Source organism: Schistocerca gregaria, chromosome 5, assembly GCF_023897955.1.
Source record: "Schistocerca gregaria isolate iqSchGreg1 chromosome 5, iqSchGreg1.2, whole genome shotgun sequence".
Taxonomy (NCBI): domain Eukaryota; kingdom Metazoa; phylum Arthropoda; class Insecta; order Orthoptera; family Acrididae; genus Schistocerca; species Schistocerca gregaria.
In genome coordinates, this window is record NC_064924.1 from 345,430,768 (window position 1) to 346,007,483 (window position 576,716).

Sequence of the window (576,716 nt, forward strand, 5' to 3'; positions counted from 1 at the left end):
GTACCACATATTAATTTCTTCAACATTTTTCTGATAAAATGTTACCAAGTAATGGACTTTCAAAAATTCAAAAAATGACAAATTTCTGACTCGGGGAACAATGTTGTTTTCTTTATAACTTGTGTTCTAATTAAGCTAGAACTATAAAATTTACTTCATTACAAAGCTCTTTTAAAGAGCTTTTATATGATACCAAACATCATAAGTTTAATATATATATATATATATATATATATATATATATATATATATATATATATATATATATTGTTTATAAGAACAACATTGTAGAATTTATCAAATTTTGAAAAACTGTATTTTTAAAATTCTCTAAAAAATATATGTGAATGATACACTTTACATCCACATATTCTGAAAGTTTCAACTTGGGATGAGCATGGGATCACTATCAAAAGCAATTTTATGTTTACCACGATTCTCCAATTTCGCAGTCAGATAGGTGAATTTCTATTATTTTGGTACACATGAAAATATTACAGTGTTAGATTTTGTTACATGGTCCACAACTTGTACTTCTGAAACGAATACCTGCTTATTAAACTTTAGTGCTATTTATTAATAGCTGTAAAACCACTGGAAAAAAAGAAAAAAGGAAGCTATTTCTCATTTTAAAGATTATATATAAAATGATTCTTTGATAATACTATCTGCAATCTATTCAGTATTTTATCTCTGGTTAATATTTTCAGCAATTTTCACCTATTGTTGAAGATGACCCACACATTCTTTTGTTGTGAGGCAGCTGTAGTGAAATTACGTGATTAACTCTGAAATGTGTTTTGAATCTAGCTTAAAGGTACTTTTGTACAAATGCCACAAGAATCTGTAAGTTTGTATGCCTACAACCAGTTAATGTTTGCGCATACTATTAACACAATGAAATTTTTTTACAGGAATTAAAAGAATAGAGAAAATGATATTTTGTAGTATTGAATATAGAAAGCTGGGGCATTCAACTTCAAAAACATTTTTTTTAAAATTACTTTGTTCACTTGAGAAATATAAAATGCATAAAATTTCAGCTTCGTGGTGTAATCCATTTAATGAAAAGGGCCACAATAACCACAAGAAAAACTTATAGCCTGTTTCACAATGGATGATAGCAAGAAAACCTTTCTTAACTTTAAATCAAGAAGTGTGTGACAACTGCCATAAAAAAATTGCACGAATAGAAATTTGTGATGCGTCTAGCACAGAAAATGATGATGATCTACTGTATTCTGTGGTGAGACAAGATAATGAAAAGGTTTTATGTGATAGTGACGTTCAAGACATTGGAGCAAGTGAGGCCTTAGAAAGGTTGAATGCTTCTTTGCACTCCATTGGTGAATCGGCAATTAAGAAGAAACTACTGTGTGAAGCAAAATATCCTAAGGAAAAACTAATTAAATTAACTTAAACAATTCAAACAAAGGTATTATTGCTTCCTTCCGAAAAAGAAGAAGAGGCACATGATCATTCAGAATCTGAGATGATCAGTTAGCTAAAATATAAATTTCATACATGTACATCCTGAAGTAAACAGATGGAAATTCTTAGCATTTTACGTAAAAGCTGGTGTGTTAAGAGGCTTCAAGATGAATTTAACGTAACAAATTACATGGCTTGAAGAGTAAAAGATTTGGTGAAGGCCAAGGGAATTTTGTCTTCACCAAACTCAAAACCCGGCAAGACTCTTGATCAAACAACTGCTGATTTTGTTAGAAACTTTTATTGTTCTGATGAGATAAGAAGGGCAATGCCTGCGAAAAAGATTTTGTGCTTGTGAGAGATAACGGAGAAAAAATGCAAGTACAAAAACGGCTACTTAAAACTAAGTAGTTTGAAAGAAATTTACGTGAACTTTAATCACAACCATCCAGAGCTCCACATTGGATTTTCGAAGTTTGCAGACCTACGTCCCAAAAACTGTGTTTTAGGTGGACATAGTGGTACACATAGTGTCTGTGTGCGTACTACCCATCAAAACTTCAAACTCATGCTGACTGGATGTAACATTCCTCAGCTGACAAAGGATGAAGACAATCCAATAAAAACTTACAAAGACTGCATTGCAAGAGTTGTATGAAATCCGTCATTACCTGCTTGTCATTTTGGTGAATGTAAATTCTGTCCTGGCCCGGAAACATTTAAGACGTATTTACAAGATTTGTTGAATGCTAATGATATTGATAATATAACTTATCAGCAATCGGTTTCCGTTGATCACACATCGTTAGAAACATTCATAAAATCCTCTGACAACTTTATTGATTTTTTTGATACATTAAAATCACTTACACGACATTCATTTGTTGCTAGTCAACAATCAACCTTCCAAAAGAGACTGAAAAATGAACATAAAGAAGTGGAGGTCTTAGCGATCTGTGACTTTTCTGAGAATTAATCCTTTGTCATCCAGGACAAAGTTCAAGGCTATCACTGGACAAACATGCAAGCAAAGATTCATCCCATTGTTGCTTATTACAAGGATGGGAACAAACTCGAGCACACAATTATTTTAATTATATCAGAACGCCTAACACATGACACTGTTGCTGTGCATTTGTTCCAATCGTACTTCATGGATTTCCTGACTGTTAAATGAGGTAGAAAACCAAGAAAAATATATCATTTCTCTGAGCAGCAGCTCATTATAAAAATAGGAAGAACTTCATCAACCTGTGCCATCATGAAGAAGATTTCCAAACTGAAGCTGAATGGCATTTTTCAACCACCTCGCATGGGAAGGGAGCGAGTGTTGGTGTTGGTGGAACAGTTAAACGACTTGCAGCTCGAGCAAGTCTGCAACGGCCATACAGTGATCAAATAATGACACCAAAACAACTTGATATGTTAGCCAAGGATAACATAGAAGGAATGAACTTCAAGTATACTACTAAAGAAGAACACAAAAATGAAGAAATGAAACTTATGGAGATATTTGAGAAATGCTGCTAAATTGTAGGGACACATAAACTTCACACTTTTATTCTTTTTAGCAATGACAAAATAATAACAAAAGTGTATTCAAACTCTGTAGATAGCAAAATTGAACTGGTGACAGTTTCTGACAGTGATACAATACCGTTCAAAGACATAAAAGGATATGTTGCTTGTGATTATAATGGACACTGCTGGTTAACCTGCGTACTTGCAAAAAATCAGGAAAAGGATGAAATCACAGTTAGTTTCTTACATCCACATGGACCGTCACCATCTTTTACATTTCTGATCCATCCAGACATTCTTTCCATAAGCAGTAGGGAAGTAGTGACAATCGTGAACCCTCAAACTGCTACAGGGCGAACATATAAGTTACCCAGTGCAGAAATGTTGATGTTCAACAGACTGATTAGTTCGAGTATGAAGAAGTGCACTAATAGGACGGCTATTTGTAAATAACAGTAATTACTAACTGAATTTAGGTCTGATCTCAGGTATTTTTTTTATTTTTTTCAGTTTTCATTTTGTATTTATTAATTACAGAAGCATAAAACATATGTTATTTTGTCAATTATAAGTTATTTTTAATTTCCACATTTTACAACAACATACAGCTGGTGAGAAGTAGGCCCAATATCTAAAATAAATTAGTTTTTACGAATTTTTAAAGCAATACCCTTAACGTAAAATTGCTTTTGATAGTGATCCCATGCTCATCCCAAGTTGAAACTTTCAGAATATGTAGATGTAAAGTGTATCTTTCATATATATTTTCTTGAGAATTTTAAAAATACAGTTTTTCAAAATTCGGTGAATTCAACAATGTTGTTTTTTTAAACAATGTGTATATATATATATATAACTAATGATGTTTGGTATCATATAAAACTCTTTAAAAGAGTTTTCCAATGAAGTAAATTTTATTGTTCTAGCTTAATTAGAACACGAGTTGTAAAGAAAACAACATTGTCCCGCGAGTCAAAAATTTGTCATCTTTTCAATTTTCGAAGGTCCATTACTCCATAAATTTTTGTCAGAAAAATGTGAAAAAATTAATTTGTGTCATGATTTATGAGTAATATATGCAAACTTTATTTCAAAAAAATCTGAGATGGTCAGATTGTAGCACTTGTTGATTTGACATGGAATTGCCCCTTCGTCTTAGCGACAAAAAAAAAAAAAAAAAAAAAAATTAGCTACAAAAATTATTTAGCGACTTATCTGGCGACTTTTGGAGTACTGCCGACTTTTGAAGTACAAATCAAAACTATTTTGGGCCAGTATTTTCATTAACAAAACTAAGATTTTAACTATTGAATGGGTATTACACTGACTTTGTTCTAGATTTATTAAGTTAAATGAAGTTCTTAGCAGATCATGTAGGATTGTTCAGCATTTAGTAAACCTGAATGTGGGAATTGCCTACAGAATAAGAAAACCTTGACTATAGAACAATTCATTATTCATTACACACTAGCCTGTTATCGTCGATAGCGTATCGATCTATAATTCTTCAACTTTTGAACTCCCTTTATTTTTCGAATTGACAAAAAAAACATGCGTAATACACTCCTGGAAATTGAAATAAGAACACCGTGAATTCATTGTCCCAGGAAGGGGAAACTTAATTGACACATTCCTGGGGTCACATAGATCACATGATCACACTGACAGAACCACAGGCACATAGACACAGGCAACAGAGCATGCACAATGTCGGCACTAGTACAGTGTATATCCACCTTTCGCAGCAATGCAGGCTGCTATTCTCCCATGGAGACGATCGTAGAGATGCTGGATGTAGTCCTGTGGAACGGCTTGCCATGCCATTTCCACCTGGCGCCTCAGTTGGACCAGCGTTCGTGCTGGACGTGCAGACCGCGTGAGACGACGCTTCATCCAGTCGCAAACATGCTCAATGGGGGACAGATCCGGAGATCTTGCTGGCCAGGGTAGTTGACTTACACCTTCTAGAGCACGTTGGGTGGCACGGGATACATGCGGACGTGCATTGTCCTGTTGGAACAGCAAGTTCCCTTGCCGGTCTAGGAATGGTAGAACGATGGGTTCGATGACGGTTTGGATGTACCGTGCACTATTCAGTGTCCCCTCGACGATCACCAGAGGTGTACGGCCAGTGTAGGAGATCGCTCCCCACACCATGATGCCGGGTGTTGGCCCTGTGTGCCTCGGTCGTATGCAGTCCTGATTGTGGCGCTCACCTGCACGGCTCCAAACACGCATACGACCATCATTGGCACCAAGGCAGAAGCGACTCTCATCGCTGAAGACGACACGTCTCCATTCGTCCCTCCATTCACGCCTGTCGCGACACCACTGGAGGCGGGCTGCACGATGTTGGGGCGTGAGCGGAAGACGGCATAACGGTGTGCGGGACCGTAGCCCAGCTTCATGGAGATGGTTGCGAATGGTCCTCGCCGATACCCCAGGAGCAACAGTGTCCCTAATTTGCTGGGAAGTGGCGGTGCGGTCCCCTACGGCACTGCGTAGGATCCTACGGTCTTGGCGTGCATCCGTGCGTCGCTGCGGTCCGGTCCCAGGTCGACGGGCACGTGCACCTTCCGCCGACCACTGGCGACAACACCGATGTACTGTGGAGACCTCACGCCCCACGTGTTGAGCAATTCGGCGGTACGTCCACCCGGCCTCCCGCATGCCCACTATACGCCCTCGCTCAAAGTCCGTCAACTGCACATACGGTTCACGTCCACGCTGTCGCGGCATGCTACCAGTGTTAAAGACTGCTATGGAGCTCCGTATGCCACGGCAAACTGGCTGACACTGACGGCGGCGGTGCACAAATGCTGCGCAGCTAGCGCCATTGGACGGCCAACACCGCGGTTCCTGGTGTGTCCGCTGTGCCGTGCGTGTGATCATTGCTTGTACAGCTCTCTCGCAGTGTCCGGAGCAAGTATGGTGGGTCTGACGCACCGGTGTCAATGGGTTCTTTTTTCCATTTCCAGGAGTGTATTAAGTATAATAAAATATATTTCTGTCCGCAACCTCTAATTTTTCGAAATATTAACTCGCAGTCAAATTATAACCACATGCACAGTGGAAACGCAAGAACAATTCGGTGGACGTATCTCAGACATTATTACGTTTTAAACAATGAACAGTAGGACTGATATCGAGTTACCGAGTGAGTAGATTGTTTCATGACCTCTAGTTCGCCTGAGTTTTAATGTAATTTCGATGATTATAAATTGGTGAAACTTATGTTGTGGTGGCTTACATTATGGATTTACCGCAGAAGAAGAAGGAGTACGCTCAAAAATATCGGGATGCGTGGGAAGCAGAACTTGAATTCAATGGGTGGCTGAAACCAGTCGTTGGAGACTTATCCAAGGCAAGATGTCAAGTATGTGCAACAGAGTTTTATGCTAAATTGTGTGATATTAGAAAGCATTCGAAAAATATTGAGCATAAACAAAAAATTGACTTAAAAAAAACTAAACCACCTTACCTGTGAAAATTGTTCCGAGAACTACAGTTAGAATAGCAAGCAGAGCGGAAGGCGCCCATTCTTTATTTATTGCTGGACATTGTTCTATTTTAGATGTAGATCATTTAGGAATACTGTGCAAGAAGGTGTTTTCCGGTGATGAGGGAGCTAAAAACATGCAATTATATCGTACAAAGTGCACTAACATTATAACTGAATTTTTGGCTCCGTATTTTACACAATCATTGGTTGAAGATATAGGTAACCAAAAATACAGTGTACTAATAGATGAATCCACAGATGTACCAATATCTAAAATGCTAGGTATCGTTATACGGTACTATAGAGTAAACAAACAAAACATTAGATCAGCATTTCTCAAACTCTCTGTAGTAGAAAGTGAATTCTTTGAAAGTTCTCAAACTTCCGATCGCTAATATGGTAGGAATTGGCACAGATAATGCTTCTGCAATGGTTGGAATAAACAAAGGGCTTTTCGAACAACTCAAGAGAGAATATGGTTTGAAGCATTTGGTATTGATCCGATGCGTCATTTAATTAAGACAATATAGCAGTTACGTATGAGGCAATTTTTATTAATATTTGTCACTCTCTTCAGCTTGCATTTTCGCACGCCTCAGTGAATACCATACCTAGGAACATAGAGGTTTTTGTACTTGAAACCTACAACTGGTTCTCCATTTCATCCAAAAGACAAGAGAAATATAAAAAGTTTTATGAGACACTAAATTGTGGAAAACAGCCACTAAAAATTTTCAAGGGCTGTGCAACAGTTTGGCTTTCAATTGAACCAGCAATACGAAGAATTCTGGATCAGTGGGAAGGACTAAAGCTACATTTTTCACTTGCCATGGTTCAAGACAATTGTTACACTGCCGATCTTTTGTACAAGATGTATTGTGACGACTCAAATCATCTTTTTACCTTAAACATGCTTTAAAAGACGTACAAATACCAATAAAAGCTTTTGAAGGAGAAGACAGTGACCCCACTAAATTACTAGATATACTTGTATTTCTCATGCAGTCACTAGGACAAAACATAGTTTTTCCAACTGTTGATTTGTTGACAACACCAGTTCCAAGCGAATGTATGTACGCAAATCCGAACCTTGGCTTTATGTTTGAACAAAAATTGTCTGAGTCAAGTTTGCCTGAAGAAAATAAAGTTTATTTGAAGAAGAGATGCATTCAGTTTACTCTGAAACTCTTAAAAGAAATTCAACAAAGACTGCCAAGTAACGTTATGAACCTGAAAAAAGTGTCAATGCTGAATGTTGAAAAAAACACTAAAAGTGAATAAAAATAATACTGTAGCGGATGTAACCAAAGAATTGGATTTTAGTGGCGATTTCATAGACGGTATACTGCAAGAATGGCATAATATCAACTTCATTAGGTGGAATAACATTACTAAGACTGTTCAATTTTGGAATGAGGTTTGGCAGTATAAAAATGACGCAGGGGAGAATCCTTTTTCTTTGATTTCACAGCTAGCAATGACTGTTCTATGCCTACCGCATTCGAATGCAGAAGTGGAAAGAATATTCAGTTCTATGAACATTATAAAAACTAAGTAACGTAACAGATTATCGTTAAAGACAAGTAATGCTTTGATCATATTGAGAGATCAGCTGAAGAAACAAAATAAAGATTGTGCATCTTTTGACATACCGTCAGACGTATTAGAGTTTATTGGAACGAACAAAAGTTACTCTTTTGCGACAAAACCAGTCGAACTGCAAAATCATCTTTTGAGCGACATTCAACCCTCTACATCAACTACAGTTCTGTCGGAGCATGAAACAGAAGAGTTATTCGATCTCCTGAATGACGACGATGAATAGCTCACATACCGGTATGGAAATATTTGGTAAGCTAATTTGAGTTCTTGCTTTCTTTTGTTACAAATATAGTTGTATATTTCTAGTATATTTGACTACTGTGATTGAAACAACAATTTATGTGTTGCGTCAACATGTTTAATTGAACGTTAGCGTATTTTATATGTATGTTGTTACAAGCGATGCGTCATTTAATTAAGACAATATAGCAATTACGTATGAGACAATTTTTATTAATATTTTATAACCCCCCCCCCCTCCCCCTGCTAGCTTATTGCACCATTCATAGCATGAAATTTTCAGTACACCCCTAGTAAAATCAGTTTTAGCGACTTTCTAGCGGCTTTTGATATTGAATATAGCGGCTCGGTTTTTTAGAGTTGGCAACACTGTTGTGTCGAAGCTACTCAGTCTTGTTCGTGCATCGGCCGGAGTGCCATTGTGCGGAGTTTGTTGTTTTCCTTTTGGCGGCGGTGTTTCCTGCCCGCGCCATGGTGTCTGCTGAGTCTCCTAAATCTGTTCCTCGTCAAGCTACTGTTTTTTTCAGTTTTGACAAGAGTGCGCTTAGTGTTCAACCTGGCTCCTTAGAAATTCACGATTGGTTGGCTGATGTTATCCGTGTTACACCTGATCAGGCAGATACTGCTTACTTTGATTCTCATTTGTGAATTTTATGATCCAGTTCAAGTAGATCGACTTCTCTCACGGGTTGGTTCTGAAGTGTTGTTTACACATCGCGATGATTTCGTTAGTAAAGTCCGCCTTGAAAATGCGGCACTCGAGTATACTCCGGTTAGAATTTATAACCTTCCTCCTGAAGTGGACGACTCATTTCTTTAACAGCGTTGCTTTCGGCATATCCGATGGGAACGCTGGTCAGCACAACATCGCTTCCAGTGTTATAATGGTATCCGGACTGTGGACATGTGCGTTAAAAAGAATATTTCTTCCCACTTAATTGTTTGTGGTTACCGGCTCTATGTTACGTATGCAGGGCAAAAAGGAACATGTTTTCTCTGTAAGGAAAGCGGTCATATCAGATCTGATTGTCCGCGCCGTACTACTGTTCCGACGTCGTCTTATCAAAAACGTCTTCCTTTAACCTTGACAGACATTGTTCAAATGGCTCTGAGCACTATGGGACTTAACTTCTAAGGTCATCAGTCCCTCTAGAACTTAGAACTACTTAAACCTAACTAACCTAAGGACATCACACACATCCATGCCCGAGGCAGGATTCGAACTTGCGACCGTAGCGGGCGCACGGTTCCAGACTGTAGCGCCTAGAACCGCTCGGTCACCCCGGCCAGCGCAGACATAGTACCTTCGTAGTCAGCTGTCAGTCATTTTCCAGCTTTAAGAGATGTAGAGGCAACATTACCCCCTACTCCTCGCGAATTTCCACCGTTACAGGCGAGTACCAGTGCGGCTCTGTCCACGAGGGGACGACGGCTCCTGCAGCGCAAGTCAAACGCCGGCGGACTGAGGACGGTTACAGATTTCGAGGTCGCCCCACTCCAGTCTCGTTCTTCTGATACGGCGTTGACCGAGGGTGCACCTTCTCGCGGTAATAAGTTGTCTGCTGATGCTAATTGTGATTCCAGTATTACCAGAGAGGATGTAGCTGCTTCTGCTGATGTTGAAATGTGCGTTCAATCTGCGTCCCCCACTTCACCCGTCGACGTGACGGTTCCTGTGAGTTCCGATGTTCCCGCAGAGACGTCGCCTGCTGGCCAGTCTTTACAGCGTTCTAGAGCAGTACCATCCCTCCTCCACGCAGAGACGGTGGAGCAACAGGATTCTACAGATTCTCTTCTTGATGACCAGGAGAGGACACCGGCACTGCATTACCTATCTCTTCTGTACGTGATGTTGCTGTTGGTCGTTCTGAGTTGTGTTCCCCGATTTCCGATAACTGCAGTGACGATGGCTCCTCTGTCAAATCGGAGCTTGACGTGCCCCCTGTCCCTCTACATCAAGAGTGAATGTTTTCACGGAGTGGTGTGAGACAGCGTTTCCAACCTGCCCGTGCCGCGGCGGGTCGTAAAAAGAAAAACGAGCTTCCTCGGCGTCCGGTGGGGAGGATTAGAAATATGCTTTCTTTCCACCGCCTCTGGACGTTGGAGAGAGACGGACGTGATAGTGCTTTTTCCTTAGTGTTGTTTTATTGACCTTACATGTGTTAACGGATGCAGGCGTATACATTTCTAACCCTCAATGTTAATAGGATACGTTCCCAATTACGGCTTGCTGCGTTACGCCAATTTACTTACGATTTCCAAGTTGATGTCGTGTGTTTACAAGAGGTATTATTTGATGTGTTTTGTCTTCTTGGATACTCTGTTTTTCAGAATCGCACCTGAAAAGTCTGCCGGTATGGCTTTTCTTTATCGAGATGGAATCCTGCTGACGGACTTAAAAACGCTAGTTAATGGTCGTGGTATAGGCTGTAGTTTGTATGAGCTCACCTTAATTTTTCTTAACTCTCCGTCTGTATCCGGTCGTTCATCCCATCACGCGCGGTTTTATAAGGAAGAAGTTGTTTATTTACTCAAACGCAACCTATGCAAGATTTTTTTACGAGCGATTTTAACTGCTTTTTATGCCGTGTAGATCAGACCCCTAATCATACATTTTGTCGTGAACTTAATGATATGGTGACGTCCTTGCATCCCCAGGATGCTTGGGTTTGCAGATATCCCGCATTGGTGTGGTTTACGTTTTTTACAGCTACTTCAAGTACCTGGCTGGACCGCTTTTATTTATCTGCCCCCATATGTGGTCTGCTCCTATCGATTGATGTAATTCCTACCGGTTTCATTGATCACTGAGCTGTTTCAGTAACTTTTAACCACGTCCTGCTGCGGGTCCATCTTTCGCGCCCTTTATGGAAGCTTAAAATTCTACATCTCACAGACCCCTCTCTCGAAGGTATCGCAGACGTATGGTGGCGGTCAGTCCATTCCCAGACGCATTATTCCTCACTTCTAGAATGGTGGGTTACCTTTGCTAAACACCGAATTCGAAATACTCACAAACATTTTAGGGCTGAAAAAGCGGCTGAAATAAGGCGCACTAGGGCATTTTATTATGCTGTCCTTCGCGATCTTTACTATAATGCTCCTGATGCCCCCTTGAGACTCGTCGACGTCCACCGTGTGAAGGCGAAACTTCAACACAAACGTAGGCAAATTGATGGTGTCCGATTGCGTTCTTAGCCTCGTTCAATTGTACAGGATGAGTTGACCTCTCTCTGTCATCTTCTCCGGCTCCACAAGCGACCTCAAAGGACGTGTCTTTCTACCATTCGTTCTCTAGATGGGCGTGAGTGATCCTCCCAATCTGATATCATGCGTGAACTTTACCAGTACTATTCCGAACTCTATACTGAAGTGGATTCAGACGATCCACCGCCTATTGATTTCACCTCCCTCCTTGATAGTGCTGTTACGCCAGCTCTCCAGGAAGCGTTTTTCTCTGTATTCCATCTCGATGATTCACTTGATATTGTAGCTCGTTCTCCCTCTCACAAATCGCCTGGCTCCGATGGCCTTCCCATAGAATTTTATATTCGATTTTGGCCGCTAATGGGAGATACGATAACTTCCACGGTGAATGAAGTGTACCACGGAGGTCTTCTCCCACCATTATCGCGAGCCATCATAGTTGTCTTTCGGGTCGTACTCTCCTGACTCCCGTTGCTGAATGTTGAGATTTAATTTCGATTGCTTCCACCATATCCGTGCCAAGCGCTGTGCTTTGCATTGATTTCCACCAAGCGTTCGACCGCGTTAATCATGGATTCCTTATGCGAGTATTGACGACTGTTGGTTTTAACAATGCTTCACGACGGCTGTTTAGCTCTCTAATCACTGATATTCGGGCGTCTATTGACGATATTCCTTTGCATACGTTTTTCCGATTTAACCTCTTTTTTGTTGTCAAAATGACTTCTTTTGTTTTATTTTAACTGATTGCCTTCAATAACTGCTTTGGAAAAAAAGTGAATATTTTCGGTTTTTGAAGGAACACACTGTCATTTGAGTGAAAAAAACAAAACAGAAAACTAGCTCAGAGGCAACGCGGTTGCCTACAAAAAAATAAAAATAAAAAATGGTTAGACGACCGCTTACAATAAGCTGTAAATTGGGGTTCAAGTCCCGGTCCGTCACAAATTTTCACTACAGTCATTCCACTGTACAGCTGATGGCTGTTCACATTAGCAGTTGCGAATACAGTTACTGTATTTAATTTAATTAATTTCATAATCGCTAGTGTAAATAAGCACAACATTAAGAGGATGAACCTTTCTATGATGCGCTGCAACAAAACTCGGCTGATCGTTGCAGCGCGATGGTGTTAGCAGTGAGTGAAATGATCTCACAGCTATTCCATTGTCAACAATGGGTTGTAAGTGGGCATCGGCGTATGAGTGTGGTTTTATTACAATTTTGTGAACTGTGTGGTGTAAAAGTATAGCGAACAGAGTGAAAAAAAAACGATATTCGTTAAGTTTCTTGTACCTCATAGGCTAAACGAATAAAACTCGAAAACTAAAGTGAAGGGATCTAAAAACGTATTACCTGCGATGAAGTATCACAAGAAACGAGTGGCTCAGACTCAAATGTCGCTAAAAAAAAATGGCGGTAATTTTACCGATGAAGAAAATATACCTCTACCCAGTCTCTCTGCTGGCTTCAAGTGCTCTGATGAAAAGGATGATAATCTCCTGGTAGGTATTTCTGATGTCAGAAATTATGATTCGAGAAAGGAGACTGACGGTACCCTTAGCTATAAGATTGTGTTAAGTCCAGGTCAAGCTGATAGAAATTCTACAAATAACGAAATGGTGGGAAAACGTGAATTCTGCCCCCCCCCCCTCCCCTTTGCGGGTCCAGGGATAAGGATAGGCCCGCGGTATTTCTGCCTATTGTAAGACGCGACTAAACGTTTTGGCCTTAATGTGATGGTCCCCTACAGGGTTTGGCCACTACATTTCAAAATTTTCTGTTAGTGCGTACCATTTGGGGAAAGACGCCTTACGTGGTGCATCATAAATCCATCTTGCCCTAAGAACTGGCACATTCGTTATTGTCATGAAGTTGCACTTACACTGGGCTTCCGGCCACATCGGCTGCAGTGTGTTCCGGGTAGCATACATTCCCTCCATTGTGCACTTCCATCTTCACCCCCGATATAGGTACATGGATATTCGACACCCAACATCCAGCACGGTAACCAGTCCGTAGTGGTAGGGTCGTCATGTTCCCTCTTGGTGGTAGCCCCTGACTACACAGGGATCACACTGCTGGTGTCTGAGCTGCTACCTCCCCACGTATGCTGAGGAGTAGATGGCTATCTCTCTGGGGCATCAGGAATCCCAGCAAAGGCCATCCTGTCAGGTGGTCTTTGCTGTGGCAGGGTGGCGTCTATGGGGAGAGCCCCTAGTCGGAATGGGTGGCATCAGGGCGGATGACCCGTAATGAGGCGTGGTACATCATCTCTCGCTGGTGGGCCTCCACCAGCAGTCTCGATGCGATCGACGTCTAACCTCGATGGCAAGAAATACAATGCGACAAGTTGGGGTATGTTTCAGTTACCATCATGCCCCATAAGAGTTTAAACATGGTCCAGAGTATTATATTCCACAGCGCTCTTCTTCTGCAGTCAGACAATGAACTGCATACCAATCTAGAACGACGAGGTGTTCACTTCGTCCTGCTCGTCCATCGGGGTCCGAGGGATAATCAGGTAGCCATTGGTGCCTTCATCTTGGCCTTTGAGGCCGATGCATTACCTGAAAAGGTCAAGGTGATGGTTTACCGCTGAGATGTGAATCCCTAAATCCCTCCTCCGATGCAGTGTTTTAAATGCTGGTAGTTTGGGAATATGTCATCCTGCTGTACTTCCAGTGCCATGTGTCGTGATTGTGGACGTCCTTCACATACCAGTACTCCATGTGCACCACCTCTCATCTGTGTTAACTACGGAGAACACCATTGCCCCTGCTCTCCAGACTGTGGGATTTTCCAGAAAGAAGATAAGTAAATATAAGAGCCTGGACCGCCTGACTTACACTGAGGCTAAGTGGAAATATGAAGACTCTATCCTGTGTCAATGACATCCATCTATGCCGCCACTGTGACAACGGTTCTACCATCTCCCACTTCTTTGTGTACCATTAGCTCTGTGATCCGTCAGGATCCACCTGCCCCCTTGATGGTGGGGGGCACTTCACTCCCTGTCGCTCCAGCTCCGTCTACTTCAGGAGCAACACCCCAACAACCATCAGGAACATCAGTTCCCACTTCCCAGATGGAGAAGTATAAGACTTATTTGGCTACTCTCCCCAGGAAGGGGTCACTTGGGGCCCTCCCTTCCCAAGTTCTGACCAGTGGAAAAGCGGACACCTGCCAGTTGCTGAAGCAACAACAGGTCGCTGGACATAGGGCTTCACGGTCCTCATTTGTCTCTGAGACGGAGCCAGTCAAGCAGTCCCAGCCAGAACTACCGAAGGCACAGTGTGCAAAGCAGAAAAAGAAAAAAGGCTCCCAAGAATCCAGCCGTATAAGTGGCACCCATCCCACCGCTTCCTACAAGCTCAGCGTCTGAAGATAAGGTAGAGATTCTGGCGTTCGCTGTGGACCTAGTTCTCGCCGGACCCTCGGACGCAATGGGGGTACTCAATCGGTGGCAGCAGGTGACCCAGCGGCGTAATCTGCCTCCCCAGTCCCTTCACGCCTTTCTCAGCCATGGACAACGGCATCTTCCAGTGGAACTGCAGCGGTTTCTTCCAACATCTTGCTGATCTCTGACAACTTCTCAGCCTTCACCCTTTCCTCTGCATTGCTCTTCAAGAAACTTGGTTTTCGTCAATGCAAACCCCGTGGCTATCAGGCTTATTATAGGAACAGGGCAGCTTATGAAAAGGTATCTGGTGGTGTCTGCATCAACGTCCTTCACTCCCTTCACAGCGAGTGTGTCGCTCTACAAACACCTTTAGAGGCTGTCGCTGTTTGAGTATGGACGCCTCAGGCTGTTACTGTCTGCAGTCTGTATCTTCCACTGGGTGCCGATGTCCTACAGCATGTCTTGGCTGCGCTGATAGCCCAATTGTAGCCCCCTTTTCTGTTACTGGGCGACTTCAATGCCCATAACCCTCAGTGGGGTGGATCAGCGGCAACAGGCTGGGCGCCACCGTTCAGCATGTATTGGCACACCTCGACCTTTCCCTTTTGAATAATGGTGCCTTCACACTTTTCAATGTGGCGCATGGCACGTACTAAGCCATTGACCTTTCGATCTGCAGCCCTAGCCTCTTACCGTCTGTCCAATGGAGTGTGAACGACGACTTGTGTGGTACTGACCACTTTCCGATCTTTCTGTCACTGCCATGGCGTCACTCTTCTGGGCGCACCTGCAGATGGGCTGTGAATAAGGCTGACTGGGGCTTGTTCTCCTCCATTGCCACTATTGAGCCTCCTTCGAATGATGCCATTAATGCGGTGGTTCCCTCGGTCACCACTGTCGCAGAATCTGCCATTCCCTGTTCTTCTAGGTCCCCTCGGCGGAGGACTGTGCCTTGGTGGTCGCCTGGAATCGCTGAGGTGATTAAAGATCGCCGGCGGGCGCTCCAGCATCACAAGCGACGTCCTTCATTCGAACATCTCATCGCCTTTAAACAGCTCCATGCGCGGGCCCGTCGTCCCATTCGCTAACACAAGCAGGAATGCTGGGAGAGGTATGTCTCCACCATTGGCCTCCATATCTCTCCATCGCAGGTTTGGGCCAAGATTAAGTGCCTCTATGGCTATTGGACCCCTGTCAGCATCCCTGCGCTCTCACTGAATGGAGCAGTTTGTATTGACTCTGACATAATTGCAAACCGCTTAGCAGAGCCTTTTGCTCTGAGTTCCAGTTCTGCAAATTACCCACTCGCCTTCCGCTCCCTGAAACAGGAGGGGGGGGGGGGGGCATTGGAGCCTTTCATTTTACATGCGCCACCCTGAATCTTACAATGTTCTGTTCAGTGAGTGAGAATTCCAAAGTGCCCTAGCTGCTTGCCCTGATACGGCTCATGGGCCAGATCGTATCCACTATCATATGCTCAAACACCTCTCGGCGAACTGCCAGCGAAGCCTCCCAGACCTTTACGACTGTATCTGGGTCGAGGGTGAGTTCCCGTGGCAATGGCGGGAAAGCATCGTAATCCCCGTTTTATAACCTGACAAGAACCCACTGGAGGTGGACAGCTGCCGCCCTATTAGCCTCACCAACGTTCTCTGCAAGCTACTTGAACGAATGGTGAGCCAGAGGTTGTGTTGGCTCCTGGAGTCTTGGGGCCTTCTGGCTCCATCCCAGAGTGGTTTCCGCCGAGGCCGCCCAACGACAGATAATTTGGTGTGCCTTGAGGCTGCCGTCCGAACGGCATTTTCCAGGCGCCAACATCTGGTCGCCTTCTGTTTTGATTTACAGAAGGCCTACGACACGACCTGGCGCCACCACATCCTTTCCACACTGCATGATTGGGGCCTCCGTGGCTCGCTCCCGGTCTTTATACGGAACTTTCTCTCCCTACGTACATTCCGTGTTCAAGTAGGAGGCTCCTTTAGCTCCTCCAATATCCAAGACAATGGGGTCCCACAGGGTTCTGTATTGAGCGTTCCAATGTTTTTAGTGGCTATAAATAGCCTAGCAGCAGCTGTAAGGTCGTCAGTGACGCTCTCCTTATACTCTGACGATTTCGTCCTTTATTTCAGTTCCTCAACCATTGGTGTTGCTGAACGCCGACTCCAGGGAGCTATTCAGAAAGCGCAATCATGGGCTCTCGACGATGGGTTTCACTTTCTGCCGACAAGGCGTGTGTTTTGCACTTCTGTCGGAGACGGACAGTCCACCCTGACCCTGCCCTTTTCCTTGATGGAAATCACTACGAGTAGCCGAAACGTATTGCTTTTTAGGACTGGTTTTCGATGCCCGACTAACATGGCTCCCCCACATTCATCAGCTTAAGCGAAAGTGCTGGCGCCATCTTAACGCCCTCCATTGCCTGAGCAACTCCACTTGGGGAGGGGGGGGGGGGGGCAGTTCGCTCTACATTGCTGCGGCTCTACAAAGCCCTAGTTCAGTCGCGACTTGACTATGGGAGTGTAGTGTATGGTTCGTCAGTGCCCTCAGCATTGAAGCTGTTTCATCCTGTGCACCACTGCGGGGTCCGTCTAGAGAAAGGCACTTTTCGAACGAGTCCAGTGGCTACTCTACTAGTGGAGGCTGGAGACCCTCCATTGCACATCAGAAGCCGCCAACTGCTCGCCCACTATGCAGCGCACGTCCATAGCTCTCCTCAGCATCCAAATTGCCGTCTTTTGTTCCAGAGCACTGTGGTTCATCTCCCGGAATGGCGGCCTCAGTCACGGATAGCAATCGCTCTACGTGCGGGACCATACACATATGTCTCCGTGGTGTATGCCTAGGCCGAAACTACGGCTGGACCTATCGCGTTTTCATAAGGAGTCTGTTCCTCCTGAGGCACTCCGCAGTCACTTCTTATCGATCCTTGAGGAATCCCAGGGTTCTGAAGTCATCTATACTGACGGCTCACTGGTTGACCCACTCACTTGGCCCATATCGAACAGCGCTCCTTGCTGGATGGCCGCAGTGTCTTCACTGCCGAGCTGGTGGCCATCTCTCGTGCCCTTGAGCGTATTCGTTCCTGCCCCAGTGTGTCCTACATGGTATGCAGTGATTCGCTGAGTGGTTTACAGGCCATTGATCAGTGCTACCCACGCCATCCTCTGGTGGCTTCTGTCCAGGAGTCAGTTTATGCTCTCGAACGATCTGGTCGACCAGTAGTCTTTGTATGGGCCCCGGGATATGTCGGAATGCCGGGAAATGAGCTCGTTGGCAGACTGGCCAAACAGGCCACTCGCAAGACGCTTCTGGAGATTGGACTACCTGAACCTGACGTCCGATCGGTGTTACGCCGCAAAGTTCTCGGGATTTGCGATGCTGAATGGAGCAGCTTGGTTACTCCCAATGAACTCCGCGCCATCAAGGAGAGCACCAATAACTGGAAGTCTTCTCTGCGGGCTTCCCGCAGGGACTCTGTGGTCCTCTGCCGCCTGCGCATCGGTCACACTTTGCTAACGCATGGCTATCTTCTCTGGCATGAGGCCCCATCGTGTTGTCGCTGCGGTGGACTGTCCGCATCTCGCCGCTCTAAGACGGAATTTTAATTTCCCTGACTCCCTTCCTTCTATTTTAGGAGACGATGCCTCCACGGCTAGCTTGGTTTTACATTTTCTACGTGACGCTGGTTTTTATTCTTTGGTTTAAGTTTTATTTCCTGTCTTTTGTCTCCCAGTGCTTTCTACTCTAGTCCTTTTAGGTTAGAGATTTTGTGTTGCAGAGTGGCTGGCTCATCCTTTTTTATCCTCGTGATCAGCCAGCCCAGGTCATCCGCTCTACTGTTTTATGTTCTTCTGCATGTTTCTTGTATGTCTGTGTTTTTCTTGTCTTCTGTTGTCCCTGGTGTGTTCAGCTTTGTGTTTTTTTCTTTTTGTCTCTCTCGAACTCCTGTGGTGTCGTTTGTAAGTTTTCCTTTTATCCCATGGCCTTAGTTCAATGGAACAAGGGACCGCTGACCACGTAGTTTGGTCCCTTTAAACTTCACACTAACCAACCATTCGGGTATTGTTTAGTACTGTCGGGCGCCTTCAGTCACGTCTGCACGTAAACAAGGTTTAGTTCCGCGTTCTGCGATAGGAAATTGTAAAATAAACAGGTAATAAGTAGTTTGTAAATCCAATGAATCAAGTTATAATAAAAATCACATTCTAATCTTAAATTTTTAAAATTAATTCGAATAAACAAACAAACTCACCAGAAAGCAACGTTTGTGTCTGGCTTTGACGGCAGAAAACTCGTTGATCATATCTTTATAGTTCAGACGGTTATCAGTTAGCAGGTCAACTTCGATGTGAAGAATGGACGAGGCAGTCAATATCTCCTCGGACGACGTAGAACGTAGGTACAATTTCAGTCTTTTAAGAGCCGAAAACGAGCGTTCTGCTGAACAATTTGTAGGTGCCATACATCGAAATATTCTAAGAGCAATCTCAACATTCGCAAACACCGACTGTAACCTCTCTTTTCCTAAAAAAATTCCTCATTTCGACTTAAAAATAAAATTGTGTTCTGCTTTACGGCAGGTCTTGTCATGGAGGAAGCCTCGTCAGGGTGGTCCACCGCTGGTATAACACTAACCTCAGAAGATTTCAAATTTCCGCCAAATGCACACATTCACTGGTCAAGGAAGGAGTTTTGCTGCACGCTCAGCAATATCGTCAGGTGAACTGTTCTTAAGGTTACAGAAAACTGTGAAGGAGACCAACAAAGTTATATAGCCTTCCTTCCTCCTCACTAATTCGACGTACAAGTTGTCGAGTACTGAGAGAAATGTTTCGACTCTAAATTTTTCCCTTCCAGTCAGAAAAATTTCTTCAGAGTCTCCTTCTTCGTCATCATGAAGTGTGCGTTTTCGTGATCTTTTATAGGTGCATTCATAGTCTGTATCAGTCACAATCTCCACGGATTTATTTTCATAATAGCCGAACATACCACGAATAGATGCAATAAATCCTACAAGTGATTCATATAATTCATTCACTATTTTAGTATCAATATTTACACTTTGCAATTTCAGATTTACACTATTAAATCTCTTGGGTATGTCCTCTCAAACTGTCATCATGAATACTGCCTCTAGTGTGTAGAGTTGATTCAATAAAGCTGAAGTCTCATTTCGCACAAGTGATTTTTGAAACTATTATTGGCAATACGTGTGAGGGCATCAAATGCCCCCTCTCTTGGTGATCAACGTATTGTTGATACACTTTTTACCGTTTTCCTTCCTGGTTTCATGAATGAAAGAAGTTTTTCCCAGCGCTGTGTAGAAGCAGAGAAAAAATTATAAAGATTTTGCACTACATTGAAAAATGAACATGCTTCCGGACAACAGTTTGCAGCATTAGTGCCGACTAGATTCAAAGAATTTACTGCACAAGGCACAGAATACGCTTTCGGATTTCGTTCTTTAATGCGTGCCTGCAAACCAGTGTAGACATATTGCTTATGCCTCTACAGTCAGTAATATCAATGGAATTTGCAGACAGGACTTTTAGTACAGCCCCAGCTAAGTTTTCGGACTTGCGTCCCGGGTTTGGTAAAAACAAAAGGAAACGTTCAACAGGTTAACCATTCTCGTTCACATATCTTCATATGATCAATAATTGATCAATATGTGAAATGTCCGCAGTAGAATCTACTATTATAGAGAAATATTTGGCCTGTTTTATTTCACTTGTGATAATTCTTTTTATTCGTTCAGAAAGAAGATACATTATTTCATCACAGATTGTTGAAGAAAAATAACTTGTATGTCCCTGCCTTGGATTTTCATATTGTTCAACGTGCTCTGCGAGGAAAGGATCAAACTCGGCTATAAGTTCAAGAGACATCAGAAATTGACCGTTATATAATGAATGGAATCTTTCAACGGGTCCATGTAGGGAAGTCCACGACTGGTTAGCTTCTTGCTGTGCATTCTCATGTTTTGGTGGCGTAAAGACTGTCAGCTTCTTCAATACTGCAAACACCCTTTTCAACACACTACGGCGGTACATTTTTTCTGTCTCAACATATGACTCGAAATAGTTATCTGTTTTTCCAAGCGACTTTTTTCTTGTTAATAATGATAACTCAGAATTTTTGTGAACTGAATTCCCATGATGAGATAAAATATTAGATATATTTTTCCAGTCAGTAATACCATTAGTAGCAATAGAGTCCTTATCTCTGAACAATTTACATGGCGCACAGAAAGCAGTGCCGATGCTACAGGAATATACAAGAAAATCACACTAATTCGATTCACCATTTAAAATTTAATGGTAAAATACATTTTTGTTCAAATATCTGGTTTTATCGCCTATTGATCTTCTTGTATTAGAACAATCACCGTTACAATTTTTATTAATGCCACGTTGCAAGAGAATGTCTATTGTTGATTCACTGACACACCGTTCTGCAGGATCATCACTAACGAGGTTATTTCTTTTTGTAATGTCTGACTCGACACTTAGTTTTTCGTGAAACTCAAAAAAATTGCTATTCTTCATTTTTAACTTTTATTTCGTCTGTATTTACTTCTTTTACAACAGCTGGAATGCCAGAAAGATCATTCGTACTACTTGAACTCGAAGTCGAAACAGCAACAATTTTGCGAAAAATTTATCTTCTCTGCCAAGCGTTTTTAGAACATTGGTTTCTCGTTCTCGCCTTTCCTTCGATAAATTCCGAAATACCGCCCCACTTAATTTTGAACGTTTGCTTTTTTCAATGTTATTCATGTTATGGCACTTACAAAATTGTCAACCAACAGTAAAAATAAAAGAAAAAAATTGTAAAAGGAAAGAGAGAGAGAGAGAGAGAGAGAGAGAGAGAGAGAGACTGTATCCAGTTCCAATCTTACTACACCGCACATGAGCACAAAGGTTCAAATGGCTCTGAGCACTATGGGACTTAACTGCTGTGGTCATTAGTCCCCTAGAACTTAGAACTACTTAAACCTAACTAACCTAAGGACATCACAAACATCCATGCCCGAGGCAGGATTCGAACCTGCGACCGTAGCAGTCACGCGGTTCCGGACTGAGCGCCTAGAACCGCTAGACCACCACGGCCGGCTGAGCACAAAGCTTTTTACTTTAAACATGACACACGAGCACAAACATTTTTCCTTTAAACACGGAGCGATGAACTGACCAACTTGGATTACTCAACGTAATTGTGCGATGAAAGAAAGACAATTAGAGTAATTTAATTTCCTTGTTGCCTGTTTCTCCGTTGTCAGTGAACAGTAGAAGTCTCTTTTATGGCTTCTGTTTCCTGCGTCACCGGAATTTAAATTGGGACGCAAATATGTTCTGGATATTCTTGACACTGGCCTTCTAATGTAAAAAGGAAATAATTTATTCTAATAACATTTGTCCTACTTATTCTTATAACATTTTAGCGGTTTATGTGGGCAGATAAGACAGACTACAAAGTTTCAATAGTCTTGTTGGCAGTTGATGTGGTGTGTTGTCATTTGTGTGAACACTGCTGTTATGTCTACACGCAAATGCACCTTTTGTTCCAACATAAAATAAAAGTAACCTTTCCTCGAAGAAAAAAAGCATAGCTAAGAAATTTAACATAAAATTTGCACAGAGAGGGAACGGGGTAGGGTTAAGTGGATGCCGACAACATTCTCGGAATAATAACGTTTCGAACATTTTATTGTAGATTGCTGTCCTGACAGATTACTTCAAACTATTTTGAACAATCATGAAGTTAATACTAGACTGAAACCCAATGTTAAATTACCATTCAATCACCAACTAATCTATGTATATTTCCAAGCTTGTATTGTCGAATTTCGTTCTTAAGGCTTATTTGAGCTAGCAAGTTGCTTAACAACATTTAAAAAATTGTCGTTTGTAAGCACAGTTATTTTGAAATGCAAAAGGTTAAAATGAGTACAGAGCAAAAACTGCCGCCCCCCTTAAGGTGCCGCCCCTAGGTCCGTGCCTGGTGGGCCTGCATGTAAATCCGCCACTGGATGGACCCACGTTTCGTCTACAGTAACGACGTACTGCAAAAATCCAGCTGCAGACACAGAGGCGGGCCCCACTTGGTAGTTGAGGTGCGTGGCGGTGAGTGTTGCTAATGTAGCAAGAACGAATAGTGTAGTTGCAAATTTTTTGAATGTCACAGAATATACACTTGTGCTACAAAAAAAAGGTGAATCCTTGTTCTTCGACTACTGCAGATAATGAATGCCATGACGATTCGAACCACCGCCTCATCCACGACCCTCCCACAAAGCGCGACGCTAACCGCTTGACCACACTAACTTTTTACGACCGGCACCTTCGCACAGATACATCAGTTACATAATACACGCTTATACCTTTTCTTGCATTTTCTTGTAATTGCTAGAGTAGTGCACCTTACAAATTGCATATTATTTTGTTTTAATGGCCTGCTGAAGGTGTATAAAGCTTGAAGTACATCCCTGATCCACACATAGGGACCTCCCCTTGTAAATCGCTTTCTCCCATCACTCATGCTAACAATTTTTTATCCAAGAACTGAAACAAAAAGGATTAGACTGGGAGTTTTAGGCCTCGTAGATAATTTAGCAGTATACTTCGTGCAGACTTCAGACACTGAATAATTACCGAACATTAGAACAAGCAATTTGTTTAAGTATGATATAACGTAAAAATCGAAATTTCTTTGTATAGCTTGCGAAACAGCTATATATCAAGTAAAATTGCGTCTTATTTATTCAATAGAGATGACTTACTGTAATATACGCACATCAAACAAAGTTTTGCATCAACCCTGTTCCCAGGACTCCTGAAGATAGACGTTGACTATGGATATTGTATCACAGACACAGTCCCTCTGACTGTTCAGTGATGTCACTACACGCACCCAAAGATGTAGACAACCATGCATGAGCAGCGCCTATTAGACACAGGGGGTCCGACAACCGATCGGTCATAACTTCACAACTATACCCATTCAACGAGGAAGGAGGTGCACAGCTCGTGTTGTCTGTAGTTCAACCGTGCCTAGGCGATCAATACCGCTGTTCGATCGTGTACGCATTGTTACTTTGTACCAGGAAGGGATCTCTACAAGGGAAGTGTCCAGGCGTCTCGGAATGAACCAAAGCGATACTGTTTCGACATGGAAGAGATACAGAGAGGGGAACTGTCGATGACATGACTCGCTCAGGCCGCCCAACGGCTACTATTGCAATGGATGACCGCTACCTAAGGATTTAGGCTCAGAGGAACCCTGACAGCAACGGCACCATGTTTTCGTGCAGCCACAGGACGTCGTATTACGACTCAAACTGTGCACAGAAGACTGCATGATGCGGAATTTCACTCCCGACGTCCATGGCGAGGTCCATCTTTGTAACCACGACACCATGCAGCGCGGTACAGATGGGCCCAACAATATATCGAATGGACCGCTCTGGATTGGCAACACGTTCTCTTCAACGACCAGTGTCGCATATGCCTTCAACCAGACAATCGTCGGAGACGTGTTTGGAGGCAACCAGTCACACTGAACGCCTTAGACACACTGTCAAGCGAGTATAGCAAGGTGGAGGTTCCCTGAAGTTTTGGGGTCATGAACCCTATCGAATATGCCTGGGATGGACTGAAAAGGGCTTTTTATGGACGGTGAACCCACCAGCCACTCTGAGGGATCTACTCCGAATCGCCGTTGAGGAGTGGGACTATCTGGACCAACAGTGCCTTGATGAACTTGTGAATAGTATGCCACAACGAATACAGGCATGCATCAATGCAAAAGAACGTGTTACTGGATATTAGAGGTACCAGTGTGTACAGCAATCTGGACCACCACTTCTGAAGGTCTCGCTGTATGGTGGTACAACATGCAGTGTGTGGTTTCTATGAGCAATAAATCGTTTGGAAATGATGTTTATGTTAATCTCTATTCCAGTTTTATGTACAAGTTTCGGAAGCGAGGTGATACAGAACTTTTTTTGATGTGTGTATTATGATTACTTACCTACTGTATATACGCACAGGTGATGTTATGTTATGAAATTATTCACACAATCGACGAAACAGTTTCAAAAAGTACATCACACAACCAGAAAAAGAAAAGAAATATTCATGCCAGAGTAATATTCAGTATACATACTTGACGATTGCGCTTGTGTTGGCGCAAGCAGAGAAAATCTGCATTTGTTGAAAGCTATTCATTTGTCCCCGAACACTGTCAATGTTAAGCTGCCCGTAGACAAGAAGTTGCACTGCACACATTATTAAGGATAATGGTGTTACCAGTGTTGCAAAGCAGCACACGCCGCTTCCCCTTACCACTCCTCTCCCCCCGTCAGCTTTAATGCAGGGGCAAGGCCGTACCCAGCAGCCACATTGCGAATCGCCAAGTTATCGTGGCCAGATAGTATTAGGAATTGCAGGACTCAATGAAAGACGGCAGCTTTTTTATTTATTTTAAAGTAAATACGCCGCTGTGTATCTGTCTCTCTCGCACTCATTGCTGCCACGCGGGGTATGCCCACAACGACACGACCCCGCTTCGGTTACCGCAGCGACCGCACCGCGTTCGTGCGTTCAATTTGGCCAGACACACGTAGCGACCGATCATTCACTCGTTTCCGCGCCACAGCTAAACATGACTACGCAAGTTGTGGAAAAATTTATCCAAGTGGCGAAACATATTACATGCTGAACTGTGTGTGTGTTGGCCTAGTAACATCTAGGTACATAAATATGAATCGTATTAATTTCCATTAAAAAAATAAAAAAATTCGGCACCAAATTTGCCGCCAGTAAAATATGTCGCCCTAGGCTCCAGCCTACTCAGCCTGTTGGTGAATCCGTCACAGTTTGATTCATAAGTCACCACAAAATATGATGCAGAACTTGTGTGATAGCAAGAAAATGACGTCGCAAGCCACTAGAATAAAAGCCATCTCTACTGAAGCTGGTTGTGGCCAGGTGCTGATCCAAGTGCAGGTCATCGAGGTCATGACGCCTCGCTCTCAAAACCATTTTGGTAAAACCGTTTATATGTCGACGTACATCAGTATCTAACATTCACAGCAAACTTTCGGATAATAAAATTGCATGAAAATTAAGAATCTCGAAAATATCAAGGGGTTCAGGACATTACTAGTTACGCGTACCACAGGATAAATTTCAGTTACTTAGGTGATGGCCTGCGCATGTGGATGCGTTTACGTCCTGAACGGCAGCTTTCTAGCCAGGTAAACATGCACATATGCATGCACTGTTCCTGATTCAATAACAAATCTGACACACTTCGTCAGTCCACAGGAAGAAATGACGAATGACTGAGGGGAGACAGAAAGGGAAAATGCCTTAAAGCGAGAGAGAGAGAGACGGAAAGTTGACTTACAGACATAGGTGTTAATGAGGAATGTAAACTTCGATTTTATGTGGTGTAATTTCTGATGAGTAAATGTAATTTGTTGCTGTCATACTCCTTAAATTAACTGCATAGTACAGGCGTTTCTCAAAATTTAAAACGTTTGCTTTTCAGATGCTATCTTTCTGGTAACTGCAATTTCTTGAACGTCATGCTGAATTGATGCATAAACACTGATATAAATAAATTATTATATTAAATTATTTTATGTATTTTTTTGTAATTATTAAAACCATAGATGTGTGGACATTAAAACCGGGGATCGCAGCATATGATATTTGGGATGGAAGGGAGGGGGGTAGGAGAGACAGTGAGCCTGACCGCTACAACCCTTTTCTCTCCTCCCCCCTCCCCCCCCCCCCCCCCCCCCGCGAACTGGTGAAAACCGTGAATCTGCACCTAGTTAATATGTGAGTCTGGACACACTATCAGTAGGTGTATCAAGCAGACAGGTTGCATTCGTGACACTCTCAACGTACTTGGAACTGACGTCGAAATGAAGTGTGAGTGTGCAGCTGCACATTTTGAGTAAGCCGACCACGGCACTGACACCTACTTCTCCCATGGACGCTCAGAAATAGAAACCTGTTTCCTGAAAGAAAAAAAAGCTAAGTATTTGTAGCAAGGGAGAAGGTAAACTTTATTCGTGATCTTTTCACTCACAGAAATTTAAACGAAGCACTTAGACCCCTGCCCAACCACATCCATGGAAATCGCGAAATATTTGGGAGAAAACGGCTAAACATTTATGACAAGCAAGAATACAAATTTCATTTCTGGTCATTTTAGTCGCACCTATTTCATCTTTCGTTTTTCAACTACACGTAAGTCAGGAAATCGAAGAAACTTATTCTTGAGACAGCGTGCTATTGTATGTGAATAATATCTGATATTGCACAAAATATTTGCATTATGTTAATAAGAAAATCCAAGAATTTGTGTACAGCCGCTAAAATGAAAAAAAAGCAGGATTTAGAGGAACGGAGACTTGCTTCCCTCCATACTGTAACTCGACGTATCTAACCACAAGACCACAATGTCTTGGAGGCTTTTTACTGCTGATGCATTAGTAACTGACGTTTAATTACGACAAACGCAATTACACCAAGAGTGATGTGTTGGTGATAAATATTCAATGCGTCATTGCCTTGTAACGGCATACTGCCGTAAAAATAAGTTAGGATGCAAAAACAACGAGATGAGATGAATTCAATATGGCCTCTCCAAAGATGTCGACTGACTGTCGAGTGACGTCGCTTCCCAGCAGCTGAGCATGTCACGAACGGGACCCCAAGCAGACACTCTGGAAGCTGCAGAAGTGCGTATTTTTCAAAATTGCGCTGTGATGTCCTGCGTGAAGGAGCAACCCAAGGTTCGTTGAAGCAGCTGCCAGCATGCTTATATGCAGTCGCTGAGCTGAAGTTGCGGTTAAGCAGCGCTTTATTCCGATTGCGGCTACATGGAGTGTGGCTGTCAGTTATTTCAGCAGCAAGTAGCAACGCGCACCCGGAATTTGCCCCAATAAATTTTGAAATTTTTCTGGTATTGCCTATTTTCAAGATTCGCACATGCACATAGCTGTCTGGGGGTAGTTTCAACGTGACCCATGTTACTTTTAGTGATTTTGCTATTTTTTTGTTTTGTTTTTTAGCTACTTGTGCACCTCTCAGATCACTGAAAATGAAACAGGTTTCTGTGGCCAGAAGCTATCAGGTGAATTAAAATATATTAAGGCAATTGTGGAAGACTAAAATAACAAGTTCTTAGTTTGTTTGATTTCCACATCATTAGCAGATCAAGTATTAATCGTCTTGCAGAACATTAAGTGATTTTTGTCAGCTTGCTAATTATTAATGAACTACAATGAACTGTTCTTTTCTGCTGAGACAGTCAATTTATTTAAAATAAAGTGTTTCATTCTACACTGTTTGCTAGTTTCAACTGTTAGCTCAGTTTCAAGTGTATATTTTCATTTCCTCATATCTATGGCAGAAGCATTTCACATACACAATAAACCAACCAAACATGAGAGAATACTTCAAGGAAATTGACATCCGTAAAACGACTCTGAATAGCTTAATATCGGGTACTTCGGTGTGAATCTGGACTACGAATGTGCACTTGAAGCCAAACTATTGTTTTTAGTGTCGTTTATGAAATTCCAATCCTCTTGGAGTATTTGCTGATTCTTGACTCTTTTATGACATAATAATGTAAGACCTCTTACTGCCATATGTGTGAACATATGTAAACGATCGCTTAAAGGTGACTAAGCAGGCGAATTTGGTCACTGTATAGAGTAAAATATATTGTTTCAAATACATTAACAGCTTTAGCAAAATAAATGGTTTCTTTTAGAAATCTGTCTTCTGAAAAACACAATGTTTTTCGATCAAAAGACATGTCGACACATGTCTGGTACCATCTTTAGGCTTCACATCATTTCTTAATTTGTACTATTTACGTGTTAGATTTACAGAATTTCATTCTTTGGTAAATTATAGACTGGCACCGTTCTATTATCATTGTAATTTATTTTCCTTGGTTGATAGGTGTGATAAATTTTTTATACCCTTATACACCTCACACTACGTCTTTTCCCTTGGTTTCGTTAGTAAACACAAATAAAAGAACGAAAATAACTCCAGACTTGGTCACTGTTGGTGCTTTTTATAATTGAATGACACTATATAGGAATGTCGAAAATTTAATAAGCCAACAAATTAATCTGACCTTGATATTTCGTAGAACCGTTTTCCTGAACTATAATATTTAGGAAGAAGATTTACGAGTGATTTAGTGTATAACACAACATGACACCAGAGACTGACACTGTACTGTATATGGTTTAATAGCATAATACATGCCGTGGCTGTTCTCTCCACCTAGCTCAGACATTGTCACTCAGAAAACAACAACGAAAAGCAGGAGGCCAACAGGTATAGGTAGAATATCTCTTTTTCCAGTATTCGCCTATTTCATATCTTAACAGTGTCTGCATACTGAGATTATCTAAGTCCATTGGGAGTAACAACAAAAATAAATGCTCACGTTCAAAGTACATGACAGAAAATGAATCATTATGTTCAGACAACAGAAACATTGTCTTTATAAAAAAAATAGCTGTTTTCATAAAACTATTCAAATATAAAACTTGCCAACGCAAATAAAATTCATGCAACACATTTCCGCTCTTCTAGAACGGTGTACTTGTACATGCTTTCTGGAGGAATTTTATGACTATATATAAATGTAAGCATAGCATTCGTGATGTACAAGACTAAAAAAAAATTTTCATTCGGTGCTGTTAACAGAGATGTATGGAGATAACACGTTTATATAAGGACATCGAATTTCTTATTTTCACTGCAACAACTTACACACAAATGTCATCCTTTTGACAGATATTTGAAGCATTAGTTTATCTAGGTATGGCATTTTCTTAATATGCATAATATAATACGAAAACTTCCAAATAAGGCATTTTAGTTTTGGAGCGATGGAATCCAAAATGTAAGAATAAATTTAGGGTTGACAACTATCGCTACAGGTGATGGAGGAACAAATCAGACAGGACATGCGTTCAAGCAGTGATAAAAATTCCTGCAACTAGAAAAATGTAGAATGCTATGCATGTGCAGTAACTCCAGTTTTCTGACGGTTTAAGTAGCTTTCTGGCAGCTGCTTCAACGAACCTACTGATGCAGTGGCTCTCAATAATGCTGACGTTTTTATTTTGAGAGACAAACGAACAAACTTCACTCCAAGTTTTTTGCATGTTATTTATGAAGCCAGGTCATCTCAGTGACAAAACGTACCCGTGGACCTGCAGTTACCGAAAACCAAATACTACAGGATAAATATATCCATGGGAGTCATGGATCTGAAAATCTGCTGTTCGAAGGATCACCTCTCGTAAACTAAACGATGAACTGTAGATAAACACCAACTAAGGTCTCAGAATCTGGAGTAAACATTCACGTGAAATTTAGTTTCTATTGTTTGTTGCAGAAGCAAAACTCTTTTATGTACAAAACCATTGAACAATAAGAAAAACGAAATGTATTTAGTTACAGGGTTTCTGTGTCGATATATGATACGTGAAAGATGTTGCCAACGGTCTTCATCATGGGATGCTGTCGGGCACAACCTCCATACACACAGTTCACTGGCCAATAATTTATGAGATTGATTTAAACATCCGGTGCCGCGACCTCCGGAAATCTACCAATGACGTATCAAATCTGTGCTCAGCAGACAGCTGCTGGTGGACCAATATGCCAATCAGAAGGTGGTCATTATGTTCTGGCTCATCGGTGTACAAGAAGTATGAAAACAAATTATTTGCCTCAAAATGTGTTTTCATGTTTTATTTACAATGTAACAAGAATTCTCGATTTTGGATAAATTTCATCACATTCGGAATGTAAGTTTTAAGTTGCGATTTCCTGCTTTTACTTGATTTATGAAAACCGGCAGAAGTAATGAGAAAGCCAAAAGTACATTTTCGAATTTATAATATATGCCTAAATTTTATCAAGCAATTATGAAATATTCTGTTGGAATTTCCTTAAAGTTTCTATACAGTCTCGTCAGCGCTAACTGTTTGAGGCTTTCTTTGATGTCCAGAAACAAAAACATTATTACTTTCAACTTATGTTGAATGATTACCAAGTAGTAGTAATTTCTATATTTTACTGAGATCCTCTGTTATTGCTGCATCAGGCTTGTAACAGTTCTGTTACAGTACTACTGTAAGTTAGACATTTCCCTTCCTGCCGTATTTGCGATTGTAAGACAGATTCACTTACTTGACTACAGTAGAGAGAGATGTTTCTTCTTATTTATAACATAGTATTTTAACAATTTAAGGTTTGAAGTCAGTTTTACTGAACCTCTTCATAGCATTCCTTCTTATATTCCTTCAGCAATATTCACCAAGTGTACAATCGTAACAACGCTGAATGTTCTTACTGAAAATAATGAAACAAGTTTACAGTGTACTGCAGGTTACTCAGTTTCATAACTTCCTGTGTCTTACAATAGTATTGTAGCCCTTCATTTAACTTTTGGATTTTTCTCTAAAAATAGATTTTTAATTTATATTGGGTGAATATTATACAAAGGAGAAATAGTTGATGGGATTTTGTACAGAAATCAGTACAGAGGTTACAAATAAATAATTTATTGTCTCCGGGTATGGCTGATTTATCCTCGCAATGACTGGCAGCATGAGTGCGAGCTGCATTGGATACTATAATTCCTATGTAGCACCAACAGTTTTAACACATTTTCATTTACAAACAGTAACTTTACACAGAGCTATCATACTATACAGCTACTATGTTGAAGGTTATCCACAAAATATAAAAAGTCAAAAAGATTCAAAGCTTACAGTCAAAGGTGTGTTTTTTCAATTCATATATTTTTCAACTCATATAAACCTTTGGCAAGGGGATAATGTTACATTAACAAGAGGGCAGCATTTACACAATCTAGAACAAATATACGCCACACATGCACAACGACATATATAACCTACAAAACATCTCATTCTACAGATACAATATTCATTCCTTTTAAAACAAATCTCTATTATAATAGCTTCAATTTCATTCATTCACATGTAATAATCCTCACAGTCAACTGTTTCAAGATAAGTGTACACATATAAGTTTATGTCAAATAATATGGAAAAATTTACTATATTCTACACAGATAGATCTGAGATATCACCCTCAATGCAGTCAAATGAACTTAAAAATTCATTGTTGAATTTAGGTATAGGTCATAGATGTATATCGTCATATTTTTCTCTTGTTATTTTTATGAGTCTTTGAGGAATATGCTTTTGATAAGGCATTAATGTAAATAATGTGAAATACTTGCAAGAGAGATTATTTTTGTGTCTAGAAACAACATAAATTTATAATAACAATACAAGGTAAAAATATTTAGTTACATTTAATGACATCATGAACTGTTTGTAATGGAAGACAACTGCTTGTAGGCAGTGTGATTTAAGATAACATCTGATCAACAACAGTGACAGAGGTTAACTACCTACACAATCAAAAAAATGAATTAATTTCATTACTAAGGTTTTATGAATCAGGTAATTTGTGTAAAACTTATCAGGCATAGTAGACATAAAATCATTTATGATTTGCTGATTTGTTAAGTGGAATTATAAATTTTTATGCCACTGTTTTGTGTTTATGTTCTTTTCAACACAGAAGAATTTCTAATTATCCTATTGCCCTTGGCACCGAATTCAGCCTTAAAACCAGATTTGTATGCTGTAAATTTTGAATATTATACTTGGTGAACATTCACCTTCTAAGATACACTGGCTTTAAGATCTGTCAGATGTATATAAGAAATAAAAGAAAGACTTTTTTTTGAGTTTACATTTAGAACTAATTTTTGTTTGCCTTATGCTTGTAATGATCACTGCTGTTTTTAGTGCTCACATTTCAGATGATTTTTCACATATTTTAAGTCTGAGATTCTAGAATGGACTATGACATACACTTTTACTCATAGCTCCTCAATCAATCATAGATAGTGTTGACTTAAAGAATCTGGCAGTCACGTATTTTCCTCTTCAAATTACAACAGAAACGCGATGGGAGTGAAAACTCAAATATGCTCTTTTATGTTTCTGATAGCTCTATTTAACCGGCATTTTGGCCAGTGATCTGCACCTCTACTGCTTCCTTGCGTTTTCTACCAGTTATTTCCGCTAACTATAGCATTATATACTGTGTAGACATAAAAGGATACTTGTTAATTTGTTGCACTGAGAGAGAAAAGTGGTTGAGAATTGGATTAGCCAATATGGAGTGCATGTTGAAAAACTAAAGAGAATAAAGAGATCTCTATCTCCTTGTCACTCCTGCAATGTAGTATTTCCATTTGTGATAACAGCTATCTTAAAAAAAGACAAAAAACCTTCTGAAGATAGTTGTGAAATTGTGTGACACTTGCTTAATCATTAAGAGGCTTCTAAATCATTCTTTTCTGGAGAAAAAATATGTGCTGGTGTGCTGTGGTAAAACCTTTTCCTTTATCAGTCTTGCATAGTTTAAAAATTTTCTTCAGTAGCATTGATTACAGTTGTGAAAATTTCACTCATACTGTATCAGATCTACTAACATTCATTACTGCAGAAAATTCGGTAGCTTAGGCTAAAGATCGTTCATCTCAGAGACATTTAATATACTTGTGCTGCAACAGTAAAGTGCCTGTAATTTAGAGTTACTAGTGCTTAATCTCCTGTACATATTCACTGGCCTCATTATAACAATTTTTCATTTGATCTGTTAAGACAATATAAAATTGTTAAATTGTAATAAATGAAACTTCCACACTAGCATATTGTCCACAAGAGATTCATTTTCATTCAGTTTTCAATGTGCCCAAATAATGTCACTTAAGTATTGAAATTTTCGTTTCAGTGAGTTCTCCCCTCCCTCCTAGGTACATAAAGAGTTATAAAACAAAACCAGGAATGTTTTACTTATATATATACAGTGCAAAGGCACAAGTATGCTTTGTGTTTCCAAATATAAGTTCATGGCCCAAGAGATTATTGTCACTGTAAATGGTAGCTTGCAGGAATATCTCAAAAAATGCTTTGAAATAACGAACATTAAAACTGAGTGTTATTTTGGCATACCAAATACAGTTAAATTTATCATTGGCAGAAGAGCAGTATCATTGGAATAGAGTATTTATCATCGTAAAACCAACTGGTGTCATTATAGAAGGAATTATGTTATGGATATGGTGTATGAAGAGGATTGTTGAAACTAACAAGAGCTGTGGATTGCTTTTATAATGCAGGTAGATGATAAATTAGGTCTGCTTCGGCTGTAACTGAACTTACTGTAGATGTTAAGTTTCACTGTGATTTATATTTGGCCATATCTTAATATTGTGGGAAGTATGATAATTGCTTTGTTTTACTGGCAGAAGCAAAATTGAGAGTAAGTGAGGCACTACTGTCCCACTCGAAGGAACATTCTCTCATTTTAGAGATTGATTTGGTATTATTCTCTGTACTATCATATCTGACAATGTTAATTGTTTCCCAGTTAATTTGTAAGACAAAAGCCAGTTCCCAACATGAATGTGTAAATAAGAGATAAAACTTTCAAGGTGTATTTTACTTCCCATAAATACGTTTTCTTGCTTCTGAAAATCATTTCATTTGTTATGGGAAGTCTGAGAGGTTTATGTTTTGATGGGAGCTGTTCTTGAATCGGCAAGACACCACCTTATACCATAAGTTTCACAGCAGTGATAAACTTTATATGTATATTAACAATCTCACTTTTATTATTATGGATTCCATGAGTAAGAGAGAGAGTCTCTATTTTCTTACCTAGTGTGAGAGGAATTTGTTTCTTGACATTAAATGTTGTCATGCTGCTATGAGGGGAATATTCCCAGTTAAAATACATTATTGGTTACTTTGTTCTAAACCACTATAACAGAGAGATTCAAGTACTGTATGAATCTAAGGATCTAAAAAAAATCCATGTTTCATATTGAAACATGAGGGGGCAAATTTTCATTTATGCACAGTACATACATATGTCCTCATCCGAAATTGTTTCACCAATATCTGCCAGTGATGCAGACTTGTGTAACTTTAATTTTACATTCTGTTTATTCTGTATTTCATTTATATCACAGAACTTCACATCTTAATAGTATTAACAAGAGCATAAATCTATCACGGAGCCGGCAAGTTCTAAACTCGAAAGTTAACTGAAGGAAGACGTTATGAAAATTATGCTTCACCTAAAGAGAATAAAAATTAAAAGAGCGCTCGCTGAGATATTTTTTAGTTGCCTTGTGCACGTGTATCAGATTTGACTAATGAGAATATTTTAAAAAATTATTTGTACTAAACAATATATATATATATATATATGTATGCAAAACATTTAACGTACGACAATATTTCTCACACGTGTCAGAACCCTGTCTGTCTGTACGGCACCACAGTCACCGGCAGTTAAAATAGTTTACTACAGAACATGTACACGAACACGATTTTCAACAACGACGTAAATCTACATGTGTCATCACAATGTGACAAATCCATACAACTTCCGAATAAATAATTACACGAGAATTGTTACGAGGACGACGTAACAGGTGATTTGGATGAGATTTCGCGACCTCCCTACAGAACGGACGCCTCCGTCGTCCTGTTGTTGGCGGAGTTCTCGGCCGCGTGGCTGGAGCAGTAGTACTTCTTGTGCGCGATGAAGGTGGAGAGGTACTGGAAGGAGATGTCGCACGACTTGCAGTACTTGGGCCTGGCCAGGTTGACCTCGGCGGCGGCGCCGTGCTCCTCGGCCGACGCGCCGGCGGCGTCCTCGGCGGCGGCGTCGTCGGCGCCGGGCTCCGTCTTGACGGCGGACACGGCGCCCTCGCCCTCTGCGGGCTCGCGCTTCACCACCGACGCGTCGGCGTCGGCGCCCGCCCTCGGCGTCGCGGCGGCCGCCGCCACCGTCGTGGCAGCCACGGCCGCGTCTGCCGTCGCGCCGCCGGACTTGCGGTCCGCCGCGGAGGAGCAGGACGACGACGACGACGAAGACGACGACGAGGCGGCGTCGTCGGCAGTCGCGACGCCGACGCCTGCCCGGCCGCTGTGCACCAGCTTGCAGTGGCGCACCACGTTGCCCTTGTAGGAGGAGTTGTAGCTGCAAGCGTCGCAGAAGTGCAGTTTGTCGATGCGGCCCGAGTCGCCGCCGTCGCTGGGTGACTCGGGGTACGCGTCCGTGGCAGAGGCGGGCGCGGGGGCGGGCGCCGAAGCGGGGGTGGGAGCTGGCGCCGGCGCCGCCCCCGGCTGCGGTTGCTGCGGCTGGTGCACCGCGTCCTCTCCAGTGATGCACGTGATGTAATTCTCCTCCTGCGTCAAACAGTACAGCCAGTCGGTTAAGCGGAGCCGGAGGTGATAAAAACATTTTTCTTTTTTACTGCTAAAAATTAATTTGAACATCGTTTTCAAGGTATTACATTACATTACACTAAAGCTTGATCTAAAGATCATGAATACGACATTGCATAATGCTGTAGAACGTATCAGTTTAACATAAGATTTCTGTACACGATTTTCAACAATTACTACTTCGTATCTAAAAATTCATATACTGAGTAGGAGGAGCTGTTATTCAAAACTTCTTTTAATTTCTTTTTAAATGCTGATTAGCAATCTATCAGACTTTTTATTCCATTTGATAAATGACGAAAGACTTTTGTGGCAGCATAGTTTACTCCTTCCTGTGCCAAAGCCGGATTTAGCACAGAATAGTGAAGATCTTCTTTTCTACTAGGGCTGTAGCTACGGGAAAAAAGTGGAAATGAAGTCCCATGCTTCTTTGCAGAGCGTAGGGGAACGAAGCGGGAGATCCGCACCGCCTCACTCGGGAAGGTCCTAGTGAAGGTGGTTTGTCGTTCCCTTCCTCCGGTCGTAATGGGGATATGTGATGACGATGAAGACGACACAAGAACAGCCAGTCATCACGAGGCAGGAAAAATCCCTGACCCCGCCGGAAATCGAACCCTGGACCCCCTGCGCAGCAAGCGAGAACGCTACCGCAAGACCACGAGCTGCGGACGCTATGGCTTATACACTTTGGTATTATTTCTGAATGATGATGGGTTATTAATAAAAAATTTTATAAGTGAATATATGGATTGTCAAGGTGGTTAAGCTACTTAAACAAATGCCTGCAAGGTGGGTTTGTGAAGGCCCCAGCTACTATTCAGAATACACGCTTTTCAGCAATGAATACTTTTTCTCTTGATAATTAATTATCGCAAAATGTGATGACATATGAAACCAGTGAATGAAACAGGGGTAGTAGGCTAATTTACTGATAACATTTATCACCAAAATTTCCGGTAACCCGAATAGCGTAAGTAGCTGAACTCAAACGTTTCGCCAAAACATCAATGTGTTCAATTTATAAACAATTGCACCCTAGCAACAGACTTCCGTTCAAAGTTTAAACGTCGGCCGGAGTGGCCGAGCCGTTCTAGGCGCTACAGTCCGGAACCGCGCGACCGCTACGGTCTCAGGTACGAATCCTGCCTCGGGCGTGGATGTGTGTGATGTCCTTAGGTTAGTTAGGTTTAAGTAGTTCTAAGTTCTAGGGGACTGATGACCTCAGATGTTAAGTCCCATTGTGCTCAGAGCCATCTGAACCAATTTTTCTCAAAGGTTAAACGATTTTTACCAATGTCAACAGAAACTGTTTTTAAGGAATCCAAGCTGTAAACCGTGTCCATTGTCAAAATCATATTAGGGAAACGCAGGGATGATTCCTTTGAAAATGATGCATCCGTTAACCTTCCTCATTGCGAGCTTATGCTCTGTGGTCGACTGGACGTTACACCGTAAAGCTCCACCTGTCATCACGTATTTCCTCCAGGTAGCCTCGAACAGTGATACTGAATGAACCTGAAACCTCGTCATGCGAGAATAATGTCAATATGCCTTTGTGACCCTACTTTAATTTGAAATATTTAATTTTGATTACTTCCACCATGCATCGAATATTACAACTGCAATTCTTGCGCGCCCTGTGTTAGTGAAGAGAGAAATTAAAATGACCAGTCACTAATTACATTTAAAAAACTCTTTAGTATTTATTTCTAACAGATTCCAGTGCTTCTGCATCAGTTTTTAGGTAGTTCTTTAGATTGCCATGCACATAGAAAAAGCAACTTTTCACTCTATCGGCTCTTCAGTTCCTTATCGTGTATTGGATTAGTCACAACTTTTACGTTACACAGCTGAAATAGCTCTACATTTATATGCTTACTTTACCCCGACAATAACAGTTGCCTACAAGCGAACGTACATTTTCGGATTATTTTTTGTCTTAACAATATTTATCTGTTCATTTCATGTTTTACGAGTCTATTATCAATAAAATATGAAATATAACATGATGTTTGCTTACATGAATAGTGGACTGTTCGAAATTAGCTTGGTATTCATCTCCTTTAAATGTACTACCGGTGACTCGTTTTTAGTATTGAACATTACGTGAGTTGTTTTGTTGTTATTTCATCTTAAACCAAGTGTGCATATGTTGCTTTCCGATAATCAAAGGTTATAATGACCTTCTTTATGGTATATTTCACTTGTGCATTTTTCTCTGAAGCCACTTGAAAAATCCCTTGTAGGTTCTAAACAGTTCCGGTTCAGTAAAACACGTGGAGCCGAGCCGGAATTTTGCGTAACGTAAACGAAAAATTTAGATACATTTTTAGTTCCTGAACACATTTGAGATTAACTTTACCATATTGATATTCGACACAGAGAGGGGGGGGGGGACATAAAGTGAAGGGAACAAAGATGTCATGGCGCAGAGAGTACAGGAAGGGGCGAGATGGAACAGCTTAAGCTGGATACTGTATTTAGTCTGTCCCCCCGCAGCTGCTATAGGCAGGTAGTTCGACACACAGAAGTGGTTGTTGAATGACGCAATCAGTCACAAATACTTTTAAAAAAATATTTTAATGTCATCACTGCTTTCAGGCATGAAGCCCATCTTCAGAAAGCTAACTTTACCAATTACAGTAATTTATTTGTCAGCAGCATACAGTCCGCCCCAGCACTGTACAAGAATATTTTAATATTTAGCACCACTTCATACGTCTTGTGGATAACAAAAACATGCTAATGTGCCTGTCTTTGGTAAGATATAAAGTGAAACTTTAATATCTACACTACTGGCCATTAGAATTGCTGCAGCACGAAGATGACGCGCTAGAGACGCGAGATTTAACCGACAGGAAGAAGATGCTGTGATATGCAAATGATTAGCTTTTCAGAGCATTCACACAAGGTTGGCGTCGGCGGCGACACCTACAACGTGCTGACATGAGGAAAGTTTCCAACCGATTTCTCATACACAAACTGCAGTAAACCGGCGTTGCCTCGTGAAACGTTGTTGTGATGCCTCGTGTAAGGAGGAGAAATCCGTACCATCACGTTTCAGACTTTCATAAAGGTCGGGTTGTAGCCTATCGCGATTGCGGTTTGTCGTATCGCGACATTTGCTGCTCGAGTTGGCCGAGATCCAATGACTGTTAGCAGAATATACAATCGGTGGGTTCAGGAGGGTAATACGGAACGCCGTGTTGGATCCCAACGGTCTCGTATCACCAGCAGTCGAGATGACAGCCATCTTACCCGCATGACTGTAACGGATCGTGCAGCCGCGTCTCGATCCCTGAGTCAACACATGGGGACGTTTGCAAGACAACAACCATCTGCACGAACAGTAAGACAACGTTTGCAGCATCACGGGCTATCAGCTTGGAGACCATTGCTGCGGTTACCCTTGACGCTGCATCACAGACTGGAGCACCTGCGATGGTGTACACAACCTGGGTGCACGAATGGCAAAACGTCATTTTTTCGGATGAGTCCAGCTTCTGTTTACAGCATCATGATAGTCGCATCCGTGTCTGGATACATAGCGGTGAACGCACATTGGAAGCGTGTATTCGACATCGCCACACTGGCGTATCACCCGACGTGATGGTATGGGTTACTCGTCTCGGTCACCTCTTGTTCGCATTGACGGCACTTTGAACAGTGGACGTCACATTTCAGATGTGTTACGACCCGTGGCTCTACCCTTCATTCTATCCCTGCGAAACCCTACATTTCAGCAGGATAATGCACGACCGCATGTTGCAGGTCCTGTACGGGCCTTTCTGGATACACAAAATGTTCGACTGCTGCCTTGGCCAGCACATTCTCCAGATCTGTCACAAACTGAAAACGTCTGGTCAATGGTGGCCGAGCAACTGGCTCGTCACAATACGCCAGTCACTACTCTTCATGAACTGTGGTATCGTGTTGAAGCTGCATGGGTAGCTGTACCTATACACGTCATAGAAGTTCCGTTTGACTCAATGCCCAGGCGCATCAACGCCGTTATTACGGCCAGAGGTGGTAGTTCTGGGTACTGATTTCTCAGGCTCAATACACCCAAATTGCGTGAAAATGTTATCACATGTCAGTTCTAGTTTAATATATTTGTCCAATGAATACCCGTCTGTCACCTGCATTTCTTCTTGGTGTAGCAATTTTAATGACCAGTAGTGTACTTACGTACGTCCCAGAGGTATGCGTGTCGTCTTACTTTAGTCATCATGCCTAAGGCAGACAAACACTTCATAATATTGCTCGTGTCAGATGCAATCTCAGATCTGGGTTTTAAATTCGATGTTTCTGTTTACAATGCAGAGACCATCCACTAAGCAAAGATATCACTCATTTCCCATTTAGCAAAGATCTCAGTTGTCGAAACCTGTAATGGTATTAAAACAGAAGCTTTTGAAAAGTACTTCTGGCCGGTTGTTCAGTTCAGCAGCAGACGTACCTGCAGGTCGGCGGTTCTCTTCTCGAAGTGCATGCGGATGTGGGTGCGCATGCCGCGCAGGGTGTTGCCCTTGTAGCGGCAGATGGTGCAGCGGAAGGCGCGCACGCCGCTGTGCGTGTCCATGTGGCGCTGGGCGGCGCTCGCCGTCGGGCTCACCACCTCGCAGCAGGGGCACTTCCAGCCCGCGCCGGCGCCGCCCCCGCCGCCCGCGCCGGCCGCCCCCGCTCCGCTGCCGGAGCACTGGTGCGTCCCCACCTGCTCTGCCGGCACCAGCACCTGTGCCAACACCACCGACGCTTTCTGACTGGACGCGAGCTAGTGAGCTGCAGACGTTGCGAAGGAGCTGTTCTGCAGCGCGAAGAGGTTTCTCTCGAAATTCCGAGAATGCAGTCATACGCCGAAGTGCCAAAGAAACTAGTATAGGCATGCGGATTCAAATACAGAAATATGTAAATAGGCGGAAGACGGGCTGCGGTCGGCGACATCTATATAAGACAACAAGTGTCTGGCGCAAATGTTAGATCTGTTACTACAAAGGTACGTTATCAAGATTTAAGTGAGTAGAACGTGGTGTTATAATCGGCGCACGAGCGATGGGACACAGCATCTCCCAGGTGGCAATGAAGTGGGGATTTTCCTGTACGACCAATTCACGCTTGTAGCGTGAATATCAGCAGTCCGGTAAAATATCAAATCTCCGACATCCCTGCAGCCGGAAAAAGATGCTGCAATAATGGAACCAACGACGACTGAAGAGTATCGTTCAATGTGACGGAAGTGTAACCCCTCCCAAACTGCTGCAGACTTCAATGCTGGGCCGTCAACAAGTGTCAGCGTGCCAAACATGCAATGAAACATCATCGACATGGGCTTTCGGAGCCGAAGTCCCACTCGTGTATTCTTGATGACTGCACGACACAGAGCTGTACGCCTCGCCGGGGCCCATCAAAACCGACAGTGGAGTGTTGATGACTGGAAATATGTTGCCTGGTCGGACGAGTCTGGTTTCAAATTGTATCTAGCGGATGGACGTGAATAGGTATGAAGACAACTTCATAAATCCATGGACCCTGCATATCAACAGGGAACTGTTCAAGCTGATGGAGGCTCTGTAATGTTGTATGGCATGTGCAGTTGGGAGTGATACGGGGCCCTGACACGTGTAGATAAGACTCTTATATATGACACGTACGTAAGCATTTTGTGTGATCACCTGCATCCAGCCGGCCGGGGTGGGCGAGCGGTTCTAGGGGCTACAGTCTGGAACCGCGCGACCACTATGGTCGCAGGTTCGAATCCTGCCTCGGGCATGGGTGTGTGTAATGTCCTTAGGTTAGTTAGGTTTAAGTATTTCTAAGTTCTAGGGGACTGATGACCTCAGAAGTTAAGTCCCATAGTGCTCACAGCCATTTGCACCATTTGAACCTGCATCCATTCAAGTCCACTGTGCATTACGACCGACGTGGGCAATGTCAGCGCCCAGCATTGCTACAGAGTGATTGCAGGAACACTCTTCTGAGTTAAAACACTCCGCTGGCCACCAAACTATCCAGACAGGAACATTATTGAGCATGTTTGGGATGCCTTGCAATGTGCTGTTCAGAAGAGATCTCCATCCCCTCGCACTCTTACGGATTTATTGGACAGGCCTGCAGGATTCGTGGTGTCAGTTCTCTCCAGCACTACTTCTTCAGACATTAGTCGAGACCATGGCAAATCCTGCTGCGGCACTTGTGCGTGTTCGCTGGGGTCCTACACGATATTAGGCAGATGTACCAGTTTCTTTGGCTCTTCACTGTAGGCCAGTCACAGAGCAATCAGGCAGACATCTCGTTACATCACGAAGACCGGAAAATCCGAGAAATCAGATGCCCCGGTGAGGCTTATTTATCCGTGCATCATATTAGAAAGGAACAGGTAAAGGAAATGATAGTGACACACGAAGTACCTTTCATCACACACCATAAATTGTTTGCAGTGTATAGATATCCCATTTTGCTGCAGGTGTCTTTTTATCGTAATAACATACTGCTTCATTAAGGACGAAATTGGAGTGTGTAGAACTAGTGGGAGAACGTATCAGAAGGTTGCGCGTTCAAATCAAGTCGGGTCACCAGTCAAGCCGAAACGCATGTTGCGCTACCACACCTAAATTGACTGCCACGGTTGTCGTGCCCGAAGCTACCTGAATGAAAGCAGCTTGCCCCAGTTAGTGGGCGATATAAACAGGCCATCGTATCTCGTGTTATTATTCTGCCCAGTATCAGACCGTGGGAAGGCAAGGACTGCGACGCTACTTGCAGGGAGCCACTGATTTGAATGTATACTGGGGAAACACACATAACATATTTAGAAACCAGCACAAACAGATATATTCTGAAATTAACACAGGACAACGGATCCTTGACTGAGGGCAGCCTCCACTGACATAGACACTTTTACAGAACGACTTATAGAAACAGCATTCACTTATAGCTACTAAAATTCAGCTGAGAACACTTCAGAGAGAGAATACTGAACCGTGAGTATTAGGTTTCGGCAACAAAGGGGGGGGGGGGGGGGGGGGAGAGGGGGCAGAATTCGGTGAACTTCACTCTGCTGCTCTCTCGTAGCGTAGTGAAATACTCGAGATCACCAAACGACCTAAACAGCGATCGAATCCGAGCATCATACGAACCGTTAAGCTGTACCGTCGCATTGCGGAGCATAGCTATGGACAATAGGCGGTCAGGGCCGAGACGGCAGCCAGGGAACCTCCTAAGAAGACGCTGCAGAATGGGGCTACATCGGCGATGCTCAAGGTTTTTGTTAGTTGGTCGGCACCTCACACTTGTGTGTCCACGGCTGAAAACAGTAGTTTCGTTGCCAACCTGCTGGATGGTCAAGAGGCTATCTGTCAGTTGCAGGGCCATAGATCTGGCCGTTTCCGCTTTGTCCCAGAAGTTTCCTAACATGGTGCAGCGTCGACCGTTGGGACGGCATTATGTCCTGTGTTCCTGGGCACCTCAAGACTTGAAGCTTTTTAACGGCCGCCGCCATTTTGAACAATTCATTAATTCCCCGATCCTTTTAGAGATCTCGCTTCCTCTGTATGTAGGAAATTATTATTACCAGGTTTCTTTCATTTCTGTAAATATTTAGTTGTTTTAATTCGCGGTTGAATCTCTAGATACGTGATCACTTTTCGACTTGTCCTTTGTTTCCTGCCTTGCGCGGCCGCCAAAGCGCTCGTCACTGCACCTGGCTTTCTTGGGAGGGTTCGTAACAATATGTGTTACGATGTCAGTCGTGCAGTGATAGGCTTTACTGCCACAGTCACACACAATGCTCAGGGAAGAGGCTACAGTGACAGGAATTGATAAAGTGCATGCTTGCATAGACACACTTATTTTAACACGAAAGAGTAAAGGAACACTCGACAAATGAAATGTCTGCAATGTCCATTAACTGGCCATCGCGGTAATGGTATTTCCATTACAGTCCTACTCGAACAGTGTCCTGGAGAGTACACACTCCTCAGCGACAAGCGAGTCGGCCCATAGCGTGACCGCGAGAGAACAGTGGACGCGTGTCCGGAACGAAGCGAGCTTTCTTCGAGAGCGCGATGCGCCGTGCACTTCACGGACGCTTCGAAACGAAAGCGAAAACGAACGAGGAGGGCCAAAGAACGTCAGTGCGCGACGGTGGGCAGCTCGCGTTGGGCTCGACTCACGTGGTCCGAGGTTTGCAGGAGCCGACTCTGGAAAACGAGTCTGCACTCTTCGGTGGCTCAGTTCGCTCTGCTGCGTTATTTGCTGATCTGCGCCGAGAGCGCCACACGCGCAGCTAAAGTTTAGCGGTGGACAAGTGCGCGTGACGGCGGGTAGCTGACGCAGCTAGCTTCTGCCAGCTGTGAGCATCTCTGGTCTGTTTAAGCATTTATGCAGTGCGGTTGTTCCACAACCCCTCTGATGTCATCCGCACATCTTCTTCCTCTCTTTTATGGCCTATAGTTTGACCTTCAAGATGCTAGATCTGAGAGACGCGAAATAACATGCGTATCTCTTTAAAAAATCTTAATAGGCACACATTTTGCAAATTTATCGGGCAAGATACGTGACATCATTCCTTCTTACATTTCTGAAAGAAGGGTTCCGACAGTGTAAGACAGATTTGCCACCAGGCCTTTGTGGAAGGCAGGAAGGAAGTTTAAAATTTAGCGCCCCATCCATGAGGTTATTAGAGATGGAGCACAAATTCGGATTTAAGAATGAATTGGCTGTGTTCTTTTCAATGGAACCGTCCTGGAATGTGCCTTTAGCGATTTAGGGAAACCACGAAGAGTCTAAATCTGGATTTATGGAATGGACTTCAACAACTGTTCTCCCGAAAGCGAGTACAGTGCCTTAACCGGTGCGCAACTTCGCTTGGCGTGCTCTGTGCCAATGGGAATGATACAAATTTTGTTTCTGGCTTCTGTTCTCCTTGTCATATGATAAAATCATCGTATTCTGCAGGCGCTCTTTATGTTAACAGGATTCTCATTGCTGATAGCATTATCAACTACTTAAAATCTAAGGGAGATTAGCCGGATTTCTGAAGAAGAAGAACTATTTAGGAAGGGGAGAATCCTGCCTCGGGCATGGCTCTGTGTGATGTCCTTGGGTTAGTTAGGTTTGAGTAGTTCTAAGTTCTAGGGGACGATGACCACAGATGTTAAGCCCCATAGTGCTCAGAGCCATTTTAACCATTTTTGAAGGGGAGAAAAGGAAGGAGACTTGTGGCACATACTACTAAATCAACCGTAGTGTTACATCTCGGTGAAAAGTTACTTCTCAAACAAACTTTTTTAATTGTTGCATAAGATATGGCACTAAAAGAGATCACATACAAAGGAAGAAATGTTATGTTTTTAGGATGCAATAGAATGGAGTTGGCTTAGTTACAGGAGGATGGGAATGAAATCGGCCATGAACTCGTTTGGCGAAACTAGACGAATTGTTGTGTAATGTGCCCAACAGGACCATTAGCTCCCGTGAAAGCATCGGCCTAAAATTACTTCAAGAAATCACGTAACACCCACATTGGTATGTTGGTTCTAAGGTCTAAACAACTGCGCAATAGAAGAGGACGCACTATGGTGAATCACTTTCTGTTTGCTTCAACGGGGAATGGTTGGTGCCGACCGCGGTGGCCGAGCGGTTCTACACGCTATAGTCCGGAACCGCGCGGCCACTACGGTCGCAGATACGAATCCTGACTCGGGCTTGGATTTGTGTGATGTCCTTAGGTTAGTTAGGTTTAATTAGTTCGAAGTTCTAGGGGACTGATGACGTCAGATGTTAAGTCCCATAGAGCTCAGAGCCATTTGAACCATTTTTTTGAATGGTTGGTTGATTTGGAGGAAGAGACCAAACAGCGAGGTTATCGGAACAGAGGAGGATGAGGAAGGAAGTCGGCCGTGCCCCTTTAAAAGGAACTACCCTGGGATTTGCCTGAAGCGACTTAGGGAAATCACAGAAAACCTAAATCAGGATGGCAGGACGTGGGTTTGAACCGTCGTCCACCCGAATGAGAGTCCAGTGTGCTAACCACCGCGCCAACTTGCTCGGTGGGGAATAATTAGGCTTAATAATTAGGTGTGTAGCACAAAAAACTGTCTCATTAACTATAGTGAGGGCACAACGATGAAGACTTTACTTACACTATATAGTAGATGATAATAAGAATATTGTAGCTTTAAAAGTGAGTTTCACTCTAGAAGTATCATTCAAATGGCTCTGAGCACTATGGGACTTAACTTCTGAGGTCATCAGTCCCCTTAAACCTAAGGACATCACACACATCCATGCCCAAGACAGGATTCAAACCTGCGACCGTAGCGGTCGCGCGGTTCCAGACTGTAGCTCCTAGAACCGCTTGGACACTTCGGCCGGTCTCTAGAGGTATGGCACGGCAGCACGTCCAAATGCTGAATAAAGATCCAACAAAGTCTGCCACCGCCACAGCGCGTACTGTGCTGCTTACGCGGCGAAGAGCAAGTAGATGTCCAGAAATATGTCATTAAAGGGTATCTTGAAAGATACTTTACTTCTCCAGCACATCACTCAAGTCATCTGCTCAGACACAAAAAACTCTGCAGTGTATGTAAGAAACTCTTACTACGTTACACATTGATGCGTGGACACGCGTTATTCAGAACTGGCTTCGTATCCCGCAGATTCATTGGGTCTACATGAATGTTGTTAAATAAATATTGTGATATTACCTGTAATTACTTAGATACATTATTGTAAATACATAATTATCAGACAACAAAACAATGTGCTATTTTCATCTGCACGGAAGCAACGACTAGCTATTAAGAGGTTACACCCGAAGGTAAGAAAATAATTGTGCTAATAATAGGGGGCGAGGGGGACTTAAACGGTCACAAGAGCCGATGTTAGCCGTTCTCCAGCGACTTTCTTTCAGTGAGCGATACACTATTTTTTTCAGAGTTTTGAAGAGTTCAAAAATGGTTCAAATGTCTCTGAGCACTATGCGACTTAACTTCTGAGGTCATCAGTCGCCTAGAACTTAGAACTAATTAAACCTAACTAACCTAAGGACGTCACACACATCCATGCCCGAGGCAGGATTCGAACCTGCGACCGTAGCGGTCGCTCGCTTTCAGACTGTAGCGCCTAGAACCGCTCGGCCACTCTGGCCGGCTTCTGAAGAGTAGAGTTCCTTATGTTACCTTGTAGTTTATAGTTTGCTATGACAGATACTAGGTGAGTCAGTTCTAGTTGAAGCCGTTATAAATTAAACTGTAATATTAAAACGATTTGCGTACTGATACTGACTCTTCACGAAACATTAAAAATCTTGCCTCAAATACGAGCAGCAATCAAATGAGATTTGCTTGCTTGTGTGAATGATTGCGTATGTGTGTTTCCTTTTCTGAATAAGGCTTTGGTCGAAAGCTAAATGTGTAACAGTCTTTTCGTTGAGCCTGACTGAAACTTAACATGTGATCTTTATCGTCAGTAGCAATCAATCTTTTTCCTTATTTTGTTAATAATAATGTCTATCTGCTTCAGAGCACTAGGACAGCCTCTTTACTCCGTAACTGTTGTTTATGATGAAGACGGATGCCGTACCTTAACGACTACAGTTGAATGGCTTATTTTAATACCGGTAAAAGTCCATTTTTGTTCATTCTGAGATACAGAGTCCTAGATAAAACTAGCGGTGTCTGTCAAGACCAGCAAGTTTATTTTCTTTAGACGTGTCAGTGGTGATAATTTTGAAGTTAATGAATTATGTTTTGGTTTCTATAATACTATATTTGTTGGATCTACCGTTTTAACAGATGTTCTCACTCGTTTTTTTTTTCTAGCTATCAAGTCATGCAAATGTACTACTGCTGACAGAGCGGCAAATATCACCGGCAATATTTCACCGTTGGAAGCAAAAATCAGAGATCTGTATGTTTACTTTTTGGCCTATTCTTTGAACCATGAAGCTCAAGAGGTAGCGCAGAATGAAACCATGACGAAAGACTTAAATGTAAGAGAAATAACCAGTTTTTTCGCAGATCCCCCAAACGACTAGAAAAATTTGAGCGTATACGCGCTGCTCAAGGCGCCAGCTTTATCCATCCTGTATCTCTTTGGCCGTTTTGTGGAATAAGTTCCTTGAAAGCCATTTTCTAGAATTACGAACAGGAACTCGAGTTCGAAAAATTCGATGTCCGTTCTACAGCTCGAGGTTTATTGAATTTTCATGAAAGGCAGATGAAAATTTTCACGAGCTGCTGGAAAGCAATGAGAGGCAGAGGAAAAAGTTACCTTCCCTCGAAAAATGTGTGATAAACCTATACCGCAGCCAATTTCGGAGGATTCCAGAAAGTCCGACCCGTTATCTCCAGGCTGGACGAAAGATCCTGCCTCTCACATACTGGAAACTGATTCTGGCGCCCACAATGGCGAACAGGATGAGCCCACAGGGGCGGCTTAGAATAATATGTTGCGTAACAGCAACCGACTTCCGGCTTTTTTCACGCAGGCGTGCAGGTATCAGCTGAGCAGAAGACGAGCGCCTACTCACCTTGCACTTGGGGCACTTGCGGCCCAGCTTGTCTTCGGGCGGCTTGGCGGCCGGCAGCTCTGCGCGCTTGGGGCAGTAGTAGGCCTGGTGCGCGTTCAGGTTGTCGAGGGAGGTGAACTTGATGCCGCAGGCTCCGCAGATGAACTGCAGCAGCGTCTTGTGGGGCAGCGGCTGCTGTGCGGCGCCGCGGGGGCTGCCGGGCCCGCCGCCGGTGGGGGAGCCGCCCCCGGGAGGGGACTGCGCCGAAGAGGGGCCGGCCGCCCCCGGCACGCCCGCCTCCTCGCCGGAGCCCGCCGCCGCCGCCGACGCGCCCGCGCCGCCGCCCTCGAGGCGCGCCGAGCAGTAGTGGCGCTTGTGCGCCACGTAGTTCTCGTGCTTGCAGAAGACGATGTTGCACTCGCGGCACTTGGAGACGCCCTGCTTGACGAGCACGTGCGGCGGCAGCGCGGGCAGCTCGGCCGCCATGAGCAGCGGCAGCAGCGCCGCGGCCGCCGCCGCAGCCCCCGCGGGGCCGCCCAGCAGCTCGCCAGCCCGCTGCGCCGCCAGCAGCGCCGACGCCGCCCCCGGCGCGCCGCCCGCCACCGCCGGCGCCAGCAACGGCAGCGACCCGGCGGGCGGCGTCAGCACAGGCGGCAGCTTCGCCACGGCCGTCACCGGCTGCGGCGGCGGAGTCGCCAACGACGGAGAGGCCGACGAGGAGGGCGCGAGGCCGCGCCGCGTCGCGATCACCGGCGAAGGGTAGGAGAGCGGCGGCGGCGGCGCCACTTCGTCGGCCGACTGCCCGTCCGAGCCGAGGGAGCGCGTGGGAGACACGATGACGCGCTTCTGGTTGGCCACCAGCACTTCCGGCTTCACGGTGACGACGCCGTTGGGGGTGCGCCTGGGCGACTTGGGGGAGGGCGCGTGCGGCGGCTGCTTGGGGCTGGCGACGGCGCCGGGGCTGTCCCCGCGGCGCGCCGGGCTGGCGGCCGACGGCGCGGGCGACGGCGTCGTCGACGCGGAGGACGCGGACAGCAGGTAGGGCCCGCAGCCCGCGCCGCCCGCGCCGCCCGCGCCGCCCGCGCCACCCGCCTCCTCGCGGCCGTCGCAGTCGCCGTCCGCCGCGTCGCCGTCGCTCGTCCCCACCGGCTGGTCGGCGCCGCCGTACAACGCCCTCCGCACGCTCAGATCTAGTGGACCGCTCGCTTCGGAGCCTTCTCTCTGCAACGACAGTTAAAAGCTCACTTAGCTGAGTTCGCGACTTGTCGATTGCGGCTCCAGCTGATCCGCTTCACGTACTACCTCGTAGAGCCCTTACTTTGTTGCAGCCCCCGTAACAGACTGAGCCAGAAGCAAGTTCTTCAAAACCAAACAGATTAATACTCGACAACACGAAAAGGTCCTCACCCGACTACCTGGATGTAATATTAAGTTAGAAATTGTGGTATGTTCCTATGAAAGCAATCTGCTGAGGTCTTCGGTCCCAAGACTTACACACTACTTAACCTAACTTAAACGAACTTACACTAAGGACAACATACACAACCATGCCCGACAGAGGACTCGAACCTCCGACGGGGGAAGCCGCGCAGTAATGTGCCATTGCGCCTCAGACCGCACGGCTATTCCGCGCATCTAATATTAAGTGATATCAGCGAGGTGATAATATTCACCAGAGAAATAGACAGTAAATGTCTACATTTCATTTTGGATTTATTACGTCTCCCTGAGGATCGGCTTTCATCATTCAAACTTGAATCTACAACTAATTAATTCAATTATCATTGGTACTCTGACTGCAGTCTCTGAGTTAGTAACGAATTATGTTGTGTCACGTTTCCCTGCCATATCTTACAACGACATAGTTTACCGTCGATGACTACAAACATACGTCTACTTCTTTAGCCGTTTCTTTCCGAAATGTGAGAGCCTGAGACAGTACGTATGTCCCTTCACTCTCGTAAAAGGTAAAGGTGCTCTGGCTAGTAATCGGCCTACTCCTGAGGCGCTAGTTCAAACTTCGATAATAGTGGACACCGGTTCTCTCGGAATTGATGCGCTCGGATCATTAGAGCACAGAGCGGAGGTTTTGTTATGATGTGGTGCATAAAAGGAGTTACTTTGGGTACCAACCGAGGCTTCGCCATTTCCGAAGAGTTTGCGACATTTGAGAACTACGCACCATTCCGTACAACAATACGAAGTTTTTCTCCTGCAGCGTGGTGAACAAGTGATTTGGACAGTCATAATCCTCTTGCGTCTAGGAGACAGCTGGTGCGCTTTTATACTTATCGTCATCACAGCACCTCCGTGAGTACCTGGCCTACCCCGCTTTAAGTCTCAGTTAGCATAGTGCACCTGAACCCCTCTGATAAAACTCCTAGACATAGTATAGTGGCGGCTGTGAAAGAGAATCCAAAATAGAAAATGAGGTAATTCATAGCGTGGAAGTCTGCTCGAATACTTTCATTTTAGTGTTCCAGCCAGGTTGTAGCTTCCACGTCACTCATCATTTCCATTAATGACCGAGTCATCGTCGACGACGTATGGCTGAAGTCCAGTGGAGTTCTTGAAGTTCCAATAAATTATCTATTGGCGCATGACCATTTTGAGATGTAAATAAAACTACCAACGTTTCGGTTGCTTTCACGAGCAGTTTTCCTCGGGGTCACAACTTGCGGTATGCGTTTGAAGAGTAAGAGTGCTACTGATCGTCAGTTGTCAAACTGACAGTGGCGTCTTGCTATTCTGTGTGATGATTGGATGAAAGGAGGACGGAGGCCAAGGGACCGGCATCGCGTGCCGTAGCAAATACTGGACAAGTGGGAGTACAGGCGATGCTAGGCATCTTCTTTTGGATTCGCCGGCCCTGCGACGACGAGATTGCACGGAACTAGCAGGCGCCTACCAACCAGATGTGCTCGCCTTTCATGCTACCTATTCCAGTAAATTAGTACAGTGATTCTCAGCAATAAAACAATGGGAATGAGGATCTCAGAAGGGAGAAAGATACCTTAGACGCGAATCACGAACTTAAATTTTGTTCGGCCTACACCGTTTCACTCGAAGCAGATGACTGGATGATACGCAACACGCATTGTATACGTACCGTACGTCGCAGAATGCCTACTCTCTGCCGCCTCTCAGGGCCATGCTCAGTTATAAAGGACGCCTAGTCCAACATCGCCAGAAAGCTTTAGCAAACATTTTATCCCTAACAAACCCTCTCACCCCTAGACATCAGTTGCAGACCTTGAAACACTCTGTAGATAGCTGCATCATCAGCAAAAAATCTGAGATTACTATTAATATTGTCTGCGATATCAGTAATACAACATGAACAGCAAGTTTAACAATACACTTCCCTGTGGCACACCCAAAGTTACTTCTACACCTGTATATGACTCTTCATCCAAGATAACGTTCTACGTCCTCCCTACCAAGGAATCCACAGTGCAGTCACAAATTTCTCTTCATAACCCTTACTACTGTCTTTTGATGATCATAATAGGTGCTGTACAGAGCCAAAAGATTTTCGGAAATAATGCATCTACCTGACTGCCTTGATCTATGACTTTCAGAATGTCATATAAGAAAAGTGAGACTTGGGTTTCACTCGATAGATGTTTTCGGAATCCGTGCTGGATGACAGGGAGATCACTCTTGTTCGAGATATCTCATTACTCTTGAGTTCAGAGTAATTGTGTTGTGAGATTCTACAACAAATGGATGGCAAGGATATTGGAGAGTGGTTTTTGGACCACTTCTACAGCTCTTCATGTCGGCGGGAACGGTTTTTTGTTCTATGGATCTACGGTAGATTAAGCTTAAAACAGAGCCTAACTCCCATGAGAATTCGGTATAGAAATTGACAGTTATTCCATAGTCCCCAGCAGCTTTGCTCAGTTTCAGTTATTTTTCCTGTTTTTTGGCCTACTGAAACTAACGTCTATATCACTCATCTTTAGAGTGGTGCGAGAATTGAACTGGCGCACTAGCTCTGGTTTTCCGTTTGTAAAGAAATATTTGAAAACGCACTTCAGCATCTCTGTTTTGCTTTGCTACCGTCTATTTAAATCATGAGTGCCTGGACACTAGCTTTGCAGCGCTGATAATATTTACCTTCGTTCAGTACGCGAATGCAACTGGATGGGAAGTATTTTCATTCGTGAATGGAATTTGATATAAACTCGGTAATAATGGTACGAAGTTACCTCGGCCGTGCACTAGACACTAGCTTGTTGATTATATATGAGTGAGGGGACTTCAAAAAGTAAGCTGCAGATACCGCCGCACCCTAAGACCACTCCGCAACAAGAGTGCCGCACTGTCAGAAGAGGGTAAATGCTCTGGGTTTCCTACAGCCACAGTTCTGCTGAGGTACGATTGACAGGTGCATCACGGTGTGGAAGTGGGCTGGTGTAGCGACTGGAACCGTACTCCAAAACTGAAGTACGGGAGACAATAAAACTCTTGTGCGCAATATATTTAAATTACACTCAAATTCACTGTGAAATGGTGGATACATATGGACGAAATTCAACGTGGCGTCCAGGCATCGCGCAATGGTATCAGTAATTCGCCCAAGGTCGCACAGACGTGGGTGGTGCTGACAGGGAAGGAAGGCCGTCGACATGGAACCCAGACGACAAAATGCAGACTATCGAGGAACTGATTCGCAGTAATCGCAGATATTCCAACGAGGATGGCATCCACGCAGCGGTTCTCGAACTACTCCATGGCCGAGGAGGATTGACAGAGTGGTAAAAAGTTTCGACCACTGTTTACAGAGACTTGGTTACTCTGTTGAAAAACAGTGTGATGTAACTGTGTCAGTTTGAAGTGCAGTGCAGCATTCACTAAAACTTACTTTACTTGCCAGAATAATGTGTAACTTACTTTTTGAAGTCTGCTCGTAAATGTCGAATTTTTTTGAAACAGATGCCAACTCTGAAAGCCTGCACCCAAAAAGGGAGGGATTGGCATTTTCGAGCTTCAAGTTCCTACTCAACCTCGAGAGGACAGCATTGAATGAATAACAGTTTAACTGAAACTATAAACTTAGCACGGACTTCAATACGACATGCTTTTAATAGTTTCCGCAAAAAAACACTTGTCTCGAAATCTGACAGAAAATTCGAAGAGATTATGGTCGTATGTAAAGTACATCATCAGCAAGACACGATCAATACCTTCACCGCGTGGCAGCAAAGGTAATGTCGCCGATGGCAGTGCCACTGAGACTGGGATACTAAACACGGTGTTCTGAAATTCTTTCCTCAAATAATCAGGAACAGTTGATTGACTGAGAAATAGATGTAGTCGGTGTAACGAAGCAGCTTATATCACTTAATAAACAGAAGTCCCCCGAGTCAGACTATGTACCAATTATTTTCTTGTCCGAGTATACTGATATAATAAATGGTTCAAATGGCTCTGAGCACTATGGGACTCAACTGCTGTGGTCATCAGTCCCCTAGAACTTAGAACTACTTAAACCTAACTAACGTAAGGACAACACACACATCCATGCCCGAGGCAGGATTCGAACCTGCGACCGTAGCAGCCGCACGGTTCCGGACTGCGCGCCTAGAACCGCGAGACCACCGCTGCCGGCTACTGATATAATAGCTCCGTACTCAGCACTTATATACATTCATATAATCTTGATGGCCGGCTGCGGTGGTCGTGCGGTTCTAGGCGATGCAGTCCGGAACCGCAGGACTGCTACGGTCGCAGGGTCAAATCCTGCCTCGGGCATGGATGTGTGTGATGTCCTTAGGTTAGTTAGGTTTAAGTAGTTCTAAGTTCTAGGGGACTGATGACCTAAGATGTTAGGTCCCATAGGGCTCAGAGCCATTTGAACCATATAATCTTGATGAAAGATCCGCACCTAAAGACTGGAAAGTTGTACAAGTCACACCAATACCCAGGAAAGGAAACAGGAGTAATCCGCTGAATTCCAGACCCATATCACTGACGTCAATTTGCAGAAGGACTTTGAAATTTATACTGTGTTCTATCATTATGAATTACCTCGAAGTAAACGATCTATTGACACATGGGAAGCACAGCTTCAGAAAATATCGTTCTTCTGAAACACAATAAAATCTTTATTCACACGAAGCAACGAGTGCTACGAAGTGGTATGTCAGATTGATTCCACATTTCTAGATTTCAAGTAAGCTTTTGCCACCGTCAGTCACGAGCGAGTAGCGACTGTATCCTTGGTGCGGCTACAGACAGCGTCTGACTCATATTGGGAGAGTGAGTTTAGGATGGACAGCCTACTGCCTTTGTGGAAACTAAGGGGATACTATCACATTAATTTCGCAGGTGGTAAATGGTACGTCTTTCCATGTGACAGAGTACAAAGCTAAAGCTTCCCCTCTGGTGGATCTCCTAAATAGCAACACAATGAGAGGGAACATACATGAAAGGAGGAAGAGGAGAGTGACAGAAGGAAAGCTAAAGGTTGGAACACATCCCCATACTGCTGCCGGAAAGCTAGAAAATGCAAATCAGGAGATGAGAAGGGACAGGTTAAGCGCGCTTGGCATGTGTAAACTGAGATTGGGGGGAGAGGGTAGGGGAAATCGAGACTGGTGAAAACGGAACAGGAATAGTGATAGATTAAAAATTGAAAAATAAGATAATGAAGGTGCAATGTATCGATGGAAGGCCGATGATGATACATGAGCAGGGAACTTCGAAACATGTGATATTAATACAGCTTTACATGCCAAACAGCCAACATAAATATGAGAAGGTGGAAGAATATTATGAAAAGATTCAAGGACTTATCGAGAAACAAAATACAAATGCCCGCATTACTATTATGGGACTCTGGAATGCAACTGGGAACGAAAGAAGAGACAAAGATACAGCAGGACAATTTCCATTAGGAATAAGAAATGAGAGATGCGAACGACTAATTTAAGATCATAACCTCACAGTGGGAGGAATATTAGGTTAGAAGGAGAAGGTGTGAAGAGGTTTAAACTTGCAGACACTTAAGGAGGTGGGTAAGGTGTAAGAATTAGAAGATATGTTTATGGAAAAGAGGCAGAGTTGAAGACTGTGTAAACGACAAATGGATAAAAATGAAAGACCAACTCATGGACTCTGTCAAAGAAGTACTAAGAATTAGAGAAAACAAAAGTATCAGGAAATAGTGGATACCGGGAAGCATGTTGCAGAAGATGGAAAGTCGGAGAAAAAGAAAAAAAATCTGGAAAATGAAGAAGGCAGAAAAAAGTATAGGAAACTAAATAATGAATTAAGAAGAGAGAGTGAAAAGCAAGAGAAAATGAGTGAAAGAGAAATACGAGGAAATAGAGAGAATTGAAAGACAGGAAAGTGCGAAATTATATGAAGATTGGCTAGTCAGACAGTTTTACAAAAGAAACTTGTCGACGACTTGTGGTTTGAAGCGTGACTGAGTTGAAGGTGATCATTTCAGACGTCACGCTTTTGCACCTTTAAAGAGCAACGTTGTAGCGCATAGAACCGAAATTTCACACTTTTGCGTTGCAGTGGGAGAAAGTGGCGGGGTTTCAAACAAGTGACCTTTAATTCTTTTGTGCAGTGTATAATGCACAGAGTATATGCAGGTAGTGGTTAACGCAGTAGGCTGCAGCATTAAAAATATAAGCTGTGAAGTGGTGGCTGGTACCTGGTGATGCCTGGGAGGCGTGGAGGTGGCGGGTTCGCCGCCCGTGGTGGGGTCCTCCCTGTGCGTGGGCTGTGACGTCGCTGCGTGGCCGGCGGGAGCCGCGGCCGGAGAAGAGGCCGGAACCTGCGGGGGCGGCTGGGGGTGGGGGTGGGGGTGCTGCGAGAGGATGCCCTGCGCCAGTGGCTGCAACGTGCCGTCGGCGAGCAGCACGCAGGGGCTGTCGTGGTGCGCCATGGCCAGCGCCGCCGGGCCCGTGAGCAGGCTGGCGCCTTGGAACAGCGAGTAGGGCACCAGCAGGATGGGGTTGGTGGGCAGCGCCAGGATGGGCTGTGGCGGCGCCGGCGCCGGAACACCCACCGGCACCACGGCGGGCGACGCCGCCCCCGGGGAGGCTGGCAGCGCGGGGCCCGGCGGCGGCGAGGCGCCGTCCGCCGGCGACGCGGGGGCGGACTCGCCCGTCGACGAGGAGGCGGCGGTGGCGGGCGCGGGCGCCGCCGCCTTGGCCGCCGGGCCCAGGTGCGTGGGGCCCTTGACGACGTGGCGCGTGCTGCAGTAGTGCATCTTGTGCGCGCGGAACGTCTTCACCGACGAGAAGCGGATGTCGCAGTCCTGGCAGTAGCGGTCCACCAGCTGCGGCGCGCCGACCACGCCGGCGTCCGAACCCGCGCCCCCGGGCTGCACCTCCCCGTTGACGGCGGCGGCGGCGGCGGCGGCGGCGGGCGCGGGCGACGCCGAATGCATGCGCATGTGCCGGTTGAGGCTGACCTTCTTGTCGGCGCTGTACGAGCAGTGCGGGCAGGCGTACTGCTTGCCGGTGCGCGCCGCCTTGGCCGCCGGACCCTGGGGCGGCGCGGCGCCGCCCTCGTGGCTGGCGTCGGAAGCCACGCTCTCGTCGCCCTGCAGCGCGCCACCCTCACACGAGCTCGGCGCCGCGCGGCCCTCCTCGCTGTCGCTGTCTGATCGGCCTGCAAGACGCACCACACCTCTAGCATCCACACTGAACAGCGCCAGAAAACACCTATACAAGTACACCGTGCTTGACAGTAACTGCGGGGGGGGGGTGTTCTATATTGTGCCGTACTCTTTGTTAAGTTGGTTTTTTGAGACGTCAAAAGATCTTGTGAACATTTGGATTCGTCTACAAATGACCACCTTATACATTCGTTAGTAAAAATAAGATACATTATGTACTATCGAGAGCTAAGACGTGTCATTTCTTCATCGCTGCAAACCACCTGAAAATCTCACTCACGCTGACTGATGTACCAGCCCACAGACACTGATCCGCTGCGCGAATTACATCAAGGTCTGGTTCACCTCTCTGTCTCGCAACCTAATGCGCTGTGCGTTACGGTTCAAATAGCTCTGAGCACTATGGGACTTAACTCCTGCGGTCATCAGTCCTCTAGAACTTATAACTACTTGAACCTAACTAACCTAAGGACATTACACACATCCATGCCCGAGGCAGGATTCGAACCTGCGACCGTAGCGATCGCGCGGTTCCAGACTGTAGCGCCTAGAACCGTTCGGACACTCCGGCCGGCTCTGCGTTAGGCTGTACGAGTAGATCACGTGACATCTCTAGCAACACTCAAATACATAGTAATAAATTAACGTCGCCGTTAGCGACCTGCATACGTTTAGGAAATGCTCCACGAGATTACTCACGACTTTCTTATATTCTCTGCCGTTATTTTTGGGCTCCCAAATATCCAAGATGGTAGTATTCTCTGTGAAACTCATATTGCAAAACTGAATCACGTGTGTGATATTGATCATTATGCTAGAAACTCCTATCATCAGATGTCTTCATTATTCACTGTATCAGTAACGTGGAGGAGGATTACAGAGACATGCCCGCCGTTTTAACTGGTGCCCATTTTACAGTGCATGCCTCTATCACATCTCTCAAATACGTTGCCACAGCACCGACTCTCTCTGACCAACCTTGCTACGAAGGCATGTAATGGCGTTCTTACATTGGTCATGATCATTTATACATAGCCTATAAATCTATGTTCATGTTAATCTCAGTATGCTCTGCCGTCCGCGGTGGCCGAGCGGTTCTAGGCCCTTCAGTCCGTTACCGCTCGACTGCCTCGGGTATGGATGTGTGTGATGTCCTTAGGTTAGTTAGGTTTAAGTACTTCTAAGTTCTTGGGGACTGATGACCTCAGATGTTAAGTCCCATAGTGCCCGGAGCCATTTTTTAATGAGTATGCTCTAAACATAACGGAATGTGACATATTTTTCATTTACTCAGCCCCCACCCACAAAAGTGTCCACACTCAAAGGAGGTTCATCAGAAAATACCACCTTGGTACTCTGACTGTTACTCTGATTCCAGTTATTATGTTAAGCCATTTGCCATGGTGGTGCGTGCAGGTGAGCGGTATGAGCTTACGATCAGAAGATCCGACACTGTGCCTAGTCCTGATGTGGTTCCACGAGAAACATTTGTGTTCGAGCACCAACAAGTTCTGCGAAAATTTTCAAATCATTAGATCGTCCGCTGCTTTTCGCCAAAACTTCTAAAGGAGCAAAAACAATATAAATATAGTATTTTTAGCATTTCGCTGAAACTGAACCTAGATAACGGTGTTAAACTGAGAGGTGGAGGAGAAAATGATACGGTACCTTTGAGATTCTTGAGCCTGTGCGAGCAGTAGTAGGTCTGGTGTGCCTCCAGGGTGCTGGAAGAGCTGAAGCGGATGCCACACGGCGAGCACATGAACACAGGCACTGCAACAAACAGCCGCATTCTCTGCGTCATACACTGCCTACCTTTGGGATGCCATCTTCACCTGCTCCTTGCTTAAACAGCGAACGTTCGTAACAATACTATGTACTGACAAAATATTTTCGCATTTTTAACCTTTTAACGTCATCGGCAATACGAAAAGTTTCAACAATTTCCCGTCTTCTAGCGAATTTACAGTAGAAAGCTTGCGGAAAAACTGCAGCACATAGATGATGTTTCTGAGCTAATAATAAGACATTACTGTGAGTGGAATTCCTCCTGAGAGCTTGCGTTGGCATATACACACATAAAAAAAAAGTTTTGCATCACGCCGGTTCCCAGAACTCCTGAAGACAGACATTGACTGTGGATATTGTATCACAGACACAATTCCTTTGACTGTTCACAGATGCCCCTAAACCAACCCAAGGATGTAAACAACCATGCATGAGCAGCGTCTATTAGACGGAGGGGGTCCGACAGCCGATCAGTTCCAGTCATTCCACCAGGAAGGAGGTACACGGCTCGTGTTGTCTGTAGTTCAACCGTGCCTAGACGGTCAATACTGCGTTTCGATCGCGTCCGTATTGTTACTTTGTGCCAGGAAGGGCTCTCAATAAGGGAAATGTTCAGACGTCTCGGAGTGAACCACAACGATGTTGTTCGGACATGGAGGAGATACAGAGAGACAAGATCTGTCGATGACATGCCTCGCTCAACCCGCCCAAGGACTGCCACTGCAGTGGATGACCGCTGCCTACGGATTATGGCTCTGGGGAATCCTGACAGCAACGCCACCATGTTCAGTAACGTCTTTCGTGTAGCCACAGGACGCCGTGTTACGATTCAAACTATGCGCATAGGGTGCATGATGCGCAACTTCACTCCCGACGTCCTTGGCGAGGGCCACCATGAAGCGCGGTACAGGTGGGCCCAATAACTTGCCGAACGGACCGCTCAGGATTGTCATTATGTTCTCTTCACCGATGAGTGTCGCATATGCCTTCAACCAGACAATCGTCGGAGACGTGTTTCGAGGTAACCCGGTCAGGCTGAACGAATTAGACACACTGACCGGCGAGTGCAGCAACGTGGAGGTTCCCTGACTTTTTGGGGTGGCATGTGGGGCCGACGTCCGCCGCTGGTCATGGAAGACACCGTAACGGCTGTACGATATGTGAATTCCATCCTGCGACCAATAGCGCAACCATATCGTCAGCATATTGGCGAGGCATTCGCCTTCATGGGCGACAATTCGCGCCCCTATCGTGTATATCTTGTGAATGACTTCCTTCAAGATAACGAAATCTCTCGACTGGAGTGACCAGTTTATTCTCCAGACATGAACCCTATCGAACAAGGGTCGTATAGATTGAAAAGGGCTATTTATGGACGACGTGACCCACCAACCACAATGAGAGATCTACGCCGAATCGCCATTGAGAAGTGGGACAATCTGGACCAACAGTGTCTTGATGAACTTGTGGATAGTATGCCACGGCGAATACAGGAATGCATCTATGCAATAGGACTTGCTACCTCGTATTAGAGGTACCGGTGTGTACAGCAGTTTGGACCACGAGCTCTGATGGTCTCGCTTTATGGTGGTACAACATGCAATGTGTGGGTTTCATGAGTAATAAAATGGGCAGAAACGATGTTTATTTTGATCTATATTCCAATTTTCTGTGCAGGTTCCGGAACTCTCGAAACTGAGGTGATGCAAAACTTTTTTTGATGCCTGTAATACATCTTTGTTCTGAAAATGTATGATATTTGCTCAACAACTCTAATGTAGTTACCAGAAATAACTTGTGGGAAGGTTATTTTCTTAGCACAGAGTAAAATCTGGTGCGTATTCTTCTGATGTCAATGAAAGATAACGTGCAGAGAAACTGAGTATAAACTAACCGATGGCTAAGAGCAATAAAATCATCAAATGTTGCAACCTGTTGTAGATAATTTGCTTTGTCCCATTTCGTCTTTTAGCCAGCTTAAACAGAGCATAACGTATGCTATGCAAAATTTATGCAGAAATTTTGTGCGGTATATTAACAAAAAACACACACACACACACACATCGCTATAAGATAAATAAGCAAGATTGTGCCGTGCATATGCAGATAAAACATTACCTTTCTTATGCACATCTGTGTACCTGTTTCTTCCAATGTGCTCGACAAACAATGACATGAGGGAACAGCTGGACTATAATTGAAAAAGAATCTCCAGATTGTTAAGGAAATCTTATACGCGAGGTTGGATCACGTGTGGCTCAGATGATGACTTTTGGAACAAAAATACGATCTGTGTCTGAACTGAGTTTCCACAGACTAGTGCTGTCAAAGGATGAAAAAATTCAACATAAACTAGCATTCAGCATCACAAGGACTGGACTCATACACTGATTGTAAAGCTGGATGTGTTTAGTATGGACAGTCTGCAAGCTGTGAACCAGAAACTGATGTCCCCTAATACATTATTTATTTCATTATTTGGAAACAGCGAACCTGCCGATTCTACACGCATTGATTCATGCGCCAATAGAAGGCGGATCCAACCACTCGTCGAAAACCAACATACAAAAGATGCGCTCCGCAACAATAACTGAAGTAATTCTCACGAGATTACATGCGTTTTCTTCGCCAACTCGCAAATAAGCTGTCACTTGCTGACCTTACATAGACCTTGGAGTACGCTACAGATTAGTCTCTTAAAACCTACATTCCAAAATACAATATATTATGAAAATAAATATTGTCTCTCGTTTCTTTCGTCTCTTTGTATGCATAACACATCACATAGTTACTTTGCAAACCAAAGCTGAGCCCGGAATGGGTTTGTTGAGGCCAGTCTTGTGAGCAACGAAACACTCAACCAGCGGGTGGCTAGCGAGCAGAGCAGAGCGCCTGGACAGCGGGGCAGCTGGGCTCACCTTGCCGCGGGGCCGGCGGCGCGTCGTGTGCGGTGGCGACCGCCGCTGCCGCCGTGTCCACCTTGGCCCGTGACGTCAGCAGCTGTGGCGACGGCGAGGGCGGCGGCGCGTCCTGCAGCGGCGGAGGCGGCAGGCAGAAGTAGGGGCTCGACGCTATCGCTGCAACATGCGCCGCTTCCGTCACTCCTCTGCTACGCTCGCGTATTGAGCTGTGCGCTACAGTTACAGGCGTCGTCCTCGGTGAATAACTTAGCCAGCAGAGTGTACTCTTCCGTCGGGCTACATGAAATGCTGTGAGTGTGGAACCAATGCACCAAACGGTGCAAAGTATAGACGTAACACGGCCGTTGAACGCTTTTTAACAATTATGTAATAATTATGCACGATTGTGGTTCTTTAGGCCTTACATACACTGTGTGATCAAAAGGTCCGGACACCCGTTTGTAATGCGGCACTACCCACTAGATGTCACGAGAGTCGTCCCCGGCAGTATGCAAGAGAATGGGGAGTGCTGTTTTGTCGGCAGAGAAGCAGTAACAGCAGAATGGGCCGGTCAGGACAGCCCGCGGAGGGCTGCAAATGGTCTCCAAGTGGCTGAATATCCAGAATACCCTGTCCGCTCCATGTAAAGAGATCCAACACCATTTAGCCACCACCAGCTTGCACATTGCCCTTTTGACAACTTGGGTCCATGGTTTCACAGGACCTGCGCCACACTCGAACCCTACCATCAGTGCTTACCAACTGAAACGGGAATCGTCTAACTAGGCCACGGCTTTGCAGTCGTCTAGGATGATCACGAGACCATGAAAGGCCCAGCAGGCGATGTCGTAGTGTTAGCAAAAACACACGCGTAGGTCGTCTGCTGCCATAGGCCATTAACGCCACATTTCGCCGCGCTGCCCTAAAGGATACGTTCGTCGTACTTCTCAAATTAATTTCTGCGATTATTTCAAGCAGTGTTGCTTGTCTGTTAGCAGGGATAAATCTACGCAAACACCGCTGCTCTCGATCATTAAGTGAACGCCGTAGCTCACTGCGGCGTTGTCCGTGGAGAGAGGTACTGCCTGAAATTTGGTATTCTCAGCCCGGTCTTGACACAGTGGATCTGGGAATACTGAATTCCCTAGCCATGTTCGAAACGTAATGTCCCATACGTCTAGCTCCAAGTACCATTCCGCGTTCAAAAGCTGTTAAAATTCCTATGGTGCTGCCATATTCAGGTCGGAAACCTTTTCACATGAATCACCCGCGTTCCACTAGTACACTACCATTTTATACTTGCGTATTCAATACTACCGCCATACCTGCATGTGCATATCGCCATCACATGAATTGTGTCACTTTGTTGTATACAGATAAACACATACATATGCACGTATGTACGTTTTTATAATTTGTAAGCATGTTTGAAAAGTTCATTTACAAAACTTCAGGCAGTGTAGTGTAGAGTTACGTGGTGTACCTAAGTTGAGGTTGGAGTGTTTAGTATGGCTGAACAAAAGGGTTCTGCAAATATGCACTGTGTCCGCGGCACGGAGGTGGCCCTTACCGCTGTGGTAGGCTGCGGCGGCGGCGGCGGCGGAGGGCGGCAGCGCGGCGAGCAGCTGGACCTCTGCGGGCGAGGGCCGGTGCAGCGCGGGGTCCGTGGCCAGGCTGGGGTTCAGCCGCAGCCGCGCCTGCACCTGCCCGCTGCCCGACGGCGGCGCCGTGGGGGCCGGCCCGGAGGCGGAGGCGGCCGCCGGGGCCGCGTCCTCGCCGCCGCTGTCCGATCCCTGCGGCAGTCACCACTTCACTCCTACCGATCCGTGTCCACTGCGGCTACCGTGTATTCCTTCTGCATAAGCATGCCAGATAAGTTAAGCACCCTCCACTGACATCACAATAATGCCGTACAACACCGTCTCTAACCTTGCGAATGTGCTCTGTTGGGTAAGAAAGAGCCTCTGTCAGTTTCTTGACGTTTGCAATATCCAGCCGAAGCCACCCGTTGAAATTTGGAAATTTTTGGGAAGCTCTTATGGGATCAAACTGGTGAGGCTATCGGTCCCTAAGCCTACACACTACTTAATCTAACTTAAACTAACTTTCACTATGGACAAGACACACACTCATGCCCGAGGGAGGACGCGAACCTCCGACGTGGGAGCCGCACGGACCGTGACAAGGCGCCCCAGACCGCGGGATACCCCGGGCGGACATCCGTTGATGGTTAGATTCTGTACAACTACCAGATTGCGGAGATGCTGGTTGCTACGTTTCATACGGTGTTGCAAACAGTCCCAGACATTTCCTGCGGCATTAAGATGGGGTTTATTCAGAGGGGCAGTCCAACTAAAAAGGGTGGGTAAGCGATTATCGAGCCAGAAATGTATGCTCGCAGCGCTGTGAATGTAGTTATTATCACATTAGGTGATGATACTGTTCACAACATACTCGTCTTAAATGCTGAAGAAATATCAACATTTACTGCCCGAGCGTATTAAAATAAATATCCTGATTTGTGATTTCGTTAGTAGTACGGAGTGGGCGTAAGTGACGGTACGAAGAACGTCCCCAAAACATGTCAGTACCACGTCTTGGCTGAACTACACCATGCACACATTGCGGCTTCGGCGCCACGTTGAGTCGTCGGCTTGCACAGTTTGTAAAGATACAAAATAGGGGCTACTGGGATCTTTCTACACAGCTCCGCTTCAGTCCGGAACTGCGCTGCAGCTGCGGTCGCAGGTTCGAACCCTGCCTCGGGCATGGATGTTTGTGATGTTCTTAGGTCAGTCAGGTTTAAGTAGTTCTAAGTCTAGGGGACTTATGACATCATACGTTAAGTCCCATAGTGCTCAGAGCCATTTGAACCATTTTGAACACAGCCCCAGTCAGCTATTTTCCAATTTCTGTGTAGTGTGGTCCAACTGCAGATGTATAGATTTGTTGTCGATGTCAGAGGTGGCTTTTCGTGATGTTCTCTACTCCAAACGTCGACTGCATGCAGTTCCCTTCGCAATGCTCCCTCGGGAAGTCGATGAGATGAACCTACCTTTACCGTCTAGCAGAAACTCCGGTCGGGGTTGAAACCGACTCTCAACGACACAGCGTCACACTCGTCAACGATCCCTGTCTGTTACTATCTTTTTATGATCACTGTTCTTCCGCCGTGTTAGACTGTGGCGAGTGATACGCCACTGCTTGTAGACAAGTTAACGCACCAACAAATCGGACAACTTCATTCACCCTGTGGTCATGGCTACGTTCAGCGTAGTTCCTTTCTCTCACGAGAAGACTGTGTCAGGCAGCAGATTACTAACGCTCTACTGCAACATTGTCTGTTGTTTTTTCTACTCAACTGCATTTTTATACATTTAGAGTCAACGTTTGCCCATGTATGGCGATGCCGCGAGCACCAGAGAGGTCACAGCCGGCATCTACCGTATATAAGGGCGCACCAGTAGCCCAATGGCAGTCACACCACTTACCATATCGTGTAATTTAAATCGCTTGACGCGGCTGGAAAGCCGAGAACATTTTATTCGGTGTGGTTGTGGTCCACGTCATTTCGTCGGACATCGTACCTTGCTGATAACCTTCTTGCACACTCATTCTAAACTTGAAATCGCTCTTCGAGGCATGTTGACAGAGCAAACAGTGTACACAGGCAACATTGTCTTGTTGACAATTGGTGACACAGTGCGCTCTATTGAACTGCACTGACAATGCACTTCTGTTATAAGGTGACCGTATCTGCGCTAACCTCCGATGTTTCCTTCCATTTAATTCACTGACACACAATTAAGCTTTCTACATGTCAAGTAACATGTTAATGAACTCTCAACCCAAACGCTTGAGTGTACAAGGTGTTACAATTAAAGCTCCAGAAAGTGAACTACTACTCAGAAAGACGTCAGATTTGAACAGCATCTTATTATACAGGGGTAAATACCATGGAAGAAAAAAATTAACGAAAATCTGACCAGTAGAGGGCACTCTAAGCACCAGAATATGCAGACGAACAGATGCGTGGCACACAGCAGTTCCTCAGTTCGCTTTCGAGACGTCCATCTTGACTTTCTCAGTGAAGGCTCACGCGTTACCGGTGAAGCTCTTTTGTAAGAACGCATATTGTGCGCCAGTATCTCTGCAGAAGTTCCGAACACTCAGAGGTTTATGAAAAAGACGTATTGTTCCAATGTTTGCTAAGGGTTTGGAGAAAATGATTACAAAATTCGGAAACACAGGCTCTTCTGAAGAGCAATGCGTCAGAGGGAAGAAAGCATTTGATCTGACGTCTGTCTATCTCCAAGCACATGTCAGATGTCATTACGCAGAATTGCGGAATATGGGCAACGGAAAATCCGCAGCACATCAACCACATCAACCGGCACCACTTCATTCAGCAAAAGTGACTCTGTGCTGGGGGTTAATGGAATCGTTTAACACAAGGCCGCCTTGCGGATTCTGTTACCTGGTAAACGCTTCTTCTTCTTTTTTTTTTTTTTTTTCTTTGGTCATCAGTTTACTGACTGGTTTGATGCGGCCCGCCACGAATTCCTTTCCTGTGCTAACCTCTTCATCTCAGAGTAGCACCTGCAACCTACATCCTCAATTATTTGCTTGACGTATTCCAATCTCTGTCTTCCTCTACAGTTTTTGCCCTCTACATCTCCCTCTAGTACCATGGAAGTCATTCCCCCATGTCTTAGCAGATGTCCTATCATCCTGTCCCTTCTCCTTATCAGTGTTTTCCACATATTCCTTTCCTCTCCGATTCTGCGTAGAACCTCCTCATTCCTTACCTTATCAGTCCACCTAATTTTCAACATTCGTCTATAGCACCACATCTCAAATGCTTCGATTCTTTTCTGTTCCAGTTTTCCCACAGTCCATGTTTCACTACCATACAATGATGTACTCCAGACGTACATCCTCAGAAATTTATTCCTCAAATTAAGACCGGTATTTGATATTAGTAGACTTCTCTTGGCCAGAAATGCCTTTTTTGCCATAGCGAGTCTGCTTTTGATGTCCTTCTTGCTCCGTCCGTCATTGGTTATTTTACTGCCTAGGTAGCAGAATTCCTTAACTTCATTGACTTCGTGACCATCAATCCTGATGTTAAGTTTCTCGCTGTTCTCATTTCTACTACTTCTCATTACCTTCGTCTTTCTCCGATTTACTCTCAAACCATACTGTGTACTCATTAGACTGTTCATTCCGTTCAACAGATCATTTAATTCTTCTTCACTTTCACTTAGTATAGCAATGTCATCAGCGAATCGTATCATTGATATCCTTTCACCTTGTATTTTAATTCCACTCCTGAACCTTTCTTTTATTTCTATCATTGCTTCCTCGATGTACAGATTGAAGAGTAGGGGCGAAAGGCTACAGCCTTGTCTTACACCCTTCTTAATACGAGCACTTCGTTCTTGATCGTCCACTCTTATTATTCCCTCTTGGTTGTTGTACATATTGTATATGAGCCGTCTCTCCCTATAGCTTACCCCTACTTTTTTCAGAATCTCGAACAGCTTGCACCATTTTATATTGTCGAACGCTTTTTCCAGGTCGACAAATCCTACGAACGTGTCTTGATTTTTCTTTAGCCTTGCTTCCATTATTAACCGTAACGTCAGAATTGCCTCTCTCGTGCCTTTACTTTTCCTAAAGCCAAACTGATCGTCACCTAGCACATTCTCAATTTTCTTTTCCATTCTTCTGTATATTATTCTTGTAAGCAGCTTCGATGCATGAGCTGTTTAGCTGATTGTGCGATAATTCTCGCACTTGTCAGCTCTTGTGTGGATAATGCTTTTCCAAAAGTCAGATGGCATGTCGCCAGACTCATATATTCTACACACCAACGTGAATAGTCGTTTTGTTGCCACTTCCCCTAATGATTTTAGAAATTCTGATGGAATGTTATCTATCCCTTCTGTCTTATCTGACCGTAAGTCCTCCAAAGCTCTTTTAAATTCCGATTCTAATACTGGATCCCCTATCTCTTCTAAATCGACTCCTGTTTCTTCTTCTATCACCTCAGACAAATCTTCACCGTCATAGAGGCTTTCAATGTATTCTTTCCACCTATCTGCTCTCTCCTCTGCACTTAACAGTGAAATTCCCGTTGCACTCTTAATGCTATCACCGTTGCTTTTAATGTCACCAAAGGTTGTTTTGACTTTCCTGTATGCTGAGTCTGTCCTTCCGACAATCATATCTTTTTCGATGTCTTCACATTTTTCCTGCAGCCATTTCGTCTTAGCTTCCCTGCACTTCCTATTTATTTCATTCCTCAGCGACTTGTATTTCTGTATTCCTGATTTTCCCGGAACATGATTGTACTTCCTCCTTTCATCAATCAACTGAAGCATTTCTTCTGTTACCCATGGTTTCTTCGCAGCTACCTTCTTTGTACCTATGTTTTCCTTCCCAACTTCTGTGATGGCCCTTTTTAGAGATGTCCATTCCTCTTCAACTGAGCTGCCTACTGCACTATTCCTTATTGTTGTATCTATAGCGTTAGAGAACTTCAAACGTATCTCGTCATTCCTTAGAACTTCCATATCCCACTTCTTTGCGTATTGAATCTTCCTGACTAATGTCTTGAACTTCAGCCTACTCTTCATCACTACTATATTGTGATCTGAGTCTATATCTGCTCCTGGGTACGCCTTACAATCCAGTATCTGATTTCGGAATCTCTGTCTGACCATGATGTAATCTAATTGAAATCTTCCTGTATCTCCCGGCCTTTTCTAAGTATACCTCCTCCTCTTGTGATTCTTGAACAGGGTATTCACTATTACCAGCTGAAACTTGTTACAGAACTCAATTAGTCTTTCTCCTCTTTCATTCCTTGTTATTAGATTTTCGTCCCCCTTTACATACTGCATTAACCTTTCAATATTCTCATACACTTTCTCTATCTGTTCATCTTCAGCTTGCGACGTCGGCATGTATACCTGAACTATCGTTGTCGGTGTTGGTCTGCTGTCGATTCTGATTAGAACAACCCGGTCACTGAACTGTTCACAGTAACACACCCTCCGCCCTACCTTCCTATTCATAACGAATCCTACACCTGTTATACCATTTTCTGCTGCTGTTGATATTACCCGATACTCATCTGACCAGAAATCCTTGTCTTCCTTCCACTTCACTTCACTGACCACTGCTATATCTAGATTGAGCCTTTGCATTTCTCTTTTCAGATTTTCTAGTTTCCCTACCACGTTCAAGCTTCTGACATTCCACGCCCCGACTCGTAGAACATTATCCTTCCGTTGATTATTCAATCTTTTTCTCATGGTAACCCCCCCTTGGCAGTCCCCTATCGGAGATCCGAATGGGGGACTATTCCGCAATCTTTTGCCAATTGAGAGATCATGACACTTCTTCAACTACAGGCCACATGTCCTGCGGATACACGTTACGTGTCTTTAATGCAGTGGTTTCCATTGCCTTCTGCATCCTCATGTCGTTGATCATTGCTGATTCTTCCGCCTTTAGGGGCAATTTCCCACCCCTAGGACAAGAGAGTGCCCTGAACCTCTATCCGCTCCTCCGCCCTCTTTGACAAGGCCGTTGGTAGAACGAGGCTGACTTCTTATGCCGGAAGCCTTCGGCAGCCAATGCTGATTATTTATCAAAATTTAGACAGTGGCGGGGATCGAACCCGGGACCGAAGACGTTGTGATTATGGATCAAAGACGCTACCCCTGGACCACGGGTAAACGCTATAAGAGTCATTTCAACCCTTCAACATAGGTATGTGTGGGTAGGATCATTTTTATGCAATATTGCGCTCTTCCATACACTGCACAGCCGGTGAAGTGGGTGCTGAAGAGGCATTTCGGAAATACTAGAATTAACAGCCGTTATTTCGCTACAGCCTGGCGGTCCAGATCACCTGAACTTATTTCGTGTGACTTCTGGCTGTGCGGTTATCTGACAAACATAGTGTTCAGTGCTGCAATTAAGACGTAGCTGACCGGAGGGCGCGCTTTGCACAACGCACTCTGAACGTGATTCCCGAGACACTCTGACCTGTTGTCGAATACATAGTGAAAGGGTCCTGTAGCTACCTTTCATTAGTCCGGCAGCCCATTTTCACTATCATTTCTCTTTCTTTTCCTTGTTTCTCTTTTCTCATAACTCTCATTGTGGTGTGATTGAATGAACGTGGTTGTGTGTCACGTTTCTAGACGGTGGCGTAGTCTGTTGCAGAAAGTCTGCGATAGTCATACAGATTCAGCAGCAGTTGTACAGAATAGCGAACTCTCGTAGTGGTCAAGTAGGCAAAGAGATTTGCGCTACTTGTGAGAAGGTTGGTGGTGGAAATGGCATCTTTGGGTTTTCTGGGCCACGAGCAGCGTGGAAGAGGCTGGAGAAGAAAAAGGGGCAGCCTGCCGCCGGTACGGGAAGCGTCCACTTCTGTGCTCCAATCGAAGAAGGGTGAGTTAGGCTGACCGCGTGGCGCGTCGTTACTTGGCGAGAGTAGAGCTGTTAGCTTTTGGTCTAGCTTTTCAGCTCTGAAAGATTGCTTTGCCTTGTCGTAGCAAGGAATGCAAAACTTTGGCAGACTTTTCTTTTAGAAAATTTCTGCAGCAGACTTGGATCCGCTGGAAGAGCGCCACAAAAAGCTGTCGATAAGAAGGGAGCACTCGCTCCTGTATGAATTTATGTTTGCCTTCAGCCGTGCCTGTATAAGCTTTTATTTTCCTAAATATCAATAGCTTTGCCTTCTCGTAAATTTTCCTTGCTTTATGTATCTTTCGCCCGTGGTGAGTCAACCACGTGGTTGAACATTAGAGTTTGTTGGGCTACCGTCATCACTAACTGTCCCATCTCATGTTTGTTTTAAAGAATGTTAACTGTTCATGATTGTGTGATGCGATATTGTTGCAACTTGGCCACGATACCTAGAAATTGCGTCTCCACAAACCACGTGGTCACGCGGGTGTACTGTGAAACGTGTATCGTTTTATGAGTTATTGCGAACAGTTATCAGGCAACAGCAGTTGTATGAATGTTTCACACCAATGATTTTAGGTGTAGATTATAACGGTGAATGTATCGATTTTTTTAATGTTTTAGGAATTAATGTTATCAGGAATTGTGTACATGCCTCACATCCATGTCTTAGGAATAAATGATTTTATCTACAATTTTCTCTTGTGTTCCGAAGTTACGTTTTTGCACCTAAGCCACTCACCTCGTAGCTTTCCCGTTAGCACATCCAACGCGTTTCCTTACGCAGAGGTTAAGTGATTAGTTTCCCCTTTTATTTTAAAACAAATGTTTGAGATTAAGTCTTATTTTCAGGTGTGTTGCTGGGAGCTGATCTTATGCACAGTGTTGATACATTTTCTATTTTATTTTAAATGTCTGATTCTTGTGAACAGTGCACGGACAATACTGTTAATTACATCGCATCCTCTATGAGCGATATCACGACGTGTGCATTTTATGAGTTTTTGGTCTGTGATCAAATTAATTTATTTTCGGATTCGGCCAAACCTTTGATTAGTTGTATGGTTAGAGTCGGTGGCGACCCTAATCTTAACGTAATATCCCTTAGAAACAGGTTAGTTGCAATAGTTTCTCGACTTTAACTTGTGGCAGAAACTGGTGGACAGAATGTCTTACACCAATCTCACGACAATTAGAAACCGATGACATTTCTTTACGCGGATTTTGTCCCCAGGAAAATTAAAAACTGCAGTCGTTTTGCTTTTTATGAGGTTTTTGGCCTCAGGGCAATTAAAAGCCGATTTTTCCCATCCTATGTTGTACGAACTTGCCATTGTGAATGGGCTTCCCTAACTAACAGCGCCACAACTGTTGACTGCCGAACTTGTGCAGTTAAGCACATTGAACAGTACGGATGGTTTAATGAGCAACTCAACCATATTCGATGTACTGCGTTTTATCTTTCATTTGCAGCCGCCCCCACTTACGTTAAGACGCTCACAGGACCATCTATGGGTAAATTTTTTTGCTAATTTTTCTTATTCCATGACGTTTCCCTCTGTGTCGATAATTTTCTGTTCAAAAAAAAAAAAAAAAAAAAAAAAAAAAAAAAAAAAAAAAAAAAAAGGTTCAAATGGCTCTGAGCACTATGGGACTTAACATCTGAGGTCATCAGTCCCCTAGACTTAGAACTACTTAAACCTAACTAACATAAGGACATCACACACATCCATGCCCGAGGCAGGAAGGATTTGAACCTGCGACCGTAGCGGTCAGGCGGTTCCAGACTGAAGCGCCTAGAACCGCACGGCCACACCGGCCGGCCAATTTTCTGTTCAAATTTGACATCATTCTGAGCAGTGTTTCTCTTTCTACGGCATTTTCGAACTAGAACTTTAATTATTGACACAGTATGAATCAGTTTGATTACAAGAAAGCAGCACTCAGAAAAAGAAATTACTAAACAACAATTTATTCTTTGTTAAATAATGTGAAGCCATATTTTGTAATAGGTGGGAATTATCACAAATGACCTTGGGGCGCTACCCAGTAACGCCAGCCGAGAAGATGTACACCTGGCGAGCGACACGAAGTCAGCCATGGACTGAAAGCAAGTAGATCAGAGAGAACGTTGGGAGCGGACCTTTACAGTGGACTAACTAGTGCTACACTTGGTCGTGAGTGACAGTTCCGCGTGAGGACGAATTATGTGAAAAAGTAGATAATTAACTGTTCTAAGGCAGAATACTGAGGGCGGAAGATAGTGCTGAATATTGAATATAAAAGTGCTCGAACAATTTTGTTTTTGATGGAGTGCAAAATGGTGAAAACACGTGCTTGTCTTAATATAACAATGAAAAACGTTAATAATAATGCAAAAGAAATAAGTGTAGGTCTCTTTTGTTTCAAAAAACTGTTTGCCTACAAGATTACCTAAACAAAAGCTCAACACGGTACAAATAAATGATTTGTGTTGTAGGAGCCGCAGCGTGACTTGTAAGACGAAGAAGATGCCTTTTCTCGACTGGGGAACATCAGTGGGGTTTGCATCTCGCAGAAGCCCAAAATTAGTTTCCTTGTAGTGAGATTCCATTCATAAACGCAGCTGCGCATAAACATGAACATTTAACAGACAGATAACAATAGACTTCTTTAGCACCCTCGTTACGCTATCAGCAGCTGTACAGACCAATTTCCTGCAGTCTACAGACTATTGAGAAAGAAGTTTCCAATATAAAAAAAAACACATACACACACAAACTGAGCAAGCCACAATGATGGTGAAAAACCTTTTTCAGAGCTCTTTATTGGGTGGTGCTTCGCTTTGTGTAAATCACAAAGAATCGTGTGAGGTTGTCTTTCACATAGATAGAATTGTGTCTTTGGTCTGTACTTCTTAACGCTTCCATCGGGTGTTTTCTGTATGGTGTCATCTTTAAAATGCCCAACTACTTTCCCCTCTTAAGAGTATAAAATACACTTTCTCGATCACTCAGTGTCAGATTTCTTTTTCTTTTTTTTAAAACTATTTCCTTCTTCCACTGTTGACACAAAAAAATTATTGTTTGTTCATTTCCAATAGTTGTTCATTTTGACGATTGTACCCGGCTGAATTCTCATAAACTATTGGAACAGTGTATCGCCGGGGAAAGGTTAGAGCTGACAAGATTTAAGGGTGCAATAGTTTTGAATAGGACGTGAGCGTCGGATGCAAGACTTACGTGCGAGACTGCGGGGGGCGGCGGCTCAGGAGGCGGCTGTCCAGGCGAGGCGTCGGGGACGGCGGCGGGCGGAGACTCGCGGGGGCCGCTGGCGGCGGGGGAGGCCTGGTCGCCGGCTGCGGGCGGCGGCGGGGGCGGCGACGGGGGCGGCGACGGGCGCTCCGCCTCCGCGTCGCTCGTCCAGTCCTCGTCCTCTCCTGCAACGTCACCAGGGCCGTCTCTCACCAGCGTCCGAAAGCCAAGGCTTGAGCCGAGCTTCTATCGAAGTGCAAGCTCTTGGGAGTAACAACTTGAGAGTTGACGTCACAAGTGGACATGTTCACGTGGAACACTTGTTGCAAGAAGAAAGGTAGGTAGGCAGGTTTGACGTTAACGTCCGGTCGACAGTGAGGTCATTGTAGAGAGAACGTAAGCTCGGATTAGGGAAGGATAGCAGCAGGTAACTGCCAGAGCTTTTTTCACAGGAACGATCCCAGCATTTGCCTTAAGCGATTTAGAAAAATCACGGAGAACGTAATCTGGATGGCCGGACGGGGCAGTGAACCGTCGTCCTACCAAATGCTAGTCCAATGCACCATCTCCGTCGGTACATGCCGCAAGAGCTCTAACGTCATTCATCTGTCCTCGTAACACAGCAGGTAGCAAGTGTGAAATGTTCCTTCTCGTATATAGTCTCGGAGTTCGGTAGCGTTGGGCGGAGGCCGATTCGCTGCCATAGTACTCGCACTCTTAAAGCTGTTCGATACGTGAGACAAATTACGCGACGCATGGCTGCGTTGACGTTTTCGGAAATGTTTGTTGGCGGATCAGGATTATCACCAAGGACTTCTATACGTAAACTATCAGTCTAAATCTGTGTATCCAGGATTGGATTTGACCAGCGAGACAGAGCTAAAATAAGCACTGCTTCTACGGCCACTACTCAATGCTCTGTAGCAGTGCATCTGCTTTCAAAAGACTGTCAGCTCCAACAAAAAAGACTCTCAAATCCGAAAAAGAGCACCGTAAATAGTCGCCAACCGGTTTCTACCATCTCGTCTGTACTCAGGACAGCACCACAACCTAAAGTAATAAAACTAACATGACACACACACACACACACACACACACACACACACACACACACACACACAAAGTTTCAAATTTCCACTTGGGCGAAACGAATAATTTATTATCTTCTAATAATCACTGCCAAATCCTCTTCGTTTGTTAAAGAAACGCCTTCAGCCAGGTGATGGTACCACGCTCTGTTGTGAAGCCTCCTGATGTACTCCCAGTAGACAGCAACGCTCTCCTCAAAACTTCCAAAGTTCACTCAACCACTCCACCTCTGCCCCAGATGGCACAAATATCGCCTCATAAGCCCCACGAAGCTGCCGGCCAACTCACCGATCCCGTGAGATCCAGTTCGCTTCGCGAAATTATTTAACTTTTCGGCCTTTCACTCAATCAGAATTATGAGCACAATGTAGACTTTTCATCCTCCATTTTGAGCTCCCACTTTTAATGCTTCTATAAGGCGCTGCCTCCTGCTAGGTCTTTTAGAAGTATTTTAAAACACGATAAAAATAACCCTTCATAATTGTTATCGACACAATGATGTGATACGTATCATAACATCACATACAATTTTTAAGACTCCTGAACAAAAAAAAAAAAAAAAAAAAAAAAAAAACTGCATTTTGTGCGAAGCGACAAGCAGACCGACAATGCGATCGTCTCCGCATAGATAAGAACTTCGTGTGGGGAATGCGTTGTAAGGGACCTTTGCATGGGGTCCCAGTTGTGTCATCCGCGCGTTTCCGATGCTGCCTTTTAACAAGGTGTAATAATATTTATTAAAAATTGCCGAATATGCTTGTAAAATGATTGAAACAATGTTTCACAAAAGATGCCCCGCAATTCTCTCTTTTAATATCGCTTAAAAATACTAAAAGTGGGTGGGAGCTAAATGCCTCCAGGCACCACAACATTTCATTTTGCTCTACTCAACCTATTAATGGGAGAAGAGCAATCTCTGACTTGTTCCGTCTAAAGTCTGATGCAATGTTATTTCTCTGACTAGGCGTAAACACCTGCGCTTGAGTCATATGTTTTTCTCGCTGTTGCTGAGAATCTAGACGATAAAACAGCGTCTTAAAACAGAAATAAGATAGAAATAACTCTACTGTTCCTCAAATGTAAAATTTTGTTTGCTACTGAATGTGGTTGTCGGCGGCAGATTTAAGCGGCGCATTTTGCTAATCTGTGGTACAGGCGAAGAGGACATTTCTGGTCAAAAGAAGTCTGTTGGTGTCAAATATCGACCTTAAACTGAGGAAGAAATTTCTCAGATTGTACGTCTGGAGCACAGCATTGTATGTAAATGAATAACTGACTGTGGGGAAAACCGGCAAAGAAAAGAATCAAAGCGTTTGAAATGTGGTGCTATAGAAGGATGTCGAAAATTAGCTGGACTGGTAAGAAATGAGTAGGTTCTCTGGATAATTGGCGAAGAAAAGAAAATATGGGGAACACTGGCAAGAAGAAGGAACAGGATGACGGGACATGTTTTGAGGCATCAGGGAGTAACTTCCATTGTGCGAGAGAGAGCTGTAGAGAGTAGAAGTTCGCTCCACAATACATAAATGACTTAGTAAATGGTAAGATAAGCGGTAGTATTTGTAGCATTGGTAGCAAAAATAAAGTAAATGATTATGTAAGGGAGCAACTGGGAGCCAACAATCAGTGTTAGTCCATTATGTGTTTTATATCCTTACAGAATATAAATTACATTTCAAAAGGAATAAAAATTAGTTGATCGCGTAATTCTTCGCTTTTATGTAACCAAAGAAATTAATTTTAATGCGAGTACAGTTTATATGCACAGAAAATAGACGTAATTATAATCATTATTTAGTAATCAATAGAACGTTCTTTATCACGATCAAAGGCAAAAGTTTCCTGTTAATATTGACAAATGCGAAAGTTGTTTACGATTAACAGAAATATGTTTTGTACAGGGGGTTTCACACTTTACATTTCACTTTTCTAGAGTTGTAAAGGGCACTTAGTAGATCAAGTTTCACATACAAACTCACGTCCAGAAACGTCATCGAATGACGCTACAGAGAGTTATAGGCTCCGGCACCTGTAAATGTATGTATATATAGAGCGATGATAAGGTTGCGTGATAATGCTGCAAACTTTCAGGAGTGATAGAGAAGGATGAATGTATTGATTTGAGGTAAGGGTCCTTGGCTCGGAAACCGTTTTGATACCTCTGACGGTGGAATACTTGTACCAGCACTGTTGTTGCTAATAATGTAGAGTAGGAAACTTTCAGACGAACGTATCAAGAAAAAATGTCTAAAATGCATATATTAAGAGCTATGAACACTTGTTCAATACATGAGATGTGTTCCACACTAGCGAGGATATGCAAGTGGCCATAGCTCCTCAGGTATGCATTCTAGAGCCAATATTTACTGGACATTTTTCTTGTCTTGGACCATACTATCACCTCTGAAAGATGGATTTCCTACTTTCTCAGCAACAACAGTACCGGTACATGTATTCCTCTGTCAGAGGTATCAAAATGATTTTCGCTAGTAACTTACGATTCGTTCCTTTCCGAACCAGGGACCCTTACCTCAAATTGGTACATTTATCCGTCTCATCCATCCTTCATTTTTAACATCATCACGGAGTGACCCCGTATGTATATACAAATAAAACTGGCCCAGAGAACTGAGTTCCAGGGTACAAAGAAAAAAAGCAAAGGAAATACAGTAGTGACCTGAATGAAGCAGATGTTGAAAGTGATCTCCACTAATCTCTTGGCACCTTTGGGCCCTGGTCTGCAAGTTGCTGAAGGGGGATCGAAGCTGGACTGCTGGAATTGCTGCAATCTCATCTGACGTTTTTTGCTGCAGTTATTTAAGACTATGAGAGTTGTTGCGATACACTTCAGACTTGAGACTCTCCGCACAAAGCAATTGCCCACTGACAGATCAGGTGACCTTGGTGAGCACCCAGGGAGGCGACCACAATGACCATTGGTAACAACTTCCTCAGGCGTGAACACAGTGTGAATGTGCTCCAAGGTTCGGCCAGCTGTATGGGCAGTTCCTCCATCCTGTTGGACGTAACGGTAGCTCTTTAGATCCACCGTTAACGCTGCCTCAAATTCAGTTGCAATCTTATCTACTCGTTTGGGCCACTTTGATTTGTCCTATCCTGCACATCTATAGGCGCCGGCGCCTATAATTTTGACGCTCTGCAGTGGCGTTGGATGACGTCTCCAGACATGGGCTCCTATGTAAAACTTTATCAGCTACGTCCTTTCTACAAACTCTAGAAGTGTGTAACATTAATTGTGAAGCACCCTGAACACGTTCAGTGACGTACTGAAGCGATGTTTGATATATTTCTGTGTTCCCGTGTTATTTTACCTATTTGTTGCGAAAATTGCGTTTTATAGCACTATATGATAAATCTTTGCTGTTTTCTTTATTTTTACTACAATACCCTTCCGTTTTACATTACGAATTGACAGTTTTCGAATAAAACGTGTATAAATAGTGACAATTTCAATTTTGCTATAAATACTGTTTACTTTTAAATTACAGAGTGGAGGATAACTATGGAGAACTAAAACGGTCGGTAGGTTACCCGGTCCTTTCTGAAAGATTCATTGCTTACTGTTTTTAGAGGAATGTAGTAAGTTATTTATCGCCTACATAAAGAACGCTATCGTTATGAGGTAAACCCCGACACGTATGCAACACACGTACCATTCAGGTAATACGGCTACTGACCAAAGCTACTAGCGAAACTAGCGTACTCTGCGCTTGCTTACGATAGCCTACGGTAGATTTGCTAGTAGACAGTGAAAACTAAAGGGGAACACGGCGCCTGGAACACATCCTACAAATATCTTAGGATGTAAAGTGCAAGGGCTACTCTGAGATAAGACACAGGAGAGGAAGTCGTGTCAGGTCGCATCAAACGAGGCAGACGATTGATGACTTAAACACAAATGCCAGGATATTAGGTAGGTATTCGTGTTCACTTGGTGAAGGTGCAGTGAACAGGTATCCAACAGCTCGGGAAATCGCGGATGTGGTGTGAGAAGGTTCCGTACACACAGGAGCAATGGAGGAAGGAGCGGGAGGAATTCCGGCACGGAAGAGCGGAGGGCGCCGGGGGCGGCGGAGACGGCGGAAGGCGCGAGCCGCGGCCCAGGTGTGCGCGTAGCCATTCAGCTGTCAGCCGGCGCCTCATTAGCGCAATTATGTCGGCGATTAGGCGCGTGCTAATTGAGCGGCCATTGTGTCGCGGCCGGCGCCAGGAATGCCGCTGCCGCCTCCGCCGCAGAAAAGCTACCGACTGCAGAGGCAGCTCCTGGTCTCCGCTGCCAATTAACACGCCTACCCTCCCACCAGTTCCACAATTCGCGTCCAATGCTAACGTTCACTGTGATCGCTTATCGCCGCGTCGTAACATTCCTCGGACACAAAATACGGAAGTGAGCTGATAAGCTAGCGCCGGTGCTGAGGGAGTCACCTTCAGGAACTTGCGGCCCTTTCTATTGGCAGCACGAAGGGGAGAACGAGCGACCAGAGTTCACTGTTGGCTACTGTGGCTGTCACGTAGACTGCCCAAAAAGTATGCAGCCACGTATGCGCCTGCTCTGGAACGTGTACGAGAGGAGGGCGGTTCACATCTCTGTTCTGTTATCCAGATCTATGTTTCCCGTGGCTGAATGATTTCGCCATCCTTCTGCGGATGCGCTACTTATTTGATTAGTTAGTTAGTTAACTGATTACATGTTCATAGATCATTTGAACTATTCATGTGGTACAAATCAGTTTGCAGGATACATATAGATGATTCGTAATTTTTTAAATCCTTCTCATGCACATATGCTTAAAAACAAGTTGTTTTTTTTATTTTTTACCGACTACCACTTTTTAAATAAAAATTCGTCAGTGGAATAGAAGGAATTGTCCAGCAGAAAAGATTGCTTTGCTCTCTATCACGCATTTTGTGGTATTGAGCAAATTCTCAGAAACTTCTGTTGCTGCATATCGAACTCCTTTCTGAGCTAGTGACAGCTTTAATAATGGTTAATAAAGATCATTTTCTCCTCTATTGTTGTAGGTATTGTTGTCGCTATTCTTCCCAAACTGTGACTGATTATTTATGACGCCTTCATTAGGGAACATATGTATTGTGATGCAACAGTTAAAATACCTAACTCACTGAACAGGTGCCTATATGACGATGCGGGTGAACACCGCGTATTATCCTTAAGGTTCGCAGGAGAGCTTATGTAAATTTTGGAAGGTAGGAGGCAAGGTATTGGCAGAAGTAAAGCTGTGAGGACGGGGAGTGAGTCGTGCTTTGGTAGCTCACATGATAGAGCACTTGCCCGCGAAAGGCAAACGTCCCGAGTTCGAGTCTCGGTCCGGCACACAGTTTTAATCTGCCAGTAAGTTTCATTATCCTTATTGCTCTCTTTTTTACGGTCACTACTTTTTTTCTAAATGATGAGTTACCCGAGCAAATTGTTTCAAAAGACATTATTCAGTGGAAATATGCAAAATATATCAGGAGTTTTTTTCTTTTGTTTCCAAGACTTGCAGTTATATGACGAACAAAAATAGCAGAAGTCAATTCTTTGGCGTAAGTAACATGCTTCTTCCAGTTCAAGTTTTCATCAACAGGTACACACCAAACTTTGGGGCATGCTACCCTGTTTACTGAGAACTGTTCATGTGATGCATCACTTCTGATGACTCTGCTAGTTGTACAGAATTGAATATGGTGTGGTTTTCTCAAAATGTATGAAGAGTCCATTTTCAGAGAACTACTCAATAATTTTTTGAAAAACATCGTTGGCAATCTCTTTTGTCGTTTTCTCTCTAATGGGATTTATTATAACACTATCGTCGTCTGCAAGAAGTACCAAGACGCTTTCAACTAGCGACCCACCTACTTCTTTCTGTGACGGCGCTTGTTGTATACCTGAGGTGCTGTACGACGATTATATCACAGCCCTTTTTCTATAGACACGTGCACACCATTTATTCCGAAAGAACGATTCTGAAGATATTTTAAACGACGTCCAATTTTCCTTTCCCTGGATAATGCCAGATTTTAAGAGCCTTTGACTCACACCAAAGTAACATTATAATTTAATAGGTACCGACCTGTGAACAATATGATTTAGTGGTTATCGGGAAGATGTGATATTTGGATCTCTTTTTGCTCAGGCCTCCGCTGAAATTAAAACTGATCCTCATTCTTTTCTAAAACTCGTCCACATTACTCTTAGGAAAGGATCTATATCAGCGATTCCTGCTAAATAAGTTCCGAGTGTTATTATTTACTTGCTACTACTGTAGTTAACAATGTCTAAAGGAACAGAAAATAGATATTATTACGCTTAAAACCAAGTTTACTTACACGGCCTTAGTATAGAGCGTGTTAGGGGCATAGTTGCAGCTACAGTGATTATTGGTACCTTGACATGTAACTAATTCAGTGTGATAGTTGTTTTTCCCCATATCTAACAGTCTTACCCCAAATATATCACATAATATACTACCTCGAGCTTTCTGCATAGTCTTAAGTGCGCCTCGAAGTGCACTACGTATGTCAGTAAAGGCTATCCGTTTTGCGCTCACACATTTTCACTTCAATACCTGACATGCTACCCAGGAGTTAATAACGTTGATGACTTATTTGTGCCACACATTCTTGGAGATATTAACCAAACTAAAAACATGCTACTCGTAATAGCTACAATTAATCATCTCCAAACGAAGTAAATACTGATATAATGCTACTAAGCACACTATCCTCAGTTGCCAACAGAAATATTTGCACGTACACTCCTTAGACTCTGTATTTATGGATGAACTGACAGTATATAGTTGTTGGTAGCGATGAGTAATATTAAGCCAAATAGAAACAGTTTGTGTTTCTTTTTATTTACACAGCAAGTAACAAAACAAAGAAGAACATTAAATGAAATTTAAAGACAAAACTAAGAGCTATTTACCTAATAAACAGAATTGAATTAATCCTTATTTTTGTCTATGATAGAACGTAAGCTTCTGCTGTAAATGATCAATTGCCACTTAGTTCTGTTAATGTTAAGTGCGTCACATTTTTGGTAAAACACTTCACCAAACAACTTTCAATAAATTAATTGTGCTAAAAGTCACTTTTGCATCAACTCAGTCAAAGAATGGTTGCTAAAAATATGGACATGTGCGTATCGTTAAGACTTCCATGTAAATGTAGATCCTTTATATCTACTTGCAGAATTAAAACAGTTTTAAATTTAAAAAGCGTATTGTTTTACTTTCCATAGCTCAAAGACTTTATCGTTATCAGTTGTTCCCTTTCATTTACAAAATATTTATACCTGTGCTAGTAAGAGTGATGCTCGTCTCTTGGCTGAGGGGACTTTCAACGGGTAATACAGCAGTAGTCATTACAGTACATTAACCTTACATTTTGTGACGCGCACCCCATTCGGAAACACTCCGTACGTTAAAACCGTAATGGACACCACAGTAGTGGGGCCGAAACGTCGAGTATCCTACAACAATGAAGATAAATCTGACGCGTCGTTGAACGAGAAGCGTTCAATAAGGAATGCAATACATTTAGGACTGCAATGCACCATATTAGTCCCTCTCTCTTTTGGATACGAAACTCTGTTTTTCAACTCCCCGTTCAACGCGAAGGCCTCACGCCACCCAGCCTTTATGCCGGCATGACCCCTACTGGTCCTCGCCGGAACCAACTTGTTGCTGCATCAGTAACCTCCCCGTCGTCCATGTACTGCTTCCCTTCGTTAGGGCAAACAGTTGGTGTGAGATACGGGTTGCAGGGTGGATGAGACGGAAGAACAGTCTAAAGAAGTTTTTGTGAGTTCCTCTCGGGTGCACAAACTTGTGCGAGACCTAGTGCTGTCACGAAAAAGGAGAAGTTTGTTTGCATTTTTGTGGCGACAAACACGCTGAAGTCGTTTCTACAATTTCCTGAGGGTAGCACAATGAAGTTCAGTTGAACGTTGCACCATGATAGAGAAAATCAAAGAGAATGACCCCTTCAGAGTCCCAGGAGACCGTCGCCAAGACTTTACCGGCTGAGAATGCGGCTTCGAACTTTTTCTTCGGGGGAGAGGTGGTGTGGCGCCATTCTATGGATTGCCCATTCGAGGTGATAAGCCCACGTTTCATCGCCTGTGATAATATTCGACAAAACATTGTCACGGTCATCCTCGTAACGCGCTAAGAGTACCGCACAGATGGTCCTTGGTTGCTCTTCATTCTCTTTTGTTAGGCGGCGAGGAACCCATGGTGGAGTGTGTCAGTACAATCAACAGGGACTTCCAGCTGAGCAGCAAGATGTTCGAGTGTGATCCGTCGATTAGCTCGAATGAGATTTCTCGCACTTTCCAACACTGCAGAGTCAAAGCAGTGTGCGGCCAGACGGTAAGCGGGAAATCGGACAGTTTTCCACGATCTTGTTGCTATGATGACAAACACCTCGCCCAACGACTCGCCGTGGTTTTGTTTACTGCCAAGTCTCCTTAGCCATTTTCTGGAAGCCTCACCCAACGACTCATTGTGCTTTTGTTCACTGCCAGGTCTCCGCAGCCATTCTCCAAGCGCCTATACATAATTGCGATGCTCTTGTTTCCTGCTAAAAGAAACTCAATGACTGCTCTCTCCTTGGAACGCGGCTCCGTTACAGACACCATTTTGAAGGCTACGTATAGCGCAGCCACCCGTCGCAACTTCATGAGACTATAGGAGCTGAAGCAAGAATATTCTACGCTGTTCCACAACAAATCATACATTTTTTCAACTGAAACTGGCCGAGAGAAAATGTGGTGCATTACTTATTGAAAGCCCAGTCGTAGCTGCTGTCGTGTAACCATTTAGAGCCAATAGACGGCTTTTGAGTGACAGGCTGGTGGTGCCAGCGCCCTCGAAGAAGGATTTCTTCGAAAGCTCGAGATTTTACCCGGATAAGACGCGCCAAGTAAGCCTAGAGTGTTTTATAGATTGCTTATGCACTAGTGATTACCCAAAGCATCAAACGCTAAATAAAAAATAAATTCCTGATAAACAGCTGTGAGGCCGCGATTCATACAAATTTTAGGGTGCAGACAGTTGTCATATCAGATCTGAAATGACACGAAAGTGCCATTTACAAATGCTAGAGAGTAGGACAGGACTTAGAAGAAACAACAAATTCCGTCCTTACACTATGTCCTGCTGAAACAAGAAACGGAATAATATTCGATTATTTATTTAAGAAACAGAAGGGGATGCTAAGTTTTAGTATGTGAGTGTGTGCTTAAGAAGATGTTTTCAGTTATGCGTATATCTTCTTATTTAAGTAAGCAAATAAGTTTTGATAACATTTGGTTAATTCGTTATCTTCAGCGAAACGAAGCATCACATTCGAGTCAAGAAAAATTCTGGGTCAAGCGCCTGGTAAAACCAGTGTCAGCATACAAGTCATTCAGTGATGGAGGTAAAATAACGCTGACATTTTTGGACTGTATACATCAAAACACCGTCTCCTGATAATCGTCGATTACTAGTAAATGTTAATTAGTGAGTCACTCAAACTTTTCAGAAGTTATAGTTCCAGTAATGGATCAGATTAGTGAAGGGAAATTTAACGGAGGGAAGCTGTTGTCATAATTCAGCGGAAATTTTACCGCGGAACATAGGCGTGCGATCATCTCTTATTTTGAAGCGACACAGCAGTGGTGCCAATGAATTCGTTGTTTATTGACACAGCGCGACAGAGGCAGCTGACGCAGTAAATAATTTGGCAGGCGCACAGACAGTAATTGCGTTTTTCGCGGCGACGCGTCCGCTGGCGCCAGAATTTACAGCTTGCCATTACTGTCGCGATCGCTGTGTTGTGTGTATGTATGAATGTGTGTGTGTGTGTGTGTGTGTGTGTCGGGAAGCCGTTCTGCTGTCGAAACAGGGGCGCGCCTTATCTGTCGCCAACCAACTATCGCTCGCGAATAATGAGCGCGAATGATATTAAAACGTTATCGAGAATTAATAAATTATCGATTATGAATTCCGTGGCGTGTGGAGGGGCCGATAGTAATTTTTGGTTGCTGACAGATTGGAGTGACAAGTGTCCAGATTTATGGATGTGCGACAGTTGATGGGCAGATGCTACTGCTGGCGATGAGCTTCTCTTGACATCGCAATTTCCAGCGCTTACTATCTCCACGCGTGCAGTCTGCATGTTCGACAGCAGTACTGGCAGCTTTTCAAACGTACTGCGTTACTACTGCAGCAACTATCGTTACAACAGTAAGCTCTTGGGCGCTTGCATACCTCCTGAATTTTATTCCAGAAAGGTTTCGAGATCTTTAGAAAAGGAGTTCTGACTGGGGAAGAGCAGTGCAGGGGTTGTTTAACACTTATCTGTGTACGGCCCTTTTTAGTATGAAGCCTTCCAGGAACTAATGTGAACATGTCTTAAATTGTGATGAATGCTATATCTAGCAATGTAACGTACAGTCGCGCACATGTGATTTACAGGTACATTTATGTGTCAAATTCGTGTTGCTCAAGTTTTAAGCAATGGTGCGAAAACATTATACGTATTTTACGTAAATAAATGCAAAAGAATATGAGTAATTAGGAAGAAGCACTAATTCAAAAGTGAAGGCTTATTTCAGGGTTAGTGACAACCGGTATTTGTTCTGTAGAAATTACGTTGAGCTCTGGTAGTCAGCTCTTAGTCAGCAAAAGTTTACTTCTGTAAGAGTTTCTATCAGATAAAGTACTCTTCCTTCTATGAACGATTTATTGTGCATTAGTAGCATAAGGTTACATAGAACGTTAATGTGTCGTAATGAAACTAAGGAAAATCACTTGTACTTCGTCCAGTTCCCAGAATATTATTCTAAAAAGGAAAAATAGAAAAAAAACTATACTTGATAATAATAACCACTGAGGTATAGCAACAAGGACTATGGTGAAACTGCTAGTCACCAGCTGCAAGTCCACTGAGTGATTAAGGATGTATACTAGATCAGCACTGGAATTCATATATCTAGATTTGCGAAGGAAGGAAGATTAGGGTTTGACGTCCCATCGAAAGCGAAGTCATTTCGGGTGAAGCAAAGCTCTGAGTGTTTCAAGGGAAGGAAATCGGCCGTGCGCTTTCAAAGGACCTAGCCTGGAATTTGTCTGGTCCGATTTAGGGAAACCACGTAAAACCTAAAACAGGATAGCCGGACGCAGATTTCAACCATCGTCCTCCCGAATGCGACTCCACTACGCTAACCGCTGAGCCACCTCGCTCGGTCTAGATTTACGGGCAACGCTCACTCCTCGCGTGGATCTGGGAGCTTGGCATTCCTCGACAAGTCAACTGGCACACACAGTTAAAAAATTCCATCAAAGGTCATTTTAGCAAACACTCTATTGAAGAGGGAATGACTTCCTTTTCTTTTTTATTTAGGAAAAAGAAAGAATAGCGATTGTAGTCTTCCTTTGAGAATTGCGTCCAAAACATGTTGCCTCGAGTCTGAAATGTCGGTTGGCTGTTAACCCTTTCACCGCCATTGGCACGTATGTGCCCGACGATATATTATCAGAGAGAACCAATGGGAATTTTTGCATGTTATTGCTACGTGTCAATGTCCCAGTGGTAAAGGGGAATCTGCTAATGGTTTGCGGAATTATTATAATTACAGCTTGCATCAGTAGGTTAACCTATGCTCCACCCCGCTCCGTATTGTCTCACTGAATTATTTCGCGTCTACAGACAGGTTACTCAGTAAACAGATTTGCGAAGCGGACTGCTTCGGACCATTCCGGACAACTCGTGTCAATGCAATGCACGCACGTATTTTCGCGTCACAAACGCTGCCCATACTGAAGAGAAGATGTGCTCTGTCCACTGATGTGAGTCTTTTTTCTGTACGTCTTTTAGTTTCTGTGCAATCCGGTTCTGAAACCTTGAAGGTGTTTATGAATAACCCTGCAATGATCAGCCCCTCCCTGCAACGGAAAAGGAAAAGAAGGGAAATATTTTTTTCATATTGTTACTTCCGACTACAGAATTAACGAAAATAACCGTACATTAATGTCCTTCACTCCGAAAAACAGTTGGTAGTCAAAGGGTTAAGGTTCTCACATTGGAACCAAAATTACAGAACTGCGTTCAGCGTTGACTGCACTGCACAGGGTATGCCTTTAAACTCACTGCAAGGCAATGTAGTTAAGTGTAATAGCGGTTTTGGTTCCGAAATAACGACTAGAACACGATGTAGGATATAGGGACGTTAAACAATTGTAGGTCGCTGAGGTAATTAATCGATTCATATCTGATTAGTAAGTAAAATGAATCCAGTTTTCAAATACGAATAAGAGTTATTCTCATTTATAAGATAACTATCGTAAAGCATAATCGCTGGACGGTAACCGCCGAGATCAGTAGTTCTGGCTGAGTGTTGGTCAAAGAATCAAGTGCCAAGTTACGTTGGCCATCTCACGATGAGTTTCGCCCGGTATAGTAAAAGCTGGCAGAATTTTACTGTTCGCAAAATACGTAAGGATGGTTCAAATGGCTCTAAGCACTATGGGATTTAACATCTGAGGTCAACAGTCCCCTAGAACTTAGAACTACTTGAACCTAACTAACCTAAGGACAACACACACATCCATGCCCGAGCCAGGATTCGAACCTGCGACCGTAGCGGTCTCGCGGTTCCAGACTGTAGCGCCTAAAACCGCTCGGCCACTCCAGCCGGCCGAGACGTAAGGATGACTGGTGAATTTAATGAAGATCGAGCCGTAGTGTGTTCTTGCTGTTCATCCCTAGTTATCGGTCCTGTAGCAGAGAACTATTTACGTACGATGTCGTAACTCGCAAAGGGGAGCTCGTGGTGAGAGTGGCGTATCGCCGTGCGGTGGGCGGGCCAGCGATTGGAGGCCGTCCTTGGTCCTCTGCTAGCTGGCGGCACGCCTTTCCGGCAGATATGCAAATGGCCGGCGTTTCCTTTGGGCCGCTATCTGCGGCCGCGGCCGCCGGATTATTTTGCAAATGGCTCCGTTCCCGCGGACAGGAAGGACCGCCGTGCGAGAACCTCGCCTCGCCTCGCCTCGCGCCGTCCTACTCCGCGCCGCTGCAGAGTCGCACAGTAGCGTGCTGCGCCACGCAGTGCTGTGCTCGTGCTATACCAGTGTAACACCGAGTTCCGTCGGCCGTAGCTCAAAACCAGTGTCTGCAGGAAACAGTTGTTCAGCTCCAACTACGTACCTTTTCTGCTTCCGTTAATTGGATGAAAATCGCGACTGCAGTTCAAACTCACAAATCTCAACATCGATCCGTGAAAATAGCAAGACTCTGACAATTAATTTGATGTTACTGGATGGAAATACTGAAGGTACAGGCTGTCAACACAACTTTATCCTAACAATTAATGTCAGATACCAAAACTGTAGCCGCCTCATTCTTTTCCAACAACTCCTCAGTCTACAGGAAGCTGAGCTGATTCTGTTCCGCAACTCCTAAAAGGCAAAATTCCAACCTGTATCCTCTGTACGATAACAACTAAATAAACTAGCCTGTATTATGAACAATTCAGTATAGTTTTTTATGTGGCCGTACCTCGAAACAGAAAGAGGAAGATATTAGATCTGAAGTTTTCCCGGCGTATTTCCAACTTGAACAGTTCTCGGGTATCCCACCGGGTAGCGTCGTAATTTCTCCACAGTATTTCAGCAGATGTAAACGCTGCCATCTTCAGGTGGTTCCTGACGAATGAACCACCTGAAGTTGGCAGCGTGTACGTCTGCCGAAATATTGTGGAGAAATTACGACGCTACCCGAAATGGCTCAAATGGCTCTGAGAACTATGGGACTTAACATCTGTGGTGATCAGTCCCCTAGAACTTAGAACTACGTATACCTAACTAACATAAGGACATCACACACATCCATGCCCGAGGCAGGATTCGAACCTGCGACCGTAGCAGTCGCGCGGTTCCGGACTGAACGCCTAGAACCGCTAGACCACCGCGGCCGGCGACGCTACTCGGTCGGATACCCGAGAGCTGTTCAAATAGGAAGATATTAGCTTTACAACGTAACAGCCTGCGAATCAGTAAAATATTTCTGGAAACATTTTGGAGCATGGCATTTGTGGCTGTCCAAAACCGATTAAAAATGGTTGAAATGGCTCTGAGCACTATGGGACTTAACATCTGAGGTCATCAGTCCCCTAGACTTAGAATTACTTAAACCTAACTAACCTAAGGACAGCACACACATCCATGCTCGAGGCAGGATTCGAACCTGCAACCGTAGCAGCAGCGCGGTTCCAGACTGAAGCACCTAGAACCGCTTGGCCACAACGGCCGGCTCCCAAACCGTCCCCGCACCCTACTCTCTCTATTTCGAACCTCAGCGCCGGAATATGACCACTGTGTATTTTGCCACAGTACGGATATGTTTACTGAATTCCTTAAAGGGCGCCACAGGACTTTAACGGAGCTAAATGCCACGGACAGGGTTTGAGACGCACCCGTACCCAACTCTCTCTCTTTTCATCCTTAGCACAGGAATATGACGGCTGTGCATTTTGTGACAGCACAGATAGGTTTACAGAGTTTCTTAAATTGTGCCAACCGGCCACGGCCAAGGGCAGGGGCAGGGTTTGAGTCGTGTCGTGTTAATTCGAGACACGCACGAGGCGCCCGTGGTGGGGAGGACGTTCATCCGTGGCTTGGCCCGTTACTGATGAATATTCACGCGGGCGGCTGCGACTGCGACTGCCGGGGCTTCCGGGAAGCAGGCGCGCGCTTTGACTTGCCGCCTCTCTGCAGAGCCGCACGAACCTCCTCTAACGGGCAGAAAGGCCTCGGCTTTTGCGCTCCGACTGGCGACCGTGTCAGGCGAGGGGGCGCATAAACAAACCGCGTTTGAAAATATGGCGGGCCTAACTGCCGCCTTGGAAACACATGGACTCATAGTCGACCAGTAGGGGCTAGGAACTCAGTCAACGCCGCCCGATCGGCCCAGTGAACAAGCAGGCCCCGTACTGCGCAGTGCCGCGGCTGCTGAAGTAATTTACGACGATCCGACCCTCCAGAGAGTCTAGATTCTATAGCGATATCATTGCCGTCTTGACAGGAAGCTGTTCGTTCTTAACGATCTACCTGCTAAATCCCATGCACGGTAACTTACCACCACAGGCTGTCCGGCATAGCGAGCGAACAAACAATCTGACCTAGCGGTTCCTCTCCTTCTGAGAACGATATCTCCGCATCTAGGACGAACAAATTCCGAGACATCCACGAAAGAGTTTTCACTTGACTTGTTGATCTATAAAGACAGTTGAGACACAGAAAATCAATCAGATGCTAGAAAATCTGTTCGAGACTCGTCAACTAAATTTTATTTGAGTGCAGATTTCTATATCAAAGGTATTCACGCCATCGTTATCGACCTCACTAGCAGTGAGTGAAATGAAGGCCAATAAAGCCGAACGACTACAAGATCAACTGGTGCTGCAATAATGCAGCGCTATTGAAGAATGATGGAAAGAAATCACTGTGTTCTATCAGACGTGGCACACCATGGATATTATGACATAATAAAGTGTGGGTAGATGGCCCTGTAGTGCAGCTATTGGACCATCATTAACACTTAAAAAAACAAAAAAGCCAAGTTCCTTGAGGCACTGCGAAGCAATACCAGAAAAAGTCGTCAAATCAGTGAGGTCCACCAGCCGGGTAACAAATATAGGGGAAGGGAGGGGGGGGGGGGGGGTGTCATTAAAGAGCGCAGATAAATTTTCAGTACAGCATGCAACGTCTGTCTAGCGACTGGCATTTCTAGGGCAGTACTGTTCTGCCCTCTCTCTCAGGAGCTAAAGTGCAGAGAATAAACGCAACAGAACAACTACGAAAGTGAAGCTGTTGGCAGCTTCAAGAGTAGCGAGAAGTATCGACATGATGCCATTCAGTTGCTCCTGTACTTGTTCAGTAACACCCTCGTGTTGATGTACGCCGTTTGTGAGACCTTTATTAGCCTATTCGAAACTGATGGGAGGACGACGGCAGTAGACAGATAGATGGATAGAGAGAGAGAGAGAGAGAGAGAGAGAGAGAGAGAGAGAGAGAGAGACAGGCATAGGCAAGAGGAGGAATGGGGTTATCACTTCGTGTCTATAAATAGTTACTTTCCTAGGTTTTTTTCACATTGCGAACGTTCATGCATTTTGCGCTGTGGCGCATAAGCCAGCCAACCTGACAGTAAGCAAGATTAATGTAGGAAATTGCCTGGAAAGGCACCAAGCCTATATACCTGTCGGTAACTTGACATGAAAATGCAAAGAGGTCTCTTTCGTTGTTTTATAAGCTATACGTCTATACGTTAGGTTATTAGAGGATATGAGCAATCCCGTAACAGCGAAGAAGATTTTAAGAACATAGTGATTTTCATAAAATCCATATCTCAGTACAAGACATATACTTTCAGGACTATATCTAATTCGATGCCCTTAGACGCATATTACGGAAAAAGAGATGTTCAGCCTCTTCTGAAGACACTTTTATTTGGGCCACTCCTAGGTAGTAGAAGAAGTGTATCATTTTCTGCAACCATTTTCATAATTTCAAAATTTATAAAATGCTGTTCTCCACAAAACTTCGCCATTTTCCAAATTTTGCGCTAAACAGGCGGTGCATTCCATTTTTAAGTGCTCCTTACATTCGCCAAGAATGGCTACGCTGTCGGCGAGCGTACGGCGCGGATAAGCGAGATGACTATTAAGATTACGTTTGCCGTCAAACAGTTGCCAGCGACTCCCTGGCTCGGCGCACTCGCCACAGACGCCGAGGCCGGCGGCAGCCGCGGGGGAAGGCACGGAGCGCCGAACAATAGCAGGAATGCTGTCCTCCGGGAGACCGAAGACAGCGATCGCCAGATACAGGAGACGCCGCGCCGCGCAGGGAACCGTTACAGCCCGGGCGGGCCACGGCTGCAGCAGGAAAAACACGACGAGACGTCGCAGAGCAGCGCGGTTTTGTCCCACGCCGCTAATGAGGCAGGCCTGTCGCCGGTGGCCGCTTTATCGATGAAAGCAGTGCGCCAGCCACCGGCCCGTCACCAGTCCGGGGCGGGCGCCGTCTCGGCATCGAGGCCACGCCGCACCTGCTCGGGACCATCGCCACGCATACCCACGTTCTGCGCTCAGTCCGACGGTACCGATTTACATTTACCACCATTTTACAAAACTGCGTCAACCAGATGCCTGCGATCTGGTTTTACTGCTCGTAAAGGCCACTAATTTCGTTCTAGGGTGATACTGGATTAAAAACTTTCGAACGCTACTGAAAGAATAGTGTTGAATTTTATTTTGTTACTTTTCACGTGAATAACGTATCATTTCTTGGCCGTCCTACTCGCTTTTGTAACCATCTTGGTCAGTCAGCATTTGTGTGTGTGTGTGTGGGGGGGGGGGGGGGGGGGGGGAACCTGAGGGGCGGGGAACGTAGAGAGTGTTTTTGTTCGACCGGAAGACGGTGAACAGGTCTTTCCCTAATCCTTCTAAATAGGTGATGCTCGGAACCGCCTAGGCGATTAATTACCCCATGACGGTCGATGTTTTCCAGCATCAGCGGTACAGAAACTTTTAAAAGTCCTGCTGGAAGCAGCACGTTACAGAAGCGCTATAAGTGGCAGCAGAAAGTGGCCAGCGAAAATGTCTACATTCTGCTCCTCATTCTGATGGGCAGAAAAGACGGAATGTTAAATAATTTCCCGCAGCGGTTTGCAGCCCGCGAAATCGAGGAGTTAGCCGGCAGCGCTCGTGGGGTGTGAAAGTCGGGTGGCCTCTGGGGTCCTTTTAACAGATCGCGGAACCAGTGGCTAGCTGGACGAGACAGACCTGGTGAGGTTTAGCTGAAGCCAATGAACTCCGTGGAAATACGACAATGAAGGGACTCTTTCTCCACTGATTCTGAACTGTAATCACATGCGGTTGTTGTTGGTAGCCAGTTGCAGGTGGCGTACTGATCGTATTCCGGTCTCCACACGTCAGATCAGAGAATCTTTCCTGGAAGTAGTCAGACAGCTACACAATTTTTGGGTATTTGTCCACTGTGGAGTTGTGAGACGTATAATTCTGTCTCGCGGGTCAAAATGAGCTTGGCGCCACTTATTTAGACATTTTACAGTGTAGCCAAGCAAGCAATTAATTCGAAGCCGCCATTATATGTTTCTGAGTACGCAGCCGCGAGTGTGATTTTACGAGTCGCCACGGAAGCTCCGAGGTACGAACGAACGGTGCATTTCATTTATTCCCTTCCTATGCAGCTCTTTGAACCCCTTCTGGCTCCAAAAACTTCTGGAATGTGTTAATTCTTTGAAGTAATCTTCTGGTTTATTCAAAACGACCGTACCTTTAATCACTTCCGTTAAACATGGTGTTTAGTTAAGTCAGTCTTTCCAACTTGGTCTGTTAAGATCCATTCTTTACATGTGCGAATGAAAAGACCCAGCGTGCAGTATTTCCGTATTTATCGCGCAGTTACTTGAGGTCATTTTAATAACAGAGACGAAAGCGGTAAATTTTTACGCGCCTAGAAATGTAAGTCAAACTTACCTGTTGTACAGCAACACTAACCACCTAGGCTTTTTATTAATATCGCTCTACAGAAGGTCACCACATAACGAGTATTATGAGTGTGAAATTATATCAGTGTACGTCAAGTCTCCGGATAAACTGACGTTCGTCCAGTCCGTTATTACACAGGCTTACAGTCCTACGAGTCCAGTAGGGGAAGAACCGTTAAAAAAAGCTTCAAGTACAGTGCTCAGAACGAAAAGATAAGTTTCTTCGCGTTCTGTGGATAAACGGATGAGAGTTCATAAGTCGGGTGACCTCTGAATGTAAAGATTGTACGTAAGCCGAAAATATGGAAACGAGGAAGAAAATAAAATTAACAAGTTAACCAACAATCGATGTTGAGGATATCAGAGCTCGTATCGGGCAAGGGGTTGAAGGTGATTCGCCGAAACATCATAAAACATCGCTAACGTCCTAAAATTCACATACGTGTTTTTTCTGAAGCACAATGAGATAAAGTTTTATCCCAATAAAAACGCAGCTTCAACTCCTTTCTCCACGCTTTTCCAATCTGTGTGTGATGAATTCAGTGTGGACAATTCGATTAACTTGACGTTTCATTCTCGCTATTTGAATAATAAATTTATAACTGACAGCAAGCGGATGGCAGATTTTCAGGATTCGCAACAACTGCTGTTATTCCCATACTTTTGTTACTGTGCACAATGTTCCATGACTCTCAGTGCGTCTACATTTTTAGAGGGCTAAAGTGGTCACTGGTTCAGTTGCAGGTGGCCTATCTAACGGTTTGTAGGGGCGACAAAAATTTGGTTTTGAGCGTTTCGCATAGCTACTAAACGAATTTAAAAAATTAAAATGCTGTCACGATCAACTTATGAAGAGCTATAATCTTACGTTGGCGCTTTCACACATAAGACAAGCATTAAAGTTAGAAACTGTGTATGTGTCTTGGAGCAGCATAACTCAAGGCGCGCAAATTAAGCGGACTACATTTATCTAGTGTTTGAGAATGGGAGCACTTAGCGATTGCAACAAACTTTACACGTAATTTCTAACCTTTTGAAACTTTACTTTTCAACCAGTATTGTTCAGTAATGGTAGGGGTTTTTGTGAGAACTAGATTCAGCGGTGAGGAAATTTTTCACACACTGTTTGCATCATTCTTTGGGTGCGGATATTTCTTCGAGTGAACGATTGTATATGATTGTTAAGTATGGAGCTATTGGATCAGCATACTCTGAAGGGAACCTAATTGGTATACGTACAGTCTGGACCAGAAGACTTGCTTTTATTAAGTGATTTAAGTTGCTTCACTACTCCGAGGATATTTACGTCTATATTAATCATGTCGGCCGCTGTTGTTGATACGAATTCTGGAATATTTACTTCTTCTTCCATTGTGAAGGAATTTTGGAAGGCTGTGTTTAGTAACTCTGCTTTGTGAGCACTGTCTTCTATAGTATATCCATTGCTATCGCGCAGAGAAGGCACTGACTGTGTCTTGCTGCTAGCATACTTCACATACGACCAGAATCTCTTTGGATTTTCTGCCAGAATTCGAGACAAAGTTTCTTTGTGGAAACTGTTATAAGCATCTCGCATTGAAGTACGCGCTAAATTTCGAGCTTCTGTAAAAGATCGCCAATCTTGGGGATTTAGCGTTTGTTTAAATGTGGCATGTTTGTTTCGTCGTTTCTGCAACAGTGTTGTGATCCGTCTTGTGTACCAAGACACGACACGACACTTTATGGCGACCGGGAGGGGCCAGGCCACGACAGGCGCTGAGACGCGACGCGACGGCGAAAAATGTTTATGCCAGAACCAATCGATTTCGTTCGTGATATGAGGGCATACTTATTTAAAAGTTTCTGTAGGAACAATACCAGACATTTCGGCGTGCTTGTTATCGTAACCATTGATAAAGTGGTATTAACTAAATGCTGAAGGACAAAGTCGGTTGCCTGTCTTAAAACAACGTTTCATTGTGTATTATCTATTGACGAAGTGCGCTGCAAAACAGAGCTTCCTCGTGAGGGTTTCGTCTCACTACTGATGGAACATAACTGGAAAAGTAACATAAGTAAAAATAAGTTGTGTCATTTAAACTTAGGACAATAAAAATTTTATGCAATAGATAACGTCGTTTGAATTCAACGTACAAAGAAAAAAACTGCAGGTTTAGCGTGTATTAGAAAATTAGGGGAGGAGAATGCCATAGTCAAGCCAGCAGCACATTGTTCACTTGCTTAAATATTCATTGTGTGTATGCTGCCACAGCGTGGACGTTACGGCAGAATACCGCAGCGTAGAGCTGGAGATTTGAAATATCCACTGTCATAAAGAAGGGTCTTACTTTTAAGATGATCGAAGGAAACCGTAATTTAACATTCACATTTGAGCACTGTTCACGGACTTCACTGATGCAGCACGAACGTTGCAGATAGTGGAAACTGGCAATATAATACTTGGAGCTACTGGCATCTGTTTAACTGTGGCACGGTATTCTAAGAGTGCAGTGTCGCCAGGTGCCGAGATATAATTTCCCTGTACTTTTATTAGACTTAGGCCTTAACATTCTAGATCATAAAACGTCGCCGTTTACTGTTTGGAGTCGGAGCAGATACTACGCGTCTCCGGTGCAGCGATGGCGCGGAGAAGGGCAAGTGTCTGGGCGCCCGCTTCCCGGTTGGCAGTTGACGGGACGGTGGATAAGAGGGCGGGCAGGCCAGCGAAATAAAGATCTCCATCTTTAATTAGGGAGCGGGGCTATTAGGAATGTGGAAGGCGAGTGTGGTGGGTGCGGCCGCGGCCCGCGGCCCGCGGCCCGCGGCCCGGTGAGCAGTTGCGATAAGGATCGCGGCTGTGCGGCCCAGCGCAATGCAATACCGTGGCGTGGCGATGCTATCGCGGATGCCAACTTTTATTAATTACCGGCGCGCCACTGGACACGACACTTTATGGCGACCGGGCGGGGCCAGGCCACGGGCGGCGCTGCGACGCGACGCGACGCGACGGCGTAAATCAGGCGCCCGCGAGATGCTGCGCCGATAGCGGCTCGCAAGCGGTCCGCGAGTGTTCCGGGACGGCGGCAGCGCGCTGACGCCGGCACTCGAGCGACGCGGCCGAAGCGTTGACGGCTCTCTTAAGGGATCCGCAGCGGGAGGCGCGTAGGTGCAAGCTAAGTACCGTAGTTTCTTCCGTCGAGTAGGCTCTCCGCCATATTTCAGCGGCTTCCGTCGCACTTACCTGTACTCGGTTCACGCGACTGTCTTGCGACATTTCATTTCATGCCTGCGTCGGTGGGCTGCATCCCTGGCTGCTGTCCACAACAGAATCGGTTCCCAGAGCCGGAGGGGGGGGGGGGGGCGGGGAGGGAATGGGGGGGGAGGGAGGTGATCTTTAATCCAGCTGAAGGTGACAAACTGGTCTTTCCGTGATTCTTCTAGGAGAATAAGATTTTCATTCTGCAGCGGAGTGTGCGCTGATATTAAACTTCGTGGCAGATTAAAACTGTGTGATGGACCGAGACTCGAACTCGGGACCTTTGCCTTTCGTGAGCAAGTGCTCTACCAACTTTTTTTTCATTTTGTTCATTGATGATCGTTGTGTTTGGTCGTTGCTCCTTCCACTCAGTTTTTTATTACAGAGGCCAACCAGCTTTCTGACCGAACATGCTGAGCTACCGTGCTGGCAACTGAGCTACCCAAGCACGAGTCATGCCCCGTCCTCACAGCTTTACTTCTGCCAGTACCTCGTCTCCTACCTTCCAAACTTTACAGAAGCTCCCCTGCGAACCTTGCAGAACTAGCACTCCTCATAGAAAGGATATTGTGGAGACATGGCTTAGCCACAGCCTGGGGGAAGTTTCCAGAATGAGATTTTCATTCTGCAGCGGAGTGTGCGCTGACATGAAACTGCCTGGCAGATTAAAACTGTGTGCCGGGCCGAGACTCAAACTCGGGACCATTCTTCTACGATGGCTGTTAGGAAAGTAAAGTCCGTTTGGGCGCAAGATGGAAACCACAGTCAAAATCTGATGAAGGTTTTGCATAGATGTGTTGGACACCTTATATAGAATGCTCTTCGATCGCGCCACTTCGCTCTTTCCAGTTCTGAGCGCAAATTAAGCACATAAAGATACCGAGAAAATAGTGTCTCCCTCCACGCATAAGGGCCTGTTAAGTGATTTCGCCTAATGTCATGCAACCCACATAACATATCTGTCAGGCGTTTCCTTCTGCATGACAGTTCGCCGCCGCACTCTGCAGGGGCAATGAAGATGCTCCTGCAGCGTTTTCGATGGGAAGTTTTTGATCACCAACAATACAGCCCGTATTTGACTCCCCCTGAGTTCCATCTCTGCTCACATGAACCGCTGGCAATGAAGACAACTTTTTGGCACAGACAACCAGCTATAGACCAGAGTAGAAAATACGGAGAAAGCGCATGCGGCTGCTTTCTGTGACGAGGGTATTGGAAAGTTGGCACAACGCTACGAATGTGCGGAAGTAGCTGGAAGGTTTAGCTAACCGCTGCAAGTAAAACGTTTTTGATTTTCACGGTGGTTTCCATTTCGTGACCTATCTGCCCTGACTTTCCGAATAGCCCTCGTAAAGAGACTGTGGTATTGGTTTGGTAGTCTGACTTGAAAGCACGCGCAAGTGTTTTCCAGCACCCACTGAAAATCGTGGCAGGAGACTGCAATTCTATCAGTGGGAGCAAAAAATGGCCGACAGATACGTGTGCACTTGACTTCTCCAGCTGATTAGTAAAAACGCCTGAATGTTGTGAGAATTCCGTGGAATCGTTTTGGAGCTCCCAAAATCAGTAGTGAGCCGCGTTTGGGAGGAAAGTCGTTGTCCCCATGCGGCGGAGTTGAAGTCTGGAGGCGTTTAACAAACTGAAGCAGAGAGATTGTGATCTTTGCTGGTAAACAAAGTTATTTTTCAAATATATCCGCACTACAAGAACAGAAGTGCTTTCCTACGGGCAAATGTGATCATTTTCCTATTTTCTAAATGAGATTTGTGGTTTTAGTGATAGTGCAAGTGGCTCCATAGACTGAGGCATCATAGCAGAGTTTCGAGACGTTACCTACCTCGTGACGGTGATTACTGAAAAAGACGTACAAGGTGCGGTTTCCGTAATTAATTTCCACTCTACAGCAGAGTGTGTGCTGACCTGAAAGTGTGTGCAGGACGGTAATCGAACCCGGAGCCTATGCCGCTCGTGGTCAAGTGCTCTATCAACGCATCAATCGAAGCACGACTCACGATCCGGCTTTTCAATTTTACTTCCGGCAGAACGTCATCTTTACGTTCCAAACTTCCGAGGTATTATCGTACCTACCTACCTTGTGAGACCAATACTCTTCGAAGAAAGGGTATTGTGGGCAAATGGTTTATCCAAGATCCCAGATTCGAATCTTTGCCGGACACATAGTTTTAAGCTGCCAGGAAGGTGTAAATCAACGCTTACTCCACTGCAAGGTGAAAACTCATTCTGGAAACGATCCCCGAAGCTTTGGGTAAGCCACGTCTCCGCAATATTCTTTCACCAGGAGTGCTAGTCCCGCAAGGTACACAGGAAGAACTTTCGTGAAATTTGGACGTAAAGAGACGAAGTGTGGCGGAAGTACGAGTGTGTGGGCGGGTCGTGAGTCATGCCTGGACAGCTTAGTTGATAAAGCACTTTCCCGCGAAAGTGAAAGGTGTTGGGTTCGAGTTCGAGTCCGACTCACAGTTTTGGTGCGATTCAACCAAAGCCATTAAACTATATGTGTTTTCGCGGAAGCTTCGAGTGTAGACGTTTGCTTAGAGATCGTTTTTTTTCTTTTTTTTCCTTCTGACTTTCAACTGTTACTGCCTTTCTGTTTTAGTGTAGAATAATGGCAGAAGTTGCTAGTAGCCAACTCCAGGCAGTGTATGAACTGTTGGCCGTGTACATACTCCACGCCAGTGGTTGGATTCTTCAGAAAGTCGCTGCAGCACAACGAAAGCGTTTATTGGCGCCAAAGAGCAGAGACGACTTGAACCGTGTACCGTGGGTCAAAGCTGGACACTCGACCGACACAATAGTTTAGTGGTGGAGAGAACTAAGCTGGGTACGCAAATAGATGGTCCCGAGTGCATGTGCGGAGCAATCCGCTGCGTAATGTGCCTCGGGCGCAGCACATTGTTGACAGTGAGTTCCTTCTGGCCGCAGACACAAGTGAGACTTGGCGTGTCGCTTCGGGAGCTGCGAGGACGGCCGCAAGGAGCGACTAGTGTGCTGACGTGCGCCTCACACGCTGCGCTCTTCCTGCCGGCTGCAGTCGCGTCACTGCTGTCTCTTCGCCAGTCCGCAAGAGAGCTCTCTCTGCACGTCATGGGCGCATTTGCCGCCTCCGGCACATCTTGTGGCCAAGGTGTTAACTAATTGTTAATGAGCCAATAAAGATACCCAGATGTTGGGGGCAGTTCTGCTTAAGGTTTGTGTTTTACTCGTAGTTCCGTCTGTTCACAGTGTCAGTATTTCTTCGTTATTTAGATGACGTTTCATCAAGGAATAAAACCATGCAACGTTTTTCTTCCAGAACATTATCCAAAAACTGGTTTGCTGCAGCTCTCCTTTGCAAGTCTCTTAGCCTATGAGTAACTTCTGTGCAGTCCTGAAGCATCGACTGCACACTGGCCTCAGCAGCGCCTAGCCACGGCATCGAGAAGGTGCAGAGCCGCGGGCCAGTGCAAAGAGCGAGCAGCGCCACACCTCCGGGCAGAGAGAGTTCAGCGCCCCCTGTCAACGCTGTCTCAACAAGCCGTCCATCACGGATCGGCCCAGTTCGGTCGCTATCACCGAGAGCATCAGTACTGAGTAATAGGAAAACGGTACTTAGTCTACGTTCTGCGAGTAATAATAGTGTGTAAAGCAATTGCATAAAGGAGGCAGGAAGCATATCAAGCCACTTCATGACAAGAAATTATATTTCTTTCCTTTTTAGAAATGAAGAGTTCTGTTAATATGCAAGTGTACGCACAAATCATTTTGGATTTGTCCCAGCGGCCATCGCAACTTCTCTCCTTCGGTACTCGTGTCGGTGCTGATTCCCACAGTAGCCGACACATCAACTTCAGAAGCCTACATCAGATTTGAAACGCTTCTATTCTTTTGTATGTAATCTTTATCGCTCACATTTCGCTTCCTTATAATGCTACGCTCCAGACAAAAATCTTCAGAAATGACTTCTTTACATTTACATTTATATTCCACGTTAACTAACGTCTCGTTTTTAAGAACGCTTTTTTTGCTACTGCCAGTTTGCCTTTTACATCCTCTCTGCTTCAGCCACCTTCACTTAGTTTTCTGCCCAAGCAGAAAAAAGTCGTCTACTATGTTTAGCGTTTCGTTTCCTCCTCTTATTCCATTAGTATTACCTAATTTAAATCGACAAATACGCATTTCTAGATTTATTCGGAGCCTAAACTAGTTATCCCCCGAGATGGCTTCTAAAAGTCGTTCAGTCCGTCTGTAGCTAATTCGTGGTAATATTTTCCAAGCATCAGTTATGAAACAGACGGTTGAGTAATGTAGCTACTAGTACCTGCCTTATTGATATTTGGGTTGATACATTCTTCTTGAAGACTCAGGGTATTTCGCCTGGTTAGTTCTCCCAATTATTTTAACATTTCAAAAAGAATGTCGTCTGCTCCGAGTGTTTTGTCACAACTTAGATCTTCCAGTCGATTTCTCCTCCGAGTATCGTATCCGTATCCCATTTTCATCCATTCCCTTTACCATAGTATTCTACAGTACATTAAATGTTCAGACATCAATATAAAGTGTAGTTAATTACTCAACCATGATCTGATTTACTCTTTATCTGTGAGAAACACGTCATATTTCCTCTTGAAGGACTGAATTTATTGGTTGCACGTCATTGCCTACGTTGTTGTTTAACAACTGACCCTCTAAGTAATGATGCATATAGTATTCCCTGTGAGTCATAAACAAAGTATAGGAGTATCTATGAGAAGCCACAAACCACCAACGCCTGCTAATTTAAACAGTTTATTTCTTCAAATATTTCTTTGTGCAATGTAAGCGCTGATAACGCATTTACTTTCACGTATGATGGGTCGAATGACACTGAACTGCGGAAGAAGCAAACCTTGCGTCACACAGATGCATCGTTAAACACAGAAAACGAAGGAACATGTGTACTTCGTACACTAGTGTCTCTCGGAAGTAACTTTACGATTTCCCAACACCACGAGACGCCATACATGGACAGCTTCAATTGAGCAATGGTTTAGTCGCATTCGCATATTTTACTGCGGGGGTAGGAGCGAAGCAGGAAAATGTTGCCCTCCTATGCATTAACACACGCCGCAGTCATAAAATAAACACGTCTGTACGTGACGGGTCATCTGGGGAAACCAGAGAAAATCTGAATTTTGGATGCTCGAACGCAGATTTGAACCCAGTTCCTCTCTGCTGTCCCCACCACTGCGCCATATGGCTCTTTTGCATGACTTAAGGAGGTCGTGGAAATCTTGAAGGAGACGACGCACAACATTTGTGAAAAGGCCTTTTTTGCTCTCCTGTTTCACACAATATTGTTTCCCATCGGTGACATCCATCGCTCACAGGAAAATGCTGCGTTATTTACTAAACGACAAGCCAGCCCTGGGCGTCAAAATGCAGAGTGTAGTAATGACGCAGGCACAGTGGTTATTTGGCGGAAGTTCGCTGTCCCAACAGGAGGGCGGCCAGCTGACGCGATGCTATCTGGATAACGAGGCAGTTTCCACGCCGCTGCAGCTCGGCAGTCGAACGCAGGCCTCCCCCGCCGGCGACAAATTAAGCGGAGCCGCTGGTGGAATGCGCTGCGTCGCCGGCCGCGATAAGGGGGCGTGCCCGGCAGGACGCGCTCATTAGGCCGCGCGCGCCACCAGGGGAGACAGTCGGGCAAGTAAAGAACCATAAGAAGCGGCAGGTGGCGAACACCGGAACACTGCCTCCGCAACTTTTTACTCGGCCGCAAAAATCGGACTGTGGCTCCCGCGGGGGTAATTTGCTACCGAACAGTATCTCGAATGCTGAGCGGTAACCAGATATGCCACAGTGTTATTTATTACTGAGCTACAATCAGCTTCTTGTTTCAGACTTAACGCGCAGATAACGATTTCTTCAGAGGCTGAGGGTTCGCTTAGCAGTCCTGCATTGAGGGAAGACACCGTCTGCGGAGATATGTCAGCCGTCAGTCATTCAATCATATTGGTGGGCGCACAACACACTCCACGCACCTCATCGGTGAGACCGCCCGTTCTAGAAACCATATTCTAGATACCGAATCTGCGAAGTGCTCTTGAAATAGTCCGAGGAAAGTGTCACTGTGGCTAGGGCACTGGATTCAGCACTTACGTTTTGCCAAACGACCTAAGGAGACTCCAAAGAAATAATGCCTCGCAATCTGTGTAAAACACTGGAACGGCGATAAGATATAACATTTACATACATGAGTTAAAATTATCCATGCAGCTAAAAATCGATGTAATAAACTTGGTACAAGACCAATCGCTTGGCTTTATCTCGGCTATTCGCAAATACAGTTTGTGTGCAATCTAGTTTGGCAACTAATATGCACCCTAGTGCAACATACATTGCGTAACACAATTAAGTTAATTGTCTCCCACTACAACGAGTAACTTTGAAATTTGGTACAAAGATGCCTACAACATACCTCTGTAACGACGCAAAAGCGTGGTCGCCTGTCACTTCACCCTCGACCTCCTACAAACAGCAAGGTGACGACACACTCTCAAAAAAGCCGAAGCTGAATAGTACATATCTGAGGTGTAAGGTGGGTTAATTGTGTCATATTGGCTCTAAATTTTGCCACGCTTCTGCTCAGTGTCACCGTGGACGGTTCACACGATGAGAAGGCTGTTACGCCTCCTCTTAACAATATTTCACCGCTTCTCTTGACACCTCTGCGATGGAAATCAGAACGGCCTTCCCCATTATTGAAATCTCGCGGTTTTCTTACAGGTGGCCGAGGAAAACATTTCAGACACGCAGCCGCTCAGAATGGACACGAAAAGGCCTCAAATGGTTGCGTAAAGGAAGTCAATGAAACTAACCTTCCATTGGGGTGTTTATTCCCACACATTTCGCAGTCTAAACGGCAGCCCCCAGTGCGATGTGCAAGAGCACAGAATCCTTTTCAACAGTGCTTCCATCCCCCTCTCTACGGATGATTTAACCCTGTTTTAAGAACATTGTGAGCCCACAATCTCACTGAACGCGATCACACCCATTTGGAGTAGAGTGGGACCATTAGGCATCGTTCAAAACAATTCGACGAAATCTGAACGTGCTCTGAAGCAGCAAAGGATCCTCATGCTTTTTCAGTGCTCCGGGTTTCGCTCCATCCTGTGGCATGATCACAGAGGGGCACGACATTGACTCTAGAGTGAATAAAATGTCCATACGGTTTCTTCCAAGGCTCCCAGTTTGGCAATGCCCCCCGGTGTCACCTGTGCACTTAGTAGTCATTTCAAGAATGTTGCTATACAGAGACAGCCATTCACTGATTCCCAAGCGCCGCCGTGACAGGAATTCCTTTTAACACCCCTTAGATTTCGCACGCGACCAGCAAGCCCTAGTTCACTGGCGCAACGGTACTCAGCTGAGGTGTGCTGAAACGGTTGCCTGTCACACGAGCGCCTAGGAATCACAAGATGACTATCTCTCTACAGGGACATTTTTAAAATTGCCAGCAAAGGCGTACAGGTGGCACTGACGATGTTGGCCAAGTGGCGGATTTAGAAGGACTCCTCGCTGTTTTATTCACGCATGTGTCAATGCGCATTGCCGCGATGTCATGGCGCAGGAGGAAGCGAGACAGGAGGGCTGAAAAAGCAGAAACATCCCTTGCTACTTCGGATGATGTTTATATTTCGTAGGAAGTCCAACACAGCAAAAACTGGGGCCGTGATACACTCCGAAGTCTGTGATCAGTTTCAGTGCGGTTTCAGGTCCACGATGTCCTTGGAGAACAGTTGACTCTTCCACTGGGTATAATCGGAGTCCTAGGTTGTCAAGAATGTAGTTCTGTTGTTCATCTCATTGCGAACTGTCGATTTCACAATGAAATGTGTGAGAATCAACGCCCCAAGGAAAGAAGTAGTTTCATGGCCGTATTTTATGCCACCTCTCGAAGTCTTTTTCGTGTCGATTCTGAGCGGGGCGTCGCAGATATGACCTCCATCGCAGAGGCGTCAAAAGAGCGCGTGAAATGTGGGTGAGATGTGCTGAGACGCTCTCTCCACCGTGTGACGCGCCCACAGTGGCCTTGGACGTTGTGCTATGTGGTGAGACAAAGTGTGAAACGTCCCCTTAGAAAAATTAATGACTTGCTGTGCTCAAAAACTCTTACGTTATTTGATTTTCAAACAGCTGAGCAGAACTGAACATAATCAGACATTTAGCTCTTTGCTTATTCTGATCAACACTAAACTGACACAATATTTTTACAATCTAACTTGCAATAATCCCTACGAACGAATGGCCCTGACTAACAATAACCTATACCTTTCATGAATCACTTACCTCACAAAAATCTTCGTTACTTGAACTACTGCAATACAGCAAGCGCCACTACTGCCAGCTAAATAAAAGATTCTAACTACTAAAGGCACTAACTACTGATAGGCATAGTTAGCAAATGAAAGATTTTGATAGAGAACAAACAATGTATTTACCTTAATAGTGTTCAAAAGTTATAATATATATAGCACTTCATGACATCCAGTCTCACAAATTTACTGTCTCTAATGCACACACGTCCAGATCATCCGCTCTCAAAACTCCACCATTTCTCTCCCCACATCCACCACTGCTGGCGGCTCACCTCCATCTGCGAAACGCTACGCGCTGTCAACAGCCAACAGCCCAACACTACAATAGGAAATTCCAACAATGCAAACCAGCCACAGACTGCACACAGCACAGTCAGTGATTTTCATACAGAGCGCTACATGGCGTTACCAAAATAAAAACCTAAACAGCCTACTTACAAGTGTCTTAGTCTCTCTTCGGGTCAGGATCTTACGATATCTCATGCGCAGCTTAAGGACAGAAAACTGCCAGGAGCCTACACATTGACAATAAGGAAGGAAGGAAAGGAGGATGGAAGAATGAAACAAAGATGATAAACGTTTCAAGTCCCGTCGACGACAGGCTATTAGAGTTGGGGAAATATGAGATAGAAAACAGCATTAGAAGGAACCATTCCGGCATTCATGTCAAGCTGTTTAGGAAAATCGCGGATGATCTGGTGGGCATTTGATCAGCCGTCCTTGCAAACACGAATCCATCGTCATATCGATCCTCCGCCTCATACGGTACACTGGAAACAGAGCACCCTATGCCTGGTCACGCTTAAGGAATGGCCGAAAGTCTAAACGTCTGTTGGGTCCTCTCAGTGCCGCTATGTCTATGTCGATTTGTTCAGTGCTGAGGGCCTTTGGGTCTGTCTTTCTTTTTTTTCCGTTGTAGAACGTGAAACAAATTCATATCTTGGTTGTGGACTGTAACGTCTCAACCGGCTGATAATCTTTGCCAGAATCATTTCGTACTGTGATTAGAGTAATTTTAGGAACAAGGCGGGGAGACTAAAACGGGATTCGAACGCCAGTCCGCCATTTTAGTGCTGCACCATCTCGCTAATTTGTGTAGTGTTGGGGCTATATTGTAAGGGGATACGTACATTTTTTTCTCACCTTCTTTACGAAATGTACCTCCTAAGAATAAGAGTATTTTTTTAGTAATAACGAATGGATTACAGTGGACATTTTTGTAATTTCAACGAATCTGAAAATGCTCGTTATAACAACATTAACTGTGATACAAAAAACGTGGAAGACGCATGAGGAAAGACTTTTTTTCTGAGGTTTTATTTCGTTCATAAAATACTATAAGGCATCACGAAGTTAATACAGAATACTAAAATGTAATTCAAAATCACATCTGTCTGTTAGGTTCGTCTTCATGTAAAAAGAGTATAGAATGTTTGCGGTTTGCAGGTGAAGTACTTAAAAGTACACTTAGTAATTTCTATCATCGTAACTCAGTTACAGGGTGAAAAAATATTTTTAGTGAGTTTCTTATTTCAAACAGTGCTGTCAAAGGTGAAAATCTGAAATGTTTGTACAAAAGTTGGGGGCGAGATCAGAAGTAACTATAGGTTCCATGGCACACAGTGTCAGTTTATAAAATTATGTAGAGTATTTTATAATTCCATGGGCATTCTGCTTTTAATGACGTAAGAAATATGTTACGTAAATCGTCTTTCATCACATTCATATACTCGCAGAGTATGTTGCAGACTGGCTAGTTCATATCTGCGAATAGTTTCTCGGATAATGAGATACGTACGACAATTCGGCATGTAACAAACTTTGGCATATCAATAGTCACATTAATGGTTGCTGGGGGCATGTCAACTCCCACGTCATTATTCATAAAAATGTCAGATGAAGCTAGGTATCGTTTCCGTACGTAGAAACAGTTGGGGAGAAAGTTTGTATTGAATCAGGAAGTCCCAAGGCAGGGTGCCACCACATTTCTGCTGCATCATCATAACAATTTCGCTAATCGGTAAAGTCGAAGACGACGAGAGGATGAAGACTCGTTAGACCCCCAGACATTACGCCGACAAATTTTGTTTTTATCTTGTGAGATGAATCGAATAATGAAGTGCATTGTAACAAGTCACGTTTTATTGCTCAGCTGTTAAGAAACGCGAGGTGACGCTGCACCGAAATCGTGTATCGGAGTGTTTATCCGTTCACAATAGAATCGCCAAAAATGTGGAAAGCAATGGTACACAAACTGAACTTCTGCTGCAAATCAGAAATCAGTGTGAAACAACCAGAAATGAACACAACGCCTCTTGAAGTTATTTATATTTGTTATTTATCTGTACCATTCTCATCAAACGTCGATCAGTTTATAATAGTCATTGGTGATGACTATTATGATAATCATAACAACGGCGAGAGGAGAAAGGGGGTGAAATCTTTTGTCGGGACTAACCTACTCCTCTCCAATAACACGATAAGTGGCCGACGAAGTTGAACGTCTTCATCTGTCAACGAAGACGCGTATGCCTTCGTCATGAAATAGATCCTTCTACTGCGGAAAGGAAGTGTGTGTTTGCTGTCTGCCAAATTACACTGGCAGAAACCAAGGGAGCACCTAATCTGCTGGACGTAGCTAGCTACTGGTGCTCCTGTTGCAGCCCGCTTGCGAGTAAGCTGGTTGCAGCCCGCCCGGTTAGCCGTGGGGTCTAACGCACTGCTTTCCGGGCGCGTAAGAGTGCCGGTCCCCGCCACGAATCCGCCCGCCGAACTAGTGTCGAGGTCCGGTGTGCCGGCCAGTCTTTGGGAGGTTTTCAAGGCGGTTTTCCATCTGCCTCGGCGAATGCGGGCTGGTTCCCCATATTCCGCCTCAGTTACACTATGGTTCAAATGGCGCTGAGCACTATGGGACTTAACATCTCAGGTCATCAGTCCCCTAGAACTTAGAACTACTTAAACCTAAGGACATCACACACATACATGCTCGAAGCAGGATTCGAACCTGCGTCCGTAGCGGTCGCGCGGTTCCGGACTGAAGCGCCTAGAACCGCTCGGCCACTCTGGCCGGTAGTTACACTATGCCGGCGATTGCTGCGCAAACACTTTCTCCACGTACGCGTACACCATAATTACTCTACCACGTAAACATAGGGGTTACACTCGTCTGGTGTGAGATGTTCCTGGGGCGGGTCTACTGGGGACCGAACCGCACAATAACGCTGGGTTCGGTGTGGGGCGGCGGTGGGGCGGGTGGACTGCTGTAGCCTGTTGTTGGGTTGTGAACCACTGAGGGCAACGGCGATGAAGCCTCTCCGTCGTTTCTAGGTCCCAATTCCATACAATGCAATACAAGCTGGTTTCATCACAAGACGACTGAACATAACATTTGCTGTAGCATCTGCCATCGGGTGCAAGTATACAGCATTTCTGCCAAGCGTCAATCGGATGGATGGAAGCCTCTCGACAGTTCTTTGCGATAATGTAGCTTCAAAGAGCGCACACAGGTATTTAAATGCAAAAATAATCACACATGATATTATACTGACGACATCGGTCTGGCGTGTTGTTTGTGAGGGAATTTGTTCCAAGGGAACTTTTGCAGTTAGAGAAGATCCCACACCTGACTTAATCATCACAGTCAATGTCACTTGCTGCAAATATGGTGCCCCTAATCAGCATGTTCTTACTGCAGCTTCATTTGAAAATGATGCTTGTATTACGTAGCTGACAAATCTTTGTAAGCAATTTGAACAGCTATTGTCGCCATTGAACTTGGTTGTAGAGGCCACTGAACTTGGTTGTAGAGGTATTGCAGACGACAGCTGGAGGCCAGTGCCGGAAAAATTGAGATTGCCTAATTACTGAATGAAATTTACCGAAAGAAGATGAGTAGGGAAGTTGTTAGGTATTTAAAAATGAATTGATATCGGTATGACGATTCTGTGATTAACAACTTATTTTAAACAATTTTCCATAAAGTGTTAAAGCAGCAAGTGTTCATTATAATACGCTACAGCCACGTTTATTAGCCTACTAGTCAAGAACTGTGCTGTAACGAGTAACGAACCTGGTGTCCACAGTATCCGCCCTACAGACGACTGTAGGCGAACCCCCGGCTGTCGCAATCGACAGCGAGCATATGGGATGCAATCCATCAAGACGGGCGCGTGTCCGGCCGGGCCAGATAAAGGGGACCGAGCGCACAGGGTGGCCGCTCGTGACATACGGCGACCCGCGGCCCACCAGCCGCGATAACGCCGGCCCCGCAATATTTGCGCGCCAATTTGCCGTTTGCCACTTAGCGGGTTACGCCTCTGCCGGTGCGTGCTGCCGTCACGTAGTCTGCCTGAGGCATCTCCTACACGCAGATCAACGTGCTGCTTACTAGAAGTCCTTGCCGCGCAACAGAATATCAAAGGATCTCTTTTTTTGAAGCCCCGTAGCTGCCTCGCATTGTACCTTCAGAAATTTCGACGACAAATCCGCCTGGCGGCTGCCCTAGCGCCTGAGCGTTAGGCAACACGTTCGACTCTTTTTGGGGTTTACAGACCTTCAGGCGCTAGGCTGAGTTGGTGTCAAAGTTCCTGACAGGTACATTTGTAATGTGCTCAACAAAGCTGATGGGGTGATACGGAGGGTATTGCCAAACTGGGGGTCTTAGAGGGTCTCTTTGGCAATTTATTCACACACGTGTTAGTGTTGCATTCCCGCGTGATCACGCCACAGGAGGGCAAAAACAGGATGGCTGGAAAAGCATAAGTACCATTTGCTGCTTTGGGTCTTGTTCAGATTTCGGTGAATGGTTTTGATCAATCGCTAGTGGTTGCAACCTGTACAACAGAGTGAAAACTGTGGTAGCGCTGCGCTCGGCACGGGGGCGATGTGGGTGTCGCGATACTGACCTCCAGCGCAGAGACATCAAAAGAAGGGATAAAATTTGAGTAAGAGATCCTGTGAAGACCTTCTCATCGTGTAGTAAATCCACGGTGGCGTTCGGTAGAAGCGTGACGATATTTGGTGCCAATGCGACAAAATTAATCCACCTTACAGTTTACATGAACTTTCGAGCTGTGGCCTTTTTTTTTCACACTTGTCGACACCGCGCTGTTTGCAGCGTCTCCGAGCCCGAGGGTGGCGTCAGGAAGGGGGCCATGCTTTTGCACCATGATAGAGGAAGGTTGTACGCACCTTTGAGTCCAATTTCACACTTATGCTTCCCAATGGGAGACAATTACGAAGTTTCGAAAAAGTGTAAAAAGTGTAATAAGCCGCGGATCGTAAGCAAACAGCGTATTCTCATTCTAGTTCTCCCCTTGCGCCAGAAATGATGGGATGAAGCCAAAACAGCGATGTGCACATACAGGTTCCTCCAGGAAATGAGATAAAAGCTGAGAATTGGATACATGAACCCCATCAAGAGTAATTATTGCCATCGAACTGGGAGAAATTAAGTCTTAGATTGTGCCTGTTGTGGAGGAGGTCCAACGAACACACGATTTGTGTTAGCGTTGTGCAGGTGTTGTTTCTGCTTTTCGGCATTAATAAAATTGGCATTGGGGATCTGGCATCATGAAGATACTGTTTTGAGACAACATGGCAAGTCCAAGTAATATCACTGACGCTATTATAAGAAAAGTTAATGTTGCGCAACATCTGATCGATCGATCACCGGCAATTCCGCCATTTTCTAGCTCCTCTAGAGACGTGCATGTTAACTATGGCGCGGGAATTTCAGTCTGTACCAAGACTGCAGTTCTTTACCTGCAGATAAACAAAACAATTAATTGCGTAACTTTATTTTTTCGAGGTGATAACTAAACTTTGATGACCATTCCTCTTAGAAGTCACGCTTCATATTCCGACCCGGCCACTTATTGTTACAGAGGAATATTACGAGAAGAAAGAGAAGAATAAATTCATAGCTGTATTTTTTATTGGTTTCAGACAAAGCTTATTTCACCAGAGGCATTTAAGTCACATAATGATACAAAGAAAACATTTGTTTGACTTCAATACAAAATTGAAAACACTATGTATTACAAAAGTGAATGTATGAAGATAAGCAAGAAACTGTACTTGACAAACAGTCTACAAAGTACACTAGTATGACTGTACTGTTACAGTAAAAGCCACATGTATGGAAGCATACGTAATGAAACATAAGAGAAGCTGTTAAAAATTTTTAACTCATTTTTTGCAAAGACGGATGGAATCGAAAGTACATTTAGCAACGGTCATAGTCTTGGAAGTGAGAACTACTATAAGACAAAAATAATTCCTAATTTTTAACACATTGTACAATATAATTGTTCTTGGATGACAGTATTTATTACAGAGTTGAGGCTCTGCTGCGCAATGTCTGATGGAAGCGACTGTATACGAGAATTGCCTCTACGGTCGCCCTCAGCAGCCACAGCGAAGAGTGTCAATTTAGTTCGCGGATACAGTGTCCCACTGTACTAGTGTATTACATGGTCCTCTTCGGTGAGCTAGGAATCATACCTTGGAGGTGGTACTAATTTTTAAACAATGTATCGTTTTATAAGTTTTCATGTGACATGCTCTTAATCTGTTCACAGGAATAATTTCTTTTCTCGAGAACGCCGAGTTGAGAAACCAAGCATGGCGTCGAATATGTAGCTGAACTGATGAGTATCATGTACCTTTGATGTTACAGTCCCTGTCCATTAAAACTGACGGTTCCGTTTTTGTATGCGTGGTGAGTGTATTTATCAAAATCACTGAATGGCAGGGTTACGTCGGTGGGAAATAGATGCTGCAACATTTGCGCCAGTTGGTCTGCAAGTTCGTTGTCTCTAACACCAGGATGTCCCGGTATCCATTGTAGATGCAACACTTGCCGCAGCTCTATTTGCTCTGTCGAGACTTATAAGTATCAACAAAGATAAAAGAGTCAGTGTCAGCTGCACAAGAAAACATTTAGCTGGTTCACTTTACCGGTTTCGAGAGTTTAAACTGTCATATTCACGAGTGAAATAGTGTCAAATCATTGATAAGCCAATGTCAAAATAAGAATAGGACGTTAATGTCCTTTACTACAGAATCAATAAAATAGAGCAAACAATTAACTATCAGATTGCTGAAGATAGCGGATATCGTTCATTTTTAGCGATGTCGCTCTTCTTACTGATTCTGCAGTAAAGGACACTACCGTATGATTCTTATTTTGACGGGGTTGGCGTATCAAAGATTTCAGCCTATTTCACTCCTGAAGAAGACAGTTTAGTCTGTCGAAAACGGTAAAGTGAACCAAATAAATGTTTTCCTGTGCAGCTGACGACTGACTCTTTTATCTTTGTTGAAATTTTCTGAACAACTATGAAAACAATAATTTATTAGTGTATTGGGTAGGGGATTTACAGTTTTTATTTCGGCTGTCATCATAAGAAAGAGTGGGGTACTCGGCGAGTGAGTACAGACGCTGTTGACAAGCCGTTTGTAAAGAAAAGTTTTATGAATGGCACACAGGTCCGCAATTGATACCGACGTTTCTTTAGGTAACAAAAAGGATAATCCCTGCGATGTTTAGTCGTCAAAAAATCCGACTGCTGCAGGGACCTACGTTTTGGATCAATGTGTGTACAACATTCCAGTTACGACAGTTGACAGTGCAGATGTGCTCATTAGATATGTTTTGAGGCACACATATTTCTTCGTCGTTCAACAGAGAATCTCTAAAGTTAGTAGTGTACGCCAGCGGCAGTGGGATGAAGGCAGCGGCATCTAGTTCCTGCCCTGCGACTGCAGCGCAGCCAGGTAGCAGGTAGCTGGTGGCGGGTGGCGGGTGGCGGGTCGGTAGGTGGCTAGGCCGCCACCCGCCGGCGACGCAGATTTATCGCCGCTTTTAATATTCCCTAAATCATCGTCAGGATTCCTCGCACCCACAAAAATGGACGAGAGGGAGAAGGCGGCAGCGTTGGCGGCGTCGGCGGTGGCTGCGGCGGCGGCGGCAGCAGCAGAGACGTAATGGTTTTACATTATCGTAGGCCGAGTACCGGAGCCCCATTAGGAGGCGTATCGCCTTGTAATGGGCGATTATCGCGGCGACGCTATCTGCCGCCCATCTCGGCACACGCCGCGCCGGCCAGGCCCGGGCTCGGAAATAAATTACCGTCGCCTCAGCTCGCCGCGCAGGGCACAGGCTGGGCTCGGCTCGCGGGGACACGCGCCTCGCCGCTCTCTCCCTGCCTTTGTCTCGCCGGCTTCCGCCAACCAGCGGCAGCCCTCGCGTCTCACCACGTGACTTCCGTCGCTGAAACCGCCGTCGGGCGCTCGCCGAAACCCACCCGCCGCTCCGGAACGGCAGACGCCATGTGCGTCACGACCTGACTGGATATTTAGTGTAGCACTCTACCATCTGGTGGACAAAATGCACGAGACAGGCGAAATACCCTCAGACTTCAAGAAGAATATAATAATTCCAATCCCAAAGAAAGCAGGTGTTGACAGATGTGAAAATTACCGAACTACCAGTTTAATAAGTCACAGCTGCAAAATACTAATACGAATTATTTACAGACGAAAGGAAAAACTGTTAGAAGTCGACCTCAGGGAAGATCATTTTGGATTCAGTAGAAATGTTGGAACACGTGACGCAATACTGACCGTACGACTTATCTTAGAAGAAAGATTAAGGAAAGGCAAACCTACGTTTATTTATAGACTTAGAGAAAGCTTTTGACAATGTTGACTGGAATACTCTCTTTCAAATTCTGAAGGTGGCAGGGGTAAAATACAGGCAGCAAAAGGCTATTTACAATTTGTACAGAAACCAGATGGCAATTATAAGAGTCGAGGGGCATGAAAGGGAAGCAGTGGTTGGGAAGGGAGTGAGACAGGGTTGTAACCTATCCCCGATGTTATTCAATATGTATTTTGAGCAAGCAGTAAAGGAAACAAAAGAAAAATTTGGAGTAGGAATTAAAATCCATGGAGAAGAAATTAAAACTTTGAGGTTCGCCGATGACATTGTAATTCTGTCAGAGACAGCAAAGGACTTGGAAGAGCAGTTGAACGGAATGGACAGTGTCTTGAAAGGAGGGTATAAGATGAACATCAACAAAAGCAAAGCGATGATAATGGAATGTAGTCGAATTAAGTCGGGTGATGCTGAGGGTATTAGGTTAGGTAATGAGACACTTAAAGTAGTAAAGAAGTTTTGCTATTTGAGTAGCAAAATAACTGATCATGGTCGAAGTAGAGAGGATATAAAATATACACTGGCAATGGCAAGGAAAGCGTTTCTGAAGAATAAAAATTTGTTAACATCGACTATAGATTTCAGTGTCAGGAAGTCGTTTCTGAAAGTATTAGTACGGAGTGTAGCCTTGTATGGAAGTGAAACGTGGACGATAAATAGTTTAGAAAAGAAGAGAATAGAAGCTTTCGAAATGTGGTGCTACAGAAGAATGCTGAAGATTAGATGGGTAGTTCACATAACTAATGAGGAGGTATTGAATACAATTTGGGAGAAGAGAAATTTGTGGCACAACTTGTCTAGAAGAAGGGATCGGTTGGTAGGACGTGTTCTGAGACATCGAGGGATCATCAGTTTAGTACTGGAGGGCAGCATGGAGGGAAAAAAATCGTAGAGGGAGACCAAGAGATGAATACGCTAAGCAGGTTCAGAAGGATGTAGGCTGCAGTAGGTACTGGGAGATGAAGAAGCTTGCACAGGATAGAGTAGCATGGAGAACTGCATCAAACCAGTCTCAGGGCTGAAGACCACAACAACAACAGTATAGCACGCTTAATACACTGCATATGCTGCTGGTTCTTTAAAAGGCGATCATCTGTGAGCGTATCAAACGCTCACAACCACATGACATACTAGCCATAATTTTAAAAATGAGATAAAATAAAAGGGTTGCAAATACCATCCTGGACCCATGAAGCAACGTTCGTATTGTTAGCTGACGATGTTGCAGGGAACGGTCATGGACGTAGTGGTTACAAAACTGCAGCACATGAGGAAACGCTACTAAATCCCTGTTTGATATACTCTGAAGCGGCTAAGAAACTGGTACAATTGCCTAATATCGTGCAAGGCCCCCGCGAGCAAGCAAGAAATGCCGTAGAACGACGTGGAATGGACTCTACTAATGTCTGAAGTAGTGCTAAAGCGAAGAGACACCATGAATCCTGCAGGGCTGTCCAGAAGTCCATAAGAGTACGAGGGGATGGAGATCTCTTCTGAACAGCACGTTGCAAGGCATCACATATATGCCCAATAATGTTCATGTCTGGGAAGTTTGGTGGCCGGCAGAAGTGTTTAAACTCAGAAGAACGCTCCTGGAGCCACTCTGTAGCAATTCTGGACGTGTGGGATGTCGCATTGCCCTGCTGGAATTGCCCAAGTCCGTAGTAATGCACAATGACCGTGAATGGATGAAGGTGATCAGACAGGATGCTTTATTACGTGTCACCTGTCAGAGTCGTATCTGGACGTGTCAGGGGTCTCATATTCCTCCAACTCCAAACGCCCCACACATGTCCAATAAACGTCGGTTCTAAATTGGATTCTGAGGAGCTATGACCATTCGTTCATCTTCGCTAATGTGAAATACATCCCTCTACTGAGCAAGTGTTCATAGCTGTTAAATTACGCACTTTAGATCCCACGTTTATTGGACATTTTTTCTCTTTTTTATCCACACTACTACCAATGAAAGTTACCAACCATACACTCTTCGCAACACAAGAACCGGTACATGTGTTCAACTGTCAGAAGTATCTGAACGGTTTTCGATTATAACTTTCGACTCGTTCATTTCCAGTACAGGTTTCCTTACTGAAATTAATACATGTATCGTTCTCCACTATCCTAAAATGTCTGTAACATCATCACGGAATCACCCAGTGTATACGTACATTTACGGACGCACGCGCCTATAACTTTGACGCTCTGTAGCCTCGTTGGATGACGTTTCTGGACAAGGGTTCCTACTCAAAATACGACGTCCTCACTCCCCTCTACAAGTCTGTAACGGGAATTTCCGATCACCCTGTATATGCAGGAACAATAACCTGCTCGTGAGCTGTCGAAAATATGAGAGGAATTCTTTTAGATGTACCAGGCCGGCTTTTGTGAGTATACGTTAGTAAAACTCATAAAGAATTAAGACTGATAAACTATTACTCCTATAAAAGTAAGACTGCGAACTTCAAACAGCTGTGGTTTCTGGAACAGACGGACAGCTGTTTGTAACAAATTTTCTGACAGATTTTGTTGGGCGTGCAACGTAATACATCAGTTCCTGGCCGGGCGTCTGAGCGTATAACTGTGAGAACTGCGTCTGCTGATGCGTGTTTCTTGTATCAGGAGAGGAAGGCTTTTTCCAACTCGGAGGTGACGGGCTCGTCTTCCCCTGACCCTACTAATGGCTTGTGTTGTTGGCCTACGTCGTCGGCTCAAGGGCGAAAGATTTTCCCTAGGATTGCAGCTGTTTCCAAATATTTGTGGAAAGTAAACTTTTGAAAAGCACTGACAGGGAGCAGTATTTTGCAGTGGGGAGATCAGTGCGAGCGGAAAATGACAAATTAAAGTGGGGACTAAGACTGATTGGCCGAAAGGGCTGCATGTGAAATCATTTCGTGGAGCGGTTTGGAGTTGCCGGTAGAAGTTCTCGTATATCGGGTTGCAGTGCTAGTAGGTTTGAAGTAAGAAGTCAAGGGAGCTCTGGGACCAGATGATGTTTTAAAGCGCACAGTGATCCATCGTCATCGACGAGCATGCTTTCCCATTAAGGCCTAGAAAGCATTAAATATTTAAGAAGCAATAGCAACATAAAACGGAAAGAAAGCACAGAAATACCGGTTGTAAAAAGCGTTAAAAGGAGGAAGCAGCTAGAGATACACACGAACGTAAATATGTTTCTATTACATTTTGTTAAAGATACAGCTAACTTCAATTTGAGAGTACCAGCGCAGCAAGACACAGGGGGTAACGCTACATGTTGCTCGCGAAGGATCACGATAGCAGCTTCCGTACGTTATAGCCATTCGAAGCAAAGTACTATCTTTAGAGCCAGGGAACGGAGAGGAAAAACCGACGCAGCTTATGGGAGTTGTTTGCGGCTTAGCGACGGCGAAGTTTGTAATCTGTAAACTTGGAAGGCGTCCCCACCGCCGCCAACCGGGCGTCAAAGTGCGCCGATAACGCGACAACTCCTCTTGAGGACCATGCTTTGATGCTTGCTGCTTTGGCTGTCGATAATAACTACCATAAATCTAGTGTTGTAATGCGTCTCATAATTATTATAACGGATAATACTTCTACAAAGGTACGAATGTGGTCAAACATTGATTCTCTCATTCCCCGCAATGTCGGGGAGTCGCGAAAAACCTCAGGCGCATACTTGATCAGACTTCATGTCGGCTTGACGATGTGCGGCGCGCGTGACACACATTTTGTGACATAGTATACCACATATTAACAAAGGAAATTCTACATTCAGAGCAAGATCTATTCTTAGTACTGCTAGACCCGTGAAAAAGTCTTATTAGCAATCGCTGGCTTTGGTTTCACGAGCAAAACTAGTTTAAAATATTAGTCACTCCTCTACCAGCGATATACATTGGGCGATATGAACATATACAGATGGCGGTAGTATCGTTTACGCAGGTTACAAAAGGGCAGTGTACTACCGGATCTGTCATTTCTACTCGGGTGAGCCAAGTGATAAGGTTTCCGATGTGATTATGGCTGCACCACAGGAATTAATAGACTCTGAACACGGAATGGTAGATAAAGCTAGAAGCATGTGACATTCCATTTCGAAAATGTGCCAAGAGTACTAAATTTCAGGCATTATCTCTCACCCCGAACAAAGCAGTGACCGACGGTCTTCACTTAACGACCGAGAGCAGCGGCGATTGCATAGAGTTATCAGTACTAACAGACAAGAAATACGGCGTGAAATAACCGTAGAAGTCAATGTGGAACTACAAGAACGTATCCGGGCGGCGAAATTCGTCGTTAATGGACTATGGCAGGAGATGACCGACGAGAGTGCTTCTTTTGCTAACAGCACGATAACACCTGCAGCGCCTGTGCTGAGCTCGTGACCATATCGGTAGGACCCTAGACGGCTGGAAAGCGCTGACGGTAGGGTTCTACTGTGGCGCAGACCCCACCAAGCCATTGCGTCAATTTGTCAACAAGATACTGTGCAAGCTGGTGATTGCTCCATGATGCTGTGGGTTGTGTGTTAATGGAATGGACTGGGTCTTCTCGTGTAACTAAACGGATCATCGACTGGAAATAGTTATGTTCGGCTACTTGGATACCATCTCAAGCCATTCATGGACTCCATGTTCCCAAACAACTACGGAATTTTTTCAGATGATTATGCACCATGTCACTGGGCCACAATTGTTCGCGATTAGTTTGAAAAATCATTCTGGACAATGCGAGCGAATGATTCGGCTACTCTGATCGCCCGTCATGAACACCATCGGACATTTATGGGACATAATCGAGAGGTTCGTTTGTGCAGATAATCCTGCAACGGCAACACTTTCGCAATTATGCACGTCTATAGAGAGAATTTGGCGCAGTACTCCTGTAGGAATCTTCCAACGACTTGTTGAGCACACGTCACGTCGAGTCAGTGTACAACGCCGGGCACAAGGAGGTCCGACACGATATACGAGGTGTGGCATGACTTTTGTCATTTCAGTGTAAGCCAAGTAGCAACCTAACTGCCTCAAAAATGTTCCGAGATAATAAGACCATTGTACTGGATACGTACACCGGTAACACTCAATGCACCACCACCGACGGATTTCTTGTATCGTCCATGTAAATGACCTTGAAGATGAGACCCTAAAACAATCAAAAGCAACGTAGGCGAAACGTCACACCAAATCAGAGCACGTCATATCTCCACGGAAAGAAGTATAATTTACTTAATTTAACGATAAATTCACCAAATCCTTCTCTACTGGCCACATCACCTTCCGCCTACCAGTCACGTGTGCAAGCACTAACAACCAACACTCGTCCCTAAATGCGGGAAAAAGCCCTGAGCAGCACCTAAATCCGCGGAAACGTAAATCCTTGCGAGGTTCACGACTCATCTCCTACTTCCAGAAAGACCGCCAGCCAACGTCCAGATTTCACGAGTATGAGGCAACGGGTGAAATTTTTTAAGCGTTGTTGCTTCCAGGCAGTCAGCCCATAGTTTAAAATTATTTGCTTTTTGACACAAAGACGGGCATTCACATTGGTCAGATCGTTTCTCTTGTTAATACTACTTCTCTGGAAAGTGTTGCCTCCTGACAAAATCTAGTTGTTTCTTATTTTAACTTCGCTTTATTTGGAGAACATCTGACATCGCCTGGAAGCATCTGACCCTTAAGCAAATCTAGCACATTCCAATCACTACATTCGGAAAGAAATGTGAATCGCCCCGAAGACCTATTTTGGATGAATTACGGAAGCCTGTCATACTAGCTCCTGGTTGCAGATAACAGGGAGCGTCCCCAGACCATCCGACAGACTCCGGAGTACGTCTCGCTCACAGCTAAGATTATGTCCCAGGTTGAGGTAGTCTACCGACTCAGACTCAAATGAGCATAAAATCACTCTACTAATTGATCAACAACCTGCAGAAATATTCCTCCCGCCACTTGTCTCTAAAGTCTCGAGAATGACATGCCTCAACGGGATAATAGCGAATTCCAAAAATTTAGATGTAGTTTATTGATAATGACAGCTTCGATTTCAAAAAGTTGGTTTATCGAATGGAACAAGCCAAACGTGCGTGACCGACTGGAGTTAGAAATCGGATCCCTATCTTCTGCAATCACTGTTATACCAATTGTGACAACTTCTTAAAATATTTTTATTTGCACAACATTAATGACAATTTACAGTGTTTATTTGAAGCCTGCGTAAACTGATGATAAAATATTAAACTTTTATTTTCACGGAACATCTGAAAATTTCATTTAGTTACTCATTTCCCTTCATGCCTTCCAAGCGTCTCAGTGCCAGATCATCACTGAGGGTATCGTTGCCGCATTTTGGTGTGATGCAGTTTGGGCGCTTTTTTCGATATCTTCGTTGGACGGTTGTGTAATTGTTCCTACATCATTTTCCCAGTACTACATCCTGCAATAATGGCCGCGACTAAAAAGTGAAGGTGAATATTCGATACGATACTACCAGCTACTCACGCTAGCGAACGGCACAAAAATAATCAGATTGTCTGAGTGCTCCAAGAAAGACAACTGATAACACATAAAGAGAAAAGTATAAACATCTGAAAGACATATATCTGCTGATCTTGAACAGACAAAATTTTCGCCACCTGGATAGTAAAAAATTCCATTTTCTTTCCTCCTGCCTCTCATTTTTTTTACTTGTGAGTGAAAAACGAATGTCTTTTGTCATTGGTCTAAATCTTGCTTGATTGGATCTGGCTAAAACAACGCGTTTGCCACTGTAGACTTTCAATAAATTTTTGGTATTATTCGATGAAGCCGACTTAAGAGAGAGTAAAATGAAATGTGTTGTCTTACAGTTATCAGATACGGTATTAATTCTCCATAAACTGATTCATACCGTAATACAGGTAATCGTGAAACTGTTGCAGCGTTTTACCATTGCAAGTGGACATAAAAAACACACTCTCGTATGTGATGAGACTCTGTAAGTTATGCCAAACGAGACCTTACCTGTCATCCAACGTGATCTACGAAAAAAATAAAAAAATTAAAAATTAAAAAAGAAGTGTTTCGATTGGCGGGAGTGAATTATCGTCTTACCTACACGCTCATCCGACTTAAAGCCCATGTGTTCGTTCTTCTGTTTACTACACGAAGCCATGGCAAAACAAAACACAAGAGTTTTTTTTTGTTAAAAGTGCTCCTGTCTGTTCTGAGCGCGTTAGTCATTAACCAATCAGCTGTTTGTGTCACTAGCGGATTTGTGTGCATGAACGACAGTATGGGTGGCATCTCTGCAACAAAGGAGGGCATGTCATAATGTAGATTATATACAATCTCGGAAACATTAATTTACTAGTCCATAGCTCAAAACCTATATATTTTGATGATTTGTGTCCTATAAGAAGTATATTCTTTTCATGTTTCTATCACTCTGGAAATACTGCTAAGGAATTTGTTACAGCTTCTTAAGCTGAACTTAAACTGAATTAGTTTATGGAACAGAGTATAGTGACAGTCCTTTTTCAGCGGCAGGTGACGAAGATCGAGAAACTTCAGCCACACGCAGCGGAGTGTGGGCCACCACACTGCCTATGACCTGACACATAAAAGAGAAAGTGTTTCTTCGCATCAGAGCTCTCTCGTCTCTGAGGCTAAAGAGATCTTGATTTTGACTGCCGCCAGCTATGTACAGCAGTCGTCAGCATTACACGGCCATTCAGCTCTCCAGCGTGACTGATCAGCGCGCGATGGCGCGTTTCCGAACGGAGAGCTGCGTTTCGGTGGGCCGCAGCGGGAGTCCCAGTGACACGGGGTCGTCGGCGCGGCGCTGATAACGGCGTGACGCCCTCCGCAGCTCGTAATTACAACGGAGAGGCCCGAGTTATTAAATCACGACAAGTGCCGAGTCATGCAGACTGCAGAGAGCTCGCTCAGATGCTATCGCGCCTTTCGTTGTATTAACAACGAGGCGAGGCGAGGCGAGAGCCCACCGGCACCCCACGACTGCGGCTCCGCCCAACGATCTTGCTCGACGCTTCACCGGACATCACCGGCGGCCGCAACACCTACTGCTTAGTCGGGCTCACTTGCGCTGCTGCTTTACCACAAGCTTTTCTGTCTCCCCAGACACATGATGTAATGGCGTCCGCGAAGTTACACTGCAAGTGCTGGGAAAGAGTAATTAAACCTCAATCAGCTCTATGCAAAGTGCACTGACCACACTGAGACTTACAAGTATTTACAGCTCAGCGAGGGCTGTCCCAGAACAACAAGAAGTGACAAAGAGAATAGCTAAATCTTCTGCAGACAAGATCGCTTGGTATTTTTATTTTATATTTCAAACGTGTTCCTATCACCGTATTTGTGGAATTTCTTACTAACAATACACATCAACAATACAATGACAAAACTTTTCACTTATAGGAATCGACACCACGTCAGCCTGTCAGACAGACGAAAAATAACATATGAAATATTCATTGCACCAACTGTGTGCCCAGCATTGGGGGTGAACACATAGAAAGTGAAATCGTGGCCCAAGCACATCACAGGAAAAACTCACTTCACTGCTTCCTCGCTTTAGTCTGCATATATATAAATCATAAATGTTTGAGACTTGAAAGAGAACTCTGGAAAATATAGTTTTATTTGATGTTTTCATGATCTAATTGCAAATCACAAAACCATAGACCCTAAATCAAATGAAAAATTGGTCCCAATCTGACTGTTCTCATTTTCATTTAAAGCATGCAGCACCCACACACCAGATTTTTTTAGTCTTGCTCGTGTAATCAGTAGTCGCGTTATGGCTAATTTTCCGCTACTCGTCGCCACATGGCTATTTCTCAGACTGACTGACATGGGTCATAATGTATTAAACTATTCATAACTCGCCATCGATGCTAAGATGGGTTTCCGGAACTTGGCCCCTAGGCATGTACATGATATAAATATTTTGAGCCACTTGTCCTGCTACATGTCCTCCAGAAAACAGGAGTGCAGAGGAGTTCGTTTCTTTTTCCTCTATCATCTGTCCACCATTTCTGCCCCGGTGGGAGTGACGTAGAACTCCGTCCCTTAATAACCGCCACGTCGCCGACAGCGTTGATCATTAGCGAAGTGTGACAGACAGGATTCGAGACCAGTCAATGAGTGAAGCTAACCGAACACTCACGATTAGAATTTGCCAAACTGCTTATTGGAATATAAAAGCTGTTAATGGATACAGATAATCAGCTTGAAAAAGTGAGATGTTGAGACGAATTTATGACCGCGTATTAATCCTGAATTAAATTTTGAGTTTATTGCTAAGTACGCAACGCAGACAAGCATATTCGTTTTAGACACAAATACGAGACAATCAGATCTTCTTCTTATGGTATGACAACGGTCAACCACAACAGAGGCCAAAAAGGGAAAACAATTGTTATAAGCAATCATGATAATACATACATATCCAACACTGCAAACCAGCTCAACATTTCAACCCAATAATGGCCTCCGTGGCAGATTCGAAAACTACCGCAACTTTCAGCTAGATACTGTTTACAGAAATCTTTCTTGTATTCACCCTTAACAGGGAATACACTTTATCACCAATTATTACAATTATGGCTACTTGTTGAGGGTCTGCCCGTGACGAGGTCGAGACGTTAAACCGCTACTTTGACCACGGCCACTGACTTCTACTCTGCGACTCCTACAACCTCGATCTTACTGATACAGCGCTCTCGGCGCTTCGTTATTGACAACGAACTCACTACCTCTGGGAATATAGAAATAATAAGGCTGAGTAAAGAATCTTCGATCCCTTACACGATGCATAATCCACTTGTCTCCGGTATCATATTGCTTAACGTCTAGATTCGACGGACGGGTCACTCTACGAGCCATTGGGCAGAGGTTTAGCATTGAATGGCGGTGCACCGTCTAATGAGAACTCTTCGCTTGGAACGCGCTTCTCTCAAATGCCAGTGTCGAATATTTGATCCACTATAAGGACTCGAACCAAGTAGCTCCGTATCGAGCGCCGCGTTAGGGACTTGCGCTATGCAGGTTAGCTGCACCGACGTAATAATGGGCGAAAGACGTTTAACAGTGGCGTCAGATGTTGACGGGTTGGGAGTCGGGGTAAGAATGGCGAGAATAGAGGCTGCGGCTGGCAGGTTGTGACACAGAGCGCCGCGGGCCGGCAGGTGGCGGCTGGCCGGGGAGCGCCGCAGGTGTCGGCCGTGATGTGACGTTTCTCGCCTCCGATCGGCGCTTTTCACTTAGCGGCGCGGCGCGGCCGCAATCGGCCGCCCGCATCTGGCAGCCACAAAGGCCGCCGAAGCGCCAGTCATCGCCACAGCGCTGGCCACCCGGCGCGCGGCAGCCGCAGCCGCAGCTGAGCGCCTGTTCCCTCACCACGGCCCGCGCCGCACTGCTGGCACGGCGCAAGTGCCGAGCTGGGACCAACAGAACACTGTGGCGCTCTTGCGACTTCCTGCGTGCAAACTGAAGTCGTAGGAAGGGGGTAGAGGGAGGGAGGAAGGCAGAGAGGGGGGGATGGAGGGAAGGAGAGAGAGAGAGAGAGAGAGAGGAAAGGAAAGGAAAGGGAGCGAAACATTAATGTCATCTGCATGGGGACTTAATGCGGAATCAACGGCAACGAGTGAAGTAGTGTGCCAATTCGGGACTCGAACCCCGGATCTCCAGCTTACTAGGCACTTGTGTTAACCAGTGCGGCACCCTGGCACATGTGTGGACTGTCTCGGCACTCTCCCCGGCCGATATACATTCCCACCTGGCGCCACCACTTATCCACACTCCCTGAATCTGCAGAAAGTCATGATGCAAGTATCATCAGTTCCGTTCCTTTCCTTTCCTTTGTACCCATTCACCTTCAACGTACATAATATGAATTCCGAGTGGTGTCTATGGTTTCGGACATTTCCGACAGAACAGACACCACGCATTCATATTCTTGAAAATTGAAAAACTAGATTTATCTGCACTCATTAAAAGGGTAGTCTCTAATGATATCGATTTCTGTCGCGCATTTATTCCTCTATTTCTCTTTTTTTCATTTACAGGCGTGATTTTCGTTTTCAAGTCACCATGTAGCGGCCGCCGTGTAGTACTGGTCGCTGTCGGTTTGGTTTCTCAGTTTCTGGAGAAGGGGACTGTTCTGCTGCTTGGGCCCGCCTCCCCTTAATACGGCTAATTTGTGATCTAAACCTATCAAGCTGTTATCAAAGACGGGTGCTTTCCAATACCTGATTAACAGGAAGCAGCACTACAATGAGCGTAACCAGGAAATTGGTGACTGAATTGCCAAAATTTTGTTCTGGAGGCCGAGTGGCCGGAAGATCTGCACCTTAAAATAATATCGTGGAATGGTATTGCTGAGTAGGCAAATCATCGCTCTCGTCAGGATAGGGCGGGAGTAATCCGTCATGTGAGACGGAGCTGAGGCGTTAAGAGTTTTGCGTGCAGAAAGTCGGAAGTCATTCTACCTCACTGGTCCCTATACTTGTTTTCCGGTTTTCGTGAGAAAAGGGAGCGACTAACCAAGCGAGCATTTGGCTGGTGTACAAAGGTCTCATATTAGCACGTGGAGACGTCAGCTAGATGCAGGTAGTGTTTGATAACAGCGAGACAGACTTGTGATATTTTGTACTCTGTCCAGCCATATTAATGTGACCTGTCAAAATCCTGAACCATCTTCTTCAGAGGATAGTCAGTTGATAGTTGTTGAGATTGTGGAAGGTACCAACAGGGATATCGAGCCATGCCGACCCCAGCGCCGTGACCAGCTGCGCTATGTTTCAAGATCCATGGCGCGAACTGCCGATCGAGGTGGTCTCGACTGGGTTCAGATCCGCAGAATTTGTTGGCAGGAGCCTACGGTAAATTCACCCTGATCCTCTTCGAACCGTGCATACACTGCGAGCAAAGCGTACATTGCATTGTCCTGTTGGTAGATGCTACCGTGCTTACGAAAAAAAGTGGGTCGTCGGTCGACGTTATGGAAGCTCCAAGACGACAAACGAGAAGACACGTTCTTTCAGTCTTTTCAAATTTGTTCTCTTCCGTATTAGTACTAATTTTTCTCATTTATAACTTGCTACATCTATACCTACAGGCGTATACTGCAATCCCACATAGTGTCGAAGGCCGATGATACCTTGTACTAGTGTTAGTAATCCCCTTTTCTGTTCCACTTGCAAATGGAACGAGGCAAAATTAACTTTTTTTTAATGTGTGTGAAATCTTACAGGACTTAACTGCTATGGTCATCAGTCCCTAAGCTTACACACTACTTAATCTAAATTATCTTGAGTACAAACATACACACACCCATGCCCGACGGAGGACTCCAACCTCCGCCGGAGACACAAAATTAACTGTCTATATGAGTTCGTACGAGCTCTGATTTCTCTTATCTTGTCTTAATGGTTTTTAAGTGAAATGCAGTCTTCGCAAATGACGATTCTCTAAACTTTCTCAGAAGTGTTTCGGAAAAGAACATTGGAACTAAATTAAACCGTCCATACATCCACTGGGCACGTAAGATGCTAGTTCATGTTTATCTGTTCTTTTTAGCCTTCTGGATGGATTTATTAATTTTAGTAATTATAGTGGCTACGATGAGATCGTGACGGCTGCCTACGGAGGAGGTCTCGGAATGTGGCACTGAGCCCGACATTCCTGTAGCGAATAGACTGAGCCGCTTTGGAGAATGTTGTCTGGAGTCGCGAACAAAATTTGAGGGAATAATTTCGTGACCGACAATGTGCTAGGTCCGGATCCCTCCGTGGTTGAGTGGTCAGCGTGGTTGACAATTATGCGGAGAACCCGGCTTCGGTTCCCGGAACTGACAGGGGTTGAGGGATTTTTCTATGGTGGAAGGTCTGGAACGGAGTGGACTCAACCTCACGAGCCCAACTGAGGAGCTACTCGAACGACTGGTAGCGGTTCCGACGTCATAAAACCCAAGGAGTGGGAGAGCTGTGTGCTGTCCACATACCCCTCCATACCGCAACCAATAGCGCTAGTGGCAGAGGATAACACGGCGGTCGGTCGGGCCCGCTTGGTCCATCTAGTGTCAGAACGCGAAACAACCATGATCTTTATACGCCACTAAATGATGTGTAGCGAAATCTTAGGGGTAAGTTAATACACTCAATTGATACCACCACGAGAGCGACTCAGTACCAGTGTAGTTGGATCGAGACGGCCGGATACGGCAGCGGCGACGGCGCGGCGCAGCGCGGTGACAGACAGGGAGAAAGGGGAAGGGCCGTGACGTGACGCGGATCCATTACGTCTGCAGCCCGGCTGTCAGCCGGCGGACAAATTAGGGCGCGCGGGTTGGCAACGGCCATCCGTCAGCGCGCGCCGGCCTTCGCCTGTCAGGGCGGCCCGCGGTCAGCAGAGCGGACAGCTCGTCGCTGACGGCCAGCAGATGCTGGCAGAGACACACCGGCGTGCTGCTGCCTTTTTACTCGCCCCTGCACTTGTTGTACCTGTCGAGAACGGAGCGTCCGGGTCCGGTCTTACAGCTATCCTCCCATCCTACCTGTAGTCCTGTGCAGAAGGGAACACAACGCTGAACACACAATACACTGAAGCGCCAAAGAAACTGGTACAGGCACATGCATTCAAATACAGACATATGTAAACAGCCAGAATATGGCGCTGCTGACGGTAACGCCTATATAAGACAACAACTGTCTGGCGCAGTTGTTAGATCGGTTACTGCTGCTACAATAGCATGTTATCAAGATTTAAGTGAGTTTGAAGTGGTGTTATAATCGGCCCACGAGCATCTTCGAGGTAGCGATGAAGTGGTGATTTTCCCGTACAACCATTTACGAATTCGGTAAAACCACAAATCTCCGACATCGCTGCGGCTGGAAAAAGATCCTGCAAGAACGAGACCAGCGACGACTGAAAACAATCGTTCACTGTGATACAAGTGCAACCATTCCGCAAACTGCTGCACTTTTCAACGCTGGGCCATCAACAAGTGTCAGCTTGCGAACCATTCAACGAAACATCATCGATGTTGAGTTTCCTAACCGAAGGCCAGCTCTTGTACCATTTATGACTGCACGACACAGAGCTGTACGCCTCGCCTGGTCCCGTCAACACCGACACTGGACTGTTGGTGACTGGAAACGTGTTGTCTGGTCGGACGAGTCTCGTTTCCAATTGCATCGAGCGGAAGGACGTGTAGGGTATGGAGACAGCCTCATGAATCCATGGACCCTGCATGTCAGATGGAGACTGTTAAAACTGTTCGATGCTCTGGAATGGTGTGGGCTGTGTGCAGTTGGAGTAATACGGGACTCGTGATACGTCTAGATACGACTCTGACAGGTGACACGTACGTAAGCATCATGTCTGATCACCTTCATCCATTCATGTCCATTGTGCATTCCAATGGACTTGGGCAATCCCAGTAGGACAATGCGACAACCCACACGCCCAGAATTGCTACAGAATGGCTCCAGGAACATTCTTCCGAATTTAAACGTTTCCGCTGGCCACCTAACTCTGCAGACTTGAACATTATTGAGCGTATCTGTGATGTCTTGCAACGTGCTGTTCAGAGAGATCTCCGACACGTTGTACTCTTACGGATTTCTGGACACTCCTGCAGAGTTGATGGTGTCAATTCCCTCCAACAATATTTTAGACATCTGTCGAATCCATGCCAGGTCGTGCTGCGGCACTTCTGCGTGCTCACGGTGGCTCTTCACGATATTAGGCTGGTGTACCAGTTTCTTTGGCTCTTCAGTGTATTACACAGTATGGTAGCAGAGGTGGTAGAAGTAATCATATTCTTCTGTACACACTCCTTCTATGGAAGTCACGGCACAGTATTTCCAGCTACCAACAGTAATGACAAATGCCGTGGCAGCGGTACAACAAAATGAATAACTCTAGTTTGCAGCTGTTTCGTGAGGTGCTCAGAAAAAGAGAAAGGTAGAAAACGAGAAACTGAAGAATGGAGATTCAAGTAACAGAAAGGCCCACAAAGTTAGAGGAAACTGTAGGAGCAAAGAAATGTCCAGTAATGTACAGAAGCCTCCGTTACGCTGCTGGGCAGGAAGATAAACTGAAAGGGAAGGTATATTAATGGAAATAGGAGATGAAATCAAGAAATCATAATCTGCAACCAGTCACTGTTAACACAAATTTTGCACTTCAGTTATTTTTAAGAAAATTGCTTGTGTATCTCAGCTGGAATTGATAAAAGTCGCATTTAGGTATCATGTTCGAATTTTAAAATAATAATAACTCAAGCATCGTCACTGCCATATGGATAAGCAGTAATGGGAGTCTATTTTTCCCGGATGAGACATTCGACATTGCCGCCACAAGAAAGAACCACCATTCCAGGATGATAATTACTGACATTTGATACTAGATAATCAATATTTGCTAAAGACAGCGACTGAGTAAACCTAAAACTGTAACGGTGCCCAACAATGAATGGTTTATAAGTACGTCAAACAAAAAGACTCAAAACATATTAGTGACAAATGCGCACTATAAGTTTTATGTGCCTGCTGGGGCAAGCAGTTCTGTGCCGGTATGCTCTCGCCGGTACGCGAACATCTAAAAATGACAATGCCACTCTTTGCGAAGTTTCCTTCAGGGTTGTGTCATTCACACTTCGAGGTTAGGGCACAGCTACAGGTTTTTATGCGTCACGCATGTAACGCCCGATATACACAAATTGCATATTACAAGTGCAATACCAGTAAGCACAGTCATTAAGAAATTTTATTTATTGTGCGTGTAGGCTATTATACGAAGAATATCCGATGAATTACTTAGGTGAATTGGGGGAGACATTTAATACATAGGGTGGCAGCAACTAAATCTCTAAATCGGCTGGGCGTCGAGTCGAATTGAGCTTGGTAGATCATTGCATGCTGCTTCAACTTTGTGCGAGATCTCACGGACGGTCGTGGCTGGCATGCCAAGTCCCTTGGCAGCTGATTACCACTGATTTTCATGGGTGAGACGTATGGACGACGTGTTGACCAGGGCAACAGTCTGCATCGAGACAGATGACGGCAGCAAAGGCAACATACGGTCTTGCGTTATCTTGGTGATAAATAATGTCATGCACACTTCGAGGTTAGGGCACAGCCACAGTTTTTAATGCATCACACATGTAACAAATAACCGGCTATATGAAAAGGAAGCGATGGTGTTGTGTACTTAATAGCACCCCACACTATCACACCAGCTGGAGATACGTCAATCATTCTGCTGTTTGCAGAACTGGGTCAAATCTGAAAAGAGAAGGTGGTACACGCCTGATGTCGTTGGGCGCACCGCTGTCGGGACGCCTCTCTCTGCTGCTGCGTCAAGAAGAGCCTCAACAAAGCTCTTCACACCGACAGGGGTAGTCCCACAGTCCGTGTGTCTTTATGCAAACAAACCCGTTTCTGTCTGAAGGTTCAAATGGTTCACATGGCTCTGAGCACTATGGGACTTAACATCTGAGTTCATCAGTTCCCTAGAACTTAGAACTACCTAAACCTAACTAACCTAAGGACATCACACACATCCATGCCCGAGGCAGGATTCGAACCTGCGACCGTAGCGGTCGCGCGGTTCCAGACTGTAGCACCTAGAACCGCTGGGCCACCCCGGCCGGCTCCGTGTGAAGGCATGTGGCTGCACAGTCCTGCACGATCGATCGCTAATCGCCAGGGCACTTGAGATCCTGCACGGTATCCCAATTCTACATGGCAGGCGGTGAGTTCCGACAGACGAGAGCAGCAATATCGCGGAAGGACAAAGCGCATTCTCTATAGGCCACCGAGATACCGCTGTAGAATTTCGACACACGCTGGTAGACGTTACTATTTCTTACACAATGGGTAACCCGAGCTCTTCCCAAGTAAAGAACTTTCAAATGTGGCTTATGAATGAGAAACCCATTGCTTAATTTCTCCTTATATGCAGAATGTACACAGCGTTATTCCTACCTACAAAGGACGTTCAATAAGTAATGCAAGACATTTTTTTCTCGACCAGCTTCGATTGAGAAAATTTTGAAATTGTTGTGGAACATTGCGAATATTCCCCATTCAGCTCCTGTAGCTTCATGAAGTTCCGACAGGTGGGGGTGCTATAGGTAGCCTTCATAATAGTGTCAGTAATGGAAGTACGTTCTAAGCAGAGAGCTATCATTGAAATTCTTTTAGCGGAAAACCAGAGGATCGGTAATATGCATAGGCGCTTGCACAATGTCTACAGAGGCGTGGTAGGGAAGAAAAGCACGGTGAGTCGTTGGGCGAGGCGTCTGCCATCGCCGCGACAGCGTCGCCCAAACCTGTCTGATGTCCCGCGTGCCGGCCGGCCACACACAGCTGCGACTCCTGCAATGCTGGAACGTACGGACACTCTCACTCGAGGTGTTTACGTATCACAATCAAACACCTCACTGCTCAAGTCTGCGCATCCAATAGGAGCTAAAAGAGAGACGACTACTATGGTGTATTGGAATCCGGAACAAAACAAACCTAGTTTCGAGAAAAAAATGTGTTGCATTACTTACGGAACGCCTCTCGCACTTTCTGTGGGTGACTGCTATGCTAGTCATATGCATATCTAAGCACTTGGTACACTTTAAGCCAATTTGATGTCCGTTGCATGTCACCATCGCGGTGTTGCGATTTTAATGGCTAACAGTGTAGATCGTGGTGAGCAAGAGACTACAAGGAGTCGGGTGGGCTGGTCGCTATATTTTCTTGGTTTGGCGTGATACGCATCTTGGGACGCGGAGTAGGAGGGCAGGAGTGGCGCAGAAGGCCTGGAGTGTCCGACGGGGCCCGGGCCGGCGCAGCCAGGGCGCCAATTACGCGACGTCTTCATCGTCGGCTGCGTGGCCGGGCTGGGCCGCCGCTGGCTGGTGGGCAATTAGCCGGCGTGGCCGTTTCTACGGGCCGGGAGGAGGCAGCGGGCAGCGGCAGCGGCAGATCGCATCGGGTGTCAGCCGGCGGCCGCCTCATTAGCGCCGCGTCGTGGCCACCCCGCCCCCGTGTACCGGCCGCCTCGCCTACATCTCGTTCCCAGCGCACCAGCTCTCTCTTATCGGCGCCGTCTCCGCACTCCGACCACTACTTGAGGCGGCTTCGACGTGGGACTTCAACTCCCGTGCCCGGACAGAATATCGCAGCCAACGGCTATCGCCGGTCCCACACTCCTACAGTCGTCAGGTGTCAGCCGGGTAGGATGCGGTGGTGAGATAGTAGCTAAACACAAGAGTGCCAAGAAAATATCATAGACAATAACACATTTCTTAGGCGTAATGCAGAATTGTCTTTCGAAGTCTCGTGCCACAGCCAGGAGTAGCGCCTCGTCAGCGGCAGAAGGCAAGCCTAGACTCATCTCGCAGTATCGATAGTACAGGTAAGTGTCGATTGATGGCCGTTACGTCACGGACGGCCGTCGACCGCGGAATCCGGCAGCCTCTAGCTCTGCATACCGATCTGCAAAGTATTCTCGTGGATGGCGAACATTTTCACTCAGGAGTCTCGCCCCAGCCCCACCTGAAGTAGCCGCTGGCTCACAGGGGTCGGTTCTCAACACCATGCAGGAAACAGGAGCCAGCAGCATCAGTGCCTGCCACAGGAACGGGATGAGCAACAGCGGCGTCCACTCACTCGAAGGTAGATGACGGACAGTGCCCAGGTCACGCCGGCCAGGCCTCCAAAAGCCCTGCTAAGTGGTGATGGCCTCTACACCCTATCAGTGAGGCCTCGCAAATTGTCAGTGCAGCTGCCGGCAGCAGCAGCAGCAACATCCTTCCAATCCGACTCGTGGTTCAGTAGACGATCGGAGACAGCTAGGTGTCCTGAAGGTCGACCTCCACAGTCTCCACTACATTGCAGCTGACATAGGGGCTGAGACTGGCGGTCAGCAGTCAGCACTAAGCAATCAGACATTTGTTACGAAGGGTGGGGTATTTTGTTGGCGCTTCCCTTGCGCTCTGGACAATGGGCTTGGCTATGTCATCATGTGTACTGGTTTCTCCTCGCTGTCAGCTCTCCTTGTGACTTGAGGCTTTCGCAACTTCATCCTTCAAAGACTATTTCGTGCTGGCTCGACACCTCAGTACTTATTTTTACGTTATACCTGGCCTTCCTTACGAAACGCTGCTTTGTCACTAGTATCACGGTATTTCTCAGTTTCCATGATGTCCTTATAATTCACTTGCAGACGTGGATGCTCAGTCGTTGCCCCATGCTGATACAACTTTCGGTGTTTGCCGCAACTCGCTCAGCATTTCCCTCTAGATGGCAGTCTACTGGTCACTGATACAGGCGGTTCGGCTTCTGGGACTGCCAAAGTAGAGCTTGAACGAATTATATGTGTCTGCTGGATGTAATATGTTGGGGCATAAAAGCCGGCAATGCGTAAAACTGTTCTTACCGTCCTGAGAAAGGGCTCAATAAAAGTGTTAAGCTGCGGAGTATCTAACTTGTTTTCTGTCTACACATACACGAGGACTGTAAATAAAGTAGTGGCAACGTAGCCCAGACGCTCAAGGAGATAGGGCATGCGCAAACAGGATATGCGAGCGGTCAGGTAGGGCTGTTGTCGACACATAGTGTGCATATGAGGCGCAGCCAGTTGGGAGTATTGCTGTTGTGTGGCATCAAAGTGAAGAGTGTTCCCCAACTCGTTAAATGGCAGTTGGATACCTGACAAAGGGAATGGGAGTTAAGCGTTAAGGGCTCTAGGGTATATCAGTTCTTCCCAGACATCAGGGAACATCTTAGACGGAGCCATGTCAATCCTAGCTGCGGTATGGTTTACTTTCTGACAGGTCACGGCCCTTTCAGACCAGGTTGGCTAAGAGAGGGTAACATTCCTCTCTCTCTCTCTCTCTCTCTCTCTCTCTCTCTCTCTCCAAGTCTTTCCTATCGTCTATCATCATATCTTCCTAAAATTTGAATATATTTCTGTTTTTTTCTTTCCATTTCTAATGTATTTTTAATTCATTAATATTTCCATTTTAATTGCTGAAAACAAGAATTGCTCTTTGCAATCTACATGAAAAACTCTAAAATGAAAGACCTGTTATAAAATGTAAGGCAATAGGTCTGTAAATGAGCAATAAATCAAATCATAAATTAATCATTGATCAACCTTCGTGGAATAAAATCGAGTTTGCCCGTGGCAGGAATGCATCAGAATGTTATCGAGGTTACGTGAACCCTGTGGCGAAAATGCGTTACCGCATGGGACGATTACAGCGGGTCAAGGCGTTTCTTGCGGGTCGGAGTGGGACAGTAGATTTGCACCGCTCAGGTCCGCCGTCCATTCCTCAAGACCAGACTGGCATCGTGAGTGGTCTCTTTTCCATAGACCATCGATGGACTGTCCGGGAATTACCTGTAGAAGTAGGTCTCATTCACCAAACGGTGCGGCACATACTGACGAGATGTCTCGGCATGAGGAAAATTGTGTCCCGTTGGGTGCTACATCGACACGCCGATGTACAGAAATGGCACCATTATGCACTGGCTGGGATCTACCTGGACAGATACCGCAACGAAGGAGACGCCCCCAGCGTATTGTCACCATTGCTGAGACATGAGCACCAGTCTACGAGCCTGAATGAAGGCGTCTGTCGAAGGAATGGCGCCACAGAAACTTCGACAGGAGCCCAGTGGGGTGAAGCTTATGCCGATTGTGGCATAACACGTCGAAGTATGTTATTCTTGCACATGCTGTGCCTGAAGGAAAACAGTCAAAGTGACCACTACTGCCTATTTCTGGATCAACATCAGTGTACACTGTGCGGCGCAGAAGTCCACGTTCATTGCGAGACGGTCGCCCTATGGTGTTGCATGACAACGAACGTAGTCATGTAGCAAACAGTGTCAAGCTCTTACTGCTACAGTGGCACAGGGAGGTCTTCCACCATCCTCCGTAATCACAAGCCATGGGTCCTTGTGACCTCGAGATGTTTTGGGAGTTTAAGAAATCCCCTCGAGGACGTGGTACCTATACGCCATCGCTTTTATCAACACAGAACGCCTTGCCAACGGTCGCCAACGACTCCCCAACATTTGACAAAAGGTAATAGACTTTGGGGATGAGTACAATAAACGCACCTAATGCAACTGTACTTGTTACTTCGTTAGATATTGCGTTCCATCATTGTTGCCACTACTTTATTTATAGGCTTCATATAAATTAAAGTCACCCACAACTGTTTCTGTCTAATCTCAGGAACTACTGTAGGGATTTTCATATGGTGTTCACTAACATATACTTTCATTTATGGGGAAAGTTTGTGTATATGATACGTAAATATTTAGTGTAAATTGATGAACTGTGGTGAGTTAGTCCTCCAACGCCATGGAAATGATGCCATTGCCATCTACCAGTGGATGGCAGAAATCCTCGGCATCACGAAAGTATTATTGTTGCGTGGCAGAGGAAGTTTCGTAGTGATGTTACCGCGGGAAATGCAGGAAAAGACCGCACAAAGAACGAAGCTCTTCCGGGGTGTTGCTGGAGTCGAACGGCCGGCTGGAGGCCGTTACTCGCACTCAACTTCGGTATGGTTGCGCAAACCGTGTAGCACAGACGCTGCAGTCGAGTGCTCGCAAGAGGCCTTAGTTTGTGCCGAACCGGCGCTGCAGCGCGGTAGCTAGCAGCTCCCACCACCGCCACGAATTGTCACTCCAAACGCGCAATTAAATGCGGAACACAACGTTCGTGTCTCCTGAGAATTTTCCTGGCGTGCACTGTCTAAATCGCTTAAGTTCTATGAAACTGATGACATCCAGTTACGTACTGTTGTTCTCAGAATTTTAATATGCAGTGGCCCATTAACAAACTTCCCACTACGCCACCCAAGTCGTGTGGCCGTAGATGTTTAATAGTACCTTTGCCTCGCTGGGATGGTCTTAGTCTTCTCTAAAAAAAGCAAAAAAACAAAAACAAAAAAAATCTTCGTGGCTTCCCCAATGAGAGATTTCGTGATACTCAGCTCGCTCTGTTCGCGCACGCCAGCCGCTGTGGCCGAGCGGTTCTAGGCGCTTCAGTCCGGAACCGCGCGACTCCTACGGTCACAGGTTCGAATCCTGCCTCGGGCATGGATGTGTATCATGTCCTTAGGTTAGTTAGGTTTAAATAGTTCTAAGTCTAGGGGACTGATGACCTCAGATGTTAAGTCCCATAGTGCTCAGAGCCATTTTTTGTTCGTCCACCATATCTGGAGTGCCGTAGACATCGGCGTCTATGTTGATGCTGTGTATTCCACTTCAGTACTACAGTTGACAGAATTCTACACTGCCATTTAGTGAAAACAATGCAAGATTAATGTGTATTTGACCAGATTTGCGCCTAGATTCAGACCTTTCTTTCAAACAGACCTTCACACGTGGCTTTTAACGGAATAAAATCGAGAGATATAAAGGTAATTTCAAGAGTACCCCAAAGAGAAGTGGTAGGACTGTTAACGTTTACATTTGCCGTCATTTACTTTATAATCAAACACTTGATACGTATGACATACTTCACGCACTTCGCACCCAACTGTAGTACGATTTAAATGGTTTTCTGCGGCGTAGATGATTGAGCGCTTCAACAAACCCGTTTTTTTTAATCAATATTTTCTGTTACCTATAATGTCAACGCTAAATTAGTCGCGCTAAGGCGCTTTCCTTTGACAGCTATTTACGCCAACTCCCTTACCTGATCTCAACGTACAGACGCCTCTGCATTGTCACTGAAATTTCCCTCACTTTACTTACTCTCATAAGGCGGCCTTAGGTACTCTACCCTCTCCCATTTCCTCCTTGTTGTATCCGCCTGGTAATCGTTTCCTTCGCACACCAGGCACGCTATGCGCGAAGCTGCCCCGCCAGGATGACGTTCGAAAACGGCACTTTTCAAAGCAGACATATTTTCCTTGCATGGCCTGGGCCATTTACCACGGAGCTACAAGTCGCCCACAGGCAGTGATTGCCGTCGGCAGGGCACTATTTTGCTGCACTAGGTCACGTGCCCTCGCAGCGCCACTTGGATACCGACCTGCTCCCCACCATTTAGGCCACCGCCGGATCGGATACGCTTCAAGTCGGCTGTACCAGCAGCTCCATATGGTCTCACCATCAGTTCAGTTCCAGCACTACCTGTTGTCAGTACCAGAAATTTTGTCTGAGCACTCCACGCCCGAAGCGTATGAACCATCATTTGCTGGCTGCATCGGCCCACTAACGTCCTGTTTCACGCCGCTACCTACCACGACTCTAGGGTTTGTCATATACGCACATCACAGACAATGTCCCAGAAGAGAGATTTTTGTTTATGTAGCTGTATGGATACTCATCCAAGGACATTATAACTGAGTTTCGTTTTGTTAATAAAGTTATTGTTTTAAAAGTGTCTTGCGTCACTCCTCTGTACGAGGATACTCTACTTCCTGGTCACAGAACTTGTGGCTGAGGGTTGTTCCACGAATCCCCCAGAGGAGTACGGACAACTTTTCAAAAAGATCATCTTAAAGATTTCCGAGCGCTGTTGAGAACAAAAAAGTTTTGATGAATTTTGTTTGTGGCGCCCATATCTAAGGGTTTAAGCATTGTAGTCTTGTAGTAGCAAGATTTCAGTTTCGATTCTTGATAGATGCTAACTATTGTTTTTCTCTTACTTGCATTCTATGCTTATTTTCAAACTGAGGTTTTAACCAACAGATATTGAATCATAATTTATAATAGTAGCAATTTCTTTAATTTACTATTTTTAATCGCATGAAAGTTGGAGTATTAACAACAAAATTTTAAACATCAACCAGAAAATAAAATATTTTTTTATTTCTACAGATAACGAATAAATACAAACAATGTTTCTGTAAAAGTGTTATTTTTATGAAAAATTATGATTCAATGTCTTTATTAATACTTTAATTTGGTAAGAAATACAGAATGCAAATAAAAGTAAAGAAAGGGCTTCTTCTAGTGACACATGGTGCTACAAAATTTTATTACTTATCAGCGCTCGGAGGTCTTAAAAATCAATTTTCTCCGAATACTTGCGAGAAGTGCATCGTACTGATTTAGAAAACTGATGTTCGTGCACGGACCACAGGACCACAATAGTTCGTGGGCTCTTCTTGTCAGAGTTCCCAGTTACAGCGTGCATACCAAAAAACAATAGTTCCAAAAGGTCTATATGCTTTTTAAAGGACATGCCGGGTTTTGTGGTCGAATGCCACGCGCGACAGTACAAATCAATTTTGTGCAGCGCGCCCTCGCTCTGTTACATTGACAGTAGCTGCTGCAAACAGAAACAAGCCGCGGGGCCTCGCTCCTAGCGAGTGCTGGGCGGCCACCTCAGCGCGAGACGAGACCCGCGCAGCAGGTCACCCGCGGGCGGCAGCCGGCAGCCAGGCCGACGTGGCCCGGCCGACGCCGTATATCAGACGCGACCACTCAGAACGGTGTTCCCAGAACAAGAGAAAGCGAGTTGTGCAGCCTCCTTTTGGAATGAGGATAAACGGGCCAGCCGCCGCGAGCTGCGGCTTCCTTTAAAGGCAACTGATTGCCGATCGTAAAAGTTGCGGCACTACTGCCCAAGTCTGGGACGCCGAGTATTTACGGCCAGGAATAAAACTCGCTGTACAAGGGAAACGTTTCCCTCAAATTCAGTTTCTGTCAGACCCAAACGGAAAATGCCTTACTCCTTTTAAGATGATAAGTTTTTACTCTTTGACGGAGAACCACCTCTGTTGAACGCCTGCGAGAAGCTAACACTGTGCATCAGCGGCCCTCGAAGCAGTAAAGCCTTCTCCGTTAAACCATCTGTGTACGAGTCACTGAGCTACTGCCAGCTTCAGCTTCATACTAGTCTGTCTCCACACCTTGGAACCTCGGCAAAGTGTGACGACCTCAGAAACCCACGGTTGACTGGGTATTTGTTTATTCCGATCGTCTGTTAGTCCTTCTCCTCCTCCCTCCTCTCTCTATCCAATCGTCCATTTAATCACATGCTGCACACTAGTAGCATAAAAGCAAACTTTTTCTATAACGTTTATCTCTATTTTCCGAAATCTGAGCCGACCGGTGTGGCCGTGAAGTTCTAGGCGCTTCAGTCTGGAACCGCACAACCGCTACGGTCGCAGGTTCGAATGCTGCCTCGGGCATGGATGCGTGTGACGTACTTAGGTTAGTTAGGTTTAATTAGTTCTAAGTTCTGGGGAATGATGACCTCAGATGTTAAGTCCCATAGTGCTCTGAGCCATTTAAACCATTTTGAACCGACATCTGAGGACTACGCTTATCTCTTTTTATTGGATATATCTTTTGTGTAATAAATGGTGTACAAAACCACACGAAGACTGCTCCTAATCTGAATCGTGAAGAACATGTCTCGTCATTCTAAATGTCACACAATAGATCGTCTGGGATTAGGGTATTACAGTGACCGTTGAAATGCAACCTGTGTCAATTGCTCTTCAGCTGTGATCAAGGATAATTTAATTTATCGCTGTGACTGCTGAAAATTAACAGTTGGACGTTATTTTATAGTTAATTGACACAGTATGTTCCACTGTCCTACGCCACGCCCATTTGTTGTGACAACATAAAGCGTCGTGGGGCTTCGTTCGCTTTGCCTCACTGTCGTTGCGGTGTTGTCTCTCTGTGGTATTCCATGACTTTGGTGCCTGCTCTGAAAACAAAGAAAATGAGCATCAAAGGATGCATCGGGCGCCGAGAGTCGAAACAGCGGCGCGATGCCGCTAATATTTCGCAATGTGGTTGGTTGCAGGCAGTGCAGACAGCCCGCAGCACCAGAAAAGCGGTGCTAGGTCGGTCGTCGAAACACTGAAATGGAATGAGCAACTCGGCTGAGCACCCGGAAGCAGACCGTTAACCGATCACGCCGAGGAACCTGGGAGAGATCATCGATCGACAATCATTACGCCATCATTTGCCCACTGACTGCGGTAAGTCTTTGACATTGCGGACCTACGTGCTGTGTCGTCCGAGCAACACACAGCCAGGGCAAAGGCACCGCAGGCGCACAGGTGCGAGCTGGTGCCACTGCCACAGAGACTCTCCACCTGCGCGAGTTCCACCGGCGCCACGGGCGGCGCTCAGCACCAAGATATCGACTGCGCCTCGGCAAATTGCTGGCCGAGTACAGGCCATCACGACCGGGCGACAGTGGACGGAAGCATACTCGGAAGACAGAAGAGCAGCTCTCGCCCACTTGATTACAGATCATCGTCCAGGGCTGACTTATCCCGGGAACATCGTTTAATGAACTCTTACAAGTTAACAGACAGTTGTTGTAAACTGCGTTTCACTGTTAAGTTTACCTACGATTATTTGCACTTAGCCACTGGGGGCCTTTTTTGTGTTATACTACAAGGGGTGTTGCAGAGTTAATTATTCAAAAAGTCATAAAGATAAGTAAATATTTTTAACTCATTTGTGCGGCTTTGTTACTAATTTTTTGGAGTGTTGAGAACCTTCGTTTTCCTGTCCTATCTGGCCATGGCGCATATCTGTGTAATAGTAGCAGGGAGAAATTGTCTTAGCGGTGTACTGCACCAAAAGCCGATTCACGAACTAATAAATTCGGATGACGGAGGTTCGAGTCCTTCCTCGGGCATGGTCGTGTGTGTTTGTCCTCAAGATAATTTAGGTTAAGTAGTATGTAAGCTTTGGGACTGATGAACTTAGCAGTTCACTCCCAAGTAGTATGTAAGCTTTGGGACTGATGAACTTAGCAGTTCACTCCCATAAGATTTAACACAAATTTGAACAATATAAATTCGGCCTACCATAAACAACAGTGGCAACTCTGCCTCCACAGCAGTAGGGACGAGGTCTTTGCAAAACTGGTGACGAGGATTTACAAAACTATGGATGCAAGATACGGCTATTAGTGTGAATCCTATCAGTTTCGTATAAAAACGCACTGCATGCGGTATGCGAAATCTCGGAGCGACATGGTAGCACAGGAAGACTCACCAGGAGCGGCGCCTCGTAGACGCGCGAGGTGGGGCTCAGTACCGGCGTCCGACTGCTTCCATTTCCGACAGCTGGCCGACTGGTTGGCTGGCTGGCTGGCTGAATGACTGCCTGCCTGCCTGACTGACTGACAGTGGGACGCTGTGCCGCTCCTTTTATCGGCACCCTCTAAATCTGGTCCACCGTAACAACCGGAGGAGGGGGTATGGCGACGCTGGCTACAAGGCACGCCTTATCTGCCCGGAACGCGTGCACGCGCCCGTACGCGTACGCCACACACACACACACACACAACACGCGCAGGCGTCATGTACACATTCGCCTGTGTATCGAAGGGATAGCTGGGCGGGGGAACAGGGTGTGTCAATCAGACCGGGGAGTCTGCACGCTGCCTCCCCTCGGCAGATAACAGGTTAGAGCGGAGCTGTGGCCCGGCCGATAGGAGGTGACAAAGTGAGTCACACAAATGCACATTTTGCATTTCTTTTCTATGTAAGGAATGGCACCATCGTCGCCAGGATTCCCACAGATATCGCATTTACTACACATGTAATTCGTGACTTTCTGCAAAATGTGTCCTCTTATTTCCGAATTGGAGTGTGCGGTGTTTTGAAATCATTTTGGCAGATAAAACTGTGTACCGGGTAGGTATTCGAACCCGGAACCTTGCCTACCGCTGACAGTGTTCTTCCTGACTGAGATGTTGGCAAAACTCACGATCCATCCTCACAGCAAACTCTGCATTTTAGATTAGTTGTACTCTTTCTTTCTTTGTTTTTTTCTACAATTACTATTTCGTTAGCAAATTTCTTGTTCTTTCCATGCAATTTAAATCGTACAACTCTTTACACAAACTCCTGATACTACAGCTTTCTTCCTGTTCTCCGCAACTGCTGAAGACTTGTCCGTTACGCAACTTTCTACTGCCAAGGTTTCACACCTGGTCAATGACATAGTTAGAAGAGAAATATTAGTTCTTCTGGATAAGGATCTGCGAGATCCCACACTTCTAGATTTCCAGAAAGCTTTTGACACTGTTCCTCACAAGCAGCTTCTAATCAAATTGTGCTGATGGAATATCGTCACAGTTGTGCGACTGGATTCGTGATTTCCTGCCAGAAAGGTCACAGTTCGTATTAACTGTCGGAGGCCATCGAGCAAAACAGAAGTGATGTTTAGCGTTCTACAAAGAAATCTTGTAGGCTGTCTGCTGTTCATGATCTATAAAAACGATTTAGGAGAGAATCTAAGCAGTCCTCTTGGGTTTTTGCAGGTGATGCTGTTGTTTACCGTCAAGCAAATCATCACAAGATCAAAACCAATTGCAAATTGATATAGTTGAGATATCCATATGGTGCGAAAAGTGGCAATTGACTCTAAACAATAAAAAGTGTGACGTGATCCATGTGACTACTAAAAGGGATCCATCTAATTTCGCTTTCACAAACATTTAAAGGCTGTCAATTCAACTAAATACTAGGGATTTCAACTGCGAAGAACTTAAACTGGAACGATCACATATTGAGTGATGTGGGGAAGGCGAACCACAGACTGAGTTTCATTGGCACAACGCTTAGGAGATGCAACGAATCTGCTAAAGTGAGTGATTAAATCACGTTTATCCGTACTCTCCTGATGTTCTGCTGCGCGGGATGGGATCCTTACCAGATATGATTCACATAGGAGATCGAAAATGTTCAAAGAAGCACAGCTCGTTTTATATTATCACAAAATAGGGGAGGCAGTGTCACGGATATGCGAGCTGGCGTGGCAATACTTACAACAAAGGCGTTTCTCGTTATGGCGGGACCTTTCCACGAAATCTCAATAATCAACTTTCTCCTCCGAAGGACAAAATATTTTGTTGAACCCTCACCTACATTGGGAGAAACGATCATCATAATACTGTAACAGTTGACCCGGAAAGATTCGTGTGTTCGTTTTTCATAAGTGCTGTTCTACAGTGAGACGGTAGGGAAGCAGTCTGAAAGTGATTCGATGAATCCTCTGCCAAGCCCTTAAGTGCGAACTGAAGAGTAGTCATGTAGATGTTGATGAGAAAAGCATGGTTTTACCGTACGAACTCCCGCGGCATTCGCTTGCTGTGATTTAAAAATGTCAGATAAATCATAAATCAGAGTGTTGTACCAATGTTAGAACTCACAGAATTCAAAATGAAGGTCGTTTGTCTCTTCATCTGCGATCGTTACACTTGTCACAACTTTGTGTTGTGTAAAGGAAATAAATTCTTGGAGATATCGCAACAGGGAATTTCTTACTGGTAGATATTTCGTTATCGGTCGCTTCTTTATGTGTGGAAAACGGGAGCAGACTTTTCTTGACAGTCACTCGTGGCCCAGGACAGATTACAAAACTTCTGAGTTCGCATGCTAAATGAAAACGCACATTTAAGTTGTTCCCGTGAAACCAGAGACACTTTATATTTATTTTAAAATTCTATTCCATTTACTTCCAGCTCAGATTGTCGTCCACAGAGCGAATACGGAGAGTGTTCAGCTTTCTTCTTAGCGTCATAATCTGACCTAAGCCGGTAATTTTCAGATTAAGAGTTTCACGTCGTACTTATTGCACTAATTTGACTGTTTTACTTGCTGCTACCTTGGCAGCTGAAAAATGTTCTTAGCCTGTCACAATTTAAGCGACTTACCAGTTCTTCAAAATACGAAATTTATAACCTTTAAGCGCAGCACGCAGCTGTGCTACTGTAGTTTGTAAATCGCAGATTGTCTGGGATTTATATATAGTGTACGAAATATGGTAAAATTTTGGAATGAGAATAAAAAGTGATATTTCATATTTGATCTACACGAGCTAGTAAACAGACTTGATGCGGTTATGAAGCTTTTGAATGCAGCAGTGATTTATTAAGTACAATCCTATTGGATTCGATGTGTCCTGCTTTCCCTCACTTGAATAGTTATGCACTTAGCAACAGGTGCGTGTTTAATTCAACGAGAAAGTCGAATCACGGAGCAGCTTGTTATTTTTCAAATATAGGATCCACTGTCAACTACGAAGGTCACATAAAGAGCCAGAAAAAAAATCTCAAAGTTTGCCTGGAAACTAATTGTGAATTTTCGACGTAATGCCAAACATTTGTTCAGCAAACCAAGAAGGCACTAACATTCTTTACGCCGAATTGAAATTTAAGGTAAATGTGCGTTTGAAATTGATTCTGGTTGACGGTGAACAAGCATTAAAAAGCGAGAGATGAGGCCGAAGTTAGTATCTATGGCGTGGAATGACCTCTGATCGGCTGCTTTCTCCACAGATGAGAAATAAATCTAAAACAAGAACTGTCAACAGCAAACTCAAATGCATAACTGAGGATGCAGTACGCAGCGGTGATCAAAAGTACACGTCATATTTTGGCTTCTAAACAGGCGACCACACTGAGTCGCAGTTTTTCGCAGCAAAAGCGGTAAAATGAGAGATAAACATAATCGCTGATGTTAATCTGCCTGTAATTTACGACCTGTCAGAAGATATCTGCGATGTGAAGTAATATTACGAGACAGACGTAAACGCGTATCACAGCTTCACTTATCTCTCTAATCAAGGGAGCCTGATAGCGCAGACAAATCAGATATTAGCAAGAGATTACAGCAATTTGGTTTCCTTCTTTTTCTCCTCTCCAACGCCATCCTCTCCCCAATTGGAACACACTGCCGAGATTTTCTCTGTGAGTAGTATGACCGTCAATTTTATATAAAAGATGCGCTCATATGGCAGATATTTTCTTATCTTCTTTCTTGTCACACCTTTTGCAACGTTCCATCGGCTTGGAGAGCATGACAATTCAGTGCCTCGACCGTAATCAAAGAGCCATTCTAGGAATTATTTCAAGTTCTTTACCATAACCAATAATAGCTTAAGGGGGTAGACCACTGTGGCACTCAATTTTGTTACCTATGTTTATGATTTTTTTCTGTAAAATCAATTACAAATTTAACTTTACATCTTTATTGTAGACCCTTGAGATTGCGTTACGTATTTTTTAAAGTCAAAAAGTTACACCCGTAGGACACTACACGACGTCGACGAAAGGGATTCGCAGAGTGCGACGACGGTTGGTGGCAGCACTCAACACCACAAGTTTCAGTCTAAAACAAAATTTCAAAAACTGCTTTTAAACGGATGATGCTGTCTAATGTACTACGTAGGGATATTTAAAATATGGTTTTAACAAAATTGCGGGAATCTGAATTAACAGTCAATTTTGTAGACGAAGAAGATGTTATAAAAATGTGCAACAAAAATCGGAATTAAAATATATCGCAAAACTCCTACTTACTACAGCAGAAAAAATGCCAGCTCACAAATTACAAAAAGATATAACGTAACTGTATGTACATATGTTTTATGAGTTGTAACCCCCACTAACTTTAAAAATGTTTTAAAAAAACAAGAGTTTAAAGTTTCAAACTTGTGTTTTTTAATACTGAAATCGAACAAACCTTTAATCTGCAATGCAGAACCGCAGGGTTGTTTTTTTTCGATGACGTTGAAATACACTGATTTTGACGAAATTATGGCGATTAACTGGCTTCTGCTTACAAATCGAAGCGTTTTTTGCGCTGCTGGGATTACTTTTCGAACTTCTATATCTATAAAAATATGTTTGTTTGTCATTTTCAAGAACTCGAATTTTACTTCGTATAAAAATAATGCGAAATGACAAGTGCGAGTTATGTATTTCGCAAGACGAAAAGACGTAGCATCTTATGATTAGAAGATCAATGAGCGACAGCTGAAATCAGACAACTCATACAAATACCAGGGTATAACAATACGTAGGGATCTGAAACGGAATGATCGCATAACTTTTGTTATTCATAAAGCAAGCAGCAAACTTCATTTGTACGATACTTGGACAAAGCAGTTCTCAAAGGAGATTATTTGCAATAGACTCGTGCGATCCATCCTAGTATGTTTAACAAGTGTATGGGAGCGGGTGCGAGACAATAATGTGTTTACAGACTATTTACCATAAATTAATCATGTTACGAAGAGAAATCTTGTTGAGAATACAATTTTAGTTAATACTAATGCCCCCTGTGACACTATCCGAAAGTAACATAACACTTATTCCGTCGTTAACCATTATAATGTTATATCGGTTGCATTCGAGCGCTAGGATGCGCTAGACCCCATGCAGTAAGTCGTCGTTTTAACATATTTTAACATTTATGACACGCTTTATATGAATGAACCTTAAAAATAGATTCCAGTATTTTAAGCCAATAGAAATTAGGCTAAAAAGTTTTCTACCGTGGTCCACCCCCTTAATATATAATGCTATTATTATGACGATACTTAATTACAAAATTAATGGACAGATCGATATTTTATAGTGCTATAAACCGTATGTAAACGGTAAATGTAAACCTGTCCGCACAGATTTGCTATTTTGCTTTTCATGTTTTATTACAGTTGGGATTGTTTTATTCCTTGTTTCATCCTGTAGTTTCTTAAATTTCATATTTTGTGTTGTTTTTATTTATTGTGTGGTATCTTCTACATTGTGTCTTTTCTAAAAACAGAAATAAAACTCTATGCATTGAGAGCACTCTTACCACTGCTGGCCACAATTACAAACTATTTTAAGCTCTGAATTACTTTTAGTATTTAACGCACCTGCTTGGGAAGTCAGCGTGACGACTGCTTAACAGGGGTAAGGCGCTGCGTATACATTTTAAGGGGGCCTGCGCAGAGTAAAAATATTTTATAAATGTCGCTCGCATTATAATCAGGTACTGACATTTTTGGATCACAGAATGGCCAGAGGGTGGTACTATGTACCGAAACTGGCAGCCAGTAGGAAAAATGAAAAATTGTGACTGCAAACTGAAACGTATATTTTTCTATATATGTGCGGTGTCCACTCTTTCGGATATGTACAACCACCACACATACACATATATAATTAAGGCGAGGACGGCCAACGATCTTCCAGTGCAGAGGCACACTAGGATCGAACTCTTACGGAAATAGGCGACATGTCGCGAGTAGTTCCGATAATGGGCAAGGGGCACTACATTCACAGTGTGTGAATTTGTTGAGAATCTGGCACTGACGGGAGGTACGCTAGGGTAGTCCGTGCGGTTGCGATGACCACTGCGCCCATATCGCCAAGTGGACAAGAACCCAAAGTAGCAATAATATTTCTCGAACTTTCTCCAGAGCGCCTTCCACAACCCCCTTCGCAGCTGGATCTCCATTCTTCCATTTTTCAGTTTCGATCCCCTTAACAGTTATTCATACACACTTCCGAGAAAACGTGCAGCGATGATCTACTAGTGTGTCACCGGCACGCGGGATTTTCTTTCCCTCTGGTGTCGGCGGCGGTCGTCAGTCTTTGCGCAGAAGTGCTGGTGCGACGGAGATGGATTCACTCGTAATAAAGAAAACAATAAATAATTAAATAAATAAGTAAATAAATATTATTAAAAAAGGCACCTTCCTTGTATCCAGCTTTCCTGTTTCCTTTTTTAGATAGAGTTTATTGGGGTCTTTCTTGATAGGGATCAACGTCTGAAGTTATGGAACTTTTCTTTTCAGGTCGCTTCTTAAAAGTTTGGGGTAAAACTGGCGGTGGCATAAACTTCCCTTTTTTTGTAGTTTTAGGTAATTTCAAGAATGCGAGGATAAAATAACAAAAACAAGTTGTCAGAGGATCTGCCTAGTGAGCAGGTTGCCCGGGTTAGAATCTCGATATGGCATAAAAAAATGGTTCAAATGGTTCTGAGCACTCTGGGACTTAGCTTCTGAGGCTATCAGTCCCCTAGAACTTAGAACTACTCAAATTTAACTAAGCTAAGGACATCACACACATCTATGAGCGAGGTATGATTCGAACCTGTGATCGTAGTGGTCGCGCGGTTCCAGACTGTAGCGCCTAGAACCGCTCGGCCACCTCGGCCGGCGATCTGGCACAAATTCTCCACTTTCACCATTGCTTTAATTCAATGCCCACTCGCAGCCAATGTCTGCAATTCCTTCGTGTATAATTTTCTATTGTCCTTTTGCTAGCTGCTAGTGTATAAAGAGAACTAGTAACAGAGAAACCGCACCTTGAGGCAAGGGAGGGAGAGATGGGATTCACCTTATGCTAATGGAGCACATACACTGCCGAATCAGAGATTACGTTAGCATTCTTCTTCTACTGACCGGCCAAATACTGAAGCTTTATCTTGTTTTTGTTTCTCTACTACCAGACGACTATTTGGCTCGGGATGCAGCAACACCACAGTAGTGTATGTTAGCGGCCTCGCCTTTGGAGGTCAGCACGTGTCGAGTCGCCAGCGACACAGACGGAACCAACATCTCAACAACTCGTCATCTTCACACTCGTAGTTGATGTGGAGGGTTCCGGGGCTGTGCTCGGTAACCGATAGTTTGGCTAAGAAGAAACGTAGTGGGGAGTGTGAATCGATGAGCCTGCGCCCCCGAAGTGGCTTCAGTGTGAGTGTGAGTGTGTGTGGGGGCTGTGGTGAGTGGCGTGTGTGCGCCCGGTGGCCGGCCTTGACTCTGAGCGATGGCAGATAGCCGCTCCGCCGCCGCCGCCGCCGCCGCCGCCGCCGCACGGTCAGATAAGGCCCGCAGATAGCCGCCCATTGTCCCGCGCCCGCGTCTGTTTCTTTCTCCGGGACCCACAGATACGGGCGCGCCGCTCAAACTTTTGCGCGGGGATCCTCCTAGCTCGTTACGGCGCCACGAGATAATTCGGAGAATATGTAAATAAATCGGACACAGATAAGAGTGCGCGGGCGGGTGGGTGAGGCGGGGGCGGAGGAGGCCGATAGCATCGGCGTCCCCGCGCTCGGCCGAGGCGGTCGGCCTGGGTGGCCGGACGAGTCCCACCTCACCGTTACCAGCCTGGCGGAGAGGAGCCTCGCACGGCCACGCACCCGGCTGCTCGTCTTCCTCCAGTTCACTTTTGTTGTGTGCGGTAGCAGAGTTGCAGCCGCGAAAGTAATAATGACTTGTCTGAGAACACCACTGTTCTCTTGGAGTGGGGAGATGGGAACACTGAATTAAAGTAAGCATGTTGTTACTGCCTTCCATATCACTGTCCAGAATAACTGGTGGTACTGGAAGAAGGAGAAAGGGAAGAACAGAAAAACATGAAAAATTAATGTGTGAGACAATCTTGTGGTGTCACCGCCAGACACCACACTTGCTAGGTGGTAGCCTTTAAATCGGCCGCGGTCCGTTAGTATACGTCGGACCCGCGTGTCACCACTATCAGTGATTGCAGACCGAGCGCCGCCACACGGCAGGTCTAGTCTAGAGAGACTCCCTAGCACTCGCCCCAGTTGTACAGCCGACTTTGCTAGCGATGGTTCACTGACTACATACGCTCTCATTTGCAGAGACGACAATTTAGCATAGCCTTCAGCTTTTTCAGTTGCTACAACCTAGCAAGGCGCCATATTCTTCAAGAATGTATTCTGAACTGATATTTTGAATCATGTACCGTCATGAGCGACGTTCATCATAAGTGGATTAAAGATAAGGATCAAACTAATTACGTCCGCTTTCTGAATTATAATTCCTTGTCATGTTCCAGATCTCACGTCAGTATAGTTCTTCCCTCCTCACTCCAGCCTGCGTGAGCTAAAACGCGTGCATTTCGGCCTCCATTAGTAACATGGTGTTGGCTCTTCTGCCAACACAACAAATCTTAATGTCGAAACGAGTCACCAGTGGATGGAAGAGGGCTATTGTGCAGAATGGGGAGGAAACGAAATGAAACTCCACAGGTTGCTATGTTATTACAATGATTTCAAAGTTACAAAAATCTGGTATGTATGCACCCACTTATTAGTGTGACGTCGCACTCCCTCTGACTTGGATGAACGCACTTATCCTGTTGGGAAGGATGTCATAAAACTGCGCCGGCCGTGGTGGCCGTGCGGTTCTAGGCGCTGTAGTCCGGAACCGCGGGACTGTTACGGTCGCAGGTTCGAATCCTGCCTCGAGCATTGATTTGTGCGATGTCCTTCGGTTGGTTAGGTTTAAGTAGGTCTAAGTTCTAGGGGACTGATGACCTAAAATGTTAAGTCCCATAGTACTCAGAGACATTTGAACCATTTCATAAAACTGTTGCCCCCTCGCCTGATGCAAGCTCACTCACTTGGTATGGATACTGACGCTGGGACGGTGTTGACGTCCGAGGTGGTCTACACATACTCTCTGAGAGACGTGTAGGAGAATCTTCGTGGCCACGGGAGTTCCTCAACATCCACATTATACTCCACAAGTCCTCTAGTGGTGGGAGGGTAGTTTCGGTAGCATTATCTCATCCCACTAACTCTGTTCCACTCGCGAATAGTGTGGTGAGAAGACTGATTGTCGGTAAGCCTCTGTATTGGCTCTAATTTATCGAATTTTCTCCTCGTGGTCAAAACGCGAGATGTATGTAGGGGGAAGTAATATGTTGTCCGACTCTTCTTGAAAAGTGCTGTCCCTAAATTTCTATAGTGACTCTCTCCGTGATGCATAACATCTCTCTTCTAACGCCTGCCAGTGAAGTTTGTTTATCATCTCCGTAACGCTCTCTCGCCGGCTAAACGGTCCCGTGACGAAACGCGCCGCTCTTCATTGGATCTTCTCTATCTCCTATATCAGTCGTATCTGATAGGGATCCCAGGTACACGAACAATATTCAAGAATCGGGCGAACAAGCGCCTTATAAGTCACTTCTTTCGAGGATGAGTTACATTTCCTTAAAATTCTTCCGATGAAACTGAATCTGGTGTCTGCTTTACCCACTATCTGTTTTATATGGTCATTCCACTTAAGGTCGCTCTGAATAGTTACGCCTAGATATTTTACGGCAGACACTTCCAGCTGTTTGTCGTCAATAGTGTAGCTGTAGGGTAGTGGATTTCTTTTCCTATATGTGCGCAATATCTTACATTTATTTACGTTCATGGTCAAACTGCCAGAGCCTGCCCCATTCATCAATTCTCTGCAGGACGTTCTGCAAAATTCATACTATCTTCTGGAGTTGCTACTTTGATATAGACAACTGCATCATCTTCGAATGCCCTTAAAAAGTATCTGACTCTTTCTACTAGATCATTTATTTATGTTGTAAACAGCAACGGTCCTATCACACTTCACTGTGGTAGTCCGGATATTACCATTACATCTGTCGATTTGGTTCCGTTAAGAGCGACTTATTGATTTCTATCTGCAACAAAGTCTTCAATCCAATGGCAAGTTTGCTCCGATACTCCGTAAGCTCGTTTTTTTTCATTAAATGGCAATGTGGGATGGTGTCAAATGCCTTACTGAAATCAAGGAACACGGCATCAGCCTGAGCACCGCTGTGCAGTGCGCTGTGGATCTCATGAAGGAATAGAGCGAGCTGAGTTTCGCAGGATCTCTGTTTGCGGAATCTATGCTGATTTTTTATAGAGGAGGTGATCATTTTCCGTAAAAGTCATAATTCTTGAGCATAAAACATGTTTCATAATTCTTCATCGAGCAGACAGTTCACAGAGACATGTGCCAAGTACGGATGAGCATTGTCCTGTTGAGCAACGGCAGCACAACGTGAGAGGTAACACATGAAGAAGCAGGATATACGTGGCGCACCGCTGTGCCATCAGAATTCCTCAGTCATTACCCGTCGTGACCTGGAGCCATACACGATGGCTCCCCACACGATGACTCCTGGTGTAACATCACTGTGCCTCTCCAAAGCACTGAATGACAAATAGTTCTCCCGAGGTCGCCGCCATACTCGCCAACGATGATCATACTGCGTACTGCGGAAGTCCGACGCATTTCATGCTTCCCAGTCACGGCAGCCGTTTGTGTTGTGGTCTTAACGGAAGCTTACTCAAGGACGGCAATTACCCAGTACAGCTGCTTCTAGTCTCCGACCAATGGCGCGGGATGAGACAGAATGTTGCAGGCACTCCATTACTGGTTCTCGGACGGAAGGAACAGGTGGTAAGGGCTTACAATGTGATTAGAGCACCATAAGACGATTCTCCCTTGGGATAGTCAGATATGGATGACCGCAGCCCTGATGACCAGTATACCTGCCCTCACGTTCACATGTAGTCCAACATCGGGCCACTGTCACATCTGAATGCGCCACAAATCTGGAACGAAGACCGCAATGTGGTCCATTCAACGCTGTCAGGTGCTCATAACGCTGTCTCATTCAGTACGCAGCAGCTCCGTGTCTTTTACAGTGCTCGTTCGATATCCGACGCTGTCAACATGCCTTATATATCCTTCCATTCCTAGTAACAACACTAAACAAGAATAACGCTCTTCATTTGTGGGGCCACGTTGTCTTGTAGTTGCTTTTAGAATCCTTGGGGCTTGTTCTGTTATTACAACTACAATGCGTGGTTTTATTCACCGGACGCGTTTCGCTTTATTGAGGTAAAGCGTCACCTGTAGTCTCTAATTAAGTTATTTACATTTTGATTTCCTTTAAGGGCGAGAAACAGTTCGTTATGAATATACTGATTTGTACTTACGTGATTTTCGCTTGATTTCTCGCTTACATCGAGAAATGCCGTCTGTTTGCACATCGTTGTTTTTCTGCATGTCTAATTTTGGTCTAATTTTTAGTTGTTCTGCAGCGCACAGAAAACAGTGGTGTGCTGGAAAGTGTGCTGTGAAAAACATAAGAAATTCATAGTGCTACAGAAAACTAAAAATTAGACCAAAATTATCAGTGTCTAAAACAGAAAAACAACGATGCGCCAGCACACGGCATTTCCCAATGTAAGCCAGAAATCAAGCGAAAATCACCATAAGTACAAATCAAGATATTCTTAACGAACTGTTTTTCGCCCTTAAAGCAAATCAAAATGTAAATAACTTAATTACAGACAGCTAATGATGCGCTACCTCAAGAAAGCTTGAGAGGGTACAAGTTACTCTCTCACGTATTTTTCGCATACGGAAAATTATTAAAGCTTTTATTACAACCTAACGCAACTTGAGCGAGACTCTATAAAGTTAATGGTCTGAGCAGACATTGATGGAGCCTGGTAGGGCGCTAAAATCATCAGGTGTTTTTATCTTAGTTCATAGAAATGGCTAGTTGGGAGATGAAACCAATTGGCAGCAAGACCATCCCTTAGTAAATCTTGGCAGACAGGCCCACAGCCATACAGGGCAAACAGGGCAGCCTGCCGTCGAGACAGAGCTCCAGCATAACAATGCTGCAATACCTGCCATGGTGCCAACAGAAACCTGGGCAGGGGCAACAGTCTAAAGGAACGTGTCTATCCAGTGGAGTCTAAACCAAGCATTGTATGCAGAGCCACGTGTGATAAAAATTTACATGTTTTCATGTTCGCCAATAGTGCAAGTAGGCCGGTGAACCCCTTCCCTCGGCTGCTTCTGTTGTATAAGAAAACTCCGACATCTGAGAAACGTTTAGATATAGAATCTTTGTTACACCTCATAGCTAGAACTAACAAGCTCCAAGGCACAGGCGATTTAGATAAAGATCTTTGACATTGAATCTGTTGTTTATTTTTGTTTTTGTTGTTGTTTTATTTTCTTTTTTCTTTAGAGAGACACAGGTTTCTTAACTCTTGCTGTGGTTCGACATGAGTTTGTGCTGTCGTTTGGGAAGGGAGATTTAGCGCCTTTACAGCCTTGTGATTGGCTCACGACTGGATGAAGGCAGTGCCGTTCTTGCATTTTGCAGAAAACGGAATTTTTTTCTGGAGAGGTGTGAAGCATTGGGGTACCGGACTTTGGTCTGGTAGGGGACTACTGGTAGAAGCTCTTGCATGTGTGGTTGGCACTGAGACTGACTTCACTTGTCAGTAGACTGGAGAGCCTGTGGTGAAGTTCTTATTGTACCAATAGTGTGACTTCAAATGTCTCGCACTACTCGTTTGCTGAGGGCACATTAATTAATTTTTGGTTTACCAGTCTTGACATTTGGTATCCTTTTCTGCTCTGTCATATAAGTGAACAAAATTGGCCCTTGGTATGACCAGCCAACGGGTGTGTCACACACTGAAATCTACCGTGATTTCAGGACTCTGGTAGAGAGTAAATTGCTATCCGTCTGCCTGATCGCTAGACTGTGAGATTTTTGTATTTCTTTTGTGGCAGGCGCCGCCTCCATGTCCTACCTCCTACACCACACACATCTCGCCAGCTGCAGCAAATCACATCGCCGCATTAAGCAAACAGGGTAACATAGAGATTGATATCAAGGACCGATTGTGGCTGAGGCCACAACGGCATACAGGATGCCAAATAGAAAATCCCCGTGCAAGAGGCGAAGGGATGTGGAGGAGGCAGCAAAGTTTAAACAATTAGTCACAGAAGGCAAATTACGAAGAATGGAAATGGTGGACGCGTGCGTCCAGACGGACCCTCGGGAACAAGTAGCCACTACCTCTCCCGGGAGACATAGATTGCCAGAAAATCGGGCAACACAAGACAGGCATCATGTTGTGGTGGGCCGATAGGTGTTTTGTGCAAGAGAACTCTGCACCATAACAACCAGCACATGTCAGCGCAGTTAGTAGTACAAATACTGGACCAATTCCGGGTCAACCACCAGTCACACGAGTAGAGGTTGGCCCTGTGAAAATCTACCCAAACCTCGAACATTCCATGCAGTTGTCGCGCCTGGAGGAGCTGGCTGTCCTGGCCACAGCACTACGACACGTGGTGCGTGTAGGACACAACTGTGGGCGTAAAGTCACCTTCTCGGCCATGGAGGCTGTTGATGGATTACAGTTGAAGACTATGAATCTCCCCACTGACGTTGGCGCCCTGCGTGACGTTGTGAAGAAGGTTTCTGAAAGACAAAACGAAACATTCTATCTAGAAGAAATTTACAGTCAGTCCCTCCTATCTAACGGAAGAATAGCTTTCGACTGCAGAAAGACCTTTCTGGAATCATATGTCCATACTTATTTCCCATGACAACAGCAATAAAGATAGGACAGTTAAAATGCACATTATAGTAGGCTGGTCATGCAGGAGCTTCGGAGGGTGGTGGAGGAGACGAGCCTTGACGTGCTCTGTCTGCAGGAACCATACTCTCTTGCGTGAAAGATAGCATTTGCCACTGTAAACTGGCAAGTAGTAAGCTTTGGGGATGATCCGGAGGCCACCATTCTGGTAGTTAACAAAGTGTTAAGAATCACAGTGCTTTCACATCTTTCTGATGATCACCGTAATGTCGTAGAGCTTCAGTCGCCAGTAGGCATCATATACCTGGTGAATATGTATTTCCAGTACGGAACCAATATAGAAGTATACCTTGGCCAAATCGTGCAGGTACCAATGGCGCAGAGAGGGTGCAAGATTGTAGTGGTGGCAGACGTGAATGCTAAATCCCCCCTATGACACAGTGGCACTCGGAATGAAAGAGGCGGAAAAATGGAGGAGACCATCATGTCCTTACAGTTTCTTATAGCTAATAGACCAGGACACCCCCCCCCCCCCCCCCCACCACCACCACCTATACTGACTGGTGGTGGGGGTGAGGGCACAAACATCGACATCACGTTAACGTCAGCAAATATTGGATCAGAAGAGGACTTCATAGAAGCCACACCTCGAACTATGAACCAAAATCTGGACGTAGGTGTGCAACCAATTGCTTCTAGTCTCGCATGAAACATGTATTTCTGTATATTATATCACATAGACCACTTGCATGTATAATAAATATTTTATTCACTAGTTCATTATTTTAAATATGTTTGTATAGATATTCCTTTGCAATGTAATAACAATTTTTGTAAGTATGCTGCCGACATACGATAAACAAATAAATGTGTTGACCATGTATCTGTCAGGTTATATAAAACGTCTGATTATAAAATAAAGTAACAAAAACTAATCAACAGAGACATCCGTAGAATGAAAAAAATAAAATGAAGGTTTCAAAATTAAATTCCGGAAAGCAGGGTTGCACCTATCACCGTGGCAGCACTGGCGCCTTCGCCTTCCGCTCTCAACCTTCGTAGCGTAATTACAATACCCATCCTGTCCTGAGCGGCCAGCCGGCCCGCAGGAGGTCTTTGTGCGGCGCTGTTATCACTATTTGCGCGCCTTATCAAGTTAAACAGGACGCAGGTAAACGTTATCTTTACCTCACCTCCCAGTGTGCCTTACCTTATCAGGATAACTCGGGGAATAGTCGATGTGGGGAAGAAGGGATGGAAAAGGTGGTTTCAGCTATCTTCCCTGAGTGTTCCCCACATAACTCAGCAAGTGAGAGATTTCTCAATCCAGTACCTGTTGATTTCGGTAAACTAATTGCAGATGGTGTTTCTGTTTTTATGAATTCATCAGTACTGCTCCCTCTAATTATGGCGACATTACCCACATCAAACGCGGTTAAAATAATTATTCTACGCTGAGAAAACATAGACATAACATTATTTTTCCTGCATTTATGTATTTGGGAAGCTTTTCGGTTCATTAATTCCTCTTCGGGAAGCAAATGACTACTTCAGAAAGCCATTACTGTGCATATGAATAATATCCAACATTACTGAGAATACGCATCTTTGATGCAGGTAACGTCATCTCGAGAGCAATAAGTATTTACTCAAGCGTCGAGCCATGTTACAATTAGGTTATAACTAATTAGTGTTTAATGATATACGGTCTGTTAAGTATGATCGTGGTCGAGTTAATCAGTAGAAAAGCGCATTTGATAACAAACTAAAACGAATACTGTACATAAATCATATATGAAAGAAAGAGCCCGCATCTCGCGGTCGTGCGGTAGCGTTCTCGCTTCCCACGCCCGAGTTCCCGGGTTCGATTCCCGGCGGGGTCAGGGGTTTTCTCTGTCTCGTGATGGCTGGGTGTTGTGTGATGTCCTTAGGTTTAATTAGTTTTAAGTTCTAGGGGACTGATGACCGTAGATGTTAAGTCCTTTAGTGCTCAGAGCCATTTTTTTTAAAAAAAAGAAAAATACAGCTACACTGCAGTGTCGATGATTGCTTGGCATCTCCGAGGCATGCTCGAAACCAAGTTGTCTGCGTATTCACATGGAAGTGACCTCCATATGTGTCGACGACTTTGCGTTGACAGCTGTTTCAAAGTGAATTTTGCTTGTTCTTATAGCAATATTAAGAACGGGTTTCCCGAAAAAAGGATATACAAACATTTTTCCACTTTTGGAGTCAATTTATCCACTGAGCCATGTTCTCCAAGTCATATCCCGCTTACCAATTTAGAGTGTGGCACCCACTTTTGTACGAATGACTGATTTTCCCATATATTTAGACACCGCAACGTAAGTCATTTTCGAATCCTTAGCGTGGCTACGGAGAAAAACAGCCTCAAAACGCGATGAATAAGCTGCACTCAGATCTCTTCTTGTATATCTCAGTAAAGGATTCAGAGTAAACTAGTGCTTTATGAACATTGCGTGAAGACCAAAGGTGCCCTCTATCGGGCTGTGAAAGAACTAAGGCGATATTATTTACCATCTGTGCGTAATGCCAACCACACTCTTACCCAACATTCTGTACTTAGAATAGGGTGGCAGAAATATACAAAACATGCGGAAGTTAAGAGCTGATAGCTATTAAATCGCAGTAAAATTAATAGTCACTGTACGCCAAACACGTGAATACGCAACTGAAATAAATAGACCTCCATTTCTCGCATAAAGTATGTACAGACACAAATTTTTAGTACAAGGAATACGTGGATAACTGTAATTAAGTGTTGTGCGTTGTTTTCGAAGTGTTGCGAACGGACATCATACTGTCGCCGGGTATGCTTTTTCTATCTCTTGCGAACAGAAACCAGACTGTCGCCGTGTTTTTTAATTGTCTGTCAACTATTTTCCCGGTCTGCTCCCTGTGTATTTTGTTATCATCGCCCACCATTTGTTTTTATGTTTTAAAATTCCGCAGTTTTACGATTTACGTCACCGTTTTTGTTTGTTTCGTATTGTTTCTTATCTTCTTATATTTCAAAAATTCTGTAGGCTCAAGAGCAGCGTACTAAGCTGCTGCCAGCCCGCCCCATTCGGGGGGGGGGGGGGGGGGGGAATCGAAACCAACAAAGGAAAAAAAAATGGATAACTTGTAGGTGCAATGCAAGTAAAAATTAACATTAATTTCTGATTCATATCAGGAATGGTAGAATTTAGAACAGGCATAGTTTTGTAGTACACCGAATCTATGGTCACCATGTTATTGTAAAAAAAAAAAAAATATTGCACCCAGTTTAAGAAACAAGACTAAACTATTTATTTTCTGTATACAGAGTGAATGGGGGTTTTAACTGCAGAATAAATAATTCGTGGAAAAGTTCTATAAAAATTTACTAGAGAAGAAAGAATGCAAAAGGAACAAAAATTATATAAGAAGATATTTGCTCATCAGCTCTTCATTGAACTCAAAATGGTTTTCCAGCATCGGATATCTTTAAATGGAATGGCAGTGAGACATCATAAAAGTCAGATCTGGCAAATAGGATGAGTGTACCGATAATTCGTGCGATATGTCCCACAATATTTCCTCAGTCAAAATATTTTTTGTAGTCAATTACATTATCCTGATGAAAGAGATTTTCTCTCCCCCCTGCCCCCCCCCCCCCCCCTTTCATTACGGTTCAGGCCACTTGTCGTATTTTTTCATCAGTCTGGTTCAGTAGTCACGCGTAGTTTTGGAAAGTTACTGCTTTAATCTTTAGAAGTTGGTCAAGAAGAAGAACCCACAGGGCAATGATGGACATACCCTTTCTCGCAGTTGAAATAGACTTAGCTTTTCTTGGTGTAGCGCACTGGCTTATAATTCATCACTGCTTCTCTTCGGGCTTGAAGTGGTGGACTCACGTGTCATCCGTAACAACAAATCAGCCGATTCCTTTTAAAAACCATACGATTTTCCTGATAATCAGCAAAATAAAAATGATGTACCCATCGCCCACAAGTTTTTTTTTCCTATTTAATTCTTAATGAATGATGTACTTTAGCCTTTCTTCGGATACGACTAGCGCATTACGTACTTCATAGACCTTTAACAGCCGATCTTCCAGTCCCAAACAATGCATTTCTCAAGATTTTCGTCTACAAGTTATGGTCTTCACCAAGAAAGGAGCTCCTAGGTCTGAATTCAGCCACCCTTTTGTTAATCACTGAAAATAAATGAGGAGTGACCGTTAAAACTAGAAAGAGTCATCTAACCGTGTATCTGGAAACAAATGCTTGTTAAGGTGTGGGGCATTCTGTCTTACGAAAGCACCAAACGAGGTGGCTCAGTGGTTAGCACACTGGAGGACGGCGCTTCAAACACGTGTCCAGCCAGCCTGATTTAGGTTTTCCGTGATTTCCGAAAATTGTTTCAGGCAAATGCCGGGATGATTCCTTCGAAAGGACATGGCCGACTTCCTTCCCCATCCTTCCCTAAGTCAATGGGACCGATGACCTCGCTGTTTGGACCCCTCCCCTGAATTAAACCAACCAACCAATATTACGATAGACCAGCAAGGGAGAAACGTTTCTGTGACGTGGGTCCACTGTGGTATATAGAAATGCCTTTAAATATCCTCATGCCCAGAAATTCGTGAGATGAAGGCCACACGAATGTGGTTCAATGGCACAGGACCTCCTCGACCAATTCCTCGGTCGTTAAACGTTAGTGTTAGGTACCGTTGTACAAGGCGCAGAAAATGGGTTGTTATCCCGTCGTGTACAAACCGCGTTCGGTGTTGTTCTGTAAGAGTACGTTCTTCCATAGGGCAGGCAATCTGTCACGCAGAAATTGGTAATAAACAGTTCTTTTAAACTGGTCTGGTAAAGTGTTCTGTCCTATAAGTATCATTTACCCACAGTGTAAGTAGGCTGTTTAGGTTTTTATGCTGGCAACGCCACGTAGCGCTCTATATGAAAATCACTGGCTGTGCTGAGTGCAGTCTGTGGCTGGTTTGCACTGTTGGAATTTGCTATTGTAGTGTTCGGCAGTTGTCTGTTAACAGCGCGTACCGTTGCGCAGTTGGAGGTGAGTCGCCAGCAGTGGTGGACGTGGCGAGAGAGATGGCGGACTTTTGAGAGCCGATGATCTGGACGTGTGTCCATCAGAGACAGTAAATTTGTAAGACTGGATGTCATGAAATGATATATATATTATGACTTTTGAAGACTATTAAGGTAAATACATTGTTTGTTCTCTATCAAAATCTTTCATTTGCTAAGTATGCCTATCAGTAGTTAGTGCCTTAAGTAGTTAGAATCTTTTATTTAGCTGGCAGTAGTGGCGCTCGCTGTATTGCAGTAGTTCGAGTAACGAAGATTTTTGTGAGGTAAGTGATTCATGAAAGGTATAGGTTATTGTTAGTCAGGGCCATTCTTCTGTAGGGATTATTGAAAGTCAGATTGCGTTGCGCTAAAAATATTTTGTGTCAGTTTAGTGATGATCAGAATAAGTAAAGAGAGAAATGTCTGAGTACGTTCAGTTTTGCTCAGCTGTTTGAAAATCAAATAACGTAAGGGGTTTACCAGCACAGTGATTCATAAATTTTTCTAAGAGGACGTTTCAACAGTTACTACCCACGCATTAGGACTACAGCTAATCTGTTGTCTTGCTACATGATCGTTCGAAGATTTGCATCTGCCCACACATGGTTTATGTGCTAATTTATTATTCCATTCTGTGCGTATTTCGCCTCACCCGTAAACTGTGAGTCTACAGCGCTCCGTCTTAGAATCTACTGGGAGAACTGGTGTGGGATTCTTATAGCCTGAGTACTTCCCACGCTGTACGTGATACGGGTAAAGTAACTGTTGGTTAAGAAGTGACCACGGAAGACCACGGTTTATGCCGAAAGCAGCTCAGATTCTTCGCATGCGTATTTCACTATCTCCTTCTGCTCGTCGCAAGACTGATTTCTCCATTTCCAACGTGTCAACTGTGTAAGGTCTAACGCTATCATTCACCCAGTTGCGAATGATTCGATGTCTGTAGTTCGGTTTAGCATTCTGGTGGACTTTTTTTCAGATCGAATGCGGCGTTCTGAATGTCGTCATGCATATCCGTTACGAGTATGTCGCTTAACATCCTTGGCTAAACCATAGCCGAATAGCGCGTCCGTCATTTTACGCGTTAAACAACTGGACTCTATTCCATTATTTACATTGTTTGCACTTTACGAAGTAGTTCTGACGTCAGCACAACCTCTAAACGAAAAGTACGGAATGGTTGATGTTGGACACAGTTTTAAATGCTATGCCCGGGAACAACATCAGTCAGAGAAGACAAGCACAGCCAACAAGAAATGAACAAAGAACCTCAACAGTAGGACAGCCTGCACAACTGATTCATTGACCATTCACAGAAAGTAAAATGGCCCATATCTCAATAAGTATTTGTTTCTGGACCTATTAACATGTTCCGGTTAGGGTTACACTGGTGCACCTACTTGAAAAATCTGGTGACCTTTCGTCTAAGCCCAGTTCTCTCTCATCTTAGCGCTATGGGTGTTTTCCGGTTCCTGTCACGTCACTCAATAATCTGATATGCATTCTGTACTGATTTGTGTTGTAAATGTCGTTGTGGACAATTTGTAGTTGCTGTTAGCCGGCCGGCCGCGGTGGTCTCGCGGTTCTAGGCGCGCAGTCCGGTCGCAGGTTCGAATACTGCCTCGCGCAAGGATGTTTGTGATGTCCTTAGGTTAGTTAGGTTTAAGTAGTTCTAAGTTCTAGGGGACTGATGACCACAGCAGTTGAGTCCCATAGTGCTCAGAGCCATTTGAACCATTTTGCTGTTTAGCCATGAACCATTTGACGTCAATCGTTTTCCCTCTATTGACAGCGCTGAAAGTTCTATAAGTGAGTGTCCATCCTGACTAGATGACCACAGAAGATTAGTCTCCTCTTTCACTAGATGTTGGGAGAGGTCCTTGCTGTACCTGGTTCTGAGTACACCACGTTCTTTTACGGAGTCCCGGATGGCCAGTGTTTATCGAACTCAAGGATCTCACCTGGAGTGTCCCAGAGAGGTGTGACAGGATCGGTCTTGTTGTCTATGTATTAAACAATCTGACGACTGTTTGTTAATAACGCTGTAGTGTCTGGAATAGTGTCGTCCCGGAGTGACTGCAGGATATTACGGGATGCCTTGGACAGAATTTCTATTTTCTAAAATATAGAGGCCGCTGCTGCCGCAATTTAATATCTTTGCATTCGTAATAGCATTGGAATCTCTATGGCCTTTTTCAAGTTATTACTTAACTACAGTTGTGTGCTTCAACTGTTTTGTCATGTTTTCAAGATATTTAGGTTATGGATGGGCGGTTGGGTATTATTATTATATAATTATGGTACATATAGAATCCCAAACAACGAACGCAAGAGTCCGAAACTAACAAGGGAACCTCCCCAACGCACCCCCCTCAGATTTAGTCATAAGTTGGCACAGTGGATAGGCCTTGAAAAACTGAACACAGATCAATCGAGAAAGTAGGAAGAAGTTGTGTGGAACGATGAAAAAATAAGCAAAATGTACAAACTGAGTAGTCCATGTGCAAGACATACAACATCAAGGATAATGAGAGGTTAGGAGCTCAGTGGTCCCGTGGTTAGCATGAGCATCTGCGGGACGAGATGTCCTCGGTTCAAATCTTACCTCAATTAAAAAAGTTTAATTTCTTTTATTTTTATACAATTATCAAAGTCCAGGCACTAACACATTATCAACTTCGCTCTCCAAAATTCCAGGACATGTTCAGATTTGCTTGGACATATGCAGGATTTGACGGTCTACACACGGAAAAATTTGAAAACATTAAAAACATATGTTTTGACACGGCACAGGGACAACTGTGCGACTGGGAAACTGTTGCATTCATTTGTTGCAGTTTATGTGACAAACTCTCATGTTTTCATCACTTTTTTGGGAGTGATTATCACATCCACAAGAAAACCTAAATCGAGCATGGTAGAAGAATCTTTTTACCCATTCGCTAAGTGTACAAGATAGGTGGATCGACAACATATTCACATGCCGTCACCAGTGTCGTATAGAATATATCAGACGTGTTTTCCTGTGGAGGAATCGGTTGACCTATGACCTTGCGATCAAATGTTTTCGGTTCCCATTGGAGAGGCACGTCCTTTCGTCTACTAATCGCGCGGTTTTGCGGCACGGTATCAAAACACAGACGCTAAACTCATTACAGTGAACAGAGACGTCAATGAACGAACGGACAGATCATAACTTTGCGAAAATAAAGAAAATAAAATTTTCACTCGAGGGAAGACTTGAACCAAGGACCTCTCATTCCGCAGTTGCTCACGCTAACCCGGGACCATGGCGCTCCTGAGATCGGATTATTCTTGATGTTGCATATCTTGCTCATGGACTACTCAGTTTGTATATATTGCTTATTTTTTTCATAGTTCCACACAACTTCTTCCTGTTTTCTCGATCGATCTGTGATCAGTTTTTCAAGGCCTATCCACTGTGCCAACTCATAACTAAATCTGAGGGGGGTGCGATGGGGAGGTTCCCTTGTAAGCCTCCCTTAGGTAATACAATACATGTATCCATTTTGAGACTGAACGCTGATTTTATCTTTCCTACAGCATTATTGGGGTCTAAGGGACCCCCTATGTTTTATATAACGTTTTTTTTTTTACAAAACTCTAGAGGCAGCTACTGTCGCAATTTAATATTCTAAATGTGGAAAAATGTAAGTGCATGTAGATAGTAGGAAAAACAATTCTGTAATGTTCGAATACAGTACTAGTGGTGCGCTACTCCACACAGTGACGTTAATTAAATACCTGGGAGTAACGTCGAAAAGCAACCTGAAATGGAACGAGAACAAAACGTCGGTCGTAGTTAAGGGGAATGGTCAATACCATTTGTTGGGAGAATTTTGGGGAAGTATAGCTCTGTGATCGATACTGCGTACAGAACAATTGCGTGACCTATTCTTGAGTACTGAATAACGGACTCGTACTCAAATCTCTCCTCAGTTATACGATTCGCAAACATTTAGAAAACTTTCGCTCACTTTCACTTGAATAACACTGCACGCAAACAATTGGGATACACGCAACCCGTGCCGGGTGGTCTTCGGATGGTGACAGGAATGACACGGAACCACTCCTTAAACTAAACGTGCCAAATCCATAAATGACCACGCCACCCCTCTGCCGATGATGGATAATGGTACAAGAAAAAGAAGAACAGTAATAAACTTTCACAACTTTGACCTCGCCGTAATGTAGACAGTATAAAACCACAGTCTGCCCTCACTATTATCGGTTTTTCACTAACAATGGAACATCCCCATCGCACCCCCCTCAGATTTAGTCATAAGTTGGCACAGTGAATAGGCCTTGAAAAACTGAACACAGATCAATTGAGAAAACAGGAAGAAGTTGTTTGGAACTATGAAAACAATAAGCAAAATTCACAAACTGAGTAGCCCATGCGCAAGATAGGCAGCAGCAAGGATACTGTGAGCTCAAGAGCGCCATGGTCCTGTGGTTAGCGTGAGCAGCTGTGGAACAAGAGGTCCTTGGTTCAAGTCTTCCCTCGAGTGAAAAGTTTAATTTTTTATTACAGTGAACAGAGACGTCAATGAGCGAACGGACAGATCATAACTTTGCGAAAATAAAGAAAGTAAACTTTTCACTCGAGGGAAGACTTGAACCAAGGACCTCTCGTTCCGCAGCTGCTCACGCTAACCACAGGACCATGGCTCTCCTGAGCTCAAACTATCCTTGATGTTGCATATCTTGCTCATGGACTACTCAGTTTGTATATTTTGTTTAATTTTTCATAGTTCCACACAACTTCTTCCTGTTTTCTCGATTAATCTGTGTTCAGTTTCACACTATCCTTGATGCATCATATCTTGCGCTTGGACTACTTAGTTTGTATATTTTGTTTATTTTTTCATAGTTCCACACAACTTCTTCCTGTTTTCTCAATTGATCTGTGTTCAGTTTTTCAAGGCCTATTCACTGTGCCAACTTATAACTAAATCTGAGGGGGGTGCGATGGAGAGGTTCCCTTATAAGAACTACGGTAGTGAACATAGATCTGCAGACTACGGTTATGCTTCTAAGCAGATCTGAGGGAAATTCTGTTTCTTTCAGTCGTTGGCACCTGCGTCTGGGAAAATAAGTACTTTTTGACTTTTTCTGTGAATAGCGCCATTTTTTCCTTCCTGTCTTGCCTTGGTCGACGGCTTGTGGTTTGACAGTTCTACCTGTGGATCCTCGAACTGTGTCACATTTGTTGCTGACAGCAGCTACGGTCAGCCTATGAGTGTCCGCCTTGCTTTGGCTGAAATGTTCTCTGCAGGCGGTCAAGCCTGCAAGCCCATGCACGTGGACGTACCTTCACTTTAGCGACTGGTAAGTTTCCTGTGTTAAGTGTAAGGATATGGGCAGTTGTTTTGGGCACGGTGTATAACCATTGACAACAAACGATCCAAAATTTGGATTTCTGTGACGGCAGTGTATTCGGCATCCTAGTAAAAAGAAAAGTACACGACTATTCTAAAAGCGTATACAGACAGAGCTAGTTTGTCGATTGCGTTGCATCCTGACTTACGGGTAATATGGAGCATGTACTAACATATAGAGAGGAAGATTTCACTGGCATGATCGCAGCTCCCAGCGATAAACACGGGGCCAGGCCGGTGCGTGCCGCGGCCGGTGTGCGCAGTAACTCGCGTTACGCGACTCTGCAGGAGAGGACAGGGGACAGGGGACAGAGGATAGAGGAAAGAGCAGAGCACGGGGCGTGGGCCTGCCTTGCAGCCAGCTCAGCGCCGACGTCAGCGCCCCGTGTTTGCGTCTTGGAGGCGCCCGTTATGCTAAGGAGCGGGGCCCAAGGCGCCGGGGTCCCCATCCGCAATGGCCGGCGCTGGTAGGGTGCGAAGTGATAACCGAAGCTGCAGCTATCGCTCTTCCTATCCACGCAGCCACATCCCCAACACAGCTGACTACTGTGTACACAGTTCGCAGCTGTTAAATAAGCACGCTTAGACAAAAAGTTGTTACCCTGGGAGACTTCACACTAATACCGCCTAACACCACCTCTAGCTATGCTAATGGTCTCAGTTAGGCGAGTAATAGATTACACAAGAGTCATCGGGTATTTCTTTCATTAACGTCGTAAGAGACCGAGAATACACTAGTTTCATCAGGTATTACTTCATTCATCAACCTTACAGAGAGACCCAAGGTCTTGGCTTCTGCGGTGGGTTTTACTCTATATATAGTGACAAACTGCAGCCCACCTTCGCCTCTTAGCCGTCGCAGGCATTCAAAAGTTTGGAATATTGCCCCTCAGCTATACCACATTCATCTAAAATCACTTGATGATGAGATATGGTGACCCGCCCGGATAGCGGCGCGCGGTAGCATGACATGGGTTTAGGCTATGAGAAAGAAGAAGAAGGTTCTCGGATATTGCTCATTAGTGTGCGATCCGGACGGGACAGAATTCGTGGAGGAAATAGAAAAGACCCGAAAAAGAGCAGCACGTTTCGTTAACGGGTTCATTTGGTAAGTGCGAAAGCGTCGCGGAGGAGATCAGCCAGCTCTGATGGCATACCAAGAAATTGCGCCCTCCTACGCATATCTCGTGAAAAGGCCACGAAGACAAAATTAGAGAGATTCCAATCCCCCTTTCATACACAAAAAACAAGGAGACATAGTGTTCTCAAATGGTTGAAATGGCTCTGAACACTCCGGGACTTAACATCTGAGGTCATCAGTCCCCGAGAACTTAGAACTACTTAAACCTAATTAACCTAAGGACATCACACACAACCATGCCCAAGGTAGGATTCGAACCTGCGACCGTAGCGGTCGCGCGGTTCCGGACTGAAGCGCCTAGGACCGCTCGGTCACAGTGGCCGGCTAGTTTTCTCAACAGAAGACGAGGATCACCCACGTTATTTTGCTGCTGCGAGAAGAACACAGCCCAATAAGAGCGGTTGACATGAGGCCTCCCTTTGAGCTATTTTGGTTTGACACTGGAGTATGAAAACATATAGGAGACGCAACGACCACTGTAATGTGAGTTTGGAACCCATCCACCAATTCGCCAAACAGGTGCTCGAACGCAGGCTAATTTCCAAGTAGGCGCTAGTCTTCATTATGTGCATAAGCAAAAACCCAAAAACCCAGACTAACACATCCGGCGGCCACAATGTTTGCAGCGCTTTACACGATCGCTGTAGAAATCTGTGGATGGTTTAAATGGTAAAATGAGGTAAATAGATCAAGTTTAAGGAGAAATGTAGTACTGCCAAGAACTGCAGCATAAAATGGAGGAGGGGCATGGGCGTTATACATCGAAGGGGTCAGTACTGCGAGTAGTTTGGCGGTACGGTTCGCGAAGATTAGAATTTTTCTGAGGCAGAGGAGGAAATGTATAATAACAAATCTGACACACCGTTCGATGTGTTTCCCTAAGGCAGTATGTGTAGTGACAGCCCGGGTAGCTGTACATATTAAAGCGCCGCTTCCTGGACGAGCTAGCACACTGGACTCGCATTCAGGAGGACGACGGTTCAATCCCGTGTCCGGCCATTCTGATTTAGGTTTTCTGTGATTTCCCTAAATCGCTCCAGGCAAATTCCGGGATGGTTTCTTTGAAAGGGCACGGCCAACTTCGTTCCCCGTCCATCCTTAACCCGATGAGACCGATGACCTCGCCGTTTGGTCTCTTCCCCCAAAACAATCCAACTTAACCCGGGACGAGCAGGTCCGCCGGTCGCGGATCGGATCCACCTGGCAGGTTAACGACGAAGGTTTGTGTGCCGACCATCCTGGATGCGGTTTTTAGGTGGTTTCCCGCATCCAGAGCAACCTGTAGTAGAATGATCACATGAAACAAATAGTAAGGAAAGCAGATGGCAGACTGAGATTCTTAGGAAGAAACTTCAGGAAATTTAACTGATGCACGAAAAGTAGCTTATAAGCCGCTTGTTCGGCCTGTACTTGGATACTGTTTATTAATATGGAATGCTTTCCAGTTAGGACTGATAGAAGAGATAGAGAAGATCCAACGAACAGCGGCGCATTTAGTCGCGGGATCGTTTAGTCGGTGCGAGAGCGTAACGAGATGCTCAATAAGCTCCAGTGGTAGACATTACAGGAGAGGCATTGTACATCACGGAGAGGTTTACTATTAGAGCTAGCACAGAGGCTTAGCGACAATCATCATCCCATGCACAATTCGCGATTGGAATAGGGAAGGAGGGGACCAGTTAGTGGTGCTCTCTGCCACACACCATTAAGTGGCTTGCGGAGTACAATGTAGGTGCAGATGTAGAATACCGGTCCTTGCCCAAGTCCGGTCTCAGTGACGCGACATTTAGAGAACTTTCGCTGACTTTCACACGAATAACACTACACGCATCCGGACTTTTCTCTCTGTTCTTGGACAGTTTGGGGGCTCAGACATTATCTACACTAATGGCTCACTGGTGGAAGGTCTTGTTGGCTTTGCTTACGCTCACGTTCACCATACAACGCTCCTTGCTGGTTGGCTGCAGCGTATTCACTGCAGAGCTGGTTGCCATCTATCGCGCTCTTGAACATCTCCGCTCCTGTTCTGGTGAGTCCTACGTAATTTGTAGTGACCTCTTAAGAAGCCTACAAGCCCTCGACCAGAGCTTGCCTAGGCATCCTTTGGTATTTTTAATCCAGGAGTCTCTTTCTGCCCTCTGCAGGAGTGGACGCTCAGTGACCTTCATTTGGACCCGAGGACATGTTGGGATACGGGGCAATGAACATGTTGACCGCCTGGCCAAACAGGTCACCAGTAAACCATCTCTGGACACTGGCCTCCCGGAGACTGATTTGCGAGCAGTCTTCCGCCGCAAAGTGTTCGCGGTTTGAGACGCTGAATGGCGCAACCTGTCCACAGTCCATGCTATCAAGGAGACGATGAATGTGTGGCGGTCATCCATGCGAGGCACTCGCAGGGAATCAGTCGTCCTTTGTCGGCTACTCATTGGCCGCGCACGGTTGACACACAGCTATTTACTGCACCGTGAAGACCCGCCTCTATGTCGCTGCGGGTCGGCTTTGACGACGCTCCACATTTTGCTGGCCTGTCTCCTTTTAACTGTGCTACAGCAGACGTTTGCGCTGCCTGATATGCTCCCTGCCCTTTTAACAGATGACACTGCCGTGTCAGGCTTAATCTTGCATTTTATGAGGGCAAGGGGCTTGTGCCACTTGATCTAAGTGCTTGTCATTCTTTGTGCTGAGTCTGGTCTTTGGCCTACGATTTTAGACTGGTTTTTTTAGTGTGTTTCTATGTGGTTGGCTTTTCCTTTTTTGTCTCTATGGTCGGCCAACCACTGTGACACTCTGTGTGCTTTAAATTCCTTTTGTCTGGTCTCTGTCTGAGTCTTTCTTGTCCTGTGTCGTCTCTTGTCATCTCCATTGTTCGTTTTTATTCTTTGTGGGTGTTTGAAGTTTTTGGAAAAATGGACCGATGGCCCTAGCAGTCTGGTCCCTTCCATCCCACAAACCAACCAACCAACTACACGCACACAGTTGGGGTGCACATACTCCGTCCCGAGAATAACGGGGTAGCGACAGGAAGAACGGCCTACCACGCGTTAAGTTAACCATTCCAAATCAGTTTATAACAATGTCGACCCTGCGCTGATGCACGAGGAGGACGCGAGAAAAAGAAGGAGGAGAAGAAGAAGAAAAAAAGAAGGGGGAGGAGGAGGAGTATGCCTAGTGTGGATGAACAGTGAAGATAAATTCTGTACTGGACTTTCATCAAGCTGTAGAAAATGTTTCAGATAACACTCATCGGAAAAGAAGTTGTGAGACGGGGAAGCAAACGAGCGACTGGTAGGCTGTCCGCGGGAAGGTGTTGGGAGGGGGCCGTGTCCCCCGTTTCTGGCCCGGCAGCAGGACCCGTGTCCAATTAAGACGGCACGGCACGGCACGGCAGGGCAGGGTGGGTGCGATGCGGATCGGCAGCGCGCTGTCCGGGCCGGCGCGACACGCCGCCGCTGACGGCTACACGGCGACCCGTCCGCGACCGCGGCTACACGTCAGCAGCCGGCAGCCGGCAGCCAGCAGCCAGCTCGCCGGGTCGCTACCGTGCTGCCGGCTGCAGCGCCTCACAACCGCCGGCGATCCGTGCCCAGCAGGCTGTGTTGTGTGCACAATCTGAACCTGCATAGTACCCGTCCGTAGTTCTGGTATTGAAGTACCTCGTTATTTCAATACTTCATAGCACTACCTAACGCCACCTGTTTTAAAAACACGTCCTTTCTGTAACTAAGCTATAGCGAGAATTACACTGCTGGCCGTTAAAACTGTAACACCAGAAAGGATAGCAAATAACGAAATTTTGCTTATTCTGTGTATACAGCCGGGCGCTGTGGACGAGCGGTTCTTGGCGCTTGTCCAGAACCGCGTTGGTGCTGCGGTCGCAGGTTCGAATCCTGCCTCAGGCATGGATGTGTGTGATGTCCTTAGGTTAGTTAGGTTTAATTAGTTCTAAGTCTAGGGGACTGATGACTCCATAGTACTTAGAGCCATCTGAACCATCTGTGTATACAATAAAGTGTGAACACTGCACAATTAAATTTCTTGACTGTTAACGGGTATGGAGGGTGTGAAATTTAGTGCTCAGAGTTGCTACTTATCGCAGTAACGATAGCTGTAAACTGCCTGGGCATCGGGTCGAACTCGTGACAGTCGCGGGTACGTCATTCCATGCTGCTTCAACTCTGTGCCACAATTTATCAGCTGGCGTTCCAGTCTCTTAGCAAGCGTGACGAGGAGTAGGAAAGACACCCGGAGAACGTGCTGACCACAGAATAATTCGAACACTGTATTTATCGAGGTAGGTCAGGGCAGCACGGCCAACAACTGGCCTAGTGCTCTCTTGTCCAGCGTGTCCATTGTTGCCACCACTGTCGGCGCGCTTCTCTCTGTTGGTGTGTCAAGGTAGCCGCAGCAACGACACTATGCTGGTTTCCCATTTATCAACTCTTTTCGGTGCGAGCGTTATTGTTCAAATAAGGGACTTAACATCTGAGGTCATCAGTCCCCTAGAACGTGGAACTACTTAAACCTAACTAACCTAAGGACATCACACACATCCATGTTCGAGGCAGGATTCGAACCTGTGACCGTAGCAGTCGGCGGTTCCGGACTAAAGCGCCTAGGACCGCTCGGCCACCGCGGCCGGCAGCGTTGTTGTGTTGCAGGGCACTTTTGGTATCGGTGCACAATCTCCAGATATTACCACCAAACGCCTTCGAATATACGCGGTGTTTAGACCCTTATTCCACTGAAACCACGTCATCCAGCACTAACCTTGACGATCACTCTACATCTTCCCCGCTTCCATAATTATGGCTGACGGGAAAATGGGCTGTAACTCCTAGCTATTGTCCTGCCGTCTAATGTAATAACGAGTCAAATGGTGCGCCGTGAATGGTGGGAGAAAATAAAGTGTAAATAAAAATGGAGCGCACCTCTTACAGAGACTATGGAGAGTAATATTATAGCTAAACAAAGAGCAACGCACCAAGAGACAGCTTTAAAGCATACGAAGCACAAATCACACCTTAGCAGCAGTGGGATGGCAGAAGACTGGATGATGTAGTGAGACGCTCAGGCAGCAACTGGTACGGGAAGTCTGTGAGAGCTCGCTCTGTCCAGTTGACATTGGAGCCTTGCCACGTACCTGCCGAAGAGTCGTGTTGTCCTGCACAAGAACTACTCCTCGCGGTGCCTTCCGCTCCGTGACACACCGAGACGGCGACGCGAGATTCCGCGAATGACCTGCCGGCGTAACGTCGACGGCACTCGGGTCGCGCCCTCGTGTGGCAGGCAGCTGCCTGTGGCGGCGACTGAGCGGTGGCGGTGTCAGCGTCCGGCCGAGCCCGGAGCGTAATTAGTGAGAGCAGAGGAGGCTGCAGCTGCAGCTGCGGCTGGCAGCGCCCAGTACGGCGGCCGCTATCAGATGTGGCGAGGCGCGCTCTGCCGACGGACGGGATGGTCGCGCTTGATAACACTCCCAAATCGTGCCGGCCATCTCCGCTCACAGCCACCAAGGCTGGTTCGAGGTCGAAGCTCCGGTCTAAGACGGAAACCAAAAGAACAATGCCCACCACACTACGTCACCGAACGAAACGGGAAGGCTCACGCAATATATTTTTGTCATTCTGAAACTCCACTGGGCCGTGCCTGTCCGACTGCCACTTGCGCTCGTGGTCTAGGAAAGCAGCTCTCAATCATTTCCTGAGACAGGCCACACTTAGAATCCTGATTCTTTCATGGAATGCCTTGTATATTTTGGGGGTTAATTATGCTAATAAAATGTTAAAAAACGAGAAAAATAGTTTTAAGTTTCCTTTAATTTATGTCTATGGTCACAAACGTTTTGTTAACAGATTTCTGGTTTCGGTCTGTAATGGCCATCATCAGATCTGCAGCAAAAATGGGAAAAACATAAATACACTCGCAATACAGCTTAAGAACAATACATAGACCATAATGAAAAGTCGTACTGACAAAATTTACATTTGTGCGCTTTAAATATGAAGAGGCATACCTGTTTCATAAAAACAAAGTCATAATATAGGCTTACTGCAGCCGTAGTGGCATTGCCAATGTTAAATGCGGAATCAGCGCCATTGGCCTGGTGAATCTAATAAAACAGGCAGTAACAGCTGGCGCCAGAGTAGGGGACTGCAAATTGTAATTAGCTGCCACCCACTTCCCCACTCCTTTGAACAGAGGGATAAGCAGAATGAGAGCACCAACCTTTGTTTGTAGTTTTAACTGCGTGATGGTTCCATGTAAAATCGATATGAATTTCAAGGGCTAAATACGTTTACGAAATCGTCAAGGTAAATTTCTGCCTCCTATTTACGAGTAGAGCTGACGGTCGGGGAATTCGTATTTTTAATTTTGTCATGAAATATAGTGCTTATATTTGATCTGGCTCTCTTAACTGCCCAGATATTGTGCCAATGCCTAATTTTGCTCAGTTAATACTGTAGTTTTCTATGAATAAATAGAAGAGTGCAACAGCTTTTCTAGATCGCCATCATAGGCGGAGAATGCATTTTCACGGGGGGGCCTGGTTTTATATGTCGTGCGTATAAACTTTGTACAGAACGGGTCCTAACATTGAACCTTGTCGTACTCCTGTCTCAATCGGTCGTACTTCTCTGGAATGAGAAACATTTCTTACAAAGAACTGCCGTTTTGTAGCGATCGAGTCGATGATTCACATAATGTGCTAAGGGTACCCACGTTGGCGTACTATGTAGAACAGGCCATCGGTCAAAAGCTTCCTTCATGTCAAGAAATGCTGCTCTTGAAGCCTCTCTCCTTGCCCTTGCCATACACATGGGGTCAAACGAGGCTCGGGTTGTTGCAAAGTAGATCGCTCGGCGCTCCGGCATCAGATTGTTCATGTGCGGGCGGAATGTTCAGTGAGGGAAAAAAAATACTACTTCGAGGCTTTTAGTAAGTTCTGTTAGCAAGACAATAGGACGATAGTTTTGCAGGAGAAGTAGGTTTTTCTGAGAAGGCTAGTCGTGCTAAAACTATGTGAATTGGTCAATCAGGACGAGTCAGTCCCTCATCTACTTCTTTATTTCTGAAACTTTGACTACTTCAGTTGCCGTTACAATCAACAAAACATCATTTTTAACGTATCCTCGGAATCCGCATATATCAGTCAGAAATAGAAATAAAAGTGTGAACAGCTCACTTTTTCGATTCGAACATATTCAGCACATGGCAAAAATCTTATGAAAAACCCTACAAACGCGCAGATGACCCAAGGGCAGCAACGCGAACCGTTTCTTTGTTCAAATCTTGGCGTCTTCGGAGCGCGGGTTGTTCAAATGGCTCTGAGCACTATGGGAATCAACTTCTGAGGTCACCAGTCCCCTAGAACTCAGAACTACTTAAACCTAACTAACCTAAGGACATCACATACATCCATGCCCGAGGCAGGATTCGAACCTGCGACGGTAGCGGTCTCGCGGTTCCAGACTGTAGCGCCTAGAACCGCTCGGCCACTCCGGTCGTCGGAGCGCGGGGAGGGACAGGCCAACGGTCAGACTTCCCAGCTTGAGCCCGTTCTCCTTTGGCCGTGGACGTGCAAGGCTGGCAGAAGAAATAACACCCCCAGCAGCTGGCATCCGGCATTCTGAAGCAGTGCCTTTGGCCTGATGAAAACTGTACAAAAACCGTACATTCCGCGTGTCGCAGGTGACAAAGCTTCCATTGGTGAAACGTGCCATCACGGTTCCTCGGAACACAATCTAAGGGGACGCGACGTCAGAACCTATCTATCACTCCTCGCACCCTTTCTTCACACGTATCTGCAACATTATCGGAACCACTCGTTCCTCGATCCACCAAACATGCTTGCTAATGGAAAATCACGCTTCATCGCTGAAAATACCACGCGCTAGTCAAGAGTCCGTCTCACTGGCCCAGTTATCTGTCTGTGTCCGTGTCTTATCGCCAGTCTCGTCATCGAGCTGCGATACTATGCATCGCCTTATACCAGTTACCGGGGCAGCGTCAGTGACGGCCTGGTGTGATGCAGAGTACAAAGCTGCATTTCCGTTAAAGTATTAGGAACGGGATGAGCAATAACAAACTTGTGACATCATATAAGGAGAAAACTTTTAACTTAAGAGTTCATTCATCGTTTACAACAAAAGTTTAAAGTAGCATATCTGTTACATCTTCCTACGTAATATGCCTTTGTCTGCTTGTAGTCCTTGAAAATGGACAAATTAATACGAAAAACAGGGTTCTTCAACCTCCGTTTTTATTCTTTAGTTCTGACTATTCATAATGAGCAATTAGTGGTATGGTCCTCGAGTACAACATTACTTCTGAGCAGAGCTTCAAAAAATTAGAATAACTAGGAGAATACTGGTGATTTTTTGTAGTGTTCAACCAATCATCACTTTTCGCGAAAAGCTGTAAACGATGGACAGACTAAGTTTTCTTTTATTTGCGTGTTTAATTTAGTTATTTGATTCTACGTACCTTGAAGCTGAGGGAGTAAAAAATAATAGGAACAAAAACCAAAAATCGGTTATTTCAGGAACCGGTTATTTTGCGTGACGTTCAAAAAACTGATACAGCCGAAAACCAATTGTTTCAGCGATAAACTAATACAGACGAAAATCAGTTGTCTCAGCGATAGCCGTCATCCCTAATACAAAATGAAGAGCACCGTATCCTTCTTAAAAGAAACCAACAGCGTTTATTTTGAAAGTGGCTGATGCCATGGGTAAGTGAGAAGAGGGAGTATGATAAATTTTAACAAATAACTGTAGGAGAGCTTGTGCAGGACGAGTTCAGCATTTATTGATGCTGATCAACAATTCAACGTGAGAACGAATTTCTCATTAACGTTTCGGCCGTTTTATTGGCAATCAATTTGGTTGTGAGCGCAGATTTGTTTCTGTGGATGAGACGTGCGACTACCACCTCACACCAGTGGCATTACAGGAAGCAGATGGCGCTGCAGACGCGGTCTCACGGGCCCTACACTGATGGCTAGCGCCGTCTACAGGGAAATTCCTGTTTCATACTTCTACACCTGGTATATCTTTCTCCAGATGTTGCCTACTTTTCAAGTAATGAAACAATAAAGAGGATTCTTCGTTGTGCTCCTCTTGGAAGCTGCTTCACGATGACTGAACTTTACGGGTTCATCACTGACACGGTCTAGAATACCAAAAACATAATACCATAGCTGTCTCGCATAAAATGTTGCATTAATTGTTAACTCAGGTAGAGGAATGTTCAACATGTAATCGAAAGATACAACTGTCACTAACCCCTGTCGAGCTTCTGCTTGAAGCGTATTTTTATCTCATAAAAGACTTCCGCTTTTCTTAAGTGAACTTCGTTTTGATGAATCGAGCCAGTTTAGTCACGGGCGCTATCAGTTGATATGTGCATCTCCAAAGCGTCGGAAGTGGAACAAGTGTCAGACCGAGGCTATGATACACTGAAGGTACTGAACACTTCCCAGCAGAGATGTAGGGCACATTAGCTTGATATTCGTCCAGAAAAACTTCGTGCATCTTCTTCATAGTTAGAGTTTTAGGCAGATGCCTTTTGGACAAATTCTTGGGGATTGAGTTATGAGAAATCCTTGGTTTAAATAAAGACATATGATGTTCAAAAAGGTCTCTGAGTGCCAGAGAAACTGCTCCAGGCCTGTTATTGTACTTAGCTCTCCTATTATTTGTAGAGCAGTTGTTTGAGATTAGATGCTATTGCACGGTGCGTAGTCGAATTCGAGAGATTGCGCCAAAAGCCATAAATGCCTCTCTATAAACAGACACCTCTGTTGTAGTAGCATTAGCAGTCACTCGAACTTTACAAGAAAAAGAAATGTTATGTCAAAAGAGGTACTGCACAGTGAGCCGGTGCCATCACCATCATTTGCTCCATCTCCACGCACTACTTCGCTTGACTTTCTTTGTTTCACATTATCGACAGCGGTGACACCAGCCAAACAGGAGTCTGGTGGATTTTTTGACTCCATTCTGTTGCCTCTGTTCAGCTGCTGTCATTGGAAAGCAGCGCAGCCTTTTGCATCTGAAAGCAAAGGCTCAAAATGGTTCAAATGGCTCTGAGCACTATGGGACTTAACATCTGTGGTCATCAGTCCCCTAGAACTTAAAACTAATTAAACCTAACTAACCTAAGGCCATCACACACATCCATGCCCGAGGCAGGATTCGAACCGTAGCAGTCACGCGGTTCCAGACGGAAGCGCCTAGAACCGCTCGGCCACACCGGCCGGCTGAAAGCAAAGGGAGCCTAGGTCAGACCACCTACATGTCTATCCGTCAAGAAGAGCAGATGGAAAAATTTACTAGTGAAAAAAAAAAGAATGTAAACAGTGTTTGCCTGTAATCACCTTCAACATGTTTAGAGGGTACGCTTTTGTCGATGTAATTCGTGTGTTCCTCGCCCATCATCTTCTTCTTCTTATTCCATTTTCCTTCCGTTCCAAATGTTTCTGTTTTTTAGGCCAATGGACACTGTTACCGGAATTCATTACAGAACCATGGACACCGAACAGTCACTTGCCAAAGAGTCGACTGAAATAATGCAACAACTACCACAAAGGCGACACTGAACACAAAGGTTGCAGTATCACCCGCTTTCACACAAAAATAGTCCTTGTCAAATAACAAAGGCTGTTTTTGTCAGAAATTAAAGGCACTTTTGTAGAACCATCAAATGGCTGTAGTGCTGTAACTCAGGACAAGGCAAGTTTCTGTCATATGTGATTCCAACAAATCTTTAGTCTCAGGTATGGCCACAAGAACGCGCTGGAATAGCGAAAATGTAAAAAAATTAAGAAGAGCTGTTTTTGTTACTGACGCATTACGGCTGTCTCAGTTTGTTGAAACACTGTTCAGTCACTTTTCCAAGGAAACGTCTTTACAATATCAGCTGACGATTACTGTTCGTAGAACAAGTCTGTCCTCCGCGTTCCTGATATTGTCTCTGTTTCCACTTCCGCCTTAACAGCAGCTTTCCTGTCATTCTAACCAGAAACAAACTCAACGCTATCGGAGCTTACACTGAACTAGCGTTGTCAAAGAAAGGGAGTGAGGTATACTTGTCGAAAATCGACAGCTAAGCTGTAAACCTAGTACCGTATCTGTTAAGAAAGTAGTTTTCTTGTCAGACAACGGCGAAATACGCAACCATTAGCAAAGAAAGATTAGTTAATAGACAAGGTAACTTCGTGTTGTTTCTGAAAATACACAGTTCAAAACTTCAAGCGCTCTACGAGCACCTGGCATCATACGGAGATTCTAAGTGGGTCGCTTAACTAAATGCTGCTGGAGAGCTGCGTTCAAATAACACATGGTTATGAAAATAATTTAAAAATTTAATTTCTTGATTCGTCAGATTGAAAATGCTAATTACATGATGTAAAAACCTAAGATAAGTACACAACGTGCGAGATGAAACTTTTACCAAATCGCTTCTTCTCTCCTGCGAAGTCGCGAAAACACGAATGTGTTGTAGCTCAAGTGCTCCACTTGTTTGCGACGTGGATAGTTCCGCTACATTATGTAATTCGATCACTGCTTGGCAAGGAACTGTTGTTCGGCGAACGCAGGTTGGCTCTATGCCCCACTACGTTAGAGTTTTTTAATAAGTGTCACCAGTCTCGCTGCAACGCGCGAGACGAGGTTAAAAAGTAACAACTCCAACACAGCTGATCATTGGCCTGTGCAAATCAGTTTGGAAGGCGATAAATTCAGATATTCGACCACCAGAATGGAAACATACAACGCCATATCCGTTTAATCTCTAACAGGCTCTTTGTAACGTCTTTGATAATCCCAGTACAAAACGAATTTGAAGTAACAGCTCAAAGATGTGAGAATGTCGTTCCAAAATGAAACACTCCAGTTTCCCCACAAACAATTTTATTCTCATTTAAAGAAACCTCACCAAATCAATTTGTTCGATCCGTACCCCCTCCAGATAAGTATTAGCTCCCTGATCGAATACATAAAAATCACCTAATAATAACTTCAGCTTGGGGTAAATCACTGTTCATTCGTGTGTGACAGCCACAACTATCGATCCGCTATTGCTGCAACGAAGGCACTGCCGTTAAATCGTGTTTCAAAATCTTTTCATGAAACGTGTCGGGGTGGTAGATCATGTCATGGGGAGTAACTTCAGTTAGAGACAGAATGATCGCAGATGTTTCCCAGCGGCGTTAGACGCCTTTTTGTATAGGTTGTGCCTCGAGAGGCGACAATATGTAGGCACTCTGCAGAGTGAGTATGCCTCGTGTGTTGCCTATAATCCAGTCGTTTGCTCCGTATGTACGAGGCCTGTCCAGAAAGTAAGTACCGATTGCTCGCGAAATGGAAACCACAGTGAATATCAGAAATGTTTTATTTGTAGCAGTTAGCTACGCCTTTCAGCTACTTCTCTACGTAGTTGCCGTTCTGACTAAGACATTTGTCGTAGCGTTGTACCAAATTTTCAATACCCTCATAACAGAAGGCAGCCGCCAGTGCTTTCCGCCAAGTCTCCACGCTGGCCTATAACTCGTTGTCTGTGCCGAAATGTTGTATTCATAGACAGTGGTTCATGTGACCAGATATGAAACTCTGAGGGAGACAATTACGAGCTGTATTGTGGGTAATCAAGCATTTCGAATTGAAAACGATGCAGGAGCATATTCATTGCCCCTGCAGAATACGGCTGAGAATTATCTTGAAGAAGAAACAGCACGACAGTTATGTAATGTTGGCTGTATTGCTTCAGGCGACATTTCTCATCAGGCCCTCGTACTTGGCGGGAGACACTATTTTCTAGACATCTTTACCCGCTCGCTGTAAGCTCAGAAATGAGAAGAGGGACGCGATGGTATCTGGGGTCATACTAGAGACATTGCCCAACACATCTGTGCAAAGCTTTATCGGATTTTCGTAGTCGTTTCCATTTCGCAACCGATCGGAACCTACTTTCTGGACGCCCCTCGTACTAGGGTAGTCAGCATGCAGATCCGGCACATCTGGTTAGTAGATAGTTCGGTGAATACTAAAGGACAAATAGCTAGCATCGTTAGGAAGCGTCAGACAACGTTTAGACTCTTAACATGAAATGATGTGTCGCCGCGGGACGTTTGATGTACTGTGAATTAATGAACTTTAAATTAAGCTGGACTCCTTCCCCCAACGGTACCGACCGACCGCCGTGTCATTCTCAGCCGGTAGCCGTCACTGGGCGCAGATACGGAGGGTCAGCACACCGCTCTCCCGACCGTTGTCAGTTTTCGTGACCAGAGGCGCTACTCCTCGATCAAGTAGCTTCCCAACAGGCTTCACAAGGGATTAGTGCAGTGCGCTTGCCAACGGCGCTCGGCAACCCCATCCAAGCCTGGCTGCGCTTAAGGCCAGGTTCTTATTCAAAATGGTCTAAAATTCAATTTTTTATTGCATTCATTGAAAGGTATACGTGCCTAGAATATTGGCACGAAAAGGTTTTTTAATCCGTGCATTACAAAAGTTACTACAGCCTATTGTTCGAAGCAGTGTCACGGCCGCCGTGGGACGCTCTCTGCCGGAGACACCTGGGTGAGGCAGAAAACTTGTCGTGCGGTGGCGCACGTTCGCAAAACGATACACACAAACATATAAGCCGAAAAAGTTGATGAACAATGTTTGTAAGTTGCCGAACATAGCATATGCAACTCAGCCAGATCGGCGTTTCTCGTTAAGAAGAACGAGGGAATTACTCTCCAGGAACAATTCGAGTAAGGGTCGATATACAGTCCTGAAACTGCAGACTAAACGTAACGCCATCACGGGTTCGGGCGACAAGCGGAATGAAAATAAAGACGTATCAAATATCACTTCAGTACATTGTGGAGCTTATATAAAACATGATTCTGTCAACGATAAACAAAATAGTTCAAACGGCTCTGAGCACTATGGGTGGTGGTGGTGGTGGTGGTTAGTGTTTAACGTCCCGTCGACAACAAGGTCATTAGAGACGGAGCGCAAGCTCGGGTTAGGGAAGGATTGGGAAGGAAAATCGGGCGTGCCCTTTCAAAGGAACCATCCCGGTATTTGCTTGAAACGATTTAAGGAAATCACGGAAAACCTAAATCAGGATGGCCGGAGACGGGATTGAACCGTCGTCCTCCCGAATGCGAGTCCAGTGCGCTAACCACTGTGCCACCACTATGGGACTCAACTGTTGTGGTCATCAGTGCCCTAGAACTTAGAACTACTTAAACCTGACTAACCTAAGGACATCAAACACATCCATGCCCGAGGCAGGATTCGAACCTGCGACCGAAGCGGTCGCGCGGTTCCAGGCTGTAGCGCCTGAGATGAAGATTGTCCCAATGCCAACTGCACGAGGTCTCTCGGCTGAGAATCCATTGGCGAGAATAGCCCGGTCGAGGTGGTCCCACAGACTCCCGAGTGAGTTTAAAACCTGTGAAGTTGGTGGCCAGGATAGTACGGTAGAATCGTTCTGGTGCTCTTCGGACCACGCGCATTCACTGAGCCGTGTGACATGGTACATTGTCCTGTTGGTATGTGCCATCGTGCCAAGGAAAAGGAAAGTGCATGTAGGGCTGGACACAGTCCCCAAGAATAGATGCTTATTTGTGTTGATCCATTGTGCCTTTCAGAATGGCAAGTTCATCCAAAGATTGCCCTCCGGCCTCTACCCTTCCGACAACAGTTGTCGGGTGTTTGCATTCTGACGTTTCACGTCGTACATGCCAACGTCCATCTGTCTGATGGATCATAAAACGTGATTCATTTGAAAAGACCACTTGTCACGACTCAGCGGACGTCCAGTTCCGGCAGTGGCGTGCAAATTACAGCCATCGTCGCCGATGAATAGTAGTCAATGGGTGTATGAACCAGGCGCCTGTTGCGGAAGCCCATACGAAGCAATGTTTGATGAACGGTGGTTGAGGTGAACACGGTTAATGTGGGCGGTCAGCTAATCAATAGTTGCACGTCTCTTCTCCCGTGTACATCTCGCCCCCGGCCCGTTTTACATACCCTCCACCACTAGTATTGTCACCTGCCGTCTGTGAGTGGTCATTGCACGTTAACATCGAACTTAGGAGGACGGTCACGTGACCGTGACTGGACCATGTATATAATATATGAGCAGTCTTACTGATTACTACTCCCTAAGTGTACATTCTGGCATATATTTCACTGTTATGGTGGACAAAACATTTTGTCGCGTAAGGGGTTAATTACATCATCAACAACAACAAGATGTTAGATCCAAACAAACCAAAGATTGGACGCATACTGTGCAGCTCTGGCAGGAGTGCCCTAAGCTCTCTAACTGAGAGACCAAAACGCCTGGGAGGAGCGACCTGCACCCAGGCACTCCCCGTCTCCCGTATCTGCGCCGATCGAGAAACAATAAAGGCAGATAGGCGCAGGCAGCGAGCGTGTGTGGGCCTTTGTGTCCGGGCCGTAAGCACGCGGCCGTCCGCCGACGATAATTTAAGAGAAACAATCATCTGGCGTGAGATAGTGCGCGCCGGACACGCCTCGCAGTGGCTGGGGCAGGCCGGCCGCCGCGTGGCGACGCAGACGCAGACGTCGACGCCGGAGCAGGTGTCCGCCTCGCCTCGCCCCGCATTCATTACTGGCGTTCCTATCCCTGCAAATATCTGCTGAATTTAGCCGCGCTTTAATTAAAGCGCTCTTTTATTTTATGGCTGTTGACTTTACCGTCCTTATCTTCCCAGTTAATTTCAAATATAAGGTTCAGTATGTAACCGGAGCCATAAATTTCGTGAACCGAAGTAATCTTTTCGGGATGCAGACCGGCGGCTGCGCCATCTTTCACAGCGGGATCCTAAACGTGGCAAAGGTAGAGATTTGTGCCTCAGAGATCCTGCGACTACACACTACGCAGTCCACTTTACAGCGTATCGACAAGGGCGCTTAGTGCCAACAGTAGCCCCTCTGTGAGGAGAAAAATGTTGATACGCTTTCGTATGTGCGCTGATATCATGTTATTCTCTTGATTCATATTACGTAGTTTATAAAACGCAAGTTCCACAGTAATTTAAGTATTGCTTATCAGTTTCGGACTCTTGTCAAGTTTGGTTAATGGAAGGGAAAAATACGTAACCAAGGGAGGCGCAGGATCGTTTTGTAAGTGCGAGAACTTAAGGGAGACGCCCAATGAACCCCAGTAGCGGGTCCAACAAGAGTCCTGTTGTGCATCACGGACAGGTTTATTGTTCAAATTCCGAGAGCGTTCATGCCGAGAAGTTTCGGGAGGCTTATCGCCTGTCGTTATTCCAAGCTATCGTTCTCGAATGGAACAGGAAAGGATTTTTGTACCGGAAGAACTTTCCGTTATACTCTGTAAGCTATCTTGCGGAGTACAGATGTGCAAGATGGTCGAATGCTCGTAAGGGTGATACACGATAGGTTGTACTGGGAAATAACTGTTAAGAAAGGAATTCCATACGTTGCGCCGTTTCCTAATTAATTAATTTTGAAGTTAGCCATTCACGCCTTTGTCCGTGCAAAATTCAAGTGGTCCACTAGAGACGGCGTCGCCAAACTTGTTTTGCATGTGGTTTCCTAGCACCGAACGAGAGAGTGGTACAAAAATTGGATATGAGGCAAAGGCTGAGCAGCCTCGTGCACTACCACCTACTCTATGTGAACAAATGCTTCAAATGGCTCTGAGCACTATGGGACTTAACATCTGAGGTCATCAGTCCCCTAGACATAAAACTACTTAAACCAAACTAACCTAAGGACATCACACACATCCATGCCCGAGGCAGGATTCGAACCTGCGACCGCAGCAGCATCGCGGTTCCGGACTGAAGCGCCTACAACCGCTCTGTCATAGCGGCCGGCTCTGTGAGAACCACTGACACTAATTTTATACGGCGGGCCGCTTGAATTTTCAAGCACAGCAGCCTGATTCGCTAAGTTCATTGCTAATTAACTCGGAAACGGCGCAACGCATCAGTTTATTTCTGAACAATTATTTCTTAGCACAGCCTTCCCTACAACACCCTTACGAGATTTTCAAGCTTCTTCTAATTACCTTGTTGATGGACTTGTTGAAGATGTATTGCACAATCTTCGTCAAATATGTGTCACCTACAGCGTTTGGAGTCACCACTGTAAAACAAATATATGTGGATGAACAGGAATTGAATGCCAAATAGTATGAGATAGCAGATGGGACGGGGCTGTGTTGCAATTATTGATGCCACCACCTTGAATGCAACTCTTAATTTTGATCCGACTTGCGCAATTGCAAGCACGAGAAAAACAATCCAGCCTTTCATTTAAGCATTTTTTCGAGTTATGACTAATGGTTCTTCCTTACAGATGACGTGAAAGTTGATAGTGTCAATACAAGCTGAACGCTTTGCCATCGTCGAGATATCAGGAGAGAGTACCAGCTGTGTTAATCGCAGAGGATTTCAACCAACGTCACCCAGACAGACCATCCACTATTTGCAGTGCAGTAGTGAAACGCTTGGCGAAATTCCTTAAATCTGGCTCTATCGCAGAAATACCGAAACTTGGACCATCGAAAACGGCTACGGATGAAGCAAAATCAGATACTGTTGTAGGATAGTTCAGCAAGAGTCCCAACCACATTACTCGCCGCATCTCGAAAGAGACTGGGGCCAGCCGTGTATGAACGGTGAGAGGCTTGGTCACAAACAGATAATACACTTACAAAATACAAATGCTGCAACATCTCACCGAAGACGACCCATATCGTTGGGTTCAGTTTGCAAAATGGGCGGCACACAACTCAGTCGTTTCCCTTATGATGTACTCTTCACTGTATACAGATGAAACTAATTTCTGTGCGAACGTAGATGTAAAGAGTCGCATATACTGCTCATATGTCAAAAACCTCACTGGATGGATGCATCGAAGGTAGTTTGCGAATCGAAAGTGATGGTTTAGTGTGAAATATGGTGTTTTAGTATTGTTGGGTCCATCTTCATTGAAGGTACGCTAACAGCATCCCGTTATCTGGGGTTGTTAAGAAGATGTGCCGCCGTCGCTGGTGTCTGAAGACGGGAGATCTCCAACTTTCTTGCAGCATGCTGCTGCCCCATCTCATTATGGGATGGCTTTCCAGGCATATCCAGATATGCAGTTTACCCAGAAATGGATAGGACGTAGAGGGCAGGTGGAGTGGCCACCATGTTCCCCGGATTTAAGTCCATTAGATTTCTCTCTGTGGGGTTATGTGCAGACTGCTGCGTACGCGGTGATGATAAGAAACCTTGCACACCTCAGCGAGCGGATAGCTGATATCTTTGCTCGCGGTTTGGCATACGTGTTCGTTAAAGTCCACGAGGACTGTGAGGATTGGGTGAAGCGATTAATAACCACCTTACAGCGTATTGCACAGCGCTGAGCACAGCTTGTAGTCTGTATGTGTTATCACGAGCATTTGCTTTGTCCTACACAAAACGCGACATAACTCGAGAATGAATTAAGGTATGCTCAAATGAAATACACCACCGCTGTTCTCTTGGAATTCCTTATCTGTTTGATGTGGACAAGAGCCCCTTTCCATTTGAAAATTAAGAGTAGCATTCAAAATTGTGGCTTCCAAAATGGCTGCCATGTTGAAAATACAGACTCACAGGTTTTCCTCTCTCTCTCTCTCTCTCTCTCTGATTATTATTTGATTTTGAATTTATATTCAGGCATCTGTTTTTGTTTTAGAAAGGTGATTCAAAACCCATGGATCATCCTTTATTTAGCCGGTAGAGCACCTCGGGAACAACAATGAGCTATAACGACCTGCCACGAACCTCACAACGTCTCTTCCATTCCTTCAGTGTCTTCTGTCACCTTTGGTGAGGTGTCTATGCAATGCTTCACTTCTGTAGAATGCTTCGCTCTAGAGCACTGTACGCAGTGTTCTCAAGCGCACTCCATTTTTCCTGCCACTGAATGAGACGGAGACCCTATGTTCGTTTCCGGAAGGAATGGGTTTCAAACTCCGTCCCACCATCCTGGTTTACATTTTCCATAGTTTCTGTATATCGCTTACGACAAAAGCCGGGGAGGTTCATTCGGGAGGACGACGGTTCAATCCCATCTCCGGCCATCCTGATTTAGGTTTTCCGTGATTTCCCTAAATCGCTCCAGGCAAATGCCGGGATGGTTCCTTTGAAAGGGCACGGCCGATTTCCTTCCCCATCCTTCCCTCACCCGAGCTTGCGCTCCGTCTCTAATGACCTCGTTGTCGACGGGATGTTAAACTCTAATCTCCTCCTCCGGGGAGGTTCATTTCAAAAGGGTGATGCTGATTTCCTCCCCTGTACGTAGTCTCTAAAAAAGTTGTCACTAGATCATAATTTCCGTTCCATCCTCCTACCGCAGGTCTCAAGAACTCTCGATAAATATAAGCTTTTGCGACTTATGATTTCACATGTTCGTCCCATTTCAAACCAATTCGTCGTGTTACCTTTTCATATAAAAACCATGTGGCAGGCAGAAGGCTTCCAAATAATGCTCTATTCACATGCTACCTGGTTCTCTCCCGTGACTGCATGTAATCGAAAATCCTCCTAGGAACGAGTGGTCCTTAGAACCATCGGAGGACGATATGTTTCTGTGTACAGAATCATCGTGAACGATTCCTTTTTTTAATATATCATTCCGTCTGACAGTGCTATTACTCTGAGAAATCGTGTATGTAGACTCTACTGTAAACATAGCTGTCGTATTCGCTTCCTTGAAGCATATCTGAAGTTACATTCGTTTCTGTTGATCACGCACTATCCAGTATAACGTACTGAGATCTATAATTTTTTTGCTTGTAGTCACATTTTCGCGAAGAGAACTCATGTAATTGCACCTTCGTTATTAAAAGAGAGTAAGATATGGTGTAGAACGTGTCACAGAAATCTAGGTAGACAAAATCGACCTGTCCCCACGCGTCCAGTATTAGTATGGTATCTCGTGTGACAAAGAGCAAGCTGTGATTCACAAGCGTGGTGTTTCCTGAAGCGGCCGGTTCGTTCACATGGGAGCTCCTGCTTACCGCTTCCGCTTCAATCTGAGGTGGCGTGCAGTAGGACTGCAGTAGCACCAACAGTGCTTGACATCTTGGCAAGAGATTCGGTACAAACAGAATTTCCGCTGGTAATTCCTTGCTAGATGCAAATTTCCGAAAGTATCACAACCTCCGTTCTCGTGATGGCTACACGTAAAGTTTCTTATTTCTAACGTGTCAGGTGTTTGCTATGATTAACGGCCCCAGAAGCAAGCGGTGAATATGACCGCAACGGTGCAATGAAGAAGTAGGGTCAGCTCTTCACAGTGTGCACCTTGGAGACGAGATCAGTTTTGCAGGAGAGGTCTCTCTAGCAGGTCTTGACAGAAGTAATCATTTACAGTAGTGCACTGGCAGCATGGCGTCACGTTACTTGATTTATGGAAAGAGTATAATCTTTGCCGCTTTTGTTCATCATGAGTATATCGAACAACTATTCAATTCTACAGTCGCTCACTGTAATAAAAAAAAAAGAATACCCTTCTGACCAGAATGTCAGGGCAAATTGCTGCAATTAAACAACAGTAAATAGAATGTTCGAAACATTGTCTCTTCGGATTGGACTCTTACAATCGTCAGTCGTTTAACCCATCTCTCAAGGAACAAACACAGATCATCACTGATTATTGTCCAGAAAGTTGCCTCAACGTTGTTGAAGTTTGTGAACTAAGCTATTTCGATTTGTGTCACTTCTTATGTTAAAATTCCAGCAGCAGTAGAATGTCACAGCTTCGGCAGTGTTAGCACAATTGTATTTCTTTAAATTAATTTTCTTATAGAAGCTAAATAATACATTTACCTTCATTAATATGCCATTTTCATACAACAGTTTGCCGGCCGCGGTGGTCTCGCGGTTCTAGGCGCTCAGTCCGGAACTGCGTGACTGCTACGGTCGCAGGTTCGAATCCTGTCTCGGGCATGGATGTGTGTGATGTCCTTAGGTTAGTTAGGTTTAAGTAGTTCTAAGTTCTAGGGGACTGATGACCACAGATGTTAAGTCCCATAGTGCTCAGAGCCATTTGAACCATACAACAGTTACCGCCGATGTCGTAGATATTCTGTCACTAGAGCCATCTGTTGGTAAAATTGTTTACGAACTTCCAGCATGCTGGAGTAAATGCAGGTCAGCAACTTCTGTTAATCAGTACAGCAAAAAAAGCAGGTAAAGTTGAAAATTTCGCTTTTTTTATTTACTCAGTGACTAGTTTTGGTCCGGGGTCCATTTTCAGATCATAGTAACATATAGTCAAAATGGTATTTCCGAAAATCCAAGAACCTTGTTAAAAATATGCACGTGTTAAGAAGTGCAAATGAACAGTTACAGTTACAGTGCTGTAAATGTTCATTTGCATTTCGTAATATGTATTTATTTTGACATTGTTTTTGTATTTTCGGACTGGAACTATTCATCGAGTATATAAAAAAAATGAATTTTTGCAACTTCGGTTGGTTTTCCAGTGTACTGAAAATTGTTTATTGTACTCTGTCTGAGTCAGCTGGGCACTAATGGTGCTACGGTATGTAGCAGGTAACGATAAGATACTCTGTATTGGTTTTAATAGGAACGTTTTTCGGTGTCATTGCGTTGTTGCAATGTATTCCTATTCTTGTGTAGTTATACATCATATGCTTCTTGTCACAGATCTGATGTGGCATTCTCACGAAACGATAAATAATATTACTTTCGCGATTAGGACAAATGTTTTATCATTTAGAAACATAACTTGTAATGCATAACATCTCACAAACATTTAGCTCCAGACCGTTGAAGTGACAATTGTAAAAATACAGGGTGATCATAAATAATGTAAATAGCTTTTCATGGTTTTGCAGGGTAGTTTATGCTGTGAAATAACTGTTAAGAAAAAAATTCGATATGTTGTGCCGTTTCCGAGTTGATTAGCTTTGAAGTTAACCCATCAGACTGTAGCTCGCGCAGATTCCAACGGCCCGCCAGAGACGGTTTCGCGAAATGTGTCCTTCGTTTGGTTTCCTAAAGCAGAAGAAGAGAGCGATACACGAGTTGGACATTGGACGGTAGTAAGGATGAAACCCGAGACAGAGGCTGAGCAGTCTCGCGCGGTATCATCTACATAAAGAGAACAGCTGGCACTAACAATACCTGGCAGACGGGTCGCTCGATAACTTTAGTGCTAATTAACTAGTAAACGGTGCAACGTATCGGATTTTTTGCTTAACAGTTATTTCACAGCATAAACTCCCCTACAACACTCTTACAAGTTTTTCAGAATGTTTCTGACCAGCTTTTATATACCCCTCGTAAACAACTGGGATTAGCATGCATCATTTTTTTCTCCCTATTCACTGGTATAAATATTTACCACCCAATATCTCATGGTACACTTAAACATACATAAGAAATCGAGCAGGTTTGTTCATTGCTATTCCCAAAGAGTACTGACATGTGTTTCGTTGCTTTGCTGGAAAAATTCCTTTGACACTAAAGGATTAAATGACAGCAAGAACTAAATCTTTGCCGAAGGCATAAAAACGTTCGAACTCTTAGTGCTCTAATTTTTTGTACATTCGTATTGTGTCCAAACCATTTACTTGCGTAGAAAGTTGACCGATTTCACAGTGAACCTGAGACTCATTCAAAAAAAGACCCTTTTGCAGAAAAATAAGGAGCATAGCGGGTAAAGTTATTGCGACTGAGAGCCCCATGCAAAAAAAAAAAAAAAAGTTTACCGACGTGCCCGCCTATGACTTGATCACAGGCCAAAATTAATTAAAAGTGTTCTTCGATTTCCGTGACCGATATCACGCAATACTAATTTGTCGATACCGCTTTTCTGAACTGGCGCATTTCTACTAAAAAGGAAAAGCCAAGCAGATGCAAAAAATAATTACCTTGCTAGGTAAAATCGCTACACGCTTTCCGTAAACAGGTCCTCCCCTCTCGGATAACCCTGCCGCTCCGACGGCGTCTCAGATAAGGTCCGAAATATTAACAAGCTTTCGCTGGGTGGTGTCTTCTGCAAAAAATAAAATTCCGAAAGCTCGTAAGTCTTCTTTTTTACGGAACTCTCTATCCGTGTGGGGCGACGTGTGTAACCACGATGTCGCGGCCGGCCTCGCGACCTCCCTCCCCCTCCCCATGTCCCTCCCCATAGCCCCCATGGGCACCATGCCCCCCCCCCCCCCCCCGTCCTCTGCCCCCCACCCCTCACGTCCACCGCGGACCACACGGCCGCAGCCGCCAAGGCCCGTCGTTAATTACGTCGGCGGGCTAGATGCGCGCTGATAGCTTATCTGGGAGAGCGCCATTCCACGGCGCGGGCCGCTCGCAGCTTAATTGCCCTGTAGCGCCGAAATAAGAGGCACGCTCCATTTTCAATCAGCGAACGGACGTTGGTGATAAAGTTCCAACTGGGTACTTGTAGTCAGAATGTGGCTGCACACGCGATATCACAGGGGTGACATAAATCTGAGATAATCGTCCAGTTAGATTTTAATCTGCTGTCCGAGAATGGGTGAATTCGAAGAAAAAGTATTGCTGTACTGCAAAACATAACAACGAGCCGGCCGTGGGCGGGGAGAGACCAATATAACATGGGCATACTAAGTAACACGTTCGTAAGAGACCCTTCTCTCAAGATAACAGTGTAAAAAGGGAAATTGAAAAGTGGCGTCCGGCAGAATATATGACTATTAAAGTGGTCTCGAACACTGTACAGTATCATGATATCGACTGCAAAATTTTCATATTAAGCCAATATCCACCGAAATTGTATTAAGACCACGCAAGAAGTAATTTTGGTAGCCGAACGGGTAACTGAACCTGCTCATCCTCAATATGAGGATGTCAGAGAATTATTGCCGGACATGATGTATTTTCGGTGTTGTGAAAGAAAGTTTCGTTGTTAATATTGCACCGACGTAGAGTTATAACAGACACACAGAGGCGCGCGAGCGTGCACACACACACACACACACACACAGGGGGGGGGGGGGGGGGGGGGGGGACGACACTAGCTCAGATGGACCAAGAAAGAAAGGGAACGAGGTCGTGTTATTGTTGAAGAAATCACTCTAGCATTCTTCTCAAGCGATTTAGAGAGGAAAAAAACTAAGCCAGCGTGAACATCAGGGTTTAGACCCTCTGTTCCTTTAGAATTGAGTGTTCGATGTTTCAGGTGGGCGACAGTTCTATTAATCGTTGGCGGAATTTCGCCAAAATTGTTTATATCTATTGCTGTATCAGGAGTTATGGATTTTTCGCTAATTTGAATCATCTGAGTAAGTGCCACAATGAGAAATGTGGCTGTTTACCTACAACAGCATCTCACTTATGCGATTAACCTCTTGTAGTAGCATGAGACTTCGACTGTTGTGATTTTGAGGTAAAATCTATGGGCCGACAAGGCTCAGGAATGTCCCGATAATTTACGTCTTGACGAAACAACCGGTATAGGAAATTAATACTTTCGTCTCCAGACGTCATTGCTGTTATAAATAGGATAAAAACGAAACATTCTTTCGGCTCCTCCAGGGAAAGATAATTGCGTCGCTTTTCGCGGTCGCAGCCAGAATCCACGAACTCTTAGCGGTGAGCGGCGCGTTGCACAAATTACGCGACGTATTCCGCCACAGATTCGCAAGGAAATGTTTGTAGGTTCGCCAGCTTTGTTGGACCCAGCAGACAGGGTTAAAATAGTGACTGTTTCGATACCAATGAAAAAATTTCCTGTTGTAATCTAATCGCCTTCTGAAAGATTCCGAGATTTTACCGTTGAATAGGAAAACGGAAATTTCAAGTCCCGTAGATCACCTGTACGAAGAAAGGATAATAGGTACCATTTAAGATGTTGAACCCATTCACCAAACGTTGTACGCCGAGATTGTTTGATCATAAAAGGCTGCACTCGTTAATGAAAACTTTTATTCATGGCAGTCGCATTGTTCCACATCCACACAGCGACATGAAACGGAACGAGGGCGTGAAATCTGTTGTAGGGAAGGCGAATTGTCGACTCCGGGTCACTGGGGGAACTATATGAAAGTGTAGCTTAACCATAAAAAAGAGAGCGTACAGAACTGTCCTTGGGGTCCTCATCAGGTCGAGTTGAACGAAGACAACAAAGTAGTTCAGAAGCGTGCTGCCATATCTGTTCGATCAGTACGTTGGTATCGCGGAAATTCTCGGTGAACTTAAACAGGATTTCAGAAATGGTTCAAATGACTCTAAGCGCTATGGGACTTAATATCTGAGGTCATCAGTCCCCTAGACTTAGAACTACTTAAACCTAACTAACCTAAGGACATCACACACATCCATGCCAGAGGCAGGATTCGAACCTGCGACCGTAGCAGCCGCATGGTTCCGGACTGAAGCGCCTAGAACCGCTTGACCACAGTGGCCGGCTAAATGGGATTTCAAGGAGGGAAGAGAACGTACTTTTCGCGAAAAATTGTTGAGCCCCCTTATTGTGTGCCATTGCGACTCAGAAGTTTGAAAATGGCTTAAAGGTGCTTACAACTATCCTCTGTAATTACGAACACGAAATTGCGTTGCACATGTTGGAAGAAGTACGATACAATGTTCATTCAAATATGCATACATGTTCGAAGGAACAGGCTCTGTGGCGACTACGGCTGCTACGAAATACATGAAATGCATTCGCATTTGCGAATGTGTACAGATAGCGGTCTGCAATACGCAAATGAAATGGACAACGACATATAGAAGTTTGGGTCTGGCCGAGGGCAGTGCCCGGATAGCCGAAGCAGTTAATGCGACCGCTGGCGTAAACGTGGAAATTTGGGTTCGAGACCCGATGCGGTACAAATTTTCACTGTCCTCACTTCATTATACAGATGAAGTGGTTCATTTTCGCAATTGCGAATAGATTTCACGTCTTGCTCTGTAATGGTGGCGCTCTGCGACATCACTCTCGAGCTCGTCGACGCTTCAAAAAGGAAGATGTTGTCACATGTGAAAAAGTTCACGTGAGGTGTAAGGTGGGTGAATGATTGCACGTTGGCACCAAATTCCATCACAACTCTGTTCAAAGCCACCGCGGATGTATCACAGGATGAGGATGGGAAGGAAGGTCGGTGGCATAAAATCAATCGATGAACCCTCCTCTTGCCTAGGGGGCGTTGATGCCCATACATTTTGTGGCCGAAAACGACGGTTCATAGTGCTATGAGCGACAGGGCGATGTTCTTTGACATTGCTGACACCACGCGGACGATTCAACCCTCCTCTAAGGAGATCGTGGCGCTGCAACCCCAATGAATCTGATCACAGGCCTTTTGAGTGTATCGTGAAGGCAACTTTTGCTGTGGTTTGCAGGGTGGAACCACTACCTCCCATTCACAACCAATCGGCGAAATTTGAACATGATCCGAATCAGCGAAGAGTGTTTATGATTTTCAGCCATCTGTTGTGCTCACTTGTGTAGAATCATCACTGATGTGGGGGTAAGTTCGAGTGGGAGAAGGGGGTGCGAAATTGACAACGTATCAATGAAATCGCAAAAGGTGTCTCTAAAATCACCCACTCCGGCGACACCCGCCGTGCCACCCACGCATCTTTGTTGTGTAGTTGATTCCTACTCGATGGCGTGACAGGCAGCCCTTTCGACGCCCTACAGATTCCGTTTGCGGTCAGCAGCCGCTATTTGAACGACTGAGCTCAGCGGTGTCGAAATAGTTGCCTGTCCCACCGACACCTAACGCTCAGCGACTGGCTGTCTCTGTACAAGAAGATCTTAAGTGCCCAACAAAAGTTACTGAATTAGTACTATCATTTTACAACAGGTGGCACACAAGTCGTTTCAACAAATATGTGTATTTCACATAGTGTCGCGGCAGTTCGTGTATTTACGGTGCACAATACGCATGTGTAACATTATTGAAGTGAATGAAACAGAAACATTTCAGTTGGTGTGTGATATAACAAGTAGCGTCGATATTAGATAATAAATATCACACGGGAAGCAAGACCGGAATCCGGTCGAGAATGCGATGCTCAAGCGTGTATAGCTGTGTGTGGACTGCTCACGTATAGGAAAATATGTTTTATTTCTGTTTCTCTAAACTAGAAGGAAAAAGAAACTGCATATGATTACATTTCACTCAATAGAATTTAAACACTACCTTTGATGAAGGCAATTTGAAGAACTGCATCTTATATTGACCGTATTGAGATAATTAGCGCGTAACTATCAGCATGAGGATCATCCCCTTAAATGTTATTAGGCCCACACTTGAACGTGCTCTATCGTCTATCGGAATACCAGACACTCTTTCGTCGCTCACCTGTTTTAGCTCCTTCCTGTCGGGCTATTAGTTTACGAGCTATGCGGGCGCTGTTAAGGATGTCAACAGGGGGCGTGCCGGCGGGCAGCCCCGTCACGGAGGGATAAGGGCCCCGGCAGCCAGAGCCACGGAAGGTCATATTTCTGCGGAGGCGGAGGAGGAGGAGGCGGCGGCGGCGGCGGCGGCGGCGGTATTCGGCGCACGGCGGCCGTTAACGCGACGCGTGTCCAATCACGCCGGCAGCGGCCAGCCGCCAGCCGCCAGCCGCCTCCCTGGCATACATTAGCCGCCGATTTACGAGCCGCCAGGCGCCGCGAGGCAGCAGGCAGCAAGGCGCCGAGCCGATACTGACGGCCTGCAGCCGCCGCTCCACCACACACAAACTCCAAGTTCAGTTGCACGTGTGGCAATTTTAACACGTCACCCTCTTCCTGGCGCACGAGATAAGACAGGACCAACTTTTATTCTCTGAAGTATCTCTATTTGCAGCTTTATACGTCCCGAGCCTTTGCTAATCGAGAATGTGGCAGATTCCTGTGTCGTTTCCCGACGAGAGCAAGTTTATCGGGTGTCACTCTTCATCACATGTCAACATCCTCCACACGAGAACTCCTCAACCGCCTAGCCGAATGGTGCACTGTTCACAAGCGGGATGCGTCGCTTCAGATGGAATTCGACGTACTCCGTCTTCGACATCGGCGTGCACCAACGTATATTCGACTAATAGAACCAAGTACGTTATACTGTGGGTGACGAACATTCCACAGACACCCAAGCATCGTCGGGTATGCCCCGAGGAATCATCGTAGGTACTTCAATGTTCTCAACATATATTAGTGTCCAAAAGTTTAGCATAATCACCAAAACGCGAAAATGAAAAGAGGAAAGGTGAGGAACCACCCAATACCACCGTAAATATTTACCTACGAACCCGACTTGGTCCCTCTGTGTACGTAAAGCAAAGGAGTACTCCGTGCAATGCTTCTAATAATGTACGTGAAAGCCCATTAAATTTATGTCGAAGAGGAAAAAGAAGAGCCAAAATACAATTTACAACTGTGGTCTGCACTATAAAGATGGTAAAGGAGTAGAGGGAACATTATAGATGAGTGTGCTTCCCAAGGCTTCACTACTTGGGGAAGACATGGAACAACGAGAAGATATTTTCGTTTGCTAAGGACTTATGGGACCAAACTGCTGAGGTCATCGGTCCCTAAACCTACACACTACTTAACCTAACTTAAACTAACTTACGCTATGGACAACACACAAACCCATGCCCGAGGGAGGACACGAACCTCAGACGGGGGAAGCAGCACGGATCGTGACAAGGCGCCTTAAGCCGTAAGGCTACACCACACAGAAAGTTTCATTTTAAGCAGTATTGCCTAACACATGGTCAGGGCACTCACACTAACTGCCACGTGTTTCTCTTATTCTTTATTTTACAAAGTCGATATCGCAGCAAGCAAATTGTTTCCTACGCTCCATATTATCCTACTTCTTTACGGTTCCGTAACTCAATCGATAAAAACCTTATAAGATGACTTTGTTGTACGCCTCCCTGTCCGTCTCTCTGTCTGTTAATAAACCATTTTCCTCAGGAATAGGTAGACGTATCAAGTTAAAATTTATATCATATACTAAGGTCTGCGGTCTGCTGATGGTGTAAAAATATTAAGCTTGTAAGTCAGTGAAGTCACAAGATACGCTCATGCATGTCACATGCTCTGATACTCGCAAACTTGCTAATCAAAACCTATAGGATATTTCTCGTCGACCTAGAATCACGGAGTTTGACAAGAAGCAAGGTTTCACAGTACAAGTAAAGGAAAAAAATTACGAAATTCATAATATGTTATATTTTTTCGTCGTTCGTTATCCCACTTCAGACTAAAAATTAAAACGTTCTCGAAACTCATGGAATTCTCGGAACCGATATCTTGTGGATATCAATGTCGATAAGAGGAAAAGAAGGTCGATGTTCTCGAGTTCAGGGGTGGATCAACTGTCTATATGCGTAATTAAGTTTGTATGCAACCCTCAGAGCCCGGGTCCAACTCGCACGTGGCCAGTTTTGTTTTATGAGATACCCTTCTTTGAGTGATTGGTTGGATTTGTTTTACTTTGCCTGATGCTTTGTTTATGCGACTGTTTCTTTCTCAGTACTGTAATGGGAAATTATTGACTTTTAACATGTCTACAAACTGAACGAGAATTCCATCGATGAACTTTCAACAAAAAAGAAAAAAACTATGTCTACAAACTGAACGAGAATTCCATCGATGAACTTTCAACAAAAAAGAAAAAAACTATCTAGTAAACATCGCCTCTAAAATGCCTCCTTTGAAAAGCTTTCAGCAGTTGTTCATCTTCGATACTGTGAAATACATATCTTCAACTGAAAGTTAGTTGCCTTCGACATTTGAAGAAGTGGTAGTATGGATTAAATGAAGAAAAAAAGTCCAGTAAACATTGGATCTAAAATGTGTACGTTAAGAGGAATGAGGACTTGCTCAGAAGAAGAAAAATGTTTCAGAATAGCGAAGGCGAACAAGTGTACTTAGCTCTTAAAGTATGCACATTAGACCCCATGTTTAGTGGACATTTTTCTCTTGTTAAGGTCGATACTACTACCTTTCAAAGTATGGAAAGCATAGAGTTTCAGTAGAAGAGACGAGTCTCTCAGAAGCAAAGATGAACAAGTGATCATAGCTGTTAAGGCATGCCTTGTGGAGCCCATGTTCACTAGGCACTTTTTTCTTGTTTTGGTGCATACTACCACCTCCAAAATTTTGTCGGTGAGTTCTGGTTCACTCTGTATTTGCCGAATTATTGATAGCACTGACATAAGCAGTTAATACAACCATTCGCAGACTCGCTAGTTATGGCTTCCATGTTTCAGGAGACATGTCCGTTCACGGGCTTCAGATGTCGAACTGCACCTCTCCTATAGAGCAGTGCGGTCCACAAAGGAACCCCAGACACTACCAGTGTCCCCTCCACAATCGCGTCCTCTCGGCGGATGTGGGCCGACTTGTTTTGTGAGGAGTCTTCAGTACTGTCGAATCTCCAATGCTGGTAGCGGCCGGATACAAAACACTCGTGGCCCAAAATCGACCAACTACTGTCTGCTTCATCTGAGCCAGACCCGGTAAGCCCTCGTTCGAGATGCTGTGCACAAACTTTACTCTCTTCGCTTTCACCGGAAGTTTGCCTCATAATGTCTGCATGCTCTGTATGTATTTACGCATGTACAACTAAGCATCTACTGTTCGCTTTTCTGGCGATTGTGGAGCGCGTTAATTGGCTGCAATGGACGCGGCTCAGCGGTCGGCTGTCTCAATTGGGTTTTGTCTTCTGCCGACCAATGAGTAGGAAGTGTACGGTCGTAGCGGACTATAGAGGTTAAGACAGCTAAGACATGGTTGGTTGGTTGATTTGGCGGAGGGAATCAAACAGCGAGGTCTTCGGTCCCATCGGATTAGGAAATGAGTGGGAAGGAAGTCGGCCGCGCCCTTTCAAAGGAACCATCCTGGCATCTGCCTGAAGCGATTTAGGGAAATCACGGTAGACTTAAATTAGGATGGTCAGACGCGGGTTTGAACCTCCGTCCTCACGATTGCGACTCCAGGGTGCTAACCACTGCGCCACCTCGCTCGGTGCCAGGATATGTAGAGAGCGTTTTGGAAAGAGGAGCGTACACTGGTAACAGTTGTCCGACATGGCGTTAGCCGACCCGCCCGCGTGCACTCGGCGGTGATGCGCCGTGCCAGGCGCGGCCCGGTTTACTGTGGCGGCGATAAGCCAAGCGGCCGGTGCTCGCCAGCCATGTTTCTCGCATTAGCCGGCGCCTTCGCGAGGAGGGGGAGGGAGAGGAACAGGGGGAGGGGGTGAGAGGAGGAGCCGGCGCCAAGACGCCGTGCTAATAAACATTTCTGCCGGCGAGCGATAGCATTGATGAATATAAATAAGGAGGCGCCTTATCTGGCTGCCGCGCTGCCTCGCTCCGCGCCGCCGCCGGCTATATTTCCACGGCGGATGGATATTTAGATATTCTAATAGTGACCGATAAGGGGTGGCGCGGCTGGCTGGCGCGATAGCTGCAGCCCGCAGATAAAGACGGCAGCGTGCGGCCCGCTGATAACAACTCGCCGCCCCGCGCCCTGGGCTGCGCCACGCCGCCCCTCCGCCCCCGGACGCCGCCCCCACCCCCGCCCCTGGCGCCGCCTCCAGCAGATATCGACTCGGCGGCGGCGGGGACGACGCCACTTGCCGCCTCCGCGGACTATGCTGAGGGTCTATAACTTCTGGAATGCCACCGCTCCGCCCGTGCTCTGTCAGCACTCCCAAACTAAATTTCTAATTAATTGCGAGCGCTATACTTTCGGTCTACCTTAAGCCTCTAGCGATTACGGAATTATTTACTGCCAGACGGATGTTCTAGATCTTTATCGCACACATTTAACGCTTTATAGCGCAGAAGAATAACTGCAAATTTCGTGTATTAATGTACTTCAAAATTAAGGATAGTAGATGGTGAACGTAACCAGCCACAAATACTTTTGGGAAGCCGTATTTTACTGGCATTGTCGATTTCGAACTATCAAGCTAATATTCAGATCTCTGTGATGGTTTTACGTGGCATGTTCAGAAACTAAGGTTACTAGATTTTTATATATTTTTTTATAAAATGCCTATTTCAAAAAATTACAGTTGATACATTTGTTGACTGAGCTTCCAATTCAAGTCGCTCGAGAAACTACTGACCCGATTTTTCTTGCGCTGCTCTGTCAGCTGTTTTGGGATCCATCTTGCGCACAGTCTCCAGTATCCAGCGTTTGTGTGGGTGTCTCGTATCGGAAAGTTCTGGGAGTTGCGGAAACAGCAGAAATTTAATCCATTGCCAATCAGCGGTCTTCACGAAGAGATTCCACGATTTTTTACACTAACTCATCACTCAAAATGGAAGATCTTCCACTCCTCTGTTCGTCATAAACATTTGTTCTGCCTTCACTAAACTCCCTACATCACTTAAACGCACTAATTCTGTTCATAACACCTTTGCCGCAAATCGTTTTGATTCGCGAATAAATTTCGGTAGGAGTTATTCCATCCTCAAATAGGCAGCAGATCACAGCACGTGGCTCGCACTTGGCGGAATTTCTTATCGATGTCTTTCACGCACTTCTGGACACCACAACATGAGTTTACGTATTATCACGTTCCTCGCTGTGGTCCGAAAACCCCCTCTGCCACTTAGTGTTAGCAACTCTCAAAAAACAATAAAACACAATCCCGTTATGGTCACAGCACACTTACTTTCTGAACATGCCTCCTATTGCAGTATTAGATTTGTCAGCAGCATGCGATCTAAGTTCTGAGCTCAATAACAATGTTCGAATAGTTAGCACCATTTCATATGCTGCTTGGATAGTTTATATACTCAAGAAAGATATGTCAGTGTGCTGGCTTAATATGCACTTATATTTGTTCTAGTGTACGTCGTTTTTTCTCGTTTTTCTTCTAGTGCATTTCTGTGACTATGCAGAATGTGTTCAAGCGTACAAAGCATACACATTTTATGCAATCCACGGTGGCACGCAAATAGTTCACAATATTTCTCGTATCAGTTGCAGCTTCACGCAGGACCCTTACATGTGATGTTTTTGTTTACATCGCAAACATCATCCAGTAAACAAAGACATCACTCATTTCCTAATTGTAAGTGTCTAGATACTGTGTATTGATGGTAAAGATATGTTACTCAGCTTCACTGCTTCATTGTAATATACATTTCTCTATTTCGTCTTAGTCTGTACTCTTAAGCCATATATCTGATGATAGGGAAACCCGAAACACGTCGTGAGAAGTTAAGTGCAAAGAAAACAAAATGACGAGCAATCATTAGCGCCAACATGGTCGCAGATCTCCTCAAAGACTTCTTTTTTAAGGTGAGAACTCGGGGAAACATATAAAAGAAGTTTTGGCAGAGGGCTCGGAAACGTTGAAACGTTATATGATAATAGAGAGCAGTGCGTATTTTACCGTAGACAGTAGCAGTACGTTTCGTCGTTCTCACGGCTTCCATAAACAATAGCGGTCATTACTTACACTTTGTTTTGTCATAACACGTTTGCACAACAAAGAAGGAAGAGTGTGTTACGATGTTATGTCCCCTCGAGGATAGTATTAGGACCACAGCGCGAGTTTGGTATGAGGAGGGATGGGGAATGAAATTAAGTGTGTCCTTCTGAGAGGTACCAACACGGTATTTGCTTAAGCTATTCGGGAAATCTCGGAAAACCTAAATGTAGATTGACGGGCAGCGATTAGAACCATCATCTTTCCGAATGAGACAACATTTGTAATATCACCGTTCAATGTTGTACTCTGTGAATATTGCTGCTGACCGGAATCTTTCACCTTAGGATAGCAGACGATGTGTTTACGAAGGAGACCATGGTGTCGGCTGCAAGCTCAGTGATATGTATGTATAACTACAGGTGTGAATAATATTTTAAGCCATTTAGTTTGACGCAACATATTTCAACTTCCAGAATGATATTTCCATTCTGCACCGGAGTGTGCGCTGATATGAAACTTCCTTGTAGATTAATACTGAGTGCCGGACCGAGACTCGAACTCGGAACACAGTTATAATCTGCCAGGAAGTTACATATTTCAGCTTGGCAGAGTAGCACGAAGCGAGTAGCTAATTTTTCTAGAACGGCGAAAATAACTGGTTGGAGGGTATTACAGCTTTCTTTTCATACGGAAATGTTAAAAATAGTACTGGTGCCTCCTGGAATCGAGATGTGAGGGCAACGCAGATGCACTCGGTTAATGAGCCACAGCTATCGCTGATCCTTATATCGCGAGTCTCCACGACCTGTAGCAGGGGCCACAAATCTGGCGCAGCAACGGATAATGGCGCGCGGCTGTCGATGCTGGCGAGTTATCGCGGTGCTACAGCTGCAGCCGCTAATCACGGGCACGCAGTCCGCGCCGCACAACAGCACTGCACTGCCTAGCGAGGACTGCCCCAGCGGGAGGCCACCACACACAGGTTGTCTGCGAACGACACCGCCTCTCGAGGATCACACCTTGAGACGTGGTAGGATGTAGACCCACTGAGGGGAGTCCCGGTGTCGGTCAAGACCAGTTCGGCTGCTAAAAGAAGTATGCGCTGCTGCGGCTCGCTCCTCGAACGCTTCGATTTTCCCACATACTCGTGCACAGCTACCATAAAATCAATTTTTGAACGCACATAACTGGCCAAGGTGCTTGTCTTGAACCTTTGTAGAAGGCTTTCACAACGGTAGTCTCAAAATAGTGGAGCCGCATTACTACGCAAATTGTACGTTGTATATTGGAAAATAGTAACGACCCTGCATTTTATGAGAGATGAAAACAGAGTATGCGATTATGTTTCGATCACTCTAAATAATCCCTTTTGTTATCTTTGTATTGACCAACTTCATTACTCTTGTTTCTTCGATGATTTTTATTCTTTCACTACTGCGTCTTCTCCTCATATCGCCTTTTTCTTTATCTGATCATTTTGTCCCTGATTTCTTATTTATTTTACCTTGAAAGCATTCCAAATTTAAAATTTTATTCTTAAAAACTGTCTCTCTGTTTGGTATGAGCCGTGTTAATGCGAGAGATCGATATCGTATGGGTCGATCAAATAGTTTCCGTCTGTGGGCGTTGCTCGTTGCTGCAGTGTTTATGCAACGTAGCACGTCTCCGATGTGGATATACAAGCACCGACATGTAGGCAACGGATCAGTGCGGCATTCATGTCTTCCCGACATCCGTGTGCTAAATGCGGCAACGTAAACTATGACGACGTTATTACCAAATGCTTCCGAACAGGACATTTTTTGGCTAAGAAAGACAAACATCGGTACATCATCCATCCGAGAATGAAGAACGTATGTGGGGCAGTATGTCTGTCGGAAACAACCGTTGTGGAATGGTGCGCCAAGCTGCGTGCTGGTAAGGGACGTCCCCATATCGTAAATGTCGTAAAGCGGAAGGTACGCCAACTCAAGTGGGAAACGCTCGAGCACCCGCCCTACAGTACTGATTCCTACACATGCGATTATCACGCCTTCGGTCCCTTAAAAAGGACTTTGAAGAGTCACACGAGAACATGCAGCAGGCAGCTGCGGCCTTCTTCACGCAGCAGGAGACGGAGTTCCACCAAACGGGTATCTTCGATCCGGTGGGACGATTGCCTCAATGCTCGCGGCGGCGTTGCTTGATTGGCGTACCGATTCTGGACTGTATCTTTTCTTAATTGGTGAGAACGTGTTTATTTTCCGAATCTGTCGAGCTCACCGAGGCAGCTGCGTCCTGGAGCGGGTTGTGACACTATCAACGGAGACGGGTTAGGCGTGGCACAATGCCACATTACTCTGTTTTGTGTCCGAGTGAGAAAGTTCTTCTTGGCGCCTTTCTACTAACGGTGTGTTTCCTACAGTCCAAGCTTGGCTCTTGAGTAGGAAATTAGCCTTAGTGCATTAAGTTTGGCACACGATATCGAAGGCTACGGATCAGTTCCTCGAGGACCATCACAGAGGAAAATTATTCGATGAGAACTGTATGTTAAACTTGTTGCTGTCATCGCTTCGGATCACGCCCGAAAACTGGCACTGATCGTTTCCTTTTTCTTCTTGCCTTGGTTAATATTTGACGTATGTATCTAACAATATCATGTAAATTTTTATGTGAGTGATGACTGTTACCGATATTTGCAGTATACGCGTCAGCTTCCTCTGGGTTTGTTGCTAACAGTTGAGCAACATGTTTAATGTTCCTGTTCTATTACCTACGCTGGTGGCCGTGAACAACTATTGCTTTCTCCTTTACGTTATTGTGATAGTTCAAGGAGTGCCAAGGCGGAACGTAGTTTCAGCAGCACTTAACCGCGAGTACGTTTCATTTATATTCTGCTGCACTCATTTAGATGTGTCCAGAACATGCATCCTATATTAAGCCTTGGGTTATTTAACTGAGTTTAACTGGCATCTACCCTGTTTTTCTATAACCAAATCCTACTAGTTATTAAAATCGGTGTTTTAATGATGTAAATGTTCTTTTTAATTCTCCCTGATTCTCTCTCTCCCTGTGTGTGTGTGTGTGTGTGTGTGTGTGTGTGTGTGTGTATGTATGTCAGTCATTTATTATTTTGGCTTATTGTTATTACTATTCCAAGAGTCCGGTGGCATTGTTACGTCAGCAGAAGTTTATTTCTTGAACTGTACCGAAGTAAAAGTTTTTTAATTAATTCTACTCTTTATTCGATGGCCTTCACTGTTTATTACTTTTACAAATAATCTACAGCAAATTAATTGAGTAAATGTTCTCTTATCAAATGTCGACATCTGTTTTTCAAGAAATTCCCTGTTTAGTTTTTTTCATTTTTTTCGGAAGATTAACCCAATTAATTCATTGTGCAAATAACTTTCTTAAGAATTGTGCCTATTCATGGTCTCGTACCTGCCACTCAAACCTTTCTACCTCCTCCCTACCAGTTTATCCAATTTCTTTCTCGTTATTCTGTTATTTCTGTAATCTAGGCCGTAATCTCTGCTTCGTTTTGTAGAAATACAGGAATAGTTACTGCAAAATATCAAGACGGGGTAAGCATGTGGTGCGACCCGGCGCAATCAACAGCTAGTGTCTCGAATGTTTCAACAACTTTGTTTGAAAGTCGCACAAAGCTTACCACAACGCACCGCCTCCTTGGTTCCTTGGCGCGACGATAGCAGTGTTTCGACCGGAAAATCGCCTCGATTACCGTTCGTTCTTTCACTAGTCAACAGTTTTCTCGCTTACTGTACCGAAATAAAAAATAACTTTTGAAAGTGGAATACCTTGTGAGTTCCTTTGCTGTAATAACACGTTTAGAAGTTGCGTACAACCAAATATGAAGAGTATTCTCATAGCATAGTATGATGGTGAGTCATGAAATAAGTCGCAAACGCTATAAACACGCATATCGATTTAAATTTCGCGCCAGCACGTATCTAGACGGTGACGCGTGGAAGACAGCCGATACACACTATTCTGCGGCCATCGCTTGATGGTCTGCTGTCACACCAAGTACGTCTCGTACATGGTTTGAACTGTATTTCATGGAACGTTGTGTTCCACTGGATACAGGGATTCAGCAAAGACAAAACAAAAATGACAAACAAGTAGCGTCCTGTCCGACCTGGTTGTCCTGCAAGGGCACATCGTTTCGACGTCTAGGACTATTTCGCTACCCGCGAGACACACCAGTCTTGTGGGTTGCAGCAAATGAAGGAACCAAGTAAACTTTACAGGGGGAGTACGTTGAAAAGTAAAATAAATTTCAGCCCAGTACACGCGGTGCTCCTGACTCTACTACAGTTCGCCACTTATTTGTAGAGTTACCGTCGTACAAGATACCACTGTTCGCGGAAAATTTAAGTTTTATCTACGAACAGCTACAGTTGAGGAGATTTTCATGTTTTAACAAGTGACAATTACGAAATCTGCCCAGTCACAGACGAATTGAATCAGCAGTTGTCATTAATAACAAATTCGATTAGCACCTTTTGCCACTCTGGAAAATGGTCGTACCAAAAGCTCCGTTCTACAGCTATCGACAGTGAACGAACGATTACTTTCATATAGAGAAATTAGAGCCAAAGTGCAATTCCTGGGACACCGTGGGAACGACGCACTGAAAACAAGTTTTGCTAAAATATGACTGGTAACATTTTGGCAAAAGGTGGTTCTGAATATCTATTATCATCCCGGCTGATGTACATTGCTCAAGGCGTAACCGAATATGAGAAAGAGTGCTCGAAATATCGTTGGTTGTTGCTGGTTCATTTGAGGAGGAGGACCAAACAGCGAGGTCACCGGTCCCGTCGGATTAGGGAGGGGTGGGGAAGAAAGTCGGCCGTGCCCTTTCAAAGGAACCATCCCACTATTTGCCTAAATTGATTTAGAGAAATCACGGAAAAACTAAATCAGGATGGCCGGACACGGGTTTGAACCGTCGTGCTTCCGAATGCGAGTCCAGTGTGCTAACCTCTGCACCACGTCGCTCGGGCCTTACCTACTGGCTTAATGAAGCACCTACAAATATTTACAATAAAAACTGTTAGTTTTTCCTACAATTTGTTTTATGTGGTCATTTCACTTGTGGACGGTTACTACTAGGTATTTTACGGTAGTTACTTTTCCCGGCAGTTTGTCATCAGCAGTTTAATCGTGCAGTTGTGGACCCGTCCCCCTATTTACGCACAGTAAGTTAAGTGGGCAGATCACGTAACTAATGATGAGGTATTGAATAGGATTGGGGAGAAGAGAAGTTTGTGGCCCAACTTGACTAGAAGTAGGGATCGGTTGATAGGACATGTCCTGAGACAGCAAGGGATCACAAATTTAGCATTAAGTGGGTAGATCACGTAACTAATGAGGAGGTATTGAATAGGATTGGGGAGAAGAGAAGTTTGTAGCTCAACTTGACTAGAAGTAGGGATCGGTTGGTAGGACATGTCCTGAGACATCAAGGGATCACAAATTTAGCATTGGAGGGCAGCGTGAAGGGTAAAAATCGTAGAGGGAGACCAAGAGATGAATACACTAATCACATTCAGAAGGATATAGGTTGCAGTAGGTACTGGGAGATGAAGGAGCTTGCACAGGATAGATTAGCATGGAGAGCTGCATCAAACCAGTCCCAGGACTGAAGACCACAACAACAAGTTACATTTATTTAGGTTCAATGTCAACTGGCAGTCCCAGCACCGACCATCAATCCTCTGGAGATATTCCTGCAATTCGCCACATTCTTCTGGCGTTGGTACCTATACGCGAAAATTTGCATCTGCACACATTTTTTCTCATTATTTACAACCATATTCTCATATTCTTTTCCCTCCTCAGATAATAATTGCATCAGTTTCTGGCTGGAAAGCTCAGACGAAAGGGACTTGTGTGTAGCAATGCTATGTAAGGTATCACCTAACGGGATTGCTTCTACCAGTACTGAAGCATTTAATTTCCTCGTTCACTGTAGAAAAGTCCAGTTTAATATCGCAGCACTGCAGAGGTGACTGAGGATGCTTGTTGATTCTTCGCCAGCTCCTCCTTCTCCAGCTTCCACACTTTGTGAAGACTGAAAACCATAATTAATGAAGCATTTTCTAATCGTTTCGATTTTCACTTGACTCAACGCACTTTTAATCCAGTTGACAGCATCACATACAAAAGTAGATACCTCGTACATGGATGTGGCGTTGTCCGTTTCAGCAAGTAGGGAACACAGAAGCTTATTTCGGTAACTTAATTTTAAAAAGCGGATCACTTCTTAGTCAAAAGGCGAAAGAAACGATGTTGTGTTAGCAGGGAAAAAAATACTTTCACATCTGATAACTTTTCGCTGCAATGACAAGGTGCGTCATCTATTAAAAGTAGGAGTTTACGTTTCTGAAGCTCAGTTTTGAATTTAAGTTATTCAGCCAAGAACGAAAAATGTCACACGTCATCCATGTACTTTTATTTGCATGATAAGGGACACCAAGCAAGGAAACGTTACTGCTTCTGAAGCACTACGGACGGTTTGCTGTATGTTTCACTAGTGCTGCTTCTTATTCACCGTAGAGGTTACCACAGAGACCGATCGTTAATCTTTGTTTCTCCATTTTGCCCTCTGTTCACTGATCACCCTTCGCAGTAGGTGCTTTGTCTGGAATAGCTTAAAAAAAAGATCAGTTTCATCCATGTTGTAACTGTCATCATCACTACAGCCACTCGTAATTACACTAGGTCTCGACTTCCAGTCGCATAAGACGTCCTGATTAACTTTTGCGCTTTCTTCACAGACTTACTCGGGAAACAATAGCGTGTTGAACATGAAATCGGTCCAACCAGCCGTTGCTTGCATCGAAATTAGGAGCTCAAAGGTCAGAAGAAAGAAAGAGAGCCAGTAATAGGCAGTCCTTTAGCAGGTGCAGTATTAAACAACTCTTCAAATGGTTGCCACCGCCTTTTCTTTGAATTTTTATTGGTGTCCTTTTGCCATTCCTTAATATACTTGCCGCGATTTCCAACGATATTGTGTATTTGAATTTTTCCACAATTAAAATCACTAGCTAACTGACGCTGAGATTTTCGTTTTTCGCCCTCTCTAGTAACATAGTAACAGAAATTTGCTGTTTTAGTGAACGACCTCGTTTTATTTTATTTGAATCAGCCATTACTGTTCACTACAGAGAAAAAAATAAGAATTATTTGGCATTAGAAGTAGAAATAACAATGAAATGTAAGAGATTGTTGTGTCAAATTGTCGACGAGAAAACTTACAGTAATGCAGTATTATAATTCCCTCTGCTATGAGTGTTTGTGGTCGCCTTAAAAGGAGGACATTGTTAATAAAGAGTGGTCGTTGGTCGGAAGAAGGGGTAGACGTCTTAAAAGGGATATAGGTGCACTGTTCTCATGGAAGTTTATTTCCGTTCCTTAAAGGTATGGTCGTTAACAGGCGGGGTCGGCTTAAAGGGGTGGTCTTCTCGACAGGTTTCACTGGATATAAGAAATGCTAGAGCGTGCTAGAGTAGGCGTATAGCGAATAATGTCCTTACCATACAGACTGAAAGAAGAGAACAACAAACGTTATTTATCTCAATTTTTAAGAACTCAATCTAATTTTAAAAAGATGCCATACTTTTGTGGAGTTGTTGGGTGAGCTCTAAACTCATCCAGGGATAATTATCTCAGAAAGGTTGGGAATCACAATAAATGCAGAATCGTCCATCAACGTAAGTTAGAGACCGGAGCCTGCTAAGTCTCGATGCGGTTGCTCTTAACGCAAGCGAACGATCAGGCAACGCGCGCGACACTGACGTCGCGCGGGTTGCCTGCCACCTCCTTGCGAGCCTCCAGCGCCCGCCTCGCAGGACGGTCGGCCGTGCCGGAAGATAGCACAGATAGGAAGGAAGGGCACTCGCGACCGAATAGGTAATGGGGCGGCGGTGAATGGAGGCGGGCAGCGCGCGACGCCCTATCTGCGGCGGCAGGCCGGCGGCGGCGGCGCGGCGGCGCGCATGCGCCCTGGCGATAGCTGCGCCACAATTAGGCGGTGCCTCGCATTGTGGCGACCCCGGGCCTGCCGGCCTGCGCGCCGATTGTTTTGGCGGCGCGCCGCCCTCGGAAGAAGCGGCCGCGCTTTGTGCTATCTCGCCGCCCGCACCTGCTCGCAAATGTCAGCGCTCGCCGCTTTTGTCGCCCCGGCCAGTCCCGAATTTCAATTTTTTTCCCCGTCCGCAGAATGGTAGGCCGCACGTGTCCGCGTTTCGGTTGGCAGCTCCGTGGACTGTCGCCTGCTGACATCAGGCACCCCTTCTGCGGTGCCTACTTGCCAACTCGGACAGTGTGCGACAGCGGCGCTCGGTGCCAGCGCGCTACTGATTTTTGCAACTCCTCGAATCTATGCTAGAGATTAGAAACGGAGAGAGTACGAATCTAATGTTCGGGTTGCATACTTGGCAAATCGAGGCGCCGTTGTTACATCAGTGGTAACGGGCTTCCTTCGTTCCCGCTGAAGATCCGCGAGCACGACGAGTGTTGTGACACTGCGGTAGCTTCAACTCATCGATTCGTTCCCTGTTACTGGAGCGTGTAGTAGTATAGGGATAGTCGTGATTTCTTGTTAGTACTGAAGATGTTGCTGCTGTGAAGTAGCACTGACAAGGCTAAATTACCGATTGTCGTCTACAGACGGTCTTCAACAAAACTGTGTTTCGTGAGGCTGTGAAGGGCGTAAGAGGAATATTAATTAATGAAAAGTATACAACTGCAATTGTGTTCCATTACAAGAGGAGTGATATCTGGAATAATTTTCGCGCTGTTGTCCACACTTTGGACGAAAAACATCCGTATTTCGTCCAGTCCAAAGAAAATCGTGGTATTACGGTTTATTTCACCTTCACCATGAGAAAACACATGCGCTGCGTTATACGGAAACTAGGCACAGAGGAACTCACGGCTATATCCCTGCAACAAAGGAGCGCACTATTTCAGTAATCATATGGCCATGGCAACTTGTGTTTGTGTGTAGCTTATCATTCATTTCGCTAATTTTTTTTAATAATTAATCACCATTTAGACAATGGACTTCGTCCTCGTGTCATTTTTTCTGGTACTGTCGTTACAGACTCGGTAACGCCTCGAAAATGTTTGTGTGTCAACGTAATTGTTAGACATTCTCCAAATACGTATCAAATATTAAAATAAATTTACAGCAGTCTCCGAAAAAGTTTTATCTATATATATATATGTATGAATAAAAAGAACAATATTAACTGCTAGCCGATCAGTCGTTACATTGATATATAAATTACTACTGTCATGTAGGCAGGTCGCACATTTTCTGACCTTTCAACGGTCACTTGAGGTTGCTATAAAGTCAAAACCACGATTGTCTGAAATAAATGACTAGTAAACTGCAGTTCAATAGCGGGAATTTCTTTCACAACGCTTTTGTACGTAGGGGAAATGCCGCGAGTCCGCCATTTTATTTGCAAATTCGTGTTCTCACTCTTGTTTCTGAGAGAGACGAGTGAACTTGTACCGGCAAATAGACTCAACTGGAAGGTTCTCAGCGGCGAAGACTAACGATTTCAGTCTACGGGCACACGGATACGATGAGGTGGGAGATGACGCCACAGGAGTCGCTGACGAGTTTAAAGTGAGTCTACGGAGCTCATTTCTTATCATAAATCTCAGCGAGGCCGCGACCACTAAGAAAACTCGTTCAGCACATCTTATTAAGAGTTTAGCTTCAAAGATACCGGAGATGCTAACCGCTAGTCTGTGACTAGAATTAGATTTTAACTAGTTGACATTTGACAGCGAGCGGCCTGGACCCCACCCAACAGCAACACACCAATGGGAGACTAACATTCTCGACCCTCATAAGTGTAACGTCTTGTTTCGTAGCCGAAGTGGGCCATGGAGGACACACTGAACACTCTATATCACACGGGCATTTCTCCTCCAACACAGACACAGGGGATATAAAAACATTAAGAAGAACATGTAGACACTCAGATATAGGGACATTAAACATAGATCAAACCAGACAGGGTGGCTGTGTAAGTCGCATGAAGTTAGCAGGAGGATTCACTCGTCAGAGTGGTTGGTGGGTGACATCACCCATAAACAGCCCTTTTCAATCCATCAAGGTATGTTCGATAGGTTTCATGTCTGGAGAACACGCTGGCCACTCTAGTCGAGCGATGTCCTTATCCTGAAGGAAGTAATTCACAAGATGTGCACGATGGGGCGCGAATTGTCGTCCGTGAAGACGAATGGCTCACCAATATGCTGCCGATGTGGTTGCACTATAGATCGGATGAAGGCATTGACATATCGTACAGCCGTTACAGCGCCTTCCATGACCACCAGCGGCGTACGTCGGCCCCACATAATACCACCCTAAAACAGCAGCACTCGCTGGACAGTGTGTCTAAGGTGTTCAGCCTGACAGAGTTGCTTCCAAAGACGTCTCTGACGATTGTCTGGTTGAAGGCGTATGCGACACTCATCGGTGAAGAGAACGTGACGCCCGTCTTGAGCGGCCCACGCGGCATGTTGTTGGGCCCATCTGTACCGCGCTGCATGGTGCCGTGGTTGCAAAGGTGGCCCTCGCCAAGGACGTCGGGAGTGAAGCTGCGCATCATGCACCCTATGCGCACAGTTTGAATCATAACACGGCGTCCTGTGGCTGTACGAAAAGCGTTATTCAACATGGTGGCTTTGCGTTGCTGTCAGGGTTCCTCCGAGCCATAATCCGTAGGTAGCGGTCATCCACTGCAGTAGTAGCCCTTGGGCGGCCTGAGTGAGTTATGTCATTGACAATTCCTGCCTCTCTGTATCTCCTCCATGTCCGAACAACATCACTTTGGTTCACTCCGAGACGCCTGGACACTTCCCTTGTTGAGAGCCCTTCCTGGCAGAAACAATGCGGACGCGATAGCACCGCGCTATTGACCGTCTATGCATGGCTGAACTACAGAAAACACGAGCCGTGTACTTCCTTTCTGGCGGAATGACTGGAACTGATCGGCTGTAGGACCCCCTCCGTCTAATAGGCGCTGCTCATGCATGGTTGCTTACATCTTTGGGAGAGTTTAGTAGTAATAGTAATAGCTTTATTCATCCGTAGATCTCTTTTTACAAGGATATAGGACACGTCAAAGTATTTACAAATTTAGATCAATTTAAAATAAGCTAATACGTATACACATATATTTACAAACTTCAAGTTAGAAAAAATCATTAGATTTACTCCTGGTATACAATACTGTTTTTACAAATGGTTCAAATGGCTCTGAACACTATGGGACTTAACATCTATGGTCATCAGTCCCCTAGAACTTAGAACTACTTAAACCTAACTAACCTAAGGACATCACACATCCATGCCCGAGGCAGGATTCGAACCTGCGACCGTAGCAGTCGCGCGGTTCTGGACTGAGCGCCTGAACCGCTAGACCACCGCGGCCGGCGTTTTTCAAATAACTTATTAAATAATGTAATGCTACACACACACACACACACACACACACACACACACACACACACACACACACACATTGGTTATCTCTCGGCCATTTTCTGTAACGCAACTTCCCAAACTTCCCATTTGCTATCCTGAAAAACTGAATCAGCATCCCTCCGTAATGAGTGAGATGATGAGCTCAAAAAGAGGAAGAGGTGTTAGTATTGTGCTATATATAGCTTGAGGGTAAGTATTTCTAGAGAGGAAAAAAAAAGAAGGGAAACAAATTAAGTGAAGGTGCTATGGGGGATGTTGGATATTTTATTATTATTATTATTATTATTATTATTTATTTGTATAACATTTTTTATCAAACCTCTGCTCTGTTTTGGCTAAGTAATACTTTAATGTATAAAATGTATTGCATAGCTGGTACTTTTTAACCGCCTTTTTAAATAAGTGTATTTTGGCAATTTCTTTAATCTCTTTTGGTAATTTATTGTACAGTTTTATTCCTTGGTAGAAAATGCTGTTTTCAGTTTTATGTTTAATTTTTCGTGGTAAATGTAAGTTAAGTCTATCTCTTGTTTCATGGTCATGGACAGATCTGTTTGTGCAGTAATTACCAATGTTATTTTGATGTGTACAACTGACTGGTAAATGTATTGACATGGAGAAGTTAAAATTCCCAGTGTTCTGAACAGATCTTTACAATGAGCTCGACTAGTATTTTTGACTATGATTCTTATAGCTCTTTTCTGGAGGTCGAAAATTGTGCTCATATTTTGTGCATTTGTTCCCCAAAAAAGAATGCCATAGCTAAGAACTGAGTGTACATATGAATAATACGTAACTAAAAGACATTGCATGTTACACACTGATGATAGGATTCTAAGGGCATTACATGCTGATGACATTCTGTTTGCAAGTATCTTTGTGTGTTCACACCACGTCTACTGAGAGTAAATAATATTCCTAGAAATTTTGCATTTGTTACACAGTCTATAGATATGCCATCTACATTTAATTTAACATTGTCATTTTTCCTTTTCAAACTGAAATTCATGGCATTAGTTTTCTTTATGTACAATGTCACTTTATTACTTATTAACCAATCATAAACTTCCTTGAGAGTTTCATTTGCTTTCTCAGCAAGGAGTTCTCTCGTTTTCTCAGTGACTATGATATTGCTGTCATCAGCGAAGAATCTGACATCTCTGAACAGTCAAAGGGACTGTGTGTGTGATACAAAATCCGCAGTCTAGGTCTATCTTTAGGAATTCTGGGAACCGGGGTGATGCAAAAGTTTTTTTGATGTGTGTAATTTATGTAGGAATAAGCTGGCTATATAGCGTAAGCAAACGGCCAACCAGAGAAGTGTGTGAGACATACAGCCTGGCCGGCCAGGGTGGCCGAGCGGTTCTAGGCGGTAAGTCTGGAACCGCGCGGCCGCTACGGTCGCAGGTTCGAATCCTGCCTCGGGCATGGATGTGTATGATGTCCTTAGATTAGTTAGGTTTAAGTAGTTCTAAGTTCTAGGGGACTGATGACCTCAGCAGTTAAGTCCCATAGTGCTCAGAGCCATTTGAACATACAGCCTGTGCCAGGAGGAATGGTCTGTACTCAGGCATACGACAGGAACGATCATTCGAAGTAAACATACTGTACTAAACGTGGGCTCTAAAACGCAATCCTTAAGAGCTACGAGGACGCCTTTATCTTCGATACTGTGAAACACATCTCTTCTACTGAACAAGTGCTCATAATACTTGACGTATGCATTTCAGAGCCAATGTTTACTGAATATTTTTTCTTCCTTTGTCGTTAGTACGTTCTCCTAAAATGTGGAAAGCAAAGAGAATGCAGTAGAACAGACGTGTTTCACAGCAGTGAAGGTGAAGAAGCCATAATAGCTCTTAAGAATGCATTGTAGAGCCCATCTTACTGAATTTTTTTGTTCGAATAGTCGTTGCTCTGATATCCATGAATATTGAACATTCAACCTGGGACACCACGTATAATAGTTTACGAAGTTCTTCAATGAAAGTGTCTTATTACCTTGATCTGACAAGGGAACCTCCCCATCGCATCCCCTCAGATTTAGTTGTAAGTTGGCACAGTGGATAGGCCTTGAAAAACTGAACACAGATCAATCAAGAAAATAGGAAGAAGCTCTGTGCAACTATGAAAAAATAAGCAAAATATACGCTGAGTAGTCCATGCGCAAGATAGGCAACATCAAGGGGTACATGAGCTCAGGAGCGCCGTGGTTCCGTGGTTAGCGTGAGCAGCTGCGGAACGAGAGGTCCTTTGTTCATGACTTCCCTCGAGTGAAAAGTTTACTTTTTTATTTTCCCAAAGTTGTGATCTGTCCGTTCGTTCATTGACGTCTCTGTTCACTGTAATAAGTTTAGTATCTGTGTTTTCCGACCGCGCCGCAAAACCGTGCGATTAGTAGACGAATGGACGTGCCTCTCCAATGGGAACCGAAAACATTTGATCGCAAGGTCATAGGTCAACCGATTCCTCCACAGGAAAACACGTCGGATATATTCTATACGACACTGGTGACGGCATGTGCGTCGCATGACAGGAATATGTTGTCGACTCACCTAACTTGTACACTTGGCGAATGAGTAAACGTATCTTGAGGTCGTGCGGTAGCGTTCTTGCTTCCCACGCCCGGGTTCCCGGCGGGGCCTCGTGATGGTTGGGTGTTGTGTGATGTCTTAGGTTAGTTAGGTTTAAGTAGTTCTAAGTTCTAGGGGATTGATGACCATTTTTTTTTTTTGACTGGGTGAAAAGATTTTTCTACCTTGCCCGATTTAGGTTTTCTCGTGGATGTGATAATCAGTCCCAAAAAGTGATGAAAACATGAGAGTTTGTCACGTAAACTGCAAGAAGTGAATGCATCAGTTTCACAGTCGCACAGTTTTCCCTGTGCTCTGTCAAAATATATGTTTTTAACGTTTTTAAATTTTTCCTTGTTTAGACCGTGAGATGCTGCATATGACCAAGAAAATTTGAAGGTGTCCTGGAATTTTGGAGAGCGAAGTTGATTATGTATGAGTGCCCCAACTTTAATAATTTCTGAAAATAAAAAATAAACTTTTCACGCTAGGGAAGACTTGAACCAAGGACCTCTGGTTCACAGCTGCTCACGCTAACCACGGGACCACAGCGCTCCTGAGCTCATGTGGTCCTTGATGTTACCTATCTTCCGCATGGACTACTCAGTTTGTATATTTTGCTTATTTTTTTCATAGTTCTACACAACTTCTTCCTGTTTTCTCGATTGATCTCTGTTCAGTTTTTCAAGGCCTATCCACTGTGCCGACTGAAACGTCCCCTTAGAAAAATTATATAAGACTTGACTTTCAGTAATCCCTACAAAAGAATGGCCCTGACTAACATTAACCTATACCTTTCACAAATCACTTACCTCACAAAAAATCTTCGTTACTCGAACTACTGCAATACAGCGAGCACCACTACTGCCAGCTAAATAAAAGATTCTAACTACGGAAGGCACTAACTACTGATAGGTATAGTTAGCAAATGAAAGATTTTAATACAGAACAAACAGCGTATTTACCTTAATAGTCAAAATATATATGATAGTTCATGACATCCAGTCTTACAAATTTCAAAACTCCGCCATCTCTCTCCCCACGTCCACCACTGCTGGCGGCTCACCTCCAACTGCGCAACGCTACGCGCTGTTAGCATCCAGCTGTCCAACACTACAATGGCGAGTATTACAACAATGCCAACCAGCCACAGACTGCACACAGCACAGCCAGTGATCTTCATACAGAGCGATACGTGGCGTTACCAATAAAAAAACCTAAACAGCCTACTTACACGACTTATAACTAAATCTGAGTGGGGTGCGATGGGGAGGTTCCCTTGTGAACATTATTCGCGGGGAGAGTTGTGTAGAAGAGGAACTGAAGCGTTTTCGGAATGTGAGTGTTATGCAAGACGCGGTCAGGTGTTTGGGTGGGCAGTGTGTCGGTGCAGTGGGGGGCCCGGCAGCCCGGCAGCCCGGCAGCCAGCCGTGCCGCGCGGCCTATGCCTGTGCCCGCGCGGTATCTCGCGGCCGGCGCAGCACGGCGCTATCTGCGGCGATAAGGCGGCGCAGATAGAGCTCGTAGCGGCCGCTTTAAGCGCTCTTCCTGGGAAGCCGGGCCCGGCCGCCGCCACTGACCACGCGCGCGCCGCGTGGGCGCACCCGAGCCGGGCAGCCGCCACCCTGCTGCCAGCGCCACAGCGAGTCCGCCGTCGTCACACGCAGCGCGGCCGTGGCCGAGCGCTGCCTCGACGGCACTGGCAGTCCTACCACCGTACGCTGTGCTACACGCCAAAGGCAATACAGACGTCTAAAGAAAGAGTCGCCGAAAATGCAAAACGGCTGCGCACGAATGGCCAGACGACGAAACTGAGACTAGGAAACAAAGCTACCAAGCAACGTCGGTAAGAATATCTTGTGCCAGATCGTTCAATTTCTTCACCGGCTCAGCTGAAGACTTCTTTATGGTCGTTGGTGCCGAGCACGTGGTGCCCCTACATTCCCCAACGCCATCACCCACATGTTGTATGAGATTTGAGCCGGGGGGAACGGGGAGGCCAGTCAGTCCATTCCACGAATATCCTCTATCTTCCCAAGAGCTCCACCACCTGCTCAGTTCGATCCGGTCATCCCTAAAAATTAAATCAATGCCGAATGCACCCCTGAAAAGACGCACATGAAAAAGGAATACTCTCTCTCAAGAACGGTGACTGCTCAATATACACTGTTCCAAGATTAGAATGCCAGTACAGTGATGCAATATTATGCGTCCCCACACCTTAACACGTGGGCCACCAAAACCACGCTGTTCGGCAAAGTCCCCTCTCACCGTAGAAGGTCCGTCCGGCATCGTCCGACGTTTTCGTTTTTCTAATCCAGGTCTTACGGTGTGGGAACCCACAATATTGCAAGGTCGTGTCGACCTCCAAATCTTGTAACACGGTACATTCACCACTCCAAGTTATTGTGGCCGCCTCTTCATGGGTGCTTTCGGCCCTTACTTCATTTTTATGGATGACGACTGGCGACCGCAACGAACAGTGCAGGTGTAGCTGGTCTTCGAATGGGAATATATTCGGCGAATGGACTGGTATGCCCGTTGCCACGGATTAAATCTCATAGAACACGTGTGTGACGCGCATTGCACCACGTCCACGCGCTCCAGCGACCATCCAGCAATAGTCAACCGCGCTGGTGAAGCAGTGGAGCGCCCCACCGCAAGAACTCCTTATTAACTGTACGTCCGTCATGGGAGCACGTTGCCGAGCATGTCTTGCCGTCCGTGGTCATTGGACACACTATTAAGAGCCATGTCCCGCCCTGTGTAACGCCCGTGTGACGATCATTAATCACATTCGCTTCAATGTAATTACACTCCTGGAAATGGAAAAAAGAACACATTGACACCGGTGTGTCAGACCCACCATACTTGCTCCGGACACTGCGAGAGGGCTGTACAAGCAATGATCACACGCACGGCACAGCGGACACACCAGGAACCGCGGTGTTGGCCGTCGAATGGCGCTAGCTGCGCAGCATTTGTGCACCGCCGCCGTCAGTGTCAGCCAGTTTGCCGTGGCATACGGAGCTCCATCGCAGTCTTTAACACTGGTAGCATGTCGCGACAGCGTGGACGTGAACCGTATGTGCAGTTGCCGGACTTTGAGCGAGGGTGTATAGTGGGCATGCGGGAGGCCGGGTGGACGTACCGCCGAATTGCTCAACACGTGGGGCGTGAGATCTCCACAGTACATCGATGTTGTCGCCAGTGGTCGGCGGAAGGTGCACGTGCCCGTCGACCTGGGACCCGACCGCAGCGACGCACGGATGCACGCCAAGACCGTAGGATCCTACGCAGTGCCGTAGGTGACCGCACCGCCACTTCCCAGCAAATTAGGGACACTGTTGCTCCTGGGGTATCGGCGAGGACCATTCGCAACCGTCTCCATGAAGCTGGGCTATTGTCCCGCACACCGTTAGGCCGTCTTCCGCTCACGCCCCAACATCGTGCAGCCCGCCTCCAGTGGTGTCGCGACAGGCGTGAATGGAGGGACGAATGGAGACGTGTCGTCTTCAGCGATGACAGTCGCTTCTGCCTTGGTGCCAATGATGGTCGTATGCGTGTTTGGCGCCGTGCAGGTGAGCGCCACAATCAGGACTGCATACGACCGAGGCACACAGGGCCAACACCCGGCATCATGGTGTGGGGAGCGATCTCCTACACTGGCCGTACACCTCTGGTGATCGTCGAGGGGACACTGAATAGTGCACGGTACATCCAAACCGTCATCGAACCCATCGTTCTACCATTCCTAGACCGGCAAGGGAACTTGCTGTTCCAACAGGACAATGCACGTCCGCATGTATCCTGTGCCACCCAACGTGCTCTAGAAGGTGTAAGTCAACTACCCTGGCCAGCAAGATCTCCGGATCTGTCCCCCATTGAGCATGTTTGGGACTGGATGAAGCGTCGTCTCACGCGGTCTGCATGTCCAGCACGAACGCTGGTCCAACTGAGACGCCAGGTGGAAATGGCATGGCAAGCCGTTCCACAGGACTATATCCAGCATCTCTACGATCGTCTCCATGGGAGAATAGCAGCCTGCATTGCTGCGAAAGGTGGATATACACTGTACTAGTGCCGACATTGTGCATGCTCTGTTGCCTGTGTCTATGTGCCTGTGGTTCTGTCAGTGTGATCATGTGATGTATCTGACCCCAGGAATGTGTCAATAAAGTTTCCCCTTCCTGGGACAATGAAGTCACGGTGTCCTTATTTCAATTTCCAGGTGTGTACTTTTTTTGACGAAGTGTAATTTCTGTTGATCCACTGCATATTTCTTTCAATTACTTTCCGTACTAGACTGTACCAGTTTTTTCTATTTCTGGTCCAAGATTCACCCAGCTGTGTTACTTGGCGTGATAAGTCGTGCGAAAAATACTTTTATCCTTACGTTTTCCGCACCTGTGTGTAGAAGCGCTATACAAAGGAAATGAACTTCAATTAGAAATTACAGAAGCCTAAGAGGACGTAATGTACATGAGATGAGAGATATCATACTGCGAGAAGAATCTGACAAAGTACTGAAGAACCTGAGCCTAAAAAGGCATCAGGAGTACGTAACATTCCTTCAGAATTACTGACAGCCTTGGGGAGCCAACCTTGAGTGCACTACCCCACCTGGCGTGCAGTTTGTATGAGAAATATTAGACCTCAAGAAGAATGTAATAAAAGCAATTAAAAAAGGGTACACGAGGATGTAAGTGAATATTACCTATCAGTGTAATAAATCATGCTTGCAGAATACTGACACGAATTATGTATAGAAAAATGAAAAAACTGGTAGGAGCTGTCCGAGAGGTTCTAGGCGCTTCAGTCTGGAATCGCGTGACTCCTACGGTCGCAGGTTCGAATCCTGCCTCGGGCATGGATATGTGTGATGTCCTTAGGTTAGTAAGGTTTAAGTAGTTCTACGTTGCAGGGGACTCACGCCCTCAGATTTTAAGTCCCATAGTGCTCAGAGCCATTTGAACCATTTTGCTGATAGACAAGTAACACTACCTGAAGTAACTGGAGAAATCGATGTGGGATGTGCGACGAGCGTACCTGTTCTGACAGAGTGGCGAAATCTGGCGTTAATCTGCTATCGCTGCAGACGATCGACGCCGGTGCCTTTGCTAACAGCACGACACCGCCTGCAGCGCCTCTCCTGGGCTCTTGACTAACTATATCGGTTGGACTGTAGACGACTGGAAAACCGTGGCCCGGTGAAATAAGTCCCGATTTCATTTGGTAAGAGCTGATGGTAGGTGCAAGCTGGTGCTGGCTCCATAATTGCGTCGGCTTTATTTGCACGAAATGGACCAATAATTGAATGTAAATGGCTATGTTCGGCTACTTGGAGACCATTTGCAGCCATTCATGGATTTCACACTCCAAAACAACGATGGAACTTTTATGGATGACAATGCGCCTTGTCACCGGGCCACAGTTGTTCGCGATTGGTTTGAAGAACATTCTGGTCAGTTCGAGTGAATGTTTCGGCCACCCAGATCGCACGACGGGAATCCTATCGAACATATATGGGACATAATCGAGAGGCTTATTTGTCCACACATTACGAAATTGGTTCTAAAAATATACACAGTATTACTCGCCATAAAACTCTGTAAATGGATAATTAACAGGATGCTCCGAATAGCTTTAATATATTATACACCACTTCTATACATAGAATTCGTAGTACGAGTATTTACAAATGCTGCACTAAATACAACCTCATGTCTCAGAACAACAAAAAAAGTAGAGAATTCAGGAAACTGCTTATGGTGGCCTCTATTCCGCATTCCTTGATGTTGTTCTAAAGTCAGCCTCCAAACTGAAACATCCGCCAGGAAACATGTGTGTTACTCCCTACTGATGCTACGACGTATCATTAAAGATAGGTTAAAGAAAAGCTAATTTTCGGTCATGGAATTCGTAGATTTAGAGAAAGCTTTTGACAGTGTCGACTGCGTTACCCTCACTGAAATTATGAAGGTAACAGGGACAAAATAAGCAAGCGATAGGTTATGTACAACTTTTACAGAAACCAATGAACAAGTATTTCAGTTGAAGGACTTAAAACAAATTAGTGGTTCAGGAGGGAGTGAGGCAACGTTGCAGCCGTTGCGTGATGTTCTTCAATCTCTATATTGAGTAATCTGTGAAGGGAATCAAGGAGAAATTTGGAAAAGAAATTAAAGCTCAGGGGGAAGAAAAAGAAATTGCTGAGGTTTTCCTATCAAGTTTTAATGCTGTCAGAGACTGAAAGAGCAGCCGAACAGAATGGATACTGTCTTGTAAAGAGATTATTCAATTAATACCGAGTAAACTATAACAATGTTAACAGAGTGTAATGGAATTAAATATATTGAGAAATGATGCACTAAAACTAGTAAATGAGTTTTGCTTGTGGGCAGCAATATAACTAACGACAGTTGAATTGCAAAGGACAGGAAACGCAAGCTGGGTGTACCAACAATTTCTGAAAAAGAAGAATTCATTAAAAAGTGATGTGTGTTAGGTAGTCTTTTATGAGTGTATGTGTATGGAGTGTAGCCTTGTGCGAAAGTGAAAAGTAGACAGTATGCAGTTCAGACGAAAATATGAACGAAGTTTTTGTATGTGGTGCTATAGAAGAATACCGAAAATTATATCCTTAGCTAATGAGGTGGTGGTGGTGGTTACTGTTTAACGTCCCATCGACAACGAGGTCATTAGAGACGGAGCGCAAGGATTGGGAAGGAAATCGGCCGTGCCCTTTCAAAGGAACCACCCCGGCATTTGCCTGAAACGATTTAGGGAAATCACGGAAAACCTAAATCAGGGTGGCTGGAGACGGGATTGAACGTCGTCCTCCCGAGTGCGAGCCCAGTGTGCTAACTACTGCGCCACCTCGCTCGGTGCTAGCTAATGAGTGGTACTGAAACGAACAGGTGAAAAAACAAACTTTCTAGCGCAACCTGACTTAAAAAGGCGACCATTTGGTAGGACACATCCTGAGGCATCAAGGAATCGTCAGTTTGGTTATGGAAGGAGGAGTGGGTAAAGAGTGTACAGGCGGACCAAGGCATGAACACATTGAACAGGTTCAGAGATGATGAGGCTGCACAGGATAAACTAGCATGGAAGGCTGCATTGAACCTGTCCTGGATTGACGACAACAACAGCGACAACAACAGCAACAACAACGAAGCGTTATAGTCTGCGAAACTGTTCCTTCCTGTCTCGGGACTCTGTGGTGCCTTTGCAGGAAGTTACCTTTTTATTTATAATAAATATGTAGGAAGTAGAACAGACAAAGGAAGACGATGCAAGAAAGAATTATGACGTGGATTGCACACTGCAACAGGATTTTCTCTAAAAGTAGAAACCTACTAACATAAAAAGACCTTGTGAACAGAAAACGTTTCTTCAAAGTTTTTGGAACACAGGTCTATATGGGCGCGAAATCTGAGCAATGGGGCAGACAGAAATGAACGATTAGAGACTTCAGAAATATGATGTTACAAGAAGCTGTTAAAGATCACGTGGATTGAACGTAAAAAAACAGAGACGCCCTGGAACGAGTCGACAAGAAAAAAGCCTACTAAAGTACACAATGATGAGAAGAGATACGAAGTAGCAATGATTCGTTTCGTAAAATACACCGAACCAAACAGTAGTTGAAGGGATGTTAGAGGGAAAGATTGGAGGAGCGAGAAAGATCAGGTCACAACATGGCAGAAGACGTGGAACTGAACAAAATTTCCCAGGTAAAAATGGAAATAAGCGTATGGCATTGTTAGGTCGTAAATGCACCTTTGTGGAGCTACGGGCGTAAACCGACACCATACAGCCGACGATTAAACATACGTCAACGTCAGTGGAGTGCTTGTCGCAAAAACGTTTTAGTTCTTGACAGTCATTCACAATACGCCAGGAATTTTCTGCTGGGTGCGCCAATCGCGATGTTGGAGGCAGGAGTTCCGAGCATTTGGTGTAAAAATATGTGATTTTAGGAAAAAGGGTTGAGACCTTGGTATGTATATTTTTTGCACCACTGTGTTGGTTCACTCTTACTGTTGTATTTTAAATGTTAGGATAAAATTTCATTCAGTCTCCCTGTACATTAGCAAAAATTAAAACATGTGACATTTACTTTTAATTATCAGTAACACTGCACCTTACTGCAGCACATATGGACTATCTTACTGTAGTGCTATTTCTGCAGCACAGAAGTTTACCTTGAGAAATTAATCCCATACAGCGTAACTGATTCAATAGATGAGTCTTAACGAGTAAAGATCACAAAAAAATCGCGTCTAGCGTAACCAGCATTGGATACGAATTTATAATTTTCCTAGCTTTGACTGTTCGGCTGGAATCGTTATATTAAAGTAGTAACTGCGCTCTTCAAGATTACAGGTGTTAGCTGGGTCAATTTAGTTTAAACGCACACACTCCCGCGCGCTTATCTTTGACTGGTTGTCGTTTTATGGCCTTAACTCCATGATGGTGCCTTGAAATTATGCTCTGCTAAGGCTATGACCTTATTGTCTGGCTATTTTACTCCAACATGTATACGTACTGCTGCGACGGATAATCCCACACAGCGTGAATGAAACCACAGGTATCTTACCTTAGCGAGTACAGCAAGTTTGTAAGTATACTGTAGTCTCAACATAGCCTCATCTTTCAACATTTCAAGTTACGCCCCCACACTGTAAAGAGCGTCCTGTGGTCGCCGCGTTTTCAGTTTCCTCGCCAAAGCGTGCCAGCAGTACAGCTCAGAGTGAGTATGTGTATATGGCGTAGCGTATCAGCGCCGTGCCAGTACTATTAGTATGATTTTCGTACTATAAGCATATAACTTTGAAAATTAAAAGCCTCGCGTTGTGAAGAAGACATATATTGGCTTGTAATTTGCTGATTTTGAGCCCGTGGAAATTAAATGTAACGTGTGCAAAATGACCGAATACAGGACGCATGATACAATTAACATTAGTAGTGACACAAAAAACCTGGAAGATGTTGAAATAAAACTGAATAGCCTGTGCGCCGACTACTCCCACTATAAAACATGTAAGCGTCTGACACTCGTTACTACCACTGCATCTCTTACGTCTAGAAAAACAGTGCTTGGCCATTGCACACAAAATAACCTGGTCACAGTGAAGCAAACCTCTATATCATTTATTATGTAAGGGTCACCTAATGCCAGGTAAGTTGCAGTACATTAGGGATCTTAGGTCAGATCTAGGATACAAAACTTTTATTTAGTCTAATCAAGTGAACAACTGACAGTCAATAGTACAGATCTATGTTCTGAAAATTGTAGCAAACTAAAATAAAATGACTCTAAATCCCATAGGACGTGCGTTTAATTTGAAGACTGCAGGAAGCAAACATGAACAAGACTTGCACATCAAGGACAGCTCTAAAAAGCAAGATATATGACAGAAATATTTAATATAGGTAAATGATCATTCAAGACTTAAAAGCAGATGAGATGTACTGGAGACGCTCAGAAGATGGGTTACGGCTTTGCCTGAGTAAAACTAATATTCTTCAAGTACAGTGGGAGGGCGCCAGTTAGCACCAGACGAGAGCCGGGAGTGAATCCTCTCCACTCTAAGTTCTCTCCTGAACACCCAAAATTCCCATAATGTACTTGAAGGGGAGACTGAATGCTACTTGCTGTCAGTCTGATGGACGAATATGTTCCCAGAATGGGATTTTCACTCTGCAGCGGAGTGTGCGCTGATAGGAAACTTCCTGGCAGATTAAAACTGTGTGCCGGACCGAGGCTCGGGACCTTTGCCTTTCACGGGCAAGTGCTCTACCATCTGAGCTACCCAAGCACGACTCACGACACGAATATGCTTCCCTTTTCTAGGTAAACACAGGCGGAGACTGCAGAAACTTACCACTCAAAGCTTGCAAAAAGCATCATAACAATTCATGAAGTTGGTCCTGGTTTCGAACATAGTCTCTCCATTGGTCGGCAAAATCCATACCGCGTCTGGTGGTGGGGCGTTACTTTGGATTGGACATTCCGTAATTTCGGTGGGAAGCAACGAATTTTCTCAAGTTAGAGAAGGGCACGGAAGTGCTCGTCTCTGACGTGCGCTACAGAAAAGCACATTTCATGCTTGAACATCTTCAGCGGAATGTTGTGTTGACTGGCAGCACTTTGACTGTGGAAAGTAGATTCCGATAGGAACTATTCACAATAATAATCCGGGAAACGGGGCCACTTCAGGTAAAATTTTCTCTGGCTTCCAGCCGCGTCCAGTGGTTTAATGGTTCAAATGGCTCTAATCACTATGGTACTTAACATCTGAGGTCATCAGTCCCCTCTACTTAGCACTACCTAAACCTAACTAACCTAAGTACATCACATACATCCATGAGCGAGGTAGGATTCGAACCTGCGATCGTTGCAGCAGCGCGGTTCCGGACTGAAGCGCCTAGAACCGCTTGGTCACAGCGGCCGGCTCCAGTGGTTTAAAATTCACGAGCTTTCAGCGGAGTTCTCCTCGGCGACTGTTAAGTGGTGACAGTCGAATGACTGCTGCTACCTTCCATATATAGCCGAGCCGTCTTTGGTGACGTCACTGGTGCTCACTCCATAGCCATATATGGTAGTGTTTTGACTGCGCGCTTGCCGGGTTCGCTTCACCTTTCCGATGACCGGGTTCCAAGTTGTGCTCAACTGCAGGCCGCCGTGTTTGCTGAGGGTGTTGTCAGAAATTTTTAACTCCGTCCCTTCTTTTATAACACTGTCCCAAAAACTAGTAGTCCGCGTAATAACAGATGTCTCGGCAAATGCAATACGGTGTCCGTTTCCTAAAGCACGTTCCGTCACGGCTGATTTCTCAGGATACCGTAGGCATAAACATCTCTCATGTTCCACACGGTGCTGTTCAACAGTACGTACAATCTATCCAATATAGAACTGTCCGCACGGTATTTTACATACTTCTGGTGTTCTGAGTCCAAAATCGTGTTTCACAGGTCTCATTAGCTGTCGAATTTAGCCGGTGCCCTATAAACCGTATAGATTTTTTGCTTCTTGAGAAGTCGGCTAATCTTTCCTGTTATTGAGTCACAGAACGGCAAGAACGCAAGCTTCATCGTGCCCTTCTCGTATGTCTTCCACTTATATTTTTTCGGCAGGACGGCTTGCGAAATCTGGCGGTTGTTGTAACTGTTTTCTTTGGAGACTTTCCGTAAGTGGCTCAGTTCCTTCGGAAGGCTTTCAGCGTCTGAAACGGCTTCCGCTCGATGCACTAGTGACGGCACTGAAGACAGCGCGGCTATATGACGGCAGCAGTAACCATTCGACAGTCACCACCTGACAATGGCCAAGGAGAACTCGGCCGCAAGCTCGTGGATTTTAAACCACTGGACGAGGGTGGAATCCCGAGAAACTTTTACCAGTGTACATCGTCGCACAAATATGCTTTAGTATAGGAGTACTTCAGCGAAAATTGGCTGCCATCCAGAAGGCACTTATTCCCTGCTTTCGAGACACCGCGAAAAACCTTCCTGCGGACCCTACAGGGCTGCCGATCCTCCTAACCCACTCGCTCCTGGCGAGAAATCAGAAACTTTCTACTCCCAGTAAAAGTACCACATTCAAACGATTAATTATCACGTAATCGTGACAGAGCGGAAACAAAATCGCAAAGCTATATGTGACAGCCACGTTACAACTTAATTAGAGGCAATACGACTCTGGTAGTAAAAAATCGAACGTCACGTAACTACCGCCAAGATACGGGGCTTATAACTACGATAATGTTCTGGCAATAGTCTGTCATGGCCACTACTTCATCAGTGTGTACAAAAGTGTTCAAAGTGTAACCGAGTGTTTTGCATGAAACACTTCCAAAATATACGAAAGTGCGTTCGTAGCTTGTGGAGAGTTATTTATCTTGCCATTCACATGAAAAGTGTGCTGAAACTGAAGACGTTGTACGAAAGCAGCGTGAGGTATCAAATGCTGGTTACGCTAGACGTGAATTTTTTGTTATCTTTACTCGTTAAGGCTCATCTATTGAATCAGCTACGCTGTATGAGATTAATTTATTAAGATAAATTGCTGTATTGCAGAAACAGCACTACAGTAAGATAGTTGATGGAGTAAGGTGCAGTGTCACTGATAATTAAATATAAATGTCATATGTTTTAATTTTTGCTAATGTACAGGGAGACTGAATGAAATTTTATCCTAACATTTAAAATACAACAGTAAGAGTGAACCAACACAGTGGTGCAAAAAAATATACATACCAAGGTCTTAACCCTTTTTCCTAAAATCACATATTTTTACACCAAATGCTCGAGACTCCTGCCTCCAACATCGCGATTGGCGCACCCATCAGAAAATTCCTGATGTATTGTGAATGACTGTCAAGAACTAAAACATTTTTGCGACAAGCACTCCACTGACGACGTATGTTTAATCGTCGGCTGTATGGTGTCGGTTTACGCCCGTAGCTTCACAAAGGTGCAATTACGACCTAACGATGCCATACGCTAATTTCCATTATTACCTGGAAAATTTTGTTCAGTTCCACGTCTTCTACCATGTTGTGACCTGATCTTTATTTCTCGCCCCTCCAATCTTTCCCTCTAACATTCCTTCAACTTCTGTTTGGTTCGGTGTATTTTACGAAACGAGTCAGTTGCTACTTTCTATCTCTTCTCTTCATAGGTGAGTGACTTTAACGAACTATGCTCGAGTGACGTTCTCACCCTCTCTAAATTGTGTAGGCCCACACACTTTATTTTTGATGCTCTCCACGCGAGGTTTCGACACGCAGTCCACCTGCCAAGAACTGTTTACTGTCATATCAGCGTCGACAACAGCAACTAAGTGTGGCTGAGGAGTTTAAAAAAAAAAACATTAAGGGAGCCGGTGTTATCTGCTAGAAGCTCGAACGGAGTCTCCGTACAAACTGATGAGCAGCTTTTTTATCACGCGTCTGGCAGCAGGTCGTCTCTCCAACCCCGTGCACCGAGCCGTTCATTAACGAAGCCTATGCCAGAGCAGCCGGCGGGGCAGTATCTACCCGTTACTCGCACACTGTGCTGGAGCTTTCTTCTTTAAATTAGTAGCTAACCCGCCCCGCAAAGAAGATAGTCAGCGGCTTCGGAGCGCTTTCACCCCGCCCGTCGACCCTGCGACACCTGTCAGTCCCGGCGCTGCTGACGCCGTCGGCTTCTCAATGAGGCCAGCCGGCGCGATTTCGGTGTCCGCCGATAATTTCGATTTTCTCGTCCGCCCCGGGCGCTTTTTACGCGACGGCCCGTATCCGCCGAAACACACGCGGCGCGGCGCTGCGCTGCGGTGGCGCCGCCCCCCTCGCTCCTCCCTGCCGCTTATCGGCGACGCGTTCCTCTCCCGGGTAATTTTTCTCTCGGCGCGGGCGGGAACTGATTCCGCGGCGCCGGTCGTTTAGGTAACAATGCCTGGCGGGCGAGGCAGCGGTGGCGGCGGCGGGGGTGGGGGCGGAGGTGTCGGGAGGTGCAAATCGGGGTGGGAGGGGTGAGCCATTAGAGTCCGGGACGCCAGCCACCGCCCACCCCTTCCCCGATGCCGACGCAGACGCCGGCAACGGCGTCGCCCGCCCCCCTATCTTCCGCCGTCCGTAATTTATCAGGGGGCCGGAATAAAAAGACGCTAACTTTGCCAAATTTCCTGTATTCCTTACCGGGTGATATCGGCAATCAGAAATGCATGAGCCCGGCGGGCTCTCCTCGCCGGCCCCGTATCGGTGATTTATTATTTTTATCTGTCAGGGCGAGGGCGGGCGGGCGCAGATTACGCCTCAAGTCAGTAATGATCGGCCATTAGAGGCGGCGTAAATACGCTCAAGAGGCGCCGACGACGCCGGCTTACAGGGGCCCCTGGCAGGAACGGTGGCCGGCTCCTAGCGAGCTGTGTTGCACTTCACGACTAATAAGTCACCTTCAGACACTCAATTTACGATACATAATAGCCAGTTAAGCCTTTTTAGGTCATTTTCCACCCTTTTACACCACTAATATGTTCCTAAAATTATAAATAAAAATAGAAATTAATCTGTCAATAAATCTACGTTTTTATTTTCTTTTATTTACAACGCGTTTCGGAGGATTTGCTTTCCGTCATCAGATGATAGTTCCGGTGTTTATGTCAGCTGCATTGCTTCAAGAAAATTAACACCGAAACTGCCACCTAACGATGGTGAGCAAAGCCTCCGTACGCGTCGTAAATAAAATACAAAAGTTTCAAAATTAATGACTGGTTATCTTGTGTTTTTATTTATATCCTAAGTAGTGACGGTAACAGCTTTCCAAACATATGTAAGTACGTAGTGTGCCTTTTTTTTTTTTAACGAGATTTATCACACTTTATATCTGATCAGCCACAGTTGATTTCTTTATCAAACAGAGAAAAATTATTTAGTTTAATGCTGTCTTGCTGAAACCGAAATCAGTATACCTCACTGCGTGGGAAAGCAGGTAAGTTTTTTAACGAAAATAGAAACAGCGACCAGTCGCTGATAAGCACTCCATTTTCACGCCAAACTAAACACACATTTCCATCTGAAACTAAGGACTTCATTTATAAACCGGTACACCGCATTTTAAATAATTAGAATAATTCACTGGGCCTGTTTGCTGTGTTTATGACCAGTCAAAAATGCCTGCAATAATTGAGCTATTTCACATTTATGACAGACTGTTATCGTGGTGTAGTGGTTGGTCTTTTAGGAAAGTATAGCTCATCCATAAAGGAGACTGCATTTAGAGCATTATTGCGACCCATTCTTGAGTACTGCTCGAGTGTATGGGAACCCCAACAGGTCGGATTAAAGGGATACATGGAACCAATTAGGGGACGGGCTGCTAGGTCTGTTACCGATAGGTTCGACCAGCAAGGAAGAGACGTTCTTTTCACGAAGCACTACTGCGAAAATTTAGACGATATGAATTGAGGCTGACTGCAGAACGATTCTACTACAGTTAACGTACATTTCGAAAATGATCCACAAAGACAAGATAAGAGAAATTAGGGCACGTACAGAGGGATATAGACAGTCGGTTTCCCATTTCTCCATTTGCGATTGGAAAAGGAAAGGAAATGATTAGTAATGGTTCAGTGCACCCTCCGTCAGGAACTATGTAGTAGATGTAGATGCTGAAGATGAAGACCAAGGATCGATTACCGGTTACCACTTCAGATTTTTCTGTGATGCAAAGGTAAGGAATTGAGTCTACGCAGGCTCTTGAAACCATTAGGTCATACTTGAATGAATATGCAGACCACATCGAAGCTTTCACCATAAAACTGTTATTTGCTTACATCTTTGCTGCTAACTACGCATATCTGCGAAACATGCCAATCAACGCACAGCTCCCTTTGGACACGGTTTACAACGATCAATTTGGAACTTCCTGTCAGATTAAAACTGTGCGCGAGGTACTGGCAGAAGAAAAATTGAAGTGAGGACAGGTCGTGAGTTGCGCTTGGCTAGCTCGGGCGGCCACACATGGGGGCGAGCGGGAATACGTTCCCCCGCAAGTCCACGTCCTTCTGCAGTGGCCACAATGCAATAGCCCCCAGCAGTTCGCCTCCAGGACTATCGGATAGCAACAATAAACAGCAACAACATCCATTCAAGGGTGTAAAACCGCCTCATGCAGGAAATATTTTGGGCTTCTGATTTCGTCATCTTGCAGGAAGTTCACTTGGCCAGTCCCCCGAGTATCAACAGCTATACTGTTCACGCCTCTGCAGGTGAGCCCATGGGACATGTAGTGGCCATCTACGTCCGTGACGGGTTTCCTGTCACCGATGCCAGCTTCCTTCCTTCAGCTCGGTGCATGGCACTCGCTGCCATGGGGAGGCACTTCATTAATGTCTTCACCCCTTCGGCCACCGACCAACGACGTGAACGGAGACAGTTTTATTTTGAGGTCCTCGCCTCCCTGTTTATGGCGATACGAACACTGCCTTCTAGTGGCAGATTTTAACCGCGTTCTGCATCAAAAAGATGAGGTTCCACACTATATTACGTGCCAAGAACTACGTATAGTGTCGTGGGACCACCTGCTCCACGTTACCTGGAAGTCCAATATGGCGACCGTTCTGGACATACTTTTCCTTACCAGTGATTTTGTAAGCTGTCTGGACACGATATTTACCTCATGGGATCTTTCGTCTATGGTATGGGACGCCGAACGCAGACCAGTTGCCTTTTCCGACCATTGCACTTACATCTCCACGGTTCTCCTTCTCCCTTCATCTGTTTGGCGCACCCATCTGCTGTAGAAACTGAATGCTTCTCATCTGCACAACCCGGCTTGTCGCCAGCAAGTCAACGAGACATTGGCAACCTGCGAGCGACGCATTCCCAGCTATTGCTCGACAATGATGTGGTGGATGGACTGCACCAAACCGGCGATCCGGAGGACACTGATGAGATATGGAAAGGACTTGGCCGAATGGCATCACATCACCTTCAACTTCTACTATGCAGTCCTGCGAGATCTGGCCGGCCGCGGTGGTCTCGCGGTTCTAGGCGCGCAGTCCGGAACCGTACGACTGCTACGGTCGCAGGTTCGAATACTGCCTCGGGCATGGATGTGTGTGATGTCCTTAGGTTAGTTAGGTTTAAGTAGTCCTAAGTTCTAGGGGACTGATGTCCACAGCAGTTGAGTCCCATAGTGCTCAGAGCCATTTTTTGAGATCTGGGCGCTCAGCCGCCAACGTCATACAACCAGATAGAACGGCAAAGAACTAAAGCGAGGATAACTGCTCTGGCACGCCGCAGGTTGAGGGAAGTGGTCATACTGATGCTGCGCCACAGTAAGATGGGATTGGAAATTCGATCCAAGCATCATACAAAGTCTGACAAACGACGGCATTGTCGACAGCTCTTATACAGGTGGAAATGTGGCACTTGTTATCCTATACCTAATACAGTAAAATCTAAAAAACTAAACAGTCTATGATATTGTCACTACGGTTGAATCTAATTAAGAAGACACTCATTATTGTTCTCTTACTTCGCAAATAGTGGCTGCTGAGTTGGAATGTTGTCATCTCAAGGAACTCTTAGAATTGTGCTGCATAGCGTAACTGCATACACTGTTCTCTCCCACTGCTGTATCGGAACTATGTCGTCTAAACGCAGGATTGGGACTGTGGCCTAACTGCAGGATGACAACTGTCCGGCTGTCCGCAGCACACCGTGTTTTGAGCCTGTCAGCAGAAGAATTTCCATTTCCGCAAGTACACTGTGGAAGCAATGTAGTCCACAGTTGACACCGCTCTCTTTGCCGGCCGGAAGCACTGTCGGTGGATGAGTATGACGCGCCGAAGCAGTAAGCAGCCTGAATTTATGAGCTGCGTCTGGATGCTGCTGTTCGGAACTGGGATATGTCACGCGAGTGGTCGGGTGGTGGCGGCCTCTCGTCGTATTTGTTGTGTACCGATAATACTGGTACACAACAGTAATGCTAGACAATCCTAGTATCTCAAAACATTACCACTACGAATTAAGGCACAGAGAAATTACAGACATTGGATGCGAGTGGGCCTCGATTTAAATCAATGGGGAAAGTTGAAATTTTGGGCTGAAGCTGGATTTGAAACCAGGTCTCCTACTTGATATGGATATGCTCTGATCACTAAACCATATGGACACAGTGGTCATCGCCACTGCATGGATTGCCCTGGCGCAGCTCTCATTAGATCCAAATTGTCAACTTATCCACTCACTAGTAATGTAGTGGCCCTAGCCCTTTATACTCATTTCTCGCGGCGTTTCTCCGATTCCTGTAAGATACAGACGCATTTCAGGCTCGAACTCTTCCGGGAATGCCGCGAGTAATGAGGATAATGTGGCAAGGGCCACTACGTTAGTAGTGTGTGGATAAGTTGAGAATTTGACTCTGACGGGAGGCGTGCTACCGTAGTCCATGAAGTTGCGATGCCCACTGTGTCCGGATGGCTTCGTAGCCACAGCATCGGTCTAGTAAGCAGAAGACCAAGGTTCGAATCCCGGTCTGGCACAAATTTTCAACTTTCCTCATTTATTTAATGCCCGCCAGCACCCAATGTCTGTAAAAACTTACGGTAGAAGCAAAGATCTACCAATATATGGCGCCTCAAGGCACTGTGTACACTGTAGCACAAACAAGGAACATCACGGAAGCAGATGGAAGTGTGCTCTGTGTCAAGTAGCCCTATGCCTAACTGCAGAAAGGAATAGTATTTTACCTTACCACTGAACGTAACGACATTTCATACAGAGTGGCTCCATTCCATACAACCCATGTGTGTTTAATTAATGTTCATAACACTTGTTCTCAATGTATATTTAATAATCTAAGAAAAACAAGAAAATTAAAAAAATAACTTTTAATATTTCGAGCCTGAAATGGATAAAGAAACTGTTAATAAGAATTCGCTTTCGATATTTCTTACACTAATTTTTAAAGAACGACTAAGAACGCAAGGAATCAGGTCGGTAAATCTCTTCCATAGCCGTTGGCAGCTGTCATTTACATCTGACTAGTCCTATGATGATGCTATTCCGCCATTGTAAACCACATTTCGTATGTTATCGGCTACAAGTTGCAGACGTCGCACTTAGAAGTGGTTATACACAGTTGAAAAGAGTCATGGGATACCTCGTAATATCGGGACAGACATCCCTTTGCCCGGAGTAATGCAGCAACTCGATGTGGCATGGACTCAAGTTGTTCGGAGGTCCCATGCAGAAATACTGACCCATGCTGCCGCTATAGCTATCCACAATTGCGAAAGTGTTGCCGATGCAAGATGTTATGCATGAACTGAACTCTCGATTATGTCTCACGAATGTGCGATGGGATTCATGTCAGTCGATCTGAGTGGTCAAATCATTCGCCCGAATCGTCCAGAATGTTCTTCGAACCAAAAGCGAACAAATGTGGCCTGGTGAGAAGAAGTCAACGAACGGGTGCAAATGTTCACTAAGTAGCCGAACGTAATCATTTCCAGTCAATGATAGGTTCAGTTGGGCAAGAGAAACCAGACCATTTCATGTAAATGTAGCACACACCATTAGGGAGTCAAAACCAGCTGCACAATCGCTTGTTGACAATTCGGCTCCATGGCTTTATGGGATTTGCGCCATACTTGAACCCGAGCGAGGTGGCGGAGTGGTTAGCACACTGGACTCGCATTCGGGAGGACGACGGTTCAATCCCGTCTCCAGCCATCCTGATTTAGGTTTTCCGTGATTTCCCTAAATCGTTTCAGGCAAATGCTGGGATGGTTCCTTTGAAAGGGCTCGGCCGATTTCCTTCCCAAGCCTTCCCTAACCCGAGCTTGCGCTCCGTCTCTAATGACCCCGTTGTCGACGGGACGTTAAACACTAACCACCATCACCACCACCATACTTGAACCCAACCACCAGCTCTTACCAACTGAATTCAGGACTCATGTGACCTGGCCAGAGTCTTCCAGTCGTCTGGGATACAATCGACATTGTCACGAGCCCAGGAGAGGCGCTGCAGGCGATGTCGTGCTGTTACCAAAGGTACTTGCTTCAGTCGTCTGCTGCCATAGCCCATTAACGCCGAATTTAGCCACACTGTCCTAATGGATACGTTCGTCGTACGTTCCGTATTGATTTCTCAGGTTATTTCAAACAGTGTTGCCTTTCTGTTAGCATTGACAACTTTTAGCAAAAGCCGCTGCTTTCGATCGTTAAGTGATGCCGTCGGCCACTGCGTTGCCCGTGGTGCGACGTAGTTCTTCAAATGTGGTATTCTCAGCACACTTTTACACTGTGGATCTGTGGATATTGAATTCCCTATTTCCGAAATGGAATGTTTCTTGCGTCTGGGTGCAAATATCATTCTGCCATTCTGCGTTCAACATCTGGTAGTTCTCGTTGAGCGACCATAATCATTTCGGAAACCTTTTCACATGAGTCACATGAATACAAATGACGGCTCAAGAAATGCATTGCCCTTTTGTACCCCGTGTACGCGGTTCTACCTCCTTCTGTATGCGTACACATCGCTATCCCATGACTTCTGTCACGTCACTATAGCAACTTAACTCGACATGTACTGCTAGGCTGGAGAGATCCTGAAACTGTAGCACGGGTCACTTTTTTTTCAACGTACGCTGCGCGAGGGCGTCGTGGAGGCGGGAGGCGGCTGGGCGGCTGGGCGGCTGGGCGGCGGTCCCCAGCGGCGTGTAACGATGCTGTCCACTCTTGTTTATTACTTATTAGCGCTAATGACGGGCGCGTGGCGTGCGGCCTGCGTACAGCGCTTCCCTCTCCTCGCGGCGGCGACTTTATTAGGTCCGTACACCGCCCGTCGATACCGTAGGCTACCGGCTGGCTGCAGCGCCGCACCGCCCAAATGGATATTAATGGAGCCACGGCAACGGCTGCCGGCAGCCGAGGACCTGCTAGTGCACCGCGCTGGAGGTGCCGGGCACCGGGTGTGTGTGCGTCTTCTGTGTTACCTCACTTTTATACAGGGTGTTACAAAAAGGTACGGCCAAACTTTCAGGAAACATTCCTCACATACAAAGAAAGAAAATATGTTATGTGGACATGTGTCCGGAACCGCTTACTTTTCATGTTAGAGCTCATTTTATTACTTCTCTTCAGATCACATTAATCATGGAATGGAAACACACAGCAACAGAGCGTACCAGCGTGACTTCAAACACTTTGTTACAGGAAGTGTTCAAAATGTCCTCCGTTAGCGAGGATACATGCATCCACCCTCCGTCGCATGGAATCCCTGATGCGCTGATGCAGCCCTGGAGAATGGCGTATTGTGTCACAGCCGTCCACAATACGAGCACGAAGAGTCTCTACATTTGCTACCGGGGTTGCGTAGACAAGAGCTTTCAAATGCCCCCATAAATGAAAGTCGAGGGGGTTGAGGTCAGGAGAACGTGGAGGCCATGGAATTGGTCCGCCTCTACCAATCCATCGGTCGCCGAATCCGTTGTTGAGAAGCGTACGAACATTTCGACTGAAATGTGCAGCAGCTCCATCGTGCATGAACCACATGTTGTGTCGTACTTGTAAAGGCACATGTTCTATCAGCACAGGTAGAGTATCCCGCATGAAATCATGATAACGTGCTCCATTGAGCGTAGGTGGAGGAACGAAACTAAAATGAGCTCTAACATGGAAATTAAGCGTTTCCGGACACATGTCCACATAACATCTTTTCTTTATTTGTGTGTGAGGAATGTCTCCTGAATGTTTGGCCGTACCTTTTTGTAACACCCTGTATATATATATATTTCATTTTCCATCAATGCTAAACGCAAATACTGAATAAAAGCAGCCCCATACACTTTCAAATGACGATTTTCGTGGTAGTTTAAAGTACCACATTACACCGAGGTGACAGAAGTAATGAGACAGCGTTATGCACACATACATGGCGGTAGTACCGCGTACACGAGGTACAAAAGGGCAGTGTATTTGCAGAGCTGTTATTTGTTCTCCGGTCATTCATGTGAAAAGTTTCCGATGTGATTACGGCCGCACGAAGGGAATTAACAGGCTTTCAACGCCAAATGGTAGCAGGAGTTAGACGCATGGGACAAACAATTTTGGTAATCGTAATGAATTCAGTATTCAGAGATCCACAACAAATGTATGTGCCGAGAATACCAAATTTCAGGCATTAACCCTCACCACAATGCAGTGGCCGACGGCCTACACTTAACGATCGAAAGCAGCGGCGTTTGCGTAAAGTTGTCAGTGTTAACAGATAACCAACACTGCGTGACACAGCTGCAGAAATCAATGTGGGACGTACGATAAACGTTCCGTTAGGACAGTGCGGCGAAATGTGATGTTAATGGGCTGTAGCAGCAGACGAAAGACACGAGTGCCTCTGCTAACAGCATGACGTCGCCTGCAGCGCCTCTCCTGGGATCGTGACGATGCGTGTGAGACCCCAGACGACTGGAAAACCGTGACCTGGCCACAGGCGTCCCGGTTTCAGTTAGTAAGAGCTGATGGTAGGATTCGAGTGTGGCACAGACGCAACGAAACATGGATCCAAGTTGTGAATAAGGCACTGTGCAAGCTGGTAGTGACTCCATAATGATGTGGGCTGTATTTACATGGAAATGATTGGGTCCTCAGGTCCAACTGAACCGATCATTTAGTGGAAATTATTATGTTCGGCTACTTGGAGACCACTTGCAGCCACTGATGGACTTCATGTTCCCATACAACAATGGAATTTTTAAATTTCCTTTAATTTACGTTTATGATCACAAACTCTTTATAACAGATTACCGGTTTCGGTCTATAATGACCATCATCAGATCTGCAGCAAAAAATGGGAAAAACATAAAAACACTCGCAGTTGTCTACAAATTAAAAACAATAAATGGACCATAATGAAAAGTACTACAGAGAAGTATTTGCATTTGTGGGCTTTCAGTGTGAAGAGGTATACCTGTTCTATAAAAACAAAGTCCTAATGTACTTCAGGCATAGTGGCATCGTCAAAGGTTAAATGCAGAATGAGCTCCAGCATCGTCAAATATATATAAACAACATCATGTGCACGAGTCATGTTGTCAGTAGCACTTCAGTTCAAAACAAGCTGCCGTACAGTAGCCACAAGAATTTTTATGCACGCTGATGCTGCATGTCACCGGGCCACAACTGTTTTCGACTACTTTCAAGAACAATCTGGTGAACTTGAGGGAATAATTTGGCCACCCAGATCGCTCGATATGCATCCCATCGAAAATTTATTGGACATAATGGAGAGGTCACTTCACGCTCAAAATCCTGCACCGGCAACTCTTTCGCAATTATGGACGGCTATAGAGGCAGCATGGCTCAATATTTCTGCAGGGGATTTCCGACGATTTGTAGAACCCATGCCGCGTCGCGTTGCTGTATTGCCACGAGCAAAACGAGGTCCGACACTATATTAGCGTGTATCCCACGTCTTTTGTCAACTCAGTGTAAGCTTTCTTTGTCAAATTCTCTCATTTGGTGAATTTAAGCCTAACTTGTGTATTTAGTAATTTCCGTATTTCAGTCGTCAGTCTTTTATCTACTTAAATGTCACTGTCCACGTCCCCTCATCTGTTGCAGTATTCTAAGCCTGTCTGCAATTAGGATTTCTTCTCGCTACGGCTCCGCTTTCAGCCGAATTAACTATTACTGATTATCTTAGCGTCCGGTTCCATATCTGTCTCATTCTCTGACGATCATTCTCCACAGACTTCTTTCTTGACTATTCTTCATAGTACTTAATTAGAACGTCTTCAGAAAGTTTCAGTTCTACATCCCCTGTTATCCCACTCTAATATTTCAATTTTATGCAGTGCTTTCTTCCATACGCACAGTTCCAAGGTTTGTTTTCTAAATATTATGCCAATGTTTGGTGCATTTAAACCAGTTTCGAATAAAAAAAGCTTTCTTCACCTACGAGAATCTGCTTGTATATTTCCGTTGCTTTTGCAATTTTCTGTAATCTCATATGCTATGTAAAAGCATCTTACTTTTCTTCTTGAATTATGGTGTTTAGGAAACGGTAATTCTCCTTCCTGCAACTCATCATCTACTATCATACTATTACATCTTTACTTTCTCGATCCTTAATCAAAATTCTGTAGGCTTCTGTACAGATTACTTGAAAATTTTATAAAAAGGAAGAAGTGGTCGCAAATGGGTCTTGTCCACTATCGCGAAGTCTGACAGGTAAGCTTTAACAGATCCGACTGATTGTCTGCCTTCTTAGCCACACTTAAAAACGGCGGTAAGAAATGTTAACGCCACACCATTTGCTACAGCTATTTGTTAAGTTGAGCGGTGCCAGTTTTAGAAACAAGGAACGGCGTTCACATCAACTGTCACCTTACTCCAGATATAGTTAAGCTGAGACATGTACCACACTTCTACAAGACGGATTAGCGATACAATCTAAGGAACATTTCATGCTGTAATTGTTGTGTTGTGTGCAGTTTTGTTAGCATTCTTCGAAACATGCATTAGATTAAGCGCATTTTGGATAGCCTGTTTGCACCACGAAATATATCTATTTTTTGAAACAACATGTCCTGTTAAATATCTAAAAAATGGTTCAAATGGCTCTGAGCACTATGGGACTTAACATCTATGGTCATCAGTCCCCTAGAACTTAGAACTACTTAAACCTGACTAACCTAAGGACATCACACACATCCATGCCCGAGGCAGGATTCGAACCTGCGACCATAGCAGTCGTGCGGTTCCGGACTGAGCGCCTAGAATGTTAAATATCTACACGTGCCTTTATGTTGTAGTTTATTTTTTCAGTTTTCTAAAAATAATGATACGAGACAGGTTTTTCGAAAGGTTTCCCTTGATTTTAAGGCAAACGCCGAGTCTGGAAATCCAGTCCCGGATACTGCCAGTTAGGAGCCTCGCTGCTCCATAACCAGCTCTCCCCGTGTGTTGATGAGAAGATCTGGGCGCTACAATGTGTCTGACCTCAAATACCACGAGCTTACCGTTCGGGGTAGAGAATGAAAACAAAAAGTATTTAAAAAATGTGTACATACCGTTTGTTTGTTTCCAAGGAGGAAAAATCAGACGAATGATCCAGATGGCCTTCCTTTTAATAGCCCCGTGCTTCAGTTTGGTAAGAAATGCAATAACTGTTCAAAACAAGGTAACGCTATGTTCTGAAACCACTGTAACAGATACTAATTTGTTTTTAGTTGGAGTGTTGAGAAAGAATGAATCGAGAAGTTGCTTGGCTGAGCTAAACGAGCACGGATATGTTGAACACGAAGGGTCTCCGACTCGACGCAATTCTAAAAGTTGGTAGATGAAAATAATGACGGCTGCAGGCAGTTCCACGTGTCTCTCAAGGGGGCCTTACCGATTGTTCCTCTTTAGTATTTTATTCATATTTACAGGCTTTCGAAGATGAGTGCCTCAATGTAATTTTGCTACAGCAATACGAGGCAATTCTCAAATAATCTCGGAAAAAATTGTCTTGGAAAATCAGAATATTTCTGTGTGCCCTTAAGAACAAAACAGTTCTAGATTTCTGTAATATCCACCTGTAGGTGAGTGCTAGCGTAAAAGACTTGTAAACGTTAAGTCGGTGGTTTGAATCTCGCTAGCACTAACTTTCTTTTATTTTTATTGACTCTCCTTGTTTATTAATGAATGGAAATTTTAATTAAAATACTGAATTAATTAAAAAACTGAAACATAATTCTTAAGAAGAATAACAGCTTTTTATTCTTCGATACTACTTGCATGAAATCCGAGTATTCGCTGTAAAATAAAATTTGGTATAAAAATGTGAAACATCAAACATAAAATAAAAACCCTTTTTATTTCTAGACAGATCAGTGTTCTTGACGTCTATTTTTTTCATTTAGCAAGTAGGCTTTTCGCATGTCCTTACAAAAGCTTAATTTTATTTTCAGACGATCAGTATTATAAGTAAAATTATGTGATCTTCATTCAAATATGATACAATATTTATTAATTAACATTTCCAATAATTCATAAATTCAGCTGAGAAACGTAAAGAAAAGGTAGGCGATAGCAAGATTGAAACCAAGAACACCACGTCCAAAAAAGTCTTACGTTATGCAGTCATCTAGCAGCGAATTTGTTAACGGGCTAGAATTGCTTTGTATGAGGGCGCGCTGGAAAGTAGTGTCTCCGATTTTTTTCCGTGAAAACTCTTTAACTGAAAGAAACTTTATTTACATTTTACGTCTTTGTTCTTCATGTCCATATATTTATTTCTCAACGTACTCATCCTGGCGACGGACACTTTCTCCTAACGAGAGACCAGTTTGTTGATACCGTCAGTGTAGAACACCTGACTTTACTGACGGAGCCACAACCTCACCTCTGCTTGCACCGGTTCATCACCATCAAAGTGAAGTCCTCGAAGGTTTCCTTTAAGATTTGGAAGCAGATGAAAATCTGATGGGGCCAAATCGGAACTGTATGGAGGATGATCGATGACGGTGAACCCAAGGCGTCGAAGTGCTGCAGATGTCGCAGCGCTAGTGTGTGGCGTGGCGTTCTCATGCTGGAGGAGGGGGTGCGCCATGTGTGGAGGAACCCTTTGAATTCGAAACCCGACTACAGCGAGCTGTTCCTCGCGCGCCGGCGTGGTTAAGCTACATGCCGCCACGTTACACGATACAATTCGGGGACCTCTAGCGGCAGACATGAAGAATAAAGATGGTGAACTATTTTACGACGTTCACGTCAAGGAGCGACGTTCACGTTCTATACGCGTAAAGAAAATGGCCTTTTGCAGACGAGAACCGCACTGTGCTGAATTCGCTCAAGCACTGCGCGGGTCGCCGCCGCCGCCGCTGCTGGCCTTGCTACTCACTCACACGAGCGCCGGCTGTGCCACGCCAGGTCCATGTGTCACTTACCTGTAACAAAGAAAAGGAAAACGTAAACGTTAGTACCCAGCGACAGTATCTGTCAAACACGCTGTTTACATCAGCAGTAGTTAGTAGAAAGTATAACTTTTTACATGCATATGTGAACTGAAATAAAAGATAAATAAAAACGGAGACCCAACCAAAACTTACAAACAACATAATGATGACCATATGAAGGATTCTGTCTCAAAAAAGACGTGCACTTCAGGCACTTCGAAACTGGCAAAACTGTTCACGTTTGCTCTTGGTCATATGCGGTAATTTCACATTTTACCATGTCTTAGTAAGTAAACTGTCTCAATTCAGTTCGCTAATTCAAGCCGGGCATGATGAATGAAGCCACTAGTAGCAGTTGTGCAAAATCATTCAACATAATTTTCTTTAGAAAAATGTGCTTAAATATGTAACGCAAATTTCTCTTTTGAGCTTCACTATTGACTGATTTATTATTTTATTTTTCCTTCTTGGCTCGTCATTTGAAATGAGATTCTAGTTCTCCAGAACACTGATAATGTTAATTGTCGGCTTTCTGAGGAAGTCCAGCAGCAGCATGGTGTAACTGGTGCAACAGAAACGCTAATATTTCCAATAACACTGAATTTAGTGCCTCGCAGGATGTGAAAGGGAGAAATGGTGCGCGACAGTTCTCTTAGTCTTGGTGAAACTAAACGAGTACGGAAGTCGGTGACATAAACATAAACAATATTGTGATTACCCAGCATCGTTACGGCAATTTAAATATCACACGCAGAAACTACGTCACAAGAAACATTTCAGGTGTCATGAAATAAATGAAGATTTCGTGAAAGACTATAAATGAAATTTCATGCACCAGGTGAATTTATGTTCCTTACTATAGAATTTACGTGGGTTATTAGCTGGAAATTGGTGGTTTGAAGGTATTATAAACAGAAGTAGAAGATATAACAAGCAAGGCAGCAGTCAAACATCTTTTGAAAAAAATCTGGATCAAATCAGTCTATATTGGGGTACTGTAAATTAGAAGACATTCATCTACTCACTCGCGAAAATCCGTTTGGTATAGAGTAACGGCATACTTTGTAATAGGTTTCTGTACTACATGACAATTATTGCACTAAAATCGAAGCAAAGATAAATGAGGTGGGCATAGCTGATGGATGTGGTAAATTTCCGTAAGGTGCATTCAAAACGAAACGAGCCGGAGGCTATAAAATGAAAACCGCTAATGCAATCGTAATGCCATTGCCTACGGAAGAAGGTGTGTTTCTTGTAACAGCACTGGGGTTCCAGCCTCGCCGCTGTATGGACATGGGCGCACAGCCATCTGACGACAGAGCAAGCACGCTGTGTGCGTCGCCCATCCACTGCACTCAGGAAATCAGAAATTAGAGAAATGGAGGCTTCAGAAGAGAACAAAGGGTTACAGTGCGATTGCTGACAAGGGAAGGAGTGCGGGGAAGGGAAATTCATCAAAGAATGATGCAAGCGTACGAAGGACACTGCGTGTCCGTTCTAAGTTTCAGGGAGTGGAGAGATTTCGTTCGACGATGACGCACGAACTGGAACGCCACACCGCATTACCGATGCCATTGTCCAGCAGGTGCATGCCCTCATTACTGAAGTTTGGTGAGCTACGGTGGCAGCCCTTGCCCCAGAGGTCGGACTGAGCGTTGGAATTGCTACGGACATACAGTTTCCTCCGCACTCTTGCACCACTCTTCGATGAATTTCCGTCTCTGGGAGGACAGGTTTCATATCAGTGTACACTCTGTTGCAGAGAGAAAGATTAATTCTGGAAATGCTCTTTGCGTGTGCGGAAATGACTGTGTGTGTTGGTTCAAACATGTGGGCTTAATATCCCCTGATAATCACACGAAAACATTGATCAGAACCTGGAATTGGAGTCGTTATAAATTTCAGATGCGACAAAAAAGTTTTGAAAGAAAAAAGGTCAAACGTCTTGTGAAATGATTTCTCTAATAAAAGTACGAAATAAAATAAACTAGAAAATCATTTGAATAATGCTCGAAATTATGCACAGACCTGAATACTCATACGTTAGTGACTTAGAGAGACAACTGAGTGAAATTGCGACAGCAAATATCCTCCAGTACTCTCTAAAATTCAGAGTATCCAAGCTAAACAGAGAAATTTTCTGTGCGTGATTCTTCTAGCATAATTGAAAGCTGCGTAAAATGTTTCTTCAATCTGTTTTTTCCTTACTTTTAGACAAATAATTTAGGAAAACGGTTGACATTTAATTTTTTTTTAATTTTCAAGTTTTATAGAGAAAGCACGAAATATATTTTAATATCAGTCGGTATTCTGTTATTATAAGGAACCATATATCGACGGAAAGCAGAGAAGTTTCAGTTCATGCTGCGACCTGACATTTTTTAGCACTTCATTAACACATTTAGCAGCAGCTGTTAGTGAATATATATCGATTTTCCTTCAAATCAGGAATTAAGTTTTCTGTTGATTACCCTGAAAACTTTAAAGCGAGTAAATCTTGTTTAGCACAACTAGAGTTCTCATTGGTCAATTAGATATCCAATTTGTCCATTTTCCACTCTTCGTTTGGGTATGAAACTTCGGACAAAAATCTGTTGTGCAATTTCCCATTATCGATCCGCTCAAACTTTTAACCAATGATGTCGGAAAGACTAGCATGAAACGACTCGAGTTTACCTGTGAGACCGTGTATTAGACACACACACACACACACACACACACACACACACACACACACACACACAAATGAACACGTCCAAGCATAATCACGGTAACACTGTATTACGCCTGTCGAACCGATGTGTAGCGGAATAGTTAGAAGAAGCAGTTGCTGTACAGGTAGGCAGGGCTTGATAAAAAGTGCGAGGTCTCAGGCGCCAGGGAACTTGTTGCGCGCGCCGTGGCGTGGCCTGGTGGCAGCGAGCTGAACTGGGCGCGGGCGACCGCGGCGCGCCTGGCCGCACTGCGCGACCACCTGTGGGTCCCCCGTGACGTGGCGTCGCGACGCCATGGCCTAGCGAAGCGCACTCCGTCTGACAACGGAGCGCTCACGGCGCCAGAGTGGGCGCCGTCATTAGTACTAGTGGCGTCCACCGCCTTCCTAGTGCAACGTAACTCGTCCATGGGGCTGAGAGCAACACGTTTTAGTGGCACACGCTAAAGACCAACTGACACTGGCCGTCACGTCAGGTCACGTCACAGCACCGTCACGTCACTGTGTACTCACGTTGTCCATCACGTCACGTCAGATCTCTTAGCCCAATAGCGAACTCTGAATGTTAGGTTATGAGTGACCATCCACGATTTTTAACTACATTAGTACTGAAATTGAGGAACAAAACGACGATGAAGTTTATTAATGGCCAAACCAAACTTCATAACATATTATTAATCAGTTTTGTACGGTAAACTGATGAGAGGTGTAACAACATTTTAAAACATCGAAATCTATTGGCTAGCGAAAATATATACGTGCAAACACATTAACCAATATTAGTAAGAGAATAATTAGATACCGTTTACTTTATCCACTACGGTTTTTCCTTACAAAACCAGTAACATCATAAACGACTGTATATTTCTTCTCCATTACCGCTGACTTTTTCGCTTATGCAGTTAAAATGTTATTTAATGAAAACCGCTGCATCTAATTACGACATTACTCATATACAGTACGGGTGTCAGTTCTGTTCCGTTACTGTAAAACCTACATAACTTTTCGCTTTAAGATATCTGGTCCCGCTTGCAGAAAACTCAAGGTAGAAAAACATCCAAGTCGCAATGACACATTTGCTTTTTGCCACGAAAACAAAGCATAATAATAAAAAGAAAGGTCGAGAAGACAGAAAAACACGAGATCCACGACTACGCAATGAGTGAGCACGACAAAAATAAGTTAACTTCCGGCGTTAGCAGACGGCACCATCGTCTAAACTATCTTCGCGAGAAACGTTAAGGTGACGGTATGGTCAGTGTTAACTGGCCTTAAATCTTGCAGAAATAATTTTCGTGCGCTGGAACTACTTGAAGGGACGAAAGATTTAGAACATCTCGCCGACGTTGAGGTCATCGGAGATATGGCGCTAACTGGCTCGAACAAGGTAAGAGAGCGATGTAGCTGGGTGGGCGGAGTTACGTGGAAGTAGGTGAGGTGAACGAAACAGAGCAAACTGTCTTATAACATCCAGTTCAATACTACAGAAAAGTGTTTTATTAATTACCAAACACATTAAATCTGCCATTTCAAAATGCGTAGCTAATACCTACATCGAGAGAGAACATACTTTTTCGCTGTCAGCAGGTCACGAAAAGTGACAACGGCCAGGAGAGCGGTGGGCTGGCCCCACACCGCTCCATACCGCATTCAGTATCGCGACCGGCATAGGATGACACGGCGGTCAGTCGGTACCGATGAGACAACCAGGGCCTGTGGACGGGCTTTACGTTTACGTATATTGCTGACTGACAGGTTACGTTCAGGTACGTGCAGATACTTTCTGTACTTGCGTTTTTAATAGTTTTCACTTTTGCTGGTAAATCGAGCAAAACCTTTGCTAGTTTAAGGTACAACGCTGTTGGAAGCTTTTACAGCGCTGAGCTATCTGTCATTTTCCAGTGCAAGGAGAATAGCGGTGAATGCCGAAATACTTTTTCAAATTTCGGGACATATGGCTCTGCGTAGATTCGCTGATACTGACTATCCAACACACGTCCTGGCTTTCTTCTAACTGATACTGCGTTGATACGTCTGTTCGTGTGGCGGAGTAGGAAGCGGGCACGGTTTGCAGTGATCACCTTTTTTTTCTGTCGCAGCTCGAGGTCTAGTGGCGCGACGAGTCACCAGCTGCACGCTATCGGACTGACTCCCCACTTTGCCCTGACTGTCCACCCTGGACACCATGAGCATTGCTTCACGTGCATGTTGTCGTCCGGCGTTTGGCGAGCGACGCACAAGTCTTACCTTGTTACCTGCGCTCACAACTAACGTGATACAACCTCGGACCTTCCTGTGCTCAGATGACTATTACTTTTCCCTCGCTAAATACCAGGCGCTTACAATGTTCAAGGAAACGGTTATCGAAGTGGAGTAAGTGAAGCCTGATTACTGGTGGTACCTGCAAAACGCTCTCAACGATCTTTGAACGGACACCGAGGTACCGCACGACCTCCGCAAATTATTTACACAGTGTTTTCGTAGCACCCCCGCCTACCCCCACCCTCTCTAGCTGAGGAGTGTCAGGCTCAGTGTGACGTCCCGCGCAGCATCACATTGAAGACAGAATGACCTGAATTATCGGCAGTGATTAAGGGAACAGGTTGGCTGATTCAAGGAAAGGTCCATTCATTGAGACATTAGCAAAGCAACATGAGTCTGTTGCACATATTTTAGGCGGTATTGCTGGAGACAGAAAACGCCAATGGCATTGGGCAAGAAAAAACTAGAATGAGATTTTCACTCTGCAGCGGAGTGTGCGCTGATATTAAACTTCCTGGCAGATTAAAACTGTGTGCCCGACCGAGACTCGAACTCGGGACCTTTGCCTTTCGCGGGCAAGTGCTCTACCAACTGAGCTACCGAAGCACGACTCACGTGCGGTACTCACAGCTTTACTTCTGCCAGTATCCGTCTCCTACCTTCCAAACTTTACAGAAGCTCTTCTGCGAACCTTGCAGAACTAGCACTCCTGAAAGAAAGGATACTGTGGAGACATGGCTTAGCCACAGCCTGGGGGATGTTTCCAGAATGAGATTTTCACTCTGCAGCGGAGTGTGCGCTGATATGAAACTTCCTGGCAGATTAAAACTGTGTGCCCGACCGAGACTCGAACTCGGGGCCTTTGCCTTTCGCGGGCAAGTGCTCTACCAACTGAGCTACCGAAGCACGACTCACGTCCGGTACTCACAGCTTTACTTCTGCCAGTATACGTCTCCTACCTTCCAAACTTTACAGAAGCTCTTCTGCGAACCTTGCAGCACTCCTGAAAGAAAGGATACTGTGGAGACATGGCTTAGCCACAGCCTGCTTCGGTAGCTCAGTTGGTAGAGCACTTGCCCGCGAAAGGCAAAGGTCCCGAGTTCGAGTCTCGGTCGGGCACACAGTTTTAATCTGCCAGGAAGTTTCAAGAAAAAACTAGTTGAAGAAAGGTTATAGTAGCTGAAGTAGCACAAGTGCTATACGAAGTTATTTTAGTTTATGCTTTGTGACATTCTTTTTTATAAGATTTTCATTTGTAAAATGTACTAATTATGATCACGTAATAAAAATAAATAAATAAATAAAAGAAAAATAACAAAAAATTACAGAACCGCGAAACTTATCGTATTCGGAGTACTTTTGGAAATAATTAGTGGCAACACCTGAAGAGTGATAGTTCAGTTTTCTATAGTACGGTAAGAGTGGCGGTGCCAGGTAGATTGTAGATTGATTTTCCTTATTTTTAGATTAAACCCTCATAAGGAGATACACGCAAAAAAGTGGTTAGCGTCACTGCATCTAAATCACGGGGTCATTGGTAGGAAAAAAAAAAAAAAGAGTCCTGGATTCGATCCGCGTCCGCGTCGGAGATTTTCTTCGCTCGGGGACTGGGTTTTTGTGTTGTCCTAATCACTTCATCTCATTTTCGTCGATGCGAGCGTTATCGAAATAGTGTCAAGTAGAAACTCTTGTTGCAGGCGGCCGAACAACCCCACACAGGGTCTCCCAGCGAACAATTCCACTAGATCATTTCATTTTCTATCATCCCTTTCTGGCAGGAGGAGGGCGCGGTTAGCACTGCCTTCTCTACCCCTCGCTGGGTACGTCCTTTGCCACGTGGCCGTTCTAAAGGAACATGGCGTAATTAGCCAGTGGTGATTTAGGGCAATCACGGAAAACTCTCATTAGGATGGCCAGTTTCACATTCGAACAGAAGCCTCAACCGATGTCTCCCTTGCGCAGCGCATGGCAAAGAAACTCTGAAAAGACAGTTAAAGACTGTCGATCGTCTCTGGTCCCGTAAGTTATCAATCAATTACAAATTGCGACAGTCACACGCGCCGGGATGTTTTAGACAAAAAATAACTCTCGAACCAAATGGTACGATTTCACCAATTTTCTTCGCTCGCCGTCGAAGGACAACTAAGATTTAACAGCTAGAGACACCAATTTTTAAAAAAAATAATAAAGACACCGAGTAAGCCTCAAAGAGCTAAATGCAAACAAATGACTTCTTGTAACAGCTTGTTTCGCCAGAAATACACGCATTAATTAAGTAAACGTGACGTTTTGGCGGCTGAGATGGCTCCTTTTGCTTCATCTACGCCTCGACCGTCAGCGTTGAAGGTCGATTCATTTGTGCGTGGCCAATCACAAAGAAGAAAAGGAAGGCAGACTGCGATTTAAAGTCCTGTCAACGATGAGGTTATTAAGGATGGAAAACATGCTCTTAGTGGGACAGGACGGTAGAGGATTTCGGCAGAGTATTTTATAAAAGAAACTGTAGCGGCACTCATCATAAGTTATTTAGGGAAAACTCACATCTGGATGATCGAATGGAGGTTCCGAGCCGACACCCTCTCAGATAAGAGAGCACTGTACTACCGCTGCACCACCTCACTCGCTTGCATCCAGAGAGGTCACTATCTTATTAATATGCGTGGTAGGTCGCTGTTGCAACATGTACACACGTTGTTAAAGAGCTATAACTGTGCTGCTCAACAAAAAATATGAATTAATGTAAAATGTACGCTCAGTGAAGAAGGAACACAGGATCAGACAGGGAGTCCATAACGCTCTTTGGTCAAGTATGGAAACTAGTGTCTGGCACCAGCCCATTATGCGGCGAACCTAAGATAACGCAGTTATTCGGATTAATGATACTTGGTGTGGCTGTTACGGATGTTTGCAAGCTGGTGCATCATCCAGCTTTGAACATTCACCGCAGTACTGTTATCCTTCTGTGAAAAACAGCAAAGCAGCGGTGTATGAATATGAAATACAGCCAAGTTCTCCTGATTCCATCTGGATCGCTAAATAACCTCGCACAGGAGGTGTCAGCTAGAGTCATATATATGACTACAGTCGACTGAAAATACGAAAAAGAGCGGCAGTATTAGGAGAGAAATAGCTTCTAGCTCCTCATGTAACTTGATATCAGTCATAAAACAAGGAAAACAGGAGGGAGGAGTACTGAAGTACTCAAATGACTGAGTGTGATCCAGGACAAAGGAACCAGTTTGTATATTCACTCTGAGTTTCGACAGTAAGTAGCGTTTACAGGTTTAAAACCAAACAGTTTTTATTCAAAGTACGGCGCTTCCAAAAATTTAATTCCGCTGTCTTGTCCGGCGCCATCTACATCTGCACGGATAGTATGATATCTGTAAGTCTTAGTATATCTCTTGTCTTTAACAATCGCAAATCTAAGGAGAGTAATTTACGCAACATTATATTACAAACGCAAACGTCACTGAACTTTTTAACTTAAGATAGTTTCTTGAAAAACCATATACCCTTAGCAGTTTAACAAACACGTGTAGTCTTCATGAGGAAAAATTGTAAATTATACGTGTACGTCAGTTTCTATACAGAATCATAAATATGAAACAGGTACTTAAATGAAAATATAACAGAATACGGTTTAACACTACGATTTTATGTTGCCAATAGTATGGTTTCGTGACTGTTTCTATTGACAGCGTGCATGGCTAAGAGCACGGCACTAAAATGCAAAACTAGTCATATAGAAAGGCATAATCGACCACATGTAGCTGTCGCATTACCTGAAATAAGAAATGAATTCCTGAAACACATTTTACCATGCTTAAAAATGTAACTGTTGTAGTGTATAATTCAATGTACTGATCGACTCACTCATCAAAGCCCAGGCGAAACCGCCAGGGATAGAAACTTGATATCTGGAAAGGGGTGGGGGACTTTATGTTGTAGGGATTGTTTAAGAAGAAATTATCGAAATTTTACTACTAATGGGGTGAAACAGGGGATGAAAGGCTTTTTGAAAACATGTCGCTATTACGGCATTTTCGAAGCAAGAACTACGAAAATTGGTGTTTAGTTCCTCAATTAGAAATAAAAATACTGCGTGTTTCAATATTTGGGGAAATTCAGCCTCTTACACGGTAAAATAGTGTTTGAAAGTTTATTTGAAAATAAATGGTTCTTAAAGGGTTACTAAAGAGTTTTAAAGTTACATCTATGTAATTGGTATTTGACTTCTCGGTTACAAACAAAAAATCCTTTTTTCAGTGTTTTCGAAACTTAACTCCCTCAGAGACTGAAACAGCTGATGAAAAGTTTTATGAAACTGTTTCATTATAAAGCATTTTCAGAGCTAAACGTACGAAAATTTGTATTTGGGTTCTCTGTTAGAAATTAAAAAAATCGAGATTCACTATTTTTAGAAACCAACCCCCAAGGGGTTGAAATAGAGGAAGAAAAATTTTAAGAAAATATTTCGTTATGTTAAAAAAAATTTTAAAGCTAAATCTACGGAAACTGGTATTTCACTTCTCGGTTAGGTATAAAGAAATATGTGTTAGGATATGAAACTCTCTGTGGAAATGTCACAGGGGAGTTTAGGAAGTGTAACAATTTGTGAACAATATATATATATATATATATATATATTTGTGTGTGTGTGTGTGTGTGTGTGTGTGTGTGTACAATGCATGCTACCGAAGCAGCGGGCACGAACGTAGTTGCAATATAATTCAGGATCATAAAATGTAACAAAGTCTAAATGAGTTTTTTGGTTACTGGATTCTGCTGCTGTTAAAATATGAGAAAATATTACTGTTTATAAGTCAAGTCGCGTTTGATCACAGGGTGACGACTTTTCTACATGCCTTCATTTCTCGTATTTCAAACACCAATGAAACATTACTTTTAAGTAACACGTATTTCCTTTTATTTCTTCCAGCTCTCTGAATGATGGGGAGTGTTCGTGCCTGCAAACAACACTTAAACAATGTTTGCCATGTCTACAGAGTTCTCCAAAACTCAGACATAGAAGCACAAGCTGACAATAAGTCATGAGTCTACAAGAACAATTCCTGCGTGCAGGTTAGTGACCAAGAAAAGGATTGAGCGTCTCTTATTGTACGTGGATGCTGAAACTCTACTCTATAAGCTTGATGTCGAAGAGAGAGTAGGAGGAAGAAGTTTATGGTGCCTTGGATTCTGTATGAACCAAACTGCCTCTTGTTGAATTGTTATTTCTTCATGGCTGCTGTGTCATCGACATCAGGGGAGGAATAAAGAGTGTGCTCTCTGCAGTGAACCAGTGATGAAAGAATAATTTTTGCAAGGCAACAGCTAATGTGATATATCAGTCTCCAAATGAAGAAAGCGAGTCGAAATCGGGAGCTTATTAAAAAGAACAGGATGGACGCTTCCACCAAAGTTTTAGGATCCTCAAGAAAAAATTCAAGAGGAGAAGAATGAAAGGGTGCTTGGGGATTATGTTTGCTAATTGATATAGGAGCGTATCTTAACAATCAAGAAGAAAGATAAAATAATAAATATTAATTTACATACTCAGTATCAATGGGCACGTTTATAAAATCAATACTGCAAAGTAGAGCAACTAAAAAATAACATCATTTGATTTAATATTTATTTTTGAATGTAACACTAATTTGCCACATTAGTTGAGATCATTTAAGGCATTTTCCGAAATTTCAACTTTCCTTTATTTTTAAAATAATAGAAAGAGATCAAAGGAATATTATTCAACGAATTAACAGCGATTCGAACTGACAACAAAACAGTGGCATTTATAAAATACACATTAACAAATACAAACTGTAAAATTAGATTTTTAAGTGAAACCTCAAAAGCTTTTGTGATCAAAACTGGTGCAAGACAAGTAGATGGATTGTCCTCACTGCTACTTCATTGTTGGATTAGAAAAGATAATCGGGAAATGGAGGAAAGTAATAGAAGAAGTAGCCACTTAAAAAATCGTGGCAGAGAGAAAAGGAAAAAATTTGGGAGTTGACTGTTTGGCTTTTGCAGACGATGTAGCCATCTTAGTCGAATCTATAGTAGATACAATAATGCAGACAAATCCCTAACAAGAGACAACTTCAAAAGCAGACCAATGAAAAAAGAGTGTATGACGACGCAAAGAAGACACCGAAATATATTTATACTGATTACGGAAGAATAAAAAAAGGCTACACATTTAAATACTTTAAATACATTAGGTGAAACAGGACAGCCGAATGCTTTGGACAAAGAAGCTAACTTAGCTAAGACAAGGAAAATGGAAGTAGCTTTTCAGTTAACAAAAAAACTTGTAAAACTCCAGCATTGCAACACTGTCATTAGACCAGAATGCCTTTGTACTTCAGAATGCCTTCCGTTAAATACAGTCAAACAATTAGGTGAAACAGAAAATAAGGAAAGAAAAATAATCAGCAAAATCTCGGGACCAAAATATTATGATGGGAAATGGAAATTAGGATGTAATAAATAAGTCTAGGAAAGAACAGACCAAATATTAAACGCAATGAGAAACAGAAGTGTTGTGTTCTATGGACACCTAAAGAGACTAGATGAGAAAAAATAACAAAAGTAAATTTCAATTTCTGTGACAGAAACCCAATAACATCAGTGACTTGGATCAAAGAAGTTAAAGCAAATCAGACGGAAGCGGAAATAATGGAAGAAAACATAGGAATGAGAAAAAGGCAGACAAAAATCAAAAAGTTTTAAAGGCTGCTAGGTCAAAACAAAGATAAAAACATGCCCATTGTGAATAGAAGAAAGAAGAGAACAGTATAGGGAAAGAAAGAAGCTCTACTGAGGAGAAAGAAGGAAGAAAAGGAGGAAGACGTAACTTTTTTCATGTTGTCCTCAGAAGACCAAACCAATAAAAGACGGTTAATATTTTTTGAGTTTTAGGACCAATAAAATAAAATACAACTTGCAGAAAAAATTCTAAAATGTGTTACATGGTATAATTTATGATGAATAAAAGTGAATTTAAATGTTGAGGATAGAAAAGAAAGGCGACACGTACGTTGTTACTTTTAAACGAGAAGTACAAATAGCACGTAATACGGACTCTGGAATATGAGGCGCGATGTGGATCATAGCGATGTAAATTATGCTTTGGAAGTAGCGCGGAAAGTGAAATTTCACTGAAAGGATAACATCTCCATATTAATCAATATACGTAAACGAACTCTACTTTACTTTCGAGACAAATAATTAAACAGCCTTCTAAGATTTAAATATACATGTTACAAGATCAAGCACAAAAAGCCTCAAACGAAACATCTACGAAATGGAAAAACTTTCTTCTCAATGCTTACAAGCTTTTATCAGCGCTGCGATATGTTCCACCACCTTTCACAAATCGTAGGAAGTATTTAAGCTAGTTCAATATTCCTTTAAATACTTCATAACTTAAAGCCTAGCGAGGCAGTTAGCCATGTATGGCGGTGAGCTGCACCTGGATCGAATCCGTGGTCTGTTTATAGGCTTTAATGCAGTTTCCCCCACCCACTTACACAAATTCTGAGCTGATTCTCCTCCTATCGTTCAAAAGCACAATACAGAAACGGCAACACTAAGTACACATTAAAATTACTTACAAGCCACGTAAGCAATTGAGTTCGCAGTTTCTCCTCGCATATTTGAATACGTGACCATGTCACTACAGAACACATCCAGCAAGAGGCAAAAATATAAGGGGCAGTCAAATAAAAACGAGAGAGATGGAAGAGAAGGAAGCAATTTGTTCATTATTTAAAAAGTAGACGCCGCAATGGTTAATATAATTATCCCACTGTGAGACAAGACGGCAAATACCTCCATGGAAAAATGTTTGCGATTGCCTATGTATCCATGATTTTACCCAAGCGCGCACCTCTTCGTCCGAAGCAAATCGACGACTACGAATGTCTTTGATCAGCGCTCTAAAAATGTGGAAACCGTATGGGGAGACATCGGCATTTGATGGAGGATGTGTAAGAGATTCCCAGCCAAACTTCTGCAATGAAGTCGAAGCAAACAGCCAAAAAATGGCAGCCCAGATTTTGCCAGGGTTGCTCGGAGATCACTGCAGATTTTCGCTGCGAAGTCCTTACATAGACTCCATTGAGTCCCGACCTTTGGCTATGAGATTTCCATAGCTAAGACCTTCGTGGCCGACGACTTGCTTCGGATGAAGAGGTGCACGCCTGGGTACCATCATAGGTCCGTAGGTAACAGCAAACTTTTCCCCATAAAGGCACTGATCGTCTTGTTTCAAATGGGATAAACTTTTAACGACTTTGTCGACTGCTATTGGAATCATGAACAGTTTACTTATTTTTCCCCACATGTCTTGTTTTCATTTGACTGCTCCTGCAAGGGGTAAATCTAGGATTGACGGGTGACGCTAAAAAGGGAATAAGGCCTGAAAAAGAGATTTTCTCACCTGAAAGTAAGAGTAAAGCTGACATTAACCTGAAGGTTGGGTTCAGCACAACAGTGCTTTCTTAGACATGCTTCTATTGGCGGTGGTATCCCATTGGCTTCCTTAGACCTTACTCATCCAGGTCAGGGAGACCTTAGTTTATATGGACTCCGAATCAAAGTGCAATTCGTCCCTTTTACTTTTATAAATATTGCCAGAGGTTAAAGAAAAAATAAGAGACAGGTAATGTTCACATAATCGACTGTTATCGAACTCTACATTTTCGTATCCATTCTCTGTCACATTACCAGTTTTATTTGCACTAATTTTCCATAAACCGTACATGAAATAACATTTTTTGTTAACCATTTAGTGCAATGTGTTCAACTATAAGAAAAACCGTTTGTGAGAATTATTATTACAACTGCTTACACTTTTCTCTAATACGACTAACGAGTCACCACGAAAAAATAACTCTCTTATCATACGGTGATAAACACTGTTACGTTTACAATCTGGACTAAGTTTAATTTTAAAGTTGACTGTGGTCGAGTCACTGTTGTTTGGTAAATGTTAACAACAACACCGAGCCACCGAGTCCCTGCCTGAATGCAGTTCCCACAAAAACTTTTTAAAATTTAGACATGGCTTAGGAGATATGATACACGATCAGAAGTAGCTCGAATGTGTATACGCATGCGCAGAAAATGAGTGCTACGTAAGTAAGGGTGTTGCTGTTTAGTAAGAGAAATGAGAGAACGAGAACAGTGTAGCGCCACGTGGTGATGGGAATGCCTGAGGATCGGAGGCGCCTGCCCGCGCCGGCCGGCCAGCTACTCACCGGAGCGCGCACGGCCCAGGCTGCCCGCTGTGTCCGCTCCGACCGGCCGCCACGCAGCCAGTGAGCGGCTCCCCGCGCCTTATCGCCGCGGCCAGGAATGCACGCTGATAGCGGCGGCGCGCCGTGCGACGCCCCCACCTGGCCACAGCCCGCGGAGGGCTCCTTACTCCAACGCCCCAGCACCTCCTCGTGCTGACCACTTACTATACAACACCCACTACAAAACGCCCAAAGCTGCTAGATTGCCCGGTGAATTGGAACGGAACACGTAAATACGGAGACAACAGGTTTTATGTCAGGTACTGTGGTTACCCTCACATCCAAATCCACATACTGGGTGACCAAAAAGTCAGTATAAATCACGGAATAATGTAGATAGAGAGGTACAAATTGACATGCTTGAAATGATATGGGGTTTTATTAGAACCAAAAAAAGAAAATATAAAATTTCAAAAAATGTCCGACAGATGGCGCTTCATCTGATCAGAATAGCAGTAATTAGCATAACAAAGTAAGACAAAGCAAAGATGATGTTCTTTACAAGAAATGCTCAATATGTCCATCATCATTCCTCAACAATAGCTGTAGTCGAGGAATAACATTGTGAACAGCACTGTAAAGCATGTCCGGAGTTATGGTGAGGCATTGGCGTCGGATGTTGTCTTTCAGCATCCATAGAGATGTCGGTCGATACACTTGCGACTTCAGGTAACCCTAAAGCCAATAATCACACCGACTGAGGTCTGGGGACCTGGGAGGCCAAGAATGGCGAAAGTGGCGGCTGAGCACACGATCATCAGCAAACGACGCGCGCAAGAGATCTCTCACGCGTCACGCGCCACCTGTCGGGCATTTTGTGCATTTTTTTTTTTTTTTTTGTTCTAATAAAACCTCATGTCATTCCAAGCATGCGTGTCAGTTTTTACCTCTCTATCTACATTATTCCGTGGTTTATTAAGTTCCCAAATTTATACTGACTTTTTGATCACCCAGTAAATATTCCTTAAGCAACCATACGCTGTTTGGCGGAGGGAACCCTGAACCATAACTAGTCCTGTCCACTAGAAAATGGAGCGAGGGAATAACGAATGTCTACACATCTCCGTCAGAGCCCTGATTTCTCTTGTTTTGTCTTCCCTGTTCTCCCACGAAATATACACCGTTCAAGAGAATTATGGGATCAATGTGTATCAACGTCCGGTATGTGAAATCTGTTTTGACGCAGGCGGTACCTGTGGTCTTATTGCGTGGCTTGAGATCTTGGCTTTCATTGTAGGCAACAAGTAAAATCATTCGACATTTATTGGCTGCGTTATACATTAAAGTGTCAGGTAACTCCTCAGAAGAAATGAGTACCGGTGCCCCAGTGTTTTGTAGTGGTAGATGACGGTTGTCAGTTGTGGACGCTGTATTCGACCAGTCATATGTAACGCGATATTTTAATGTAGTGCAAGCTGCAAGGGCGGTCTGTTTGATCCGAAAACGATGGACTTTCGGTCGTATTGCTGCAGATCCGAATGTATCTTCATGTGTCATCCACGGGTTGTGGAGATGCTACAAGGAACAGGTCAGTAAATAAGGCGAGCTGGACAAGGTCGCCGACACATTACAGCCCCACGTAACGACCGATATTTGGCTATCTCTGAGTTACGGTGACGTACGAATACCGTCAGCGCACAGCAAGGAGATCGCATAAGGGCGGCTGGAGACGCTGTGTCCCATCAAACTGCAATGAACAGATTACGAGAAAGGACCTTACGACCTAGACGTTCTGTTCGAGTACCCCTCTTGACACATAATCTTGCAGCTTGCCTTCACTTATGCCGTTCCCATCGCATGTCAACTGGCAACTTCGTCAGTGGAGAAACGTGTTATTAACAGACGAGTCCAGATATCTTCTGACCCAAGATGATGACCGTGTTTGCGTGCAGACACACATGGTGAGCGAAACCTGTCGAATGTTGTCCAGGAAATGGACAAATTTGGCAGGGTTCTGTGATGTTGTGAGGAGGCTTCAGCTTTCACACCCACACGGATCTTGTAGTTCATGCACACCTTACCGCCAGGCAGTACATCTAACAGATCATTTTGGAACGTGTGCTAGCTACTGCGTAAGGTGGTGGCCTTGAATTACTTCTAATGCGAGGGCATATGTGGCGGGCTTCAGCAAGGATGTCTTGCGAAACCTGGACACTAATGTAATGGAATGGAATGGCCGGTGGCGAGTCGCGACCTAACCCTCATCGAACATATATGAGGCACACTTGACACACATGTTCACAGTCGTCCTGTTCCACTACAAACTCTCCAAGAACTTTCATGGGCTCTCACTAAAGAGTGGGAAGGGACCCTCTGTAGACTTATACAGAGCATGTCACATAGGCGTCAGGCAGTGATGAACTTTCACAGGGAGCATACACGTTATTGAAGCTCTCAAAGTCTAATGAAAAGCATCTAGGACGATGGTATGAATGATTGTTTCCACTTTGTTTTCGACACTTATCGGACATTTCTTTCATCTGACCTAATGGTGATTGCAAACATTCGATTAGCATTCAAAAGTGGATCGCACAAGCGTTCTGTGCACGGACTTCGTTACAGATGACCGGCATTTCGCCCGCGGCTTTATCCCGGCCAATAGGTTAGTCATCGGCAACGGATTCCGCGTACAGAATACTTGTGCGATACATTCTTGAATACTGCTCGAGTGTTTTGGATACGCAGCACGTCGGATAAAAAGGTCAGTATCTCTAACGAGTTTTGTTCAGCATTTCCACCAGAATTATGAGGAAACTTGTAATCTTCCAGTAAATAATTTCCGTTTTGAGAGAAACGACTGTCGCTACCAACTGTCTGATTATCCGCTAGCGGCTTTACAGGGGACGTTAAATGTGGCTGTGGTACTGAGCAGTGTGGTATGATCTTCGGCTACCAGACACGGTGATTAACGTTGCAACGTTCATTCTCAGGAAGTAGCTGATGCATTGAACAACGCAAACAGACTGTTTGCGCTTCATATTTTAAACCATTCTAAGTAAACTAATTACAAGAAAGAAATAAAATATGTCGTTTTCGGACATTTCTATGTATCACTCCTCCTCGTCACAGCACCCACCCCTAGTGGTGGTAGGAGTATCTTACTGCCACAGTATTTTTATACAAATAACGAGTCACACATATATCAAATTTCCTTGAAATTGCTACAAGCTTTAATAACACATGCTTTTTTGTCACCTCTGTCACTACAAACTTTCAGCCATAGGTGTGCTAGGGGTGTCTTATCGTCATAGTAAAATTTTCCAGATATCAAGTGATACGTGTGGCAGTTTTGGTACAAATTCCTTCAGGCGTTGCAGAGATGTGATGTCAGGATACACCAATATCTTTGCAACCACCCCCGCTTCCGCCTCCCTCACCCCCACCCACCGATTACAACTATAGTTGTCAAACGTCACAAAGCATCGCGACTGTCACCAATAGGCCTAACGGCCCCGAAAACTATGAATTCAATAGTAACAATGGTCATTTTTGAATATCCTTACACTTCATGCCTTCCCATCCCCACCCCTGAGAGAGGTTGGGGTTCTTTGCCGCCACAATATTTTTATACAGATAATGAATCATGTACATACAGATTTTGACTGATAACGCTCCAGACGTTTCTGAGTTAATCTTCTTTGCCCCTCGTTTCACCCCGATCCTATGTGGTTCTTGCCCACATGAACCCATGCGGGCTTGCGCGCAACAACTCACCAAAGTTCGCCTTCAAATGAGTGGAATAGGCACTTATAGACGTCCTACAAACAAATATTCATTTTTATATATTAGATTCACACTTTCCTAAAGTAATCCCAGTAAACCGAAATCGACCTACGCCCACACTACAATCTACCTTACGTGAGCTTTTCTTTTATGTCGCTTTGCATCATTACGCCTAGATATTTAATAAAGATGGATGTGTGCAGCAGCACAAGACTAACACTGTGTTCATTATACGTTTGTTTATCCCACTCACCTGCAGTAACATAATTTTCTCTCACATTCAGAGCAAGGTGCTATTCATTGCGCCGAAAGAAATTCTGTACAAGTCATGCTGTGTCTTCCTTTTAGAGTTATCAGTCTTCTTATACCTATGGCTCCGATGAACTTTCGCCGTCCAAGATACCCGACTGAGTTCTACTTCTTGAAAAGTCTTAGAGCCATTCGCATGTGTGAGAACATGTTCCATATGCACAGACCTTTAACAGTCTGCAGTGGGGCACTGTGACTTGCGCTTTTCGGAAATGGAGGAATATAGAATCGGCCCGTTGCCCTTCATCCATAGTTCACAGGACATTGTGCGAGGAAAGGGCGAACTGAGTCTCGTAAAAGCAAATATGATAAGCACGAGCAGAAATGGTGTTAACGATGTTCAGAAGTGCAAATTATCGGCCACGAGTGTAGATAAATGCCGAAGAACTGGCTGTCGGTGGGCCTTTGTACGATCCCAGATCTCTCGCCGTCATTATGGGAGAAATAATGTTTTAGGAAGCTGACAATCACTTGACTAAGACCAAAGAGTTCTCGGCTGGAAGCTCATGAAGTATGACAACTTGATACGCAACGAAGCTCGACAAAGTTTTTATTCCGCAAACATGCCGTGCACTCACCCCAGACACAACTCGTCGTCAGCGAGCTTCATTGCGCCGGTGCGGAACGGCCGCTCTGTAAAGCGTCCAACCATCTGTAAGGCATAACCAGCATTCTTTTCACTTTCCCTTCAGCACGCTTTTGAAGTACCATCGTACGAAACCCAAAGAGGTCTACAGATTGAGTTATAATACTTCGACAACGTACTGCACAGATTTCATTTACTGTAACGCATCAGATTATCTATTCGTCTGGCTTAAAAATGTTCCCTTGTAGGTAGACTGACGACTGATTTTATCAGTGATGTTGATGCGATAAGATCCACAGACTACACGTTTGAGTAGACTTACCAGAATGATCATCGGAATATGTATCAGTCTTTTATCCGCACTAAAAAGACATTATAATTACGATTTTACAATGGTATAAATTGTGACAAAATTTTTCCTAGCAACGCAGAATACATGTAAATGAATAATTTGTCTCATGGTGACTGGATTACTTATTGTTCCCAAGTTACTAGTATTCCTCCATATTTACTGGTCTCTCCCTCTCCCTCCCTTCCTTCCTCCCTACTTTCCCTACGTCCCGTACTCCCTCCCTTCCCCCCCCCCCCCCTCTCTCTTTCTATCTTTCCACCAGTATTGTATAAGGCAATGGTCCACATTTACGGACTGCTGAGAATTCGACCTTCGCCTATGAATAGGTGCTACTTATCGCCAAATGGAATATCTAATAGGATTACGCAGTGATACATAACCTGAAGTGCTACGTATCAAACGTTAAGTGGGAATGCGAATCTATTGTAGAAACAGGACCACCACAGGTCCGCTACCACATAAATTTATCATCTTTCTTTCTCCCTAAAATACTGTGGAACTTCAAGAAAATGTCAGAGGCCACGTTTTTACTCGCTTGTGTTCACTCCCGTGCACATGCTAAGATAGAGCAGGAACGTTTGTTGTCAGAAGCAGAGCTTTAATGAGCGAGATAACTGGCGAGGACAAAATAAGGATAGTAGGCACTTTGTTTGCTACCATGCACAGCTGTGTTGCTGTACCCTACTAGATACAGGAAATTAGTCGAAACAATTCAATAACTGCTTGCAGTTTCAGCAGTTTGTCCCTTATTTGGCTAAAATTTGACTAAGAAGTGAAAATATAGGAGGCAGACCAGTCCATATCGGACAAAAACCAGTCAACTAGTGTTTTAGAATTCATTCTGAATACTCCCATCAGATATGATACGCTGCACCATATAGTTGACGAAGTTTGTACTTGATATGTTCAAAAGCAACACAAGTCTAGGTAAAGGCGTATGATTTGATATTGCAAGTTCAGTGTAACATGTGGATGTTTCCTTTTAGAAAGTTTGTAACGTTGTAAACGACACAACATATAAAGGAGCGTAGCAGGAACTACATCGGCATCAGAAGTATGAGTTGGATGTTTTTAATTCTCATCCTTAAGAGGCTATAGACATCGGAGGTCGTTTCCTAGTATGTAAAGATCTACAGCGCAGAGAAATGATTAATTGAAACTCGAATACAAAGTTAAAGAAAAAAGGAAAATTATGCTCTCTGACATAGGTAAGGAAACCAAAGGTTTTATTTATGTATGCAAAACATGTTTCGCCTGTTTACTCTAGAGGTCTTCAGTGGGCTATAACACAACGAAAATTCTTTAAGGTACATATTTTGATAGGAGATCTGGAATGATTCCTGGCAGCTCATTTAAACTAACTATTTCTATTTAAAAGTACATGGTTCTGTTTTTTGTTCTAACACTCATTTTATGTCTTTCATGCGTCCATTTATTGTTCTGTACATACTAGATGCACGTAGTACAGGTTTCTACCAATTGATACGACACATTTAAACACTTCTCTGCACATAACCTATATTATAGCACACTGTCATTTTTTGAGAATGTGGTGGTTCGATTTCTTGTGTACTACCATGTTCGTACCTGTTTCCTTTCTGAAAATGTTGAAGCTGTGTCTGTTGTTAGAAATTTTTATTTTGAGGCCGAGGTAGAATATTGTTTCATCTGTTTCTGTTTCCATAGTGAATTGCATGTTGTCTTGTATGTTATTTATCTGCCTGTGTAAACTACTTATATATTCTTCTGGTTGACATATGCCATATCGTCTTCACAACCGTGCCACTTTTCTACTATATATATATATATATATATATATATATATATATATATATATATATATATATATATATAATTTCTGCAAAAATTCTCTTTTCAATGTGATTCATTAGGATACTTGCTAGTGTGTATGCGACTGGGCTTCTCACTGAGACAACTTCCTTTTGTAAATAGAATGACCTGTTAAACTGAAAGTACTTTTATTTAGGGATTGCTTTTACGGTTTTCATCAGTTCTTTCATAGCGGTGTTTGGAATTTCTGGGTTTCCTGTCAATTGTACTTTTAAGGCGTTAATTCTATCACCAGGTGGGACTGCAATGTACATGTCTTTCACATGAAAGAATATTAGTTTTGCAGGTGACAGAGTATGGGTATCTCTTGGTTTATGGATTAATTTCTAAGAAGTTTTTTTTTCTTCGCTTTCGTTATTCTCTAGTTTGAAGTGTTCAGATAAGCAAGAGAAAAAACGTAGTAAGTGGCGTAGAGCAAAACCAAAGGGTATCACAGGTAAACAATTCATACTATGGAAACAACAACACTATTTTGAAAAATAAAATGCCTTAGAACCTCGCCGAGCAAAGTAGTTACATATCCTTGGACCTTTAGGCCGTGTGACCCTCGGCAACTGTCAATTTGTAACTGGCTGATAAGAGTTTTTTTACAGCCATGAACGGAATGGAAGAACTGATTGGAAATCCACTGTCTTTTTGCGCCTGTGTCCTTAATTTATTCTGTTTTGACTATGTTTATTTATGAATTGGGTCGACTAATTTGCATAGATTCATTTTCATAGTTAGAAATTCAACGGATGGAAAAATCTACATCTATATTTACATATAGACTCCACAAGCCACATTGTGGTGTATGGCTGAGGGCACTACGTGTACCACTCACTTCCCCCCTTTCCTGTTTGGTCGCGAATGGTTCGTGGGAAAGGCGACTACCGGTAAGTCTGCATGTCAACTTGAATCTCTCTGACTTCATCTTCATGGTTTTTCCGCAAGATGTACGTACAAAAAAAAGAACGTATTTGCTGACTCTTCCAGGAGCTTACGGCCTCGGAGATTAACAGTGGACCAGATTGTGATGCTGACGCCTCTGCTGCAGCGTCTGCCACCGGAACTGTTTTATCGTCTCCCTGGCTCTTTTGTGATTACTAAATGAACCTGTAACTAAACGAGCTGCCCTTCTTTGCATCTCCTCAGTCAATCCTGTCTGGCAGCTGTCCGATACAGACGAGCATTATTCAAGTATTGGTCGAACGAGTGTTTTGCAGCCTACCTCCTTTGTTGACGGAATATTCCGGTATTCACCTTAGAGCCAGGGGAAACTTCCGAAGACCTTATTTTCTCAGGTGTTGGGTGGCATAATCTCATACTGGTATCCCCCATAGCATGCAGTTTTATTTCCGTTTTCACAGCATATTCAGGTACCGCCGACTTCTTTGAATAGCGTAGTTGCTTAAACGTCTCATGTTTACTCCGAAGTTGTTCTCTCGTGCGGGAAGCAATACTGCCGCCATTCACGCCATATTTTATAAACAACGTGAGTTCTGAGGGCTGCGTCGTCTTTAACAAGCCTCCTATTTTAGCTGGAGGCGTGAAAGTGACTTGCAGTTATCTCTCTTCAGAAGATGACTAATCTTTCTGTCACCGAATCACAGAATCTCAAAAACGCAAGCATTTTACTCTCCTTGACGCCGGTATTCTGCTTGCAAATATCTCTTGAAATTGCTTAGGATATTTGTTTGTTGTTGTAGCTACTCTCATGGAACACTTTTCGTTGGTGGTTTGATTTTTGTGGTAAGTTTTTAGCATCAGAGATGGCTTCCTCTCTATGAATCAAGGTCGTTAGAATAGCGTGCATTTGACCCGGGCTGAAACAATGTACATGCCGGTCCCAGCAATTTGGACTCAATAGGAAAACTAAGAAACTGGTTCAACAAAGTACGGTGAGTGGTAACATTAATACGGAGGATGGCAAAGAATCGTGTGTCATGCACCAGGCTGGAAGCTGCAGGGTATTTATCTGCTTATCTGCTTTTAATAGATAATACTTATACGCCATCCTACTTCCCAATATGTGTAACTGACTTTGTTGTCAATGAGACGACGCTGTTTGTTTATATTGTGATATTTCTGAAAGAAATACCTATTGAAAAATTGATACCAGACACACGTAGGTATAAAATTAGAGAAAGTTGTGGTGGAGCGGTGATATTCAATGTGATGTTTTGGATGCAGAGAGGTTAAGAGGTAAACCACTGAACGGATGTGTCTTAAGGAATGGAAAAAGAAGAAGTAGAACGTTTAGAGTTTAGGAAAGGAACTGGATGAGGAAAGGCTGACCAGATGTTTGTAAGAGAAGAACTAGGCTGTTGCACAAAGAGGAAGATTGGGGACAAAGTGGCTGATGTGGACAGGAAGGAAAGGAGAAACAAAAGGAAGAGGAAAAAGATTACAAGAAGCAAGAATATGTGGAATTGGAACTAAAAGAAGAGGAAGAATAAGAACAAAGAAAAAGTGTTAGAAAGAGCCAGTGGAATAAGAAAGGGAAGAATGAGGAAAGAAGGAAATGAAAAGAAAAAGAGAAGAAGTAGAAGTGGAAAAGAAGGAAGAAAAAGAGAAGACGCTGATGATTATGAAGATCAAAAACAACAACAAGAAGAGGAGAAGGAAGAGGAAGAGTTGCAGAAAGAGGAGAAGCAGGACTGAAAGAGGAGAAAGAAGAGATGAAGAAGAAGAAGAAGAGGAGGAGGAAGGGGAGAAGGAGAATGTTAAAGATGAAGAAGAAAGAGATGACAACGAAGGGGAGCAAGAGGAGGAGGAGGAGGAGGAGGAGGAGGAGGACAAAGGGAAGTAAATGAGGTGGAGGAAAATGATCAAGCTGATGATGATGATGAAATGAAGCAGAACATGAGGAGGATCATTAAAGGAAGAGGGTGAAATGAGTAAGAGCAAGATGGGAGGAGAGAGGAGAGGAGTAGTGGGAGGAGAAAAATTTGAACTGGTAGAAGATACTGTTGAGACATATTATTAAAATCTCCATTACGTGGGTGGGAGAGTCTATCGTTATTTCTTAATGATTCCAGTATTAAAATTAGATGGGAAGTGCACAACTACTGGTATCGTCAGTAGCTTCACAGCTTTTTTTTTATCCACCTTTGTGTTACAAGTAGCGACCTCCATATTGTGTTTTCGAGGTCTATGACATTAAAATTCTTTACGTATCGTCTATCGTTCTTTTGACTGGCTGGAAATTGACGCACTGCTGAGTTTATTTATGGGTATTTTACGTTTTGCTTGCAACAGGTGCTAAACTATTGTATTCCGGAGTAGGTTGCGACGGTACTGGGACAGCACAGAGAAGCAGTGTATCGCACGCAGCCCTGGGCGCAGGTCGGCCTGCGGCTGCCGGGGAAGGCAAACAGCCGGGGGAGCGATGTGGGCGGGAGATAGCGCCGCCCCCGCCGCCGGCCGCTGTGGGAACGCGATAAGACGGCGCGGGGGCGGTGCCGTGATTAGCGGGCCTGAATAAGTAAACACGCGTCACCGGCCGCTCCGGTCAATATCGGGAGGGTTGCCCGATGGCAGGCCAGGGGCGCCGGCCGGGCCCGGGGGTCGTCCGCGATGACTGGCTAACAGCCGAGCGGGTCAGCGCGCCGAGTGATTGGCTAGCCGAAACCGTGGACCTACAGAAAGTGTGACGCGCAATAAGGTGATCGGAATCGGGTTACAGTGCAGAGACAGAAGAAGGGAACGTGCTAAACTTAAAGCTTGACCAAACGTCGATGTTCAGGCCACTGGGGAGAGACCCTTAAAAGGAACTATCCTGTTATTTGCATTAAGCGATTTTCTGGAGCTACGGAGAAGCTAAATCTGGATGCCCAGATTGTGAATTGAACAGCCTCCCTGCGCCAACCCGTTCGGTCACTAGAGTCGTAGTACAACCTCACACTAGACACGGATAGGTCAGGAACTCTGCTGTGGCCTGTCTGAGGAAACAACACCGGCGCTGGCCTGAAGTAATTTAAGGAAGTCGGAGAAACCTTCGATCTGTATGTCAAGACAGGGATGTGAACCTACTTCTCACAAACACGAATCAAGTGTCTCAATGACAGCGCCATCGCACTTGATCAAAATGAGACGAATTAAGAAAAAACCTACAGAAACAAAGAGGAGCCACTAACTACGAAAAAGAATAGAATTCAAGCTCTCATAAAGAATGGAAGGTGGGATTGCTAAATTCATGCTGAAGAAGCACCGAAGTGAGGGAGGAAACATTCAGGATCAGAACTGAATTCACGTGAAATACATACCAGCTTAAGATTTGTTATTTGATTGTGCTCGCCGTTCTCTCTATGGTGGATCAGTCCGGCCAAAGTCATCTCACTTTTTCATTTCAAATATCTTTTGACAAGATAAGGATATAGATAATAAGTTTTCACCTAGACAAAGAACCGCAAGGGGCTCATAAAATAATGACAACATGCGTTCGTAACTTTCTAAGCACAACATAACGTCTACAACTATGCTAACGTCAGTAACACATCACGTAGAGTTTCTCTCACTGATGTCATAACGAAGAACGCTTAACAAACGTACATTTGAATAACTGATTCTACCATGAAATGTGTCCCATATAATTCTCAGATTCACAAGGAAATGCAAGTCAGTAAATACACTTTCATTAACTAGAGCTACATTATTAATTTCTTTGACAATCATTCATTTATATCTAATAGTTAACAATGAGGGAAACCGGAAAATAATGCTCTTTAACTTATTCGAGATCTTATCACATTAATGGCGCAGTTGTTGTTTAGAATATGAGAGAATTCGGTGAGCTGGAACATTTCAATGACAGGAACATGAAGGCAAACTTCCGCCTCGAGCCTGTGAGATAGGTTTGAAACCACCGGAAATGATACCGACTAATACCACATCTGTCAAGAAAGGCCGATATCTGCCCGCTGACTGGCTTCGCAATTAGCATAAAAATCAGGACCACGCCTATCGAGATGAATTGACTACCGGGAGCTGGATACAGGTGGCCTAAACGCCAAACGATCTGTAATGCGTTTCCCGCTCACCGAAGTGTAGCGGCGCACCCCCATAGCGAGGCCAGAGGGGAACTGCAGCACGAACCAATGCCACCAGTGCTCTTGCACAACAACATTGTACAACGCGATTTATGTCGGTTTCGAGAGAACAGAGATTTGCTACAACCAGCACGTCATTTGGAGATTATGCTGAATCCATGTCACATCACTATGCAGCCTCTAGCTGCGTGGAAGTGTTTACTCCTTATACAGACGGTCAGCATCCTCAACAGAATACCGTTGCTCCATGGTTTTATACGTACAGGTAGAGTTCGCGTTTAAATTATTTGACAATCAATGGACTTTCTTGCCACATAATTGTTTCAATTTTTGGTGTTCTATGATGTATTTCTTGTGGTACCTGTGGTATCTGTCTTTATTCTTGCCTCTAGTCATGTTATACTTACAGATAGAGCGTATATTGACAACAAATGTTAAGCCTAAACGGTTAAATTTCAAATGAACGGGATGTGTTTCGTTACAGATAATGTCGATGTGTTGCTTGATTTGCATTTCACGACTATCGAACTATTGAAAAGTATCAATTTCTGCATTGCTTGATATGTCATCTCCGTGTCGTCATCATTACCTTATGAAGTAGACATGAAATACTGTACAGTAGTGGCCTGACTTAGGGTTCGTTTCAATCCAGATTAGACTTATTCTCTGATTGATTTGGTCTTAGTATGCCTCTCTGACACCCAAATTTGTACTCATGCCAAGATATGTAATTTGCTGAGTGCTGAGGCAATAGTAATTACTTAGCCATCTCCTCATACAGCATTGGACCGCTGGCGCAAGACCCACTCTCTCATTCGGCCTACACGATTTAGGTTTTCCGTGGTTGCCCTAAATCGCTTAAGGTAAATACCGGGATGGTTCCTTTGTAAGGGCACGGCTGGTTTCCTTCCCCATGCTTTCCTAATCAGAGATCTTGCTCCTTTTCTAATGACCTCGTCGTCGACGAGATGTTAAACACTACTCTGCTCCTCCTACTCAGACACAGGCAACTGTCAGCCGAACTGCCAACTCATCAGCAGTCAGCAAGGTTTGTAATAGAGAATTTTTTATATCTACGGCTTTATTTAGTGCAAGCTGTGCTGGTTCAGCGACAGAAGCAAGCTTTTTTTCATTTATTTATTTATTTATTTTCCAATCGATCTTACGACACTACATGAAAATACAAAATACTATTTTGATCACATTCCAGTTGCCTTGTACTGAGTATTTCTCCTTCGTTATTTGTTAGTTTTGTACGCTTTAAAGCTAGAGTGAAAAACGATTGCTCATTTATACCTCTTGTTTTATAGCCTGACAACAGTTATTATAAAAAAGTATGTAAAGCTGTCGTCAACCCGAAAGTCGGTTTGAAACCACAGTCCTTTACTAGGCGTGGTCCTGTTGGAAGTGGTGTGCTCTTGCTTTCCTCCGTCAATTTTTTAAGTATACTTTGTTTGAACTCTTTATTTTCGTAGCCATATTGTCGTAGTTACTTCACAATTTCTGAAGGTATTTTCGTTCCGTCGTTACAACTACAAGAAAATGCGTGTTTATTTTTTAATTTTATTTGTTTTTGTTGACCAGGTGCGTTTCGCTTTATTGAAGTACAGCATCATCAGTGTCTGTAATTACAGATACAATGTAATGTCTTTGCAAGATCGAAAAACAGTTCAACAATTTCTTCGTGATTTCTTATTGATTTCTCGCCTACATCAGAAAATGCCGTCTGCTAGCACGTCTTTGGTGTCTTTCTTCATTACACACTAATATTTGTAGTCTAATTTTTCGTTGCACTGCAGAACTATGTATTTATTACGTTTTACATAGCACACTTTTTCGTACACCACTGTCTATTTTTACACTGCTAAGCATGTATTGTGTTTTGAGTGTTGCTAACATAAAACAACCACTAGTTAGTTATTCTATTTAATTATTTTGCTGTGTATTTATATACTGTGTAAGGGTAATGAAGGAATAGTGACGGAGTGTTTTTTATATAGGTGGGTGGGGGAGAAGCAAAGATGAGTGAACATAAGTGTGTAGTAGTGTGATGGAGAGTGGGTTGGAGGAATAGGCGAGTAGCAAGAAGTGAAATGAAATTGAGGGGGGAGGGGGGAGATGGGAGAGGGTGAGGGATGGAAAAGGATTTTGCCTTTTTCATGTGTTTTTTCAATTATTTTATATATTGCCTGCTTACTAATATTTATTTGGTAATTCAGAAACTGTTTATTTTTTTGTTAACGATTAATGTATGCGAAAATTTTCTTCGAAAGAGAAGAGGTGTCTGTCTTTATTGATTCTATGAAATTCACATCTTCTTCGGTAATGATTGGTCTGTGTGTTCATGTTTTAGATAATCTGCAAATGTTGAATGATTTGTACCATATTTAAATGCTGTGATGTGTTCTTTATATCTCCTATCGTATGTCTTGCCAGTTGCTTAAATGTACATTTTTTCCATAATCACTGCAACTGGAGCTGACAGATACCACATTGTTAGTAGCTGTCTGGTTTTGATTTCAGTTTCGGGATGTAATTTTATACTGAGTTGGTTGTTTTGTAAACAATGTTTGTGCCTTGTTTTTTGAATATGTTACATATTTTATGTGTGAATTTATTGTGGTAGTACAGGTTGTATTTGTTAGGTTGTATTGGTTAGGTTTTCCTTATTTGTGCCCGTTTTTCTATTTTGTTTGTCTACCATTGCTTCTTTGTGTCCATTTTAGTGTTACTCGTGGGCCAGCTTTTTTTCGGTAGTCGTAAGTGTTTAGTGGGATCCTGTTCATTACGTTTAACATTTATATATTGCAGCCTGTTTCTGATTCTGCAGGTGGTTTGATGTTGCGCTTAAGTAGTGTCTGAACTGTCTTGCCTAACAGTGACAGTTACAGTCTAACGAGGGTTCCGAACGACAGAAGACCTCGGCATTTTTCACACAGCCAGAGGTGAAAGGAATGATAAGTCACAGATAAAAATACTAGGACTGACCGGGGATCGAACCCCAGACCTTTAAATCCATAGTACGTCAATTTACATCTGACACACATATCCTGTTTCAAACAGGTTGTATCATCAGCGACTTAAAAAACGCATAAAATTTATATACGTGAATTAAACGTTTGGTCCCTGTCATATGTAATTTTTGATATTTCAGTAATGAGCACTTGGAGAATGTAAGGGCGTACCAGTCAATCACAAGACTCTGTGTTCGAATTCCGGTCCAGCACACAGTATCAATAATTCAGGAAATTCTGTAGCACCTTAGACTCCGTGGCAGTTACAAGGTCAGTCTCTAAATCTCATGACGCCACTGCATGTCACGACGACACATTCTTTCTGTATAATTTCCAGTGCTCTTTGTTGCTTCGTTTGCACCTGCATGATGTATCCTGTCTGATAATTTCACCTTTAGAGATAGTTTCGCAGGTGCATAGCGAAAGAATGTCCTGAGTATGAGCTTATAATATTTAGAAGACGTCGTTGGTCGAAAGAGGACGTTTTACGAGCGGTACTCAAAAGTTTAGCAATGGTTGGAGTCGGACCGTGGTCCTTGAGAACAATACTGGGCACCAGGCAGGGGAAGAGGCCCCCTCCACGGTGCTGTGAGGGTGCTGTTCCGCGGAGCGAGGCGGCCGCGCAGCCGTGAGGAGGCCCCATCTGGATGGGCCGCGACCGTACCGGGCCGGACCAGAACCCGCCGGGCCGGAACTGCCGCCTCAACACACGCGCCCCTCCCTTCCCCGCTGCGGCCCTCCCGCCCGCTGCCATATATATTTTAAGATAAATATCATCTTTATACACCATCTCGAGCTGTTGTCTTAAGAGAACGTTAAAAGTTTTCCAGCCGCCCCCCGTCCCCTCTTCCGCCCACGATAAGGCAGGCCGGCCGGCCGGCCGAGAGGCCAAAAAAGAAGGCGCGCCTCGAGAGAGCAGGCCGGGCTCGCTCGAGTGAGGATTAGTTTCTCAGCGCGTTAGGCTCGCGTGAGACAAGCCGATGGATTGAGCAGATAGCGGCCAGATTGCGCCCCGCCCGCCCGCCGCTGCCCCACCACCGCGACCGGCGACGCGACACTCCAGTTCCCAGCGCCCGCCGACGATAAACAAGCGCACTCGGCAGCTGCGGCTCCGCACACCGGCGTCACGCTACACTTGTCGCCGACAGTTCTCACGGCGCTGCCTCCCGTTTTGACGTCCACCTGCCACTGACAGCTGGACCGGAGCTCTCCGACTAATCTGCTCATCGCTGCTAGAAGACCGCCACGTGTTCGCCACCTCGTGTTAGCAGAGTTAGGTTCGCGTTTAAGTTCAATACTCCTTGACAGGCAGCACATACCTTGTTATACTGGACTTACTGCCACGAAGAGTCATGCTTTCAGACGCTCTCCACTGCTTTCTGCCCTATTTTTACAATTTAGTTCCACCACGTGTTTGCCATGTTAAATATACACGGCTGCAAAATACTAACACGAATTCTTTACAGACGAATGGAAAAACAGGTAGAAGCCGACCTTGGGGAAGATCAGTTTGGATTCCGTAGAAATAAGGGAACACGTGAGGCAATACTGACCCTACGACTTATCTTAGAAGAAAGATTAAGGAAAGGCAAACCTACGCTTCTGGCATTTGTAGACTTGAGAAAGCTTTTGACAATGTTGACTGGAATACTCTCTTTCAAATTCTGAAGATGGCAGGAGTAAAATACAGGGAGCGAAAGGCTATTTACAATTTGTACAGAAACCAGATGGCAGTTATAAGAGTCGAGCGACATGAAAGGGAAGCAGTGGTTGGGAAGGGAGTGAGACAGGGTTTTAGACTCTCCCCGATGTTGTTCAATCTGTATATTGAGCAAGCAGTAAAGGAAACAAAAGAAAAATTCGGAGTAGGTATTAAAATCCATGGAGAAGAAATAAAAACTTTGAGGTTCGCCGATGACATTGTAATTCTGTCAGAGACGGCAAAGGACTTGGAAGAGCAGTTGAACGGAAAGGACAGTGTCTTGAAAGGAGGATATAAGATGAACATTAACAAAAGCAAAATGAGGATAATGGAATGTGGTCGAATTAAGTCAGGTCATGCTGAGGGAATTAGATTAGGAAATGAGACACTTAAAGTAGTAAAGGACTTTTGCTATTTGGGGAGCAAAATAAATGATGATGGTCGAAGTAGAGAGGATATAAAATGTAGACTAGCAATGGCAAGGAAAGCGTTTCTGAAGAAGAAGAGAAATTTGTGTCAGGAAGTAATTTCTGAAAGTATATGTATGGAGTGTAGCCATGTATGGAAGTGAACCAAGGACGATAACTGGTTTGGACAAGAAGAGAATAGAAGCTTTCGAAATGTGGTGCTACAAAAGAAGATTAGATGGGTAGATCACATAACTAAAGAGGCGGATTGAATAGAATTGGGGAGAAGAGGAGTTTGTGGCACAACTTGACTAGAAGAAGGGATCGGTTGGTAGGACATGTTCTGAGGCATCCAGGGATCACAAATTTAGTATTGGAGGGCAGCGTGGAGGGTAAAAATCGTAGAGGGAGATCAAGAGATGAATACACTAAGCAGATTCAGAAGGATGTAGGCTGCAGTAGGTACTGGGAGATGAAGAAGCTTCAACAGGATAGAGTAGCGTGGAGAGCTGCATCAAACCAGTCTCAGGACTGAAGACCACAACATGACAACAACAACAACAACATATACTCGTCACATAGCACATGTACGAACTACATAGTATTTCCTAATTTACCTATTACAGCCCACGAAATCTTGGACCATTTTAAATCCAGAGAAGAAGAAACCGTAAACAATTGATGTGTGGGACTACTGACGAATGTCAATAGGTGAAGTAGGATTGTTTTTGAAGACCGCATTTAAACAGCTAGGGTTGGCCATCTGATAAATTTTTTGCGGGCCGTAGTGCTCCACTCAGCCCACTTGGCCGGTATCCACGACCTACACTGCGAATTGAAATTTGACTAAGTAGCTAAGACCGCTGGCTGCATGGAAGCTTTTCGTCCTTTTGTACTAAGGTATAGCCTGTGATGATTTCTTAAAATGGCAATACGTTAAATTGCAAAATGGAAAATTAGCAAATATCGTGGCAATGTGATAAGAAATGGAACGAGCAGGTGAAAACTGTGACAGGGAAGGCGAATGGTCGACTTCGGTTTATTGGGAACATTTTAGGAAAGAGTGGTTTACCTGTAAAGGAGACAGCATATAGGGCGCTGGTGCGACCTATTCCTTAGTACTGCTCCAGACCTTGGGATCCGTACCAGGCTGTATTGTAGGAAGACGCTGAAGTAATTCAGAAGCGGGCTGCTAGATTTGTTAGGGCGGTAGGATCGAACAAGACGTAAGTGCTACGGAGATTCTTCGGGAACTCAAATGGGAATCTCTGGAGGGAAGGTGACGTCTTTTCGACGAACACTACTGAGAAAATTTAGAGAAACGGCATTTGAAGCTGGCTGCCTAGCAATCCTACTGCCGCCAAAATACATTGTGCGTAATGACCACGAAGATATAAGAAATTAGTGCTGATACGGAGGCATGTAGACTGTCGTTTTTCCCTCGCTCTGTTTGCGAGTGGAACAGGAAAGGAAATGACTAGTTATGGTACAAGATACCCCCCGCCACACACCGTACGGTGGCTTGCGCAGTAACTATGTAGACGTAGATGTAGGCGTAGATAATAGTGGTAAAGAAAAATTAGAATATGCTGAACGGATTGTACAGGACATCAGGTGTAGTATTTCCGTAGACACAAAAATATTAGCAGAAAATGAAAAAAGATCGAGGGCAACATCAACCAGCCGGAAGACTAATGCCCAAAAAGAACCTACACAGATTATAAATTGCGTTCTAACTAGCGACTTGCAGCGGGTTTTTCAAGGTTAGCACTAACTTCCTATACCTAAACGACTTGTCTGGCGTAGTAGCAATTTGTTTATGGGAAACTGTATAAAGTTATTATTAAAATTGAGAGAACAACGTTAGGTGACTGAAGATCATTACTTCCATAAAATTTAAAACGAATTAAGCAGCTCATGTCAGTAAGATTGTCAGGAGCCGTGAATGTTGTCTGTCCCAGTTTTATTGGGTATTTGGGATGACATCCGGTGGCAAGAATGGAACCTTCGAGCTACCGGGATGCCTGGACCTTCCTGCTTAGCGAGCACTGCGGTCATTTGCCGGTAGCCGACTGCAGCACCAGTCTGTGACGAGCTGTATTTTCTCTGTGATTTTTTCCCGCATTTTTGCTCGCACCCCTTAAACATTAACGCTACACCGAAAAATGTGCTCTTGTCACCTTAATATATGATACATCCTGCGTCGAAGGTCGTTTAGAAGCCCACTCCCGACGATTGTGGTACAGCTGCATGGTGTGCGAGCGTAATTACTGCCTTATGGCTCTAATGGTGACTTCACCAATTTCGACGGCGCTAGTTCGTGCTGGCTTCCCAGCAGGGGTAGCTCGTGTTAGCCTGGCGATGCAATCAGATAGCCTTACACTTATCCCCTTCGTCCACAGCCCTTCCGTCTGTACATTAGAGAAAACCGTATAAAATCACTACACCACTTTTTGAGATTAGCCTTCATTTACAGACTGACTAGACAATGGTGTCGGGGGCCTTTTATTCATAATATGTATGAATAACTTCAAGAAGTTCTACCATTCACCACTTGACGGCAATGCTATCGTTTCACAGTGGCGAGGGGACACAATTTTTCGTAGTTCAGCCAATTTGCACGAATAAATTATAACACAAACTTACATAGTGATTCAATCTATCTATGAGTAAAAACGGTATTAAAATCCCTTCAGTAGTCCCAGTGATTAGTCCGAACATACAGACGGAAACCACATTGGTGGACTTTAATATATTCAAGTACAGAAGACAGAAGGTATAGGAAGATAGACATATAGATAACCAGACAGATAGATGGATTTGTAAGTCTGTAGGCTGTAGAGCAGCGTACTAAGCTGCTGCCAGCCCGCCCCCTTCGGAGGGAATTGAAAATCAATAAAGAAAAAAAATGGATTTATAAACAGGGCATACACAGTGAGCGCGTATTTAAAACCCACGCTCGTCCAAAGCGTCAGAGGAACCACAACCTTCGGTTTATGAGACAGCGAATCCACGCAGCCTAAGGCGGCTGGATCGCGTCCTTCTTCATAACTAATAGCCTACATTGTAGACGTCATTAATGTTTCCCACACCCTCTAAGACGTTGTAACAATGTGTGCAAAAAAAAAAGGAGGCGATATTCAACTGTCAGGATAATACATGACGTCTGATTTACCTTAAACACCCCAAACAAAAACAAAAAAAATGAAACAAATTCTTCGCTACCAGGGGGACGTTAACCAGAATTTCTAGCTTCTATTTCTGGGTGTACACTGTACTCACAAACACATTCAACTCAAGACGATTGTGTGGTGTGCACTAATTCTTCTTTTTGCTCCTTAATGTCAACTCCAGCAGGTCCATGAGTTAGCGTACCTACAGGAAAGTCAAAATCAGTTTTGTGTTCCTTCTTTAATAATGTCTTGTTTGCGTGATCAGTACACTCTGATACGTTTGTGAACAGGTCTTTTAAGAGAAGAAGTACACTACCGAATATGGGATGCTATTTTTAAAAAGACCTAGTACTGTTCATATATTTGTAACGAACAAAGTTACAAAAAAGGCAAATCATGCTGACTTATGCTAACCCTGGTTGCTAAAAGACATTTTATTGGTACGTTTTTCACTGAGCATCTTGACAAAAAGTTATTCCGGATGTCAAGATAAATGCGACCACTTGTATGTCGAGAAAAAAGCATGTTACGTTTTGGAATGGTTCAAATGGCTCTGAGCACTATGGGACTTAACAGCTGAGGTTGTGACTCCCCTAGAACTTAGAACTACTTAAACCTAACTAACCTAAGGACATCACACACAACAATGCCCGAGGCAGGATTCGAACCTGCGACCGTAGCGGTCGCGCGGTTCCAGACTGAAGCGCCTAGAACCGTTCGGTCACAGCGGCTGGCGATGAGCACTAATGTGGTACATCAGCCATGCGAAGTGTGTGTCTGAAAGGCTTAGACAGTATCTGAAGTGCGGAACCCTTGAATGTTATTATTCCTCATTGTTTCTATTTTCCCGAGCGCATTATGAACTACAAGGAATACAGACATATTAACAGAGACACATTAATATCGCAGGTTACTTCCATGTCTTCTTCACACACACACACACACACACACACACACACACACACACAAGTACGTGCATATTCATTTTAGTAAGGAAGAAACGTTGAGAAACTTGCTACAGAATGTAGTACTTCGCCTCGCTAGAGATGACGGCGTCCACACCCGAAAATAATAAATTCAGCCTCACAAATATTTTTGTATTACAACGTGCGCGGATTAGCTAAGAGGAACTGGTGCACTACCAATTATAATTCGCCTTAAAATTAACAAATTTCAAGAAGGCATTTTCGTAGATGATATGGACTTGCGAATTTACAAGGCATTCTGTAATTGGCCGATAAGGCAATTTGTCGAAATGGAGAGCTGAAAGATATTAATTCACCTAAATGAACCGAGTCAGAATATTATGTAAAATCCAAATCAGCTTGTCACCGTATATTTTTAAATCCATGGGTGTAGTGGTTACATAATTACGCATATAAAGCAAGAAGGTTCTTAAGTACGGCAAAAATAAATGTAAAAGTCTGTAATCACTCAGATCTAGAAACTCATTACGATATGCATAGGAAACAAAAGAAGAGCGCTTTTAAAAGGAAGGTGAATGTAGCGTGTAGCGGAAACTGCGAGATGACGTGTCTGTTTACGACGAAACATTATCGCAAGGCGTGGCGTGATTGCGCAACAAGATAAGGGACATTTTCCGGACATAAGAAGAATCACAAGAAAAAGTGACAAGCGCGGAACACCTTAACGCTGTCACAGGAATAAGTGATGCTAAACATCCTCGTGCGTGCACGTTAGCGTAGCCGGTAATGTTGACCGATGGTATTAATGCGAACCGTGTCGAGTTTCATTTGCTACCTAAATTTCCTCAACTACGCACACCTCCGCCGTTTGTATGAGTGACTGAAGTAATATAATACGAATTCTTCGTACCCACATCATTCGCTGCCAAGAACGCACGGAACAAATCGCACACACACACACACACACACACACACACACACACACACACACACACAGAAGCACCAAGGACTCTCGAATATGTTAGGTACTTCATAGTGTTGAAAAAGTAATTGAAATTGCTATTTTCCGTATAGAAGAGAAGACACGCACATGCGCTAGAACGGCGTAATTTTTACTGGGACAGTACAGTCCTAGTAATAAATTAATGTAAGTTAAATACCTCAACTTTGAAAATTGATTATGGGTAGTTTATTGACTGTATGAAAAAAGCCAAGAAATGGAAAATTAAGAACAAGGTGAAGAAGAGATTCATCGTGGATGCAGATGCACACGCACCAGGGCATAAGCTACATGCGGCAGATTATACAATATTTTTTCCAAACGTGTAAACTTTTTAATGAGCCTATTGACGACTTCGAAGACTACAGTTTCAGTGAGACCTGTCCCGTACAGCCCTAAATATTATACTGCTAAAGCGAATTCAGGGAGACATTAACTCTGCCAAAAAAACTGAGAAAGAACAGATTGCTACAAAAGCGGGATAAAATTTGGTTAAATGGAATTTTATTCCCAGGTACTAATAAGGGCTTTATTAAATCAGTAATTGTCCCATATGTTTGTTTGGACGTCATACGTATTTACAAGACTCCATGCTTTCTCCGACTTGTAAGTCCACTCAAACAATTACGGGGGGAGATATGTTTGTGAGATCGGAACCACAATGAAACTTATCGGTTTGAATATATAGAGGTTGGACAACAATATGAAAACACCAAAAAAACAACACATTATCACGCCTAAAACGATGTAAGAAAACTGTTGCCATGCAAAACAGCTACCAGTTGTATCGGAACGGATAAGTACAGGTCCTGTATTGTTCTCAAGGGAACCGTATATCACTCTTCCTGCAAAATGGTAGAGGCCAATACCGATCACGCCCCCTTCTCTCCAAATTCGACCACAAAGGCTCAATAATACTGAGATACGGTGACTGTGGCGGCCAGGTCACATGCAACAGTTCATCCTCGTGCTGACAAACCCAGACCTGGACGATGGGTGCTGTGTCGTCTTGGAACACAGTGTCAATGTTGGCGAACAAATCATTGGCAATAATGTGACTTTGCGGAGTAACCACATGGCCCATGGAATACTATGACACGGCTGCACAAATTATTATCGGAGCCCCACCTTGTTTCATTCTTGAGACGTTAACTCGTCTAGAAGTTGGGAATAGAGCGAAACACGACTCATGCAACTGAATGAATTTCTTCCATTGCTGCATAGTCCAGATTTTATGGCTTCGGCGTCACGTTCTCCTGCTACGGGGATTTGAGGCGCTAATGATTGGTTTTGTATTCCAGCTCATCCTGCAATAAACTGCTTACGAAGCTCCTTTCGTGTTGTTTTGGTGTTGATAGGGTTCGTGAATGCGACATTGTTCTGCAACCACCATTGCAACTGCCGTCCTCTTATTCTTCGTCACAGTCATCTTAAATGACCGTCTGCACTATCACTCAACATACAGTTTCGCTTGCATTGTGACTTAACGGATGATGGTTTTCTGCGTTCTCCGGGTGCGGTATGAATCTTCGATACGGTGCCTCGTGAATTACCAAATATTTTAGCTACCTTGGTTGCAGAAGCACCTACCATGCCAACACCAACAATTTTCTACGTTCGGATTCACTCAGCTCCTATGTAACGCACTACAACTACACAGAATACTGTTCTGGCCACGACTGATACTTTCTGCGCGTATTGAGAACATTGCATAAGGGGCGTTCGTGGTCAAATACTAAAGAACAGCTTGCAGGCTTGGCTAACGTCTGCATTTATGTTCGAGCATACATATCTTGCGGTGCTTCCTTATTTCTGTTCAACCCCTCTAGATCCCTGTAGGTTTCTGTGTACAGCTCGGTAGTATACATACAAATCCACTGGATACGTAGATTTTATGTGTAAGTACTCCAATCTACAGTATACTGTTTTAACCCAGTGATGTCGGGAGTTCTGTCATGTGTCAGATGCCAAATCGGTAGCATGTGTCAGAGGTCAAAGCAAAGTCCATTGGAAAAATAAGTTTTGGTAACAACTTTGGGTCTAACTCCAAATCATGATTTACTCTCTTTGTCGTGCCTGATCATGATACTGATAAGTTTCACAAAATAACGCCGGAGATTAACTTGTTTACAAAGTCGTAAAATGGCCAGCGTGTAACAAAGTTCATCAATAAGGAGTGGACATGTTATTTAGCCCCGTGATTGGATGACAGATGGACCAAGAAATTCTTTGCTGAACTCAACGACTTAAGAATATACGGAATGACAACTAAATGGAACGTGGGTGGTTGACGCCCGTAAAAATGCAGGGCCAACAAGGGCGTGTGCAGCTGGGGAGCGGAACTCAAGGAAAGTCTGTAGGGGACCTATCCAAAATCTCACGAACCTTTCCTGTGTCCTTACTGCCGCAATATTATTATGGCCTCCCTATTCAGGCATAGCTGACGAAAAGCAGATCACGTACCATTCTACACCTATCTTTTCCAGTCAACCACGTTCCGCTAATTACTGTCAATTCGCAAATGGTATAATCAAATCACAAATGCTGGGGGTTGTCAGATTCTGAAAATTTTAACTGATTTATGGAAACAGTCAATACGAAAAAGTCAATAATTTTGACAAAACCTGCCGCTGCTAAAAGCTACGTTGATTTCACCTTTCTGCCATAAATCGACCCGAAGTCTGGAAACAGATACAACTTTTGTGTCGCAACTGTGCATGTACCAGGGAATGATAGAGCATGTTTCTTGTAAATACAGATAGGCTCGCTATATCGAGATAGCGATACAGCACACAGTAGTACCTTTGTCCGTCGATTCGGGGCACAGCAAACTGTATCTGCAGAGTGAAACTGGTGTTTGCCCGCAGATTTCGTAAACTGCAAGCTGCAACACAATGCTGATCGCAGAAGTCTTGCGGATTAGATACCGTTATCTCATTTTCGTTCGACGCAATTCGTCGACACCATTTTTCTTTTAAATTCTTGGGACCTGTTCCAAGTTTCAACTGTGAATATAATGAACATGTTTGCTGATGGAGAAGTTTAGAGGCTAGCAAACTTTGCGATACTAATGAAAAACAACAGGTTTTTTTTAAATATTATATTTTTAAACGATACGGTTGCAATTTGAATGTCTTAAAAGTTGAAGGGCATACCTAGCAGCGGGTGGGGGAAGGTGAGAACTTGGGGAGACGGACGAGAATGTACATTAGTTGCCCCCTCGCTCACACACCCCCCCCCCTTTCCACTTACATTAAAATAAAATGATCTTCATAAAGTGATCTCGAATCCTGCCTTCTCACACAAACAGATGTACGTATTAATGCAGTAGAAGTTTGAAGAAAGGCACTATATGTAATGGGTACTGACTCTTTGTCGTGAAAGTCAGTAAATTTTATGGCTAATGACTATATGTCGTGAAATCCCAGCGTTAAACTAATATGAATTCTCTCCCCCGCACCCTGCCGCCCAACAACTCAGATCCTGGAAATGTTTTTGAGTCCAGCGTCTGTTAATCCCAATAGCTGACAAAATAAATCGACGCTGTAACAATTGCAGGGTTGCATAGTCCGTAGTTTCAACATTCAAAACAAACTGAATGCAATATGGCAGATGTTTGTCTATTTCGACACATACTTCGCTGATTCTGAAACCCAGAAACATCCAATACCATCCCTCTAAATAACTGGCTGAGCTATCTATACAACTACCACCACTTCGTCACGCTGATGTGTAGAAGAACTTCTCTCGCACTGTGCCACGTAAAACTGTGATTTTACTCCGCATATCGTCTCATGTATAATATGGATCAGTACTCAGATATGATTTATTCCTACGAAAACTGTAGCAGAAGTGAAATTGTAAGTAGTGCGTCTTCATTCTTAGCAGCTGCCAAATTCGTGTAACCGTACAGTGAAGAAGTAAAATAAGTGTCTCCCGACAGCTCACGTCATTAAACAACATCTGTTGACGAATAGTTTAAACTTGTGTAAATGATCTGTATTCGAATGATTTTATTACATATGAGTTGATTATTAGTTCCCTCTTGCGGTTCTTTATCTCTAATATCGCGGGGATGCTTACCCTCATAGACCAGTAAAGCCTTATTTCTGCGGGCATATTCTTCTCCTAGGTCATAGACACCAAAGTATCGCTTCAAGCTTCAACCTCGGTGAAACAGTACACAACACCTGAACGTGAATAGCGCTGATTAAATTCAGCATCACTGTATCGGTAATACATCTCGTATTTGTCTTGCCGAAAAAGTGGTCAAAAAATTGAACTGTGTACCAGTCCCAGTTCGCTCTATACGGAAAATGTTCGCATTTCAAGAGTCAAGCGGTCGAGTGCTATGACGACGGAACTTCAATTTTCGTACATCGCTCGCATGAGTGGACGGTTACAATTTATAATGTGAACAAATCTCAACACATTAAAACTTAATTTCATTTAAATTGAGGGATGTCATGGCGAAGTACGCAGTTTTCTAATAACTGGTCTTGAGAGACGATCTGTAATGAAGAGTTTGTGTAGCTCTTTGAACATCGTCACACTTATCGATAAATGTTTCTTATGAATCTTCCAAATCTATCCAGGTCCTCACACTTTTATCTTTCAAAGATAAATTCACAGTTCTGTCCATTAGATTGCAGTTTTCTCAGGAATAAGGGTCGTTTGTGAAAAGTTAAAACTGCAACTGTAAAAGCAACTTAAATCAATAGAATTAAAACCTGTCTTGTCTTAATCTCGAAGAACAGTTTAACTCCCGAAGTGAAAGATGTATCACATTCCGGCATCTTTGGGACCTTCCTTGATAAATTCCGACACAATAAATCTGGTTTTGGAAAGTTTCCGAAGGAAAGTGATGCGCCGATTACAAGTGCCATCACGATTTTGCCTTGTCGGTGGGAATCACCGTACACAGCAAGTATGAAGTGTCAAGATTAACGCTGTTACCTGACAAATCTTCGGAAGATTCTTGTTGTTTTCCTTGCATTCCACGCGACGAAATTTGAGACTTCACATAAAAACGGAAACACTGCCCCGCTGTCAGAGGAAGGCTCCTAACCCCCTCGCATATTCAGTAAAATTCTTGAAAGGGAATTTCGCCTCGTTTGCGTGTCACCAACAGGATACCAGCGGGTCGAACCGCCTCGTGACGACTCTGTGTATCGAAATGGAAGCTGACGTCACTGCTACTTGAAGCTCCTCTACTCTAAAACCTCCCCTTCGTTTCACATCACTTATGCCCACTTATTGTAATTAATTTTGCCATTAGCAAAGCTAAAAATTAAAAAAAATAGAACGAACTGCACATTTTGCCTCCTCAGGGATAGTGAGAAAGGTAATAAATGTCCTTTATTCATTGCGGTTAATGAGCAGTCCTTACGAGGGAAATATGCCACCTGGAACTAAAGCGATTTTATGGCGCGGAAATGTGTCTATTCAATCATCTCTAAATGTCATTTATCTGCGTATCTTTCAACTTGTGTGTAATCGATGTTCAAAGGTAGACAATTGTGAAGACTAAAGGAGGAGGATGTAACAGCTCGTGACAAAGACCTAGATTATGCAATCACTGTGATTTTTCAGTCTGGAATATTGCAGTGATGTATCTAATGATGCATCATGTCCATATGATGCCCTTGTACCCATTCCGTTATGTTTCAGTCACTTCACTGAAACTCCACATTTCACTTCGATGAGGAAAAACAGAAGAACGTACTACAGTACAGCTACTTATATTTTGGGAAATGCAACTCTTTCAATATGATCTGAAGCTTTCCCAGCGAATAAACTGTTTGTATTGGCCGGGTCAGCCACTTACGTGAACGAATCCACCCAGCTGCACACCCGACAGCAATACAAACAGATGACTCCGAGCGTGTTAACATACACAGTTCCAAACAAAAGTAACCATTTATGCCTGTTATGAATCTGTTGACTGTAAGGTTGAGTACTACACGATATTTTTTCATCTGCTGCCTGTGCTACAGCTGTCTTTCCATTCGCAAATTTTCGTACAGAGATTGTATACAAATGCAAAATTTACAGATAAATGATATACATGGGTGGTAGAACGCAACTATCTTAGTATTTAAAATCTTTTCATTTGCTCTTAGACGTTAAAGATGGGGCAGCTGCATTGTTAGTAGAACAAATAATCTCTTATGTTTAAGACTACTAAAACACTGACCACGAATACGTATGTCGCCTGAACGTCATTCCAGAGTAACAAGTACATGCGAGTGCATGCTGGAAAGTAATGCCTGCGAATTTTTTATCTGATCACTCTTACAGCTAGTTAAAAAAATTTCATTAACATTATACATCTTTATTCCTAGTGTCCACACATTTATTTCGCAACACTGTCACCCTGGCAGCGAACAAAGTTCTCCCAACGACAGACCGTTTTGTTGATACGGTCTATGTAGAATGTTTGACTTTCTTGACGGAGCCACAAACTCATCTCTGCTTGCTCCGCTTCATCGCTATCAAAGCGGTGCTCGGAGGTGGTCTTTAAATTTTGGAAACAAACGAAAAACGGATGGGCCAAGTCGAGACTGTATGGAAGATGATCGATGACAGGGAACCAAAGACGGCGGATGGTTGCAGACGCTGCAGCGCTCGTCTCCGTTCTGGCATTGCCATGCTGAAGGAGACAGTGCTCCATGTGTGGACGAGTTCTTCTGCGGTTAGAATCTCGATTACCGCACGCTGTTTCTCACGCACCGACTTCGTTACGTTACACATCGCCATGTTACACGCTACAATTCGGGGACCTCAAGCGGCAGGCGGTTGCAACTTAGCGAAGCGGGGAAAATCTATGCGTGACATGTAATGCAGCAGTCCATATTGAGATCGAAATAAAAAGTTTGGAGGGTTCACTTTTCAGTTCGCCGTCGTATGTTCATATAGCTATCCTGAAATGGTTTCTGCGGCATCTCAAGTCACTTCAGGTGAATGTTAGTTCCTTCCATAAAATAACCATGACTTTCAAATCACATCAGTTCAAATAAAAGACTCAAGCTTTCGGAAACAGATAGACAGTCCCTCCAAATTCAACTTAATCAGCTTTCGGAAACAGATAGACAGTCCCTCCAAATTCAACTTAATCAGTTTACCTCCTGGTGCAGCCAACGGCTCCTGAAGATCAAACCCTCCAGCACCCAGGTAGTAATTATAAGACGAACCACCTGCAACTTCCGCCTCCATGACTTCTACCTTACCATTTTCAACTGTCGTATCCAGCTAAGTAACACACTAACATATCTTGGACTAACCATCGACCGGCAACTAACACGCAAATCTCACCTACTAATCATCCAACAGAAATCCCACAGTAGACTAAAACTATTATCAGGCCGAACTTGGGGATTACATCACTTCACTATACTCCACACACACAAAACGCCGATCCGACATTTCTCTGCTATGCGAATGTTTCATGGACCCACCGAAGTTCTGTAAGTTCCCTCAAATCCTCGAACGCCATGCACTCCGTCTCGCCTTCCGCATTCTTTTACCGGCCTCCACCTGAATCCTCTACCGTTTCTTCAAATTCACACCCTTCCTCATCCACAACGATATCTCCTATACTGTAGATTCCAATAACCCCATTGTCTCCCCGCTGGTCAGCAACCCTGGCATGCTGCCGCGGCATCACAAACGCATCCTTCCGTCCCTACACCTACACACGCTCCATATCCTACTCCAACGCAACTTCAACCAACTCCCTCTCCCAGATAATGAGATCCACTCCGATATCTATCCCTCCTAAAGACTTCAACTCTTTCTCAGCCTCTCCCACACCACATCCTCCCTCCTTTCCGTCTCCACAAATCCCCATCCCTTTCGCCCTGCAACCACTGCCCTATTCACACGACACACTACTTCTAAGCCTCCTGTCTTTCTCACCGACTGTATTTCCCACTATCCACCGCAGCTTTTACCTCTCATCTCCATAGTTTTTCTGTCTTCCTACCCACACCCCTCAACCCTATGGAATATACGTTCTCTTCTGGCAATACTTCTCATCCTAGTGCAGGTCTTTCATATTTGAAGTGAAAGTGCAGTGATTTACTGTTTTCATCAGAAGATTCTTGCAATGTGTTTATACAACGTATATGTTTCGCTTATTTTTAACAGTCCGGCTTTGATTTTTAATTTAAAATAGAAAACTGCCCCAAATTTTGTTTGCGTTTCTCGTTGGAAATTTTTTAATTCGCCTGGCTGAAGAACGGGAAACTATACTACTGACAGCTCACCCGCCGCCCATGTGGGGCAAGGGAGATAAAATAACAATAAAAAATAGATAAATGGTAGTCTGCGTCTGCCAGACAGATTCACTTAACAGGTTAGCAATGTGCATTCGGTGTATAGTGGTCGGCGTTAGTTACATTGTACGGGATCCTGCTTGGTACAGAATGTACTTCCTTCAAGGGTGTGTGAGTGGGGTTCCTTGCCAGATGCTACGTCACATGACGCAGTGCTTCATGTTTAAAGTTGAAGTCAACGTGATGTCACTCCAAACTTTCTTGCTTCAAACTGAGCGAGCTTTTTACATCATTTCCCCAAAGCACAAAAGCTGTATACCGCCAGATTTGCAACTGGTGGCCAAAACTGAAATCAATTTCTTTTTCAGCGTAAGTCGATTTCGTACTAACGCGTTAGCAAAGATAGCACGTTTCTGTGCCATACGACAATTACAGCCCACCCTGGACCTCTCTGACTAGCGGCAGCTTAACTATAGCCACCGGGTATGCTCTGTGTATGAGGCAAAATTACACAATGTGTTTCTTGTTCAGGAACTGAACTTGCATTTCGTTTGTAAGAAGATAGTAATATGTAGAGCTTAAGGACGAGGAGCGTCTAGCAGCATGTATCGGCATTGGACAGCGGCAGAGTCATGAGCTATCGATGTTGCAGTTTATATCGTTCTGCAATACCGACACTCACATCTCTTGGATACTACAATTGTGAAACGAATATGGAGAAGATGGGTTGAGGAGCGCCATTCCACACTCGACTCCATTCAAGAGCTCAAGGTCGCAAAACGGCTACAGTGGACGTATCCGGGTGCGGATGCTCCGAAGAGAACGAACGTTACCAGACTGAAAGAGTCACAATCGTACTGGCCGAACACGTAGCGTGATGGTACGGGGTGCCATTGGGACACAGCAAGGGACATGATTCGAGGGACCAATCGAACGAACTTACGCAATATACGTGTTTCTAACCCCTTAATGCCCGAAAGAAAACCATTTCGCAAAGTAAAGAAAACGTAACACCGTGGACCATGGCGCAAACAATTCATATAATTTTTGGACTTAAATTAACGAGGAACTTACAGTGTCCGGCATACTTATGGGTTGAACACAAGCAAGTTACTTGTCATACAAAATACAGAATTACGTACGAAAATTTTATCAAGATTCCAATACTTATAGCTTATGACAATATTTTAACATAAAATCTTGCGTAAAAATTACTTGCAGGTTTCCATAGTACGACTGAAATGTGAATGTATTGTAGAGTAAATAATTATTTTAAAAATGAGTTTGTTTTCTGTGATGTGACGTTATTACGTAAAACCGTTAAATGCTAAATAAAGATCTTTAAAAGCCTGACGGGACACAACACGATCAAATGGTTCAAATGGCGCTGAGCACTATGGGACATAACTTCTCAGGTCATCAGTCCCCTAGAACTTAGAACTACTGAAACCTAACTAACCTACGGACATCACACACATCCATTCCCGAGGCAGAATTCGAACCTGCGACCGTAGCAGCAGCGCGGTTCCGGACAGACGCGCCTAGAACCGCTCGGCCACCCCGGCCGGCATAACACGATCACTTGTGGTTCCCTTAGCCATTAAGTTGGACAGAAGCCGTTACATTTGTGGCTTGTTAAGGGCGACAACAGTGCCTATCTTCAAAATTCACGTGTGTTTATCTTTCAACGAGATAATACATGGCCGCATTTCTCATGCTGTCCTGCCCTACCTCAATACATAGTGTGTCCGATTGTTGCTCCATTCTTTCATTCAATGGAAACTTCTCGTTATAGGTTGGCGAGAGACGGGCCTTGTCTACTACCACTCGGCAACCACTATGGTCGGACAACTCTGAGTAAAGAATTGAAGCACACTGGTACAATGGACTCACTTCTAACATTCAAGTTTAGTTCGACGTGATGCCCAGACGGGTTAGAGTAATTTTTGTTGTTCTATACTCCATTTCGCACCTTGTATATCCCCAAACCACCTACTACTATACGGTGTAAGTAAAATATAGTTATTTGCTACCGCCGCTGACGTTGCAGTTTCAACGGCCAGCAGCGTATCTCCCCTCTTTGGTGTCATCAGTGTCTAAGTTAGGCCCTCTTCGCGGAAGTGTTGGGAAAGAAGACGTGTAGCAGTGCGGGGCGGAACACAGAGAAGTGGTAGCGGGCTTACGTAAGCCTCTGGCGGGGCGCGGAATCGTCCGGCATCGGGAGAGTGCTCGCCGGGCCGAGGCACCCGTTACAGTGTCAACACGGCGCAAGGTTATCGCGCCTTATCTGCGGCGCTCCGCTTCCTGCAGGGCGCGTCGCAGGCCGGCGGAACCAGCGCTGCCCGGCGCTCGCCGGTCTCCCCTGTGGCGGCCGGGCCTGCGGCGAGCCCGCGGGCCGCGAAGCGATTTCCGCGTCGTCGCCGGAACTACTTTCCGCTAATCCTCCGCCAAGAAACGAAGGAAACTGTGTCCTCTGACACGCACTGTACCGACAAATGCGGAAGGAACAGACACGTGACGCTCTGGAAAGTGTGGGCAAGTATCGTCTCAAAGGAGATAACAAATTTTCCGTTACGACAGATAACGGATATCGGCACATTCATTTTATTTCTGAAACAGAAGAAAAACTTTGTGCTCCTTGGCGAAGACAAGTAGATACGCGAAGACGTTACAAATTATTCGCCCATACTAACGAGTAATTTAGTTATGTTCCAAGACGTCCGAGCATTATTTTCTCAAAATTAACTGACGTCTCGCATTTTATCAGAAGATCTTTCTTTGTGCGCGGTTGACTCATTATTGCATACGTTGGGGGATTCTGTAGTGCTTCAGAGAGCTTTTTGCATCTTTCTATGCAGGTTAAGGTTGACACTCCAGGGCGAAGTCGGGCCAATTCGTGCTCGAACTGTACTCCTTTCTGTATTGGGAATATGGTGTAATGTTCTCGACTCTTTTTTTTAAGGTTTTTAACTTTTCCCCCTTCCACCTGTGTTTTCCTTGACAAGATGGTGCGCCTGAACGGTGTCTGTATCTAGCTGCTTATTGACCATAAAGAGGATGCATCAGTCTGTCATTCGTTTCTAATTATATGTAACGTATGGCGACTTCTCTCCTTACTTTAGGTGATACTACTCCAGCGATAATGGACCGCAGTAAATCTGAGACATCCAATAATGACAGGTGTCATCTGATTGAGGACTACAAAATGTTCTTTATTCGAGGTGACGCACCTTATACAGGAGCAGAATACTCGTCTATGGAGAAGCAAAGGGCCGTGACAAAAGCCGTAAAACTTGTACCGCTAGCCAGGTAAACTTATCCGTTTCTCAGAATACCGGCCAGTTTCATGTATCTACAAAATTTATAAAAAGACTAGCCAACAATGAAGACCTAACGAGCTCATCAGTATAAGTGACCTCGTTTTTAAAGATAGGAAAAGTCGTACTCTCTTAAATGACGGTAACAGCCAACAGAAATTTTCACGATCCATTTTAACAAAGTGTTAAACAACACGTAATCTGCCCTGTCATTTTCACATTTAACTTTGGAGGAGAACACTGTAGAAAGACTAGCAATTAAGCCGACAACAAAGGCTTGAGAGATGAGTCATGACGTCCTTGAATGAACCATCTGCGCATTTGCATGAAGTGAGTTTGAAAACTACGAAAAAATAAATGACATTTGTATGGTGTGAGACTGTGATTTGGACTTCGCTCCTACCGAACAAGGGGAACACAATACCAGCGCTCGGTCCCACTCAATATCAGCAATGTAACAAAAAAATCGTTAATTGTTTAACTACAAGACGGCTACTAAACAACATAGTAAAAAAATCTACAGTAATATGAACGTGGGGGTTGATTAGCGGAAGCCTGATCTGGTAACATTTAAAGTCTGAACTAAAAGCACTTGTTCTCTTTTTTTAAGTTGTTATTTAAATTAAAATTATAGATTTGTTTATTAATGAAGTACCGGCCGTTGTGGCCAAGCGGTTCTAGGCACTTCAGTCCGGAACCGCGCTGCTGCTACGGTCGCAGGTTCAAATCCTGCCTCGGGCATTGATGCGTGTGATGTCCCTATGTTAGCTAGGTTTAAGTAGTTTTAAGTCTAGGGGACTGATGACCTCAGATGTTAAGTCCCATAGTGCATAGAGCCATTTGAACCATTTATTAATGAAGTAAGAAATTGAAATCCTATTATGATACAGAACAAGTAAGTAACAAAGGTTTAATGACAATAATACACTATGCCTGAAAGATCATGAGAAAATGTCATTAAATGATAATAAGTGACAATTTGTAGACAGTTATGTAATAAAAAAGCGACGTGATTGTTTATATGAAATTAAACCTAATGTGATTTATATGTCATGCAAAAGATTTCGATGGCTCATCAGTTTCTTCTCAATAACACGAATGTTCTGAAACTTACGAATATACTAAAAGAGAAGATATTTCTAAGATTTTTCAGTGTGAAAAACTCGCTATATATAATCTACTGATCAATTTGAATGTAAAACTAATACCTCTTTTGCATTGCTAGTGGTTATCTTCATTGTATACGTCTTAAACCATATAAAATGTGGTCATTGGTCCTTACATCTATTTTTGTTGTTTAGAGTGGTTTTAAAAGAAACTGCGTTTATTCTTAGAGTTACCATTGAACTCCGAGCTTATAATTTTGATAAGTGTAAAATCAAAAGTTCTGATCCACCACTTACGAAAACCACCTAGCCAAACCCCAAAATTAACGGTCTAGTGTGTTTGCAAACAGTATCTGTTGTTCTCGTCTATTCCGCGTTCAAACTCTCGTCGACTATTCTCTCAAATAATGAAAATTGCATTGCAGCAGTAGATAAGCTGCCTTGATGCAAAGTAGCTTAATTTTATAATAAGGCGTGCTGGTAATTTAATGACGCAACAACTGCCCCACATGGGTTGACAGAAAATAATCATGTCTTCGGCGCGATATTCTCCCTTCTGGCTTAGATGTATGAGACAATGCACCAGTCATTCGAAAAATACCAGTTTTCCGTAAGAGGCGGGCTCTACTCTTCATTTCTTGTCTGCTGCACAAGCAACACGCACAAGTTGCTCAAAATGTTGATACGCATTTAGACTTTGTTTATGTCGTGTTAAGGCCTATCTCTCACCATTCTGCGACTAGCGTGCAATTACAAGTACCTTGCACCACCACTTACTTTCACACGTCTCCTTGGGACAAGTAGATAACAAATTATCATGAAAAGAACCGTATCAGCGCTGGTGTTATGCCCACTATGGAAGGAAAGTGAACTGCACGCTGCCATTGCTTGTGTTACGAGTCTTATTACCAAGCAGCGAATGAATACCCCAGTATTTTAGCATTTTTGTGCCAAAGAATCTAATAAAACTGGATCACTTGAACACTCCGACGATGGCTGATCGTCCTCCCTTACGTCCTACGCGTTTGTGAACGTAGACTTTCTTGGCGAATATTCTGGGATTTGCAGACGTCTGGCAGTGTTAGGATACCGCGACGTTTCGACTCCTACCGTTCTCATCATCTTCTGGAGAAGATGATAACATCGTGGTATCTTAAGCTTCCATGTGGCTGTAAACGTGAGAACTTTTCTTCCGTCGTTCTCCATACATTGTTTACACTTGCTAGCTGAATGCCTATAGAGTTTTCACTCAAATGATGTTTTAATCAAAGTTCGACGCCTCTAACATCTTATAAAGTTATTAATCTAATTTTGTTATGATTACTGAAATTCATCCAAGCTCGAAGAGACTTACGAAACCAAAAAACCGCTTGTAGTAAACGTTTAGCCCAACTGGTGCACGAGGTAAAGCAGAGTAGAGATTTTACCATCAAGTCTTTGAACTGTTTAAACTTTGGAATGGATCTCAGGCGAAAAAAGTATCGCACTGGGACACAGCGAGGTCATGCAGCTTCCAATCCTTCCTTATTCAACCCGAGATGTGTCCTATCTCTTTAGTCAACTTGGTATCAGAGGGACTTTAAGATCTATCCATCACTTCTTCCATATTTTGAGTCCCATTGACAGAATGTTACTAATTTTGGAACAGGAATGCATATGCGATATTATACGGAGGGAAGACACCTCAATTCCGTGTTAGGTGCTTTTAAATCCGCTTACACAGTTGGGTGTGATCGGAATGCTGGGATGAGTCTCGTTCATGGAAAAGGATTTTAGCACAGGTATTTGGCTGACAGGTAAGAAAAGAAAAAGTATCGACGTTCAGTCACCCGTTTCTTGTGTTAGCTCTTACTTCGCCAAGTTTTGTTGCAGAGAGAGGTCCAGGATACGCCTGAAGATCGTTCTTCCTTACATTCGGCCGTTATGCTTAGATGACCCCTGCGACCTTTTAAATAGCGTTACGCTGCATGCGAACAACAGTGCTGAAAAATCGGCAGCAGACGGTCGGACGAACAAGGCTGGATCTGGACGTGGCTTTGTTTATGGCACCATTTCGACATTAGTCTGAAGTGATCATTATGAACATTCGAAAACCTAGGCCTGAGTTGTCGACAGATGGTTTCAATTCTGTTCCTTGCAATTTGACGTTCGCGTTCTTATCTTAGCTTATTAATCACGTAATTCTGATGACTGATACATCAGCTGCTCATTCACGTCCGTTGGCGTACGCTCAAAACATCTCAGTTGCAATACAGCGTTTTGGTGCCTCTATCGTAGGTAGCGTGTATGCAGAAGTGAACATTGGCTGTTTATGTAAGAATTAGAGAATCTGAGGATCTGACTACCGATTAGCGATTTCCATAAAAGAATCAGGATGAAAAAAAACTAGTAAATAATTTCATCGAAGTGTATTCGATCCAAAACAAATGCTGAGATAAACAAAGTAGCGAACCATCCACCTGAACTTATTCCTCCGTCTCCAGGTACTGGATGTGTCTGGAATCAAGTTTGACCCTCAATTACCTATCATCCTTCCTCTTGCTTACTGCTGCTTCGTGGCAGCGGGAACGTGAATTATACTCCGCTGTTCATGAAACGGTGCTGGATCTACGTTGCATCGCGTTTCTCTTAGCCTTTCCTCACTTCTGCAATTTATTCAAATGACAATGTCATAAAATAATAGTAGAAACCGTTTCTAATGGGTATTGTGCAACTCAGAGTCACAGTGTCCCTCCAGTTGTTGATCGCAGTGTTTGACACTTGAAACTTAACAGCGGGAAAAGTTCGTCGTCAAACGCTGACTTACTGGATGGCCATTGTACAGTTTGTCCGGAGAAGGCCCCACATCACAACGTTAAAACAGTATAGGACTATTGTACATTGAAGTACTTACACGTAAAATCTACTTCTTCAGTGGATTTGTATATACACCATCGAGATGTATACAGAGACCTACAGGGGTCTACGTGGGTTGAACAAAAATGTGAAAACACCGAGTGAAATCCATGCTCGAACATAAATACAGATGTTAGCCGTGCCTGCAGGTTAAGCTGTATTATGTGACCACAGACGGTACCTTCGCAATGTTCTCAGTACATTGCAAGTGTCAGTTGTGCTTAGAACAGTGTTCTGTGTAGCTGTGAGTAGGTTATTTGGAGCTAAGTGAATTAGAAAGTGGCCATATTGTTGTTACTCGCGTGTTGCTTGCTTCCGCAACCAAGGAGCCGATGTGTGTTTCAAGAAGCACCGTATCGAAGATTTATACCGCGTACAGGGTAAGCGGAACTCAAGCCGCTAAGTCACAATGTGGACGAAAGTGCATGGTGATTGATCGTAACAACCGGTCAATGAGGAGGATGGTGATGAAAAATAAGACGACGGTAGTTGCAAAAGTCATTGCAGGAGTAAATGTCGCACTCGCCAACGGTGTGAGCTCCAAAACAACATTAAGTGATCTCCGTAAGGAGCGTATTGCAGGCTGAGCTGGAATTCCAAGGCCATTCATCACTTATGCAAATGCCCATAACAGGTGAACGTGATGTCGAAGCCATAAACTCTGGTTAATGGAACAGTGGAGGAATGTAATTTGGCTAGATGAGTCTTGTTTTACGCTGTTTCCAACTTCTGGCCATGTTAACTTCCCAGGAGCGAAACATGGAGGGGGTTCGGTGATAATTTGTGCAGCCATATTCTAGTATTCCACGGGCCCCTCAATTACTCTCTCTTGTCGTTTTACAGCAAAGGATTATGTGACAGTTGTGGTTGATCTGGTCCATCACATGGCACAGTGTTTGTTCTCCAATGGTGATGCTGTGTTCCAAGGTGGCAGGGACCCTGTTTACAAAGCTCCCATTTCCCAGAACTGGCTTTGTGAGTACGAGGATGAACTGTCGCATCTCCATTATAGTCACCAGATATTAATATTACTGAGACTTTTTGGTCTACTTTGGAGAGAAGGTTGCGTGATCGTTATTGCCTCCGTTATCGTTAACTGAACTTGTCGTTATTTTGGAGGAAGAATAATATAAAATTTCCTTTAAAACCAAACAGGACCTGCATTTTCCATTACAAAACGATTGGAACCAGTTTTGCATGCCATCGAGTTTGCTACACCTCCTTTTGATTTTTTGGGGTTTCCATATTTTTATCCAACCCCTGTAAGTGACCCCATTTCCTTCCTTATGTCTCGTAGAGCACTTCAGGAGTTATGCACCGATAGGCTTCCCCAACACTTTTTGCGTGTCTTGATTAATCTTGTACCGACGTTCAGGGACGTGAGACTTGTTTATTCACCGTAACGAGTTGACTTATGTAGTACGTCCGGCCCATGTAGTGGCCATTTAAGGTAGCTGGAGATGTTGCTAAAGCATGGCCCATTCAGCTGTCCCGGAGCTGTTCCACCGAGGAAGACTCGCTCCAGTATGCTGCTGCTCTGTCCTGTCCTAGCCACAGATAATCTATGACACCTTTTTCATCGAGCCGCTTTCGCAACGTGTCAAAGTAAGAATTAACTTTCACGAATCCTTCAAAAAAATATGGTCCGAATAGGTATGGTGATAGTATCGTGCTCCATATCGTAACACGAAGCGGCTGTATCTAACTCTTGCACATCATGCGTATTTTTCTTTGATCAGAAGGACCACATTCCTCCTGTGCGAACTGCCTCATATAGCATACTCATCCAAAAATCGCCATCTTGCGCGAGACACTGCACTGTGGCAACAAAGGACGGTGGGCAACTCGCTGCTCCAAGTCGTTGTCAGGTAATTCAGTTACAAATTGCAGTCTACATAATTTAATTTTCAAATCTCATTTAATGTGGTTATTCATTGTTGACTGCAGAACTTCAGCTGCTCTTTTCTCATTAGATACAGATAAAATGTCTATCCCTTTCCCTAATCACAAAAAGTCAAGAGGGATGCTGAGATTTCTGGGACACACTGTATTGGCATCGAATGTAAAGCATATCACAATATTTTTGGTGACCAGGCAGAGACAATAACAGATTCTATTCCCGGTGTGGTGGGAAGCGTTACATAGAATGTTAGCCATCCTACAGGATGCCCATTAAGTCGTACTACCATCAAAAAAATCATAACTTGGAAACTGTTAGAGATAGAGAAACGTGGTTTGTTCTAAAGCATTTGGCAGCTCTCAGTATATTTTTTCCTTTGCCCTTTCTCGCAGAGTTGACCCGGGGTTTATGAAAATGGCGACAGACCAGGTGAAGGAGGCATGATTCTGGTACCCAGAATCTAAATCTGTGACAACGGTACACGGAATATGGACGCCAGTATGGTAGGGCACCACCGGCAAAAATAAGCATTATCAGGTGTTTCAGCAACTCTATAGAAACAGGCCTTTCTCGAAGTGCTCGTCCCCCTGTAAACAGAATGGAAACTGTTCCTAAAGTGTTACAAAGGTGGTTGCGCCTTTTGCATATAAAGTTCAAAAGGTACATGCTTTGCAGCCAAACGACCATCCTCTGCGGTATTCAATCGCACGTTCCATGGTGGTCTCCATACATGATCAGAATGACTACATGAAAAAGTGCTTGTTTTCAGATGAAGCAAGGTTCCGCATTCCTCGTCATGTGGACTGCAGTAGCATTAGCATCTGTCGCTCCGAAAACAGACACAACACACGTGAACATACCAGTAATAGCCAGAAGCCCAATGAGTGGCCGACCGTTTCTAGGGGCTACAGTCTGGAAACGCGTGACCGTTACGGTCGCAGGTACGAATCCTGCCTCGGGCATGGATGTGTGTGATGTCCTTAGGTTAGTTAAGTTTAAGTAGTTCTAAGTTTTAGGGGACTGATGACCTCAGCAGTTAAGTCCCATGGCGATCCGAGCCACTTGAACCAATCTTTTACATGGACACGCTCGAAGAGTTCCTTCTGACACAGATCGACGAGGTGCAACCGTCGAACGTCTTATAGTATGTTGTTGAATTGGTGAACCCCCACACAAGATTGTGATCTTGAGAGACGTGCTGAATGACACGTTTCCTTAGAAGCCAATGAGCTCTGGTGGTCCCATACGATGGCCCCCGCTCTCTCCAGATGTCACGCCATTTACCTTCTGTTTGAGGGGTTACGTATGAAACATTTGTACACAGCACCAGTCAATGACATTGCTACCGTTCCTACACGAATCAGTGAAGCGGTCAGAACCGTTGATACTGCAATGTTGATCCGTACATGGGCAGAACACGAATATGGTTTTGCTGTTTTACGAGTGTGGCTCAGTTTGAAATTCTGGCAGGAAGAAAAAACCTTTGAGAAGAGCTGTACTTTTTATAGCAAACCACGGTGCTCTATCTCTGAGAATTTGTAAGGTACGACTCTTCGATTTGTAACAGGACTTTATGGACGCCCTGCACATTGTACCTCTCCGAGTACTTTGAGATAAAAAAGAGAGTTAAAACTGAACGATTATGGAGCTACTCTGCTGCCCACGAAAACCGCGTGTCACTTCCTTCCGGTGCCGTTACCCTTCCGTGGTATACTTTGGGCGGCAGCCGTTCCGGACATTGGTACGCGATGTTGTGACCCCCGGCGACGCGGGCACGCTGCCAGGAGCAGTAGGCAGCGCCGGGCGCACGGCTGGAGCGCGCCTTGGCGCCGCGCTGCGCCGGGCTGCGCTGCGCTACGCTACGTACCTGCGGGTCGGCGGCTGGCGGCGAAGCGTCGGTAGAGCGCGCGCTTCATGCCGGCCTGCGCTGGCGCTCGCGGCGGACTGCGCCGGCGGGCCGGGCCGGGCGCTCGCACCGCTATCAAGGTTATCTGCGACGCGGCGCGGCGCGACGCGACGCGAACAGCCGCGCCGAGCGGCGCTGGCCACGGCGGCGAAGCGCGCACGCGGACGCGGACGCGGGCGCGCCCCATTTGACACCGAGTCAACAGCCCGCCGCGCCTACTCTCCTCGCCGTTGACACACATCGCTGCTACGCTTGAGGAGGAGCAGGAGGAGTGTGGGGCGGAGGGAAGCTATACTGTGGTGGTGCCAACGCTGCAGGGGACTGAGGTCCGCGTTCTGAAGGTACTACTCAAGTAAAAAGAACTGAAATCCTGGTCAGAGTGGCGTTACCGCCTCGTTTACACTATTGTAACACGCAAGTAAACATCGTGCTACGCCAGAACACTTGTTGTTGCCTCAATGGAGTCTCCTTCTCGCGGAACGCAAATCACGCCCTGTGGATACGGCTGCGTATGTTCGGTTATTACGGTACATTTGTGCTGCTTACTCTCAGCTCTCTCATCGCCTTACTGGCGCATTTAACCCACACTCGCGCTGTCGTCGCAGCCGCGGGAAACAGAGCCAGGGAAGCAACGCAAAGCCAAACAAAACGTCAGGTTTCTTGTATTTTGTGATTCGTAAATCGATGGAAAGCAGGTATCCTGTATAACTTCACATACCATTTAGTACTGTTCTGAGCACAATGAAATGATGTACGATAAAACTCCATAATGCGCTTCACAAGAGATCAGGCAGAAAGTGAAAGTTAAGAGAGAAAATCAACAGCACAAAAACCTTTCGTAAACGTAGAGAGATTTCAAATGCTTGTTGTAACGTTATCATCGTACAACCAAATACTGAAACCACAGAAAGGAAAACATACAGTATGTAAATTCCTTCCATAGCAAAACTCTACGAATACTGTTTACATCTGGACTTGTCATCAGCCTCATCGATGACAACCCGTGAAGCCACCCAATTCCCACGCACGCACCTTCGTCTGCCCTACACTTTTGAAAATCTCGTCACTTTTCCTGACAGACGCAATTGTCGCCTTTTCGAATTGCCAGGGGCAGACAGTTTACCTGTGTTCTGTTTTTCTTTCGGCGAACAGGAAAAATTGTTCAGACATTAAAGAAACTCAGTTCATTTGCAACTATCACGTACTTCATGTTGAAAAACCTTCGGTTTCGAGGTACAAGATGGTGCAAGACTGACAAAATATGACTTAACCGTTCACACGATACTAGCTGATTTTCAAAACATACAGATTTTATTTGTCATAAAACTCTGAAGAATTAACAGACTCTCAAAATAGCTTAAAAATATTATACAGAACTTAAATATGTAGAACCTTTGTCATTCACAAATACTGTACAAAACACAACTTTATATCTCACAACAAAAACAGCAACAAATCCTATAAACTGTTTATGATGGTCTCTAGTGTGTGTTCCTTCATCTGTTCCTAAAATCCGTCACTAGACTGAAACATCTTCCACCAAACGTCACGTGTTTCTAGGTGCACTGTCTTCCATGTACGACACTCTCCCCTTCCGATGAACGCTGTAAATGCGACGAAATACAAGATCCATTCCACTTCGTAATCTTTAGTTAGTGGGGTGAACCTAAGACGACATGGTTCAAGCAAACAACAAGGCTATTCAGGCTGCTATTTTTGGACCAATTTTGGAATCTTAACACCTGACGACTTTGATGACATCATTTTTATTATTACATGACATATTATAGCATCATCTAATTTTTACTGTGGTGACTCGGTTATGTTAACTAAGTTTGTTTTAATACTGAAAATTACAATATTGTTGTTCCTGCTGTACGACATAGTGGACAAGAATAAATAAAACATCAAGGTTAAACTCACTGCAGTCCATATTTGACTCCTGGTTTCTTCGACCTTCTTCCAGAGAGCAAGCAAAAAGTGACTGAGCGGACGACGTTTCTCCTCAGACGAGAAACTCGGCAACATAGAGTCACAGTAATCGGTGGGTACAACATAATGAATCCAAATGGTATGTTCTGATGGTTCCAGAGATTTTGATAGGGGGAGTGCAGTACGCACGACAAGCTGCTTTAAGATAGGCAGTCAACCTTACCAGTGGGGATCAAGAAAGAAGACTTCCTGAAGATTTTGGGTACTGCAATCGGGCCATCGCTGGGCAACGGTTTAATACCGGCTAATTGTTCCATGAAGGTGCTACTACATAGCAACAATTAGGCAAGAGAACCTATCTATGAACAGTGTGCTTGTCAGGACCAAAGAAGCTCGGAAGAGTCATCAATTCCCATTGGGAACAATTTACGGATGAGTCACTTGAACGCTGAGTCGATTTCGTCTGCTGAAAGTCAATATCTCTCACGCCTGATGCTGGAGAATGCTGTAGATGTTACAGCAATACAGAACGCTCACACCGAGGATGACACAGATCTTTACAGAAGAGGAAGCGTGTACAGATACGTCCTGGTTGGGTCCATAAATGATGATAACTATGGCATCTCAACATACCTCAAGGGCCATCCCACTGTTATAAAATAGGTTATCAAGACAGGACAGCAGATATCCTTGTTTAAGCTACAGAGATTGCTGGCACTACTGCTGTAAACATTTACAAACCTCGGTGAGTCAGTCGGCCAAATCCACCTGTAAAGTCCTTCAGCCACCCATTTGTGTATGTTGGTGATTTTAACAGCCATAGTCATGTCTAGGGGCATCAGAAAGAAGACAGTAAGGAGCTATTCTAAATGATTGGATGGATATGCACAATCTCCAGATTATGTTCAACGCTAAAGATCCAGGAACATTTCGATCTGGTAGATGCTTACAGGACTATTCTCCTGATTTGTGCCCCATATCTAAATCTGTAAATAACATGATACAATGAAAGATCATAAAGTCTTTCCCACACAACCAGCATAGGCCAGTCATAATTCACTATGGTTCTGAAGTTCCATTAGTCACGTCTGTCCCTCAACCTCGATGGGATTTTCAACTTTCGAACTGCGAACTGTTTCAGGAAGGACTTGATAACAGCGTTCAGTGGATTCCTCCAGTTCCGTCCAATTACGAACGATTTGTGGATACGATTAAACGTAATGCCAGGATATATCTTCCACTTGGGTTTTGAAAGGAGCATATCCCTGGATGGTCTCAAAAATGTGATGAGTTATATGCTAAATATCAAGAGTCCCACAATGACATAACAGCTTATAGCTTCTAGAGAGTTCTAAAGGAGAACGGAAGATAAACATGGCATAAAACAACGGCAGGACTCAACTTTATGTACTCTAGTCGTAAAGCATGGAACCTTATAAGGAAACTTGGTTGGTACCCAAGGTTGTCACGTACAGACACACATGTAAATACCATTTCTTTTGCAGCCAGTCTAATGAACGTTTCTAAAAAATATGGTTCAAATAGCTCTGAGCACTATGGGACTTAACATCTTAGGTCATCAGTCCCCTAGAACTTAGAACTACTTAAACCTAACTAACCTAAGGACATCACACACATCCATGCCCGAGGCAGGATTCGAACCTGGGACCGTAGCAGTCCCGTGGTTCCGGACTGCAGCGCTATAACCGCACGACCGCAGCGGCCGGTGAACGTTTCTAAAGCTAAAATAGACTAGGCATACGGACTAATAACGAGAAACGAATTGTGTACAATCAGACTACTCACGTGACCTCCTCTTTGAGGAACTTGATATATCCTTGAATATGCTAAAGGCAAATAAAGCTGCTGCCCTCGGTGGCTTATATCAAGAGTTCGAAAGGAGCATATCCCTGGACGGTCTCAAGAATGTGATGAGTTATATGATAAATATCAAGAGTCCCACAATGAAGTGGCTGAGGATGCTCTGCTGTACACGCTTTTGTGTGTTCTGCTGATAATATTGCCCTCCTGTGTGGGAAAACAGTGACCACACAATAAAGATTGATGCGCAGCTTAATAAAGCCATGAGAGCTGGTACTGTCAGATATACTTTCAGTCACTGGCTGTCTGTCCTAGCTAATATTGCTGCGCATGATCGAAGGAGGAAAGCAGCTAAGATAAACTTGAACAAAAATATTATTTGCCGTAAGAAATCTCCCTTGTATGATGCCCTACAAGATCCACCAACAACTCGTCCGAAATCACGCAAACCACGCTGGATTGCTTTATAAGTCATCAGTTCTTTTGACGTGACCTCTAAATGGTGACAACGCTGGAACGAAAATCCACCCAACAATGCTCCCGTGGTTCAAGATCAAACAAAGAAGGTCGAGGGATTCGAAGTACCGCGTCAAATCTGGTAGAGGCTAAACGAGGTTACATCATGGAGAAGTGGGGTTTCCGATCATCTGCTGACTACGGAGTGGAGGAGCAAACATTTGAGAATATTATAAAAGAGTGCTCACTTCGAGCATTTGGCGGTGATCTGAGAACCTCACATCAAGTGACGCAAAGTGCCTCTCGACTGGTTGACACATTTGGACATTACCATATAATTCCAGATACTTTTGTGTACTTGTAAAACCGCACAACAAATAAATACACCATATCGGCCTATGAAAATGCACAAATGGAAAAGTTTATGCAGAATGGCAGGTGGATCACCTCGACGCATGGCAGAAATCAATATTAGCCCTTATTGAACGAGAGGAATAAATAACTCAGAATTCCATGGCTCGTAACAAGGGAGATGATGCATCACGTAGATGTACGTGATGATTTCCACAATGTTATGGAGATTTTCTGTAATGTTTTCATGAGGTCATCAGGTGTTACAGAGCCCAGTTGACTCTTTATCTTGATAACAAAAACCGTATTTGGAGTGGAAGCATTCGGAGTCTTTGCGTCGAAGGAGACAGCAGCTTCTTAGATGATGCAACAAACTGATTGCCGCATTCTTTTGGGCTCACAGGGGCTGATTTCCATAAACTTTCTGAGATGCAGAATCGCCATGACAATACAACGATTAGTCCTTGGACAATCGTCTTACGATCCAGGAGGCCAGACTCACATGCTAGTCACGTCAGATGCTTCACGATAATCGATTATGGCTCATTGCACATATGGCAGTTCAGAAAATTGATCAGCTGGAATGAATTGTGCTGACACTATACAGCGCCATCTGATTTCTGTTCGCATTCTTCTGAAGCCTCATCTTCGAGTGAAACATTCGGAATAAGAACGAGCTAGCTCACTGCTAGTGTGAAAAACTGGCGTAATGTCGAGAGATTCGTCCCACGGGTGTAAAGATTGCGGAGTGCAGTGATCCTGCCTACAGCTCTATTACTCATCAGGACCGAGTAACAGCAAATAATGCGTTACTCTTTGATCGACAAGAGTATAAGCTCCAATGCAACGACAGCACAGTTAGCAAAGGGAGTGTGTGTCTCTAGACTGGACCAGACGGCTGCTCGGCAGTGACTTGCGAAACGGCAGGGGCCGGGCAGGTCGCGGCAGTGCTGGGCGGTGGGGCGGCGCGTGCCGCGGCCAGATAACGGCGCCTCACCCCTCGCAGGCCTGCCAATGGAGCGGCCGACAGCCGGTCTTGTGTACCCCACGCAAATCCCTCCCCAGGCGCAACTCGCCCGGCCTGCAGCTCGCTCCCGCCGCCTCTTCATCTAGCCTCCTCACGTGCGCCTCGCCCATTTCTCTTCACTCGATGCTTTCGCTGGCGTCAAAAACATATTTTGTTCAATCATCCGTAAAAACTAAACTTACTTTCACGAAGTGTAGCAACATTAATCGTTAGTCCAGACCGCATATCAGATGCCTGAAAGTAAATATTCTTCTAGTGTTCCAGTCTTCTTTAGGAAAAATTATTTGCCAAAATGCGAGGATGGATACTTAAGTTAATAATTTCGACCAGTCAAATAGCCATCTTCAGATGTGAAAACATACAGACGGTTACAGGCCAATATTCATAATACAAAGAATAGACGAAATTAATGATTTCGTAATAGTTGTATGATTATTTACCACATCGACTCTTGATGCTAGAGGTCCTGTCACAAGCGTTTACAATCTCGGACTGTAAGATAAAGCCGAATAAAACTTATGGAAATAATCCACAGCCATCGGTAATAAATTATGTACAAAAAGATTTTTTGAGCAGCTCATAGCCGGCCGCGGTGGCCGAGCTGTTCTAGGCGCTTCAGTACGGAACCGCGCGACTGCTATGGTCGCAGGTTCGAACACTGCCTCAGCATGGATGTGTGTGATGTCCGTAGGTTAGTTAGGTTTAAGTAGTTCTATGGGAGTGATCACCTCAAATAAGTCCCATAGTGCTCAGAGCCATTTGACCATTTGAACAACACATATCTCAAACTTTGTGATTACAATATGTACGTATTAGATCCATTGTGGACCATTTCATAGTAAGGTATAATAGAGACACCATAGTGATTTAATGAGACACTATAAGCCTCTTGACAATATCGGATGGAGCTGTCCAGCTGTCAGTGTTAGGCGCACTAACCCATATTGTGTATACCGACATTTTAGGCACTGAAGCTGTAACCAGATGACATTATTCTATATTATTCTGTAAAAGTGTTGCATGTTTAATGAACTGCCACCTTCAAGGACAAAAATCCGGTACACACAATATCTGTGAGTCTGTCTACCACTGACAGCTTCATCAAATACTGTCAAAAACCTTATACTGTCTCATCATATCCCTATGGTCTATCTGTTATACTGTACAATGAAATGATCCATAATAGACTTGTATGTATGTATTAAACCGGGGACCTAGAAACGACGGAAAGGCTTTGCGCGTCCCGCCGTAGCCCTCAGAGGTTCACAACCCCACAACAGACCACAGCAGTCCACTCACCCCGCCGCCGCCCCACACCGAACCCAGGGTCATGGTGCGCTTCGGCCGCCAGCGCCTCCCCCCCCCCCCCCCCCTGGGAATGTCTCATACCAGAAGAATGTAACCCCAAATTTTTGCGTGGTAGAATAATGAATAATTATGGTGTACTCGTACGTGGAAACGGCGTTTGCGCAGCAATCGCCGACACAGTAACTGAGACGGAATAAGGAGAACCAGCCCGCATTCAAGGAGGTAGGTGGAAAACCGCCTTAAAAACCATCCATAGGCTGGCCGGCACACCGGACCTCGACACTAATCCACCGGGCGGATTCTTGCCGGGGACCGGCACGCCTTCCCGCTCTGGCTGGAAGCAGCACGTTAGACCGCGCGGCCAGCCGGGCAGATAATAGGCTTAGTACGTATATATCGTAATCACAATGTTTGGGATATCTGTCATTCAAAAACTCTTCTTGTACATATTTTTTTACGGATGGCTGTGGATTATTTCCAAAACTGCATCTTACAGTCCAGAACTGTAAACATTATTCTGACAAAGCCTCTAGCTTCAGTAGTCTATGTGGTATGTAATCTTCCAACTGTTACGAAATCATTAATTACGTCTATTCTTTGTATCATGAATACTGGCCGGTGCCGTGTGTATGCTTTCAGGCCAGAAGACGGCTATTTAAGTGGTCGAAACTAGTAGTCGATGCACCCACCCTTGCGATTTTGGCAGGTAAAAAGTTTTCCTGAATAAGACAACACTGTATTTAAAGATCGTCTCCTACAACACTGACAGTATCAGGAAATTTTAAATCTTCTTTTTCTTGTCCCGTACCTACACAGGGTTGCCATGTTAGTTACAAGATTTGACTGGCTGGTCTTCCTGTCTTCTTGCTCTATCTCAGACTACATCCTTCATTTTTTTTTTTTTAATGTGCAGCTTCCGTTACACTTCCAAAATCTCTCTGCCGCACCCTCAACAACTGTAGAAAAATTCGTTTCTTATCGAGCGCTGGCTGTTGCGCATAAACACAGTCGTATTTCAACTTGACTATCAGGTGGTGGTGGTACGTTCCTATGTGACCAAACTGCTGAGGTCATCGGTCGCTTGGCTTACACACTACTTAATGTAACTTAAACTAACTTACGCTAAGAACAACATACACATATACACATACATACACACACATGCCGTGGGGTTACTCCGCGCTGCTTCAGTGGCAGGCTCACATACTGCCAGTAACTAGAGTCGCACAGCTACTGAAATTATCCTGTTGATCCAAAGACATCAGCTCTCATATTGTACGCATTGCATCGAAAATAGCAGGCAATACTCGACGATCAAGTTCCTCGCGTAACAATGAAAAGGAAAGTCTGTTTCAACGTATCTTTGGAAATGGCTAGTTACGACATCGACACGGTCATGCATCGTATGACAAATGAAGCAACAATTCGTTAAACGTGTCGTTTGGTGCATTTCACGGATGGTTCATAAAACGTTACGCAAATGTTGGCACTACCACTTTCTGTCCAAATACAGACTTCCGTTTGCCGCTACAATGCGTTCAGAAAGCGCACAAATACACGAGCATACTGGGTACTTTCTCACATACTTCCCCTACTCGTTTGTCATTGACAAATGTTGCATAAACTGTTACATGACGTAATCCTACAAAAGAAGTCCACGGAGTTTAAGTCAGGTTAGAGTATAACCCAAATAACTGGTCCTGTTCTGTCTACCAAATGAATTAAAATGCGCTAGAGCAAGCGCATGAAAAACTAAACGAATACCATCCATCATTATGTGTATTCGTCGACGAACTGCCGGTGGTACATCCCACAAGTAATAAAGCAGTGTGCTTCAGCAAACAATTGAAACAAACAACCAAATGAGGTGGAATCTAAAAAACGTTATCTACGCTTTTCGAGCCTATGTCGTCCAAGTCGCTTTTTTATATTTTTACAGGAGGAATCAGATCCATGAGTACCATCCACAGCTTTCAGTTGACCCTGTGTATCAAAAGAAACGTGACTTTCACTACTGTTCGTACGTAACAACTAACATAAAAAATGAGTAGTCCGACTGGTCCCCCATAGAAAAGAAGGAAGGACACTGTGTGCCAGAGAACCAGGGTGCACATGCTCTCCCAGTCGGCTTCACTGCAGTTTTCCGTGATCGCAATGACGAGATCACTACTGACCCACGGCCACGCTCTATTCCCGTCCGCTTCCTTGCCCAGTATGGCATTCCACACGTAACGTAACATAAATTTAATTTACGGTTACAAACGTAAGGCTTTTTTTTCTAAACTTATATGCAGAATACGATTAAACCAGAAACAACGTTCACTAAATGTGGCATCTCTAAGTAACGTAATTCACTTGAAAACCCAGAGAAAACCTTTCTGCTCATCCTGTGACTTGAATACTGTTTTCGGTGTCCGTCAGTCCTGGATTTGGCAATGATTTCATTTCTGTGACTGTTTGTCATCGATGTCTTCTTATCGTCATTACCTTATTCTGAGACGGAAGTATGTACGCCATACGTCTACGAACTAGGTATCTTTGTTTTTCAACAGATTGTGTGCACTGCTGTTGCCGTAATCCAAACTACAGCCGTTCACAGCTCAGTTATTAATCCATGAAAATCTGCACGTCGGAACGACTTTAAGAAGTGGTATATTTCCGATAGCTCTAATAATTACTGCAACTAATGTGGAGTTTTGTTGTGGAACTGTATTGCAACATGAAACTGTAAGAAAAGACTGCATATAAGCGCCGTAGCTGTGGCTTGCTGGAGCTGTGAGTGTGTGCAACTACAAGGAGGATTTGTTACCACTACATAGTTTGTCAGACTTACTTCTGAAACAGGGAAATCAACTGAGACTGTGCTATTGAAGATAACTAAACTAATTGTCCCCAAAAATTGCGACTTTATACACCAGATTATACTGAGACTGAAAGACAATCACAACTGAAAGACAATCGCAACTGTGATGTAACCTACTGCATGCAATGTATGACTTGCAACTTTATGGGAAAAGCTCCAAATCACAGTGAGCTTAGCCATCGACAAAAATGGATATCAAACATGTCACTTCTTGATGAATCATCCAGAACGTCTCCCCAAAATACTGGTTAGCCCAACTCATCCTCCTCCTCTCTCTCTCTCTCTCTCTCTCTCTCTCTCTCTCTCTCTCTCTCTCTTTCTCATACACACACACTCACACACACACACACACACACACACACACACACACACACACACACGTGGACTCATCCATCGTCTTTAGCTCATTGTATCGAAATATCCTTGACTGATTTGCGAAAAAGTTGTACGTATTTAGCACAGCTTAGTAGACAGTTCTTTGGGCGATTTTTTTTACACAAAACACGGTTTGGCTTTTTTGAATACATCAAACTTGAGGGGCTAGCTAGCAGGACATGTTACATAACACACGATTGTTGACGAGCTATACCGACTGTCAAGTCTGGAAAAAGAAATAAAGATTTTATTTAAGACCAGCTGTACCCATTCTTGCTTTGCTGTAGCTCGGTCTGCTTAAACGGAAAAGAAAGAGAAGAGAAAAAACACGTTCCTAATAGTTCGGCAACTGAATATACGTCCTAATCTCCTTCTCTTCCCTATCTCTGTCCATCTCCCTCCCTTCTTTCTTTGTCCATGTCCCCCTACTTCCTCACCTCTCTGTCCATCGACTCCTCTCTCTCTCTCTCTCTGTCCATCTTCTTCTCCTCCTCCCTCTCCTCCACCCCTTCCTACCCCTATCTTCCCCTCTCACAGTCCATCACCTTCTCCCCCTTTGTCTATCCATTTTTTCCTACCCCATCTCCTCCTACCACCTCTCTCTGTCCATCCCCTGATTCCCATCTTCTGTGTACATTTCCTCCCACCATCTATCTCCTCTTCTCCCTCCCCCCTGTCTCTTACCTTCACCCTTGCTTATTGTTACAGCAATTCAGATTCTGTGAGTAGTACTCCAATCACAAACCGATAAGCAGTAAATAAATCTTTCCTGTTTGCTAATAACATTTCACTATTGTATGAAGAACGTTCGGAGATTAAAGATTTTGAACAAACGAACATTTGCATCTTTATTTATATAGATAAAATCATTATTTGGAGATAGGCAGCTACCGATCAAGTTTACATCACTTTGGATGTTTGTCCCAGTTAACGCAATGATAAGTTTCACGTCAAGTGGCGTAACTTGGGTAGTACTGGAGGCTTGTATCGAAGTTTTGTAATTCCATTGAACGGAAGTCGAGACGCCAACGTGAGATTGATTTTCCCTCGGGGAATGTCTAGGGCGAAGACTGAGTGAAATGGTGCAGTGGCTAGCATACTGAACTCGCATTCGGAATGACGACGGTTCAGTTCTCCGTTCAGCCACCCAGAATTAGGTTTTGCGTAATTTTCTCACATCGCTTAAGGCAAATATTGGAATGGTTCGTTTGAAAGGGCACGGACGATTTCCTTTACTATCATGCCCTATCCCGAGTTTGTACTCTCTCTCTCTCTCTCTCTCTCTCTCTCTCTCTCTCTCTAGTGACCTCTTTGTCGACGGGATGTTAAACATTAATCTTCCTTTCTTTTCTTCTTAGGACGAGCCAGGCCCTGGTAAAGAGGAAGGCTGCCGGAAATCACGAAGGAGGAAGGAAGGAAGACAGAGTTTGACGTCCTGTCGCTAGGAAGATCAGTGGAGTGACGCAGCATAAGCTCATATTGTTTCAAGGATGAAGAATGAAATCGTCAGTGCCCTTACAAAGGAATCATCCCGGAATTTGCTCCGATAGATTTAGTGATATCACAGAAAGCCAAATTCAGGACAATCGGTCGTGGATTTAACCTCCATCCTATCGACTGGTAGTCCAGTATGTCAACTACTACGCCTCGTTACTCGGTGGAAATCACGAGGGAGACTGAGATGGAGAGTGCTGAGAGCAGGATAAAGTGGCCGAGGAGCGACGGTAGGTGGGCTGCCGGGGCCGTGGGTGGGCCCTGCACGCGAGCTCCTGACCGCGGAGTCGAAAGCCGAGAGGGGCGCGCGCTATCGCAGCCGACGCGGGCGGTCGAGAGCGCCGCTCCACGGGCGCTCGTCTTTCACTGCCCCCACCACTTCCTGCCCGTTTCATTAGCTTCTCGAGCGCCGGCTGCTCCCCGCTACCGGCGTCTCGCGAACTTACCCTAGTTCTGCGGTTTCTCGAAGGGATGTGAATTTTCCGCAACAAGCGGTCGCTAAAGAAGAGCAGTGAAGTACAAAAATGTGTTTTTTCACAGGGTATTCAGAGGGAGATTTGCCAGAACCATAGAGATACGAAAAAGATAGAGGCATAAATGCAGAGAGGGAGCGTAAAATGAAGGGGAAGTTAGGAAAAGACAAAAATACAGGGCGTACATTAATGAAACAGACAAACTGCAGGGATGGATACCTGAATGGAAATGGAGGAGAGAAGGTCCTATGGTGATAGTTGAAGTGATCGCTGTATCAAGCAGAAGTTAACAGAGACCAGTATCTGAATTCTGGCCCCTATTTTAGCCGGAACCGAAGTTGGAATCTTCCTACACGTCGGTCAGGGGGCCTGAAGATGGCGTAGTAAATCGCCGAAACTGACAGCCAAATAAAAGAACAGTTCGGAAATTAGGCGGCTAAAAGGTGTTTGATTTAACATCCTGCACTGAAAAGGTGAGTTCCACATCCATCTCTGAAAAGATGGACATACAGAGGCCATGATCTTGTGTCGGGAAATGCGCCGTTACCAAGACGCTGACTAATAAAAGTTCTTCTGACCACGTGCCTTGCGTGTTTTGTGTGTTACTGGATGTTTCATAGGCGCAGCGTACTGTATGCAGCAGAATGGCGCGGTGTTCACGTCGGGAAGAAGCCGAGATGTTGTTTGTGTACAGCAAGCAGATGGAAACAGTCGAAAGGCAGCAAGGCTATACCAAAAAAAGTACCCTCACAGTCACCAACCACGTCACACATTTCAAGCTCTTTTTGTGAGTTTGTGTGACCATTGGTCCTTGTAGACGGACGAACGTGCAGGCAGACGGCGGACTGTGCCTACACCAGATTTGGAGAACCTGGTTCTACAGGATATTGAGACGAACCCTAGAACAAACTCCAGGCAAGGGGACCGCCAACATTGTGTAAACCGAGGTACGATTATTTGTATCCTCCATGATAACCGTTACTATCACTATCAATTGCAACACACGAGGAACACACGACATGTGGTCAGAGGAACTATCAGCGCCATCTACGGTGCAACGATGCATTTACGGACATATGTTCATAGGACCTTCTTTCTTCCATTTCCAGTCAGGAATCCATCCCTTCAGTTTGTTTTATTACTATTCACCATGTGTAAAAATATGAGGAGAGAGAAATATTGAGGAGACAGAAGTAGACGGACAAGGAGGGAGAAAAAAGCTTAAGTAAATTTGCAACTTGAGAAAATTCTCAAATGTTTTAGTCTTATGTTCAATCAGGAGACGGATCGAAGCAGTGTGTCCAAACACTCTGTGACTAAAATGGCGTCGAAACATAGTATGACGCTGAGGACGCTCATGTACTAAACGTCCTTTTTTTGCAAATGAGTTTCACAGAGGAGGATCGCACTGTAGTTCCTCCATTACATCGTCGCACAAATGTCAAAATGGCAGATATCGAAATAAGTCTCAATGAGACAGAAAAGTGACTGAATTCTCTTCAACAGAGGAAAGGCTACTGGACCTGACGAGATAACAATACGATTCAACATAGAATATGCAAAAGAACTTGCCCCTCTTGTAGCAATTGTGTGCAGTAGGTCCTGGACGAGCGAAACGTCCTTAATTATTACAGAAAGCACAGCTCTTCTGGTTTTCAGGAAGCGTCGTCGCACAGACCCACAAACCTACAGGCCTGTATCTCTAATGTCGATCTGTTGTAGAATTTCTGTAGACCGAAAATCTCCTCCACAGCAATGAATATGGGTTCCGAAAAGAACGCTCGTTTGAAACGCTGTTCATTCCATTCGTTCAAGAAACACAGAAAGCAGAAGGTACCAGTGACCAGGTTGACGCTTCATTCCTTAACTCTGGGAGACGTTAGAACAATTTCCTACTCCATCCTAATGAAGAAAATACTATTAGTGGAATATAAGACCCGTCGTGTGACTTGGCGTGACTAGTAAACAGAACACAACACGTCATTCTCAACGGAGAAAAGACGTAAAAGTAATTTCGGGCGTCCCCCAAGGTAATATCATGGACCATTAGTTTTCACAATATATATGACCTATTGGGTAATGCACCAAAAGCCTTTCCGCGAATGGTACACGGAAGACACAACACTAGAAAAATGTAAGGAAATCCAGGAAAAGTTACAGAAGATCAACGACTGGTGCTAGTAAGTGACAATTGACTCACAACATACAAAATTGTTGCCTGTTGCGCATAAAGAGGCAGAAAGACGCACATGTGTTTGCTTACACGATTTGACAATGATTCGTGGAAGCAGTCACATTCATAAAATATTTAGGAATATGCATACGGAGCAATATGAAATGGAATGACCGTATAAAATTAACTGCGAGTTAGGTAAATGCCAGACTGAGATTCAATGGAAGATTTTTAGGAAATGTAGTCCATCAACAAAGGAACTAGCGTCACCTAGATGCTCAGGCAACTCTACTGTCAGACGTTGTAAGAGGGGAAGAGAGGTATTCTGCATCACTGTGTGGTTTGTTAAAACTCCGACTGAGTTCCTAGGAAATTGAACCAATATTCTACATGTATCTCGCGGAAAGACCACGAAAGTAAAATTGGAGCGATTCGAGCTGACAAGTAGGCTTATCAGCAACACTTCTTGTCGCAAACCATTCGCGACTGGAGCAGGGAAAGGGGAAAGTGTCAGCGGTATATAAAGTACCCTCCGCGACATCCCACAAGGTAATTTGCATGGTGTAGGTACGATGACCAAGAGAGGCGCATACGTACCGCCAGTAACAGACTCGAAAAACAAGAGTGAACCGCGCGACAGACGGAGAGGCAGAGCGAGTAGAAAGGCGGAGTCCTTCCTCCACTGGTGGCCAGCCTCGGCGGCTGGCGCTGGACGTGGCACGCTGGCTGCTGGCTGCTGGCTGCTGGCTGCTGGCTGCTGGCTGCTGCTCAGGCGTTCGCCTCGCCGCCGCATTGTCTGTGGCCGCAGTTTGTGGCGCGCTTATCTTTACGAGCATCGGAGCGCCGCCGATAAGCCCAGATTCGGACGACCTGCGCTCGGCTTACCAGCCGACACTGCGCCGCGACGACTCGCTCTCTGCTCCACTGCGCGTTTCCGTGTCGGCCTCCTCCACGCTGTCTCCAGCGTGTCAGCTTCACTCTTAACGTTACTGGGTCAGCAACTTCGTCGCAAAATTACTAAAGTTCTTCAATTGTAGATCGTCAGTTTTACGTTATGTCTTTAATGAAGTACTACGCTTCATGAAACGTCATGTGGCATTTACCTCCTGTAACACACCTAACGTGCAGAGAAGCAGCATACGCCTTACAGACAAGCTAAACACTTAACCTCCTTTCTGTGCATATAGTACAACAAAGTTTCAGCCCATGGACACACACATGATGTACAGAAGAAAAAAATACTAACGGCGCACCACGAAGAAATTTACCCTAATGGGGCGGAAATCATTAAGTGTGACGTACATGTACAGACAAACAAATAGCTACAATTTAAAAAAAACTGGATGATTTTTTTAAGAGAAAGATCTTCACAAATTGAGCAAGTCAGTAACGAGCAGGTGTACCGCTGTCTTCGGCTTACAATTTCATTGACTGCAGTAGAACTGTCTTCAGTCACGAGTTCCGCTTCAAAGCGAGCCCCGGTGACCAGCGAAGTTTTGTCTGGAGAGGCCCCAGACAGCAGTAGGATCCAAGCCATAAGACCCGACAGCCGTGAGTGATGGTCTCGGATGCCATTTCTTTCCGTACGAGTGCCCCTCAGGTTGCCATCCGCAGCGCCCTTACAGCACAGCAGTACGCCCCGTTTTGTTACTCTTTAATGCATGCCATCCCAGGCTCACATTTCAGCAAGATAATGCCCGCCCGCACACGGCAGGTGTTTCTACTGCTTGTCTTCGTGCTTGCCAACCCCAGCCTTGGTAGGAAAGGTCGCCGGATCTCTCCCCCATTCAGAACGTTTGGAGTAGTATGGGCAGGGCCTTACAACCAGCTCGGTATTTTGACTATCTAAGGCACCACTTGGACATAATTTATGACGATATCTCACAGGAGGACATCTGACAACTCTGTCTCTCAATGCCAAGCTGAGTAGTTGCCAGAGGTGGACCAAGGCGTTACTGATACTGACATGCTCAGTATGAGAATCTCTTTCCCTTGAATAAAGCAACCAGTTTTTCTGTAACTGTAATTCTTTGTTTGTCTGTACATGTTCATCACATCTGACATCGGTCGGTTTCCGTTCCATTAGGATAATCCCTTCGTGGTCCGTCTTTTCTTTTCCCGTTAGAGAGCATATTCTCGAGTCAAATTTTTGGGTCCACTTGATAGTGGCTAAAGTGACTACACTTTGTCAGACCCACTGCAACGAACCGTGCAGTAACTGACTCATGGATAGTTCTCAGCATATGACTAAATATCTGGAACCCTGTTCGTTGAATTGATTCTTTTAGCCGTTGAATGGTCTGAACCCGCTGAATGGTCACAAAGCAAATAACTGAGGTGATCTCAAAGATGACGGACTTTGTAAGCCAGGGAAGTAACTTAGGAAGGCAAGGAAGCAACATAACGTCTCAATGGTGGTCTTCCACTAATTGAAGCACAATTCTAGTAGCAAAACCTTGCTAAAAGATAATTGTCTTCAAGAAAGAAAACATTGCTAATGAGTATGTTCATCGCGGATTCATATTTTTACATAAACCCGCAAAACAATTCGCCAGCTATAACGTTGTTCTCACTACCTTGCGTTTTTTTCTTTTCAGCGACGGTAGTGAGGTGCTGTTTTTGTTCTCTGGAGTATCTCGCTGGATGACTTGTCATACTCCCGCCTTTAAATTATAATATCGGCCTCGCCAGAAAGACTTTCATTTGAAATCAATAGCCGTTCAATTTCAATACTGTCCAGTAAAGTCAAATCTCTATAGTTAAATCATCATCATACAGATGGGTAGACTTCAACTGTAGCGTATCTGTTTTTCTCAAGCTCATTAAGAATCGATGTTCCTTCAGAATATGAATATTTACATGTTGACTTTTTACGGTGGTGCAATCAGCCAGCGATACATTTTCACCATAGAGAAGGCGGAGAGCTCACGAACATCGCCGTTTCCAAAATTTTACCAGCCCAATTATTGATCCTATCGGCAACGTAGATAAATTATTTTCTTTAGCACAGTCTGCGAAGGTCGACAGCCTGTAAGTCTGCTTAAGAACGACCCCATGTTTGACAGTTCACATCTCCTGACACACGCCACGAGTTACGCGACAGAGAAGTCACACCTAACAACGGATGTTGCGAGCGACTCACAGAGTAGGTGACCAAGTGAAGTATAGACACTTTAGTCACATATGTAGGATACTGCAGCGACTTGTCATATACAAAATACTGGAACGTTATGGGCCTATGTTCATTTATCACATTTCATTCATTTAAACAATACCTCTGATGTCCTCAATGGGCTTGACGTTAGATGATACGGAGAGAGGCCAACGAAATATCGGGGTTCTAGGGCGTACGTCACAGCACGTGACACTACGGCTCTTAAGAGTGCCAATGGTCGTCTCCGGGGGGTATCATCATTATCATCATGATCATCATAATCACCATCACCATCATCATCACCACCACCACCACCACCACTTAAAAATGAAATCATTTACGTATAATAATGATTTAATGAGGCTGTTTTTCGACCTATGTTTCGGATGTGAAGGACGATTATTCGATTTTGATGACATCCACTTATTGTTGTCAGCTCTGCGGAACAGCCCTAGACTTGTAGACCGTAGTCCAGATGGGCGACAAGATCGATCCACAATGCCACCAGCGGTGACCGACTGGACATCGTTCAGGGACGAAATCCGGCCAAATGTTGCACGTGTTGTCTCATCAGAGACCATTGGGAAGCGCCGGCTTGCTGCAGGATTGAGATCGCACGTACGTCTGTCTAGGCTACCACTGAAACCATGACACAGCCAAGCAAGGCTACTCTGGTGTCGTGAAAAAGGTTCACTGGAGAGTGGAACTGTGCTGTGTCGTCTTCACTGATGAGAGTACGTCGTGTCTGTATGCGAATGATGGACCTTCAGGTGTACGGTGTAGACCTGGGCAGGTCTCTGTTTCAGAGAGCATTCCCCCAAGACACACAGATCACTATGAAAGCTTCATGGTGTGCGAGGTGGGTTACCAGTTACTACTCGGGATCACATTCGATGTTTCTGCAGGATAAAGTAACCAGTACCCGGCATCTCGAACAGACTGTTATCCCCGTGCTACTACCGTTTCTTCGACAGGAAGGTGATGTGCTTATTCAGCAGGATAACGCACGTCCACATACGGCTGCTGCCACGTAACTTGCTCTTCGTGGTGCAGGACGACCGCCCTGGCCAACAACATCACCAGCTCTCTCGCCAACAGAACACGTATCTAACACCTTGAAGCAGAAATTTACTCGTTCTCCATCCTGTAAGCACCGTTGCCGAGCTGCAACAAAATACGCAAGATATTTGGGACAGTCTATGGCAGGATGTCATTGGTAGCTTTATGGTCGTCTGCATGCGTTGTACCCAGAGAAAGGTACATTGTGTACTGATGGACCTGTTTGGGCATTTTTTGCTAATAACATGTGTGTTTCGTTTGTCTGAATTTGTAATCATATACTCCTTCACTTATTGAGTACCTCCCACCTCATTTGCCAATAAAATTACCTTTTCTTTGAGGGGGTTGCATTTTTTTTCGGGCATTGTGTTTAGTGACAGTTTTTGTGTCGTTTGTTAGGCTGAGTTACACTTACGGAGTCGTGGCTCTTCCGTGTGTGCTGCTGTTGTTCTTTGTCGTTGGTCGTAGTCAAACAGGAGACAGTGTATGGTTGCCAATGAGAATCGCTCAATGATAATTACGGTTGTCACAAATATATGGCAGATTTTTCGGTAAATGTCGAGATTTCAGTGGTCGTGGTTAGGGTGCGACCTAAAAGCTCAGTTTTAATTCCTGCTAGTGAAAGAAAATACCAGCTAACATCACATACGAAGCATAGGGAATTACAACGAGCAATGTGACTCGTTGCCCAGATCCGACTCTCGGTTCGTCGAGCTCACTTCCATCCTTCATCACTTGAACGGAGACCAGCTTCGGTACGCAACGGAAAACTCGTGGACACCGTAAGTGAGCTTTTGCCGTTGCTAGCGCGCCGGTCAGGAAGCCGGTGTGCAGCCGCGTGTGGTTACGAGTACGCGTGAGCGCAGCACGACACAGTGGCCCGCCCACGCCCCCCTAGGCGGCCGTCCGAATCGGCGGCAGAGGCGAGCCGAGGCGAGGCGAGGCGAGGCGAGGCGAGGCAAGGCAGTGACGGCGCGGGCCGGACCGCCTTATCGCGGCCTCACAGGCCGCCGCGCACGCCCGTTTAAGTATGTGCGGGGACACCGCCGAAATGTAATCCAAAACGCCGCCTCTGGCGGGGCAGGGCAGGGAAGGGGTGCGATGAAAAAGTGCGGGGGCGGGCCGTCTTCGCACATCCAATTTGAAGAGGAATGATTGAGCGGCCCGGCCGGAGTCAATCACGCCGCTATCTGCCGCCCCCATCGGCTGCCATTTCTCTTAGCCCGCGGGCGCCGCCGCCGCCGCCGTATATATTCTATAAAGTCGGGCGTCACACGTGATTGACATATCTTTGTGATGGCCGGGGGCGCGCATTTCCATGTTATCGGCCGCCGGCCGGCTCTGCCGCTCCGCCGGAGGTCGGCGGCGCCGGGAGGAGGGAGGGAGGGAGGGGGAGAGGTGCGGAGGAGGGAGTGGGAGGGGGCGGCGTCGCCAGCGGCGGCCGGCGTCCTATCGGGCGTCGGCAGGCGTCGCCGCGCGTCCCGGCGGCCAGCCGTGTGGAAAAATGATAGCAGCTGCAGCCAGCCAGACGCAGTCGCCAGCAGCCAGCAGCCAGCAGTGAAGGGGTGGGCGCGCCGGCAAGATGCGCAGCCGCTCGGACGGCGGGACAGCCGAGATAGCGCGCCTATCTGCCCCAGGGAGCGGCGCGCCGAGCCACTGCCGCGCAGGCCGGATCACGCTTCGGCGGCGCCCCACTAGCGCCGCAGTTAGCGTCGCTGCCGGCTACACGCGCGGCTTCCTCCATCACTGGGCAATCTATCGCTCCGGAGTGGGGTAGTCCGAATGTTTTTCAACTCTCTGGAGTCGGCTACGTAACATGTATCCGTACGACTTTCAGTTATTTATTCCGATGAAAATCAGTTCCCTTGCAACTATAGTTTCGACTTTATTCTCATATATGTACTATCGATTTCATCAAAATACTGTAGTTTCCCCAACTCGTTTCCTGTACCAACTCATCCACTTCGCACAACCTCTCTCCTATAACACATACGGACCTAACGCATTAATTGCAAAACTCAATCCCCAGCGTTCAGTATCCCACCCACTAGTCATCAGTCCAAGTACCCAGCTGCCCCACTACATCCTTATACTACATTCGTGCACCTTAGATACGTTATCCATCTTCTTCGGCCAGAGTTCAACCAACCCCTGCTGTCATCGATGAAATCCGTCCTGAGGTACAGCCCTCTTTCCGACACCAGCACGATCGTCCATCTGACATGCCCTCCCTTCACCTCACTGACGTTGTAGGTAGCTTGTTTAGGTTTTTATGTTGGTAACACCACGTAGTGCTCTGTATAAAAATCACTGACTGTGCTGTGTGCAGTCTGTGCCTGATCTCCATTGTTGAAATATTTGCTATTGTAGTGTTGGACATTTGGATCTGAACAGAGCGTAGCGTTGCGCAGTTGAAGGTGAGCCGCCAGCAGTGGTGGATGTGGGGAGAGAGATGGCAGAATTTTCAGTAGTTAGAATCTTTCATTTAGCTGGCAGTATTGGCGCACGCTTTACTGTATTATTTTGAGTAACGAGGATTTTTGAGAGGTAAGTGATTCATGAAAGGTATAGGTTATTGTTAGTCAGGGCCATTCATTTGTAGGGATTATTAAAAGTCAAATTGTGTTGCGCTAAAAATATTGTGTGTCAGTTTAGTGATGATCAGAATAAGTAAAGACAGAAATGTCTGAGTACGTTCAGTTTTGCTCAGCTGTTTGAAAATAAAATAACGTAAGAGGTTTACCAGCATAGTAATTCATAATTTTCAAATCGAGACGTTTCAACGTTTGTATCTAACCGCGCTTCCACAGGTCCCTTTGCCCATTCTCATCATTTCACCTTCATCATGAGCATGATCATCTGCGTGCACGGCAAGTATCACCATTACACCACACATCATTTACATTACGATCAGTGATTACATTTTAAATGCAATATAAAATCTAAAAAGTTTTGCAAAAACCATAAAAATTACGACCAAAATGTTTTTATCGCCTATTGCAATGTGTTTAGATGTAAATATTACAAATGCTGTGCACCAACGTTTGTTTTCAAAAAAAAAAAAGATCATTTATTGTTATCTACTTTTATGTATTTTAAACCACCTATTTAATTTGTGCAAACTTCGGTTGAAGAGCGGATTTAACCACTGTCAGCGCACCCGTTTGTGGAGAATAGAAACAATAATATTAAAAAAAATCACAATATTATCTCATCTTCAGTTACCTAAACAACACGAAGCATACATGCGAACGTCACCTTTACACTGACTGCGTAACTACAGATATTGGTCAAGTATACGTTACATAACATACACACAGGTAAACAAGACACTGTAGTCAAATAAAATAATTACAGATAAAAATAGCTTTGAGATTTGAACAAAAAATGTAATACTGTCACCAAACGCTTTTATCACCGATGCTACCGCTAGATGTCACCGTTTGTCACAACATCAGTCATAATACACTCCTGGAAATTGAAATAAGAACACCGTGAATTCATTGTCCCAGGAAGGGGCAACTGTATTGACACATTCCTGGGGTCAGATACATCACATGATCACACTGACAGAACCACAGGCACAAAGACACAGGCAACAGAGCATGCACAATGTCGGCACTAGTACAGTGTATATCCACCTTTCGCAGCAATGCAGGCTGCTATTCTCCCATGGAGACGATCGTAGAGATGCTGGATGTAGTCCTGTGGAACGGCTTGCCATGCCATTTCCACCTGGCGCCTCAGTTGGACCAGCGTTCGTGCTGGACGTGCAGACCGCGTGAGACGACGCTTCATCCAGTCCCAAACATGCTCAATGGGGGACAGATCCGGAGATCTTGCTGGCCAGGGTAGTTGACTTACACCTTCTAGAGCACGTTGGGTGGCACGGGATAAATGCGGACGTGCATTGTCCTGTTCGAACAGCAAGTTCCCTTGCCGGTCTAGGAATGGTAGAACGATGGGTTCGATGACGGTTTGGATGTACCGTGCACTATTCAGTGTCCCCTCGACGAACACCAGAAATGTACGGCCAGTGTAGGAGATCGCTCCCCACACCATGATGCCGGGTGTTGGCCCTGTGTGCCTCGGTCGTATGCAGTCCTGATTGTGGCGCTCACCTGCAAGGCGCCAAACACGCATACGACCATCATTGCCACCAAGGCAGAAGCGACTCTCATCGCTGAAGACGACACGTCTCCATTCGTCCCTCCATTCACGCCTGTCGCGACACCACTGGAGGCGGGCTGCACGATGTTGGGGCGTGAGCGGAAGACGGCCTAACGGTGTGCGGGACCGTAGCCCAGCTTCATGGAGACGGTTGCGAATGGTCCTCGCCGATACCCCAGGAGCAACAGTGTCCCTAATTTGCTGGGAAGTGGCGGTGCGGTCGCCTACGGCACTGCGTAGGATCCTACGGTCTTGACGTGCATCCGTGCGTCGCTGCGGTCCGGTGCCAGGTCGACGGGTACGTGCACCTTCCGCCGACCACTGGCGACAACATCGATGTACTGTGGAGACCTGACGCCCCACGTGTTGAGCAATTCGGCGGTACGTCCACCCGGCCTCCCGCATGCCCACTATACGCCCTCGCTCAAAGTCCGTCAACTGCATATACGGTTCACGTCCACGCTGTCGCGGCATGCTACCAGTGTTAAAGACTGCGATGGAGCTCCGTATGCCACGGCAAACTGGCTGACACTGGCGGCGGCGGTGCACAAATGCTGCGCAGCTAGCGCCATTCGACGGCCAACACCGCGGTTCCTTGTGTGTCCGCTGTGCCATGCGTGTGATCATTGCTTGTACAGCCCTGTCGCAGTGTCCGGAGCAAGTATGGTGGATCTGACACACCGGTGCAATGTGTTCTTTTTTCCATTTCCATGAGTGTAGCTTGTACAATGTAGGAGACAAGTACGCACACATTCCCACCCCTTTAAACACTGGCAATAAAATATTATGCCCCCGCCCCCTCTCTCTTTGTTAAACTACAATACATATGAACAAAATGTAGTATTTTGACTAGCAATCCCAGTCAGAATCCCTCTACGTGCTCTTAGATGTCACTGATGGAGATGTCTTAACACATGGATTTACCCCAAGCAGTATTTAATATGGATTCTTTATTTGTTGTTATGTATAATTACTTTATTTGAGTACTATGTCATGTATACATGTATGTATGTTAACTGACGTGTAACTGACCAGTATTTGTAGTTACATGACGAATTTAATGTAGATTACTGAAGCTGTGCTTTCTGTTGCACAGGTATCTGAAGATGAGACAACACTGTCTTGAAATCGATAGTGCATATATGAGACAAGTATCAAAATTAAATTAAAGATACAGCTGCAAGGAAGGTAACTTTCATTGGAATTAAAAAGGTCTGGACTGGATACCACTCAGACTCGTTGGACCATGTGAAAAGCTTCTTTTATCAATAAGAAGCGTCAAAACAAATCTCTAGCACTGCAGCTGTCAATCACCCTCAATTCATGTCCAAAGTAGTATCCAAACGTTCCCGAAAATGTTTATTAAAATAATTACGTCTTACGTAGATCAATGATCTGCACTATTATCGTCGCCGGCCGCGGTGGCCGTGCGGTTCCAGGAGCTGCAGTCCGGAACCGCGGGACTGCTACGGACGCAGGTTCGAATTCTGCCTCGGGCATGGATGTGTGTGATGTCCATAGGTTAGTTAAGTTTACGTAGTTCTAAGTTCTAGGGAACTCATGACCTAAGATGTTAATTCCCATAGTACTCAGAGCCATCTGAACCATTTTGAACTATTATCGTCAAAACAGTTCCCTAGGATAATACGCCGCTTCCAAAATTTCAACCACTTTTGCAATGTATCCTGGACGTCTTTTTTGTTAGGGTGTTTAGTAACCTCTGCGACTCCGCCTAAATCCCCTCCACTATACCAAATATTCACCCCCTTGACTTGATTTTTTTCTAGGCGAAAAGGAAGAAGTTACACGGAGCAAGTTTGGTGAGTACAGCTGATAAGGAAGGTTTTAGCGAAGAAATTTGGAATAATGTAAGCCTTATGAGGTCGTACACTATCATGGCAGAGTACCCAGCCACCGTTTTCTCCTCAAATCTACCCTCGAACGTTTTAGAATATCATTATAGCACTCTTGAATGAATGAAAGACATCGTCTGGATCCTTTTTCTTTTATTAATGGTGATCTGCTAGTCAGATCAAAACCACTGATCTTCAGATACAATTTAAGGCAAAGAAAGGATGACACGCGACAATATGAAAACTGGGTGAGTGTGACAACATAATAGTACAGACAATGACACTGTAAATAACATTAAAACATCATGAGCCTAAACCTAGTGCTGCAAGGTGCAATTTATTAGTATTAAGAAGAATGTAACATAAACTACGTAAAAAAATGGTTCAATGGCTCTGAGCACTATGGGACTTAACTGTTTGGGTCATCAGTCCCCTAGAACTTAGAACTACTTAAACCTAACTAACCTAAGGACATCACACACATCCATACCCGAGGCAGGATTCGAACCTGCGACCGTAGCGGTCGCGCGGTTCCAGACTGTAACGCCTACAACCGCTCGGCCACTTCGGTCGCAACTACGTAAAACATTACAGAGAATGCATTGGGGCAGGTTACACAGTCAATCACGTGACATGTGTACAATTCAATAGTCAGTACGTTGAAATAGTGTAAACTAGATTCTTCTAGCAGAAAATAAAGAAAATTATAAAAAGCTAACTACGGTAACCTAAAAAATGACGTTATATATGATGTACTAAATGATAAAAGTAAAACTCGTTACTGATCGGCTCACCAGAAACGGCAAACTTTTTATGAACAATCCAGTCAGTACCATGACAAGAAGTAAACACTTCTTAATGTTACTCTTCAGTTGTCGAGCTTTCCTTAGCAGAAGTGAAAACGGACTCTTCCACTGCGACGTTTGCTGTTTAGTTTAAGTGTCATAGACATAAACCTAATTTCATTGACCATATTTGAAAGAAAGTTACGAGCGTCCTGAAGCAGTTTCTTAAGTTCCAGCAGATTTCCACGCTATGTTGCTTCTAATCGTCTTGCAGCAGTAACGGCACCAACTTCGTGGCAGCCCTTCATGCAATTCGTCGGACAGAATACTGTCACATGCACCATGGCTTATTCGCAACGTGTTGCAAATGTCATGGACGATCTGCCTACAGTCTTGCGGAATCAGATCCCTCTCCCTGTAAGCGTTTTCTGGTATGACGTCAGCCGAGGCCGACTGCAACGGTTGTCGTCATCAGTCGATGGTCGCCCATCTTTCAAATGTTTACACCAACAGCCAGTTTCAATCTGACAAAATTGTCACCAAGAGTCTGCATCAATAATTGGTGGGTTTCTGAAGAGGTTTTCCAAAATTAAAAGAAATTTCACACGAAACGCTGCTCTTTCAGGGCAGCCATTGAAAAACCGCAAACACACGGAAACACGACAACTGAAATACGCTCGTCAACAAATGACCAACCAGTCAGTTAGCAAGCACTTGCCACATCGATTCGAGAAGAATGTGTGAGAAGACACCTAGCGGTAATTCAGTGTATTCGTAACCATCTGCGCGTGAAATTCAAATTTCGGGAACTTTTAGATATCACTTCACACGTACAAGGTCGGCAATAGCAGTACATATTTGTGCTATTCGACGAAACTGCATATAATTTTTCCAAGAACAACGCAACAGAAATTTTTTAAGAAAGAGGAATTTTCTGAGACTCGTCATTACCTGTAAGAAATCAGCTGAACAACCGTCAGCCGAAATTCCTTTCTGACGCATATAGCACCGCTGCCACAGTATTACGTGATACTTATAACTTGAAACGACAACTGATTCCCGCAGTAATTAGAATAGTTAAGACGACATCGTGCAGCGTAATGCACACATCTACAGCTAAGAGACTGGGGTGTGATCCAGGCAGGAGTAAAATGTACGCACCTGACTAACGACCGTTGGCCTGTTACACCTCTTGAGTACGGCGTATCTTTCGAGCAGTTTCCCCACATTTCTGTAGGCACATTACAGAATGTTACCCATTTTCATCTCAGGAACATAACATACAATCCGTTAAAACGTATAAACGATTTGTATGTTGTTCACACACGTTTCCTCCCACACTGGGCAAAGCGTAAATAACTAAATAACGTATCAGTATAACGCACATTTTACTCACCAGAGTGGTACTCGATATAATCGTTTCCATCAGTCTGAGAATCAAAGGGCATTTGCTTCTTGCCACTTGATGGTGGGATTATTTTCTCATCAAATGCAGAATACGAGTTTACAAGGAGGAGGATCCATTATAAATCAACTGAAGATATTAGCTGCAACTGTTGCCTTAAATCACAACAGAGAGAATTCCAAACGTGAGGATGGCAGTGTGGCTGAGCAAACTGGAAACCATTTGAAATTCAGTGTGCATTTCGCTGTAAGGTATATTTGCAAACTTATATTCAGTAAAAACAGTAAAGCCATTCAGTAATTCTTTTACCAAAAGACATCATGGGATAAGAGACACGCCGTAAAAAATTAGAGGAATCTGTCGGTTTCACAAAATGAAGAAATAGCGCTTCCTATAATGACTACAGCACAAACGCTTCACAAATGTCCTTCATCCTTCAGTGTTGTTGGTTAATACCTACTAAGACAAGAAACAACACACGTGGAACCACACGTATTCGAGTCAAGAACACCCGTCTCTTATCGATCTGGGACGTAGAAATAACTACGTTATGCACGTCCAAGTAATGTTTTTCCTTCATCCTCTAAAGATCCCTCACCCCCTCCCTGCCCCCTGCCGTGAGATATCTGCTAGGACGGATTTAGAAAGTCTTGGAGGGATTGTTCATTTTTTTTATGGTGTGTGCTAGGATTCTGGATGTATTATTTCTTATTTTGGTAATGAAAGAATGATATGTTTCCTAACACTGTGCCGGCCGCGGTGGTCTCGCGGTTCTAGGCGCGCAGTCCGGAACCGCGTGACTGCTACGGTCGCAGGTTCGAATCCTGCTTCGGGCATGGATGTGTGTGATGTCCTTAGGTTAGTTAGGTTTAAGTAGTTCTAAGTTCTAGGGGACTCATGACCACAGCAGTTGAGTCCCATAGTGCTCAGAGCCATTTGAACCTAACATTGTGACTGCCTTTGCAGGTCAATCTCAACCTTTCCCGATCGTTCGCTTCAAGACGTCCCGTGAATAGCTGCTATTGATGAGGGACCACTACAGATCCTCAGCTAAATATACTGCTAGTGATGGAAATAAGAATGAGTTATTGCTTTATCATCTCATCGCCATCGATGTCGTCAAGAACGGTTTATAGCTCTTTAGACAGAGCTGCGGAATGAATCAGCAGTGGAGATCAGGTTTCCACAACTATCTTAAACAATTAACGAAACATCTGATATCATAAATAGGGTGCTCGTATGGATGCATAAACCTATCTTATGAAAATTTTAATAAAGTTACTTACAAGTAAAATCACTCGAAATTCGTTTATCTATAAATCGAAAACCGAAATGCAATTTTGACAACCGTTACTTGGAGAAGAACAGCAAAAAACATTTCACATTCTTTATGTATCAAATTTTTATATGTTCTTGTCTATACCAGGAAATATGATACGCAGTTACTCCTTTGGAGAGACGAAAATAATATCTTCAGTCAGTTTTGGCAAAATGAGAAGTAGATTTCTTTAGGTACAAGATCTAGTTACATATTTCAGAAAATTTTCATAAAGTAAGGGAGTTACGGCATACCAAAGGAAGTAACGCAGAGCTACAGTGTACCGGCCCTGGAATCTGTGTACCAAATATTCAGCAAAAGAAAAGGATCAAATGATTTGAAACTAGTATAAGTACAGCTGGAAGAGCTATCAGTAATGCTGATTGCAGAGTATACTATCTTTTTGGGCGAGAAAGAAAGGACGACTCGGAGAACTTTTGCAATAAAATAGAAATGCTAAATCTGAAAGGATTTGTCTTGTAGAAAAGAAAAAAAGTTTAAATAAGTGGGTGGTAGCAAAACGTAATTACCAAAAGACTAATAACGAACAGTAGAGAATATGGAGAACAAATCAAATGAAAATATTGAGTAAACCGTTGGAGAAGTAACTGGGAGAAATTGAAGCAGACTCGCACTCAATACCTCACCAACACAGAACAAATATTTTTTTTTCCAAATGAAAGAACACAGAAATCCGTCGTCCTTTGCCTGCAGCTTTTATTCCGAGGATCTAGATTTCGGCCAGTGACTGGCACCAGTCATGGTTAGCTGCAGAATAACACTCAGGCTGCATTAGATACCAGGTTCTGCATTGAGAAAGCCAGAGTGTGCTCTAGCGGAATACCGTACCACTGCCCTCCCCCACCCTGCACCCTCTCGTCCATACCGGGATGGTATGTGCAAACAGCTGTCAATATCGCTCTGCGAAAGCTCAAATTTCAATAATCCAATCACACTGATCATTAAGTTCAATTGTTTGTTTATCGACTTATAATTGCCCAGTGAGTCTCGAAAGCTTGGGTGTAATTCTCTATGTATAGCACCTATCTTGCAGTCTGCCGTTGATAAGCGTTTCTATGACGCACACAAATTGCCCAAACAAATGCATGCTGCACTGTACAGCACTTCCTTGAATTTTTGTTTGTCTGCAGGTCATATAGTCGCTACTGATGGCCGAACGGTTCTAGGCTCTTCAGTCCGGAACCGCGGGACTGCTACGGTCGCAGGTTCAAATCCTGTCTCGGGCATGGATGTGTGTGATGTCCTTAGGTTAGTTAGGTTTAACTAGTTCTAAGTTCTAGGGGACTGATGACCTCAGATGTTAAGTCCCATAGTGCTCAGAGCCATTTGAATTTGAGTCGCTACTGAATCAAGCCGGAGTAAGTGCGAGGGTTCCTGCAACAGTCTAAGAATCTCTCTCTGTCTCTTCTCTGCCTGTGAACAACATTCACACAATCAATATCTAAAGCAATCGTATTATTTCCAGTCAGTGTGGTGTCGAAAGCGTCCTACACACATTGTGTCACAGAGAGCGCAAAGGCTTGTTTACCAGTGGTAACGCTTTACTTTAGTGGAAGAATAAAGTCAGAATTTTAAGATTTTGGGAAGCGGCCGACCTCAATATTTAACTATCACTAGATTATTATTAATACTTTTCTTACACAGTGATCAGCCGGCCAAATTTTTTAGGGATCTAATTTCAACTTTCATTCTGTAATTTTATAACGGGTGTACCAGTTTTCTTTTCTTTTCTTTCTTTCTCTCTTTTTTTTTTTTTTTTTTTTTGAGCTACATGGAAAATTTTACTTTATACGTTGCGAGGCGCAGTTGGGAGGGGGGGGGGGGGGAGGACAGACAAAGCGGGTCAAATTTTACTTGAATTTTTATGTTAGTCGTTTCCAGGTTTAGATATTTTAAATAGATTCATCTTTAAACATTCTACAATATTTGGGAGGAGAGATGTAGACACCTCAGAGCACAATCTTTATTTTGTGTGCCGTTAGGTGATAGTATACCTCAAGTCAGCCCGTTGAAGAGACAGTTACTATTTTTCTTTGAGGTTTGATTTCAGGGAAATGATGAGCGAGATGATGCAAAAAGGTCAACTGAATTGTTAAGAAGTTTGTTTACAGTATTCATTGTTTCGAATCACATATAGTTGCGACGTTAGTTAGGACATTTTATTTTTCAAAAGCGCACAGTAGATTTGTTTGGATCACAAATCGCTGCATAAGTTCCCATCGTAAGAAACACTTTGCACGTAATCTGTCTACGGAGAGCATTTCAGAAAAGTGGTAGTGCAAGTTAGGTCTGAGGAGTCAGCTGTGAACGACAACAGTATCGCACAATCCGATATGAGGTAGCCGTGATTAGAATATCAGCGGAGGAACGTAATACTCATAGCTGGATGCTGGAGATTATTCCACTGCTGCGTCCGTGCTCACCATTCCGAACAAATCAATACAGCTGGAATGGTAAGGACTAAGGAAGGAAGAAAGAAGTACGGCTGATTTTTAACATCTCAACAACGGCAAGGTTATTAAAGATGGATCACTCGTTCAGCTACATAAAAATGGACGGAAATTTATTCGCGATCTTTTGAAAGAAACCGTTTTGAATTCATCTGAATTTATTTCGAGAAACCACAGAAAACAAAACTTAAGATTTGCTGAAATGGATTTTGTATGTATCTTCTTCATATTGCAAATCTGGTGCCTTATACGGCAGGCAGCCTGGGGTCAATTGTAACAAAATTCAGTTTTTTTTGTAATTAACATTCCACCTATCAGGAGAAAATATGTACTTCATTGAATAAAATCTTCATTTTTTGCAATTATGAATATGTATTCATTATTAATACCTACATGCTATTTTCTCAGGATTTAAATTGATATTTCAATCTGCAGTTTGTTACGTTTGTGCGAACAAAGCCAATTGAAACACATTTACACTCCTGGAAATTGAAATAAGAACACCGTGAATTCATTGTCCCAGGAAGGGGCAACTGTATTGACACATTCCTGGGGTCAGATACATCACATGATCACACTGACAGAACCACAGGCACAAAGACACAGGTAACAGAGCATGCACAATGTCGCCACTAGTACAGTGTATATCCACCTTTCGCAGCAATGCAGGCTGCTATTCTCCCATGGAGACGATCGTAGAGATGCTGGATGTAGTCCTGTGGAACGGCTTGCCATGCCATTTCCACCTGGCGCCTCAGTTGGACCAGCGTTCGTGCTGGACGTGCAGACCGCGTGAGACGACGCTTCATCCAGTCCCAAACATGCTCAATGGGGGACAGATCCGGAGATCTTGCTGGCCAGGGTAGTTGACTTACACCTTCTAGAGCACGTTGAGTGGCACGGGATAAATGCGGACGTGCATTGTCCTGTCCGAACAGCAAGTTCCCTTGCCGGTCTAGGAATGGTAGAACGATGGTTCGATGACGGTTTGGATGTACCGTGCACTATTCAGTGTCCCCTAGACGATCACCAGAGATGTACGGCCAGTGTAGGAGATCGCTCCCCACACCATGATGCCGGGTGTTGGCCCTGTGTGCCTCGGTCGTATGCAGTCCTGATTGTGGCGCTCACCTGCACGGCGCCAAACACGCATACGACCATCATTGGCACCAAGGCAGAAGCGACTCTCATCGCTGAAGACGACACGTCTCCATTCGTCCCTCCATTCACGCCTGTCGCGACACCACTGGAGGCGGGCTGCATGATGTTGGGGCGTGAGCGGAAGACGGCCTAACGGTGTGCGGGACCGTAGCCCAGCTTCATGGAGACGGTTGCGAATGGTCCTCGCCGACACCCCAGGAGCAACAGTGTCCCTAATTTGCTGGGAAGTGGCGGTGCGGTCCCCTACGGCACTGCGTAGGATCCTACGGTCTTGACGTGCATCCGTGCGTCGCTTCGGTCCGGTCCCAGGTCGACGGGCACGTGCACCTTCCGCCGACCACTGGCGACAACATCGATTTACTGTGGAGACCTCACGCCCCACGTGTTGAGCAATTCGGCGGTACGTCCACCCGGCCTCCCGCATGCCCACTATACGCCCTCGCTCAAAGTCCGTCAACTGCACATACGGTTCACGTCCACGCTGTCGCGGCATGCTACCAGTGTTAAAGACTGCGATGGAGCTCCGTATGCCACGGCAAACTGGCTGACACTGACGGCGGCGGTGCACAAATGCTGCGCAGCTAGCGCCATTCGACGGCGAACACCGCGGTTCCTTGTGTATCCGCTGTGCCGTGCGTGAGATCATTGCTTGTACAGCCCTCTCGCAGTGTCCGGAGCAAGTATGGTGGGTCTGACACACCGGTGTCAATGTGTTCTTTTTTCCATTTCCAGGAGTGTATTTGGTGTAGATAATCTGGAATTATCTTCTTCAAAATACTTCGTTACATACAGTATTTACATAGATTTATATAAATACTTATTTACTAATTGTTATAATTGATTAAGCCTTATATAGAGAGAATTACAATTTAATATTTATTTGTCAAGATAAAAGTAATCATACAAATATCAGAAAAGTAAGCTATAAAAATATTTCCAACATTTGTTAGAGAAGCAAGTAGTAAACATAATTGTGATGTAAAATAACAGGGCACTCGTAATGTTCTTCTCCCTTTGTGCATCTAACAGGAGCCTACTCTTAACATTTTGAGCAATGCACCCTTTCCTCTCCTGGTACCCTCTTTTTATAATAATATAATAATAATAATAAAATTCAATATCATCTTCATCGCTCCCAGTTTCGTCGTCCTGAAACAGAAATCTTATGAACGGGTGATTTGTCTTTGGCTTTTGGGAAATTTTTATCGGTACTTGTTTTCCTTTTATTTGCCATTTTCCCAAGTCCAAGTTCGAGAATTCTAGTATGGACTTAAATCTATCATTAAAATCACCACGCTTGTTTTCTGGAATTTTTTCTGTCTGCAATTTTGAATGGTTCGAAATGCGACTCTTGAAAATGGACTGTGGACAAATGGCAACAGCAAAGAACCCAAATTATTGGTTGCTACTATTTGAGGAAAGGAAATAGCAACAATTTCTGGCATATTATATTATGATTCTATTTCCTGTGAGGAATTTCATCCACGAATTCATTGCAGAATTCACGTAACACCTGAAGGTTCCATAAACTACCATGCGAATGAAGGCGATGTGAGCAGCGAGCCAGGAATGAAAAAAAGAAAAACTATTCCATTCTCTCTACAAAATTCAACAGTCGTTGACTGTCCATAAGAAGAAACATTGTCTTCTAGAGAAGGTTTAATATGTTTTGCAAAATGCTTCACGAATCGAATTCCCTGTATCCATTACAACCGTTAGCAGCTACTATACAACCCAGAGGCCCACCTCACAGGAAATCGCCCAGAAAATTTCACGAGGGAACAGAAACATTGGAGGAACCCAGTTTCCTGTAGTATTTACTGCTACGAGAACTGTCGCAAAATTTCTGATTTCTGCAGAAGTAGCTGCCCCAAATTGTTTGTTCCCCTTCTCTGCCAATATTTTTGTTGGAGCGTGCACGGCATGGACACCAGCTTCGTTTACGAAACACTTGTTCTGGCACTCAAATATATGGCACGTAATACCTTTGAATGATTCTCAAAGGAACGTTGCCTTGTCTCTTTACTGAAAGTCATTGCTCGGGAGCTTCCATTTCAGGAAGGTATTCAGTCAATCCCCTCCGACCATTTCTTTTCGCATTTCTTGGAGAAATTTCTTCGTTTTTTCCTGTAAAAATGTGTGGAGTGAGTCGTGACATATGCCATATTCTGTGACCACATTTCTTACTTTTTTGTGCTATTTAAAAATTTTACAACAGTAGTTTCAATAGTTTCCTGAGCCGCCTGTCATCTCTGATGTTCCCTTACATTCCCCGACGTACTATAAAAGGAGTTAATGTAGACCATTTTAAAAATATGTCTTATATATATTATTGACGCAAGCTAAACTGTGCAGAGACGGACACAAAAACGATTCGTTTTTGTCGGGGGTCAGTTGTAAAGTGTTAGAAACGCCCTCTAGTACATTGTTGCAACTGTGCGCATCACTGCATGTAGCTTCGGCTGCACGACAAAATTTAAATTCTGTTCTACGGGAAATGAAACTACAATACCTGACATATACAATGAAGAGCCAAAGAAACTGGTACACCTGATTAATATCATGTAGGGCCCCAGTGAGCACGCAGATGTGGCGCAACGCGACGTGGAATGGACTCGACTAATGTCTGAAATAATTCTGGAGGGAACTGATGCCATGAATCCTGTAGGACTGCCCATAAATCCATAAGAGTACGAGGGGTGGAGATCTCTTCTGAACAGCACTTTGCAAGTCATCCCAGATATGCTCAATAATGTTCATGTCTGGGGAGTTTGGTGGCCAGCGGAAGTTTTAAGCTCGGAAGAATATACCTGGAGTCACTCTGCAGCAATTCTGGACGTGTGGGGTACCTCGTTGTCCTGCTGGAACTGCCCAAGTCCGTCGGAATGCACAATGAACATGATTGGATGCAGGTAATCAGACGGGATGCTTATATACGTGACACCTGTCAGAGTGGCATCCAGAGGTATCAGGGGTCTGACAACACTCCAACTGCACACGCCTCACACCATTACAGAGCCTCCACCAACTGCCAACTGCCAGAGCCTCCAACCCCTGCTGACATCCACGGTCCATGGATTCATAAGGTTGTCTCATACCCGTACACGTCCATCCGCTCCACACAGTTTGAAAGGAGACTCGTACGATCAGTCACCAACAGTCCAATGTCGGTGTTGACAGGCCTAGGTGAGGCGTAAAGCTTTGTGTCGTGCAGTCATCGAGGTACATGAGTGGGCCTTCGGTTCCGAAAGCCCATATCGATGATGTTTCGTTGAATGGTTCGCACGCTGACACTTGTTCACTGCGCACCATTGAAATCTGCAGCAATTTGCGGAAGGGTTGCGATTCTGTCACGTTGAACGATTCTCTTCAGTCGTCGTTGGTCGTGTTCTTGCAGGTTCCTTATCCAGTCGTAGCGATGTTGGAGATTTGATGTTTTACCGGATTTCTGATGTATACTCGTGAAGTGGTCGTAAGGAAAATATTCACTTCATCGCTATCTCTGAGATGCTGTGTCCCATCACTCCACGCCAACTATAACACCACATTCAAACTCACTTAAATCTTGATAACCCGCCATTGTAGGAGCAGTAACCGATCTAACACTGCGCTGGACCCTTGTTGTCTTAATATAGGAGTTGCCGACCGCAGAGGCACTGAAGATGCTGCTGCAGCGTTTTCGATGGGAAGTGTTTGATCACCCACAATAGAGCGAGTAATTGACTCTCCCTGAGTTTCATATCTGGTCACACGAACCGCTGGCTAAGAAGACAATGTTGTGGCACAGACAACGAGCTGTAGACCAGCGTGAGAATTGGCAAGAAACACAGGCAGCTGTCTTGTATGACGAGGATATTGGAAAGTTGGTACAACACGACGACAAATGTCTAAATCGGATCGGCGACTATGTAGAGAAGTAGCTGGTAGGTGTATCTAACTGTTGGAAATAAAACGTTTTTGATCTTCACATTGATTTCCATTTTGCGACCGCTCGGACCTTACTTTCCGAATAGGCCTTTACCAGTTTCTTTGGCGCTTCAGTGTATTGCCATATATTGATGATGATGATGATGGAGTCCCATACTGCTTGACGGAGCGTACGGGAACGATGCGGGAGACTCGCACCGCCGCACTAGGAAAGGTCCTAGTGGAGGTGGTTTGCTGTTGCCTTCCTCTGACCGTAATGGGGATGAATTATGATGATGAAGACGACACAACACCCATTTATCTCGAGGCAGGTGAAAATCCCTGACCCCGCCGGGAATCGAACCCGGGACCCCGTGCTCGGGAAGCGATAACACTACCGCGAGACCACGAGCTGCGGACTATCTAAAATAAATTATCTTATTTGGAAATCAATAGATACATATATTCCGAAAAAAGTATTTTTACTTACACGCATGTCTGTTGACGATCATCAGCTGTATGAGATACATCGAAATTAATTCCCCGACTGCGAATTCCGGAACATCAGCTGTATTTAGGTGTAGATCAAAATTCGTGCTGGACCAGGACACCGACCCGGATTTCCAGCGTACCGCGAGCGGTCACTTTAACCACTTAGCCTAACAAGCAAGAATTTTCATCTGCCACCATTCTGTAGTAGATGTATACCGAATGCAGGTGATGTCAGGGAGTTCTCAGTACGCGAATTAATTTTGACAAATTTGTTTTGTGTTCAACCCCCTAAAAACAAGTTCCGCTCTGTAAGATAACCAAGACACAAGCGAACGTCTACCTGCTTTATAGTATTCCTTACGGAAGGCAACTGAAGCTTACCGTCACCTCTGGGACATTTGAAAAGTTACAAATTGCCTCTGTTATTTTCACGCAGATTCCCCTACCCTGCGTTGCTTAATGGCAGAATCGTCCCAGTGCCACCGCCTCTCACCCGCCGTGAGGAAGACAAGTGGCAGGTCTCAAAGTACGTAGACCACACACGGCGGCCAGCGGAGACGGGGACAGGAGGGCGATCTTCGGCTTGCTGGGGGCCGGGGGGGGGGGGGGGGGGCAGCGGGCGCGGGGCGTAACGGGAGCCGGCAGTGGCGGCGGAGCAGCAGATGGCCGGGCGCGACAAGGCACACACGGCGCGGCCGGCCATCGATCATCGAGGAGTCGAGCGGCGCCGAGTCGACAGTCGACTGTCGGCCGGCGCGCTGGCTCGCCTTTCATTAGCGCGCTAACAATGAGCCGGGGCTACTCGAGATACGGCGCCAATTCAAAACGGCCCGCCCCGCCGCGCCGCGCCGCGCCGCGCCTCGCCGGCTCTTCATTTCGGATGCGCGATAGCAGCCGACGACGACGAGGGCCTCGCCGGCCGGCCGGCGCGGCGCGCTCCTGATACAGCGGGCCGGCTCTGCGCTCCTCTTTCTCCCTCTTCACAGCGGCCGCCCGGCCGGCGGCTCTCCGGCGGGCGCTATCTGGCCCCGCGCGATACTCTGCGCAGCTCAGTTGGCTTCCGCGCCGCCCACTCCAGCACGGCGGCGACGTCACCCTCGGTGCAGAGCGCACGACAGAGCAGTCGTCTTACTACATTTCCTAAAACCTGCTGCACGTGCACATCAAAACATATGAACTTACACAACTTTCTTGGCGCAATATCATACAAGGATGCATTAAAATGTAGAATTTGCCATCTGGCACATTTTCATAAGGGCATCTTCCTGTCAGTTCAAAAGAAGAATGAAAGAAGGAAGTAATGACTGAAGAAAGAAGCCTGGGAAAAAACGTAATATCGGGTAAGAAGGAATGATTAAATACGCTTACCCCCCAACCCCTCCTCTTAAAAGAGGACGCTGCTCGCGACTGGGTGCTTTTGAATGTGTAGATCTGGTATCAGACGGTTCTGTAACCGCCACCACTACGTATATCGCAGCAATGAAGTGGTAACAGTCATCTGTGTGGAATCAGCACAGTATGTTGCGTTGACGTGGAGACATGGCAGAATGGCACGAAGGAGCTTTCGTGTTTGGAAGCGCCTGTCGCCATACGGTGAGTAACGGTACAGAGTTATTGGCGGATCAAAGTAGGCTATTCAATGTGCATTTAGGAAATGAAACGCTCGTAGGAAGATCCTAACCGCCAGGGGCCAGAGATGTGGCAATAGGGTAGTGCCGTGTTTGTACGCGCCTATGGCAACTCTGTCAATAAAGTTGCTCAATTTGTCGAATTGTTGATGTGTTAACTCAACCTATCGAACGTACATTATACAAGTGGTGAAACTCTCGCAGCCACGGAACACGACAGCGTGAGATTGGTGATCGTAAAAAGATGTCAAACAGCACGAACCGGACACGAGTGCCTTGTCCATGGCAGCTGATATCAAACCCGACAGGATTTGCTGCTGACTGTGGAGACAGGCTCTGAAGACAGGTTCCATCTCAAACAGTTCCCGAGGAAACATTCCGAATGGAGCGGCAAGCAGCGCATAGTGGAATTAGATACATGGCCCAGTCACATTAATGTGACCATCTGTCAAAAGCTTGAATAATCACTTTTCCCGGTCAGGATTTGGAAGGTACCGGCACCAGGGCTATGGCCAGCTGTGCCAGGTTTTCCGGCTGACGATCCATGGCGCGAACTCCCCAATCGAGGACGTCCCACATTTTCTCGATCTGGTGTAAATTTGGGGAGTTTGGTGGCCAGGATATTATGGTAAACTCATCCCGATGCTCTTTGAATCACGCCCGTAACTGCGATCTGTGTGACACGTTGGAGTGTCCTGCTGGTAGATGCCATCGTGCTGAGGAAAAACAAACTGAATGTGATGTTGAAAACGGTCGCCAAGGATAAACGGGTACTTGTCGTGATCCATTGGGCTTTCCAGAATGGCGAGGGCACCCAAGGAACGCCACGAAAACGCTCCCCGGACCATAATACATGTAGGGTGTTGCCTGCAGACGTTTCGCGCCGTACACACCACTGGCCATCTGTCCGATGGCGCATAAAACATGGTTCACCTGAAAAGCTCACCCGTTTTGACTCAGTTGGCGTTAACCCTTTCAGACCCGACTTTTTTCTGGTGGAAGAAAATTTTTATTTATGTGGTAATGCTCTTAGATGACTTTTTAAAGAATTATATGCAAGTTTTATACAAAATTCTGTGCCTGTTTTCAGAACATATTTCGTATATTTGACTTCATTATATTGACCAAGGTAACTTAATTTCGAAATTTTCTCTACTGTAGTAATTAGTAAAATATTCATTCAATAATTATCATGCAAAATAACAATAACAATATTGGATTATACGGTGTAATACATCGAACCAACCACAACTGTGTATACACTTGTTCATCATTTGCTACACTGTCTTGCTGATATTTTCACAATGAAGCCCAACAGTTGGCAGAACTTGCCCAGGATGGAAAGGTTGAACACTCACAGATGTATGCTTCAGGTTAACATTGGTGAAAAATACTTCTGCTGCAGCCAGGACACAGTAAAATTTAATGTACACAATTGTAGCCAGAGGGTCGGAAATGGTTAAGTTGTGGCATTGGCGTGCAGATTCTAGCCTTCGTCACCGATGAACAGTAGTCAGCATGCGTGCTTGAACCAGACGCCTCCTGCAGGGCTGGCCGCTATGGCCGAGCGGTTCTAGGCGCTGCAGCCCGGAACCGCGCTGCTGCTACGGTAGCAGGTTCGAATCCTGCCTCGGGCATGGATGTGTGTTGTGTCCTTAGGTTAGTAAGGTTTAAGTAGTTCTAAGTGTAGGGGACTCGGAAACAGTCTTGCCGCAGTGGATACACCGGTTCCCGTCACATCACCGAGGTTAAGCGCTGTTGGGCATGGCCGGCACTGGGATGGGAGACCGTCCGGGCCGCCATGCGCTGTTGCCATTTTTCGGAGTGTACTCAGCCTCGTGATGCCAACTGAGGAGCTACTCGACAGAATAGTAGGGGGTCCGGTCACAGAAAACCATCATAACGACCGGGAGAGCGGTGTGCTGACCACACGCCCCTCCTGTCCGCGTCCTCAAGAGAGGACGATACGGCGATCGGATGGTCCCGATGTGACCTGAAGACGGAGTGCTAAGTCTAGAGGACTGCTGACCTCCGATGTTAAGTCCCATAGTGCTTAGCGCCATTTGAAATGTTTTTGAACCTCCTGCATACGTCCATATCCAGTAACTTTAACTAAACAGTCATTGACCAAACGCTGTTGATTGTCATTTCGATCATATGGGCGGACAGGTGCTCAACTTGCTGCACGTCAATTTGCCCGTACTCACTGGCATAGCCATCGTTCACCCCTGTCATTTATGACCAGTGGTGCACCACAATTGCCTCGGCGCTCGTTCTAGATGGCGCCATTTCGCCGTGTACGGCGTATGTAACCCACAGCGGCCTGTGAAGAGTTAACAAACTTAGCTATTTCGGAAATGTTTCTGCTCTTGTCCCTAAAGCCAATGATCATGTCCTTTTGGACGTCAGATAAATCACTCCATTTCCGTATTGCTTTCCGTGTTCCCCAGACGCCCTTAATATTCCCTCCACTGCCAGCGCTGCCACCTCCCGTCTGTGAGCGGTTATTGCACATTCAAATAGAACATAGCCGGTGGCCACATTAATGTGATTGGGCCGTGTATATTGGAAGAGGCATCCTCACAGTGGCACATAATGCAGCACATCTTGAGTTGGCCAAACAACAAAGAAACTGGACAGTAGCTGACAGGGGGCGTATGATATGGTCCATCGAGTACATCCCTTCTCTCTCTTCTGATGAAACAAGGCGTCGAGTCCACTGAAGGCACTGTGATCCATTTAACCCGCTGTGATTATAGCTTTTAACAATTATACATAGGTGAAGTGACCAGACAATTAGGAGATAGCCACAAACCAGCTCGTCATTGATTCCCAGCAGTGATACAATTACTACATTTTGCGAAAGGGAGCAACATGAGAGAAACCTAATAACAAAAAGAGAACTGAAGCATTACCTATCTGATAACAGCGCGATAGTTGCTTTCGCAGGGTTCCTCATGGCTGCTGCCGTGGAACTTCCCGTCGCCGCGACGGAGACGGTGGCAGGCTACACTCGGGCAGCGGGAGACTGACAAGAGGCGCCTTGTCTCCGTAATTTCGTGCGCTATCTTGTGGATAACACTATCGTGGCCGTACAAGTTAAGCTATCAGGAAACGCGGTTAATGAGCCTCGATAACCGACGACAAGGAAAACGTCTCGAAATTAACAGAAGGACTTTGACCGGAACACTGGACGCTGTTTCAGCCGCACTCGATAAGCGCAGATAGCGCCCAGCCGTGATAAGCGGAGGAAATGCGCCGCCCACGGGCTGACCCCTCCGCTTGTTGACATCACAGCGGCCTATCATTGTTACAGGCCTAATACACAGGGCAACCGAAGCAAGACCGTGCCTGCAGAACGAGCGACGCATGTTTTGATACTTGTTCTGTTCCTGTTTCCTTTGTATTTCTACTCCGGAGACGTGAATAACACTGTTACGCATACTTTTCCAGTTTTGGTTCTACCTGATTACATGAACACCCGTCTCTTTTCAAAGCACAGAACGGAACGGGGCTGTCTCCATCCCAGGAAGTCTCATTCTTGTCGGATTACAGCACCGTAATTGCTCTGTAGCAACTACACATTTCTTTCGTTACTGACTGGGAACAAATAGCCAAAAGAGGCTAGATAGGTAAACACTTAGGGTAACGAGAAAAAAGCGGTGCACTGAAAGATCTCGATTAGGCGTTTGTATTTTTGGGTGAAACTCTCTCTCTCTCTCTCTCTCTCTCTCTCTCTCTCTCTCTCTCTCTCTCAATCTGTCACTCTTTTAATTTATTTCGATCTGACAGAGAATTTACAGAATTGCATAACCCAGTTTTGATCAGTGTCATCACCGAACAATTGAATTAGACACTGAAGAAACGGTCATCCGGAGTATTTTATCTTATACGTGATACACTCAGCACGTGAAGTGACAAATGTCTCGTTATCGTTCCTGGATTGTATTATACTTTATTAATGGTTACCCCGTCAAATTTCTGCACTGGTGTGCAAAAGGTAACTTTCGCACGATGTGTCCCTACTAACTAACGTAGCTGGAAAAAACTTGGGCCTAAACAGAAGCAACTGCTACAGTATAATACAGAAGGTAAGTAAAAAAATACGCAGTAGGACGAAAAGAAATGGCACTTTTACTATCAAAGACAACGATTACATTGGAGTCACTGCGATTTGTGATGGTCCCACGGATCTTACAAACTGCAGAACATGGTTCTTAATAGGGTGTGTGGGACGACAAATCATGCTGTGCAACGTACTCCCATGCTCGTCACAACACTGGCAAAGAGTACTTGTGGTAAAGCGTTCCATACCTCCACCGACAACTTCTGGGTGGTCGTTGATGCACTTGGACATGTTAACATATGGCTCCAAAAAGCATCCCACACGTGATAGATCGTATTTACGCTGGGAAAACGGACAGGCGAGGCACTTCGCCGAATATACTTTCGTTCCAACAGATCCTCAAGCTCTCTGGTTCGGCGTGGTCGCTCGCTGTCATCCATAGCAGTGAAGACAGACCCAAATGCACCCCTGAAAAGACGCACCGTAATACCTGGACCACCAGAGACGTGCGAAGACGTAATGCACCCAGTAACGGGCACGTCACAGAGCTTGCACTGCCGTCCTTCGTGATAACAAACCTTATTAACAGCCATGTCTCTCCGTTGGTAATGTCCAGGGGACGATCATGAATCACGGTGACTTCAGTGTAATTACATTATTTTATTCATTTTGGTTGAAGAACACCGCAGCTGTTTTCGTAAGTTGCCCTGTAAGAAATACTGCAACCAGACACAAGTTTTCTTGAAATGATTTAATTATACCATTACCAGTTACGGGCGTGAGCTTCAAGTTCTGCTGCTTGCTTACTTAATGATCAGCTGGAATTTAAAAACCAAATATACATCCAAAGTTACAACTCTTATAATTTGAAACGCTACAAGCAGTTAACTGACAGAGAGAAAGTTCTACATTGGCCACTGCCAACATCTTTCGAACCAAAACTATTAAACGTCTAATTGGATAAAATTATCTGTACTATGTAGTTTTTGAAGTAGCTCCAGAAGTGTATCATATCTGTACACATATCACGTTCTTTGGCACGTAATGTCAGCAGCCGATGTAAACAAATGCATCCGCCATCTTCTTTTCAGTACAGTTCATGGATCAGTATGGATTGTAAAAGAAAACCAAATCTCTGTCTTATAATATGTAAAGGAGGGCTTTTCAGGAAGTAAGTACAAGGTATGGAGGATACATAAGTGTAATACTATGTAAACACAAAAACTTTGTTAAATTTTAGGACGCAAATGTGAAATGAAAAACCTTTTTTTAAATTACGCATCAGAAAAGCTTTGTCATATTTTAGGGCACAAACGTAAAACATGTAAGAAGTCAACGCTACCATCTAACGTTGGCTCAGTCCCGAAACTAGTAATGGTATAATAAATTCATTGTAAGAAGTCTTGTGGCTGGTTGCTGTATTTCTTACAGTGTAATTGAGTGTAACTAACTTTGAATAAAAGTTCGTCTCATTTTGCATTTCCGTCAGTTACGTTCTGTACTGTACTGTGGCAGTTTTTCTATGTATGGTCCAAGTTTCATTGAGCTATGTTACTTTCATCTTTACGTTTTTCACACCAGCGTGTTCACGATCATTCAGATATTAATGTTCAATCAGCGACGGTAAAACGCGAAAAGGAGAGATGGTTTCTATGTGTAAGCATGTCAAAGCACTAGGTGATTGATGTGATGAGCTGAACATGTAAGTTAACGCATATCACTCTAAAACTCTGCCTATGGAAGGTATGTGAGTGTGTTAAAACAACTATTCGTCAAAGAAACTACTTTACTCCGTCCTCGCTCTATAGTCTGTATGTACAAATGAACCACAAAACATCAGAAATTTCTGTGTTCATTAAGATTACATGAAGTTTATTGAATACTTTGTGCACTTGTCTCACTGTCTAGAAATCAATTAATGTGAATTGTACAACACATTTACGTATTTTTATTAAGTTTGTACAGCTCGTTTGAGGTGCAAATAGGGAATGGCCAAGGATTGGAGGAAGTAGACGTGGAAATTCGCCTAAAAAGTTGCACAAACGACTAATTAAGTCTTAGAGTTGCTTGTGGACTACTGCCTCCACAGTTCCTTTGAAGTGGTCCTGCACTGCCAGGACCTCCTTTTATAACTGGACTGCCTACCTATAACATATGTTGACCAAAGTTGATGGGCATAGCAGTTTTGACATTTGACAACCCGCAAGTGGGGAAGAGGTTCTGAGACCGAGCTAAACAAATTTCCGTCCTTACTCAGCTTGCTACATGAAGCCTGCTCACATCGATTGAATACATCGGGAAATTTCTGTGACATTGCAGTCCACACATATAATTTAGATCAGGACCATTTTTTGTATGTGTGGGACATCCAGTTCATGAAACAGTAAAATTTAGAACAACACAGTGTTTTATAAGGAATTGTCATGACATATCTTCGCTTTCCACAAACCCCTTAGCGATCCTTTTTTTCTCTGTCACGATGGCGTTGCCTAAAGTTTAGCGTAAAATTGGAGAAAGTTACGATTTTACGTAATGTATTCGGTCTTACGAGGAATCAATTAAAGGCCTAGGGCTGAAAGCGAATCTATCACAGGAAGCTGGGTTTACGAAATTCATATTTTAAATGATATTTTTTCATTTTTATAATTAGTAGTTCAATAAATCTTTTGTGACTACCCAGAAAAGTTATTCATTATTTGAACATGAATAAAGGAGAAGATACATGAATAAGGCTGTTTTTCTTCCCTCTGGAGTCGAAATGAAGAAAATGTTCGCACCGCCTTTCAACTTTACCTTTTTATTTGAGATGTAAAACACAAGGAAAAATAGACGGTAGTACATCTAATGCCAATTACATCTTTGTTGCACGCCACGTTCACGCTTTTGCAATTTCCGCGGCCACCAGTGCATTTTGGAACTTTGTGGAAGACGATTCCTCAACCCCCACACTCTCTGGATCTTCCAAATGGCTCTGAGCACTATGGGACTTAACTTCTGTCATCAGTTCCCTAGAACTTAGAACTACTTAAACCTATCTAACCTAAGGACATCACACTCATCCATGCTCGAGGCAGGATTCGAACCTGGGCCGTAGCGGTCGCGTGGTTCCAGACTGTAGCGCCTAGAACCGCTTGGTCACTCCGGCCGGCCGCGAGGAGTTGTTCAGACGCTTAATAGGAAAGGCTTTTCCTCGTTAATTCGCAATGGTCCCTTCCACTTGCTGTATGAGAGTTATGTCGTAAGTATGTATGTTGCGTGTAGTCGGCTGTAAATGATGGGTGTATTTTGTGGTGTCTTGTTTGTGTTGCATGATGGGGAAACGTGGTGCAGACATATAGCTTACTCCTCTCGAATTGCATCAAGGAGACTGCCGAGTTTAGTATGACCATCAACAGCGTTACATGATCCCACTCCATCAGACAGTGTGGAGAGGTTTGGAGTTGGCCTTAGAATATTGACGTGGAGTCTGGTGATCAGGAAGTTTACGCCACCACCTCTCTTTCTCTCGCGGTTTAAACAGTGCTGGCGAAAATTTCTTCGAACTGGCTAGCATTGAGTCACCGCACATAGATACGTTAGCTACCTCGGCGACGGTGGCAGGTGTATAGCATACAGAACTTGATCCGTAACGTGCTACGGTTGAATAGCTAACGCGCTTTTACGTCTGCAGATATCTGCCAGTGATTACCGTCGAGTGAAGTATCTATACACTTTACGTATCGAGGGAGTTCCTTCGCAGGTTGTTGGATAGAGAACGGAAACAGTGGAAGTTTCAGAGAGTATGCAGGTTGTGGAATGATCTCCCACAACGCTCTAAAATGTACCGGTGGCTAATAAAATCACGACGCCCTGAAGGCGACGTGCAACAGACGTCTTATAGGCGTGAAGTGTACTAAAGGCTTGAATATGAAAACAACTATAATTTCAGCGTATCTGCACAATTAGGTAAGAATGACGCAATCTACGTATAAGGAAAGATAATGCAAGGAGTTGTTAATTCGGAAACTGAGAAGGTCATACTATGGCTCTTCAAAGAAGGAGAAGCGTCTACCAACACGTGCCGGATTCGACAGGCTCAGGATCGTGGCCTATCGATGTTGAGGTTTATCGTTCGACGATACCTGCAGGATCACGGCCTACCGAGGTTACACTATATCTCTGCTAGCGTTGGTCGCGATGCCACGATTGTAATGCGAACATGGAGTCGATAGATTGAAGAAAGCCACACTCAGCGCTATGAAGGATCACAACGGCTCCGTAAGTATAGTGCCCAACAAGACTGACAGTCTTTGTTCGGCCGTGAAGGATCTTACATCCATGTCACGGACCTTTAGTGAGGAATGGGCTTGTTTGCTGCCAGACAAGCATTCACAGGGATAGTTCGACGATGTCTTAAGCACCACTGGCAGTCAGGACAGTAATCATTGTTGCGGCTCCCTTCAACGTGGCATCTGAGTAAGGCTCGCTGACTATGGTGCTCCCAACTACAACGCTGGACAGCGGAGTGGCATCACATCGCGTTTTGAGAAGTGTCTCCAAGGAATTAAATGAAACAACAACTTCACTGTTACCAGTCACCGTTTATTTATTTCCACGACGCATTTCGAAGGTTTAAACCTCCATCATCGGGTGGATTTACATTAGTAAGTATTACATTTGTGTGTGTATTGTGTTACTAATGTAAATCCACCCGATGATGGAGGTTTAAACCTTCGAAACGCGTCGTGGAAATAAATAAAACGGTGACTGGTAAGAGTCAACTTCTTGTTTCATTTAATGTCAGTAACAGTCACGGTAAATCCGACCCTAAAAATGTTCGCATTTAAAGTCTCCAAGAAAGTTACCTTGTCTGGAGGCTTTGAGGTGAACGAACGTTGGCAGCCTGGATTCAAAACCTCATCGTCTTACAGCTGCAGCAGATGGCCTGATGGTGCCACGGGGTACACTGCACGAGACTCTCCGGTTCACCTAGCTAGTTTGCATATCCAAGTGAAAAGTCTGGTGGCGATACCTAGACTTCGAGGTCTCCATGCCATTATCTTGCAACAAGGTAATGCTAGATCACGTGTCCTTACCTACTTCGATATTGCTGGCGGTCGATTGTTTCAATGGTCAGCAGGGTCTACAAATTTCTCACCCACTACAAACATCTGGTCGCGGGTTGCCGAGAAAATTGCACGCCACAGCTGCACAGCCATTACGTTGATGAACTCTGCCACAGAGCTGAAGCAGTGTGGAAGGACGTACCCTTCGTTGCAAGCCAAGTCCGTTCGACTCGATAGTACACTCCAAACACAAATACAAATGTAACATGCATTTCTCCTATACTGTATACGCACAGTAAGTAAAATATCGTCATTTGCTGCATTTCTTGTTTTTGTGGCCAGCAGTGTGCCTGACTTCATCGTCTTAGCTCTGTGTGGTTGTGCATCATCGCGCTGCTGTTGTACTTAATGCACTCTGCTCTCTTTTAGTGTTCGCATTTAATAATATTTCGCTATCAGTGTATCATCTGTAAGAGAATTTTGTCAAGGGATGACTTTCCTGAGAGATTACATCCTGCAGTGCAGGCTATTGCACGCAGATAAGCAACGTATAACCGTGTAGAGCAATCATCACTCGGTCAGAATTTCTGTCAAAGCTTTCGTCGTAGTCTTCGTCTTCGTCGTTATCTTCGTCGTCGTCTCATATACATGCTTGTTTCATCTTCACACAGTTTATGTCCATCGTTCCCTTGGCCGACAAATGTCCTTCCTTCATTCCTTGGGTAATTTTCCACATCTCACTTGTTGTTTCAACCGCTCTGCATTCCTTTATTTTCTCATTAATGGCAGAAACAATCAACACATTCCTATCACCTACATTTCTTACTAAATCCCTTCTCGTGCAAACCTCCACTCTCTCGAAGAACCTCCTCTGTGCTTCTTATATTTTGCTGTCATCTATCCATCTCATTACACAAACTGAAGAGTGTCGGTGTATTTGTAAAAAAATTTAAGTTTTATATGTTTTCAGGATGTACAGTTACAGTAAGTGTTCTGTTAAATGCTCCACATATTGCTTAAAATTGGGGCAGCTTTTCATCTGTCACACCATCATAACGATAAATTCATGTCGCATCCCACATATTTAAAATCACGCTTCTTTGGTGATTAGTATTTTCTATTACATAGGACATTAACTTTTTATCCAACGAAATTTTAAGATTATTACAAGAAAATTACGCCTTGTGGGGGACAATGTTTGATAATTTTTTTTTTTACTCAAATATGAATCACTACTTTCTGTGATATCTTCAAAGGGTTTTCTGTTTTTTAATTTTTTATTACGTTTTAACAAATTGTGGAGGTTTCATCAATTTCGGTTTAAAGCTATTACGTGTACAAAGGAGCGATAAGTAGGTGTCAGTAATTATATGAATTTACATATACAACTACAGACACATGTTACAGAAATTGAGGCATTAATGTTTTACATTTATGCTGTTCTGAAAATCAGACCTAGGCTAATAACTCGGAAATAAGATAATAATACAGTGTTCACATACCAGGATGACGCCATGCTTCATGCATAAGCGGCGGTCAAATGAAAACGAGACAGTTGGAAAAAGTTAGTAAACTGTTTATTATTTGGAAAGCCATTGTCGTAATTGTTGATACATTTATCCCACTGTGAGACAAGACGGTCAGTGCCTTCTTGAAAAACTGTTAGCGGTTTCCCAGGGAACCGTGACTGTACCCGGGCGTGCACATCTTGGTCTGAAGTAGATCGACGGAAAAGAATATCTTTCTTCAGGGCTCCAAAAATATTGAAATCGTATGCGGAGTGATCGGGTCTTCATAGAATATGTGTAAGGGCTTCTCAGCGGAACTTCTACAGTCTGCAGCGTACTCGAAACAACCTTGGTAACATGTGGGCGGTCAACATAGTTCCACGGGCAACAGCAAACGTTTTTCCATGAAGTATTGACCGTCGTGAGATAAATGTATTCACAGTTCTGGCGATTGCTTTTGAAATAATGAACAGTTTACTTACTTTTTTCCGTCTGTGTAGTTTTCATTTGAATCCTCCTTGTACAGGACGATTCAGAAGGAAAGGTACGTCCTTTGATTGGTGACAGTGATTCTAAACAAAAACCTTGATGTGGACATACGTCATATTTCGAACCTTTCGGCTCGAACACATTTAATCTTTTGTAGTGTTTTCTTTGTTTTCCTTTTTTTAATGCTCGAAAACCGCACACTCCGACGAAAACGAGTCTCACTAAAAAATTAAACTATATTTGATTTCTTACGCAAAGGACCTGTTCATTTTATCGCAAGAAGTAATAGTTTGCGAGAAGAGACGGCGAGAATATTGAAAATCTCGCACGCCACGCATGCGTGAGCTTAAGTAGTTTTTGTGGGACAATTTGAGGAAGATTCCCCACTTGATAGAGCGCAAATTTCCAAGAATCAAATTTTTCGTTTCAACTTCCTTTACACTGCTGTGTTAAATTGTAAACAGTGACAGTGTTTGAATAATACAAAAAATAAAAAGCAGTATACAGTAATCGTGTTCTATGTTGGAAACCAATCAGAATAGGACGTATCTCCATATGAGCCTTTTTTTGTAGAGAATCATTAGCACTATCATCCCTCAAAGCATGTGCCTTTCCTGCCGACTCACCCTAGATGTTGGTAGTTTCATATCTACCACACATCCCACAGCATGTTAAGCAGAAACATAGGAAACTTTTCGTTGTTTACAGAGGTAATGCTGTAGTACGCGTGGCAGACATAAATATACATAACTGATAGCCTCATGTACAAGGTGTGAGAAACTGTATAACTACCTTATTTCCCAGTCAGGGTCCTCATCCTAACTTTCAGCATAGCGTAAGTGTAGAACATTTGCTGCCTCAGGTCTGTGACTCAGGTGCGTTTGTAAATTAGCGTAAAATTTGATGACTGATTATTGCTCCTTTGTACATGTAAATAACTTTAAGCCCACATTTCCACAGCCCCCACAAATTGTTAACCTGTAATAATAATTTTCAGACAGTAACTAAATAAAATCCACTGAAGTTAGCACAGAAAGTGCTCAAACATGCTTGGACAATACAAGTTAATCAGACGGTGTCCTGCGTAAGGCAGAATTTCTCTCCATTTCTTCTTATCAAACAAGGGTAGTAAGGAAGACTACATCATCTACAAATCTGTTATTATGAGATCATCCCAGTGACTCGTCACGTGTGATCCATTAACGAACAAAATCGCCATGCGTAAAACATCCGTCTCACGCATCTCAGCGTTTATGCTGTGAGATCTCTTGAACTATGCGTCCTGCAATGACATAATGTTTGGTGCATTCAGTGGCATATGAAGGTACTGTCTGCAAAATTTATTGCCAATAAAGTTACTGGTACAAAAGTAATAAATTAAAAAGCCATACCGTATGCTGAAGTTTTACTGCATGAACACCGAAAATATAATAACCGACAACCTATTTTCCTTCGATTATTTTGTGGGAAGTGTCAGCCAGTTAAAGTTTTGAACAAGGCTGAAATTATGTGTAGTTTCTTGGAAGTCACTAAATGGTCTCGTTCTTAAATTCTGGATGAATGTAGTGTGAGTAATTTCCACTCCTTGAGTTACACTGTCTCAAGACAAGGTCATTTTCTAATTGTAATAATTATCTTACTGTGCTGAACCTTTTAAATAAGGTTATACCTGTTAACGAGAAGATTATGGCAGCTTTTTAAATTTTTAAATTTCATCAGTAATATTAAATGAAACAGTGAAAATAAAATTTTTGACTGGAAACCATCAGCTAGGCATCCTGCGACCCGGATCGTGTCCGGATTAACCGTTTAGCAATATATAATCTGCACACACGTAGTTTAACCGGCGTTCTGCGAACTGCAGGCCGTCTTTCCGGATGCGGGCCCGGCACCATCCGTATTTACGGGAGCAGTTGCAGGCTGACAGCCGGCGCGTCTGGCCGCACGCGAGTGTGTGTCGCCTGGCCGGCGGAGGCAGGCCAGCGCCGGCCACTTAAGGTCCTGCCTGCCTCCCCCGCTCTAATTACTCGGCCCCGCAGAGATACGGCGGGCGCGCGGGACGCGTATAATGATCCGGGAATGATGTTTCAATGTTTACATGTTATCTCGCTGTCCCGGCCGCTATTTTCATTAATTAACTGCGCCGGCCTTTCTCCATAAATATTCATTACACCGGGCACTTCCCTTCTTATTCGTTCCGCGCCATTTGTCTCGCTCCGCTGGCCGCATTTCTTTCTCCTCCTCCTCCTCTTCCTCGCCGCCTTATCGCGCGGCGCGAAATTGAGAAAAGAAACCGAGATACGGAACAGGCCAGAAAGAGAAGAGATTCATTTTTAATGTGCACTTTATCAAGAGGCCTGCTTATTTTCTCGTTCTCGCCGCCGGCACTCCACTAAATCTCGGCTAGTGGAGGGCGGAGCGCGCTGCTTCAAGGGGAGCAAATGCGTGAGCCGGCCGCGCTGGCAGGTAATGCGGCGGGCTGATGCGCGCTATCGCGCTTCTGCACGCCGGAAACGAAATCGCGCAATGGGTCGCAAACGCGTCGACACCACTGCCCGCAAATAAGGCGCTCACTTCCGAGGTTTTTCTTTAAAGGCACCCGTGGGTTCCGAACTGTCACAAAATCGCTTTCAGTTATTAGACGGGCATGTGGATCACATACTTACGTTTTAATTGGTTTCACAAAGTCATGTAAATATAGGGTGACAATTATTCAACAACATGAAAAAACGTAAATTAGTTACAAACTGCGGCGTACACACACACTTCAGTCAACATGTAAGCGTCACTGCAGATATTCGTATTTGAGTTATGACATGTTCGATATGCCTGCTATCATCCTCGATGATGTAGCGCAGACGAATATCGAAATTCTGCATGAGCCACTAAAGTTTCGGAACATCGATGCGGTCAACGACCTCCTCAATAGCTGTTTTCAGCTCAGCGATGGTTTTGGGGTTGTTACTGTACACCTTGTCTTTAATACAGCTCCACGGAAAGGAGTTGCCTGTTTTCAGATCCGGAGAGTAGGGCCACCAATCGGAGTCCATGCGAGTGGCCTTTGGCTATCCCAGAGCCACAGTGTTGTCCACAAAGTGCTCCACGAGGACACCACTCTCCTGCTTCGATGGGGTCGAGCTCCGTCTTGCATGAACCACATCTTGTCGAAATCAGGGATTTTGGACAATGGGGATGAAATCGTCTTCCAAAACCTTCACGTACCGTTCGGTAGTTACCGTGTCATCAAGGAACAGTCCGCAGCTCGTAGTCGTGCGGTAGCGATCTCCCGGGTTCGATTCCCGGCGGGGTCAGGGATTTTCTCTGTCTCGTGATGACTGGGTGTTATGTGATGTCCTTAAGTTAGTTAGGTTTAAGTAGTTCTAAGTTCTAGGGAACTGATGACCATAGATGTTAAGTCCCATAGTGCTCAGAACCATTTTGAACCATCAAGGAATATTGCACCGATTACTCCCTGATTAGACATAGCACACCACACTGTCAATCGTTGACGGTGAAGAGACTTCTCGACCGCAAAATGCAGATTCTCAGTCCCCCAAACTCTCCAATTATTGCTTATTGACGAGCCTATCCAAACAAAAGTGGGTTTCGTTGGTAAATCAATCCACAGTCATTTCAAACTAATTCCCATCATTCCCCGCGAACAATCGTGCAGTTTGAACGTCCTAACGGAAAACCGTTCAGAAGTTATGACGATTTTGTGTCATATAGTTCAATAATTGTCACCTTGTGTCCTCACACGACAACGAACACTAAGTACAGTTCCAGGATTATGTTTCATTATTTTATCCTTACGTTGCGTATTGTACTTTTCGTCATAAAGACTTAATCTGAACATATTAATAATAAAATGTTCCTCGTCTTAAGAGAGAAATGTTAAAAGTTTTACAGTTGTACATCTACATGAGTATTCCGCAGGAAGACTAAGCTGCCTTTTTGCGAGTTATACTTAGGAGAAAGCAATATATCGATTGAATCTCCTAGGAACGTATGCTCTCAGAATTTCAACAGTACATCACACCTTGATTCATAACGCCTCCCCTGTACCCTTTGCCACTGGAGTTCTCAGAGCATCTTTGTGACGCTTTCACGCTTACTACACGAGCCTGTGGCGAAATGCGCTGGCCTTCTTTGTGTCCTCTCTACCAACCCTACCTGGAACGGTTCCCACACTGACTAGGAATACACATGTATCACTCGAACCAGTCTTTAAGCTAATTCCTTCGTAGGTGGGCTGCACTTACCGAGGATTATTTGAGTGAATATCAGTCTGGCAACTGTATTTATGAGGCATGTTGCCTGAAGCCTTACTTCTTGATAATACACAAAACATTTTCATACTGTGATCGATAGTGGCTTTCGCGACGGTTTTCAGCTTCAGCAAAACTTTTCCGGGTGTGTTACCACCTCGTAATTTCTTTTTATAGACGTACGTTTCAGCCACTTTTGCAAGGGCCTACATCAGTGTGCTCCACTTACTATTGGGCTAATGTCACAATCAGTTCTTAAACAGCGTAATTTCATCGAGCTCGTAGAGTCAGTTTATTAAGAACTTCAGTCAACTCTATTTAGACTGAAAGCCAGCAGTCGGGGGGCTGATATTCTTTACTGATACTGGTTTTTATTTGAACTGATGCTGGATTATCGGCAAATGAGGGCAAGCCAATACAATGAGACGAGGCTGCCGCATCAAGTGCGTCAGGTAAACAAAGTGCCCTACGGCACGTAACAAATATTAAGCTGTCTCTGGCGCCAACAGGGGCTGCTAGAAAAAAGTATCTTGCCCCCCATTGTTCTGCTTTGCGTGTACTTAAAATTTCACAGTAAACAGCCTTAAATTCTTAACAAACACTCTTACTGGGATATTTCTAACTGTAGTAACGGTTATAGGGAAGTTTTAAGGATCTGCTCTTGCATTTGAGAGTACCTTCCTAGAACACAGATCCTAGGAGAAATCATTTGTTCGCAAAGGCATAACTACATGCAAGGGTCTTTTTCCCACTGCGAACTTTTCAGAGCAGCCTCTGTTGGTTTTGGAAAACTGGAAAAGACGTGATGTGACATTAAGGATTTGAGTCGATCCGCAAGGCAAATTGAGGTGGTTCAGTTTCTAAACGTTTTGCTTAACACGCGGCTTTAACGCGGGAGGAAGCAGCATTTCAGTGCACTGAAGCGCATTGAAGTCTCTTTCTTAAGGCAAATCCTATTCTGCAGGTATCTAATTCTTCGTGACATGCACGGATGTGTCTTAGAAGTGTTAAGGTTCTTACAGGAGCAGAAACACCCTTAAATTTTTCTTTACTGTACCATATGTGTCTCACAAGAAATGAAAAATTCAAGATATCTGTTAAGTTTAATTCTCAGCTACTGAGATTTTATGTTTGACAAAAGTATTACAACTATTGTCAGGAATTATTCTGGTCACCCAGTCTGTAACGTAGAAATTAGTCATTATGTGGAGTGTACAGTTTTAGTGTTGTAATCACTATTTTAATTTAGACAGGCAAGCACTTGTAACTATTATGATCATCAAAAGAAGTTTCAGAATCACACAAACCATTTATATCTAGCTTCTTGAACTATCGACCTGAGTACAACGCCATCAGTGTGGAATACAGTGCCGGGAATATCTTTAAATCAACTCAAGCTATTAGCTTTTTTTTTTCAAATTTAGGACAGGCCATTGATAAATTAAATATGAGTCAAATCGCAGAGTCAACAAGATAAGCGGGTTTTAACGCGAATACTATCGTAGTGTCTATCTTAACAAGTACATAGTATCGGCAACGATGTCAGTCTTCCTTATTGTGCAGAATAAGATAAAGAAGTGTCTCAGTACTTTTATGGAACCAGAATATTTGTGACTGACTCCAAATTTAATTTACTGATGAATGCATTTCTTGTTATCAGCCGAGTAGCGGCGTCGTATTTCAGCCAACATTTCAGAAAGTTTCGTAATCAGCAACTTAAGGCACGGATGACAAGTAGGAGACCTAAGGCAATGGATACGAAACTTGCTGAAGCGCTCTTTGAGGACGACGCTGCCTGTTGGCTGATATCCCGAGAAGAGTTAACCAGTCAAATAAGTAGAGAAAACTTACATTCTCTTGTAGATTTCCTTATTCTTACTGGAAATTATAGTGATACATAAGAACTTAAAATTCTAGAAAAAAGTATACAAATAGAGTTTATCCCATCGTAGAGTTGTGCTGAAATTTAGCAGCAAATTACCTCAATTTCGTAAAAAAGGAGGTAATTTCCAAGAATGATTGGCTACGGAACTCGCTGGCTTCAAACGATACATATAGAAAGTGCGATCGGAAATCGATCATGCGACTCCGCTGGCGGGCGTTATGATCAATTATTTGTGATCGACATTTTTGTATGTTTTCCGTCGTCCCCTTACTTGCTCTAAATTACGTACCTCTGTGAATTATTTGTGACATGCTAGGAAAACATAAGACGATTTATATCGTTAGTGAGTGGGATGTCTCGTGTTCTTGACGTTTCTTCGGCGGATTTTCTCACTTGAAAGAATCTAGTTCCATTTTTATCCACCGTAGAAAATTGTTCGAATTTTTGTCGCAAATATTGAGTACTACCGGAAAAGGAAAGAAGGGACTGTGTAGAGTTTGGTGGTGCAAAGTGTGTAAAACTTGGTAAGAACAATTCCGATGCTGAAATACCGTTACAATTTCATTGCGGACAGTGCGGAAAAGGAAAGAGTACCAGGAGCAATACATGGTTCGACTCTTCCAAATTATCCGTCCAGACCACAGTAATGGACTTTCACATGACGACAACACCACCGACGAATAAGGTAAGTCGTCTCCTTCGCAATTACAAGTATTTTTGTAACGCTTTTCTTTTGTAGGTGCTGTAGTGACCAGCGTAAGCATACTCATAACGCCCGCCACTAGAGTCGCATAATCGATTTCCGAACGCACTTTCCTTACGTATAGTTTGTCCCAGCGACTTCGATAGGCAATCATTTTAGAAATTACCAAAAAGGATATTGTTGGCGTGCACCTATCATCTATCATTAAAAACTCTAGTACGGTAAGCCGTACTTACCCCTACCGAACTTTGTCCTTACGTCATTTAACTTTTTCGTGATTTGTTCACGAAATATTCGGCGTGCTCGCAGCTAGGAGTCGCAGCCGTCCGTCTCCGCCTGGAGTGACGGCGTCTGCCGGGTGGTCTATTGCGCTACGGCAGGCGCCGCCGTCTGAAACCCCGGCTGCAAAGCGGGAAACTCTTGTCGCGCGGCAACGTCCATTTGGGACCGGTCCGCTTTAACTACGTTGTTTAACAAGCGTTACCAGACTTCGTCGACAGTCCAATGTATCATGTCGTATTAGATGTTAGAAGCTGCTCCAAACACAAGTTAACTGCAATTCGCCAAAATTAGTGATATACGACAGATGATAAACGCATGTTAACCACCACACAGCATAGTTAGGCATTCAATACATTTTGAACAAATGGCATGGTAGGTATTTTCAGGATTCAAAACTTACTTGTGACTATATGAAATAGTCTTTCCTCGCTCGAAACAAGTTTCATACGTAATAACTCAGAACATTTACCAACTGTCTCTCCTTTGGGTCGTTGGACGCCATTTTTTATTTGTTTCGGCAGATATTTGCAATTTAATTTTTGGAACGTGTAGCTAGTATCAGCCGGAACAAATACTGCTCATCACGTTTTTCATACGACCCACAGTGTCGACGGAGAGGGTCCATTTGTTTCCCATTATAAGCAAGACGATTTTTAAACAGATATTTTACGCGATCGAGGTTGCCGAAACACCAGAGAAAATGCATCTGACGACACCTTAGAGAAACCTTGTTTGTAACGAAGATGTAGCGCAGTGGTTAGTACACTGGACCCGCATTAGGTAGAACGACCGTTGAGATTATCACCCGGTTATCATAATTCCATGATTGCACTAAATTTCTCCATGCAGAGGCCGGGATGCTTCCTCTGAAAAGATCCGAACTCATTTCCTTCCCCCATCCTTTCGTAATTCAAACTTGTGCTCCTTCTCGGAAGACCGAGCTGTAGATGGGGCGTTAAACTCTAAACTTGCTTCCTTCCTGAGAAGATACAGACTATAGAATAATGCAACTTCATTATCCGGTATGATTTTGAATCTGAAAAATTATTTTTGTACACATTCACATTTGATTTCCACTTCTCTTTTAACGACGGTAACGTGCAAGATATCGTGATACGGTTATTCCTAGACATTCAAGCACGGCACTTAGGTGAGGTCAATAAATATAAGTCCGCAGCTCGTGGTCTTCAAGCACGGCACTTAGATGAGATCAATAAATATAAGTCCGCAGCTCGTGGTCTTCAAGCACGGCACTTAGATGAGATCAATAAATATAAGTCCGCAGCTCGTGGTCTTCAAGCGCGGCACTTAGATGAGATCAATAAATATAAGTCCGCAGCTCGTGGTCTTCAAGCACGGCACTTAGATGAGATCAATAAATATAAGTCCGCAGCTCGTGGTCTTCAAGCACGGCACTTAGATGAGATCAATAAATATAAGCCCGCAGCTCGTGGTCTTCAAGCACGGCACTTAGATGAGATCAATAAATATAAGTCCGCAGCTCGTGGTCTTGCGGTAGCGTTCTCTCTTCCGGCGCTTGGGGTCCAGGGTTCGATTCCCGGCGTGATCAGGGATTTCCTCTGCCTCGAGATGACTGGATGTTCTGTGTCTTTCATCATCATTGACTCGCAAGTCGCCGAAGTGGCGTCAGCTGAAAAGGACTTGCAATTTCGGTGGCCGAACACCCCGTATGGGGTCTCCCGGCCAACAATGCCGTACTATCATTTCATTTCAATAAATACAATGCAGTGACACAGTGCCATAGCCTATGGTAAAGAAGAAGAGCATTCTAAGTTTCTGTGGGTCTGGACGAGATCAGGCAACAGAAAGTCCAACTGTTTAAAAATTGCTATCTTTCCCACTTTATGAGTATTTTCTTACAGTGACTGCAATCACGATTTTCCCTACTACTCCCGTCCACCCCTTTAAATAGGTGCCGCTCAGGATTAGGCGAGCGGTCTAGAGCGCTGCAGTCATAGACAGTGTGGCTAATCCCGGCGGAAGTTCGAGTCCTCCATCGGGCGTGTGCGTGTGTGTGTGTCCATAGGATAATTTAGGTTAATTAGTGTGTATGCTTAGGGACTGATGACCTTGGCAGTTAAGTGCCATAAGATTTCACACACATCTGAACATCATCTCTTTAAATAGGCATTATTGCATAGTAAGTCAATCTCTCTTGCAGTACAATTCTTTTACTTACTTTCCAGCAGCGCTTTCGACTACCTGCTCCTGTTTTCCCGTTCTATCTTTTTTCTTTTTCTCTTTGGGAATGCTTGGATAGCTTAGGTGCTAAACCACCGATCCGTGAAAGGCGAAAGTCCCAAGATCGAATCCCGCGCAAGCACACAATTTTAATTATTAGAGTCAAGTTTACCGCAGCATACTGGCAGAGGCTGTTACCACATAGTCGAGGGAGAAAGAGGGAGAAAGAGGGAGAGAGAGGCGGGGAGGCGGTACAGGGTTCAAATTCCTGTCTGGTCGTCTTTTTACGTTTTCCACAATTTACCATAAACTACTTCGTGCGGCAGTCAGAATGCTTCCTCCGACAACGTCGCAATCGTTTCCTCCCACCATACTAGCCCAGTCTCTAACGACCTCGACATCGACGGGAGGACAAATACCGTTTAGAGGAGTGGCGACGCGTCGCCCTGCACGCCCGTGAATGACGAGACGACAGGCAGCGAGCCGCGGCCCAGGCGCGCCGCCGACAAGCGGGCACCCACCCCTACCCCCTTCAAACCCTCCGTCGTGTGGGATGCTGCGCTATCTGGTGGGACGGCCGCGCATTAGCGGGGTGGACAGCGCCCTTATCTCGCTAATTACCCCCGACTCGCACTCACTTAATGACACACTTTCTATATTATAACGCGCGCCTTACAAATGGCCGAGCTCCATCTGATAGCGCGCCCACAGAGTGGGGCAGGGGGCGCTAGAAACTTTCCTTTTTTTATGGACCTAAGATAGCGCCGGTCGGCGAGGCGAAAGCGTAAAAAAAAGTAATTCCGTGTGGCCGGGCCCGCATCGGGGGTTCCGATCTCGTCGGGAGGGGCGTGTCCCCCCTCTTCTGCTCGCGCCCAGCCGGGCACAGCCGATAATTTCAACAGCGGTCCTGGGCGGAGCGCGGCGTGGCGCGGCGCGGGGGTGGGACGCGAGATGCGGCCGGTCAACCGGCCCGTGTCGCCTCTACCTGCGGGCGCTCCGACAGCCCCGCCATGGGAGCCGGCGCCCGCTGATAATTAGCTAGTCGGCGAGCAGTCTGCGCGTGAAGAACAACCGGAAGGTTCAAATTTGCTGACTACGTTTACAACTTTCACTATTCAGTTATTTCGCCTGTTATTCACCGCAGGTTTTCTGCAAAAAAACGTTTCTGTATCTACTTATCGATTGCTACCAACAGTCTGTCTTCGGTACAGACTGTAAGGAATTCCATGCAGCGTAGCCTGGGCAGCGTGTTTGAAGAGACGCAGTAGTTTTGGCGAGCCTCGCGTGACGTCTTGTTTTGGCAGTCTCATAGCGCGGTTCGGCGTTTGGGGCTCGACGGTCTGATAAAATGAAGTTTGGCTGTCTGCAGGTGGAGCACATTTGTAAACCGAGTTTGTTAATCATTCACACAGATATTTTACTTCACGCGTAATTATTTTCACGCTTCAAATCGAAAAACTGAAGGTAGAGAATTTCACTGAAGCTTTCATTACTTTAAAGTGTATCTAAATTTCAACTGGGAAAGCCCACAGGAATGACGCCGAGGTCACGTGTATTTGAATACCACTCCAGTCTTCGTCTAAAAGTTTATGCTTGTTTATTGGGGAGAACAATAGAAAGAACTGATTATTTTTCAGTTTCTTCAGACATTGCGACAGCATCAAACCAGACATGTGAGACTGTGACGCAGTCATGAACAGATGCACTTTAGTAGAATAATCGGCTGAACACACTTATGATGTTGAGACGTAAAACAGGGGATGGTTTGCGTCTGAAGATGGTAGCTTGTACGTTCGATTCACATCAGTTTTAATCTGACTAACACTCTAAATTCGAATGATCCGAACTATTTTCTTAAACTATTAAAGAATGATTGCTGCATCCATCGATGTACGGGTAAAATTAAAAAAAAAAATACTCATCAAATTTAATCTCAACCGACTGATGCAGCTTTATGTGGGGTGATTCAGCTGCCCCTACCAGTGGGTTTTATGCAATCTGCAATACTTTCAATTACATGCTCAAGATTTTCATATTCTCTCACTTTCTATACGCAAACTACGCTGAATCGGCAAAGAAACTGCATATTCAAGTACAGCGATATGTAAACAGGCAGAAAACGGCGCTGCGGCCGGTAGCGCCTATATAAAACGGCAAGTGTCTGGCGCGGTTGTTAGATTGGTTACTGTTGCTAAGTTATCAAGATTTAAGTGACTTTAAAGGTGGTGTTGTAGTCGGCTGACGAGCGACGGGACGCAGAATCTCCGAGGTAGTGATGTAGTGGGGATATTCCCGTACGACCATTTCACGAGTGGACTGTGAATATCAGGAATCCGGTAAAACATCAAATCTCCGACATTGCTAAGGCCGGAAAAAATACTGCAAGAGCGGGACCAACGACGACTGAAGAGAATCGTTCAACGTGACACAAGTGCAACCCTTCCACAAATTGCTGCATATTTCACTACTGGGCCATCAACAAGTGTCTGCGTGCGAACCACTCAACGAAACGTCATCGATATGGGTTTCGGAGGCAAAGGTCCGCTCGTATACCCATGACGACTGCACGACACAAAGTTTTACGCCTCGCCCAGGTGCATCAACACCGACATTGGACTGTTGAAGACCGGAAACATGTTGCCTGGTCGGACGAGTCTCCCTTCAAATTGTATCGAGTGGATGGACGTGTACTGTTATGGAGAAAACCCCAGAAATCCATGGATTTTGCATGACAGCAGGAGATTGTTCAAGCTGTTGGAGGGTCTGTAATGGTGTGGGGCGTGTGCAGTTGCAAAATCAAAGATATTCGAAGAAGAAACAACTATCGCATTTTTTGAACTAATGCTTGCGATATGGTTCTGTGGTTAGCATACTGGACTGGTCTTTGTGAGAACTGGTCTTTAAATGCTCGTCGGGTATTCTAAGTTGAGTCTCTTTTGCCTGAGTATCTTCGGGAAAATGCAGGGCAATCTTAGTTAAAAATGGCCGCTATTCTTCCTTGAATAATTCGGGAGAATACTCCGTCGCTGCTGATCCAACGTTAGCTGCACGTTAATCTTTGAACTTTACTCTTCTCGGAAAAGAATGTAGTATTCCGTAACAGCTAGATGTTCGTAGAGTTTTTTGCTTCGTTTCCAAGCAAAGAAAATATTAGACGTAAAAGACCTGTCTAAAATAAATTTAAATCATGTAGTACTGGCGACGACGTACTAACAAGTTCACAGGTTTTTTAATAGCAACGGATTCCCCTGCAGACATAAAAAAAAATACGCTGACGAATAATGTCGTTGTTTTCGAGAAATGGCTCTTCACAGAAAAAGATCGACAGTAAAACGAGGAAAAAAATTTGTAACTTGTGGTGCTCTGTGCGCGATGACTGTGGCATTGGCAGCCTATCCGGACACACGACTCAGGAATAAGTGTCGCTAATAGATCGACAACTGACGACCATTCTAAAATGAATTTCGCATGCTATATTCTGTCTCTAGAACAGGAGCTTATTTTTGCAGGAATAATCGGTTTGAGCAGGCAGGCAGCGATCGAAGCGGAGGAGGTAGCAGCAGCGGCTGTAGCGATACGAACAATTCAAGAAGCCAGAAGCAGCTCGCCGCTAATTGGACGGCATACAGCTTTCGAGTGGCTGCGATGCAATTACAGCAGTCGACGATGCTTATCAGCGCCACTCCAGATAACGGCCGTGTCTGGTTTCTCGCAAAGGCCGCACTGCTTACCGCGAACCAGCTCGTGTTATATCGTCCTATGAAACATGCGAACCGCCACTGCGGGTGGTATCTGTCGTCGAGGAGAATATTGTGCTTAGTGGCTAGCAGCAGTATGCTCCTCTTTAAAGAGAGTAAAGAGAGCGTCAAGTGTTACGTTCGTATCGTCCTCAGCTTACAAAGTATGGGACCAACGAGATGTACGATCCTGCGGCGTGCGGCACAGCACGTGACACTACAGGTCTTAAGAGCGTCAGCGGCCATCTTCGGCGGAGGAGGGGGCGTGGGGGGAACGGGTAACTATTTCAGACGAATTTAGTCATTCTTAACTGCGCTTATAAATACAAGCAAGCTCTCAATAACACATGACAAAGTTAAATCCTTTGGTGAGTTCATTTCCACTGACATACTGATTTCCCGTGGGCCCTGCAAGGATCCGAACATTCGATGCACGGCGGGCAAGTGTGAAGCCACAAGTTCTCTCTGGGTCCCGTATTTCTCGTGCGCCCCGACAAAGTAGAAAAATTAATGCCCCGTCGTCAGTGACGACGAGGAGATGCCATCCAGACTGAAGTGATTGAGAGAAAATACGAAACACCGATACCAAGTTTGCCAGACAGGGCTATGAACCTCTACATCTACATCTACATCTACATGACTACTCTGCAATTCACATTTAAGTGCTTGGCAGAGGGTTCATCGAACCACAATCATACTATCTCTCTACTATTCCACTCCCGAACAGCGAGCGGGAAAAACGAACACCTAAACCTTTCTGTTCGAGCTCTGATTTCTCTTATTTTATTTTGATGATCATTCCTACCTATGTAGGTTGGGCTCAACAAAATATTTTCGCATTCGGAAGAGAAAGTTGGTGACTGAAATTTCGTAAAAAGCTCTCGCCGCGACGAAAAACGTCTATACTGTAATGACTTCCATCCCAACTCGTGTATCATATCTGCCACACTCTCTCCCCTATAACGCGATAATACAAAACGAGCTACCCTTCTTTGCACCCTCTCGATGTCCTCCGTCAATCCCACCTGGTAAGGATCCCACACCGCGCAGCAATATTCTAACAGAGGACGAACGAGTGTAGTGTAAGCTGTCTCTTTAGTGGACTTGTTGCATCTTCTAAGTGTCCTGCCAATGAAACGCAACCTTTGGCTCGCCTTCCCGACAATATTATCTATGTGGTCCTTCCAACTGAAGTTGTTCTCTACAGTTAACCACACTGTTGCTTCCTCTAACTTTAGAAAGGTAAAAACCCAAAACAGGTAAACCACTGAAGTAAGTATGGGTAACAATGTTGAATATGTAGGCAAACCAAAATAGCGCTAAAGCATGTCACTGAAAGAAATAGATCAGTCAACAAGAATGCTCTACTCCACAACCAAGACAACCAGAGTAGCCTCAAAAAAGGAACAGTACGGCCGTCAAAGATGCGAAGTAAAATGTACGACGATCCCTCGGGACTTGTGATGTGTCCGTTTTATATGCCAAGCTTTCGGAATGGTAACAAAAGGGACATACTAACAACTACACTATGACAGCCACTGCGGAGGTAGTCTGTTAAAATACTCATCGACGTGGAATCGCAGAGCAGAAAAATAGGCAAGTACATTACACATCTATATCAACGTTGTGCGTCAATTTACTATCTAAATTCTTCTCCCTGTTATCAAGAGAGAAAGTACGACGCTGTAATGGATGCAGGCTTTCTGTTGGATGGTTCCCTTCAAAAGCCTAGGGAAGGAAATGTAATAGCTTGGCACACGATTTTACCTCTACATTCTCGCAATTGCACGTGAACTTAAAGGAACCATTTACATTTTATTGGTGGACACACAACTATTAATCGACAATTAACAGGAAGCAATGACGCACCTCCCAATTATTATTTCAGTAAGGACAACAAAATGAAATACGCTAATTGTTTCCAACCCAATTTCGAATGTGTAACTTAATGTAACCAAATAAGTCGCCACATAAAGTATTAGACACCCACTTAAACGTGAACAACTGTCGCTTTGGAGCTGGAGCAGAAACTGGTAGCACGCGGTCATGTCACCCTCCCGCACAGACTAAGACAAAGCATTTTTTTTTTTGAAAGAATACACCGATATTTGACTGTATATTACTGTATTTTTCTTCTGCACAATCTAGATTTCGACTTTCACGCCATTATTGAGTACAGTGTTGCTGCGTGCTGTTCAGAATGACAAATACTCAGTTCAATACATTTGTTTGACACTGATTATAAATGGTACAACATTAAGGTCCTATAGCAGTGCAGCACATTATTGTACAAGTATGTCATATCTGCTAAAGGCTATTGTTGTGTCTACCTGCTTTGGGCTAACTTTACCATTTATACCAATATTAAGCAAATGTGTTGAATTGTGTGTTTGTCACTTTGCATAGTACACAGCAAAATGACGTTAATGGCCTGAGAGTATTGTACTGAATGATTGTTGCTCAGCACCATCGAAAACTTTTTAAATCATAGCAGTCGAGCGGTGTGGATGTGCCATACGTTTCTATGGAGTCAGCGCTGTAAATTAGGTCGACGTGGAGAGATGACAAAATGCCACAGCACCTGCACACGAGCTGTGGTGTTAGGATGTGGCTATGACTACACAGTGCAAGAAATTACCCGATTTGTTGGTGTTTCATTGCGGATTGTCTGACATGTCTACAACGAACGGTGCATCGCTTGTTGCCACCTAAAACGGCGTGAAAACAGTGGTCGTAAGAAGGGTACAACCGATTGCTACTGCAGATGAGTATCACGCATCGTCAATGACAGTCGGTTTCATTGCCTATAGGAATTGCCGCTGTCGGTGAATGCAGGTCGATCTCAACTAGTTCTCGAGCGAACATTGCTAAGGAAAGTTCATGCACTGGATATCTGGAGCCGGGAGCCTAGAAAACGTCCATTGCGGCACGCAAAATTGAACGTCTTCAGCTGCCAAACACAGAATCTGGATGGTAGCACACTGAAGGCGTGTAATGCGGTCCGACGAGTCACGATTTTGCCTGTTTTCCAACGATGCTAGATGTCAAGTATGCCGACAGCTCTATGAGGTGTTTAACTCTCACTGTATGGTAGTTGCAGTTCAGGCGGAGGTGGATCAGTGATGTGGTGGGTGTTTTTTTCATACCATGACTTGGGTCAAGTCATTGTTACCATGAAAAGGAACCAAGATGTTCGTTTCAACATTCTCTGAATGCAAATTGTGTTCTTTCTTTTACGTAACATGTGTTTTTCAATCATTTTATTTTATTATATAACTTTTGTTTATATTAACAAAGACCTAAACCAATTGTTAACACGCTGTCATAGTAGTAATTGTATTAGTACAACTGTATATGTAGTAATACTACTCATAAACTGTTATATAGATAGTGGGCTGATTGTAGCAAATAAATAAATAATTCGCGATGAATATGCCATTTTACAAAACAACGTTAACAAGGCTACACTGTATTTTCGTGGCCTGATGATACTATGGCATGCTAGCGCACCTCCAGTACCCCACTACATCAGCAGTCTTAATTCCATAGAAAATGTCTGGGACTACTTGGAACAGCAGTTGAAATGCAGGAATCAACAGCTCCCCAACTTAGCGCCGGTAACTCTACGGAATCTCATCATGAATGAGCGGCTCGAGCTGGATATGGCACACCTGAAGAAACTTGTGGATGTTCTTCCTCGCCGAACTGAGGTAATATTCAAAACTAGAGACAGTGTTACGTGACACCTCCTGAGGGTGTCACTGTGCTTGTCTAAAGTGTGACAGCGGACTAACCGTCAACGAACTGACCCCACAGATACTAAGTATGAGCTAGGCGTCTCGCCAATCTTACAGCTGCACCGTCTCACTCCGATTGTTGCGCCTGCAATCCGCAAGCGTTATCTCGCTTTGTAAGTAGCAGGGGCACTTTACGGAACGTGGAACCACAGGCTGCTAGGCTGCTGTGAAGGAAGCCTTGCAAGTGGCAGAGATTATATCGCGCAACGCTCGCCTTGTTAGTTCCTTTTTCTGTTTGTATAACTGTCCGTCGACAGGCGGAAGGCTAGAAACAGAGCGTTAGCTCTGTAGGATGTCGTCGGAAAGAGGAACAAAAGAGCCCCTGTTTAATCAGACGCCCCGGAATTCGTATGAAGGACTCGGTTAAGCCATGGAAAATGTAAATGTCTGAAGTGCTCACGAATACGTGCTTGGGGCTCTCAGTGTCCGAACGTCACAGTGCATAAGTAGCTACATTCTACGTGCTAGCGAGAATTTGGGTGAGCGGAAGGTAATTTTCCACCAAGACAACTTTAATTTAAATTGAATTTGACAAACCTTTATTTCAAATTTTAATTTAAAAACTCCAAAATTGCAAAATAGTTAAACATTTAATCATTTACACATACTGAACCAGCTTGACCAATTTGTCTTGAAAACTTGAAACAGTAAACATAACAGGACAGACGTTAATTTGAATACTGATGTAATATTAATTTTAGCAATTTCATCATAGCCGTTCGGAAGGCAGCCGAGTGTTCGCCTCCTGTCATGGACACAACTGTTAAATAAATAGAACTAAAATGGAGAAAAGATTTCACTATATAAATGTCACAAATACAACCGACTTAAAGCAAGCGAACATGGATCAAAAGCATCATCACTCTCAATTGACCTGCAGAAAACAGTAGTTTTCCAAATAGAAATCTGATTTCATTGGCTGTAATTCCTCTGATCAAGATGTGACTATTAGAACAAAAGGATATTAAAAACATTTATAGAACAAATCACTGACACACATGAAACTAATGGCAATACCAAAAAGAGAAGAGCATGAAATGATTCTGACTTAAATCAGGGGTCTATTAATGGCCATACTCTATAACATCGTTGGTTAGTACAGGGTTTGTATGCCTGTGCATAAACCAACTTTTAACAGAATAGCTAACACAGTAAATACTTTCTTAAGCTAGGTTTGAAGCAATTAAACAGAATGCAAATCTAGCTACACTCACTCTGAAGGAGCCTTTGCTTTGCTTCATTAACTAACTAGCGTTACACTTGAGGGCCCTTAAACTTCCATGTTTAAAGAACCATGCTCATGAACAAAACTACACAAGTATGTATGAGAAATAGAATGTATTCTCATCAATAATTATTAATTAATAAAACACAACAAATTGTAACTCCTTAAATAACGAATGTGCTTTGATAACCAATATTTCAACCTACTCAAAATATAGTTGGTTGTGCAAATGCCAGCACAATATTTAATTCAAGTTCAAGGACTTTTCCCTAAAGTGAACACCGATAAAATCTTGCAAGTGCATAAACGCAACAATTAATAATTTTTTCACTTCAAATCAATATAATTGTTCTTTTAACTGAAACCTTTACTGTTTTCAGGCAGCTTTTCAAGTAAGGCAAATTATTTAATAAAATGACTGCACATTGATTTAAAAATGCACTGGACGCGGAGTATTTCTCAAACTATAAAACTGAATTTCAAACACTATAACTCCACACATTATAAAGCAATCACAACTATTTTTACAACTGCAGGGTAAGTCTTTCCATAGTAAATTAGCACATTCGGATTTAAATTTACTAGGAAAGGATTCCTGTCCAGGTTTGTGATTTGGGATAATCACGGGTGTAAGAGTTGTTAGCAACGATTATTATTAAAATCAACCAAATTTCAAAAATACCTGGTCCTTTTATAGAGTGCCGAATATGAACAATTTAGTTGAAGGCTGGTGGCACTGTTGGCGTAATCTGCAGTGGCTGTTAAAATGGCGGCGATGCAGCCATGGCAGTACTATTGGCCTGATCCTACTACAGATGTTCTTGGCGTCGGAATTATATTTTTACAGGGCCAAAAACAATGCCATGATAATGGTATCACCAAATGCAACATCCGAGGCCCATAAACACAGCTCTTAAGCTTCTCTGGTTTCAAAACTCCAAGAATATGAGCCTTGATGATCCGCTACTGCTAGCGAGGTGTTAACCACAGCACTGCTCAGCCCAGACTGCTTGCCCGTCACAAAGGACGAGTTGCCACTTGCGCGCCAACCACACCTTTTCCACTCTGACAGACTATTTCCGTAGCTGCAGGGCTTCTCCACATCTTTTACATTCCACCCTACGTTCCTTGACTATGTATCAAGTCATTTACAATACATTATATAGCAATCATTCCGCTATTTATTTATATCCATAAGCACAGTTTAAACAACATAGTTCAAAAAGTTCACATAACTGAAATATGTATAAATAGTCAAAGAATTTCCATGACAGAAAAACACTCTACATAAGCAACACTACAAACTGACATATTAATATCGACACAGATACAAAATAGATATAAATTAGGTGTTAAAACTTCTGGAACAACTTATATTAACTAGCAACCTGTGGCCAACTTCAAAGGCCAACATGTAGCAGACTCTAAGCCACGGCATATCGCGGTATACAGGGCGGAGTACGCCTTTGGCCGAATGAAACTTTATTTGCAACAGCAGGCCACAGCAGCACCTCATAAGCCGTCAGTGATTGGGGAGACACGGATCTATATTGTACGAGTAAAGGTTGTAGCCAACAAAACTTTTATCAGATCTGACATATCTGTGGTAACTCCAGCCACGCAACTTGTAGACATACGGTGTCACTACGGCACCGTCGAACACAAGTTGACCACAGAATAACTGACTGGGGGCACTGGGGCGTAGGAAGGTGTCTCGCTCCCAGCCGAAACTCCAAGAAATCCCTTCCACCGCCGAAATCTTCACAGCGCCATCGCCACGCCGCCTAGCGAACGCTGCAACTCCTGCTGGCTGGCGATAACGAGCAAAGATGCTCACAATAGATCAGTTCCACTCGAGATAGCACCGTGCTGCCTTGTATTATTATTATTACTGCTATTATGATGATACTAAACGTTTACTGATGAATTTATCGCTTAGTTTCCAAAGGCACAACTACATAATGGATTCTCACTTGATGGTAATCATCGACTGACGGTTAATGATGGTAATTGTTTTAAAGTTCGGCATATAGCAGATATGATAACTGAAGGAGGAACAATTCCTTCTCAGTAGCGAAAGGATTGCTTATATTTTATTCTGAACATGTATTTTCCCCTTTCTCGCCAGTCAATAATTATCTAAGTTTCTCTGTACGTTCGCCGGCCGCGGTGGTCTAGCGGTTCTAGGAGCGCAGTCCGGAATCGAGCGACCGCTACGGTCGCAGGTTCGAATCCTGCCTCGGGCATGGATGTGTGTGATGTCCTTAGGTTAGTTAGGTTTAAGTAGTTCTAAGTTCTAGGGGACTGATGACCACAGCAGTTAAGTCCCATAGTGCTCAGAGCCATTTGAATCATTGTTTTTTCCTGTACGTCAGTTATTACAAATTTTCGAACCTTACATTAGCAGCGGTCATGACGTCACATAATACACTAAATCAAAGACAGTTATAACTCATCGATTATGAGTTGATATTACGACCGAACGCGTGAACCTACAGTCCAGCTTCGGGAGCAAGATCCTGGATGTAAACCCATTGCAGCAATAAAATAATGACATATTAGCCTATAATCAGCACAACTTTTTCCTAATTTAAATAATTATTTTTCCATTTTCTACTATTGAAGTCAATTTCTTTGTAGGTTACCTATTATTTTATGTGCGATTCTACTAAGTCCCCAGTTTCAGACTTTTGTCGATTGTAATTTAGTTTAGTTTCTTGTTCTGAAGCAGAGAGATACTTCTCTGAAAGGAAGGGTAGGAACTCAGCCTTGTATTTTTCTTGTAAAAATATCTTATTAAACTATAATAAATAACTCATTTCGGCATATCACAGTGGACGAAAACCATCCACTTTAACTGGCAAAGCGGTGGGCACTCAAAATGTTACAGAGAGGAAAACAGCTCGATGTACGATCCTTCAACAAATAAGACGTTAACTCTGAAGCATAATATGTTATTTTATCAGTATTTCCTTTTATAATCATTTCTGTTTCTTTGCTTCTCGTACAAGCTTTTGTGTAATCTACTTAGTTCATTGGTTGTAATACTGGCACTAATTTTGGGACAGTAATCTTCTCCGACACGCTTCGAGGAAGAAGTCGTCTTTCATGGCATTATACAAGATAATACAAACAATATCACATTTCTGCGTCATATTATTGTGCATTCCTGACATTATGTCCTGTAAATGTAGGAGCGTTGACAGCTCTGAATACCCTCTCCGGAAATAAAGTTTAAAAACTTACGAACATCGCCGCCCGCTGTGACCAATCGGTTCTAGGCGCTTCAGTCTGGAACCGCGCGACCGCTACGGTAGCAGGTTCGAACCCTGCCTCGAGGATGGATGTGTGTGATGTCCTTAGGTTAGTTAGGTTTAAGTAGTTTTAAGTTCTAGGGGACTGGTGGCCTCGGATGTTAAGTCCCATAGTGCTCAGAGCAATTTGAACCATTTTTCTTACGAACATCATCGTCATTAGAAACGAACCTTTATGTCTATGGAGAGTCGCTTAGAACCATTCTCAAAAACGGAAAAATGTAAACTGGAACTGACGTAAAGGTCTGGTAATCAGGTTGCGTAGAAACTGGATAAAATATTAGCAACTGGGACGATTGTCTCCAACGACCTGGAGTAACATTGCTCTTGTCACGTCTTATCTCTACACGTCAGAAAGAACAGACGCCACACATTCATATAATTGATGTCAGAAAGAACAGACGCCACTGATTCATATAACTGATTCGCCTCCACGGGCAATGAATCCATCACCTTAAGTGACGATGCACAATTAAATTCGATCTCGTGCGGGAATCTCAAAGTAGCGAGCATGGAGGAAATGAACGTGAGTTTCGGATAGGTGGCGCTAGGTGGAAATTATGGTCGTCCGGGAAGCGTGCGCAGAGAGCCTGCACAAGTGTGATAAACAGTGTGTCCGGGTGGCGCAGTGGTTAATGCAACTGTCTAGGACGCAGGAGAGCCCCGATTCGAATTCCGGTTCGTCACACATTTTCACTAATCCCCGTTGATTCCACATAAAGACCCGATACAGCTGACATCAGTAGTTCCATCCTTTTGCATCCCTTTCTTTCCCCCCCTCCCCCCCGCCCCCCACATCTTCAATTTACATAATACAAGTTGCCTGATTCTGTGGCCTGGTGTGCCTGCTAGAAGGTTCTCCAGGGTTAGAAGGTGAGCTGTGATGCTTGGTCCTCCACAGGCAAGGAACCATGCGACGTTCTTTGCTAATCCTAATCATTTACTTTGGACGATGGCTTGTGAAGGAGCAAAGTGATGATTTCAAGACGCATCAGCTTTTCTAACGACCTCAGCAGCAAAAGCATGGAAACATACAACTCCATGGTCCATTCAGAGTTTTACGAAATTTCGATAATTTGTCAGTGCTATTTTTCAAAATAAAAAAATGTACTGTAAAGCAAGAAAAAAAAATAAAAACACGAAATCCAATTAAGGACCCGGTATAAGCCCAGTCGAAGTGCAGCCATTTAATTGCGACTGGCGTGAGACGTGGCTGGAATGTAACAGCGAGTTCGTGTACCGCGCTGTGCTAAAACACACACACACACACACACACACACACACACACACACACACACACACACACACACACACACACATACAAATCCTGTATAAATGGAGCAGCTAAATGTGAAGGAGGCGTCTGAGCTGCATTCCATTCTGTCGCTTCCTCGCTGCTATCTGCAGGCGTTCTGTTGGCTAGATTGAGACCGCAACTCAGCGGAGCGGCAGTCGAGAGCTGCTGTTCTCCTTCATGCTCCCGTGAGCTTAGCACTTTGCATAAAACGCAGGTATCAGCTGTAAAAGCGAATGATAATCTCATCGAAGGCCGAGTGGACGTTAAAACGAGAATATCGTGATGTGGCCCCGTTACGGAATGGGAATCGGCAGTTGCCGGCGATACGGCGGCTGTCAGGGCGAGTCTTCAGACTGGCGCCCAGAGGAGGAAGGCGGCGGCGAGCTCCCGCCGTGGTACGGCAGCCCCACATGCTAATTGCGGGGGCGGCCGGTGCCCCGCGCCTCGCGCCTCGCTCCTGCCGCCTCGCGCCGGACTCGGCTGCGTGACGCGGCGCAGTTTGCGGTGTGTGAGAGTGTGCTGCCCGTTATCGCGGCCGCCACCTGACGTCGCTGTCTTCACTTAGCGCGGCCAGCGGCGCCCATCTCACTTACGTACACAGGTTCATACCGCTCCTTCTCCACCGAAACGCCCCATTCGCCAGCTAGTGATTGCAGCGTTTCAACGACGGAAAAGCACAATGCGGTAAACTCTGCAAACAACGGCCACGCTTGGGTGGTTGAATGATTAAAGGGACAAAACTACTAGGTCATCAGTCGCTTTTTCCTCGAACAGACAGGTCTGCATGGCCGTAAATCAGAGATAGCTTACCGCGCAAAACCCAGGGGAAGAAAATTTCGAGGTCTACCAAAGGTCAACGAAGCTGAGATAAGAGACAAAAAGAAGAAAGGCCGACAGAGGAGGAAAGGGAGGCAAGGTACCCCATGCAGGAAGCAACTGGAAGCCACGGAAAGCAGACTGCAGTGAGTGGATATACATCCCGCAGTCCCCGCTACTTACCAGAGGTACTCTACCCAAGACCAGCAGCAACGACAGGGCAAAAGAAGCACGGAGAGACAAAAGATGATGCAAGAGGGGGGAAGAAGAGTAAAAGAGCAGGTAGGATAAAGAACGGGCTGGAGCATCAACCACAGACAGCCGTAGCAACGGCCACTATGAAGAGCATCGACGTTACTGTTGTAAGATTTCCTTGTCCTGAAGAACTCTGTTTACAACGTCGTCGAATTAAACAACAAAGCTATAGGCCTATATCGCTGACGTCAGTACGTTGTGTCATTTCGGAACGCGTTTTACTCTAATTACACATGTGAAACATTTTCATTCACAAAGAGATTTTGAGAGTAATACGCATCGTGTAAATCGCGCCGACATTCAGCTCGTCGGTAGTCTCCGACCTCTCGTGTAGATGGCAACCTCCATCTCTCGATAGCTGCTCGCCATTGCTCTCAGACAAGAAAAACTGTACCAGCATTGTAGGGAGAGCTCAGCGTAATCGGAGAATGCTGAGCGGTCATATTGCATCCCATATTTGTACCTAAATTCACAATTCGTACACTAACACATCTCCGTAACATATTTTTCTGTACTCACGCAAACATTAAATAAAACGACCTACGAAACTGCATGTTTTGAGCCAGAATATACGGCCGTGGCATGTCTGTGAATGAAGAAATCGCCTGTTTTACTTCCTAAACGAACGACGCGAGCAGACAGCCTCCATCGAAAGTTCTGAACTTAAACAGTGCTAAGCAGCAAATAACATATAATAACATCATAGACACATTACATAGAATTAACAAACGAAAGTAAAAGAAATTTCAGTGAAGATCCCACGTTGATATGAAAATACGAACGAAAGAGTAGCGCACTACCCACTAAGCCACATCAACACTGCAACAAGCTGCTCTATAAGCTTGTGCATTTTATTAGTTTCTGAGACCGAAGGCCAGCATTACGTCATGTACGAGGTTACTGGACCACAGAAACAGAGACACGAAGCAAGTTTGTTGGCTGAAATGGCTACAGTTTTTAACACCACCACAGAAGAAATTTACGTACCAGAATATTCACAATTCAAGTAGTTTTATTAGACAGGTTAACTAACACAAAGTAACACGTGAAGTTATGTTTGAGAATAACCGTTTTGGAACTCGGAAAACTGCCATTCAACTTCAAGTAATACAGCTACAGCTATAATCTTTGATGTGGTATTTATTGATTATATTATTATATTCGGTGTTGAAGAAAAGATCTTCAGGAATATACGAACGGTTCTTTAAGTCAGTATAAGTAAAACGTATGTCAGGAAACGCTTCACGTAGCAGATATCCACCCTATTTAGCTTTTGTACGTCTACTGGTATCAAGATGAAATTGGTGTAATTTTATTTCGTCTTAATCATTATTTTATTAAATATTACAGAGAACAGACGTAGCTGCAACTATAAATATTAGTGTCGCAGTCTGTCATTAACACTAATCGATTTACGTACAATAATATGTAGAATGGCAATTTTGCGGCCAATTACATAGAGTACTTATTCCATCTCCATCACTGTCATTTTCGCATAATTTCGATATTGTTTTAAATTTTGCAGTACAAGCCATATAATTACATACTTGCATACTCCAGAATCATCCAGCCACCTAGTTCACTTTCTTATCCAACACGAGCACGGTCGATTACGTATTTTCTCTGCCACTAAAGTATTAAAAGTGCAGTTGAGTCCGAAAATCTCCTTTGCAGTAATCAACGTGTATTCCGCAAAACACAGTCATTTGAAACCCAGCTCGCTCAGTTCGACCAAGAGAGCCAGAAGCAAGTAGATACCAGAGCCCACGTTGACACTGTGCTCTCTGAATTCCATAAGACGTTCGCTTTTCTTGCTTTTCTCGTTTTTTACTTTTCATATTTTTGTAGTTTCTGTATTTCACTATTGTTTGTCTGTTTACAGAATTATGCTTTCAATTGTATGTTGTTTTACTTATCATATGTGTGAGCCTTCGCCGGGCGGAGTGGCCGAGCGGTTCTAGGCGCTACAGTCTGGAACCGCGCCACCGCTACGGTCGCAGGTTCGAATCCTGCCTCGGGCAGGGATGTGTGTAATGTCCTTAGGTTAGTTAGGTTTAAGTAGTTCTAAGTTCTAGGAGAGTGATGACCTCAGAAGTTAAGTCCCATAGTGCTCAGAGCCATTTTGAACCTGACACCCTCCTCTTACTTTTCAATTACACAAATCTTGATTTGTTTCTTAACCTTAAGTTAGCTTTTTACTATTCGTTTTTCTGCCAGACGCATAACTTTACTATATCACTAATCAAGCAGCTGCACTCGCTATTCTATGATCGACCACATTCTTTCAAAGATAACTTTGAGGTATCATCAGTTAACAAGTAACATAACGTGTTTATACGGCGCTTAAGATGTCTTAGCTATTACACTCAAGTTTTTATGGGAATATCACTTTTCAATAGTATTATATTTTGAATAATATGTGTATTTAAGACAAATTACAAATAGGAATTTACCCTTCTTTGTAGACCTGAAGGTGATTGTCTAAAAATCGAAACCGTGATCTGAATTACAATTTACGAGCAGGTCTGATAAAACTTGTGTTGAATAATAAGAATAGCAATAATAATAATAATAACAAATGCTATTCAGAAAAATTACCAAAATGAGGGATAAAGAAGAAGACATCCACATACATTTTATACCAATCTATTCATTCTACAGGATGTTCCAGTGACGACAACGACGATGATGATGATGATACAGCCTTTCAGATCTGATGGAGAAAGACAAATGTATGTCTGGCAACAGCAATCCTGAAGCAGAAACGACTTAAGTTAAGCAGTCCTACACATTCCAGCACAAGTGTTCCAGTGGCATAGGAGAAACTACGAACCGTTGGGAACATAACTGAGTAAACAAAACTGACCAACACGTAGGCTTACATTATGAGGGGTTCAATTTCGTGGTTAGCTTGTTCGCCTGATATGATCCCAGTTGATTTGTTCTTGTGGGGCCACGAGAAAAGTCTGATTCATGACAAATAAATAATAAATAAATAAAAATTTGTTAAGGAAGTCTAGGCAAGAATTATCCCTGACGCTGCTCGAAGATTACCAGGATTGACGAAAATGGTACGTTAGAATTTTGTGCGACGTGTCACCTAGATGCATAATTGCTGGGTCGCGCCACAATTGTTGTGAATGTATCAAGTCACACAAATTGTGCAGATAAATAATTTATCATAAAAAATGTGCAGGAATTGCTAGAAACAGTGGTGCAGAGGTAGATAACCCCTGTCGCTGAGGTAAGTATCAGTGTAAGCGTTTCAAATTCGGTATAAAACGATTTCCTATGACATTTACTACAGCAAAAGAGTAGGAAATGATGGAGAAAAGAAAGAAAAGATTCGGCAGTTTAGTGGTAGCCTGGGGAAGCATGGGATTAGGTCATTTGCTGTAACGGACAAAAATTATGTTTAGTGACACTGAGTGCAATTAGAGTAACTTTTGGATTGTATGCGAATTGTGCGTCTAGATTCGCATTGAGGTATACAAGTCTCTTTGTCTCATTATATCGCGACGAGAAGCAGACAGTGATGTTTTACAACGTTCCCGTACGCCAGTCAAACTCTACACACACATCTCAGTGTCCGAAACCCGTCTTCTGATCCTTTTCTTCGCGTTCCTTTCAAATTCATATTGTGTCTCTCCGCGAGCTACACGAATTTCTTGGCGTAATGGTTAATATTTAGTATACTATTCGAAAGTAAGCCGACAAAAATTCTATCCGAGCTGCCTAGATGTTCGTTTCCCGTTTCATCGATAATTTTTCGAAGTGAGAGTCGGTAGAAGAAGGCCGATCACCTGATTAATGATAAGTTCATCACACTACCAAATGCATCTCTGCGTTTACCGCCAGTAGCACTGTACAAATTGTTAGAGACACGTGTAGAGAACGTTTCCGGTACCCGTACGTACTGGACCAAGTTGATACTGAAGATGCAATTACGCTGTCAAGTACGGATTTACACTAGTAGGGGAGGTGGGGGAGCTCTTGGAACGGGAGGATATTCGGCGTATGGACTGGCTTGCATAATTCACCCAACTTAAATCCCATCGAGAACATGTGGAATACTTTGGGGAGACGTACTGCGGTACGTCCACATGCACCGACGGCCGCACAGCAGTTGTCAAACGCGCTGGACAACGAATGGAACGCCCTGCCACAGACTCCTCACCAGTCTTGCGTCCAACATGGGAGCACGTTGCACAGCATGAATTGGCGTCCGTGGTGATCACACACTCTATTAACAACCATCCGCTGCCTTTCGTGACGTGCAGGGGACCATCATGAATCGCTGTGACTTCAGTGTAAGCGTCGTCTTCGAATAAAAGTGTTCTTTCTCTTCGTCTCATGGCGTATTTCTTTCAATTACCTCCTGTACTATGCTGTTGCATTTCTTTCGTTTACGGTTCAAATTTCATCACGCTATATCAACTGGAAGTGACGTTCGTCTTAAGTTTTGCACACCAGTGTAAGTACGTTTCGTATAAAAATGAATGTCCATACTAACGATACTGTTGCCGATGGATTCCTAAACTACAGCATGTTTCAAAAACATTCACCCGACTTCTCAAGTCTGCGTGTTCTACACGAATGAAGGTAGAAACTATGGATAAGTTTTAATTTATGGACTGAAACTAAAGGTTAACCTTGTCGCAAATTGTAAGTTGTCTGCGGGTGTCTCCTTGCTAGCTATCTCGCCAGTTCCCTTGTTGATTACACAGTGTTCTTCGAGTTGAGATAACAAAGCAACAAAAAGCGCTACACGTTCTCCATTTCACCAGGTGCAATTCAGTTACTACCGTCCAACGTGACCTGCTACGACTCAAAACATTCGACGGAACATGCAAGACATTGGTTGTTTGTGTAAGGGGAAATCCACTTGTTCTACTCCTCCCCCGCCCCCCCACCCCTGTTGCCCATCAAGATGTAGGGCACATTCAATAATTTTGCACGTACTCCACAGGGATCTACTTGTCTCGCCATCCGAGCATAAACTGTATCTCGTGAGTCTCATTTCGCACGTTCTGTGCCGACGTTTGTTTCTAAAACTACACAGGATTCATTCGCTACAAGATCTTCATGATAATGAATAATAACATGTATTTCGTGAGTTCATCCTGGGCATGGAAACGCAAGACAATTATGAGCTTGCGTGTTAGAGGTATACTCCTGTAAAACCTTCTTTAGAAAAATAAAAAAAATTCGTTGTCCTATGCGTGAGTTAAATTTTGACTCGAGTTTGTATTTTCACTTATATAAGATACCGATTTCTGAAATCGCATGTACATTTTTGAAACAACCTGTACATCATAAAACAGAATCTGAGGCGCACTCAGACATGACACGCGAAAGAATATATTCGATAAGTATTTAAATCTGTTGTGCCCCACACTACGGAATGGGAGAGAGGAAGCGACAGGAGGTTTGACTGAGTGAAAACACCGAAAGACCGCGCCAACCTGAACGCTGCGCAGATGACGCCTGCACGCTTGCAACCCGTCATACTGTATTCAGTCCACATTTCCTGCAAAAATCGTGGATGATGCCACTCGAGAAAAGCATTGGAAATTAATATATTAAGAAAAAGGTCAAGAGGCTTTTGCTGTCTGGCGTCTGCTGTGGCCATCCGATTTGCTTTTGTTAGGCTTATGTTCAAACGACATATTGTACGTTGGAACGGAGCAAGCGTGTGATGGTTTCCTAAATGTAGCTAACCTATACCCAATTTTAATTGCTTGAAGCATAAATGGCTCAAAATCTCACTGACGGATTGTGCACCGTATCATATGATACAGGCAGAGATGATCACCCTGTCATCCCTTATCTTCTTGAAAGACTATAGTTGGATTTAGGTCCTCCGGTATCACTATCGAATAGTCAAAAATGGTTCAAATGGCTCTAAGCACTATGTGACTTAACATCTGAGGTCATCAGTCCCCTAGACTTAGAACTACTTAAACCTAACACACACCAATACCCGAAGCAGGATTTGAACCTGCGACCGTAGCAGCAGCGTGGTTCCGCGGACTGAAGCGCCTAGAACCGCTCGGCCACAACGGTCGGCCATCGAATAGTCCTTCAGTTGTTTGTGACGATAAGAAAGTAGTAGTCTGTTGATAGCAAACAGAGGAGAAAAACAATTAAGAAATGAGTATCTTCACCGAGGTGAAAATATCGGTTCTGAGATGACAAACGCAATCAGAGCAGAATCCTCACGACAAACAATGAACACGACAAGCTAAGTGTGCTCTTAGAACGCACAGATCTGCTGATGTCGTTTACCATACTTTTGTACGGGGATCATATAAACAGGTAGGCAGGTAGATGTTGTTAAACCCAGTTTTGGTAGACTATTAAAACGCTCTGTAAGTGAAGAGAAAAACGTATTTACTCTGTCATTTTAATATGGTTATCACAGCATCAGTTTATTTTTAGTTTCCTTAATGTTTCCTCGAAATTTCCTGATGCTAATGATACGCCGTTGATATTTACTTTAGCAAACAATTTCCAGCAGTCATCAGATCATTACACGTGCTAAGAATGCGATGTGAAACAGCGAGGAAAAGCGATGAGACTTTGTTCGACACCTCTAGCTTTGCAGTGATTTCACTATTTCACTTCGAGTGAATAATGGAATGATCTCGGCTGTGTACAACCACGGCGCCCAAGCGATACTAAAGTCTAGTAATGTTTTCCTCATTTATTCAGAAGACAATCGAGAGAGAGTTGGAATTCAAATCGGAATACTGTGACTAGAAAACGTACACCACCTCGTCTCCTCCGCTTACCGGCTTAATTCTGACGATGGACACGTCTTCACAACCAGAATTCGAGCGGCCTAATTCCACACTGAGAGGGTGTCATTAGCCATCAAGTACTCTCTACAGGGAGGAGGGCGCAGCTATTGTGAGACAATAAGGGCAACGTTTGGCATGTGTCATGACAGAAATCTACAGTTGGTAGCACTGCGTAACAGGAACTGTAGGCTACAGCAACCTTTCATATTTTTATGAAAATATAAAAATACATTTGCTCATGCGACTTTTCTATTTCTCGCTAAAACGCTAACGGTAGTCGCGTAAGATCTATGGCGTTACAAATCACCATGATATCTTGTCAGACACTATACACTTCCGCAATATGTCGCCAACGAATAAAATTGTCTGGAAATAGCTTTCCCCAGCTGTGAGAGCACCGGGTGTAGCAAGGAAAGAAAAAAAAAAAAAATTGATGGTATCGCGAAATCAGACTCGTACCAAAATGCCTGGATTCCGTTGACCGTCCTATTAGAAGTCTCAGCCATTTTGCAAATAAAGTGCCATGCATTTTGACTGCTGTCACTGGAAATTTGACGCGAGGGAGCATCCATTTTCACTGATGAATGCTAAATTATGAGCGGTCCGCTCAATAATTACGCCGAATAAGCCCACACAAAATAATTACGCCTACGTCGCTCACGATTATAAAGGCCCTGCACCACACTATTAGAAACAAACAATTTGTATTTTATTTTGAATTTCTGTGGTGCGGTCCCTAAGCTACGGCACAGATACCCTCCACGTACCTGTGGCCCAGCTAATTACTGAACAGCCGTTACTTACCGAACGCGCCTCGTACATTATGACACACAAAAAAATTTGGTTCGTAAGGCTGTTGCTAAATTGTGCGCTGTTAGAGCATTAAGTTTGTTTCGTTCCTAATTGAAAACATCCAACTTAGAAATTGTGAGTGATGAAGGAGCTGCTCAGGAAGTCGTACTGGATGTGGCGGGCGTTAGTTAAGACGTCACCACCTGCTAAAGCCTTCCGGAGCACGTGCTTCCGAATTTCAACGCTATCTGGACCGACGTGCATGCGCGCACACGGCAGATCGGATCGGCGCGCAACAAAGGCCCGGCCTTTTGTGCTGACACACAGACACACACATACACACATACGAGACGTGAGTCAGCGACAGATTCAGCGACAAGGCGGTTGTGGCAGCGGCGGCGTATCGGCCGGAAGCCCCGGCGGCGATCCCCGGGCCGGATAGGTGCTGGCCGCTTTTTACCTGCCGCCTATCGCATTTTTAATGGAACGTATGTGTGTGTGCGTTACATGTGTGCGCGGACCGCGGAACCGCGCGACACGAACGTTACGGCAGCGCGCCATGTGATGGCAGATCTCATGCATGCACGCGTGTGTGCCCGGCGACACACACACGTGACGGCCCTGGGAGATTGCACCGAGCCGCGCGTCACCTGCCGTCCATCTGCCACCGCCTCCTCGCTCGTGGCACACACTACGTCTTGTTCCTGTAGATACAGTTCGCATGAATTTCGCTAAACGATTAACGACAGTCCGCAGCTCTTGGTCGTGCGGTAGCGTTCTCGCTTCCCACGCCCGAGTTACCGGGTTCGATTCCCGGCGGGGTCAGGGATTTTCTCTGCCTCGTGATGACTGGGTGTTGTGTGCTGTCCTTAGGTTAGTTTGGTTTAAGTAGTTCTAAGTTCTAGGGGACTGATGACCATAGATGTTAAGTCCCATAGTGCTCAGAGCCATTTGAACCATTTTTTTGATTAACGACAAGCGATAGCTTGACACACTGAGTATGTTAGTGGCAACATCTGAAGACCTGCACGCTCAAATGCCACCGCAGCAGCGTGCACAACCGTAAGAGAAATCGTGCCCTGTCGCGTCACACGTCCTCATCTTGAAGCTGGCGTCACAGTGTCGACTCATCATGCGTTGATGGACGCTTTCCTTGGTTCACAGACAACGAAAAGCCATCAGCTGGTCGGACAATCACGCTGTCAGTTCCCGGCTGGCACCAGGCACCTCGCCATTAGCCCGTATTTCACTTACCTCGTCCCTCAACTTGGAGCACCCTTAGGTACACCACCGCTCCAAACCACGAGTGTTGGGTTCTACAGCTGGTCAGCTGATGCGGTTAACTGACAGTCAAGGAGTACTTTCTGACCACTGCACTTCTTTCGGCTGTCTCTCGTACAGTCGTAGGAGGTGAGGATCCAAACTGTGCCCGGACGGTTCCGAACAGAGAAGATGGAAATTTCATACTTTCAGTACTATCTTTCTTTTTCGAGACGAAAAAATTAATTAATGGTTATTTTAATTAGTGCCATAGTCAGAAGTAACAATAGGAAAACATGTTTCCCGCCGTTTGTTTTTCCAGTGCGGGGCGGAGTTGGACATACAGGGTTATTCGTAAGTAGCTCCGGGTTTCCGAAGACTATTGCACAAAACCACGAGACATTCAAGAAACAGAAACACATCTGTGAGCAGAGCACTTTTCCAAGTTCTTAACTCACATTACAGGTTACCACTACGGACATTGTTTGTGACACGGTTGAAGTCAGTACGTGCGTGCAATTTATTGACAAGAATTTTCGGGGAAGCGGGACAGCAGCCCGCTTTGCAAACCTATTCATCGGGTTGTCCGTCTGCAGGTGCAAGCTAATTCTATATGACAACATGGAGCACAGGGTTAACGATGAAAACTGAAGACACCACAATCAACAGGCAAAATCTATAATTATACGAATTTTTCGCACCATTAGACTCTTCCCTTTGCCAGAAGAAAACTGGTACACAGCAATGACATGCATCCAATGCCCGCCGGTTCTATGATAACCTATTGCGAAAGCGTTAAAGAAAGCGGACCGGGTAAGGCAATGAGAAGATACTGGCCAGTGCGTTCTGACCTGACTTATAACACGCGCAAGCGAAGTTGACACTCGGCGCGGTGGCTGATGGGAGCGACCATAAAGACATTTCCCATTTACAGTCGCTCCCACCAGCCACCGCGCTGAGTGTCAACTTTGTTTGCGCGAGTAATATGTATGGCAGTATCGAGACGATGAGAAAAAGAATAGGCGGTCGTGTGGCGAAAGAGAATAGACTTTCACACTCTGAATTGCAGTACACTTTACGCATCACAAATTTCTCTGAGAATACTATTGCGTTTATAACCGCTAAATAAACTATATTTAGATATGTAAAATCGAAGATCAGACCTGTGATATTTTTTCTAAGATGAGGACTTAAAAGTTGTTTTACTTCTTTATGTTTTTTTGGGCAGAAACAACATTGTAATGAATTTTTTGCTTTTAACGGTAGTAAAATGTTCTAACTTCTTAGAATCAAGAAAAAATGTATTTCCTTGTTCTTTATTTGTTTTTTTGTCTGTATTGGAAATTTTTTGACCTGAAAAAGAGCTATATTCGTGTCAGTTTGAAATAAATTACAATCACTATCTTTTCCACGAGCCTTTAACGCGCTCAATTTTTGTGAAACAGAATTCATTTCGGTAGGTCTCGTGAACAGCCATGGAAATGCCCCTCGTCAATAGGAATCAAACTAACAGACAGGAGATCAGACAGGTTCAATTAAAACTGTGCAGTGAAGACCAGTCTGAAGACATACGACGACACGTTTTATTGCTGTATAGTTAAACCGTAGTACTGTTCGCCATGCAAGTGTTATAACTATATCCCCCTACCACGCAATTGAACTTAGAATTTCCACGATGTCTTCTTTTGTGTCACTATATTTCACACTGATACCCTTTTCTTCTTTCTCCTAATAAAAACAAGGTGAACGAATCTCCAAGAAATAGTCCTTCCAATCAAAGTAACGGCTTGTCTCAGTATCAATTTGAAGAACATTCTATCGAAGATATTTTACAGAAAGCTGTTTGATGCGTTAAAGATTATGTGCCAAAACCAGTTAAAATGACTTTCACAATGATCTCACTGAGTGAAATCATGTAGCAAGATACGTTACTGAAGAGATGTAAATAATCTTCATATCCTTATGCAGCAAATATATTTGCGACGTTACAGCTTCCGAACACACGCTTACAAAGAATGAGAAGTCTCAAACCTTTCTACTGGATTATCAAGTCAAGTTCACACAGTTATTTTTTCTCTTGCACTATGCCAATGATGTAATGATCGTTTGCTGCATTTACAAATTAGAAGAGAAAACGTGTGGACGGAGGCAGAACTACTGCTACACGTGTAAGTCACTTAAACGCTGTTAATTCGTTGAGGATGAAACTGAAATCGAAGATCTTCAGACAGAATAACATAAAAGAGCTACTGAAGCATCGAAAGGAATATGTCTTGCAATATTTCAATAGCCTGAATAAATTAAGTGCAAGTATAAAACTACAGAGTCGGAGACGCTTTCAGCCTTTTATGTTGTCACGGCACGGTATGTCAGCAGACATCCAACGCGGAGTATCGACTAATTTGTACAGGTCTCTGCAATCAACTGACAACTGATTGACTGTCTTGTGGTTCGAGAGGACAGGTGACATGAATTCGGTGGCGCGCACGGTGGAAATTCAAGCAAGCTGCTGCCAAGTACTTTTTGAAGTAAACTCGTTGGATAATGCGACACGGGCTCATGTGTGCAATCTAATGTATCTATAGCGTGCGAGCTATCGTACAGGTAATCGGGTCTACCGATAGTTGCCACGCCTGCTTTTCCAAAGCCCGAGGATAAAACTTGCATGTCTGCAAACAGAGTTCTCTAAAAGCCGTATGAAACTTTGGTCTTAGGTATATCACACGCTTGACAGTGTAAAGTGTTCGCGATATAATGTGCACGGAAAGAACTCTTTTTAGGGGAAGAATATCGAGACTGTCAGTTTGTCACGTGCACAGACGGGAGAGACAAAGACAAGAGGATACTTGCTCCAGTAGGACTTTTAGGTGGCTAGATATCATGTTCACCCTTTGTACTTTAGAGTGCAAGTCTTCGGAACACATCCTCTGTTTCGTAAAGGAGGTACTTTATTTCCGCATACAGTTTGAATATGAACACCCAATTTTACGAAACTTGGCACCCAGCTTGTAATAGTGATTAGGGTAGGGGTGTGAACGTTCCCATGGTTAACATTGGTACAGCAAAAGTACTTAAAATATGATTGTGTACACAGCTGTACGCCCGAGTTTTTACCTAGGAGAAACAGGGAGAAAAAATCCATTTCGCGAGCACTTACTCTATAAAGATGGTGAGAATTTTTATAAGTCAACTTTCGCAGAACTTCTTAAAATTGAAAAATACGCTTTCCCTCAAAATGTTCCAATGTGTGTGAATTCTTAAGGGACCAGACTGCTGAGATCGTCGCTCCCTAAGCCTACACACAACCTAACCTATTACGCTTAGGACAACACACAGTCCCATGCCCGAGGGAGGACTCGAACCTCCGATGGGGAAGTCGCCCGGACCGTAACAAACGCCCCAGACCGCGCGGCACACTTACCCTCGCTATCTTTAATCGATACGGAAATTTTGCATATAGTCAACAAAGGGCGCAAAATAAATGTTTTAGAAGAAGATGAAATTTATAAATATCCCCACCTTCACTCATATGATTTGCTGAGTGATCCACTCGCACTGAAAAACAGGTTTCTTCTGATTATATAGCTTCTCTCTTAAACGATTTACTGTGAACTAATTTTTGTCTATCTCTTGTTATATCTGATTACACACTCGAAGTTGCATTGCTCAGAGATTTTAAAGTAATTTTAATTTGTGGTTTCTATCCAACATGTACTAATGGATTTTTTGTAACACAGATTTTTTACTTTCTTACACTGTCTTCTTGGAGCAACCACGAACTACTACTTATTTTAATGTTAAACTGTTACACGCTGACTTGTTAAAACTCGTTCCATACACCAGGTTTTACTTAGAATCTAGATAAGGCACGGTTCCTTAAACCAAGTCAACCTGTAAACACGCGCTGAGCCAGCGGCTTTCACTCGTTGCTGTCGAAGCCGGACTGCAGCTCTTACTCGTGTTTCTCGCTAACTCGCGTCAGCGGCCTTCCTCGTCTCCATGGTACTGAACAGTTCAAAGTATCGCCACTGTTACAGTAGCCCATGGCGTCACCATAAACTGGTACTAAAATATGAACAGTTTACTTTCCTTTGTTTAGTTCCCATCAAATACATGTGATGTTATTTTTTATATATCTTTCTGCATAACACTTAGTCCGTGGTTTTTTATCTATTTAAATGCTTTTGTTAATCTTTTTATGTGGTTTCATAAGGTTTAATGCATACTTGCGTTTCAAATATTGCAGCCTTGTTACAGTTTATATGCACACTAGCGTCCCCATTATGCATATTGGCGTGTTCGATGCCCTTTCGTCACCAGTGTGTTGATTGACTTTCGTCGCACATACTACTTACGATTTGCGATTTGACAGTTAACGGTTTGCTGCTTATGTCACATACCTCATATTTTTAGCGATGTCACTGTATTTTATTGATTTTGTAGCAAAGGTATGTTGTGGCTCTCAAGCTTCATTAATTCACATTTGTTTCAATAAACTTGGCTTTTTCATTTGTTTTTAACATACTTACTTTGTATATGTACTTTTTGCCAATTCTTTGTAGGACACTAACGTCCGATTCTTATTTTGGCTTATGAATGACCTGCGCCTATTTCACCTGTGAAGATGATTGTTCAAACTGTCGAAAACGGTAAAGTGAACCAAATAAAGTTTTTCTTCAGCAGCTGACAACTAACTTTTTTATGGTTCACATGGTTCAAATGACTCTGAGCACTATTGGACCTAACATCTGAGGTCATTTGTTCCCTAGAACTTAGAACTACTTAAATTCTAACTAACCTCAGGACATCACACACATCCATGACCGAGGCAGGATTCGAACCTGCGGCCGTAGCGGTCGCACGGTTCCAGACTGAAGTGCCTAGAACCGCTCGGCCACACCGGCCGGTCACCTTTTTTTATCTTCGTAATACTTAAAATAAAACCGAAGAATAATACTGAAACTCTGTGCCGATATGGAGCCGTTCCATATAAAATGGCAAAGAAGAGCCACGAAAAACCCACGATCTTGTTTTAGGTTGATGATTTCAATACTTGATTATTAAATTAAAGGAATCTGTAAATCAGCTATTAAAGGAAATTAAATAAGATAATCTGTCCTTTCAATAGAGGCCGGGAAACCATTTGTAAATACTTTTAATTTACACAGTGAACTTCAAGGATTCAACTCAGCAGGTTATTCAGCTGCAAAATAGAAACCGAAAGCGGTCATTAATAAATATCATGCACACCGTTCCTGTGGACAGAAATTATTTTTATCACAAAATAAAGTGATGTTAATGCTTACAAAGGATCATAATTATGTGTTTCTCTGCCGTCACTCTTCCAACAGATACGCGTTTCCAATAATACCTTGCATCCTTCGCTAATGCGAACAAATTTTACTCTCCCTTATTTTTATTCGAAACGTCTTTGGATTCGAGCCGCGTGTGGTAGTTCTAAAAGGCAATTGTTTGTGGGAAACATGGTTAGTGATTGTTCTGATCGTTCTATCATTGAAAACTACCTGATAGTTTTATTATTGAATATATTCCGGTTATATCAAGTTTTCTAGAGAGTCCCCTTCAAGAAATATATGTATATTATTTATTCAAGTTCTACTATCGTATTTGATTTAATCCACCCCGTTGACAACAAGTCTTGAAAAGCTACAGCAATATTTCTTAAACATCATCCAACTTTATCTATTTTGCCTTTCTTCTAAGGAAAATGCTGCAGGTTTTTCCCCACAGTTCATTGCATTAACAGCACTTTTTCCTTTCGTGACAGATTTTCTGACCTATATGGTGGAACTGGAGGTAAGTAAACACTGAAATCCTTTACTTGAAATAAGTGATGCCTAACGTTTTTGACTCACATGTAGATAACACGAAGGAGACTTCTTCTTGGCTTCACACTCACCTCGCATTCGGGAGGATGACGGTTCAAATCGGCTGCCGGCTATACACATTTAGGTTTTCATCATTTCCTTAAACAGCTGTAGGAAAATTCCGGCAGGGTCCCTTTCAAAGGGCACGGCGCAATTTTTTCCCACCTTGAAATATTCTGAACTTGCGCTCCGCCTCTGATGACGTTGATTCCTAAGAGAAGTTAAAACTTGATCTTTCTTCCTTCTATTTGATTTTCATTTGCCCTTGCATTTTTGTTCTGTAAGCCAACAACACTGTGTGACGGAGCGAACAAATTGCATTAGTATCACTTTACGCTCTTGTTGTTCCATTTTCCGGGCTTTTACGACGGGAAGACTGTCTGAAGGATTTCTTAAAGTCCGCACTGGCCTAATTTTACAGTCATGTACCTTACGCAAGATGTTTATGCCAGAAAATAACATTTCATTTGACATATTTTTGGAAGTTTATTTGTTTTTTATTAATCTCTCATGCGACGACAATAGAGGCAATATCTAAGAACCGAGCGGTTTATCTTTGAATCTTCTCTCCCTCTTACATTACTCCATAATCGTCAGGACCCAGACTGAAGAAAAATAATCAAGAACGGTTAGGTTCAAATGGCTCTGAGCACTATGGGACTTAACTTCTGAGGTCATCAGTCCCCTAGAACTTAGAACTACTTAAACCTAACTAACCTAAGGAGATCACACACATCCATGCCTGAGGCTGGATTTGAACCTGCGTCCGTAGCGGTCGCGTGGTTCCAGACTGTAGCGCCTAGAACCGCTTGGCCGGCAGAACGGTTAGGATTGAAAGATAGTAAGCAGTCTGTTTCGTGGATAAATTACACTTACTACGAATTTTTCAAGATATTTGTTTATGTTGTCGTTACTGATTACAGTGAGCGACTAATGACGATATTATCTTGGAATTTTTTGTCCATTCAGGTTCATTTAAGGATCAGCAGCCAATCTTGGCAAGAAGTGTTGATCAGCTAAAGATCTTCTCAGATTTCGCAATAATAATCTAATGTTGTGAGCTCTATGTACACAATTGACTTTGGTGCCAGCGGTGAAAGCGAACTAAACTGAAGTAAAAAGACGTAAAATAAGATCTCGAGACATGAAGAATACACACACAGTATCAACAATATCTTCCATAAACTACCGCATGATAAAACCGACCTGTTAAGTAAATAGTTTAAAAAAAGTAACGAAACGATATGGTACAGCGTTTATACAGTACTCGAGTGTCAAGGTTTTTTGCTGTTAGTTCCGTACTTCGTGAGGAGGCTCGAAATCCTTATGCCACGTATAACCATCCTGTGTTATTTTCGGAACACTGCATTCCACTGGAAAGCGTAAGCAGCGAAATCTAGCTAGCGGCAGCTTTCGGTCACCAATTCAACATGTCAGCACAAGATTCAGCATACAGATCGTCAGGGTGAAACTTAAGTATCTGTGTCACCCACAGTGATAAACTGATTTCAACATCCAGCTGCCGATCTATTTTATTCCGAAGGAAATTTCACTAAGCGATAGGCATGAGATGAAATAACATGTAAGCTTTGATTTAACTTCCATTTCACATGCTGCTGCTCTCCTTGAAGACCTTAGGCCGGAAGGAGTGGACTGACAATAAATTCGCGGAGATCGCATTATTAGAGTGGGTCGCCTGTGTGTTTCATAAGGTATCGTAATTTTATTAGTTACTTTGCGTCTTGTACTTTAGCAGCTGTGTCTAATTTCTAGGGCACTTCAAGTTGTGCTGAGGAAGGTCAAACGGTTTTCGAATCTCCATCTGAACTACAATTATCAGCCAACGTTGGTACAGGTGTATACGTCCAGGGGGAAGTGAGCTCCACCTGTCTCAGCTCTCCTCCGGCATGAAGAGGTTTCTGTTACGATTCCGTCAGGAATATAGCGACCTACTTTCCTCGCTTGTTTTACTGACAAGTTTAAACTCAAACGTAACTTGAGAAGTCATATCAGATTAATGCTAAATTTTACACCGCCACTCGAACTTAGTCTCTAGCCTTGGGCAGCAATGCACTTTCGCCTGATGACGCGGCTCAAAGCATCAGCCTTTAGCATCTGGCTTTTGCTCTCCACTCTAAAGAGTGGCTCTCCTAGCTTGGAAAGTAGCAGCGATATGCTGGCACATTAAAACTTTCCGCCAGGCTGCGAGTCATGCCTGGATAATTTATTCGAAGTGTAGTGATAGAGAGATTAATTATCTTCTCGAATAACTCAAGTTACGTAATTACTTGTGTGTATATAGCTACATATTTGCTGTACTAAGACACAGCAAAATCCCGCGTCATAGTACAGTAGAACGCCTCCAGTGGCTTCAAAACATTATGGTGCAACCCACTGATGAGGTGAACTATCTTGTGGGAATTCGTTTCCTACCGCAGAGGGCAGTTGAGTTGATGGAAGTGTACAGCAACAATGCACCACCATATGACACAGTGGATATGTGGCGCAGATGTTTCCGGTGTGGTCAAATAAATCTGAACGATGATGAACGAAGAGGCACACGATCTCTCTATGAGCAATCGGAAATCGCAAGTGAAGCGGAAGGCCTGGTGTTCGAACAACGAGCTGTTACACTCGAGGCAGTAGCGCAAAAAGTTGAAATCCCTCGTGGACCAGGTTAAAAGATATAAAGATATGATTTTGAACACGAGCAAGTCCGCCGACCGCTGGGTTCTGTGACTGGCCACACGCTTCAAAAAGCCCACCAAACCGAGGCAGCAGCGGGAATGATGAAACTGTGTCAGCATAATCCACAAAATTTGCTTAGCTGCCTAATCACTGAGGATGCATGCTCACTCAAATACTACGACTTTTAGACAATGGAACACAGCAGTCAATGCAAACATGTGCACTCACCTCCCCCGAAAAAGACGAAGACTTAGCAGTGTGGTGCTGTGTGTTCTGCGACTGTCGTCATGCAGATCGTGCTCACAACGAGGAAACCGTCACAAGAGGATACTACCAAAATCTCCTGAGGATACTACGGTAGGCTATCAATAATAAGTGTGCAAGGGTGTCTTTTGATCAACGACAACGCACATTCTGCACAGAAGACGGTCACAGAAGCTCCTTCTTTGGGCCATCACATTTTGCCTCAACTCCCTGTTTTCTCCAGACGTAGCATCCAGCGACTTCTTCTTTCCTTGAAGGAAGATCCATTACGTGGTAAGTATTTCCAGAATGACAAAGAGGAGATTTTCTGGCAGTCTTCTACAATCAACGTCAGCTCATTCACGGTTAGGAAAAATACATTGTCTGGTCAAAAGGATCCGGACACTCCTTTGCCATCCGCAACTGTCCACTAGATGTCACGAGAGAAGGCCAGTATAAAAGGGTGCGACGAGTGCTATGTCGTCAATATAGAACCAGTGACAGCACAATGGGTCGGGCAGCACAGTTCAGTGCCTTGAACGTGGATCAGTCTTTGGGTGTCACTTAAGCAACAAACCCGTCACGGACATTTCAACCCCTCTAAAACTGGGCAAACCGATTGATGGTGATTCTGAAGTCGAAACGTCTAAAAAAAGAACCGCAGGTAAACCAAGACCAGGCAGCCCTCGTGTACCGACTGACGGCACCGTCGAGCATTGCGGGGGGTCGTTGTAAAAAATCACATGAAATTCCAAAGTGCTACTAGCAATCCAGACAACACAGTGACTACGTAGGGAGTTAAAAAATGAGGTAAAGTGGTGGAGGAGCTCCTCATAAGCTACACATTTCTGCAGTGAGTGCTAAGCGACGCCCTAGGAGTGGACAGTGGTGACTGCGAATGGGCGATATGAAGTAATGAATCACGTTATACCTGTGATAGTCCGGCAGAAGGGTTTAAATCTGGCTAATGACTGGAGAATATTTCCTGTTATTACATGTAAAGCTAAACACAATGTACGGAGGATGTAATGTTACGGTATGGGGCTGTTATTCGTGGTTAGGATGTGGCTCCACAGTCCGCTTAAGAAAACGCTAAATGTGGAAGGATATGAACACATTTTACAGTTCTGCGTACTGGGTGAAATAGAGGAACAATTCGGAGACCACTACTGTATTAACTCAAGGATGCATCTTGTCATAAAGCAGCATCTGCGAGGCAATTCTTTGTGAAATTCCTGAAAAGGGCTGGCTGCTTATAGCCCTGACCTGAACCTTGGAATGCCTTTGGGATGAGTCGGAACGTCGACTGGGCGCCGTCGCCAGCAGCCAACACCATTAACTTCTCTGGTTTCGGCTCTTTAGGAAGAATGGGCTGCTATTCCTCCACAGACATTTAGACACCTCGTTGAAAGTGCTGTGCCGTCCGAAGAACGAGGTCTCATGCGAAGGTTGGTACCTCATGACGGCACCGCAAGTAGTAAGTCGCTGCCAGATGCATCAACCAATCGGAGACGTAGATGTAGACACGCCTCCTTGTGTTTCCTTAAGCCGCCACAACCGCAAAGTTATTTATGTGGGTAGTGCCGCCTAGCCAATGCGCTATCTAATCAGGCCGTTCTCTATGGTTCAAATGGTTCTGAGGACTATGCGACATAACTTCTGAGGTCATCAGTCGCCTAGAACTTAGAACTAATTAAACGTAACTAACCTAAGGACATCATACACATCCATGCCCGAGGCAGGATTCGAACCTAAGACCGTAGCGCTCGCTCGGCTCCAGACTGAAGCGCCTAGAACCGCACGGCCACTCCGGGCGGCCGTTCGCTATGTAATCAGCGACCACTGGTAATCATCGCTTACGACGACAGAGCTGCCTTAGCACTGATCCGACTGCATGCCAATAGAACAGTCGTTCAGATCTTCATATGAGGTTGTAGACAATTGTACCTTGATGTGAAACTATCATTCTGCAGTGAACAAAGTACTAGATTTTGTAAGTGCAGCGACAATATGAAACAGACGTGATCTGTAAAGACAATAATTGTTTCCAAAGTGAAGTATTTGTCATGTTCAAGGTTTTAATTAATTACTAATAATTCGTGTGTGTGTGTGTGTGTGTGTGTGTGTGTGTCTGAATATGATTTAGTATTTGCTGGGCCCCTCCCCCCCCCCCCTCCCACCCCTCCTGAAACAATCCTGTCCTGATACAATACATTACAGAAAGTGTGCCCAGTAGGGTTCAAGGAATGGACACTCCTTATGTCGACTAACAGGTATTCCAATGCTTGTGATCAAGCAGCGTGTGTCGCAATGAAGCGGAAGTATACAGAGGATGAGTAAGATCGCCAATTTTCATGGTCTTCGCTATTTTTTCATAGTAATAATTAAAAGATAGGTCCACCCCGCATATAATAAGAGCACTCACGCGCCACAGAAGAGATGGGTTTAAGTCCCTGTCTGGTACATTTTCATTTGTGAGACAGTATGTAAGCTGCTGCACTGTGGCGACCTTCCTTCCTTCCTCCAGTACGGAGGTGGCTGGGCCGTGTTGCTAAAACCCAGAGTTATCAGCCTCCCTAGTTCTCCGCACGTCCAGTGACTCCACACGCCGACTGAGTGCTGGGGAGGGGAGGGGGAGACCCGGCTCTTTCATCGCGGCGCGGTCCGCCCTCGCTCCTGTCACCCCCCCTCCTCCCCCATCGCCCTGTCCGTCTCCCACCGCGCCTGCTGCCTGCCGCCCGCTCCCTCACGCTTCCTCAGCCCGCCCGCCCCGCTCTCCCCATAAAACAACGCCATTAATGGAAGTCTGATAAACGAAAAGATAAGCGCGCGCGGCCAGATGCGGGCGATAGCGCGACCGCGCGTTGCTAAGGCAACAATCTGTGTGCAGGCGGGCCGGGCGGCGTTATCGCAGGCGGTGGCGGCGGCGGCGGCGGCGCGGGGGCGAGGGCGGCAGGATATTTGGCGATGCTATCGCCGTAACTAGCTCGGGATATTCATTAGATGCTATCTCTGCAGGCCGGGCCGGGCCGCGGGGGCGGCGGCGGAGGCGGTGGCGGCGGCGAGCCCGTCCTCTGCCGTCTCCCGGTGGTCCGGGTTCGACACTCTGTGGTCACCGTTCCTCTCTCTCAGCGCTCTCTGCACGTGTTCTTCAGTTTTTCGCAACAGCGAAATGTCCAACAGAGCGGTTGTAAAACTTCCTCGGACTGTATCACTTCCAAACCTTTTTGCAATTCCAAAACGGTGCACAATGGGAGCCCGCGTTAGGCGACACTTGGCCTACAACACACCGTATCTTCAAGAACGAAAGAACGTTACTGCAAAATGACATTTCATCGTCAGTTAATTATCGTGTTTCGGGTGGTCAGTTACGCTGTTTAAGGCATGGCAGTGTAAGTAACGTAATCATATTTTGTTACTCTACAAAGCGGACTGAAGACCAGCGTCGTATTTACGCCCGAGATATAAGAAGGGGAGGCGATGATAACGTACACTCCAGTATCGTCACGCTACACGTCTACAAGTGAATTCCCTGCATGATCAATGACCGGCATTTCTGTTTGACTGCTCCTGACAACATGTATTCACAACGTAATGCACTGCCCATCACTTTTCGCCTGACGTTTCATGTATTAGTAAAATTTTAACGAAGTGTGCATTTCTTTTTAACTGTTTCGTCCCGCTCGCATTGCAGAACCTTTTAAAACCATATCCCATTGGTGGAACAGTCTTTCTCAGAGTTTACGTGTTAGTCTTATAGTCAATTTCTCTGCGATAAAAGCTGGGAAGGTTTCATAAAGTTGGTACTTTTTTGTACTACTGATACTGCAGATACTGCTTCTACTAAAGTTCTTATATGTCATCAACGAAATATTTATTGCGGACAGTTTACTTCTAACAACTTCAGTCGCACTACACTCAGTATCGTATTAATCGTGCACTAATTTGCACATATCTTACTTACTTAACTTTAATATTTTTTATGGCATGTTCCGTCACATTTTCTGTCAGGACTGTAACACCATTGTCCTTCTCGTTGTCCATAAATTTAACGATCGTGCAGCAATTGTGATGGAACATGATCTAAGAGCTCCCATTCCGTGCAAAAGTTAAGCATATAAATTTAATCGCGTTTCTTCATTTACAGTTTGTGTCTAGAGTTACAGTCATTTTTTCCGAACGAAAAATTGTTTCCTACAGTTGATAAATTTCGACTTCTGTGTTCTTTGATTCACCCGTCAGAACGAACACGGTAAAAGGTCAAAGTAACGAATGCCTGTAATTCTTCCAAATCCACAACTGATGAGAAATTCACGATACTGGTCTGTCGTCAGTTCCGTACGCTTATTTTCTATCTATGACACAGTCTCATTGTTTACAACTGTGCGACTGAATTCGGAGTTAATTACGAATATCGTGTGTACTTACTCTGAAATCCGTTTCACCAAAAGAAAGCGACATTTCATGCTACCCGTTCAACAAGTCGTGCTGTCTGGCTTGCCATGGAAGAAGTTACGCCTTCTGTTTCGAATGTGGTGGATGCTGATTGCAAAACAGTGTCTCTCTCTCTCTCTCTCTCTCTCTCTCTCTCTCTCTCTCTCTCTCTCTCTCTCTATGTGTGTGTGTGTGTGTGTGTGTGTGTGTGTGTGTGTGTGTGTGTGTGTGTGTGTGTGTGTGTGTGAGCCTGTCTTCCTTTTCTGTACATTTGCACAAGGGAGATGTACATGTGAAAGGATTCTGCAGTGTTCTGTTTGAATGTGTATTGTGCTAGAAGGGCATAAGCTTCGGTCTCTTCTCATATCAGACAGTTTAAAAAATAATGGTCGATTATATAGTACAATAAACCCATTACATCGACTATATTGTGTGTTACGTATACTCGATCGATTGTTAAATGCGTTGTAGCATCGTTGTTGTTGTACATACACTTTCGACCTAGGGCTACAGTTAGCTGCCATGCAGATGGTGAGTATTACAGCTCTGTAGGCACATCAGTGTCCGCTCACTCCCGTTACAACTAAACGCACATTCTTAGCAGAATGTGTAGATAGTGTTCACGAGGGATGCTGCGATACAAGCTATAAGTACGAGTTACAACCATGGGCTAGGCGGATATCACGTCCTTCCACATACATTTCGTGAAATGATCACAAAGAAAAGATCCTAGAATGTGATCTAATGCGGAGACTTACCGACAGCCACGCCTTCCCACGCGCCATTCACGAATGGAACAGGAAAGGGGAGACCGGACAGTGGTGCCACACATACCGTCAGGTGCTTACGGAGTATAGTTGCACATACAGATGTGCGTGTTCCTCGCGGCAAGCAGTATCAATTTTATTTCAGCACCGTAAGAATTGTCAAGAAGGGACAGTAAGCATAAAAGTTTTATTACAATCAGGGCAACGGGTGAAACCTGGCTGTCACCACCGTTAGAGGGCCAATTAACGAAATCTCGTAACATCACAGGTTCTTTTTCAGCTGTTCCATCCTTTGCAAACAGTGTGAATGATCTATTAAGTTTAATTCGCAAGTTGACCTCTGGATCGCTCACGCCATCACTTCGGCGTTGCATCCGGTGCTATACAGTCAAACAAGACATGTGAAACCTCACATCACGTCCGCAAACATTCTTGCCACTAGTGTAAACTGCCCAAGAAGATGGTATCTGCTACACTTCGTTCTACGCCCGCAACAAGCGAAGTTATGTTGTCCAGTGAGGTTATGTGACATCTAGTGACGATACAGCTACAAACGGTTGTTTCCAAAACGGTCTGATGTCCTTTTTTCTTCTAATAGACCTAGCGTAAATACACAAATTAGTAGGGTATTGACAACTGGAGGAATGAATGGGTGGCATATAGCGAATCCATCATGGGAAATAACTGATCAAAAATGGTTTATCATCGGATTACCAATCATTAACCGGCCAATTAAACATAATATTAGTAAACTGCCAGAACAGCTAATCACCTCAGTGAACTGTCCCCCACTTCTACTTTCTTCCCGTTGCGTGCGACATCGATGATGAATTTATTTAAATTAACAGTAATGTTTTAAATACGGGTAGGAAAGTTGCTTCGAAAATGTTGATGCAGTAAAAATGGCCGTTAATCGGAGTGACACCAAGATTCCCGACAGCCAGGCACCAACAGTAGAGCACGGGAAACACGCCTACTGGATTCGTCAATGTGTGGCCACGTTTTGCTAACTGTGGGATGTGATTGGCCTGTGCTTCAATGAGGTAAATTATGGAATGATTCCTTCGATCAGCCCGCTTATCTTGGTATCGGGAGGCAAGTGTTGGGCTCAACGGAAAAATACGAGTGGTAAAGTTATACAGCCGCCAGCACCTCGTTGTTAAGAGATCAGCTATGCAGTCGTTCTCAGTCCGTCTCCACCGACGCCGCAGCGTCAGCAAGTGTGCATTTTTTCCATGAAGTGATCGTGTCTCACTATTACTTTCCCTCGCTTCATACTTCAATCTTTGTATTCTGACAGGCTTGTAAAAGTTCTCGTTGGAGTGACTAGCCGTGGCACAGCAATGTGCAGTTTCTGGGTTGCATATAGACTCTTTTTAGTTTCGATTCAGCTTTTGCCGAAAGCTAGGTGATAGCTTCAATATAATGAACACGACTCTGCTAGGACAATGTCAACCACTCTGATGAGCCAAAACATTATGACCACTTGATTAATACCTTGTTTGTCTGTCTTTGGAATGAACTACATCACTGATGCTGCGTAACAGGGTTCCTACAGCTTGTAGGTAGGTTTGTGGAGGTATGTGGCATTAGATTATCGTACGTCGTGATGGCGCCCGATAGCGACCCAGATGGGCTCCATAGAATTTACATCACGCGAATATGCTCGCCAAGACATCAATATGAGTTCACTATAATGCTCCTCGAACCCTGCATCACGGTCCTGGCTCCGAGACACGTACAATTACACTGCTCAAAGATGATATCGCCGTCGGTGAAAACATCAAACATGGAGGGATGCATGTGTTTCACAGCTGTCAGTATGTTTTCAACTACTACTGCGGGTCCCACATAAGTGCAGGAGAATGTCTCCCATAGCATAATACTGATCCAGCCAGCCCGCGTTCACCTCGATGATGGCTTTTGCGTAGACCACCATCGACCTAGTGCAGCAAAAATGTGAATCACTCGAAGCGTAAACACGTTTCCATTTATCGATGGTCGAATCCCAATGGCCCAATGCCCACTGCAAACATAAATGACTATGTCGCCGGGTCAATATGTGAACGCGTGGGGGCGGTCTGCTGCGGAGCTCCATGGTCAACAAAGTACGATGAACGGTGTGCTCCGAAACATTAGTTTGTGCACCAGCATCGTGTTCTTTCGGCAGAGATACCACAGATCAACGTCTATCTTACTTTACAGAGCAGACAAGTCTCCGAACTCCAAGTTCTGTGAAGAGTCGTGGAGCTCCAACAATTTATCGCCTAGTGATAGTTTCACTGTTCTACCGCTCTCCGTGGGTGCTCACGACAGTTGCAAGTGAACATTAGACCATACCTTTGCTGTTTTCGACATACTGTTTCACAGGCTTTGCGTAATAATAGTTTTCTCTTTGTCAAAGTCGTTTATCTCATTATCTCAATGGTTTTCCCCGTCTGCAGCCCATACCTTCTCTAGGGTGATAACCGTCCGTGTCTGCTCCGCTTACATACTTTTGTTATCGTGTCCTGTGCTCGCGACTCCACCAGTCGGCATCCAACGTCATGGTGGTTAGTAGTCATTATGTTTTAGCTTACCGGAGTATGATCTCACTGCTAAAGGCACTGGTAAAATCCCGTAACTTGTTTCTCTCTGATATGATAAATATTACTTTTTACTGTGTTGAGCGGCGGTGTAGGAAGGAGATACCTTATCCGTTGCGAGACACTGTAAACAGGGAAACTCGCCATCAGCAAAACTACAGTACACGAATCTCACATGCAAATAAGCAAAGAAGTCCGAACTGGTTGTGCAAGGAATAAATTATATAATCATCCTCGTTGACAATATTTCTCCGAAAGTCAATCTCCCCCACCCCCTTTTCATTTCCTCCTGCGCCCCTCCCCCAAATACAAAAAAAATGGCTCTGAGCACTATGGGACTTAACATCTGAGGTCATCTGTCCCCTAGAACTTAGAACTACTTAAACCTAACTACATCACACACATCCATTGTAAGTAGGCTGTTTAGGTTTTTTTATTGGTAACGCCGCCGCCCCAGCCACAGACTGCACGCGGCACAGCGAGTGATTCTCATACAGAGCGCTACGTGGCGGCGGCGTTACCAATAAAAAAACCTAAACAGCCTACTTACACCATGTCCGAAGCATATTCGTTGCATTGAGTCATTCGAGTCATTCACACAATGGGTTGCATTGAGTCATTCGAGTCATTCAATTTGAAACAGGTGTGAATTTACAGAAATACACAAAGTGACGTGTGTGTGTGTTTTTAGTGGGGTCGAATGTTCCGTTCCGTTTCGGTACTATAGTTTCTATTACATACAAGGAGAATGTGGAATGGAACAATGAGAACAATACTATCGTTTTTTTTTCAGATACTGTGCTTCTATAAAATACACAGTATAACATTATGGCCCGTTTAGAAGCCCACTAAACTTACTGACATGTAGTACTGGAGTTAATATTCAGTGAATTATAGTTCATGCATGGAGTATACAGCAAACTTGTGGAGAGATCAGTTTTGAATTTCGAAAACAACATAATATGAGAATACGGTATTAATCTACAGAAGGCAGTAGTAAACTCACTACGAAACGCCCTAAATGCGCGCACACTATCACCCTCCCCTCCCCCACCCCTCATACACCATAACCACACACTCACGTACACATACTACTGGTTATTCATGCGCGATTCAATTCACAGGGGTTGCTTTGGGTGTAACTGTTAGAATATATTGCAAACCGGATATAATTTTGCTCTGTAATGACAATAATATTAATAATACCAATAATAATAATAATAATAATAATAATAATAATAAAGCAATGAATCAAAATAATATTTACACTGATTTTAATGAGTTAAATAAATAAGTTAATTCGTGTCTCATTCTGAATTTGGCCTTTGAAATACGCAAGCTGTTGAAAGAAAAACATGTGAGCTACCTGTACCTGGCGAAAGAAAAAGGTGCACTCACCAAATCGTTCCAGAACTGAGGTGGAGTTCTGCTTCCAGCAACGCGCAGCGATCGGTAGTGTGAGAAAACAGACAGAGCGTTACAGCCGGTAGCATAGTCACACGTGCTACTGCCGCGTGGTCGCACGGCGTCGGGGGTTAGCGACTAGCCACGTGGGACGTGGCCCCCTTCCCCCACCCTTCTTCCCATTCTCCCCCACGTGACCCTACCCAGACCGGGAGCTGGGGGCGCACGGCTTTGATGTTGTGCTCTGCCACCGTAAACAAAATGTGTGTGTGTGTGTGTGTGTGTGTGTGTGTGTGTGTGTGTGTGTGTGTGCAGGCGCCAAGCCTCCGGTGCCACTGTTAGCGCGGTGCTGCAAACTGGGTTCTTCACCTGCAGCGCTCCGTTCGTGTAAGGAGCTTGAATATCAGAAAGCTGTGTTTGGCATCCGTCCCAGATCGGATCCAAGGAAGATATCGAGGCAATTCAGAAGCGGGCTGCTAGAATTGTTACAGGTAGATTAGAACAACACGCAAGTGTTACGAAGATGCTTCGGAAATTCGAATGGGAATCCCTAAAGCGAAGAAGACGTTCTTTTCGAAGAATACTTTTGAGAAAATTTAGAGAACCGGCATTTGAAGCTGACTACAGAACGATTCTATTGCCTCCAACAAATACAGTGCATAAGGAGCACGAAGATAAAACACGAGAAATTAGGGCTCATACGGAGGGATATAGACAGTCGTTTTTGCCTCGTTCTGTTTGCGAGAGGAACGGGGAAGGTCGATTGCGGAGTATCGATGTAGATGTCGATGTAGGTTGTCTGTTTACAATCGACTATCTTGACTCATGCCGAAAGGTACAAACTGTCAGCAGAGGTAAAACAGAAGTTTATAATCCTTCCAGAAACGCTGTGGAGTAGACTCAAGATTCGTAATATATAACAGAGATTCGCAACTTCGAACGCAATCAGCACTCGCCTCCTCGAAGGGCTAAGAAAGAAGAATCGGTCTATATTGAAGATTCTTAATTGTTTTAATGCTTGGAACGATTACAGATGATAATTACAGTTATTACGAAATGTGCTTCGAGACAATTTTGCCGAGACATATATTTCAGAAATACTAAAAATGAATAATATCACTTCAAACTGCTCACTAAGAAAAGATGTAGGTTAGTTTCTAATTTCTTCCCAAATACGTGCTAGCGGATGATGGGGTACTGACCAACTGACAAGGAGGGATGGAAAGAGTGTTGTTATCTCTTAATGCATTTGTTTGAACTGACTAAGGGGAGTGCGAAAAAAAAATTGTATCGGGATTCGGGATAGACGGACGGACGGATGGACTGGGGAAAGCCGGCACGTGGGTCCGAGCGGTTCTAGGCGCTTCAGTCTGGAACCGCGCGACCGCTACGTTCGCAGGTTCGAATCCTGCTTTCGGCATGGATGTGTGTAATATCCTTGGGTTAGTTAGGTTTAATTAGTTCTAAGATCTAGGGGACTGATGACCTCAGATGTTAAGTCCCATAGTGCTCAGAGCCATTTGAACCATTTGACTGGGGAAAGGACCGTTGATGAATTTGCGAACTGGCGTTACAAATAAGAGTATGCATATAGCTGGTTAACCAATGTGCCTCCACGTTCGGGTTGGTACCCACAGACAGACACCTGTTCCTTTCAGTTTGCATTCCAGTTGTCTCACACATCAGGGACTAGGGTCAACAGGAATATAGATTACTTGCAATTCTATTTGGATCAGCGGCGGGTGGATAACAATCCTGAGATCAAATTTAAACGATCCTGATGTCCGAAAGTAGCGGTAAAACGCAGGATACAATGTAACAGCCGCTAACTAATATGTATTTATATACACATAACGCGCAATTAAAGGAAGATGCTTTTCTTGCAATAAAAAAAATGCTACCTCAAACAAAGCGTCGCTAATGGTACTTGCTCGCTGAATATTTTTTTGCCATTTTCCACAAATTACAGGTTCGCAACCGTGATAAAATCTCTTTTCTTCCTATTTATTTGCGAAAAGTGTAGTTTACTGGCGAATAGGTGACACAAGACATGTCATCTCTTCAGATAGCAAGGTCAGTTGTCATTTTGTTCGTTTCGTAAAAGCTCTATCAGTTTCAAAACATTAGCCATTGATGAGTCTGATATAGAGCACATAATGATTAAGTTAATGGAAGCAAATGCAAAGGCGGATTTCCAAAGAATTATCAGTGCAACCAAATATCTGACCGAAGAAAAGTAGATGCAGCATACTGAAGTAAACGGAGGAACTATTAGTTATTATCAGGAATGTAAATATTTAAGGTTGTTAATTTTTAAAATACGGTGTAATGAGATAGGTATTTCATTAAAGAAATCTGAGACCTAGCTAGGTATAAAAAATTCAATGATGGAATTTCCTGTTACTGTCGCAAAAATTATGAAGACTGAAAGAAAAGCTTGTATGGGACAATTATTGGAAATATACTACCCTATAAAGTGAAAACACAGCAAAGACGTAGAGAAACCGGCCAAGATTATGAGCAGCTAAAAATTATTTTTTGAGGACAAGTTGGGGAGTATCAGGACCGTAATAAAATAAATAAATAACTATAATAGAAGTAAAAAAAATGTGACTGAGGAAATGGAGAAGCGTAGGCTGCAATGATATGGCAACATGAAGAGAATGGTGCAAGAGCGTTGATGAAGAAGAGTACGGGAATGGTAGCCACAATAGAGGATAAGCGAGGGAGAAAAAAAATGACGCTAGTGATGAAGGGAACAGATATCAATAGAAATCTTTCTCATGCAAGGATGCTTAGAAAAGGGTGTGCGGAAAGACAGTGTAACAAGCACAAAAAAGAAGAAATATGCAAAGAAATACGTTATGAAATTTTCACGATAATATACTCTCTTCGTTGCTCGCAGGTATTAAATGTCATCAGTAGCCACAAACGTCCACACGGAACAGATTAACCATGAATTTACTGGCGTAATACAAGCCTATCTGGTCTCCTCTGTTGTTTGAGATGAAATCATAAACCAACAGTATATTTTGAAAGCTTGCTTTTTTTCTATTTTACAGGATAAATAGAGTCTTCTCGTATCTCATTCATCTACGTAGATCTTGTACTACCATTCTGCGTTCAGGTTTGCAAATAATTATAGGATTAAATAGATATAGCAGTGTGATTACACGCGTATGGCTCAATAACGTAAGCCGATTATACTCTTCACATTTATGTAAACGACAGCTGAAAGCAAGTATCCGAAGCGGGTAAAGGTGTCGCAACATTTTACTCACGAGGACAAAAAAATCCCCCGAACTAACTGACGAATAATTTTATGCATGTTTTACAAGCTCAGAATATTAGTCATACTCCCGAAATCTGAAAGAATGACTCGTTTCACGTGGAAGACTCAGCACTAAAAGGTCACAGTAAATAAATTTCTGATACCGTGGCGTTGTTCTCAAAGAATAAAAAATATTCCTATTTTACTTTCTTAAACCATTTGGACTATACTCTGAACATATTTTTACTACAGCATATAAGCTTATATTTTCTTCTGCTGTTGTGTTTAGGAGAGGACGCTCTAAAGCGAACTCTGTATGCAGTCACGACACCAACTGGTGGCTTATGTAAGGCGGCTCTTGCCGATGTACCAAATGGCTCGAAGCAAATATCCTTAGAATGTTTCATTAGTGGATCACAGTTCAAATGATGACATTGGAAGACGCACCGGCATGGGAAAATTCAAAAAACCATTTACAGTGGTTTTGACACATGTTGCGGGAAGAAGACGATACAATTGTGATGATAGGAAACACATCGAAGGTCGATACAAGAAGGTCCAAAGATCCTGCAACGCACATTACAAGACAATGACCTCTACTTTGCAAAAATTCAACCCAACATGTCACAAGCAAGTGTAAAACGTTGACATTAGATCTATAAAGCACATCCTGCCACTTAGGGGTAAATGCTACAGAAAAAGAAGTCATCTGTGCCCCAAATGAGCGGGACAAGATTTAATTGTTTTTGTGGTTCACCATGTCGATAAATTATATCGACATCCCATAATTCATAGTAATGCTGATCACGAAGAACACTTTCAGAGATGATACACTACAAGAGGGAAATAAAAGGCACGTCAGTATCAGTACTTTATAGATAAGTAAGTATGCAACCTTCAGATAAGAGATGTCTATGTCACAGGTCTATTACAGCAACCACCCCATAATGTGGGTCAACGCGGACCAGATACTGCTATTTACTGTATTTGCAAAGCATACATTTGAAGGCTCACTGTATTTCCTACGTGTTACTTGCCGGAAACAGACAGCTTCTTTACAAAATTATAGCTAAAAGACATTGCATGTCATATAGCCAGCTTTCAGTTCACCTTGGAGAAATAATAGTCTATTTTTTACTGTTCTTGTATTTCACTCAGCTTTTACAGGATGCCGGCCGCGGTGGTCTAGCGGTTCTAGGCGCTCAGTCCGGAACCGCGTGACTGCTACGGTCGCAGGTTCGAATCCTGTCTCGGACATGGATGTCGGTGATGTCCTTAGTTTAGTTAGGTTTAAGTAGTTCTAAGTTCTAGGGGACTGATAACCACAAATGTTAAGTCCCATAGTGCTCAGAGCCATTTGAACCATTCTTTTTTTTTTTTTAATATCACGGTTCTCATTTTCCGAAGAGTCAAAGTATCGATGTAGAGAAACGAATTCTATCCTGGCTAATCTAACAACAGATCCACGTGATTCGGTTTCTAGATACGCGTGATAGGAAGTCGCTTCATCGCCTAGTTTTCGATGTCTTCCTTTGCCGAATACGCCCTGTTCACTTCAACCATTTTAGAAAAAAATTACGACAAACATACAGGCAGGAAACTGACCGTGGACATATCACAAGGGCCAAGTACCCGCATATACCTGAAGATGAAATGAGAAACAACGGAAAAGTATTTCAGGGAAGTCTGCCGGTAGTATTGCAGCTCGAATCGTCTTTGGACAATAACACCTGAATCACATGCGTAACAGTGTGACCTAAACGAAAGTATTCGTTCCAGTTATAACAGAACATTACAGGCTTCATTTCTTATTTTCTCCAAAATCGCGAAACTGAGCACGGACAACTAGCAAGCACGATAATCCACACCCTGATGACATGGAACTTGCTGTATTTAGACCAACCACGTCAGTTGCCTCTTTAACTTATGCGTAGTTCAATACCACGCGCTGTTCATATTTGCCACGTTATTGGATGAGAGTACAGTATGAGACTATGAGATCAAAAGTATCCGGACACCTGCTAGAGGATATTAATATGGGGTGTGTCCAGTCTTAGCCTTTAAAAAAAGCTTGAACTCTGCTGGGGACACTTTCAGTGAGGTGTCAGAATGTCTTTGTAGGAATTGCTGCCCATTATTCCTCAGGAAATGAAACTAAGCTACGCTGGGCGCTGGGGTCTAAGGCGCAGTGGACTTCTAAGTCTTCCCATAGGTATTCCATTGACTTCAGGTCGGGACTCTGCGCAGGCCAGTCCATTTCAGAAATGCTCTCGTCGACAAACCATTGCCTCACAGATGGTGGTGTATGACAGGGGGCATTTCAGCACTGATACAAACAACTGCCGTCTCCAAACTGTTGCTGTAGTGTATACAGTACACAGTGCTGTAAAGTATGTTCATATCCTTCCGCATTTAGCACTTTTTAGTCGCAGTACAGGGACGACACCCTAAGCGCTAGAAACACTCCCATCCTGATACACCACCTTCACCGCACGTAATTGTTAGCCCTACAGATGATTCCTAGTAATGTTCTTCAGGCACTCGCAAAACGCAAATGCTTCCATCTGATTACTGTAGAGTATAGCGTGGCTCATCACGTCGCTATTTGCACCATCTCAAACATAGCTCCCCGTTGACAACAGAAATGTGTGGCTTATGAGAAGGTGCTCTACTATTGTACCGCATTCATTTTAACTGCCTTCTCTCAGTCACTACGCTAGCTAGACTGCTGGAAGCACTTTGAAATTCGCGACTGATCCCATCCGCTGATTTGATGCGACTTTTTACACCGGCCCTCCGCACTGCTCGACCATCCCGGTCCGTCAGTGCATGAAGTCTGCCTGGCCTTGGTTTATCTGTGGTTCTTCCTTCCACCACACAGTGGCATCACCAACTGTCGAGTTGGTCAGCTTTGGAAGGTTGATATGTCTGTGATGGGTTTGTTACTCAGGTGATATGTGACGAATAGTTTACGTTTGAAGTCACTGAACTCTCCCAACCGACCCATGCTTCTGTCACTACTTCTCTAATGATAACACAGTACTGCCCGCTGCCTTTGGTGCTGGCGGGGCCGCCTGTCGTCACTTATAGTGGTCTGTTCCGCGCTGATAGGTGTGTCCGGAGACCTTTAATCAAATAGCTCATCACTGCGAATATTCCTTTTCACTACAGTGTTTATTTTACTCAATGCACACAAAATTATGTAGCGGCTACATTTGTTTCTACTGTCTGGTCATTATCACTGGTCCATGATCACTGCTTGGACGATGGCTGTGCCAAAGCACGGTAAAGTCGTGTAGTGGGAGTCTCAATCAAAGGCTTGCTTTCATACAGCCATCGCGCAAGCAATGTTTCTGGACTGTTGTTTATGACTAAACAGTCGAAGACGGTATAGCCACTAAATAATTCTCTGAGCTTTGAATGAACATGATAGCGAAACTTACAAGGGAACCTCCCCATCGCACCTCCGTCAGATTTAGTTATAAGTTGGCACATTGGATGGGCCATGAAAAACTGAACACAGATCAATCGAGAAAACAGGAAGAAGTTGTGCGGAACTATGAAAAAAAATAAGCAAAATATACAAACTGAGTAATCCATGTCAAAGATAGGCAACATCAAGGAGGGCATGACCTCAGGAGCGCCGTGGTCCAGTGGTTAGCTTGAGCAGCTGCGGAACAAGAGGTCCTTGGTTCAAGTCTTCCCTCGCGTGAAAAGTTTATTTTTTATTTTCCGACAATTATTATCTGTTCGTCCGTCCGTCCGATGCGAGGTAACTTCGCCGTAGTATGGGGACGCGACACCTAAACAAACATCGAAACACACGACGTCAGTCGACTACAGCGCACGGAAGAGACAGTATTCTTGCTAACGAGGCTCCCTGGTTGACAGTTGACTGTTAGCTACTTTGGACGAGAGTGCATCATATACGTGAGATGTATTCCATGGGCAATATGAATCCAGAAAATATAGTTCTCGACTTCAATAACAAGATCAATGAATATTTTCCGAACCTAAGGAATCGGAAAGTGCCTTAAGGGATCGAACGATTATCGAACATTTGTATGATTATTTCCTACACTTGTTGATAAGCAGTACGTGTGCTGATGACGATACCTTGCTGATTGCTGCGGGGCTGTATGTACCACATTTTTTTGTTCGTGTCAGAAGCACCATGGATACAGGAATATAAAAAAATGAATAGCACACAGAAAAAAATTAATTACAGGCATATGAAAATATGTATAAATATATATACAAATATGTGCGCACAGAAACAAAATGTAATAAGCATTTGTCCCATAAGCGGGCTACGTCGACAGCATTTGGGGTTGCCGACATCACATTCTCTAAAGTGCAGTGTGAAGGACATTCAGGGCAGTTATACATGTGCTGGGTCTTCTGCACCTCTCCACAGTCGCAGAGATTAGATGTAGTAGAATATCCCCACTTCAGAAGGTTATCTCTTGACCGTGCAGTGTTGGTGCGTAGCCTGTTTAGTTATCTCCAGACCACCCAGTCCTCATCGTAACCTGGTGCCAATTCTTCCTTTTGTTTCATCCAGTGCCCTTCTCCCGACCGCTTCCATCTCTCCACCCTAGATCCAGGTTGGTCGCTAAAATCTTCGGTTGCTCTGAGAAAACTGCGTCTAGATTTCAAGCGTTTGGTGGCTGGCTGAGTTTTGTGGAGGAGGTGGCTCTCTGTCATCTCAGCCCTCGCTCTTTCACTATAGGCTGCAGCTTCTCTTCGCACTGCAGGAGGTGCAATCCCAGCAAGATGGTAGAGCTTGTCTGTTGGCGTCGGTTTCAGACATCCAGTGACGAGCCTGCAGGTCTCGTTCAGAGCAATGTCGACCTGTTTAGCGTGGGTAGAGTTGTACCAGACACTGCTTGCATATTCGCCTGCTGGGAAGCAAACTGCTAGTGCTGTGGTCCTCACCACCTCTGGCTTTGCGCCCCAGGAGGAGTTCGTAATTTTCCGAAGAATATTATTTCTGCCACTCACCTTCATTTTAGTGTTAATACAGTGCTTTTTATACGTCAGAGCCCTGTCTAGGGTTACTCCTAGGTATTTGGGGTTAACGCAGTGTTCGAGGAGTGTGTCCTTCCAAAAGACACGCAGCTTACGGGATGTCTGCTTGTTACGGAGATGGAAGGCGCAAACTTGTGTTTTGCTAGGGTTCGGCTTGAGCTGATTGTCGGCGTAGTACTGACAGAGCATGTCTAGCGCATCCGTGAGCTTTGTCTCAACATCCTCAAAGGAGTCACCCTATACGGCCATAGCACGGTCATCGGCGTAGATATAGTTTTCCGTACCAGCTGGCAGTGGTTGATCATTGGTGTATATGTTAAAAAGTAAGGGTGCCAGTACGCTGCCCTGAGAGAGACCATTTTTCGGGCCCGCCACCTGCTATGCATCCCTTGGAATTCCACAGAGAACCTACGGTTCTCTAACAGACTTCTAACTGTGGATGTGAATTTAAAGTCCCTGGCATACAGCTTCTTTATTAGCAGTCGTAAGTTGACGGTGTTATATGTGGCTGTCAAGTCTATAAAGGCGACACCGGTTATTTCCCAGTTCTCATAGCCGTCTTCAATCAGCTGCGTGAGGTTAATTACCTGTGATGTAGTGCTTTTCCCTGGGCGGCAACCTGCTTGTTGGGGGATTAGGTAGGGTTCTATGGCACTGGAGAGGCGATCCTGGAGTATTCTTTCAAAGATTTTAAATATATGGCAGAGAAGTGATACGGGTCGAAAATTTCTGGGGTCATCAGCATTTTTGCCTGGTTTTAAAATGGCAATAAATTTAGTCTTCCTCCAGATTGTGGGAATCTGACATGTTTCCATGCAATTGTTAAACAGTTTCAGTAGCCATTGTTTAACGTTGGGACCAAAGTGTTTAATCTGTTCAACAAACATGATGAGATTGTTGACGATCCGTACGAAGAACACGAAGAAGAAATACGGCGACTTCAATCTGGTGGTATTTCTTTGGGTTACATGAAGGAAATGCTTCAATACAGGTTACAGTCCAAACCAATTAGAAGCCGCAAATATAGATTATGGAGTGAAGTAACAAATAAATTTAAGAAATTTAAAGGGTTGGAGGAAATCAGCACAATTAAATATTGCAAAGAAGTCGCGGAACGAGGTGTGTGAGGCTCGTTTTTAGTTTTGTACGGCGGAACGGACGTGGAGGCCCGCGGATTACGGGTCGGCGGCCGCTGGCAGCGCAAGGGCCGCCCTTGGCAGGCGGCGCACGCGCCTCACGCGGACACAGGGGGCGGCGGCGGCGGCGGCGGCGGCTGACGGCGGCGGGCGCCGTGCCTGGAGGCGGGCCAGCCACACCCGGATACGCGCGCGGCCTGCGCTGTGCGGGGGCGTAACCTGCCGCCGACAGCCGCTCGGCGGCTGCGTGCGGAGCTCACTTCCTGTCACAGACGCCTCTGGCCCTTTACACCTGGGTCACAAAACTCATGGGATAGTGACATGCACATATACAGGGTACAAAAGGTACAGAAGAACTGTGCATTGGCGTAGGTGTCACTTGATTCAGGCGATTCATGTCAAAAGGTTTCCGATGTCATTATGGCCGCACGACGGGAATTAACACACTTTGAACGCGGATCGGTACTTGGAGCTAGACTTATGGGCCTTTCCATTTCTGAAATCGTTAGGGAATTCAATATTCCGAGACCCACAGTGTCAGGAGTGCGCTGTCAATACCACATTTCAGGCATAGTATAGAGTAGCATGGAGAGCTGTATCAAACCAGTCTCAGGACTGAAAACCACAACAACAACAACCTCTCACCAAGGACGGCGCACTAGCTGATTACCTTCACTTAACGACCGAGTGCAGCAGCGTTTGCATAGAGTTCTCAGTGCTAACAGACAAGCAACAACGCGTGAAGTAACCGCAGAAATCAATGTGGGCGTACGACGAACACATCCATTAGGAAAGTGCTGTGAAATCTGAAGTTAATGGGCCATGTCAGCAGACTACCGACACGAGTGCCTTTGCTAACGACATGATACCATCTGCAGCGCCTCTCCTGGGCTCGTGACCGTATTGGTTGGGCCATAGACGACTAGAAAACCGTGGCCTGGTCAGATGAGCCTCGATTTCAGCTGGTAAGAGCTGATGGTAGGGTTCCAATGTGGTGCATATCCTTGTACACAAGTAGTCACTAAGGCACTTCGCAAATTGTGGTGATCCCATAATGTTGTCGGCTGCGTATACAAGGAATGGACTGGTCATCTGGTCCAACTGAATTAATCATTGACTGGAAATGCTTATGTTCGGGTACTTGGAGACCATTTGCAGCCATTCGTGGATTTCACGTTCCCAAACAACGATGTTGTGTCACCGGGCCACAACTGTTTGGGATTCGTTTGAAGAAAATTCTGAACAGTTCGAGAGAATATCCAGAACGGCCACCAGATCACCCGACATGAATCCCATCGAACATTCATGGGACATATTTGAGAGGTCAGTTCGTGCCCGGCAATACTTCCGCAATTACGGTCAGCAACAGAGGCAGCATGACTCAATATTTCTCCAAGAAACTTCCAACGACTTTTCGAGTTCATACCTCGTCGAATTTATGCACTACGCGCGGAGGTCAGGCGCAATATTAGGAGGTATCGCAATTCTTTTTTCACTTAAGTCTGTATCGGGCACTGCTTCCACCTGCTCCTGTTGCAGGCTACTTACCGGAAATTTGTTTACAAGTATAAAATTCCAATCTCTCTACACAAATGAATTACTTAAAACTTAAATCCATTTATTTCCTGATCGGTTTCAGCAAATTATTGTAGGCAGGGGAACGTGTAACTTTGGTATCCAGAGACATACTGAAGCAAGCGAATATTTCTTACCTAATTATCAAGAAGACGACACAGTTACAAGAAAGAATGCGAACAAAAAGATGGTACGAAGCTTGACGTAACTTCTCTACTTGTGGTTGGAGATCATAATTCGTACGTTGGTGGAGTCCAATCCATTTACAGTACAGATCGCAAAAAATAATTATGATATCGGCCTTCTTTTCGCTGCTACCGATGTAAGACATCTGAATTATTGAGTAACAAGTTCATAAGTAACCCAATCTTCCTTCCGTAATACGTTCATAAGTCAATAGACAAAAATCTCTACTTGACTACACTCTATAGTAACTCATGGGCTTCCAACAACTAGTAAAACAGTTGTGAGGAAAAGCGGAAGGATGAAACAAAAAAATCTCCCAACTGTTTTCGGAACAAAATAAGAAATATGAGATTTTTAGATTCAAACGAAATTCGAACCCAGAATCTTGGAGATCGTTGGATAGTTTTTGTTGTTCTCCGTGAAAGATTTGAAAATGATGCTATTCAAAATATAGAATGCCAATGCAAGGTATTTTAGTGCGTCAACGAGAGAAAAGTCTTTTTTTTTATCAATACCACTTGCATGAAGTAATTTTTGTCGACGACTGTTTGACTGTGACGTGAGGCTACTCTGAGGTTACTTTTTGGAAAAAATTGTAATAAAGGTAAAAAAAAAATATTTCATATCGTTTGCCTTGTATTTAAGCTAATACCACCAACTATAATGACATTTAAAATTTAAAATTTTTAAAATTAAAGAACAAAAACTCAGGCCTTAGCTGTTAATAACGTACTTTCTAACGGCATTTGGAAGCTCCTGAAAAGACGACGGGAACGGCTCTTACAGACTAACAAATCACGGTACACGACGCGGCAAATCAAACGGTCGTATGCGGTCCTGGCGTATGCTTCGCGAACGGTGTTTACCTGATCATATTGTCGTATCGCTGGACGAAATACAGGCAGTGCTTTATGCTGTGTGGTGACACCATTAGTTTACTTCGATGATTCCATGAACGCAAGTACTTATACATTTTAAACAACAAAGTGCGCCCCGCACTTCGGAATCAGACTTTTCCTGAATCAGCATTATAGAGCTCATGGCTCACGTAATTAAATTTTGTCACGGTACGAAAAGAAATGTGGTTGAGTTTATCGACCAGCTACAAGTCCCGCTCTGGAAAACAATGAACATCTTTGTGTTGATGTAGTGCAACGCCTTAGTAACGTCTGCTTTCTCCCCAAATCTCAGCAAAAGCTATTCTATGCGTCAAGGTTTCAGAAACGAATTCTGGCCTCATTGCACCATAACGTTCCGGTAGTTGTTAAAAGCCTTCCCCGACTGTTAATAGTAAAATAGTAACAAAAGGAGGTCCTAATCGTTTCTGATTACGTGACTCTTTTTTTTTCGAACTTAGAGTAATAAGTTATAAGAACGTAGGCTTCCGCGGCCGGTGTCATAGTGATTAAAATTCTTCTGGGTAATATGCCGCGTCATTTCTAAAAAACTAACAACAATAATAAATTAAAACCGACGTTTCGGCCGAATTGCAACGGCCTTCCTCAGGGCACGACTGGTTTTGCATGGGGTAGGTGCTACTATTATTGTTGTTAGTTTTTTAGAAATGACGCGGCATATTACCCAGAAGAATTTTAATCATTAAAGTAATAAGGTTTCACAGACTTTCGCTCAGTTAATGCGTTACGTCGCTTCATATGTTCACACATGTCCACGTTTTATATCATTATCCCCGTTTCATTCTCAATCTATTATCATCAGATCTCTCTCGTACACAGCTTTAGGAAAGATTAAGTATGTGTTTTACAGTTTGGGTTGGTCCAACTTTCTCCGGTACAGCCTACTACCTACGGCAAATGCAGCTGGAACATTATCAGTAAAGCATTAAGTCAGAAGAAATGCCTGGAGAAAATTAGAGCTGGATACGTTTGTGAACGAATGAATGGTTGACTGAGAGGAAATCTCCTGGCTTCGTACCAACAGGGGGTTCCTTGGGACGTTAGGTATTACCGAAACACTGCTTTCGTCCGTGTCTCTGAGCTTTCGTGGAGTCACGCAGAGACATATAGTATGGGCCGTGGCATGAATCTATGCCGTCTTGCAACATGGAGGGCGCGAGACAAATCATGCAATTTACTGCTTCGTGGACTTAATCGGAAACGCTTACTGAACAACCGGAGTAATTATCTGTCCCGCCACATATGTAAAATCGATTTAAATATGGATCACCAGCCTTGTTTTGACCAACACCACACTCATATTCGCACGGGAACAAATGATTTTTATTGATATCAGTTTAATTCTAGACAAGTCCGCAAGTTTATCCAATACAACCTCCAGCGAGCTAATGCCTCCATTCCCTGCTCTGAGATCTCTCTCTTTACGAAACAATTCATATGTTACAATTGCCAACACTCGCCAAGAAAAACAGGGAAACCCCTTAAGCAGAATTCCACGCCCGGGCACAGGAATACAAAATGGTTCAAATGGCTCTGAGCACTATGGGACTCAACTGCTTTGGTCATTAGTCCCCTAGAACTTAGAACTACTTAAACCTAACTAACCTAAGGACATCACACACATCCATGCCCGAGGCAGGATTCCAACCTGTGACCGTAGCAGTCGCACGGTTCCGGACTGCGCGCCTAGAACCGCGAGACCACCGCGGCCGGCGCACAGGAATACACTTTAGAATACTTTGCAGACTTTCTGTGCCGGGAAAGTAACCTCATTGGTCACGAAGTATCACTAACTCCAGAATTATGGAATGATGACCGCTGTAACACACAAACTCCGGATTAGAGGGCTCATGTCGTGCCATTTCAACCCCACGAGGGCTGCTGGACAATTCCTCGATTTCCCGAACTCCAGATCGCGAATTATTTAACATTCAGGCCTTCCAGACAGTTAGAATCAGGAGCATAGTGTAGGTATTGTCACTGGCCATTTCCTGCGGTCGCTAACAAAGCTTTTGTCACCTGCTGCTTCCTGGAAACGGGTGCCGGAAAACACCGTCCGTCGTGGGAAAAGTACTCGCCCCTGGAATCAGCGTAGTCGTCTCCGATCGCCACTCATTTAGGTGGATTAGGGAAAGAACTAACCGACATACTCAGGGCGAACTAAATCTCCTTCCCGCCTGGAGACGGAAACTGGCTCGGACGACTACTATTGTGGACAGAGCTAACACACACGGGTGGCCAGGAAACGGTAAGTTACGGTGTTGAGCAAGCCATGTTTACGACATGAACGTCGCTGTAGGCTGTATATAAGTCGCGAAACAACCTCACGCAGCACTGCAGCTGGAGGTTAGATGGCAGGTGCCTAAGCGTATACGATATTCCAGATGTCTACAGTAACATTGGACTGGCCATCTAAGTGTCTGCGTCGGAGAGAAGTTTCATTTCAGCAGTGCTGTGCAGGTTGTTCTTATGGCTTTGCTTTGCATGAATATCGTCTCACGTACGCTTGCTGAATGCTAATCACGTTAGTGGTTTTCTTCCCGACCTTCCAGTATCACTACCCAGCCGGACTTCCTTCTAACTGGTGACACGCCTGTGACAAGTGATACGTTGCTCAGGGTGTTTACCAGCCGCTGGCGGCTGGTTCGAGCTCCAAGCTGTTTGTATAGGGCGGCGGGGCTGCGTCTCCAGCTGCTGGAGGCTCCAGCTCCGTAGCGGAGGGTCCACGGCCGTAGCGGCTAGCGGCGCGCCAGATGCCATCAGCAGATGCTATCTCCCGCCGTGACGCACGCCGATGAGCACACAGATAGCCGGCCGGGCCGCCTCGCAAAGCGACCCAGCGCTGGCATCGGTCTTCGCTGCCGAATACACAGACCTCGTGCAGGAGCGCGCTCTCGCTGTAACTAGATGTCCGGATAATAACGAAAAGGGGAATATTTTTAAATCCCGGCAATGAAAGTAGATACGAAGCTCCCTTGCAAGCTTCCCATACATGACGTTACGCAAAAAAATAACTTGTGAAATCTTCATCGTCATAAAACTTGTGTAGAAAGACAAAATCTTGTTTACTCTGTAAACTTCAAGCTGTCATTCTACGCAACGTCACATTTCGTGTTAATGTGAGCATTTTTAAAGGATATTGTTTGCCCCCAAAGGGATAATTGTTTGGTACTGTCGGCTGGAGACTCCAATGCAATGTTCAGTGTCCTGGTGTGAAACTCTTATTTGTCGCATGATTGGAAACTTCAATAACTCTTGATGTGTCAATGGCGTGTTTCAAGTGCACCTCTTCAGTGCTGCGTCCAAATAAAGCATAGTTGGTATTAAAGCTGTTTAAGTTTGAGGGTATGCACACTACTGCTCTCGAATACCACTAAGTATGGTCGTCAAGATTAAAGTCTCCATCTAACAAGGAGACAGCATCAACAGTGTAATATACTATCATTCTGCGGAGATCTTATGGACCTAATCGAGGACGTCGGTACATTCGACCATAGTCTGACAGTGAGAAACTATCTTCTGTTGCCGCGAACAGACTGCAACGCTGCTGTATTAGTGTTGTAGAGCACGACTGTCATACAACTTTCTCACTTTTCGTGAGAAATGCTTTACCGGTATGTTACCTAGAGTAGGTGTTTTCCAATTTGTGGGGACTAATGCATAACAGAACCAAGATCTGGTCATATGAGCACAGCTTAGCACACTATTTCCAATACTGTACTGCTTAATGCTGTCGTGGGCACCTGTTGACAAATTGCTTGTTGGCTTCTGTTTCGGTTTCTTCGACCGACATTTGAATGATGATTTTTCTGGAGGTAGCGAGCAAAGGTTGCAAGTAACACGGGGGCAACCGGAGCAGTAATGACCATAGAAAGGGTCTTGGACGCCGGTGCTCCAGATACATATAATCTACGGCGGCAAGCTCGACTCCAGCCCGCCACCAGTTATGGAGCGTGGAGTTTTGACAACCCTCGTGCTGGTGAAAAGTCATAAAAAATTATCACACAAACGTCGGCTGAAGAATCTGAGGCAGAAGCCAACAGGCAGTTTGCCTTTTTACACTGCTAGCAAATTATAAATACATTACCTCACAAAAAAAGTAAAATCACACGGAAGACGTGGTGGGATGTCAATGTCACTTCGTACATCTACACAAAACCAGCGGGTATGTAATCGATTAGTTTCAATTCTCTGTGACAGGTAGAACGGCCACCAGAGGGCATTATAGTTGTTCCTTTTTACACTTGTTACCCGGTCTCGAAGGGTACATAAGGGGCACGAAGAGCACCAGATGTTGACTGATCGCTCTGAGGACACGAAGATGCCGCGTACTCGTGTGAGACAGCATTATCAGCAACTGATAAGAGCCGGCCGGTGTGGCCGAGCGGTTCTAGGCACTTCAGTCTGGAACCACGCGACCGCTACGGTCACAGGTTCGAATCCTGCCTCGGGCATGTGTGTGTGTGATGTCCTTAGGTTAGTTAGGTTTCAGTAGATCTAAGTTCTAGGGGACTGATGACCTCAGATGTTAAGTCCCATAGTGCTCAGAACAATTTGAACCATTTTGAAGCAACTGACAGAGTTTAAAAGGGGCATCACCGTGTGCCTCCATTTCTCCGGCTAGCTGAATCGTTCAGTATAAAGATTTGTTCAGCTGTGACAGTGGCGATGTCAGATTTCACGGAAACGTGAGAGCAGGCATACTCGGCGTCAGAGTTCCGGTCGACCACGTCTGACCACCACAAGGCAGGATTGCCGTGTTGTGCCCCAAGCACATCGTAGCCCCTTCACACCTGCGCCTACCACCCGACAAAAGTAATGATTTGTTTCATCCCTTGCCATTCGTCACTCGTCGGAGACTAGCAGCAGTTCATGTACGAGATGGTCCCATACATGTTCTGCTGGGGACACTAATACGGATCTTCAAGGCGGCGGATGAACCTCAACATCACACAGAGAGTTGATAAGAGACACGCGCCATGCGTGGACGAGCATTGTCCTGTTAAAAATGGCACAACACTACTGTCGCATGAGATATTACACATGACGCGGCATGTCCGTGATGTACTGTTGGGGCCTCAGGTGTTCCCTCAGTCACTACCAGCCGTGACCTGAAGTCATATCCGATAGTCCCCCACACCATGACGCCAAGGGTAGCATCACAGTGACAATCCAAAGCACTGGATGAATAGCAACTCTCCCCAGGTCATCGCCATACTCGACGACCAGATCGTCTGGGGTAGTGCAGAACGGCGATTCATCGACGTACACAATGTGACGCAATTCATCAACAGCCTATGCTTTCCGATCACATCACCACTCCAAACGCAGCTGTTTGTGTTGCGTTAAAGGCAGGTTACGCATGGCAGGATAAGTCCCTAGACCGGTTGCTGTTAGTCTCCGACCAGCGGTGGCGGATGACGCAGAATGTTGCAGGCAGTCCATTACACGTTCTCGGATAACAGGAACAGTTGTGACGTGTTTACAATGTTCTTGGTACCCAATACAGGGATCCTCTCTAACGGTGGTCAGACATGATAGGCCAGAACCATGGCGCCGTGTATTTATGCCCTGACGTTCCCGTGCACTCCAGCATCTCGTTACTGTCGCACATCTGGATGTTGCACGATTCGACCAGCCAGCAAAATGGAGACCTACAATGAGGCCGATTTCAAACTCACCCTTGTGCTGATAACGCTGTTTGGCACGAAGACGCGGCATCTCTGGGTTCTTCGCGGCGATCACTCAACATCTGAAACTCTTTGCGTCCCTAATGTACCATTCCAGGTCTGGTAACAACATTAATCACGAAGAACATTAATACACTCTGGCGGTTATTCTACCTGTCTCAAAGAAATGACATCCGACCAAGTCTTCTGAGTGCTTTTTTTGTGGTCGGGCACTTTATATGACACAACATGCTGCCAGGTATACATTATCAACAGGAGGAAACAAGGTGACAACTCATAATACACTCCTGGAAATTGAAATAAGAACACCGTGAATTCATTGTCCCAGGATGGGGAAACTTTATTGACACATTCCTGGGGTCAGATACATCACATGATCACACTGACAGAACTACAGGCACATAGACACAGGCAACAGAGCATACACAATGTCGGCACTAGTACAGTGTATATCCACCTTTAACAGCAATAGACGCAGCTATTCTCCCATGAAGACGATCGTAGAGATGCGGATGTAGTCCTCTGGAACGGTTTGCTATGCCATTTCCACCTGGCGCCTCAGTTGGACCAGCGTTCGTGCTGGACGTGCAGACCGCGTGAGACGACGCTTCATCCAGTCCCAAACATGCTCAATGGGGGACAGATCCGGAGATCTTGCTGGCTAGGGTAGTTGACTTACACCTTCTAGAGCACGTTGGGTGGCACGGGATACATGCGGACGTGCATTATCCTGTTGGATCAGCAAGTTCCCTTGCCGGTCTAGGAATGGTAGAACGATGGGTTCGATGACGGTTTGGATGTACCGTGCACTATTCAGTGTCCCCTCGACGATCACCAGAGGTATACGCCCAGTGTAGGAGATCGCTCCCCACACCATGATGCCGGGTGTTGGCCCTGTGTGCCTCGGTCGTATGCAGTCCTGATTGTGGCGCTCACCTGCACGGCGCCAAACACGCATACGACCATCATTGGCACCAAGGCAGAAGCGACTCTCATCGCTGAAGACGACACGTCACCATTCGTCCCTCCATTCACGCCTGTCGCGACACCACTGGAGGCGGGCTGCATGATGTTGGGGCGTGAGCGGAAGACGGCCTAACGGTGTGCGGGACCGTAGCCCAGCTTCATGGAGACGGTTGCGAATGGTCCTCGCCGATACCCCAGGAGCAACAGTGTCCCTAATTTGCTGGGAAGTGGCGGTGCGGTCCCCTACGGCACTGCGTAGGATCCTACGGTCTTGGCGTGCATCCGTGCGTCGCTGCGGTCCGGTCCCAGGTAGACGGGCACGTGCGCCTTCCGCCGACCACTGGCGACAACATCGATGCACTGTGGAGACCTCACGCCCCACGTGTTGAGCAATTCGGCGGTACGTCCACCCGGCCTCCCGCATGCCCACTATACGCCCTCGCTCAAAGTCCGTCAACTGCACATACGGTTCACGTCCACGCTGTCGCGGCATGCTACCAGTGTTAAAGACTGCGATGGAGCTCCGTATGCCACGGCAAACTGGCTGACACTGACGGCGGCGGTGCACAAATGCTGCTCAGCTAGCGCCATTCGACGACCAACACCGCGGTTCCTGGTGTGTCCGCTGTGCCGTGCGTCTGATCATTGCTTGTACAGCCCTCTCGCAGTGTCCGGAGCAAGTATGGTGGGTCTGACACACCGGTGTCAATGTGTTCTTTTTTCCATTTCCAGGAGTGTATATCTACAACAACGCTTATTAAAATGCTGCAGTTGTCTCTGGGCCAACAATATTATACGTACTGCACAAGGTACACACATCAAATAAAGTTTTGCATTACCTCAGTTCCGAGAGTTCCGGACCTGTACAGAAAATTGGAATAGAGATAAACATAAACATAATTTCCGCCCATTTTATTGCTCATGAAAACCACACATCTCATGTTGTACCACCAAACAGCGAGACCTTCAGAGGTGGTGGTCCAGATTGCTGCACACACCGGAACCTCTAATACCCAGTAACACGTACTCTTGCACTGATGCATGCCAGTATTCGTCGTAGCATACTATCCACATGTTCGTCAAGGCACTGTTGGTCTAGATTGTCCCACTCTACGACGGCGATTCGGCGTAGATACCTCAGAGTGGTTGGTGGGTCACGTCGTCCATAAACAACACTTTTCAAGCTATCTCAGGCATGTTCGATGGGTTTCATGTCTGGAGAACGTCCTGGCCGCTCTAGAAGGGCGATGTCCTTATCTTGAAGGAAGTAATTCACAAGATGTGCACGACGGGGGCGCGAATTGTCGTCCATGAAGACTAATGCCTCGCCCATATGCTGCCGATATGGTTGCACTATCGGTCGGAGGACGTCATTCGCGTATCGTAAAGCCGTTATGGCGCCTTCCATGACCACCAGCGGCGTACGTTGGTCCCACATAATGCCATCTCATAACAGCGGAGAACCTCCACCTTGCTGCACTCGCTGGACTGTGTGTCTAAGGCGTTCAGCTTGTCCGGGTTGCTTCCCAACATGTCTCCGATGATTTTCTGGTTGAAGTTATATGCGACACTCGTCGGTGAAGAGAACGTGATGCCAATCCTGACCAGTTCATTCGGTATGTTGCTGGACTCATCTGTTCCGCGCTGCATGGTGTCGTGGTTGCAAAGATGGATCTCGCCATGGACGTCGTGAGTGGACTTACGCATCTTGCAGCCTACTGCGCACAGTTTGAGTCGTAACATGACGTCCTCTGGCTGCACAAAAAGCGTTATTCAACATGGTGGCTTTGCTGTCGGGGTTCCTCCAAGCCATAATGCGTACGTAGCGGCCATCTACTGTACCCTTGGGCGGCCTGAGCGAGGCATGCCATCGACAGGTCCTGTCTCTCTGTATCTGCTCCATGTTCGAACAACATCGCTTTGGTTGACTCCGAGACTCCTGGACACTTCCCTTTTTGAGAGCCCTTCCTGGCACAAAGTAACAATGCGGGCCGATCGAATCGCGGTATTGATCGTCTAGGCATGGTTGAACTACAGACAACACGAGCCGTGTACCTCCTTCCTGGTGGAATGACGGAACTGATCGGCTGTCGTCCGTCTAATAGGAGCTGTTCATGCATAGTTGTTTACGTCTTTGGGCGGGTTTAGTCACATCTCTGAACAGTCAAAGGGACGGTGTCCGCGATACAGTATCCACAGTCAACGTCTATCTTCAGGAGTTTTGGGAACCGGGGTGATGCAAAACTTTTTTTGATGTTTGTGTAACAGAAATCTGTTAATTTCAGGTTACTTTATGCACTCAGTAATGTCTTTTAAGGGACAAAATATTCTGCATTCAGATGTAGCTAGAATGCATTGCGCGTCGGTGACACTGGTTTGCTCATAGCCCTTTGATACGGAACTATGAAGAAAACACTATGCTGTATCGGGAACGTGTGAGCCGTAAATTAAACTTACTTAACACGTTGCACATTCTGAGGATCCACTGGAAGACCTCACTACCATTATTTACAAATTGTAGTGGACTACGCTATTAAAGATAAATACTTTTAACCGATCTGATTCCAGTAGTAGAACGACAGTTATTGTTACATTAACGTTGTTAATTTAGCAATAAAGGTAGGCACTATTTTTACATGATTGATCTGAAATGTTACATATCGAAACAAATTCCACATAAATAAGAATGAACACCCAGCAGTAAACATTGTATTATTGGTCTCTGTACCCAAAAGGTATTATTATTTGTATATGTTAATACCTCTGAGAATTATGGACGCCACAAAATGAGAAGAAACAGGTACTGCAGCCAATTTCTGCAGATAGCCGGGATCTCATATCAGTTTGTTCCTGCACGACAGGGTGTCGTTTCAATCATAACATCCTTCCCTACATCGCGACTGCCGTCCGAATTTCTTATGTGTACAGCATACGAAGTACATTATTTCTCCAGGTTTCCTCGCGACCATAGAAACCATTTATTCCCCTTGATATCTTTTAGACTGTGCACGAAACGGTCAGGTGTGCTGACGTGGCGCCATACTGTAAAATAGGAAGCCTTTTTTTCCCCTCCAACGTGAGTTACGACCAATTTATGCTGCACCTTGCGATTTACGATAAGTTATAACGTCCTTCTGAGACTACTCCGATCTTGATAGAAACGTGCGAAACAAAAATGGGCCCCTCCCCTATACATATTCAGTCTAATTACGATGGCAGATAAAGCCGTAACGACTGCCACAATACCACAAAACAAAGAAATGCATTTGCATATTTCCTCGCTTTCATGCCTGTTGCAAGCCGACATGCTTCGAAAGGTTCTCACGAGAGCTGTCATCGACCACGGTGACGAGATAGTCGGCGAAGAGCTCCGCACACAGAGAGGATGCGGTGCGGTGGGAACATCTGACCAAACTTATCTTGCGGAAAAAACTGAGTTGTACAGGGAGCGGAATACAGTGGGTGCGCATACTTCTACTCCGTACTAATTATACGACTAAGTGTCTTCTAGTTTATAAATATCTACACGTATTAAGCAGTCCTAAATTCATCTGCGAGTGCCATATACTTTGACGTATGGTGGTACTCTTATACATAACGGCGTCTAGACATATTAAGAAAATTTCTAGCTTGAACTAAGGCATAGCGGTGGGATTATTCTCCTTAAAATTACACTGTCATCGAACGGATGTCACAAAATTCTTATATACAAAACATCATATTTCTTACCGGCACAAGGTACGCAGAGCTTGTATTAGATTCCTGTAGGGAAAAACGAAATGAGCGCGCTTCGCAGTCAACATTGAGGCCTTGAGTAAACTCACCATTCTCTTCACACGGCCGACCATCGCTGCAGCATGTTCGACAGAAACTTACCTGAAAAAAGAAAACATTGGACACTTAAGTATAGCACAGTATGTGTCTTTTTTTAAACTAAATAAGCTTAGGCAAAAAGGTACCGAAATGTTATGGGAAGGGTAAAGATGTGTTAGGCAAACAAATTACAATCTCGTTAAGTGTATCCCTGCAGCCGCTCTCTGCCTTGGAAAAGCATCTAGCGTCTCTCGAAAGTTTCAGTGTCGTTGCACAGATTTATGAAACGCTCAAAACATGTTTGCCGTGGTGGCACGGAGAAACAGCAAGTTCTCAGAATACAGTATGTAGTACTGCATAGTAACTGTTTCATAAACAACCGGTTTCAGATCCCAAATATCCTTTATCAAGTTGCCAATAACAGTACAAAAGGTAAGGTTACTGACTTGAACGTGCAAAGTCTACGACAATTCTACCTTATTTAATCGAACTAGCAGACTGATTAAAATTAGCTGTAAAGCAATCACTTCGTCAAAGAGATTTTATAAGAATTTTACAAGGAGTTATCAAAGCGTTTATAATGTAAATCTATATATAAACTTATGGTCATAACATAAAATTATAAGTATTCTAAATCGAGGCGTATCAGTTATATGAACGTGTGGTGTCTCTTCTTTCGGACAAATACGAAAATCCGAAACAACAGCCACTACGGATTCAAATACAAAAGAATAATGAGGCGCCTGCGTAGTCCATGCATACGTCCGCGATCCGGGGGAAAATCCGTTGACGGAGACAGCGTGCAGTTCTGCCAGCTTGTGGCACAGCCGTGCTTACACTCCATGGCACGGCCTACAGTCTTCTGCTGAGTTTATCTCTGCAGTGTTCACCCTCACAATCTCCTCATACTTTTGCTATGTCGACACTCGATCGTTAGTTGGAGTGTCTGTGAGTTTTCCGCTGGACGTACGGGTGTTTCCTACATCTACATCTGTACTCTACTAGCAACCTGACGGCATGTGGCTAAGGATACTTCTGGTACTGCCAACGGATCCCTACTTCCCTGTTCCACTCGTGAATGGTACTTTAGAAGAATAAGTGTCGGTAAGTCATCCTGGTCATTTCGCGAGATGTATGTGCGATCGAATAATGTCGTCCGGCTCTCCCCAGAAAGTATTCTCTCAAAATTTCAATTGTACACGTCTCCAGGATGCACAATGCCTCTCTTGTAGCGTCTGCCACTGGAGTTTGTTGAGCATCTCTGTAACGCTCTGACGCCGACTAACGGATTCCGTGATGAAATGAGCCGCCCTTCGCTGGGTCTTCACTATTTCTTCAGTCAGTTCTACTTGGTAAGGACCGTGCATCGACAATCTCCCTGTTCCGTTAACTATTACTTAGCTCGGCTATACTCTGCGCTCACTATTTATTTACTCCATCGAGTATTCCACTTGTCTAGTGAAGACATTCATTTACGCCGCCATTAATAAAGTAGATCGGACGTAAAGGAAAGAAGATTCTAAAACTGCAAGTTTTAATCACAGAACGAAGACAAGCACAGCAGAGAAACTAGAAAATAAGAAATTTGAGCAAAATAAAACTGCCCAGAAAACGTTTACAAAACTGACGTAGAAGTGGCCTTGTTAATGTACAGGTGAACTGCCACCACAAAAAATTCTGGAAACCGTGATTTCGGTGCAGCGATCGGCTGCTGTCACATGTCTGCGCATGCTCTCCTTCCGCAGGCTCTCTCTCAAGTACTTCTCTGCGTCATTACGTTTGAGTGAGTGAGAGGAGCAGACGTGTTTAGTGACGAGTTGAATGCAACGCGACACATTAAACAGCACGTGTTCACTATCGAGTATTATGCGAAGCACAGTTCGTAGAAAAGGTGTGCGGAACTGTTTGCGCGAGAGTTTAAGACCGAAAGTGTTTTGGTAAAACCTACAGCAAAGTCTGTGGTGCAGAACGTAGTGTCAAAATAGCGTGAAACGGGCTCCTTAGCAAACGAAAATCATAACTATCCGAAAACAGTTCGCCCATCAGACGACACTGCTGATTTGATGGATAGCCTTAACCAAAGTCCAACGAAATCTGTATGCCGTTCATCTTTGTGAATGGGAATGCAGAGATCGTCGTGTCAAAACACTGTCAAAAAGCATGTGAATCAGTTGTTCCATCAACCGGTACATCTTTGGCGTGAAGCAATCTGTGTTGAACCCCGAGGCGGTCGCGACAAGCGCGTTCGACAGCGGTCGGGGTTGTCAGCTGGTTGTCGAGCGGACCTGCGTACGCCAGTCGAGAGGAAGGGCGTGACTACTGCTGGATAACTGTGCTGTCTGTTGTGTGAAAGGGCAGGCTGCCCACCTTGTGCCCGGTGGCCATATTGCCGATGATATATGCTTTTGGGGCTGCATGGAGACTGAGTCTGTTCAAACGGACACAGTGTGAAAACATCATGTGAACTCTTTTCATATGCTTTACGGCAAGAGAGCGCACCTTCGTTAGTTTTCTGTTTATGCACAGCAGAATCCACCTGTGTTTACGTATGGTATTTGCAGGGGTACTTGACTGATGCAGCTTGAACTAATACGTAGTGCGCTATGTTGCTGTGGTGAGAGTGTTATTAGCTTGGGGACTAGGACCGCGCAACTGTTGTGCTCTGTAGGTTCGGGAACGCTTTTTCTGCACCTTTACTGTACCTTGCATGGTTCTTGCAGTTGTATCCTCTGCCTGATATAAGTATATACTGAAGAACCCAAGAAACTGGTGCACCTGCCTAATATCGAGCAGGGCCTCCAAGAGCACACAGAAGCGCCGCAACACGATGTCGCATGGACTCGACTAATGTCTGAAGTATTCCTGGAGGAAACTGACACCATGAATCCTGCAAGGCTGTCCATAAATCAGTAAGAATACAAGGGGCTGAAGATTTCATCTGGACAGCACGTTGCAAGGCATCCTAGATATGCTCAATAATGTTCAAGTCTGGGGAATCTGGTGGTCAGCGGAAGTGTTTAAACTCAGAATAATGTTCCCGAAACCACTCTCTAGCAATTCTGGACGTGTGGGGTGTCTCATTGTCCTGCTGGAATTGCCCAAGTCCGTCGGAATGCACAATGGGAATGAATGGATGCAGATGATCAGACAGGATGCCTATGTACGTCAGAGTCGTATCTAGACGTATCAGGGGTCCCATATCACTCCAACTGCACACGCCCCACACCATTACAGACCCTCTACCAGCTTGAACAGTCCCCTGCAGACATGCAGGGTCCATGGAGTCATGACGTTGATCTCCATACCCGTACACATCCATCCGCTCGATACAATTTGAAACGATACTCGTCCGGCCCCGCAACATGTTTCCAGTCATCAGGAGTCAAATGTTGTGTTGACGGGCCCACGCGAGGCGCAAAGCTCTGTGTCGCGCTGTCATCAAGGGTGCACGAGTAGGCCTTCGGCTCTGAAAGCCAGTGTCGATAATGTTTCTTTAAATGTTTCGCATGCTGACACTTGTTGACGGCCCAGCATTGTAATCTGCTGCAATTTGCGGAAGGGTTGCACTTTTGTTATGTTGAACGATTCTCTCCAGTCGTCGTTGGTCCCATTCTTGCAGGACCTTTCTCCGGCCGCGGCGATACAAGTTGAATTTTCTACACGAATACACTTTTCGAGACGAGAAACGTTTTTGTCACTGTTGTGTTGCATTGTGATTTACTTATTTGGTACTATGGCCTAACGCTCTTACACAAAGTACGAAGTGCAATTAAAATCTCAAAATACAGTCAGAGATTATTGTGGCTTTAGTAATATTCTAGGTAAATGTCGAACAGTACATTCTAACCTATACTCTTCGCATTTATTTACTTCTTTATTTTATGTTATTGTTTCTTATTAAACTTCTCTTCAACAGCAGGTAAGTGTAAATACTACGGCCGAAAGTTAGAAATTACAAGCATGTGATGAGAGACAAACATTATCATGAGTAGTAAATTACATCTGTTTACTTCCTTTAATTTTGTGTTTGTATTCCCTCATTCATTATTAACTTTTTTCAGCAACAGAGTGATGTAAATACTACTGTCATGAACAATAATTGACAACTTTAGAATGTCAACTGAGAGAACATTAGAAGCTATCAGTGAGAAGCATTGCTCCTAAAGGGCAACTGCTGTTCAAAAATCTGTGGGCTGCCCACACCTACCCGTATCCATATGACTACGCTTATTCCTAATAAAGTCACTGTTTAAAGCTGCAAAAGTACGAAAGTTTCGCACAAGTCCCCTGGTTATCAAAATACACTGCGTGTGCAAAGTCTCTCGGCAGCAACGAGATCCGCGTGTCTCGCCGTGGGGGCCGCGTGAGGTTGGCAGTACATTCATCACTGTGTAACCTAGGGGCCGGGATTCACTGCTAGTGGCTGCAGTTATGTTGGGAGATGGTATTCGATATTGTTACAAACAAAATAATTAAATTAATTAACTATGTTAATTACAATTAAATACATTATAGTCACCAGTATCACAGTAGGTACCGGAAATGTTTTGCTCTTTCTTGAAGGCATAGTTCAACACGTGTACATTTATTTACAGACATGTCTTCAGTTCATCTATTGTCTTCGGATTATTTTGATACACAAATGTTTTAGCCGTACCCCATATGATATAGGCGGGCGAAGACAGATCCGGTGAGCGTTACTGTACCGGAAATCTAATTTTCCTCGTGTGCAATGGCACTTCTTTTAAGGCATGTGGATTTTCTGATGACCATATTCGTGACTTTTGGTAATTAATGAAGCCAGACAGTTGAAACGAAGCCCCCTCAGTGAAAAAGCTACGATCTAAAACACCAACACCATGTCGACTAACAATTCGCTGCAACCATTCACAATACACTATTCGTTCGCATTGTCCAGTAGGCCATCGCGTTGCTATTGCACAGCAGTAATTTTATACGAATACATCCCCAGTTCTATTGTTACGACCGTATGTGCTGCCACACGAGGTAACGTCCTCACTTTTTTGTAGGAGTTCGCAACATGATGTCCGAAATGCCGTAAAGCTTCCGTTCTGTTAAAATTGTGGGCCTATAAGTTCGTGGTGCATTGTGAACTGAACCTGATGTCTGGAATTTGCGAATTCAATTGCATTCAATGTCGCGATGTGGAGATCTCGAAGAAGGAAAACGGAATCAAAATTTGCCGCCTCACATGCTACGTAAAGTTTCCTCCTGCACGGAAAACCACTACAAACGCACTCGTGCAATAGTAAGCATTCTCACGAAACTCAGCTCACATAAGAACTAGACAATAACATAACAGCTGCTACCTACCACTGCAGGGTCACGAAACACATGCTACCAACCTGACGCTCCCCGCAAGGCGAGAGACTCGAGGCTCACCTCTACGGGGAGACTTTGCGAACACACGATATAGGGATCTGTCACACGTTAAATATGTGAGTGCCACAAGAAAAAGTAATGTTTTACAGAGAAGGTGGGGAGAGGCGAACGGGGAGCAAGCAATAACAGACACTTGTACGCCCTCCTCCCCCAACGCTTTCCTCTACCCGTCCCCACAAAGCTGATTGAACTGTCTGAAACGTCCCCTTCGAAAAATTTATGAATTACTGTGCTGATAAACCCCTTACGTTCTTTGATTTTCAAACAGCTGAGCAGAACTGAACGTACTCAGACATTTCGCTCTCTCTACTTATTCTGATCAACACTAAACTACAACACAATATTTTTTGCGCAACGCAATCTGACATTCAATAATCCCTACAAAACAAAGGCCCTACTAACAATAAGCTATACCTTTCACAAATCACTTACCTCACACAAATCTTCGTTACTCAAGCTACTGCAATACAGCGAGCGCCACTACTGCCAGCTAAATAAAGGATTCTAACTACTGAAGTCACTAACTACTGATAGGCATAGTTGGCAAATGAAAGATTTTGATAGAGAACAAACACTGTATTTACCTTAATAATATTTACCTTAAAATATACAGCATTACAAATTTACTCTTTCTGATGGACACACGTCCAGATCGTCCGCTCTCAAAACTCGGCCATCTCTCTTCCCACATCCACCACTGCTGGCGGCTCACCTCCAACTGCGCAACGCTACCACGCTGTTCACATCCCGTGTTCGATTCCCGGCGGGTTCAGGGATTTTCTCTGTCTAGTGATGGCTGGGTGTTGTGTGATGTCCTTAGGTTAGGTAGGTTTAAGTAGTTCTAAGTTCTAGGGGACTGATGACCATAGATGTTAAGTCCTATAGTGTTCTGAGCCATTTGAACCATTTTGTTCACATCCAACTGCCAAACACTACAATAACGAATATTACAACAATGCCAACCAGCTACAGACTGCACAGAGCACAGCCAGTGATTTTCATACAGAGCGCTACGTGGCGTTACCAATATAAAAACCTAAACAGCCTACTTACAACTGATGTCTGAATCAGGCAAATAGTACGCTACGAAAACATGAAGATACTCCTACGTATGCAAAGATGTGAGAGCACCCAATGGTGACGTGGAAATATTACGTCGGTTGAACAGGGAGTCCGTCCCGTCCGTCAGAGACCTCGTCTATCGGTAACGTGCCGGAAAATCCGAAAGGACCCCGAGACGTTAGTTATCGTGCAGGAGAGCGCGAGGTGGCCCGGCTCGCGACAAGTGGCCATCAGAGGGGGGAGGGGGGGGGGCGGTGCGGTGGCAGGTGCGGGCAGCGAGATGCGATCGCCTGCTGCGGGCCGTCCCGGGCCTCCTCATTAGGGCGACGCGCTGACGGCCGGCCGCATTCCCGTGTCGCCGCGCCGGTCCTTGAACCTGGCCTCGGCAGCGCGCCTTGTCGCGCCTCTCCCATCTGCCCGCTTCCCGCCCACCCGTCACGCCGCCGCGCTCTCGCCCGGACTTATTATCAAAATGTTACGCGTCGGAAATCGTAGATCTGTTGAGACGTCAACGCCGGAGACGTCACGAGGGCCGCAGCCTGCCCGCCGCTGCGGCCGGGGTCAGCGATCGCGCGCGTCGGCGGCGGAACTCGGTAGCGAAGCGCCGCCCGCCCGCTTGTCTTCTGTCCCACGTCATCATTCTTCGCCGAGATTAGCAGACCGGTTTTCTCTTAATACGGCGGCCCGGCGGAGCAGGGGCTCAGGCTTACTGACGTGTTCACTGTTTCAAGCGGAACTCGTTCTTTTGCCGTAACCGTTGCTTTCGGCTGAAACCACAGGGGAAAGTGGCACTGCTGGTTCAGACAGTGCGCTCGTATTGAGGGGATGGCGGTTTGCGGATACCCACAGAAATATCCACTTTACAGATAACAGCCTACCCCGAAGTGGATATCCGCAGTAATATCACCTTGAAACCGAAAGTTAAAGGGTCGTGTTAATATTACGATATTCGTCCTTCTAGATTACAAACGATCGATTGTAAAAATTATTATTGTTCTGCTGGATGAAGTGCTCCTACGCTAACTCGTATGCACTAGCATTTGTCCTTTAGCATTGCTTAAAAATGGAGACTACCCATCTTTTTGCTTTTCCGCACAATTACACTATGTACTATTTTCAGCAGCTGTCTTACGTCGTTTGTATTGTCAGCTGTCACGTTATTACCGAAAGCCGCCACAGAGAGACATGAAGTCTATTCTAGGACACTCTGTTTGCATTTTACATACGACATGAATAGCGTACGGTACACAACTACTCAACCTCTCAACATTTACCTTAAATTAAAGTACAAATACACACTGCAGCAATTCTTACAGTGAGAATTGTCGCAGGTTAACATAATTTAATAATATGGAGAATTAAAGTTAATTAGCTGAACGAACTTCACGACAAATATCTGACAGTTTGCAATATGCGATGACAACTGGAAGCAACTTTATCTGACATCCCAACGTTGTGCAAATGTTATGCAGAAAATTAAAAAGTCGATTGCAATAATTACACATTAACTTATCGAACCTAACAAGAATGTTATACTCTATTTTATTCTAAAATGCTACGTTCTTAGATATAAGTATGTTACGAGATCCGACTATAGCAGACGAAAATCCAGACCTAGGCCACGCCTGCAGTCAAAAGCTCCAGCATACTGAACTCGTTTACAACATTTTAATATCCACGAAAAGGAACGCTGACGCGTATAACGAACTTGCCGATGGGGTGCGGATTTTCTTGTCGATTTAGACATCTACTTAGCAACATTGTCAAAGACATCTGATTGGTGAACGTGTCTCGACTTTGCCTGGCTGATATCGTGTTCGTGAGAAAGGGGGTGGACATGTTCCCATCAAAGTAACCATTTCTGAAATCATCTTCACCTAGTCAGTTCCACGAGAAAGAGTACTCAATAATTTTAAATGTACAGTTCGCAGTGACATCTCTGGTAGTGGTCTCTAATCTGTAGTCAATGCGCTTTTGCAGAGTGTATAGATAAACACTTGCTGAACGTTTTGTTTAAAAGGATTTGTTTGCAGCCAGTTGAAACGCTGAAAAAATGCGAAATATTTATCAAAAATGCCTTCTGATGTCCTTTAAGAAGCTATTTAGTTCGAACGAGGCAAACTAGGTGCTTCAAGAGAATAATGGTCCGAAACATCGCAACCGTCTCTATACAACGTGGAAACGAGACAATGGGGTGTCTACGATGGATTGGCATACAATGTCTCCGGATGCAAAATGGTTGGTCGTATATTAAGATGAAGCTTAAGGGAAAGCCAATATATACTTCGAAGCAGCTGTCATATGAAATCAGGACGATATAGACATCGTTGCCGAGAGAATATGTAACAAATCTCGTGAAAAGCATGCAAAAAAGGTGCCGTGCTGTAATCGATAATGACGGCAGTTGGATTAAGTATTAGGTAATTGTACAATTAATAAAGCACGTAAACATATGTTAATAACAGTGTCTTTTATTTCATACAGATAACGGCGTACACTTTCTTGTGGAACTGACTGCATTTAGGAAACCTTGAAAACTTAAATAATAATGGACATTACGACACACATTCTTCCAAATATGTCTCTAGTGTAACAACGACGGCTGCATGTCTCCCTTTCATGTCTACTGTATCCGGCAGCACCAGAAACTGAAAGGACAATTTAAATAGTACTGTACCGTCACACTTGGCTGCTCGGCCCCCGATACACGTATACTGTAATTTCGCTCTATAATCTAATAGATCAAGATATTTATCTTTTAACAGCATTTGACAGCGTGTAAAAATGTACAGTGACGTATTATACATCAGTATTAGTAGTTAAACATGCTGCAACATAAATGACAAATTTTTGTGAATTTTAAGTATACTTCTCCCGGGAAACAGCTGTTGCACATGCATCATTCTGTTGTTTGGGCGGAGCTAATAGTGAGCTGTGCGTATAGTATGTATACCGGCACACGTGAAAGGTGCCTTAGATAAGAATATAGATGTTGGTCTGGTCGCACATGCCTTTGTAGAAACTGTTTCTAATTTTCTTTTTTAGGCACGTATAGTGCAAAAGAAGTTCCAATACATGTGCGTGTTGACAACGGGGCAAATAACTGAACAGATCGAGCGTGAAAAATAAAATTAAAATAGTGATTTTAGCTTAAAAACTTTTATGCCAATATTCTACTTTTAAGATTTGACGAAGTTTGTGGTGGCCGGCAGCAAGAAATCAATAGACATTCTGTGAATTTAAATAATAATGTATAAGTATATAAACAAAATTTCACTGTCTAACCAAAACTATGCGGACACCCCTATGTATAGTGGAACTAACCACTAGATGTCACAAGAAGCGGACCCAGCAGTACAAAAGGAGGCGGGGAGTACAGTGTTGTCACTAGAGGAGCGCTATATGCAAAATGCTCCTGTTAGGAGTGTACAGTGACTTCGAACGTGGGCTAGTCATCGAACGTCACCTGAGTAACGGATACATCAGAGATATTTCAACCCCTCTAAAGCCGTCCGAGCCGTCTGTGGGTGATGTGACTGTGAAGTGGAAACACAAAGCAACAGCAGCAGCTAAACCAGGACCAGGCGGACCACATGCACTCAGGCAGTATTGCGAAGAGAGACTTCTCAAAATCGCATGAAATCAGAGGATGGAATCACTCATGAGTTCCAAACTGCTACTTGCAGCCGAGCTGGCACAATTGTTGTGTGTATAGTAGTCGAGAAAACGCTCATTAAGCCCCACGTGTCTTTTGGTGGTGTTAAGTGCTGACGCCACTGGGCAGGCGACGACTGGAAACGAGTGATTTGGAGCGATTGATCACTCTATACCGCGTGGCAATCCGATACAGGTTGAGACAGCTTTTAATGAGCGTTTTGGAGTTTTGTGAAATTGAGTGTGAATGTGACGCAAGTCTTGTAGAAAGTCATGTAGCCTCTGGAGCGGAGCTGATGTTTCCGCAATGTACGTCTGAATTAGAATAAAGTAGAAAGAAGATAATTCGCAATCAACCAATTATTTTCTGCAGCGCGGAGAACTGAGAGTATCCAAAAGTATATTTCCGGGAATCGCTGGCTGAGTCATTAGCAGTTTTCTAGGCTAGCGTTGCCGTCTAGCGAGTGCATTCACCCTCAGTAGGCAGCGATCTCAGATCAGATTGTGAAGTAATTAGCTGCATGGCGATGTTTAGTCAACGAGGCGGGCACGGCAAGACGTAATTGAGGCTAACGAATTGTATCTGTTTCCTTGGATATTTGAGAGTGCTGTTTTTGTACGAGTTTTTCCCTATTGACGTTAAACTGTATTCCTATTTTGTTGCCGTGAAGATTATTGGCAGAAGCTCCTACGAGCTAGTTGGTGTACATATTCCACTCCAGTGGTCCGAACTCGGAATCTTTCTTGAGAGTACTTGGACAGCTACTGGCCTTTTAATTACTGACTTTGGAATATCTAGAATTTAAACCCTGTCTCACGGATCAAAGTGAGGTGTAGCAATGCACAGAATTCATCCGAATCAGCAAATAAACGCATAGACTAAGTTTTGGAGCAGTACACCCTGAAATTTGTCTAACACACCGCAGTGTCCAGGCCGCGGCCGTAAGAGAAACTTGGTTCAATGCAACGGAAACTCTGAAGCACAGACGAAAGAGGTGTACGACGCTACTGACTATAAAAAAAAGTTGACAAGTGCGCCCGCTACTGAAGTGCGAGTGTGCAAGACTGTAAGTGCGACATTAGCCGTTATGGCGAGCAGCGGCGCTGCGGCAGCCTCCAGTGTATGTTGGGCTGGACAGAAGGCTGTCCTGGAAAGAGCGCTGAGCGCCGCAGTGGTGGGCGCATCGCGGCCAGCTATCGCCGTCGTCACCGGCTCATCGTCAGATAAGCGCAGTCCGCTAAATTTGTGTCTATATGGCCCATTATTTCCTGATAAATAACACATCTGGCGCTACCGACCGGAAATGTTCTATCCGTGTGCAAACATATAGACGAGACACTGTGTCAACGCCGTACTGATTTATGAAATGCGATAGAACATCGGGGTAAATGACTCCGTTTAATTTAATGTAGTACTGTATTTCACCAGAAACTCATGATTTGTTACATCTCTGTTATCGATAATGAATGTTAACACTATGACGGGAGCTGTGTAGTCGTAAAAGACACAGCCAGGACAAAAGCACCACAGGCTCAAAGGTAGAGCTGGTGCCAGTGGCATAGAGACTCTATACTTGCGCGAGGTCTACCAGCACCACGAGAGGCGCTGAGGATGAAAACATCGACTTCGCCTCGGCCTACTGCCTCGAGTACAATCCTCCAATGACAGGACGACAACGGACAGAAGTGTACTCGGAACATAGAACAGCTCTAGCGCACTTGGTTATAGATCATCGTCCAGGGCTGACTTTGACAGGGAACGTCGTTTAGTGAACTCTTAGAATTGAACAGTCAGTTGTAATTGCATTTGCTTTTTACTGTGAAGTTTACTTACGGCTATTTGCACTTAGCCACTGAGGGTCTTTTTTTGTTGTTGCAGACTTTAATCATCAAACAAGTCACAAAGATAAGTAAACCTTTTTAACTCATTTGTGTGACTTTGTCACTAATTTGTTGGAGTGCTGTAGACCCTCCGTTCTCCTATCCTGTTACCTGACGCTGGGGAATAGCTGTGTAATAGTGGCATGGAGAAATTGCCTTAGCGGTGTATTGTGCCAGAAGCCGATTCACGAACTCACAAACTTGGCCTCCATAGCAGTAGCGATGAGGCCTCTACAAAAATGGCGACGAGGGTTTACAAAATCGGGAACCATTGGTTAAGCTGGATCATAAAAATTTTAGTTGCAAAACCAGTTTAGATTTTAACAGGATTTTTTTAGATAGATAGAAGTCTACGTGGATAGGAAAAACACTAACCACATCTCACAACGTTTCATCCGCGGATACACTGTAAACATCTTTACAAGTCCAGTACTTTGAAGTTATAACGTCAGGCTTGAGCCTAACCTAAAGCTTCATCTGCTGAAGTCGGACCTCATAATTCTCATTCTACATACACAGATTGTAGAAGTCTATCATGGAAACATTTTAATGTGAATATATCCTGTCATATTCACGATACGTTTCTTAGGCGTTAAAATTTAATGTCATAATTACTAAAATAGATTTTGTGAAATTTTCTGTAGAATATTTCCTCAGCACTGAGAAGCCAAGTGAAATACCACTACAAGTTAACGCCGAATATTGGATACTGTGAAATTTTAAACACGCTATTCATTTGTAGAATGTACGTTTATTACTCATAATCTTAAGGGTGTAGACCAGGGTGGCACTCGATTTTGGTACAGATATTCATGATTTTTTTTCAAAACTTGCACCTAGAGAACACTACACGACATTGAAATTTTGGAAATTTGTGGTAAGGTCTTATGGGACCAAACTGCTGAGGTAATCGATCCCTAAGCTTACGCACTACTTAATCTAACTTAAACTAAGGACAACACATACACTCCTGCCCGAGGGAGGACATGAACCTCCGACGGGAGGAGCCACGCGGACCGTGCAAGGCGCCCCAGACCGCGCGGCTACATCGCGCGGCACGACATTGACAAAAGGCCTTCTCGGTGTGCGAGAGCCGTTGGTGGGAGCTCCGAACGCCACAATTTAGAACATAGAACAAAAATTTGAAAAAACCTGCTTTGAATCACATGATATTGTCTAAAGTAGTACGTGCGGATACTTTAAAAAATATTTTTTAATACAACGGTGGCACTGTGAAATAAAAGTCAGTTTCTCCGACAAAATAGTCGCAATAAAAACGCGCACCAAGAAACGAAATTAAAATATATCGCAAAAATCGTACATACTACAGTAGAAAAGGGGCCGACTCACAAGTTACAAAAAGTTATAATGTAAATGCCTGTATGTTTCTTGTGCTATAGATCCCGTCAACTTGAAATATGTTGTTTTGAAGAGACAAGCATTTGGAGCTCGAACATTTTTTTTAGTACTGAAATTGAACAAACCTTTAATCGGCAATGCCAGCACCGTAGAGTTAGCTTTTGTTTCGCCAATGTCAAAACACTCTCATTTTGACGAAAGTATGTCGATGAACTGGATTCCGCTTACCAATTGAAGAGTTTTTGCACGACTAGGGTTGCTTTTCGAACCTTTTCTATCCGTATAAATTCGTTTGTTTGTCATTTTCATGCAATCATGGTTTACGTCATATAAAAAAGCAAGCGAAATAACAAGTTAAATCACGTGATTTCAGACAGATTACCATAAACGAATCACGTTACGAAAAGAAATCTTACTGAGAATAATATTTTATTTGATACTAATTCCTTCTGATGCTACCCGAAACTAGCAGCAACCCTATTCAGTCGGTGACTATTATAGTATTACGTCGGCTGCATTTCGGCGCTATTATGCGTCAGATTCTCATGCAGTAAACACAGGTTATAACGTATTTTAAAATTTATGACACTCTTTACATGAATGAATCTTAAAAACAGACTCTCTGAGGAATATTTTAATTCAGTAAAAAAATCACACTAAAGATTTTCTACCTTGATCTACTTCTTAAATTATGTTAAACTACTACATATCTCAAAGTAACTGTGTTCCATTGTGTAAACTGTACACATTATAATAAAAATAACTCGATTTGTTTTTCTGTCAGTATGTCAAGGCTACTCTCAGGAATTACTGCATGTATTTTGATACGGAATTCATCAATAGACAGACTGATTCAGGAGGAATGTTTGTGTATCCCCTATGATTTATTACTACTGCGAGAGACAAGTGGTCCGGCCGTGAGTACTTTGCACTAACCGAGCAATGTCCGGGTGGGTCGCATAGTAATAGATATTTTAAAAGAAACGTTGATAACATCACTGATTTTTCAACGAACGTTGTCTATGCCATTTTTCGTACACAAACAGGAGTCAGAAAAAGAAGTGAAGAGTCCGAACGACGTGGTGTGTTAGAACAGGCGTCATGTCACTTTGAGGCAGCTTTCGGTAATTACGTAATCAACCTCTGTTAACGTAAACGAAGCAGGGATCACCCATGTGTGAGGCAGCTGTTCGTTTCACGGAAGAAAAGTGGACGTGTAACTGAGCGGAAAATCAGGTAGATTGCTTTGTCACCATGTTTAGGCCTTAGAACACTTTTCTGTACTAAGCAGGAAATAAAAATCTCTGAAAAAATCTGCCATCGAGGCAGCTGGTCGTCATCACCAGGTGCGACGGTTGCACCTGAAGATATCGAACATGTACCTCACCGGAATACTGTGCAGTTTTCACGACACCATCGAACGCAGCGCCTGCGATACAGGGGTTGGACAGTACCACGGAAACACTAAAAACACAGCACAGGAAAACTATTGACATTCAGAACAGCGTACAAGTCCTTTACGGTTTTCAATGGATTGTTACATACAAATTTTCCTGAAAAATATTGTCAAGTTCAGGTAGTGATGATGGAGGTGGCTAGCAATCATGTACCCTCTCTCAAAAATAGACCTCTAAGGTTCAATAACATAGAGATCTGGCGACTTTCGTGGCCAGGGAAGATGCGACAATTGATCCTCGTGGTCAGAAAGCCAGCCCTGTCCGATGCGTACTGTGTAGACAGGGGCCCTGTCGTTCTGGAGCCCGCCACAGTCGGCGAACCAACATTGTACCACTGGATGGACCTGATTAGCCAAAATGGGCACATAACCACCGGCAGTAAAGCGAACTGGCACGGGAACACCACGATATGGCTGCCCAAATCATGACCCAGTCCCCGCCATTTTTCACTGTTTTTGGACGTAAACTCGGTCTGAAGTTGGAAACAGCGGGAAACAATACTCTTCCGACCAAATGACTTTCTTCAATATCTCCACAGTCCAGGTTTTATGTCTTCGGCCCTCATTTTTCTGCTGTGGACATTTGCATCACTGATGTATGGTTTTGGAATTCCAGATCACTTGCTATTCTCTGCGTAAGAAGCTTTCTTCGTGTTGTTTTGGTGCTGACAAGGTTTGGGTGTGTGACATTCAGTTCTGCAGTGAATTTTGCAGCTTTCGTCCAGTATTTTTCGTCACAATCCTCCCCAAAGACGGTCTGTCACGAACACTCAACATACACTTTCGTCGACGTTTGCATTACCTCACCTAAACTGACTGCCATTGTTTTCGTATTCCTGGCGCCAGAGTGAAAAGAGCATGCCTCAGCTAGCAGGCGAGATACATACTGATAGGCCACAAGGCTCACACGTTTTTATTCTACCCAGAGTGATGTGAACGGCAACTGGGCCGAAAGGTTGTAGAAATCGCAACACAAATAACAGATTTATAAACTACAACAAATTTAGTGCACAATAACGTAGTCTTAACCGACGGCATCCTCCACTGACGTAGACACATTGACAGAACGACATATAGAAATATTGTTCACCTATAATTACACACGTTTAACTGAGAACGCGTCGAAGGGAGAATATTGAACCATTGACAGCTAGGTTTTGGCAACAAAAGGGAGGTTGCGGATTTCAATGTACCTTATCGCATGGCTGGCGCTGCTGGGCTCGCTTAGTATCGCGAAATATTCATAATCACCAAACTACTGAAACAGTGATCGAAACCGAGCATCGGTACCAGACCGTGCCCGAAGTAACGAGCCGTTAGACTTTCCGTAGCATCAGGGAGCGTTCCTAACGACAAGAGCTGTCACGGATGGGATGGCAGCTGGTGGACTTGTCTAGAAGACGTTGGACGTTGCAGATGGGCTGGATGGGGGTTTATTAGCTGGTCGCCACCTCACACATTGTGCCTACGGCTGAAGAGCTGTGGTGCCAACTTACTGCGTGGTCAAGCGGTTTGCTGTCACTTGTTGGACCATAGTGCTTGTCGCTTCCCTTTTGCACGAGAGGTTTCCTCACCTGGCTCAGCCTCGGCTATTGGGACGGCGGGCTTTTCTGTATTCGTGCGCACCTCAAGACCAAGAAGACCTTCCATTTGAACCTAAATTCTTTTAACGGTCACGGCAATATTTCATAATTTATTAATTGCTCTCGAAAAGATGGCAGCTGAAATCTGTTTACAGATTTCGGTTCCTCTGTATATAGGGAATTATTATTGCAAGGTTTCTTCTGTTTCTAAAATTGTTTATGTGCCTTAATGCGCTGTTGAGTGTTTAGATACTTCAAAATAAAACTGATATGCAAGTTATGGGTAGAGCAACAGTTTGTTCGCCATCAAAATGTTCCGAATGTGTCACCTGATTTCATATTATTTAATTACTTCTCGACTCATCTTCTGTTTCAGGCTTTGCGCGGCCGTCCTCGAGCTCGTCATTGCACGTAGCGCTCTCGGGAGGGTTCGTAATACGATGTTTTATACTTTGTGACTTAGCGGATGATGGTTTTGCTCTTTCCCTGTACACGGCACAAATCTTCGATATGACGCCTCTTGAAACAGCAACACTTAGCTCCGATATAATACACTCACTACTAAAGAGAACACTGTTTCATCACGACAGATATTTGCAGTGTGCTGAGGACATTGCACAGGTGCCATTCGTGCTCAAATGCAACCCGTAGGCTTGGATAGTATCTGCATTTATGTTCAAGCGTACATTTCTAGCGGTGTTGCTAAATTTTTATTCATAGGGTAAAACAGAAATGATTCCTGGCGTTCCCCAAGGTAGTGTTATAGGCCCTTTGCTGTTCCTTATCTATATAAACGATTTGGGAGACAATCTGAGCAGCCGTCTTCGGTTGTTTGCAGATGACGCTGTCGTTTATCGACTAATAAAGTCATCAGAAGATCAAAATAAACTGGAAACCGATTTAGAAGGAATATCGGAATGGTGCGAAAAGTGGCAGTTGACTTTAAATAACGAAAAGTGTGAGGTCATCCACGTAAGTGCTAAAGGGACGCGTTAAACTACGGTTACAGGAAAAATCAATCAAATCTAAAAGCCGTAAATTTAACTAAATACCTAGGTATTACAATTACGAACAATTTAAATTGGAAGGAACACATAGAAAATGTTGTGGGGAAGGCTAACCAAATGCTGCGTTTTATTGGCAGGACACTTAGAAAATGTAGCAGACCTACTGAGGAGACTGCCTACACCACGCTTATCCGTCCTCTTTTAGAATACTGTTGTGCGGTGTGGGATCCTTATCAGGTAGGACTGACTGATTACATCGAAAAAGTTCAAAGAAAGGCGGCACGTTTTGTATTAGCGCGAAATATGGGAGATAGTGTCACAGAAATGATACAGGATTTGGGATGGATATCATTAAAAGAAAGGCGTCTTTCGTTGCAACAGAATCTTCTCAGGAAATTCCAATCACCAACTTTCTCCTCTGAATGCGAAAATATTTTGTTGAGACCGACTTACATAGGGAGGAACGATCACCGAGATAAAATAAGAGAAATTAGAGCTCCTACGGGAAGATATAGGTGTTCAGAGAATTGTAATAACAGAGAATTGTGAAAATGGTTAGATGAACCCTCTGCCAGGCACTTAAATGTGATTTGCAGTGTATCCACGTAGATTTAGATGTAGAACCCGTGCACCCACAAGCAGTTTTTACGGAAATCTCCGACGGCACAGATGTTTCGATCTGTTTGTGACTGCAGAACATAGCGGCACGCCGAGCAAGACGCGTTATGTACGACAAGCCTAGAAATTGATCGCCTTGACGCACAGAGAAAAATTCCGTGCGTGGGTGATAGGAAACAGCATCAGTTAGGATGTGCATCGACCGAAGCTGTTGGTCCAATACTATCTTACTTAGCGCCCAATGCGAAATCGGAGCGAGGGCGGAGCGGAGTGGACGTAATTAGTTGGCCGATACGGCGCGCAGCGTCCGTCAGAGCGGCTAAACAAGGCAGACAGCGCCGGAGCACCCTCACAGCGCGCCTTATCGCGGCCGCATTTTAAACAGCACAGTGCCGCCGCCGCCGCCGCCGCCGGTCTTTTTGCCCCCCTGCAGCGGCCGGGCCGGGGATTGGGTGGTCGGCGGTGCGGCGCCTCCGTGTCAATTCGAGGTGCGGCGGTATATACGGCCCGCGATAGCCGCAAGTAGTGCAGCCGTTGTTATCTTGGAGCGCGGCTGTCCGCCGGGCGCCGGGCGCTGGGGGCTGGGAGCTGGCCTCGCCTATCTCCCGCCGGCCGGTTAATTGTGTGCTGCCGAACCCCGCAACCGACTCTCCTTCCTTCGGCTTTTATTTCAGCCGCCGCGGGGCGTCGTCCTGGCGCGCGGTTCTCCACATTGTCAGTACGAGGGCCCTACAACTGTCCGTAACTCTCCTCCTTACGTAGATGGCATCGATATTATCAAAATTGTGACGTGCGTTTTGGATAGTGTAAGATGTTAAAGCACGAGACGAATGACGAAATGTTGTCATTAGCATACGGCGGTCTCTCTGATGGCAACAAAGACCACGGTGCATAACTACCGCGTTTCAGTATTTGACTGGCGATTTACAAACGGTAGACCAACAAGCAACTCACTGAGAGAACTCAGTTCCTGCTACAGTGGCACGAGGCCAATCCATATGAGACGCTTAAACATCTTTCCACCATGTGAATCTTCTCAAGCTTAAATTCATTTTATTTCGTGAACCACTCAAGAAACCGAAACGTATTTTTCGGGATCTAATAATATGCAGAGGAGTGCGTAATTTTATTGCACGTTTAACCTATCTTTGTCTTCTATCAGGCGAGAATCAAGTACGATTTTTAATGGAACTATATACTTCTCAACGCCATTCGAGACCTCCTTGAAAGATAGTTGCAATGACACAATGCTTGTTATTGTTCGATGTGACATTGGAGTGTCCATGTTGTTAACAATAGATACATGCATACATGTCCGACGGAACATAGCAGCCGGCCGCAGTGGTGGAGCGGTTCTGGGAGCTTCAGTCTGGAACCGCGCGACCACTACGGTCGCAGGTTCTAATCCTGACTCGGGAATGGATGTGTGTGATGTCCTTAGGTTAGTTAAGTAGTTCTAAGTTCTAGGGAACTGATGACCTGAGATGTTAAGTCTCATAGTGATCAGAGCCATTTAAACCATTTTGAACGTAGGAAGGTTCTTAACAAAACGGGCACTGCAGTATGGTATTTATCCACCTCGACTTTCAATTAAAGTGCCCTACTCTGTTAGGGAATTACTTAAGGTGTGAACCAGTAGAAGAATGACAACATTTTGAGATTTGCGTGTGGCCGTGAGTCGTACACAGGCAGAGAAGCAGTTAAGGCGACTGCTCGTGTAAAGTGGGAAATCCGAGTTCGAGTTGCAATACGTCATAAAATTTTCACTGACGTCATTCTCTTACACAGCTGATGGTTGTTCACATTCGTAACTGTGAAGACACTTGAGGTACTTGTAATTTTTGGAGTTCAAACCTCTCACAAAAGTATTTAAGATAGAAGATGAATAGCGATGGCAGGCAATGATATTCTCGTAGCTCCATCTGTCTGTGAAAACTCGTAATTCCAGTCACTAATTACTCTATAAGCAAAGAGAGATTTGTAAGAGCATGGATCTCCGTCAATACCTAGGCTTCAAGAATAAAGTTACACATCTAGAAACTTTCTGTATCACTTTACATTATATTTCAAGAAAGCGTTTTTGCTTCACCTGTAAAGTTTAACAGAATGGAGTTACGAGGTTTTCTCTGCCTAGTATTGACAGATAGACGAGCCCTTGCTGTTAAGAGTTAAACTGCAGCTTACTTTATACTGTACCGTGAATTAATGATTCATGACACAGTCGAATTTCCGCCTCATTTGGCTGTTGGCTTCTGCCACAACAGAGCGCCTGCAACAGTGAAAATAGCCGCTCAAATTTGCGAGACGAGGCCTCGGGTGGTGTGCCGTCGTAGCGAGAGCTCTCTGTTGTACAGCACTCAACAGGGAAGGCCAACTTGGAGACTGCGCCGAGGGGTCGTGGGCAGCAGTGGCATAAGAGACTTTATGTGCAGTGCTAGACCACACATGGGCACCAGCCAGTCTTGTTTGTATTCCGGTGCGGCCAGTTCAGGATGTTGACTGAAGAACAGCGTGGGGGCCTTGGAGTTGTGGGGTGGCCACAGTTGTATTGGGACCGGAAGCTGAAGAAGACGAGACTGCGGCTGAGTGAAGGAAGCAGCATCAACTTGCAGCGAGCGTCAGGCAACTGTGGACACTGCTGGATGACTCTTTGTACAAGTCAGGTTTAGTGGTAAATGGCCCAGTGAACAGCCCGTCAAAAACTGAAGACGAATCGAGCGTGAAAACAGGAAGAAAGCGTTCTAAACTGAGAAAAAAGAAGCAAAATTGAAAGTGAACGGCCCAAGCTCAAGATGCGTAACATTGAGCGAATGGCAGGAACCGCGGCGTCACGGTTGAGTCGTCCGGCTACTGCACTGCAAAGCGAGAGATCTGTGTTCACATCTCCCTCATGTCCCCCTTTTCTTTTTTTCAAAAAATTGTGAACGTCCCGTCCGGTTATTGTGAGTCTGTTCTTCTTCTGTAGTCTTGGCAGTTGGCGTACTATACGTTGGTTACATAATAGGAGAATGTGCTACCGTCGCAAGTAAAGGGGGTGAACAATGAGAGCAGGCGGGATATCACATAGACCCCGCAGAGAAATGAAAACAACAAATAAACGTGTGTGAACTGTGTTTCGAACAAGGAATTAAAGAGAGAAAACTTCCAGAACGGAAACAAGATTCATAACATATGGCACAAATAGGATATACGTACGTCTGGAGGTTCCTTCCTTACACTTCGCTGTTGCAAACGGACTTTACACAACGACACAGACACAAATTTCAATAAAGCGTACAGACATGTCAATAGCTGGATGGAAAGTTCATAATTTTGTGGAAAAAAAACAGGGCACAAGTGAGATTTGAACGCAGATCTCCCCATTCACAGTCCACCAGCGTGAACCTATAACCAAGACGTGGTGGCTGTTCACTTTCGCTCCATGTAGCACATCTCAAGCCTGGACCGTTCACTGTTTCGATTTTCCTTTTTTTTTCACAGTTGTGCACACCTTCTACCTATTTTCATGTTTGGTCTCTGTTCAGTTTTTGACGGGGTTGCCACTGAGCCACATTACTACTGAACCTGAGGGGGGTGCGATGGGCAGTTTGCCTTGCCGGCAGCGTGCCACGCACGGCGCTCTGTCCGAGCTCATAGACGCCCCGGCGTGGCTGCCCCAGGACAGCGGCCCCGTGTTTGCAGGACGGGGCGGCCTTTGTCGTCGTCAGAGGAGATCCTTGCCGCAGATGGGAGTATCGAGACAGCCAGAAAGAAGACAAGAGAGCTAGGAACCTTCCAAGAGAGCAGCTGGCTGGACGAGGTGATGCAGTGCAGTGGGGCAGCCTGACGGACTTGCAGTGTGGGTTACTGGTAGCTTGCCACCACACGGGGCGTCCATTCTGGTCGAGCAGCGGATGGTGTGTGACTTTGTGGACCCAGGGAAAGCGTCGCAGCCAGGACTGTGGTTGTGTTAGTTGCAGCGCGTGTATTCGGCTACGACAGTCAAACGAGATTATGTTGGGTGCTGCAATTACACCGAAGCTGTAGCGGGGCCTAGTGTATTAACATTTAGACTCTCTATTTTATTGTCTACTGTGTTCAATGAAATTTTGATCTGTCCTTTCTGTTGACTGTCGTCGTTTTGCTATTCTGATTTACTGTTGCCAGGAGATGCTAACCCGTGTTTGTGTGTTGTGTTACTCATATTTCATTCTTTTGTTGTGTGTTTGTTTCGTCTTAGTCAGGGGATCGGTTTTCGGTTGACTATATTTTAGGATTTTGTATTCTAGGACAAGACTGATTATTGTGTGTCTCTTGTTCCTTTTGTATATTATTCCGTGTCCAATTTATTTTAAATTCGAAGAAATCTAAAAAGAACCCATTATTTTATCATGTACTATATTTTGTTGGATATTAATTTTTTGTATATTGTTAAATTAAAAACCAAATATCTTGCTTGTTTCATTTTGTGCATCTATTCAGAGCTATTGAAATGATTAATAAATATGTTTCGATGTTGCTAAGGGTTTACGCACACACATCCGCCAGCTACTTTTCGTTACATTAGTTTTCTGCGCCACACCACGGCAAATATACGAGTTCAGCTACTATTATCGTAAATGGAACTGCGTGCTAACTTTTAGCATGTCGGAAAAGGTCTAGGAAAACCATTTCAGGTGTGTGAACGTATTCACGCTTAAGTTTTCTGGAAACAAGTAAATAATCGAAAGATTTGATACAACGATGGAGCCTTGTGGAGAGCCCACACTGAAGTATCAGATTCCAGCCTTCTTGCTTTTCCGTTCTCGCACATTTGACGGATGCTTTGCAAGACGTTTTAACGACATCATTAACGATTGTTGTATCACTGTACTCACCTCTTCAAAGCTTTAGAATGCCTTTCAAAAGTATATATTCTTTCGCTCTATTTTTCCTTTTTTTAGAAAAGAAAAACCTACTTGCTTCAGTAGCTCGGTTGATGCAAACATTAAGTGGATTAAACATCGAACAAAACTTGTTTCTTCTCTCCGTGCTATTATTTGTCGGAAACTCCGTTCCATTGTCTTCAACAGTTTACGAAATAAAAAGAGTCCCTTACCAATACACTGAAAGCGATAGTTAAAAAATAACGCGCACGTGAGCATGCACGCCCATCCACCTTTCCTCACACTTTAATCAAACTACATACAAATACGAGGTGAAATGCTAAATAAAAAGAGAATTATACACAAGAATATGAGTCATGCACGAAACATATCTCCAAAGATATAAAAGCACGTAATATATATCACGAAATACAAAGATGATGTTTATAGGATACTTACTTCTTGGAAGCAAACACTCATGAAAATCTTCACAATCCACTACAACAAAGACTACTTAATACTTCGTGTGTATAACCATTTGTGTACACAATTTCGTTTAATCCTCCGGGCACGGATTGCACATGATTGTGTATGAGGTCATGGCCAATATTCAGTACTTCGCTGTACCTTTGTAAATTGTTTAATTTATTGTTATCTGTTGAGCGAACAGAACAGTTGTTGTTTGTCGTAGGTCAATGCATGGCTCTTAGGCTTGTATTAAGAGATGTCCATGTTCCCATTTCTCATCATCGCTTATCACGTATGGAACAGTAATTAGAACGAATGATGTAGGTCTCTATGTTAAATACCATGCCAATGCCATAGACGCTGGCGAAGTGACAACACTGGGATGCCCAAAATTTGTCGAAATCGTAGCTTAGGCTGGCTGGTCATGTAACAAGGACCTCACTTTGCTCACAACCAAGCTACTGGAATGAAACATTTGGGTTTTCTGTTTACCATCAGTTCTCTAGGAAATTACTGAATATAATAAATATAATATCTCTCTCAGCCTGTTAAAGGTCTCGTAGATGTGAGTGTCCCATCGACGTGGACAGTTTCATCATGGAACCAGCCCTGTGGACAAAGCTGTACGATCCGTTACGGATATACATACGCATCAGATTTCGTGGTACTGTTCTCACTCATGTATCAATAATTTCAGTATCCTTATTTAATTTTCATAACTAGCATTTCTGCCGATCAGACATGAAAAGAGGACTGCCCAATTCCAAGAGAACAGAAATGATTTCACATTTTAAATTGAGCCTCTACTTCTTTGCTCAAGCGCCTTAGAATAACTAGAATAGGTTTTAGTCCTTGTAAATGTTGATTTCAGCCTCAAATATTGATTCTTTGTGTGAATTTCAAAACAGAAAAAAATATGGATTGCCCGAAACGGAAGCTTGCATGAACTCTGACACAGGAATTTCAAATTAATATTCGTCATACTGTAAGGTGTCAGGCAAATCCAACACCTTACATGAAAACCCTGACATGATAAGCAAATCCAGTAGTATGTCACATAGCTCGGAATAAATTGTGACATTAAATTAACCAAAGTAATACGAGTAACGAGTGAGCAAATGGAATACCACAGACTAACACAAGAATGCCTAAATGCATGTCGTACCTTCCCACCGTGAGGCAGACGCAGTTCCGAGGGGAGAAACGAGGACAGAAGCCGAGAGCAGAACCGTGTTAAGCTAGATAGGGAGGGGCTGGGCACCCACGCCGCGAGCCTACCTGTACGACTATATAACCCGCACGTTTTAGCGTGAGGCTTTTTCGCGTCTCAGGTACGCCAAGGATCACCCCCAGCCCATGTTAAAAGCTAGAGCCCTCCAGAAAAGCAGTATAGATCTTACGATAACACAAAAAGGGCCACTACCACCCGCAAGTTTTAGCGTGAGACTTTTTCGCGTGTCTGTTACATTAGGATCACTCCCCAGCCCATGTTAAAAGATAGAGCCCTCCAGAAGAGCAGTATAGATCTTACGATAACGCTAAAAGGACCACACTAGCTGCAGGTTTTAACGTGAGACTTTTTAGCGTCTCTGTTACGTTGCAAACTTTAAAAACATTGCCCCACCACGAAAAGTATAACGTTTCTCATTGGATAGACAGAATTTTTGTAGGCGGAGCTTAAGGTTAACATTGAGACCCTGATTGGTCAGATGAAAACATAGCCAGATAGTTTTTTTAAACTAACTTCGGTAAATGGTAGTAAGGAGAAGTTAGAGGGGAGTTGGTTCCGAGACGGCGAGCTGGATGGCTGCTGCGCCGGCCGCTGCCGCCCTGACGCTGCCTTAACACCGACAAGGTAATGAACGCACGCGATGCCGCATTTTTGAACGCACAAGGCTTCACTCAGAACTGCAGAAGTCTCATCTGTTACACCCCTTTTTGCGTAATACAAGTGTCGATCGTTAATTAAAACTCATGGTGTTCACATTTGCCACTTGAAGTAAAGATCTGAAACGCGATGATTTTTCTTTTATATAGTTATTGAGAAGCCACATCAGCCACTGTAATTTACGACAAGTGAGATAAGTAATTAAAGATAATTGAGGGTCACTGTAGATCATTTTGATAGTTTTTTCTTTTGTGAAACTTAAATTTAACCTAGATTATAGATGTGATATGGCATAGGTCATCCTTCGATCGATTGTAGAACTTGAAAACCCATTCAGGGAATATTCGTTCACATTTTTGTTGAACGCAGTTGGTTTTTACCATCCTGTATTAAAACATTTCCTTTTATCAATAGTGCAATTTATAAACGATGTTTTGTGAGTAGAATAAAATTTCCAATGGTAAACTTAACTGCTTTTTCGACGTTATTTTACCAGCTAACTAAAAATAGGAAAGCCTTCAACCCTTTCCACTAAATTTAGTTAGTATTAAGATTCTTTTACAGGGAGTGCAGTGGAGCTGACGCTGAGATCATTTAGTATTTCGTTATATCATCGCTAGTCTCACTGAACTCTTCTCAATTCTACATGTCATGTGTGGTCTGGCGTCTCCTTACCACCAACAGGTCCCAGGTTCAAACTAGTTAATTCCCTAAAAAACACGCTCAGAGCGTCGTTGCGCGAAAGTGGTAGGGAGACACGATATAGTACAAACAGACACCACCATGAATGTTTAGAATAAAGAATAGCCGAGAAAAGTGTAGAAAAAAGCATTACTGAAGTTTAAAAACAACAGAAAAGTACAGAAAAATAACAAATGATTAGAGATCTGTTCTTTCGATAAAGTATACCTCACCAAAGTAAGCCGGCCGCGGTGGTCTAGCGGTTCTAGGCGCTCAGTCCGGAACCGGGTGGCTGCTACGGAGGCAGGTTCGAATCCTGCCTCTGGCATGGATGTGTGTGATGTCCTTAGGTTAGTTAGGTTTAAGTAGTTCTAAGTTCTAGGGGACTGATGACTACAGATGTTAAGTCCCACGGTGCTCAGAGCCATTTGAACCATTTTTTCACCAAAGTACTATAAACTGCAGTCCTTATTATAAACACGTAGGCTTTCGCGATGTATTTGTAGGATAAACTGTTCTCAGGCACCTGCAGCGTTTATTCTCTATAAAAATTCGATTTTATGACAATAACCACCGTATGGTCAGAAAAGCAACTGAGTGTCAGAAGAAACTGGAATCACACAGATGTAAATAATGTAGTAGCGCCCACTGTGACCACAGATTACATGGACGCCAACGATGGAATGCTACTCGCAGCGTTTCCACCAAGAGGTATAACACACGGCACAGTCACGCACATAAACGTACCAACGAAAATGGAAGTAAATCAAATTAGCTCAGGTTCCCCAACCCGACCTTTGTTTTTGGGAGGCTTTCGTCGGTCATCAGGCGAATACCGGAATTGAAAGCTCCTTCTAAGCAACTAAATTGGCATTCCTTATGCTCCACTTCAGGCCTGCTAGATTGTTTGACTGAAAAGAACGCAGTTAGACATACATATAATCATACGAACGCAAAACAGAAATGAATTTAAAGAAATAGCTCCAATTCCCCAATCCGATCTTTGATTTTGAGAGACTTCCGTCGGTCATCAGGCGAATGCCGGACCTGGAAGACCCTCCTCAACATCCTAGTTGGCATTCCTTGCGCTCCGCTCCAAGACTCCTGTATTATTCTGATGAAAAGAACGAAGATCTACAGCAGCCCGCCATGTTCTCACGAAAAACATTTGATCGTTGCTACCAACGTAATCTCTAGTTCTGGTCACAGAAGACACTGCTACCTCGGTTACATTTTTGTGTTTCCATTAATTTCTCTACAGTTGGTTGCTTTCCTGGTGAAGATAACCTTGATTATTGTCGAAAGTTTGGATTTTCATACAGAATTAACACTAGTGCACCGACAAATGCTTTAGATGCTTCGTGTCGTAATCCAGTGATGCACATTGCTTATCAGTACAGAAAAATTTAACAAATTATTTATACAATCACAGGTACTGAAATGAGTTGCCGAATAAACTACGGCATAATGGTTTTGTGGTATCAACGTTCGATACTACACTTGTTAGGGGTTGCAGTTATCGACCGCGATCCGTGTTAGTATCGTTGGACCCGCGCGTCGGGAGCACACAGCTAGTGCCGCTCCGCGGCTTGTATCAAGTTTCTAGCGAGCTCTCGTCCACTCTTGCTCGGGACATCAAGCAGTAAAGTAGTTTAGCCTTCAGCTGATAGGAAGCAACCTCTAACAAGGCGCTTAGCAACGTATAGCCTAATGAGGCCTCAATAGCTATCTGTTTATAATTATATGTATGCAGCCAAGAAGAATCCTGTACAACCAGTTAAGTACGATATATATTATTTCTTACCAACCACTTCTAATTTTTTAGTCTTAGCAGATCCAGACCCTGCAGCCAGCACCTTATCGACGTTACTGACAAACCTGCTGTGATTTATATGTTTCTACACTCCTGGAAATGGAAAAAAGAACACATTGACACCGGTGTGTCAGACCCACCATACTTGCTCCGGACACTGCGAGAGGGCTGTACAAGCAATAATCACACGCACGGCACAGCGGACACACCGGGAACCGCGGTGTTGGCCGTCGAATGGCGCTAGCTGCGCAGCATTTGTGCACCGCCGCCGTCAGTGTCAGCCAGTTTGCCGTGCCATACGGAGCTCCATCGCAGTCTTTAACACTGGTAGCATGCCGCGACAGCGTGGACGTGAACCGTATGTGCAGTTGACGGACTTTGAGCGAGGGCGTATAGTGGGCATGCGGGAGGCCGGGTGGACGTACCGACGAATTGCTCAACACGTGGGGCGTGAGGTCTCCACAGTACATCGATGTTGTCGCCAGTGGTCGGCGGAAGGTGCACGTGCCCGTCGACCTGGGACCGGACCGCAGCGACGCACGGATGCACGCCAAGACCGTAGGATCCTACGCAGTGCCGTAGGGGACCGCACCGCCACTTCCCAGCAAATTAGGGACACTGTTGCTCCTGGGGTATCGGCGAGGACCATTCGCAACCGTCTCCATGAAGCTGGGCTACGGTCCCGCACACCGTTAGGCCGTCTTCCGCTCATGCCCCAACATCGTGCAGCCCGCCTCCAGTGGTGTCGCGACAGGCGTGAATGGAGGGACGAATGGAGACGTGTCGTCTTCAGCGATGAGAGTCGCTTCTGCCTTGGTGCCAATGATGGTCGTATGCGTGTTTGGCGCCGTGCAGGTGAGCGCCACAATCAAGACTGCATACGACCGAGGCACACAGGGCCAACACCCGGCATCATGGTGTGGGGAGCGATCTCCTACACTGGCCGTACATCTCTGGTGATCGTCGAGGGGACACTGAATAGTGCACGGTACATCCAAACCGTCATCGAACCCATCGTTCTATCATTCCTAGACCGGCAAGGGAACTTGCTGTTCCAACAGGACAATGCACGTCCGCATGTATCCCGTGCCACCCAACGTGCTCTAGAAGGTGTAAGTCAACTACCCTGGCCAGCAAGATCTCCGGATCTGTCCCCCATTGAGCATGTTTGGGACTGGATGAAGCGTCGTCTCACGCGGTCTGCACGTCCAGCACGAACGCTGGTCCAACTGAGGCGCCAGGTGGAAATGGCATGGCAAGCCGTTCCACAGGACTACATCCAGCATCTCTACGATCGTCTCCACGGGAGAATAGCAGCCTGCATTGCTGCGAAAGGTGGATATACACTGTACTAGTGCCGACATTGTGGTTGCTGTGTTGCCTGTGTCTATGTGCCTGTGGTTCTGTCAGTGTGATCATGTGATGTATCTGACCCCAGGAATGTGTCAATAAAGTTTCCCCTTCCTGGGACAATGAATTCACGGTGTTCTTATTTCAATTTCCAGGAGTGTATTTAGCATTGGCCACGAGTCAACATTGGTGACGACTCGTTCGTCGTCATCATAACAGATTTAATATTGAAAAATGCGAAGAGGCATAGCCGGGTGAGAAATATTCCGATATGGTGAACAAGGATGACCAAAGTGCTACAAGTTGCCCCTATAAATGAAAACAACTTGTGTAACAGTAAGGCGGAGTCAAATAATTTAATGTAATTACAGAATAATTTAACTGATTTCCGCTCTGACAGTCCAGAAAGCATTCTGCGTTCACCACAAACGCCATCATAGCCTTTGAGTAAAATTAGGGAGCACACAATGACGTCATTTTACGAAGTGACGCATGTGAACTGCTGCTAGAGTTGCCGACACGGGCGGTATAGCGTCGAAGTTGTCGTTCGCAGGCAACTTGTAGTCCTGAGCGTAGTCTCCGCTAGAGAGAAACACTGCTTTACAATAAACCCCGTAAATCTCCACGCTTTAAGATAAGATCACAAGAAAACGATAGAATAAAAAAGCAAAACGTGTAATGCGCGTCGTGAAGAAAGCAAGGCTGTAATATTCCGCCTGCACTAACGGGCTACGCTAAACGGCAGAATCATCGCATCGATCTGCCGGTGCACGATGGGACGTTATGTAAATAACTCTGTCGCCCCTGAACATTTATTTTCCGCGGAGCTCAGTCAGTTCTTTATTTACTCAGTTCAGGCTGTTTAGATTGTATCACACAAACAACCCGACAGTTTTGTACAAATAGACGAAGTAAATAGCAACAGACGTCGACGTTAAATAAAAACTCTGTTATGCTCTTATAACACAAACCAACGCAACACCTAAGCAGCGCTTCAGTTCACGAAAACAAAATTCTGAAGTAGATTTCCTGTTCAGATAACGTAGATGTTTATGTGGCATGAATAGTAATTGTTACGAAATGTATAAGAGTTTACTTCGTAAGCTACGTCATCAGGAATACATAATGATAGTCAGCATTATTATTTTTCTTTTCTCACAGCTGCACAGCAAAATAAAACTGCGGATATAATGTCATTGTCGTAAGGTAGTAAGACAATGATAAAATCCAAAGACGAAGAAAAAAAAAGAGGCTTCTCTCTGTGGAATGTCTACGGTATTATAGTGGAAACGTGTAAAATGCTAGCAGCATCAGTTATTACTACCTGAAAAACATAGGTATCATTATAATTCAGTAATTTCTTAAGTGACTTGTCAAGTTACAGAGTCTCGCGGGGACAAATTTAGTGGCATATTTTCCAACCGTACTTTCATGCGGGGAATGATACACACTTCACGTATGGCGTATAAAAAAGACGCGACATCCTCAAAACATTGAGACTGCGGGTGGTCGACGACGGGTACCATGTTTTCAGCTGTTTCCCTTGACGGATGGTTTCATTCATAAGGCTTGGGCAGTGTATGGAGCGCTTTCCCCTGATGTACAAGGGTGTCAGGATTTATAGACTAAGCACACAAGAAATTCTGCACTGACCAGACTGAATCTGAGGGCTTTCCTATGACGGTATTTCTTGAGACAGAAATCAATGGAGACATCCCAGTATCGTAGGCTGACTAAAAATCCAAAACATTAAACATTTTCCTGGAGTCGCTCTTGGCTCAATCATGGCGGGTATTCGAGCGCAAAATGTAAAATAAAGAAGTTGCGAGATTTGTGCTTCTGGTATGGCTCAAAGCAGGGACGATAACGCTTCTGGTTTATGGAGCGGCAGATTCACGATCCAAATACGTAGTGGGAACATGTTGTTCCGGTCCCAAACACCAACTATTACTTTAACAAATAGCAATAGATGGCTGAATGATCTTCCGATCTAGTAACATATTTACGAGCATCGGAATTTTAAGGCTAGAATCAGTGGAGAAAAAATTGTGGCCTTATCTCTGGAGGTCAAAGCGAGGCTCGCAACCTTACTGCCACAATCTGATAAACAGAGGCCTAACACACGAAGGCATATATGATTAATAAGATTTTATCATTATAATTTGATATGCAGATACGTGAAATTCTTCCTTTCCAGCACTTCGAATACTGTGTACTAGCACTCACCTCAACGACTCACGATAACGTATTCGTAACGGAGTCCGTCTACTCTTCGTAGTACAAATTCCGCATCTACGTATTAGTTCAGATGTTTTAATGAAAATAATGGAGCTATATTGCATTTGTACTGTATTGTCTTGTATGTTAACCGGGAGCCCAGAAGCGACGGAGAGGCTCCGTCCCCGCCGCAGCCGCAGTGGTCCACAACCCCACGACGACTACCGCAGTCCACTGCATTCGACGGTGCAGATGGAAAACCGCCAAAAACCATCCACAGACTGGCAGGCTCATCGGACCTCGACACAAGTCCGCTGGGTGGATTCGTAGCGGGGACCAAGCGCTCCTTCCCAATCCAGAAAGCCGTGCGTGAGGCCACACGGCTAACCGGGCGTGCTATATTGAATTTCCTTGGTTTTGAGAACAAAGCGTAAAAGTAACAAATCTTCCAATTTGCCTTCTTTTAAAACAATATCTTGGGCCACAGTCTTTAAAAACGAGAATATTGTAACAACAAAAAGTATCTGGTGTGTGCGCCCGTGTGTGTTTGTGTGAGTGAGTGAGTGAGTGTGTGTGTGTGTGTGAGGAGAGAGAGAGAGAGAGAGAGAGAGAGAGAGAGAGAGAGAGGTGGGCGCGGACTTGAAAGAGAGGGAAATGAATACCTATAAGAAAAAGGTTAAGGGAATAACAATGTAACATTGAGGGATAAAGAGACAGAAGGCAGATGAAAAGAAGCCGCCAAGTCAGATGTACAAATATAAGTCTTTCCTTTCTCACCAGCTATGCGGCCTTACCAAAGAGCGCATTAAGAGATGAAAATATGGTACGCATCTCCGAGAACTTAGCGGCGATTAAAAACACCCAAAACATTTGCTACGTGAAGGGTAAAATGGAATCAAATAGTGTTTTATGGCTGGATTTCAATAAAACGAGGCCTGAAGTATGGAGTATATACATTATTATCAAAATAGGAATTTGCTGTTTTGACATACGGACACATGTTGAAAAAGGTAAATCGTAAGTCAGGAATCAAATTTATCTCATGAAAAATGTGACGTAGGGTTGCACCTTATGGCCACTGTTTTTCATCTTACATTTCAAAGAATCAATGAGAGTCATGAAAGGTAATTTCAGGAAAACAGCAAAATTACAAATAAACTGAGAAGAAGTTAAAGAAATTCAAATATCGAGGAACCATGGTAACACAATATTACCGAAACAAGAAAACGCCACAAGCAGACTTAGGCGATAAAAGTTCTCAAGAACATAGCTCTAGTATATTTGCGTACTCAGAGATTTGAGAAATATACTTGTGAAACCTTAAGTCCAGGCCACAATAATATATTGCGGTGAAACACTTGGAAAAGTATGGGAAAACCTGAAAAGAAGAAATTACGAGAACTTGAAATTTATTGCTCCAAGCAGATGCTAAAAATTATGTGCACAGGTCTGGTAAGGAATGAGAAATTACTCGAGAGAATAACCAAGACTAGAAGTTGATGCAAAGGCTTCCCAAAAAATAAAGGAAGAAGATCAGAGTTTATTTCGTTGACATCGAGACCGTCAGAGATGAACTAGAAGCTCAATTGGAGGATTGGATAGGGAGTGGCTGTAGCCTATTTAGAGACTTATCCAGGCATTGGTCTGATGCAATTTAAGGAATGAGCAGAAATGTAATTTTGGATAGCTGATTTGATTCCAGCTGCTCCAATATACAAGTCGCTGCTACCGCGTCAAGTCTATCAGCACTACAGAAAAAGAGAGATAAGATGATTATCTGATGAGACATGGTATCTCGCCCGTGGAAAGAGCAGTGTCAGAGAAAGACTGGAGTATGTAAAACAGATTACTGGGAACGCAGAATGTAGTAGGTATGGTAAAATGACGAGTAATAGCACAATAGCAAAATAGTAGAAGCAGTAAAAATAAACAAATGGAAAAGTAAATGAAAGAAAAGTTCGTGTAAGATAACGGGAATCTTTCAGAAGCAAACAATTCTAGGTTCTGTTCTCGAGTATCAGAACGACACGTGCAGTAAAGTTTGAGGGATCAGCTAGGAAGGCTGGGGAACGTGTAGCGGCGCAACCGCATCGCGTCCCGAGTACACCGCAACAGGTGGGCGTGACGAGGGCCAGAGGTCACGGCAGCGCCGCCGGCGACGGTGTCTGCGGCGCGACACGCGTCTTCCTTCTGCTCCCGACTGATGCTGGACAGCGGCTCAGCGTCACGGCTGGTGGGTCTCCAGCTGAGGACACGGTAGCAGCTGTCAACAGGAACAGCCCGAGTCTGGCTAGCCGTACGTGTAGTCTGTGCAGCAGAAGTCGGCTAGCCACATCACAACTACTATATTCTTCACAATTATTATTTGGTGCAGAGCTCGTTTAGTATCCAGATAGAAGGTTACTTCAAGATGCAGTCAGTGACTTTGAAGCAAATGACGGCCACAATGACTAACAAAGCCTTAAAACGGAGCACACCTCCAGTCATGGTAGGTCAATTTCCAAGTCAGTATACACAATCTCACTCCCTGCTCAGTAGTAGATTCTTTTTAAACAGGTTATACACTACCTAATCAAGAGTCTCCGGACACCTTTGACTGGACATTAATATCGGGGCTTGAACTCTACTGGGGACTCTGCAATGAGGTGTCTAGGAGTCTCTGGATGAATTCTTCCTCAAGAGCCGAAACCAGAGAAGGTAATGATGTTAAGTGCCGGGGTATGGAGCGAAGTCTACGTCCTAACTCATCACAGAGGTATTCCATTGGGTTCAGGCTGGGACTCTGGGAAGGGCAGTCCATTTCACCAATGTAATTGCTTCAGAGATGGTATTTTATGGTAGAATGCATTGTTGTACTTGTACGACCATCGTCTCCGAAATGTACCTCCATTGAATGCAGTACACAGCGCTTTAAAATTTGTTCATATTCTTCCTCATTTAGGATCTTCTTAAGCGGAATAACTAGACCACAACGTAATCACAAAAAACAGCCACCCGCGTTAACAATAACTCCTACGTACTTAGCTGGTGGCAGTACCCATGATGGCGGGTGACGTTCTCCAGGTATTCGCCAAACCCAGAGTCTTCCAGCGGATTACCACAGGGTATAACGTGACTCATCATTCCAAATGAACCTTTCCCCCCTCCCCCCAGCACGGGATCCCGGGTTTGATTCCCGGCGGGGTCAGGGATTTTCACCTGCCTCGAGATGACTCCAGGTGTTTGTGTTGTCCTCATCATTTCATCCTCATTCATTAGCGTGGCGAGATTGGACTGAGTGAAGGTTGGGAATTTTTTCGGGCGCTGATAACCGCGCAGTTGAGCGCCCCCACAAACCAAACATCATCATCAATATCAAGCGTCCCTTAGCGCTCACTGCAGATACGTTAGGCTTATGAGGAGCTGCTCCACCCCTGTATATCACCAACGTCGACTTAGACAGTCGTAAAAGGATGGAAATGTCCTGGTGGATGGGTTACTCAACTGACATCCAATGACTAGTCCACGCTTGAAGCCACTGAGTTTTCTTGATTAAGCTATTCTGTTCTTACTGCTCCTCCAATGACAACACAATGCACCGCGCGTTCTTCCACACTGGTCATCTATTGGTCAATACTGCATTACATCGGAGAGTGTGGACACTTTGATTATTTAGTGTAAGTGTATCGTGTCGTGTGTGTTGACAGTCTTCACACATACGATGTCTTTCATTGGAGCGTTAGGTTAGTAGTAATTATATGACCAACTAACATCAATCATATGAAGCGCGTAAAGATTAGTAGGTGAATTACTGCTATGTACTCAACGCAAGTTTGTTGCCCAACTGAAAGAGTTATAAAAATTTTTCGCACCAGTTCTGAGTAAGTCAGGGGTAGATGCAAATCCTGGCTTACGATGTTTGATAGAATATTCTCACCGTCGTTTTTGACGAGACATCAGCACTGCGAAAAATGTCAGTTCAAGATTCGCGACCCAGTGCTACCTTTTATTAAACGTTCTACTTCTTTATTAACACTATCATTGGTCTAGCAGCTAACGGTGTCACGGGGTACCAGTAAAACGCACTCTACCAGTTACCACTGAGGATCATCTTTCGTCCTTATTTAAAACTGAGCATTAACTCGTTGACTGCAATTTTTCTGAACTTGTAGCAATGGTATTCCACAGAATTTACAAAGAAAATGTCAACCAAAAACTAATACCATCCATTTGCTTGTAGGATCATAGGAGATAGACCAACAGTATTACGTGTGTGGCGTTGCTGAATTGTGACGTACGGCAACAAACGTTATGGACATTGTAAGTTTCTGGGTGACCCTTTCGTGGACGTTGTCAGGTTGACTACTAGCTTGTTTGGAAAACTAACAACTGCACAAAGGAATGCGCTACTCAAAAGAAAATTAACCATACAATGAAGGCTTTCTCGACCGGTTGTTTCAGCTGCTGAGAATTCTTCCCGGTTGTATAGCAGTGATCCATGGAACCCTTCAATCCCTCACATTTCGTCCAAGACTACGTTGGACATCTTCGGAGGTGCTCCTGATTGTGTTGAGTCTTGCCGAAAATTAACCCTCAAAAGTAGCCTCAGTCACGAGCTGTCCAAACGGGAAGCAGCAAACCATCTCCGGTGGTAGAGATGGAATACATCTCGGTTTTAATCACGCAGAATCACTGTAGGTCCGCCTGAAAAGTAGCAGGTTTCACGCCCTTAGCAGTCCATATTCCTATGATTTGACCACTAGTTCCTAAAACAAGCTCAAGCAAACGTCCTCAAGAACTGGCAAGTGCCACAAGGTTTCCTATTTCTTCTTCTGTTCCAATTTACTGGACGCAGCTGTATTAAGGCAAGTCTATGTCTGGGTGAGAGTGGCACTGCAATGTTCTGCGCCTCGGAAAGAAGCAGATGAAGCTCTTCGTCCGTTTAGGACACACTGAATACAGAATAGCTAATATAACCTTTCACTTCCTGTGCTGTTTTCTTCTCTTAATATGACATACAGAAGTCACACAGCTCTTCAAGTGGTTCCTAAACGATCATATGTTTTGCAGTATATTGGAGTAGCTACACTTGAAAATGTTTTGGCGCTACAAAACCGAATCTGTAGATACCGGGCGACAGAAATGAATGTTTTTAACATGAGAACACTTTGTATGCACTTCAGAATGTCTCCTTGAATGTCCAAATTTCTTCCATTACCTTTGCATTTTGCACCTTCCTTTCGTTTTGCCGCCAAATGATCTTAGAGCTGGGGGAGGAATAAATACCAATCACGCTATTTAATCAGTAGATATTGACGTGACGTTCTCTTTTATACTGACCGTCTCATTTGCAAGAAGAGAGACAGGGCCTAGTGTTCAAAATCCCGCCGACGGAGCGTCATTTGCAGATCAAGTGTAAATTCTGTCGCGGAAGATGAAGGGGAAGAGTTATCCTGGTCCTGAATCAAATATGTGAGAAGTGAATAAGGAAAATTACATGTACGCATTTGTGCCAGAATAAGTGACAGGAGAAACGCATCGGAGCATGGTACATTGTCGTTACTAATATATATCTGTTATAGTATCTTATTCTTACACCCATTTCTGTGCCTTTTTTTGCTGCCCTTTCATTGTCTCCGGTATTATCTTGTTTCATTATTAACGAATGTCCCTTTGGCAGATGCTTTTAGCAGTTATTATTTTTTTTTACGTCAGACTAATTTTGAATGATCACATTTTTAGTGATGCTTTGAAGTTAGTTACTTGGTATATACAGTTTCCAGGAAAGTGTTATAAAGAGCTTGGATGAAATGATGGATAAAATTATGATATAGCCAAACAATTATTTACTTACAAACACATATTGCTGCAGAGTGTGGTAGTTCACTAGTTGAGAAAGTCTACTCGCATTCTGAAGGAGAACTGTTAAGATCTCCGTCCGTTATTTCTGACGTGCGGTTTCCGTGACCTTCCTAAATCATATTTACTACATTTCAGAGACCTTCTGACAGTACGAGATCATTTTAGAGGCTGTGCTACACTTGTGGTTCGGTAGTAAACGTAATATTATAATGCAGGAACCTGCTGTCAGAGCGTAGGACTCGATGTAACACCTAAGCGAACTCTCTGGCGGCTATGGCAAGGTACTTCTTTCTCTGTTATTGACAGCCCCTTATTCTGTATCTCTGTAACCGCGAAATATTAAAAATACGATATGACTGACAACAAAATATTCTACAACATCTCAAATTATGTTTATTTGTATATAAACTGAATTTATTTATATTAGGTAGTAAATACACTCCTGGAAATTGAAATAAGAACACCGTGAATTCATTGTCCCAGGAAGGGGAAACTTTATTGACACATTCCTGGGGTCAGATACATCACATGATCACACTGACAGAACCACAGGCACATAGACACAGGCAACACAGCAACCACAATGTCGGCACTAGTACAGTGTATATCCACCTTTCGCAGCAATGCAGGCTGCTATTCTCCCATGGAGACGATCGTAGAGATGCTGGATGTAGTCCTGTGGAACGGCTTGCCATGCCATTTCCACCTGGCGCCTCAGTTGGACCAGCGTTCGTGCTGGACGTGCAGACCGCGTGAGACGACGCTTCATCCAGTCCCAAACATGCTCAATGGGGGACAGATCCGGAGATCTTGCTGGCCAGGGTAGTTGACTTACACCTTCTAGAGCACGTTGGGTGGCACGGGATACATGCGGACGTGCATTGTCCTGTTGGAACAGCAAGTTCCCTTGCCGGTCTAGGAATGATAGAACGATGGGTTCGATGACGGTTTGGATGTACCGTGCACTATTCAGTGTCCCCTCGACGATCACCAGAGATGTACGGCCAGTGTAGGAGATCGCTCCCCACACCATGATGCCGGGTGTTGGCCCTGTGTGCCTCGGTCGTATGCAGTCTTGATTGTGGCGCTCACCTGCACGGCGCCAAACACGCATACGACCATCATTGGCACCAAGGCAGAAGCGACTCTCATCGCTGAAGACGACACGTCTCCATTCGTCCCTCCATTCACGCCTGTCGCGACACCACTGGAGGCGGGCTGCACGATGTTGGGGCATGAGCGGAAGACGGCCTAACGGTGTGCGGGACCGTAGCCCAGCTTCATGGAGACGGTTGCGAATGGTCCTCGCCGATACCCCAGGAGCAACAGTGTCCCTAATTTGCTGGGAAGTGGCGGTGCGGTCCCCTACGGCACTGCGTAGGATCCTACGGTCTTGGCGTGCATCCGTGCGTCGCTGCGGTCCGGTCCCAGGTCGACGGGCACGTGCACCTTCCGCCGACCACTGGCGACAACATCGATGTACTGTGGAGACTTCACGCCCCACGTGTTGAGCAATTCGGCGGTACGTCCACCCGGCCTCCCGCATGCCCACTATACGCCCTCGCTCAAAGTCCGTCAACTGCACATACGGTTCACGTCCACGCTGTCGCGGCATGCTACCAGTGTTAAAGACTGCGATGGAGCTCCGTATGGCACGGCAAACTGGCTGACACTGACGGCGGCGGTGCACAAATGCTGCGCAGCTAGCGCCATTCGACGGCCAACACCGCGGTTCCTGGTGTGTCCGCTGGGCCGTGCGTGTGATCATTGCTTGTACAGCCCTCTCGCAGTGTCCGGAGCAAGTATGGTGGGTCTGACACACCGGTGTCAATGTGTTCTTTTTTCCATTTCCAGGAGTGTATGTCCAGAAATTAATTAAAGAATACACAAGGGAATGGACTGTTACTGTAAATGTAAACTCACGTGAATAAAAGGAAATCACAGTAAATCTCAGATTTCAAATGCTGGTTAATATAAATATTGTAAAAATGAAAAATATGTCACTTGATGGTTTGTGTCTCTAGCAAAGTCTCGCCCGAGATCCAAATTTCTAGGTAGCAGATTGTGCTCCATATGTAAAGACATCGATAATCTCGAAGCGTTAATATGTAACAATTATTTTGAATGAAAACAGTGTTTCATATTCTAACCGGCAGCTGTGACACGTTTTCATTGAGATTACACATCGAATGAAGTCTAAGACTCTGTTTGATGATGATGATGATGTTTGGTTTGTGGGGCGGTCAACTGCGCCGTCATCAGAGCCCATACAAGGTCCCAGTTTTTTCACAGTCCAGTTTTTACGCAGTCCAATCTAGCCATTGTCACGAATAGTAATGATGATGATGATGATGATGATGATGATGATGATGAAATGATGAGGACAACACAAACACCCAGTCCACGGGCGTAGAATATCCCCTACCCGGCCGGAAATCGAACCCGGGACCCCGTGATCCAGAGGCAGCAACGCTAGCCACTAGACCACGAGCTGCGGACTAAAACTCTGTGGAAATGGAGTTCTGGAAACCTCATATGAATTCGTTAAATTGGAAAAAAACGAAAAGAATCTCTTAACAAGTGGCCAGCAAAGAGTTACGACAGATTCATCAGTATCTAATGGACAAATGGGTCAATGTTTTCTATATTCAATGTGACAAACTAAAGTGAGGAAAAACAGAAATCGCAACGCCAAGAAGGAGCCGTGCCGTGCGACATAAGCGAAAGTTGGTAGGCGTGTTACTACGTCAGATATATGGCACCTGTTCAAATTTCGCACCGGTCGCGCGATAGTGGCGCTAGTAGCGCCACTATGAATATGCAAATTGGGTTACCTTTAGATACACACTGTAATGTCTGTGAGGATTAGTCACCTTCGAGATTGGATGTGGTGATTTGATGTTAGTCAAGAATGCCCTTTAAGGTGACAAAGACGCAATTATCAACACCTCACGATGTTTGAACAAGGTCGTGTAATATGTGGGTGTTTCTTCTGCGGTAGTGCAGAAAGAAATAACAGGAACATAGCCACTGCACATGATTGCTGGTAGCGGTGGTCATGAGACTCTGTGGTAACAAGAAGATCGAGCTGCGGACGGCCATTTGACGCTAGCGAGAGGGAAGACCATCGCGTTTGGCGTATGGCTCGGACGCATTGTGCTGCATCTGCAACGACAATTTGAGCGGCAGTTGGCAACCCGGTGACACAAAGAACTGTTACAAATCGGTTACTTCAATGCCAACACCGAGCCAGATGCCATGTAGCACGCATTCTGCTGGCCCCAAACCACCACTACTTCTACTTCAGTGGTGTCAAGCGAGAGCTGATTGGAGGGCAGGGTGGAGGTCTGTTGTGTTTTCTGCAGAAGGCTGGATCTGCCTCATTTCCAGTGGTGACCGTCCAGCTGAGGGCCTGCATGCAATGTGCCTGTGTGCTAGACTCACTGGACATACAGCTGGAGTTATGGTCTGGGATGCGACTTCGTATGACAGAGGAGCACTCTCGTTGTTGCGCCACGCACCCTGACTGCAAATTTGTACGTCAGTCTGGTGGTGCCGCCATTCTTGAACAGCATTACAGGGGTTGCTTTCCAACAGAACAAAGCTCGCCCTCATACCGATGTTTTAACCCAATGTGCTCTGCAGAGTGTCGACCTGTTACCTTGTCCTGCTCGCTCACCAGATCTGTCTCCAATCGAGCACATTGAGGACGTCGTCGGACGATTGCTCCAGCGTCATTCACAAACAGCGTTCACCCTGAATTGTCTGACCAAGTCAGCAGCATGAAACTCTAGCCCACAATCTGACATCCGGCACGTACACAACAGTGCATGCACGTTTGCATGATTGCATTCAACATTTTGCCGGTTGCACTATTTATTGATGTACCAGCATTTCGCATTTACAATGGCTTATCTCGTGCTGCATTCACTTGTGATCTTGCAGTGTTAACCACAAAACTATGTCACCCAAGAAATGGATTGGCGAAATTTCATTATTCTACGTCAATTACTTTTTGGTCTTGCGATATTTTTTCTGTCGTCGTATTTTCAAGTTAACTCTGTTCCCCGCACTGTATTTTGCAAGCTTCTCTTAACAGTACATAAGGAGGCGGCGCAAAAAGCCAGTGTGCGCCCAGGCACCGGCTCCATCACGGCCCCTCCAGCGGCGAGTAACACCGTCGTAAAGATTCGAGGCCGAGCGGTCGGCTGGCGGCTGGCGGCTGGCGGGCTACGCTATCGGCCGATCCCGGCAGAGGAGGGCCGGCGCATTCTTCGGTGAGGCCGGCGGCAGATATTTATGCCGATCGTAAACAAGGCCGTCAAGTTGTTTTTCCGGCAGGAAGAGCGGAATCCTGAAAAGGGAGAAATCTTGATAGCTCTGACTCTCCTTTCTGACGTCCGCCTCAATTTGCGAACAATAAAGATCGCCACCATGACGGACATAGGTCAGTCGCAGCCCGCAGAGCGGGTCGGCTCCGGGAGGCGATGCGCTCTTTCCGACTAAGATAGCCTGCGGCAGATTGCGGTGGCCAACGGCAGACAGGTAAATGATGCATTTAGAAACTACGAGCCTTAAGACATTTCCTTTAAAAGCAGGGGCATAGACTGCTATACACGTGAGTTCTGAGTTACGATTTCACTAAGTATCTGTTAGCAAATACACCACAAATCTATCTTCTATGATTTAAATCGGGTACAATAGCCCAAAGCACTACTCGCAAGGCGCGATAGCTGACAGCTTTCTAAAAAATGACGAGATTTCCGCAAGCATGGTGTCATGGAAAATCTTTAATTTGCAACTCCACGAATGGAGAACGGAAACAATCAGTTACAAAAAAAAATGGGTCAAATGGCTCTGAGCACTATGCGACTTAACTTCTGAGGTCATCAGTAGCCTAGAACTTAGAACTAATTAAACCTAACTAACCTAAGGACAACACACACATCCATGCCCGAGGCAGGATTCGAACCTGCGACCGTAGCGGTCGCTCGGTTCCAGGCTGTAGCGCCTAGAACCGCACGGCCATTTCGGCCGGCAATCAGTTACAGACAGAAAAACGTTGCAATCGTGGAGGGACAGTAGGATGCGTTCACGTGTTTTGTTGTGAGTACGACTGGTCCACTACTCCTGCATAAATTGATTCATTCACTGCTAGGGGCTCGGTAACCCACCATTACTCCAGAAACACTTCATGCCGTCTGCCTTCTGTCGAAATGTATGTTCTGAGTCCCATAGGTTGCTTCGTACTCAGTCCACCGCACCGCCGTGCCAAATACAGTGAAGAGTATCGTAGTTGGTAGCTTCGACAGTGGCCAGGCGGATATTCTAAGGATTAATCACGGAGGAACGGTTGGTTAGTTGGTTGGTTGGTTGGATGGTTTAAAGAAGGGGGGGGGGAGGGACCAAATTGCGAGGTCATTGGTCCCTTGTTCCCTGTAAAATCATTACACAAGGGGAAGAAGAAAAGAAAGGAGACAATAACAGGAGAAACGAAGAACCAGAAGAACGACAGAAGGACAACGAAGACTACAATAGACAAACAAGAAAAGAAAACCACAGAGAGAAAAAGAAACAGGTAGAAGGGATAAAAACAAGAGAGCAGACGACCGTTGCTGGCCGACCACGAGAATAAAAGCAAAAGCCAGCCACTCTGCGACACATTAAAACATCCAGCCTAAAAGCATTAGAGTGGAGATAACAAAGGGACAAAGGACATACGCTAAAACTTATCTTCACCTTGCGGATTTTGAGAAACGTTGAGGAACATGGGAGCACGATGCTGGCAGTAGGCAGTAGTGCAATGACCTATACAAGGAGTGGTAGCGAGATGGACTCAGGACAACAGTGTGACAAGAAGAGTAGACATGGGTGCCTCCAGAATGACTACACCGAGAGAGGATCGTAGGATTGGTAGACTGGCTCCGAGGAGTAACCGGATGAAAACAGCAGAAATAGGAGCTGAGATGACAGGCAGAGTGTCATCATGAACCATCCCTAACAGATTGCTGGAAGCTCGGATGAGACCTCAAGTTGTCATGTGTCATTTGCCGAAGACATACGTTTACATGGTGTAGAACCAGGACCAAGTGTTGTGGCATTCTGTGGTCATTAGCGATGAGTTTTGCTTCTGCCGAAGTCTCTGTAGACGACTTGGAGAAAGGCGACAAAAACTAGCGATTCTCGTGAACCACATGTCTACAAATCCTGGAATCATGGTATGGAGTAGCTATTGGATATGAGAATAGGATCGGTTTGGTAACAGCTCAAGGAAGACTGAACGGTCGTTAGCATGTGGCAAGAACGGTAACCCCTATTGTTATACATACCCTTTATGAGCAGATATCATAAAGCATATTCCGCCAGAACAAAACACCCCCCCCCCCTACATATACACACACACACACACACAAACACACACACACACACACTGAATTTCATACCATCATCGTCTTGAGGATCGTACAGCTCCTTGACTGGCCTGCTCTGTCCTCTAACCTATTGCCAATAGATCACGTCTGAGATGCAAAGCGATGACTTTTACTTTCACACCAGCCTCCACCCAGCAGTCTTTTGAACTGACGCGGCAAATGTTTCAGACATGCAAGAAATTTCTCCAGAAGACATAAGGCTATTTGCTTCCATGCCACAACGAATACAAGAGCGTATTGTGCATGTAGTAGTCGCACGTCATACTAAAATTGGTGATGGAAATCAATTCCGCATAGAATGAAAGGTTAATGTGATGAACATCTCCACTTCATTATCTTCATCTTAGTATCCTTCCAGTGAGCCGGGTAGGGTGTTTATGAGCAACTTGGTTCAATTTTTCTCTGCATTGATATACTTCTTAGCTTGATCTTGTTTCCCAGTTTTCTCCTCTAGTGTCCAGATCTTTCTCAATCTGATCCAACTATCTTTTTCCGTGCCGTCGTTTCGGTCCTCCCCCTGCACATATCTGGACAAGTACTGTTCTAGCAGGCGGTTATCCGTCATCCTCTTCACGTTTCCGAAACACCTGAGCCGTGCAGTACTCAGTTTCTCAGTCACTGACAGATCCACCTGCCTCTTTCATCTAATGTATTCATTACCAATTTTATCTTTCCTAGTCTTCTGCAAGGGTTATTGGCAAAAACTTCATTACGTACGCTTGTAACTTCCTCAGATCTGTCTGGTTAATTACACAGCGCTCCAAACTGTATGTCATTCGGCACGAGATACATCTTAAACATGGTCTGTTTAGCTCTCGCAGAAACTCCTTTGTCTTAAACAAAGTTCTGCACTCGATGAAAAAAATTAGAGCCTTTTGTTACTCTGTTCTGACTTCTGGTATGGCAGTTCCATTCCTTGATATTGTACTACCCAGGTAATTGAAAGCTTCCACACTTTCGATTTTCCCTCCATATAGCATCAGGTTGCCCTGGGGAGTGTCCTGCTGATAATCATTGCTGCAGTTTTGCTCTTGCTTACTGTCAACGCGTGCTCTTTAAACTTGGAGCCCCATTTACCTTATCTTCGTTGAACCCCTAGTTCTGTTTGTCTCCAAGTAGCTACATTATCAGCAACACTTAACCCCTAGTTCTGTTTGTCTCCAAGTAGCTACATTATCAGCAACACTTCGAGATTGTCATTTCCTGTTTTGTCCGCAGCTCGTGGCCGTGCGGTAGCGTTCTCGCTTCCCACGCCCGGATTCCCGGGTTCGATTCCTGGCGGGGTCAGGGATTTTCTCTGCCTCGTGATGAATGGGTGTTGTGTGATGTCCTTAGATTAGTTAGGTTTAAATAGTTCTAAGTTCTAGAGGACTGATGACCATAGATGTTAAGTCCCATAGTGCTCAGAGCCATTTGAAGCATTTCCTGTTTCCTTGATTTCCTTCATAATAACATCCATAAAGGCAATCAAAAGCAACGATTAAAGTACTCTACCCTATTGCGCTCCCCCCTCCCCCCTCTCTCTCACTCTGTCCTGAACCAGTCCGATCCCTCTTGGTCACAACATCTCCACATAGTCTGCTAAATATCGGTCTGGTGGTTCATGGTGTAACAACCTGCATTTTTGTCAGTGTATTCGATTGAAGCTTATACGAGGTGACAGAAAAGTAATGAGACTGACAACGTCACGAGCGATCTGACAGAGCTGTCTTGTTCTACTTGTATAGACCGGTGTGTTGATCCACAGTCGGAGTATCAGCTCCATACGGCCATCACGTGACGTTTGAGAGCATACGGCCATCACGTGACGTTTGAGAGCGCCATCAATTAAGTTGTGTTTTTAGTTATATGTTACGAAGATGGAAAATCTGAATTTAGAGCAACGTTATGCGATCAAGTTTTGCGTTAAACTTACGAAATTCGCAAGTGTGGCCTTGTCAGATCACACCGAATTTGTTCCTCCACAACAAGCTGTCAACCAAGTGGTTTACCAAGTTGTCCCTGAAAGGCGCAGGAAAAGGATGAATCGAGTATCAACGGACGTTGCCGACAAGTGGATGCTGCATCGTGACGACGCCCCGTGTCACACGGCCAGAAATTTTGACCTCAAAATGTGTTGCTGCTGTTCTACGACCCCTCTTATTCGCCTGATCTAAGTTCTTGTGACTTTTTTCTTTTTCAGAAGTTGGGAATGTATTAAGAGGTCGTCATTTTGGGACTCTGGAGAACACTGAAAGGAACGTGGCCGACATGTTAAAGGCCCTACCAGTTGAAGCCTTTCAGCGCTGCTGCCAACACTGGGAACGAGTCCGCCGCTGTCTAGCTGCCTAAGGGAACTGCTTTGAAGGGAACACTGCTGTTGCTCGGAAAAAAAGTAAAACTTTAGTAGATAAAATACCAGTTTGAATTCTTTTCTCGCACACCTGATATGTCTAATACTGTCCCAGTTCATAAATGTGGTTACTGATCGGTAATTGGCAGACGGCATGGCCACCTGCGGCAGCAACTGGGCAGAGCCACTCGTGACACCGCCGCGCCTCCTGCGAACCGGTCGGCAGGAGCGGAGAGGGCGCGTCGCAGGTGTCTGCAGGGAGGGCGTGGCGGGGCGGGGCGGGCGGTCCGCGGGTTATGCGGCGCTGGCGAGCCGAGCAGATGGTATCTGGCGCGCCTTGCCGGATGACTGATTTAGGAGCAGCCGGGTCGCGATATACGGCGGGCGCGAGCGCGCGCGCGGCCATCGCCGAGGAATTATTTAGTGCGCCAGCCGAGTGATGCACGGGCCGGCCGGCCGGCTGGCGTTTCGGCGGCTACATCGTAATGCGCTTAACGGCGGCAGCTTTAGGTGCTACCTGCTCGCCCGCCGCCGTTAACGCGGTAGCGCCCGCAGAGATCGGCCGCCTCCCGCCGTTCGCCGAGGCGCAGCTCCCACTTTTACGAACACATTTCGGCACCCCGCGCCGCCACCGGACGAGTTACGGCGCTGTTCAAATCTCACCGTCCGTAATCTTGCAGACGCTCGACTCCGGGTGTGGCGGGGAACGAAGAATACTGCCGTGCTACGCTATTTTCTACTCTGCGTAGTTATGTCAGTTGACATGCAAACAATACAAAATGTGGTATAAACAGGACTTTCTTCACAAAAATTAACAATTAAACAGTGGTCCCCCTGCTCCCACCCTCCGTTCTCTGACACAACAGGGAATTTGACCATTAGAAATTCCAGCTCACCATAACCTTAGCAGAAAGTTTCCTAAAAACAGCATTCTTACGCAGATTTCGCGGTTGAAAATGACAGTGTTGCAGCGTGATCTGCAACAGAACGACGTTATTGACAACCTTTGACACTGGTGACACCGTCCAGGCGATTCAACCCTTCTCTAAGGACACTGTGTGGCTGCAACCCCAGTGAACAAGATTTGAACCATTTGTAGTGTAACGCAACCAGAATTAGCAGGTGTTTCCATGTTCCAGAATAGGAAAAAGATACACTACAGCCCGCCGGAGTGGCCGTGCGGTTCTAGGCGCTACAGTCTCGAATCGCGAGAGCGCTATGGTCGCAGGTTCGAATCTTGCCTCGGGCATGGATGTGTGTGATGTCTTTAGGTTAGTTAGGTTTAAGTAGTTCTAAGTTCTAGGGGACTGATGACCTCAGAAGTTGAGTCCCATAGTGCTCAGGGCCATTTGAACCATTTGATACACTACACGATCAAAGCACAAGGTGAAGAAACCAACGCAACATGCACTGAATCTACAACAGTGCACCCTTCAGCTGATTGGCGCTACGCTGCTGCTGCAGTACCTGCATGCAGAATGTGAGGGGTGTGGAAGGGGTTGCCTGCCTGCAGGCGCCTAGGAATCGGTCAAAGTGTTGTCTCTGTGCAGATATATTTTTAAAATGATCAACGAAGGTGCACGAGTGGCATCGACGGTGTTGCCAAACTAGGAGACCGTAAAGGGACCTTTCACCTTTTTATTCGCGCATGTGTCAATGTCATGCCACTGGAGAGCACCATTGGATTCAGGAGTGTGGGTGAAAGGGCATATCCTCCTTGCTGCTTAAGATGGCATCAAATAGTTCTGAATGGTTCATAGTGGTTCCGCATTGTTCACCGGAGCAAAAATCGTGGTTGCACTATGCTCCTTCTCCGAGGACAATGGGTTTGCAGCGCCACATTGTCCTCAGAGAAGGTTGAGCCGCCTGGGTGAAGGGGGAAGGGGTGTTAGCAGTGTCAAACGTTGTCAAGAGCGTCGTTCTGTTGCAATCGCCACATCGCGTTGCAACATTGTTATCTTCAACCTCGTAATGTGTGTAAATGAATGCCCTAAGGACGGGCCGTTTTATTGACGCTCTCTCTGTCACCTCCCGAGGCCATTCGGTGTCGGTCCTGAACAGCGGTGAGTCTAAATTGTTTTCCTCGGGCTGTCATAAGAAAATGATATGATTTCAGATCTGAGAGTTGAACTTCTGTGTTCTATGGCTCGGCCATTAGGAGAAGGGGTGAGATGTGGATAAGGAGACAGGGAGGGGGAGGGGGAGGAGGTAGAATTGTGGAGAAATTTGTTGCCAATGTGACGTCATTAACCACCTTACATCTCACACGAACGTCTGAACTCTGGTCTTTTTTTCGCATGTGCCGACATCTTGCGTCACTGAGGCCAGAGGGTGACATTGGAAAGCTCCCCGCTTTTGCACCATTACAAAGGAAGGTTGTAGGCACCTTTGAGCCAAATTTCAAACTTCTTTGTCGCAGTGGCGGGAAAAGACCCTTCAATTCTTTTATGAAGCATATTTATCAAATATATACACGGTCGGGGACGGCCGGGGGAAGAAGGAGTGGGAGGTGAGAGGGAATTGTAAGCCTATGTGTGAAATTTCGCACATTGCACTTCCGGCGGTTGTTTGTACTTGTCACGGTAGATAAAGAAGTGGGGAAAACCGTCACACGACAATACTGCAGGATGACTGCTGCAACCGATAGTAACGTTGTTTTGGATTTCGTGTTTACGGTATTACTCACTGGCGGGTGCATTATGCCTGAGTTATATATTTCGTTTTTGGTTTCTTGTCTGAGCAACGACGTGTCTACACTTCCACGTAATATGTTAGGAACTGCCTGCAGGAAAATTAAAAAAAAAATGGTAAAACCGATTCGAGTACTCCGTCCGATAAGGTGACAGAAAGAGGGCAGAAAGATTACTGTCTAACGTTCCATCGACGACGAGGTCATTATACACGGATCCCAATGTCGGACTGAAGTAGGATGGGAAGGAAATTAGCCTTGACCTCAGGACGAATCCACTGAAAGTCTAAATATGGCTGGATTTTGACTGCCTTCCTCCCAAATAAGAGGACAGTGTCTTGCAACTACGCCACATCGCTCGATATGAGAGAGAGAGAGAGAGAGAGAGAGAGAGATACGAGTAAACTAAAAACGTTAAATATAAACAAGCTAGACCATATGTTTCCGTTTTTTGTTTGTTTGTTTGTTTATTATCACACCGTTCTCCCAAGACCGATATCGGTAACAGCTACCTTGGTGTTTCTCTCCAACATACAGACACACAGCTCTAACGCGTTCCTGCCATGAGACGGCCGGCAGACAGAGCAGTCTCACGACTGACACTGTGTGTCTGCCGGCGGCCATACATTCCACTCTGTTTCCTGCAGTACAGTATATTGTGCAACACTCTGCATTAATTTGTATTTTTTTATTCACCTGCAGCGGGTGCAGACCAAATCAGGTATAATCTGTTGAGCAATGTTTTGAATTTTGGTTCTTGTAATTTTCTCTTAAAAAGAGTATTTACTACTATTTATCGTGGAGACGGAATGTTACTCTACATCCATTATAAATTCATGTTTTGGTATGAACAGTGGGATTTTGTTTATGGTACTTGGTTATCGAGATGTCCCAACCTATGGGTTTTATGCAATCCGCAGTGCCCTCAAAAAACAAGCGCGAGATTTTCACATTCTCTCACTCGCTAAGTGCAACGGTTACTCCTAGAGGAGAAGTGAACAGGACCTTTTTGTAGTAAACTAAATGTAGTTAAATTTTGTAAACGAATACGTTTTGGCTGGTGGCCACAGTTTTCGAATTATTCAGGAAACACATATGAAACTAACTTGAAAAGAGTGGCCTCCAGCCAAAACGTATCGCAATACAAAATTTGCTAAAGTAAATTTCCTACAAAATGGTCTTGTTATTATTATATGTAGGACCAATAGTTTGCCCGTAGCAAGCGAGAGAATATGAAAATCTCTGGCGTTGTTTTGAAGGCGTTGTAGGATGGATAAAACTTATACCTAAGGACAGATGAATCACCCTGCATAATAAGAGCATTAATTGTTTTAACTCAAATGAGTCTCGTGCCGTCAACCAACGGGACTGCACGGCATTGTAAACGTGGAAAAAGTGCAGGTCTTACCGATAGAGAATTACTGAAGATGTTGGAAGAAGCACATTTTGATGTCGACGAGTGAGCCTTACGGCCGTTCGCCTCTCAAGTTGCGGAGTCAGCGCGGCAAATTGCTAACCGAATGGCTCTGTGCTGGATTCCCGGCTGGGTCGGAGATTTTTCTCCACCCAGGATCTGGGCTTCCGTTGTCCACATCATCGTTTTATTACCGCTGACTCGCAAGTAGCCTAAATGGCGTCGCATAGAAAGACTTGCACTCGGCGGCGGGGCCGCCACATGACAGAGTGAACATTATCGGCGTTTTCTACGAAGATGATGCGTTGATGGATAGAACGACAATCATTGTGTTGGTAATGATAATGACAACTGACGGAAAGAAACCTACAGAAGTAGATCTGTAAGAATTCACAGCTACGACCAACTGATAATACTTCACCAAACCAAGGCAGCATTTAGAGGCCACGTTCATTCTCAGTATATGCTCCATTAACATGCCGCATGAGGCTGTGATTGTATAACAAACACGCCATCGAAAGATTTTGTTTCTTTATTTCTTTCTTTGGGCCTTGTCCAGTTTCGACGCGGGGTCGGCCTTGTTATTACGGATTTGGCAGTGGTAGTTGCAGAGGGTGGCCGGATGCCCTTCCTGTAGCAACCCTGTACCCCCCCAGTACGTAAGTAGTGTACCCCAGGTGTGTTCGTTGAGTGTAAGCCATGTAGCACTGCGAACGTCTGCAAATATCTGTGAGTCGTGTAACTGAGGCAGAACGTGGTGACCAGCCCGGTATTCACCTAGCGGGATGTGGAAAACCGCCTAAAAACCATATCCAGGCTGGCCGTCGTACCGGCCCTCGTCGTTAACCCGCTAGGTAGATTCGATACGGGGCCGGCGCGCCTAACCAAGTCTAGAAAGCAACCCATTAGCACTCTCGGCTACCGTGGCGGGTATACAAGCCAGCCAAAAATATACTGTCAACACAGAGTGTGTAAGTAGGCTGTTTAGGTTTTCTTATTGGTAACGCCACATAGCGCTCTGTATGAAAAATCACTGGCTGTGCTGTGCGCAGTCTGTGGCTAGTTTGCGTTGTTGTCTGCCATTGTAGTGTCGGGCAGCGTCAGCTGGATGCTAACAGCGCGTAGCGTTGCGCAGTTGGAGGTGAGCCGCCAGCAGTGGTGGACGTGGGGAGAGAGATGGCGGAGTTTAGCAATTTGTAAGAATGGATGTCATGAACTGATATATATATATATATATATATTACCTTAATAGTCATAATATATATATATATATATATATATATATATATATATATATATATATATATATATATATATATATATTATGACTATTAAGGTAAATACATTGTTTGTTCTCTATTAAAATCTTTCATCTGCTAACTATACCTATCAGTAGCTAGTGCCTTCCGTAGTTTGAATCTTTTATTTAGCTGGCAGTAGTGTTGCTCGCTGTATTGCAGTAGCTTGAGTAACGAAGATTTTTGTGAGGTAAGTGATTTGTGAAACGTATAGGTTAATGTTAGTCAGGGCCATTCTTTCGTAGGGATTTTTGGAAGTCAGATTGCGTTGCGCTAAAAATATTGTGAGTCAGTTTAAGCACAGTCGAGTATAAATTTTTCTAAGGGGACGTTTCAAGTGGAGCTTGTGGTCGAAAGAGTGCGCACAGCGTCAGGTACAAGGCTTTGCTGTGCCTACCGGCGGTTTCGTGGCAGTGAACGTGCTAAAATATGTACATATGCAGGTTATTACCAATCGGAGATGAGTGCATGACGAACAAACAGCTGATGTAATGATGAGCAGTCAGCTCCTGTTGGTGCTTTCGATGACGATGCTGGCGAATCTCCTGATACTGCTGGGCACTATAAATGTTTGTGCTTCTAAGAACATTTGCTGTGATGATGTGGAAACTGATACTGAAGACATATTGAAATTCAAAAAAGTGGTTCAAATGGCTCTGAGCACTATGGGACTTAACTTCTGAGGTCATCAGTCCCCTAGAACGTAGAATTACTTAAACCTAACTAACCTAAGGACATCACACACTTCCTTGCCCGAGGCAGGATTCGAACCTGCGACCGAAGCGGTCGAGCGGTTCCAGACTGTAGCGCCTAGAACCGTTCGGCCACTCCGGCCGGCCGTATTGAAATTCCTAGAGCTTATTTCAGAAACAATAAATGCCAATGAAAGATGGAATTACATTTTCCTAGGGGTTGTTCAAGTTACAGCCTTGGAACAAACTTTAATTCATTACCTCAGCTGCTATCCTTATCGAGGAGAAAATTGACATTCAAATGTCTTATTTCATCAGATCAATAGATCATATACACCTGAGATATAGGCAGGATTTCCCCATTATGTACAAAGGTGGGGTTCTATTCCAGTATGGAAGAGCCTCGGCAGTACTGACGATTTAAGAAGGGAAAATCAAGGTAGGATGGGATGTGAACTGAGGTCTGTGTGAGGGAGGGCACTGGACTGGGGTAGTCCCTGCAGCTTTGTTCGCCGTAATGCCAGAGTGGTGTAGTGGGTGGTACATCTGCATAGTAAGAAGGAGACCTCGGTTCAAGTCCGACCTTGCTTAACGAATGAAAGAATTAATTCCGTGAGGCCGAATGCGAAGAGTGTACCATCAGAATAAAAAGAAGTGACAATTTTGTCTGCAACTAATTTGTGTAAGAGAAGGAAATTCTTGTGTTGCCCTCTAACAGCGCAGGTGAGTGATTACGGCTGAGTCACGGAGCACCTACCGGCTCGAGGGTGGGGGCGCGGCCTAGGCCACTGATAGCATCGGAGAGGAGCACTACTAACATGATAATGACGTACGGGACAGAGCAAAGAGCCGGCGGCGGCCGTAAGATGTCGGTGGGGCGTGATTTGCGGGACGACGATGTAAATGCAGAGTGTCGGCGGACAAGCGGCCGCCACGGCTGTCAATGGCGGCAGCCGGGCAGCACAGCGGCGGGCATTAGCATAACAAGTGCCGGCGCGCGCGGCCGCGTGTAATTACTCGCCTAAACACGCGCCGGCCGCTATAAAACACGCCGCTGCCTTGTTATTAGCGTAATGAATTGGAGGGCCCGGCGCAGCCAGTAGCCGGCAGCCGGCGCGCCACAGCTCGGCTCCGCCGCCGCCGCCGCCACCGGCCACAAGCCAGCCACACAGCGGCCGCTCTGAGGCCGCAACACGTCCGCGCTCTCTCCATAGACTCGCTAAACGACGTCTAGAACAGCCGCGGAAGTCCCGATGTGCAGGTGATTTTCTTCAAGGTCACTGTATGCGCGAAGGCAGGCGAAACTGTGCCGAGCAACAGATTTCGCAACTATTAGACAACATGTACTAACACAATCATTTATATATGGCAGTCGCTCCTGTTTACAGAAAGGCTCAGAGATCGGATACGCAGAATTACAGAGCAGTATGACCGACCTCCGTCTTTTCCCACATCTAACTAGGTCAACACCGACCAGATACCCACGCCCGCCTCAGGCACACGCTACGCAAACACCTAGAAAACCTTCTCACACTTGAATGTGAGGTTTGCTCTAGGCGTACACGTATTCGGTACACAAATTCCGCATTGGGGAGAGTGGTATCATCAGGAAGGACAACCTGCCACCAGCTGCTACTAAGAATGTCGCGACCTATATAACAATGCAGACGCCGTAAAGAAAACGGAAAAAGCCAAGGGAGATGGAAAAGAAGAAGAAGTGTGGCGGTCTGCATGCCGGGACGCGAAAATTACAACCTGTGTTAGTAAGACCTTACAATTTTCTGCCTCCCTGAACCTTGACGCGCAGAGATTCTAAAACCCGATCTAGGTGCAAGCGCCAGCTGAAGGCACCTGAAATAAATCCACTGAGAATGCACAATGATGAATAGTTATAGTGGCCCTGACAGAAATGTTCTCATCTAACAGCGTGGGATTTAAAGTCAAAAGTCGTCGGATCCCCCGTGGTACACAAAAAAGGTCCGAATGCTGTTGCAGAGGCAACGGAAAAAGCATGCGAAGTTCAGAAGAACGCGAAATCCTGAAGATGGGCTAAAATTTACAGACGCGCGAAATTTGGCACGTACTTCGATGCGAGATGCCTTTAATAGGTTCCACAACGAAACATTGTCTCGAAATTTGGTAGAAAATCCGAAGAAATTCTGGTCGTATGTAAAGTACACAAGCGGCAAGACGCAGTCAATACCTTCGCTGCGCAGTGCCGATGGTACTGTTATCGACGACTGCGCCGCTAAAGCGGAGTTATTGAACGCAGTTTTCCGAAATTCCTTCACCAGGGAAGACGAATGGAATATTCCAGAATTTGAAACACGAACATCTGCTAGCATGAGTTTCTTAGAAGTAGATACCTTAGGGGTTGCGAAGCAACTCAAATCGCTTGATACGGGCAAGTCTTCAGGTCCAGATTGTATACCGATTAGGTTCCTTTCAGATTACGCTGATACTATAGCTCCCTACTTAGCACTCATATACAACCGCTCGCTCACCGATAGATCTGTACCTACAGATTGGAAAATTGCGCAGGTCGCACCAGTGTTCAAGAAGGGTAGTAGGAGTAATCCATTTAACTACAGACCTATATCATTGACGTCGGTTTGCAGTAGGGTTTTGGAGCATATACTGTATTCAAACATTATGAATCACCTCGAAGGGAACGATCTATTGACACGTAATCAGCATGGCTTCAGAAAACAGCGCTCTTGTGCAACGCAGCTAGCTCTTTATTCGCACGAAGTAATGGCCGCTATCGACAGGGGATCTCAAGTTGATTCCGTATTTCTAGATTTCCGGAAAGCTTTTGACACCGTTCCTCACAAGCGACTTCTAATCAAGCTGCGGAGCTATGGGGTATCGTCTCAGTTGTGCGACTGGATTCGTGATTTCCTGTCAGGAAGGTCGCAGTTCGTAGTAATAGACGGCAAATCATCGAGTAAAACTGAAGTGATATCAGGTGTTCCCCAGGGAAGCGTCCTGGGACCTCTACTGTTCCTGATCTATATAAATGACCTGGGTGACAATCTGAGCAGTTCTCTTAGGTTGTTCGCAGATGATGCTGTAATTTACCGTCTAGTAAGGTCATCCGAAGACCAGTATCAGCTGCAAAGCGATTTAGAAAAGATTGCTGTATGGTGTGTCAGGTGGCAGTTGACGCTAAATAACGAAAAGTGTGAGATGATCCACATGAGTTCCAAAAGAAATCCGTTGGAATTCGATTACTCGATAAATAGTACAATTCTCAAGGCTGTCAATTCAACTAAGTACCTGGGTGTTAAAATTACAAACAACTTCAGTTGGAAGGACCACATAGATAATATTGTCGGGAAGGCGAGCCAAAGGTTGCGTTTCATTGGCAGGACACTTAGAAGATGCAACAAGTCCACTAAAGAGACAGCTTACACTACACTCGTTCGTCCTCTGTTAGAATATTGCTGCGCGGTGTGGGATCCTTACCAGGTGGGATTGACGGAGGACATCGAGAGGGTGCAAAGAAGGGCAGCTCGTTTTGTATTATCGCGTTATAGGGGAGAGAGTGTGGCAGATATGATACACGAGTTGGGATGGAAGTCATTACAGCATAGACGTTTTTCGTCGCGGCGAGACCTTTTTACGAAATTTCAGTCACCAACTTTCTCTTCCGAATGCGAAAATATTTTGTTGAGCCCAACCTACATAGGTAGGAATGATCATCAAAATAAAATAAGAGAAATCAGAGCTCGAACAGAAAGGTTTAGGTATTCGTTTTTCCCGCTCGCTGTTCGGGAGTGGAATAGTAGAGAGATAGTATGATTGTGGTTCGATGAACCCTCTGCCAAGCACTTAAATGTGAATTGCAGAGTAGTCATGTAGAGCATCTACATCATGTAGATGTAGATGCTCACAAATGATAAAACTTCTAACGCTCAGGGGGATTCCAGCGTTTCCAGTGCATAATTATTCGTCATTTTCCGTTAACCTCTACCAACTGATCTAAGTAAAACTGTTCAAAGCTTAACTTAATAAAACATACATAGCAAAAGGTAATCATTTCGATAAAGGCCAGACTACAAGTCTGGATAGCTCAAATTCAGTCACAAAATCTTCGTGTATTCTGAGAATATTATTTACGCATTACTACGTTCTACCAAGTTCAGTTACAATCTAAAACATGATCACAGCAGCCTTTGCCTGGCGCTTAAGTCGTTGCAATGGCCAACTCAGTTAATGACATTAGTTTTGTCACTTTTTCATTATTCAGGAATGGCGTTAAGAGACTCCTTGAGGGTCGGGACTGCGCCCTGCCGTCGCTTCTCGACCATCTAGTGTCTGCGTACTGTCGTTCCCCGGCGCATCAGAAGACGGCGAGGCTCGTTTCAGTCCGTACCTTCTGAAACACAGTCATCCAAACACACCTACGAAAACATTTCCTATTTGTAGGCCGATTGGCTGCTCAGCACCAATGGTTATTATCCTAATGAGACGGAAATGGCTAAATGTGATGTACATATATAGACAAACAAATGATTACAATGGCACAAAAATTGGAAAATTTTCAATACAAAAACCTTCACTAATTGAGCAAGTCAATAGCGCGTTGATCCACCTCTAGCCCTTATGCAAGCAGTTATTCGGCTTACCATTGATCGCTAGATTTGTTGGAGGTTCTCGTGAGGGATATTGTGCCGAAGTCTGTCCGATTGGCGCGCTATCTGGCTGTAGGATCCTGACCATAATGCTCCAACGTACTCAAATAGTGAGAGATCCGGCACCTTGCTGGCCGAAGTAGGGTTTGTCAAGGATGAAGACAAGCAATAGAAATTCTCACCGTGTGCGGGCGGGCATTATTTTGCTGATACGTAAGCCCAGGATGGTTTGCTATGAAGAGCAACAAAATGTGGCGTAGAGCGTGGTCGACGTACCGTCGTGCTGCACGGATCACAACCAAAGGGCCTTGTTATGCAATGAAATGGTAGCCCAGACCATGACTCCGACCGTATGCCATGCGACAATCAGTTGGTATCCTACCACTGTCCAGGGTCTCTGGACACGTATTCGCTAGTGATCGGGGCTTATTTCGAAACAGGACTCATCACTGAAGACAATTCTACTTCAGTCAGTGAGATTACAGACCGAAGACTTGTCAGTACAGCGTATGCGAAAGTGTCACAGGCAATGCTCGGAAATCTTAAACGGGAATCCTTGTAAGAAAGCCGGCGTAGTTCTCACGAAACCCTGTGTGATAAATTTAAGGAACCCGAATTCGAAGAAGCCTATGCAACAATATGCTGAATTAATTGTATATTTACGTTGTGATCCTGACTATAAGATAAGAGAGCTTAGGGCGCGTGAAGAGAAATATAGCGGTCATATTTCCCGCGCTCGGTACGAGAACGGAATAGGAAAGAAAACCGATAATGTTAGTACAATGGACGCTCCGCAAGGCACTGTACCATGGCTTGCGTAGAATGTACAGAGTCACGGAGAGGAATAGTCAGTATTCAGAGATATGAGAGGAACGCTTATTTGAAGCAAAATAACTACACGTGGACATATGCCCCTTTCCAAATGCTTTTCAAGAGAGAACACATGTAATGTACGTTTGTTTTTGGGCTAGCGGCGCGCTTTCTCTCATCGCTGAATAGGTCGTAATACTGTAACTGGCTACGAAGAGCGGCAAACAAACGCCATTAGACTTTTCTTTATAGGATGGGGTGAAGTCTGAAGTGTATAAATGAAAGGTGAATACGTGAGTTGAATTGCTCGATCGCATCACGAACACTTCTGTCATCAGTAGCGAACTTGCAGAGGCACTCACACGAACAACATAGCTTGATCTCCTACGAGTGCACATGCGCACTGAAGTCGACGGGGGGATATTCGAACATTTATAGTAAACTGCACAACAGCTGTAACGTGAGGTGTACTATAATGCTTAGAGGTGAACCCGTTAAAAATACGCGTTTCTTTCTGATAGATGCTTTGTAAAACGGATGTTGTAATGTTTCTAACCATCGTACATCCTTACATGTATAAACCCGACAAAGTATTGAATAATACACATTATAGGTAACAACGTACTGTACATTAAATGTGTTCTACCTCGGAAAACATTCGGAATAAGGCATTTTTTTGCTTCAAATGATCGTTCCCATGGCATACTTGAATACTGCCCTCTCCTCCTGTGACACCCTGTATGCAGACGTAGCTTTATAAATAAGTAAGCGCGAACGAGGCGCCATTAGCTCGAACACAGCGTGGCAACATAAAAAAGAAAAATAATTATTTGAATCAAAATTAATTTTTAATATACCAAGTGTTTAAGTCGAACTAAAAAGTATTAGATAACTGTTCCTCGCCCCCATACGTATTCTTAATGCCATACACGTAGGCCTCTAAAATTTGTGCTTTCGAATTTTTAGTAGGTATTATAATACTTATGAAATTTAAATCGAAATATTGGGGTACATGCAATATAATTAAAGTACGTTGGATGGTTCGCACTCTGGCACTTGTTGACGGCCCAGCATTGAAATCTGCAGCAATTTGCGGAATGGTTGCACTTCTACCACAATGAACGATTCTATTCAGCCTTCGTTGGTCCCGTTCTTGCAGGCTCTCTTTCCTGCCGCAGCGGTGTGGGAGATTTGGTGTTTTACAGAATTCCTGATATTCACGGTAAACTCGAGAAATGGTCGTACGGGAAATTCCCCACTTCATTGCTACATCGGAGATACTGTGTCCCATCGGCTGGTACGCCGACTATAACACCACGTTGGAACTCACTTAAATCTTGATAACCTGCTATAGTAGCAGCAGTAACAGATCTAAGAACTGCGCCTTACACTTATTGTCTTATATAGGCGTTTCCGACTGCAGCGCCGTATTCTTCCTGTTTACGTATCTCTGTATTTGAATAAGCATATCTATACTAGTTTCTTTGGCGCTTCAGTGTATATAATTCAGATCAATAGTAAGTGCTTTCAAATAATAAAGTTGAAACATATATGACACGATAAAACTGATTTTATTCAATTGCACATGGACCTATCGTAGCAGTTGCCACAATAAGAGCAATGCGTTCGTTTGTCGCCGGTAACTCTAGAAGGAAAGCGGCGCGTCGCTCGTGGAGGTGAGGGCGCGAGGCTGTTTGCCGAGGCGCTGCGCGGATATTTATAGCAGCCGGCGAGGACAGTGGGAGGGCCTAATCGGGAGATGGGCCGGCCGCGATGCCCTCGGCCCGACATTGGCCTATCTGCGCGCCGGACGTGTACAAACGAGATGAGATAGTGTGGCCGCGCCAGCCCGCCAGATAGCCGCTGCCGCTCCTGCTACTCCGGCCCAGATCCGGATCTGGCCGCCTCTTATCCGGGTGGGCTCTTTTAACCGCCTCTGCTCTCAACGTTCCTTCACAGATCCATCCGCAGGAAACGAGAGCCGCTCCGATCTCATCGGACCAGTCAGGCCACAGTCACAACACCTGCCGCCGTGCGCTCCACTGCTGCCAACAGTCCGGACCGCCGTCTCAAGTTCATCCGGACTTTGATTGAGCGCAGAAACGAATCTGTCCAAAGTAAATATTAAGCCAAGAAGTCAGAAATCCAAAGAGACAGAAACGTTAGATTGCCGAACGGAATGTTGAAGCTAAACTGCACATGTATGAATCGCAGACAAATCATAGAAGGCTCGTCACTTCTATACATAATTACAAAATGCGTCTCGTCGCTCGGTACTGTGGGCGCTACACCGCAGAATTTATAAACTCTGTTCCACTTCCAACTTTTGGCTGCGCTCTTTGATTTTAGCAGCTTTTTACTATCTAACTTTCTGGGAAACTAAAGGCTTTCTTTCATTGCTTTACTGGAAGAAGCTCCCATAACTGTCACTTTTTTTTCGTATAAGTTTCCTTTTAGAAAACTGCAGCAGTGTGGTTATTAGAAAGTTTCCTTTTCAGTTAAATACTTCCTCACTTTTGATGTGTTTCTATCTGAAGAATAATCAGCCTCATCTAAGTATTGACGTTGCTAGGTCTGGATCGAGCTATAGTTTTTGGCTGTTTTCCAGAGACACAAACTAAGCAGCTGTCTATATCATCGATATCTGAGTGTCAAACAATGGAAATTCCAGGTAGGAATATCAACAATGTAGGAAAAGATAGATTCTTCTTTACGGTAAGAAGCACACGTCAAGGTTGCGACAGGCACGATTAAAAAACACTCACATATTGATTTCGATCGCAGTCTTCGTCAGTGAAGAGAGACACACACACGCAAATTCACACATGTCGCGCCGGAGATGTTGGAGTAGGCTGTGGTGTGTGCTTCCTTTGTGTGAGTGTGTTTGCTTCTTTACTGACGAAGGCTCTAACCGAAAGCTACACGTGAGTGTCTTTTAACCGTGCCTCTCTTCTTCACGGTAAGTAGCAATCTATCTTTTGCTGCACTGCCGATACCTGAGTGTTGAAGAGAAGGAGCAGAGGAAGATGAGTTGGAGAGCGGAGTTGTGGACAGAGCGGCGAACACGAGCGTGGTGTGGCTGTCTGCAAGTAACTGTGGCCACCAAGAGCGGGCGCGCCGATCCGGGCAGTAGGGTGCCGCAGTGCTCAAATGGTTCAAATGGCTCTGAGCACTATGGCACTCAACTGCTGTGGTCATTAGTCACTTAGAACTACTTAAACCTAACTAACCTAAGGACATCACACACATCCATGCCCGAGGCAGGATTCGAACCTGCGACCGTAGCAGTCGCACTGTTCCGGACTGTGCGCCTAGAACCGCGAGACCACCGCGGCCGGCTACCGCAGTGCACTGATATACGCAGCAAGAACGGTGGACGCGGCAGCAGATGACGAAGCTGGCAGCGTGGGGACGGAAGATGTATCAGGTAGTTGCTGGTCGCTGCGCCGAGTAGCCGCGTGGTTTGAGGCGCCATGTAACGGATTGTGCGGCATCTCCCGCAGGAGGTTCGAGTCCTCACTCGGGCATGGGCGTGTGTGTTGTTCTTAGTATAAGTTAGTGGGATGCGTTTCAAGCTATGTGATTAGGGACATTATCATCTTGAAAGACGCAACGACCTGCTGAAAACATACCTTGCCATTTAAAGACTATGGCAATCTACAATGTACAATGTAGCTAACCAATTAGTCTTATTTTAAGCTGAACCATAATACGCCTTGAAAATCGCGATATGAGCACCCAAACCAATTCAGAATAGTTGCCCCACGCTTCTCTGTTATGAGAGAACAGTATGAATTGTATGCTTCCCATCGTGATTTCTGCAGTCTGCATCGTCCTTTATTTTTTGTTACACGTTTGGCAGCAACAACGGCCCTAATCCTTCTGGATATAATCTTATACTGCTTCAACTCCGTGCCTGTATTTATCAGTGGTCGTCGCTGGAGAGTGGTGGTGTGTAATTCTATCGGCAGCCTTTGACCATATGTTTTCAACGGCTGAAAGGTCGGGAGAACGCGCAAGCCATGGCAAGAGTCGAACACTCTCTGCACCGAGGTAGGTAAGGACGCATGGGCAACAAGTTGTCTTGCATTATCTTGTTAAAATGTAACATACGGAGACCTCAAAGATACAGCACAGCCACTGGCGTTAACACGTCACAAAAGCAGCAGCTGCTGTCCAAATTGCCAGCTTTGCGAACCAGAGTATTGTGTAGCCAATGGCATCCCATAGCGTTATGCCAGGTGCTGGGCCAGTATGCCGACGCCACATGCCATCAGGTAACGCTATTTCTTCTCGGAACCTCGACACATGGATATGTCCAACTAGAACCCGCCTGAAAACACGACTTGATGCAACTTCCGAGTCCAGTGTTGTTGGGGGAAGCACTGTCGGCGCGTCAAGGGACCCCGCAACAGTGCTCGCTAAGCTCACAGTCGGTTGTGTTTCAAACACCGTCTCGGAGGCCGTGTGAGCACTTCTCTTGCTGCAAGCAAGACCATTTTCTGACTAAAGGTAACGTGACATCACTGTACGGTTCTGAAAGTCGGAGCGTGTGTCCTCTCGGGAGCTAGTCATTCGTGGCCGCCGAGATATTACCTACCGTTGAGTATGACTCTTCTGAACGTATTGATACCATATTCACATGACCGTCGAGAGACTTCGACCAACGAGTACAGCAATATCGTGGAATGATAATCCGAAATATCGATGGACCAAGATCCCGCCGCTGAGCTGGTAGAAGTCACTCCTTCTTACCTGACACAAAACACGAATTTCTCCCAGACAACCATGATTTAAATGAGATTTATTGTATCAAGCATCCTTACATGAGAAATGTACAGGGGTGGAATACAATATGAAAACACCACAAACACAACACATTAGCACATCTAATACGGACTACAAAAACCTTTGCCATTCAAAACAGCTTATTTTCGTCTCGGATTAGATAAATTCAGATCCTATATGGCTATTACGAATATCTTACACAAATCTTCCTGCAGACTATTGACAAGTTCAGGTATCGATCACGCACCCTTCTCTCAAAAGGAGATCACAAAAATCCTGTAATAGATCTAGTCACTGAGCTGGCTAAGAGAGATGCGACAGTTCATCCTGGAGCGCACAGAACCGGTCCTGGAGGGTGTGAACTGCGTGAACAGGGCATCACCAGTGGGGAACAAATATTATCCCGTTGGATAGACCTGCCAGCCACGATGGTCACGTAATCCTCGGCAGTAACGCGACCTTGCAGAACGACCGTGGGACCCATGGAATACCACGATATGGCTACCCAAATCGTAACCCAACCCTCGCCACGTTTCATTCCTGGGACGTAAACTCGGCTGGAAGTTGGAAACAGTCTGAAACGAAACTCAAGCGAGAAAATAACAGTGTTCCATTGCTCTGTAGTCCATGTTTTTTGGTTTCGGCACTACGTTTTTCTTTATGAGCATTTGCATCGCAGATAAGATGATTTGGAATTCCAGCTCGCTTTGCAATTTCATGCCTGTGTACCTGCCTTCGTGTTGTTTTGCTCTGACAGGGTTCGCGATAGCGGCATTCAGTTCTACTGCGACTTTTGTAGCTGTCGTCCTTTTATTTTTCGTCGCAATCGTGTTCAGCAATCATCTGTCACGATCACTCAACACACACTTTCGCCCACATTGTGGCTTTGCGGACGACGTTTTCCCACTTCCGCTGCATGAGGTATAAACCTTCTACACGGTGCCTCTTGAAGCGCCAAGCAAATCGGCTATCTCGGTAACTGAAGCATCCTCCAGCCGAGCACCAACAATTTTCCCAGATTTAATTCATGTAACTCCGACATAATGCACTTTCAACTATACAGAACACTGTTTTGACGACAACTGATACCTGCAGTGTATTCAGGAGATTGCACAGGTGCATTTTTCGCAGTGTTCCCATCTTTTCGTCGAATTCTTGTTGACAGCATTGCTCCTACACATTTTATACGGTTATTCGGAACTGTTGATTGCTTGCGTATTGGAGGATGTAGTACAATTCATGAAACCTTCGTAACGTTGCAGTTTTAATGGGCAGCAGTGTACTTCAAGGGATGTTACAGTGACATGACAAAAGTCATGGAAGAGCGATATGTACATACACAAAAGGTATAAAAGGGCAGTGCATTGGCGGAGCTGTCACTTGTGCTCAGGCGATTCAGGCGAAAAGTTTCTGGCGTAATCTTGGCTGCACGACGGGAATTGACAGTCTCTGAACGCGAAATGGTAGTTTGAGCTAGACGCACGGGCCATTCCATTTCGGAAATCCGCTAGGGAATTCAATATTCCGAGATCCACAGTGTCAATATCAGGCATTACAACGGACAAAGTTGTGGCCGACGGCCTTCACTTAACGACCGAGAGCAGAGATGTCAGTGCTACCAGCCAAGCAGCGCTGCGTAAATTAACAGCAGAAATCAATGTGGGATGTACGACGAACGATTCTTTTAGGACAGTGCGGGGAATGTGGTGTTAGTGTTCTAAGGCAGCAGACGACCGAAGCGAGTACCTTTGCTAAAAGCATGACATCGCCTGCAGCGCCTCTCCTGGGCTCGTGACCGTATTGAGACCTAGACGACTCGAAAACTGTGACCTGGTCAAATGACTCCCGATTTCAATTGGTGAGAGCTATAATAGAGTTCGAGTGCGGTGCAGACTGCACAAAGTCCAAGTTGTCTACAAGGCACTGTGCAGGCTGGTGGTGAGTTCATAATGGTGTGGGCCGTGTTTACATGGAATGTACTGGGTCCTGTGGTCCAACTGAATTGATCATTGAGAGTAAATGGCTATGTTCGACTACTTGGAGACGATTTCCAGCCATTCATGGCCATCATGCTCCCAAAAACGATGGAATTTGAGTGGATAACAAAGCGCCATAACACCGATTTCGTGATTGATTTGAAGAACGTTCTGGACAGTTCGAGCGAATGATTTGGCAACTCAGATCGTCCGACACGAATGCCACCAAACATTTATGGGACACAAAATCTTGCACCGGTAACAGTTTCGCAATTACGGAGGCTGTACTCGCACCATGCTTCAATACGAGTATTTATGCAAGGGATTTCCAACGAACTGTTGTATCCATTCCATGTCGAGTTGCTGCAATGCGCCGGGCAAAAGGAGGTCCGACAATTTATTACCAGATATCCCATAACTTTTGTCAGATCAGTGCATAGTGCAACGGGAAATCAAAAGACGACGTCAGTCCGCCACATACAACTTAAAAAGACAAACTACGGAAACTAGGTATTGATGCTGTCCGCTACAGTGAACAGTTGAATGACTGACTTCCGACTGCAGAGCTTCCCGATCCCAGCAACGCTTATTTGGCCTCGCCCTCGCTTCAGTGCACCACTGTCGAACCGTACGTCAGCAGCTAACCCCCACCGGAGAGCGCAAAAATTATTGTCAGAAAATTGTTTAATCTTAGGGGTGCGCGGCGGGGTGTTAATTTGGCGCGGCGCGACAGGCGATAAGCGCGGCCGGCAGCGGCCAGCGGACCGGCCATTACGCGCGCGGATTAATTTTTTGCGGCGGCCAGTGGCGGCGTGTCAGCCGCGATATGGCGCCGCCCCGCCCCGCCGCGTCGCGGCTTTATTGGGACGCGCTGACGCTGACGGCCGCACGCCCGGTGCAACACCTGTCATTGTCCCGGTCCGGCTCTGCCGTGTGTGACGTTAACACTGCTGCTGTCTGTAGCACACCTATCGTGCCCAATTTAAAGGAGGGTCGCTCAATACGCAAAAAGATTTAGTGGCTGCTCGGTTGTATGCGTAATCAGTAACAGCTTCAGCAACTATTTCGCTGCCGCAGATGTGCCGTTTTGAGAAGGCTACCTTGCGTGGTCACAACACTGACGAACAACGCATTTAGGACACAGGTACAGGACTTCATTTGGCTGACATAAAGGCAGTAAGGGATCGCGAAGTGCAGTCGCTTGAAGATCAGGAACAGTGGAGAGCCTTGTTCCACGTCTGACTCGCGAAGTCAGCTCAGGCCAGGTCCTAGGTATGCATCTTTCACCTCTATAATTTCAAAAGAAATATAAGCACGGAGTATCGATCCTATGTAAATCATTTCGAGAGCAATTAGGCCCTGCATTCTCCTGCTCAAGGCAAAGACCCATATTGCAGCGCTTCTTACGAAAAAATGACTAGAAATAGTTAGTAAATCAATGTATAACTGACCTTGTAAAAAAAACGTATCACTTTCGAAGGTAGGGTGCAGTTTCAGTCAGTGTTGGTACATATACTTTGCAGAGCCAAAGAAACTGGTACACCTGACGAATATCGTCTAGGGACGCAGCGAGCACGTAGCAGTGCCGCAGCACGACATGGATTCGACTAATATCTGAAGTAGTGTTGGAGGGAACTGACACCATGAATCCTGCAGGGCTGTCCATAAACCGGTAAGAGTAAAAGGGATCTCTTCTGAGCAGCACGTTGCAAGGCATCCCATATATGCTCAATAAGGTTCATTTCTGGGGAGTTTGGTGGCTAACGGAAGAGTTTAAGCTCAGAAGAGTGTTCCAGAAGCCACTCTGTAGCAATTCTGGACGTGTGGGGTGTCGCACTGTCCTGCTGCAATTGCCCAAGTCCATCCGAATGCACAATGGACATGAAGCGATGCATGTGATCAGATAGGATGTTTAAGTACGTGTCGTCTGTCAGAGTCGTATCTAGATGTATCAGGGATCCCATATCACTCCAACTGCACTCGCGCCACACCATTACCCTAGTCTCCACCAGCATGAACAGTCTCCTGATGACATGTAGGGCCCTTGGATTCATGAGGCTGTCTCCATGCCAATGCACGTCCATCCAATCGATACAATTTGAAACGACACTTGTCCGACCAGACAACATGTTTCCTGTCATCAACAGTCCAATGTCGCTGTCGACCGGTCCATGCGAGGCATAAAGCTTTGTGGCGAGAAGGCAAGGATACAGGAGTGGGCCTCCGGCTCCGGAAGCCCGTATCGATGATGTTTCGTTGAATGGTTTGAACGCTACATTTGTTGATGGATAAACACTGAAATCTGCATCAATTTGCGGAAGGGTTGTACTTCTGTCACATACAACAATTTTCTTCAGTCATCGTCTGTCCCTTTCTTGCACGATCTTTTTCCAGCTGCAGCGATGTCGCAGATTAGATGTTTTAACGGATTCCTGACATTCACAGTACACACGTGAAATGGTCAGTCGTACACGAAAATCCCTACTTCATCGCTACCTCAGAGGTGCTGTGTTCTGTCCCTCGTGCGCCAGACCATAACACATGTTCAAACTCACTTAAATCTTGGTAACCTGCCATTGTAGCAGCAGTAATCAATCTATCAGCTACACCAGACACTTGTCTTATATAGGCGTCGCTGACAGAAGCACTGTATTCTTCCCGTTTACATATCCCTGTGTTTGAATACGCATGCCTATACCAGTTTCTTTGGCCTTTCAGTTTATGCCTTACTATCCAGAATGAAGTACTGAGGGAAGAATAATCTTCCCTTCCCCTCTAAGCATCTATAAGGTTTGTAATGATTCAGTTTAGTTAAACACCCCATGATTGAAGCTAATCAAAATTCTTTACTTTACTAATTATAAGTTAAAATATTTGAAAGTGACATTTGCAGTTATCTTAAAAATAAAGGGATGGTGTGCACCAGCTGTAGGAATGTACATGAAAAAAGTGAAGCACAGAGAAAGGGAGAAGGATACGAAATAAAATTTTACGATCTGAAAGCGTATGTGACTTATTTCAGTGACTGGAATATCGGGACAGATTTACAAAGAACTTGGGAAGGGTATCATAAAACCGTTGCATCCTCTACTGAGGTAAATTCGCCCACAACTCTTGCAAGTGGTCCCTGATATCCTGGATATTGACTCTCGTGCGGAGTTTACGTCCGAGCTGGTTCTTTCATATTCTATTGGCGAAAGATCTGGGGACTTTGTTGGCCAGAGTAGTAATGCAAAATAACCGTGACAGCTCAAGGAGACACGTGCCAAGTGTGAACCGGAATTGTTGTTTTACAAATTGCACCACGATACTGTCGCATAACACACGAGTACGCAAGATGTCTCTGACGTACCATTGTGCCGTTAGACTTCCCTCAATCGCCGCCAGTCGTGACGTGATGTCATATTCGACGGTTCACCACACCACGACACCTGGAGCATCACCGGTGTGTCTCTCCAAAACACTGAAAAAGTAGGTCCTGTGTCTAGTGGGCCGTCGAACTCATCGGGGAGTGCAGAAGCTAGATTAATCACTGAACACAAAGCGACGCCATTCATAAGCAATCATGATTCCCGGTCACGGCACAATTCCAAACATAGTGGGGTTGTAGTATTAATGGTAGCCCACGTATGGAACGGTAATTTTTTGTGACCAATGGGCAGGATAACATAGAAAGTTGCAGGGAGTCAATTACTTGTTGTCCGGTGGCAGGAGCACACGTGGAGGGGCTACGGTGTGCTTGGTGCACAACACGGCGTTGCTGCCTTGTGGTCGTCAAATGTGGTCGACAGCACCTTGCCGGCCGGTGTGACAGAGCGGTTCTAGGCGCTTCAGTCTGGAACCGCGCGACCGGTACGGTCGTAGGTTCGAATCCTGCCTCGGGCCTGGATGTGTGTGATGTCCTTAGGTTAGTTAGGTTTAAGTAGTTCCAAGTCTAGGGGACTGATGACCTCAGATGTTAAGTCCCATAGTGCTCAGAGCCATTTGAACAATTGCGACCGCACCTTGATGATGCGTTTGTCTGCCCGCACGTACCCATGCAGTCCAACATCGCCTCACTGACACATCTGAATGCCCCATAAATGTGGATATTTCACGTTTCGACCAGCCGGCCAAAATGAGACCCACAATGATGCCCACTTGACACAACCAGGCTCTCGTAAGACTGTTTAAGAAGAGCAGCCGGCATCTCCATATCCTTCATAGTGGTCACTCAACATCTGACGCTGTTCATACACTTGACATACTCTATTAGACCTGGTAACAATATAACTACACTAATTCACTCTGTTGGATATCTACCTGTTACAGAGAACTACATCTCTAAATTATTTACTTGTCGCCGATGTTACATACGTGCACGAAGTTACATTGCTACCCGACCATGTCTTCTGGGTGTCTCATATTTATTTCTTTTTTTGTCAAGGAGTGTATGTCATAAGAAGGAAGTATGGTGGCAAAAATAACCCTTCCATCGAGTCTAAGCATCTGTAAGGCTTGTAATGGTGGGCGTTAGTTAAAATTATGTCCCCTTGTTGTGAAGCTAATTAACATTCACCGCTTTCTTAATTTGTTCTTGGATGTAGCATTTGCAGTTATTTAAAAAAGGAAAATGATCATGCGCACCAGCTGCAGGGATATTAACAGAGTGCATTACAATTGTTTTATTCCTATGAAATGTTGTATGCATTGAGATGAAAAGAGTAATGGAATATTCCTTACGTGGTGTCGGACCTCCTCCTGTCCTGCGTAGTCCAGCAACTCGACGTAGCATAGACTCAACAAGTCGTTAGAAGTCTCCTGCAGAAATATTGAGCCACGCTTTCTCTACAGCCGACCATAACCGCAAAAGTACTGCCAGTGCAGGATTTTATACACGAACTGACCTCTCCAGTATGACACACAAATGTTCAAAGGGATTCATGTAGTGCGATCTCGGTGGCAAATCATTGGCTCGAATTGACCGGTGTGTTCTTCAAAGCAATCACTGACCAATCGGTGACATGCGCATTATTTTATAACTTGACGTCCATTTAAGTCTGCAAATGATCTACAAGTAGTCAAACGTCCAGAGGACCCAGTCTACCCCATTAAACAAACAGCCCACATCATTATGGGGGCACCAGCAGCTTTCACAGTGCCTTGTTTATAACTTGGGATCGTGGCTCCGATAGAGTGCGCGTCAGCTTTTACCAAATGGAATCGGGACTCCTCTGACCAGGCCACGGTTTTGCAGGCGTCTAGGGTCCAGCCGATATGGTCAAGAGCCCTGGCGAGGCGCTGCAGGCGATGTCAAGCTGTTATCAAAGGCACTCACATTGTCTGCTGCCATAGCCCATTAACGCCAACTTTTGCCACACGGTCCTAATGGATACGTTCGTCTACGCCCTACATTGAGTTCTGCGGTTGTTTAACGCAAAGTTGGTTGTCTGTTTGCACTGACAACTCTACACAAAAGGCGCTGCTCTCGGTCTTTAAGTGAAGGCCGTCGGCCACTGCGTTGTCCGTGGGCAGAGGTACTGCCTGAAATTTCGTATTCTCGCTACACTCTGGAGACTGTGGTTCTCGGAATACTGAATTCCCCAACGATTTCCGAAATAGAGTGTTCAGTGCATCTAGCTCAAACTACCATTTCGCGTTCAAAGTATGTTAATTCGCTACATGCGGCCGTAATCGCGTCGAAACCTTTTCACATGAATCGCCTAAGTACAAATGACAACTGCGCCAACGCACTGCTATTTTGTACTTTGTGTACGTGATAATACCGCCATCTGTATGCGTGCGTATCGCTGCCCCATGGCTTTTGTCACCTCAGTGTATGTGGTCAAGGCTAGTTAATTTCAATTACACATCACAAAAGAATGAGACGGCCATTATATTAATGGAAACTCTGTGAATCGTTTTCCTTAGGTATTAGCTACAGCTACTGTGAGACAAACGGAGCACTGGCTGGCGTACTCCGGAGTGCAACAGTGCCTGTTGTTATCAGGCGATGATGGTGTGACGGAGCGGTATGACTGCTGTGCACTGCAGAGGCGTAACCACCGCGAGCAGCGATAACCGAGTGCTGGAGCGGCGGTCGGTTTAAACCAGCCCACGTGTCTACAAGGCATCGTTTTCACTGACCATCACGGCTATGCAAACATGTCAAGTGTCGCACGATCTCCCAGCAAATACCTTCCATCAGGCCTAGCAGCACAGTGTCTTCCGAGAAGCGTTGCTCCTACGTCCCACACTAAGATATCTCCCCTGGCGTTCTGTCAAGTTTTCCTTTTGCGTGTCCGTGTGACTGTTTCGCTATCTCGTGTTCTTCATCTCATTAGTTGGATAATTTGTTCATAGATATTGCTGTTGCTCTGTGAAGCCGTATTTTTCCCACGCTAAAAGACACACACGCACACTTCAAGGAAGTTTCTTTGAGGAACCACTCCTGTGTTATATCGCGTAACGATTAATTTCTCCGATTGTCAGTTTGTCAAAATAATGTCTTTGACTAGCGCCTTATTTGTGCATAATTATTCGTGTCGTGGGCTAGCAACAGTGCAGGGGTGGCATCTCTTGAACCTGCAGGAATGTACCAACAACTTAATTACCAGAGAAGTATTTCTGCTTGGAGCGGTAAAAAGATTTCGCCCTTTGTTTCGTGGGCCAGCTAAGTGTCCTGTCTGGATGTTTTCATTATTTCAATCAAACGGTTTGCTATCGTCTATCCTATCAAGAGCTCTTTTCAGTTGTGAGCGCACTGTGAGCGAGTAAAGGTGCCTAGAACAGCGATGTTTCGCGCCAAGTAGGAGGGCCCGCTAAGAAGCTTCGCCTTAATGAATGCAGCTCACTTCACACAACTGCCACGCACTTCCTTCTTCACGGCAATTCTCAGCCGAACTCTGCAGGGGCAGTGAAGACGCTCCTGCAGCCTTTTCGATAGAAAGTGTTCGATCACCCACAACACAGCTCTAATTGGCATGCCCTGAGTATCATCTCTGTTCACATGAAACGTTGGATACGAAGACAACACACGGGCGCAGGCTACGCGCTATAGACCAGCGTAGAGAATTATCGGAAAGCACAGGCGGCTGCCTCCTATGGCGATGGTGTTGGAAATTTGGTATAACGCTCCGACAAATGTCTAAGTCGGGGCGGCGATTATGTAGAGAAATATCTGGAAAGTGTAGCTACCTCTCGCAAATAAAATGTTCCTGATTTTCACTGTGGTTTCCATTTAGCGACCGATGGGAACTTACTTTCTGGACAACCCTCGTATTCCACTGTCAGAGGTATCGTATAAGGGATAATCAAAAAATTTCCGTCTGAGGGCTTTGCTGGAGAGTATATGCAACACGGCGCGACTCTGGTGCGACAGGGTGTCCCTCCTAAGACTCGTCAGGTGCATTTTGTCTGGTGTTTCGGCAGATATTTGCAATTTAGATTTTGCATTGTGTAGCTGGGATCATCCCGAACAAATACTGCTCAATGCGTCTTTCATGCGTTACCCAGTATTGAGGGAAAGCGTCGATCTGTTAGCCGTTACAAACAAAATCATAGTTAAGGCGAAATTTTACGTGCACACTCGATATGACGGTCCCAAATTAGTCTAGTGAGATATTAGCTTCATCTATATGTATTGACAAGGACAATAAAACTGGAAATGTAGCCAGTATCGAGCAGCGGCAATAAAACAAATATCGGACTACACCAATCTGGGAGCGCTCGAACGACTGGGCACTTTTTTATTTTTATTTTTTTTATTTTTTTATTTTGCAGTACAAAACAAGTCATTTTTACCGTTGTCACTGTGCGTCGCTTGAAAGCAGTGACGAGCAGTAAGTTTTTGTACTGACTTCAGGTACACATACAAAAACGAAGTTGCAAACAACATTTGCCGAAACAGTGAAAAAAAAATCCGTCTGTCGACACTTCGAAGAGACATCCGGTATGAGCACCGACATGTAGGCAAGGGGATGTGTGGCCTTCTAACTGAAACTTTTTGATCGCCTTTTATATTTATGTAACACTTTCTTTTGGTTTTTATCGACTAGCAGATGGTGACAGTGAATGGTTTCATATGTCTATTTCTGGATGCTGTTATAAGTCAGCAATGTTATGACCCAGACCCGATTGAGAAAAGAGGAGGCGAACGAGTAACACCTTAATAAAAACGGTGGTTCACGTGGCTGTCGGTGATAATACTCGTAAGGCCCTTGTCAGGGTTACGACGAAGACCTGGAAGACAGGAACGACGGCAAGACAAGGACTCAGATAGGGCAAAGATGGCAGAAAAGCAACCCTACCTTGTCTAGGGAGGGGGTTAAACCGGTGGTTGGTGAGAGTCTGAAGCTGTGGAGAAGGTAACTCAGCCAGAGGAAGAAAAAGTCGAAGAAAAACCGGACAGCTCATAGGGGTATCAGCCCTGTTAAGTGCTGATAACGTATACGCAGGGAATCCACAATTGCTCGTAAAAGTCCCATACAGAAAAAATCCAGGCGGATTTAAAAGACGACGTACGAGGTAATAAAGTGCAAGAGACTTGACAGTACACGAACATTTAAGATGTGTACATGGAATGCAAAACGGCTGAATAACTCAAATAAAGGAAACTTGATGTAGTAAGGGTAATTGTTTGGAAATAGCCATTTTGCCTAGACCATGAAGTGCAAGAGAAAGACGGTTCTGTTCTATGAAGTATTTCAGATCAGTCTTTTTGTTTTTTTTCTTTTTTGTGACCATGCATGCTGCTTCTGTTCAGGTCGTTCATATGCGAACTTTATTTACTCATCATTTCACAAAACTGTAATGAAAGTATTTTTTTAAAATATGTCAGATTACAGTCGGCCGGTGTGGCCGTGCGGTTCTAGGCGCTGCAGTCTGAAACAGCGTGACCGCTACGGTCGCAGGTTCGAATCCTGCCTCGGGCATGGATGTGTGTGATGTCCTTAGGTTAGTTAGGTTTAAGTAGTTATAAGTTCTAGGAGAGTGATGACCTCAGACGTTAAGTCCCATAGTGCTCAGAGCCATTTGAACCATTTTGTCAAATGTAAGGATGACCGTTGAATATGGTCAGAACTGGTATCTGAAACGATGGCTGTGCTGGAAAATACAGCTTGTTTTAATGTCATATTGTTGCGGTAGATAACTGTTTCTTACGCATTTTAGAGAAAGTCCGACATTGTCGACTTTTAGGGAGGCTTGTCGTCTGCGCCATACCCGTGTTCGAGACGGATGGTTATTAACGGAAAGTATGTGGAAACTGATAAAAATTCGACAAGAGCAGTCCACCAACCAGTCGATGAGCCCTTCAGGCAAACTGCTACAAGCCAGTATTAAAAATTACGGGGAACACAAAAGGCACATTTCTGCACGAAAGTGAGCTGGCGCGGCAATCTGCGATCACGTCTGGCCGCAGAAGGGCGGCGGCGGGGTGGCGGCTGACTGCTGCCCTCGGCGCGATAAGGGGGCGGACGGGCGCGCCGCGCTCCGGCCTGGGCCTAATGGGCCGCCCCAGAGACAAACGTCGCGAGATTCATCTGGGCCGGCGCCGCGGCTTCAAAGCGGGGCCGCGGACAGCGGAAATAAAACCGGCCGGCGCAGCTCATTAGCGTCGTTATTAGCGGCCGTCGATCAGTGACCGGCGCGGCGGGCCGGTGACAGCCGTCAGGCGCGGCGCACCGCCGCCTGCCTGCCTGCCTATGACTGCCACTCAGCGCTCCCTCTTGCGTTAAACGTTCGCGAGGCCGCACTCGCGCGGGGCGAGCGCCGCGCTCCCGAAATGTGGCCAGTAGCGAGCCTCTAGTGAGACGCAGCACGTGATTTCCAGCCGCGTGGTCCTGCTCCAGTGTCTCGCAGTGTCCTACTGTGACAGGCCAAAGTGGGCTGTTCCTGTTGGCAGGGATGATAGTCACAAGTATTCTGTCGTCGCACGATATCCAGTACTGACCAACGAGAAGGCAATAATTTGCATTTTCCTAGCTCTGAAGCTTTAACTATGTGTAATTACAAACTGATGGGTGGGTTCCAGTGTTGCTGTGCGGGCTATATACATCACAGGATGCTGAAACGTCATAGGTATGTTCATGTATCCGTGCGCTAGCGGAATATCCGGGAAAAAATAATAATTCCACTTTATTCCATCAGGAGAAAATATGCCGCTGTAAGCAGTCAGACTGTAGAGTGGATGTAGGAGAAGGGGGGGGCGGGGGGGGGGGGGGGGAGGAACGATCAAACACGTAATAACCGTGTTTCTGGCACGTGTATTACGATATGGTCGCAAGTTACAACAATTGTTCAGTAAGGCCTCCCAGCTCAGCAATTGCCCAATCCGTAACAGACATGTTTGACTGTTGCTCGCAGCACCACATCCGATGTAATCAAAATGATATATCAACGTATGTTATTCTTCAGACCAGGAATAGTCCCGATACAACGCTGATACAGACGATCTATCAGAAATCCCCACAACCACAAGTCACGTGGTTTTATATTGGTGGATCTGAAAAGTCACTCATCTTGAGAATGCATAGAGATAATGCGGTCTTTCAGGTAGCAAATCTGACAAACGACATGTGCTGTCGTCCCACCTTGCATGAAAAAAATGTGAGGACATAGTTGTGTTCTTGCAAATCTGGAATCACGTGTTGCACTAAAGGTCCTTATAACACCTAATAGGCCCACGAGGTGTCATTTTCTTGAATAAAAAGAATGAAGAAGCTAGTGAAGCCACACCGCACAGCCATAGAAAGTGAGTGAAGTGGATGTTCCTGTACAACATGTGGCGGAGTAGAGCCCCACAAGCAACTGTTTTGCACATTTACGGCACTCTGCAGAATAAAATATGCTTCGTCCATCCAAAGAGTATTCCCCAGCTAGATGGCATCCTTTTCCATGCGTGACAAAAAACGAAAGGCAATCTCATAGCGTTGTAGCTCATTTTCGGGTTTCATTTGGTGCACATTCTGAATTTTATAAGGATACCATTGGAAAATGCGCTGCAAAATCTTATGAATGTTGATCAGGGGAGAGACAATTATCGTGACACAGTGCGAGCACCGACTGCAGAATTTGAGGCGTGTGCTGCACGAAGGACGTAGCTACAGAAACTTCATAGACAAGTGCCACGTAATTTACCGCTTTCTAAAATCTCTTCATCACATTATATAGCCCATATGTTCACATGCAGTCATGACAGCTGTTTCTATCCGGCGATATTCACTCAGTGCGCCAATGCTACTCCTACCGTTGCAATAAAAAACTTCACCAGCAGGACACAGGCTTTCTTCCAATGACAACTGCGTTTCTTACGGAAAACTTCGATATTCTGAATCCTTTAGACTAACAGTGACAAGCGGCATACTGAAGTCAAAACAGGAAACATTTCACATTCTGATGGCTCATACGTTCAAATGTGTGTGAATTCCTAAGGGACCAAACTGCTGAGGTCATCGGTCGCTAGACTTACACATTACTTAAACTAACTTATGCTAAGAACAACACACACACCCATGCCCGAGGGAGGACTCGAACCTACGGCGGGAGGGGCCATGCAATCCGTGACATGGCGCCTCATACCGCGCGTCCTCTCCGCGCAACGTTCTGATTGCTTACAGCGCCAAATGGTCACGTGGTGGAACTATTATTTTTTTCATAATACTGTGCCAGTGCATCTCTGAATGAATGTGCATACCATGTGTCCTGTGATGTATACAGCCTACACTGAAGCACTCAGAACACCATCAGCTTAATCATAACAACCGGGCATGTGTTTTATGTCGGAGATAAGCAAAAGAAAATGGAAGTGAAGCCAGGACAGACGCCATAAAGACGCAGCGAAACGGAAAATCTGTGACTGTCTTCAACGAGAGTCAAGAAGCTGGTCTCAAGAAAGAGCTACAACAGCCATCCACAAAAGCCAAAGCCATTGTTACCGAAGGATCTAAAACCGCGTACTTCTTTACTAGCTTAATGAGATTGACGTTTGCTTACTTACACGTTCTCTGTATTGTAGAATTGTTGACAGATGCGAATTATTAGTATAGAACTGGGAAAGTGGTGCAGTTTTGGAAGTTGGTCTAAACTAAAGGAAGTTTCTGATACCTAAGTGGTCAGTCACTATTTTGAGATTAATTTTGTCAGACAGAACCAGTGATAAATTCGTTTTTTTTTTTTTTTTTTTTTTGGAGACTTTTCGTTTTGATACGAACAAAATCCCGATCGTTGAACATTCAAGGTCTTATTCAGGAGACCAAAGTAACCGCTCGAATTGAATGGTTAACTGGATAAGGAAAGTCTTCATACAAAAGTTTGCATGTTGTAAGTACATAATCTCTTGAAGACACCTAATCATTGAATAATGAGAAGTAGCGCTCTCACTCCATTGGCATCTAAACTGAAATCGATTTTTCATGATATCGGAAAGAGAGCAAAATTCGCGAGATTGTACACGCAATTTTTACGAAGTAAGAAGTATCACAAGGCGATCACGTAGTCTGACATTACGTCATTGGAAATTTTCTTGAGACTGAAGCTCACAGATAAATTGTCAATATCATTGAGCACCGGTAAGACTAACATCTTGCAACCAAGTAAAGAACAGTAGTTCAGAGAGGCAAAACAAGAATGCATGAGGGTATTTTTGATCCGTCGTTGCAATCAGAAAAATGCATGATTTTTTTCACCAGACGCGTTTCGTTTTATTGAGGTAAAGCATCACCGGTAGTGATGATGTTTCGGCTGATTTCTCGCTTACATCATGGAATGCTGTCTGCTAGCACATCGTTATTTTTCAGTGTTAGACGCTGATAATGCAACACATTCTTGAAGTACGAAAACAAACAGAATACAGTGGTGTGCAAATGTGATAAATGCATAGTGTTACAATGCTAAATGCTAAATGCATAGTGCTACAAAACATCTAAAAATTAGACGAAAATTATATTTTTTTCTGCAAAACACCTTCACAGAAGAAATCTGTAATACCCAGTCACCACAGAACACAGAGTAATGCAACAACCATCAGACACATGCAAAAGTAGTGTGACGTGATTACCGTCTCTGTAGGAATAGCTCAGGATATAGTCGTTGTGCCTCTCTTTCACTGCATACGGTGAACCATAGACGAGGTTCATATTGGCCAACTCGTCATCAGTAACTCTATCCACACTGCTGTGTATCACTGTTAACGTACAAAGTAACACTGCCGGAGAAACAAATCCGAAACAGAACAGAGCAGTACTGAATGCAAGCTTGAGGGCGAAAAGTATAGCGGACATTTCTGTTGCCAACACCAACAACTGTGACTATAGAACATGTTTGCCTCCAAACTGTAAACATAGAGTATACATTTACACTGTTTTTATATATTTTCAGTGCAATACAGATACAAAGATAAATTAGGGGTGAGAAGTCAAACGACATTCAATTACTCTCCAACGAGTGTCATTAACTACGGGTTCCTTATCCCAAAATACAACAGCGTTCGAAATTTTGTCGGCGGAGCTCTGGTTCACGCTGAATATTGTTTATTAAACTACAAAAGCTTCAAAGTAGTCAGACAGTGTGGCTGATTTCAGCGGTCCATTCCAGCTATCTTCGTATCAAACGCGCAGCACTGACATTCTCACGATACTGATGGTATGGGCTGTCGTTATCTCGAGGTCATTAGTGCTGCGCGTTCGATTCCAAGATGGCTATAATTGGTGCCTCGAACCTTGTGGTCAGTGCCAGTAGTAAACAAAATGTAAGAAAATATTTGGATCACAAATTCTTGATTATTGTTGTTGTTGTGGTCTTCAGTCCTGAGACTGGTTTGATGCAGCTCTCCATGCTACTCTATCCTGTACAAGTTGCTTCATCTCCCAGTACCTACTACAACCTACATCCTTCTGAATCTGCTTAGTGTATTCATCTCTTGGTCTCCCTCTACGATTTTTACCCTCCACGCTGCCCTCCAATGCTAAATTTGTGATACCTTGATGCCTTAGAACATGTCCTACCAACCGGTCCCTTCTTCTTGTCAAGTTGTGCCACAAACTTCTCTTCTCCCCAATCCTATTCAATACTTCCTCATTAGTTATGTGATCTACCCATCTAATCTTCAGCATTCTTCTGTAGCACCACATTTCGAAAGCTTCTATTCTCTTCATGTCCAAACTATTTATCGTCCATGTGTTACTTCCATACATGGCTACACTCCATACAAATACTTTCAGAAAAGACTTCCTGACATTAAAATCTATATTCGATGTTAACAAATTTCTCTTCTTCAGAAACGCTTTCCTTGCCATTGCCAGTCTACATTTTATATCCTCTCTACTTCGACCATCATCAGTTATTTTGCTCCCCAGATAGCAAAACTCTTTTACTACTTTAAGTGTCTCATTTCCTAATCTAATTCCCTCAGCATCACCCTACTTAATTCGACTACATTCCATTATCCTCGTTTTGCTTTTGTTGTTGTTCATCTTATATCCTCCTTTCAAGACACTCTCCATTCCGTTCAATTGCTCTTCCAAGTCCTTTGCCATCTCTGACAGAATTACAATGTCATCGGCGAACCTCAAAGTTTTTATTTCTTCTCCATGGACTTTAATACCTACTCGGAAATTTTCTTTTGTTTCCTTTATTGCTTGCTCAATATACAGATTGAATAACATCGGGGAGAGGCTACAACCCTGTCTTACTCGCTTCCCAACAACTGCTTCCCTTTCATGCCCCTTGACTCTTATAACTGCCATCTGGTTTCTGTACAAATTGAAAATAGCCTTTCGCTCCCTGTATTTTACCCCTGCCACCTTTAGAATTTCAAAGAGAGTATTCCAGTCAACATTGTCAAAAGTTTTCTCTAAGTCTACAAATGCTAGAAACGTAGGTTTGCCTTTCCTTAATCTTTCTTCTAAGATAAGCCTCACGTGTTCCAGTATTTCTACGGAATCCAAACTGATCTTCCACGAGGTCGGCTTCTACTAGTTTTTCCATTTGTCTGTAAAGAATTCGTGTTAGTATTTTGCAGCTATGGCTTATTAAACTTATTGTTCGGTAATTTTCACATCTGTCAACACTTGCTTTCTTTGGGATTGGAATTATTATATTCTTCTTGAAGTCTGAGGGTATTTCGCCTGTTTCATACATCTTGCTCACCAGATGGTAGAGTTTTGTCAGGACTGGCTCTCCCAAGGCCGTCAGTAGTTCCAATGGAATGTTGTCTACTCCGGGGGCCTTGTTTCGACTCAGGTGTTTCAGTGCTCTGTCAAACTCTTCACGCAGTATCGTATCTCCCATTTCATCTTCATCTACATCCTCTTCCATTTCCATAATATTGTCATCAAGTACATCGCCCTTGTATAGACCCTCTATATACTCCTTCCACCTTTCTGCTTTCCCTTCATTATTATGTAATTTTAATTATGTAACACTTCACTACACACAAATGGGCAGTAGTCGTAGTTGACTATGTCACAACTCCTATGTCGACATCTTTATGTTTCCTGTTCCTAAGCATTGTCTGTTGCTAGAAATACACCCAGTAATGTAAATTAATGCAAGAAAAAAGAGACTAATATGTTAGAATAAAGTATTTGTGATGTACTGCTTGACACAGTCACTTCGGTCAAATATCTGCGCGTAGCGCTGCAAAGCGACATGAAGTGGAATGAGCACATGAGGACTGTTGTGGGTGAGGCGAATGGTTGACTGCGGTTTATGAGAAGAATTTCAGAAAAGGGTAGCTCATATATACAGAAGACCACGTGGAGAACATTTATGCGACCTGTTCTTGAGTACTGCTCGAGTTTTTGAGATCTACACCAGGTCGATTGAAAGAATGACATCAAAGCAATTCCGAGGCGTGCTCTTAAACTTGTTACCGGTAGCTTCGATCTACACGTGAGTGTTGCGGAAATGCTAAGTGAACTACTGTGTGAAGCCCTGGAGTAAAGAGGACGTTCTTTTAGCTAAACTCTATCGCAGAAGCTTTAGGGTAATGGCATTATCGACAAACTGCAGGACTATCCTAAAGGCCCCCAACACACATCTAGCGCGAGGAACCATAAGGTAAGATGAGCGAAGTAAGGGCTCGTATGGAAGCATATAGACAGTCATTTTTCGCTCGCTCCATTCGCGAGTGGAGCAGGAAATGGAACGACTGACATCGCAACAACGTGCTCTCCTCGACGCGTCGCATGATGATTTGCAGAGCACGTATGTAGATCTAACATATTGAATATAGGGTGGATGAATTCACCTCATTTGCATCTCAAACAACGTGCGCTGTGAAGCACATCAGTGACACAGGCTCAGCTAATCCAGGCAACGAACAGCTTAAACTCGAGGACAGCCCGACACGTTGCAGCTGCGCCGGTACGCGAGCTGGCACGGTCGCCATGGCAGCAGATAACAATTGGACGCGTAATCTGCGCGCGTTATTTCAGACGCTGCTCTCTCGCAGGAAATGGAAACTCGGTCCGCGAGGAAGTTGGCCGGTGGGACGGCCCGGTTAGCGGCCGCTCCGTTTTTTCCGCGCATTTCGCAGCGCAGAGCACTGGCGGCGGACGGACCGCGAGGGGACGGCTGGGTGCAGAAGCGACGCCACTCAACATTCTGCGCCACACAACTTGCTCTACATCCGCGCTCATAATTTTAGTTTGGTCGGCTACATTTGCAACAGCATTCCTTTTTTCAGCACTTTTCTTCCCCTACAAGCTGACTTTTCCGCATCCAGAACGACAGAAATTTCTGATTATATCTTCTTTTACATGTGTTCTTTGCGTCCACATCAGTTTCCATGCTGTCATCTTCCATGTGAAAGCTGCTCCACATTTTTTATATCTTCCGAATTCCATTATTTTTTGCATGTCAGTATCAGTCATCTACTTCCTATTCCATCAAAACTAACTTAAGGGAGATTCTTTTATAAGTAATGCTGTGTAGATCGTTTATGATTTTTATATTTATTACATGATTCAGTTTAAGTGTTTCAGCTACTGACATCATCGGTTTCAAAGCTAAAACCACTAAAACAAACTTCGGTATCAATGTGCACTGAAACCGATGCCTCACTCCAGGAGTTTTTTTAATTTATTGACAGAATAGATTCATTCATTCGCTAATAGCTGTGTTGTCCTTGCATTCCAGCCTTCGCAGTCTCTGGATTCGTCTCATCATATTTATCTCTAAAGTATTTAAATCAGTAAAAAAATTCTCGTTAACCATTCATAATTCAGACACGTAAAACACAGTTCCTCACTAATTGTGTGGCACATTATTTATAAAAGTTTATTTCTCATGAATTTACTACACTAAACATTATTGGGTTGGTGTATTTCACTATGAATCTGTTTAGCCCATAGCAGATTCGACACGAAGTTTCATCTGCTTCTTAACATTAACCCACAAACAGAAATTCTTCCTTTTAACTTTCTACAGATACAACTGTGATCCAAAAGCAAAGACGCAAAGTAATTGTCAAATAAGACAAACAAAATAAACTGCCTAATGGCAGCAAAATACATTGTCCCCAATCATTAAAACAGATACAAATCGAGTAATTGGAAAACACCAACTCCACGTATCGATATGAGGCATCTTCATAGACATCAGCATGAGCTAAATAGTGTTACAGAGAATGTATCACCAATAGATGTAGAGGTGCCTTTTTTGTGTCATCAGTCTTCTGTCTGGTTTGATGCGGCCCGCCACGAATTCCTCTCCTGTGCCATCTTCTTCATCTCAGAGTAGCACTTGCAACCTACATCCTCAATTATTTGCTGGTTGTATTCCAACTTCTGCCTTCCTCTACAGTTTTTGCCTTACTGCTCCCTCTAGTACTGTGAAAGTCATTCACTGATGTCTTAACAAATCTTCTATCATCCTGCCCCTTCGTCTTGTCAGTATCTGCCACATATTCCTTTACTCTCTGGTTGTGCGCATAACCTCCTCAATCCTTACCTTATCAATCCACCAAATTTTTAAGCCTGAAGCACCACATCTCAAATGCTTCCATTCTCTTCTGTACCGGTTTTCCCACAGTCCATCTTTCACTGCCTTACAATGCTGTGCTCCAAACGTACATTCTCAGAAATTTCTTTTTCAAATTAAGACCTATGTTTGTTACTAGTAGACTTCTCTTGGTCAGGAATGCCCTTTTATCCAGGGCTAGTCTGCATTTGATGTGCTCCGTCCATCATTGTTTACTTTGGTCCCAAGGTGTTACAATTCTTTAACTTAATCTACTAAGTGACCATCGATCCTGATACGTAGTGAGGTGGCGCAGTGTTTAGTACTCTGGACTCGCATTCGGTAAGACGACTATTCAATTCCGCGTCCAGCCATCCTGATTTGTGTTTCCCATGATTTCACTAAATTGCTTCAGGCAAATGCTGGGATGGTTCCACTGAAAGGGCACGGCTGACTTCGTTCCCCATCCTTCCCTAATCCGATGAGACCGATGACCAAACTGTTTGGTCTCCTCCCCAAATCAGCTCAACTCAACAATCAATTCTGATAAGTTTCTCGCTGGTCTCATTTCTGATACTTCTCATTACTTTCGTCTTTCTTTGGTTTACTCTCAGTCCTTATTTTATATTCCATTCAGATCACGTAATTATTCTTCACTTTCACTTAGTCTAGCAATGTCACCAGCGAACCGTATTACTGATATCTTTTCACCTTGAATTTTATCTCTACTCCTGAACCTTTCTTTTATTTTCATAGTTGCTTCTTCTATGTACAGAATGAATAACAGGGGCGGAAGACTACTTCCCTGTCTTACACCCTTTCTAATCCGAGCGCTCCGTTCATGGTCGTCCATCCTCATTCTCTTGGCTCTTGCACACACAGTATAGTACCCTTCTCTCCCTATATCTTACTTCTATTTTTCTTAGAATTTCGAACATCTTTCACCATCCGACATTGTCAAAAGTTTTTCTCAGGTCGAAAAACCATATGAACGTGTCTTGATTTTTCTTTAGTCGTGGTTCCATTATCAACCGCATCGTTTAGAATTGCCTCTCTGGTCCCTATTAAGTAGTTCCTCTTGGGCAGTTTGTAATATCCTTCGATGATTATCTGGTGTCTAGCTTTTGGTATATCTTTATATACATTTCCCTTCAGTTCTTTATTTCTGGCAGCCATTTTCCATTTTATTCAAGTGGTCTGTTTTCTACATTTTTGCTGGCGGTGAGTAGCATTTGCTACCGTCATCTGGTGATTGATGAACCTCCCCTCTGGGTATCTCTCCACATTAAGCTGTTCATGTTGTATTGCATGCAGGCTGGGTACTCACATTATATGTCGCATTAGTTGTAGAATTTTCTCATTCAGACTTTTCAACGTGTTACTCTCTTAAAGTCAATTTAAGCTTCTGTTTATTTATATTGTATGTTCCCTGTAATTTAGGGCCTGCATTTAACTTCTTTGTATGGGTATTCTGATAGTTCGATCTACCCTAGATTGTGATGAAGAACGCACTCAAAATGAAAAATAATTTGTACGTACCGAAGAGAATGATCGCCGACCTCTGTATCTCTGATATGATTCTTAGCCTTTTTTCCTCGGGTCGCTGACGAACACCGCTATTCGCGTAACCAGCAAGTGCCAAATTACAAAAGATATTGTTTGTTTCCAGCTAGATGGCACAATATTCGGACAACAGCGGTTTGTATTGTCATGTATTCCTAAACGATCAAGAAGTGAAAGATAAAAATCTGCCCTTTGTTTACGCCGGGATACGTATTATCATCCAATAGCACATTTGATAATAATGGTACAACTGGAATGGCTGACAATGAGAAAAATTTTTCTACATTTCTTAACACAACCAAGCACGAATACATAACGTAAACGAAGTTAAGTAACAAAAAATGAAAATAAAAGGAGGAAATTACCTTCACGATCGTGTCAGTGGAAACGGTACCGTAAGTCATTTCGGTAAGAACGGGAGCAGGATATCGCCCGTGGCCTTGATGGAAAGATAATCCCGAATCATAGAACGATACATCGACGGTAAAAAAAAATCGTAACACCAAAGAAATATTAATGTAGAGAGATGAAATTTCTGGACTTTATTTGGCTAGATAACATACGAGGGCTATTCCGAAAGCAAGGAACGATAGGTCTCGAAATAAAAACTACGGTGAAAATAAAAACTGTTTTATTTGCAACAGTTAGCTACAACTTCCAACTACTTATCTTCATAGTCGCAGATCCGACGCAGACGTTTACCGTAGCGTTGTACCAACTTTCCAATAACCTCGTTATAGAAGGCAGCCACCAGCGCTTTCCGCCAATTCTCTACGCTGGCCTACAGCTCGTTGCCAGTGTAAAAATGTTATCTTCATAGTCTGCGGTTCATGTGAGCAGAAATGATATTCAGAGGGATATAATCACGGGCTGTATGGTGCGTATTCAAATATTTCCAACTGAAGACGATGCGTGATCATAGGAGCATCTTCATTGCCCCTGCAGAATGCGGCTGAGAGTTGTCTTGAAGAAGAAAACGTATGAGAGTTATGTAATGTTGGTTGCATAGTTTCAGACGAAATTTCGCAACAGGTCCTCGTACTTGGCGGGAGACACTATTGTTCTAGGTATCTTTATGTGCTCCCTGTGTGCTCAGAATTAAAAGGAACGACGTAATGTGATCGAAGGGCGTACTAAAGATATCACCCATCACACATGGGCAAAACTTCATCGGATTTTCACTGTGTTTTCCATTCCTTACTTTCCGAATAACCCTCGTATTTCAGCGATTAACAATGCAAAATTCTAGGTTAATATGAGCGCAAGGTAAGTCATTTGCAAATGTGAAATACTGGTACATTAATAAACGGTGTAACCGTCAGAACGTTGAACGCAAACATGTAAACGTTCATGCATTGTGTTGCACAAGTGCCGGACGTCATTTTATAGGATGGAGTTCCAAGCCTGTTGCCCTTAGTTGGTCAGTAAAGGGACGGTTAATCTGTTCGTGGATGACGCTAGTGTAGATGTCCTGTATGTGCTCAATTGGAGACAGATATGTTGAGGCAACAGGACAAGGTAACAGGCCGACCCTCTACAGAGCACGTAGAGTTACGACATCGGTATGTAGGCGAGCGTTATTCTGTTCGAAAACCCCCCTGTAATGCTGTTCAAGAATGGCGGCACAACAGGTCGAATCACCAGACTGACGTACAAATTTGCAGTCAGGGTGCGTGGCGCAACAACGAGAGTGCTCCTCTGCCATACGAAGTCGCATCCCAGACCATAACTCCAGCTGTAGGTCCAGTGAGTCTAGCACACAGGCACATTGCATGCAGGCCCTCAGCTGGACGGTCACCACTGGAAATGAGGCAGATCCAGCCTTCTGCGGAAAACACAACAGACCTCCACCCTGCCCTCCAATCAGCTCTCGCTTGACACCACTGAAGTCGCAAATGGCGGTGGTTTGGGGTCAGTGGAACGCACACTGCAGGACATCTGGCTCGAAGCTGTCCGACTTGTAACAGTTTGTCGTGTCACTGCAGTGCCAACTACTGCTTACATTGCTGCTGATGTCGTACGATGCGCCAGAGCCATACGACGAACACAATGGTCTTACCTCCTCTTAGTGGTGCCTGGCTGTCCATAGCCTGGTGTTCTCACGACCGTATCTTCACGGGACCATATCTCCACCAGTCACGTACAGTCGCTACATTCCTGCCAATTTTTTTCTGCAGTATCGTAGAAGGAACATCCTGCTCTTAGTAGCCCTATTACACAGTCTCATTCGAACTCAGTGAAGTGTTGATAATGTCGTCTTGTCGCCTTAAAGACATTCTTGACTAACATTAACTCACAACGCACAATCTCAAGGTAACTAACGCTCATGAGCGTTACAGTGCGTTTTTAATGAAACCTGATTCGCATCCCTATGCGAGCGCCGCGAAATTTGAAAAGACACATCTTTCAGATGTAGGAACACGCCTACCAACTTTCGTTTACGTCGCTTAAGTCTTTGCTGTTGCGATTTTTTTTCCGTCAGTGTGTAATCTACTAAAGTCAGCGACCCACAACATTGTAACATATAAGGAGAAATCAAAATAATAATTCGGAGTGGAAATCAGCTATCGTAGATTGTGTGGAAGGAATCATGAATGTAAAAGATACTCAAATTTCTTTATCTCATTCTTGTGAACCCTAACAACGACATTTATGCTACTCCTGAAACAGGACACGCGTCGGTTGGATTATATAAAATTTTACTTATTACATAGATTTTGCCTCCTGACATTATGTAACCAGAAGCGCATATGCAGCGTGACAAAACGATAAATGGTTGAATGGTAAGTGGTCCAGCAACTCATCAAGAGCAACTGCTCACGCGGAGCTTCACTGCTGCCGCTCGTGCTCCATTCTCCAGAAGACACTTCCGCGGTCACGTCTGACGAAATCGTGGTTAACGTTTGTGTATGCTACTAGTTGAGTATTGACATGTTTCCCGTGAACAGCTCTCCTTTATTCACGAGTTACAGATGACAAAATTACAAGTTGAAGCAGCCTAAGTGTGTCCCTGACAAATTAAAAGCCATCGGTAGCTGAGGGTTAAGAGATCCTTAAAAGGGCCTCACCACGCCCGTGAAACGAGATAACTGTATATGATGTGTATATATAAATCGAAGCCATTACCGGTATATGATTCACTGTCGAGGGAGAAAATGGTTACGCTGTGAAGTAGGCAAGTTAAATTACAGAAATCTGACTGAATGGTGCCAGAACAGGAGGAAAGCGGGATACGTTTTGAAACGAGGAGGAAAGCTAGGTGGCCAGTATCCGCGTAGACCACCCGCAGCTGTCGTAATCGGCAGACTGAGGCGCATCGCCAGCAGATAAGCTAATCATTCTTCCGTTGCAGCCCGCTTTCTCGTGCGCGATATGCTCGCGGAAGTTTACAGCCCCTTATCTCTGTCTGTGCACTCAGTGCGCTACATCACAAGTGGGTACCGCCATGTGTAATCACTCACTAACAGGCAGCCAATCTTCCTCGACACGTTATAGCTGCTTTGCTACCTAGAAACATTAGCTTAAGGGGGTGGAGGGGTGTCAATAAACGATCAGATGGTTTATTTTTGTAATCTAATTCCGTTTTAAAAGGTACCGCAATAGATAAGTAAGCGACTGAATATGTTTTTATAATCAAGTGAAACGTGAAGGTACAAACAGCAGTTTGGTTTATACACGTAGAACGCGCATTCACACATCGCATTATGCATCAGTGCTGGTAAAGGAGCTTAAAGATTCCTATTACAAAACAACTGGGCTAGCTGGCGTCCAACAGTTATGCCGTCACCTACGCATTAGACTGATAACATTTGCAGGACCGCAGTGTGGCTTCTAGACCGAAACATGGAAGAATACATGTCGAGTTGCTGAAATAGTGTGGCTAATACTTCGTTCTCAGAGCTGTAAAATAGTTTTAGCCTTCTCCTGCCATAAGTCTGGATCCAAAAGGATACAATGTGTTAAAAACTCTGTGAAGATTACTGGCGCTTTGACGTGTAATGATACTTAAAACATTGTAATAGTAGACAGCACCTGCCCAAATACAAAGTCATCAATGTCATTATGTCATTCGTGGTCCATTCAGCAGAAGACCATGTTCACAGCTGACGAAATCGTGATCTCTCAAAGGAAATTTACAGCACCGACGCTGCGAGCAGAGAAAAAAGTAAGTCCTGTCAATTTGTTTGTGACAAAATGGTCATGACCGAGCAAATTTGTCCTACAGTAGCTTAAAGAACGGTTCCACTTATATCAATGACGAAGGTTATGTATTCCTCGGACATAACCTCAGCAGACCAACCACGATCATGGTTGACCTTGCCAGAAAATATACTATGTGTCTACGCTGCAGAAACTGCAGGATTATTTACATTTTAGCAGTCGACATAGGAAACTGAGGATCTGAAAGTTAACGAAAGTAGGCACAGCCATGTTGCAATTAAAAGTAGTGCGGATTGTTACTTCGCAGTGCAAGTACGTAAATGTCTTTATAAACAAGCGCGAATGATTAGCTTATAGCTCCGTTTTGATTATTGCTGGTAAATACAAGAAAAGGGCAAAACCGACTGAAAAAGCAGTGATAGTGTCTGCAAAATAGTAAAGCTGAGGAATCGCTGCAGCACGACATCTAGCGCAGCGTGATTCCAGCACCTGCCCCCCAAAAAAAGAGGAGTTCAGTCAGTGCTCCAATGGCAATGTGGATAAATGGGCTATTAAACTGAAATTCCTGCGATACTGTTAACATTGTAACTACTTTGAACTCCGTGAAAACTTAACAGCCTTTGCCTCACAGATTGTATTTCAAAAATTATTCTACCGGCGATATTCGGTTTTGAAACGTTCCAAAACCAATAAGTTTATGTGAGAAGCCGAAAAGTTGTGTTTTTTTCTTCCTTCCTAACTGTGCAATTGAAGTTATAGCAATTGCAAATGTCAGCCGGAAACGCATCAGAAGAGTTCTCAGAAAGTGTAAGCTAACTATGAAGGGGATAGCTCACAAAACCCTCGTTCGACCGATACTTTACTATTCGTCTTCGGTCTCGGACCGTTACCAAGCAGGACTGGAAAAGAAAATGGAGAAGACACACAGAGAATCAAGCGCGTTTCGTCACTGGTTCGTTTACTAAATACGAAAGAATGATGGAGAAACTCAATTTCAGTGGCAGAAGCTAAGTGAGAGGAGCTGTGCACTACGGTGTGGTTTATTTCTGAAATCCAAAATGTCCGAATCAACCAGAATCGACCAGTTCATTGCTTCCTTCTAGGTAAATTTCTCATGAAAAGGCCATGAAAGTGCAATTATTGATTACGTAATCAAATATTCTATAATAATTTAGGATTCTATTGTTACAGATTCTGTACTCGATGACGCATACCCGCCTCCGTAGCCGAGGTAGCTGATGCACGCCTGTGCGGGGGTGCTCGGCTCGGAGGTAAGCCGGTCCGAATCCAAGTGGCGGAAAAATTTCCCTGCCAGTATTTCGCCGGAAAGGGAAGCAGAGGTGATGATGTACAGCTTCTGATCAACAGTCTTTGCGACGATGTCCTGGATTAAATTCAAAATCTCTCCGCAGTATATCATGAAATGAGGTCATGTGGTATTGTTCGTGGTGGCCCCACCGTAATATGCAGACGTTAACCTCGGTGGCCCCCTTGATATTCATCGAGCTACGTGCCGGCACCGGGCTTCATCTTTTCCCTTCCCTTCTTCGAAACGAAGATGCTACTCACCTGATATCGTGAGTAAAATTCATCAGTAAAATTATAGTGTTTCAAGCTCATAAAAAGTTTGTCTGGAATTGTTCTTCCCGCTCAGCTTACCACTGGAAGAAGACAGTGGGTAAGTGGCTGTGGAACACGATTTACCTATCTCCTCAGACACTAAGGTGGCTTGCGGAGTATGTCAGTGGTTTGCTATTTGAAACATGGATCTTCGCATGCAACACTGAATGAATGCAGATGAAGTATTGATTGTGCAAGGAGTGTTGTCGAATAATAAAGATACTGTCAATGCTTTAAACTGTTGTCAGACTTTTAGCCCATGACAAAACATCAGTCGTAAGACAAGGGAGCGCACGCTATTAACTCGGTCTCACTTCATTACAGCAACTGCACTGTGGACAACTTGATGTTTTCGAAGCCTAATAACTGATTCATTAAATTATTAAAATTCGGGAGTGCACCTGCATAAATTCGATATATTTTCCTTCTTCTTCTAATATTTCCGCCTTATACCTTCCGGCCATCATGAGAATCGGTCGACAGACTGAGACTACTGTACGCTACACTCTATGGATATGAAAATGTCTAAATTCTATAACCGACTTCATCTTTTTTGCGAATCGATGGTGAAAGAAGCAGTTTAAATTTGTTTAGCGAAGAATAGTAGATACAGAGATTGCAATCTGAAAAAAATGGAATGCGACCCATTCTTTAATAAAAGTGCACAAGCGTCGCTAAAGTGCAGCCAATAATGACACTTCAGTGTCCCACCATGGATCGACTGCGCAGCCACTGATTCAATTTATGCATTCTCTTTGTCGCCGATCAGCATCCCCGACGCTTGTGTTCCTGTGGTTTGAAACAATAGAACGACAACTGCAACGTGCTGTAGCTTCAATATCTCGGTTCACTCTAAACGTGGCTAGAAGATATACGTCCGAAATTTTTTAAGAAGCATAAATAGAGTTTATTAAATTGCACTCCCGAAATTTGCGTTTGATTGGGTTGTTTGGGGGAAGAGATCAAACAGCGAGGTCATCGGTCTCATCGTATTAGGGAAGGTTGGCGAAGGAAGTCGGCCGTGCCCTTTCAAAGGAACCATCCCGGCATTTGCCTGGAGTGATTTAGGGAAATCACGGAAAACCTAAATCACGATGGTCGGACACGGGATTGAACCGTCGTCTTCCCGAATGCGAGTCCAGTGAGCTAACCACTGCGCCACCTCGCTCGGTCTCTCGAAATTTATTGGAGAAGTTGTATTGTCTAGAAAAACACCTCATATACTGCAGTTGAACAAAAATATGAAAACAATGCGAGAAATGCATAATCGAACATAAATGCAGATGCTAGCCAAGCCTGAGGATTGAAGTGTAGTATATGACGACGAACGGCGGCTGTGCAATGTCCTCTATATGTTGCAACTGCCACTCGTGGTGTTCTGTGTACTTGTGAGTGCATTGTGTCCGATGTAAGGGAATTCAATCCTGGACAAATTCTTGGTTCTCGTATGGTGTGCTTCCATAATGAAGCCTCCCAAAGTGCATGATGTTTTTAGAGGCACCATATTTAAGATTCTTATCGCATACAGGAAAAGATGAAAAATGTAGTCCGCTAAGCCACAATGTAGACAAATGTGTATCTTGAGTGAACGCGACAGCGGTCTTTGAAGAGGACTGTGACGAAAATTAGGAGGACGGCGGCAGATAAACTCACTGGAAAACCGAATACCGCACTCGCAAAATATTTCAGCGCCAAAACAACACAAAGGGGTACCATAAGCAGGGAATTGCAGGTGTAGCTCAAATTTTAAACCACTCATCAATGATGCAAATGCCTGTAACAGAAAACGTGGTGACAAAGCATTTAAAACCTGGAATAGACACAATGGAAGTTATTCATTTGGTTTCAAGAGTCTGGTGTCACACTGTTTCCAACTTCTGGCCTAGTTTACGTCACAAGAGTGAAACGTGGTAGAAGTTTGGTGGTGATTTGGGCTGCTATATTGTGGTATTCCATTGATCACATGGTTACTCAGCAAGATCGCATTGTAGCCAAGGATTATGCGACGATTTTAACTGATCCGGTCCATCCTGTGGTATAATGGTTCTTCTCCAATGTCGACGCTATATTCCAAGACGACAGGCCACCTGTACACATAGTCCATATTTTCGAAGAGTCGTTTTGTGAGCACGAGGATGCATTGTATTATCTCTGCAGGCCACCACAGTCACCAGATATCAGTCTTATTGACCCTTTGTGGTCGATTTTAGAGAGAATGGTGCGTAATTGCTATTGACCTGCATCATCGTTACCTGACCTTGCTCCTATTTTGCAGGAAGAATCTACATCTACATCTACATGACTACTCTGCAATTCACATTTAAGTGCTTGGCAGAGGGTTCATCGAACCACAGTCATACTATCTCTCTATCATTCCACTCAGGAACAGCGCGCGAGTATAACGAACACCTTAATCTTTCTGTTAGGGCTCTGATTTCTCTTATTTTATTTTGATGATCATTCCTACCGAAGTAGGTTGGGCTCAACAAAATATTTTCGCATTCGGAAGAGAAAGTTGGTGACTGAAATTTCGTAAATAGATCTCGCCGCGACGAAAAACGTCTTTGCTTCAATGACTTCCATCTCAACTCGCGTATCATATCTGCCACATTCTCTCCCCTATTACGTGATAATACAAAACGAGCTGCTCTTTATGCAACTTCTCGTCGTCCTCCGTCAATCCCACCTGGTAAGGATCCCACACCGCGTAGCAATATTCTAACTGAGGACGAACGAGTGTAGTGTACGCTGTCTCTTTAGTGGACTTATTGCATCTTCTAAGTGTCCTGCCAATGAAACGCAACCTTTGGCTCGCCTTCCCCACAATGTTATCTATGTGGTCTTTCCAACTGAAGTTGTTCGTAATTTTAACACCCAGGTACATAGTTGAATTGACAGCCTTGAGAATTCTACTGTTTATCGAGTAATCGACTACCAGCGGATTTCTTTTTGGAACTCATGTGGATCACCTCACACTTTGCGTTATTTAGCGTCAACCGCCACCTGCCCCACCATACAGCAACTTTTCTATATCGCTTTGCAACTGGTACTGGGCTTCGGCTAACCTTACTAGACGGTAAATTACAGCATCATCTGCGAACAACCTAAACCACCCAGGTCATTTACATAGTTCAGGAACAGCAGAGGTCCCAGGACGCTTCCCTGGGGAACACCTGATATCACTTCAGTTTTACTCGATGATTTGCCGTCTATTACTACGAACTGCGACCTTCCTTACAGGAAATCACGAATCCAGTCGCCCTGTAGGCCCGCAGCTTGATTAGAAGTCGCTTGTGAGGAACGGTGTCAAAAGCTTACCAGAAATCTAGAAATATGGAATCAACTTGAGATCCCCTGTCGAATGGAGTAAGATTCCCTTGAGGCCCATACAGAACCTGACGGATGGAAGCTGTTCTGATTGCAAACAGTGTTAAGCCTGGTAACGCGTTGTGTCTGTGGTGATTCCACATTTCTGTGCACCCCCTAAGTGCTGTGGGGACACGCAACAGCGCCTGGGCAGGTGCTGCAGCGGCTCTCGCGCCTGCTGACGCCGCAGCCGGCGGTGGAGAGAGCGGCGGGCGCGCGCGGCAGGTAGCGGCGCTGCGCGGCGCGGCGCTCTTATCTTCTTTCTGACAGCGGAGGCGCAGCTACAGCCAGCCACCCCCACTCCGCCAGCACCCTCGCCTTTCATCGTCAGCAGGGAACGCGCGCGCCGACGGCCGGCGATATTCCTCCCATTTCGGGAATCTTATCGCGCGCCCAGACGCAGTGTATCAGAAACGGGTAATGCTAACCGGGATTCGTTTTTCTGGGCGGCTCGGCGCGGCGCGGCGAATCGAACGGACGGGCTGTGCTGTGCTGGGCTGGTCTGGTCTGGTCTGGTCTGGGCAAGCGCGTCCGCCCGCGGCCGATATCGCGCCCTTCTCACGCCATTACGCCGGCCGGGCCGCCAGATAGCCGCGCCGCTAAGTTATGTCGCCCGCGTCGTGACGCTCAATATCGCTAATGCGGCGCCGCGCTCCGCCCCGCTCGGCTCTGGTGCCCAGCTCTGCTGTCTTCGCAACGAATAAACCTGTCCGCTGGCCGGCCGGCCTTGTCACTGCGGGCCCTGGCCGCTCACGCGCCATCGCCTCTCGCACGCGCTCCAAGGAAATCGAGAGTCCACCATTCACCTGTTATCACAGTCCTCGCCTCGCGCATTAAGCGCTTATTGCCGCAGTTGGGCAAATGTCCACTTCAGGATGGGGTGGATATCCGACAAGTTTGCCAGCAGTATTCTCTCTCTATCATCTCCTTCTCCTCCTCTCTCACTTCTCCTCAGTCGTTCTCCCTGACCCCTCTCCTACCTTCTCTCCTTCTCTGTACACATCCATCTTCTGGTGGATTTTTTGGTGCAACTGTCATTCTACCTTATGGGCAGTAACGATAACATTACTAGCTGTATTTCATGATTTTATACAACGCAAGCAGTTTCTATGTTACATTACACAACCTTCAGGCCCCGCTATGACTACTGGTGATTACATCCACATCGGGAATTATCAACGTACTTGTTGCAGAAAGTTAAAAAAAAACGGTGTCTGAAAACTTTGTTAGTGTCTGTGGTGCGTATGGAAGCAGAAAATCAACTTAAGTATGGGTAGGAAGTAACTTCTTTGGAGATACGGATGTTTCTGGGATCTTCTGCAAAGAGAATGGTGATGTGTTTGAAGCTGACGTGATCACCCAGATTCAGTGAAGTGATGGTGTTGCAGTTACTTCATATAAGAGTCTCTCTCTCTCTCTCTCTCTCTCTCTCTCTCTCTCTCCCCTATCTACCTATCCATCTATATCTATCTCCCTCTTGGTGCCTGTTGTTTCCTGCTAGGATACAGGACGAGTTTAATGGAATCAACAACATACAGAGCACAGAGAATAAGAGTAAACAAGAGAAAGATGAAAGTTTAGCAGACGAACTTAACATCTAGATTGGGGACTATAAAATGGACGAAGTGAAGGAAAGAAACTAAGGCATGATTGGGACAAAGTAACGAGAACATAAGATGCAGCTTACAACGGTGTGTCTGGAACAGAACATTCTATGGAACTAAATCATGGACACCGTGACAATCGGCTTAGAAGGGAAGCGAATACACAGGTTCTTACTGTTTGGTGACTAAACTGTCGACTTCTGAACTGACAATTTTTCAGTTCTCACTACATAGTCACTACTTAACAGGGATTCCAGGCTACCAACTTGTCTGTGCCACCCTGACCACTAACCAAGTTCCGGCGAAACCAGTTGGGGTAATCAGCGGCCGCAAAAGGGTGTCAACAGACGCCAACTGAACGCCGACAGTGCGTCGGGCTGGCAGCGCGGGCGGCAGCCGCGGCTAGCGCAGCGGACGTAGGCTACATGGCGTGCTTTTTGTTGGGGCCTTTTCTGTCCTTTTGTGTGCAGATCGGGATACACAAAAATGCGCGCGTGGCAGTGAGCGATAACGCGACGGGCGGACAGATCGCCGGCCGGCGGGCGCATATTTAATACGGTTCACCGCGGCGCGCCAGGAGCAGATAAGTGCGCATTATGAGGAAACAATCAGAGCGGCAAGGAAAAAACGGGCGCGCGGATGTCGGCGGCAGATAGTCGCAGGGGCCATCTGATGGCCGCCCGGCGCTCGCGCCACGCCAAACCGCGCGACGACAGATTACCGCCCCCGGATCCGAATTTAATTTGTTTCGAACAGCGCGACCCATTCACTGGAATAAATCATCTGACTACCCAATTCCCTCTCTGCCGCTCTCCCCATCATTTTGTTTCCATTTCCTCTTTTTCCTCTTTTTTTTTTTTGTCTTTTGAAAGCGTAGCAGATACGGTCCGAAGTATTAATTCGTTTCCGATCTAGCGAAAAATGTGGCGTATTGTGACGGCGCGACGAGTCAGTAATTTCGGCATTTGCCGACGTGTCCCGCGGGGTTCTCTCCATGTGAGGGACGAGGTAATTGGAGTACACGCAGCGCTGAAATTGGCCCCACCCGTTATATGACTGCCGGTGTTTACAGTCTTTCCCCTGCGTCCATCAAGCGTCTACAGCTTTTATTTCCTTCTCAGTGCTGTAGTGCTGAAATACTTTGACCCTAATTAGTAATGTGCTATGACCATCGTCAACAAGTGCTGTATCGCAATCTACGTTTTAGTCGTAGGTTATCGATGTGGTTACACAACTGAATGATGCATGTAATCCAGAGTCACCTCATTTACTACCTGTACGCTAAATACTGTTCTAATTCATTAGGAGTATCAACGTAAAACACAGAAGTCTATTAATTATCACATAGATACAAAATCTTACACAAAGTAATTTACTAATCTCAGCATCTAAGTCAATATGTGAGGCGCTGATGATATAGACCTCAAACACTATTATAGACAGTCATATCACCAACTAACTTAAATACTTAAATTCTGTATTCATTCCACGACCCCGATAAAAACAAATGCAGTGTCATCTTTAGACAATTTACACATATGACGAGTAGGCACACACATAGGTCTCCCAACATACAAAACAAAAGAAAACAAAAAAAAATATCCTGAAATAACAGCTTCCGTGATCATAAACGTTCGGTATGAAACTATATCACATGGAGAGAAATTTTTCAGTCTGATAGCCAATGAAAGTAATGCAGAACAATAAGCCAAGCTTGACGAGCTTGCACTACAATATTAGCGAAAGCAAAATCAGAACGGCCAGCACGAAACACTGGCTTGCAGGGCGTCGTCCAGGAAGCAGACTCGCATAGACCAGTGTAGAGCTCTCGGTGACACACGTATAAAATTCGCAGACTAGTCGCTGTCGTAGGTTCGGGCGCCTCCCCCCTCCCCCCCTCCCCCCTCCCCAACAACGCCCCCCTCCCACCCATGCCCCTTCGTCCACGAGCCCAGTTCACTGGGAAAGCAGGCAACCCCGCAGACACGGCTGTACTGCGGGAGGTCGCAGTGCCCCTTCGATACAGTGTAATAAATTACTCCTTTTCTTACCTCTTGAAAGAATTTCACGAAGGTTAAAAAATTCTTCATAGATTTGGGTCCAGTACTCGACAAATGGCCTGGAGGAGCGCTCACGTAGTGCGTAATCCGGCGGCTAATTTCCCTCGCTGGTCGGCACACACATCGTCCTATGCAGATCACTCATGCTATGCATTTTACTATCCCATATCAGATCAGAAGTAGATAGGACCTGCTGAGTTACAGAGTATTCCGGGACACCATTTAAAATCAAAGATAGGGAAGTAAAGATTTGATATTCCGTCAACTGCGAAGCCATTAGAGACCCACAGATTCCTCAGGTGGAAGAGTAGGGGAAATTAACTCGGCTATGAAGTAACCAACTCGTTGCTCGACTCATATTATTGAAGAAAACCACGGAAAACTTAAATAAGGGTGACCGGACGGGAATTCAAATCCAGTTCCTTTGAATTTCAGTCCTGTGCCTTGAACGTTATCTCACCTGCATTTGTATCAATATAATCTTTATCAAACAGCAATCCGCGAAACACTTCAGAAGCAATTAACACAGTATAATAGCATCAGGTGTGTGCAGAATCAAGAAACTACTATTATCCCATAGCGGCACCTCGTAACACATTTCAGCACAAAAGACAAACTGAGGCCTAATCAACATGGCAATGTGCATATTCACCTGGCTGCAGCTGCGTGAGACTCAAGTGCAACCAGACACACGAGCAATTGCACAAACCTGTCGCTCGGTATTCGAAATAATTCTGCGAGAAAACCTTGAGCTAGAAACGAACCATCGATTCGCTGACATCTATGTGATATTGAGTGTCCTATTTTGTTTAAGTACGAAAAGTTATGTAGCAGAAATATTACAGGGATAGAGAAGTCTTTAGACAGCTCATACGAAAATTGTAGACGCATAAAACTAAATCAGATTACCAAGGATGTTGGTTGTAGTAGATGCTTAAGGATTACGTTTTAGGATTGTCACTTAACATACAACCAACGAGCTGAAATATCGTTTTCAGTCGGTAAGTGCTGGTTGAAGTGATCACTATACCAAAAATCTACTAATGCCAGTATTGCTGGCCTCTGTTTTGATCGCAACCGAGGTAGATTCGTCCTACACGTCGGTCAGATGCCTGCATGTGGCGTAGTAAAACACTGGAACTGTTTGCCAAATAAAATAAGGTTGGAAACTTGACGGCTGGAAGGTACTTAATCTGACATTCTCTATTGAACAGCCGAGTCCCATAACCATCTCTAAAAAGTTGGATAAACAGAGATAATTGGCTAGTCCGGCTGCTACTAGCCTCTGAACAATGGTGCAACATGAGACTGAATGTTTCAAAGAGTGAATGACTTGGACTTGTTTTCAAATTTCAGGCGCAGATGCGAAGGCTGTGGTTGGGGCACGATTCGGTGGTACTCCCTTGTGGCCGTCAAACGCAGCGAACTGGAACCTGACGATGAGTAAATGGTTCAAATGGCTCTGAGAGCTATGGAACTTAACTACTGAGGTCATCAGTCCCCTAGAACTTAGAACTACTTAAACCTAACCAACCTAAGGACATCACACACATTCGTGCCCGAGGCAGGATTCGAACCTGCGACCGTGGCGGTCGCGCGATTCCAGCGCCTAGAACCGCTCGGCCGACGATGAGTCTGCCTGCTCTCAGGCTTCCCATGCGGCTCTGACATCTAGCCACTGACACATCTGAAAGCCTCACATATTTGAATAATGAAGGACTCAACCAGCCGGCCAAATGGAAACCCAAATGAGAGCCCTTCCAAATTCTGTCAGGTGCTGAGAACACCATCTCATACGCTTACGCGGCATCTCCGTGTTCTTCACTGCCATCACCTACAATCTGACGCTGTTCACGCCCCATGTATATCGTACCAGGCCAGGTAACAACACTAAAAATGGTCAACACTCTTGCACCCTGATGGCCATCCTAACTGTAACAGAGAATTGCAACTCTAATAATTTACAAAGCTGTCGACAATGTCTACGTGTACGAAGTTACACTGACATCCCACCATGTCTTCATGGTGCTTCAATTTTTTTGGCAGGCAGCATAAAAAGCGGCGTGACATCAAAAAACACTTCACAGTCTGGTTCGATTGCAGGCAGCGAGTACGCGTGATTACACAGATCGCAGCGACTGAAGAACACGAGTGTGTCGGCCGTCGAGATATTGTACACAAAAATCGGCTTAACTGCGGAAAAGACAACATTACTCAGTGACGCCTAGAAAACCACAGAAATCAGATGCGTACATTACTTTTTATTCACCTACAAAGCGATGGACAGCGTTCTGCCACGTCATGCAGTGAGTTAGCGAGCACCGCAGCCGTGGCGGCGCTGCGGAGCGGTGGCAGCGCCGACGTATTTCATATTTGGAGGCGCGGCTGAGTGACACGGCGAGAATGTTTGGTGTTCCAGAAAGATAGCGCCCGCTGCCGCCTCGCCGCCTTACACTTGATTTCCCGCAGATTTTTCAGGCGGGCTGCGGGCGCCGGCAACCGATAAGGCAACCCTCCCCCACCCCCACCCCATCCATTCCTCCCCCCTCTTCCTCCCCCCCCCCCCCTCTCCACAACTGCCCGGCCGACGCCTGGCCCAGCCGATAGCCCGCGGCGCGTCGCTTTTTCTTCTTTGCCTTTCTATGTGAAAACATATGAAATATATTCAATCTGCGAGTGCGCGATAAGGCGCCGTCGGCGGAAGGGGCCCCGAGTTCTATTATAAGAAATCAATTCTGGCGACGGGCGCGTCCAGGGGCGGCGATAGCAGCCCAGCAGGGGGACGGCGGGGGCTTCCCTTCGCACCTCTCGCGCCTAATCGCGCGCCGGCGCATCTGCTCGCCTCGCCACACGGACTCGAATGCCTCGGCACGGACCCCGTACTTTCTGTACTTTCTAATGCTGAAGAATGCACGACACGAAACTAAGGATCAGAAAAGAGGTACATGGACAATCTAGTTCTTCAAAATGGTTCAAATGGCTCTGAGCACTATGTGAATTAACTTCTGAGGCCGTCAGTCCCCTAGAACTTAGAACTACTTAAACCTAACTAACCTAAGGACATCACACACATCCATGCCCGAGGCAGGATTCGAACCTGCGACCGTAGCGGTCGCGCGGTTCCAGATTGTAGCGCCTAGAACCGCTCGGCCACTCTGGCCGGCCCTGTCGGAGGAACATCCTCAACTGAACATTGTATCACAGGTTGAAAATACCGCTACAGTTGTAAGGTTCTTTAGCGCTCGCTGTTAATACAACGTGTCCTGTACTAGTCCACCGCGGCGCTCGGGGTCACAGCATCAACTAACAACACCTGAAGATGAGCGTATAAGAGCCCGAAACCAGTCGTGTTCTAAATAAAAGAACATTACAACTGTATCGGTACTTTCAATCTCTGAGACCGGTATTTTAGTTCTGAATAACAGACATTTTTCGGTATTTTATTGTTCTCGGCGTAACAGGTGGTTTTTATTTTTTAGTAATAACGGTAAAAAATAAAAATATCGATTAGTAATAGATCAATGCTAAAATTTTTGGTTTCTAACAAAAACAATAAGTTTCATTCGTAAAATTTCCATCGATTTGAAATATTCTGTTACTACAGAAACTGGGAAAAACGATCGTTTCTATTGTAATAACAATACCGACAGAAACGAGCAACAAACACATGGAATAAAAATTGGCACAGAATTGCTGAGACAATAATGTACCCGTTAAAAGGTGCGCGTGTGTATGCTGTGTGTAAGACTTGGCCCATCTGGTATATACGGTAGTTTCTCGCTGTTGTTGCAGGATATTAGTCGTATTACAGAATAGTAACATTCATGATCAGGAAGTGGTTTAGAAAGTGCGCCAACCAAAGAAACACAATGCTCCATTTGCTTAAAGAGATTAGAAACGAGAGTAGCCACAACAAATTTTCGACGTCATGTAAGGAGATACTTTAAAACTCGTCAATTCTTTTATAATTTAGAATAAAGACAGAAAATAGTGATCTGCTGCCTGTATCTATGTAAAATGCCTTTAACGCTTGTAGCCCTTGAAAATCAATAAATTAACACGAAAAATAAGAGTTATTCAACCTCAGTTTTCACCCTTTAGCAATGATTCGCAGTGACCAAATTGTGGTATGATTCTCCGGACAACATAATTTTTGAGCAGTTTCTAATAATTAGCATCAGCAAGTGAATACTGGTCATTATTTGTAGTATTCAGTCACTTATCACTTTTTGAAGAAAGCGCGAACCGTGTACGGACTGTTTCCTTTTACTTGCCAATTTAATTTAATATTTTAACGAGTCTCAGTTTTTCAGTCTTTGTTTGATTTCTAAGCTTATTACAGAAAATTACAGAAATAAAAAACAGAAAACCGGTTATTTTCGGAACCTAGTATACTGAGCGGTTATACCGGTCGAGTTAAAGTAGCATTGAAAGAAAAAAGCCATATACCGAAAACATCTCGTTTCAGAGATAACCGCCATCCATTGCCTGTAGTGGCGATTTGTCTAACTAGAAATATACTGCATCCGAGAGACCGCTTCAGTCTCCGAGACTGACATACGCCGCATTTTTCGAAAATCTTTCCGAACATCGCAAGATCTGGCATATTCTACATTTGACTCGTGCAGAGGATTTCCCCAAACCCGAGAATGATGCTATTCTTAAGGATGTACGGCAAGTATTTATTTTAGAAATGGAAATTCCACACGTATATATCTTTTTTCATTTTGTTTGTTTATATTTCACACTAAGGCAGTTATCTTTAGACGGCAACCAGGGAAGACAAAAGAAAAACATTTGCTATGAGTCCCTGGAACTAGTTGATAACTTTTTGAAAAATCATGGTTTGCACACAGCTACATAGTTCTCTTTTCAACAATAAAGTTTCGGTCAGAAACAAACCATACCCAGGTACAATGTGACATCGTTAAACAGATGTACGACAGATCATAACTATTCACAACCATCATGCCGTAAACCAAGTCAGTAAAGGCAGTATAGTACTGAAGAACCACAGCACATGTCAAGACTTTGCCACATTACCTAATGAGTGGTGTATTTACTCCAGTACTATACTTGGATTTAATGTTTTGATGTATGATATGATGTTCGTTAATAGTTACGATTTATTGTGTATCTGATCAACGATGTCACATTATGCCTGAGAATAGTCCATTTTTCAATGAAACTGCATGTTTAATAAACTGATAATGTAGTTCTGTGCAAACATGATTTTCAGAAAATTTTTAGAAGCTGTAAATAATCACTAATCAAAACAAAGTTGACTATTTCAGCTTATTAGCATTCACAATTAGTAGTAACATAATGTATAAATAAGAAATAAAAAGTAAAGTAGATATTGTAAAAGAAATGTTTTACAGAAGGAAAAGTCTCTCCCGTGGTCCATTAAAAACAAAATAAAACAAAAACAATGAAGGGGAACTATAAATAAAATTATTCAGGGTACGTTACCACATTGTCAATACGTAAAACTCTGCAACATTTCGTCCATTATTGCTAAAGGCCTTCCTCAGAATAATGTGATGACCGCCGAATGAGAAAAACTTAAGTTGTTATACGCTACTGGAATAAACTGTTTTCGTACGCTTGTTCCCCTAATATACAAGAACTTAATTTTATCTCATTCAGCAGTCAGTACAACATATCGAGGAATGCCATTTGCAATAGCGAGCGAAATCTTGAAGTATTTTAAATACTGACAATGCGGTCACATGCCCTGAAGAATTTTACTGACAGTGACAACGACCGCGGAAGCCTACGCTTACAATGAAGAAGATTAGAGAAGTGTTTTGTATGGCATGTTGCCCTGTACGGTGCCGAAACATGTACAACGTAGCGGGGAGAGGAGATATGCTTGGAGGCTTTGTGGTGTGGAACTGGTGGAGAACTGAAGGTATGAAATGGATACATAAAATAAGGAATGAGGTTGTGTTACAAAGGATGACACAGGAAAGACAAGCAAATACTAGAAACAAGAAGAGGAAAATGAATTGGCTGGGACACTGAATGAGAATAGACTGGACAATAAAGGCTGCACCACATTTAATGGTAACTGGAAAGATTTCCAGAAGTAGAAGAAGATAGCAGTTAACTCACAACAAAGAGATAAATGCGTCATACGTGGCTACGAAGAGGGTGGCGAAAAATCAGGAGGACTGCAGAATCTTCAAATGGAGTGATGGGCCTATCATATGGGCGCAACACATCGTCATCATTGTAATCTATTTTTCTCCCACTAGATTTCGGGTTGCAGTCCCAATCTCAAACGCTCACTCTCGTATTCAACTAAATCGTCGAGATGGGATTTAGCATCATCACTATAGCTGCGGAAGTTCTGATACCAAAACGGCTAGTGTATCGACAACGAATCTGCAAACACAATTATCCTTCGAAAATAATGGAGGAAAACGTGAAGAATGCACCTTGAATTCTTTGCTGGAGTTTTTACAGTGTTCCAAGGCACATTTCTGTAATAACAAGTAAGGATTTATTTACGCTGGTGCAACATTTCTAGGCTCAGCTGGCAAAATGTTACTTACTCCCTTAAAAGAGCGCACTGGTCCTTCAAAGTGCTGTAAGTGGCGCAGAAATGGTCCCACGTATTCATGTCACCCTCCAATGCTGACGTGAGTCATGACGACGCTATACTGTGTACATGGCAGTCGATCGTATGATACTGGCGCAGTAAAGTCCGTTGACGTGGCGACGTTCACAGAGCGCAGAAAGGAGCTACTAGGTTTGAATGTGCCCATCACCACGTCGTGTATAATTTCATACCATCCACAAGTATGTAACATGACGGAATAACAGTGGGCGTAAAAGGACACAGACCGCAGATGGCTATTACGACTTGCCAAAAACAATTTTTCAAACCCGGTAGGAATGGTTGTTGTCGGCGAATGCATGTCCACTTCATCCAGTTTATGAGCGAATGTAGCGAAGGCAAATGGATACAATGGACATTCGCAGTACCTCACAAAAAGCAATTACTCATAGTGGTGCATGGAAATTAACGTCCCATAATGCACCAAACAACACAGAAACTGGATAGTAGCATACTGGATCCATGTGGGGTGATCCGAGGAGTCGCGAATATGGCTCATTTCCCCACGACGCAAGGCATCTTCTGCACTGACACTCCAATGAAGCGCTTAAAACGCTGTGTGTCGAGGGGGAGCTCGATCATCTGGTGATTCTGCGAAGATTCGAAAGGCGATTTGGATACAATCATTTAGGTTACCGTGAACATGTACAAGGATATTTATTTCAACGTTATCAGTGATCAAACGTTGGATTTTATTTCTCCTTTTCACCGAGAGTATGACGCGTATCATCCATCTTCCAAGACGACTATAGCTGACTTCATAGGGCTGCACACGTATGTTAGCGGTTGGAGAAAACTCGAGCACCCTATGGCATTTCGATTGGCCCGTCAGATAAAACGCTGTTAATCCCGTAGAAAATGTATGGGACTGTTCAGAATCGTGGGTGAAACAAGCAGTCAACATTTCCGCAGTTTTATACCTCTATGATACACTATGTGGTCAAAAGTATCCGGACATCCCAAATAACAAACGTTCTTCATAAAAGGTGCATTGTGCTGCCCCCTGCCAGACACTCCATATCAGCTACCTCAGTAGTCTTTAGACATCGTGAGAGAGCAGATTAGGGCGCTCCGCGAAACTCACGCACTTTGAACGTGATCACCTGATTGGGTGTCACTTCTGTCATACGTCTGTACGTGAGATTTCCACAGTCATAAACATCCCTGAGTTCGCTGTTCCCGATGTGATAGTGAAGTGGAAACGTGAAGGACACACGTACAGCACAAAAGCGCACAGGCCGACCTCGTCTATTGACTGAGAGAGACAGCCGACAGTTGAAGAGGGTCGTAATGTGTAATAGGCAGACATCTATCCAGACTGCAACTAGTATCACAGTTAGGCGGGAGGTGAGAAAACTTGGATTTCATGGTCGAGCTGCTGCTCATGAGCCACACATCAGGCCGGTAAATGAGAAACTACGCCTCGGTTGGTGTAAGGAGCGTAAACATTGGACGATTGAACAGTGGAAACGCATTGTGTGGACTGACAAATCACGGTACACAATGTGGCTATCCGATGGCAGGGTGTGGGTATGGCGAATGCCCGGTGAACGTCATCTGCCAGTGTGTGCAGTGCCAACAGTAAAATTCGGAGGCGGTGGTGTTATGGTGTGGTCGTGTTTTTCAAGGAGGGGGCTCGCACACCTTGCTGTTTTGAGTGGCACTATCACGGCACAGGCCTACATAGATGTTTTAAGCACGTTCTTGCTTCCCACTGTTCAAGAGCAATTCGAGGATGGTGGTTGCACCTATCAACACGTTCGAGCACCTGTTTACACTACACGGCCTGTGGCGGAGTGGTTACACGACAATGACATCCCTGTAATGGACTGGCCTGCACAGAGTCCTGGCCTGTATCCTATAGAACACCTTCGGGATGTTTTGGAATGCCGACTTCGTGCCAGGCCTCACCGACCGACATCGATACCTCTCCTCAGTGCACCACTCCGTGAAGAATGGGCTGCTATTCCCCAAGAAACCTTCCAGCACCTGATTGAACGTATGCCAGCGAGAGCAGAAGCTGTCATCAAGAGTAAGTTTGGGCCAACACCATATTGAATTCCAGCATTACCGATGGAGGGCACCAGGAACTTGTAAGTTAATTGCAACAAGGTGTTCGTATACTTTTAACCATATAGTGTATCTAATCCAGTGAGTGGCTTCATCTGGTTATGGCACATCTGACGAAACTCGTGCATTCTCCTGTACGCCGAATTGACACAATTATCTGTTATGTCTTCCTTCTCATGCTATGTGGTTCTTTAGTGGATACAGGAGCGATGAACAGATGCCGTTTATGAGCAGAAAATTCAGATATTAATTTATTCAACATCTAATATCAAATAGTAAAAATTATTAATACATTTCTTGCTGAAGTAGCGTCAGTTGGTAATAGTAGATTTGAATGTAGAACTATGTACACATAGAAAAGATTTATAAATCTGGCACTCTTCAATATACTGTCTACTCAGAAGAAGTCGAGGCCTGGCCACTAAGAAAGTCTGTAAATGTTATTCAACTGGCGCACACACAAAATGGGCTAGTGCATGTATATGCGAACTTAAATACACTCGCCGCTGGAGTTCCGGAGAGGTGATGCTTGTTGCATATCATTGGCAGAGGCTTAATCGTTCGTGGCAGCGCCCTCGTGCGGCGCTGGCGGTTGTAGGACACGCGGCGGCGTACCTGGCGGCGCGGGGATTTGAAAGTGCGGCCGAATGGACGGCGGCCGGCACCGCATTATCAAAGCTAGAGAGCCATATTCCATGGTGGTCACTATTTTTTTAATCGTGTGTGGCTGTTTCATGTCTTGCCAAGTGGTGGCAAATACACTGATCAGCCAGAACATTATTACAGCCGACTTATATCGATATAAATGCGCCCTAACTATAGCAGCGTCATCTGACGATGAATGAGTGCTAGTCTGACACACTCACGGTACATGTAGTAGTGTCAGTAAGCATGCTGTCCGTGTGTAGAATGGGGAAGGCGCGCGATCCGCGATCTATCTGGGTTTTACCGAGGGCAGGTTGTGATGGCCCGGAGGATCGTCAGGAGCAATTCGGAAACTGCATGACTTGTCGTGCGTTCGAGGAGTGTTGTTATGAGTGTCTTCAACTCGTGGCGAAACCAAGGTGAAAACCACGTCCAGATGTCCTGACGTTTGGCGCACACCGCTCATTACAGATGTCAGACGTCGTAGGCTAGGCAGACTGGTAAAACAGGACAGGTGGCGAACTGTGGCGAAAGTAACATCAGATTTTAATGCTGGGCTGAGTACAAGTGTGTCTGAATACGCAATGCTCCGAACACTGTTAACGATGGGTCTCTGCAGCCGACGACGCATGCATTTGCCAATGTTAACACCACGACATCGGCAGCTACTACTGAAGCGGGCACGTGACCATCGCCACTGGAAGTTGGCTCAGTGGCAGTGCGTTGCATGGTCTGATGAATCCCGGTCCGTTCTTCATCATGCCGTTGGGAGGGCGCGAGTGCGTCGTCTTCGAGGGGAAAAGCTACTTAACACCTGTTCCACAGGACGAGGACAAACTGGCGACGACTCTGTAGTGCTCTGGGGAACGTTGACGTGGGTATCAGTGGGTCCAGTGGAGCACATGCAAGGCACGATGACGACCAACGCGTATCGTATACTGGTTGCAGACCACGTACACCCTTCCTGACCGTCATATTTCCCGACGTAAGTGGATTTTTTCAACAAGATAATGAGCCAAGTCATAATGTCAGCAGTGTGATGGAGAGGGTCGAGGAACACAGTGGCGAGTTCCAACTGACGTACTAGCCCTCAACTCGCCTGATCTGAGCCCGATCGAGCACATTTGGAATGAGATTGATCGTCGTGTCAGAGCTCGCCGTCCTTCTCCCCGAAGTTTGCGGGAATTAGATGGCTTGTGTGTGCAGATGTGGTTCCACCTCCCTCCAGCGACATACCAAGGCCTCATTGCTTTCATCCTATAACGCGTCGCCGCTGTTATCCGTGCCAAACGTGGACTTGTCGGCTATTGGGTAGGCGGTCATAAAGTTCTGGCTAATCAGTGCATAAAAGCGTTCCAGTTGTGTGTGTGCGTGTGCGTGTGTGTGTGTGTGTGTGTGTGTGTGTGTGTGTGTGTGTGTGTTTGGAGCTTACTGACTGTCAACGCCACGTTATCACCACCCTTACACATACTAAAAGAAACAAATGTGGATAAAACTACCAAAACTGTTGTCACATAGTGAGTAGGAAACCTATAAAATGACACTCATTCACTCATTCCAACCTCACTCGCTTTGACCCACACAATCACATCTCACAGGTCTTAATACAACGGAGAAGTGTGAAAGGTGCTATACGTGGGATTAAAACAGATGTGAAACCACAATAGAGCTAAAAGAAGACACAGAGAAATGTGACTGGATTATCATGGGTGAGCCGATCAAAAAGACGTCCCAGAGGTCGGGCGCCGTCAGTCAGCTGGTAGCCGCCAGTGGACAAGAAGTTATTGTTTCCCATATATAAAGCGGTTCTTCTGTGCGGACCTCAGTCAATAGTGGTATCTTCTTCCCCGCTCATATGAACTCACAAAAAGTGACGCATTATTGCAGGAGAAATACGACAGCTGTAGGGAAACCGAAACTGGCTGGTGCGTGCACTGTATTTCATCTCGTAATCCTTGCGAATATCGAGGAAGAAAGTTGTAAACTGCAGGAAAAGTTATCGTTGATCACAGCCATAAATTTTTGCCAGTGAGCTAAATGTTTGTGGCTTAGTGCTAGGATGTGTATTATAGCAATATAAATTTTACTTTCACTACAGAATGCACGCAAGCAGTCAACGGCTGTAGCCTGAGAGAACTTCCTGGCACGGGATATTGTTGCAAACGGTCAGTCACACATCAGATCGTAAATTCGGATGCCATGCCGAGTTTCAAGTTGGTGGCGTTCTTGACTCTCCTTCACATAAAGAGTATCACTATTTACAACGAAAATTATCCAACTCAATCTGCTTCACATCCATTTACGGTGTCGCCTGAACGTCCAAGCACCCACCATTGAATTTATGTTCTCGTTTCAGGTGCTAGTTTTAACTACAAGAAAGTCTTGCGTACCAGAGAAGATATACCGAGCGCGAGTTTAAAACACGGGATTCACTTTTCGCAGGACTGGGTCGCAAGTGCAAGTTCCACTGCTCTGGATTAACTACCGTGTAAACTATTCAAGGCGAATGGTTGGATGATTCCTATAAGAGACCGAGGCTGATTCATTTCTCCATACTTTAACAAGTGAAGTAATTGCACGTGTCTAATAACATTGAACGTAAATACTTCACAATAAATTTTATTTTAAAAGTTAACTTATCTTTGCTACTGAGCCTGAACATTTCATCCAGTAACGGAATCTTCATTCTCTCTGTTTCCCCTTCTTTTATTTGCTGTGTAGTATGTTAGGATTCATTGCAACATACTACTATACAAATGTACAATTATCATTATTTGAGACAGTAAAAAAATTTGAAATCACACATAAAATAATATTGCACTTTGTTGATTTTCGCATGATTACAATACAACTTGAATTAAACTTACTTCTGTTGAAATTAACTGACGGTCATGAAATTGCAGAATGGAGACAATAAACTAGTCGAATTAGTCTTCTGTACCAGAAAGTACTTACTGGTATGTAAGTATCTTGTTAACAGAGAAGACAGGCTACAGTCTCGTCCAAAAAATTGAAGTGCTTAGAGTGATGATGAACGTTTACACTGACGAGTGGTTTTTTGTTTAATTTCCTTCTGTGCTTTTACAAATTTTCTGCAGATTAACTATTTGACCAAGAATAGGCTAACGGTTGTCTTTCAAGACATTTTCGGTTTTAAGGTAGTAAATACAAGGATAAAACACGAACACTGCAGATGATTTCTACAGAAGAGCGAAACATACTTGTATAAATAAATGTAAGTTTCATACGTATCCATCAGCCAAGCCTGTCGTTACTAACTGTATTGAAGATTCGCAGCCATGAAACTCCTTCAAAAATTTGTTTCTCTTCATTACTCCTCGATGGTCACGTGGAAACTTAGTTGTTTTGAGTTGCCATGAGGGTTCAAGAGATGTTAGACACATTATTTTAATTTAGATGGTTTAAATTTATAATTTTATGAACAAACAGAGGTACAGAATATGATGTACATATATTAAAAATTTCAACAGAACGGAGTTACAGAATATGATGTACATATATTCAAAATTTCAGCAGAGTTTTAAGTGAATAATTTTCGTTCGGAGTCTACGTCTGCATGTAAACAATGGTTAATTTGACGTGATATGTTGGATTACTTTGCAATCTTATACGTTTTGTTTATTCTACCTTCACATTCCAACTGTAAAAAATTGTTATTTACATATACGGTATATATGAATGGGTTTGGTAGATATATATAAATATGTTCTTAGAAATAACGACAGACAGTTGATGTAGAAGTCTTGACCTGTTAGTTCCATGTTTACTCTACATGATAGTTATGTAAAGCATTACCAAAATTGTCGCTGCCTGAAATCTGACAGCAATAATGTACATGACAAACTATGCACTATCTTATAGGACATATTTTAGATACTGTCTTATTAACCGACAAGTATATTATTGCTATAGAAGTACATAATGTAAGTAGCTTTATATTACTGATATAAATGTACAGTTTTCATTTCGTAGAAATGATGCACATGTAGTAGTTTGTTCCTCTGTATTAGACGCCGCTGATGATGGGTTAGAAACCCGAAAACCGGTTTCGGCAAATAAAACATTTCTCTGCAGCTCATGGTGTATAGTAGATATCTTTTTCTCGCATTTCAGAGACGCGCAGAATCTATAGTAGTACTAGAGTACATCTGATTCATCCTTCTCTGCTATCAGCGTGCATAATAGCTGTGGTTCGTTGAAATATGACACAAAGTCAATAATCGCAAATTTTTCCTACTGGTTAACAATAATAATGATAGCCTATGTCGTTCAGCACTATGACGTAGGCTGACTGTTAGCCGGTGACAATCTGGAATGGAGAAGATCTTTTAAAAACGAGTCGACCAAAGATTAGCCATAGACTAATACCAAATTGACCAAATTGACCTCTGCACTGTAAACGCAGTGGGAAAATACCGCCATTTTGGAATTCAATTTTAGGTTGTTGAGTAATAGAGACGCTCACTACAGATAGAGTAGAGTATTTTTCAACACTAGGCACATGTTCGCGAACTCCTTTTTTACGTTTAAACGCTGTACTGGCTTATGTTAATCGGAGTAATTATTTTTATAGCAATACGAAATAGTAAAGACTTAATCAGGCAGAAGAAAATGATCCTGTCACTTTCGGTTAAACAGGCTCACGTACTACCATTCTGTTTTTAATGGATTAAATGGTTAAAGAAGAGTGCTCTGGTTGCACTTTTCTCTGGTAAAATTTAACCTGAAAACGCGGTGTGAATCTGTGAGTGATATCTCTAATAAACTTATAGCTGTACTGGTTTTGCCTATCGAACGTGGTATTCTTTTCATTTGTGGACAGCATGTGTAACATTGTTCAGTGCCAATTTTCACACTGCTGACAGCCTTGTCTCCTCTCTGTGAGAAAACGTTTGAGCTTCCTCACGAAATCTTCTAGCCTCTAAACAAAATGATACTACAGCGCATTTGCGACAGACACCCAACGAAAAAGAAAGACAGCGAAGGCCGAAAGCCCCACAGGCGTCCGTGCAGTCATCGAAAATGTGAACTGAGCAGCAGTGATTTCCTGACAGGCTGAAAAATCACTGTCTCGTCTTCACTAAAGTTGCATTTCCTGTTGTTTCACAAAAAATTAATCTCAATGACAACAGTTCTGGTTCTGAGAACAACGCATGTGCAGTAGACAGGCTACAGTAAATGATACAATGCAACCAGCCATTTAAGTAGCTTTGAATGCAGTCGTACAAGGAGGATGACTAGAGACGATAAATGCTTTAGCCGCCATAAAACGGGAAGCTTATATCAAACTAATTTAGCAGAATTAGAGAAGAGAAAAGGTGGGTGTCAATTTATTCTTGTCCAAGTGATGTGCTGGTTGTCTTCGTAAAGTGAAAGTGCGGGGCGCAGCTTACCCACAGGACTGAAAGATTATTAATTACCAGTCTAAATTGTACCGACATACACATGCACGCTGTGACATGTTTCGAATTTAATTAGTCGCCTCCATTCATATATTGCATTGGTGATATTTGGACTACGTAAGTGTAATGAAGTATTAATTGTAGGATTATCGCTGCCTGTACTTAATTTGGCATTACGTCTCAAGATACAATAAAGTGAAAACTAAATTTGTACTCTGTTCTTAGCATATCCTGCGTCAGATTTATGTGACAATTAAAAAATGCGAGACCGGGATTCGAGCCCCTGGTCTCTGCCATTTTTCAAGAACACACCTAATGACTCAGATTTCAACTATTCACAGACTCCTCCTCAGACCTGTCATCTAAGCTCTTAATATGTGTACATCTGCATCTCTTTTCTCCAAACACGTCTACAATATTTGTATGCGCTGCTTCTATCATTATCGTAGTGTAACAAGCTTCTACTGCTGTCCATTTCTTATCTAGTTATTCCTGTTTTGCCAGGTTGTACTCCCTGTTAATCTCATTTTTACTATTGTTTTCATTCCATTTTGTCTACTTCATTTCCTATTAGAAACAAAATCTCGTTCGTTATCCAAGGATTTATGCTGGATCTTGTCTTTCTTCCTCTTGATCCTCGGTTGCCTGCACTATTTCTTCTCGCGTAGCTACCCATTATTCCTCTACTGTATACCTTAAAACTCTCAACAACCACTTGGTTTTCAGCTTATCCAGGTGCCATCTCCTTCGTTTGCTACCTTTATGGACTTTGTTCAGTTTACAATGCAATTCAGTAAACAATAAGTGATGGTCGGAGTCCACATCTACCCCTGGAAACGTTCTGAAGTTTATAATGTAGTTTCCGAATCTCTGTGTTACCATTAGGTAGTCTATCTGAACCCTAGCAGCGTCTCGAGGTCTTTCATGTGTAATAAAACCTTCTTTCGGGATTTTTAAACCAGATGTTAGCAATGATTGAATTGTGCCCTTTCATCCTTCTTCTGCAGTGTACGCTCTCCTGCTATCGTCATCATCATAAAGAGAGCTGTACCCAGAAGAAACCGACCTGTTCACTGAAAATTGTCTGTAATTACTTCTGCCCGGTAGGCCGCGCACTTGGGGAGCGTGGATCGGGGCTTGACGTTATACCCATCGGTAGATACATGAGGGCCAGAAACAGCCATACGGGCCTGTGCGACAGCGGAGAGCGCCCCTCGATCGTCACCTGAACATACACTACGCCGAGGCGACATGTTAGACAGCGAGTTGGCCAACTCGGCTAGTTCAGAAGGGGCTGCATCGTGGGGCTAGGAGGGAGTGAATGGTCCTACCGTTATACTGCGCGCCACGCCGATCGTAAGGACACGGTCATTGGCCACTGTCGGTGGTACTGGATGCAGGAAGGCACGAATGAACGACATGTAGGACCTGGATGGCCGACATGCAACGCAGGGGGCAGCAGAGACGGATTGTCCGTCACGGGCGAGCAGGCCCAGCGGCAACAATAGGGACCATTCAGTGTGCTGTCCTATGCAGCGTGCTATAAGTGTTGGTACCATTGACAGGCGGTTGAGTGACGCAAGACTCGCCGAACGCCGGGCGTTACGACGCATTACCACTCACACCCACACAGTCCCACTGCCCACTCGCCTGGAGCCTGGTGCAACGACGGACACAAGGCCCTACGAACTGGCAACTTGTCTTTTGTAACGAGTAACGCTTCTGCCTTAAGGGTGACGATCACCGGGTCTGTGTCTGGAGACGCACTGGACTGAGCCACGAAGAGCAATTTTGTAGTCTCCATCACACGTCCCCCCAGCCTCGTGTGATGGTGTGAGAGCGTTACACCGTTAGTGTTGGTAAAGGGATCCGTGACAGCCGCACGCACGGTACACGAATGAGGTTCTTCGACTGGCAGCTCTGCTGATCGTGAACGCCCACGCCCGTGCGATTACGTAGAGAAGTAACGCCAGTTTCATCGATTTCGGGCGAGTAGTTAATTAGAAAAAAAATCGGAGGCCTTAGAACTTGAATGCACCTCGTACTACAGGACGCTCGTCCGCATAAAGCTGCTACCGCGAGAGTTAGTGTACAGCTGTGGATACTCTGACACTGCCAGACGCATCGGCCGGTCTCACTCCGATCCAGAAATTGTGGGTTGCCTTGGAGCGTGTCATCAAGACTCGGCTACCTGCGGACGACGATCAGAATCCGTCTTGTCCTTACGGGTGCTGCTCCTTCTACGACAATGAGGAACTGTAACTGATGTTAAGTTACCATATACGATTTTACTGTACCACGTCATTCGGCATGTTTCCCTTTGTGGACAAAGAGCTCACCGGCAGTAGCTCCGAGTGTCGGCTCGGGGTTCGGCAGGGAGGTGCGGCGCTAGCGGAGCATGCAGCGCAGGCCGGGGCAGCAACAGGCTCCGGTTCGCGGGCCGCGCGCTTTGTCCGGCTAGCGAGCGGCAGCGGCAGCGGCAGCCGTTCTTGTTTATTCGTCGCGCTGATTCACTGCTTCATAAATTTATCGCCGCCATCTGCGAGCCAGGCCGGCCACTGAGAGCGCGAGCGACAGAAGTCGCCCCGCTGTCACTTTTAGTGAAATGTGTTTCGATGCCAAGTGAAGCGGCGTGATTTATCGCGGAATAAATTTCGGAGCTAATCGTCGTCGATCCGCAGCGCAGCGCGGCGCAGAGCGGCGGCGCAATTTATCGCTTCCTACGGTGCGCCCAGATGGAGTGAGTGATGCGCGCGATACGCAAGTAGCCGGCCCATAAACTACTGCCGCTGCCGCCTGCACGATTGTCCCGTCAGGTGGGCCGTGCGCGGGGGCGTGGGGGAGAGCGGGCGGGCAGCGGCCGGTCGGCCGCCGTCACGGGAACCACCCGCCACCGGCGACCCGCGCCGTCGCCGTCGCCGTCTCCGGGCTCTGCACGTGCGGCGACAGATGCCACTGTGCAGCGGCGAGTGGTGAAGGAAACCACGATGGACCGGGACTCGAACGGACACTACCGGAAAACGATGAAAGCCCTCGACGACTATGTTAAGTGGTATCACGGTATACACTGGGGGGCTCTAGCGTGAGTGATTTATTTGTCACGGCTACCGGCGATCAGAGGAGGCCTTCCTGTCAACCCTCTGCAGACGGTCACTGTGCCGAGTTCACAAGTGAACGATGTTTCGAACATCTATTCTAGGGTACAGCCATACCCGACCAACGAATACATATTCCTGTTGAACAACTTCAGCCATTTGAATAGGATCACACTGGGTCCCTGTGGGAATCTGGATGGACGCGTCGACGGAGTGCTGCACACGTTGAGCACAATGTATCGGCGATGAGTCGCTGGATTCAACAGTGAACTGTGGAACATTCGTACAAAGTCCACCAGATTCTGGAAGTCTGCGAAGTATAGACGCATGTCAAGTCCGACGCATCGTGCGAGCATCGGCGGCCGACCGAAGATCGTCGCGGGGAGAAGTCTGGGCACGCGTTGCACCTGCTGTGCCAGGACGGACCGTTGGCATCGTCTGGCCAGGCTACCACATCACCAAGCACGGGTACTCTGGTGTCGTGAAACACTTAACGGGAGAACGAAGTGGCGGTCTGTCTTCAGTGATGATGGTGAGTTCCTTTTGAATTAAAACAGTATTGGCTACAATTATTCTTTTATTAATAACGCGTTTCGCCTTCGTGCGCCCTCTTTAGATAATGCCCCATAAAGGCGAAACGCGTGATTAATTAAAAAATAAATTGCAATCAAGACTGTTTTTAATTCAGGTATTTTACATACGGTTGCTGAATCAGACGGCCTAATGAATCTGAAGATATTTTAAGAGTGAGTTCTATCTATATGTGAGTGACGGACGTACACGTCTATGGCGTAGATCTGGTGAGCTGCCTATTCCAGAGTGCATACGCCCAAGACCACAGGTCCTAGTGCAGACTTCATGGGATGAGGGGTCCTCAGTTACAACTCGCGATGACATCTAAAGTTTCTGCATGGTAAAGTAACAATGCCCGCTATATTTCACAGAATATTATCTCCGTGTTACTGCCATTTTTTCGATTGGAAGGTGGTGTTCTTTTCCAGCAGGACAACGCACGTCAGCATACGGCTGTTGTGACTCAACTTGCCATTCATGGTGCACAACGAGGGAACTTTTTTTGGTTCTGCAAGAACCACTGCTGAGTTGCAATAAAAGGCGCAACAATGTCATTAGGAACCTTCACGATCGTTTGGATGCGGGAATACAGGCCAGACGGGGTTGCACTGTGTACTGATGCGACTGTTTGGGCACTCTTTACTGTGACACGTGTCTTTCATTCGGCCTGAATCTGTTGTCGTATACTCTAACAGCGACGCGCTGCCTGTCACGTCGCTTGTCAATAAGACAACCTTGACCATGAGGTTGTTGCAGTTCTTTCAGCAGTGTATATCGTTACATTTCCAGAGCCACATTGTACCTCCATAGTGATGTGGATATTTTGATTCGTCGCAACACAGCTGGACATGTCATAATGACGCAATGTTATATACTTTTAACTTATTTTTGAAAACTGCCAGTGACGTTACATCACTTTTTTATTCATCTACAATTACCTACTGGTATCTTAACTAGAATATAAAAACAGACCACTAACATTAACCAGCTGTTATAATTATGAAACAATTTTGTATACGTTGATTAGCTTGTATGTCCAGGAAAGTCAGCTGTGAACGAGATATTTATTCTCCGACGAATAGTAGAAAAGAATAGTGAATTCAATGTTGGTGTACACAATCTTTTCATTGACTTTAAATCTGCATATGACGCAATAAACAGGGCCAAACTTTATGAGGCAATGCGGGAATTTCGAGTGCCTGGAAAATTGGTGCGTTTAATAGAGGTCACCCTAAAATACCCCCGGTGTACCGCACGAGTGCAGTCCAGGCTATCGCCTGACTTTTCCACTGGAACTGGGCCAAGGCAACGAGATGAGCTTTCCTGCCTACTTTTCAACCTGTCCATTGAAAAAGTGGTATGCAAATCGGGTATTCAGACAAGAGGTGCTATCTACTACAAGTCTCTACAGTTGCTGGGATATGCAGATGACTTTGATTTAATGAGCAGAACACTTAGAGATCTACAAAATGAATTTTCAGTTCTAAAATTGAGTGCAGAGAAGATGGGCCTGAGAATTAATAAAGGAAAGACGAAGTATATGTATAATGGCACTAACCAACCCTTACAGCCCACAATAACCCTTGATGAAATGACAATTGAGCGAGTGGAATGTTTAACGTATCTGGGCTCAAAAATAGAAGCAAATGGCACCACCTTTACTGATATTATGGCTCTCATTAGTCTTTCTAACCGATTCTACTTTGGAATGTTGCGACATTTTAAATCCAAGCTTCTATCACGACGGACTAAGTGCCGGCTTCACTAAACGCTGATACGCCCCAGTACTTACATATGGCTCAGAAACATGGACCATTACAAAGCAGGATGAAAACAAACTGAGATCACATGAAAGAAGTATATTGAGGAGGATTTTTGGACCTGTTTATGAAAATGGGACCTGGAGAAGGCGAAGGAATGATGGATTTTATGACTGCTGTAAGAAGGATGAAGCGGTCAAGTTCATAAAGCTGGGTAGACTGATATGGGCTGTACTTGTAATGCGACTCGATGAGACAGATCCCGCAAGAAAACCCTGCTGCAGTGAACCTGGAGGAAGAAGAGCAAGAGGACGACCTAGGTTGAGATGGAGCGACGAGGTTGGACGCTGCCCGTGTGGGGTGCCGTAACTGGAGGTCCACGGCAAAGTCCAAAGAGGACTGGCAGACAACTATTGAGGAGGCCAAGTCCCATCCGGGATAAAGTGTCAATAGAAGAAGAAGAAGAAGAAGAAGAAGAAGCTTGTATGGCTGTTTGTGGCCCTCATGTATTTACCGATGGGTATAACGTCAAACCCCGATCCACGCTCCCCAAGTGCGCGGCCGACCGTGCAGAAGTAATTACAGACAATTTTCAGTGAATAGGTCGGTTTCTTCTGGGTACAGCTCTCTTTATGATGATGACTATAGCAGGAGAGCGTTGACTACAGAAGAAGGATGAAAGGGCACAATTTAATCATTGCTAACATCTGGTTTAAAAATCCCGAAAGATGGTAATATTTTCTCATAACACTTAAGAATCCTCCACTTAGGAAGCCCCGAGGGGTGCCAGCACCCGTCCCCATTATGAGGAAACGGGCAGGGTTCCACAACAAGCTCAACCACTGCCTGTATCACAATGATTAAGGATTACAACTCAATAGCAACTTTGAAATGACGTGCCACAGGGAGATAAGAAAGGAACAGCATGACGCACATTATGCGAACGTAGCTCTTACTCACGTGTCGGATGACTTTTTAGCACGGCCGCTTCTTGGTTCAGCAAGTGAGAACGATGCCTGAACTCGGCAAAGAAGGCAGATATAATGGATGTTTCACAGCGCGTGAGCATTTGTTCGCCAAGTGCCGCCCATGCATCTGAAGATATCAATTTTGGGCCGAAACTGGTTTGCGTCTTAGAAGTGATTGCGTTAAGAATATGCAAACTTTACATAAGATAATGTCAGTGACACGCCTTGTGAAAAATAGACCTTAACTAAAAAGTTAAGACGGATAAATCCTTCTGTAGTTCCTGTATCAAGAGCATGCGTACAAGATCAATTGAGTTGGTAACGTGGCAGGAGCCAGCGCTGCAGATTACCTGAAACCGACCGCCGAAGAAAGGGTCAGCGGTGGAACAAGAGATTACTTCTAACCAGGCAGTGTTAGACAGGAGGCGTGCCTTGCGGCCACTGCGTGAAAAATGCGCCTCTGCTTCCAGACGCCGGATCCGTGGGCCACTGAGGTCACTGGCGCCGCAGAAAAGCACGCTGCAGTATCAGGCGAACCCTCTGTGCGTAGCAAAACCGTAGCCCCTGATGACTCCCATGCTCAGCGGATTTCTGTTCTTTCTTCTCGTCACAGACTATGCATCACAAAGTAATTAGGTATATGTATTTTTTTGTTTTGCCGTTGGGAATTGCGGAGGGTGGTTGTAAAAAATCGCATCAAATCAGACTGAATTCTTGCTAACAGTAAAGCTAGGACGATGACTGTGCGCACGGAGTTTAAGAAATGGGATACAGTAGTCGCGCAGCTCTTCATAAACCACATTCTTCTGCAGTTACGCTAAATGTCGTTTGAGATCGTGTAAATAGTTACATCACTAGACTGTGGTTGACTAGAAACAAGTGATTTGGAGTGATGAATCACGCTATACCATGTGGAAATCTGGTTGAAGGGTTTAGGTTTGGGGACTGCCTGGCGAACTTTAGTTGTAATTACCTGTAGAGCCAAAGTGAAGTACGGAGGATGGAAGTGTTTTTCAGTGGTATAGTCTGGACCCCGTACTACACTTAAGAAAACGCCATATCGAAAGGTTACGAACCCATTTTACAACATTGTGTATAGCGCTCAATAGTCGATGATTGTTTGTGTCAGATTACGGCGCATCCCATCACCCATCACAAAGCACCACCTGCGACGCAATTGTTTATGGACAATAACATTCCTGAAATGGACTGCCTGCTTAGAGTCCCGACCTTAACACAATGGAACATCTTAGGGATGAGTTATAAGACGGACTTTTGTCCAGATCTCAAGGTCCAACATCACTACTTTCCTAAAAATAAAATGAAATATATCTGCTAACTGAGCTATCTGGGCACAGATAAATGCCTTAAAGTGACACTACATTCATCCTACGTTTCGGTGTTGTGTGTTCCATTTTTAGATTAGCAGATCTCTTTTGGGAAAGAGTATGGCAGAAAGTAGCATAGGGGCATTTTTCAGAATGAAACTTAGGTTACTTAGTTGTGTATGTTCTATAACATAACATTCCAGGAGATGAAAATATGTGCTGCTCCTGTACTCAAACGCATCTCACTTTTGTGTTAGGTCCTGCATCCACGGGAAAAAGACCGGCTAGAAGCGATGGAAAATAGTCTGTGTATGGTGGAACCAGCAGTGGCATACCTACTTGCAGTTGTTCCAAGAGGACGACGTTACCCTCATCCGTCTCCGAATATAGCCCTTTCCGAAAGCCTATCGTGTACGGTTTGAGGTCCTATTTCGCAGTGTGGACCCGTACAGTAGCGCCTGCACAGTAGCGATAATAGCATCCGGTCCTTTACTATTCTTTTATGACAATCTCCAATCTCGTAAGCTTATTATGAATGAAGTGAGGGATATTATCGCATAGGATGGCAGAGCAGTATTGGTTCAAAAAATGTTTCAAATAGCTCTGAGCAACATGGGACTTAACATCTGTGGTCATCATTCCCCGAGAACTTAGAACTACTTAAACCTAACTAACCTAAGGACATCACACACATCCATGCCCGAGGCAGGATTCGAACCTGCGACCGTAGCAGTAGAGCGGTTCCGGACTGAGCGCCTAGAACCGCTAGGCCACCACGGCCGGCGCAGAGCAGTCTTCACACAGACCTCCGTTGAGTGAAGGTATCACCGTGGGTGTTTGTAGCCAGGCGAAAACTTATCGTTTAGTCGAAGCTATGTCTGTGTACCGACAGTGAAAGTCCATAATCGATGTATTTTTCGTTGTACAAGCACTCGGCTGAAAAATGTGCAAAGTAGTCCAATCAAGTGGAGTGAGTTCCCGGAAAAAGAACGCATAATTGTGGAACTACTTACGATCCTGCTCAGGGTTCTTATTCTTTTTTTTATCCTAGTGAGTCGAACTGAAATAAATTTCAAAGTTTGTTTTTAATATTTCTCCTCCGCCGAGTGTCTGTTCAGCTCTAGCTATTTTCTTCTGAAGCACAACACTTGGCACTGATGTCTCATCGAACTACGCATTCTTTACGTGTTCGGAGTACACGAACGAGTGCTCTTACATGGAGATAAACACTATGTTCTTAGAAGCCTGCAGGAAATCTGTGTGCATGTTCTTGCAACCACAAGCCGAGGCATCGTCAATTGCCAACAATGGTCTCCGGTGACTCAACGAGAACAAAAACACTGTGACCTCAATCTGCTAATTTTATCAAGGAACAACAGGAGCGGGTCGCTAGTTTTTGTCAAACCCGTGCTTTTCACATGAAATAATGAATGGTACTCCGTGATTTACGGAACGCGGAACGTCTTGGGACTTATGCAATCTAATAGCATCGAGTCGTAGCAACGTAATAGTAAATCTAGCGTGTGTCGATAAGATGTTTGTCTTACAAGCAGCTGCTCTGCAACGGAAACCAAATTTGCGAAATCACAGAGAATAGTCTTGGTTAGGATTGGATACTGATTCAGTTCTTCAATGTTAGCGGCAGAAGACTGTGGATTTGCGGAAAGGATTTTTTTTTATTTTGATACTACTGTTTAACAAATTTTGGTTACAGACTTTCGTCCATCTTTCGATTTCGTTATGATGTGGTAAATACTTGACCTGTGTATATTTAAGGAAGCTAAAATTTTAGGAATCCCTTATTTCACTGGAGCGATAATTAATCAAGTCGAAAGGTCATGACTTCCTTCAAGAGTGTTTACTCAGATCTGCCGGCGTATTGCGACAACATCTGCATCTACATGAATAGTGTGCAATTCACGTTTAATTATTTAGCCGAGAGTTTGTAGAACTGATTTCAGACTTTTTCTCGACCTTTCCACTCTCGAATATCACGTGGGAAATATGAATATCTACATCTGCCCGCGCTGTTCTGATTTCTCATACTTTATTTCTTCCCCTGTAGCTGGAAATCAAGAAAATTTTTGACATTGGAAGGAGAAACTGATAACTAAAATTTCGTGAAGAGATCGTGCCGAAACAAAAAATGCATTTGTTTTAATTGTTGCTACCCCGGATCGCTTAACATATCCGTGAAACTCTGTCCCATATCTGACTGCAATACAAAACGAGCTGCCTTTTGAACTTTCTCGCGGTCGTCTGACAGTCCTACTTGCTAAGGATCCATTAGTGCGCGTCAGTACTCCAGAAGAAGACGGACACGTGTCATGGGCCAGCCAATAGCTCTATCGTATGCTCAACGAGTGTTCCGACAGTAAAAGCCGTCTCTAATTTGCCGTTCTTATAACATTTTCTGTGTGACGTTCCCAGTTTCAGTTGTTCGTAACTGTTATATCTAGACCAGCGTCGTTAGTTTTTCCATTCTTAAAATGTTGAATTTTAAACCAATGTCATGTGTTTTCTCATATATAATACATGAAATATTTTATCAGGAATCGACGGATCACTCGCTTAAAGCAGTTGTCCCCCCCCCCCCCCACCTCCCCCCAGGTATTTAACTGAATCAACAACTTTTAAATTTTGCTGATGGACCTCATGTTTCTATTCCTTAGTGCCAGTTACGAGTATTTGCACCAAGCAGATATTTTTATGCATAATTTTTGGTATTCGTTGTGATCTGTTGACTTTACTGGACCGTAAATGACAGCATTATCTGCATACTGTCTAAGAGGGTTGCTCAAAAGTGTGGGGAACCGTATACATATTTCGGTTTCACTACAGACACTACGTAGCTGTGTCTGCGGCACTCTTTTTCGATTGGATCACGAATGCTTTGGAATGAGAGGGAACTCTTATTCTGGATCAGCAGGATCCAAATGACTCTGCTCGGTAATTTCGCTGCAGTGGAAAGCTGAGATAATTCCACAAACAGACCGCAGGCACTTTCTTCGGCCGTACTAGTTTATTCCGAGCTCTGTTTGTAAGAATTTCCGCGTTTCTTGCCTACTTCGTTCCAGAAACTTCCGGTTACACGCATGCGATAGTGGGTGGACCGTGAGCACTCGGAATTGCACGGGCAAGACGAGGCAGAGGAGGGCGCTGGGGCAGGGAGCGGACCGCGTGGCCGGCGGGAGACCGGGGCGGCGCTGCGCTGCGCAGCTCGGCTCCGGTCGCGGTGTGGCCCGCCGGCGACCGCCGCCGCCGCCGCCTGCGCTCGCCCATGTCTGCCGCAGATCTTATCGCTGACTCGACTTGCCTTTTGTCCTCGCAGGCGCGCGCAGATATGATTCACGCGAAACGTGCCCGCGTGAGCTCATGTGCCGTCTCGCCACTGACTCACGCCACGGACGGCGACGTGGCGTCCGCTGGAACGCCGAGCTCTCCGATCCTCTGGCGATACCCACGCAGATAAATTGGCCAGATTGTCTCCCTTTGGCCACACACTGTCGTGTGCTGTGAAAAGTCTTCTCTGAAAGATGAGCTGATCAGCTAAATTCTGTGGATACCGGGACTCCTTTACCTGGAAGACGGGTGCACTTGTTGACAAGATAGTCTTCCACATTTTCAATAAACCGTATGTTCATTAGTAAAAAATACGAGGGCTATTCTGGAAGCTCGGTCACTAAATGAAAACCGCAGTGAAAATCTATGAAACTTTGCATAGATGTGTTGGGCAGTTTGCCCGTCGATGGCGTCACGTCGCTCTTTTCGTTTCTCAGAGCACAGTGAGCACGTAAAGATGCCAAGTCTGAGTGCCTGTGAGAGATTTCGCCCGATTTCATGCAGCCCACACAACGTAACTGTCATGAATTTTCTTTTTCTTGGCACTTTGCAGGGGAAATGAGGACGATCCTGTAGCATTTTCGAAGGAAGTTTTTGATCGCCCACCCTACAGTACTCGGAACTTGCCTCTCTCTGATTTTCATGTCTGTTCACATGAAAAGCTGGCTATGGTTCAAATGGTTCAAATGGCTCTGAGCACTGTGGGAGTCAACATCTGAGGTCATCAGTCCCCTAGAACCCAGAAATACATGAACCTAACTAACCTAAGGACATCACATACATCCATGCCCGAGGCAGGATTCGAACGTGCGACCGTAGCGGTCGTGCGCTTCCAGACTGAAGCGCCTAGAACCGCTCAGCCACAGCGGAAGGCAGCTGGCTATGAAAACAACATATAGGCACAGACAACAAGCTCCAGATCAGTGTAGAAAATTTGCTGAAAGCACAGCTGGATGCGTTCTGTGACGAGGGTGTTGGAAAGCTGGTACAATGCTATGGCAAATGTCTCAGTCGGAGCGGCGACTATGTGGAGAAGTAGCTCTAAGGTGTAGCTGACTGCAGCAAATAAAACATTTTTGATTTTCTCTATGGTTTCCGATCGCACGTTACTTTCCGAATAGCCCACGAATCTAAGAAAACCTCTGAAAATCTGAACCAGGATTGTGCGGTAAAAGTCAGAGGTCATTTGTGTCTACATATCCTGGAAGATGTTGTACGCTGCAGTCCGCCTCAGTAGCTGCGCGGGCAGATTTTCGACGCCTGTTCACGTGTCCACCTAACAAGAACTTAAAACGCTGGAAAAGTACCACAGAGTCCGATTTAATTTAAAGGTGCACTGCATTTGCCCAGAGTCCTTCCAGCACATTAAGCCTTCCATTCTCCCGCCCTAAGACTGATTTTACGTCTCATTTCATACCGCTTCTTATGATTACACCCGAATATATAGGACAGTCAAGTGAAAACGAGACATGGAGAAAAAGTAAGTAAACTGTTTATTGTTTCAAAAGTAATCACCATAAATGTTAATACTTCATCCCATTGTGAAAGATGGTCAATGCCGTCGTGGAAAAATGTTTGCAAATGGCTACGGAATAATGACTGTACTCAAGCCTGCATATGCAAAGCTACGCCCACAAATGTCTTTCTTCAGACCTTCAAAAATATGGAAACCGCTTGGGGACGATCGGGACCGTATGAAGAATGTGTAAGAGCACCCCAGCGAAAATTCTGCAAATTATTCGAAGCCACCTTGTCAATATGTGGGCACGCATTATTACCCTGCAACAGAATGATGCCTTCCATCAACATTCCTGACTTGATGGTGCGCTTAAATTTTTCTAAGCGCCCTCGTTCCCTGCGCGTCAATTGTCTCACCGTGTTTCAGACGCTCAATGAGCAGCGGTCCCTTGCATTCAAAGAAAAAGTTCCATTATGACTTTAGGTGCCTATCGTTTAGACTACGCTGCAGAAGTTTTGAAATATGTGGTACGTTCCAATGGGACGAAACTACTGAGGTCATCGGTCTCTGGGCTTACACACTAGCTAATCTAACTTAAACTAACTTACGCTAAGGACACCACACACACCCATGGCCAAGGGAGGACTCGAGCCTCCGAGGATGGGACCGAGCGAATCGTGGCAAGACGCCTCAGTCCGTGTGGCTGTCCCAGCGCGGCTACGCTGAAGAAGTTTCGCTGGGAAGCCGTTACACATAATTCATACCGCCCTGATCTCTCCCACGACATTTCCACATTTTTTGAGACCTGAAGGGAGTCATTCGTGGCCGCCGATTTGCTTCAGACGAAGAGGTGAACGCCTGGGTACAGTCTTGGTTCAGTTGGCAAGCGTAAAAAGTTTTCCTTGAAGGCGTTGACCGTCTTGTGTCACGTTGGGATAAATGTATTAAAAGTTAAGGAGATTACTTTATAAATGAAGGGTTTACATACATTTTACCATCTGTCTCATTTTTGATTGTCCCTTATATTTACATGATTTGGCGAATTCAAGACGATCACCATTAATCTTTTAATCAGATATTATACTGCTTTTCCTGTTTGTTACAGGCATTGCCTCACATTTATCCACATTCAAAGAGAGCTGCCAACTCGTGGAAATTTTGTCCAAGTCTTCCCGCAGTTCCTTACCATCTCCGGACGACGACATTTTACTGTACCCACTAGCATCGACAGAGAACAATCTTAAAGTGCTGCTTACAATATCTTATAGTATTCCACTCTTTCTGTTTGTTATATAGACAGCATCTACCAAGTGAAAGTCTTGTCCTAGTCTTTCCGCAGTTCCTTACGATCATCGGAGGACGATACTTTACTGTACCCAGTAGCGTCGACAGAGACCAATCTTAGAGTGCTGCTGACGCTCTCTGAGAAATCTTTTGTCTATTATTAGTGTTACTGTTACGCTTCCTTGGGGCATAAACTGTTCTAGACCTTGCAGTTATACTGGGTTCCTTAGACAAATATTCCTCGAGTCAAACGCATATTCGAGAAGATATTCCGTAGGGTTGTATCTTAGTGCTCTCTACATGATGTATTCTCGAAAGTCTTTCGGAAAACGAAGAGAACGGTATCTAGCTGTTCACTTGCACCTACTGTTTGCAATATGTAATCTATGTAATGCAACACGCTAAACCTCACACCTGCATCTTTACTCTGCAAGCCAGCGTGTAGCGCGTCCCTTGCTCCGTCGCATCTTCGATATGTGCAGACACGTGAAGATCGTGAACTTTTGTGCAACTGAGTGGGGAGGTGTTCGTAGACACCCTGTCCAGCGCACGACGTCTGCAAATGCTGTTGCGGCCGCACCAGCACACGGCCATCCTTCGCCGCGGCCGCAGATCGTTAATACGGTGTCCACGGGCCGGCGGCAGGCGGCAGGCGGCAGCCGGCACTCGTTACCGTCTCATCGGCATGCGAGCAGCGCAGCCGGCCTGCTGATAGCCCGGCCTTCATTTCCTGGCGGCGCCAAGGCGGCGGACGTGCTGGCGCCAGCGCACCACGGTCAGCGCGCCGCTCGTCATCCGAGGACCACCGGCCGCTGGCAGCAGGGGCCGGTGCCCACCCTGCTCTCTCCCTCCTCACCACTCTACTCGTCTCTCCACATCAGTCACTCCGTTCGTTCGTAACATGTACACTGCCTGGCAAGTAAGTGAAGCATGCACAATACGTGATCTGATACTAAGGTAACTTTGTGCACGTACACACGATTGGCGGCTATGTGAACGATAATAGCTGCAATTCTCTGTCACAGGTAGAGCCCATTATTGTTGCTAGTGTTCAGTGTTATTACCAAGAAAGGAAATGTTTACAGGTTTTATGCAACCTGCAACACCTTCAAAAACCACGTACGAGATTTTCGTATTCTCTCGCTCGCTATGCACAAACTATTGGCTCTACAGAAGAAAACGAACACGACCTCTTCGCGAGAAATTAAATTGAGTTAAATTTTGTACTGGGATACGTTTTTGCTGGAGGACGTGATTTTCGAGTTATTCAATAAAAGCGTGTTTGAAGGCCATTTTTGTGTCTCTTGAACACTTCTGGAATATGTATTTAAATACTTCAAAAACTATGGCCTCTGGCGGAAACATATCCCAGTACAAAATTCAACTACATTAAATATCCTACAGAAGCTCTGTAGGACTAATAGTTTGTGTGTTAGCGAGCGAGAGAACATGAAAATTTTGCACGTGGTATTTGAAGGTGATGAGAGTTGCATAAAACCCGTAAGTAGGGGCTGCTGATCACCAGCCATATTTTGATAAACTGGAGGTTTCAAGGAACAGCAAACAAGTTCAGAAAAAAAGAAGGCTAGACATATGCATCTTGGCGACGTCGAGGCCATCAAAGAAACAAAAGCTTAATTGTAGAAGGAAAGAAAAGGAGAGGGACGAGGAGGACGGGGAGTGCAGGCCGAATGTGTGTGGACAATGGCAGTGAGAGCTCCACACTGTTCTTCCTCAAACAGTTCCTCATCTTGCAACGCCCTCTGTATCTCTTCACATAAATGAAATACTTGCAGTTTTATCATAAATGTAATACAATATACCACGTATGTTCGTCACAACTGTCCAGGAAACAGGAACGTTCACTGAGCTCCCTCGTCATTGCTGCTACCCGCCTCTGGACCTGACACGTTTGATTTACGTGTGATCCAGTACCATGAAACATTTAAGAAAAAGCGAGGCACTTCCTGATATCATTACACAGAATAATTCAATATTTTCTTCACTGTTCCAAGGATTAGTAACGCCTCTTTTTTCCCTTTTGCCTTATCTTCAGAGGCAATAAGCCCATTTTACAAAATTTCTTTCTTCCCTCATCTCTTGTATTTTTGTGGATTTCTGCTGCAAACTACAATCTAAGCATGTCTTAACAATCGTGATATTTCATTATTATTATTATTATTATTATTATTATTATTAATATGATTCAGTCTTCAATGCGGATATTAATAATATTACTCCTTTACGTGGTTGTAATCATAATTTGTCCGTTTTCGTACACTCCTGGAAATTGAAATAAGAACACCGTGAATTCATTGTCCCAGGAAGGGGAAACTTTATTGACACATTCCTGGGGTCAGATACATCACATGATCACACTGACAGAACCACAGGCACATAGACACAGGCAACAGAGCATGCACAATGTCGGCACTAGTACAGTGTATATCCACCTTTCGCAGCAATGCAGGCTGCTATTCTCCCATGGAGACGATCGTAGAGATGCTGGATGTAGTCCTGTGGAACGGCTTGCCATGCTATTTCCACCTGGCGCCTCAGTTGGACCAGCGTTCGTGCTGGACGTGCAGACCTCGTGAGACGACGCTTCATCCAGTCCCAAACATGCTCAATGGGGGACAGATCCGGAGATCTTGCTGGCCAGGGTAGTTGACTTACACCTTCTAGAGCACGTTGGGTGGCACGGGATACATGCGGACGTGCATTGTCCTGTTGGAACAGCAAGTTCCCTTGCCGGTCTAGGAATGGTAGAACTATGGGTTCGATGACGGTTTGGATGTACCGTGCACTATTCAGTGTCCCTTCGACGACCACAAGAGGTGTACGGCCAGTGTAGGAGATCGCTCCCCACACCATGATGCCGGGTATTGGCCCTGTGTGCCTCGGTCGTATGCAGTCCTGATTGTGGCGCTCACCTGCACGGCGCCAAACACGCATACGACCATCATTGGCACCAAGGCAGAAGCGACTCTCATCGCTGAAGACGACACGTCTCCATTCGTCCCTCCATTCACGCCTGTCGCGACACCACTGGAGGCGGGCTGCACGATGTTGGGGCGTGAGCGGAAGACGGCCTAACGGTGTTCGGGACAGTAGCCCAGCTTCATGGAGACGGTTGCGAATGGTCCTCGCCGATACCCCAGGAGCGACAGTGTCCCTAATTTGCTGGGAAGTGGCGGTGCGGTCCCCTACGGCACTGTGTAGGATCCTACGGTCTTGGCGTGCATCCGTGCGTTGCTGCGGTTCGGTCCCAGGTCGACGGGCACGTGCACCTTCCGCCGACCACTGGCGACAACGTCGATGTACTGTGGAGACCTCACGCCCCACGTGTTGAGCAATTAGGCGGTACGTCCACCCGGCCTCCCGCATGCCCACTATACGCCCTCGCTCAAAGTCCGTCAACTGCACATACGGTTCACGTCCACGCTGTCGCGGCATGCTACCAGTGTTAAAGACTGCGATGGAGCTCCGTATGCCACGGCAAACTGGCTGACACTGACGGCGGCGGTGCACAAATGCTGCGCAGCTAGCGCCATTCGACGGCCAACACCGCGGTTCCTGGTGTGTCCGCTGTGCCGTGCGTGTGATCATTGCTTGTACAGCCCTCTCGCAGTGTCCGGAGCAAGTATGGTGGGTCTGACACACCGGTGTCAATGTGTTCTTTTTTCCATTTCCAGGAGTGTATTACCAAAGTTTGTGAGGGGCACCGCCTGGTTGAATATAAAAGGGACATCTTGGTCTAAAATTTACCACGTAAGTAAAGGTATACATTAATTTCTGCTCCACCTCGACCTGATCGAACAAAATTAGCAGAGAATGCTGTACAGACAGGTATCTGTCATGAAATTTTGTAACACTGAACACTCATTAACAGCGTTAAGGTCGAGGGTGTCTAAACAGTTGATTATTTTAAATAACACGTAGGTCCTCGTTATAGATGACAATTAATATGCTCCGTTGGTCAAAGAGACTATGCAATCCACGAAGTGATTTGTAAGTAGATAGAAAAGGCTTGAAAATAAACTGCCTTTGGATGTTATTCAATCATCTACCGGATCACAAGGAGCTTAATGTTACCAAAAGAAGGACGAACAACTTTCTGCTTGGGAAGGCAGTCCACGTTCGCAGCTACGTAACTCTGCTACCGATATATATCTAGCAATGATGGGAGCATACCAGCTTCTGACCATACCAATCAATACTGCCGGTAAAATTTCACAGAGTGGAAATAACAAGGGCTACATTAAAAACTTCAACCTTTACATCGACATCTTTCCATGTGACAAATGCAATTAGCACGAACAACTGTATTAATAATAAAATCTGACTGTTACAAACAATATGGCTTTAAAAAAGATTTATATTTAATCTATGAAGAAATCCTTATTAATAAACTGAAGAATTAGGAAAACGAGATGTTTGGCCTACTAAGAAAAGTTGCGGAAATGTATATAGAGAGGGGAATAGTGAAAAATCAGTAAAGGAATGTAGGTAATAGAAAAGTGTAAAGCAAGGGTATTTTTTATCGCCTCCAAAGTCTGTTCGATATTTCGACGAATTACTGAAGAACTCAGTCATTCAGAACATATGTGACAGTGGAAACGAATAATTTGTAAACGTTCTACTTACATATGATTCTCTGTTGCTATGAGAAAGACAGTGGCGCTTGGAACTATTAAACAAAACAGGTATTCGCTATACAAAAACAAAATCATAAGGAAAAGGCGAAAAATAAAGTAATAACCACATACAAGTAAGAACATACATAGATGCAACGAAGAAAAAGAGAGGAAGGTCTGCTAACTAGGTGATATGGAGTATGAGCAAAGTCTGGCATCCTGGTACAAGATAGTGAACAAATTCTTATTTCAGAAAGAAATTACCTGACCTGGTTCAGTTTAAACAAGTGACCTACGTACAGGATTTAGCACTTTAACGGTAAATTATCGGTGCTGTAGAATCTACTTTAACCGACTCCTCATTTTGTTGTGTCAAAACTTCCATGTTGATTGCAGTTAGAAAATAAATGTTCTCAGTTATCTGTTAGCCAGTCAACAACAACGCAAGAGCAACGATTAAAGCTTGAAAATATCTCTCATCACAGCAACATAATTCTGTACTGCCGCATCATAAACTTTTCTTTCGTGGACCTTGGATATAACTTGCTCAATATCAACAGAGGCTCCGTGCAGTGATCCAGAACTGCAGGTTTTCAAATATTTAAGACATTCCGATATTTCTCCAGTGAACGTAAGTCTATCGCAGTACTTCGTTGCGGGGAACAGAAACTAAGGATACGTTCTCACAGAGTTACTCTCGTACAATTCTATTTCACATGAAGACCGAATCGTCGAGTACTCGATTAAAAATCTTCGTTCCTACATTTTCTTTTCTCATCCCTGCCTTCCTTCTTCTTGTTGTACGCCGCGAGTGATTAGCCGAGCGGTCTAAGGCGCTTCAGTCGTGAACTGTGCGGCTGGTCCCGGCGGAGGTTCGATTCCTCCCTCGGGCATGGGTTTGTGTGTTTGTCATTAGGATAATTTAGGTTAAGTAGTGTGTAAGCTTAGGGGCTGATGACCTTAGCAGTTAAGTCCTACAAGATTTCACACACATTTGAACATTTCTTGTTGTACAGACTCTCGTAAAATATGAAACGATTTGTGGTGACGTTCTTCACATGAGAAATAAAAATAAATATACTTTTAAATTTGGGTTACAGGATAAGCAGCAAAAAATTAAAGAATGTCGATTCCATTAAATAACTATGATTTACAATTATAAACAGCTTAAACTGACACGGTCGCGAGGAAACGTTGCGGGGAAAGCGAACCAAAGACTGCGTTATATTAACGGAACACTCAGCAGATGCAACAAATCAGCGATTGCCTACGCCATACTTGTTCGTTTCTTCTGGAGAACTGTTACGCAGCAAGTACTTAGTAGCAGATACGATTGAGAAAAAAACTGAAGAAGTTCAAATAAGCTCGCTTCGTATTATCGCGAGACGAGTTGTGGTGGCAATCATTAAGACAAAGGCGTTTTCCGATTGAGGCCAGATAATTTCAAGAAATTTCGGGTCCAACTTTCTCCTTAGAATATGTGACAATACGTGGTTGACACACACCTACATATCGAGAAACGATCAACATGATAATATAAGAGAAATCAGAGCTCGTACGTTTTTCCACGTGCCATTCGATAGTGTAGGGGATTACAGTGAAAGTGATTCTGCGAACCACTTGTCATGAACTGAGAGTGAAGTGTAGACTAGTCTTGTACCTGTGTATGTAGTTACAATGACCGAAACCGGTCATCACCATTAGACACAAAATAAATTTGCAATTTCGATGCTGGCTGGAGTGGCCGAGCGGTTCTAGGCGTTACAGTCTGGAACCGCGCGACCGCTACGGTCGCAGGTTCGAATCCTGCCTCGGGCATGGATGTGTGTGATGTCCTTAGGTTAGTTAGGTTTAAGTAGTTCTAAGTTCTAGGGGACTGATGACCTCAGAAGTTAAGTCACGTAGTGCTCAGAGCCATTTTGAACCAATATCGATGGAACTTCTATTTGTAGAAAATTGCGAATGTTGAGATCCATCACGATGTCAAAATTTACGTTTTTCAGAAGCTCAGGACATGTGGGGAAGCGCTTGCGCATGACATACCGGAGCGCCAGAAGTCACCACCGCGGGCGACCTTCGATCAGGAGGCAGGCTGGCGGTAAGGACGGCGCCGCGGGCCTGCCGCTCGGCGCAGAGACTGTACCGGAACCTCCTCACGTTGGCTTTCGGTTAGTTCTGCTTGGATTCTACAGCGTCGGCCATCAGATTAGTCGCGCCGATTCTGTTTATGGGTTCAGCGCGATACCGAGCCAAAAAACGACTCCGGCGAGCGCAGCGCAGAGAGGCGAGTCGGTCTGCAGGGTGCGAGGAGGTAGGAGGACGGAGGGGGGGGGGGGGAGGGGGGGAGGGGGGGAGGGGAGGTGGGACGGGCGGCAAAGGGAGGCGGGCCGCGCCGAGTTCCGCCGCCGACGCTTCAGATCGGTATTTTATTTACACCGTTTTAGTTAATAGCGCGGCTATCGCGCCGGCGATCGCGCCTCGCGGAGAACAAATACACTTTCAGCACGCCTCATTTGGACGCGGCCCTCGGATGAACTGCGCGGCTCGCTCTGTACCAGATCCTATTGCGATTACGCAGCAGAGTTAAAGAACACGCCGGGCCGGGCCGGCCACAGGCGGCGGCACGGCGCGCCCAGATAGCGCCTGCCCGTTTCCGAGCCGATGCGCATCTTAAATGCCGCGCCGCACTCCAAGTGCTTTACGGTGAATTTTCGTGCGATTTCGTTCGTTTTCCCTGCCGGAACGCGACCTGCACACGCCGACGCGCCGCGCTGATTAATCCGCCGGCGGTCGTGCCGTTTCCCAAGCGGCGGCCGATCGCGCACGCTCGCTGCAGCTGCTGCAGCCCCACTCAGTTCTCACGCAGCAGCCGGGATTTCTGCGCGAGTCGGCTCGTGCGCGCGAACGCGGGAAGGCGGGAAGGCGGCGGCTGCCAAGGACGCGGACCGGCCTCTTACTGTAACTGTTTGTCGTAAAACGTACTCTAACATTTACGTCACTATTTCAAGTTAACTCCTTGGGGTGAAAACAGATATCGCACTACGTGAGTCAGCCATTAGCTGCCCTAGAAGTATCATCGTTAGACTATATGAACGTCAAGTTATAGCGTAGCCACCTTCCAGGTGCTAGGATCTCTCGTACACGTAGAAGACGTATACTATTCTTTTTCGTGAACAACAAGTAAGTTTTACTAACATTCATGAAATATTCCGTCGGTACTTGCGGAAACATAGAAATATGAAAAACTTAAACCCACATTATCGATGTTGCACTCTAATTCTCCCTACGAAAAAAAAGAAAAGAATTAGAAATAGATGCACCACGAAGGAATTATTTGAATGGAACAGAAGTTAGGCTAAGTGATATACATGTACAGCCAAATAAATGATTACAAATTCAGGAAAATTGAATGATCCATTGAAGAGAAAGAGTTTTACAAACTGAGTCAGTCGATAAAGCGTTGGTCTATCTCTGCTCCTTGTGCAAGCTGATATTTCGCTTCGCATTGTTTGACACAGTCATTGGATGTCCTCCAGAGGGATACAGTGTCAAATTCTGTCCAATTGGCGCGTTAGATCGTCAAAAACCGAGCTGGTTGGAAGGCCCTCTCCAGAATGTTCCAAACGTTCTCAATTGGGGAGATATCCGGCGATCTTACTGGCCAAGGCAGTGCCTGATAAGCAGCAGAAATTCTTTACGTCTGCGGTGCGGACGCGTACTATGATGGTGAAACGTAGGCCCAGGCTGGGCTGCCACGAAGTACAGCAAAATGGGCCGTAAAATATCATCGTCGTACCGCTGTGCTGTAACGCTGTTACGCTGCCGCCCGTGACTGCCGCAGGGTCCTACTGTGAAATGAAATGGCACCCCAGACCATCAGTCCCGTTTGTCGGGCATTAACGCGGGCGACAGAAAGGTTGGTATCCCATCGCTGTTTGGGGCCTCTCCAGACACGTCTTGGGCCTGGAAACTCATTGACTGTCTTCAGCGATGAGCCCTGCTTCGACCTGCAGCTCGATGACCAGCGAAGACGTGTCTGAATACGCCCCAGATATCTACCGATTTCTATCACATTTGGATAATTCCCTCGTGGTGCGTCATTGTTTTAAATTGTAATTACTTTATTGTTCCGTTTGAACCGACTTCCTGCTTTCTAGGCCATCGTAAGACACCTCAAGACTAAATAGAGTGTTTATAGCTGTAAAAAGACTGTCTTTCCAAAGACCTATGACCTTTTACAACTATATATTTATACATAAATACAAGCATAACGAAAAACCCAAGCACGCTATGAACAAATAAATCTTACATTTTTTTCTGCTCAAAGATTGAAACCATCAGATTGTACAGACCAGAAACGGTACGACAGTGAGTAACTGGTACAGCCTACTGTGTCTATGTGGACAAAATAACTACTGGGTATGATGAACAAACCAAAAAAGAGGGGCAGAGAGGAGGATGCGGTCATTGGAATGCGGAAGGAAGACAATATTATGCTATTTACAATAGGCAAATATCCCTAGTATCTTAGGATATCAAAGTTAGTTTCGTCTGAATCAGTCAATATGCACAACAACAAATCCGATGATGGAGTATATGTGCAAGGGATGGCACAGTCAGATTTCAGAGTCACCTAAACAACGACCTACACAAAGGCCGCCATCTGACACCGCAGATCCTCCTGACCGCCCTTTTCTGGGCTGACAATATTCTTGCTGGCTGCTCCGAATGGCCAAAAATATGAAATTATATGAGATAATATACTGAACCCCCCTTGAACCATGGACCTTGCCGTTGGTGGGGAGGCTTGCGTGCCTCAGCGATACAGATAGCCGTAGCGCAGGTACAACCGCAACGGAGGGGTATCTGTTGAGAGGCCAGACAAACGTGTGGTTCCTGAAGAGGGGCAGAAACCTTTTCAGTAGTTGCAAGGGCAACAGTCTGGATGATTAACTGATCTGGCCATGTAACAATAACCAAAACAGCCTTGCTGTGCTGTTACTGCGAACGGCTGAAAGCAAGGGGAAACTACGGCCGTATATTTTCCCGAGGGCATGCAGCTTTACTGTATGATTGAATGATGATGGCGTCCTCTTGGGTAAAATATTCCGGAGGTAAAATAGTCCCCCATTTGGATCTCCGGGTGGGGACTACTCAAGAGGATGTCGTTATCAGGAGGAAAGAAACTGGCGTTCTAGGGATCGGAGCGTGGAATGTAAGATCCCTTAATCGGGCAGGTAGGCTAGAAAATTTAAAAAGGGAAATGTATAGGTTAAAGTTAGATATAGTGGGAATTAGTGAAGTTCGGTGGCACGAGGAACAAGACTTCTGGTCAGGTGAATACAGGGTTATAAATACAAAATCAAATAGGGGTAATGCAGGAGTAGGTTTAATAATGAATAGGAAAATAGGAATGCGGGTAAGCTACTACAAACAGTATAGTGAACGCATTATTGTGGCCAAGATAGATACGAAGTCCACACCTTCTACAGTAGTACAAGTTTATATGCCAACTAGCTCTGCACATGACGAAGAAATTGAAGAAATGTATGATGAAGTAAAAGAAATTATTCACATAGTGAAGGGAGATGAAAATTTAATAGTCATGGGTGACTGGAATTCGAGTGTAGGAAATGGGAGAGACGGAAACGTAGTAGGTGGATATGGATTGGGGCTAAGAAATGAAAGAGGAAGCCGCCTAGTAGAATTTTGCACAGAGCACAACTTAATCATAGCTAACACTTGGTTTAAGAATCATGAAAGGAGGTTGTATACATGGAAGAACCCTGGAGATACTAAAAGGTATCAGATAGATTATATAATGGTAAGACAGAAATTTAGGAACGAGGTTTTAAATTGTAAGACATTTCCAGGGGCAGATGTGGACTCTGACCACAATCTATTGGTTATGACCTGTAGATTAAAACTGAAGAAACTGCAAAAAGGTGGCAATTTAAGGAGATTGGACCTGGATAAACTGAAAGAACCAGAGGTTGTACAGAGTTTCAGGGAGAGCATAAGGGAACAATTGACAGGAATGGGGGAAAGAAGTACAGTAGAAGAAGAATGGGTAGCTTTGAGGAATGAAGTAGTGAAGGCAGCAGAGGATCAAGTAGGTAAAAAGATGAGGGCTAGTAGAAATCCTTGGGCGACAGAAGAAATATTGAATTTAATTGATGAAAGGAGAAATAAAAATGCAATAAATGAAGCTGGCAAAAAGGAATACAAACGTCTCAAAAATGAGATCGACAGGAAGTGCAAAATGGCTAAGCAGGGATGGCTAGAGGACAAATGTAAGGATGTAGAAGCTTATCTCACTAGGGGTAAGATAGATACTGCCTACAGGAAAATTAAAGAGACCTTTGGAGATAAGAGGACCACTTGTATGAACATCAAGAGCTCAGACGAAAACCCAGTTCTAAGTTAAGAAGGGAAAGCAGAAAGGTGGAAGGAGTATATAGAGGGTCTATACAAGGGCGATGTACTTCAGGACAATATTATGGAAATGGAAGAGGATGTAGATTAAGATGAAATGGGAGATACGATACTGCGTAAAGAGTTTGACAGAGCACTGAAAGACCTGAGTCGAAACAAGGCCCCCGGAGTAGACAACATTCCATTGGAACTACTGACGGCCTTGGGAGAGCCAGTCCTGACAAAACTCTACCATCTGGTGAGCAAGATGTATAAAACAGGTGAAATACCCTCAGAATGTAATAATTCCAATCCCAAAGAAAGCAGGTGTTGACAGATGTGAAAATTACCGTACAATCAGTTTAATAAGCCACAGCTGCAAAATATTAACACGAATTCTTTACAGACGAATGGAAAAACTCGTAGAAGCCGACATCGGGGAAGACCAGTTTGGATTTCGTAGAAATACTGGAACACGTGAGGCAATACTGACCTTACGACTTATCTTAGAAGAAAGATTAAGGAAAGGCAAACCTACCTTTCTAGAATTTGTAGACTTAGAGAAAGCTTTTGATAATGTTGACTGGAATATTCTCTTTCAAATTCTAATGGTGGCAGGGGTAACAAACAGGGAGCGAAAGGCCATTTACAATTTGTACAGAAACCGGATGGCAGTTGTAAGAGTCGAGGGACATGAAAGGGAAGCAGTGGTTGGGAAGGGAGTAAGACAGGGTTGTAGCCTCTCCCCGATGTTATTCGATCTGTATATTGAGCAAGCAGTAAAGGAAACAAAAGAAAAATTCGGAGTAGGTATTAAAATCCATGGAAAACAAATAAAAACTTTGAGGTTCGCCGATGACACTGTAATCCTGTCAGAGACAGCAAAGGACTTGGAAGAGCAGTTGAATGGAATGGACAGTGTCTTGAGAGGAGGATATAAGATGAACATCAACAAAAGCAAAACGAGGATAATGGAATGTAGTCGAATTATGGTTCAAATGGTTCAAATGGCTCTGAGCACTATGGGACTCAACTGCTGTGGTCATTAGTCCCCTAGAACTTAGAACTACTTAAACCTAACTAAACTAAGGACATCACACACATCCATGCCCGAGGCAGGATTCGAACCTGCGACCGTAGCAGTCGCACGGTTCCGGACTGCGCGCCTAGAACCGCGAGACCACCGCGGCCGGCAAGTCGAATTAAGTCGGGCGATGCTGAGGGAATTAGATTAGGAAATGAGATAATTAAAGTAGTAAAGGAGTTTTGCTATTTGGGGATTAAAATAACTGATAATGGTCGAAGTAGAAGGGATATAAAATGTAGACTGGCAATGGCAAGGAAAGCGTTTCTCAAGAAGAGAAATTTGTTAACATCGAGCATAGATTTAAGTGTCAGGAAGACATTTCTGAAAGTATTTGTATGGAGTGTAGCCATGTATGGAAGTGAAACATGGACGATAAATAGTTTGGACAAGAAGAAAATAGAAGCTTTCGAAATGTGGTGCTACAGAAGAATACTGAAGATTAGATGGGTAGATCACATAACTAATGAGGAAGTATTGAATTGGATTGGGGAGAAGAGACGTTTGTGGCACAACGTGACCAGAAGAAGGGATCGGTTAGTAGGACATGTTCTGAGGCATCAACGGATCACCAATTTAGTATTGGAGGGCAGCGTGGAGGGTGAAAATCGTAGAGGGAGACCAAGAGATGAATACACTAAGCAGATTCAGAAGGATGTAGGTTGCAGTAGGTACTCGGAGATGAAGAACCTTGCACAGGATAGAGTAGAATGGAGAGCTGCATCAAACCAGTCTCAGGACTGAAGATCACAACAAACAACAATATACTGAAAGTAAGTCAAGTAGGCAAGCCTGCCCGTCTCAGTTCTAGAGGGAGAGGATATTATTCTTATACAAAAGATAGCAAGCAGCAAGCAGTTTCTGCACAAGTACCTGATCGTAATACTTCCAAGAAATCCTTTCATTTTCCATCATCGTACGAACTTAAAATGGTAGCTTGTCTGACTGTTTCACTATCTTGCCGTATCCGCAAGACTGTTCAATGGTGATTGTGCGCCTGCACAGTCAAACAGATGGCTGCTGGCCATCTCTACAAGGACTACAGTGGGTCTACACCTTTGATGACCCACCAATACCATTATTTCTACAAGGACTGCAGTGGGTCTGCACTTCTGGTGGCCCACCAGTACCGTAATCTCTACCAGGACTACTCTGTGACGACCTACCTACCAATATTCTTTAAAACTTCGACTGACTCTGCTGTGGGTTTGCTCTGTTGTGGCCCATTACCTGTCTGCATGTCAAGAGTCAGCACTGTCTTTCCGTTGGAAGGACAACATTAGTTCTTCAAGACTGCATGGAAATCCACTACTTCCGTGTGCATTTTCTTTTACTGCTCAGACATTGAGCAAAAACACTGCTATTTTACTTTGATGAATGATCATGACTGTCTTTATGGACTGTGAGAAAATTTTAGCTTTTGACCAACATTGTAGCCATAAGTGTGTGCATTTCATTTCTTTGTTATTGTAATTATGAAAAAAAATTTCAAATCTGTATTGGCCACTGCCCAAAACAACTTGTAAATTTTTTTGTGGGGAGCATGGGAGCTATGTAAGAAGGCTGTTTAGGTTATTTTATTGGTAACGCAGCCGCCACGTAGCACTCTGTACGAAAATCACTGGCTGTGCCGTCTGCAGTCTGTGGCTGGTTGGCATTGTTGTAATACTCGCCATTGTAGTGTTGGGCAGCGGCAGCTGGATGCTAACAGCGCGCAGCGTTGCGCAGTTGGAGGTGAGCCGCCAGCAGTGGTGGACGTGGGGAAAGAGATGGCGGAGTTTTGAAATTTGTAAGACTGGATGTCATGAACTGCTATATATATTATGACTATAAAGGTAAATACATTGTTTATTCTCTATTAAAATCTTTCATTTGCTAACTGTGCCTATCAGTAGTTAGCGCCTTCAGTAGTTTGAATCTTTTATTTAGCTGGCAGTAGTGGCGCTCGCTGTATTGCAGTAGCTTGAGTAACGAAGATTTTTGTGAGGTAAGTGATTTGTGAAACGTATAGGTTAATGCTAGTCAGGGCCATTCTTTCGTAGGGATTTTTGAAAGTCAGATTGCGTTGCGCTAAAGATATTGTGTGTCAGTTTAAGCACAGTCGTGTATAATTTTTCTAAGGGGACGTTTCATATAGACCAGTCTTGTATAATTTTTCTAAGGGGACGTTTCAGCTGCTGTTGTATACACTTCCTGGATTGCTGTATGTTCTACGCCTTTGAAGCGCTGGAGAAATTTATTGTGTTGCTTCATCACCACTCGTGACGATGTTACTAAAAGAAAAGGTCTGTACGATTATTAAATAGGATAACTACCAATAGAACAGGAATGTGATAGTGATTTCTATCATGATTTCAAGGGTAGCTGCAACTTGTCACGTCTTCCTCCATTCTTAGAGTCAAGATGGCCTACCTAAAAAGTAAATAATTAAAAAAAACTGCACTCTGACCGTTAAGCATCTGAGCTTGCAGTTTGCAGCAGGTGTTTCAATTTCCTTAGATGATGGTACCTGCAAACGTGAGCCATACAATTTGTGAATACGTTTGAATTCTTATCCTGTGAAATCTGCATTACATAACCAAGTTTAATATATTTCGATTGTGATTTCGTTTACAGAAGTCTGATCGTGCTTAATGTTGTAGTACTTGAAATTGGCCAAAAACCGAAGTCGTGATTGTGCAATACAATAAACAATCAGAGAAATGGCGAAAATTTCATTTAAACTCGGTTGTTTGTGTTTCATAGGCACAGGTGGAAGGCTACAGAAGACTAACAGAGGCACTGCAACTGTATTCAGCATATTAATCTCAAACACGTCGAAAATAGTATCGATCCATTTGCAACATGGGAGTGGCCATGATTCCATTCTGGACTACTACTGGCTCAAAGAAGCTATTCATCAGGAAAAGACATAAGAAAATAACAATGGGAGTTAGTTCCAGCGCAGTGATCGTAGGATAATGAAACTTTGTGGAAACACTTGGAAGGACATGCGTAAGAAAATCAACGAATAAACCATTGAAAGAAACACATTTTAATTTCCATGCCACAGAGTAACAGTTGTTAATTGCGTGCCATTTTTAAGTTGCAGGTTACAAACATTGCCCAATGTGGCGACCATCTATAGCCACAATAGCCTGAAACCACATCATAGGTTGTTCTACTGCCGTCCAAAACAACGGTGGACAATGGAATGTTCAGCGGTCGTACACTGCTTGAAGACCGCACATTGCGTCCAGCACTCTCAGTCATGGCAACTTCTGCAACAAACTGTGGCGCAATTGGGCGTCGGCCTCTCCATGGACAATTCCGAAATTGCCAGTTAATACGAACTTCTGAACCAGGTTGTTGAACCCGGTGCGGAAATAGGACCTACCCGTATTCCTTTATGCGTCGATACTAGTGAAGAGCAGCATGCTATAGCTGTTCTTTCGATAAAACAGCTTTACGAGCAAAGCCATGCTCACCTTGCCGAGACCCAAGTTGACTGTCTGCAAATGTAATACACACTGATATCGGATGGGCAAATAAAAGTGGCCCGGACGAATGGACACGACTGGACTTGAACGTCTGCGTGTATCCATACAAGATTAACGAAGGAGGAAAAGACCGACAGTGTCTTCGAACATGGTGGAGCAACTACCCACACAGCTTTCCGAACCTCGGAGAAAATTTACACAATCTTTACATCTGACAGAGTTGTTAGTAGAGGTCAGTCTGGTCGCGGCCCTAGCTGGCCGGGTCACCTGATCTGTCAATGTGTAATTACTTTGTGTCGGGAGCCCTAACGTCTAAGGTGCTGAGACTGCAGCAATTACAGCAGTCCAGCCTCGATCCGCCTTCAGCATCTTGTTGGCCGTGGCCCAAAGGCGTCTAGAGGAGAATGGTGATCACTTTCAACATTGCTAGTCAGGTTAGTATAGTATTTCCTTTCCTCTGCTGTGTTTCTTCGTACCCTGGAACTCTGTTCTCCGGGCCACTTTTATTTGCTTCACACTGTACTTGTGTTGCACCGTATGAACATCATTCCTTTCAACTTGGGTATCCATATGGTGAATAGATTTCCGTCTGCAGTGGTTCAAGTAGCGAAAGGTTAATTATACACAGCCGCAGATAATGTAATAAACAACTCCTACAGGGCCATCAGTTCCATTCATTTTCGCCATATGTTCTGCGCGCCTGTCTTCCTCGTCGAGATACACCGCAAGCTAATAGCCATTCTCTAGTAACAGGCAGCTTTCGTCGCTATTCCCATCGCACTCGAAACGATGAAGCCACTTTGATACGGAACAATGCTACCAACCGCACTTCCGCGAACGTGACAGGTCGTACGACTCCTTGTAACCGTAATTGAACAAGACTGTTCAGCACTGTGAGAGAATGTCCTGGTATCGCGGTCTACTGGCTGACAGCAGTTGATGTCCCCTGATACGTCAGGTCCGACATTGTTTTAAAGTCGCTTGTCAAGTACCCTCTCTCAGTAACTTCACGCATATACGTGGCTGGAATGCAGAGACGGATATGATGACCTCGCTGCTTCCTAAAAATTGCCGAACGGTGTAGCAAACCTATGGGACGCTGTCAACAGCACTCCTAGAGAAGAACCGCCTCGTTAGAGTGAGCGGACAAACTGGCAGCCACGCAGCGGTGGCGGAGGCGGGAGCGTGGTTTAAGAGGAGGTGGCGGCGGTAGTTGAGACCTCTACCGGCACAGCGTGACGGCCGACACCGCGTCGCGCCCCCCGTCCACCGCCCGCCCCCGCGCTCGGACGCGAATTAGCGGTGACGGGTGACAAACAGCGGGCTCGCTATCGCACCGCGACCGGAATTTGTAAAGCCGGTGGCGGCGCGGAACAACAAATAGAGCGCACGCGATATCTCGCCGCCCCCGGCCGCCTGCCACGGCTGGTCCCTACGCAGCGCGGCCACGTGGGCGGGCCGACGGCCGCCGCAGCCGCCACCGGACGCTCCGGTGTTCACCGTAACGAGCGAGGACTGCGCCGCGTGCGTCACAAGGCTACGGAGAAAGAAAACGTCTGTCAAGATCTTAACACGATTACTGAAGAACTGTCTCACTGTCTGCGGAAAGACTTTACCAATATATTGCTCCACAAAACAAGCCCTATTTAAGGTGTAAATCTCGTATCCTCTATTGGATACAAGACCGTACCTGCCACCCAGGTTTGAGTTATATAGTGTGTACCACCTAACACTGCGATAACAATGTCAGTTCCGATGTGACAATAGAATGTCTCAGCCATATGATGTTTCGTATTTTGCTTCTGAAAGCGAAAGGAAAGCACCATCGCTCTGGCCAAAGACTGGACGATTTGGCCCGACCGACCGCCCTGTCATCCTAAACCAAAGACGTCATCTGGGAGTGGTGTGGAGGAGCGCGTGGTCAGCTCACCGTTCTCCCGGTATAGCAGACCTGGTGTGGACTTTTACCTTCGAACCAGCTCCTCAAACGGTATCACGACCCTAGTGGACCTCATTACAGTCCACCCACCAGGGCAAAATCCCTGGTTGTACCAGGAATCAAATCTGAATCCCTCGCATGACAGTCAGTCACGGTGATCACCTTTTATTTATCACTTTGTCTATCAGTTTCTTCGTCATTTCCGTGCGGATACTGCATCCAGAAGCCACGAACAATCACTTGAACGACATATTCCCAAAAAAAGTACCACGATCGCTATCATTTTCTTAGGTGTGACGTTTTTGTACCAAAATAGAAGTCTGTACGAGGAAAATTTTGTGATATAAAAATTTTAAAGGTGGAACATGAAAACAATAGTTATTGCTTGACTATGGATACTTTGTGCATTTCTTAATAACCGCTGTTCTATCCCAGTTTGGAATGGAGCAAGGGGAAAATATGTGTTTATGAATCCGCAAGCAGTACAGCTTTCCTTCTTCTGTTCTTATGGTCAGATGTTAAAACTGGATTAATACCCGTGAACTCTGGCAACCAGGAATCTTCTCTGAAGTATTTTTGTAACTCTTCCAGCTATTTGTAGATAGTTCTATGACAGAGGGGTAGCATATTATGTTTTTCAGAAATCCCACTCTCCTATGGGATGAAAATAATAATGTAGAGATGAATACAATCTGCGAGATCGGGTTCGCAACCAAATCGGTCAAGACTGCCTAGCTTAATAATTTTACAGAAAGTACTGGAAACATTCGCGAATTCGCCACGATATCCCCACCGGCTAGAATTCTGTCAAAATTTGCTGCAGTGCGTGTGTTCTTGAAAGTTTCTCGCTAGATACACGAGTATCTGTTCTGCAAAGCAGAAAGTGTGGCTACCCTTTCGCAATAGGCAGCAATTCACTTTCGATGGAGTAGACGAAATTCAAGCCTCAGTCATTCGACGAAGAGTCATAGCGCGGCGCAGAACTTATTCGTCTGCTCATGAGTTTTGTACATAATAGGGTCGGTTGAGCTGTTGTGGTATGCACAAGCCTGGTTTATATCTATTTATATCGAAGGACTGTTCCGCAGTATTCTTTATCCCAGTTCCAATTTCAGTCGTAACTTCAATTTATTTAAATAAAATTACGTGATTGTGTTTTCGTGCAACGCTTGTTTGTAATAGGCATGGGACTGTTTCGATTTTAAACTATTCCCTGAGAACTACCTCGATTTGTATCTGAAACGCATGTGGAATTATGAATTTGAAATTACGCTAGTTAATGGTGCGCTTAAGATGGCAGCTCAAATAAAGGAGATAAACACGAACGCAGACTTGTAGATGGAACAAATTTTCCTTTTGTGACCGTTTCGTTTCAACGTGTATCTCTCTCTAGACCTGCTCTGCAGCTCGTAGTTACGACTAGGAGCGAACAAAACTTTGCATCTAAATCTACATCTATACACCGCAAGCTACCTTACGGCGTGTGGGGGAGGGTACTTCGTGTACAACTGTCACTTCCCCCCTTCCCCGTCCTCGGGAAGAACGATTGTTGACAAGCTTCCGTGTGAGCTCGAATACCTCTGATTTTACTTTCAGGGTTTTTTCGCGAGAAATACCGATGTGGAGGGAATATATTAGTTGATTCTTCTAGTAACGTACGCCCTCGTAACTTCAACAGTAAATCACATAGAAAAACACATATATTGAAAATATGAAATTTGAGACATGTCGAGAAGTGATATGAGTAAGTATCAGTTGCTGTATGACAATATGGGAAGTGACCGCGGAAATGCCGTCTGCTAAAGTTAAAAGTAGACTGAGGACCAGTTCGTGATACGCGCAATGCTACTGAAATTTTTGTGGTACCGAAGTCCAACACACGGGGGCGCAGTCGCTAACATGTGATCCAGATAACGAAGATGGCAGGCTCCTTTCTCCAAATTCGTCAGCAATAATATTCGTCTCTCAGCAAAGTTTCCACCTGCACTGGTCTAAGGAGATGCTGAACTGGCGACGCTAAGCAAGCTTACCTTATCCTATGGGTATGTCTCGACCTTACCCATCAAACGAAAAAGTACTTCGCGAGAACGGAGAGCAGAAGAAGTAAGTATCTGTTATTTCTAAACACATCGATCTGCGATAAATGCACTGCCAGAAAAAATTAGTACATCTGGAAAGACGAAGTTGATTTCGATCAGATGACGGCATATATGACCTGGGGTATAGTAGATGTTCGATAGCATAATCGTTTCAACGTCGTCCGTCAACAGATAGCTAATGGCATAGCTACCAAAGCGTCATCAGTGTCTACCCTTTCATGGGATATGCTTACGGCCAGAAGGCTCAGTGTGGTACAAACGTGTGAAGCAAGCGAGCAACCATGCCACGAGGCGCGCTCGTGCTTCCTACAGCAAACGGAGCGAGTTTGAAAGGGGACAAATTGTGGCCTTCCGAGTGGCAGGATGGTCCTTTCCGACAACTGCCACACAAGCTGGACGTGCGACGTCAGTTGTGCAACGATGCTGGGATCAGTGATCACGTGAACATTGTCATACACATAGACGCAGCACAGCCGCCCGTCAGGATCGTCCTATATCGTCCTATTGTAAGGGAAGCAGTGGCAGATCGTGCAGCTACCACAGCACAGATAAACGGGCTTGTGAATCCACAAGTGTCAACACGGACTGTTGTGAACCGGTTATTAGCAGTGGGGCTACGGACACATACACTCTAACCCGTCTTCCACTCAGGCCACAGCATCGACATGTGCAGCTCGACTGGTGCCGTCAGAGAATCACTTGGAAGACAGAACGGCGGGCCGTGGCCTTCAGCGACGAAAGCAGATTCTGTCTGCAAGCAAGCGGCAGCAGTTTGCGCATACGACGTAAAGCTGGTGAGCGCTGTCCCGTAGAATGCTTTCGTCCGAGACACAATGGTCCAACCCCAGGCCCCAGTGCGATAAGCTACAACTCTCGTTCAGCTTTGGTGTTTCTGGAGGGGACATTAAGCAGCGCTTGATACTTGCCGAGGATTGTTAAACCCACTGTTTTGCTGTCCTTGCAAGAGGAAGGTGATGCATCGTTCCAGCAGGATAATGCTCACCCACACACTGACCGTGAAACTCAACATGCTCTGCAACTTCCCTGGCCAGCACGATCTCAGGACTTGTCTCCAATCGAGCACGTGTGGGGTATGGTGGGACGGGAAGTGACGTGTGCGACTCGTGAGCCCACAACTCTTAGAGAACTGCGTGAACAGGTCGAGCAGGCGGGGAGTACCGTATCCCAGGACAGTATGCGCCGTCTTTGCGATCGACTGGAAGCCGGAATAAACTCTCGCTTTGCCGCACGTGAAGGCTACACCACGTATTAATATGGGTCTTTCAGCATGGGTCGATACCTGATATCTCATAACTGCTTGTGCTATTGATCTGTGAATGTAATCATTTAATGTGATCCATATGCACTGTTGCAACAATAAACGTTGAGTGAAATGGAAACCTCCAAAAGTGTGTATTGACATTTTTCCGGCAGTATATTAGAGTAACTAGAGGTCAGTGCGACAAACCACCTTTCAGTATATGCTCAGAAACCTGAAGGTCGTAAATACTTTGTATGGTGCCCCAGAGCGCTAGTATTTGGATATCAGTGAAGCTGGAGCAGCAGAGGAGGGTATGAGACGCCGAAGACCAGCGAGCAGATTGGTCATCCAGCCGTTTGGCGGGGTGGAGTAGGAGGGTCGGCGGCCGCAGATGGCATCGGCTGCTAAGTGAAATTACTCCGCGCCGCCATTGTACGAAATGTAAATGAGTCGTGCGCGCGGCGGGCCATTGTCTGGGCCGCGTCTCGAGCAATTGAGCTCCGTAATTACCGCGCAGGGCGGCGCCGGCGCGGGCCTGCCGCTAGGAGGCGCGGGCGCGATCGCCAGTACTCCCCCCACCCCACCCTGCTCATGGCTTAATTCCACTTAATTGGCCTGGCTGTCTTCGAGGCGTGCTCCTCCGGCGGAGCTGCGGGACGGGACCTCCGGCAACGGCACCTCTTATTATAGCTCGCTACTCTAGCGTCTACGAGCTTTCGGTTACAACCGGCCGTCTCTGTCTTCAGATTCGTTCGTAAACTAGAGGCTGCAACGAGGCAGGAGCTGGCAACAGATTCCTGAGGCGCAGTGAGCCGGCCGTTTCTCACTGTGCTCGAAAGACCCTTTGAAAATCGCGTGCTGTTTGTCACAATGCCATGACATCCAGCAGTACTGGTATTAGTACATATATACTTGCTGCAGTGATCCGTTCAACTATCCCCTGCCGACTGTCAAACTGTACGTTGAGTACAACCGAGGTAGATTCTTCCTACACGTCGGTCAGAGGCCTGAAGATGGCGTAGTAAAACGCTGCAACTGGTTGCCAAATACAATAAGGCTGAAAATTGACGGTTGAAAGGTATTCAGTTTGATATCCTCTATCGAACAGCCGAGTCTTGCAATGATTTCTAAACAGATGGACGTACACAAATTTTAAACGAGAGTGGCTAAGTTTTTTTCTCGTCTCTTATAGTTCTGAACAGTGATCTGCAGCAATTATGAAACTGATGCATTTATTTCGCTGATAATCTTAAAACTTATCTCGGTTCTTTATAAAGCTAAGCAGCTCAGATTCGCGAGAAGTTTCGGGAATGCCTTCAGATGGATGTTGGAAAGTAAAATACATTTTGATAACAAATTTAGAAACAGTTTTCCTTTTATTCCATTGAATATTTGCTACTGTTTCTTATTTATCGAATATACTGCCCAACAAATTTCAGGTTGGTTTCTTTATGTAGATAATCAGCACAATATTTTCCTCTTTTCTTTTAGTTCGCCCACTTGTTTCCATATATTCGGTTCCGTATTTTGAAATGGTAAGAGAACGGGAAAGAGAGCTGCATTTGATACAACAAATATTTATTTAAACTATTTTTAATTTTAGGTAGTAGCTGAAAACAATAGTTGTAGCTCTGTGGCCTAGGTTCAGTACCAAAGAGAGGAATGCGAACAGTTACTCGTATGTCACACCTTAAAGGTAATTTTTTGCACTATATAGGTTATGAAACGTCTCCTTTTGAAAATTATAAATTACTGTGGTGGTAAACCTCTTACTTTATTTTATTTTCAAACAGCTGAGCAAAACTGAACGTACTTAGACATTTCTCTCTTTACTTATTCTGATCATCGCTAAACTGACACACAATATTTTTAGCGCAATCTGACTTTCAATAATCCCTACAAAAGAACGACCCTGAATAACAATAACCTATACCTTTCATGAATCACTTACCTCACAAAAATCTTTGTTACTCAAACTTCTGCAATACAGCGTGCCCCAATACTGCCAGCTAAATAAAAGATTCTAACTACTGAAGGCACTAACCACTGATGGGCATAGTTAGCAAACGAAAGATTTTGATAGAGAACAAACAATGTATTTACCTTAATAGTGTCCAAAAGTCATTATATATATATATATATATATATATATATATATATATATATATATATATAGTTTATGACATCTTACAAATTTCGTTTTTCTGACGGAGACACGTCTTAATATTCTGCCATCTCTCTCCCCACATCCACCACTGCTGGCGATTCACCTCCAACTGCGCAACGTTACCCGCTGTTCACATCCAACTGCCCAACACTGCAATAGCGAATATTTCAACAATATCAACCAGCCACATACTGCACACAGCACAGCCAGTGATTTTCATACAGAGCGCTACGTCGCGTTACCAACATAAAAACCTAAACAGCCTACTTACAAGTTATAAGATTGCTTTATAAATTGTTTAGGACTATTCTAGAAAAAAATGCATCTAGGAACATGTTCGACGAACGAAAAGTTCGGATAGTTTCTGATACTACGAAGTTTGTAAGCAAGCAGGGGAAAAAAAATGCAAAGACAAAAATATTATAATGACCAAATGCAGAAGTGAAAGTGGACGATAAGCATTTCACACAAGAAGGTAAAAGAAACCTTTGAAATTTGGTGCTACAGATGAATGATAAAGGTTAGATACGTAGATAAAATATTCAATGAGAAGGTTTTGAATCGAACTGTGGAAAAAATAAATTTATAGCACAACTAGGTTAAAGAAGGATTAACTCGATAGGTCACATCCTGATGCGTGAAGGAAACGTCAGTTTATTATTTGAGGGAAGTATAGGAGGTAAAAATGATAGAGAGAGACCAAAGAATAAATATAATTTGTAGGTTCAAATAGGTATTTACTCAGAGGCGAAGACACTTGCATGGGACATAAATGCTTGGAGAAATGCATCAAATCAGTCTTAGGGCTGGAGACCACGACTACAAAATGAATATAAAAATTAAAGTTAAGCGTTTCTTGTCGTATCTACATTTACTCCCTAGTTGTTAAGGCTATTTTGTAGAGTATGTTTACTACTAGCAGCCAGCGGTATACAGATGGAGTATCGTAATCAATGCTCCACTTCGCAAGAAACATTCTGTGGTGAAACAGCAACGGATCTGATGGTAATAAATTTGCCATTTCCCATTTCCCATTTTGCCACTTCAAGAAGTAATTTCGAATACTGCTTGCATATAAGGCCGGAGTTGTAAACAACAACTAGTTATTGTATAAATATCATTATATCCAGTATTCAAGGCGCAACACACTAACATCCATTAACGTCCCACTAACGCGCTGCACTAGGTCGAGCCATGATATGTTGGCTATACCCGAAAAGGTCAGGAGTCATTCGAAACTCCACACGAAGCTTCCTGCCGTGGGTGGTCTAACTGTGCGAAACGTGTGATGAGGATCCAGTTATCAAGATCTGTTACTGGAAGTTAAATTGCAACAGCTTTTCCTTACGTTCTTCTAAGACGACAGTTTTTATTACTGGAAACGAAGCCGCCCGCGGTGGTCTAGTGGTTCTAGGCGCACAGTCCGGAACCGCGCGACTGCTACGGTCGCAGGTTCGAATCCTGCCTCGGGCATGGATGTTTCTGATGTCCTTAGGTTAGTTAGATTTAAGTAGTTCTAAGTTCTAGGGGACTGATGACCACAGATGTTAAGTAGCATAGTGCTCAGAGCCATTTGAACCAGTTTTGAACTGGAAACGAACTAAATGTCGTCAGCCTGTTGTTGAGTCTAAACCTGATAAACGAGGGCAGCAATGATTATGTAGAATTTGAGCTTTTCTCACAGAAATGAGAAAAGATAAGTTGCAATAATACACCAGCACGAAGCTGCAGCACGATAATCACTTTAACCGCGAATGCTTGCTATTTCCATACTCGTGATTAGTCATTCGCGCCCACACTGGGCGCCGCCGCAAAAGATGCAGTTTCCATTAGGGAACAATAATCACCTACCTAACTTTCAACTGGAGAAGCTTGCGCTCCTTTCTGAGCTGTAAGCTACCTTAAGGACATTCATTATCATCAAGAGTCGTTGAGATCCTCTGGTATAGAGATGACCGCCTCATATTTATCTCGCATTACGGCCTCCAGCTACTCGCATCCATGCTACACCTTCATATTTTCTAACGTCATCTATCCACCTTTTGTTACATCGTTGTTCTGCTCCTTTCATATATGAGATCCTGAGGACATTGTACGTTTCAAATAGTTCTTATTTTCACGACATACACGCCCTGTTGCTAATGGGGTCTTTAGTCCGAAGACTGGTTTGAAGCAGCTGTCCATGCTAGGTCTATCTTGTGCGAGCCTCTTCGTCACTGAGAAACTACCGCAACCTAAATCCTTGCTGTATTCATGCCTTCGTCTACCTTCGCAAACTTTACCCGCCACACTTCCTTTCTTTCCAAAACTGAGCATTCCTTTGTGCATCAGGATGTGTCCTGTTATCCGCTTCCTTCTTTGAATCAGGTGTGTCATAAACTTCTTGTTTCCCCACTCTTATTCAGCCTCTCCTCATGGTATTAGAGCTACTCATCTAATCTTCTACATTCTTCTATAGGGTCAAATTTCAAAAGCTTCTATTCTCTTCTTGTCTGAACTGCTTATCGTCCTTGTTTCACTTCTATACAGAACAACTCTGCAGACAAATTGTTAACAAATTCCTCTTATCAGAAACGCTTTTCGTGCTATTGGCCGTCTGCATTTTATATCATGTGTACTTCTATTATTATCAGCTATTTTGCTTCCCAAATTGCAAAACTCATCTACTAAATTAGGTAGCCATTTTCCAATCTAATCTCCTCATCATCACTAGAATCAATTGGACCACATTCCATTACCATTAATATATTACTCCTTATTCGTATTTACTGATGCTCATCTGATAACATCTTTTCAAGACACTATCCACTCAACTCGGCTGTTCTTACAAATCCTTTTACGTCTGTGACGGAACTACAGTGTTACCAATGAACCTTATTTTTTTTTCTTCTCCTAGAACTTTATCTACCTTTCCAAATTCCTTCTCGGTCTGCTTCACAGTTGATCAGTGTGTAGACTGAATCTCACGCGGGATAGGCTACAACCCTTGCTCACTCGGTTTTCGACTGCTATGACTTTCAGCTCTTATAATAGAGTTCGATTTCTCTTGCAGTAGTAAATAATCTTTCGCTCCCTGTTTCTTATCCCTGCTACTTTCAAAATTTCGAAGAATGTATTCAAGTCAGCATTGTCCAAAGCTTTCTCTGAGTCTACAATTGCTACAAAACTAGGTTTTCCTTTCCTTAATCTGCCTTCTAAATAAGTCTTAGGGTCAGTACGGTCTAGAGTGTTCCTATATTTCTCCAGAATCCAAACTGATCTTCCACGGTGTCAGTTTCAACTAGTTTTCCATTCGTCTGCAAACAATTCGTGTCATTATTTTGCAACCATGACTTACTAAACTGATAGTTCGGTAGTATCACTCTTGTCAACATCTGCCTTCCTTGGGATTGGAATCACCACATTCTTCCTGAAGTGTGGGGGTATTTCGCCTGTCTTGTATATCTTACACACCATGTGAAATAATTTTGTGAGAAAGTCGTCTGTTCCTGGGTTCTTGTCTCCACTTAAACCTTTCAGTGGTCTATCGTATCTCCCATCTTATCTTTGCTCAGTACTGACTTACCATCTGGTTCTCTTACTCCAAAGGATTCTTTCACTTTCCTGTAGGCAGCATTCACCTCTCCCCTAATTAGGTATCCTTTAAAGCCTTGCATTTTTCCTCTTGTCGTTCATGCTTCTCCATTTTGGATTTTCTGTCATTCTCATTTTTTATACGATTGTTTTTCTGTTAGCCTGCTTCATTTGGTGCATTTTATATTTTCTCCTTTAGTCAATTATATTTTTAATAAGAAACTAAAATTTTGAAAGTTGCACTCCTCTCATAAACGACCGTAACTTTCTATTGAAGAAAAACCCCATAGATTCAGGTTTGATGTCTATCGATAAAGAACTAACTAAGCAACGTTCTTGTCTACCAGAATCTTGGACCGCAAGAGTTGGAGAAGAGATACTGTGAGAGCTGAGAAATAGCGCAGGGTGTATCTTTTAAATAGGTGTCTCTTTTTCTTTGCAAGAGGTAAGTTAGTTATAACAGAACCTTTTCGCAATACTCTTTCGGAATATCTGTTTTGCGAATAAAGCTAATTTGTGTTATTGATTTCTGTTTCGATAACTACATACATTCCTCAATTCGTCCTTTTTAATATTCTGAATCGGTTAGCATAATTTCAAATAATATCAAACTTTTGATATGTCAACAGTGAACTACGTAGTCTTATGATCTCGAGATTATCTTTTCAGAAAAACCATTAATGAATTTTTTCCTTGCTATTTGTTAGAATAACATACATAAGCAGTAAATGCTCCACAATATTTACTCTTTCCGATACCGTGACCAGACCACCGAAATACTATATTCGGACATGATGAGACGTAGCATTTACATCCAAAATGAATAAATCGCTCTGTAATTGAGTCCCAGACCTAGAGCCGAAACGGAGCCCTTTCTTTTCGTATAGGAAATGCCGTTGCCTCTCCAAGCAGTCCTTACAGTACGTCTCAAAGGTTTAGCCTGCAAGCGCCTTTCTCTTCTTTCCAAAGTCTGCATAAACGCCTCCGGCACAGCTTTCGGGGCTATCACAACTGGGGAAAGCATATGCCTAAAAATACTAAGTTGTAGGACGCGGTTGAAAACAGCAAAGCTTATTCATAGAATTTTGCATCATATTTTAGTAGATGCTGATTAATTAAGGTCGTTAACAGAATTGTGTAAAAATCAGAGACTCACTTATTTGTAAAAGCATTTCCTCCTTTTAAGTTGCTTTAAACGTCAAATAAAAAATTAAGATCCACTTACAATTTGTCGAGAGCGTCTAATCATTTTCACAGATTGCACACGACAGAGGCTAATAAACTCTACCAACCATGAGCCGCCGGCGGCGATGGTCTCGCGGTTCTAGGCGCGCAGTCTGGAACCGTGCGACTGCTACGGTCGCAGGTTCGAATCCTGCCTCATGCATGGATGTGTGTGATGCCCTTAGGTTAGTTAGGTTTAAGTAGTTCTAAGTTCTAGGGGAGTGATGACCTCAACAGTTGAGTCCGATAGTGCTCAGAGCCATTTTTTTTTAACCATGAGCCCCATAAGCTTCATTAGGAACAGCATTTTTAGCGCCACACGTGGACAGCAGACGCCTTGCGTTAGCCATTTCGTAGGAATGTGACAATTCGCGAAAGAGAATGCATTTTGAAAAGATGGTTTCGATAGTGAGGATGGCCACCGTGTGAATCAACGTGAGGTCGAATAGGGAGAGGGCTAAATTCCACCGGAGCGAAAGAACGAAGTGCGGTGTATATGCGAAGAGACAGTTCCGAACAGTTTATAGGGGGGCCGCGGCGGCTCCAATTCGCGGCCTCCGCCGGCCGTATTTCGTGCGACCCATCGAGTCGTTAGGCGGCGCTGCCGTGTTGGCGTGCGGCTCCGGCGACGCGCTGACGCAGGCGGCCGCACGCCGAGCTGCGCCGCGGCGTAAATCAGCCGGCCGGCGCGTCGCCGCCTCGCCTAATCCATTTCGCAGAAAATTGAAACGGACTGCGGCAGGCGGCAGTCGCCGGTCCGGCTCGCGCTGAAGTGTCGCCATATTTCACGCGCGCGTAAATCGGCAGCGCCCCCTGGCGCCCCGCCGGCCACCTGTAATTGACGCGTCTTCTGCAGCGGCCGCGCACAAATAGCCGCGTAATGGCTTTTAAATCACCGGCCGGCGTTTCCATTTACGTAAATCCGTCCGTGGCGGCCGGCCGACCATCTCCCGAAATCGATTTTCCGGCTGCCGAGGGAAGCGTCCGGTCCGGTCCGCTCCGGGCTCCTCTCCGTTCCGGCGGGGCGGCAATTTTCGCGTCACGGTAGCTGGCCGTGCCGGCTGCCGTAATTGCCGGCACGGGATGCCCGCCACCGCCCCACCCCACCCCTGGCTCCGCACCGCACTGGTTGGCAGTGCATATATACAAGTGCTACTCACGTGGACCTCTCTCTTCGTTTCTCATTTGTGTTCTGTATAGTCCGGCGTTAAACTGAACAGCGGGCGCCGCTTATGGTGACGGGGAATGGTCCCGCTGCAGTACAGGATGACTAAGTATCGGGTTCCAGTCTGGAAGTACATTGCAGCCTGCGATAGTTTACGTACATTCATGTGTTAGTTATATTAGTCACAATTTTTTGTATTCCATACGTTGTTAACATATTTAGTGGTAAGAAAACAGTCCCAGGTTTGTCTGAACACTGTGTTGTCACTCAGCTGAAGTGCACGCTCCGGAAAGGCCAGTGCACACTTACGCGACAAAGCTCATGGGATACCTCCTAATACCGTATCGCCCGGCGCAGTGCGGCAGCTCGACCTGGCCTAGACTCAACACGGCTTTGGGAATATCCTGCAGAAGCACTGAGCTATGCTGCGTCTACAGCCGTCCATGACTGCGATAGTGTTGGTGGTGCAGGATGTTGTACACGAACTGACCTCACGATTACGTCCCTTAAGTGTTCGACTACATTCATGTAGGAAGATCTAGATGGACAAAGGATTCCCTCGAACTGTCCAGAATGTTCTTTTAATCAGTTGCGAACAAGTGTGGCCCGATGACATGACGCATTGTTCAAAATGGCTCTCAGCACTATGGTACATAACATCTGAGGTCATCAGTCCCCAAGAACTTAGAACTACTTAAACCTAACTAACCTAAGGACATCACACACATCCATGCCCGAGGGAGGATTCGAACCTGCGACCGTAGCGGTTGCGCGGTTCCAGACTGAAGCGCCTAGGACCGCTCAGCCACACTGGCCGGCTGACGCATTGTCATCCACAAAAGTTCTGTAGCTGTTTGGGAACACGCAGTCCATGAATGGCTGAAAACAGTCTCCATGTAGCTGTAATAACCATTTCCAGTCAACGATATGTTCAGTTTGATCAAAGGATAAACTCCATTTCATGTAAACACAGCCCACACCATTATGGAGTCACCTCCAGCTCGCACAGTGTCTTGTTGACAACTTCGGTCCATGGCTTCGTAGGGTCCGTGCCTTACTCGAAACCTACCATCAGCTCTTACTAACTGAAATCTGGACTCATTTGACCACGCCACGATTTTCGAGTCGTGTACGGTCGAATCAACGTGGTCGTGAGGGGAGCGCAGGCGCTGCAGGCGATGCCGTGCTGTTAGCAAAGATACTCGCGTTCTTCATCTGTTGGCAGAGCCCATTAACGATAAATTTCGCAGCACTGTCCTATCGGACTCGTTCCACATTGACTTCTTCAGTGATTTCAGGCAGTGTTGCTTGTCTGTTAGTACTGACAACACTCGTAAACACCCCTGTTCTCGGGTCGTTGCCCGTGGTGAGAAGTAATGCCTGAAGTATGGTATTCTCGGAACACAGTGGACACTGTGGATCTCCGAATACTGAATTCGCTAAAGATTTTAGATCTGGAATGCCCCACGCGGCTAGCTCTAACTGCTATTCCGCGTTTAGGGTCTGCTAATTCACGTCGGATACCTTTTCACATGAATCATCTGAGTACAGCCGGCCACTGTGGCCGAGCTCTTCTAGGCACTTCAGTCCGGAACCGCGCTGCTGCTCCGGTGACAGGTTCGAATCCTGCCTCTGGCATGGATGAGTGTGGTGTCCTTAGGTTAGTTAGGTTTAAGTAGTTCTAAGTCCAGGGGACCGATGACCATTTGAAGTTGGCACAACGTAAACACGCTCTGGCCGGCCCCCAGTTGTGACGTCAGGTCCATTCCCAGTTAAAGCAGCGAGATCAGTAGCTTCACGAAAGTCCGACAGTGAACCGTGGGTGGTAGCCACTCTTTCAGTCGGTGGCAGTATGCTTATTTCTGATTTGCCCGTGGCGGCTGCGATGATTTTCGGTCGAGAGCAGTGTACCTCGGTGACGCGGATTGAGAAGGGAGCCCATCCTCGGGCCGCTATCCCGTCGCAGGCAGGGACAGGAGAGGGGCCCTCGTGGTGGCGCCCACACAGCGAGACCCGCGCGATACAAGGCGGACGGGGCCAGGGGTAGGCCAGGCCGCGTCGCTGGTTCTTGGTGGCGTATCTCTGCCGGCCGATTTAGCCGGCGGCGGCCATTTATCAGCTGCGCTCCCGCCGGCAGCAGTCGTAATAAAGCTTTTGGCAACTGGCTCCGCCAACACGCCGATAGCGGCTCCCAGTCTTTCACGAGCCCGCCTACCCTCCCGAGGAAGTACCGCCTGTCGCCTATCAGCTGCCAGCTGCCTTCCCGACCAGCTGCGGTAGCTGGCGGCAACACCATACCTACGACATACCTCAAATGTCAATGTTCCAACACTTAAGCATCTTAATGTACATTTAGCTCTCGTTTTATCAGTGCGTAGGAAATACAATGAGGTGACAAAACTCCCAACATCGTGTCGTACTCGAAGTAGCGTAGACTCAACAAGTCGTTAGAAGTGCCGTACAAAAATATTCAGCCCTGGTGGCTCTATAGCCGTCCATTAATGGGAAAGTGTTCCCGGTGAAGGTTTTATGCACAAAATGACCTCTCGATTATGTTCCATAAACGTTCCATTGGTGGCCAAATCAATGGCTCGAATTGTCCAGAACGTTCTTCAAACCAGTCCTGAACAATTGTGGTCCGGTGACATGGCGCATTGTCATTCATAAAAATTCCTCCTTTGTCCAGGAACATAAAGTTCATGAATGGCTCCAAATAGTTTCCAAGTAGCCGAACATAAACATTTCCAGGCAATGAAGGGTTAATTTGGACCCGAGAAACCAGTACATTCCATATAAACACAGCCCACACCTTTACGCAGTCACTAACAGTTTGTACACTGCCTTGTTGACAACTTGGGTCCATGGTTTCGTGGGTTCTGCACCACACTCGAATCCTACCATTACATCTTACCAACAGAAATCGGGACTCAACCAACCAGGCCACGGTTTTCCAGTAGTCTACAGTCCAACGTATTTGGTCAGGACACCAGGAGAGGTGTAGCAGGCGATGCTGTGCTGTTAGCAAAGGCATCGGTCGTCTGCAGTCATAGAGCATTAACGACAGATTTCGCCACACTGTCCTAACGGATACGCTCATCATCCATCCCACACAGATTTCTGGAGTTATTTCACGCAGAGATGCTTGTGTGTTAGCACTGTCAACTCTACGCAAACGCCGCAGCTCTCGATCGTTAAGTGAAGTCGGTCGACCACTGTGGCGCTGTCCGTGGTGAGAGGTAATGCCTGAAATCTGGTATTCTCGGCACACTTGTGACACTGTTGATCTCTGAATACTGAATTCCCTAACTATTTCCGAAATGGAATGTCCCGTACCTCTAAATCCGACTACCATTCCGCGTTAAAAGTTTGTTAATTCCCATTGTGCTGCCACAATCACGTGGTAAATCTTGTCACATGTATCACTTGAGTACTAATGACAACTGCGCTAGTGCACTGCAATTTTATATCCTGTATTTGGGTTACTACCGCAATCTGTATATGTGCATATCGCTATCGCATGACTTTTGTCACCTGAGCGTAATTTTTGCCCGCATCTCGTGGTCGTGCGGTAGCGTTCTCGCTTCCCACGCCCGGGTTCCCGGGTTCGATTCCCGGCGGGGTCAGGGATTTTCTCTGCCTCGTGATGGCTGGGTGTTGTGTGATGTCCTTAGCTTAGTTAGGTTTAAGTAGTTCTAAGTTCTAGGGGACTGGTGACCTAAGACGTTAAGTCCCATAGTGCTCAGAGCCATTTGAACCATTTTTGAGCGTAATTTTGCTTTTTGGAAACCTGTCTCCCATAAGACACAATAATTTCATTATTTTAGCCACCCAGACACGTTTCAAACGATACGGACCGTTTTCCGCAGGCATCTATTTATTTCTGGAAGCATGCAAACTTTTTCGTGTTGGTTTTAACACTATATTTTAGTTTTATATCTCGTTATTTGCTATTTATATACTTATTTTTTGCCTGTCTCTATGTTTGACCTCAACGTCTTTACTTATAGAATGGATTTTCTAGGCAGTTTTGCAACACTCGATTTCGGTTCCATACCAATTTTTTCTTCCGAGACAGGTCTCAAATTTAAGGCACAACATTTGTTTTGGAGCGAAAATAATTGTATCATTAATCGCTACATTGCCATTAACATGCTGTCAACTCGCACATTGTGCCTACAAAATATTATTATGTAAGGTGGCACTTATAACAGAGCAGCAGAATTTTTGTTAGGAGTGTCCTCTATGCTCTTCATGGCCCTCCCGATGCTGTTAGTATAAATCATTACTGTGTTATCCCACATACACCTCTGTTCTGTAAATCTACATTATCTTCGCTGATCGTAGATAGTATCGCAGCAAGAACACGAAGATTCACGAAGAGAATTTTTATGTGGTATCGGAGGACGAAA

The 576,716-nt window shown here is 44.6% G+C and overlaps 2 protein-coding genes across 2 annotated transcripts; both read right to left on the reverse strand.

The window, feature by feature from the left end:
• Positions 1 to 31,517: 31,517 nt before the first annotated feature.
• On the reverse strand, positions 31,518 to 296,198 carry LOC126273334 (zinc finger protein ush). The gene is made up of 9 exons (XM_049976880.1): positions 296,136 to 296,198; positions 73,873 to 74,069; positions 63,735 to 63,957; positions 62,183 to 62,341; positions 59,145 to 59,249; positions 56,505 to 57,469; positions 48,851 to 50,050; positions 40,778 to 41,053; positions 31,518 to 36,279 (listed from the first exon to the last, which is right to left on the reverse strand). Exons 1-9 carry the CDS (start codon positions 296,182 to 296,184, stop codon positions 35,548 to 35,550), a joined length of 3,906 nt encoding a protein of 1,301 aa, XP_049832837.1. The 5' UTR covers positions 296,185 to 296,198; the 3' UTR covers positions 31,518 to 35,547.
• A 93,220-nt stretch (positions 296,199 to 389,418) lies between these two features.
• On the reverse strand, positions 389,419 to 464,481 carry LOC126273335 (uncharacterized). The gene is made up of 5 exons (XM_049976881.1): positions 464,238 to 464,481; positions 451,614 to 451,734; positions 410,346 to 410,621; positions 405,084 to 405,332; positions 389,419 to 389,518 (listed from the first exon to the last, which is right to left on the reverse strand). Exons 1-5 carry the CDS (start codon positions 464,479 to 464,481, stop codon positions 389,419 to 389,421), a joined length of 990 nt encoding a protein of 329 aa, XP_049832838.1.
• Between the last annotated feature and the right edge of the window lie 112,235 nt (positions 464,482 to 576,716).

What these genes read in the sequence shown, in the direction of transcription:
- LOC126273334 (XM_049976880.1), bottom strand. Translation starts at nt 296,184, where the DNA reads ATGAAGCGCGCGCTCTACCGACGCTTCGCCGCCAGCCGCCGACCCGCA. An exon ending in CGCCCCCCGCAGTCTCGCAC is followed by an intron (nt 63,958 to 73,872) that starts GTAAGTCTTGCA and finishes TGACTGCCGCAG; the next exon opens with GGATCGGACAGCGGCGGCGA. An exon ending in CAGGCTCAAGAATCTCAAAG is followed by an intron (nt 57,470 to 59,144) that starts GTACCGTATCAT and finishes TGCGTCTTGCAG; the next exon opens with GCCGATCAGACAGCGACAGC.
- LOC126273335 (XM_049976881.1), bottom strand. Translation starts at nt 464,481, where the DNA reads ATGGCCGCGCGCGCGCTCGCGCCCGCCGTATATCGCGACCCGGCTGCT. An exon ending in CCGTCGCCGGCGGCGCTGCC is followed by an intron (nt 410,622 to 451,613) that starts GTGACCTCTGGC and finishes CCGGACATCTAG; the next exon opens with TTACAGCGAGAGCGCGCTCC. An exon ending in CTGCCAGCGGCCGCCGACCC is followed by an intron (nt 389,519 to 405,083) that starts GTAATCCGCGGG and finishes CGGTGACCACAG; the next exon opens with AGTGTCGAACCCGGACCACC.